General features: G+C 39.8%; 64 protein-coding genes across 113 annotated transcripts; 28 read left to right on the plus strand and 36 right to left on the minus strand.

Moving 5' to 3' along the window:
* The first annotated feature begins 2,017 nt into the window (after nucleotides 1–2,017).
* LOC108605610 (frequenin-1) lies at nucleotides 2,018–12,529 on the plus strand. Its single transcript, XM_017995388.2, has 7 exons — nucleotides 2,018–2,272; nucleotides 9,804–9,828; nucleotides 9,983–10,031; nucleotides 10,371–10,460; nucleotides 11,542–11,620; nucleotides 11,693–11,781; nucleotides 11,916–12,529. The coding sequence occupies exons 1-7, from the start codon at nucleotides 2,209–2,211 to the stop codon at nucleotides 12,081–12,083; spliced, it is 564 nt and encodes a 187-aa protein (XP_017850877.1). The 5' UTR covers nucleotides 2,018–2,208; the 3' UTR covers nucleotides 12,084–12,529.
* A 7,731-nt stretch (nucleotides 12,530–20,260) lies between these two features.
* On the plus strand, nucleotides 20,261–45,335 carry LOC108606908 (frequenin-1). Of its 4 annotated transcripts, none has more exons than XM_017997448.2 (8): nucleotides 20,261–20,282; nucleotides 37,136–37,358; nucleotides 42,822–42,846; nucleotides 43,328–43,376; nucleotides 44,216–44,305; nucleotides 44,354–44,432; nucleotides 44,488–44,576; nucleotides 44,662–45,335. In XM_017997448.2, the coding sequence occupies exons 2-8, from the start codon at nucleotides 37,295–37,297 to the stop codon at nucleotides 44,827–44,829; spliced, it is 564 nt and encodes a 187-aa protein (XP_017852937.1). In that variant the 5' UTR covers nucleotides 20,261–20,282; nucleotides 37,136–37,294; the 3' UTR covers nucleotides 44,830–45,335. The 4 variants fall into 4 exon arrangements, with proteins under 4 accessions (XP_017852937.1, XP_017852934.1, XP_017852935.1 ...); XM_017997445.2 differs by lacking the exon at nucleotides 20,261–20,282 and adding an exon at nucleotides 20,498–20,693; XM_017997446.2 differs by lacking the exon at nucleotides 20,261–20,282 and adding an exon at nucleotides 31,031–31,172.
* Nucleotides 20,946–21,832, minus strand: LOC108606907. The gene is made up of 2 exons (XM_017997443.2): nucleotides 21,200–21,832; nucleotides 20,946–21,138 (listed from the first exon to the last, which is right to left on the minus strand). Exons 1-2 carry the CDS (start codon nucleotides 21,729–21,731, stop codon nucleotides 21,017–21,019), a joined length of 654 nt encoding a protein of 217 aa, XP_017852932.1. The 5' UTR covers nucleotides 21,732–21,832; the 3' UTR covers nucleotides 20,946–21,016.
* A 6,280-nt stretch (nucleotides 45,336–51,615) lies between the features above and the next one.
* Nucleotides 51,616–52,506, plus strand: LOC108606162 (uncharacterized protein DDB_G0274935). The gene is made up of 2 exons (XM_017996014.1): nucleotides 51,616–52,086; nucleotides 52,158–52,506. Exons 1-2 carry the CDS (start codon nucleotides 51,826–51,828, stop codon nucleotides 52,476–52,478), a joined length of 582 nt encoding a protein of 193 aa, XP_017851503.1. The 5' UTR covers nucleotides 51,616–51,825; the 3' UTR covers nucleotides 52,479–52,506.
* A 622-nt stretch (nucleotides 52,507–53,128) lies between these two features.
* LOC108607273 (probable G-protein coupled receptor B0563.6) lies at nucleotides 53,129–69,875 on the minus strand. The gene is made up of 8 exons (XM_017997966.1): nucleotides 69,799–69,875; nucleotides 68,850–69,305; nucleotides 61,870–62,051; nucleotides 61,167–61,381; nucleotides 59,488–59,647; nucleotides 57,108–57,257; nucleotides 55,894–55,987; nucleotides 53,129–55,827 (listed from the first exon to the last, which is right to left on the minus strand). The coding sequence occupies exons 3-8, from the start codon at nucleotides 61,967–61,969 to the stop codon at nucleotides 55,113–55,115; spliced, it is 1,434 nt and encodes a 477-aa protein (XP_017853455.1). The 5' UTR covers nucleotides 61,970–62,051; nucleotides 68,850–69,305; nucleotides 69,799–69,875; the 3' UTR covers nucleotides 53,129–55,112.
* A 22,999-nt stretch (nucleotides 69,876–92,874) lies between these two features.
* On the minus strand, nucleotides 92,875–93,969 carry LOC108605358. Its single transcript, XM_017995026.1, has 3 exons — nucleotides 93,730–93,969; nucleotides 93,529–93,666; nucleotides 92,875–93,402 (listed from the first exon to the last, which is right to left on the minus strand). The coding sequence occupies exons 1-3, from the start codon at nucleotides 93,967–93,969 to the stop codon at nucleotides 92,875–92,877; spliced, it is 906 nt and encodes a 301-aa protein (XP_017850515.1).
* Nucleotides 93,970–120,379: 26,410 nt separating this feature from the next.
* On the plus strand, nucleotides 120,380–137,769 carry LOC117134915. The gene is made up of 4 exons (XM_033294385.1): nucleotides 120,380–120,507; nucleotides 133,503–133,890; nucleotides 134,787–134,921; nucleotides 137,191–137,769. The coding sequence occupies exons 1-4, from the start codon at nucleotides 120,380–120,382 to the stop codon at nucleotides 137,767–137,769; spliced, it is 1,230 nt and encodes a 409-aa protein (XP_033150276.1).
* Nucleotides 137,770–160,197: 22,428 nt separating this feature from the next.
* LOC108605784 lies at nucleotides 160,198–162,814 on the minus strand. The gene is made up of 4 exons (XM_017995587.1): nucleotides 162,793–162,814; nucleotides 161,497–162,065; nucleotides 161,272–161,424; nucleotides 160,198–161,189 (listed from the first exon to the last, which is right to left on the minus strand). Exons 1-4 carry the CDS (start codon nucleotides 162,797–162,799, stop codon nucleotides 160,488–160,490), a joined length of 1,431 nt encoding a protein of 476 aa, XP_017851076.1. The 5' UTR covers nucleotides 162,800–162,814; the 3' UTR covers nucleotides 160,198–160,487.
* Nucleotides 162,815–168,315: 5,501 nt separating this feature from the next.
* On the minus strand, nucleotides 168,316–169,464 carry LOC108605357. The gene is made up of 3 exons (XM_017995025.1): nucleotides 169,305–169,464; nucleotides 168,930–169,198; nucleotides 168,316–168,869 (listed from the first exon to the last, which is right to left on the minus strand). Exons 1-3 carry the CDS (start codon nucleotides 169,462–169,464, stop codon nucleotides 168,408–168,410), a joined length of 891 nt encoding a protein of 296 aa, XP_017850514.1. The 3' UTR covers nucleotides 168,316–168,407.
* Nucleotides 169,465–180,346: 10,882 nt separating this feature from the next.
* On the minus strand, nucleotides 180,347–211,435 carry LOC108606838. The gene is made up of 5 exons (XM_017997331.1): nucleotides 211,412–211,435; nucleotides 183,650–183,708; nucleotides 183,027–183,546; nucleotides 181,032–182,393; nucleotides 180,347–180,769 (listed from the first exon to the last, which is right to left on the minus strand). Exons 2-4 carry the CDS (start codon nucleotides 183,651–183,653, stop codon nucleotides 181,088–181,090), a joined length of 1,830 nt encoding a protein of 609 aa, XP_017852820.1. The 5' UTR covers nucleotides 183,654–183,708; nucleotides 211,412–211,435; the 3' UTR covers nucleotides 180,347–180,769; nucleotides 181,032–181,087.
* A 2,969-nt stretch (nucleotides 211,436–214,404) lies between these two features.
* Nucleotides 214,405–217,973, plus strand: LOC108606837 (importin-4). Its single transcript, XM_017997330.2, has 3 exons — nucleotides 214,405–215,461; nucleotides 215,513–217,304; nucleotides 217,354–217,973. The coding sequence occupies exons 1-3, from the start codon at nucleotides 214,501–214,503 to the stop codon at nucleotides 217,787–217,789; spliced, it is 3,189 nt and encodes a 1,062-aa protein (XP_017852819.1). The 5' UTR covers nucleotides 214,405–214,500; the 3' UTR covers nucleotides 217,790–217,973.
* Nucleotides 217,974–218,113: 140 nt separating this feature from the next.
* On the plus strand, nucleotides 218,114–221,063 carry LOC108606597 (allantoinase). 3 transcript variants are annotated; one of them, XM_017996845.1, is made up of 4 exons: nucleotides 218,114–218,226; nucleotides 218,410–218,617; nucleotides 218,720–218,999; nucleotides 220,140–221,063. In XM_017996845.1, exons 1-4 carry the CDS (start codon nucleotides 218,121–218,123, stop codon nucleotides 221,028–221,030), a joined length of 1,485 nt encoding a protein of 494 aa, XP_017852334.1. In that variant the 5' UTR covers nucleotides 218,114–218,120; the 3' UTR covers nucleotides 221,031–221,063. The 3 variants fall into 3 exon arrangements, with proteins under 3 accessions (XP_017852334.1, XP_017852336.1, XP_017852335.1); XM_017996846.1 differs by lacking the exon at nucleotides 218,114–218,226 and having other exon boundaries at nucleotides 218,538–218,617; nucleotides 218,688–218,999; XM_017996847.1 differs by lacking the exons at nucleotides 218,410–218,617; nucleotides 218,720–218,999 and having other exon boundaries at nucleotides 218,154–218,226.
* A 4,099-nt stretch (nucleotides 221,064–225,162) lies between these two features.
* On the plus strand, nucleotides 225,163–234,381 carry LOC108606598 (cyclic AMP response element-binding protein B). Of its 6 annotated transcripts, none has more exons than XM_017996851.2 (6): nucleotides 225,163–225,384; nucleotides 230,919–231,310; nucleotides 231,790–232,014; nucleotides 232,132–232,300; nucleotides 233,855–234,019; nucleotides 234,098–234,381. In XM_017996851.2, exons 2-6 carry the CDS (start codon nucleotides 231,038–231,040, stop codon nucleotides 234,304–234,306), a joined length of 1,041 nt encoding a protein of 346 aa, XP_017852340.1. In that variant the 5' UTR covers nucleotides 225,163–225,384; nucleotides 230,919–231,037; the 3' UTR covers nucleotides 234,307–234,381. The 6 variants fall into 6 exon arrangements, with proteins under 6 accessions (XP_017852340.1, XP_017852338.1, XP_017852337.1 ...); XM_017996849.2 differs by lacking the exon at nucleotides 225,163–225,384 and adding an exon at nucleotides 225,953–226,069; XM_017996848.2 differs by lacking the exon at nucleotides 225,163–225,384 and adding an exon at nucleotides 230,037–230,456.
* Nucleotides 234,382–236,361: 1,980 nt separating this feature from the next.
* LOC108605628 (protein-serine O-palmitoleoyltransferase porcupine) lies at nucleotides 236,362–238,695 on the minus strand. The gene has a single exon (XM_017995411.2). It carries the CDS (start codon nucleotides 238,481–238,483, stop codon nucleotides 236,855–236,857), a length of 1,629 nt encoding a protein of 542 aa, XP_017850900.1. The 5' UTR covers nucleotides 238,484–238,695; the 3' UTR covers nucleotides 236,362–236,854.
* Nucleotides 238,696–242,557: 3,862 nt separating this feature from the next.
* On the minus strand, nucleotides 242,558–247,918 carry LOC108606982 (cytokine receptor). The gene is made up of 4 exons (XM_017997556.2): nucleotides 247,754–247,918; nucleotides 246,462–247,639; nucleotides 244,446–245,503; nucleotides 242,558–244,361 (listed from the first exon to the last, which is right to left on the minus strand). The coding sequence occupies exons 2-4, from the start codon at nucleotides 247,637–247,639 to the stop codon at nucleotides 242,788–242,790; spliced, it is 3,810 nt and encodes a 1,269-aa protein (XP_017853045.1). The 5' UTR covers nucleotides 247,754–247,918; the 3' UTR covers nucleotides 242,558–242,787.
* A 436-nt stretch (nucleotides 247,919–248,354) lies between these two features.
* LOC108607232 (ubiquilin-1) lies at nucleotides 248,355–250,982 on the plus strand. Its single transcript, XM_017997909.2, has 3 exons — nucleotides 248,355–248,693; nucleotides 249,078–250,602; nucleotides 250,661–250,982. Exons 1-3 carry the CDS (start codon nucleotides 248,598–248,600, stop codon nucleotides 250,735–250,737), a joined length of 1,698 nt encoding a protein of 565 aa, XP_017853398.1. The 5' UTR covers nucleotides 248,355–248,597; the 3' UTR covers nucleotides 250,738–250,982.
* A 1,526-nt stretch (nucleotides 250,983–252,508) lies between these two features.
* Nucleotides 252,509–255,202, minus strand: LOC108607153 (moesin/ezrin/radixin homolog 2). Of its 3 annotated transcripts, none has more exons than XM_017997799.2 (5): nucleotides 255,094–255,200; nucleotides 254,360–254,892; nucleotides 253,983–254,295; nucleotides 253,687–253,923; nucleotides 252,509–253,618 (listed from the first exon to the last, which is right to left on the minus strand). In XM_017997799.2, exons 1-5 carry the CDS (start codon nucleotides 255,109–255,111, stop codon nucleotides 252,809–252,811), a joined length of 1,911 nt encoding a protein of 636 aa, XP_017853288.1. In that variant the 5' UTR covers nucleotides 255,112–255,200; the 3' UTR covers nucleotides 252,509–252,808. The 3 variants fall into 3 exon arrangements, with proteins under 3 accessions (XP_017853288.1, XP_017853289.1, XP_017853287.1); XM_017997800.2 differs by having other exon boundaries at nucleotides 252,510–253,618; nucleotides 254,360–254,889; XM_017997798.2 differs by having other exon boundaries at nucleotides 252,510–253,618; nucleotides 254,360–255,202.
* A 258-nt stretch (nucleotides 255,203–255,460) lies between these two features.
* On the minus strand, nucleotides 255,461–256,777 carry LOC108606458. Of its 2 annotated transcripts, none has more exons than XM_017996573.2 (2): nucleotides 256,530–256,633; nucleotides 255,461–256,465 (listed from the first exon to the last, which is right to left on the minus strand). In XM_017996573.2, exons 1-2 carry the CDS (start codon nucleotides 256,595–256,597, stop codon nucleotides 256,153–256,155), a joined length of 381 nt encoding a protein of 126 aa, XP_017852062.1. In that variant the 5' UTR covers nucleotides 256,598–256,633; the 3' UTR covers nucleotides 255,461–256,152. The 2 variants fall into 2 exon arrangements, with proteins under 2 accessions (XP_017852062.1, XP_017852063.1); XM_017996574.2 differs by lacking the exon at nucleotides 256,530–256,633 and adding an exon at nucleotides 256,644–256,777 and having other exon boundaries at nucleotides 255,467–256,465.
* A 94-nt stretch (nucleotides 256,778–256,871) lies between these two features.
* Nucleotides 256,872–259,519, plus strand: LOC108606457 (cdc42 homolog). Its single transcript, XM_017996572.2, has 3 exons — nucleotides 256,872–257,019; nucleotides 258,399–258,711; nucleotides 258,779–259,519. The coding sequence occupies exons 2-3, from the start codon at nucleotides 258,424–258,426 to the stop codon at nucleotides 259,064–259,066; spliced, it is 576 nt and encodes a 191-aa protein (XP_017852061.1). The 5' UTR covers nucleotides 256,872–257,019; nucleotides 258,399–258,423; the 3' UTR covers nucleotides 259,067–259,519.
* An 861-nt stretch (nucleotides 259,520–260,380) lies between these two features.
* On the minus strand, nucleotides 260,381–261,807 carry LOC108605355 (probable tRNA N6-adenosine threonylcarbamoyltransferase, mitochondrial). Its single transcript, XM_017995024.1, has 2 exons — nucleotides 261,499–261,807; nucleotides 260,381–261,440 (listed from the first exon to the last, which is right to left on the minus strand). The coding sequence occupies exons 1-2, from the start codon at nucleotides 261,669–261,671 to the stop codon at nucleotides 260,381–260,383; spliced, it is 1,233 nt and encodes a 410-aa protein (XP_017850513.1). The 5' UTR covers nucleotides 261,672–261,807.
* Nucleotides 261,808–262,069: 262 nt separating this feature from the next.
* Nucleotides 262,070–264,184, minus strand: LOC108606456 (Golgi resident protein GCP60). The gene is made up of 4 exons (XM_017996571.2): nucleotides 263,996–264,184; nucleotides 263,477–263,904; nucleotides 262,756–263,253; nucleotides 262,070–262,700 (listed from the first exon to the last, which is right to left on the minus strand). Exons 1-4 carry the CDS (start codon nucleotides 264,090–264,092, stop codon nucleotides 262,275–262,277), a joined length of 1,449 nt encoding a protein of 482 aa, XP_017852060.1. The 5' UTR covers nucleotides 264,093–264,184; the 3' UTR covers nucleotides 262,070–262,274.
* Nucleotides 264,185–264,320: 136 nt separating this feature from the next.
* On the plus strand, nucleotides 264,321–266,307 carry LOC108605354 (probable RNA-binding protein CG14230). Its single transcript, XM_017995023.1, has 4 exons — nucleotides 264,321–264,559; nucleotides 264,616–264,902; nucleotides 264,960–266,064; nucleotides 266,129–266,307. Exons 1-4 carry the CDS (start codon nucleotides 264,367–264,369, stop codon nucleotides 266,305–266,307), a joined length of 1,764 nt encoding a protein of 587 aa, XP_017850512.1. The 5' UTR covers nucleotides 264,321–264,366.
* A 692-nt stretch (nucleotides 266,308–266,999) lies between these two features.
* LOC108606455 (stress response protein NST1) lies at nucleotides 267,000–271,076 on the minus strand. 3 transcript variants are annotated; one of them, XM_017996569.1, is made up of 5 exons: nucleotides 271,010–271,076; nucleotides 269,600–269,923; nucleotides 267,981–268,984; nucleotides 267,843–267,929; nucleotides 267,000–267,774 (listed from the first exon to the last, which is right to left on the minus strand). In XM_017996569.1, exons 2-5 carry the CDS (start codon nucleotides 269,600–269,602, stop codon nucleotides 267,195–267,197), a joined length of 1,674 nt encoding a protein of 557 aa, XP_017852058.1. In that variant the 5' UTR covers nucleotides 269,603–269,923; nucleotides 271,010–271,076; the 3' UTR covers nucleotides 267,000–267,194. The 3 variants fall into 3 exon arrangements, with proteins under 3 accessions (XP_017852058.1, XP_017852059.1, XP_017852057.1); XM_017996570.1 differs by lacking the exons at nucleotides 269,600–269,923; nucleotides 271,010–271,076 and having other exon boundaries at nucleotides 267,843–267,911; nucleotides 267,981–269,056; XM_017996568.1 differs by lacking the exons at nucleotides 269,600–269,923; nucleotides 271,010–271,076 and having other exon boundaries at nucleotides 267,981–269,056.
* A 3,470-nt stretch (nucleotides 271,077–274,546) lies between these two features.
* LOC108607141 (probable cationic amino acid transporter) lies at nucleotides 274,547–282,242 on the plus strand. Of its 4 annotated transcripts, XM_017997779.2 has the most exons (14): nucleotides 274,559–274,592; nucleotides 275,217–275,847; nucleotides 277,470–277,595; nucleotides 277,658–277,811; nucleotides 277,881–278,012; nucleotides 278,128–278,226; nucleotides 278,285–278,493; nucleotides 278,575–278,746; nucleotides 279,682–279,865; nucleotides 279,930–280,513; nucleotides 280,761–280,926; nucleotides 281,028–281,244; nucleotides 281,342–281,438; nucleotides 281,499–281,794. In XM_017997779.2, exons 2-14 carry the CDS (start codon nucleotides 275,812–275,814, stop codon nucleotides 281,792–281,794), a joined length of 2,472 nt encoding a protein of 823 aa, XP_017853268.1. In that variant the 5' UTR covers nucleotides 274,559–274,592; nucleotides 275,217–275,811. The 4 variants fall into 4 exon arrangements, with proteins under 4 accessions (XP_017853270.1, XP_017853268.1, XP_017853269.1 ...); XM_017997780.2 differs by lacking the exon at nucleotides 274,559–274,592 and having other exon boundaries at nucleotides 275,812–275,847; nucleotides 281,499–282,242; XM_017997781.2 differs by lacking the exons at nucleotides 280,761–280,926; nucleotides 281,342–281,438; nucleotides 281,499–281,794 and having other exon boundaries at nucleotides 274,547–274,592; nucleotides 281,028–281,135.
* Nucleotides 282,243–285,636: 3,394 nt separating this feature from the next.
* On the minus strand, nucleotides 285,637–286,879 carry LOC108607016 (basic proline-rich protein). Of its 2 annotated transcripts, none has more exons than XM_017997600.1 (2): nucleotides 286,151–286,879; nucleotides 285,637–286,089 (listed from the first exon to the last, which is right to left on the minus strand). In XM_017997600.1, the coding sequence occupies exons 1-2, from the start codon at nucleotides 286,851–286,853 to the stop codon at nucleotides 285,665–285,667; spliced, it is 1,128 nt and encodes a 375-aa protein (XP_017853089.1). In that variant the 5' UTR covers nucleotides 286,854–286,879; the 3' UTR covers nucleotides 285,637–285,664. The 2 variants fall into 2 exon arrangements, with proteins under 2 accessions (XP_017853089.1, XP_017853090.1); XM_017997601.2 differs by having other exon boundaries at nucleotides 285,986–286,089; nucleotides 286,168–286,879.
* Nucleotides 286,880–287,378: 499 nt separating this feature from the next.
* Nucleotides 287,379–291,439, minus strand: LOC108607014 (nose resistant to fluoxetine protein 6). Of its 2 annotated transcripts, XM_017997599.1 has the most exons (9): nucleotides 290,701–291,439; nucleotides 290,268–290,625; nucleotides 290,105–290,169; nucleotides 289,714–290,017; nucleotides 289,449–289,665; nucleotides 289,190–289,377; nucleotides 288,656–289,133; nucleotides 288,369–288,590; nucleotides 287,379–287,441 (listed from the first exon to the last, which is right to left on the minus strand). In XM_017997599.1, exons 1-8 carry the CDS (start codon nucleotides 290,945–290,947, stop codon nucleotides 288,369–288,371), a joined length of 2,079 nt encoding a protein of 692 aa, XP_017853088.1. In that variant the 5' UTR covers nucleotides 290,948–291,439; the 3' UTR covers nucleotides 287,379–287,441. The 2 variants fall into 2 exon arrangements, with proteins under 2 accessions (XP_017853088.1, XP_017853086.1); XM_017997597.1 differs by lacking the exon at nucleotides 287,379–287,441 and having other exon boundaries at nucleotides 288,349–288,590.
* Nucleotides 291,440–292,925: 1,486 nt separating this feature from the next.
* Nucleotides 292,926–295,288, plus strand: LOC108605353 (nose resistant to fluoxetine protein 6). Its single transcript, XM_017995022.2, has 8 exons — nucleotides 292,926–292,962; nucleotides 293,022–293,394; nucleotides 293,456–293,535; nucleotides 293,595–293,797; nucleotides 293,856–293,968; nucleotides 294,029–294,242; nucleotides 294,319–294,500; nucleotides 294,560–295,288. Coding segments are annotated over exons 1-8 (1,857 nt in total). The 5' UTR covers nucleotides 292,926–292,961; the 3' UTR covers nucleotides 295,251–295,288.
* A 648-nt stretch (nucleotides 295,289–295,936) lies between these two features.
* Nucleotides 295,937–298,723, minus strand: LOC108605644 (nose resistant to fluoxetine protein 6). The gene is made up of 9 exons (XM_017995427.1): nucleotides 298,406–298,723; nucleotides 297,992–298,343; nucleotides 297,852–297,925; nucleotides 297,596–297,798; nucleotides 297,422–297,534; nucleotides 297,141–297,357; nucleotides 296,907–297,079; nucleotides 296,384–296,843; nucleotides 295,937–296,318 (listed from the first exon to the last, which is right to left on the minus strand). The coding sequence occupies exons 1-9, from the start codon at nucleotides 298,704–298,706 to the stop codon at nucleotides 296,067–296,069; spliced, it is 2,145 nt and encodes a 714-aa protein (XP_017850916.1). The 5' UTR covers nucleotides 298,707–298,723; the 3' UTR covers nucleotides 295,937–296,066.
* A 1,106-nt stretch (nucleotides 298,724–299,829) lies between these two features.
* LOC108607283 (nose resistant to fluoxetine protein 6) lies at nucleotides 299,830–303,113 on the minus strand. Its single transcript, XM_017997980.1, has 9 exons — nucleotides 302,507–303,113; nucleotides 302,070–302,442; nucleotides 301,936–302,009; nucleotides 301,674–301,876; nucleotides 301,492–301,604; nucleotides 301,206–301,422; nucleotides 300,962–301,134; nucleotides 300,440–300,899; nucleotides 299,830–300,374 (listed from the first exon to the last, which is right to left on the minus strand). Exons 1-9 carry the CDS (start codon nucleotides 302,772–302,774, stop codon nucleotides 300,102–300,104), a joined length of 2,154 nt encoding a protein of 717 aa, XP_017853469.1. The 5' UTR covers nucleotides 302,775–303,113; the 3' UTR covers nucleotides 299,830–300,101.
* A 368-nt stretch (nucleotides 303,114–303,481) lies between these two features.
* Nucleotides 303,482–304,485, plus strand: LOC108607168 (40S ribosomal protein S10b). Its single transcript, XM_017997821.1, has 2 exons — nucleotides 303,482–303,576; nucleotides 303,845–304,485. The coding sequence occupies exon 2, from the start codon at nucleotides 303,846–303,848 to the stop codon at nucleotides 304,326–304,328; it is 483 nt and encodes a 160-aa protein (XP_017853310.1). The 5' UTR covers nucleotides 303,482–303,576; nucleotide 303,845; the 3' UTR covers nucleotides 304,329–304,485.
* A 514-nt stretch (nucleotides 304,486–304,999) lies between these two features.
* Nucleotides 305,000–306,360, minus strand: LOC108607167 (sin3 histone deacetylase corepressor complex component SDS3). The gene is made up of 4 exons (XM_017997820.2): nucleotides 306,190–306,360; nucleotides 305,969–306,104; nucleotides 305,220–305,907; nucleotides 305,000–305,156 (listed from the first exon to the last, which is right to left on the minus strand). The coding sequence occupies exons 1-4, from the start codon at nucleotides 306,269–306,271 to the stop codon at nucleotides 305,070–305,072; spliced, it is 993 nt and encodes a 330-aa protein (XP_017853309.1). The 5' UTR covers nucleotides 306,272–306,360; the 3' UTR covers nucleotides 305,000–305,069.
* A 2,445-nt stretch (nucleotides 306,361–308,805) lies between these two features.
* On the plus strand, nucleotides 308,806–314,279 carry LOC108606214 (heat shock protein beta-1). 2 transcript variants are annotated; one of them, XM_017996104.1, is made up of 4 exons: nucleotides 308,806–308,984; nucleotides 312,721–312,750; nucleotides 313,693–313,870; nucleotides 313,941–314,279. In XM_017996104.1, exons 1-4 carry the CDS (start codon nucleotides 308,806–308,808, stop codon nucleotides 314,133–314,135), a joined length of 582 nt encoding a protein of 193 aa, XP_017851593.1. In that variant the 3' UTR covers nucleotides 314,136–314,279. The 2 variants fall into 2 exon arrangements, with proteins under 2 accessions (XP_017851593.1, XP_017851594.1); XM_017996105.1 differs by lacking the exon at nucleotides 312,721–312,750 and having other exon boundaries at nucleotides 313,941–314,135.
* Nucleotides 314,280–314,690: 411 nt separating this feature from the next.
* LOC108606210 (solute carrier family 25 member 40) lies at nucleotides 314,691–316,512 on the plus strand. The gene is made up of 5 exons (XM_017996087.2): nucleotides 314,691–314,906; nucleotides 314,971–315,167; nucleotides 315,229–315,756; nucleotides 315,827–316,139; nucleotides 316,433–316,512. Exons 1-5 carry the CDS (start codon nucleotides 314,741–314,743, stop codon nucleotides 316,450–316,452), a joined length of 1,224 nt encoding a protein of 407 aa, XP_017851576.1. The 5' UTR covers nucleotides 314,691–314,740; the 3' UTR covers nucleotides 316,453–316,512.
* LOC108606209 (solute carrier family 25 member 40) lies at nucleotides 316,254–318,107 on the plus strand. The gene is made up of 5 exons (XM_017996084.2): nucleotides 316,254–316,646; nucleotides 316,746–316,939; nucleotides 316,996–317,499; nucleotides 317,556–317,637; nucleotides 317,701–318,107. Exons 1-5 carry the CDS (start codon nucleotides 316,463–316,465, stop codon nucleotides 317,994–317,996), a joined length of 1,260 nt encoding a protein of 419 aa, XP_017851573.1. The 5' UTR covers nucleotides 316,254–316,462; the 3' UTR covers nucleotides 317,997–318,107.
* Nucleotides 318,108–318,228: 121 nt separating this feature from the next.
* On the plus strand, nucleotides 318,229–318,866 carry LOC108606215 (coiled-coil domain-containing protein 86). The gene is made up of 2 exons (XM_017996106.2): nucleotides 318,229–318,477; nucleotides 318,540–318,866. Exons 1-2 carry the CDS (start codon nucleotides 318,287–318,289, stop codon nucleotides 318,829–318,831), a joined length of 483 nt encoding a protein of 160 aa, XP_017851595.1. The 5' UTR covers nucleotides 318,229–318,286; the 3' UTR covers nucleotides 318,832–318,866.
* Nucleotides 318,867–319,305: 439 nt separating this feature from the next.
* LOC108606213 (L-seryl-tRNA(Sec) kinase) lies at nucleotides 319,306–320,339 on the minus strand. Its single transcript, XM_017996103.2, has one exon. The coding sequence runs from the start codon at nucleotides 320,320–320,322 to the stop codon at nucleotides 319,471–319,473; it is 852 nt and encodes a 283-aa protein (XP_017851592.1). The 5' UTR covers nucleotides 320,323–320,339; the 3' UTR covers nucleotides 319,306–319,470.
* A 95-nt stretch (nucleotides 320,340–320,434) lies between these two features.
* On the minus strand, nucleotides 320,435–321,029 carry LOC108606216 (mitochondrial import inner membrane translocase subunit Tim10B). The gene is made up of 3 exons (XM_017996107.2): nucleotides 320,909–321,029; nucleotides 320,757–320,852; nucleotides 320,435–320,696 (listed from the first exon to the last, which is right to left on the minus strand). The coding sequence occupies exons 1-3, from the start codon at nucleotides 320,927–320,929 to the stop codon at nucleotides 320,448–320,450; spliced, it is 366 nt and encodes a 121-aa protein (XP_017851596.1). The 5' UTR covers nucleotides 320,930–321,029; the 3' UTR covers nucleotides 320,435–320,447.
* A 1,174-nt stretch (nucleotides 321,030–322,203) lies between these two features.
* On the plus strand, nucleotides 322,204–323,251 carry LOC117134643. Its single transcript, XM_017996110.2, has 3 exons — nucleotides 322,204–322,235; nucleotides 322,307–322,416; nucleotides 322,476–323,251. The coding sequence occupies exons 2-3, from the start codon at nucleotides 322,337–322,339 to the stop codon at nucleotides 323,185–323,187; spliced, it is 792 nt and encodes a 263-aa protein (XP_017851599.2). The 5' UTR covers nucleotides 322,204–322,235; nucleotides 322,307–322,336; the 3' UTR covers nucleotides 323,188–323,251.
* LOC108606218 (coiled-coil domain-containing protein 18) lies at nucleotides 323,233–324,441 on the plus strand. The gene has a single exon (XM_033294387.1). The coding sequence runs from the start codon at nucleotides 323,233–323,235 to the stop codon at nucleotides 324,439–324,441; it is 1,209 nt and encodes a 402-aa protein (XP_033150278.1).
* A 416-nt stretch (nucleotides 324,442–324,857) lies between these two features.
* LOC108606217 (late secretory pathway protein AVL9 homolog) lies at nucleotides 324,858–328,006 on the minus strand. Its single transcript, XM_017996108.2, has 4 exons — nucleotides 326,667–328,006; nucleotides 326,524–326,582; nucleotides 325,884–326,466; nucleotides 324,858–325,755 (listed from the first exon to the last, which is right to left on the minus strand). The coding sequence occupies exons 1-4, from the start codon at nucleotides 327,653–327,655 to the stop codon at nucleotides 325,221–325,223; spliced, it is 2,166 nt and encodes a 721-aa protein (XP_017851597.1). The 5' UTR covers nucleotides 327,656–328,006; the 3' UTR covers nucleotides 324,858–325,220.
* A 4,033-nt stretch (nucleotides 328,007–332,039) lies between these two features.
* Nucleotides 332,040–340,546, plus strand: LOC108606211 (troponin T, skeletal muscle). Of its 15 annotated transcripts, none has more exons than XM_017996096.1 (10): nucleotides 332,040–332,143; nucleotides 334,148–334,195; nucleotides 334,897–334,945; nucleotides 336,955–336,978; nucleotides 337,531–337,900; nucleotides 338,447–338,665; nucleotides 338,737–338,829; nucleotides 338,892–338,972; nucleotides 339,688–339,766; nucleotides 340,029–340,546. In XM_017996096.1, the coding sequence occupies exons 2-10, from the start codon at nucleotides 334,180–334,182 to the stop codon at nucleotides 340,283–340,285; spliced, it is 1,188 nt and encodes a 395-aa protein (XP_017851585.1). In that variant the 5' UTR covers nucleotides 332,040–332,143; nucleotides 334,148–334,179; the 3' UTR covers nucleotides 340,286–340,546. The 15 variants fall into 15 exon arrangements, with proteins under 15 accessions (XP_017851585.1, XP_017851578.1, XP_017851583.1 ...); XM_017996089.2 differs by having other exon boundaries at nucleotides 334,897–334,941; nucleotides 337,531–337,903; XM_017996094.1 differs by having other exon boundaries at nucleotides 334,897–334,941.
* A 3,769-nt stretch (nucleotides 340,547–344,315) lies between these two features.
* On the minus strand, nucleotides 344,316–353,861 carry LOC108605599 (protein-tyrosine sulfotransferase). Of its 2 annotated transcripts, none has more exons than XM_017995375.2 (6): nucleotides 353,533–353,861; nucleotides 351,625–351,755; nucleotides 349,793–350,033; nucleotides 349,415–349,731; nucleotides 348,667–348,865; nucleotides 344,316–345,370 (listed from the first exon to the last, which is right to left on the minus strand). In XM_017995375.2, exons 1-6 carry the CDS (start codon nucleotides 353,686–353,688, stop codon nucleotides 345,002–345,004), a joined length of 1,413 nt encoding a protein of 470 aa, XP_017850864.1. In that variant the 5' UTR covers nucleotides 353,689–353,861; the 3' UTR covers nucleotides 344,316–345,001. The 2 variants fall into 2 exon arrangements, with proteins under 2 accessions (XP_017850864.1, XP_017850865.1); XM_017995376.2 differs by having other exon boundaries at nucleotides 345,244–345,370; nucleotides 348,705–348,865.
* Nucleotides 353,862–353,908: 47 nt separating this feature from the next.
* Nucleotides 353,909–362,640, minus strand: LOC108605990. Of its 5 annotated transcripts, none has more exons than XM_033294449.1 (3): nucleotides 362,467–362,640; nucleotides 354,341–354,775; nucleotides 353,909–354,209 (listed from the first exon to the last, which is right to left on the minus strand). In XM_033294449.1, exon 2 carries the CDS (start codon nucleotides 354,771–354,773, stop codon nucleotides 354,651–354,653), a length of 123 nt encoding a protein of 40 aa, XP_033150340.1. In that variant the 5' UTR covers nucleotides 354,774–354,775; nucleotides 362,467–362,640; the 3' UTR covers nucleotides 353,909–354,209; nucleotides 354,341–354,650. The 5 variants fall into 5 exon arrangements, with proteins under 5 accessions (XP_033150340.1, XP_033150339.1, XP_033150338.1 ...); XM_033294448.1 differs by having other exon boundaries at nucleotides 354,478–354,775; nucleotides 362,370–362,640; XM_033294447.1 differs by having other exon boundaries at nucleotides 362,370–362,640.
* Nucleotides 362,641–366,380: 3,740 nt separating this feature from the next.
* Nucleotides 366,381–367,377, minus strand: LOC108606018 (maker343). The gene is made up of 2 exons (XM_017995844.2): nucleotides 367,277–367,377; nucleotides 366,381–367,214 (listed from the first exon to the last, which is right to left on the minus strand). The coding sequence occupies exon 2, from the start codon at nucleotides 367,212–367,214 to the stop codon at nucleotides 366,624–366,626; it is 591 nt and encodes a 196-aa protein (XP_017851333.1). The 5' UTR covers nucleotides 367,277–367,377; the 3' UTR covers nucleotides 366,381–366,623.
* A 1,730-nt stretch (nucleotides 367,378–369,107) lies between these two features.
* On the plus strand, nucleotides 369,108–380,508 carry LOC108606885 (monocarboxylate transporter 12). Of its 2 annotated transcripts, none has more exons than XM_017997410.1 (9): nucleotides 369,108–369,364; nucleotides 372,866–373,173; nucleotides 374,755–374,874; nucleotides 374,952–375,514; nucleotides 375,574–375,753; nucleotides 375,815–375,943; nucleotides 379,228–379,558; nucleotides 379,636–379,836; nucleotides 379,897–380,508. In XM_017997410.1, the coding sequence occupies exons 2-9, from the start codon at nucleotides 373,014–373,016 to the stop codon at nucleotides 380,058–380,060; spliced, it is 1,848 nt and encodes a 615-aa protein (XP_017852899.1). In that variant the 5' UTR covers nucleotides 369,108–369,364; nucleotides 372,866–373,013; the 3' UTR covers nucleotides 380,061–380,508. The 2 variants fall into 2 exon arrangements, with proteins under 2 accessions (XP_017852899.1, XP_017852900.1); XM_017997411.2 differs by lacking the exon at nucleotides 369,108–369,364 and adding an exon at nucleotides 372,685–372,705.
* On the minus strand, nucleotides 376,306–378,637 carry LOC108606886 (fatty acyl-CoA reductase wat). Its single transcript, XM_017997412.1, has 6 exons — nucleotides 378,009–378,637; nucleotides 377,693–377,802; nucleotides 377,434–377,635; nucleotides 377,007–377,375; nucleotides 376,792–376,941; nucleotides 376,306–376,450 (listed from the first exon to the last, which is right to left on the minus strand). The coding sequence occupies exons 1-6, from the start codon at nucleotides 378,578–378,580 to the stop codon at nucleotides 376,369–376,371; spliced, it is 1,485 nt and encodes a 494-aa protein (XP_017852901.1). The 5' UTR covers nucleotides 378,581–378,637; the 3' UTR covers nucleotides 376,306–376,368.
* Nucleotides 380,509–381,149: 641 nt separating the features above from the next.
* Nucleotides 381,150–388,817, minus strand: LOC108606568 (SET domain-containing protein SmydA-8). Of its 2 annotated transcripts, none has more exons than XM_017996787.2 (2): nucleotides 387,867–388,817; nucleotides 381,150–381,716 (listed from the first exon to the last, which is right to left on the minus strand). In XM_017996787.2, exons 1-2 carry the CDS (start codon nucleotides 388,800–388,802, stop codon nucleotides 381,279–381,281), a joined length of 1,374 nt encoding a protein of 457 aa, XP_017852276.1. In that variant the 5' UTR covers nucleotides 388,803–388,817; the 3' UTR covers nucleotides 381,150–381,278. The 2 variants fall into 2 exon arrangements, with proteins under 2 accessions (XP_017852276.1, XP_017852275.1); XM_017996786.2 differs by lacking the exon at nucleotides 387,867–388,817 and adding an exon at nucleotides 383,467–384,839 and having other exon boundaries at nucleotides 381,155–381,716.
* A 1,379-nt stretch (nucleotides 388,818–390,196) lies between these two features.
* LOC108606566 (vinculin) lies at nucleotides 390,197–397,668 on the minus strand. Of its 2 annotated transcripts, none has more exons than XM_017996785.1 (6): nucleotides 397,581–397,668; nucleotides 395,581–395,748; nucleotides 391,316–393,506; nucleotides 391,122–391,252; nucleotides 390,668–391,066; nucleotides 390,197–390,584 (listed from the first exon to the last, which is right to left on the minus strand). In XM_017996785.1, the coding sequence occupies exons 2-6, from the start codon at nucleotides 395,635–395,637 to the stop codon at nucleotides 390,477–390,479; spliced, it is 2,886 nt and encodes a 961-aa protein (XP_017852274.1). In that variant the 5' UTR covers nucleotides 395,638–395,748; nucleotides 397,581–397,668; the 3' UTR covers nucleotides 390,197–390,476. The 2 variants fall into 2 exon arrangements, with proteins under 2 accessions (XP_017852274.1, XP_017852273.1); XM_017996784.1 differs by having other exon boundaries at nucleotides 397,559–397,649.
* Nucleotides 397,669–398,903: 1,235 nt separating this feature from the next.
* On the plus strand, nucleotides 398,904–406,190 carry LOC108605416 (serine/threonine-protein kinase Tao). Its single transcript, XM_017995086.1, has 12 exons — nucleotides 398,904–399,003; nucleotides 400,643–401,040; nucleotides 401,109–401,613; nucleotides 401,673–402,656; nucleotides 403,961–404,134; nucleotides 404,202–404,564; nucleotides 404,633–404,755; nucleotides 404,825–404,941; nucleotides 405,009–405,182; nucleotides 405,247–405,468; nucleotides 405,529–405,647; nucleotides 405,745–406,190. The coding sequence occupies exons 2-12, from the start codon at nucleotides 400,811–400,813 to the stop codon at nucleotides 405,866–405,868; spliced, it is 3,135 nt and encodes a 1,044-aa protein (XP_017850575.1). The 5' UTR covers nucleotides 398,904–399,003; nucleotides 400,643–400,810; the 3' UTR covers nucleotides 405,869–406,190.
* Nucleotides 406,191–408,315: 2,125 nt separating this feature from the next.
* On the minus strand, nucleotides 408,316–410,991 carry LOC108605424 (vacuolar protein sorting-associated protein 33A). Its single transcript, XM_017995099.1, has 2 exons — nucleotides 409,342–410,991; nucleotides 408,316–409,281 (listed from the first exon to the last, which is right to left on the minus strand). Exons 1-2 carry the CDS (start codon nucleotides 410,761–410,763, stop codon nucleotides 408,865–408,867), a joined length of 1,839 nt encoding a protein of 612 aa, XP_017850588.1. The 5' UTR covers nucleotides 410,764–410,991; the 3' UTR covers nucleotides 408,316–408,864.
* A 253-nt stretch (nucleotides 410,992–411,244) lies between these two features.
* On the plus strand, nucleotides 411,245–413,956 carry LOC108605428 (DNA-binding protein K10). Its single transcript, XM_017995104.2, has 2 exons — nucleotides 411,245–412,489; nucleotides 413,454–413,956. The coding sequence occupies exons 1-2, from the start codon at nucleotides 411,320–411,322 to the stop codon at nucleotides 413,601–413,603; spliced, it is 1,320 nt and encodes a 439-aa protein (XP_017850593.1). The 5' UTR covers nucleotides 411,245–411,319; the 3' UTR covers nucleotides 413,604–413,956.
* Nucleotides 413,957–415,596: 1,640 nt separating this feature from the next.
* LOC108605352 (odorant receptor 2a) lies at nucleotides 415,597–416,766 on the plus strand. Its single transcript, XM_017995021.1, has one exon. It carries the CDS (start codon nucleotides 415,597–415,599, stop codon nucleotides 416,764–416,766), a length of 1,170 nt encoding a protein of 389 aa, XP_017850510.1.
* Nucleotides 416,767–417,175: 409 nt separating this feature from the next.
* LOC108605423 (protein crooked neck) lies at nucleotides 417,176–419,699 on the plus strand. Its single transcript, XM_017995098.2, has 2 exons — nucleotides 417,176–417,386; nucleotides 417,448–419,699. Exons 1-2 carry the CDS (start codon nucleotides 417,351–417,353, stop codon nucleotides 419,500–419,502), a joined length of 2,091 nt encoding a protein of 696 aa, XP_017850587.1. The 5' UTR covers nucleotides 417,176–417,350; the 3' UTR covers nucleotides 419,503–419,699.
* Nucleotides 419,700–419,897: 198 nt separating this feature from the next.
* On the minus strand, nucleotides 419,898–421,447 carry LOC108605436 (alpha-tocopherol transfer protein-like). Of its 2 annotated transcripts, none has more exons than XM_017995118.2 (6): nucleotides 421,322–421,447; nucleotides 420,905–421,064; nucleotides 420,764–420,845; nucleotides 420,406–420,708; nucleotides 420,211–420,347; nucleotides 419,898–420,147 (listed from the first exon to the last, which is right to left on the minus strand). In XM_017995118.2, exons 1-6 carry the CDS (start codon nucleotides 421,425–421,427, stop codon nucleotides 420,066–420,068), a joined length of 870 nt encoding a protein of 289 aa, XP_017850607.1. In that variant the 5' UTR covers nucleotides 421,428–421,447; the 3' UTR covers nucleotides 419,898–420,065. The 2 variants fall into 2 exon arrangements, with proteins under 2 accessions (XP_017850607.1, XP_017850608.1); XM_017995119.1 differs by lacking the exon at nucleotides 421,322–421,447 and adding an exon at nucleotides 421,173–421,252.
* An 84-nt stretch (nucleotides 421,448–421,531) lies between these two features.
* On the minus strand, nucleotides 421,532–422,912 carry LOC108605439. Its single transcript, XM_017995122.1, has 2 exons — nucleotides 421,990–422,912; nucleotides 421,532–421,615 (listed from the first exon to the last, which is right to left on the minus strand). Exons 1-2 carry the CDS (start codon nucleotides 422,694–422,696, stop codon nucleotides 421,564–421,566), a joined length of 759 nt encoding a protein of 252 aa, XP_017850611.1. The 5' UTR covers nucleotides 422,697–422,912; the 3' UTR covers nucleotides 421,532–421,563.
* On the minus strand, nucleotides 421,738–425,510 carry LOC108605435 (alpha-tocopherol transfer protein-like). 2 transcript variants are annotated; one of them, XM_017995116.1, is made up of 6 exons: nucleotides 425,302–425,510; nucleotides 424,823–424,982; nucleotides 424,677–424,758; nucleotides 423,232–423,594; nucleotides 423,033–423,169; nucleotides 421,738–422,978 (listed from the first exon to the last, which is right to left on the minus strand). In XM_017995116.1, exons 1-6 carry the CDS (start codon nucleotides 425,408–425,410, stop codon nucleotides 422,909–422,911), a joined length of 921 nt encoding a protein of 306 aa, XP_017850605.1. In that variant the 5' UTR covers nucleotides 425,411–425,510; the 3' UTR covers nucleotides 421,738–422,908. The 2 variants fall into 2 exon arrangements, with proteins under 2 accessions (XP_017850605.1, XP_017850606.1); XM_017995117.2 differs by lacking the exons at nucleotides 424,677–424,758; nucleotides 424,823–424,982; nucleotides 425,302–425,510 and adding an exon at nucleotides 423,695–423,801 and having other exon boundaries at nucleotides 422,909–422,978.
* Nucleotides 425,511–426,456: 946 nt separating this feature from the next.
* On the minus strand, nucleotides 426,457–432,408 carry LOC108605422 (protein unc-93 homolog A). The gene is made up of 5 exons (XM_017995097.2): nucleotides 431,838–432,408; nucleotides 430,286–430,922; nucleotides 429,874–430,194; nucleotides 428,437–429,817; nucleotides 426,457–428,371 (listed from the first exon to the last, which is right to left on the minus strand). The coding sequence occupies exons 2-5, from the start codon at nucleotides 430,430–430,432 to the stop codon at nucleotides 428,004–428,006; spliced, it is 2,217 nt and encodes a 738-aa protein (XP_017850586.1). The 5' UTR covers nucleotides 430,433–430,922; nucleotides 431,838–432,408; the 3' UTR covers nucleotides 426,457–428,003.
* Nucleotides 432,409–432,540: 132 nt separating this feature from the next.
* LOC108605429 (protein prenyltransferase alpha subunit repeat-containing protein 1) lies at nucleotides 432,541–434,470 on the minus strand. Its single transcript, XM_017995105.2, has 3 exons — nucleotides 434,037–434,470; nucleotides 433,589–433,977; nucleotides 432,541–433,532 (listed from the first exon to the last, which is right to left on the minus strand). Exons 1-3 carry the CDS (start codon nucleotides 434,132–434,134, stop codon nucleotides 432,793–432,795), a joined length of 1,227 nt encoding a protein of 408 aa, XP_017850594.1. The 5' UTR covers nucleotides 434,135–434,470; the 3' UTR covers nucleotides 432,541–432,792.
* A 514-nt stretch (nucleotides 434,471–434,984) lies between these two features.
* On the plus strand, nucleotides 434,985–436,848 carry LOC108605427 (U3 small nucleolar RNA-associated protein 15 homolog). The gene is made up of 2 exons (XM_017995103.1): nucleotides 434,985–435,144; nucleotides 435,213–436,848. Exons 1-2 carry the CDS (start codon nucleotides 435,052–435,054, stop codon nucleotides 436,743–436,745), a joined length of 1,626 nt encoding a protein of 541 aa, XP_017850592.1. The 5' UTR covers nucleotides 434,985–435,051; the 3' UTR covers nucleotides 436,746–436,848.
* A 524-nt stretch (nucleotides 436,849–437,372) lies between these two features.
* On the minus strand, nucleotides 437,373–443,706 carry LOC108605431 (ubiquitin-conjugating enzyme E2 Q2). Of its 5 annotated transcripts, none has more exons than XM_017995109.1 (9): nucleotides 443,626–443,706; nucleotides 440,187–441,317; nucleotides 439,630–439,746; nucleotides 439,264–439,557; nucleotides 439,115–439,189; nucleotides 438,742–439,033; nucleotides 438,518–438,666; nucleotides 438,375–438,453; nucleotides 437,373–438,317 (listed from the first exon to the last, which is right to left on the minus strand). In XM_017995109.1, exons 2-9 carry the CDS (start codon nucleotides 440,346–440,348, stop codon nucleotides 438,286–438,288), a joined length of 1,200 nt encoding a protein of 399 aa, XP_017850598.1. In that variant the 5' UTR covers nucleotides 440,349–441,317; nucleotides 443,626–443,706; the 3' UTR covers nucleotides 437,373–438,285. The 5 variants fall into 5 exon arrangements, with proteins under 5 accessions (XP_017850598.1, XP_017850597.1, XP_017850599.1 ...); XM_017995108.1 differs by having other exon boundaries at nucleotides 443,607–443,683; XM_017995110.2 differs by lacking the exon at nucleotides 443,626–443,706 and adding an exon at nucleotides 442,530–442,624.
* Nucleotides 443,707–444,588: 882 nt separating this feature from the next.
* LOC108605419 (hypoxia up-regulated protein 1) lies at nucleotides 444,589–448,397 on the minus strand. Its single transcript, XM_017995091.1, has 3 exons — nucleotides 448,238–448,397; nucleotides 447,664–448,023; nucleotides 444,589–447,376 (listed from the first exon to the last, which is right to left on the minus strand). Exons 2-3 carry the CDS (start codon nucleotides 448,011–448,013, stop codon nucleotides 444,880–444,882), a joined length of 2,847 nt encoding a protein of 948 aa, XP_017850580.1. The 5' UTR covers nucleotides 448,014–448,023; nucleotides 448,238–448,397; the 3' UTR covers nucleotides 444,589–444,879.
* A 296-nt stretch (nucleotides 448,398–448,693) lies between these two features.
* LOC108605434 (DNA-directed RNA polymerase II subunit RPB1) lies at nucleotides 448,694–450,716 on the plus strand. The gene has a single exon (XM_017995115.2). The coding sequence runs from the start codon at nucleotides 449,097–449,099 to the stop codon at nucleotides 450,714–450,716; it is 1,620 nt and encodes a 539-aa protein (XP_017850604.2). The 5' UTR covers nucleotides 448,694–449,096.
* Nucleotides 450,717–450,955: 239 nt separating this feature from the next.
* Nucleotides 450,956–452,035, plus strand: LOC108605438. The gene is made up of 2 exons (XM_017995121.1): nucleotides 450,956–451,366; nucleotides 451,415–452,035. The coding sequence occupies exons 1-2, from the start codon at nucleotides 451,049–451,051 to the stop codon at nucleotides 451,862–451,864; spliced, it is 768 nt and encodes a 255-aa protein (XP_017850610.1). The 5' UTR covers nucleotides 450,956–451,048; the 3' UTR covers nucleotides 451,865–452,035.
* A 3,762-nt stretch (nucleotides 452,036–455,797) lies between these two features.
* On the minus strand, nucleotides 455,798–465,004 carry LOC108605430 (protein kinase 4). Its single transcript, XM_017995106.2, has 2 exons — nucleotides 464,458–465,004; nucleotides 455,798–456,970 (listed from the first exon to the last, which is right to left on the minus strand). Exons 1-2 carry the CDS (start codon nucleotides 464,853–464,855, stop codon nucleotides 456,145–456,147), a joined length of 1,224 nt encoding a protein of 407 aa, XP_017850595.1. The 5' UTR covers nucleotides 464,856–465,004; the 3' UTR covers nucleotides 455,798–456,144.
* Between the last annotated feature and the right edge of the window lie 21,025 nt (nucleotides 465,005–486,029).

Here is a 486,029-nt window from a genome sequence, read left to right on the forward strand (position 1 = left end):
ACGTATATATATCTATATAGAGAAAAGAAAACTGTGTTTTGCCTGGCATGCATACATATGTGCACCTGACAAGATAACAGACTACCACACACACACACAAACACACACATATACACACAAGTAAGTCGCGTTTAGTTAGCAAAGTCCTATAGTTTATATGTTTCAACAAAAAAAGCAACTAAGCTGTCTGTCTGTCTGACTGTCCGTCTGCCTCGCTCTGTGTGTGTGTGCTGGCTTTGTGTGCATTTGTTTTTGTATGGCTGTGTGTGTGTGTCGCTCTTACTGCTTTGTAAGCAAACAAAGCCAATGTGACCATAAAAATAAAAGCCACAGAGAAAATATGATTGCAACAAATCGAATCGAATCGAATCGAATCGAATCGCATCTTTTTTTTTAATACGTTCTGCTGTCACAATGAGAATTTGCAATGCATAAAAAGGATTTACGCAGCATTTTTATGATTTCATTGTGCGCTTATTTTTTTTAATAGCCAGCGACTAGACAATGATAGAACTACAAAAAATAATAATAGTTTGCGCTTTTATGGGGCCAACTGCAGACAAAGCGCGCGCAAAGCAGCTCAAGCTAAGCAGCAAAATTGATTAATTGAAAATTAAATAGATAGAAACCTTTGAGTGCATGCATTAAAATAATGGGAAAAAGTTGATTGGCAGTGATTTAATAAAGTTGCATCTAAAACTTATGCACAATTCAGAATTCAGCAGCAAGCTCAATTGTTAGCAAGGCAAACTGATATTGCATAAGTCTGAAAATGAAATGAAAATAAAATATTTTATAATATATGCATAAAGCAATTAAATGTATTAGATAGAAGCAAGTTGCTGCTGCTGATGCACTAATGCAATTAAAATCTTGAGCCAGCTTGAGTCATAGGAATTTGCAGCATTTAAAGCGTCACTTGGCTTGCTACATATTAAAATATTTGCAAATACTTATTATGGCAGCCATTTTTTTATTTTTCACAAATAGCTGTTGCCTATTTTTGTGCTGATTGTTTGTGTGGGCGGCTTGCACTTGACACTTTTGTTGCTTGCGACCACAACAAGAACAAGAACAATGACGACGACGACGTAAACACTATGACAGTCAGCTCAAAATAGTTACAGTGGCTATTGTTGTCTGCGTCTGAAATTAACAGCATTTATTTCATTGCATTTTTATGCGCCTCATTGCAAAGGACATTGTTGTCAGCATCAGCAACAGCGTCAGCGTTAGCATCGGCGTCACTCGTCAACAACAGCAGCAGCGTCATCATCAACAACAACAACAAAAGGCAACTTATTTTTATGCTTTTGCTTTTGCTGTGTGTCAACCACAGCGACAACAAGCAGAGCAGCCAACGCTGCTGCTCAAACTAACCTCCAAAACCCTTTGCTATATTTTTTTGTATAGCGCGCATAGAGGTTTAAGTTCTTACGTGTGTGTGTGTGTACGCTTTTGTTGGCAGCTTCTTGGGTGTGTATGAGTGTTGCTTTTGTTGTTGTTGGTTGCCGTTGGCAACTGTCATGAAAAGTTCGAGTCTAGAGTTGACCTGAAAACTAGCAAATGTGAGCTGCGCTTTCTTTCTATCTATCTCTCTCTCTCTCTTTATCTCTTTGGCTGTCTATTGCGTTGTATTCATTATATTCGTTGCCAGCGTTCGAGCGCCTAAAAAACGAGAAAAAGAAATTGAAAATTAAACAGCCACGCCAGCTATCATGCAATGCCCAAGCGTCAGCGTCAGCGTCGCTTCGCTCGTTCGTTCGTTCATTTTGAAGCTTAATATTATGCAAATTGCTCGGCAAACCGAGCGTCTCTATTAACGTCTCTCTAAACATATGTGCAAAGCAATTACACTCTTGTGTTGTTTGCAACTTTTCGTCTTTTTTTTTTTTTTTTGTTACATTGTTTTGTGTGCTGTGTGCCACATTATTTATAAACAAAACACTTGAAGCAATGACGCATTTATGTTCAACTCACTGCTATATTATTTATTTTTTCTGATTGCTTGAAGCGAAATTATAAAGCATATTAAAATACTTATGAAAAAGTTTTGAGATAACAAAAACAACAACAACAACTTTGTGCAACAGTATAAAAGTTTGATACTAAAAAGTAATAGCAGTCAAGTGTAGCCAACAACAAGCATAAAAGCAACAGCAACAGCAACAGCAGCAGCAGCAGCAGCAGCAACAACACTTGGCCAACATGGGAAAAAAGAGCTCGAAATTGAAACAGGATACCATCGATCGTTTAACAACTGACACATATTGTAAGTATCAATTTATCAATTTATTAATTTCACAATTCACAAGCATCATAAATCTGAAATACTTAACAATCTGACTGAATCTACTATGCGCCCATTTAGTCAAGCCACTATAATTGTGCTAAATTTATGGTTTACATTAATCAAAACCGTAACAACAACAAGCAAAATAAATAAGCCAAGCAATTTGCACAACGACGTGCAAATGTGAACGGAACTTGCCCCAAAGCTGACCATAAAAAATGGCAAATCGCCTATGAAAAGATAAAATATATGTTACATATATAAATGATAAATAAATGGCTATTAATAATATAAATCTTGCTTTGGTTAGCATTTTTAAGGCTGCATTTAGAGCTTAGTGGGCAATGATAGGAACTGATTAGGCTAGCCATGCAAGGGTAGGATTGGGGCTAGAACAGACGGGGCGAATTGATGGGAAGCCTGAAGAATCACTTACCTATAATTCGATGAGTCTGAGTCCTATGGCTTGCCTTCCTGTAGACTAAGTAAGAAGCATCCGGTGTAGTTGCAAAACTGTTCCTCAATTGCTCGAAGAAGGTTTTTGCTTCATTCATAATTAATGCAGAAATATTTGCAGCATCAGCTCCTATTCAAATGTAAGTCACGCTCAGTCAAGCTCGCTATATTTATTAAGCCCTAGCTTGGTAAGCTCTGATGGCTTAGAGCTTGTGTAGCTCTAAACTGAAACCTTTTCCATTGAATTGCTTTTCAATTTGTTGCTAACAAATTAAGTACAGTCTGCACTTCATTTAGTTGTCTGTGGGGATCACAATGGATACAATGATGAAATCTTTGCCTTTCATTTGCATTTGCATTTGTGCGCGCTTACAACTGTCGCTAATTAATACAACTGTAAATCTTTTTTCATTTTATTAGCGTAGAAGTGAAATTAATTTATAATCCTCTGCGCTGATCTTAATCCCATTGCAATGAGCTGCTTATGTTGTTGTTAATGCGCTTTCAACTGTCAGCACTTAAATTTACATTACAATTCTCGCCAAGGGTCGAGCGAGCGAGCGAGCGAGCGAGAGAGCAAGATAATCTTTTGCCTGTTTATTTTGTATTTCAAGTTTGCGGGCTGCTTAAAATGCAACTTGGGCAACTTTGTGCCTAAAAAACTTTCATGACTAATTGCTTTGCTACATTTTTACTTACCGGCGGCCCGCGCTGGCAATATAAATAATTACGGCACCTGGGGCACTCAAGGGTTTTCTTTATGCTAAGGTATGGGTGGGGGGTCTGGGGTCAGGTATAAGGGTTGAAAGTGTTGACAGATTGCTGCCAAGTTTTTGGCCAGTGCTTAATGCGTTCGGTCCAAGCAATTTATCTTGTGGTTCCCTTTAGGGCTGCATACGCGCAACATTTTGTGGCAGGCCCCAAGTTTGTTGCACAGCTTAAGCTCACCAAGCTCAGCTCAGCTCAGCTTCTGTGTGTGCTACATCATGCTTGGCTTTTATACTCACGCTCACGCTTTATACTCCGAGCAGAGTTTAAGGCTTAAGTGGGTCTGGGTCGCGTCAAGTTTCGAGCGAGAGCGCAAAACTTTCGACCAAAACGCCGTCAAACTAAATATGGAAAATGCAAAAAGCGCTGCATGCAGCTGATAGCAAAGCAGCAACTGGAGGGGCAGTAAAATCAATTGCAACTTGCAAATAAACTTGAATGAAATTTATGAACTTGCAGCGGCGCGCACGGCTTTAAGCCATCAAAAACTAAACTCAATTTACTCTTTTGTGTGTAGCACAATCAGCGACCCCCACTGTGCCGCATTGGGGTGAGGGTGACGAGCAGCCAGTTCCAGGAATGAATAAATAAATGCCTAGAAATTTGATTAGTTTCGGGCTCTGCGCTCGCCATCAAATATCGAATTGACCCAAGCAATAAAATGCAAATCCCACTGTGTATATAAAATAGATACAAATTACGGTCTAGCCCTCATGTACCGTTAGTGGTTGCTATTTATGGGTCTGGCTCTGGGCTTCGGTTCATCGCCTGCCAGAATCTTCAATAAATAAACGATACGTCTGCCTGTCTGTCTGTCTGTTCGGTCTATTCAGTCGTTGGCCACAGGTGTTTGGCCGTTGCCATGTTCAACAAGCAGACGCATTAGCAAGTTTAATTGATTTTAAAATTGTCAAACAATCAGTAAGCACACACAAACACACACACACACACAGACAGACATATAGACAGCCGTAGGAGTGTAAAACAACTTGGTCATTAGTTGAGTAAAGTGGCAGATTATCCGTTGCTGCTGCATATGGAGTGGATCTTGGCTTGTTTGATTTGCGGCACGTTCATGCAACTTGATTGGTATTTGCAACTAAGCCCCCAATTGGATTCTGCCATTTTATGAGCTCTCTCTTGCTTGCTTGCTGCAACATGCTGCATAAATCTGATTTAGCTCTAAGTGCTCTGACAGCTATAAACAATGTAAACTTACACAATGCTCTGGCTGCTCGGCAAGGCCAATGCAAGATGTAAGACTTCATATTGAGTATATGCTTTAAGTGCTTCAAGTGAGCTGCAGTTGATTTAAATGTATTATGCGTATGTTCTATAAATATCTTATACTTACTAATATAAAAAATAAAAAACTAACAAGTTAGTTACAAGTTTGCCAATAAATATATTTTTTCATTTATTTTAATTGCTAACTTATTCATTCATTTACAAATAAGTCTTCACACATTTACATTTTTTGCTACACTCTCGAGCTTAATTGGAAATAAGCTATATATGAAAAATATTTTTAATATCATTTTTTTGCAATCCATTTACATTTGTTTACTCGAATTCCATGTAAGCTTAAACAGCAATGAGTTAAATAATTTTTTTTAACTCATGGCAGCGCATTTTTGTTATATTTATTTTTGGCTAACACATATTTTAAAAATTGCGGTAGATTTTGTAATTCATGCAGCCATTTTTTTGTAGTCGTTAAATAATTTACATGCAGCCTGCATATTTTGCATTTAACATGTATAACTGTAAAACGTTTTGCACAGTTTTTATGCAAGTCGAGCGGGCGTTGAAAATCGTTCATTTAATGGGAAATTTGTAAATTGAAATAAGAACAAATGTGTGTGAATTTATGAATTTTAATAATCAGCGCACATTTTATAGAAATGCAGAAAAACTTGATTTGAATTTCACAGTTACAGTTTGAGCAGCTATGCTATGTTTAAAAAAAAAAGTGACAAAGCCAAATCTAAAAAAATATTTGTTTTTAAACAAAACTGTTTGACATTCACGGCTTATAGTACGTATACGCATTGTTATCTTTAGCATTTAGTCAATGCGCTCGAGCGTGTGTATAAAAAACTGACTGGCAAATATTTACCTGACATATTTTTGGCTACGAAAGAAAAAAAAGTGAAACGCAAAAGCCAAAAATAACGCGAATTACTGGCAGTTGCAACAGTTAAAATGGAATGTGTGCAGACAAAATGCAATTAAAAGCGCGTTGTAAACACAGCTATATCGATGGCAGCCAGCAGATTACTCAAATATTTCATGTTGCCAAAGCCAATAGTGGCAGCAGAGCCAGAGCCAGAGCCCGAACCAGAGCCCTGTGGCAAGTAAGCGGGCGGGCTGGTTGGCAGGCACGCTGGCCCGCCCGTATATTGCATATGCATATGTTGGCATACCCACGGGCATACCAAGCTGTATCAGTGTGCGTGCGTGTGTGTGTGGGTGGATTACTGGTATGAAAATCTGCAATGTATTGTTCATGTGTGTGTCTGAATATTTTTGCATGGTGGCGCGCACGCGGTTCCGATCGAATGCCAGCGACAATTGCTGTGCATTTTCAATGCACCATCGAGTGTGTGTTGCAGGTATTTCATAGTGTATCAGCATTTGTGGCAGCTGAGGCAAATAAAACCAGCGCAGCAACAACAACAACGATGGTTACTCGACAAGACGTCATGTGACAATTCATCAAACGTAGGCGACAACACTTGAATAATAGAATTGCTCTGTGGGGAGCGATGTTTGTAAACAAGCCAACAAAACAAATTTGATTTTACTTGTGACTCTGCGACTGACAATGACACTGATGAATGCTTTGTGAAGAGTTAATATAAGATATAAGAAAATTATGTGCACTTTAGCTTGAGTAACTCGCTTTACTTGCTGCAAAGCGAAATTTAACAGAGCAATAACATTGACTGTTGAGTGATCGCATAAAATGTTAAGGCTAAGCCACTGTCATGTTATGTTAACGTAACATAGCGTTATGTTAAAATTCTGCTATGTTGTATAAGAGTTCATAAGCATAAGTAGTAGACAAAAGAATGTTTGTAATAATCTTAATTAAATCAGCTGATAATATTTATTTAAAGTATATAACAAATTCCTTGTATTAGCTTTAGCTAATTTGATCGTTTTGCACCAGTATTATCTAAATTAAATTGAATAGTAAAATTTATATAAAATATATTACAATTTGTACATAAAGTTAGTCTTTTGCATTTGAAATTGAGCACAATTTGTGCTCATATCTCTAACTTAATTCGCTTAAAGTGCCTTAGCTGCTTTGCAGTGTGTCAAGCCTTAAGCCTACGCTCAGTTTCAAGCTGACTGCAACTAAGATTTCACTATAGAAATGTCGCTTAACATGTCATATGTCTCTGCCCCAGTCAATGTGGACCATTGTGACAGCAGCAACAGTCGCTTATTGTGCTCTGTGTTAATATAAGAAACGCCAGTTGTCAGCGTGGGCAACAAGTCGTATGAGCAATATGCGTTTTATTTACAATACAGTCGAGTACACAAGTCGCAGCACATTGGGCCAATAAATGCCGCTGTACATATTTTTTTTTTTTATTTTTACATGCCACACGTCAATAATACAAGCGAGAGCTGATAGTGCTCAAAGGAAGAGACTATATGTATGTCTGTGGGTGTGTATGTGTGGGCTTAAACATGAATGAGCTTGCTTGTTGGCTTATCCGCTGTCGCTCGCTTTGCTCGTCCTCTAGTGTCGCTCATATCGATTACCAATCAATTCAGCAGCGGCAATGGTAATTGTTGACTTTAGTGAATTGACGCTACTGCTGCTGGCAGTGGCCACTAATCGAGTTGCAAGCAAACTGTCATTTGCTTGCACACACACACACACACACATATGTCTAATTAAAACTCAAAACTGCACCACATGCGTTCAAATAGAACGCGAACGCGTCTCATATTGCCGCACTAATCAAAATGTAAACCGATAACGCAGAAAACGCAAATCCCAAATGGGCTGCAGGCTCGTTCGCTGGCCATGAGCTCTAAATGACCAGCGCTGCCTGGGCTGGCGGACTCTAGGGATGCTGTATATTGCGGCCATTGGCCCCGACTGCGCTGTCGGTGACGTTGACTCCGACGCCAGCAATTCTGATGTGTGTAATTTTGCGTGAATTTATGTTTTGGTCTCGAACTTTTGTAGCTACAACCGCACCTCAACTTCTGTGTGCGGTTGTGTGTGTGTTTGTGTGTGTGTGTGGGCGGAGTGCATAGCATGTGCGCCATTCACACGCCTATAACGGTCACAATGGGAGCTGCTTGGGCATCGGGAGACCGTAGCTTAAACGTTTTGTAAACGGCCATTAGGCAATGCCGTTGGCAACCCATGACCAAAAATAATAATAATAATAAACAAACGCACACACACATGCAAGTGAGTAGGCTCGTATACTTAATGCTAGACTATGCTATACCATATATATTAATGTTGGTCAAGCCCAACCGAGCTCAACGCATAAATGTGAATTGTGCTTTGTATAAAGCGTAGACTGTACTCGAAGTTCAGCTCAAGTGCTGCTGCTGCTGCTGCTGCTGCAGTTCTAGGGTATATGCAAAGCAGAAATCAGTAACAAACTCTGTGCTCTGTACTTTATAAATTGTAATATATAGACTAGTACAAGAGAAAAAAGCTATTACGCCTTGGGCGTGGTCATAAGACAATGAGCCGAGTAAAAGCAAACGAAAACGTTTATTAAAGCTGCAAGTAAAGTTGCTGTCTGTGTGTGTGTGTGTGTGTGTTAGTGGGTGGGGGCAGGTTGCGTGTACGCTTCATTGTAAGTTGTTTAAGATATTTATTGGGGGGCGGGTGCGTGTGTCTGTGGAAAATTTTGAGCTATTTAGTGGGTTATTTTTGTGCATAAACTTTTAATGAGTTTATTTTTTTTTTTTGGAAGTAAATGAACAAAATGTATGTATGCGAGGCAATGCCATAAAGCGCAGGACAAAGAAATTTATACATAAATAAATAAAAAGCAGCTGCATAAAAATATAGAAGCAATATCCAAATTCATAAAGTTCGAGCTCTAATTGGAATCCATTGGGCAAAAAGGCAACATTGACTTAGTTATAGTTAAGTACAATTGTTTTCAATTAGTTACAAACATTTTATTATTATTTTATTGCTTACCAGTTCGTTTTTAGTTTAGTCACACGTCTTGTCAAAGCGAGTTGCAGTCACTGACTGACCCACGTGGCCCTTGACACTTTTTCTTACGCTCAGCTGCGCTGCTTAAGCGAGCTTCGCTCTTCGCTAGGCGACAGTTGAGTATGGCTGAGCGCGCTCAGTTCGGCGCTCAAGCTGAGATCGTTAATCATAATGATAAATGTTCCCTCTCTCTTCTATGATATGCAATTGCTTATAATTAATATAAGTAAGCCGCAACTACTTATTTACCAATCAATAGCTTAAGTTTATAAACAGCATAGTCTTGAAAATTCAGTTGATCACTTACCCTTAATGCAGAAGCCTTAATCAGAATCAATTCAGTTTCCAACTATATTCAAGTAAGTAGTTTCCAACTTGTCTGCAAAGTGTGATAATAAATCATAATAATTATATAATATTATATGTATGCTAATATATAATAATAATATAATTCTTAAAAATAGTGTTTGCCTTAAATATGAAAATGAAAATATTACTTACCCGTTGTTCTTAGTCGAGTCGATCACGCCATCTTTGTTGCTTAGTCAAAGCGACCTCTAGCAAGTACCTCCTACCTGAGCTAAGGCCTAAGAGCTACTAACCTAGTTGCTCTCATAGCTCTAGCGCTAAGGCAGCTTCCCAAACACACAACGTTGTGGTATGTGTAAGCTTCGATTCTAGGTAGGCGACAGCTTCGCTCAGTCGATCGCCCAGTATTTTTCCATAGGCTGCTTCACTAAATATTTAACCTATTTGCAATGCTCATGCTCGTCAACAACTTTGTAACAAAATCAATCAATAAATAATAACTATTAACTATAAATATGCCACAAGTAGCAACTTAAAAGGCGCAATCGTTTCAAAGTTCAGCTGCCCCCAATTGTTGATTTTTAATGTTTTATAAATGTTGTTTAACAGACAGCGTTCATTTCAAAATAGATTTTTATTATTTTTGCTTAACAACATCATTAAATGCGTTACATATGCAAAATACTTTGTGGTCTATTTGGCAATTAATATTTCATGCATTTTAATGACTGCAATTTTTTTCTGTTTTTCTCTTCTTTGCAGTTACAGAAAAAGAAATACGTCAATGGTGAGTGCGAATACAAAACAAAAATAAGCATACATATATTTTATTTATATTTATACATTTAATGGCATGCACACATATGCAAAATATACACTTGGCATACTTGTGAATTGTTTTTGAAATTCAAATTCTTTTCCACGCGCAATGCAAACAAAAGGCACAAAGGATTTCTGAAAGACTGTCCGAATGGTTTACTCACAGAGCAAGTAAGTAAACAAATTATAGCCATACGTCATACACACAATTAAGTCTAATTTGAGCAGCAACAACAACAGCAGCAGCAGCAGCAGCAGCAGCTGTTGCTTATAATTTAAATGCTTGCATATCCTGACGACTGCCTGCTCCCAGCTCAGCTCAGCTCAAAATCAACGCAATTTAGGCAATTGCCAATATGTTGAGCGTAACGTCTGCTAATGACATTAACATTGTTGTTGTTGTTGCTCATAAAATTTATGACGCACACACGTGACACACACATGACACTTGATAATAAATTTGCTCTATATGCTCTCTATATATATATAAATATTATTTTTTATCTTTAGGGTTTTATCAAAATCTACAAACAATTCTTTCCGCAAGGCGATCCCAGTAAATTTGCATCGCTTGTGTTTCGCGTTTTCGATGAGAACAATGTGAGTATTTAAGCAGCTTCCTGCGCGCTGCTCTCTTGACGCTTTTGACGCTCTTTTGGCTCTTGGCTTAACTGCCTCATTGATTTTTTGATGGTTTTGTGCGCGCGGCGCGCACAAGTCAAGCGCAAAAATTTTAACGCCTTCAGTCAATTAGTCAAATATTGTAAGGCCTAACCCAAGCGCAAACCTTTAGTCGTATAAATCAAATGCCAAGAGCTAACAGAGCAGTAAAATGAATATTTATAACTGCGAATAAAACATAATGCTGAGCATTATTGTAAGGCATAAATAATTGTTGTTAATTTGGCTTATAAATAATATTTATTTATAATAGCAAGCGCTTGTCAATATTTATTTACTTAACATTGAGTTTGTTGATCAATTTATGCAGCCTTACAATCAATTATTATTATTTATCTAATGTGCTGTACATAAATAATTAAATGTGAAGAGCTAACAGTGTAGCAAAATTAATATTAACTTTGATTAAAACATAATGCTGAGCATGTTAGCTAATAAATAATAGTTATTTAATTGTAGTTCACTAAATAGTATATTTATATAAATATATTTTAAACTAGCTTTGACCTAATTCATTATTATTTATTATTGTTGGCTGTTAGATAAATTTATTTTTTGCAGCTGCTGAATTTTAAATTGCATAATTGCATTTTTTGTTAGTTTTATTTATAAACAATGCCTAACAACTATTTGTTAGCTTCGAAATTAATCATTAGTATTGATCGAACTTGCCTTTAAGCATTTACTTACATATATATATACTGCAAGCTTATTGCCTGCTAGATAAATTTGAATTTGCAGCTTGGCAGTGATTTGTTGATTATTAAGCTGGCAGCTCTTGAATTTTAAATTTTTTTTGCCAACTGTGTGTTCATTTGCTTAAGTGCAGAAATCCCTTTGTGTGATTAATAACACACGATGATGATGCCTTGTGGCAAGTTTGTTTGCTGTTTGCCCAAGAGGCATATTGCTAATTTATTTAACCCTGGCCTCTTTGTTGTCTCTCCCTCTCTCTCTCTCTCTCTCTTGCCCACTTTCTTGTGTTTTTCGTGATTGACAGGACGGGTCGATTGAGTTCGAGGAGTTCATACGCGCCTTGTCCGTCACATCGAAGGGCAACCTGGATGAGAAACTGCAATGTAAGTTCTTTGGCTACGGCTCTGGCTCTTTGTTTGCCAATTGTTTGTATGTGTATGTGTACATTTGTTTAGGGGCCTTTCGTCTATACGATGTGGACAATGATGGGTACATAACACGCGAGGAGATGTACAACATTGTGGATGCAATCTATCAAATGGTGGTAAGTTGACTTAATCTATTGTAGCGTATACAAAAGTTATTTGAAAAACTTGTGGCGAGTTAAATGTTAAATGTTTTTGTGGCTTTCGTTTTCTGTTTTCTGTTTTCTGTTTTTTTTTTTGTGGCACTTTACAGGGCCAGCAGCCACAGTCGGAGGATGAGAATACGCCGCAGAAGCGAGTGGATAAGATATTTGATCAAATGGATAAAAATCATGATGGCAAATTAACATTAGAAGAATTTCGTGAGGGTAGTAAAGCTGATCCACGTATAGTTCAGGCGTTAAGTTTAGGTGGTGGTTAAAAAAGTTAACCCAGCAGAAATATTTACCCAAATGCAAGCAAAAAAATTAAAACAAATATATAAAACGCGCAACAAAACTATTGTAACAACAACAAAGCAAAAAACAAAGAAGAGCAAGAAATGCAGCTAAAAGTTTCTTAAGTATAACAATAAGCGCTTTTGGTTCTTGGCTAAACATTTTACACTCTACTACACAGCAAAAAGCAAAAGAGGCAAACAGTAAACAGCAAACAAAACAAAACTAAGCGAAAAACAAAAAATACAAACGAAAATTCTATAAAATAATAACATAAACTTAACTAAGCTCTCGTTAAAGCAATCAACTAATCAGAGTCGCCCAACAATAAAAAATGTTTCAATCTTGAACTTGAATAACTTTTACTTTCTGTTTTTCCAACAACTAACTCGCGCGTCGATTAACAGTCAAAATGATAATAATTTTTTGATATCAAAATTATAAAAAATAATGCAAAAAAAAAACAAATTCATTTTTAAATATATACATATACAAATGAACATATAATTATATACACATATGTATATAAAAAAAAACAAAAAAAAAACGAGCGAGTAGCAATAAAATAAAAAAAATTTTGAAATGCAAATTGCAAGCAGCGCAAAAATCAATTTTGAGCAGAAAACAATTGCTATAATTTATAAAATTAATAAGTCAATTTAAAAAAAAACCAACAACAAAAATCACTTAACGAACGCAGCCTTCGAGATATAAATAACAAAAAAATTTAACGATAAACAATTGAAAAAAATTTAAAACTTAAGTATTGTTGATATACAAAAAAAAAGCCAGCAAATAAAACGCATAAATATAAATACTATATACACACACAGCATATATATATACATATATATAATATATAGCAGCAGCAGCAGCAGCAGAAGAAGAAGAAGCAGATAAAGCACAAGCACAACATATAAAAGAACTTGAGCAAAAGTAATTACGTTTAATTATTTAATTAACAAAACTGGCATTAATCAATGACAAGTGCAAAAGACGCGTACAAATTGACACACACACACACACACACACACATAGACATAGACCCACACACACACACACAAACATGCACACGTAGGCAGCGTAAATTAAACGTAGCATACAAGCGGGCGCCCTCGACAAATTGCATGTGAATGTGTGTTGCTGTTTGTATTTCTATGCATGTGTGTGTGTGTGTGCGCGTATGCGTGCGCGTGTGCGTGCGCTTCTTTTTGTTTTGTGTTTTTTTATGCAAATTCATTTTTTATTTTGCGCAATTAACGTTTAAGCAAACGAAAATAAAATTTGACAATAGCCAGCAAAATAATTCTAAATAAAATTTTTGTAAATTGTTTTTCTAATGGCATAAACTAAATAATGAAGAGTAAAACCAACGCACATTCACAAGTGAATAAACAACAACAACAAACAACGCAACAAAGAACAAAAACAACAAACAACAACAACAAAAACAATAGAACTCTAGTTGCTCTATTTCTCCAACTATTCAAGCTATCTACAAAAAACTATCTATCTATCTAGCTTTACTATCTATGTTACACCCACTGTCTTTCTCTCTCTCCGTATCTGTCTCTCTCTCTCTCTCTCTCTACAACCACGTTCACTCTACAGCGTTCGCCGCCAGTTAGAGAGTTGAAAACAAATCCATCATACGATTTAATTTCTATTCTATATGCGGTTCAGCTTTATTATTGCATTAATTTAATATTAAAAAAGCCAAATACAACAACAATTACTATTTTATTATGAAAACAAAAAAACTATCAACGAATATATTTATATAAATAAATATATTTCTATATATACTTAAATATTAAAGCTTACAATCACAACATTTGCTACTTCTTATGACACCCATACACACACACACACGAATACACACACACACAGCCCTAAACACGCTCAGTTATTTATATACATGCCATATACCATATACTTATATTAACAGCATAAGCATAACTTAACCAATATATACAGTTGTATATACAAAAAAAAAAATAAATATATATATATATATATATATATCTAATATTAAATAGTGAAATATACATGTTTAGTAACTTGTACGCTCATAGCCCACCATGCTGCTGAAATGGGCACATGGATAACAATTTCAGTTGCTATGCAGCAAGTTCGATGAATTCAAATTTAAACTTTCAACTCTAGGCTACTAAAAACTTGTTGCATAGTCTAACAACTTACTATGCCTATATAGCTAATAAATTTAATTTATTTACATACTTTCTTTTGTTTACTCACTTTGTTTTGCAAATTGTTCTACTTTAAAGAGTGGCCTTAAGTCAATTTGTCCAAAAAACAAAATAAAAAAAATACCAAACGCTTTGCAATCTTACATCGTATATTGGCTATATGAATATATATATATAAACAAAGTATACATAAACACATACTTGCTTATAAGCATTAATAATAATAAAAAAAAAGAAAAATATTTACAACTTTTTCTATGCTAACAGCTTTTGAGTTTTACTTATGATTTCATTTCTTTTTTTTCTCACGCATTTCTCTGCACAAGCCGTAACCGCAAAATGCTATTAAAACTATAAAACAACAACAACAACAACAAAATAACATAAAAAGTCAAATCAAAAATGGCAAAGCTATGCCTGTACTAACATATATATACATATATATAATTATGCTAAGCACTACAACAAAACTATAAAAACAAATTCTACAATGAAAAAACAACAACAACAAACAGCAGCAGATACAAAAAACGCTTCTAAGAACCTCACTGAAATTCTTCAAAGAACAAGAAAACAAATATGTTTGCATACATATATATAAAAATAATAAAATACACACACACAATCACTCACACACACACACACACACACACGAAAAATACATAATTATAAAGAAAAGTTAATCAATAATTAATTAATTCGAAAGTGATATAGCTGACAAAAGAAATGTGTCTGTAGTTTAGTAGTTAAAACAAATAAAAGCATATAAATATAATAAATGAAAAAAATATATAATATACAAAGAAATTAACATTTACTAAACGTGCAAGAAAAGAATTTTTTTTTAAAACAAAGAATGTCTGTATATAACACTTACATACAAAACTTACAATGCGAGACAAAAAATAAAATGTTTGTTAACACCAAGAAATATATATATATATATACAGTATATATATGTAACGGGTCTTAAGTAAACTTTAAGTAAGTTAAAATATATAAAAGAAATTTTTCTAATTTTTTTTTTTGTCGCATGGCATTAAAAGTCAATTGTAGGTGCAATCATAGGCAAATATGATGGCCACAAAATAAAAATACAATGAATAAAATAATCACACACACACACACACACCAATACACACACATACTATAAAATGTCAAGTTAAACATTTCACAAGCAATATTTTACAATTTTTTAATTGTGCATTATATAGTGCGTATACTTTATATTAAAAGTCTAAAGAACAACACCACATTTACATTAAACATGCATACTAATATTTAAAAAATAAAAATTAATATATACATTTATGAAATACACACACACACACACTTGCATATTTTAGTGATACTCTAGCAAAACACGAATCTGATTTTCTTTGCTAAGAACACACACACATACACACGAACACACACACACACACACACGTTAAGTACACCCGTGAACGTAAACTTAGAAAATTTATAATAAAAAATAACGTAACGTAATAAAAACAAAACTTGAAAAATAATCAAAGAATAACAAGAAGAAATTTTTTCAAAATTTTCATTTCTGATATCTGATGTTTTTATAAAAATGTACTACTGCTCTTTATTATGTATACACATAACTTATATATACATACATGGAAAAAAACAAAAACAAAAAATACGCAAAGATCTTTAACGTACATACTTATATACAAAATACTATTATATTGATTCAAATTGCAGTTTTTTGGGTTTTTCGGATTTCATTTATTTTGTTAGACTCTTGATTTTGTATTAAATAACAAACTGAACAAAAAAAAAAAAAACAAATGAAGCGAAAAACAATGGGAAAACATTTATCTTGTTACTGTCAGAAATATTACTTACTTCAAATAAAAATTTTAAAAACCAAATTGCCAGCATATGTTACTTTCATTCTATATATAATATAAGCTATATCTGGGCATTGGCGTTGGGGCTTTGTTTATTTACTAACACTGACGTGTAATACAAAACGCAGCGCTTCACCATGGCGTATGCGCAATTACATTACTAATTGTACAACAATTTACATGAATTGCCGACTATTAAACGATACACACACACACACTCACAAGGACACTTGCACACACCTACACGGCAGCTAAATAGGTAAGTAGAACAACGTTACAATTAACTTGCACACACATATATACATATGTATGTGTGCATAATACTTTGAACTGCTTGAACGGTAAATTATGATTGCTTAGTGCATGGGGAGTCACAACTGTTGTTACACACACACACACACACACACACATACGCACAAATGTGTGTAGCATAGCATAAATTTTCTATTAGCTGCCAAGCCTGCAGGAATTTTCAGCGTGCATTTTTAATTTTTGAAAGCGAGAGTTATGAACAAATGCAAAGAATTGTTTTTATTTTTGTTGGAAATATGAAAATTTGACTGCTACAGCTCAGCGAAATCAAATAGATTCTTTCATTAATTTCCGTTTATGCATTAAAAGCTCAATTATTATACAAAAATAATAAAATAAAATTTATTTCATTCAAGTAGAACATTAATATATAAACTGTATAACTAACATTTTTGGATGCCAATTTATTTTACAGATTTTTTTGTACATAATTTAAGCATTTACAACAAATAACAAATACAAATTTTAATGTAATTTGTACGCTTTTAAAAATATTAAGCCCAGCTATGTACAAAATAGTAAACAATGAAGACAATTTATTGTAAATATTCAATATTGAAAAGCATTAACTTATTGAAATGGCTGCGAATCTTAAGAGTTTTATGTTTTATTAGACTCATGAGCTTAGCTTTGGCTTGAATTGAATTAGAATATTATTAATAATTACTGCCCAGGGTGTAAGAAATAATGTTAATGCTATCGTATATCAATCGTTATATAAACATGACTACTTATTATATTTATTTGTTGTCTGCACTTTAGGGGAAGCTGTCAAAGCTTAATGGACTGACGCTGCTGCCGCTTCCGCTGCTTTGTGCTTCAAACTCAAAGCGAGACAGCTTAAGCTAACTCGAAGCACATTATAAGCAAATCGATTGGCTATTTGCTGTACGCTTTTGAGTTTGTTTGAAGCTTTGATAAGCTGCAAGTAAGCGAAAAAATTAAGCATAAATAATCTAATTAAATGCTTAGCAAAATTTCGAACTGTCTGTGCTCTAATTGTAGTCACCAGTGCCTATTTATTTAAGCAATGAATATATTAAGCAAGTACTAAGTTAATTACTTAGCTCACAAACTTAATATTTCCATTTAATTAAATGAAATAATAGAATTAACATTGCATTATCGAATTCAGGTACAAGCAAATTCTTATTGAATTGCTCTAAGCGAATTTATGAAGCTGCTTTAAGCTCATTAGCTGCAGGTCGAATTGCAATTGCTGTGGCTGCTAGGTGTTGCTGCTGCTGCTGCTGAAGACCACAAGTGGTCATTGTCAACTTGGCACTCATTTAGCTTATGCGTTTGATTCAGCACTCGGAGCTGGAAATTGCGAGCGCATTTTGTTGGCACTTTACACTCGCACTTCGCATGCGGTTTGTGTAATTTTTGGCTTTCGAAAATGAAATTGAAATCGATTTGAAATTGAGCGTTAGGCCAACTGTGGCAAGCCACATGTTGCATGTGTGTGTGTGTGTGTGTGTGTGTGTGTGTGTGTGTGTGTGTGTGTGTGCGGCTTGGGCCTGTGGCTTAATTACCTTTTGCTTTTGTGGCTTTGTGCATCAGCAGACTGTCGCATATGTTGAATGCATTAATAATTGCATTGCCGTGGCCACAGGCTGACGCCGCTGCTGCTGCTGCTGCTGCTGCTGGTGCTGCTGGTGTTGTGACAAGTATCTATGTGCAACTAATAGCTGCTCAAATTGTGTGTGCGTCTGTTTATCTAGGCAGCCCAACTACTATTTATAATGAAATGGCAGCCGCATAAAAACGAAAATAGCATTTTGTATCTTAATATGAAAAAAAAAATGAGCGCACACAATGTGAAATAAAATTAATACAAACAAATAAAGCGAATCAGATAAATGTAGCGCTACAATGCAAAAACAATGCCACACATACATGAATTTCAATCGTCGAAACACAATTTCAAATTAACAACCAACAAATTTTTACAGCTCAAATATTTCTCGTATTGCCTGCAAAGCACCTCATTTTCTTATGAATATGCTCGCTCTCTCTCTCTCACTCTAACGCTCTCTTTCGCACTGCTTTGAATAAACAATAATATTGGCTGCGTTCAATTCATCGGCATTTTCGTTTTTATGCGTTTCGTTTATCGTTGCTACTGTTGCTGTTGCTGTTGCTGTTGGCTGCAGTCGACGTCGCTGCTAGCGTTGTCTATGACGCGCTCGCTTTACTCACCCAAAGCAATTCCGCATCCGCGTTCGCAGCACCCCCCAACACGCCCCCCAACCAGGCAGCCAACCAAATGCGTACGCAAGTCCAAAAATTATTCGTAGCGAGTTTCACTATCCAGCACATTGTTTAGATTTGTACTTTTTGTATATAGTAGCGTATATATACATATATATAGTATATATAACAGGTATATTCTCTAATCTGTACATAAGCCGTGTGCATTTTCTATGGGCTAGTACATATGGCTAAACTTAGCGCAGCTCATTAGTTGCTTTTGCTATTTTTAAAAGCCTTTTGCACTGACTGTTTGTTCGACTGATTGCCTGATTGATTGATTGACTCACTGGCTGATTGATCAAGACATTTTTAGCCTGTGTTAAAGCTTGCAATGTACGTCTGAAAGTTTTATTGCAATATTATTAAACAAAGCACTAGCAATGCTCAATTTTGATTTCTAATAAAATTGATAAAACAAGATTTTGTAGTAGCAGCTTAAGCTTGGCATTTATAATAATATTATTAGCTATTTATTAATTATTTGTTTGCAATTTATTAACTCAATTTTGCTATAGAAAGTGTGTTTAGCATTTATATAATTTACTAATAATTTAATTAAATTTAATTCAGTAATATAAGCCATAAGCTTAAGTTTAACTATAAGTATTACGTATACGTACTATATGCATATGCATATAATAAAATTATTTATTACATTAATAAGCTATACAATAATATATAAGACTTGTGTTTACATTTAATATACAGCCTCGATAGCTGCAGCCTCAAATTCAACTCTTTATACATTTCTTAGTCATAGCTTCAGCTCTAGCTCTAGCTATAGCATTTAGTCTTTTCGATATGCTACGCATAGCTTTGCTACAGCACAATTTGTAGTTAAGCCTACTTGGAAATGCAATTAGGCAATGCGTAGTCCAAGCACAAAATTCTCAACAATAGCAGGCGAAACAAAATTTCTACGAACTAAACTAACTGAAGGGTCTGGCTCTTAAAATTGCAACAAACAGAAACTGCATGTAAGTATCTTATAGCAAACAAGTTGATTATAATGCCAGCCCATTGAATAATGAATGCTAGTTCAAATACTTTGGTATTTTGTTGTTGTTCTTCAAGTGTTGAAAGTGCCCAAGTTGCGTTCTGTTTTTTTTTTTTTTTATATACAGAAGCACACACATTGGCATATTTTAAATGCTTTGCAAATGGGCAATTTGTTTTTTGTTATTGTTTTTAGTTAGGCGTACATGGGCAGCAAATAAATATGTGTGTGTGTGTGTGTGTGTGTGTGTAGCGTATTGACAAATTAGTCATCAACAATAATTGTTTGACGGCATTTGCATAAATGCAAAAAGTAAATGCGCTCAACTCAATAATCAAAAAAAAAAAAATAAATAAAGAATGCTTAATTCAAACGTTCAGTACTTACTATATATATATATATATATATTTAGTTCCGCCAGCCGCTGTTGTTGACGTTGCTGCGCAGCTAGCGTACGCCGCGCTGCTGCTGCTGCTGCTGCTGGGGCGCAGTCTTGACGCTTTTGGCCGCCACTCGTTTGCCGTTTGCCTTTCGTACAAGTTGCATGTAGGGCTAGTTAGAAATTTGTTTTTGTTTTGCGCTTTGCATTGTTTAAAATTTATTTTCGGTTCGCGTGCGTTGTGCATACTTTAAATTACTATATAGCATATATATATATATATATAAATTTTTTTTTTTTGGTTGTTACACTTTGTGTTTGTTGCCATGTACGCTAATTAAAAGTGCGCGCTAATGTGTTTATCACTGTGCAGTCAGCGCATAGTTTTAGTTTAAGCCACAATTATTGTTTTCATATTTAAATTGTAGAGCAGCAGCAGCAGCAGCAGCAGCAGCAGCAGTGACAGTTGCAACACAAAGTTGAACCAAAACAATTGAACCGCAAAGCTTGTCAAACGCACAGTTTTGTACGCACACACACAAACAAACACACACACACACACACACACAGACAGACAGGTAAGTTAATAAGCTTTAGTAATATGCAAATTGTGGTTTCAACTGTTGAGACAGCAACTTTTTGCAATATTTTAAATTTATTATTATAATTGCTGCTGGTTTAGCACTAAATTTTGGCTTGGGCTGCTGTTTGCATGCGTGTGAGTGAGAGAGAGCGCGCGAAAGTTTGTCAGTGCTATCAAAATTAATTACAAATGTTGCGGTTTACATTTGCGCAACAAGCGAAGTGTGAATAATATTGCGTTTACTTAAATTAGACAAACAATTGCCTTGTACGATTTTAATCAATATATCAATTTATAATAATATGTCAGAGCTGCAGTTCAGTGCGGCTTGTTGGCCAGCAGCTTAAGCAAACGTCGCCGGCGTCGCAGTCGCTGCTTGCCAAAATGATCGGGCAACTGGCCCAGCAGCAAATAGTCCAAAGCCAAACGCCACTTGGGCGCTATAAAAAAAAAAAAACAAATAGCAAGCAAAATCGCTTTGGCGTTCAATTGTGCACTCACCTGTCTTATCCAAGGCGAGCAGCAGAAACGTCAGCGAGCCCACGAAGCGCAGCGTATAGAATGCGTCATTAATTAGCCAAGTGTGGCAATTGGCACAGAGCTGAAATGTGAGCTGCAGCCAGTGCCATTTGGCGTGCGCCAGAGCGTGCAACGCCTGATCGAAGATGTCCAGGCAGGGCTGCCACATCAGCAGCTGCACATAGTCGAGCACATAGAGCACCGTGGCTAGCTCCAGCAGCAGCAGCAGCTTGCGCCGCAGCCCCGCGCTGCGTCGCAGCCAGTGCGGTCGATATTGCAGCAGTCGCAGCATCAGGCCGCTGCTGAAGCACACAAACGACCAATTGAATGGCTGCGGCTCGGGCAGAGCGTGCGCCAGCTGCTGTTCGCGAGCATTCAGCAGCAGCATTGGATGCAGCTCGTTCCATTGCAGCAGCAGGCCCAGGGCCAGCAGCAACAGTGCCTCATAGAAGTCGCGCACCAAGTGGGCGGCGCGCAACTGCAGGCGACTCAAATGCGACTGAGATATGGCCATATATACTAAGTACGTTCAATTTTGAATTGAATTTATGTCCCAAAAGCATTGAGCACGAATTTCGATTGTCGAGTATCAACGAATTAGTTTCAAAATGACAGCAATTCAAGCAATGCTTAGCTTGCTACAGTTAATTGAATAAATATATTAAAACATTACAAGAGAATTCTAAAAAAAAATGCTGCATCAATTGAAAAATATTTTGCAAAGTCTTCAAGTTAAAATCTAAAAAGCAATAATGTGTGTAAGCTTAACTATTAAACAAAGTCAAGTTTTATGCATAAAAAAAGTTAGACAATTTTTAATTACAACATTAAATTGTATATATATTTTTTATATTGCTTACTCTACTTGGCAAATATTTAATATAGCTAACTATAAAAAATTAATACAAAATTTACACAAGCTTTTTTTTATTTGTTATTTAATAATTTAATAACATTAATTAATAGCTCAAAGCAGCTTTGCGTTTTGCTTTAAAGCAACTTACTTAAGCTTTTAGTACAGCTGACCAATCGTTGAGTCACTTGGACTACAGCGAACTGTCGCACAGCAAAATAATGTGAAAAATTACGCATAAATTTTGTTACGCACGTGCTGCTGCCGCTAGAAATTGTCTAGCAGGCAGACATGGCTATAAGCAGTGGGGAGAGGGCAGAGGAGATTTGCCTGGTTCAGCAAGTCAAGCAGCTATGAAATCAATTTCCACCATCGACATAGGCCACTCATGTATGTTCAAGCAAACACACACACGCACACACACATGTGTGCACAGTGAGTTAAAATAGTATTGAAGCAGCGCATAAAAAAATATAAATAAAAGCTAAGTCAAACTAATTATTAAGTATACGTAATAAATATACAAAAAATTGTAGCAGCAACAAACGCAAATTATTATTATATTATTATTATATATTCAAAGCTAATGAAGTCAAATCTTAGCTTATTGCTGCAAATTTGCAAGTTTTATTCAAAGTCAAGCCAAAGTCTAACAAATTATTAAGTATACGTAAATTAAATATTATATAAGTGGAATATTTTAAATTTTTTTTTACTTTTTTATTGAATATACAATATTTTTATTACAAATGTAATGCATTGCTCGAGTTATGCCAAGCCACACTCATTATTAAGTATACGTAATAAAATTTGCTATTGTGTTTCTTGCTGTAATAAATTCAACTTGAAAAATACTTTTTCTACTCACTGTTTTGTGTGCTTATGGACGTCCTCTAACCTCTGACTGCTGCTGCTGCTGCTGCTTGGGCTCATTGGCAGCAGGCTGAAGCCAACGCTTAGCCCAGTCCCACTCACTTGTGCACTGGCCTGGTAACTAGCGGTACTAGTAATAATACATGGGCATTTATGTATGGCTGTAGTTGTTGCTAGTTATGGCTTGTTGTTGCTCATTTAAACGATAGGCCCAAAAGTCAGGCAGCAGCTAGAAGCACAAAATAAACAAAAGTTAAGATGACAAAAATAAAAAAAAATAACAGAAATTGAATTTATGCCAACAATCTATTTCTATTTAGCGCGCAGTGCGCTGCTAACTTTGAGTTTGCTTTTGACAAATTTGTCGCCTGTACGAAAGCTGAAGTTTGCTCATATATTGGACTTGGACTTGGACTTGAGCTTGAGCTCGTCGTCATATTGTGTTTGGCAAATCGTTTGCGATAAAGCCAACTACATAATGTCGCTCAGCTCTCAGTTCTCAGCTCCTCAGCTCAGGGCGTGGCATGGGCGCGCGCTTGTGGCACATAAAAATGCTAAAACAGCGCAATGTTGGCGTCGCTGCGACGCAACAAACAAACAAACACACACACACAGCCGTATGTGTGTGTGTGTGTGGATAATGCGCGTTATCCTTGATTGCCAGCATCGATAGCAGGATATGAGCATATGAGTGTCGGCGGCGGCAAACAAACAGCTCAGCTCAGCGTTGAGACTTCGCTTTAGTTTATATGTATATATATTTTTTTTTTCTTGACTTAACGCTATCATGATTTTGGCTTTTCTAAACTTTTTGCTTTGTCTCGCTTCTTATTATTGCTCATTTCGTTTGGCCTCTCGCTTGTCTTTCTGTTTTTGTTTGCTTAAACGCTTGAGCTTGAGCTTGCTAATTGATTTTAAACTAAATGTTGTGCTGACAAGAGCCAACTAAACAACAACAACAATAGCAACAGCAGCGAGACAACAGCAAGCACATTGTTGTTATTTTCATTTTAATTGTGCCTAGACCAAGTTGCCAGCAAATGAGCGTGTGCCAAGGCAGAGAGAAAAATGAACGAGGTCAATAATTGTTTACACTACACTCGAATGCTGTTTACTTGGCACAAGCAAGCGCTACAGCAAATTGTTTGAGACGTCGAGACGGCAGCGACAGCACACACTTATAGCATAGGGCAGGCAACTAGGCAACGGGGTGTGGCAGCGGGGCGGGACACCTTAGAAAGCAGCAGCAGCAACTGCAGCTCTCTAGGATGCAGCATCAGTTGCTTGGGCTGGCACTTGGGCGGCCAGAGCTTTGCCTGCTGTTCACTGATTCTTGCTTTAAGCACACACACACACACACGCACACATATGCATGCAAACAAGCACTCACACAGATACTAGCACTTAATATAGATGCTGTTGCTTGCATCATTTACGCAACACGTCGCACTTTTGAATAAGTAGCGAGCTCGATTAAATTTAACTGTGGCCAAGCGCTGAGGTTCACAACTAAACAGCTAGCTGGGCATATATATATATATATATTGTTATTATTGTTATATATATATATATTATTGCTGTTAACGTAAATAGGAAATTACAGCTGTAGTTAAATCAAAATTCAAAAGCAAACTTTAGTTTTGAATTTCAAAACTAGAGCAACGATTTAGAGTTTACAAATCTAATTTAATTTATAATATAAGCCAAACAAAATGCAATCAACAATAAATAAATATAAATGTTCGTTTAGTATTAGTTGATTTATATATTAAAATTATTAGCGTATATATTTTTTTAATTTAAAACCAAAAGTAAGCGGCCAAATTATTTCAAAAAATTTTTTTTATTATTTTATTACATAATTATTTAAATAGAAGCAGCAAGAATGCGCATTATTTGATTAACAATTTAACAATAATTTGAATTTGTTAATTCATATATTAAATATAATAAAAGTTTATAAGCAAGACTTAATAATTTCTCAAAAATTGCACATTTCTCACTTTTCTAATAGAGAACATAGCATTAAGCTATTAAGCAAGCCAGTTAATAATCATTATTCATGTTTAAAATAAAAATAATCTCATTAGCAGCGATTACAATTACTAAATATGATTCAACAGGAATTAACTTGTAGACATAAACATATTTTTATGAGCATTTAATGCCACCGACTGACACAAATAGAAGCCAGAGAGCTTCGGCTTCAGCTTCTTGCATCTGGTGCTTCAAGAGCATTAAATTTATTTATTGTTATTTGCTAAGCTCAACACATGCAATCATTTTGTATATGAATAATTTTATTGTTGCGTTGCGTTGCAAAGCTCAGTTAAAGCTGTTTGCATGCATATTACGTATACGCAGTGGTGGTGGTGGTGGTGGTGTTGATGGTGGCTGCTGCTACTGCTGCTGCTGCTGGCGCCGTCATTTGCCAAGTGTCTGTTGAGCTGTCGCCGCTGGCCAGTTGAGTGAAGCACCAACTTCACAGCCACGTCACAGACCGACCACGAGCAACGACCACGCCCACTTCAAGCACACACACACACATACACAAGCAGTCAGTTAGACAGACACACATACATACATACATACATATGCGCTGTGTTTTCAGCATTTGCAGCCACTTGATAGCCCCGCTTGCTCATTCATTAATTTCCATATTTCGCTTTGCTTGTAGTGAAAGTGAAGTGGGGTGGGTTGGGGTTGGGGTTTGGGGGCTGCTTTCCACGCCCCTACGCTTTAGTCGGTGCCAAATTCTTAACGTGCACACATCAAATTAAATAATTATGCGCCTAATTATTTTTGACGCGTTATTTTTAACGTGCAGTTAATTTTATAAGCCCCAACAGCATACGCGGCGGCAATGGCTCTAAGTAGCTTTGTGGGCGTTGGGCGTTGGGCGTTGTTGGGTTGTTGTGGGTGTGGCAAGCATTTGCCACATGTTTCGACTGCTTTTGGCAACATTTAATTGTTATTTAATGTGGACTTCAATGCAGAAAGCATTGGAGACTGCCAGCTGTGCCGGCAGTTAATGCGCAGCTGGATTAATTGATGGCATTCCATTCAGTGCTAGACAGAGACAGGAGATAGATAGCATAGCGTAGCAATTGTAAATTGAAAACAGAGCAAGTCTCTAAGTACATTTAAAGCTGCTTGTTGGCCAAAAATTGATGCCGGGCCAGCATTGGATTAAGCAGCTGCAGCCCAAATGCTTTCTATACAGAGAATTTGTAATTAGAATTCTTGTTGCATTTCTGTATAATTTGCAATTTACTTTTAAGTTGAGAGATTCTTGCTTTGATTTCATAACGAGTATGTGCAAAATGAAAATCAAATGGCTAAGCTTGACTAAATTGTTAATTACACTCATAAGCGCATGAGTTTATGGAATTTTTTAAATGAATTTATTATATATTTATTTTACAAATGATTTGTAAGCATCAATTTAAAGCAACAGCAGTGCGCACAAATATTTTATTTAATTGTTCTATAATAATGCTTGCTTTTGCTGGAATTATAAAATCTCTAGATTTAATTACTACTGAAAATAATAATTAAAAACTTGCTGGAACATGGCAAAGCTATGTTTATGTTTAATTACTTAAAGCCATAAAACTCGCTGAATCGTTTTGATACAGTAAGAGTAAAGCTCAGACATAGTTTATTAAATTGTGTTAACAAATCAACAATTAAGTTGTTCTTCAAATAAGAACATTTCATTTAGTGCAAGCATGAACGTTGGCGCGAAATCTTCACTACACTTCACCTCACCCGCTTGAACGCTTAGCTTAGAAGAAATCAAAGCCAGCCTCCCACACATACACAGAAGCTTTGCTTTGCTTGCACATCAGCGAGCGAGAGCAGCGCTGCTGCTATAAGCGAACGAGAGCGAACGCTGCTCGCCTCGCTCGTTCGTAGGCGCTCGATCGGTCGGCGCTTGAACGAAAGAACGAACGAACGAGAGCGTTGCTTAGAGAGCGAGCGCGTTGCTGAGAGAGCGAGAGCGCTCGCTGTCTATCGTACGATGTCTACGATGTCTGCGCACCACGTTTGGTTTTTGTTTTGACTGCAGGTGGAAATTTCCATGACTAGCTTAACCAAATTATAACGGATCTATGAACAGCTGTTTATCACAGCCTACGGCGCCTACGTGCAAGTCTGCACTTGAATGAAATGTTCTGCTTTAAACAATAACTTAATTTTAATTGTTATTAATATTGATATTTGTTATATTTAAAAGCTTATATTAATATTAGCGTAAAACAAAACAATACAAAATTGCTAAGCCTTGAATTGGCTTAAATTGATCCAATATAAATCGAATTTTTTAACAAGAACAACAAATTGATCATAAAAAGGGTATCATGATTATTTATTGGTCCAATTTTTATATAATGCTTAAGTAAAATATTAAATAAAATAGACTTGAACAAATTTGGAATGGCAAAGCAATTAGTTAAGCGTTGTTTGCATAATTTCTTTATATATGTATATAGTTTCATTTATAGCATAAGCTTAAGCTTAAGCCGCAGCCTAATCATAAATCAAAGAAAGTTCTGGCAAAAGCAAAGCCATATGAATTAATTGTGGTTGGCTTACGTGCGCTTCATGGCTCGAAAGCAAATTAACTCTTTATTGTTGTGCAAATAAATTGCTGTGGGCTGAGCATTGCTACAAGCTACAAACAAAGCCAATCTAGCATATCAAAGGCTGCTGCTTAGTTAGGCCGATTATGTTCGATTCTGGGAAAAGCAATGTGTGCATGCAAATGGAATTGAACTCTGCAAAAATTCAAACTCTGTTGATACTCATACTCGTTACTGATAACTGCTTATTGGTTAGCCAGAGTCTGTGCTTGCAGTTGCTGCAGGACGAAATGCATTCAGCTTAAAATTTCGTAGAAACAATGTCCCAAGCCCAAGTCGAAGCATTGTTGCCACTGATGCTGCAATCGCAACAGTTTTGGTTTAGCAAATATGCAAGCCCATTGTCTGCAGCTTGTGGCTGCCGCTCTCGAAGCTCGAAGCTGCTTGATGCGTAAAATTGCAATTGAAATGTTGGTCTTGAGTCCAAAGTATCGCAAACCGAATACACAAATTGCATTGGGCTAAGGCTAAGTTCGCCCACGTCGCTTGCTTTCGTCGCTTAATGCAAAACTTATTTGCCCAAGCGATTTTACCCCCCACATCCCTTCACCTACGCTGAGCTTAACTGAGCTGTGGGCTACGGTTCTTGTCGCCGCCCGGCGGCGTTTTTTGTCGGCTTGCCCGATTCGTTGCCCCCCATTTTAGCGTTTGGTTTGAGGCTGGGGCGTGGCTCAGCGTCTGGTTGCTGCTGCTGGTCCATGTGGAGAGTATAGAGTGCGCAGTGTGTGCAATGTGCGCACTAATTACGACAAGGTCGGTGCACTAATTAACAATGGCTTTGAGGCAGCTAAACGATATGACGCCCAGGCGACCAGGCAACGGCAACGGCAACGGCAACGGCAACGGACGCTTCTCTACTCGAGTACAGGGCAAACAAGGCTCAGTGCACTGAACACAGAGCACAAGGCACAGAAAACAGAAACCAAAAGCCATAGGCCAACAGCGACACACAAACACAAACACACACACATAATCTAAAAAGTGACTGCACCTGTACGTGTGTGTGAGTGCCACGTGCATTCGTTTTTAAGCCCTTGACTGGCTTTATATGTGGCATGAACTTGGCTCAGCTAAATGTCTCATTGATTAGGTTGAGCCATGATTGATCCACGTTGTGGTTTTCAAGTATTGAATTATTGAACTCACAGGCAGGCGGCCCAGCGCACTGTGCGATAATTAATTAAAAACTATTAATAGCTAAAACGTGCGCATTAAAAATGCAGTCAAAAATACACTACAGCGCATAAGTATGTTGACTTTGCAAAAATATAAGCAAAAAGCGCTAATAAATTTAAAAAAAAAAATGTAGAAATTTTGCTTGCAGCTACCAAAGGACTAACAAAAGTTAAGCTAATGTTTGTTATAAGCAGCAGAATAAATAAATCAATAAGTTTAATAATAATAAGTTTAATAACAATAAATTTATGCATTAAAATAAGAAACAATAACTTGCTTAAACTAGTACAACTACAAAATACTGCAAACTAAAAGTTTTTAGTTATATTAAATTTATATATATAATAATACAATTTTTATATAAGCCCAACTAACTAACTAGAACTACAATTTAATTTACTTAACTCGTATACAAAAATGTCTTGTTATTCTTAGTTATTTTCTTTAATTATTATTTATAGCTATTGCTTGCATTCCTTTCGTTAGTGTGCGTGCAAATTTATTTCTTGCATTGCTTGGCAGCTTTGCTATTTTTTAATTGCCACAGCAACAAGCCGCACACACAGCAAATAATAAATTCTCAGAAACTGAGAGTCTGATATTGTTTTACATTTTAATTGAAGGTCTGCAGCTTATTTAACCAAAATATGCAGTTGAAAGTAAATAATACGCAACTCTTGTTGGCATTTAAAATAATAAACAAAAGAAAGTTCTTGACGCTCCATACGCTATGCCTAATATTGAGCAGTGGGCGGCGCTGCATTTCAAGTCACAAATAAATTATAAACACAAGTAAATGGCGGTAATTTTGTTCATTAAACTATTATTAAATTAATTATTAATATTTGCTGCAGGCCTTGTGGCTGGCTCTATATTAAACGCTGTGTGTTGGCCTTAGCCATAAGTTTTGCAAATCAGTTTTCCCACGCTGCGTATGATAAATATTTCGCCAGCTGCAATTGCTTAAATGTTTACTTGGCTACCGTTGTTGTTGTTGTTGTTGTTGCTGGCTGTGCGCCTGGTTGAGCATAATAACCATCAAATGGCAAAGCTATGTGGTCCAAAAAAAGGGCCTGGGGCTCAGAGGCAGGCGGGAGGCGGCAGGCGTTGGCATTGCTGATTTGAGGCGATTAGATTAGATGAGATTTGTGTTCTTGTTGCTGTTGTTGTTGCGCTTGTTTTTGTTTGTTGTTTTGCTATTTTTTTTTTATTTTTCGGTTTATTTTTGCTGCGGGCAGGCGCCAAAAATGTGGTTAAACGCCTGTGAGCTTAAAGCTTTGCAATTTGAAAGCAAAGCTTGTGGTGAGTTGAGCAGCGAGAGAGCGAGCAAAAAGCTTTTCGATTCGCTTCGGCTTCGGCTACGGTTTTCCTTTTTCGTGTGGGAGTTAACGCTCTTAATGTCAATTACTTGTGTTCTAAGTCCTGTGTGCCTTTTTCTTAGCATCCGCATGCCCCAGACAAAGGCACACACACACACACACACACAGAGATTGGTTAGAGCACAGGCTGTGCGTATATTAATGCGATAATATTATGCATACGCCGCTTGGGCTTGCGGGTTTATTCATTTCTTTTCGCTCTTGCTCTTTATCTTTTGCTCGGCATTTGCTTTGTTTTGTTAGCCAGGTATAAGATTTAAATGTTTAATGAAAAAAATAGCAAATTGCATAACATAATTAAAATGGACTGCGTGCAAAATAAATTATTCTTAATTTGTTGTGACAACAAACAGCACAACAAAAACAATAAATTCCCATTCATATTCAGCTTAAGCAACAGTCTTAGTCTGCTTAGCCAACAAATTCCGAGTAATATATTTGTGCACAAACAGTGCAGCTTAAAAGTTAATTAACAATTTTTGAATTCAATTCAATTAGATTTAAATAATTTTTGAAAATTGCAGTGAACTCGCTGCTAGTTGCTGCTAGTTGCTGCTGCTGCTTTGCGCCTTGAGCCTTGCTTTGTCATTTTATTATATTTTACATTTGGGCTTGTTCTTTTTTGAATTTGAATTTTTCGGCAACGAGCACCGAGCATCATCCTCGCTTGAAAGCTCGCTCCAGGAGCTTCGGCGTCTCTTCAACTTCAGCGTGCGTACGCGAGTGTTGAGCTTGCCGTTTCAGTTTGCTGCTGGTATCAACAAGGACATTCGACCTACTGTTGATTGCGCACCGAAGCTTTTCAGTTGATTTTCAGACCGTGCCACGTACGGTACACAAGCGTCTGCGAGATTGGCCCAAAAGAGTGCAAGCCAGAGTCCAAAGTCCAAGCAGCATGCAAGCCAAGCGTGTTGCTTAAGCTTTCCAAACACACACACACAAAACTCTGTGTGCGGCCCATCAATTGTTTTGTTTTTTTGTTTGTGTGCAAACGCCGGCAACGAGTCAAACAGCAAACTGAAGCAAAGGTAGATATAACAATAATTATTGTAACATATAATTAGTCAAGTCTGTGTGTGTGTGTGTGTGTGTGTGTGGGTGGGTGGTGGGGTTGGCTGTTTAAGCAGTCAAGTGGTTGAGGCGAAAAAACAAATTATATGCGGCTGCTTTTATTGATAAAGCCACACAAATGAAAACAGACACTGCGACATGGACAAACAGTCAGTCAGTCAGTCATTCAGTCAGCCTAAAAACGTATGTGTGTGTGTGTGTGTGGGTGTGTGAAAAACGAGTCTGACAACTTAACGACTTACTTAGTCAAATAGAGAGGTACGACAAACGAACGCAGAGACAAACAAAATAACATTTGCCGAAAAATATAACGACTGGGTGACATGCCTAAGAGTTCAGAGGCTCAGAGCCTCAGTTGAGTTGAGTTCAGTTTGAGTGGGAGAGAGCGGGTGTTTTGCAGCAGTCAGCATGCGAGAGTGAGCATGGCAAAGGGGTCAGCGTGCCTGAAGTTATAAACGCCAGCCAGGCAAACCTAATAGAGTGTCCAACTGTGTTATAAAAGCATAACACACATACACACAAACACACACACGCACGTACGTGCGCTTTTAGCTGTGAGTTGAAATATTCAATTTTTGTTTTAGAGCAAAAAAAAAAAGAGATGCACAAGCGAATAGCAAAAGATGCTGCTTGCTTGGCCAGTTATGTTCGTCTGTACACACACACACACACACTGACACACTGACACACACATACATGCATATGTCAGCTAGCAAGCACATTCGCGTGGCTTACGAAATTTCATAGAAAATAATCAAATCAAAAGGAAAGAGGTTATGTAAATTCTTTTGCTTCTCACATGTGACCAGCAAGCGAACAAGCGAGTCACTTTTTGTGTTAGTGGGTGGGTGGTTGGATTGGGTTGGGTTGGGTTGGGTTGTGTGTTTTAAGGTACAGACAAGCATCCGCAGTAGTCGTTACCAGCGACTTACTTTATTACAAATATTTTGTGTCTATTGTGTTTAGTTGTTGTGCTTTTTGTTTTTCCTGCCAAATTTGCATAATTTACAGCACAAGTTAATAGCAGGACACACACACACACACACACACAGAGAGACACATGTGTGGCGAAAAACTTTTGAACTTTGGCCACTTGGGCTCTTAGGGTGTGTGTGTTTTTGTCTTTTTGGGTTCATCTAGGCTCTGCGCCTTTGGTATTTGGCTTTGAACTTTTGTTAAAGTTGCTAACGCTAATATACTTAACATTTAGCTAACAAATTGGGTCAGAGCCACGGCTTAAATCAATCAAAGGCTGCAGCAATCAGTGTGGGCGGCCAGCTTTAGCTAAATTGCAATTTGCAACACACACACACAAAAAATCACTGAAAAGTGCAATCACCAAAAAGAAAAAAAAAGAAAGTTGAATGAGCAGCGCAGCGAACGAAGCGCAAGCGAAAGCAACAAGAAAATTGCAGCGCAATCAGCACTTACAACTGCGCCTTAGATACACAGACATGCATACTTAAAGCTTCTAGCTAGTTACTTACTTACTTTAGTAGCAGCTAGCTGAGTTTTGCCTTTGGCTGCAAATCTGTTGAGCGCGAAGTGCAGAGCAAATATTTTTGTTTAGCATTTGAATAAAAGTTGCTGCAATCCAGGCCAAAATATAATTATCAATACTTTAAATAACAAATGAGGTCAAAGCGACCAATATGTTTAGAAAATAAATAAAATATCAAGGCGTACACAGCATATTTATAATTAATGGCATATTAGTGAAATATATGTTATAGATAAACGGATAGATTGATGTGGAAATTGCCAAGACGTTTTTATATTTGCAATATTTATTTCTTAACAAAATTTATGCGCTGGGCTTAATAAATTAAGTACATTTGTATTAATATTTTAAATGACGCTAGTCTTTGCTTTAGCTTATCTTAAATTTATTGTTTGCATTTGCATTTGTTAAATTGCTTAGCTGCATGAATAAATAAAAACATTGAATGCAATTACATAACTAATGCTAAACTAGCTTTAAATGCTTATCAAATTATTGCACTAATTGTTACATAAACAATAGCAATAGCATTTAACTTTGATTGCAAATCTAACTAAAAACAAAGTCTGGCAATTATTGTTTTGTTTATTAAATATTAAATAAGCTGCATAAAAAATGTTAAGCTATTGTAACTAACTATATAGCTGTTGCCATAGCTTTATGCTGTCAGCTTTCACGACAATTCTTGTTGGCCTAGTTTGGTCTTAGCCTAGTTGCTACTTGCTAATTACGTTTGCAATGCGCTTATCCTACACGCATATCTCAACTTTACTTTTTACGCTAATCAACCACTAATTACGGCTTGTCTGCCATTTGAAGCTTTAATTAGTTGCCACAGTTGCGCCGACAATAGGCGACAAACATTCTTTTGCCTGCGCTGATATCCTGGGCATAGTTCCAGCTTTGCTAGTTTTAAGATTGTCTGCTTGAGTGTGTGTGTGTGTGTGTGCCTGTGTGTGTGTAAAGTAAACCAATTAGCAGAGAGTTGAGAGTGTTGTGCACTGTTTGTGTTTTGCCAGCAGTTGCCCTGGCCAAAACAAATTGGCATTAGAAGTTCTTGGCTAAAGTTCACTGTGTGTGTCAGTCTGTCTTTCAACTTGTTTACAAGTCGTTTGGCAATTATTCAATTAGGTGGCAACGCCAGCAGAGCCAGCAGACATTTTATGTAATTTTAACGCACCACGGGCAGCAAAAGTTCAAATGCATTTACAACTAAAACCGGAAATCGCGTTACGCACAACACATGCCGTCAAATATATTGAGCCAGCGGCTGTGTGGGCTGCTTGGGTTAGCGCATTAGCTAAGCCACCTGCCGCCGGCTGACTGCCTGACTGCCTGGCTGGCTGGCCTGGCTTTAAAGCCATGTTCTCAATGCTGTCTTGCCTTGCTTTCAATTTCCGACACTGACAGACACAGACATGAGCGACGACTTGAGCCTTTGGCAAAAAATAACTTCCGTTGTATGATAAGGCGGGCTGGGGGGTGTGCGGCAATAGCAAAAATACGCAGACAGGACTGCTGCCTGGCTGGACACATAGCTCGTTAAATTGCATCCCAGCAAGCTTAAACGAGCGTTGGCCATTTTGCCTGCTTCGCATCGTTTCGTTTCTTTTCTCCATTTCTATCAAAGCTGCCAGCGCCATAAGCCAACTGCAACTGACTTGGCTTGAAAATAGTTAAAGATGAAATACCAAAATACATTGCACAACTTATGCGCAAAGAAATGAAATAGGAACAACGTAGCTGCAAATGTAATTGAGCGAGTGCTGTGAATATTTTGCATAAGAAATATTATATAACAAATTAATGCAGACTCGACTTACTAACGCTAACGAAATATTCAAAAGCTTCTAATGCGTTTTTCGTAAGTTTGGCGTTAAGCCGCTAAGTGAAAAAAATAAAGTTAAAAATCTTAAATACTTTTTGTTCAACGTACAAATCGCATAATTTAATATTTCATTAAGTTTAATAGAGCAAAGCTGTCGTAATTTAAACTATCTTTAAATATATAGACATAAATAAATTTCATTTGCTAATATTTGTGGCTTCATAATGTTTATCAATTATTTGTTGCAATTCGCTTACAGTTCATAAATAAATTCTACAAATAATCAAAGCTAATAATACACAAAATGTATTAGTAAAAGATTTATTTTAACTCTTTTAACTATTAATAGTTCACACTGACTAAAAGATTTATTTTAACTTTTTTAACTATTAATAATTAACGCTAACAAAAAAATTTATTTTAACTAACCCAGACCTGATTGGGGTTTCCGCAATCCTTGCAACGTATGTTGCATCTGTTTAACACTCCCAATCTATAAGTTTATCAAATCTAAAAACAAAAACATAATTTTCATATAATTTTTAAAATTTAATTTTATACATACTTTCTTGTTAATCATTTTCTTTTATCGTCGACTGTTCCATAGGTTGACATTAAGTATATAAATAAATAAACAAACTATAAGCAGCTTTTATTAGTTACTAATTAATGTTCTACTGTAATACTAACAAACTGATTAGATTTTGTTTATCAATTGAGCTAACTAACATACAAATTGATCGCAGCCTTGTCAACAATTGAAATTGAATACAAAATGCCATTTGTTTATTTTTTTTTTGCTCAACTGCTGCGCATTTGAAACCTAAACTAGCAGTAACAACAAAGTGGTCAACAAATTGTCGCTCAATTGCATACAAAGAATTTTCTTATATAAATTCTCGCAAACAATTCAAGTTTTATTTTGCTGTGACACACACACACACATAGACAGACAGTGGCCTCGCGACCCTCTCAGGTGAATGTTAACTTTGGCGCACATCCTGTGAGAATAGTTGTCAACGCTATGCCCGCTGTTCACGCTATGTGCACACATTGACTTGTCTATGTGTATATGTGTGTGTGTGTGTGCACTGTCCGTGTCTGTGACTTTAACTGTGCCTGTCTGTGTGTAGATTTCATCAAAAGTTACCGCCTACGCGTTGCCGCAACGGACACGGTCATCAAATTTGTTCGCAACTCTCGTAAAATGGCGCAGGTCCTATGCAGTGTGCAATGAAATAAAAAAATTCCAACAGGAATTCGACTAGCTGCCTAGTGGCACGCCTAGTGGGCGTGGCAAGTTTTATGATTGCGTTATGCAAGTCACAGCTAATTTATTATGAAGTTTACGAGCAGCAGCTGCTGCTGCTGCTGCTGCTGCACTCTCGACTAATTATGAACGGCTTAGAAAACTTTATGCTATCTAAATCGAAATCATGCTTAGTATATATGCTTAGTAGTTAGTATAGCGCACTTAAGCATAACTGCTGCAATTGGTAAATTGGCAAACGCCTTACGCCCAATTTGTGACAAAGAAATTAAAAAAGTTTGTGCCCTCAAGAAATTATTAAAATTTTAATTACGCAACTCGATGGCAAAACTTGCCAACATCCGCAGTCTCTGCAGGCAGCGCGTTGCATGCAACAAAAGAGCGTGGCATGGCAGCCACAAAGGTAAAGAAAATAAGCGCAAGTTTACTTTTAAAGTCGCAACGCAACTTTCAGACTCTTGCTTAGTGTAAAATCGTTTTATGCCTTTTTAATCAATTACATGGCAATAGTTATAAACAAAAGCGCCAAGCGTTTGAACTACAAGATTCAAAAATATGCAACTCAAGTTTAGCCAATCAAATAAAACGTTAAGCGATTTGATAAAATGCGACGCGTCGTATACTTAATTTTGTTATGCCGCACAGTTTGTATTTATTGTTTAATTATTTGTAACGACTTAAGCTAGCATTTTCAAAAATTAAAAAAAGAAATTGTTTATGATTGCAACTTGAAGTTTGGTAGCGAAGTTGCGCTTGGGGTTTGTTCGCTGCTTTTCATTTTCTTTATTGCAGTCATGAAGAGAATTTGTGAGCAGGCAGCTAAATAAATGTTGCTTGGCAACAATACAAAAGCTGACGAACTGACTAACTGAGTGACTGACAGTGTGACAAACTGACTGTAGGCAGCAGCGCTAGCTCTTTTTTTTTTTTTTTTTTGTGGGCAGCAGCTTTACATTGTGCTCAGTTTTATTTCGGTTTTTTGCAGCGCTGCAGAGAACTGCGACTTGAGCTAGAGGGTGGCACACACACACACACACATACAAAATGTATGCATGTGAAAAAACGTCGCTGACATGCTTAAATATCAAAGTACCTTTTGCTATTCATCAGCAAGCTTGACGCTCGAAGCGCCTACATTTTTTTTTTTGTTTTTTGTTTTTTTTTTTTGGTTTCAATTTTGTTGCTGCTGCTGCGGCGGCTGCTGTTGTTGACCATGGCAGGTGCATGGGGCTGTTGCATGATGGATGACATGGCGCCTTGACAATGCCAGTGCTATAACTGATGTGTATCTTTAATCTGTGTCGCTTGTTTCTTGTTTCAGATCGAAGCGCAGGCAAAACGGGATAAGACACGCGCCTTCAATTACCTGTTAACGTTGCCACAGACACACGCAGCTGCGGCACACACACACACACACACACACACACACACACGCACACATATACATACACATAAAGACGGCAGCAAGCGAGACTACATAATGGGCAAGAAGAACTCCAAATTGAAGCAGGACACCATTGATCGTCTAACAACAGATACATATTGTAAGTATAGCAAGCCCCCCCCCCACCACACACCACTGCCACGCCTCAGGCTGCTTGGCCTGAGTGGCCACAAATCATTCTTAGCCTTGAACTCCATATGAATTATGGTGCGATAGCATTAAAAACACTTGAAAGCTATTTTGGCAGCGCAAACGTGCACAAGTTCCAGATACAATAAAACAACAACAACAATGAAGCTGCTGCTGATGAAATAAGAGCCACACTTAGCTAGTCAAAAAGGCTAACACAAAGTATTGGCCAGCCATTGATCAGAGTGCAAGCCATAGCTGCTGCTGCACTTAGTGTTTATCACGCATACGCATTGTTGTGCACAGTTGTGACTTGGCTTAGTTTTATGACTGCAGCAAGCGCTCAAGCAACAATGTAATTGTTTGCTAAGTGCAGCACTACAAATCAAACAAATACAAAAAGCAAACGCAGGCAATAAAAAAATATTTTAATAAATAATGCGCATTGATGGCAATTTAAAAGAAATTAAGCTATAAACTTTTAGCTGTAAATATATAAATAAGCTTTAATTAAACTTAAATGTTAATATTAAGCCACTGAGCTTTTCACGAATTTTGTTTTTATTAAATTTACACGTTTATTTTATTAAGTATTTGTATCGAATAAACAAAATACCTAAAACGATATGTGAGTGAGAATTAAACTAACAGCCCCGACCTGGGCTGTGTTAAACGAACTTGATACGACAATTGGGCAATAAGACTCGAGTAGTCTTTGCTATGCGACGAACTTGTTATGACCCTTAGCAAGAGGCATTAAGTCTACTAGAATTGATAGTGCGAAAATGAGAAAACAAAGATCAAACGAAAAAGAGAGTGCAGCTGTGCAGAAGGCAAGTGCTAGACAAAAGAAATTAGTGAGCACGCACAAAGAAGAGCTGATTAGAATGCAAAGAAGAGAGCGCGCGAGCTTTCTTCACTGCTGTGCAAAGCCAAAATATGATATTAGGCCTAGATCAGCTGTTCGTAGCCGAGTAGCTCCATTTATTGGTTAATATGTTAATAAATATATAAAACAGCTGCAGCCAGCAGCTTGCTATTGTTAGTTAAATGAATTGACTTGCGCTGTTAGTTTCGTGTTATAAAGCTTGCAATTTATAAATAAAATATACAACAAAGCTTGCTGCACTTTGCTGGCCATTGTTGCAGTTCAAAGTGTGTGCTTAGTTGCCATTTTGATTGCTGCAATGCACTTAGCTGCTCAATTGTTATTGGCGGCAGCAGCAGCAGCGTATAAAATACTAAATATTATTAAATGCAGCGCTGAGAAAAAGTTGAGAGCTTAAGCAATTGCACATATTGCTTTGGCAATTGTTTTAGCCAGTTAGCGTCTGAGTCAATAACGACTACGAAATGTTGCACAACATTTGATTACTTTTCGTACTGCATGGCACATGTGCCATGTTGCGCCCGCTGCATGTCTAGTCATGTCAATTTTTGCTGTTTGCTTTACAGACAGACAGACAGACAGACAGTTGCAGTTGGCTATGTGGCTATGTTGCTGTGGCTGTTACAACATCGAATCGATAAGAAAACTAAAATGCAGACGACTCTGAGTAGTCCTTAGCGCCCAGCAGTTGTGAATGCTTTAATACTCAGCTAGCAATGCTGCAATGTCATTTGAGCTGCATTCATTTGGCACATGCTCTTTGCTCTAACCAAATAAGTGAAACTTACAAGCGCATGCATAGCACCACTGTCTGTCTGTGCGTGTGTGTGTGTGTGTGTGTGTGTGTTGCTCAATCGTCTGCCAGCTTATTTCGCACGCATTGGCATGCAGTCAGCTCTGGCACTCAAAATTCAATTCAATGTTGAAATTATTATTGCACTTGTTGGTAGCACAGCCTCTGCCTCTGCCTCTATTGCTATGTCTCTCACTCTCTCTCTCTCTCTCTCTCTCTCTCTAGCGCTGTGTAGTTGCATTGTCACGTTTGCTTTTGTATAAGCATGAGTGGGGCACTCAGCTTGTCCCATCGTGACATTTTGTTTGGCATTTAGCAGTGGAAATCAAACGTGTAACAGCAACAAGCAAGCAAAGCACTAAAAACGCAAACACCCACACACACATACACACACACAGACACACATAAGAACATCAGCCACGCGTCTATGTGCATAGCACTCGTTCTACTTTTGCCCCTTTTAACGTTTACACTAGCCCAACCAGCCAACCCACAAACATTTGCTGCCAATGATGTCGTTCGCTCGTTCGTACGTTTTTTGCACGCTTTAATTGCTAGTGAGGCACAGTGGTGTCAAAATGTTGTTCAATTTATGTGCCAAAGCATAAACAGCAAATAATGTTGCCTACTTTGGCGGGCAGTTGCACATAATTTGCTACGATTTGCACTTTTGTATGCCTTTTCATGCAGTTTGCGCCACTGTGCACATTGCATTCGTTGCTGTCTCAGTTCCAGTTTCAGTGCAAACATATGCTACACATGTTGTAAATAATTTGCTAATGGCACACACAGTACTTGCCGCTGCTTATGTGTGTGTGAGTTACTCGATTTGTCGCTTTGTCGCATTCACTAAGACGCTGCAGTCAGTTCGTCATGCTACTTCCAGTGCGTACACTGCAAAGTTTATGCAGCCAAATTGATAGACACAACATCAAAAACAACAACGAGCATAACTCAAACAGCAGGACACTGCTGGGGGTTGGGGCCATGTTAATCGACAGTTTTTGCCGCTTTACAATTTGACAAACTGAAAGCGCGCACAACAAAATTAGCAAATTGCCAATTGACGAGAAATTATGAGTCAACTTGGGCCGTCAAGCACAGTTGGAAACATAATGGAACATGGCTCAAAGTAGCGAGCTGCAAATACAAAGCAGCGGAAGCAGCAGTAAATGATTGCCCAGTTCATTGAGCTTTGACAGTTGAACAGTCGCAGCTTCCGCTAAAGCGCAAAAGTTGATAAACAGTTTGATAATTACGTATACGTAGCGTATATAAGCAAGTTGTTGTTTTAAATATTTGTTAGTGCTTACAAACTTTCAGTTTGGCATTAAGCAGCTCAAGCGCAATTTATAGCTTTGATTTTGTATTATATTTTATATTTTTATAGCTTAAATAAAGCAGCAAATGTTTATTTAGCTGCGAATTTCAATCTTTACAATTTACTATTTAGTTCATTGACTTGGCTATTAATTTGTTTTAGCTTAATTATACTTTATGCTAATTGTGTTTTCTATGTTTCGTTTGCACTAATTTTACAATTCACACAACATTCAAAGCGTAGAAAATGCAATTTGGATTGATAATTAGCGCAGCTGGCAACGCTCATGGCCAACATAGAAAAGTCCTTCAGTTTGCTGCTTTGTAATTTATAATTTTTCAGTTAAGCGTGGGAGTTGTCAGCAAGCTGCTGAAGCATTGGTGGGCGTTGCTGGCGAATATCGCACAACAACAGGTTGAGCAGCACTCACGGCAGTGCAGAGCTCAAGTGCGCTGGCGATTCCCGCAACTTGCAAATAGCTTTGAGCAAGTTTTGAGAGTGCCACTCCTACGCTACATGCACGTTTATGTGTGTGTGTGTGTGTGTGCAGTTAATTGCTTTTTTGTGCGTTTTTTTCTGTGGTTGCATCAAGGACTTACTAAATAGCGCATTTGTTGCCATGTCTGATTTTTATTTTAATGAATGCTGCTGCCGCTGTAACTTACGAGGCCAGCAAGGGCTACAAATTTTCAGCAGCACACGCACATTAAACACACGCACACATATATGTATGCGAGAAAAGGAAAAATAAAAACGTTTTTATGCATGGCAACACTTTTCATTTTAAATTTTATATGCTGTGCGGCAAGCCTTCATTAATTAACATGTGACCACCACATTGCCACGCCTCAGAATGTGTGTGTGTGTGTGTGTGAGAGTGAAAAAAAATTTGAAATGAAATCAGTTTGAATTAAATAAATAATAAGCTTAATTGCTTTGATATCAAACAATTTTGCAGCACTTATGTAAATATTGCCCGCAAATGAACTTTATATCTAAGGAATTACATCACAAAATTCTGCAAAAGCAACAAAAAAAAAAAAAGCAGCAGCTACAGAATTTTGCCGTCTTGTGCAAATAAACACTTAAATCGAAATAATTTGCCGTCAAGCTGCGGCACAGGTAGCAGCAGCAGCTAGAGCTGAGTGATAAGCTTGAAGCAGATTGAAACGCTGCTCAATGGGCGTGTGGAATTAACTAAGTAGCGCACTCAATGCTGCTGCCGCCTGGCTATGAACTAATTTGCTTTACAGCTGGCGGCGTACACACACACACACACACAGGGACACGCATACAGAGACATATGTATGCATATACAGCTTGAAAGATACCCATGCATATGTATTATTCATGTAACCGCAGTAAAAGTTCTTGCCCCGCAGCTAACATTGGCCCGAACGCGTTGGCGTGCGTAGACTTTTAAAAGGGCGTTCATTGGTTCAATGGGTGTGCGGTTAAAAGAGTGGGTGGGGCTGGGCTGCTTGGGTTTCTTTTTTTCTTTTTTTGTTGCTGCTGCTTGTGCGACTTATAATGAGTTATACTATAATTTTTGATGCCCAGGCAGGCGGGCACTGCTTGGGGAGCTTTTCAATTTGAGCTCAATGGCTGCGGCTAACTTGCATTGCGTGCCGGCAAAGGGACGACGGCGTCGCAGCAGTCATAAGTTAAAAGCAGCGCACGCAAAGCATGTTCGCTTGGCTTGGCTAACTGCGAATTAAATTTACCTGCCAAGCAGCGCATATTCAATTGAATATTAATATGAACAAGCAAGTTGAGGAAGATATGCAGAGTTCAATTTGTTAAATTGCGCTGCCAAGTATGCAACACCCAAGCGCACATATATAAGTGTGTGCATGTGTGTGTAAGCTAAATAGCCTTTAGTGCTAACAGTTAAGTGCAGTTGTGTGTGCGCCGCTGTACGCTCCAATTCACACTCTGCTGCTGCTGCTGCTGCTGCTGCTGCTGCTGCTGCCTTTACCTGTTAATTAATTAAATGATTTATTTAATGATATGCACTTTATGCACACACACGCACACATACTGACATTATGTGTGGGTGTGTGTGTGCAACTATCTGACTAAGCCTGTCAATGGCACAACATCAATCTTAGGGCAGCAAAGTGGCTCGACTTAACTCGGCTCAGCTGCACGTTAAGCTGCCATAACTCAACGGCTCAGCTCGATTGCTTTGCGTTTGGCCGCCGCCGCCGCCCCCGCCGCCTTCGCTTCATTGTTGTTGAGATATCGCTCTTGGCGACTTAAGCCATAAACAATGCGTCAAATTCCAGCAACGAGTGCAGAGCTTTGCTTTTGCACAACTGCAACTATCGATAGCTGAAGCCATAAACAATGCGTACCAAAAGTTAAGCAGTTTGCTGGCTTAGCTTAGCTAAATTATTATTAATTAATTTGCTTTTTTATCTCGTTGCAGTTACCGAGAAGGAAATACGACAATGGTAAGCGCACGCATGCGATTCATACAGTTTATTCGGCATTATCTTTGGTATACGTAAATTAATTCAGTTTATTCAATTGCCCCAATCGAAAATCAATTATAACGTCTGTCCAAAAAATTTAATGCAATTGCCGCGCTGACTGTAAATAAATTATCGAGCCACCCAAGCGCTGCTTTTTAATTTTCGCTCTTTTTTTTTGCTTGTGCTGGTTTTTAGTGTCGCGTTGCGGTCACACACACACACGCACACGCACACAAATTAAATTTGCATTTATTTCGTATTAAAAATGCACTTGCAAATTGTTGACAGTTGACAATTTATTTTTGTTATTTAACATTTACCATTGCTCTAACTATGTTTCAACTATTTCTCTTTCTTGCTATCTTCAACCTCAATCTGTGTCTCTCAACTGTGAACTGAACTATCCAAAATATATAAAACTCGATTAATTACTTTATAATATTAAACTATGAATCTAAAGGCACAAAGGTTTTCTCAAAGACTGTCCCAATGGTTTGCTGACTGAACAAGTAAGTAAACTCACTCGCTAAGTGTTTAACTAACCAACTAACTTAAGTATTTTATGCTAACTAAGCCACAACTAAGCAACCACCATAGCATATACACTTAAACATTGCTGCTCATAAAACCAAAGCAGCACAAATAAAACTCAATGTCTGTGTCTTTTCATTTTCACTCGCCACGCCATTAAACTGAAGCGCAAAAACAACTTGGATAATTTCTAGATATAAAGCTTTTTGGCTTACATATATATGTATATATGTTTATATATATAAACATGAGTAGTTGTAATTTAATGTTTTGATTTTATGTTTGACCTTGTTTCATCAACAAAATCATGGCTGATGCTGCTGCTGTTGGTGCTGCTGGTTTTGTGGCTTTGTATTTTGGCTGTTTGCTGTGGCCGCTACACATATGTGGCGTATACGTTATTTTTTCAGCTACAAAGCGTGTTGAGATGCTAACCACACAGAACTGAGTAGTTGTTGTAGTTGTGCTAAACAAATTACAAAATATGCCAAAAGACTACACTCAACCCAATACTATGTGGCGTATACGTTATTTTTGTGTATAGACCTGAACTTTGCACTAGAATTTTTATAAATGCATACAGTAGTTGTTGCCTTGCCTATTTTTGCCATATTTGTGGCTTTTTCCTTTGATATGCTCACATAACTTTGCCATTTGCTCTCATTTTATTATTCATATGCAAACATTTTATTGTTGCGCTTGAATATATATATATATAGACGTATAGACTTTTATTACAACGTTGCTAACCAATTTGCGTACTAACTGTTAATGAACGTTTCTGCAAATGAGTCACACATGCAATTTTTACCCACAGGGATTCATTAAAATTTACAAACAATTTTTCCCCGATGGCGATCCCAGTAAATTTGCATCCTTGGTCTTTCGTGTATTCGATGAGAACAATGTAAGTATGACAATTATGAATGTACACAATTAATTAACTAATTAATAGGATGGGGCAATTGAATTTGAGGAATTCATACGCGCGCTATCGATAACATCGCGTGGCAATCTTGATGAGAAGCTGCACTGTAAGTAGCTGCAATAAAATATAATTTATAATATAAAATGTATATTTTCGCATAGGGGCGTTTCGTCTTTATGATGTGGATAATGATGGCTATATAACACGCGAGGAGATGTACAACATTGTGGATGCCATATATCAAATGGTCGTAAGTGCTAATCGAATTGTATCAATTGCTTTCAAACTGTAGTTCCGGGCGCTGTAACATTTTGTTTTATTTGTTTGCTGAGCAGGGACAGCAGCCCCAAACGGAGGATGAGAATACGCCGCAGAAGCGTGTGGATAAAATATTTGATCAAATGGATAAGAATCATGATGATCGTTTGACCTTAGAAGAATTTCGTGAGGGTAGTAAAGCTGATCCACGTATAGTGCAGGCGTTAAGTTTAGGTGGTGATTAATATTCAAATGCAGCAGCTGCGCTCAATTTCATAAATAATCAAGAGCCAACGAGTGTACGAAATTGCGCACAATTCAAATGTTTCGATCGGAAACAAACAGAAACATCAATACAAAAACAAACAAACACATAGATTGGTTTAAGTTTGCAATATGAAACACACACACACACAGACATTTACACACATACACAGAGACAGCTACGCTACGTATGTATTATAAGCCATTTGCCTAATGGCAGCTTATTTAGCCTCTAAGCCGCGGCCAAAAGCAAACAAACCCACAACAATAACATTAACAAATTGAACGCATAGTTGTGCGTATGTAATAAAAATTCCAACTACAATACACAATTGTGAAATTATAATTATATGATATACAAATTATATGCGACAAATTATGAAACACCAATTTAAAAACTAGAAACGCTTAACTAAATGAGAAAAAAATTTAACAAAAGCTGTGCGCATGCAAAATATTGATGCAAACAGCAAAGCGAATTATATAAAACATACATAAGGCATTTGAATTTTATGTGTGAAAAGCATTTTTATTGAAATGCTTGCAAAGAATGAAAACAAAACACCAAACAAAAATCAATAAAAACCACCCAGAGAAATGCAAAACTTAATGAAATTTATAGTTGGAATTTTTTCATTTTCTTAAGCTATAGGCTGCTCTTAAGCTTTATATTTCATTAAATATATTATATACATATAGCAAAACTAAAGGACAAACAAGAATTTGCTTATTTCAATTCGATTGTTTTGCCTTTGCGCTGCGCTTTTGGGACGGCAAATAACTGTTGATAATCGAAAATGTTGATAATCGTAACTAATCTTAAACTAAAACATTTGCTTAACAATTATAAAACATACTCAGAAGCTAACCAAACAAAGTGAGGCAAAGATTTTTTAAAGTTTGTTAAACAGCATAAAAATTAAGTATACGTCAAGTATATCAAAAATTAAAAAAAAAAAAAAAAGAGTTGGCACAGCTTACTTGCATGCAAGCTTGTTTCTTTTATATAAATACTATATACAGTACATATTTTAATCTATAGTTAACTTAAGCTCTTTACTTTAACTACTCAAATCCCATCTAAAGAAAACTTGTCTAAGCATTGAAGCTGACGTCCCGTGTCTGTGCACTTATTTAACATACTGTTAGCTCTATTGGACAATCAATTTGGTTTTTTTTTCACATATAACACATTCAAATACAAAATTGTTGTAAACTGTTACAGCTTTCAGCTTAAATTTGATTTGATTGACACACACACAGCTGGGAAATCAACTTTAAAGCCTGGGCGCAGTATTCAAAAGCCTAAACTAAAGTTTATAAATCTTCTCAAATATATTTCTGCATGCCTTACACCAACGATATCATATTTTTCTATTCCATTTATTTTTGCCTTCTTTACTATAAACTATGGAGCTTGCAACATATTCAAATGAAAATTTATATATATTTACATACATATACACACTTATACACACTACTCCTACTACTAACTAATACTATTTACATATATTGCCTTATAAGAAAATACAAAAAATTAAACCAAAAAAATATATAAACAAAGCATTTTACAATCATCTACAGTCACACATCAACACCAACAATTTACACTTACATCTTATGTTAATTTCTACTGCTTTCTTTTCTTCTTCTGTACTCTACAAACTCAATCTAATCACCAAGCTAAAATAATTTCTATTTTATATGTGGTTCAGCTTTTAAACCATCAACAAAACCAAAACAAAAACAAACTCTTCTAAATAAACAAATGTATGTACAACTCATGGCAAGGTTTAGACATAATACAATTATGTTGACTAAAGTTGCTTTTCTTTTTTGTAGCTTCTAGTTAGTTTTCATTTCAATTTTGAAGTAGTTATCTATAGTATTTGGCTTGTAATTTTGTTTTTTTAAGTAAACGCAGCACATTTGTTTGTTTCGGTTGCGCTTTAAACATTTATAAAATAATTGAATATATTTATAAGTATTTGCTTCAAGTTGTGCCCTTGTGTGAAAAGAGTTAACGCGCTCTGCTTAATGAAATTAAATAATCAAAGCTGCCTTCGATAAGTTTTTGAAACGTTTTTTAAAATCAAAATCAATTTACTCTCACATGCAAGGGCATTGCATATTCGGTCTTTTCTTACAAATACATTATTCTTATTGCCGCAAAGTCATTACAAAATGTTTCTTAAGCTTACACAAAATGCAAATGAAAATGAAAAACAAAATTGTAACATTGTTGTTGGTCCTACTATTGATACTATTGATATTCCTTAAAAACGTTGCTGCAGTATTAAAGCTGATTTAGTAAATTAATTCATCATAAGGTTTCTGATAACTTAAATATGCGACTCACGCTCTTTGATTATGCTGCACTCTATATACTATAAATAAATAACAATGTACACGGCCAAATTAAATAATTAACTATGTATTTGATTTGCAAACTATTTAAAATTCAAGCAGCCTACAACTAAATAAGACATACAGTAAAGTTCTATAGCTAAAGCATTAAATACAATAAAGTAAATAATAAATATTCAGCTTACGTAAAATAAATTAACTGCAGCCACAATCAATTTTTTGCGCTTCTATTTCCGCTAAAACTGAACTAAACAGAAGAACAACAACAATTTTGTATATAGCCAACAATTTAGTAGCTAAGTTCAGTGCAAAAATAAATGCATAAAAAAAATAAATAAATATACCAAGCGCTAATTGCACGCAAGTAAACATTTTCTTAGCTACTTATGATAAAAAAAAAATAACTGATTTAAGTTAAAATAGTTTCGGTGCCAGAAAAATTCAAAAGTAAGCAATATTTTTGTTAGTGTTAAATGGATATATATTTTTTTTTTTTGTTAGTACTAAATATACAACAAAACAACAATTTATAAATATAAAATTAATAATTAATAAACTTTGCGATTGGCTACAAACAAAACAAAATTGTGCACATAAAAGAAAACATGAAAAATGAAATAAAATTTAAAGTTTTTTGGAAATTAATATACAAATATGTGTTATCTTAATATAATTGATGAGATATTATTTGCAGCTTGGTCAGCTTATGCGCTTAAGATCAAAGATCAGTGAGCAATTGAAACTGGCGCAGCGAAGCTTCCTGCGATCATATGAAGCGGGATATATTGCATATATCTGAAGGAATATTTTAAGTTTCCAAGGCTGTAAGTTGACTCTTTCAACCTCGTTATATTCGCGTAAAAAATATAATTAATAAAAGCAAGTCAAGTTCTGAACTAAATAGCAAACAATGTGCATAAAATTTTCGAAATATCTAACTAAGTAATTAAATTCAATTAAATAAATTCTATGCCATTTTTTGTTGGGATTGCAAGCACATTTATAAATAGTACAAAGTTGAATACTTTAGAAAAAGAAAAAGCGTAAACAAACAAGACGAATTTCTTTAGCGAGAGTCTAAAAGGGCAGACTGTTTGTTTAGGCAAACAAGCTAAAGCGCAAAATATTTATTTGCTAAATGACTATATAATTGTTTATTTAAATTTCAAACGCGTTGCATGCCAAGCCAGCGCTTAAGCAATAAGCTGAGTGCGAGCGAGAGCGTCATATATGTCGTATACGTACTTTTTCATGCAAATTGTAATTGTTCAGTCTACTGTTTGGACATTATATAGTTGCAGTATGAACCTATTGCTGTCTCTATTCAGCTCGTGCAAGAAATTGTTGTTGTTGGAGTTATTATTATTGTTGATCTTTCAGCAGTTCGTGTGAAAGTTTCACACAGCGAGCAAAAGGAAGAGACACATATGAAGCTTGACTGCTTGAATTTATGTACAATGACGCAGCAAAGTCGGCATGGGTATAGACGAGGGAAGAACTATGACTAGAAATTTGTTTGCTTTAAATAATATTTTAAGTTAATTCTCTTGCTTTAAATGCCTTTGTAAATAAACAAATTAATGCTATAATTATTAAGAATTATATTTATAACGCAACTACACTCAACACTTTATTGTGTAATTAACTATAATTTTTTTTTTAAATTTTTGATTAACAGCTGTGCTGACTGTTTGCGCTGCTCTCATTGACAACGAACTGAACTTGTCGCTGCTGCTGCTGCCTACACGTGGCTCATTAACATTGCTGCTGACAATTTGTCAGACGCAGCAGCGACTGCAAGAGAAGATCCCCAAGCGTAAAGCGTGAGAACTTTTGCGCCAGCAGACAAGTTATATTTGTATTTGTATTTGTGTGTGCAAATCTGCAGAACAGCCGGTGGTGTTGGTGGTGGTGGTGGCCCCACCGAGTGTGTGACAGCTGCGAGTTTGTGGGCCAACGCGTTGGTTGGGCCAAAACTAAAGTCTAAGCAGCTCGCTTAGTGGGTCAGTTAATCATAAGCGCAGCAGCATGTGAGCAGCTTTTGTTTATGCCCAAAGCAAATTGCTGTGGCTATAAATAAAATTAGAAGCGGAAGTACTAAAATAGCTGCCAAAGTAATACACAAATTATGAAAACCAAACAGTCGAACATGCGTATCGATTAGCAGCAGCAGCAGCAGCAACATAACAAAAAAAAAAAACAAAATAATAATAGCGCACATATTTTTATTACCCATGCACTTGTTTGGGTTTTCAGCTGAAAATAGCTGCCTAGCTCGCTCTCTCCCTCTCCCTTTCAGTGTGTGTGTGTGTGTGTGTGTGTGTGTTTTCCCCTATTGTGGGAAATTGTTTGCTTGCATACACAGCTAATTGTCGCTTAGGGTAAGCTACACTTGATTAGCAGGCAAAGCAACTAATTTACATGTGCGCAATACTTTTATTTTTATTGCATATCAATTCCCTTTTTTGTGTGTGTTTAAAAACTAATGCGCGTACTTTTAGTAGACACTAAGTGCTAACATATTTAAAGACCCCAATGTACACACACACACACACACAAATAAGAAAACTAAGCTGTCTCACATACCACAAAACAAGTCGATGTCGCGGCCTTGCCTATGAAGCGCACTTGGCACAGTGGTGTGCAAGCTATAAAAAAATCATACATACAATATTTTATTTGATTTTTTGCCATACATATTTATTGCTTTTTTATACAATTTATTATATTTTTTTTTTATTTTTCTTTTATATTTTTTCATTGCATTTTGTTAATTTATTTATTTCCATGCATTGCTAACAATTTGCTGCTGCATTTGGTATTATTTGGCTCCACTGTATTGTTAGAAGCGTGCAGCTCTCCTAGACATTAAGCATTATTTAATTTGGGGGTTTCAATGCCGTCTGATTAACATGACAAAAATCTTTTGGAGGGTTACGCCTATTGCCGTTCACCGATGCGTCCTGCTTATCTGCTCTATTCCCAAGCAGCTAAAAATAGATTCAAATTGTAACGCGCACTTGAAGTGCACTTTGAAACATCTTGACGCACAAATAAAGCAGCAGAGCGAGGGGAATGGAGCGGAGCGGAGCGGAGCTAGACGCACAGACATTGGGAAGAGACAAGCTGCGAGTGCGGAGTTCAAGTGCATGGCATGACACACAGACAGCAACAGAAAATCAAAATTTATATCTATGTGTGTTTGTCTGTCTGTGTGTGTGTGTGTGTGCCTGGCGCAAAGTGTTTTTTCCCAGGCGCTATTTATAACAGTTGCGCCTGCTGCATGGTTGAGCAAAGATATTGACGCTGCTTATGTCAAACTTGAAAACGTAATAAGAATGCAGAAATTAAATGCAACTCAACTTTGAGGACTAGGCGACTAAGCAGTGGCGCAAAAAAAAATCAACAGATTGCATAAAAATTTAAAACGAATTAGAATTAATTAAAATGTTTACAAATATTAAAAATTAATAATTTTATTTATTGTTTTAGCAATTATATGGTATTTATATTTGTATATTATTTACTTACGCATTCATTTTTAATAAAATTAATTATTATATTAACTGACATATACAAATACTTTTAATTGCCATATAATTAATTACTCGTGTATAATTGTTTACAATTTTATATTTATATGAATTAATTTGTAAATAACATATACAGTCAGTTGAAATAAATAATAAATAAATTAATTATATAAATACTGGATATATATATATAATTGTGATATAATTACAATAAATTATGATTCATTAATTGTATTGTATTTATGTATCAGTTATAATAAATTTTTAAATTAACACAGTCAGTTAAAAAAATATATTTTAATAATTATAATTAACTATGGTTCATTGCTTAGTAACAATTTTGTGCTCATGCACTGTATTAACTTATATAAATATATATATATTTAATATATAAATGCATATTCCAATGCCACGCTCTCATCTATGCAATGCACTTGCAGCTGTTAATGCAGCCAAGCTGCTCATTGTAGTTGCAACACCCCATCTGATATTGCTTTGGGGCAAGTGTATTTAGTCAAAGACCGAGCTCAGCAATGCAAAGCGACACTTGGAATGGGCGCCAAACATGCGGACATAAGCATAAGTATATGCTCATATGCTCAGGCATATGTTTGTTTGTATGCAGGTCCTGGATTGCTATAGTGTTGCCATATGCGTGTGTATGTGCTGCTATTTTTAGCTCGCATCAGCCACACATGTGCAGTGGCTGGGAAGAAGATCGAAAATATGCATGTGCGGCATCTAAATAGAACTCCACTTGAGCAATGCTCATGCTCTCGCTCATAAAGCAAAGTGAAGTTTGGCGCGCAATGTGCATGTTATAATTTATTTTTATTCCAATCTTGTTTTTTTTTTTTCTTTTTTTTGGTATGCATTCTCCAAAAAGCAGCAGCAGCAGCAGATGCTGTTGCACTCTCATCCCTCGCTCTGGCGCGCGTTCTCTCTCTCTCTCTCTCTCTCTCTCTGTTTGGATCGCTGTATCTATTGCTCATATAAGTGGCTCACTGTAGGCAGCATTTTGGACAGTCTTTGCTTAGCAGTCGCTGCGTGTGGAACACATAATTAAAATTAAATATCATGGGCGTCATATACAAAATACTTAAACAGCAGCGTCAGCAGCAGCAGCAGGAGCAGCATCGTAGCCTCAGCATGGATCTAAGCATGGCAACCAAATGCAAAGTGCAGGCAGCCATAAAGCAGCGTCAACAGCAGCGACTCGAGGAGCAGGAGCAGCAGCATCCCGAGCAGCAGCAGCAGCAGCAAGAGGATGCGCTAGCAGCAGAGCAGCAACTGCAGCAGCTTTGTCGCTTTCTTGCGGAGAATGCAGCGCGCAAAAAGGTGAGCTCTAGGCCTGCCCCAGCCGAATTGTAAGCAGTCCAACTTATGCTTTTAATCTTCTCATGCTTTAGCGGCAGCGTCTGAAGCACAACTATGCTCTGGACTCGGCACAGCCTTTGCTGGAGCTGCCAACGCCGCCAGCAGCCGCCAACAGCAACAGCAACAACACACATGACATGGATATGCTCATGGCAGAGCTGCATAGTTGCCACACATCAGTTGATACTGCCATGGAGCTAGTGGCGCCACCAACAGCAGCAGCAGCAGCAGCAGCACCTCGCGACAGCATCTTGCTTAAGATACGTCATCAAATCTTTGAGCGCAAACGTCAGCGGCAACGTCAACTGGCCGAGCTCATGCAGCAGCGCTTAGTGGTCTGGCGGCCCTGGTAGTAGCATCTATATATTTATATATAATACATATACTTGTATTCCTAAGACGTGTGATTAACACGCTGCTCTTCCATTTATTTTTTTTTTGCTGTAAATCCAAACATTGAACTAAGCTCAAGCTACTTTTTTTTTCTCCATTGAGTATTTATATAATCTTATGCTTTAACTTTACTTTTATTTAATGTTTAGCTAAGTTTTTAATAAAAAGTTTTATATTTAAAACAAACACAAATTGTTGCCTTTGTAAAGTTTCGCTATGAATAAGAAAACAAAATTTATTTAGAGTGCCAAAGAGTTTTTTATTGCAGATTTTGGGGCCTAGAGTAGATTTTAACATTGTTGGTTTATTGCATAAAATTATTAAAATTAATTTGTTGTTTAAACGTTATAAACTGCCAAACGATTTTTATTGTAGTTTTTGCTATTACATTGGATATGTTAAGTAATTGGTTGATATTAATTGTTTAATCAATGTTTTTTTTTAATTTTTGTGTGCAAACAGTTTTTGGATTTGGGTTATTGTATTTTAACATAGTCGGTTATTTGAAGTGTGGATTAAAATTTGTGGTTAGCTGTTTATTTGATATTTATCTTGAACAACAATTTTAAATGTGACTTAAATGTTATTTTAAACTTTGTAATGTATATTGTATTTTAAATTTATTTAAACTGTTTGAAATGTAGCTACGGTTTATTGCAATTGAACATGAACTGTTTTGAAATGTTAATTAGATATATTGTTTTTTTTTTGGAATTTGAACATTAGCTGTAGATTTGGGATATTGCATTTAAACATAAACTGTTTGAAATGTTTCTTAAACTATGTGAGTATTTTTTATATGACATATTTGTGTATGAACAATCATTTGAAATGTGGATTGGGTATATTGTTATTGTGGCTTAAACTATGTACTTATATTTGATTAACATAGACATTTATTTAAATTGTGGGGAATATTGTGTTAATTGATATTTGTAGGTTTTTGCAATTGCCAAACTATTGAGCTAGTTAAGGTATGCTAGCATCTATTGATATTTATATATTGTAAGGTTTGCTATTTCGAAGCTTTATAGTAAGTAATTTCACCGTTTAGTATTTGCCTTGAGTAAATGCAACAATCGTTCAGTTGTATATGTGTGACAAGTGCATTCCTTGAGACTTGAGGGGCTCAATCAACTGCAAGGAACTTACTTGTGTAGTTTATGTGTGTCCATGTGTTTCTAAATATTGTAAGTGTTATGTATACAGCCCAATATACCTAACATTTGTATATTTAATAGATTCAGTTTATTTTTGTACATTAGTTGGCAAAGTTACTTATCAGTGAGTATTTAATATAGCTACACATTCATTGGATTAATCTACGCGCTCTGCAAGTGTTTTCTATTTAGTTTTGTTTTGTTTGCTTGTTTTCTGGTTCGGATTGTGCTGATTGGCTTTAATGCTTACGATAAGCTTCTAACCTATTGTAATTAATTTCGTAATAATTTTTGTAAAATTATACAAGCTGTTTTACTTAAAATTGCACCCAATTGTTTAAACATTTCACCAAAAATTTTTTTTACTTTAATACCTAGACATAAGTGTAACTTAGTCAATAACTTACTTAAACTACAATTAATTTAACAAATTTAATGTCGTCAGACGTAAATTACAACAAAAAAAAAAAAAAAACAGAGTAAGGAATTTTTCACTTGCACGCACTTAAAATGCTACAATAGTTCGGCTATGTCTATAACGACTTAAGTTAGTTTTATCTTGCAGCTGACACAGCACAGATATTCATATTGTTTCAATCGTTGAAGTCTGGCCTGACTTGTATACTAGAATTCGAAATTGCTACGAATTTATCATAGCTTGGTTACGAATCACTTTCCTTGCTTTGAGAGCTGTGATATCGTATCTAAATTCGATATTGAATACCGTATTTACAGCAAGCTAAATTCGTTTGTTCGTAATTTCAACTACAAGCTCAATTCAAATTTTGGTGCTGCAGTTTGCGCATTGGTATGCGTAAATATACTATTATTAAATATTTTTGTTTCTGTTGCATTGAACATTGAACGAGTAAATGCTAAACATCAAATTGTGTATATATATATATATTATATGTATGTACGTACGTAAATTGGGGAAGTCGCTTTAAACTATGCATTGCCTTAAGACTAAGCATTTTGCCTTAACTAAAGTTGTAGCTTTTAGTTATGTCGTATCTCGTATATCTATGAATTTGTTATTCTATAACTCTAGCTTAAATATACGGTATACGTAGTCGAGCTGAACACAATCGTTTAGGATGGAGACCCATTTGAAGCGAGTAAAGTGGAGAGAGAAGCATATTCACCCATTCAACCGTTCACTAATGCAATTATCGGAGTGAGATGATACTCTAGACTTGGGACTCGAGAACTCGCATATGGTGGTGTGAGTGAATGGGTGAAAGCCTGGACTATAAATTGCTGGCCCTTCCTGTGCCCGTAGGTGGGATGCAATGATGTGGCGATTGATGTTGATGTTGATGCTGATGATGATGATGATGATGCCGAGTATGTTGTCGATGTACGTTTGGGTGTGGATGGTCAGGATTGCGGCGATGATGATGGCGACTATAGCGACTACGTCTGGGTGTAGTATTAATCGTGTCGAATTGCACCATTGGGACGCCCAGGTTTTGGTCTGCGGGCTGAATGAATTGGCGGGCATTGAGGATTAAAAACTGCTGCGACGGCTGTGGGCTGAAGAGTACCACTCACCTCATCTTCCTCCGCCTGTCGGCAGTTTCGCATCCTAAGCCACGGCCATTTTATTATGCGCGCCAAGGTGCTGCGAAAGTCTTCCGAAAATAGGCAATATATATAGAATGTGATCGAGTAGTTGATCAATTCTAGTAAATTAGCTAGGGCACGAAAAACTTGGAAGGGGAAGCTTGGCAGCACCTCGGCGGCAATAGTCATATGCAGGATTGCCATTGGGGAAACACACAGTAAGAATAAAATAGAAGTACTACCCAAAAGAAGAAATAGGCGCCGCTCCTCGGCAAATTGTCTAGAGTCCTCGTTATTCAGACGGTTCAGCACCATTTGGCGGCGCCTCTTGCAAGTGCCGCGGTAAACGATCATAATGCGCACGTTGAGGCCAGCAATGACAACTGTTGGTATAAGCTTGAACACCACCTCCAACATGACCTTATAGACCGAATAGAACAGACTGTGCTGATAGGCGAAATTGTCGCGACGCACATACATGAAAACATCTGACGAGGAGAGCGAACATTTGACGAGCTCGCCCCGGAAAATACTGGGTATGTATAAAATGAATGTGGCAAGGCATATGATAAGGACGACCAGACTGACCATGTAAAGAATTGCGAGATTAGGCGTTAGATTGAGCAGCAGCAGCAGGTTAGCAACTTACCCAGGTGGACCTACGACCGGACGAGTGGCACCAGGATGGCAGACGGAAACGTAACGTTCTATAGTCAGGACTAGCAGCATCATTACACCCACACCTGCAATAGAGCAAATGTTAGATATATGCTACGATATCTAAGCGTGGGGCGGCCTAGCTACGGAGATTATATTTTCATGCAAATTGCAATTACAAGCCAATTAGACTAAGCTATTAAGCTATTATTTGAGATTAAGTAGCTACAAAGCTAATGATTTTGAATATATATTAAGAAAGTGACTGAAGTCTGACTAGAGCTTCACAAAAAAAAAGAAAACTATGTGATTAGATTATCAAAAGCATTCATTGCATTCCATTTTTATATTTATCCAGATTTTCGGAATTGTGGATTTTATGATTATTATAGTTGATTATTTGAGAATAAACTCAAAGTTAATACTATTGCATATATATTTAGGTACTGACTGAAGTCTGTCTAGCGCTTCACAAAAAACTATATGGTTCGATTATTATGAGCATTACTTGCATTCCAGTGTTTATTTTTTAAACTATTGGTATTTTTGATTATTATAGTTGATTATTTGACAATCAATTTAAAGCATATATATTTTTATGAAGTGACTGAAGTCTGATTAGATCTTCATTCTTTGCATTCCATTGTTATGTGCAGAATTTTGGAATTGTGATTATTATAGTTGATTTTTTAAGTTATCGATACATCAGATATATTTAGTAAGTGGCTGACTAATTCAACACAAAAAAAAAAACTACGTGGTTATTGTTTATATATTCAAAATGTGATATTGGTTATTATGTGATTATTAGTTGATTAATTTAGTTTAGCTATATTCGCGAAGTTGCTGACTATAACTTCATGAAAACAAATCAGGGATTCGATTGTTATACATATTTATCCAAGGTGTTATATTTATAGGTGATAATGAGTGAATACAGCAGCTTCTCATTAGTTTTATTAACTGTAAATGATTGGTTAGTATTATTAATAAAATAGTAAAATATATTTACAACTAAAAAAAATGGAATTAAGTTTACAGTACTTTAAAAAATTGTGTTTACAATAGTAGTATGTATTGTTTGTGGGCTATATTGTTATAAAAAATAAATACAAAAAAATTAGTTAACCAAAGCTATGCATAAAGCTGCTCAAATCAAACCAATCAAGCTATAAATCAGCAAAACTCTTAGCAGACACAACATACCCAAACAACCATTGCCCAGATAAAGTTCCAGATGCGTTGTATAAAAGGCTGGTCCGAAATTCTCCCACTTGCCGCTATCCTTGTGCACAAGCATGCGAATGGCAAAGGGTATGGCAAACGCAATGGCGAGCAAAGCTGCTGCCGAGTATGCTGTAAGTTTAAGTGTGTGTGTGTGTGTGTGTGTGTGTGTGTGTGTGTGTGAGTGTTTGTTTGTGTGCATGTGTGTGTGTGTGTGTAAAAGGGAAATGTGTTAAAGCAGTTTTTATGGCTGGGGCTTTATGGCATAATTATGGCGTCGCTTCCGCTGTGCACGCTAAGCGGAAGCAACTGTAACTGTAACTGTAGTAGCTGTAACTGTAACCGTTACTGTTACTGTTGCTGTTGCTGTTAGCAAGGACTCTTTTGAGTTGAATGAATGCTTCCGAGTTCCTGTTTGCCGCTTTCAAGCGACTTGTTTGCTTAATTTTTAGCCAAATATATATTTTGTTTTTTTATTTACTTTGCGCACTCAACAATTTTTTATTTTGTGAACTGCTGCTGCTTTATTGATTTATGCCCTGTTTATGGCACTTTAATTATATTATTACCTACATGTGTGTGTGTGCGTGCGTGTGTGTGTGTGCTTGCCACAAATTGTTGTGCACACAAAACTTAATGCTCAATATATGACTTCCTGTGACATAAACACGTACACACACACACACACACACACACACACACACGCACACACATAATAGATGATGTATATGACTGCTCACATCTAATTGGGCACAAGCTATGCTACAACAGGCGGCTGGCATCAATATAAATGTCAGTTTAGTGTCCAGCCAGCTTGACAGACAACTCCCACAGCCGGACACGCCCATTTTATTGCAAATTATACAAATCTGTCCGTTGTTTGCTGTCACTGCTATAATTTTCACAGTCATTTGATTCTATGCCACGAGTTAAAGTCAACTTAAAGGATTGGCTACTTTAGTTCATTTAAAAAAACGTATAGACAAAATAATAATAATAATATTAAACTTGCGGGCGGACGGGCGATCGCTTTGTCTATTTTGTCTGCTGGGCTTATGCTTATTGGCCAGCGCATAAGTTTTGACCAGCGCCCAGCTCCCCAGTTGGTCATAAAACATTCAAACGTTCCAAGCGCTCAGCGCCCAAATGCATAACTTTTGCTTAGCACACACACACACACACACACAGCCATAGAAAGAGGCAGAGCGTGTTTACGTTGAGTTCAATGCCCTACAAATGGCTGGCGGCGGCATCAAAATATTTTTGTTATTTTAATAAAAAGCGTTTGCTGCCCTGACTCTGATTTCGTTCATTATTAGTCAGAAAGAGTTTCCATTACAGTTACAGTTACAGTTACAATTTTAATACGCGACAATAATTCAAGGCAGCACCCAGGACAAAATGCAAAGTGCCAGAGCGTTCAGTTATCAGTTTTGTGGCGCTCGCAGCTGCCAGTTTGGCCAGCCCACCCCCCCCAAAAGGAAAAAAAGGAACAGCCAGGCAATCAATTATGTTGTGCGAGGCGAGCAAAGGAGGCGCACGCGTTTTACATTGAAAGTAGAGAGCAACGTTGCTAGCTGACTTTTGTTGCAATTTTCGGTAAATAAGGACACACAGACACACACATGTACAACATGACTGATTGCTGAGGTGGCAACATGCGGTGCCAGAAGTTGACAAGTTTACTAGTTGGCTTGCTGGCCCATTAATCAATTAAAAGAGCGAGAGCGCTAAATTGCTTAATACGCATTCTCGACTTATTTATTTGGACTATAACATTTGCTGTTTACGTTTTCGTTTTCATTTTCGGTTTTTTATTTTATTTATTGTGTGTGGACCTTTTGGCTAGCAGCTCGCAGCTTAGCTTAGCGGCTTTGCATAAATTTGCGCTTGCCATGCTAATGAATACACCTATACACATACATACATATAAACAGTTACACGCATATATATACACTGTGCTTGTGTAGTGAAAAACTGGCTAATAAGCCTTTGCCTTGGCAACAGCAGATAGCAATCAAATGAAAAATGTTTTGGCACATAATTCATCATACTATAAACTAAACTAGTTAGTTAAAGTTAAAGCGCTTGAATTTGCCAGTGTGTCGGCCATAAATTTGACAACTTAATTTAAAACAAGCTGCTTATCTGTCTACAAAAGTATAAAATTATTGTCTTTTATATATGACATTTACTAAAATTAATTAATGCCCACATATCGCTGTCGTAAGCAGTTTATTTATTTATTTAACCTTGCGGCGCTGAAACCTTGAAACTGTTTGCATTATGCTATTGCATATTGTTTAAAATTATTGTTAGTTATTAAATTAAATGCATTGCCACATGCTGCTGTGCCACTTACCACGCATGTAGACATAGGCTGGGCCACTCATGTTCCGGCGAGTGAGCACCAGTAAGTTCAGTATGTTTCCAATGATGCCAAGAGTACAGATGATGGGCAAAAATATGCCATAGCTATATAAGCGTAGTAGCTCGGTGCGTGGATCCTCGACCAAGCCGTGCTGCAAAACGAAATTATGAATGTGTAAATAAACAACAATCACAAGTACAATGCGGCGTATGTGTAATAATAAAAGGCACACAGCGGCACAGCTCATAAATCAAGCAAGCAAGCAAGCCAGCCAAATACTACAGCTATGCACTACAGTGAGCTCTCTTACACTTGAACTATGTGTGCTCTATCTCGACTTGGCCCCATTGTTGCTCAGTTGGATGGGCTGCCACAGATAAAAATTCAATAGTCAACTTGACACTTTTATTTCTGACTTTTTATGCGCCTACACACACACACACACACACGAACAGGCTCTCAAGTGTGCGTGTGTGTGGGCGTGTCGCCTATGATGCTTGGTAAATATGTTTTGCATGCTTTTTATCATGTTTGCTTTGGATTTGTTTTTTGCTTAGCAGCCTTGGAGCAAAAGTTGCGCACACAGCAGCTTTTGCTGCCAAATACAATCAACAGCAGCAGCAGCAGCAGCAACCACATGTCAGTAAACTTTTAGCACGTGCTGTGCCATAGAATGAGTCCTGCAAAATGTTTGTTGCATGCTGCTGTTTAATAAGCTCGCAACTAGGCCGCCAGTGCCCCTGTTGCTGCCTCAGACAGCAGCAACTGTTGCTCACAGCAGGCAGCTGAGCAATGCAGCAGCAAAACTTTTAATAAAATGAATTTCACATACAAAATTGTAAAATGTTGATCAAAGACTGCACAAAAATAAAATAAAATAAGCATAAGAAATAAAATGCAGCTAATATTGTTTTGTTAATAACAAATCAAAAGCAATTTTGACATCATTTGCTTTGAGCAGGCTTCAACATTTGCTTATTGTTTTAAATGCATAAATACTTAGCCTTGTTTTTTGCATGTGCTTTGCAGTTAGTAACAAAAATTAATAATCAATGTAACTTGTTTAATATAATTTTGCTAGCAATGTTATAGCTTTGATAAAAACCAATAAATTATTGTAATAAATGCAGCTGCTTTGATGTCTTCAGCTTTCACAGCAGGCAGCTTTTGCAGCATTGCAGTCATGTCTTAAACAAACAAACTGAATGCCTCATAAATAATAAACTTTTTTCAATAAAGCAGCACGCTTCAAATTTGCACAGCAGTCAGCAATTGATGCTGTTGAATTAATATAAAAGGACAGCAGCGCGTATTAAATAAAAAACAACAAACAAAACAGTGAAGAGAAGAAATTTCGAACTGATTGTGCGTTCATTCAATCAGATATGGCAGGCAAAACGAGATTATTATGCTTTTCAGTTCAGGCAAATGAAAAGCAGCAAAAGCGTGAGCCTGACATTAATTAAGGCGCAATTTAATCAAGTTCAATTTAACGCCCAGCCAACAATTTGTGTGTGTACTCAACTCAACTCTATATATGATGAGCCCATGTCAGGCAATTGCCGCATAGGCTTTTATTTGATTATTATGCTAATGCTAAGACTATGTAAATGCAAATGTAAATGTATAGATATAGCAATAACTAAAGTGAGATAGTGTTTGTCACTTACGGCGTAAAAGTCATTGCGCAGTTCGTCGTTGTAAAAGGCTGTGGAGTTGCTGGTCGCGGACATTGCTAAATATGAGGTAATGCCATGATTGGTGAAATTTAGAGCGTCCCAAAGGTAAATGCAATATTTGGGATTGATGGCAGTTTGATAGAGACTACTTAGCATACTCGACGCGCCGTTTGTAGCTGTTGTCAGCAGCGATTCGTACAGATCGGCTGCAAAATAAAAACAAAAACAAAAACAAGGATATGCGAGTTTAATTTGTGTAAGTAAAATGCGCAAACAAAGGCACGACACAACTCAATGAAATTGCGTGTAAAAATAGCACAGCCAGTCAGCTGCCCAAGCCCAAGTGGGTGGTAATTTAAATAGCACAAGAGTGCGAGCGGAAACGGAAGCGTTCATACAAAACAAAGGCGCTGGCCAGCCAGCAACAATTGAGACTTTGATTGCCACAAGCTGCCAAACAACAGCACAAGCAACTTAAATGATATAAAAGTGCAAAATCAAGTGAAAATAAAATGCTGGAAATAATTGCGTGCAATGTACATATATGTATATGAAATTCCAGCCAAGTGTTCAACGAAAGAATGAACAAGAATGTGTCTTTACGCTTGAGCAGCGCAGCTCAATGTTGATTTGAAAGCAAGTGCACAATATTTTTTATTTTTGGCAGCACAATTGGCCTGCGCGCTCAACTCACCTGCGCTTGTAGTCGGCGGCGCCTCCGTCGTAGTAGTTGAAGTGGTAGCAGCAAATTCGCTATTGAGACGCAATGGGGGATGTCGCTGTGTGTTGAACATGTTGATGGTGGCTGCCAGGCTTAGTCCTAAGCTGAATGTGCAATATATGCCGTAAAGTAGTTCACTGTTGGGAAAAAAAGCGCTGCAAGGCAAACAAGCAAAATTCAAATTATTCAAGTGCGTGCTTTGTTGCATGCAACAGGCAGCGGCAGCCAACGCATCTCGCTGCTGCGCACTTTATGCAAATTTTTAGTTTTTTAGTCAAACTTGCTGTCACTTTGCTTGCTTTTGACTCTTTCATTGTTTGAAGTCAAAGCGTTTGCAACACTTTTTGTTGGGTCTGTAACGTTTATGCAAATTTCTAGTCAACGTTGCGCCTTTAACCGTTTGGCCTACTGTTTGTCAGAGTGCATCAAAATCTGCTGCACTTAAGTGTTTATTGTTCTTTGTGTTGCACTTTTTATGCAAATTTTTGAACTCAGCGCTGCTGCGCTTTGCTGTTTCACTTGCTTTTGACTTTGTCTTTGTTTGTTTTGAATAGCACAAAGCGTAGCACAGATTCTATTTTTTTTCATGAATTTCGCTGCGCTGCAAGCCAAAGTCAAAGCGTTTTTTAGTTTGATGCTTTGTTGCGCAATAGCAAAGCGTAGCAAATGGTTCGACTCGTCTCAGTGCTTTGCGCATTTGATTACAATTTTTTTGATGCCTCAAAGTATGCTACAAAGTACAGTTGTGACAACATAGACAGCGCTGCCAGCCACTGGGGAGTGGGCGTGGCCTTAGTCTGGCAACAGGTGTGTTTTATTTTCACGCGTCACTGCCACGCACACACACACACACACACACACACAGAAGGCAGCCACAGCTAAGCGCTAAAATCAACGCTGACAGGCAACGTTGAAATTCGTATAAAGCATTTTTTGATAAATTACCCAAGCAGCCATAAGCACTTGCTTAAACACAGCGTAAACACAAAATATGTATATATATGTATATATAGAAGTTTCGCTGGCACGCGCTTGTGGCATGCTTCAAAGCAATTATGAGGCATATTGAGTTACGCACGTTGAAAAACTTAATTTTTTAGTTTTTTTCAGCCTGTTGAAAGAGTTTAGATTAAAATACTTTTGACAAGCAACTGCTACTAATCACAATTTTTAATTTGTTTTGCTTGGCGAAAAAGTTTTATGCAATTAATGTTTGCCGCAAAGAAACAAGAAACTAAAATGCAACTACACAAGTTGAAGTTGCTGCTGAGCGAGCGCGCGCGCATGTTGCAAGTTATAAGCTGCAGCTATAAGTTGTAAGCTGTTGCCAATGTTATGCTTTACATATGGGAGGCAAATCTGAGGCACAACACATGACACAAACTTAATTTCCCCAAGGCAAAGCAGCAAAGCTACGAAAAGACTCAATGAATCGAATCGCAACGAGCAGCAACAACGAAAAACCCAAACCCAAAGCGCACTACCTGAGTCGACCGAGTTGCTGTTGCAATCATCGATGAGCTGCTGCCATGTGAACTGTCAGATGATGCAAGCTACGAGTTTTGTCTCTTCTGTGCCACATAACTTATGCCTGCCGATTATCATAATAATTCGCAGTCAGCAGCACACTTGACACACATATGTGTGCTTCAGCTTTTGTGTGTCTGTGTGTGTGTCTCTGTGTGTGTGTGCGTAAGGGTTTTTGTTTTTTTCGGGGTGTGGTTTGCTTGTTTGTCGTGTAGGCGTCATTGTCGCTTGTTAGTTTTTGCTTTCTCTATTTTTGCTAGTTGTTGTTGTTTATTATTATTTTGGCCTTTTGTGCTGCTGCTGTTTTTTCTAGCACTAGTGTGTGTGTGTGTGTGTGTGTGTGTGTGTTTTGTTTGCTGAGCACTTACAGTTATTGCGGTTTAGTTTCGGGGCCAAAAGTTTTCATTTGGTAAATAAATAAACTGGAGACTAGTGACTTGACTGCTTTGTCACTGTCAGCTGCGCTTTGTGTGACTTTTGTTTTGAATACTGATACCGCAACCAATTGAAGCGGACAGACAGACAGACAGACAGCAGCAGCTGGCAAGCTAACGAACTGGCATCAATTTAAGCTTTAAGCGCAAATTGCAAAAGATTTCGTTCGTTGCTTTCACTTTTAAAAGGATTACAAGCAGCCTAAGTGTGCGGCATGTAATTACTAAGGCTTGCCCAATTATTTAGACAATATGGCTGCTTTTCTTTTATTTTGAAGTACAGTGAGGCGTCGCTTAATGAGCAAACACTTGCAGCAATAAGTTTTAATTAAACTGAGTACAAAAATCAATTAATTGGATTGAAAAAAATTTATTGCAGCTGGCATTGAGCACATTAAACGAGGCATGACTGTACTTCATATTGTCATGCAACACACTCATATGTGCGCTTTGTTGACTTGCAAATTTTTGCTGTATATAAACAAATATATTTTTTTTTTTGGGTTATTTGTTTGCCTACGGATATTTTCATTTTTTAGGGCGACGACTGCTTAACCAACGGCAGTTTGTCACTTGGGCAAACAGATAAACACACATACACACACGTACACACATGTATGTGAGCATATGAGTGCGCGCACCAATACTAAAGCAATGCACACACAAAAGGAAATCAAAATGACGCTTAATGGACCCTCAACAGTTTTCTCTAACGCTTAATTTTCTATGTTCGCTCGCACACACACACACACACACACACACACACACACAGACAGTGGCTAACAGTGTGTGTGTTGGCATGATTAATGCCTTTGTTTACATATCCCGCTTTTCCTTCTCTCTCTCTCTCTATCTCTCTTTGCTACTGGGGCGCAAGATATTTGTTGAGCCTGCCGAGAGCGAGTGATATGTTTAACAAAAAAAGTTTAACGCAAATTAAGTCAAACTGGCAGCGCTTAACGATGTGCGACATAGATGAATATCTGTGTGTTTGTGTGTGTCCGTGCTGGTGGACAACCCACTGTGTGGTGTGGCCTGACAGCGGGTGCGCTTGTCATCCAAACTCGAAGAGAGCGAGTCGAGCCTAGCCGAGCCGAGCCAGCCCAGTGTCTTTAATTTACACACAAATGAGCTCGTCCAAGCGGCAGTGACAGGACATAGGAGACAGCACATGGTACAATGGACAGCACACAGTTCAGGACATTCCCACGCGCTTGCTGGCAAAGCTCACACAAATTAAGTTTGCAACAAATCCTTGGAAAATATCATCAAGGAAATCAACTCAAGTTTGTCAAAACCAAAGACAGAGAGAGAGAAATTCAAAAAGCAGCAGCAGCAGCAGCAACAAGCAGCCAAACAAAGAAGGGCACAGCTAGCAAATATAATAAACTTTTGACTTTAAGCTGCTTACCAGTGGGTTGACAGCAGCTGAAGCTGAAGTGTATTAAAAATGTATAGAGAGTACCCCACTTGGCCAAACGGTTGGAAATTGTGTAGCAAATTGTTTATGCTTGGCCCAAACAGTTGGTCGTTGTCAGTTTGTCAGGCTTGCTGGCCATTCCATATTCATTGCAATTACGTAAACTTGTAAGTTGCAATTCCAATGCAAATACCAATTTAGCTGAATGCCAATGCAATTGGACAGCTGTAAGAGTTCGCAGGCAAGACAAAAAATCGAGCAAATAAATGCTGCCAAATTAATATAAATAAACGAAAAAGTTTGCCTATAAATTGTAAGTCGCACACACACAGAGAGAGAGAGAGAGAGAGAGAGAGAGAGTGAGAAAGAAATTTCAATATGTGCGTCAATAACTGAGAAATTGACTAATGCCTAACATGTTCAGAATGGTTTAAGTCTTATGTCAACTCTGATGTTGTTTTTGGCCAAAAGCAAAGTTTTGTCAGTTCAATTTGCCACACGTGTATGCGTGTGTGTGCGTGTGTGTGTGTGCCTGCTGCTAAGGCCATTAAGTTTTTAATTTCTATGCTGGCATGCCACCTTTTTGTGTGTGTGTGTGTGTGTTTGTGTGTATAGAGACCAAAGCAAATAGGCAACTAAGCCATACTATAAAAATGTGTTTGAAGCTTATAAGTCAGTCAGTCAGTCAGTCGGACTGTTTACTTTTAATTACGCCATCATTTTATTTAATTTCGTTTGGGCGTGTCTGGCCAATTAAGCTTTTAATTAAAAAACAAAAACTGACGCTGGCGAAAACAAAAACCGTTTCAAATTGGAAAGCGCCAACTGAAAGTTACATGCACGTACTTGCAGCCGTTGCATATAAGTTGCCACACACACACACAGCGTGGCAAGTAATAGAAGTAGAGCAAATATAATAATATTAAACGAGAGCGTGGGGCAGCCAGCATCAGAGTTGGCAAAACTTTAGTAGCTCAAGGACGTAGCAAGCGTCGAAACTGCTGACGCCGCCGCTGCCATTGATAATGGCCAAGTTTTTAATCAAAGCCTTATCGCAAAGTCATCGAGTCGCCCCCAAACTGTCTGCGAGCGTTTGCCGCAGCTCGTGTTCGATTAATTTTCAATTTAAATTTTACATTTGTATGCACAGCACACCAAGAGCAACAACAATAACTCCTTAAGCATTGACACAACCATAAATTGGCATGACCCACACACACACACACACACACACACACACACACTCAACCGTTGACGTTGTCGTCCTGTCGCTATCGAAATTGCTTAACGCGCTAAGAAGTCGTTAGTGCGCTTCATTTGGCCAGCCCCAGAGCTTTGTTCTAGCCCAAACAATTATAATGCGGCCTGGCCCGGCAATTGAGCTTGAGGTACTAAGTAGCAGCTTCGCTTCATTTCAATTCAATTCAATTCATTCATTCATCAATAAGCAGCTTTAGCTTTAGCTGTTTGATATTTCGCTGCAGCTCTACAAAGTGCGCTAATTGTTATGCAACTGGCAAGTTAATCTCTGGCTAGGCTTATTATTTTAGCATTTACAATTAACAAATACTAAATAACGTGTGGTCTCCACTAAATCCAATTAGTGCCCAACCAGCTGTGAAATTGCACTGTGAGCAGGGATTTGATATATCAAAAGGCCTGCAGGCAATGCGATATTTAATTTTATTGTTTTGCAAAGACTTTGAGTGTCAATTTTAAATGCAGTTCAGTTGTATTATTAGTAAGCCAACTAGCCAGCCAGGCAGCCAACCCATTGCCAAATGTTGTTGAGTGGCTCTGTGTGGTACTGACTCTGTGGCTTTTGGCATAATGCTGGCGTTAATTAAAATGGAAAACTCTATGCTGACATTTAATATCGCAGCATATGACCAGTTATTATATTTGCTGCCTGCATGCCATATCTATGGTTTGCATAGAGCTACTCTAGTTGGCATGTGTGTGTTTGTGTGCCTGGGTGGTTGGTTGGTTGGCTAGTTCGCTCAATGAATGTTAGCAAGCTGCATTGCTTCTTGTGGTTGCTGCTGCTGCTGCTGCTGCTGCTGCTGCAAATCAAAGACAAGACGCATGCATGCCAGCCTGCTAATTGAAGCGACCAACGACTGCAGTTAATTATTTATGCTATATGTCAAATATTTTTCATGAGACACAGCACACCACAAAATACCAAAACGTTAGCTCAGACTCGGACTCGGACTTGTAGTTGCTGCGGTTGCTTTCGCGAACTAATTAAGTATAGTCAAATTGGAATGCGCAGCATGCAACATGTGGATGGAAATTGCTTGAGCGCAACTTTGTGTGCAGGCAAATATTTCATACTATCATCTAGTATTTATATAGAGTTGAAGTTATCAATATATACATTTATTATTTAAGCGCTGCTGCTGAATTTCAATCCAATTTTAATAGTTGCTGCTTAAGGTGCAACAGGTGCAGCATATGAAAATTATATTTTATGCTAGCTGCAGCATATTTGATTCGTATTCTACGATTTGGCTTAAGAATTGGTAGCCTACTAGCTCTATATAGTTGTCTTTCCACAGTAATTAACTTTTAATATCATCAAACATTTTTCTTTTGTATGCTTCAGTTCTTTGTAGTACCTCAAGTTAATGACTCTCCATATTAAATAGTCAAATTTTGTTTTTATAAGATTAAGAAATATTATTCAAAATTTTTTTAAATTTATAATAGATTTCTAGTAAGCACTGATTTTATGAATATTTTATTTTTTCTTTGCTAAGCTTTGCAATTTTTTTTTTTCAATATATTTTATAAATATTTTGTATTTTAAAAGTTGGCCTGTGTTTTAATAATTACTTTTTCTTTGAGTTTTTGATTTAGAAATATTTTTTAAGATCTTAAAGTAATTAATAGTATTTCTATTAATATTTGTTAAATTCGGACGACAAAAGCAATATTAGTATTGCTAGTTTCTCAGCAGATTAGACTAACTTTAGTTGTTATTTAGTTAAAATATAGTAATATGTTTCAAATATATAATAAAGTAATTCTCGTGAACCAGTTTTGGTTCAGTGTGTAATTTTATTTATGTAGAATGTTAAGTGTATTGTATTTCTTATAAGCTAAGACTTAAAGTATAAGCAATGTATATTAAATGCAAGTGTCATTTTATGCTGCAAGCTTCTCTGCTTGTGTGTGAGTTAACTTGAAAGTCTTTGGGGTCCGCCAACAGCAGCAGCAGCCAACCACATGCTTTGCCATTTGCCATTCATGGCGTTACTTTGCTGGCTGCTCTAGTTGCAAGAGCAGCTGCTTGGCATTGTTAAATTGCTGGATTGTTGGATTGTTAGCATAACTTGTAATAACGCGCGCTGACCTTCCAACACCCACACACAGAGCGTAAAATATATATATATATATATATATATATATATATATATATGTATATAGTACAAGCGCGTTGCACTTAGAAGTCAAGCGGCGTTAGCAACTTGTTAGTGGCATACAAAATGTGAAATAAAAAGCGAAACGCAAAGCGCACAGCGCACAGTTGAAAATGCACTCGAAATGGAAATGAAATGTCAACTTACCCCACGGCGTGCAACAACTCGCTTAACTTGTGGCGGCGGCTGTGTGGCTACTTTGGCTGCTTCGATTGCTTCTCCTTACTGATGCTGATGATGACGATGATGCTTCTTATGGACGTTGTTACTGTTGTTGTTGTTGTTATTGTTGTCGTTGTTCTTCCAAAGATGTGTGCTTGGAGTCGGTTTTTTGGCCTTTAAAATGCGGTCAAAAGCACTAGCTGGCTGAACTGCAGTGCTTAACAAGCGACAACAATCAAATGCTCTTTTAGTCTTGGCTGTTAGCTTGGCTAGCAATTTTAATTTGGCAGTGTGCTAGGGCTAGCTTTTCTAATTATTATGCTAGTTTTGCTTGTTAACTGTATAACATATAACTTAATTGGCAGTTGTCATCAGTTCTTTTGGGCTGCGTCTTCTTTGTCGTCGTCAGGCTTGTAGCCCTTAAACGCCTCGAGGGCGAGCCTATAGAAAAAAACAACAAGAAATCAGCAAGAGCAACATTTAAGTAGCAAAAAACCTAAACAAAAACACAAACAAAACATAAATTTGCACTTAAGACTAAGCTGTGTGTGTGTGTGTGTGTGTGTGTGCGCATACACGCACAAAAATAAGCACACACACACGCATACAAAGACAACGAGCGAAATATGCAGAAACAGCAGCTTGCATGTCTATGCATATTTTTCCATTGCCTACTTTTGAGCGCGCTTAGACGCTGCGCTGCTCGTTTTCGAAAAACGCGCACAAACACTTGAAAAAACACAAAAAAAATTATTGCATTTTGCACTCAACACTTTGTTGCACTTAAGCACCAGAAAAAAAAATTTCAAAAAAATTTCTATGCACACTGGATTTGATTAACAAAAAAAATATATAAAAAAAATGCCACAGATTTCACACACTTTTCAATACTTACTTGCACTGATTTTATTAATTAACACACTTTTGTACTCACACTTGCCAATCTCCTTCCCTGGTTAGTAGTATTAGCAGCAGCAGAGGCAGGACACACACAACAAGTGTATGATAAAGCCAATTGCACAACATAACTGAATGATAATCATCATAGCTGCTATGTTTTAATTATTTGCTTTCTCACTCTCGAATTGCTGTTGTCGGCTGGCCTGCTGGCTGACTGCTCGTCCCAGTTGCCACTATTGCCCAGTCGCAGAGTCACTTCAACTGTCAAAATTCAAATTGTGCTGCTGTTGATATTGCAACTATTGAGTTGAACTGTTGATTCAACTACTGCTGCTGGACTTCTGAACCTTGATGATAGCTTGACTAGATGGCAACTAAATTGAGTTGGCCAAGTCCGCGCCTTTTATACCAAATGCCAGCTTTAGGGACATTTATTTGTGTCCTCTGTTAAGTGCCAAATTCCCCAGCTGTTAACTGCAGAGCTTTAAGCTCTGCGCTATTAAATGGTTGTGTGTTCGCGGTGCTATAAATATTACAATAGCAACAATTAGAAATTCAAACAACAACAATATTAAAATTACAATAAATGCCAACAAAATTGTAGCTTGATTTCATTTTTAATATAACAGACAGCAAATAAATAAAATGAATAAATACAAAACGCTTAAAGTGCAAATGCGGCAAGCCTTGAATAGCTGCGGCAGCAATTGGCGGTTGGCCTGAGGTGCTGGGTGGCTCCTTGAGTGCGGTTGGCTGCAAGTGACTGCCTTTGCCTTTGCCTTTGCCTCTGGTTATGCGTTCTGAACTTTGCGTTTGCGTTTACATTTGCCAGCTGGCGGTCTCAATGCGTATTTTCTTCATCTTTTCTTATTTACTTGTTGTTACTTTTTTCTACTATTTTGCAACGTTATTGTAAGCCCCACAAAACGGGGCAAACAAGTTTACAAGCTGGCAACGCACAAAATCAAAACAAATACCACACGGCAATGGCAAACGATAGCGACAACTGTAAACGGCAACGGCAACGGCAATGGCAACGGCAAAAGGGGAGCAAACGTAGCTAAGATGATAGCCATGGCCCCATATAGATGCAGATGCTGGGATAGTGGGCACGCCAAAGGCCTCGCGACCAATGCATTGGGCGTTAGCAGAGAGTTTGAGTTTGAGCTTGGCTGCTTATCTGTGCTCTGCTTTGCCAACGTAATCCCCGCTGAGATATCAACAGCATGTCTTGGACAGCAAACGAGACAGCAATCAATAGAAATAAATATCTGTCCTCGAACTATCAAATACATAAATCTCAACCATTATATAAATATTATTTTTTTTTTTAATTTAGTGCAACTAGTTTAAGTGCCAGGCGCTTAGCCTTACCAAAGGCTGCGGAGTGCTAATCAATTGCACAAGTTTTTATTGCCGTCGCCCATTTGTTGCAGTTGCAACAGACAACTGACTGATGCAAAAAAATATAAAAGTTAGAGCTGCACAGTTTGTTTCAAACGCTTAAACGCTTTAGTCATTAAAACACGCGCTTTAGTCATTGCATTTTACTTAGAACTGCTAAAATCAAAGCCAATTCATATAAAGAAAACAAAAAAATTGAACATTTAAATGTTTTATTAGTATAAGTGTAGAATACGTACTACAAATGTACCTTGACTTTTATTTATTTTATTTATTAATTTATATAACTGTTGGCTTAAGGTTAAAACTTAAGCTTCAGGGGAAGCAGCCTTAACTGCTGGGGCTTTCGGCTGCCTTGACTTTTTTATTTTATGCTTTTATATTTATTTCAAGCTAAATGGAGAGTTAAATTTAAATACATAAAACAGTTTTTCCTGAATTTATGAATTTCATTTAGCTTAGTAAATTCACAGTCTTTCTACAATGTTAATAAGATTGTATTTATACATAAATATAGCAATTGCTTGCATTGATAAACAGCTAAAATATTCAAAATATTGCTATATGCAAGTTCTATAATCAAACATATCAAATATTATTTAATTATTATCATATAATAATATACAATTATAAGCAAACTTAAGCTAAAGTAATAACAAGAAATTCAAAGCTTCAAGCATGGCCAGAAACAATACAGAGCGAGTCTTAGTAATGAATTGCTCCTTAATTTTTGCTAATTAACAAACTTTACAATATAAATATAAATTGTTATAACTACAACATTTAAGCTAGAAATAATTTGTAAAATTAATATTAATGTTTGGTTTTAATACGCACCCCGCATATATCTTTTTAAATCACATAAAAAATTGCTGCATGCCCTTTGAAAAAGGAAAACGAGCGCTACGGTAGCTCAAGCAAACACCCAATGCCAACGCCCCTTTGGCGTTATCTCCGTTGCTAGGGCTCGGTCCACTAGCTTCGTTAGTGCAGCTTGTGGAGCCAAACAATTGCTCTCAATGCGCTGGTTCCATGGGTATGGGATCAAGGATGCGCACAAGCTCAGCTAGAGACAGCGACAGCGACAGCCACAGAGAGTGTGCGAATGGGGCAGCCAAAGGCATTACAACTGTCTAAGGGGGGTTATAGTTATGGTTATGGCAAGAGCTGAGAACTGGGTCTAAGGCCCACTTAACCAACTGTTGGCAGGCAGCTAAAGAAAATGCATGACGCGTTGCAAGCGGCTTTAGTACAGACGTTAAAGCTGCTGCTGCTGATGCTGCTGCTGATGCTGATGCTGGCGACGTCTCGAGCTCACTTCAGAACTATTTCAATAAGCGTTAGGTTGTGCTCACACGCATTGTCCTTCACCCTGTTTTTGCTCGAATGTCTCGACAGTCGACAGTCGACAGTCGAATATCGCGTACTTTCGTCCTTACGCTTTTGTCATTTGGCGACGTCGCTGCAGTCGATGACGCCAGCTAGCTACGTTGCCTACAAGCAATTTACGGCGTTTTACATTTTGCCATTTTCATTTTGAATTTGGCTCTGTCGACGTCACTGCTGCCGTCGCTGCTGCTGCTGCTGCTTCCGTTTCCGTTGTGTGCATTGCGCGCTGTGTCGCTTTGTTAACATCCCGATACCTCCACCCTCGCCCACCACTTGACATCTTAGCGAGCAGCTCAGCCATCAACTGAGCTCTCACTCACGCTCGCTGACGTGTGTCAGCAATGTGGCCACAGCATCCACCCACAATCACAACTTAAGCCCCAATGCCGCAACACCTTGCGCCAATTACCACACACTTTCCACTTGTTGTTGCTGCTTGTCCTTTTAACAGACAAATACCACAAGCTACAATTGTTGCTATTCTTTTTCTTTTGGCTTTCCCATTGCGCTTGTCGTTGTCGCTTTTGTCACTTGCTCTCTGGGCCAGAGATTTAAACATTTCACTTAAGTAGGTCAGTTGCAAAAAAATGTTCATTGCCAGAGGGCGAAACCAAAAGTTTCACAAATCTACGCACAACTCGGTGACTAGACTCTCAAAATGTTCAGTTTCTATTTAAATCGCAGTCACTATCAGTCACTATCAAATGCATTAATTGACCCATTGTAATGCTTCAGCATAATTTTGGCCAATTATTTAGTCTAAGCTACTGCAGTTCTCACTTACGCTTCACATCGCGTTTTTGTTGCAGCTGCAATTGCATTGACGTCAATCGAAACGCCCACGGTCACACAAATGTAAATTAAGATTTGAATTATATCTCAATATATTTATTTCCTCAATTGCGCTTCAATGCAACATAATATTCTATGAAACTTGTCCTGCAAATAATCGTTCGAATGCAGAACTTCAAATAAGCAGCTTAAGCTGCGGTGACTATAGAAATTGCATAACAAACTTTGTGTCCTTAGGCTCGCACCAGGCTCTTATCGCCTTTTGGCCATATGTCTCAGCTTTGCATTGGCAACTGTGCCACCTTGCCTTGGTTTTAGCCAATTCGTAGATAAGCTTAACAATCAAAAGCAGCTAAGTTGCTTATTTAATTAAACTGCTGAAATTACAAAATATATTAGTTTTCTGAACATAACTCTCTAGATTTGCTTAAAACTGAAAAAAAAGTAGTTGGGCTTTCTGAAAACTGTTTACTCAACGCTATAAAATTCGTTGAATCGTTTTAATATAAGAGTAAGAGTAAAGCTCAGACATTGAATTGTTTTAGAAGAAAAAGTGTTAATAAATCAACAATTAAATTGTTGTTCATACATAAAACATTTCATTTAGTGAACGTTGGCGCGATATCCTCAATGCTCCAAGCAGCGACGACTGCGCTTGAGCGCTTAGCTCATGAAAAGTTTCTGCCTGCAGTCAAAAGAAAACGAAGTCAGCACTCACAACAACACAATGCTGCTTTCTATCAGCGGAGCATGAACAGCGCTTCGCCTCTGCGTAGTCAGCTCATCGGTCATTCTTAACGAGCTGCAGAGACTGAAGCGAGGCGAGAGCGCTCGCTCTATCGTACGATGTCTCGAATGTCTGACGCACCACGGGGTGTGTTTTTGACGCATGACCAGCTAGCCAAATTATAACGATCTAATAACACTGTTATCACAGCTACGCCGCCACTGCCAAAGTCAGTCGCAAGAATAAATGAAATGAAATTGATCAATTGCATGATATGAATATTTATTAATATTATTGTTTAACAACGCAATAATGACATTTGACTCTCGATTCAATCAAGTTAAAGGTTGATTGCTAATTGTATTTAAATAGCTTTGCTGATATAGCTTGTCAAAATGCAAACTAAATGTATTTAAGCCATTAATATGTTGCTCAGCAGCAAAACAATGGCACAAAGCTTAAGCTCGAACCAAGTTCTACAATTTATATGAAATTTATAATTAGCAAACAAGAACTTGACTGATGAATCAATTCAAATGCATTGAACATAAGCCTTTGCCGTAGAGAATTCGGTTGTAGCTTAAGCTGCTGCCACTGCTCAGTTCATTATAATTGCTGCTTAATAAATTGTTTACTAATGCCCACAAATTCAGTGGAATTTTAGCTGCAAGTTTGCGGTGGCTGCTGCATTCATCTAAACTTAATTAGAAATTTGCCTTGTATATTGATTACTAATTGCATATTGTATTCCCAGTAACGTGACCAACCTCGCCACACAGTTCGCGCCTTTCTATTGCCGTATTGTGGTCTGTTATCTATGCCTGGCGCTGCCATTGCCGCATGAGCTGAGCTCAGTCAGCCATTTGCATGTGCGAATGCGACTCCAGGATGTGTGGCATGAGTAGCAGGACCACAGAAATGCCTTGACGCGCAGCATGTGAACTGCGCCCCAGTCGCTTGTCAGCCGTCAACATTTTTAAAGGGTGGAATCAATACTGCAGCCCTAACACGCTGAGGCTGAGGCTGAGCTCACTGACTGACTGACTGACTGACTGCTTTGGCTTTCCGCTGCACAATGCCAACTGAAGCTGAGTCTTAGTCGCATTGCACAGCTTGAGCGACAGTCACAGCCACAAGCGTCTTATTGTGTGTGTGAGAGAGAGAGAGAGAGAGAGCAGCGTTTGCCACTTTGGCAGGCTGCTGTTGCATATGTGAGAGATTATGTTGCACTAATTAAAAGGCCAACACAAAAGCTATTCATAGCTGCTGCCAAATGTCTCTCTGCCTAGTATTTTGTTAATCAAGCCTGTCAAGCTGCTGCGGCTGCTGCTGCCTCGTCACTGCCAGTGGAAATTTGATTTTTGCCATAAGCTGCACAGCGAGAAATTCTCGTTACAGCTAAAATGACTGATTGACTGTTTGACTGACTGACTTGCATTATATTTGCATTGCATGCAATGGGCGTAGCAAACGCTTTTTCTTCAACTGCCTGCCACGTTTAATTTCAATTTGGTGCCAACAATGGCCGAGAGCTAACAATACAAAGTGATTCAATTTTGGTTTCTAGTCATGGCTTTGAAAATTGAATTCACAATCACTTCAAATGCAATCTTAATGGAAATTTCTGACTCAAAACTGACTGACTAACTCACATCTGTGTGTGTGTGTGTGTGTGTGCAGCTTAGTAAGCCGATTAGTTCATTATGCAAACGTTAAATAATTTGACTATATAATAAATGCTTATGCCAATTGTTGTATACAAAATTATCTTAGGCACACAGCTGAAAATAATTGATACAGTTGACAGTTTAATTATTCAATCAGACTAACGCACAATGCGTAACGCAATGCGCAAGACGTAACAAGTAACACGTAATACGCATAACGTTAAGCGTACCTTACGATACGCGCAAGGTGAAAGCGCCAAAGAGTCAATTGGTCGTGCATTGACCTCAGAATGCGCAGTTTGACCCACCGTTACAGTTACTTGGCACGCAGGTGCCGCACACACACACACACACACACACACACACACACACACACACACAGACAGCTTGGCTGGCAGCCTTTGAGAAATTAATGCGCGCTATTGTTTGCCGCCATTGCTAGCGCGCTCGCTGCATAAAATTTAATTGCCAAGTTTTAATGTCCACTTGTAGATCTTACATCAGACGCTGCCAGTCACCCAGCCAGCCAGGCAGCCAGTCAGCCTGGTAGCAGCTTCATTACCAGCTACGTCGACTGCGTAGGCTGAGATTTATTCAATTTAATTTAGAATGCTATTGAGGCTTGCCTGCCATTTGTCGTTGCCGCTGCCGCTGCCGCTGCCGCTGCAAAGGCATGTGATTAAAAATTGTTTACAAAGTTCATTGACACGCAAGGCGAACAAACAGACGGAAGGACAGACGTACGTACTGAAGCCGTGCCAGCAGCTTTGCCAAAGCGGCAATCAAACGCTGCCTAGCAATTTGTCGCCCATTCGCTCTATAGCGTGCTCATACCACAGCGCCCAGCCCAATACAAATTGCACTTAAATGAATGTTATGAAGTTGTTAAAATACAGACAACAATGTAGGCACTGATAGTGAGCCACAAACAATGTACAAGAACAGAGCTTAAAGTGCAGTGTACTTTTTTTCTATTTGAATTGATTCGCATGTGCTAAACACTTTTGACTTTTCGTATGTATAATGAGCTTATCAGCGTTCAAAGCAAAGCACACAAAGGATTATGACAAAGTCAAATTTGCTTTGCATGTGTTTAATTTGTTTTTGTTGTGATATTTGCTTTCATTAATTATAATCCGCTGCCTATTCATATATAACTCATACGACGCTTTGCACCAACGCTGCAAGGCAATTGCTGTTCATTTCTTTTGTCTGTCTATCTGTCTGTCTGTCTGTCTGTCTGTCTGTCTGCTTGGTGTACATATATTTTTGGTGTTTGCTTGTGCCTTAGGGATGCGCGCGCATGTTTGCTGCCAGTTGTTTGATTTACTTGCAATGCAAATGCGGAACGTGAGTCTAGCAGCTCCATTAGCCCAGACGCTGACCCAGTTTTGTTGTCGTTAACATTGCTCGTCTGTGGTTAACTGCTTAAGGAATAATTCATTATGTATTTGTCACTTAATTTGAGTGGCCTGCCCTAGCAGCTGACAAACGTTCGTTCGTTTTTTGTGCTGTGTACAGGCAAAATTTGCCTGCTAGCTAATTGCCCACGTTGGAAATCGATCAGGCCAATAAACGAGTCACAGTCGCCGCCTATCAACCCAAACACAACCCAAATTGCCACCCATAGACTTGACTCCCACCCTGCGGAAGTTGTCAGCTGCCAGCTGTTGTGCGTGCTTTATATTCAAGTGAAATTGTTTATTTGCGTTACTTTTATGGATTTACTTTTGTCGTTGACAGCAAATTGTTTGCCCACAATAGTCGCAGCGACTGTTTTCAGTTCCCTTTGTATTTGTTACTTCAGCTACAGCTACAGCTACACAGCTTCCGTTACGAGCTTAGCAATGAAAAATTATCTTGCCATGCCTTGGCTATAGATAGTGTCAACAGCTGAAACTCAATATGGATTCATTTTTTCAAATAAAAGCAAATTTCTCTTTGTTAACAATGCGGCGCACGCTTGTTAGTGAGGCAAATGTTTGCACTATTCATTTTGCGAAATGACAGTAAGTAGCCTATGGGCTGATTTCAATATGCAGTTGGTTAGCTGATACGCTGCGTATGCGTAATGTCCGCTTTTTCTGCATACAGCAAATTAGCTACATATGAAGCGCAGCAGCTGACGTATACGCAATGTGTGCTTTGCTTGTTAGTGCTTTGCTTGCAGCTGTAATGTATATGGCAGCTGATTCGTTTATAAAGTCACAATGTTTTTTTTGTTGCTTGCTGCTGCGTATACGCAATATCAGCTTTAGCTTAGCTTTAGCATGTCCTGCAAACAAAATGTGCATGTCTTGCAGCAATACGAAAAAAATTCAAATAAAACAAAGCTGCGCAGCCAATTGATATTTGAGCTTACTATAATGTTAGTGTTGTTGCTCTTGTTGTTACGCTGCGTATACGTAATTGCTTGTTAGCATTTCGTTGCAAATAAATTGCAGCATGAAAGTGAAGTGCATTATTTATGCTTTAAGCGCATATTGATGTACTCATTGTTGCTGCTTTTATATTGCGTATACGCAATGTCATTTATGTATATGAAAGCGCTTGGCGCTTGGCCCGTCGGCTCGCGAATTTTGTGAACTAATCCACATGGCAACATAATCAACAGCAATATATACATATATATATATATGTATATTGCTGCTTGTCAGCATTGATTGAAAAATGTTTTGTAAAATATTTTAAATGCAGGTTAAGCCAATTTTTCTCACATTGCCAGCGAAGCGTAAAGTTTATTTAATCTGTTTTAGCCCAGACGCGATTATAGCAACAGTTTGGACATATATATATTTTTTATGTAAGGCAGACAACTTTGTCTGGTGTGTGTGTGTGTGTGTGTGAAGTTAATCTGCGTTGAGTTGCTTCATTGGTCTCGCCCGCCCTGTCGCCTCCAATTAACTTTGTTTGCCTAATCAGAATGCAACGTACAACGCACTCCGGTGCCGTCTGTAGCTAGCTGGTCAGCCATATTTGGTTTGCCCTTGTGCGTGCCAGGACTTTTGCCATCATAAATGCAGCAACAGCAGCAGCAGCAGCGTCTGGCCTTCGTTCGTTTTTATGGACTTTTATTGAAGACACGCACACATAAAAATCCATGAGCATAGCAAACACACGTCCCAAAATAGTTTCAAGTTAGTTTCAAGGCAGACAGCGCGCTCGCTCGCCCGCTTTGGGGATAAAAGGCAAAGACTTTGTGCTAACGCATTCATCAAACGTCAACTTGACCCAATTTCCAAGCACGGTCATCGTCGCTGTGTGAAAAGTTGCCCACTGTCTAGCATATTATATAAAAATTATATATTTATAGTTAATTGTTTCAACATATTGTGGCGTATGCCAAAAACTTTGATACGTTTGTGTCATTGGCTGGGGACCTCAAAGTTTTCTGTTGTTTGCTTGAAAATCTAATCAAATGCCTCAAACTTGATGCAGAGCTGCATAATTTATGGCCCAAGGCTATGGGTAAGTGATACCTTTGATGCTAACAAGCAACAGTTGTTAGTCCAAGCCTTGAATCGGCGAATCTGTTTCGATTCTTGGAACAGCTCACTCTGCCCTAATCACTGCTCAATTAGTAACTTGCATTAGTTACTGCTGGCTGCTGCCAAGGCGAGCAGCTTGTGTTGCGCTGCTTCAACCTGCTGCAGTTTGCTCAATCGTATAGAAAAACTTTATCAAATAAATCAACTGATATGTCAATTAAAAGTGAAGCAGATTTTTATTAATCAGCTACGCATGCCAAGAAAAAAGATTTCAATTAGACAAAAGTGAAACTTTTAGCGCTGCAATTTCTTATGAAGTTTTGATTGTAATTGATTGCTATACATTTTAAAATGTTTATTATTTGATTGCAAATATTTTGCAGCTTATTTTTTATCAATCTAAATAGATATAGATATAAAATATATAGACATAGATAATGCTTTAATTAATTAATTAAACAATGCTAGCTGCTTGCAGCTTAATTTGTTTTGATTTAATTGCACAATTTGATAAACAAGTCGCTGCTTCATTTTACATGTGCAAATAAATTCGATGCACTAATTAAAGGTCAGTTTAGCTTTGAAATTTTAAACCAAACGTAACGCTAATTGGCGTTGCAAGAATTAGAAAAGCACATTAGAGAATAAAACGAGCAATGCAAATGTTGACAACATGTTTTTAAATTTAAATATATTTATGAATTGTTACAATTTGCTGTTTGCTTGGACAACACAGCGTATGCTTAATTAACAGTGAAGAGAAAAAAAAACAAATTAGCAGCTGCTATACAAAGTTTTTAGAACAGTTGAATATTTAAATACATTTATGCACTTTTAGTTTTAGAAATTCACATTTCTGAATGTATATTGAAGCTTAGCCGCGCTGCATTCGCTGCAATATAATGAAGGCGAGCAATGTTGTTGCTAATGGACATGACAATAGGCAAATGCGTGGCTAATGGAATGACCAGCAAGCCTATAAGCTCATTCGATTAGTTGACATAAAAGCAGAAATATGAAAAACGCATTGCCACAAAAAAATCAAATGCAACGACAGGCCTCAAGTTGCTCAATGGGCACATTCAGCAAATAAGTGGATTAGCTGTGAGCAGCCACACACGCTGTACGGGCTGCTCGCTCAATGAAGTAATTGGGGTTGCTTGTTTTCAGCAAATAATTGAGTTAAAAATGTGCATTTAAATGTAATTGCAAAAAAGAGTTAAATTGAAAAGTCAATGTAACTGCCATTGAATTTATTTTGTTCGTATAAATAAAATTACAATAAGTAGCTTTACATGTAACTAAAGCTAACAAATTATATTTGTTACATCATTTTTTTTCTGCAGCTCAAGCAAAGCTGCTGCATTTATGCAACAAAATGAGCTGCACTCAAATCAAAGCTGAGAGCTTTATTTTTCTTCAGTGCTTGCGAGACGAAGTTATTTGCATCTAAGCGACAGGACAGTAGCAGAAGGAGAAGCAGGGACAGGTATGTGGCAAGAGCTTACTCATAATGGACGAGCTGCCACGTCTCTTAGCGTCTTGTGCTATTCTATTTTTTGTCTTTCTGCTAAAAGCCGTTGATGTTGCTGATGATGATGATGATGATGATGATGATGATGATGATGTGCGCATGTTTATATCTGTGTATGCAACGAGTTTACATATGTATCTACAAGTGCTAAGCTTGCTACAGTTGCCACTTGCGCTTTGTCAGTGGAAAACAAAGTGCACACAAATGGACAGAAATGTTAAGCGCGAGTGCAAAAAGAAAAACGTTGAGGTCAAGTTGAACTAATGTGATAGCTTAAAATTTATGCTGCAAGCAATTGTTAAGACTTAATGTTAAAATTTTGCAAAACGAAAAATTTGTATGGCCATTTTGTTGCCTTAACTGCTGCCGTCGTTTGTTGCCGCCGCTGATTACGCATACGCCTTGTTGTCTAAGCCGACAGCAGCTTAAAAATTGTATATAAATATTTGCAATGTTACTGACTAACTAAACTACAATAATTTATAAACAGTTAAATACGCCTACGCAACAAACAAGAGAAAAAGTTTCATATTGCCAACATTTTCAATTATTTTTGATCTGGCATTACGTTTTAATGTAAAAAAGAACATTTGCCATTAATTAGTGCAACGAATTTATTTGCATCAAATTCTTGTTAAAAAACATGTAAGCTTATTACAAATTAAATAAATCAGCAGCTTGTTTCGCTTACTTGAAGCCCCGTGAATTGCGTATAGTAAAAATTTTATGGTATGCAAGACATTAGGAGCATCAATTTAAAAGAGTGTCAAGCTTTATGTTATTGCTTTGTTAAACAATAATATTAATAAATATTCATATCATGCAATTGATCAATTTCATTCATTTCATTCAAGTGCAGACTTGCACTTTGGCACGTAGGCGGCCGTAGGCTGTGATAAACAGCTGTTTATAGATCCGTTATAATTTAGGCTAAGCTGGTCATGAAAATTTCCACCTGCAGTCAAAACAAAAACCACAACGTGGTGCGCAGACATCGAAGACATCGTACGATAGACAGCTCTCGCTCTCGCTCTCGCTCTCGCTCTCTAAGCAACGCACTCGTTCAAGAGATTGACCGATCGAGCGCCTACGAACGAGAGAGGCGAGCAGCGCTGCTCTCACGCTCGCTGATAGCAAAGCAAAGCAGCTTCTGTGTGTGTGTTGTGTGAGTGGCTGACTTCGTTTTCTTTTGACTGCAGGCAGAAACTTTCCATGAGCTAAGCGCTCAAGCGCAGTCGTCGCTGCTTGGAGCATTGAGGATATCGCGCCAACGTTCACTAAATGAAATGTTTTATGTATGAACAACAATTTAATTGTTGATTTATTAACACTTTTTCTTCTAAAACAATTCAATGTCTGAGCTTTACTCTTACTCTTATATTAAAACGATTCAACGAATTTTATAGCGTTGAGTAAACAGTTTTCAGAAAGCCCAACTACTTTTTTTTCAGTTTTAAGCAAATCTAGAGAGTTATGTTCAGAAAACTAATATATTTTGTAATTTCAGCAGTTTAATTAAATAAGCAACTTAGCTGCTTTTGATTGTTAAGCTTATCTACGAATTGGCTAAAACCAAGGCAAGGTGGCACAGTTGCCAATGCAAAGCTGAGACATATGGCCAAAAGGCGATAAGAGCCTGGTGCGAGCCTAAGGACACAAAGTTTGTTATGCAATTTCTATAGTCACCGCAGCTTAAGCTGCTTATTTGAAGTTCTGCATTCGAACGGATTTATTTGCAGGCACAAGTTTCATCAGAATTCATTATCGCTTGCAATTGAAGCGCAAAATTGAGGATAAATAAATATATGGCATATATTCAAATCTTAATTTCACATTTGTGCGAACAGCGTGGGCGTTTCGATTGACGTCAATGCAATTGCAGCTGCAACAAAAACGTGATGCGAAGCGTAAGTTGATGAATGTGTGAGAACTGCAATACCCTGGAAAAAACAAAAAGACAGCGAAAGCATTAAAATATTGCAGCAACTAATTTGTTGCCCAAAATTGCAATAAGCAGCTTAGAGTGTATTTTATTTTTGAGCAGCACTTGCTGTTCGAACAGTCCGAAGGACTTCTTAGGACACTTGTTGTGAGCAGTGTGAAATGTAATAGCTGAAATGATTGGCTGCCGCTGTTGTTGTTGTTTGTAGTTGATTGGCTGACGCAAGGAGCTGATTGGTGGCATTTATAATTGTGAGGAGGCCACTTGCGTCACGAGAGGACGCAAGTAATTTGTTGCTCAACTGATGCGCACTACAAGTTGTGCACTGGCTAAATTGTAATTAAGTTTGTTGCAGTCTTTTCGTGGAAAATATAAATAGTGGATGGGCAATCGCATTTGCTGGCTTTCATTTAAAATTGCTGCAGTGACCGCAACTCATAATCAAACAGCAAACAGTTGGCCCTCAGGGCATTGCTGCTGCCGCAGCTGAAGAGACCACGCCGTGTAGCCCACGCAGGCCGCAGCGTTAATGCAAAGTGTGGAGGCCACAAAGTCTTATGCAAGTTAATTTGCTTTCGCTTATGCCTATATATCGTATTGCTGCCATTGCAATTATTGTAGCGTAAATAAATGCGTTTCCATGAATTGCACTTTTGGCATTTCTTGCCTTTGATGCAACACTTTTTGTCAATTTGCTTTTGTGCCCCAAGTGAAACTAATGCCAGCTTATAAATCAAGCATAGCTCACTAGTTGTTAATAGCAATAAAAAGCTTTGAGCAAACATGAAAATAAAGACACAAGTAAATTATATTTGGCAGCTGCAAATGCAATTGCATGTTCTTTTTTTTTCTCCGCTTGTCCTTTGCTGTTGCATAAATGCATAAGCTTTGATTAATATATTTTATATCAATATTTATGTAAAAATTTATACTCAATTTGTATCCTTTTTGTTGTGAATTTCTCTTTGCAGTTGTTAGCTGCTTATTTGACTAGCAAAAATACGAAAATAAATGCTAAGCAAATTCTGTAATCTTGTTGTGCTTGATTTCATTCATTTTGCAATTATTCAATATAGAAATTGAAAATTTCTCGCAGCCCAACTAGCGAGTCCTTTGCCCACTAATTGTTGTGAACAAAAAATAGCTTGCTGAATAATATATTGGCACTGGCGCATGTTTAAAATCCGTCAAGCTTTCACTTAAAGCCAAATGAAATCCGAGAATAATTAATTAACTTAACTGTGTGTGGGGTTGAAGCACTTTGGCTCAGCTTACTGCTTCGCCTAATCAAAGGCAGCTTCAGTTGTCATTTGAAAACTTAATACTTGAAATTGCACACTCTATATGTGTGTGTGTGTGTGTGTGTGTGTGTGCGACACATTCACATGTAAATTGCGCTTCAGGGCCAAATGCAAGTTTACAACTGTCGCCAATACTAAAAATTCAAAGAAAAATAATGCAAGTGCGCATTTGATGAATGCAACTTTGTTGGAAATGCTTTGATGTTGCATACTGCGAAATTTGAGCAAAGTGCGCACAAAGAGTTAAGTTAGCAACTCATAAAGTCACCAGCAGCAGCAGCAGCAGCAGCAGCAGCAATCAAAAACACAAAACTCAAAAACTAATTGTCAACAATTTTTGCTTTGAACTTATTAGCTGCTAATGGGGACTTCTTGGTCATATTAGTGACAGTGCATAGCGCACAGTGGAACAAGTTGAGTAAAAATGTTGATAAAATTGCAACTGAATTTTAAGCTATGTGGCAACGCTAAGCGCAAGTAACAAAACGAAATAAATTTCATTAAACAAGAAACTTAAAAAATATGATAAACAAATTGCATTGTTTTAATTATGCACTAAAAATTAATAAGAATTTAATTATTGCTGAATATTTGATAGCAAAATTTGTAGAATGCAATTTTTTATATAATTAATTCTTAAATTAAACAATAAAGCTGCTGCTGCTTCAAATAAAAAACATTGCATTTAATTTAAGCAGCAACTGAAATCTGCTGCCATTGAATAAAATCTGCATATGAATTGATATGCTTTATAGTAAGCTGATACTTGCAGCTTGGCTATTTATTTTGCTATTTTGCTATAACAAACAATATTAAAATATTAAAAACAAAGGTCAGCCAAAATACAAATGCATTGACATTGATATTTACAACAATTTATTTAAAAACACACAACTTCAGTTGTTAAAATGCTCAGAGCTCAAGCTATGCGAATTTTTGCAGCTATGCATTTTATTAAAATATGAAAAGAAAGGTGAAAGTTCTTATGATGAATGTGAACATCAAAAGCTGACAGGAATACAATTGATGCATTGTCTGTTGTCTTTTGAATTTCGCACTTGCATGGCTGTGTGTGTGTGTGTGTGTGTAAATCAAATAAGATAAAGGTCAGAAAGCATTGTGCTCGGCTTTTCACAGCTGAGGCAGCTGTATTTTTTATTAAAATGACAGAGAGAGCGAAAAATGCGTTTGCCTTTTTGAATGAAAAAAAGGTTTACAAGCCCCATGGTGTGTTTGCTGCTGCTGCTGCTGCTACTGTTGCTGTTGGCGTTATTAGTGCATGTGCACATAGATTAGTGAATCTGATATGGCTCTGAGCCGAGTCGCTTGCCCACGCTCAATTTGTCTATCGCTCACACGTTGCTATGCGTTACGGCAATGGTCAAAGAGAAGCTACCGCTGGACTGAATGACAGCAATGGCAATGGAGTTAAAGCAGTAGCTGCTCACTGCTCTTCACTTTGCGCTTCTCATTTCGCTTTGTTCAGCTGAACTGCATTTCTATTCATTTCAATTGCACTCATTCACGAAGTAAGCAAAATTAAAGTACGTGCCCACCCATTGCTATGCAATGCAATTTTTATTGAGTGCTCAACACTGACGACAATGCCAGTTAGTCAGCAGGGCAGACAGACAGACGGACAGTCAGACAGTCAGTAAGCTAGCAATAGCTATAGCTATAGCTATGGCAACGCAGTCAGAGCGAGCGAGCGAGTCTGCTTGGCAGTCGTAAAAAGTAAAACGCTTTGACTATGTTTTAATGCCTTGACCAAGGCTCTAACCAGTTGGCCAGGAGATAAGCCTGTTTGCATAGCAGCAGCAGCAGCAGCAGGTGGCAGTAAATGGCGACTGCATTACTGCCATAAAATATTCATTAAACTGATATTCATTAAAATGACGCTGCTGTTGGCCTTTCGATTGTGGTGGCCTGGTTAAGCTGCGCGACTGTCGTCATCGCAGTTGCCATGTTATAATCATTAGAAACATGGCCAACATAGCTAGCTGTTATGTAGGGCAGCAGGCGAACGTGCCAAGCTGCACATAAATATATTTTTTAGTATTTGCCAGCAGCCAAGACTTGGCAGCCACGCATTTGTTAGCTGCGTAGTAGCTCCTGGCGCTAATCCACTTTAGCAGCAAGCATACGTCACACTTATACACACGCACACACACACATACAGTCGCTTACAAGCTTAGAGTTTATACCTGAGCGATCATCATATTAATATACTTATTTTTAATAACGCTGCTCACAATTTCTTAATCAAAAAATTGCAATTGCAAACTCCAATGAATTTTGTAGTAGTCAAAGCTTCGTTGCCTTTTCATTTCATTCAGTCGCTGCTAACTCTTAAGCTTGATTGCAATGGAAAATTCCATTTGCTGCTGCTTCCAGTGAATTTCAGCTCATGCTGCTGCTGTTTGTGCCCCCTACCAATTTTAGACTCAATCGAAACTTTTTTAAATTTTCAATTTATAAGTTGCATGTGTGTGGAACTGCAACAAAATGCATAACAAATTGCAATTTACAGCCCAGCTGCATGTCAAGTAAGTTTGGTAAGCCTCTTGGCTTGGCTTTTACACAAACTTTTCTATTACAAACTATTTTAAGCGCATTTCATAAAAATTTTAAAACAATTCACTTGTCAACTGCCAGCGCCATAAAATATTCCATAGCATAAACAATTGATAAGCGCAGCTTGAGACCTTTTTGCGTGTGTGTGTGTGTGTGTGTGTGTGTTGGCCTTTTCACAAAGGTGTGACAGCATTCGGCAATGTCTTCTTAATTGAATTCAACGCCAAGAACATGGTCCTTAGTTGAATTTTCTTGTTTACTGCAAATTGCAAGGAATTGCCATGGAGCAACCTTCAGCCATCAGCTGCACTTATTTATCAGCCAAAGTGCATTACATATTCATCAGCTGCAGCAGCAGCAGCAGCGCAGCAGTAGTAAATAAATTGTTAAAAGCCTATACAATAAAAATTCTCTAAGCATGTGATATTTTGTATAGAGCACACAATATTTTGCATAGCAAATTGAAAAATGTAGCGTACAAATGGCTTTTAATTAAAATAATTATTATGCCGTAAATAAATTGCAGTAATTCAATACAATTGCAACTAAATGACATTTTGCTTATAATTGCTGCTAATCGGCGTATAATTGCTTAGATAAAATTTAGTTATATTTTATAGCAAGCTGCAATGCAAATTGTTAGACGTTGCGTATGATTTATTTTTCTTTTACAGCAAATGTACGCACATATATTTAATATTTTAATAAAATAAATATTGTCGCAGTTCGTAACTAAGTAAGTTGTAAGTGTAAACATTTTCTTTTGTAATCAATTTGGCTTAAGACTCATGTAATGCGTACAACGTTGCGTATGAATTAGTGTGATTTTACTTTAAATAAAAACTACTTGTAAAAAATTTAGCATGCAGTGAATATATTAAAAAAAAATTTTATTTTGTTAAACTCACTGCTGGTTTATCAGTTTTTGTATTATCTTAAGCAGAATTATGTTGTTATATTTGGCATATTTTGTGCCTGCATTTGTTTATATTTCAAATATTTAAAAACAATAAGTTTGCTAAAGTTACAGAGCTCAGCAGCTGCTCACTTTTATTTTCTGTAACTTTATAACTTAAGCTCAATCATAAGGACAAACTGTGTAAAGAGTTCAGCAATATAATTGAGAGGCTTTCAAAAATTTAGCTGACTAAACAGATTTTTACAGACTTAGCTTAAGATATGTATATTTGCTATTGTTGAAAGCCAAACAAGTTCGCGCCTAAGCCTTTAGCTCAGCTCTGTTGTAAATCATTGCAGCGCTGGTAGCCAAGGAAACTGCAGTCAGGACCTGCAATTTGACTCTATGATGGCCTCTCATTTGTTTTCCTACTACAGTACGATTGACTGCGTAGCTTGTAGCGTAAGGCGCGCGCGCAAATTCCTGATACTGTTTGCTTTATATCCTTGCCTACAAATGCGTGCGCTCATAATTGGATGCAAATCCGTAGCTGCTTAATTGCCATTCAGCAAACAAAGTTGTTGCGATTTTGAAGCTGTGTTTGATATAAGTTTTATTATTTTAATATTAATTGGCTTTGTTAGTATTGAGGCAGAATTATTTCGATACATAAACAGCGAACAAAAGCCTATTATTTTACAAATCAAAATACATTTATTATTATTTGACGTAGTGTAAAATTTGCTAAACGCTGAACGCTCTGGCCAAATTAAAAATTCAAATTTTGCATTGTTAGTATCAATTTCACTGCACTGTACACCAAATTAATTTTAGGCTTGACCAGCAAAGAAAACAATTACGCAATTCACAGTTATAATTGAGGCAATTTATGCTGCTCACAAATGCAAATGGCCAGTTAGTCACCACAACTTTGCAGTTCAACATTTTAGCCCTCAGCCCTAACCTGAATTGGTTAGCAAATTGAAAATTGCAGAGCACGCAGCACTTGAATTTCACCAAACTTGCAGTTTATTAATTAAAACAATTATTATTGCAAAAGCTGCACAAATAGAATGAAGCTGATCCAATCGGATCAAGTTAACTCATTAAAATAAATTCAATTTTATGAAATATTCAAACTCATCTCAGCGCTTAGACTCAACACAACTGAATTTATATTATTGTAATACAATATATTTATTATTTAATTGGTGTAGTATAGAAAAAAATACTTGTATTACATTTATAAATGTTTTTTTTTACAACAGCAACTGCAACGGCAACTGCTGCTGTCTGCCCCGTTGCTGTTTGACCGACGGGCATTGCTGCTGCTATAATGAAGTGAACTGTAGCCAATGGACATGCTTAAATAAAAATATTGAAAATTATATTTTAACAAAATATTATTGTTGAAGCCTTGAGTTTTGCTCAAAGTCAAAGAAAATCTTTCGATGTACAAAAATCAGTTGAAATTTTCTTGTTTGCATTTCTAAATGTTTGAGTAACAATTTGTCAAGCTGCAACTGCAACTGCTGTGAACATTTATATATTCTCATTATTTAATTAATTTACTAAAAGCCCAAAGCCGTCTGCTTGTTTATTATTTTTTTGTTTATAATACAAAGCAGCAGTGCTGAGTGCTGCGTTGTTTGACCTACGGCGCCTTTTGCGCTGATTTGAAATGCAAACGGAACAAAGAAAATGCTCAAATTTCTAAGCCAAAGTGCAACGATTTCCTTGAATTTATGTTAAAAGGCGCACTATAATTTAATTAAGCAACAGCGCCAAAATCTTTCTTTGGCGGCACTAGAAATTCTAAAGGTAGAAAAGTAGACAATGCCATATTAAAATTTGTGTTTTGCTCAAAAATAAACATTGCATCAATAGAAAGAAAACAAAGAATGTGGCTGTTAATATTCAACTAAAGTTACGCAATTAACTGCCAAAATAAAAAGCTGCTTAAAAAAAAAAAATAAGAATTACACTTTAGCTAAAAATCAAATCTTGCTATAAACAAATAAGAGTCGCTTAAGCTGACAGCTGAACAATTATTTATGCGGCTTGTTTATTATATTATTAAGCATGTGAATTTGCTTGCTTTTGTTAAACAAAAATGAGCAACATAAAGAAAAGAGTTGACTGAAAATATTTTAAATCTGGCTAAGACTAATATTTTCACATATATAAACACACTAAGCAATTAACTGAAAATATTATTTTAATAGACTATGAGCTTGTTTTTTGTTTAGCTTAGTTTATTTATTTTTAACATAAAATATGCAACTGCAACTGCGACAGTTGAACTTGCGCTGCTGTAAAAGTAACATAAGGAATTGGACTGTAACTTCTAAACGAATGCAACAAATTGCATGAAATTTTTTTTTAAAAGACGCACAATACATTAATTTAACAAACAATTTATTTAAAAGAAACTTTACTGAAGCCTAACTACAAAATAGCAGCACATGAAAATTATAAAGTTGCGCACAAGCTTTAGCGCTGCTAAATAGTTAAAATGCGCTAATTTGCGCAGATTTGTTGCTTTTTATTATATTTAAACAATGCACAGCACATTAATTAAGCAATTTGTTTGTTTTTGAGCAACTTTGCGGCACTAAACGAGTCGTTGATTTATTTAAAAATTGAAAAGTGTTGTGTTTTAGCAATAAACTAAGTATTAATTTGTTGCTAAAATACAAATTTTTTAAGCAAAAAAACTAAAAAAAAAAAAAATGTTGACAAAATGTTTGGCTAAGCAGCCGAATGTAATAGAAATTAAGTTTTATGGAAAAATTATAACGAATTTTAATGTTTAACGCGCATTTTCTTGAATTTTTCACTTGGCAATTGATACATATATAAAAATTTTCGCAGCTAACAGTTAACAGTGGGCAATTTTGTTTAACAGTTTATGTTAGGTACGTGTGTGTGTGTGCTTATTTTAGCTATAAACGGTACGTTTTAACAGAAAAGCGCATAGCGAAGACAACAACCACGCGCGCATGCGCGTATGCAATGAATTTTTACCCCTTTTTGCTATAAGCAATTAAGCAGCCTAGCAACAAAAGCTTTTTTGTGCAGCCAACGTGACGTATGTGCAATGTTCTGGGCCCAGATTTATTGACACACTTTATACTATATGCAAAAATTTGGCAGGGGAAATCTGCAGCTGCATGCGCCAGAGCGGGAAAGCAAATGCCCAGGCCAATTGCGTTAAAGTGCGTTTAGCTTTAGCTGCAAGCTCTTTTGGTCGCTAGTGCGCGGACGCTGGCAAAAGTTCGAATGATTATAGATTACGTAACTATTATTTTCGACGTGCAGTAGAGTCTGCACAAAACTGCTGCCTGCTACCCCATGCCAAACACTTGAGGCTGGAGTGGGCTATGCACTCAACGATTGGACGATTGTTTGCGAAGTTTTAATAATTTACACATATTTGCAGCATGAATAACTATTGCGGTTTACAAAAATCCCAGCAAACACACACGTCATCTGTTTGCAATTTTTGCTCTCAATAGCGGACAAGTGCGACACTTTGATAATTTTTTTATTAGTGCCATCGCCATTGAAGTTGAAGTGGTTATTGGTCGCTGGCCCTATAATCTGATTGGCGTTTGGAGTGGATGCGGATGAGCCCATTACGCTAATCAGACGCGTGCTCATTGCTGTTAAGCAGCAATTGAGAGCGGAATGCATTAACGGAAGTAAATAAGTCAACGGAAGCAATTTAACAGCTCATTGAGATAGGCACAGGCTGCAATTTGATGCCATTGCAATGCAGCTAAAAATCAATAAACTGCAAGCTGCATTGTTCAATTTCAGTTACTGAACTTCAATTTTGGCCAGTCAAAAGTAAATCAATAAACTGCAAGCTGCATTGTTAAATTTACTAAGAAACACTTTGCATTTGCATTTCCTTTTGCTTTGATTTATACAATATAAACAGCAACAATATTTAGGTATATGCAATATATTTATGTTTGTTACATGTTTCCAGCTAAATTGTTAAATTTATTTAGTAAACATACATGCTTGCTTGTAAAAAATACTTTTAATATTTTGTTTTCATTTATATAAATTTAAAATACGCATATACACTAAATAATATATAATTTTGTATATTTAGTTAGTTGGCGCAATACAAAATTTCTAAGCTGACTTCATTGCTGAACTTTTGGCAGCCAAAATCTTTATTAAAATCGGCAGTTAAATACTATAGTATATAGTATGATTTATTGGTTGATTACACTAAAATATGCTTAAGTATATAGCCATAAAATACAGACAGTTCTATTTGAAAACCTATTCGTTGTTGCTTGTTCTCAAAATAAAAAAAATTCGTTTGGCAGTGTTTCCAAAAATCTTATTGTTGATAGTTTAATTTATTTATAAGTATGCTGTGTAAAAATATAAAAAAAAAACTCTATATGCTTAAATATATTTATACAAAAAAAATTCAGGCATAACTAATTGTTGCTATTTGTCAGTGTTTTAATATATTAATTTATTATACAAAAAATATATAAATATTAGCAACTCTATTTGTTTTTCTCTTTCTATTTCGCGTAAATAAAAATAAATAATGCAAATAATATGTCTTGTCTTTTTCTCAATTTTTATTTTGGTAATTGTTGAGATTGTTTTGCTTATGCAAATATTTTCTTAAATAATAAATTACAGCTAATACAAGTTTGTCTTTTAATTAAATAATTGAATTTAAATTAAAGAATAACATTGGCATAAATATTTAAAAATACACAGACGACAACAAATACATAAGTGTGTGTGTGTGTGTGTGTGTGTGTGTAATACAATTGATTTGTATGTATGTGTGTTTATTTTATAAATTTTTGCATCAGCACTAAAATCTATACAAAAAAAATTACTTAAAATAAATCACAGTGTATTTAAGCATATTTCTTTTGTTTCTTCTGTTCTTACATTCTGTATGTGTATGCAGTATGTATGTATGTATATATGTATGTATGTATATATGTATGTATGTGTGTGTGTGTGTGTGATTATAAATAAATAAATAAGTGTAAATAGCAATGTGGCATTTAGTTGGAATGTTGGCTGCTTAAAAATACGTGAGGAATGATTAAAATATAATACTAGCGGCAATAAATAAATAAATTACTACAAAAAAAAAATACTAATAAATTATTAAATTCAATAAATAATAGAATGTGTGTGTGCGTGTGTGTGTGTGAAAGAGATAGATAGTTGCTACAAACTCTAAGTTGGAATCTATGCAATACAAATTCTAACGCTTTTGTGCTGTAGTGGGTGGGAGGGAGGCAGGGTTGAAGGTCTTAAGAGACTAATACTGGCAAGCATTCGACTTTTGTGCGCTTGTGTGCGTGTGCGTGCGCGTGTGTGTGTGTGTTTGCTTTAACAATCAACGCAGCGACGCGCAAAGAGTTCACGACTTTCCTGACTTAACGCCTGCATTGAACTGCCCGAACTGGCGCTGCCAGCGCCCACTTTGGAGCTAGTGGAGGCGTGGCTGGCATGCTGCTTGCGCTCCTTGCTGCTGCGATGCTGATTGCGCAGCGTTATGCTAAGCTTGCGCCACATATTGTAAACATATTGAAAGTAAAGCTGCTTGCTGAACTTCAAATCGCTCTCATCCGTCTCCTTGCTGCCATCGGCGGGCGTGCGAAACTTCAGGCGCTCCAGCATCTCCTCGCGACTGACATGACTCAGTTTGGCGCCATTGCTATTCGGATAGCTGGAATTGATGGCCGTTTCGATTTCACAAAGCAAACGCTTGGCGCTGTCCAGCAGCGTGTGCAGCTCATGGGCGGTCTCGCCCAGGCTCAGCTGCTGCTGCTTGCGATAAGTGTAATGGGCGCGCCCCAAATAGGCAAAGCTGCCCACAAAGGTTTGCATATGACGATACCAGGTCTTCAGTTTGATCTGCTGAACAGGCGAACGAGAGCGAGAAAGAGAGAGAGAGAACAAAGTTGACAAACTTGTTTTTGGGCATGTGGCATGTGGATGTGGAGCGCGCCCCAGGGCGGAGCTGGTTGCAACACTTACCGCTCGACTCGAGTGCAGCGTCATGTTTGGCAGGAACGTGTACTCGCGTTGCCAGTGCCCAAAGTCGCCATAGTCCCGTTTGGCAATCGATGTGGTCTCCTGATATTCCGTATAAATAATATCACGCAGCTGTCTGAGATACTGCAAATTGAAAACAAAAAAAATTAGCTGCCATTTCAAGCTGCACTTGATTTGCTAACTTACCTTGCGTTTGATTACGCGTCCTTGGGCTGAGCTATCGTCCATCGATTGTCCCTCGGTGGGCAAATAGGTGCCGCCGCATGGATTCTCCCATTCGGGCGGCGTTGCTGCTGTCAGCTCAGCTGAGAAATATTTCCAATTGTGGCTACGTGTGCGTCGGATCAACTGACGGCGCACCTCACGCCGTGCAGCACGCAGTGCGGCCTGTGTGATTTCCTCATAGCTAAGCTCGCTGCTTTCCATGCTGCCACTGCCACTGCCACTGCTGCTGCTGCTGCTGCTGCTGGCACTGGCATCGCTGTTGGCAAGTCCATGAAACGGATTAACCCGCGAGGGCCAAACTGCGGGCTGATTATCGCTGTCGCTATCGTCGCGCTCATAGCTCTGCTGATGATGCAAATGACGCGCTTGTGTTAGCGTTGGCAGCAGCAGAACCAAGACAATTGCTAGCGTGTAAATGTGTGAGCTGCTTCTGCTGCTGCAACTGCAACTTTGTTGTTGACTTTGTCTGCTGCTGCGGCTGCTGCTGCTGCTGCTGCTTTGGCTGTGGCTTGTGGGCGCTTCGCTTTGGAAATGCTTTGCTGCAAGTAGAAGAAAGTTTATATAAATTAGTATTGTTGTTGCATTGTTGTAATTGTATTGGTGTTGTTGTTGTATTGTTGTTATTGTATTGGTGTTGTTGTTGTATTGTTGTCAGTGTATTGGTGTTGTTGTTTTATTGTTGTTGTTGTATTGGTGTTGTTGTTGTGTTGGTGTTGTTGTTCAATTTGTGTTTTTGTATTGTTGTAAGTATATTGGTGTTGTTGTTGTATTGTTGTCAGTGTATTGGTGTTGTTGTTGTATTGTTGTCAGTGTATTGGAGTTGTTGTTTTATTGTTGTTGTTGTATTGTTGTTGTTGTTGTGTTGGTGTTGTTGTTCTATTTGTGTTTTTGTATTGTTGTTGTTGTATTTGTGTTGTTGTTGTATTGTTGTTGTATTATTGTTTTTGTATTGAAGTTGTGGTATTCTTCTTGTATTATTGTTGTTGTAGTTGTATTGTTGTAATTGCATTGGTGTTGTTGTATTGTTTCTGTATTGTTGGTGTACTCTTGTTGTTGTATTGCTGTTGTTGTACTATTTTTGTATTACTGTTGTTGTTGTAATCGTATTGGTGTTGTTGTATCGTTATTGTTGCACTGTATTGTTGTTGTATTGTTGTTGTTATTGTTGTTGTATTGCTGCAATCTTTTGCCCTACCGTCTGACATGAGCTCAGCTCAGTTATATTTCTAGCTAGTATATGCACTAAAGTTATTTTAACTAACTAAACTAAACGCAACGTGCGCGCTCGTTGACTGCTGCTTAACAACTGTCCAGACCAAGTTCCAGTCGCGCACTCGCAATTCGCACTCCACAAGTCGCAGCAGCCGCACGCGCTCTCCCTCTCTCTATCTCTCTCTCGCACTCAATTGAGTGAGCGTCTCCGATATGCCGCAGCCACAATTGAGCCGCAAGTGTTGCTCTCACCAACAATTCAATTGAGCTGAATTTTTTTTAGAAATTGTTTAAATAGCGTTTCGTACGCTTTGTCATCAGTTTCAGTCTCGCTACGCTTGAATTTCACAAGAAATCTCGTATGAGTAATACGCTTAAGCATTTTGGGTTTTTTCGTTTGGCATTTTTGTTCGCCATTTGATTTTGTGGCTCTATTGGTTAAGCGCACTAACTAACTACGCGTCTGTGTGTGTGTGTCTGGCTGAGAGAGAGAGAGAGAGAGCGCGACAAGTTGCCCTCAGTAGACGTCATCGACGTTGCTTTGCCGCGGGCTAACGCGTCGTATGAATAATTCATATAAAATACAAATTCATTCAAAAGCCGGTGCTGTTGCGCCGGGCCCGGCTAGCGACGAAACACACACAGACACACACACACACGCATACATAAAAATAAATGTTAAACGCTTGTGTATTGTTGTCGTAGGTCAGCGACTTCGATAAGAGCAGCAACAACAACAATCAACCAACCAACTGTTGCTGCTTGTTTTGCCGCTCAGAGCGTCAAAACGAACGAGCGGGCGCACGTGCTCTTGGCCATGCATTTGTTGTTGTTGTTATTTATTTATATTTTGCATAAACACTTGTACTTTTCACTGTGTTTATTGCACATTGCAAGATCTCATGAAATTGCTGGCTCAATCATTTTAGTTGGCCAACAAATATTTGGTTAAGCTGCTGGACTTTTGAGTCGATCGCTTATCGTTCGAGACATTCGATTGCTTTCACTTCAAAATTTCGTAATTACGGAAATACCTAATCTTCAAACGTTTTATTAGCTAATAGAACTTGGCACTTTGGCACGTTTATTATTCAATTATACGGCGGGTTTTTCGTAAGCAAATATCGGGAATCGGATGTCAGAAATCGGAACTCGGAAGTTATAAATCCACAAATAGTTTTACAAGCAGCAATTTGTTCAGACAAACAAATAACAACAGCAACTAGTTACTACTTTGGTTAATAATTTTACATTTCTTGAGCCAAAAATTATATTTTAAATGTTGTATGCTCAAAAATTGATTTCAAGCTTATTGATTGATTTTTTTTATGAATTAAAAAATATTTTAGCGCCAGAACGAATTTTGTAAATTTAATGTAATATTTATATTCATTTAATTTTGAATATATTTGTTCAGCTTAAAAAATGTATTTTAAGCTTTAAAAGGCAATAAGAATATTTAAATATGTTTATATATTTTTTTACTTACATTTTACTCTGATTTGCATATTTGTTTTTAACATAAAAATATAAATATATAAGTTTATTTGTTTATTATTTTGTAGTTGGAACTTTACTATATATATATATAAATATATATATTTTTTTTTGCTATGCAATAAATATATTCAAAGCTTTGACATATATTTATTTGCTGCTTAATTTTAATTCACAAATCCTAACTGATTTATTTGTTTGCTTTAGAAATTTATAACTCTGAACGTGTCTGGGGCTTTCACTTAACTGTAATATCTATTAATATGCCTTAAGCAATTACAATTGATGAATGGCATTCGTAAACAATATTTATAAACAATTGCTCGATATTTTGTTTGCACATCCTCATTATCTAGGCTTTATCTATTTGACTTGCAATTTTAACGCTGAGAACATCGGACTAAAAATGATTTAATGTCTCAAAAAAAAAAAAACACTCACGTAAAAATCAGTTAATAACAATTTAGTGCTGGTTTTGTTTATATAGAAAGAGAGTATTATTTATGACTTGACTGTACTTTGCACCTAAATATAAAATACTCACTTTTGTGACACATTTTGTTGGTAGTTGTTGTTTTAATTGTTGTTGTTGTTGTTGTTGTAGTTTTTGGCACTTGGCACTGGGTTAATGTTTATAATACTGACTGAGGCCACACACCCACACTTAAAGTTAAATATGGTGGGGGGGGGGCTTGAACTTGGGGCCTGATCCTAACACTTTAGTTCAGTTCGATTTTTGTTAGTCGCGAGCGAGCTCGAGAGTCTTCGATTATCATTGGCGTGCGTTTAAACGAGACTGATTCATGATTTCAGCTGCTCGCATAATTTTATATTTATACAAAAATCGCCAGCACTGCGTGTGAGGCAGTCCCAGACGCAGCAGTCGTCGTCGGCGCAGTCGCCGCTGACGTTAGCAGCGCTGCTCACGTTCTCGCTATCGTTGGCTGTCATTGATAGTTAGCTTCGATATTGGCTGCCAATTGGCTGCCGCTGTTGCTGCTGCTGCTGCTGCTCTGCTGCTCTGCTGCTGCTGCTGGCGTCGTCGTCACCAACGTCAATGGGGGACTATTGGGGCATAAGAATTGCTTGCGCCACGCTTATAATTATTATTTGATTTGCTGATACGATGACTGCCCCAGAAGCAGCAGACAACACCTTCTGCCCACACCTGAACCACGCCCCTCCCTGCTCCCCACCCTCCACCCCCACTAAGCAAATATTCATTTATTTATCAATTGCGTGCCCCTCTGCCTGAGAGTTCCCTGCGCTTATGTAAATAACTTTACTTATTACCCATTGAATGGGGGAATTTTTTTTTTTTTTTATTATTATTATTTTGCATTTTTATACTTACAGCGTCTTATCAGTCGATTTACGTCAGTCTCTCCGCTCTCGATCATTGATATTATTAACTTCCCAGCTCTGCTCTAGTCAATATTGCAATCAAAACTTCTTCTTGCCGCTGCGTTTCGTTAGTTTAGTGATTCACACAGTTGCCTTAGATGCCCTTTTTGTTTAAATTGCACTTGGAAATAAGTCAAACATTGGATTTGGCTTTAAATTACAATTCAATTGGCGGCAGCTCATAAAGCATTTCAGAGATTCATTCTTATGTACTCCGAGTAGACTCAGTTTGTGGCATAGCATAATTCTTGGGATTTAATCGAGCTTCCAGGTACTTCACACAAAATTCTGCGAAATTTCGAAATAAATCTTCTCAAAGTTGGCAATAAACATTTTATTATTTAAGGGAAATGTTCATTAGCTTTCAATTACACTTCCTTCCGTTCTTAATAAAATTCTAATCAGCATTTGAATTTATGTTCATAAATTAATTAGCTTATAAATTAATGCTAAGCAAAATTAGAGCTAAATATCATTTATAACAACATTTTTAGCTAGTTTAATGCTTAATAACATTTATATCAAATTACATTTTTTACATTTAAAGTGCAGTAATAGGAATTTAATTTGCATTAAACTTAAGAGTAAACATTTTAATTAATATTTAATTAATTTAATTGCATAGACATTTTAAGCTGTACTTGTTATAAATACAAAAATATACAATTTGAATTTGCTACTTCTTTTTGTAATTATTGCTTTTATTTAATTAAATTTGAATAATTTTTATCTATTGCATTTAAATTGATAGCAGCAAGGTCATTAATATATAATTATAGTTCTCAACAATTAATCAACAATTGTGTATAATTACTTTTTGCCAATTGTTTTTAGTCGTTTATCAAAAAATCACTGATAAGCAAAATTGATAAGCAAACGAAATTGAAATGAAAATTTCAAGCATTAAGGGAAATCCACTTAGCAGTTGTTATCATTTAAACGTGTGATGACATGACAGAAAGCGAAATGGAAAAAAATTAGTTAGGCCAGGTTACCATGTAGAGTGCGCTAATTTGGGCAATTTAATTATAGCCTGAGCTCGTTAGGGCCAACTTATCGCCGCTTGCTGCTTGCTTGAGTCATGTTTGGCAGTAGTTGTTATGGAGTGCTTATTGAACCTTTGCTGGAGTCAAGCTTATGGCCAATCGCTGGTAGCCAATGTCTAACTCTAGCGTGGGAATCACATTTGGCCCAATTGTCTTGAGGTTGAGTAATGTGCCATAAATAACAATTGTCCAAGAAAGATAGAAAGAGAGAGAGAGGGAGCAAGATAGAGTTTTTTGTTTGCATGGTAAGCGCAGCAACTGACTCATGGCAGATTCGCTTTATTTATGGTGTCTATGGTAAGGGTCTGGGAATGGGGATATGACTGGCGACCGGCGAGGATGGCCATAAAATCAGCTGACGCCAGTGGGTTAGGGTTAGGCGTAAAAGATGGCACATTGTTGTTGTTGTTGCTATTTTTGATATGGCGGGGGCTCATCACCTGGCGCTCAATATATTTTTAGCTGTGCCTACGTACCACGTGACGTATACGCAACGTCCTGTGACGTATGCACACCATTGACAATTCGCAATAATTGCCGTTATTATCAGCATATATAACTATTGACAAAGCCAAGCGTTAGCCCCTTCTATTTATTTTTGCTGTCGCTGTCGCTGTCGTTGACATTTAATGCCCAACAAATCGTTGAGCTAATACTGTCTACTTGTCGAATTTGTTTAATTATATTAATCAGAATTTGTCGGCATAATTGAAAACGCGGCGGCGCTTATCGCCCAAACCTTTTGGCATGCGTCAAAAATTTGACCCACACTCTCTCGCGCGCGCTCTCTCACTCTCTCACACTTTTGGCATGACTAATTGATAAACGCTCGACGAGTTTTTATCGCGTGCCAGCGCCAGCTGCGCAGCCGACGTCAGCAGAGCGCGCGTCTAATGTGTCAACAGTTGTCGCGTGCGCTGCTTAAGCGCGCAGCTAGCAGAGATCATTTCTGCCCAGCCACCGGTTAATGCAAGCTGCAAGGCTCTCTCTTCGCTCACTTAGTCATGTGGGCTAGCCGAAAAAAAAAAAAACAAAACAAAAAAAATAACGTTGATGAATCAACTTTTGGAGCTTCATATCAATTCATAACTGCAGTTTGCAGCTCTGCAGCAGCCAAAGCGAACTTGTTATACATTTTAAGATTTTTGGGCACTGAGGCAAGTGCCAAGTATAGCTTCCAGCTCATCACTGCTTCTCCTTTGCTTCTTCTTTTACTTCTTGTGCGCTCTTAATTGAAATTCCCAGGCAGCGGCAGCATCTCTTACACATCGAGCAAACACTTCCGTTTTGTTCGTTTTCGTTTTTGTTTTCCACTTTTGGGCAAACCGAAAATTCACACACACACACACACACACGCACATAGGCATACAGACATTTGCACACACAGCTCAGTAGCGCACATTTTATTTGCTTGTGTGGGTCAGTTAAGGCTCTCGCCGGCAATTGATGAGCAATTTAATTTGCCGCCGCCGCCTCTCGCTCTCTTTCACTCTATCACTCTCTTATTTTTGCAAGCAGCACGTACTTATCAGAGAATTGCAATTGCATTGAATAATTACAACAATTGAATATGTGTCAGAGCATATTAAAATAGCTTTTAATGCAATATTTATTACTGATTTATTGTTAATGAAAAATAATATTTATAGCGTAATAAAAGTGGCAATCAAATAAAAAGTAAAGTAGTTATAAAATTGCTTTTTATAATGATAACGTAATAAAAAATTACTTCTTATATTTATTTATTTTATTTATTATTATTTTTATAAAAAAAGCTGCCAATGTTCATTAATAGCGTAAGTTCTATAAAAATAATTGCATATTTATAGTTTGCAATTTGTTTAATTGTTATGCAATTGCTGCTTAAGCTGATTTAGAGCAAAATGTTGCTATTGTTGTTTTTGTTATTGTTTTTTTGTTATTATTGCTGTCGATCGCTTGACTTTCGAGTTTTAACTTCAAGTGCAAGTGGCATCGTTTTGCAGAGAGTTGACTTGAAAGTGTTTCGTGTCTTGTTATTGAAATTGCAATTCAAGATTCTTCACGTACACGTACGCCCAGACAAACGGACAGACGCACGCTTGTAAGTATTACAAATATGTGTGTGTGTGTGTGTGTGTGAGTTTGGCATACTCCACACAGTGATGGCAAACGCATCGAGTTGATTTACATATGCGGCCGGGTCATAAAAAAAAAATAACCAAGCTGCGTCTACGTCTCTGGAACTGGGCGTGCTGTTAAAACAACCTGACCATGTCGTGATTGTGCCTCAGCCTCAGTCGCAGTCGCAGTCGCAGTCTCCACACTCGCTTGTCGTTCTTACATACGTTTCGTTGTTGTTGTTGTTTTATTTATTTTGACTTTTTAGCAACGTCGGCGGCTTCAAATGTCACTCTGGCACTCAAATTGGCACTTCAAGTTGTGCATAAATATGACCCACAAAACCAAAGAGTGTGCGGGTGTATGTATGTGTGTGTGTGTGTGTGTGTAGACTGCTGGGCGACTTGACCATGGACAAGGAGCAGACTATAATTTTCTCTAGGGAAACTGCAGCCACAGCAGCCGCAGCCGCAGTCGCAGCCTCAGCCGCCGCCTACATTGAGCTTCGGTTACGGTCTGGGCCGCTCTGCATGTGTCTGGCTCCCACAATACTTGCAGCTGCAGCACAGCTCGTAATTTGATGTGACCATGTAATAAGGCTAATGATCTGCATACAGGTCTTTAGCTCTCATTTGACATTACTGCTGTGGCGACCCTCGCTGCCGCGTTCAGCTGCTGCTGCTGCCATCACGTGAGCTTTGATCTAGAAGCTCTTGCAGCTTGTCAATGCTATCGATTTACAGCAAACAAAAACAACAACAGCGCAGTTGCTGAGCTGCTTTGGCTACTGCAGCAGCAGCAGCAGCCTTCGGCGCATGCATAGGCAATAAGCAAAGAAGAAGCTGACAAGCTGCCAACGCAGCAAAAGCTCTTACAATGTTACGTCTGTGCCAAAGCAAGAACGAGAACAAGAGAGAACGACGCAAAAGAGCGCACGGCTGTAACTGAGACGGCGACTGCGCGACTGCGCGCATTAGCTGCATTTGTTTTTTTTTTTTCTTTCGTCGCTCGAGAGGTTTTTGAACTGCAGCCGACAAGGCGCGAACGACGACAGTTTGCATTTAGAGGGGGCTGTGTCCACGCATAATTGAGCCCCCACACGTGGCGACAGTTGCTGCTGCTGCTGATGATGACACATGCAAATAACAAAAGAGATAGAATAGATAGAGATTTGCTGTTGGAGACCAACAACAACAACGAACACGCGTGTTGTAGTTAACTTTAGCCTTATTTATTTATCAACAGTACACATTAATAATCATAATAATAATCAATTAGTCGATTAGTCGTCTAGCCTTCGCTTATCAGACTCTATGAATCAGCCAAACAAGAGAGATTGCAGCAGCAGTATGAGATGGGTAGCTATCTCTCTCGCTCGCTCACTCGCTCGCTCAGGTGTGGGTGTTTGGCTGAAATTTCTTGCGTAGGTGTCCTCCAGCTAAGTCAGCGAGCCGAGGCTAATCCGCTGCCAAGTCACAAAGCTGCCAATCGGCTAATTAAAAGCAAATGTTCACACACAAGCCAAAAATAAATGCGCAGCATAAACAATAAAAAAAAACAACAACAAAGCGCCACACATTGCCACCTCACCGTTGCACCCATTAATTTCCTAATAACCCAATTAGAGACAACGCGACAACCTGCACGACAACAAAAGCAATAACAACAACAACAGCAGCAACAACAACAACGTTAGCATTGATTTAATGCGTCATGCTCTACTTGAATTGATGACGGCAAAGTCAAGACGTTGCTTGAACCCCGGCCAAGTCCATGTGCAGACCCAGCGCGATTGACGTCACTAACGCTGCCAACCTGACCTAGAGAATGCTCCAAAACTGGCTGACAGCCAACGCAATAACATTTGACTTGGCTTGGCAACAAAATTTGCTGCCCTCAAGGCATCAAAGAGCAACTTTGAGTAGTTTTCAATGTCCAATCAATGGAAAACTTTGATCATCATCTCAAATTTGAATGCATGACATGATCACGTGTAAGCAAACTAACTAACTAACTAAGTAATATACTAAGTGTGTAATACTGCAACTTCCACTCACTAAATTCATCTGAATTTGGCATAGCAATACAAATTGTATAAGACAAAATTTCATTAATTAAACAAGAGCTTATAAAACAATATGCGGTTTATTTATATATATTTACTATGGTATTTTAAAATATACAGCAAATAAATTTATTATCTGAAAATATAAAGTAAACATCAAATGAAGTGAAAACATGTACAAAAAGTACTTGTATTTTATTAAACTAATGCAAATGCAGAATAAATTAAACATTAATCAATTTATTAGTATTTTAAAATATAAACTAAGCATTAAATCAAGTAAAAAGAAAGTATATTCCATAGTACTTACATAAAACTGGCATACAGAATAATTAAGAACAATGACAATGTCAATTCAGTTGATTAAATAAATTATTTGTATACTTAATACAATTAAGCTTATTACAATGTACAATAAATAATATTTTGAATATAACAGAAACTTCGCTTTAAATGCTATGAATTGTAAAGGCAGCTGCTTAGTATTTTACCATTATATTAATAAAGCAATAAAAACTAATAATAAAATGAACAATATGCTTATTGTAGTCTGCAAATAATTTGAAAATAAAACTACCAAACGTCTAATAATTGTTTGTTGTTTAATAAGTCAGGCTGGCTTGGGTTAATATAAAGCAATATGCAATTCACCGTTGTATACACTCTTTGGCTAATGCAAGCATTGCTCTGAGAGAAAGAAAGAAAAAGTGCTAAGCACAGACTAAAATGCCAGCGCACAGCCTAAAAAGGAATGCAAAAGCAAATTCGGCGACTGTAGTGCTTTTGCTTTTGTTTTTGGCTTTCTTTGCGATGAGTGGGGGGGAGAGCGTTGCTTGCTTTACACTTTGTACAGTAGAGTTTAATTCAGCTTATCGCTTCAATTTAGAAACTTCTAGCAAACATTAACAACAATACAAACTTATCATGAATTAAACTAATGATTAGCGCATTGTAAAATATATATGTATGTATGTATATAAACGAGCTACATTTATTAGATTCAAATTAAACATAAAACAAAGTAAAAAGAAATAATGTATTGCTTTGAGTATGCAGAATAACTGTATAATAAATAAGCAACAACAAAAAATTAAGTATGTATATAAGCTTATTAAAAATATATTTGTTAAATTATCGCTTTATGCAAATCTGAAATAAATGCAGTTAAAATGCATTACAAACTATGCAAAGCGAAAATAAATTGTATATACTCCATACTATGTATACATTTTATTAATACCAATTCAATTCGTAGCACTGCTAAGTAATTATGTATTTATTAGGCTAATTAAAAATATATTTATTTAAGAATCGTTTTCTCCAAATCTGAAATAAATGCAGTTTAAATGCATAACAAACTCGGCAAAGCTTCTGAATTGAAATGCAGCTGCTTAGAGATTAGCCCATTTTATTAAAAAAGCAGTAAAAACTAATGATACAATTAGCAATATGCATATGGATTTCAAAATTTCGCTTTTCTACAAGCTTGCAAACAATTTAAAAATAAAACTGAATTTTTATTAGCAAGTATCTAATAATTGTTTGTTGTTTAATAAGTCAGGCTGCTTTGGGTTAATGTAAACCAATTTGTAATACACCGTTGTATTTGCTCTTTGGCGCTCTCAGAGAGAAAGAAAAAGTGCACAGAGCAAACTAAAATGCCTAAAAAGGAATGCAAAAGCAAATTCGGCGACTGTAGTGCTTTTGTTTTTGCTTTTGGCTTTCCTTGCGATGAGTGGGGGGAGAGCGCTGTTTGCTTTACACTATGTACAGTAGCGTTTACTTTAGCTTATCGCTTTAATCTAGAAACTTCTATCAAACATCGAAAGACAAAATGCCTTTAAATTCATAAATTTAATTAAAGCCTATGAAATAAATGTATTTTAATGGATATGTACATACATACATATGTATGTACTTTATTTTAGAATATATGTAAATATATGTACATACATGTGTATGTACATGAACTACGTGTATTATAAATTAAATGTATGCTCAAAATAACAATTAATTTTGTAGCATTGCTTATTAATTATTTATTAAGCTAATTAAAAATATATTTATTTGTCCATATCTGAATTAAATGCAGTTTAAATGCATAACAAACTTGGCAAAGCTTCTGAATTGAAAGGCAGCTGCTTAGAGATTAACCCATTTTATTAAAAAAGCAATAATAACTAATGATATAATTAGCAATATGCATGATGGTTTTAAAATTTCGCTTTTCTACAAGCTTGTAAACAATTTAAAAATAAAACTAAATTTTTATTAGCAAGCATCTAATAACTGTTTATTGTTTAATAAGTCAGGCAGCTTTGGGTTAATGTAAAGCAATTTGTAATACACCGTTGTATTTGCTCTCTGGTTACTGCAAGCTTGCTCTGAGAGAAAGAAAGAGTGCAAAGCGCAAACTAAAATGCCTCAAAAGGAATGAAAAAGCAAATTCGGCAACTGTAGTGCTTTTGTTTTTGGCTTTCGTGAGTGGGAGAGCGCTCTAAGTACAGCATTAGCCGTTTACTTTAGCGTAGAAACTTCTAGTTAGACTTTCGCTCTAAGTCAGTCGGTCACTCTCGCTCTCAGTCACGCGCGCGGGTGCAATCAATTTATCAAGCACTCAGTTACACAAGTCGTCAACGTTAAAAACATTTTAAAAGCCACCGCCACCGCCGTCGACGTCGCTGCCGACAAGTTTCAACTTGTCGCTTTGCTTTGCATTACAAGTGCGCTCAACGATAAATTAAGCAATTTAAACGCTTTGGAAAATCCTAACCTAGCACAACACAAAAAGCACCAAGAAATGCAAGCGGGCGTGACAAATTGCATTATTAGTAGTAATAGGTAATAGGTGCTCGTCGAGCAAGTATTTTCCCAAACAAAATCCCGCTGAATTTCACATGATGCGAAATAAAGTACAAGTACTAACTGGGCTAAAAACCCAGTCAAGTGGCAGGTGCTGCAGCAGCAACCGACGTTAGGGGGCAATGTGCAAACAGTTAACTGTTAACAGTTCGATGAGTAAAACAAAAAAAAAATCATGAGTGTGTGCTACATATGCGAAATTGCGAAAGGGGCGACCTTTGATTAATTGGCTGGTGGTGGTGCCTAGGCTAAGGGCATGACGTCAGGGCACGCGACTGGCATAAGCAAGAAGAAGCAGAGCAAACTAATTTCGCGCTGATTCATCGCGCGCTCTCTCGCTCGTTATCAGTGGCGAGTGTAAACATAGCTAGAAGGGGGGCTCGGCTACCGTTTAATTAAGTCATTTGACATTTAATTTATGAGCTGATATTAATGTTTAATCACAGTAATTGCGCAAACTAAGGCCAATTGCAATGCCAAATGCCAAATGCCACATTGCTCTTGGTAACAAGCACAGCACAGCACAAAAAGCGTTAACAATAATAATAACAATATCAATATGCAATATATAAACTTTATATGCGAGTGCTTCTCTAATTGTTCGTACTTGTGCGTCATGCGCAACTGACGACAGCAATTACAATAAAATAATAGCAATATTATAATGAGCTCTTTAGCTTAAGCTCTATACTAAGCCTTAACTAATCGCTCGCCGTCGACTTTCATGGCCTGGCGAAATATTAGCCCGTCAGAATAAACTAACGCCAATAAATAAAAGCTGAATTTTTTTTTTGTTTTTTGCAAATATTTCGCACCGTTTAATTTGTATGCATAAATAATAATTATGTGCGCTTCTTGGAAATGCGAGCGGCACTTTTTTCGCTCTCTCTCGCTCACTCTGTCTATAAGCCCAGAAGGTATTTAGCTCTGGCTGCGATTCGATCATCGTCGCATGTGTGTTTTATTTTTGGATCATAGCCCAAGTGGCCACAGGTCCAAGCTCCAAGTTAAGTTCTCGGCGCAGGCGCAGCTTAAAGGAAGTGACCCCAGCAGTGGCTTATCGATTCCCACATAGCAGTTCTCGGAATGCACAAACGCATCATCATCCTATAACCATCGTCATCGTCATCGTCATCGGCAGGCATGTGAACTCTTTATAGCACTTAGTTTACTATATATGCTAGCATTATTTATAGCTGCGCCAATGTTTGTCAATGTCTCTCAATATTTGTTAACAACAATATGAAAAAAAAAACACATTTCAATTTCAATGCAAACTTAGCGCAAGTGCTGAAATATTAAGGTAAATATTAAACAACAAAAATAGCAGAAAAAATTCCTAGGTAATTGCAAAAGTTAAATAAAATTAAATTTTATTTGCAGCTATAATTTAATTATAATATATGTATACTTATCTATAAAAGTAAAACACAAATAAATTTAATTGTCTGTTGTGCTCAAAAGATTTGATATTAAATAGATTTTATTTTGTATTTATTTTTCTATATTTTGTTATATCAAATTATATTATTTTACAACTATATTTAATATAAGATTGTTGATCAATATATAAAAATAAATTGATAACAAAAAGTCAATGTCATGGGCAGCTTAAGTGCTTTGGCAATTTAATTTAAAAATAAATAATAATAGACTTGCTTTTCTTATTACAAATGTGTGAATTAAATACTTGTTAAATTAAAAATGCAATGCAAGAATATAAACAAATGTGCTTAGTGTAAACAAACTAATAAATCAATGATACATAAAAGGTAAAAATACATTTTGCTCACTAAATTACAGTTACATATTGTGGTCTTTAGTTTATGATTAAAGCATTGGCAAGTGAGTCAGCAGCTCTTGAGTTGATAAGACAGTCGCATAATTGAAATGTTAACAACAACAAAGCGCAAACATGAAATGAAACTACAGCTATGTTGGCGGCATGACAACAAAAAGATACAAATGTATCTGCTAGCTACTTTTTGGCGGCTGCTGCTGCTGCTGCTGTGCATAAATAAATGGCACGCTATATTGAATCTAATCATCTAAATTAAATGCTATGAAATTATGTTATAAACATTTTTATGACACAACAACAATGAGCACAAAAAGCCATAAATGGAGTTGCCAATCAGGCAGAGCAACAACAACAACAACAACAGCAACAACAACAAAATCAGCAACGCATTTAACGCGGTTTTGCGGTTCGGCTTTTGCTGTTAATCATTTTGGGGTCTCGACTCGGAGTCGGAGTCGAGTCTTGGCGGTATCATCGAGTTAATCTTGTTAAAACAAACCGTTTCAATAAATACAGCGATAATGCAATTTTAATGCCATTAAGATGAGCACCAATTATGGCCTGGGCCAGCAGCAGCAGAGCAGAGCAGAGAACATGGCTAAAACCAAAAGCGTCTGCAGTTCGGCGTTTTATTTCATCTTTGACCGCAAAATCGAGTCACACACACACACAGACAGAGCTGCATAATTACTTGGCCAAAAGCCTACTTAGCTGATTATTAATCAAGCGCTGAGCTGCGTTCTGCAACTTTAATTGTTATTTAATTTAGTTTAGTTGCGCACAAAATTAATTTAATTAAGCGCATAATTTATGCCTGCAGTTTTTGTTTATGCGCTGCGCTTTTATTTTTTATTTGCGGCATTTGCTTTTGTTGTTGTTGTTGTTGTTGTTGTTGTTGCTTGCATTGTTCTTTATGAGGCTCATTTAAAATTCAAGCTTTGTTTCATTAAGAAACACGTTCGCCAGCGCCAATTTGAACATTAACGCCGCCGACGGCGCTACGCAGCTTGTTAACGTTTTTTAATGCCCTCGCCTGGTCGCTCTTAACTTGTTGTTAACAATCAGGCGAGCCATCAACAATCAGCTCAAGCTTAAAGCCATTGATAAAGCGCCAAGCGACTGAAACTCGAAACTAGTTAAGACATATCGCCCACAACTAAACTCTTGCTCTGTCTCTCTCTCTCTCTCTCTCTCTCTCTCTCTCTCTGTCTATGCAACTGCTAATCCTGCTAGTGCCTTTTGTCAGCCAACTCATTGTGTTTGCAGCCAAGGCAGCTGTTGCCGCTTGCCGCTTGCCTCAGCAGCTGCCACAGCAGCAACAGCAACAGCAACAGCAACATGCTCAACAAAATAATGATTTGTACATTTCTGAAGTGCATAATTGATGTCGATTGTCGTTGTTGTTGTTGCTGCGATCGTTATAAATTTCATCTTGTTATTATTGTTGCTGTTGCTGTTGCTGCTGCTGCCGTTTAACGCCCACAGTGTCTGGGTGGCAACCAAGGGCGTTTACATTTAATAAGAAGCTGCGCTGTTGGTGGCCCAAAAGTCTTTAGTGTCGTTAGCAATAAATGTAAATCAATTAGTATTAGAAAATTGCAGTTGAAATAATTTGAGCACAAAAGCAAGCAATTTAATTATTTAACAGTCGACGATAAAAGAAAAACAACAAAAAAATATTTAAAATTAAATTTAAAAGTATAAAAAATTATGTTTTTGTTTTTAAATTTGATAAGCTTATAGATTGGAATAATATAGATAAAGAATAAATTATTAGTAAATCATTAGTATTAAAAGTATTATTATGTAGCAAATATAAATTGAATTATATATAAAATAGCATTGAAGCTGTAACGAAATTTAAACACAATTTAAACTGCTTATTTGTCTATATTAATTTAGCTAAAGCCAAAAATTAATTGTAATAAAATCAACACTGCACGCTTAAAATAAAACTAAAGCGCATACGTATTGATAAATTAATATTTATATATAATTTAATTATTTACTTGTCATAAAGCTGAGTTTAATCAATAAATTCAATTCATTCTAGCAAGTAAATTAAATGAATTAAACAATTTAAATATAAAAAGTTGGCAATTTAAATTGCTAACAAGTCTGCGAAGTTTAAATAAAATGACTTAAGCAATTATAAATATATAAAAACTGTGAATTTGAATTGCTAACAAATCTAAGTATTAATTTGCTCAAAATGTTTTATTATATTAATAAAATAATTGGACAAGCTTAAGCAATAAATATTCAAATAAAAGTAGCTGATTAATTATTAAGCTGCAAACAAATTAATATTAAAATGTTATAACTTGCGCTTAAATCAATTAATATGCATATAATATCAATTAATTATTGATTATTGTTTATGCTACTAAAAAATTAAAAGCAATTTCAGCTTCAAATTAAAGCACACAAATTAAACTGCAATGAAATATTTTGCGTGTTAGCTGATTTCATATTTATAGCACTTGCTGCACAGTTGCTGTTGTTATTGGGTTAACTAACTTGGCTAATAGCTCAATTCGCATTGCCATAAAAACGCAGCGCCGTTTCCAGCTGCAGCGCCAAACAAACAATTTGCAGCCGCTGCATACAGACACACACACAAACACACACACACATGTATATATATTAAAGCTATGACTGCAGCAGCAGCGCGTCATAAAAATAAAAGTCATTGACTCAATTTGGAAATGTCTCACACACGTCGCAAGTCTTGGCTAACTGCATGGCAAGGGGCCAGTGGCAGCTGCTGCTGCTGTGGCAAGTTAAAGCCACGTTACTGCTGCCGCTGCTGCTGCCTTGCAGGGGGGGCGTGACAGCAGGCGCTTGTGATTATCCTTTCGCACGTTCAACTGCCGCTTGCTTAACAAATCATAAATATTGTTGCTGCTGCTGTTGTTGTTGTTGCTGTTGCTGTCTGTGTTGCTGGCTGCGTCTGTTGTCTGGTCAGTTATTGATGGTGGTCGCCTTCGACGTTGCAAAAAGTTTCCACCTTTTTATGGCCTGGCCCAAAACAAGAACAGCAACGAACAAAACTGAGCTCTCGGCTCTCGACCACAAAGGGGCTTCAATCATTTAATAAGCGTTGCCCCAGCACACTCTCTTGCTCTCTCTTTCGCGCACTCTCTTTCTCCCTCACTCACGTGCTATTAACTTATTCATAACAATAACAAGCCGCAGCTACAAAGCAAAGCGACGATCGCTCAGCCGCTGCTGTCTTCGTTCTTCAGTCTCTGGCGTAGCTAAATTTTTGCTTTATGCTTTTTTTTGTTGTTGTGTGTTTGCCCCATAGACACGCCCACTAACATTTCACCTGCCCACCCCCCACTCTGGCTAGCCAACAGCTTCATTGATCATAAAACTTTGCAGCCTTAGCATAAAGTTTAAGTTTTTGATATTTAATACATTAGAAAAAATTATATTATTATTAAACTAAATTGAAAAAAAGTTTTTTCAACTTATTTGGTCGCTTATAATTATTTTAACTGCAGCGATATATATAGAAATAAATTTATACTCTTTCTTTATATAACCATAACTCAAAAAAAAAATCAAAATAAACATGAGACTAATAATAAAATATTTAAAAAAATGTTTACTATTTTTAATGCTCAGATTGGCAAAATACAGTTTAAAATATTAATAAATTTAATTAATATTTTTAAATTTATTATTAACTAAGCTAAATTAACTTTGCCGCCGCTTAAACAAAAATTATACAAATAATGCAGTTCCAAATAATTCTAAGTTGTGCTTAACTAATTTAAAATATCGAATGTTAAAGGCTTAAAGTTCTAGCTCTAGACTAACTCCTACGAACTAGTGATGTGCCTGTTGCTGAGCTAGTTAATATTAATTTTGGCTAAATCGTTTAAACATAAATTATATTATTGCTGACTCAACTGCTAGCAATTCCTAAAATTTGCAATTCAGTGCGCTTTTGTTTTAAAACTCGTATTGCAATCAATTCATCAATCAAAGCAGCGCGTCACATATATGAAAATGAAAATAATAACTCAAGTCTGATTGATATATGAATGCGTATTTGATAAAAAAAAAAAAAATAAATGGCAACGAGTTTGATTTTGAAAAATCAAATCAAAATCAAAATCTCGACTTTCTTTACGGTTTTGCTCTCAATGTTCAAGCGGCTTATGTATTTAAATATTATTATGAGCTAGCTTAGCTGCCTTTATGAGCTGGAACGCACATAAATCAATGTTCGAAGCAATTTTATGTTTTTGCAGCAGCCGAGGGCTGAAGAATTTGCGAGCTCTTTTGAATATTGGCAATGAGCCGACAACAAGGTCAAAGCAAAATCGCAAACGATGTTGCGAGCTCAGTGTTTCGTAGCTTTATGGATTATGCAATGGGTTGCCATTGAGTCATTGACATTGAAAGATTTGGAGTCAGGCGGAAATGCTGATGAACAAACGGCGAACAAATTTTTGGCGTCAGCGTTGACAGCGTTTTCCCAAGCGATTGCAGCTTGTCGGCAAACTAAAAAAAAAAAGTAAAGACATTGAAAAGAAAGCAACAAGGAGACTTGTAAGAATTATAACTACAGCTGTATGTGTGCGTGTGTGTGTGTGTAGAACATAAAAAAGAATGTTGAAGAAAAGAACGCTCAACAATGTGTTAATAGAAACGTTTTCGGGCGCTACAGCGACTGAGGCTGAGACGGAGACTGAGACTGAGACTGAGACTCTGATAATTCCATGGAACTCCATAAAAATAGCTAAACGTACAGCGGCCGCCCAGATCTGCATCGCTCTCACTCACTCTCTCTCTCTCTCTCTCTCCCTTTCGCTCATTTCATTGCAATTGAGCATTCTTTTGCCTTCTCCACCGCTGTGAAAATCACTTTCATCTTTCTCAATACACAGCCGAAGGAAGAGTAAAGGGCGGTCGGTCAACCTCTGTTCGCCACCACGTTTCGATCCTTTTAATGTCTAAATTCCTGATGTGTCATACCGCCCAAGACCTCGAGCCCCGACCTGCCGCTGCGAGCGCATCCTTGATCCTGCTTGCCTATTGTTCACTTCTAACTGTTGTTTCTCTCCCACTCTCTCTCTCTCTCTCTCTCTCTCTCTCTCTCTCGCTTTCCTCCCTCGAACTGCTGTGTACCTTTTGTGTGTGTCGTGTAAATATTTTCCCAGCATCCTGCAAACGTTTTGACAGTTTTTATTAGATCAAAATCCGGCTACAAGTGGCATGTGATAAATTGCGGCCAAAAAAAAAGGCAAAGATCAAGTGTTGCCTCGACCTAACGATCCAGCTAGCTATCGATGTATGTGTGCACTCGTAAATTCTGACTTTCACACACACACACACACCAGTTATATTTCTAACAAAAGGTGTGTGCGCTTGAGATCAAACAGCAAACAGCGTTGCAAATGCAATAAATGTAAACAATGCCCAAAGGTGTAGTTGGCTTAATAACTCAATCAGCTAAGGCATAAAACCGTTAAGTACCAAGCATAAGCATTAACTGTACATATAGTTTGGCTAACAAAATGTGCAGTCAATAAAGTCTTTAAGCCTTTAGCTGACCCTTTATATTTGTTTCATTTTGTAACAAGCATTTAATTACTAATTGTATATTTATTTTTTATAATTTTTTGTTTTTGTTATTTTATGTAATTAAAAACATTTTAATTTGCTTGCTCAATTATTTAATGCTTAACATGCAAATGCGCTTAATTAATTTTTAAGAGAAATGCTTAAGCTTAAATTAATTAAGATAATTCTAATGCCATTTTATTTGCACGTATTTTCAACACAACAATTTTAATGCAAAAAATTCAAATATAATATAATATTAAAAAAATAATTGATATATTTTGATTGTTATGTATTTAAAAAAAATGTAAAAAGTAAATTAAAAAAATAATTGTTATATATTGATTATTATGTATTAAAGGTATTAACTAAGCAAAAATAATTGAACATTTAATTTAATTGCAACATTTATGTTGAATTTCTAAAAAACATTATTAAATTTGATACAAATTTGAACGAAATTTGAACACTTATTGAAATTTGTTGAACATTTAATTTAATTGCAACATTTATTTTGAATTTCTAAAAAACTATATTAAATTTGCTACAAATTTGAACGCGTTTACATATTTATAAAGTAAAAAGTATAAATCAAAATATTTCACATACAATTTTATTGTTAAGTTTACTTGCTTGAATGTAAAATATAATTATTTAATTATAGTTTAAGCTATCAATATCAATAAAATTCTTAAGCAAAGCTTGTTAAATTTTAGACTCAAGTATTAAATTAAAATATTTAAAGCATAAGCATATCTAAAATGCCATTAACTGTTTTCAGCTGTTGCTGCTGATAAGAAATAGTTCAGTTCGATCGCTTGGACTAAAGCATAGTTATAGGCATGGCCTTGCCCTGCCTTTGGGTTGGGGCTGGGGCTGCGGGTTGTGGGTTGCGCTTATCAAATGCGCGCGATTAAATGTAATCAAATCGAAGCGATAAAGTCAAATGCGCGCCTAATAGCGCGCAAGGCTTTACGCACAGCAAAGCTGTGTGCATGTGCATGTGCATGTGTGTGTGTGTGTGTGTTAGTGCTAGTGCATTATTATAAGTATGTGTGTCATGCGGCTTATGCCGCTGGCAATCAGCAGCATCAGAGCAAGCAACAAAGGGACACTTAACAAAGTGGCAGCGGGTGGTGCCAACTGCAGCAGCAGCAGCAACGCTTACAACAACAACAACAACAACAACAAAAGCAATAACAACATTAGCAGTGACACCATTGTAAGCACACACAACAAGCAACAGAGAGGAAGTTAATCCATTGCCATAATCGCTCCATAGCGCCACAGCATGAGGCAACACCGCTGCACCACTGCACGCTGTCTCTTTCACACACACACACACACGCACACACACATATACATGCTGCTGCTGCTGCTTCTACTTTGAGCCAGCAAGCCAAGATCTCAGCTAAGCCCAAGCCCCCATTCCCATTCAAGTGTCAGCAGTCGCAGTAAATGTGCGTCGCCACATCTAAATATGTGTGTGTGTGTGTGTGTGTGTTAGTGTGTGATATTAATCTGCATGGCATGGACTGCTGCAAGTACCTTCTGCTGTAAAAACCGAAAGTGCACTTGAAGTTTACAAGGACAACACTTGATGCTCTTACGCCAGCAGTCAAAAGCTCAAAAGGATTAAGCAAAAAAATAAAAAAAAATTATAAAAAATATTATTAGTAAGCAATAAATTAAATTTTAAAATGCAAATAAATAATTAAATTAAATTTGCTAAGATTTAATGCAACAAATATAAAAAAAAATGGCATTGTAAGCTTTATTAATTATATTTCTTAGTTTTATAAACAAAAAAATATAAAAAAAAAAATATAATTACATAGCATATAAAATCTATAAAATAAATATTTTAAAATAAATTTAAAAAAAAATTAATACATATGCATCAAAAACTAAAATAATTGTTTACTTGATTTAAAAGTTATACAAAATATGATATAACATATATTATTAAATAAATCATTAAATAGAAGTAGTAGTTACTAATAAATTATGCAATGTGTAAACAATATTTCAAATTGTTTTTCAATTAAATGCAATTACAAAAATTTCTTTTTATATTTTTAGAGCATTTGTCTAGGCGCTTGAGCCTGAGCCTGAGGCCCGAGCTTGTCTCAAGGTGTGCAGACAATGACAATATAAATATTGTGTAGTACTTTAGCATTTAACTACAATAAATACAATAACAATAATAGCAACAATAACATGCGATATCAGCAACAGCAACAACAACAATCAAGTCAAGTCAAGTCAAGTCTTGTAAGCATTGCGCATAATAAACAAACAATTACGCTTGCCAAACACACACACACACACACACACACACACACATGTATATTTAAGCTTATGTTGTTTTTATTGTTGTTGCTGCAGTTTGTCGCAGCTAGTTGAACTCGCAGCGCAGAATCATAAAATAAACAACAACAGCAACAACAATTCACAGCAGTTGGCGTTGGGCCGGGGCCAAGTGGTTGCCATTCCATTTCGTTGGATACAATCCTTGTGGCATTTTGTGTGCGCTGCGCCGCGGGGTGCAAAAAATTTCGCACAACAAAAGCTCGCGGCGCGATAAGAACTCAACAATGGAGACAGCAACAGGCAACAGGCCACAGCAACAGCAACAGCCAAAGCAGCAACAGCAACTACAATAGCAATGTGAACACAGCCTCAATCTTCTGCGCAGTTGGCAACAGTTGGTAAATCACAAGTAAAGCTAATCGCTTGCCTAGTTCGCTTTGGTTCGCGTCTTGTCTAAGGCCAACTAATTGCAGGCGGCGCTGATTACTCATACGCCCCCATGTCATATGAAAAGCAAGTACCCCAGCAACAGCAACAGCAACAGCAACAAGAACAATGCAGATGACACGCCAGCAACATGGAGACAAACAAGAGAGAGACCGACCGACCGAACGACCGACCGACCGACGGACCGGCCGTTCAAATATTTGTTAAACTTGACACCAAACAAAAGAATTTTACCGAAAGGATTTGAATGAAACGAAAAGCGAACAATGCAAAACGCAAACGTGCGGCAGGAATGCGACAACAATATACTACCAAAGACTCCTCCAGGCCCAAGACCCTAGCCACAAGATCAGCGGCAGCAGCAGCAGCAGCAGCAGCAGCTCGAGGCTGGAGCAAGAGGCCAAGAGGCAGCAAATCAAACACAACAAATCGCCAGGCAAACACCAAAATCATTTTGTACAACAAAAGCAGCGGGCAGCGGGCAGAGAGCAAAAAGTACACTGCACAGTGGTTGAAAAGCTACGATTTTTGTATATAAGTTATCAACTTGTATCTATTGTTGTAGCCAAAGTATAAACATAAAATGCTATATTGATTGGTTTGGATAATTTAATATTTTTTCATTATATAATTTTTTAATTCCAATTAGAATTAATGCGTTGCTATAATTTGGTTAGCTATATGTATTTAAATATAATATTATAATGAACAAAAATGTCTTAATTATTTATATGCTGTAGAACTTTTATTATTAAAATGCGGATTAAATTAAATTTAAAGACAGTCAAACAAATAAAATGCAAAAGTTTATTAAATAAATTCAATTCAATTGAACAATTTTTGTTAGCAAATAAAATATATTAATCAAATCAAATGCAGCACAAATTTATTTAGAACTTAAGCTTAATAAATTAAACTCACATATATTTAAATATATATATAGATAATTGTTTACTACTTTCAACATTAATTTAGTAAATAAATGTATACAAGTTAATTTCAATTTATAGTGCACAAATTTATATAAAAAATTATATTATATTATAGCTTTAATTAAATGCTACAATTTGTTTAATTTCAAATAAATTTTTGTGATTAGTTTAGCTAAATTTTTGTCACACTGTGCGTATTGGCGTAGAAAATCACAATTCGCTTCGGTTTTAGTTCTTTTTATTCCTACTTTTTTCTTTGCAGCTCCACCAAGTGCTGACGCGCGCCGTTCCCGTTCCCGATGCCCATTGCCAGTGTCGATCCTGCGACGCTGCTGCTGCTGCTGCTGCTGCTGGTGCTGGTGGTTGCTTTGCCGGGTGCCAGTGCCAAAACCTAACGCAGTTATCAAAAGCGTTGAATTATGGCTGCTGTTGGGCTGTTGGTTGCTGCCGCGTCTGCTAAATGAGCAACACGTTCATCTGTTGCTGCTGCTGCTGCTGCTGGCGATGTGAGGCGTGCGGATCGAGAGCTTGGGGCAGCCGCCAGGCTCGTTTCGTGGCGCTATCGCATTTGATCTCGTTTGGACTGCGAATGAGGCTGAGTTTGAGACCCGCACAGTCCGTCGCTGCCGCCGCGTTGTCAATGTCGCTGCTGCTGTCTGCGCGGCCGTGTGAGCTAACAATGCCCATGATATCATTCATTTCTCATTTCGGTTTCATTCATTGAGGTTCTCTTGGCCAAGTGTCGCCTGCGCCGTTGCCCTCGTTTGCACGTCCGTCCATCCGTCCGTCTGTCTGTCTGTTGTGCGTTGTGTTCAGTCTAATTTCATAATAAGAAACATCTTCAGAAACACACACACACGCACACACACACAACAATAAATGAAAGCAGGCAATAGCCCATGGCGGGCACTTTGTGTGCGTTGTTGTTGTTGCTTTTGCTTTTATTATTAGTTTTATACTTTTTCTTATTGTTAAACCGCTGCTGGAATGCTTGGCATTTCCGGTCCTGCCGACAAACGCGCGTTCACTTTACTCGCTTGGGGAGGCGCCTAAGAGTAGCGAACTTGGTTACTCAATAAAATGTTTAGATTGCATTACAAGTTTACTTGACACTTCAAATGCTCAGCAAAGAATTTGACTGCCTAGAGTTGCGCTTGATCCTTGATGAGTCAGCGCCAGTCCCTTGGCGGCGGCGGCGGCGGCGGCGGCGGCGTTTCGAATTCCCTAATTATTGTCTGTCGTTCGACGCATACGCATTTCATTAATCATACGCCACATAGGCCAAGCCAACAACAACAACAAGCATTGTATAAATATTTTGCAGTCTTTGTTTTTTTTTTTTGGCGTTCCAATTTGAATAAGCAAAGGATCGACAGCGCGGCTTCGTTGTTTGTTCACACGCCAGTGCTAAAGACAAAGCTGATGATGATGATGATGACGACGACGACGACGACGACGGTTGATGGCCAACCGCCAAGCTGTTGCTCTCTCTTTTACGCTTGCGCGCTTTGCCTCGTGTGTTGCTGAATGTGTTGAAACATGAATGAATCTTGTTCACAATTTGGCAACAACACGTTTAGCATGAAACGAAGGACGACAATGGATGCGCTGCCTGCCAATGCATCCATTGTATGGACACACACACACACACACACACAAATTATTAGCAGCAGCCTGCTGCTCCAGTTGCCTGCCCGCTCTACTCTCTTTCTCTTTCACTGCGCGCTGCCTCGATCGCCGCTGTTGGCAGTTGCCATTCGCTGGTTAGTAAAACATGATGTCGCTGCTAAGGGTACCAGGCACAGCCGCTGTGGTCCAATTTGGAGCCACCGACCGTACCGTACCGTACCGAACCGACCGAACTGCCTGCCTGCCTGCCTAGAAAATTATCTGCTTATCTTGTCTTGTGCTCGTTTCGATCGGCTGCTTATTCATGTTCTTTGGCTGCTGCTCCTCTTTTTGATGCTGCTGCTGCTGCTGCTGCTGCAAGGTATCATGAATTTTGGGGCATACCACATACGAGACGAGTATATGTATATATAAACAGTCGAGCATGTTCCGAGATAAGTTAAGGCCCCATCATCAAGGCATATCTATAAACATATGTAAGTAACTAAGTATGCAGCTTAGGCTTGTATTGATTTGTAAATTTTATTATTAATTAATTAAGCAATTTGTTATTGACTGCAGCCAATTTTTGTATATTTAAGCATTATTGCATATTGAATTTTTTAAAAATTTATTAATAATGTGCAATTTCAATTTGCACAAAGTATTTTAATTTTGCTTACAAATTCTTAAATCAAGCCTTTTAAATTATATACAATTAATATTATAAACAATAAATTAATGTACAAAATGAACTTTGAAATTTATTTTAAAAATGTTATTCAATAAAAAATATTGCAAATAAAATTATAAAAGAAAAATTAATGCACATATTGCACAATATGAACTTTGAAATTGAATTTTAAAATGTTATGTAATCCAAAATATTGCAAATAATATTATAAAAAAAAAATTAATTATTGTACAAATTCAACTTTAAAATTTAATTTAAGAATATTATTTAATTAAATAAATTGCTTAAAAAAATTCAAAGTAATTATTAGATATAAAACATAAAAGCGCAGACAACTAAAGTTTGCTATTTATTTAAATTTAATTTAGCTGCAGCTTAAACTTCAATCTAATATACAAAAATTAATTGCTAATGCATTACTTATGTTTTTAAATATTAACACTTAAAAATTTTGTGTTGGATGTGCAAAATAAATGCTAATTAATAACAATAACAATTAAAATAAATTTGCAAGCTGACAAAAGCTAAAATCATTTGAATTTTGTTACTTTAACTAAAGCAATTTAAACTAACAAAGCCTTAAAAATAATTTAAAAGTACGCTTTTATTTTTTAAACAAATGAAACGTAATTAAATTACAAGCATTTTAACGATTGCTGTAATAAATATAAGAGCATATGTAATTCGAATATGCAGGCAGTTGAAATAAATTGTATATTTATATAAAGTATTTTGTGCTGCTTTTGTTGTTGCTCTTATTGTTGTTGTTGTTGCTGTTGCTGTGTGCATTTAATTTATGTGCTTGACGTGACACTTGCTATCGCAGCCTCTGCCTGTGCCTCAGCCTGTGTCAGTTGCTAGCAGCAAAATTCGTCAGACAGGGGAACGATGGTTTGATCTTAGGCTGGACGGCCATGGGCATTGAGCACTTGGGGGAGCTGTGGCAACTTGCAACTGGTAACTGGCAACTGGCAACTGGTTAACTGGTCATGGGGCAGCCTAATATGCGACAGCCGCCGCCTGTTAACACATCGGTGAGCCTCACAAAATATGAAATTCGAAACCGAAACCGAAGCGGAGCGCGCCTCAAGAAATTGGGAGACCTCACACCGTTTGTTTGCCGGCGTCGGCATCGGCATCGGCGTCGGCGTCACAGCATTGTCCGAGTTCCTAACGAGGTAACGAGGTGTCCAGGCGGATCGATATTCGAGACCGAGACAAGCGAGAGCGAGAGCGAGAGCGAGCGAGAGCGTGATCCAGCGAGCGAGGCGATTAAATTTCACACGTGGCTTAGTGTCCGCCCGCATTAAGTGCACTTCAACGGCTACACACGCAATCGAGCGTGCAAGCGAGACAGCAAATACATTTTTTTTTAAATATATATTTTACTTTATTTTTTGTTGTTTTTTTTTTTGGCTGACTGACTGGCGAGTGGGCGAGCTTTTATGCAAATGCAATGCGCCATCTTGAGCAGCGATGGCTGCTGATCTCGCCATCTTGGACTGTCAATTGGAACTCACAGGCTCAGGCTCAAGCTCAAGCTGAAGCTCAAGCTTAGCTCAGCGCGTCTGACTGTGTGGTGGCTACACTTGGCCATTGTTCTGCTGCTGCTGCTGCTGCTGTGATGACATTCCACAGATTAGAGAGCGAGAGAGCCAGCCAGGCATATCCTGTGGCTGCCTGGGCTGCGTATGAATGAGTTATTTCAGACTTAATCGCAGCGTTTGCATCTCAGCCAAAGTCAAACACGTTGCAGCAATATATATATATATGTATATATATCCATGTCTGTGCAGGTTTTTTTTTGTTTTAAGCTTCAGCTTCACAGAGGCATTGGTGTCCTCCATTTGATTGAACTGCTCAATGAAATATGCAAATTTGTTTGCCCATCGCCGCCGCCGCCGTCGCTTAATCAACTGCAAAGGCAACGTTTTGTTGCTGCCTCATCATCATCATCATCATCATCATCATAAGCAACATTCAGCTGATGATCATTGTCACCAAGCGTCGTCGTCGTCGTCGTCGTCGTCGCCATCTCGTCTTTGAGTCTGCATCTGAGTGTGAGCTCGCTCATCCTCCTCACATTTGCGGTCGTTTTGGGGCAATCTTAAATATCCTGCTGGTGGGTAAATTTTTCTCTTATATGCTTTGCGCTTTTTGCCACTTTTATCGGATCAGAGCCAGCACAGAGTCACGATTTCTGCAGTAAGAGAGAACCTCAAAGCCTAAACAGCAACACCAACACCACCAACAGCAATCGCAATGTTGCTGCTGCTGCTGCTGTTGCCAACTTGCAACATATTTCAGTCTCAGCCTGGCTGCTACAGTAGAAGAAAAAAAAAACTCTAATTGAACTATTCAACTGGCAACTGGCGTTGCGCTAATTACATTTAATTGCATTTGTTAACAAGCCACTTGTCAAAATTTGTTACTCGCAAATATCTTAAGAGAGTCTGACAGCAATTGCAACTCAATCAACAAACAGACAGAGCGACAGAGATTTCGAAAAAATCTAATGTTGGCCATAGTGTCCATCAAGTTGACCGACACCCAAGACTGACTGTTTAAGTTCCAAGTGATTAAATAATTTAGTCTTAAGTATTTTTCATTGATAACTAAGTGCAGCTTAAATTTAATACAAATAGCTAATGTTATTTAATAGCTTAAATATGCTTAATGATAAATTAGCAGTAGCTGCTTATTAAGCTTATAAATTTATAAATAAATATATAATATAGTTTTATATTAATTAGAAATATTAATCAGCGTAAATTCACTCTAAAGCATTTAATAAGAATTTTAAAAGTAAATAAAATATAACAAATCAATTGTTATTAATTTAAAGTTTATGTTATAAATATATATATTTCAAATATTTATGTAAGTGAATCATTTTAATTTAAGCTGTTTATTCAATTAAAATATACAAATATAAATACAAAAATAAATATTGAGTAGCGTGTTTCAAAAAAATAAATAACAAATATTACAAATTTTGAAATTTAGAGCTATGCATTTATTATAAATAAATAAATAAATAAAACATTAATCAAATAAATAACAATTGAAGAAGTTTGTATTTATATAATTGAGATGATTATTTAAAGTCAGAATTTATTTATATTATGCAGAGTATTTTATAGTTGTAGCAATTTCTTTTTAATGGATATATATTTATATATTAAGAGTAAACAGCAAAACTTAATTTAATTGCAATTTTAACTGATTATTCTATTTGCTTATAATTCAATATAATGAATACAGTATAAATCGCAGCAAAAATTTGCTTAAGCTGCTGAATTTTAGCTACAAATCAATGAAAACTACTTGAAAGCAAAAATCTGCTTGAGTTGTTCAATTTGCTTAGTAGTTCATATGTGAATTTGTATCTTGACTAACATCTGGACATCTAAGACAGTTAATTGGCTAACTAGCTACAGTTGGCGCTGCACCAGTTGCCGCTGTTGGCTTTTTGTGCAATGCGTATCCACAAGATACAAAACACACACACAGTGAAGAGATTGCAAACTATAGATAACGTGACAAGCACAGCTCACAACGAACTGAACTCGGACTCGGTTCGAGCTCTCGAACTGCAACTGGAAGTGGGAACTGCTGCGATTGCGACTTGTGTCTTAATATTTGCGTTTGTGGCGTTAATTATATGTTTCGCTGTTTCTTTGATTGTTTATTTGTTTGTTTTGTTGTTTTTGTTGCTGCACATTGCAACGCATCGCATTGAGTCGAGTCGAGTCGAGTATTGGAATCGAATGGAATCGCACAGTTGAGGATGAAAAGTTGAGAGGACTGAACTGGGACCAAGAGTCGTTTTGTCGTTGTCTACAATTGTTGTTGGTCGTGTAATTCCGGTTCGTGCAATGATAATTATATTAATTTGCCATCGAATAAGCCGGCAAGTGATATCTGTAGCTGTCCGCCCCGACAGTTCGACAGTTTGTCCAGCGAGTCAGTCGGTTAGTCAATGCGTCAATCAGTCAGTCACTTGCTGTTGCTACGAGTATTGGTTATCAACACTGAAAGAAATAGATATGCAAAACAGTAAATCAATGCAATAAAACTTAGCTTATTATACACTTTGAACTTTAATAAAAACTGCTAAAGGGTATTACAAAGTTGTGCAAATGTATGTAACAGGCAGCAGAAGGCGTGGCACACGCCATAAAGTATAAATATTCTTGTTTAGAAAGACAAACTGAGTCGATATAGTAACCTCCGTTTGTTCGTCCGTCTGTATGAGCAACAAGAACTCGGAGACTCTAAAAGCTGGAGCAACCATATTGGGTATGTAGGTTCTCCAAGCAATTTGCTTATATCTTTAATAATTTTTTTAACCCCCGCCTCCATAAATCAAAAAAAAAAAAACGATGTACACCTACAAAAAAAGGCGGAAAAAATCTAAAATAAATCTTAGAACACGCTTTATCATGTTTTTTACTGATACCGAAGTCAAAGTGTATTTAAACGTTGGTTGCGCCCACTTGTATTATATTTGTTTCTCTCTGTGTAGCTTTGGAATGAAATAAATATTTAAAAAGCTAAATATATACTATATCAATAAAACTAATATGAATTTTATAATTTTCTCATGGTAAATTTCTCTCAGTGTAGCTTTAGCTGTAGTTATCGACATTGCCATTACAAAACAATTGAGATTGAGGAAAAATCAAATCAACTCCAAAGCTAAGTATAACTGCAAGTGGCCCAAACAGCTGATGTCTCTATAATTATGGCAGCCACGACAAGCCAACGACAATGACAACGACAACAGCAACAACAACAGCAACAAGCAGGCAAGTGGTTGGCTGGCTGGCTGGCTGACTACCGTCAACAATTGTGCCCCCGAGTCGTATTCATTTGGCTGCTTGGAATGCAATTGCAGACAAGAAGCAGCAGAGACAACAATTCCCATTGCATAAGTGGACAAACTGTTGGGTTGCTTGTTGCGATTGCCGCTGATCAAAACCTAAAACTCAGTTGTGGCCCAGGATATTCGATACACTAATGCTGGGCCACACTCCAGAGCGAGTGAGAGCGAGAGGGAGCGAGAGCGACAACAACTCACGGGGGCAGCAGCTTACAAATCCCAGGCGCTGTCATAAAGATTTGCTGCCCGGGGCAACATCAATGTGGGCATGAAAACGCGTGTAGTAGTCAGCTGCCCATACCTGCCACTGGACTGAATATCTTTCACTCTACTGATCGCCTCTACTCTCCCCCCCACCCTCCTACACACCGCTGCTGCACCCTACTGCTTGCTCCGTTGTCGCCGTTGACGCCGCTCCTTGACGTTGCTCTGTGTCTACAACAACAACAACAACAACAACTGCAAAAGCAACAGCAACAACCTCTCTGCGTGTAAGACAAATGAGCACTCAATTATCGTATTTCTGCTTTAGCTGCTGCTTCATTTGTCTTTCGATTTAATGTGATGGGCTGGGTTGGGTTATGATGTGTTATAGACCGACCACTATGCCAGTTACCAGTTACCAGTTTGCCCAGTTTGCTGGCTGCCTTGTTGCCAGTTGCCAGTTGCAAGTTGCAAGTTGCAAGTAGCGCAATTAACATGATCATTCTCTGCAATTGTTAGTTGATACTTATTGCTTCGAACCTTTTTATTAATTTGCTCTAAATCAATATTGATACTTGCAAAACTTTGTTTAATAAGCTATACAAATATGTTACTCATATATATTATAAATTAAAGCCAGTAATTGTACATAACGTAAGAAAGTTAAAATAATTTATTGGCAATTTTTAGACACAAATACGATGCAGTTAAAAAATATATTAATAACAAGCAGCAATTTTACAAATTAATATTATATATTTAAGAAAAAACATTAATATTTTCTTTTACCCTAATAACTAAATTTAAATTTGAATATTAAACATTTTTTAAAAATTTATGCGCAGTATGCAACTCAAGCTGCTCTAGTTTTTGTTTATAAATAAATAACAAGTTTAGCTTAAATATTTTTGTAACTTAGAGCAAAAATGAAATTTAGAACATAAAATTAATTTATTTAGAATTTTATTAGAATCAAATATAATTTGTATTTATGCAAATCTGCAAAAATTAAACTTGAGTCGTAAAATTCTTTTTGTGTTTGTTACCATTTAGAATAAATATTAGAAATAAACAATATATACTGATAAATGTATTATATCTTTGTTTTTTAATTCATTTATTAATTAAATTAAATATATTTTTTTAATAATTTGCTTGCTGCTTAGCTAAGTTTGGCTTGCAACAAAAGCTTATTAGATGTTAATATAAAGAACGCGCAGCTTGAGCTGCCAAATATATGTATAATATATATATATATATATATGCATATATCTACATATGTGCAAATGGTGGTCCAATCTGTCATTCCAGTCGACTGCGTTTTTTGTAAGTTCGTCGAGGCTGAAGCAACGCAACGCAACGCAACGCAACGGATCGGATCAGATCGGGTCGGGTGGTCGTCGCCGATGTTTATCTCGGCAAGGCAGTTCAGTTTAGTATTTTATTATGAGTTTGTTGTTTTATTTGTTATATTTTTTTTTTGTTCAGCCGCTGTCATTCAACCTGCGGCGGGTTGAGCTCATCATCAACTACTCCATGTCCGAGCTCGCAAGTCCAATCATGTTGCCTCCTTAAAAAACTAAAATGCAGAATTATGAATCGGCATGTTTTACATGTGCGGGAGGTCTTGTAAAAAGTGCAAGAGCAAGAGCAAGGGCAGAGAAAAGAGAGGAGGTCGGAATTGAATTGAATTGAATTGAATTGTGTGTACCTGTCACAGCTCTGAACCTGTTGCCGTCAAATCTTGAATTAAATGTTGTGAAATCGTACACTTCAAAAAACAAAAAAAAAAAAGACAGAGAACGGGGCTGGAGAGCGAATCAGCTGAGAAGGAATTGAGGCTAAGGCTATGTGCGTACAAAAAAAAAAGGAACTATCATTCAACATAATTATCAAGCTGGTTTTGTCTCTCACTGGACTCTGAACTGGCTGCATTGCAATTACAGTTGAGTGTGTGTGTGTGCGTGTGTGTGGTCCTGAGTACGTTTTTGCTCTGAAGTGTGATTGCCGGCGAGCAATTGTTGGCCAAGATTAATGGCCACGCAATTAATCAAGCGACAAGCTTTTTATTTTATATTTTATATTTTTGGAGGCGCCATCATTGCACTTGCAGCGCTTCCTGCTTGAGCGACTGGCTGGTTATTTGACACCTTTTGGCTGTGTGCCCCAATCAGAGGCGCCAGCGCTTCAATCGCAGGGTTTGGATCGCATCGGACGCATTACTTCCACACCAAATAGTTCAGCCTATGAAAATAATAAGTGTGGGAACCTCGTTGAGCGCTCAAATGTTACGTTCGCTTCATTGCCGTTTTATTGGTTGAAAATAAGTTAATAACATGGACGTTATCCTTGCTAACAAACCATGCAACAATATTGCCGACAGCCCCAGCGAACAGCCCCAACAACAATTGCTGCCGTCGCTGCTTAGTTAACATGGCTTTGACTTTGACTTTGGCTTGGGCTTGGGCTTGGGCTTGGGCTCTGGCAGCAGCGGAAGCCGCATAAGCTCGCTTTCAACAGCTAAGCCAAACAGCCAAAGTATATCATCATAACCACCTACTTTTGTGGACCTTGCCACAATTGGCGGCTACGGCGTCAATGAGAGAGCACTGCGCCAACTGTTGCTGCTGCTGCTGCTGCTGCTGCTCGCCCGCAGGCGCAAATCCGCAAACGCAAACGCAAGTTGCAGAGCCCAAGTTAAAGTTGCAGACGCCGCCGTTGCCGTTCGCCGCCGCCGTCGCCGTCGCCGCCACTGATAATGATGAAGGTGTTGGTGTTGCGGCTCTTGGTGTTGCTGCTGATGATGATGCGACTGATCGCCCCGACTGGACTCGACTGCTGCCGCCTGCTGGTTGCGCTACAAGCAAATTAATTATGCCATGCCGCAAAAGTTAATAAACCAAAAATCTGCCTAATTATTGCCAAAGCAACAACAATAATATAAATTATTTTGTTGTAGGGCATTCGTTTGGTTGCTCTGGCCTGGCGCCGCTAAATGGGATCAGTTTTGGTAACGAGTTAACGAGTTGATTTCACTTCAGCGATTGCCGCCGCGACTGCGAACCCAAAAAAAAAAAGAAAAAAAACAATAACAAAAACGAAGAGACCCCGAACCGGATTAGCAGTCTGTGCTGCGAGATGCGCCCAAGCAAACTGCGCGGTGGCCATGGCCAATGTCTACACAACAAGGTGACGGCTTATAATGACGATCGCTCGGTCTGAAGACGAGGCTCAGGCTAAGGCTCTGGCTATGGCTCTGGCTCTGGCTTTGACTCTGGCTCAGGCGTTTGCACCTCCCATGGCCAAACTGCAGCAAGCGCGCTTCTGTAGCGGCCTTTGATGCTTCACACACACACACGCACACTGATATTTATATATGCATATATATATATAATTTTTGTTGTGGGTCCTCTTCGTCGGTCTGTCTGTCTGTCTGTCTGTGGCTTTGGCTTTTTGGGCTTTGTCAGGGGCGTTACCCAGTGATCATCACGCGTTTGCGCTGTTGCTTCGATATCTTCGGTTCGGTTCCTTTTTCTTTTTCTGCTCTTTTCACTTAATGGGTGTTATTTTGTTTTGCCGTAAATATTTTTGCAATGGGCGCTAATTAAGTTTGGCTCTGGCTCTTGCTCGATCTGCATCCTTCGCACTTTGTTATGTGTGAAACTTTTAAATTTCGAGCGTCGGCAAACATGAAAACCCAGCGCTACACCAAAATTGCCGGCCATTAATGCATGGCCCATGGGCCCAGGCCCAGCGAGGGAGATGGCAAGGGGGGGCGGCGGCTGAAGCTGCAGCCAACAATCCTCGGACACACCTACTCTCGCTCAGCTAGGGGTCTGCTTGCTGTTCTTTGTTGTTGGCTCTGGTGGCTCTGGCTGCTTTTCAAAATAAATATTGCAACTTATTAATTACGCATACGCCACTTGCGCCAGCAGCTGTGTGTCCAGCCTAGCATGAATGAATGAATCTCTCTCTCTCTCTCTCTCTCTCTCACTCTCTTTCTCGCTCTCTGTCGCAGTCCGCAGTCCAAGCACTTCATTAGCCGTAAAATATTCATTTGTAAGTGAGCGTTTTATGACTCATTTTTCGGGCATTCGGTTCGTTCGCTTGTATTTTAGTTGCTGTTTCAAATCGATTGGTTAATAAATTAGCATTATGCGGTTACACTTTAAGTGTCGTCTGGCATTTTTGCGCTCCAAGTCATGCCGCTGAGCTGGCCAAAATGCATTCAGCCAGCCAGCCAACCAGCCAAACAGTTCAAAGACCGAACAGTTTTCAGTTTTCAAAACCAAATTACAAGCGCCGAACGCGTCTATGTTGAACTTTGAAGCTGCAAGCTAATTCTTATATTAATAACAAGCACTAGCAATTTATAAGCTTCAATCATTTATTATTAAATGCAGCTGAAAGTTAAGCACACATTAAATAAAGTTTACGTTAGAAGATTTCATTAATTTTAATACTTTGCCTGCATATTGATTCCTATTTTTTATATACACTTAATTCATAAAGTATTTTAAATAAAACAACTATACATATTTTATTTTATTCATTGACAAACATTAAAATATTATATTTTCTAATAAGTGCGCTTAACAGAATATATAATAATAATATAATATACAAGCCAATATACAATATGATAGCTAGTTTATTTACTTAAATAAAAATGCTTATTTAATTTAATTTAATTTTTTAATTCTTTAACTACTATTTATTTATTGCTTTTATTTCATTTTATGAAAAAATATAATTTAATTAAATATCTTTCATTTCATTTGTTAATATTTTAATAAATAATTTTTGCAACTTAAATTGCTTAATATTCAATAATTCAATACTTTTATTGCTCTAAATATTTTGTTATTTTTCTGCAATTAAAATATTTACATAGAAAAACAGAAAAATCATTATTGCATTTATTTTGCATTAATAATTGCATTTAAATACAAAAAATCCGCTCAGCAACGAAACTTCCCACAACAATCAAAGATCAATTTGTAAATTTCCTATGACCGCAGCTGCTGAGGTCTGTGCCTTAGGCATTGGGCATGCAACATGTTTGCTCATACTACAAATATTACTCATACGCCACGTCACACGTCGACAGCAACATGACGTACGACAAGCGCGCTTTGCTTATTAGGTAATAAGCAAAAGGCGCCCAGGTAAATCACCAAAAAGTTCCCAGGCTGACCCCGCCCGCCCCACCCACCCACACAGTTAACCGCTGGCCCAGTTAAGCGTGCGATTGATTAGAATTACACAAAAAATCCAAATCAAATCACAAAAAAAAAAAAAGTAATGATGACAAGAAACAAACGAAAATTAAACAATTTTGAACGCCCGCGCCTCAACACACACACACACACACATAGCTATAAATAGCTTGGCCCAATCATGCAGCGTCGCTAAGACCGGAACCAGTGGAGTCGCCACCATTGGCGACGTCTCCATGACTAACAAATGCTCAATATTTTTCAGATTGATCATGCCAAAGTCATGGTGAAATTTCGCTCAGCACACACAGCCAAAAGAAAATCTCACACACACACACATAGACACGCATAGGCGTCTAGTGCTGTCTTGCTCGAGCGATAAACGGCGCGCAAAATTTAATGAATGAACTCAAAATGAGACAACGCAAGCAACAAGTGTTAAAGCTATAAGTGTGTTAGTGTATTAGTGTGTGTGTCTGTGTGTGCATGTGTGTGCTTGTCTGTGGCTCAGTTTGCTAGCCGGCTGGCTGGCAGGCAGACGATTGCCAAAGGTATGTGTATGAGTAATAATTCTTGTGAAATTGAACGGAAATAACTGAAACTTTGTACGCTGCTCGTCAATGCTGTGACGTCGAGCCTAACTGTGCTCACACCTCACAGCACACACACACACACACACGTACACATACGGTGCATGTATATGTGTGTGACCCATAGCCATTTTATCAGCATGTCGATGAATAAGCCTAGCACAAGTCGGAAGTAACAATTTTTTTGCTGTTTTTATAGCAAGGCATATACATAATTAATTTATAATGCATACTAGCCGTGCCTATATATGATAGCTATATAGTTTAGTTATGATAAGAGCGGCGCGCTCAGCTGATAGCAATCAGCATTTGTCTCTATGCAGAGCCGGCAAACCGGCAATAACCTTGCTCTGCTCTCAATGTTGTTTATCTCTCGCCACAGCGTGCGCCAGCAAACAGCTGATCACACGTCACAATACGTAGCATGTGTGTGTGTGTGTGTGTGTGTGTGTGTGTCTGTTGCTGTTTGTTTGTGTGGGTGTAGCAACTATTCAAATGAACATCGTTCATCGCACGTTGCGCGCACTCGCAAAACGAATTTCAATGAGAGCCGCAATAGAGCAGCAAAGTCAAAGTCACACACACACACACACACACACATACACACACGCATTAGATACACTCACTCACGCTCAGTCAGCTGATAATACCACGCTCTTTGCCAAAATAAAAGAGAGCGTAGCCCATATGTAACTCTATTTTGTTTGTATGCCAAATTTATTAGCGAATTAATGCATACGCTTTATTTATTTAATTTATTGCAAGCGTAAATAAATAAATACAAAATGTTTATATTGTTGCTTTCTTAGTTAAATAAATAAATTAGCTTTCCAAATGCTACAAAATAAAATGTAGGCTAATTTATATTTTGCATAACAAGACGTGGCCATCATTTTATTGTGGTCATAGCTTATGCAATAATTTAACAATTAAAATTTAATTAATTAATTTAATAAGCAAAAACAAGCATTTGACTTTAATATTTACATTTAATTTATATGAGCTGTCAATAAATAATGTAAAATTATTTAAAGATGTACGCCTAATGTTTTTTAATTAAAAAATAAGTACAAATTATTTTACAAGAACATTTCACTCTTAAATACGCTAATGTAATTTAAAATATTTGTTATTTTTAAACGAGTTTTTATATAGTGAACACTCAATTAATTTAATAGTTTTAATATATATGCCAAATCATTGCTATCATACAAAATAAAATAAAAATAAATTTGTATAATGATAATAAAAAATTGTAGGTAATAAAAACAGAGTTATAAAAATTACCAACATTAAAAATAAAAGCAAAATAAATTAATTATAGCGCATTCAAATTTGCTTAGATTTGTTAGGCAGCTCACGCTTTTGTTGAAGGGTAGCAAGAGTCACAGTTATTTTACAATTGTTATTGTTGTTAGCAGCGCAGCGCGCTCAGCTGTTTCACATTGTAGCTGTATGTGTGTGTGTGTGTGTGTGTGTGTTGCGCTCAACGCTCAGTTTTGGAGCAACTCACACAATTTTGAGCGCTTTGGCTGTTGCTGCTGTCGATGACTTTGCTTTGTGCTTTTGTTTCACACACACAGACACATAGACAGCTGTGTGTGTGTGCGTGTGTTTGTGGCGAGAGAGTTTTGGCTGCTTATGGGCAAATTTTTACATTGCAAATCGCAGTGGGCAGTGGCCCAGAGGGGGCTTGTTGGCCTGGCACAGTCATTTCATCATCATCGACGCTAACGCTGCTCAGCAAGCCACACACACATGAGCAGTTGAAACACTCAGCGCACACGCACACAGATTCGCGACCACTGTGTGTGTGTAAGCTCATGACTGACTTCTCGATTTACTCCTCATTAGTACGCTCATAGTAACTGAAGAGTTCGGTTCGCAAACACACGCGTCTCTGTCGCTGCAAAAAAAGAAAGAAAGAAGAGTGAGAGAGCGAGAGAGCGAGAGAGCGAGAGACCAAGGCGGTCGCTCGTAACTAACAATTTTGATCGCCAGGCAATCAAATCAAATCAAATCAGACAGTCAAACGCAGCGCGTCGACATTATACGCTCGATATAATATTAATATACGATATAAACGGCAAATGTTTATATTTATTTATGCTCAGCTACGTTTTGTTTTTAAATTTTTTTTTTTTTTTATTTGCAACGCAAACAATACAAATTACAATCATTTTATATGCAAATAACAAAGTGAAGACTGTTTTAGTATTAAAAAGTGCAATTAATTTAATATCAGCGACTTGGCCGGCAGCTCTTTAAGTAAATGGTAAGTAATGTTATGAAATTAAAGTGTTAAAAACAAAATCGAATTGCAGCAGATAAGATAAGTTATTAATAATTAAATATAATAAATAATAAAGCTAAACTTGACCTATGTACGCAGACATGCATATGCAAGTCGCTATGTGTGTATGTGTGTGTGTGTGTGTGTGTGTTGTGCGTGTATAGCTAGTTGAGCTCGATACACAATGGTTCCTATAGCCGGACATTTAATTTCGGGAATTGCAAGCATTATTAGCTGCATTGCATGGTGGATAGCAACACAATTGAAGACTCGGCTGACGCTGCAAATTGTTTTCTACTATCTAACTGCTAGGCTTTTTTGTTGAGTGCTGCCAAAGGAATGCAGTGCAGCGAGGGTAGGCAACTGTGTTGTTGTTGTTGCTGCTTGTTGTTACCAGGCCAAAAATTCAACAACATCAAAATCCATGCCATGTGAAATTAATTTACACGTTCCGAGACAAGCAGGCGGTTCAATCTTAGGCTAAGGGGTTTAACATAGCCGGCGATTGCTGTAGGTGCTGCGGCGTTTTCTTTTTTTTTTTTTTTTGGTTTGGCTTTTATTATTTTGGCAGCTTGTAAGCGGCGAGAGCAGCAATCGGCAGCGATATTTCACAAAATTGTGTAAGTTCGTTGACTTTGTTGGCTAGTGTTGAGTGTAGTGATCGATGATTCAGCCCAAAATAGACTTGGTGCGTTTAATTTTAACTAATTATGTCAGCTCAAAAAGACAATTATAGCTGCAACAACAATAATAATAATAATAATAACAGCTGTTGGCTACAGCAACAACAAATATCTAAGCGATAACGATAAGAATACAACGAGGTCAGGCACGTTTTTAGCCAAAAAACTGTGTATTCCCCCATTTTAATTGCTTCTTCTTCTTTGCAGACGACAAACAACAACAACAACAACAGCAGCAACAAGCAGAACAGCAGCAAAACGGCCAACTCAACAACAACAACACTCGACTCGCCGCGCAGCCACCGCAGCAGCAGCAGCCGGCGTTCCAGCAACATCAAATCGCTGCTCATGCTCGCCATACTCATGTGCCAGCTACAGCAGTTGCTACGCCCCAGTTCAGGTGGTGGTGGCTGCAGCGGCGGCGTCGCTCTAGCTGCACCAGCTCCAACACACAGTCGCACACACACGCACACGCACACAGACGAGCTGCTGCACGAACTGGTGCACATTGGCTCCTCCTCAGCGCATTCTCGGCGTCTGCACAAGCGTCATGATGACAACAAGGCCGCATTCTACAGAGAGCTGAACAGCAGCGTCCTGGACTGGAGCAACACCTGCACCGGCACCTGGGAGGAGCAGAACAGACCCACAGTCAGGCCACACAAGCGTTGTGCGGAGCACAAAAAGGTCAGTACGCAATATTTAATATTTAATTTAATATATTATATAGTTCATTTAAAAATTATCTAACTGCTTTAATTGGTTTTAAAATCCAATGCACTATTGTTGACAATTAATTCATGCTGATTAAACTAATTTTATTACATTTATTTATCTGCATTTAAATACATTGATAAGAAACTTGCCTAATTAAAATTGAATTGAAGAAATAGAATTGCATATGTTGCATTTTATATTTAATTATTTTGCATATTTTACATTCTTTAATTGAATTTACTTTAAATTAAAAATAAAAGTTTTATACAATTAACCAATGTTATTACATTTATTTATCTGCATTTAAATACATTTATGGCAATTTCATTAGAAACTTGCTCAATTTAAATTATTGAATGAAATAAAATTGCATATGTTAAAATTTTTTAATTTAAATTGTTGAACTTTGTTGTTTTGTACATATAAACTTTCCAAATTGTACATTCTTTGATTTAATTTAATTACATTATAAATTAATTAATAATTTAATTTTTAAATTAAATATAAAAAATTTAGCAAATAATGTTTAATAAATAAATTGCTCTGCTTCATTTAATAAACTTGAATTATAGCTTCATCAATTCTAATGTATTATTAAATATTAATATTATAATAAAAACAAATCTTATTTAATTATCTATTGCTGGCTATTTGCTATTTAATGCTCAGTGCATTTAAATTTTAATGCTTGGTATTATATTTCTTTTTTGTATTTATTTATTTAAAATGTGTAATATTATTTAAAATAATTTGCAGCAATTGCATTGGCAATTTAAATAAATTTATGCAGTAACTTGTATTTTTTGTTGAGCACATTTTATTAATTGTTGTTCTCTTTCTCTCTCTTGCTCTATTTTTTGCTGCAGCTGATAAAATTTCTTATCAGCAACATAACGACGGGCATGTCGGAACTATCGTCCAAGGATGCAAACATCTCCGAGCTATTGCTGTTTAGAAGTCAATACAAATTTCTGCCGCAGCTCAAAGCTCGAGCCAAACCAGTAAGTAGCACTTTAATAAAATAAAGTATATAAGTGTGTGTGTGTGCGTGTGTGTGTGTGACTGAAAACCAAACGTATCCACACGTATCCAATTGTATCCAATCGCAAGGCAATCAAACTGATTAGAGCCACTCACAGACCAAAAAAAAAAAACACTTGAGGCCTGAACCTAAGCCAAATGGCCAACTGGTGCTCACGTGAGTTGGAGTTAGCCCATTTCACCGTCACGTCATTGCGTAGGTGCAAAACAAGCGTCACAAGCGTCGTCGTCGCGTAGCCGAAGCGCTAGTCATATGAGCTAGACAACCAAATTGTATCTATGTGTGTGTGCTAGACAAAAGTAAATAGCGTTAGCGCTTTGGCTGTATCTGCAAGATAGATTTGGCCATGCAAGTGACTGACTTAAGCTTTAACAGTTTAAGCTTGTGCGTAATTAAATCAAAGCTTTAGTCATAAAATTGACTCAATAAATAGCAAACTGCAGATAAGTGCGCTTAGCTCTCGTTTCTCATTGTTCTATTGCCTGCTAGTTTATATATTAATCATAGCCATTCGTCATTTAATAGCAAAACTGCAGCTAAAATGCTTTGCGCCTTATCTACAATTTGTTTATAACAATTAACACTTTCATAAACAGCGCTCTGCAGTTTGTAGCAGTTCAAATTACATCGGGCTAGTTAGCTGGACCGATTTTATAATATTTTATTGACAGTGCATGGATTAAATCAATATTTGCTTAAGTTTATGGCACTGTGAACTATCTAAGCAAAGCTGGACTTTAACTGAGCTCAGCCAAGTTAAGACTCAAAGAGCAATTTAGCGCCTAAAGCGTCAAGTCATGTTGAGCTCAAGCGCAAATAAAAAAACACACAATAGCAATATATATATATAAAAATATATAAAGTAGTAAGCAACAGCTACTGCTGGCTAAAGTTTAGGTCGAAACAAATAACAACAAATAAATTAAATTTGAGTAAATTTAAGTTTTAGTTGCAGCAATTCATTTTATAATAAATAAATAAATTTCAATTCATAATGCAAATATTTTGTAACATTTTATAAATTATGCAAGTTGCTAAATAAATTTATATAAATTTAGCTCAACTAAGCAAATTCAACAATCAGCTCTTAGCTTTGAATAGAATTTTTAATACACTGAACTTTTAATTAACAAACAAATTTCCTTTACAAATATACACGCAAATTCAAGTTGAATATTTAGGCTAAGCTCGTTGCTTATTTAATTAATTTATATAAATTTTTTAAATAAATTTGCAATTGCAACAATTTCCATAAAATTGGAGGCAAAATATGCATAAGACTTTGTTAAATAATTAATTTGCATTTGAAAATCAAAAGGCCAAGCAGTTAATACAACAGTTAGTTAAACTAACAGCTAAGCTGACGTTAAGCATTGTCAAGTGTCAAATGAATTGTCTTAAAGCTGAGCTACTTGGCTTGAAGTCAAGTCCAATTAACAACTTAAAAAATTATTTACGCGATAACGATTTAGATTTCTTAAGTGGCTTTCGCTTGAATTTCACATTGACGTCATGAGATAAAAAGGCCGAAAAAAATAATAAGCGTGGAATTGCAAATATTGTTAGACACACACACACACACACACACACACACACACATGAAAAAAGGTACATACGTCAATGGTAGTGTGACATGAATTAACGTTAACTAATTGTTGACAAGCCAAGGCATTTGTTATTACAATGTGTGCGCGCGTGTGTGTGTGTGAGTTAAGCAAATATATAGCATGTCTGATCGTTGCTATAGGGTCGTAGCTATAAATAGCTTGAACTGAAGACATAACTTGAGCTTGAGCAAAAGTTTCCAAAGAACTTGCAGCTCGCGTGGACATTTGACGTCACAAAAAGCAAAACAATTCGCACTTATTCACACACACAGCTTGTGTATTTGAGCGTGAGACACACACACACACACACACACACAGAGCGCGCGTTATATAGAGATAGCGATTTTAGTAGAGCGCGCGTTCGCTCGCGCTCGCGCGTGATTCATGCGAATGAGTGCGCGCCGCTGTGGATTCCCCCGGCTTCGGCATGAATGAAAACGAACAGCGAGCGAGCGAGCGCGCGCAGCATGTGACGTCACGCCGTTGTGTTCACGCCGCTTTTCACTTTCAGTCAGCATATACGGCGTATGATTGATTTTTGTTTTTTGATTAAGTACAACAAAGTTCAGCAACCCGTTTTTTAATTGTATGCCGCTCTCTCTCTCTCTCTTTTATTTACAGCTGCGTCTGCGTCGCCTGCACAACGAGCTGCAAATGTATGTGGCAAGCTTTAGTTACATTTATGTCGCCCAGCAGCATTGGGAGTACGAGAATCAGCAAAAGACCAGCGAACTATCAATGGAGCTGCTGCGCTTTCGTCGCAATGCGCGCTGGGTGCTCTGCTCCGTGGAGGAAGCCATCAATGCCACCAATGGCCTGTACGGCAAGCAGCAGCCACGCCTCAAGACTGTGCCGCGCGCTCTTATGGAGCGACATCTGTCGCACTTTACAACGCCGCTGGTGCAGCTGCATGGCAATGCGACGCTGGCGGCGCGTAATCAAACCTATGTGCACTCACATCAAATCAATCATATACGCCAGGATGCGCAGTTCCTGCAGCATCATTACCTCAAGTATTTAAAACGCATGACCAGACTGCTGGCCAAGCAGAGCCGGCGCAGCTGCAAGCGTCAAGCCAATGCCAAAGTGAGCAGCAGCAGCAGCAGCAGCAGCAAAACGTCAAAGCTACCACGTCCAGCTAAGCGTCAGCGTCAGCGTCCACGCCCACACGCCAAAACGTTGCCACAACAGACGAGCTAGGGAACGCTCCTTAGACACAATTTAACAATTTCGAATTCGAGCGCTAAGCATGACTACAACTAATTTATTTATATTTATTATAACTTCATCCCACCAGCTCTATGGCTATGATACATTCCAACCACTTTCATTCAACCATTTATTTATTATATGCATTCCATTTGTTTTAATATATATATATATATTTTTTTTTTTGACACTATTTATTGCATTCCCCACACACACTTAGCTCGTAAGTTGTATATGGCTCCAATGCCTTTTGCCTTGTGTATTACATAGCTGTGATAATAGTTAATAGACAAACGCACAACCAATTCACTGACGCCAATATCTCGCCCAGAACATTTTACTATATAAATACAAAGAACAACTCGATAATATTTTATATATATGTGACATATATTTTTTTTATTTAAATATAGTACAAACCGAAAAAACGCTGACAAAACATTTAACAATCTTTCAATTCTGTTGGTGGGGGGGCCCACTCGTTTATTGCTTTTATTTTAATTCCATTTGAGGCAACACGAGTCGATTTACAGCTCAGATAGACTTGTCTTCTATCTGTGTGTCTGGGGGGTCCAACTCGTGTAGCGCCGTATCCAATTACAGCCACAGTTCCCACATTATCAAAAAACAGCAGCTGCATTACGCATACGCCGCGTCTACACAATTGATGTGTAGTGCTTGCAACTTGAGCAGCCAAAGAGCAATGCAGCGAGCATTAGGCAAATGTAAGTAAAAACAAGCTTATCAAGATCAAAAAATATATATTCAAATAGTTGAATAAATTGTTTATTAAATTTAACTCAAACGTATGTGAAAAGAATCAATCGCATGAATCTGACTATACAATTAAATTATATATAAAAGAAATGCAAAAAAAGCAGCAATTGAATTCAACAACTTAAGCTATTAAATTTATCTCAAGAGCATAAGCAAAGTAATTAAAATTGCAAAGAAGAAATCAGAATAAATTCAATGAATTTAAAAATAGTTAAATAAATAGACAGATGCACATTAGTGCATTAAAATATAAATTTATATTTTTAATTTATTAAAAGTAATAAAATATTATGAAAATAGTTTATTAAACTTTAAATTGACTAATTAATAAAATATTAGACACTGCTTAATACGTCGCTTTGTTTTCCATTTTGGATAATTGATAAATTATAGAATATTAATTTTAAAAAATATTGTAATTAATAATAAAGTATGAATGAAATATAGGCTAAATTATTGCAAAATTGTACAATAATTAAACATACTGCAGTAACTTTATAAAATCTAACAAAGCAGCTAACTGATCTATAGCTAATAAACAAAGCAACAACAAATAATTTCATTTGTTCAATGCTGATGCTGGATGCATTTTAATTGCATGACTGAAGTAAATTACGCGGCTTTTATAGAGTTGTACAAATATTTTATGAGCCATATAATAATGCCACAGTACCCAGTCACTTATTGTTGTTAATGTTGCTGCTGCTGCTGCTGTTATTGTTGTTGTTGTTGTTAGGCATGACAATTTTTACGACATAAGCAATGCTTGTTTTGCTTTTGGCTTCGGCATATTTTGTTGGTTTCTTTTTCGTTTTTTTTTTTTTTGGGAGCGCGCTTATCGCAGCAGATGAATCTACGCACACCTTGGACTTGGAATCTCGGCTAAAAAGCAAGAGGGGCCCAGAGTTCGCTTCCTTTTGTGTGTGTGTTACTAATGTCTCACACACACACACACAAGCACACGCACTCTGTCGCTCTCTCTCTCTCTCTGTCTGTGTGTGAGTCGCGGTTTACCCCAATTGACTTGGTGAGCGCCTGCGCGACTGCGCGACTGCGTTATGCGTTTATCGCACACAATCAGCAATTGTCATTAATTTCGGACGCTGTGTACGTGCTCCGATTTGTCTCTTGAATTCTTCTCTCTGCTGTGATTCTCTGTGACTGATTCAACAATTTAATATGCAGTCTGGCTTGGCTGGCTGCATCTCCTCAGAGTCAGTTAGCCAGCCCCCCGTGGGACAGTAAAGATCGCTTATCGCTTTTGATTTTATTGTGGGCCCCAGCAGCAGCAGCAGCAGCAGCAGCAGCCTCTTTCATTCTACTATTGTAACCCTGGGCAACTGGGACATGCAGTAATGCAATCCATTCAAAAAAAGTATACAACAGTTGCTCCCATTTGCTGTCTCTTTCGCACATTGGCAACCCTTTTGGCGCCATTTTAATGGAATTTTCGAGCAAGTGCACGTAGCGCTCATCTATCTTAAGTTTTGATAGGTTTTTACGAGCTATTTATGCGCTGGCCTTTATTAAATTGAAAATTATGTCTTTCTATGAGAAATGTCTAAATTGTATAAAAAGAAGAAGAATAAGCAGAAGAAGAAGAGAAAACCCTTTTCGTTAGCCTTGTGTGTTCTTCAATGAACTTGCGCTCGCAACTGATTCGAATCTAAATGTTTATTTGGTTTCTCTTTAGTTTCACACACATTTTTTATATATAATATATATATAAGATATAATATTATGAAAAAATTATAATTGCAGCTTCTCATAAAAACTGTAGTTGCTTTTTATACATTCTGTTGTTTCGTTGACAATTAATTAAAATATCTTATTTCGTTTATGTTTTTTGGGTGTTAGCTGTTGTTGGTTTTTTTTTTTTCATTTTTGAGTTATCGCTGTTTACTGCAGATTTATAGATAATGGTGTTACATTTAGGTAACTAAATCACACACACAACACACACACCACACACACACTCAAGCGCCCACTTAGCCAAGCACTTGGGCTTTGCAGCTTTGTTTAACCACACACACAGTCCATTCTCTTATTCATTCTAAACACTCATATTTATATGTCTTGATTACTAAAATACATAATTATATATATATATATATATATATATATATATATGTTGTGCTGCTTGTCGAAAAAGTCTCTCACACTTGAAAATCGCTGGCTCAGCTCTAGGGCCACTTAATGGACCCGACGCGCCTGGGAATAGGTGTTGAAATCTCTCAAGCAGCCTCAGCAGTTTCTGCTTTCATAGAATTCACTTCAATTTGGCGCAGCTGTGTAGCAATCGCCTCAAAGATCATCTCATCAGCATCAGCATCAGCAGCATGCAAAAAGAAAAACTGCGCAAAAAATTATACAAATTTTACTTATAGACTGGCTATATAGCTATTGCGACTTTGTTAAGATTTTAATGCTGACACTTTGTAAATTTGCTAGTCAGTGTCAAAAGCAAATTAATCAAGGCGAAAGACTTAAGAGCCAAAACTGCATTTAAGCCAAATTATTTGGAGGCAAATGAGCATGAAAGACGTAATAAGAATTAAATTTAAATTATATATTAGAAAGTATTTATAAGCAGCTACACATTTTTAGTTTGTTTAATTACTTAAACAGTGCGACGTATTTTTGGTTTAATTTCAAACTTCCGACTTATTTTTCCTTTAGCTTAACATTAATGAGCCTCAAATGATTTTTAATTTGTGCGCCTGCGTTTTATTTTAAATTAATTAACTTAAAGTTTTTGCTTACTTTTTATATTGTCAGCTGTTGAATTTGCAGCGTACTTTTTTGTTTATCCATTATAGATTATAGAATCGAAGTTTATAATCTGTTTGCATGGCAAAAAAAGCAAATCTGACATCATGGCTAAATGATTAGGCCCACTCAGATAAGATAAAATAGCATTGCAAAGAGTCAGAGCTCAATGCAATCGAAATCGCAGTCGCAGTCGCAGTAGAAAGTAAATTAATTTTGATCAAATATATTATAGCTTAAGATTTGTAATGAATGCAATGAAAAGCATTAGATTTAGTTTGATTGGAAAGTAAGACAGCTTAAATCCTTGTTGCATGCTGGCTTAGCTTTCATTGCAACAATTGGAGCAGCAAACTGTTGCATGCAACTTTCACAACAACAACAACAACAACAGCAGCAGCAATGTGACAACAATAATGTTGGCTTGGCTATTGGGCCGACGTAGCGGCGCCTTGGGCCATATAAATTATGCTCGATTAACAATGGGCACATTTTTTGGCTTATTGTGTGCTCTTTTCCGCTTAATAAGGTTAAAAGGTGTGCGAGCTCTCAATTGCATAACAATGTTGAGCAGTTGGTCAAGCCGAGCCAAAGTGACAGAAATTATGAAAGAATTTTCTGAAAAAAAAAAAAGGCACATCAAAGGTGACGCGCCCACTTCAGCCAAATAAAGAGAAAATAAAACAACAGACAACAGGCAGCAAAAATCTCAAATTCCAAAACTGACAATTGCATTTAATTCGATTGAGTGCAGCACAAAAGAAACTCTAAACACGACAGGACATCCCAACGCTGTGTGTGTGTCTGTGTGTGCAGGACAATAAAGTGATCAATAGCTGAAAAATGTTTTTAATTGTCAATGAATGCAGCATGGCACTCTCCTTGACCTTTTGCGGCTGCCCAGCGTAATAGTTGCCCATTGGCCATTGTTGCAGTTGCTGCTGCTGAAATAAATTGCCCACCACCCAGGTGAGAGCAATGCTCAAGCCCAAGTACCAATAAATTGTATGAGTTGTACGTGTTTGGGAGTATGCACACATACATATGTGTGCGCGTGTGTACGTGTGTGACATTGTTATAATTAATGGCCAGGTTGGCGCCAGCGCCAGCGTCTGAGCCTCAAAGGCCTGTGAACCAAAATGAGCTCAACTTTGCATCTGAGAGACTTTTACTGCGCTCTCGCTCTCTCTCTCTCTTGCGCTATGTTTTGTGTCATATTTGAAATACGCACAGGAAACCGAGTTGATGAATGTGCATCCTTTCGAGCCGGCACGCCTTATCAACAGTTTGCATCGAGGCGCAAACAAACAAACCAAGCCAAGGAGTGAGCCAATCGCTCAAACAACAAAGCAATCAGTCAATGAGTCGAACACACACACACTCGATCGTGACACACAGAACGTGCCTCACAAGTGGCTGCACAAATATTGAAACAATCCTTTTATTTTCGCTGCGCTCGTTATTTGTATTTTGTCGTTGTTGTCGCTGTTTGTTTCTGAAAGGATGAGCGAGAGCTCGAAAACGTGCGAAACAACTTCACAAATGAATGCGATGCACAAATATTCAATATTTGCATTTGGGGCTAAACTAAACACAAGCCCAAGAGGCATGCCGCATGCCGCTTGCCGCTTGCCGCTGTTGCAACTTCGCTGCTGCTGCTGCTGCTGCTGCTTTGGTATGTTGTTATCTTATGATCTTGGCAGCTTGTTAGCCAAATGTCCCTACCCCGAACGCGCTTTGAATTCAGTTCAATAAACCAACGACAAATGCGTACACGCACTACTCAGGCTCAGCTGCTAAGCCCCTAAATGGTCAAACTAACTAATTCAAGTGCAAGTGCAAAAGGATGACAGTTTAGTCAGTCAGTGCGACAAAGTCGACTATGCAATGAGCTATGAAAATGGCATAAAATGCAAACTGAAAAGTCAAGCAAACATTTAAAACTTATAAGTTTTAATTATAAAATATTTATTACTTGGCAGCAATAATGCAAGTCAACAATATATCAATAGTTAATAGCTTAATAAATATTTTTGTAATTTTATTTAAATTTTAAAACGAAAGCAATAAATTTATTTAATAGCTAGCTATGTTTTTAAGCTGCAATATTATATTTAATTAACATATAATAATATTATTATAAATTTTTTAAAACAATATATATTTTAAATTAATAAGAATACATTACGCTTTCAAATTCAAAAAAAAAAATTTAACAAAACTTAATGCTTAGTTTATTAAATTAAAAAAAAGCGCATTAAATTCTGCACTAAAAATGTATTAATAATATTTCTACTTAATTTCATTAATAACAATTGAATTTCTAATATAAGGCCAAAAGATTTAAGTCATTGTGTCTATTATTATCGCTATTTTTGAATTAAATATTCAATCTTTTTTATTTAGATCAAAATATGGCAGAGTTTAAAATAAATTTATGCAAAATCTCTCTGTTAATGGCTTTGAAAATGTTTAACAAACTATCGTTAGCTATAGCATATAGCATTGGCCATATGCCATAATTTGTTTAATCAAATTGTTAAGACAAGTTGCAGGTCTGAGAGAGCAACAGACAGCAACATTTTTGGTATCTCCACAGGCCTGAGGATTGTCAAACGACGACGTTGCTATGTAGGCACAAATAGACTAATTGCTCGAGACTAATAAGACATCGTTCTCATTCAATTAAAATATCCATATCTAGTACAATTAGACGGACGACAAATGTCCACATTGCGTAGACTCATTAAACTTGCACGAATTATTGCACGCACTTTGTCATACATTTTAATTTCACTTGCATCGGCTGCTGCTCGTTGCTGTTGCTGCTGTTGCTGTTGCACATGCGAAATGAAACGACACCGATGCTGATGCCAATATCAATGCGTTTAAGCCAGGCCAATGGCAAGATCAAGAGCAGCAGCAGCATCAGCTGCAAAGCTTAAACAAGCACAAAGGCAAACGAGGCTATAACTAAATCGCATACACAGAGGCCTACTTGAGAGCAGCAGCAGCAGCAGCAACCAGAGCAGCAGCATGCGCTCCACACACATTAGCAATTACGCTCATTACACTTAATTACAGAAAACTAGGAGTGCATGAAGATTTCCAACTGCGGACCGAGAGATCGTGGCGATTCCAAAACTTCAGACCAGACCACTAGCTGTCTCGCTCACTTGTTGCTGCTGCTGCTGCTGCTGCTGTTGCTGCTGCTGTTGTTGTTGTTATAACAGTGCCTCAGTGGCTTGTGTCTTTATATGTAGTGGCCGCCGCGAGGATCACGAGCATGCAGAGCAAGTGAATTATTGCAGTCTCATTATGTGCGATGAGTTATGTATGGCGTATTGCTTTCGTCGTCAGACCCACAGAGTCTCGTCAACATCGTCATCATCGCCATCGCTGACGCTGACGCTGACGCAGTTGCTGCTGCTGCTGTTGTATCTGCATTGTAACATCCAAACATTCAGCCAGACATACGAGCAGCCATCTGTCAGTAACAGGCCAAGACTTCAGCAACAGCTTTTAGTTTTGAGCTGCTGCTGCTGCTGCTGCTGCATCTCCATCTCTCGAGCTGCATCTCAGCAACGCCATCTCCGAGTCCATGACTCCGTCGAAGAATGTAGTGTGATGGTCGCCTAAATCAAGCGTACTTAGCGAATGATTTACATTCCAAAAGACAGCAAACACACTGCTTTGCGGTATGTGATGTTATGCGAGCGGCAGCAACCACAACAGCAACAGCAACAGCAACAGCAACAATAACTTAAAACAAACCAACAACACGCACACACGCAGCGTCTGTGTCTGTGTTTGCATCTGTGTGTATGTGTATGTGTGTGTGTGTGCTCCATAACGCTTCAAGCATCAGCATACTAAAAATGATTTTAAGCTTTACGACTCAACAGCTCACCTACTGACAAAAAAAAAAATGTTTTCATAAGTTAAGTTATTTTAATAAGTCGCAGTTACTTTTTAGTAATTTATTTATCTGCAGCAAATGCAAGTACTAATTTTTAAACTAGCAGCTTTTATTAAATTTATAAGCATGAAGCATGTGCAACAATTTCTGCAATTAATTACAATTAATTCCGCAATTAATTCTTTTGAAATTGTTGCCAGCTTGCCAATATTAAGATAAGTATTTTTTAATATAAATAATTTAAGCTCAATAAAATAATTGCCTTAAAAGTAAGCTTGGTATATTTTTAAAACAATGTGCAACACTTTGTGCAATTAATTAAACATTTTCTTACATTTATTTAGGCATATCAAAAAATGTGCAACAATTTTAGCAATTAATTACAAATTCGCTGCAATTTACTTAAGCATATTTTAATTGCTTTATTGAAATAATTTTTTAGCATAAATCAAATTCACTTTGAGCTTTGTTAACAATAAAAATAATTGCCTTTAATTTAAGCAAACTAATGCGCAGCTACAAAATAAAGCGAAATTTATTTATTATTATTATTTATTTACTTAATTATGCACATTTTATTTAAAGCTCATTATCATTATTTATTTATTTATTTAATGTCAACCATGGACAGTCGACGATAAAAGAAAATGATTACAAAAAATGTATAAAATTAAATTTTAAAATTATATAAAATTATGTAGATTTGATAAACTTATAGATTGGGAGTGTTAAACAGATGCAACATACGTTGCAAGGATTGCGGAAACCCCAATCAGGTCTGGGTTAGTTAAAATAAATTTTTTTGTTAGCGTTAATTATTAATAGTTAAAAAAGTTAAACAAGCAGCTTAGAAATTTAATTTTAAAATGCATTGTATTTTATCATTGTATTATAAATCATTAAAATGCAATGCAAAATTAAATTGTTTATTTTGTTTTTTATTTTTTTACGCTGCTCTGCTGCTCTGTTGCAGTTGCAATCAATATGCCACAGCGAACGCAATGTGTGGCAAGCGATAATAAGCAGCAAAGTACTGCCAAAGATACGGCGGTGGCGGCGGCGCAGTTTCCGTCACCGTCACCGTCACCACCATCGTCAGTGTGTTGCCAAAAGCAGGACGGGAATGGGAATGGGAATGGGAATGGGAACGGGAATGGGGACGAGCGTAGCGCGTCGGACGCTTCGTCGCATAAATATCACCAGCAATTACTCAGTCATAAGTTTGCTGCCTGCTCGTTTGCTGTCATGACATGAGTAACTTTGCTCGTTGGCTCAGCGCTCACTTTATAAGGCAGAGAGGCCAGCCAGCCAGCCAGCCAGCCAGCCAGCAGCTCCAACTCTATCTTGGTCAGTTGCTGTCTGCTGACTGCGCGACTGCGACTGCGCCTGCGCCAGTGCCGAGAGACTCCTTTAATGCCAAGCCGCCTGGCCTCGCCAAGTGCAGCCCGCCCCGCCTCCGCTGCAACGCCAACTCCAGCCCCAACTCCAGCTCCAACTCCAACTCCAAACCATTTTTTGAAGGCAGCGTTGTATGCGCCCAAGTTTGCCGCCGGCCATGGCAGCCGACATGCAGCTCAGCCACAGCTTCAGACGCTCTGATGTTGTTGCTGGTGTTGATGTTGCTGTTGCTGCTGTCGCTCGTTGCACGTTGCTGCGTCGCTAGTGTTGGCTTGGCAAATTTTTACAACTTTTATAAAGAGCACACTGTGCCGGCCACTGGGCGGTAATTTGTTAAAGCTTCCTTACTTTTCAACACTCCAAAACGAGCCGCAGCAGCAGCAGCAGCAGCGCTGACCTGAAACACACACACACACGCACATATTTTAATTGCGCCGCTTGTGTCTGTCTGTGTGTTTGCGCTTTAGATCCTTGCGCATGCGCCACTTTTTTTTTTTTTTTAACTTGCTTGTGGCTTGAATTTTTTTTTGGTTGCTTGCTACTTTGTCTTCTGGCCAAGCATGATGATAAATTTTCTTGGCCATCCATCTAAGCAACCAGCACCCCAGCATGTTCATCATCTGGCAGCAGCAGCAGCAGCAGCAGCCACGTCCTAAGTAGGTTCAGCGTCATTCACAACACTCACACATGTGTACTGCTCTTCATACTCACATTACACTGGACATAAGCACTTGCTTCCTCAACACAAATCAACTGCACAGAATGACGTAGCTGACACCCTAGTTGCAATCCCAGTTACAGTCTTGAGCTTGAGGCTTGAGTTAACTTGTACATTTTTGAACATATTGAAATATATGCTTAAGCTTTCTACAAATAATTCAGTTGCAGCTGAAGCTTAATGCAGCTGCACTTATATTTATTTATTTTAATTGTAGCCTAGAATTACAATTGTACAATTGGTATAGCCTGAGCAACAAATGCCTTATATTTATATTTACTTTAAATGCACGCATATTTTTTATATATTCTTTTTATTTAGATTTAGTTTAATCAACTCTTGGCACACTGTGCACAGCATTTTGGAACTGCACTGCAAACGAGCGCAAATCTCTTGCCCCAAAATATTAACTCAATGAAATTGTTAAGCATCTTTCACTAACATTAATTCAATGCTTATTTATTTAAAGCTGCAGCTTATTTATAACTTATAAAGAAAAAAGTAAACAATCATTCAAAAGCTATAAATAGACGAAATTCGTTGCAGCTGAGTTTTATGCCTTGTTAAATTTCTTAAATGCTGCTTAATAAACATGCATTTAAATTTGTTTATATTAAAATTTTCAATATAAACAACAGCGATTGCTTTTTGTTTTATATTAAACTTTATAAGTCTATAACTTGGCTTAAACAAAAACGTTTCAAAAGCTTTATGCCAAAATAAGTGCAATTTAATTTAGTTAGATAAACTACTTTGCTTATGCCATAAACTATGAGCAGCTGTAACTTAGTAGAAAAAAAAAGTAAAGAGAAAATTCTTTAAAATTGTTGCTAATGCTGTACCCAGCCCGCCCCCGTAACTAACATCCGGTATACGCCCATGAGGCATGCCTTAGGCTTTTGATAAGCAGTTGCTACTATCAATGACGTCTTTAGTTTTATAGCGCTGCTTGTTGTTGTTGTTGCTTACAACACGCTGAGTCAATAAACGCCAAGTTAACTTGTTGCTGTTGTTGTTGTTGTTGTTGCTGCTGTTGTTTTTGCTTGTTTCGTCAACGCAAAAACGACAACGAAAAATTCAATGAATTGATCATAAAATTGCGAGAAACTCTGGCGTTTTTCTCAGAAAAATTAACTGTGTCTTTTTAACGTTGTTGTTGTTGCTCTTCGTTGAGCAAAGGGCGCCTCGCAGACACTTAAAAAATGTGGCCAAGACATTGTTATGGTCTCAAGTCTTTTAGGCCCGAGAGCTGCAAATATTTAAAAAGCACAAAAAAAAAAAAAACACGCAAATAAATAAAGCGACAGCTGACAATGACCTTGCTTAATTAGCTTAAAGTTATGTTCTATCTGCTTAAGCGTGCAAATTAATATATAAATAGTTAGCAACATTTGCTTGAGATGTAAAAATCTGAAATGCTACAAAACATACTGAAAACATCGGCATTTCCGTTTAGAAATATCAAGGCATAGCATATATGTATATATATATATATAAAGTGTAGACGGCTGAGTGCATAAAATTGATTTGCGTCAGAGCATTAAATATTAGCAGCTAATAAGACATTTCTTTATCGCAATGCCCTTAGATTTATGCAATTTGCCATATATACATATATATTTATTATCGTTCAGTTATTCTATCGATTTCCGGCACAGTTATGTGGGTCTCTGACGCTTCGCATTCCAGACATGACACAAACTATTTATAAGGAAATTAATGCCATTAAATTGCCACCAAAAAAAAATTATGAAAAAAAATATCAACTACAGCTAAAGAAAGCTGATATTACTATATAGCATATGGCTCAGTTAGGAATTATTGCCAAGCATTAAGCTGCATATTAGGAATATTATTTGTTTATATATATCAATTTAAAAGCTTATCAATAACTTCATTAACACACAGCTTGCAAAATATCTAGAGCAAGAGCAAAGTAATGAAATCATTTAAATATTTTATATTTTTATTTATTTAATGCAGTCGATAGACAAAGACTTGGCAAGTTATAATGTAAACTTAAATATTTGAATGTAAACATTTAAAAAAAAAACAATTTTATGTTTATTTATTTAAGTTAGTTTTGTTTGGTTACTATTTAACGCATAGAATGCCAAAGATTTGCAAAATTAAGCAAACACACAAATAACTTAATTATATGCAATTAAATATATAAAAAATTATTAAAATACGCAATTGAAAAAACTCTTATATTATTTTACTACAGCATATAATTATATATTTAATTATTGCTTTGACTGCAAAAGACTTAAGATGAAGTCTGCAGCTTTGACTCTTAATTTATCTTATTTAATTATTAAAAACTACTGATTAAGATTTGTGCTTATCTCAAAGCTTGGCTTTATTTTAAATATATGACCATAGGCTACATTAAAGAAATTAATTAATATTAATAAATAAATGAATAGCACGCGCGCACGCATTTCTACAAAAAACTGAATCATATTCAATTATTTGTAAATATGTCAAGTCATATGCGTATGCTTATCAGCTGGCAATTACGCAAAGAAACTCAATTTGAATATACATATGTCTAGATATTGAAGTAATTACGTATTTTCTAGATATCAAAGTCCATGCAGGCGTATGCCAAAGCGTTTAGCGTTTTTTATTTTTGGCAACACACGCAGTGGGTCGAAAGTCTAATTGACGCTTCATCTATCAAGCTTAATATGAATATATCAAAAGAAGAAAAAAAGAGCAGGTAAGTCCCCACAGCTAAGCATAAATAGTTTTTTTTTTTTTTTATATTAAACAAATCAATCAGCGCGCGAGTGAATCCCATACACGGCTATTGAATATTCCATGCAGCAGTTTGCATTGAACTGAATTTATATGCGAAGTTGGGTTTAGCCAGCTCAATTAAATAAAAGCAAAAAGAAAAATCACACTATGCCTGATTAGAAGATCAGCTGTATATATATATATATATATATGTAATTGCTTGTTGTGGCATTTCCGTCAAGCAGCAAATGTTGCCTAGCGCTAGAGCGAGAGCTCTATGTGTATTTCTTTTTTTTTTTCTTGTGGGGGGTACAGTTTGGCGGGGGGGTAGCAGCCAATTGCTTACACAAGCAAAGCATTTGAACCGTTTTTAATTTCGTTTGCTTTGTCTAAAGTCGGTTTTTTTTTGTGTCTTCTTGGTTTTTGGACTTTTGGACTCCAAGACGTTCAACGTTTTTTATGATGGGAAACATTTTGTGTTGAGTTGTTGTTGTTGTTGTTGTTGTGACTGTTGCTGCTTAAATCATGTGAATGTGGCAACAACACACAGCTCTTGGACATTTCCAGTGTTAACTTTGTTGGTGGGCAAACATACACACACACACACTCACATAGCTCATAGCTGCGCAGACCCAGCTACGTTTACGTCTTCTTCGTTTTTAGTTGCCCCTTTTGGGCCGCCCCAAAGCTGTAACCCAAGCATGTCGCTTGTTTTTGTTTTTATTTTTTTGTTTCGTTTTTTTTTTTTTTGTTTTGTTTTGCCTAATGACAAAGACTAATATTTTCTTCCTGTGACATATCTCTCTATGCGTGTGCATTGAAATTGACTTTGACTTCGACTTCGACTTCGAGTTTGAGTTTGAGTTTGGGCAGCGCTGTTGGCGTTGGCGTCGCCGTTTGCCGCTCCATTTAGAGAGACGCGCTGCTCTCGGTCCATTGTTGTAGCAGCATTTTATGGAAATTATTTGTTGCATTGCGCTGCTAATGTGTTAAAACAATAAGCCTTAGGGGCCGCCTGCACATTTGCTTTGCTTTTTGCTTCTTTTGTGTGGCACAAATAGAATGAGGAAATATTTACACAAGCGGCGGCGGCGGCGGCGGCGGCAACGACTGCGACAGCGACAGCGACAGCTGACCAGCTGTGCACGGCACGCCCCTTGCCGCCCCTGTGTCTCAGTCGCAGTCTCAGCGTCTCAGCTCAATTTGCAAGGCAACGACAAAATGTCTAAACTGTCGTCTCTCAAACTAGGACCACCCAGCCAACTAGGCAGCAGTTCACACAGCCTCACCCACACACACACACAGCTACACACACAGCAAGGTGCACTGCTGCTTGGCTTGTTTACTATTGCAGCTTGGCCAAATGCATTAATTAACTCCCACTGCGCCAGGTGCCTGTTGTCCTTTGGCAATTGCCAATTGTTGAAATTGAAATGTTTACTGCTGTGTGCTGCTTTGTTTGCTAAGTAAACTCAGTGCAGGGCCGCACAGGGCGTATGCGCAATGGACTAACAATGCACAGTGAGACAAGTTAATAAAATAAATCACAACAGCGCTGACTTGACTTACAACCTCAACTGCAATACAAGCTAATAAAGGTTGCAAAATATTTAAAGTCTAATAAACATAAATAATATATAAATTGGATATGCGCAGAAATTTTGCAATAACCTAAAAAATAATTTAATTTCTACTATGAACTAGCCACAACTTTCACATTTAGCTTATTTTTGAATCAAAAATGTACTGAATATTTAAATAACAATAAGAATTTTAATAACATTAATAAATAAGTTCTAGTATTTTGAATAACTTTAACGCATTTTTGAAGTGCTCAGCTAATCACTTTATCAGTTGAAACAAAATTTAAACACATAATAAATCTTTATTTTAAATGTTTTACATATTTCAAACAATTATATAAACTAAATATAATTATTGCAAAGCATTTTTGGAGTAATTATTATTAATATTTTGTAATCTTTATTATAAGCCAAGCGTAAAAAAAAAACTAATACTTAAGCATTTGAAAAATATTTATTTAGTATTTTTGTAGCTTATAATGTTTGATAAGCTTTGGAATTCAAGGGCTTGCAGCACCTTGACATTGCAGCACACACACACATACACACACACACACACACACATAGAGGTAAACATACTTGATATGCCAGCTTGATCTCTTAAACTCTCACACGCTGCCACACACTCCAGCATTAATCACAAATCAAATAAATACAAATAGAGCAGAGGCTGCAATCTACACACACACACACAGACACAATTAGTGTGTGTGAGCGAGACGGCAAGACGGCGCAACACTTGACAATGACACAATGCGTCAACTTTGGCGGCGGCGGCGATTGCACTTGCACTTGCTGCGCCCATAGATCATAGTGCGCATTCAGAACTGGAGAGGTTTTTGGTCTTTTTTTATTTATTTTGTTGCATGCCGCAGCGCTTGGCATGCCGCAGATCAAAGCAAGAGTGCCTCAATAATGATAATCATCATCATCATCATCAGCAGCAGCAGCAGCAGCAGCAGCCGCAGCAGCGTCTTAACAGATCTTCTACTTGGACGCTGATCTTCTACTCGGATTCGGACTCGGACTCGGTCTGCAGCTGAGATCTGATTCTGACAAGCAACAACAATTTGTAGGCTGAGGGGGTACGTGACGGTTTTGTGTTGTATTGTTGTTGCTCTTTTCATTTCATTATGTGGGACATTTAATAAAATTTTCTGATTATTTGTACCCTTTTAAGGACCCTCAATCAATTTGTGCCACCTGTGCCAGCTGAGCCGAGGGGGCACTTGGTGAAAATTTTGTATTTTGTACGCCTCGTTGATCTTGACGCTGAGACATGAAGGTTGCATCTGAGCGCTGGATGATGATGATGCGGCAGACTGAAAGCGGCTTAAGACTTTGGTTTGAACTTGGGATTAGCCTGGAATGCGCATTGATATTGCGCATACGCAATGTAGTGCGCCAGCGACTTTCTAATTTGAAATGCACACACACACACACACATAAACAATTGGACACACCCACACAGACGCGCTGTTGCAGTTGCAGATGCCCAATGCATTGTGCGTGCATCTTCTTGTCACTGTCACAACAACAGCAACAGCAACAACAACAACAACACTGAGAGCAAGTGAACGACAATCGCCGCACGCGTTCAAAAGGTTTATGTATTTGCTATTGTTTGCCAGAGCCAACGATTTGTAGATGGAGAGCGCGAGAGAGCGAGAGAGAGCGAAGGTAAAGGCGAGCCCAAAGCGGAACTGATCAAAGTCATTCAAACATGAATGAAGTTCATTAAAAACTGATCAAATCTGTTCAGCGAGAACAATGCAAACAAGACAAGAGTGGAAAAGACGCTGCTGATACAACAAAACGAGCAAAGAGCTGCTGCTGCTGCTGCTGCCAGCGCTGACTGCGCAGCTGGCAGTGACAGTTTTGTGATGCGTCGTCGTCGTCGTCGTCGTCGTTTCAATTGTGAGTGTCATAGCAGGGGCCCACACTCTCTGCCTCTCTGCCTCTCTCTCTTGCTCCAGGCGCGCTGTGGCTTTGCCTTTGCCTTGAGCGCTCTGTGTGGCTCTCGCCTTGGTGTCCTTGCTGTGTGTGTCCTGTGCAAAGTTCTTTTATAGCAATTTCTTTGATTCAATTTTCTCTGCCTTTCGTTTTGGTTTCTCAATTCACTCTCTCAGGCTAAATAATGACATTTCCTGATATTTGTTTACAACAAAAGGACAACAGCAACTACAACAATCGACAACTACAACACCTGATACACAATCAGCAACATAACGGAAGTGCTAACGGTGCTTACAAAAACAAACACAGACAACAACAACAACAGCAACAGCAAGAAAAAAAAAAACGCTTAGCAAAACTTAAGTAACACATTTTTTTGCTTTCAGTATTAAAATTTTCTTAACATTTAGAATTGTTAAATAATTAATCATAATTAATCATTTTCTAATATAGTAACTATTATTTGCTAATTCAAATGTTAATATAGCATAAAAATTCAAAAGCTCACTTACATTTTTACATTAATTGTAATATTTTTATTTTTAGATAGCCTAATTATTTTTTTACATTTTTTGTTTAACTTGTTTAGCTTTATTTATGCCTGCGTATAATTTTTTTCATTTTATTATTACATGAAATTTCACTAGAATTGTTTGCTATGCGTAATTAAAATTTTTGCACAGCACTATTTCGTACATTTCTATGTTGAGTGTGTAATGATTTTTATTATGACTAAAACGGGTTAATTTTGTTTTATATTTATAACTTTAGTGCATTTAATAATGCAAATAATTTGCTTGATTTTTTCTCTTGCTTTCTCGAATTTTCTAATTACCAAAACTCCAACCGAAGGTTTGCCCATTTGCCCAAGTGAGCAATAAAAGCGTCTGAATGCATTTTGTTTGCATGGATTATTTGTTGATGTTGCCGTTAAATGCATTGTGTCTAACAAGAGAAGGTTGGGCAGGAGCGCACACACACACACACACATAAATCAAGTGACAATCGTGTGTTGAGTGTGTCACTAAGGCAAAAATGCCGCTGGCAATGGTCGGAAGATGTCACTGGCGGTGATTATGACGACAAACCATAAAATAAAATGCAGCTGAGTTCAGTCTGCATATAAAGAGTTGTGTATGTGTGTGTGTGTGTGTGTGTTGTGGCTTCCAGGAATATGCATTTGGCCCGCGGTCGCTCCTAGACGTGGCTTAATCCACGCACCGCACGCACCCAACCAAAAACAGAAATGAAACGAGTGCGAGAGTGCGAAAAACAAAAGTCGGAGCGAGCTGCTATGCAAATGGCTAAATGCAAAAGAATATCGTCATAAAAACCAACGCAACGTAAGTCGTCCATAACCCAAACACACACACACACACACACACACACAGAAAACTGAAAACTCAAACTCGAAATCGAAACACACACAAAACAAAGCAAAACGAAAATTTTACTTGGCAAAACTCGAAGCGAAGCCAACGGCGTCGGCGTCGTCGTCGTCACTCGTGACCGCTATAAATCGATGAAGTCATTGTGAGGCTATCCTTGCGTGCAAAGGAGCACACACACACACAGTCATACACATACACATATAATAGGCTGCTGCTGGAAGCGAGGCTAGTCCACAGTGCCCTGCGGCTCTCTCTCTCTCAGTTTTATTTTCGTACTTGGTTCGATTTTATTGCCGCCTCATAAAAGTAGCATAAACATGTTAGTAGCCTGTTGCTACCGCTACTTAAGTTAGTTGCCCATGTTGTTGTTGTTCTTGCTGTTGCTGTTGTTTGCATTGCTGCTGCTGCTGCTGCTGCCTGTTGCCTGTTGCTGTTGCGCGTATTGCACAGATTTATGAATTTGTTGCACTTTTTATTATGTGATTTTTACTTAAGCAGCAACGCGTCGCTTTGCTTCATACACTCTGCTCAGAATTTTGGGGCAGCAGCTCGACTTTTGGCTGCATTCAAAAATAGTAAATTACAAATTATATAGCACACTAAACAAATAATTAAAAATGGTATTTGCATATAAAATAAATGAATTAATAAATTCCAAATTATATAAAACACTAAACCAATAATTAAAAATGGTTTTTGCATATATAATAAATGAAATATTAATGCCTATTATATATATAATTTTTTTTAACATATTTCTATTATAATATTGAATTTATAACATATGTATATATATTTTTGCTGATTCTTGCTTGCAAATATAAATCAATGAAAATTTAAAGCGATTTCAGTTGATAACAAATATTTCAACATTTTATTTATTATTATTGCTTGCTAATCTTGCAAATTTATTAATGCTATATACTGTATATTGTATATATGTAATTTTATTTTTCTATTTTACATTTTTTTAATATTCATTTTTGTTTGCTTGACTACAGAGTATTAACTTGTTGTAGTTACACATGTTTTAATTTATTTTCTTTTTTTTTGCTGCTGCTGCTGCTGCTCAGCTCTCAGTCCAATGTGTTCTTGTGAAGTTTTCCCTTCAGTGTCAAAGTGTAATAAAATATTACTCATGGTAATTAAAATTTTGTGCTGCCGCTGCCGCTTTGCTGTGTTGGATTTGTTTAGTTTTTTTTTTCTTTTTATTTTATTTTCACTGTCGGCTCAAGTTCAATGTGCACGACTAAAGAAATAAAAGCAACAACAATTTTTGAACAATTAAAAAGTGTTTTAAGGTGCTTAAATGCCCAAACCAGGCAGCAGCAACAATAACAATAACAACTATATACTAAACAGGCGCGTCTGTGGCCATAAACTTTAACAAACTGCGTTGCTGCTGCTGCTGCTGCTGTTGTCGCTGCTGCTGCTGCTGCTGCTGCCGACGACAGTTCAACGACATGTTTATTAAGTCATACGCAAAATTTGTTAGGCCTGCTACTCCAGGTACTAACAGGTAGTGCACAAGCCCCTGCCCACCCAACTACCCCTCCCTACGCCAAGCTACAATCAAGCTGAGCGCTGAGAACTTGACTGCGTTTGAATTTATGTGACGGCTCACTATGAAATTACATAAATGAACATTAAACAGTCGCTGAGTGTGTGTGTGTGTTAATAAACAAATTAACAAACAGCTTATACAATTAGCATAGCCAACCGCCACATGAGCGTAATTTATGTGCCAAAAATAAAAAAAGACTTAAATTGCATGTTGCTGACGTAAATATCGAACTATAAATAAATTATTTTTAAATATAACTATGCTGCTTGATAAACGCCTTGACTGCTCGCGCGCCATAATTGTTGTTGGCAATCAAATGTCAAGATTGTTATTATTATTGTTGTTGTTGCTGTTGCTGTTGCCGGCCGGCAAGCCGCATAATGTAAGCAAATAATAATAATAAATGGATATGCCAACACGCTTTAGATGCAAAGCAAACGCGTGACAGAAATTTAATTGCACATTTTGTTTTTGTTTGTAAACAAATCGTTTGCTTGTAAATTGTCGCTGAAAATTGATATTAACAATTATGAAATAAGAAAATAAATATGTTTATAACTGTAATTGCAAGCACAGCAAACTGGGGCAACATGATGTGGCAAGCTTGAGACTAACCCTGAAAGTTTCTTTTGTGAGTGGTTTGAATCTTTTTTTAAAATAAACAAACAACTTTAATTTAAAGCCATTGAACATAAAAATAAGTTTAAAGCAACAAACGCATTTCATTGAACGAACAGTTTAAATAATAAACAATTTGCAATTTGATTTTGAGTTCAACTGACTTCTGTTTCATAAAATATACAAAAATATTATATTTTCAATTTAAGCATAAGTAATTAATTTATATGTACAAAATTTTAAATATTAAGCGCAGCAGCAGCTCAAATTTCTTACAACTTAAATCTTGTTGCCCTATCTTGTTGGTTTATTGCTGCTTTGCATTGTTATATAGACAACATATAATCTAGATTTGAACAATTTATTTGCAGTTGTCAGCAAATTATGATTGAGTTGACGTTTAATTTAGTTGTCAAACAGCATTTGAATAATTGACAGCAGTTTGTCCAATAGTCTGTTCAAATGTTTTGCTCTGTGGCACAGTGGCAGACATAAAAACACGCACAGACATGCACACACACACACACACAGAGAGACATACAGCGAGATAGAGAGTGAGCGGTAGAGGGGTTCTCGGAACTGTAATTGCAGCCAAGACAATAAAAAATAAAATAAATAAATAAATTGTAAAATAAAAAAGGACAATAGCAAAAAGTGGCAGCACACACAGTCGCTCAAACAAAAGAACGCACAGCAGACAAAATGCAGTTATCTCTGCCGCTTATGGCTAAAAATTGTGCAGTACAAAGAGCCAGGCCAAGACGACAGAGAGAGAGGGAGAGAGAGAGAGAGAGAGAGAGAGAGAGCAATAGGCTGCAACAGAAAAATGATGGGTTATTAAATGTTGTTAATCTTTTGGCCCGGGCCTCGAACATATTCAAATTTCACAGGACGCAAATGTGCAAAAAGTAAAAGAGAAAGAGCCAAGTCAGGTAGGCACACACACACACACACACAGTTACCGTTATGCTAAGGACAGTGGTAAGGACTTCGACTGCGACTGGCGAGCCTTTTGCCTTTATTGTGCACGCTGTTTAAATATTTACGAAGTTTTACAATATTTATGACAGCTAAAAACATAACAACACCTACTCCTAGCCATTGGGACACTTGACACTGCACACACACACACATAGACACACAGAAAGGTCAGCTTAGTGGCTCAGTGGCTTAAGCAATGCGTTCAGCTTCCTGGCTCTCACTCTCTGCGCTTTGCTCGATTGCAATCAATAAACGGCTTAGGCCACAGCGTCGAGCATCATAATATTTAAATGTATATACATATTTTTTTGTTGTATTTGTATTTGTGCATTGCTTAATCCATTTGCATGTCAACACTTGGCCCTGGGCACCAGTTCATAGCCACATTTGCATTTTGTTTGGCACTCAAAGTACGAGCACAGCTTCCGTTTTGCTGGCCTAATCCCCTTCAGCTCGCCGAGATCAACGCGCTAAAGGTGCCACTAAGCGCCCTAAACGAAGCTCAATAAGCCAAGGCATTAAAAAGTAAATTTGCCTAAATCCTAGAGCTTAGCATGCAAGTCTCTTTGGATTACAGACGCAGACAGACTTAGAGACAAGTGCATAGCAATGCTTAGTGCAGCTAAACAGCAGCTCAAAGTTCATTGAGTTAAGCTAAGCTCAAGTCGCTCGCTCATTGATAAAGCCAATTGCCAACTTTCAGTTATTTTCATTGAGTCGCAATCAGCTGCCACTTTTGTGTGGCAGGTAGTGTTGCAAGTGGAGTCAAGCGACTCCAGCAGCAGCTGCTTGAAAATTTAGCAATTCACATACTGAAAGTAAAATGAAAATTGAACAAAAGACTTTAATAAAAACAAATGTTGTTAGCAGATCTAACATATTTACTGGCTTAATATTCATAGATCTGCTGCTCTGCAATCGAACAATTTATATAGCTTTCTATATAAAAAAATAAACTGATAAACTTGCTGAGTCGAAAGCAAAGCAAACAAGCTTCAGCTTTGTTCTTTGTCCGTTTCAAGGCAGATAATCAAAGTTAACATCTTTAGTTTATGAACAGAAAGAACATTATGAAATTTCAGAAGTGATAACTGCAGATCATCATAAATGCAATTGATCAAAGTCGAGAGAGCCTGCAAGACTTTTCTTCGACTTGTATATCTAAAAGTTTGTCTGTCTTTGTTTTTAGATATAATTGCCAATCTTTTTCTTTTACAATAAATAACAATTAAAGCATTTTAAAATCTGCTTTAAATTGATATTGAAATGAATCTGCCTCTTTACGCTGAAATTAACTCAAGTTCTTTGCTAGAGGTGTCAAGAAATTTTAGATTTAGCTTTAAATTTTACTAAAATTTTCAAAATATTTGCTGCAAAAATTTGCACACTTTATTTTGCATTAAAATGAATTAAGAATTTTATATGCAATTGTAACCAAATCTAAAGTAACTTAGAGTTGTTTATTGATGTTTTAAAAGCAGGCGATACTTTTTGTAATTAGCAACAAAATCTCTTTAACAATAATAAGCTAAATCGAAAAATCTACCCACCCTTGCTGCAATTATTTGCTGTAAACCCAAAAAGTTCAGAATACAAAAACTTGTAAATTTTATTTGTTTCATTTATTCGCATTTTATTCGTACGCTTTGATCTTGGCGCTATCAAGTGTCGCTAGTTTAAAAAAATCATAATAATATAATAATTGTGTGTTTTTATTCTTAGGCTGTACAATTTTTGAATAGAAACTAGCTAAGCATTTAACACTCACGACTATATCACAGTTCAAACATAAATTAGTTTTTAAAATTACAAAAAAAAAAAATTAAAAATACGCTTAGCTTAAGCAAAAAAAAAATGTAAAACTAAAATAAAATAGTGGGACATATGTAAACTAAACTAAAAAAAGAGTGAAAAAAAAACAGTTTTTAATACTTTCAAGTTGTTTTGGCTGCCAAAGTCAGGGGTAGGGAATGGTTGGGAGGGGGCGGGGCTGGCGGTTGCGCTTATGTGACTAGAACGGCAACTGCTATGTGTGTGTGTGTGTGTGTTGCTTAAGACTAATTAGCCCTTGGAATGATTGGCAATAAATAAATACATTTAATAATACTTAAGTGGGCAAGCTAGTCAAAGATTGTGTGTGTGTGTGAGAGAGAGGGGGCGAGAGCGAGAAAGAGAGAGCGTTTTGTGTTTTGCGAACTCCATTTAAATAATTTACTTATACTAGGCGAGTTTAGGGTTGCATTTTGGATGAATCTACAATAATGTTGTTTGTTCTTATCAAATTGGCTGCTCACGTGCGTAGCACGCGTCGCGAATGTCGCTGCGCCGCTGCCGACGCCGACGCTGGCTGCTGGCGCTTGCCGCGGCGTGCACTTAACTCGACTTGGCTCGGCTTGGACACTTCATTGAACTCCTTGCGATTGCTGGACAGCAATTGTTGCTGCTGTTGCTGTTGCTGCAGACGCTGGCGTCGCAAATTGCGCTGGCGACGCTGACGTCGCTCGGTTTTGCTGTCGCGCGGCAACAGCTGCCACATGGTGCGCAGAAATTCATAATAATGATGCTTAACAAATCGCATGTCAATGACATCGGCCTCAGCAACTGTTGCTGCTGCTGCTGCTGTTGATTTTGTTGTTGCTGCTGCGGCTGTTGCTGCTGTTACATTAACGCTTGGGCGATGCTTGCTGCGCAGCTTCAAACGCTTATTCATATCATTGCGCGATATTTGTGGCAACTGTCGCTTCTGCTGCTGCTGGTGCTTCTTGTGTTTGCTGTTGGCTTTGGCCGGTGCCAGCGCCGGATAAGTTTTGTTTACGGCCGTCTCCAGCTCGCAGAGCATGCTGCGCGAACTGAGCAGCAAATTGCGCAGCTCCTTGGCCACCGGCGACTCGCGCTCCAAGTACTGATGATCCCAGTTCAGCTGCACGCGTCTCAAATAGGCGAAGCTGGCCACATACGTCTGCATGTTGCGGTACCAGCGCTTTAGAGCAATCTAAGGCGACAAATAAATAAGGCAAATAAATAAAAATATGCAAAATTAAATGAGTATAAAACATAAATGGCTGACAACTTACCGTAGAGTTGGGCTTAAGCTTGGGCAGAAATTTGTAGTTGTAATTGTGAAGCGACCACATTTGCATGTCTCTGATATCGATAAACTGCTGCTCATGGCTGTTGCTCAGCTCGCGATACTCCGTGCCGGCGGCGCGCTTGAGCTGATTGAAGACCTAGCAATAAACAAATAAATCAAAGAATTAGTTGCAGCGTGGGTGGGCGGGCGGTTGGTTTGGTGCACACACCTGCTTGGGTCGTAGTGGGCGGCGGCGTTCGTTGGCTGCTGCTTGATAGTAGCTGCCACCGCAGGGATTGAGCCACTCGGGCGTTGTGGTGTTCTCATTGTAGTTGCGATCGTCGTACCAGCTGCTGTTGCGTTTGCGATGACGCTTGCGTTGGCTGTTGGGAAAGCTGTTGCTGCTGCTGCTAAAATGTTGCTGCTGACTATTCGTGCTGCTGCTGGAAGTTGTAGTGATGCTGCTGCTGCTGCTGGTGGTGCTGGCTGCTTCTATAACTGTTAGGCCGCCATGTGCTGTTGACATTGCTAGCGCTGCTTGCAGTTGTGCAAATTGTAGCAGCAGCAGCAGCAACAGCGTTGATGTTGCTGATGTGCTTGATGATTTGCGTGTTGATGTTGCTGTTGTTGTTGTTGTTGATAGCGACGACATATCCGCATTGTCCGGCTGCACTTTTGTGTGCGGTGCTGCTGCTGCTGTTGCTGTGGGCGTGGCTTTGGCCGTATTGCTGCTTATTTTGCTTGTTGTTGCCGTCGTGTTGCCTTTAACTCTGGTTGCAGCGCACTGGCAACCAACAACTGTATATGCAATAAACAAATTATATGTATGTTGTATGTTTAGTAAATGCGCTCAAGTCAATTTTGATTTCGTTTTGGTTTTAGCTCTGTGTGTGTTTTTTTTTTTTTTTTTTTTTTTTAAATATGTGAATTGCCAAAAAAAATATATATATCAAATAATAATTATAATAATCAAAAGCAACAGTAACTAATGCGAATGCGAAGGCGAAGAAAAGAAAAAAAATTCATAAATAATAATAAGAAACACACACACAATGGAATATTCAAGTGATGAACATGGCAAGTAATTGTTGTTGTCTATTGATTGTTGATTGTTGTCGATTGGATTGATATGCTATATATATATGCTTGCTCTATATATATATATCCTTGCGCTATTCTTTCTCTGTTGTTCTCTCTCTCTCTCTCTCTCTCTCTATGCTGCAGAATCCTTTTCAGCAATGCAAATGCAACTGCAACTGCAATGCAACTTGCTTGTCTCTCAATAATTTTGTTAAAATTTGTAACATTTTTTTCTGTGCATTGAAATAAGCCGCTTCATTTAAATTTGATCTCAAACTGTGAAAAAAAAAACACAAACAAAACAAACAAAGTTTTGCCTCAATTGCTCAATTTTTTAACAGTTAACTCAAATAACTGAAGCAACAAACGCTGCGCCTGCGCAAACTCAAAAAATATGTATATATAATATATGCTTATGCTATATAAGATCAACAAAAATACACACACCGCATTATAGTTGAAAGTTGAACGTTGTAATCCAATTAAGTTTGTTTCGATTGTTGATCGTTGATTGTTTTATAAATTTGCACAAACACTTTGAACACTTGAACAAAAATTAACGTTTGTATAATTTTCATATATATATATATATATATCTTCTAGAATTGCTAACGAGCTCTTCTTCGCGTACACTACTGTTCACGTCCAGGCACAAAACCGAACTGAATCCAAAGTTGCGCTGAATTCGACCAGCTTTCTTTGTTGAGCAGCAGACCAAGCGGCAGACTGAGCCGCCGTCGCCGCCGCCGCCGCAGCCGCAGCAGCGAAACCGAAGCGACCAACCAGACAAACCAAATCGAGCGACCGACCGAACGACCAAGAGACCCACAAGAGAGAGAGCTGCAGATCCAACAACAACAAAAAAATATATAAAAATAATCAAAAGCAAAATAAATAAAATACGACCCAAGTGAAAAACGAAACAAAAGAAAAACTACCAGAAACCCAAAGAACGCAAAGCGAACTCGCTCGCTCGCTCTCGCTCTCACGCTTTAGGCCAGCTCTGATCGTTGCCTACCTGAGCTGCATTCGTTTCTTTCTGTCTCTGTGTGTGTGCACTCGTTTTTGAATCGCTCGTTGGCCAACGACAGGCAGACCAACCAGCTAAGCGACTTGCATTTGCTTTTTATGCCTGTCTCAGGCCTCCTGTACCGACTCGACTCTCAGGCCTGCCTATTCCATAGCTGTGTGTGTGTGTGTGTGTCGCCATCGCTCGCTGCCGACTCAATTTTTACTCATCCAATGAAAATATTTCACTCAAAGTCTTAGGCTCAGGCCAATTTACCTGCGCATGCTCCACAAGAACAACACTAGCGCTCTCTCTCTCTCTCTCTCTCTCTCTCTCTCTTGCTCTGTCTCTTTCGCAGCGCTGACCTTGACTAATGACATTTGTATGTCCATATGCCCTTAACCCTTTAACGCCGCTAAGTATGCTGAGCTTAGCTGCTGCACCTGCAAGTTTTATTTGTAAGCCAATTTGGTTTTAGATTAACCATAAATTGTTAAGCATATTCCATTTTTACAATGCTAACTGAAAATTTCACAGCTCTTTGCAACGAGTGCAACGTTGCGTATGCGCAACTTGCTTAAAATGCCGCAGACCAAGGGCAGCAGCAATTAATAATTAAGAAATTATGCTATAAAAAAATATAAAAAATATTTAGAGCAAAGCAATCGCTAATACTTATGTCAAAATTATAGCTTGAAGCATTCAAAATCGATATCAAATATTTTGCTGTAGCTATTGTAGATCATGCTCATTATTTTTTTAAAAATTAATGTATTAAATTAATGTACTTACGTGTTTATGTAGAAATACATTCTGTAATAATTAATAAAACTGCTAACTCTATAAATGATTTACTTAAGCAAAGCTTGCATTGATATTTATTGTAAAGCAAACTGAGTTAAAAATTATATATGCCAACTATTAAAGGCGTTAATCTATAATATTTAATTGCATAAATATTGTTTACAGCAGCTAGAAAAAACTTAGCATATTTACTATTATAAGCTGCATATTAAAATAATCTAAATTTGTATTTAACAAAATGTTAAGCAACAATTAGTTTAATTCATTTAATAGACTTACCTTATTAAAGCCATTGCTGCAGTCAAATATTTATGCAAATTATTTAAATAAAGGCTTGAACGCTAGCTGCTTAACTTGGCTACTGATCAATGCCGCAGCACTACTTTGCATATTTATGAGCAGTTGGCCAAAACGCAGGTCAACTCAAATAAAATAAAAAAAGAGCAGCGTTCGCTTAGTTATTACCTGGGCGGTCCGCTGGGCGGGCTGCAATCAAAACTGACCTGGGAGGGATTCTCCAACGTTTTTTAGGTAGAGAGAGAGTGAGAGCGAGAGCGAGAGAGCGTACGCATTGTAATTGTTGCCTGATAACGTTTGTGGGACAATTGACAAGCTAATTAAATGTAGTTGCTGTTTGGCTGTGTTTTGCTTTTGTCTTTTGTGTGTGCGTGTGTTGTTCACAAAATTATGGCCACATTGTTTGGCCGAGAGCAGCTGTGTAGAGAGGACGAAGCCGTTTGCCGACGGGAGCCGACGCGTCGGGAGGCATTTGGCATGGGCATTTGGCCTGTGTCTAACCGTAAGTGCAATTGTTGGCCTGGCCGCCAGTCCAACCATCCATCCATCCATCCATCCAGCAGCAGCAGCAGGAAGCAGCCGTGTCTCTCAGCGGGGGCATTTGCCTTGATTTTCGCCGCGCGCCACACACAACAAGCAAAGAGCATGAGTGAGGCACATATATCAATATGGCATGTCAGCTATAGAGAGAGAGAGAGCGAGTTTCTCCCTTGGGCATATCTAACATATATATCTTGTCTATCTAACGCTTCAGCCGTGTGCAATTCGCACCCGACAACAACTTCATCTACATGGACAACAAACACGATTATTGCATTGATGAGCTCCTGCTGCTGAGTGCGCAGGCGCAACAGGATGTCTCGACCCAACAACAGCAACAACAAAGAAACGGCAAAACCGATCGGCAGCCATAGGCCAGAGCCTGAGCCCGAGCCCGAGCCCGAGCCTGACCTCGTCTGTTTTAGTTGCAATTCGTTCTGGACAACAAAATATTTTGCTACAAAATTGAGTTGTTTGTGTTGTGCGGTCCCCGAGCCGCTGTCATGCTGTAATTTTTTTTACCGGCCGTAGCTAATCGAAAGGATACGCTTAAATTGCCACAGCCAACGCCAAAAACACGGCGAACACCTTTGTCGACCTCGCTGCAAGCCGAGAGAGCAAGATCAGTGACAGACTAAAAGGCAACGACTGCCTAGATACCCTATGAAATGCAATTAAATTCAAACAAATTCAAAATATAAAGCCAGCACATTTATTTATTAAATTATTTATATATATACCATGATATATTTATATAAGTAAGTATTACTTATCAACAGAAATCTCTAATTTCAGTAATTTTAAATATCAAATAAAAATGTTCTCTTTAATTGTTTAATATTTAGCTATTGTTACTTGTTGCTATTAATTATAAACTTAAGTGTTGCTTATATTTTTATTTAATAAAAGACATGGAAAAAAGCAAACTTCGCAGCTTAATTTTTTCATTAATTTTTCTACTCTTTATAACAGCAAATCTTCGCATATACCCTACTAACTTATTCTATTGCAGGGTACAATCATTACACGCTGCTTAGCTCCTGTCCCACACAGAGAGAGAGTAACCGAAACCGAAACCGAAACCAAAACCAAACCCAACCCTCTGGACTCTAAAGGTATTTCAAGATCGCACACTCATGCTCTATGTGTCTGTCTGTGTCTCTCTCTCTCTCTCTCTATGTGTGCGTGTGTGTGTGTGTGTGTTTTTGTGGGTGTGCAACTGCAACAGCGTGAGCTGTGGAGAGGTGTGAGTTTTTAGAGGGTAGTGCTGTTTTGATTATGCGTAAAATCGTTTCGCTTTATCATGATTTTTATTGCAATTCTCACATTGAGTTGTTCAGGTGCTGCAGCCCATTAGTTTGTCTTGACCCATTGTTTGCTTGTTTGTTTTTCTTCGTTCGTTATTTGCTGCTGTTTTGATTTGGCCAAATTGCCGTTGCATTTGGCATTGGTTACAGTTAATTGTAGTCAAGCCATCAATGAAGTTGTTAGCCAAACAATATGCAAACACTTATTGATAGCTAAATTTTTAGTACTCAACTGTACACATTTGCATTTGACCTTGCAGCGCCTTGCTGCAAATAACTGCATGAAAATATCCCCAAAAAAGCTTTCGAGCTGCCTTGCAGGGGAAAAGATTTGATGACGTCTGTTGTCCGTGCACCGCATTCCCCGTGTGTGTGCCCCGCATTCGAAATTTCCCGCACAATGACGCAAATCAGAACTTTGAGCTCCCACGCAATAAAGCTTTGGCTGGAAGGCGGCGCGTCTGTCGTGCAACAAGGCCAACTAGTGCTGCTGGTCTCCACTTGCTTTCTCGCTTTGGCGTCGCGCTCATTGGCGCGACGTCAACGCTTGGAGCTCAGTTGATAAACGACGCGAGGCTGCGCACCAATCAGAGCAGAGGCACTCAAAAGTCGCGAGAGCCCGAGAGCGTAAGCGTTGAGTGCAAGCACCCGCTGCGCTCGTGTGTGTGTGTGTGTGTGTCTGACTAAGCTGCTCGCTCATGTGTGTGACTCGCTCTGTCCTTGTCTTGTGCTCGTTTGCTTGCTGCATTTGTCGACGTTGTTCATTTCATTCATAAAATCGATGCGACTGCGACTGCGATTGCTGCTGCGACGACTGCGACTGCGACTGCGACTGCTGCTGCTGCTGCTGCTGCTGCCGCTGCTGCTGACTCAATGGGCACGCGCTTGCGTTAGCAGTTAATGTTAACTCTAATTAAGCAACGTCAGTGTCAGCGACTGCGACTGCGACAGCCTCTGACTTTGGGTGGGTGGGGTTGCTGGCGCTCTCATGCGCAGCGGCCAACCGCAGAGCTTGCTCCAATTACCTTGCTGACGCCTGGAAGCCAACCAAGTGTGAGCCTGGCCCGTGGCCCTGGTCCATCGATTGCCTGTTGCTGGGCGCCAGCTAAATGCAGTACAGTGAGCACTCAGTAAGACGACTCAACTAAATAAATCATTGCAAAATGAATGAAATATGCAAATGTTAATTTGAGTAGCTTTTTTTTATTAAATATACATGTTGCAAATAGTAACAAAACATTTATTTATTGCTTTTAATACATACAAATTTTTTGGTTTCCCATTTTATTTTATCAATTTCGAACTTATTTTGCCCAACACATGTAAAATCTTAATAACGTCAGCAACAATTTTCAGAATATTCTTTTCTAACGTAAAAAATAATATTCTGCATAACATATATATATATATATATATATATTTTATTCGCAATGTGCCATAAAATTTTGTAATTCAGCCTGATTCTTTTTTTTTTGGTATATTTTCTTTTTGTTGTGCTTTTTCAAACTAAAATATTGTGTACAATTTTGTTGTTTAACTGCGCTGAACAAAATATATTTATAGCCCACTGACTAAGCGGAATTTTTATTTCACACTTACAGTTATTTGTAAAAAAGTTCGCTTAAGTATTTTGAGTTTCATTCATGAATGAAACGTGCCTGAGATTTGCTACACATTTGTAATGTTTTGTAATATTTTGAGTAATTTTCACGTAAGCGTAGCGCCAGACCTAACCGGAAATAACGAGTCTAAGTCGCTGCCTGAGAGTAAAAATAAATAAAAAATTATAAAGCAAATGTAGGTTTTAAGTTTAATTTATTTCAAGTTAAATTACAAAAAAAAAAAAAAAATAATTGTTTCGTTCCATTTAAAACTATTGAAATAAAATTATTTTTTTGGTACAATGCTAAGCAAAAATAAATATAAAATAAATATAAAAATAAATATGCATAAATAAATAAATAAATAAATGAGCGTTAATTAATGAAAAAAAAATAAATTAATTGCTAGAGTTGAAATGTTGATTATTGTTTTTTGTTGGTTGTTGTTGTTGTTGTTGTTGTTGTTCTTTTGGTATAGCTCTCAACTCAACTGGCTGCTGGCTTAGCCCTGAGCGGGTTGCAGATATTGGAGCGCTAGCTGATATTTCTTGCTAATGAGATCAAGCAGCTTGATCACCTCCATACTGAGGCCATAGGCGGGAGAGCTGTACTTCGTGTTGAAGGTGGAGGGCACATCGATTGTGGTGTTATCGGGTATGCCGGACAGATTGGCTGCCATGGCCATATTGTGATCGACCTTCTCCACAATGTATTGGGTGTGTTTATTATAGTGATCCCTGTGGAGCAATTTATCTTGCACCAGTCTCTTCATAACTGCGCTCAGGATGTAGAGAGAGTCATAGATTTTGGGCGCCTCCGTCGCAACATACTCGGTGACATTGTGAACCTGATCCTCAAACTCGCTGGCATTGGCCTGCTCCATCAGAGGATAGCTCAGACTTATATCTTGAAAGCCATAGTGGCGCTTCGCCTCCGTGAGATTCATGTGATCAATTGCTTCCGTCTAAGCGAGATAATGAAGTTAAAGCGCTGTGAGCTAAACTAAGCAGCAAGTGCATCTTACCTGTTCAATGAACAGTTCCATGGCAGCCTTGCGCGTAGTCAGGCTGACATTCAAAGCGTCCTGCAGCAGCGTTACGTTCACCATTCTAACGACAATCGGTCGGCTGGACTCGGCTGAGCGCAAATGCACGTTATGATGATGATGATGATGATGGTGTCGATGATGTGGCAGCAGCAAATGGGCGCCCAACAAGTGTCGTGGACTGGGCAAGCCGTTGGCGCCGCTGAGTGTGGAGACGAGCAGCAGCAGCAGCCAGCAATGAACTGTAGCTGCAAAAATGAATGAAAGAAATTTAGTTTTATTAATGCTTAAGTTACAATTAAGGCTTAACGCTAAGCTAAACAAATAAATAATTGGCAGCTTGATGCGACTTACTTTGCAGCTTTTGCTTAATATTGCTGTAATTGCTGCAGCTTGAGTCCTGCGCCAAACGCTTGGCCCGCAGTCGATCAAAGCAACTGCCGCAAGTGCCCTGCGCTGTTGTTGTGGCTGCCACAACGTTGGCCAAACTCAACATAGCAACTGGCTTGTTCATTTTGGATTTTATGCACTTAATTAATTTGAAACTGTTTTGTTTTGAGAGTTCAATGCAAAGCTATGCTCGAGAGCAAGATCTGTCTAACTATATAAGTTGTTGAAAAACTGTAACAGAACTAAATTTATGGCAAACGCACCGTCGTTTAAATATGCAAACGCGGGTCACCAACAACGGAGCGACAACTGTGCGAGGCCGACGCCGACGACGCCGGCGACGACGTAAGCAACAAGTGCAGGCGTCAATTGGCATGCGGTGTGGGAGCAGCGGTAATTGCCAGCCAATCAAACGCACCAGCACGCACACAAACGCGCACACACAGAGAGAGAGAGAGTAGCACGCAAAGCTTACACGAACGAACAAGCCGAACGAACAAGTGCGCGAGAGTAACAGCGGCAGCGACAGCAGCAGCGACGCCAACAGCGACTGTAACGCAGACAGCGACTGAGCAACAAGTAAGCTTTGGCACGCGTTGCTTTGGTTAGAGCAGGGGGGGGCGAAATGAAATCTGCTGCTACTGCTGCTACTGCTGCTGCTGTTGTTGTTGTTGTTGCTGCTGCTGCTGCCACTTACAACGTTGGCGCAGACTTAGTGGCAGCATCAGTTCGACAGGCTTCGACACTAATGCAAACTGCTAATGACTCATTTGTTGTTGCATGCACTTTGCTACGTTTTCTTCCTGCCTCACTTGCTTGATTAATTCATGCCGCCTGCACAAGCAAACGGATGTGGCATGTTGTTGTTGTTGCCTTTACTTGTATTTTTATTGTCACTTCCGTTCAGTTGCAGCTTTCGACGCCCTTTTCAATATATTAACTTTAACTACTAAACTATTGATATGTTTATTTTGCCAGCACTTGGGATTTGCACTTGTTTTTACACGCTTTAAATTTTATTGCTCCCCAGCGGGAGTTGCTGCTGCCGCTTGTGGTTGCCGCTTGTGGTTGCCGCTTTGGCATTTCCGATGCGCGCTGCCTTGAGCTGGTGAAATGAAACGTGCGCGTAATGGCAACGGCCAACACCAAATGCGCAAAGTAAACAAAATAAATGCGCATAAAGACAATCGGACGCACAGACAAAGGCACAGACAGACGTTTGCAGTATAAGAGTTCTTCAGCCGGCAGTCAGTGTTGCCACAAAAAAGAAAAACAGCAAACTTATTGCTGTTTGCTAATTTTTTAGCGCGCCTAAAGGCTTTGATAAAAGGCTAAAACGACAGCGCTGTTGATCAATGCACTTAATTAATGTGAGCATTGTAGCTCAAATTTAATTGCAGCGCCGCATACTTGATATACATTACACATACGCACTGTTGGCACTGACTATATTGCAAAGCAGTTGTTTATTTAAATCATAAAACTTAATTTTAAGCAACAATTAAGTAGTTTGCATATTTATTTTTGACCTATAGCATCTAAGTCAGATGCTCTTTGCATTTACCGAATCTAATCTTGTTTGCTTATTTGCAAACAAATTGACCTGCCCTAATGCATTTAATTTAATTTAAACACTTGAAAAAGTAAAAGCTAATTATTTTACTGTTGAATCAGAGTTCAAATGTAGCTTTTCTAAACTTTGGCATTATAAAACTTACGCTATTACGCTATCATTAATGAAAGCTAAAACCAAAACGACTGCTAACTAAATAAAACTAAAATAACTAAAATATACAAATTAAATAGCATAAATTGTTAGCAGCGCATCCTTTTACTATTAAATAGCATAAATTGTTTGCAGCGCATCCTTTTACTATTTCAAATTGTTGCTTACATTTTGTGCTTTGCTTTTGCTAACTCACTGACCTACAGCGCTGGCAACATTCAGCCACCGCTCACCCCAGCCGGCGCACCTGTCTCTGTGCAATGACAACGCATAAATTGCTGTCTGCTAATTTTCGCACTTGAGGTGCGAACTGTGTTAGCAACAAGCATTTCATTATTTCTGTCTTAACGGTGACGACAAAACAGTTTCGATCTACTCGTAATTCTCTCTTATTGGGATTTAATGGCACGCATTGTGGAATTGACGTCAGAGACAGCGAACGTTAAGGGTGCCCCTATATATTTAGCTGCCGTTTTGTTTTTAGAAATGACCCACACCCACACCCACACCCACACACAAAGCCAAAACATAGGCTCACACACCGGCATGAGCCTGTGACGTTATAGGAAATAATCTTAACCGCATCCGCCAGCTTCTACTACTGTGCTCACTTATGAATGAAAGCCCATGTTTTTATTAGGAATTCATTCTACGCCGGCCGGCACAAGGGACTGCGCCTTATCAAGCCTACGCGCCCGCCTCACTAACATAAATATATAACTATACTATATAGTTTAGTTAATTTTATAATTAGCTATGCATTTGTCACAAAGTGCTGCTGCATTTAATCTTGCAACGACTCTACATGACTCCCGCCATTTAGGGACTTTGACTTCGGAGCATAAGCGTGCGCTACTTGCAACATGTGGCATGTGTCATCAGCGCAAAGAGCAATTGCTCTATTTCTAGAAAATCAAACACAAAACTTGACTCTTGACTTGTTGACATTTTTGATTTCAGTTAATAAATAACTTAATACTTTAAATATTGCTTAGCTTAGCTATAATGAGCTATAAATATATTTATTATATTGTTGCGCACATTAATAAATAAATACTTGTGGTAATTCGATAGGCAACAGTCCCATAGGTCTCAATAAAAAATATTACAATTGAAAATTCATTCATAGAATTTGCTCAAAGGCAACTTATTTTTAAAGCTTTTGTTTTATCTGTTTTACACAGAATTTTAAGCTGTGGTTAGCTGTACAGTTTTCTAGGTCAATATGTAAACTTGAACTTTGCCAAGTCTTTAGCTCTTACACAAATTCCTAGAAACAAACAAAACTATGCGATTTTAAATTCTTAGAAATTGATTGTTCACTTATATAGTTCTGCACTTGTTGCTTAGCATTTTTTTATGATGGTAAGCCAAATTTAAACATTTTATTTTCATTATGAAATGAAATAAATCAAGCAGTGTCTTTAATTTTATTTCAATTTCAATATATTTCCATATAGGATAATATGACTAGCATTTTATTAGCACATCCAATATAATCCTAGTCATAACTGTTATTGTATGCCTATATTTACTGTTACGGATATATTCTAACTGATGATCAATCATCGCCAATTATTATTAACTAATATGGGCAATTATATTGCGGTGTTCACTCAACGCTTCATAGGATTTTAGCACGTGGTTCAGCTCCAAGCCTCTCCCGGAGGCAGACCCCGGACATCGAGAGTGCGCATGTGAAAATCATGCTACGAAAATAAAAATCTAATCAATAGCGAAAACGCTTGGGAATACCCAAAAAAAAAAACATTCAAACAAGCAGTAGCAATAGCAATAGCGATTATTTCTCCATCGCCGCAGCTGCCATATAACTTGTCTAACTGACCACAGACAATGTTTAGTTTTTAAATTTGGCTTAAATACTCAGCAATAAAAAATGACAGCGAGCTTATCGGAGTTGGCTAGAGAAATTTCTAAATTCAATGTAAGGCGACGCCGCATTTTTATTATTATTTATAAATATAAATCTGTATTAGCTAAATCATGCAGTGGGGTCTGTGTTGTCTTGAGGTCACAGATTATTTTATTTGATAATTTAATAATATTTGTTTGTAACCCCAGATTTGCCTATGCAAACTTTTACATAAATTTATTAATATTTGTGCTGGGTATGCTAGCGTTGATCTGCCAACTGAAAGTCAACTTATAATTTGCCACTTCGTCATCAGTATCCTATTATCAACTGCTATTGACTGGGCGCACACTCAGTTTGTTTACTCAAGGCATTAGGCACGTGGCTCTGGGAAGTACTCGGCGTGTGACGTTGCCAAAGCAGAAAATATCTTCAAACAATTGGCGAATGTCTCTGTGTAGCCCACGAGTCGCCGTTGCCCGACCTAGATGAAGACAGCGTTTATTTTTAGCGCCTTGACTCGTTATGAATAAGTGAATGCTTGTTACAAATACATTAATAATACGCAATGCCCCGACAACATTAAATGTAATGGGCTAGCACAGCTGTGACGCATGCAAGTCCCAAGCCCCAACCATATGTAATATTATATGCTTATCGCTGTAATTTTTGTAAAACTCACCTTAAGCGTCAGATATTGTCTTTAAGCTGTAAGCTGTTGAAGAGAGGGAAGCACATGATTAGCTAATTAAATGAGTAAACAAGGATTTATTAATGAACGTGACTGTTTCATTCATAACAATACCTATCGCCCATTGTTGTTACTAAGTATCGCTAATAATAGACTTTAATAGCCAAGCCATTGACGTAGTTATCTCTATTTGAATGACAACAACACAAGCTGGGAAACCCTCTTAGAGAATTGAAGTGTTGGATGAAACTTAGTTTTCTCAAGAAATACTTTAATGAGCTTATGTATTTGTTGGATTGATTAGCACGCACTTAGGATTCTTCACTGGTTCGAATATTTGCTAATATACCATACAAAATGCTGTTGCCTACGATTTAGGCACTGCCCGGAATTCGAGAGCAGAAAGTTATTTTTTTGTTGGGTGTGCAACTTAACTAAATTGAAAAAACAAAAACAAAACAAAAAGCTTTGATCACATACATAGTATTGAACATTGTTAATTGTATTTATTTAAAAAATTAGCATGCAAGCGTAACATTAAAACTCGTTAAGCAAATGAAAATGAACAAACAGCATTTACTGTACTTGAATTAATTGCTTAACACATTGCAGCAGTGCATGAGATTTTTCCAATATGAAAAATCGACATTAATGTGCTTTATGGGCTTTCGTCACGCAGCTCAGCGACTCAATTAGTGTAAATTGAAAGAATGTGAGAAAAAGCTTTGCCAGCAGTGTCAAAAAGCTAATACTAGTATGACTAATAGCTAGTGAGATGTATGCGACTTTTAAATACGCTGCAGCAAATATTCAAAATTACGTATACGTATTGATTTGTTTTGTACAATTTTTAATATAAAAAAATCACGCGAATCACGCATCACTCTCGTGATTTTTATTGTTTTATTTACCAGTTAATAATTATAGCTATATATACAACTGATAATTGCATAGCTTGCTTTATTTGCCTAACATTATCTTTATGTTCATTATTTCTAGATAACTGCTTATTAGAGTATCATTGTAACGACCTTCGGCAGTGATAAAACAAATCAAATTACGATAACCGGTTGCAGCTTCTTGGAACGTCTTGCCCTAATACATTTTATTGGTCTCTTTGATTCTTTTGGCCAAAGGCAAAGCTTTCGCTGAGAGCGACGCTCGTTTTGGGCACTCACCTTATTTTTTTTTCTCTTGTCGACAGCTGTTTCAACACGCGATGAACAATCAATATGAGATCGCCTGCACGCTTTACTTCACAGCAAAATAAAATACGCGGCAATTAACCACAGTCAAATTCTTTACGTATAAAGTAAACACTTGTTGTAAGTCACAGCCACAGTCACAGTTCAGACGAGAAACACACAAAAAAAAAACAATAACAAATCGCTGGGGTTTCTTACAAAATATAAACGGGGAATGTAGCGCGTTGGCGACTAAGGTGTTTTTATAGAAGCAACCTACAGTGACGAGCGTTTGAGCACAACTAAAAACAATTTGCCGTTGCGTTGCCATAGGGAAGACTGTTGCCCCAAACAAGAGACAAGAGACAAGAATTTCCCTTGCTTTTTTGTTTACATATGCATTGCACTGAATACGTGCACTAAGCACGTATGGAATTTTCACTCGCAAATTCTTGGAAATGAAAAATTGTTTAAGAAATCTGCATATGTTTAGATTTAGTTTGTTTACATTTATAAAAACAACGGTGTATACAGGCCAAGGCATGTTGAGTGCGATTTGCTCATGTGGAGCTTTGCTTGGGTTTGCGTCGCAGCTAAGCAGCGCGAAGTGTGTCACGGCTAAGCGTAGTAGCTGCGCTTAGTATGCAAAACTCTTATACAAAAATATGTATACGCAGTGATAAGCAGTTATAGCTTAGTTAATTAAATGCAATGTTAAAACAAACAACAAAAAAACAACTATGCGCAATTTATAGTGGTAAAAAATTAATGGCAGCATTAACATTTTACAGCATAGCCAGCAAATGCTGCAGCTTTAATCGTAACTCTATATGCAAGTCGAAATGCCAAATGGTAAAGCCAGCAGCCAACGCACACTGCAAGGCTAAGTTACAATTTCTGTATTAATTAACTGCGAAACCAAATGGTTGCATTCACGCGCCCACTCTCTAACTGTAGCTCTATGCTCGGCCATGTGCGCGGGAGTCATCATATCACAAACATTGTGAATGCACAACTTGCAAACTGATAACTGATTGGTAAACAACAGTTTGCCAGAATATGAAATTTCGCTTTGGGGCTTATGGTTTTCAATACGCATACGCTTTCTATATCATTGCGAGCCAACCAACCAACCAAACAGCCACCCACTGTAGCTGCTGCTGCCTTTTTACCTTTTTACCTGTGCCAGCGAATCGATAGATACCAAACAGCCAGCAGCATAGTTCAGTTCAGCTCAGCTCTGTTCTGGCTGCCTCATGCCTAAACTTGGCCGCTGTGGCGGCAATCGAAGCGTTAGCATTTTATGCATGACATGCTATGGCATAGCATTTTATGCATGACATGCTATGGCAAGTTGCAACTTTGACTACTCGTTGGCGGGTTTTAGTGCTCTAGTCTTGGTCGTTGCGAAATGCAGTCAAGCGTTGCATATTAACATTTGATGCCGAATTTGCGCTGCATACTTTGTAGCGTATTTGATTTATGACCGCCATAGATATTGAAGTTGTGGCGCCGCCACTTGCATATCATTAATCATGTGCCGAAAATAAACTAATGCCAAATTGCAAGCGCCCATGCCCGTGCCCCATGCCCCACGAAATAAAGTGACAAATTTGTTTACATATAACATGTAACTATTTATTTTGGTTAAATAAGTATTTAATATATGTTTGCATATTTGTATGTGTGTGTGTGTGTGCACTACTCAATAAATGCCAACACATATACACACACATTGCCGTTTATACATTTTTAAAACTGTAGAGGCCCCAAGACTGCTACTAGAAATATCTGCTGCTATATATGTATATATATGTATGTACAGCACATAAGCCTGCGCACACACATGGCACACACACACACACACGAACTTTGACTTTGAGTATGTATATAAGTTGTATATATTTCATTTTCAAACTTTGAGTATAATATATTGTAATATATTGTTAAATATTTTTGGTTATTTTTTTTTCTTCTTTTTTTTTTGAATTTTTCTTTTGCATATTGTTTGCTGGCTTAGTACATTATGTGTCATCATATGATTGTTTTACATTCAGTTTCATTTGGAATTGTATCTCAATTGTTTTTTTAATATATATTCATATATATTTCTCTTTCTTATGCCTTACATGCGAACTACATAAACATTCGTTTTGCCTACTGTACTTTTTATAGATTTATTCACTCTAGGAGCGCACATATTTACATAGGTACAACTAACATTACCCTATGTGCCAGCATATGCAATTCATATATACATAGTTGTATATGCCATGGCAGCATCTCTCTCTCTCTTCTCTCTTTCATTTCCTATCATTATATTTAATACTCACTAATTTATTTTGCGTAGTTGTCTCGACTTTTCCCCCGGGTGCCAACACCGTTCAAAACAAAAACAAAAAAAAAAACTATCAATTATAGTATATCAATATATATATAGTGTAGTAGCGCTATATATGCATTTTCTACTACGCTTGAGTAATTTAGTTTAGCTTTTGCTCTTACCACCACACACATAGCTAACTTGGCTTTAATAGCAAACAATTTACACATTTCATTTTGCTTGCTTACATTTCTATAAACTGTTTGAATATGTTTGTATAATAATATTTCATGCTTACATTGCTATAAACTGCTTGAATATTTGTATAACAATATTTAGTGGTTTCTTTTCTCTTCTTTTTCTTTTGTTGATTTGCCGAACTGTTCGCGTTTTGCCCACAACTGACGCCAAATCCATTTTATAAGCCTTTTAACTAATATTTATTGCTTTCCACTGCGAACAGCTGCAGTTGCTTAACTTGCTGCGCTTGTCGTTGTTTCTTTGCTAGTAGCTTAGTGACTTGTTTACTTAAATATATATTGCAATTCTGTATGCTTTAATATTGTAAAGTAATTGTCACTGCTCAACTCGATTTCACATTCCTCAAATTCCCTTTTGCTACTGCAACAACTTGAATCGTCTTCAGTTAATTCTTCAAAAAAAAAAAAAAAAAAAAAAAAAAAAAAAAGAATATGCCCTAACGGGTATGGTGTACAGTTGTATATATATTGTTTATATTTGTGTATATCATCGGTGGCTAGTTAGTCTTAAAGTTAACATTTAATCAACGACAACAATGAAACAGAAACATCTCAAGAAGCACATTGAAATTAGTAATAATAGTAAATAGTAGTTTATTATTTGCATTCCCTTATGCTTATGCATTATGCTTATTATTAATTGCTTGACGCTCTCTTTGTTCTGAATGTTTTGAAAAGCAATCAAGTTGGCTGCCTTTTGTTGTTGGATTAACTTGCGCTTAATCTTTAGTGCAAAAGCGCAAAATTCTGACAATAGGAAAGTTTTAAGCTGTAAGTTGATGAAATTGCTTTGCCGCCTTTGTTAAATTGATTGCAATTAATTGCATCCATTATAATGCACACAATAATTGTGTGTGTGTGTGTGTGTGTGTATGGTTGTGTGTATTTATATTCAAATCCATGCAAGAGAAAGCTCAGGCAATAATATTAGATTACGGAACAAAGCACATGGCTAACAATACTGTTTGGTTTTAACAACAAACTGCAGGCTAAGCTAATTATTAAATGCCAATGCCATTCGTGCGAATTAGCAATAGACTGGATAATACCCTGTTAATGTTAAATCAAAGCATACAGCCTCTGTTGAGCAAACTGTCTGTTAAGCAAACTTTACACAGACGGAGCTGTTAAGCAGCCGAAGCTGTTAGCAGACAGTGTCTTAGTATGGCATGTTAATAACAGAGCAGCCATGAATGTTAGATAACATCAACACATAATCTGCATTTGAATTACCTGTCAATGGAAAACTATTTTGTGGAAATATTTAATCTTTGGCATGCGCCAGGTATTAGTTTCATAAGCCTTTGTGCTTTTACATCTGATAGGACACCGCTTTATAGTCATTATTTACTAACAGGTATATATATATTTATATTGTATAATAATAATAACACTACGTGTAGTTAATTGTATTGCATTATTTAGAGTTATTTAGTAACTATAGGTAGGTCAGTTAAAAGCATATGGTACGTGTTTGACATATAAATATTAATATGTTGCTCAAAGAATGAAACACGAAGAGTAAAATGCAATTATCAAAAATATAACAAACTTAGAGTTTTTGTTGCACACAAAAATGCCAAAAAGTTATAGAATACGGCAAGATAAAGCGCAACGACAGCAAGAAGTGTAAAACGTAATAGAATATTGTGTTTAAACATTTATATATGTAATGCATATTTGTATGTTTGTAAGTATATTTTGAATATTCTTGTATAATTATTTGTATATTTATTTAAGGACCAATAGCGATCGCATTGACGTGTAAATAGTTGAAGTTACTTTTAGACATGTATATTGGTTATTTGAATTTAAATGTGTAATATATTTTAAAAGTTAACTTTGGGTTACGTTTATCGGTTTGAAACACGATAGTTAATCTCTATAGCTACACATATAATAAATTGTGTACATTTGTATGCTTATTTGTAAGCATTTAAAAACAACAAGATTCAAAATTTACTAAGTATATCCATACACAAATCAATAAATTTAATACTTAACTTCTAATTGAATATTAATATAGTTCAATATTTTTATTGTTTATATTTGTTTGCTTTACGAATTGACAAATCTTAAACGCGTATAACCAACACACACACACACACACACACACACACACACACACACACACACACAACTGTTAATATACCAATTGCTTTAACCAACCTGTTGCTTTCCAAATTTGCTAAAACTCATTGTTGCTCATTGCCAAACTGCATTAAAAATATATTTAATGTAGTTTTCCTTTGTTGCCATTGAATTTTTCTTGCGTAATTTGTGCGGGCCAGCAATTGTATATTAATGTTAAAAGACATTCATATTTGTTAATATATATGGGATGTAAGAGGGATGTAAATTTGGCTATTTATGGTTCATAAGTTGTTGTGGGATTAATATATTTTCATAAGGTTGCTCTTCGATTGTATTATGTTCAAAATTTGTATATTGTATTAGATTATTATTTGTCAGAGACTTGTGTATATATATTGTAAGCTCATTTCGTATTTTATAACTGCTCACACATATATAGACACTTAAAGTTTAAGAGCGTCAAGAGCGCTAAATAGACTGCGACTCTTGTATAAATTATTGACAAATTTTAGCTGCCAATTCAAAATGGTTTTACACTTGTGTATGTGTTATATATAATATATATATTTTATATATATGTACATATGCAATTGTTGCCGTTTAATATGTTTATTCTGATATTTGGTAACTGCTGCTTGCGCTTTCAATAAACATATATAAATGGTTATAAGTTTATGTATAATTTCCGTTGCTTCGGTTTATAAATCGTGTTTAAAATCGTTTTACATTTAGAAAAATACATGTGTCGTCAACTCCTTTCTTGGCATTTCGCCGCTGCTTTCCTAAGCTCTGCCTCCCTTCTTGTAAAAATGTAAATACGCATTGTATGTAAATATATATGTTATGATTTCTTTGGTTATCAATAAAATGGTATATAATATATATTTATATGTATGTGTATATTATGTCTGAGTATGGTTTTCTATGTAGGTCACTATGCTTGAAGGTAATATGTTTGTAGTAGTATGTCAATCGGTTTCCACATTTGCCAACCAATTATTATATCCCTGCCCTTTTGCATTAAAATCACAAATAAACTTACCTGGAATGTTGCCTTATAAAATTTGCTTATACTCTCTTATCATAGTCAATTATCTTTATCAAAATCGCTTAACCCTATCATTATCATTATCTCCTCATTCACCATCATCAATTGCCGTTATTGTATCAAATTTTTACTTGTACTACTGTACGTTACATTTCGCTGTGCAGCCTGTTGCATACCACTCAGCTTTTGTCCATCAATAAAAACGAATGAAAGTGTGAAGTGAGTCAGAGCTGCAAGCAAATTGAGCAAGAGAGAGAGAAATGTTATGTTAGAACTGCAGTAAATGTTAAGCGAACAGAAAATGTTAAGCTCAAGTTAGCAGCACAGCGCAATGAGAGAAAACAGTGTGCGCCTTATTAACAGCAGCATGGATCTGTTAGTGATCAAGGGACTGTTAACGAAAGCAGCTGTTTCTGTTTATTGTGTTGGGTCTATGCCAACTGCTAATTAGAGTTAGGGGCTTGGGCTTGCGACTTAGTTTGCTCTACTCACCTTTAATCTTTTACTCGCTTGGGGCCACATTAATTTTTGCGGCCCTTCCCCGTTCCCTATTTGACAAATAGGTCTTTCAGTGCTGAGCACAGGGATGCGTCACAAGTGTCCTTGGAATCATCCTCATCATCCGTGCGGCTAAACCAATTCAAGGTAGAGCGCATAGCGCGGCCAGCCTGCGATTGAGCCGTGCTGGCGGCCGAAGCGCGTGCGCTGCGACGTGATGATCCGGAGCTAGTGCTGGCGCCCCCCTCCTTGGGTACAGCGCCCTTGGAGGCGGCAGCTTGCCGTGCAGCGGCCGAGGTCGACGGACCAGAGCCGGTAGCAGCGGCTGCAGCGCTCATGCCAGCATTGGAGCTCTTGCGCAAGAAGCCCTCGATGGCGGTGCCCAGCATGGTGGCATCCACAATGTTGGCCTTGGTGGCATCGGCCCAGCTCTTCTTCTTGCTGCGTGGCTTTAGCTTGGGCTTGCCCGAATCGCCGCCAAGCGCATCCTTCTTCTGCAGGCGCTCCAGCACATCCTTGGACAAAGCGACGGCGGTGCTCTTGCTGCGAATGCTCTTCTTGCGCTGCGGCGTCGACGGCGTCGACTTCTTGCCAAACCAACCGGATATGGCGGCCGAGCTGTTGTCCCCGGCATCGCAGACGAGCTGCTTGGCGTTGTTCAAGATCGATACATCGAAACTGTTTGAGCGTGTGGAGCGGCCTGCATTCGGGTCGAGCAGCAAGTTGGCCGACTGTATGCCACTGGGAGTGGGCGTGGCACTGGTCGTGCGTCCACGCGCGGCCTGTTGAAAAGTATTACTTAGAAAAGGGCTGCTGGCAGAATTGCCAGTAGCAGCCGACGAGCTCGAGGACCCATCCGGATCTGGGCGTGACTCCATGGCACCATTAGCACCAACACTGCAGTTGCTTCCGCCAGTGATGGTGCCAAAGATGCAAGCAAGGTCACTGCGACTGCCCAATATGCCCAAACCGCCACCTGATTTCTTGCGACGGGTTGAGGTGCTTGCCTGCGTTGTTGGTTGGGGCGAAATAGTTGGTCCATGATGGACCGTGTGACCTTGTGGATGCTCGGAGCCACGCCTAAACGGCGTGGCACTCCCCATCCCCGGCGGGGGACACTCGGAGTAGCGTCGATTTGTGTAGCGTCTGCCTGGAGCGCCGATGCCGGCCTCCTCGACCGTCTGGACCTCACACACCTTCTCACTGCTGGAGTTCCACAATTTCAACCGCGCCTTACGTGACTGAAGGTGGATATCATCCATAATATCAAGCTGAAGATTGTGTATGCTACCGATCGGATCGGTAGACGGTGGACCGGCATTGCTCTCACGCCGGGAGCTCAGCACGCGGCTGGAGCTAAAATTGGCAAGGCAGAGACTAATTAAGTAACATAAATTATTCAAATAAAATAAAAGAAAATGCGCAAAGCAAGCTTAATATCGTAAAACAATATATCGAATATCGTATGCAATGTGTAATAGATTGAAAAGTGAAGATCGTAACACCAGTAAACATTTATCTTATATCTGATATATACAAATATAGATATAGACAAATCACATGCAGTAGCTGCTTAAACTAAACATTTAAAGCAAAAATAAGCAATGTACAATGGACTTGAAAAAAAGCGTGATAATATTATATATATCGTAATATATAAATGATAACAGAAGAAGTTCTACTAGTACTATAGTGAATATAATAATTCGCTATATCATGTATATTGTAAGTAATTCTGATCAACAAGAATCAATAAAATTGCCTCATGTCGATCGTATGAAATATCGTAATATAATAATTCAATAGATCGTAAATATTGCAAATAAAGCAATCTGCAATCTGCTAGAATATATAGTATATATATGTCGTAAATAAAGTGAATCTATGCTCTATAATCGCTGATAAAACTAGATCTGAATTAATTAAATGCAATTAAAATTGCCTATAGCAAAGCTCAATATCGTAAAGTTCAAGACCAGGCCAACTTACCCGCTTGACGAGGGATATGCAGCGACAGATTCGCGCCGCGAGCGTCCAAACAAAGTGGTGGGCACCTTCGATATGGTGACCACCGAATGACGCCGTCCAGATGGAGCCGGCGCCTGTGACAGTGTGGCCAAGAATGCAGCCTCCTTGGGCGAGGGACCGCTGCCCTCGCCGCCGCGCTCCGATAGACGACGCACCTGACTGGCGGTGATGCCATCGGTGACCTGCTGCGATGGCAACGAATGTTTGCGTGCCTCGCGTGGATCGCGCCAGGGCGACAGCAAATAGGGATTAACGGGTGAATCTATGTCCAAGCTGGCGCGATTTGAGGTTTCTGTGCTCTCCGGATCCAGCTCTTCCGGCAAGTTGGACTCCTCCACCACAATGAGCGGCTCTTGAGTCTGCGGCATGGCTGGATGATGGATCTGTGCGTGCACCTGCGCATGCTGCGGATGACGCGGATGCTGGGGATGATTTGGATTGTTGGGGCGTTTAAACGGCGGCCCCCGCAGCCGTAGCGTGTCTGTTAAGCAAGAAATGCGAATTTAGTAGCAAGTCCCAGAAGGAATTGCAATATTGTGCTGGCATTGTATTGTATGTGTGTGTGTGTGTGTACGCTCACTTACCCATTTTAACAGTTGCTCAATTGCAATCCAGTTGGGAATTGCCGCTGTGCGTGTCCTTACTGCAAAGCAAGACCAAACCACACATCAAATAAACATGTATAACAGTAAAACACAGCTGCATGTGTGCGTGTGTGTGTGTGTGCGTGTTTGTGTGTCAGGTTAAATAAAGCTGGCTCTGTGGCTTGCTGACTCTGTCTGCTCATTATAGCAGTTACAAATTGCAAATGGCAGGAAAATCATGCATCAAAGTAATTAAAGCTTTTGCGACGCCATCGACATTCACAAGCACAGCAACTACAACAACAGCGAGCAGGTCCAAGCTCAAGGGATTTGCTGCTTCGCTGGCTACAGCATTCAGTCATATTCCCTTGCATGTTTGCACAACAAAGTCATGAACATGTTGCTGTTGCTGTTGCTGTTGCTGCTGTGGCTTGCTGTAGTTAAGACTGGCCACAGACTGTGTGGCTGTCTGTGTGTCTGTGTGTGTGTGTGACCATAATGAGCATAAAATTATGCAAAAGTTGGCAAATAAATAAAATATATTCGCTCAACGGCTCAAATTTGCTGCCAAAGTTATTTATATGCTGCAAATAAGCCGCGCGCTTAATCTTGATTTATTTTTATTCGCACAGCAAGCCACTGAGCCAGTTAACAATGTACATAAATCAAATGCAAAGCGTTTAATTCAATCATTTTTCAATATATATCATTTATTGCTGCTGCGTTTATTTATAAAAAAAAAATATGAATAAATGAAAGCAACAAATTTATTAATAGCAGCAAAAAAATGTATGCAAGTGTTATTTGCAATTAAGTCTGCCAGTTGTAAATGCAAATAGCAAAGTTTTTAAAACAAAAAAAATAATATTTGCATTAATATGCTAGCAAATATTCAAAGGAATTGTTAATTAACTGTTAGGCAAAAGCAAAGGCGACGGCAAAGGCAAAGGCACAAGCTCATTAAGTTTGCTAATCAAACAAACGCACAGCGAGGAATCTTGGCGCATTTTGTGTTGAGGCTAATTAGTTTGTCTATGCCACTGACAGTTGCGGTTAGCAGTGACAAAGCGCCTTTTTAGCCACAGCAACAGCAACAACAGACAAGCAACAACAACAGCAATCAAATGTTAGACACACTGTGCTCGCTACGGTCAACTTGCCCTCTGTCTGTCTGTCTGTCTGTCTACTGAAGCTGCATTGAAAGCATATTTAACTTCATTGTTTTGTTGCCTTTCTTTTCTTTGCTGTTTGTTGTTAAATCCTTTTTGCCACGGCTAACAAACGCTGCTGCTGCTGCTGCTGCCGGCCTCAGTTTGTAACTGTTGAGGCGTTTGCTGCTGCTGCTGCTTTTGTGATTGATTGATTGACTCGCTGACCAAATGTCACACAAAAGCTCGCGCTGCATGCATTGACAGCTTGACAGACAGACGTGCGTCAGTTTGACAGGCCCCAGTCTACTGCGCTATGCACAATTGAGTTAAAACCAAAAGCTGCTAAATTTAAGTGCAAATTAACAAAGTTAAGCAACGTCAGAGCTCAACAATTTAACTTTGGCCCACAGCTAACACACAGCTAAAACCAAAAAGTTATTATTAATGCAAGTGCCAAGCGCTTTGGCAGTCTAAATTTGTTTTTAGCTGCTGCTGCAGCCAGAGATAGTGGGCGGTAGTAAATTATTTTAAGCGTTGATACTTTTGTATTAAAATAAATGCAAAGTGAAATGCAAATATGTAAATCAATTTGCAACTGTTTGCTATTTAAACAACAAAGTCATCACACACACACACACACGCATACACATGTGTTTAGGCAGCAGTAAATAAATTAAAATGTGGTATTGAACAATGTTTCTCATGTTGCTGTCATTTAATTCTGCTGCACTGGCCTAACCAACAGTCTGTGTGTGTGTGTGTGTGTGTGTGTAAAACAAAAGGCAAAAGCGACAACGAGTGAGAGCAAAAAATGCCCTTTGGCCACTCAGCTAGCCAATCAAAAATTTTGCAGTTGGTTTACGACGGTTTGATGAATTTTATTATGCTCGGTCATTTGCCTGTTGTTGACTGTGGTCTGGCAACCGCAATGCTTTTAAAATCCACCAGCACACCACACAGAGAGCACTTTGGTGAGGCTCTGGACTCTTCGAGCGAGTTGACGGTCACAGTAGTTGGCAGCAAAAGTGTTTTGCTTATTAAAGGCATAATGCATTTTTGTTTATTGAAACAAGCAAATGCAATTGCAGCAAATAAGACCGCAATAGGCAATCAGTATTGTATGTCAAGTTAAGCTAAAGTTATAAATGAATTAAGTGCAGCTAAATTTGTAACCAGCATTGAACTTTCGCTTTAACTCAGTTAAAAAACAAAACAGCGCAATTTATGAATACCCCAAGCATTGGCGCATATTTTGTTGTTTTCATTTTGTTGCCATCATCAGTTGAGCAACAATGTTATCGCACATACACAAACGCGCAGTCATGTGTGTGTGTGAGTTTTTATCATTTTGCACAGTTTTTTGTCAATTGCATTGTTGTTAGACAAAAGCAAAGCGAGCAGTTTGTATAACTAAGAAGTAGCTGCGCATAGTTGCGCATATTAATGTAACTATGCACACACACACACACACATACACTTTAACTGTTTGTGTGTTTGTGTCTGTGTGTGGCTTTCATAATGCATTAACGCAGCAAACGGAAACGGATATGTCAGACATTTGCTGCTGCTGCTGTTGGCAACACTTTGCTGTTGCTGCGGCCACAGCAACGACGATATGTTGATGAGAAGAAATGGCAACTGGCAAAAGGCCGCACAGCCAGCAGCAGCAGCAGTAGCAGCAGCAAAGATGTTGTTGTTGCAAGGCTGCATGTGCATGATGAGGTGATGCAAGTGGCAGGAACCGAAGCGAAAATAGCAATCAAAACTTAACTGAATTGCAAGCACATGGCAGCCAATACACACACACACACACACACCTACAAAGCTGTTGGTTTGCTGTTGAAGAAATTAAAACGTAAATGCATTTGCAACAGGAAGGCAGCAGCAACAGCAACAGCAACAGCAACAACTACAGAGCAAGCAAGCAAAACTGAACAGAAAAACAGACACTGAAAACTTGAAAACATGCAGTGCTTCATTTTTTTTTTAAAGCAAGTGCAAAATGTAATTAGTAAAGTGACAAGCATGACAACAATTTGATGAATTTATTAAACAATAAGTTGAGCGTGTGTCTGTCTTGCATTGCTCAAAGGGCTCATTGTATTTGGTCTAAAGCTAAATTGTATTTAAGCCATGGCATGTTTGGCTAGATTCTCTCATTCATTAAGCTGCAGCCCCCCAAACATTTCTGCCGTGTCATCAATCTCGAGTCACATCACTGGACAGGAATGTGCTCTGTGCCACGAATGCAAGCAATCTATCTATGTGTGTGTGTGTGTGTGCAACACTCCACTGTCAGCACTGCCACCACTCATGTGGCTGCTCTCGCTCTCTCTCTCTCTCTCTCTCTCTCTCTCTCTCTCTGCGGGACTCTTTAGGGCCATGCAGCACATATAAATTTTGTACGGCATTGAGCTGCTGCTGGCATTGGCTTTGGCTTTGGCATTGGCATTGGTAATGGCATTGCTGTCTCTGAATCGCATTGAATTCAATTGAATTCGCATGTTGCTCATTGAATTTTGCAGCTTATGGCTAAAATAAAATTTTAATTTCACAGTGTCGAGCACTGGCGGCGGCAGCATCATCAACAACAACAATAATTCTCTGTCTCATGCTAATTAAAAATTCAACGGCTGCTTGTCTGCCCAGCCAACGACTCGCCTGCCTCACTGCTAGTTATATTTATTTTATTATTTACGCGCTGCTTCAAGCGCTTTCTTTTGCTTTCGCTCTGTTTTAAGCTGCTTAAGCGTTAAACAATGCATCAGCAGCGGATAGTTGGCAGCGCACTCTTATTATTGTTTGCCAGCGTTGCGTATACGCAATGTAAATTGACTGCGCTTTAAAGAATTTTTACATTTATTTGCATCATTAGCGTTGTAACCGCGCTCTGCATTCCCCAACTCTCTCTCTCTCTCTCTCTCTCTCTCTCTCTCTCTCTCTCTCTCTCTCTCTCTCTCTCTCTATAGTATATAAATTTAATTAAATTCTATTTGAAAATAACACTGCACTTAATTTGCTTTTCCCCAGAGAACGCGAGCGCACTATCAATCAATTATCTGCGCTAACTTTTAACATGGAACGCTGTGTGTAAGCCTCAACCACATTATTATCGCTTGACACGTGTGTGGGGGTGAAAAAATAATGAGCTAAACCAGCAGCTCAAATAGCAAAGACTAACTACAGAGCGTGGTAACGTATACGCCATGATAAACAGCAACTCACTAACAGTATTATGATTACGATTTATATAAAAAAGGAAAATACGTCTGCAATGCAGGTAGTAGTAGTAGTAGTACTAGCAAAGCTGCTGTTATTTTGTTTGCACATTAATTAACAAAGTATCTCGTTGGCTCGCTGACTCTTCAACGCCCACAACAGTTGCAAGGCGTCAATTGCAAACTTTAGCAAAGTAGATTTGTTGCTATGGATTTTTCTGCCACAAACACAAACTCAACAACAACTGGCCTCGCCTCACTGCAATGTTGACTGGCAGCATTAAATTTTAATTGAGGCACTCTTTAACTGAGTGCACTTTGGATATAAACTCTCAGGTATTAAAAACTTTTGCTGCATAAATGCGAAACAGTTTTGTATAAATAACAAGTGTGGCTTATCGATTCGATTGCGAACATATAAATTCAATAGCACTAATTGACTTTTCCTGTTTATTTGCAGCAAAATCTTTTGCTCTGCAGCACTTAAATGCGCATTCGATTTTCAAAACACTGCGAAACGTAAACAACAAGTGTAAAAAAAAGACTCAAATAATTATTATCAAAACTGTTTTTCAAGCAAATTGTTGAATATTGTAAGCATTACTAATTAGTTACTTTATATTTAAAAAAAACTAAACTAATAACTTAAGTTTGATTTAGTTTGAACTAGTACAGCTTGAACTATTTAATTGGAATTTAACAGCAAAGGTGCCAAGCAAATTATTTCAACTGCATACCGCTTAGCTGAATTAACTGGCAAATTGTGCTGTCAACTGTTCAACTGTTTTGCCATTAACTTTGTTTGCTTTTCATATAAAGTGCAAGCAAAAAATGCAGTTGAAAATACGAGTTACATATTCTGCGAAAAATACAAGCGCGTATGTAAATTGAGCGCGCAACGAGCTCTGGAAAAAATATTAATTATTATTATTGTTTGTCAGCAATTTAGTAAATCGAAACTGAAGCGCAATGCAATTGATTTGCATTATAATTAAGAGCCACAAATATTTAAATAATTAAGCAGCGAATCAACAACTGGATTCATAATTTAACAGCTGCCTGCGCACACAACATTTTTTTGCATGCTTCACATTACACATACGCAGAGTGGTGCATTGTTTAAAGTAAAAGCAGCCTCGAGCATTGTCGAACATTCATAATTAATAAGCAGCCATAAGCGTTGAGGCAGTCGTCAGCGCTTCTACCTTGGCTAACAAGTAAGTGTGAACGATGGCGGGGGTTGGTATTTGGGGGTTGGGGCTGTGCCTGCAGCAAAAGCTGAGAAAATTGCCAAGACGAATCCTCAACTAACTTCCTTTGGTTTTGGCACGCAAGCCGCAACACTTCCGCCGGCAGCGGTTGCTGCGGATGTGGCTGCAGCACACCTTGCAACACGCCCCTAATCTGAACGCAACCCGCAACGCGCAACGCGCAACGTTTTGTGCCCTCAGGCCAAGAGCAATAGCCGTCTAGATTTCTGCATGCTTTCATTTAATTAAAAATTTATTACGCTACCCTAACCACCAAGTCCAAGAACTCCAGCTGCGCTTTGCTGCCCCCGCGCCTTACCACAAACTTAACTTGCTGCCTCACTGACTGACTGAGTGACTGACTGACTGACATTTCGAATGAAAGGCTGAAGAGAATTCAACATTTATTGCTCTAGTGCGCGCAGCCAGAAAAACAAATATATATAATAATAATAGAAATTTGCTCGAATCAATGCCAAGCCAAACGCAATGGGGAGCAAAAGTTTTCCCAAACAGCGCAAAAATCAATTGAATTTCATATGAATATCAATCGAATATCAGACGCAAAAAAGAAACGCACTTAGTAATGCCACACACACTCACACACACACACACACACACACACAGGCACACATGCGTATGTATGTAGCAATAAATAAATTGTTAAATATTGTAGCAGCAGCATTCGTGCTGTGCTCTTGTGTATTTGAAAATCCCTCGAGCTGAAGCAGGAGATGGGAGCTGAAGCTGCTCTGACCTCAACAACAGACCTTGGGCCAGGCCCCCCCACCCCCCGCCCACACTCCGCGCGCAAGTTTCTAGTGGCTGTACTTTTAAGGATTTATGTTTAAATGCAAACAAAACTGAAAATTGCGTTTAGTTGTTTTTGTTGCTCGCATTCCGTTGGCAAACGTTTATTTATTTCTTTTCTTTTTCTCTGGCTTTCAATATTTACTGGCGAGGCAATAATTTTTATGAATTTTTCTTTCGCTTTTGTTTTGCGCTTAACTTTGTTTAACGCTGCTGCTGCTGCTGCTGCTGCTGCTGCTGCTTCTGCTTCTTAGCACATTAATAAGAAATAGCCACAGTGCTTTAATTTCGTTTCAATCAAACAGCAACAGCAACAACAATAAATCTTTGGCTTGGCCTTAGCGTCAAGCAAATAAAAGTAACCACAATTAATTTAGATTTACTTGCAACATTATTTATATACAAAGCAAAAGTTGCTAAATTCCTAAAATTGCATAAATAGCTGCAGACATATAAATACTTAGACTACAACAGTCGCTTGCGCAAACTTTCAACAATTCTAAAATTAATATAAACAATTTGTATGGCATGTTCTAGAAATTTAATTAATATTAATATCAATTTCAAATAGTTTGAGTGGCATACAACACAAAACTTGAAATTTCTTTTTAAGCTACGCTTTAGCTTAAGCTAAATTAGTGCATGCAATTTATTAAATTTAAACTCAACAAACGCTTCAAAAGTATAAAAGTAATATCAATTAGCAATAGTTTAAATGAGCTAACTGTTTTTCTTGATAAACACAACATGCGTATGCGTAATTTTTTTCAATTTAAAGCCAATTGTAGCTTGTGAGCAATTTGGAATGAACATGCAATTTACGAGGAAATTTTCGGAACTACAAAAAAAATCAATATGCATTCAATTATTCTCTAAATTCGCGTGAATTTGTGAAACCGAATTTTTTCCAACTAGATTTTGTGCAGTTAACTGGAAAAACGCGCGCATGTTCACATTGCTTTCATTATGAAAACTGCACATAGAGCAAGCGACGCTGCTATCGAATTACAAAAAAAAAAAAAAATAAAGAAAAATCGTTGGTAGCTAGCAAAACCATGCGGCAATAGCAATATGAGAGGATTTTACACAGTTTTAGCTGCTGGAAATTATGCAGAATCCTGTGCTGCTGCTGCTGCTGCTGCTGCTGCTGCCTGTGAGCTGACCCTTCATCAAAATGTTGACATGGAGACAGTTGATTACAAATTTAGTAATTGCTGGCACTCAAACTGAAACTAGCGCACAATCTAAATTGTGTGTGTGTGTGTGTGTGTAATATTTAAAGTGAGCCAAATCCTTTCAACTTGCAAACAAAGCTTTAACTTGCTTGCGGCTTACATTAACGTTTCAAGTTCAGTTCGCTAGCAATTTCAATTTGAAATTTTGTGTTGACACTGTGCAGAGAGTTGCCTTTAAGCATTCGCCGCACAATCGGTTTCATTAGCTGGGTAAATCCAATACTCAATGCTCTCTCTCTCTCTCTCTCTCTCTCTCTCTCTCTCTCTCTCTCGTTGCGTTTCTTGCTGCTTCTTCGCACCCACTTGACTCTGAATGGGGCACTTGGCGTGGCGCAAGGCAAACACTTGAATGGCAAAATGAAACATTATGATGACAGTTTGCAAGGCAAAGAGCGTAGCAAGAATTGAAATTGAGTGCGCATATTGTGAATGGCAAAATAATGAATTGTAAATTGCTCAACTGGGCGAAGTAGCAAGCACACGCACACACACACACACACACACACACACACACACACACACACACACACGCACACATACATATCTGTTAATTTATTTATTATGCTGCGCAATAAAATCAAATAAAAATCATTCGTGTTACCACTTGCGTTGTCAGCCATGTACACAGTGCTGCACAGTGGGACCAAAGCAACAGTTTTTAAAGCAAAAAAACAAATTGCTACAAATTAGATTGAATTCGTTTAAAAAACTTTCTATCATATGCACAAATAATTCAAAAATATATTTTTAAGCTATAAAATGAAATTTTGAACTTAGAGAGTTGTACTCCAAGCTCTATTTATTTATAAATTTTCTGTAACTTTGCTGCTTAGTTAGCAACACTTTATTTAGTTTAGTTAATTCAAAATGCAATTTGCTTTCAATTGCGCTTTCAGTTTTCAGTTACGGGCGGGCACGTTAGCAAAGTTGTCTGTGCGATTTATGAAGTTTATCTGAGGCTAAAAATAAAGCGCATGTAAATTTATAGTATGCTCGGTAGTACTTAAGCACTTAGGCCAGGCCAGGCCAGCAGTCCCATCATGGCTGCTGCAAAAATAAAAAGCAAAGCCCGAAAGCAATGGCAAGAAATTGAAAACTAAAATCGATTTCCGCTTGACAAATAACTTAAGTGGCAGTTTGTATACGAGCTCACGAACTCATGCACGCACCACACCACGCATCATATGATGAGGATGGGGATGGGGATGGGGATGGGGAAGCGAATGCGGATGAGTATGAGAGGCAAGGATTGGCCAGAGGTTCGCACTGCTCTCATGGCAATGAGCAAATTGTGCTGCGCTGCTCAGCTTCGAGTTTTGCTTTTATGCTGGCTGAGTGAATTGCATAGGGTGCTGGGGGAGGGGGGCAAACTATGTGTGTGTGTGGGCTGCAAAATGCTTTCAAAAATATTCCACACGATTAATTTTTGCGATCCATTAAAGAGATTTACTCAAATTGACAGAAGCAGGCAGCCAGCCAGTCAGCCAGGCAGCCAACGTAACGCATCGTTGTCCTTGTTGATGTCCTCGATCCTGGCCCTGGCCCTAGACTGCTGCATGAAAAATTGTATTCCCAATGTGTAGTGACTGCCACCCCAGCCCAGCTCAGCCCAATCGCTTTACTTTGTGCCTGGTTAGCTGCACACACAAGTGTCTCAATTTGCATGCGCTAAGCTCTGAGGCGTCGGTGTGAGCGTGTGGGTGTGGGCGTGTGGGCGTGGCCTGCCCATATGTGATGACTGCTGACTGCTGCTGCTTGGTTTGCTGTTTTTTTTTTTTGTTGGTTGCTGCTGTGCGTCGTCGTCGACATTAAATGCATGTCAATCATAAATTCACACTCATTATCAGATTAGCGAGACTGTTTTTCCTCAATTGCGTTTTGCTCTACATCGATGTGCTTTCAATTTTTAACATTCTTGCTGCTTGCAAATTGAATTTCGAAAATACAATTTATGTGATTTATACAGCAAAACTTTTATTAAAGCGCATTTCTTTTTTTGCTTTAGAGTCTGTTGCTGACACACACACACAAACAAATGTGCCCAAAAATACGCATAAGCCTTTACAAATACAAGCAAAGCCCACACACACACACACACACATAGAGCGGCAGCTCAAACTATAAAGGCAATGCTTTTACCCTCATACATTTGCCACTTCACTCGCACCGCATTTGTGTAAAATGTAAATTAAGTTAATGGTAATAAAGTGTCTATTATGTAAGCAACAAACTCCCAACCACCCACAAGCCTTCACACACACACACACACACACACACATATATATTATAGCCCTGCAGTACATTGGAACTTACAGAAGTTCGCGCACATTTCTTTTGCTTAGCGCTTAAAACTGCTTAAAGCTTATTAAATCTATAAGAGCAGCACTTGGCTTGGCCAATAAGTTTGTCCTAGAATTAGAATTCATTATATTTTAAATACTTGTACAGCAAAAAACTGCCAGCTGCAAAATATTTTTACTACCCAAGTTTTGTTAATTTAATTGTCATGCAATCTGCTAAATTGGCTAATTAACTTATTTTACGCTTAATTGCTCAAGCGTTACTGATTTATATATATTATATATTGCATAATGTTATAGCAATAGCTGTGAGCGTGACTCTAACTATATTTTATATATTTAAACTCGTAGCTTGGTTTATTTGATTTTTTTTAAAGAATTTTTATTCAAATAATATTTTCTAGTCTATATTATTTGAATAAAAATTCTTTAAAAAAAATCAAAAAATCAAGCTACGAGTTTAAATTATATATATTATATTTAAAGTTTAAATTTTTTATATATTTTATAAATGCTTGGCTAGCAATTAAAAATTTTAAGCAGCACTTAATTTTCTAAGCGTATTTTGTTTGCAAGCTTTAGCTGCAACACTCAACAGCTTTAGCAACATTTCAAATTCTAATCACGCGTACCAAAGGGTACTATATATGCAGATATATATATCGTTTGTATGCGTGTGGATTTTATGCTTGTGCATGTGCATTTATGTAACTGCTGGTATTAAGTGATTTCAAATTAGAGAACATTTTATCAAATGTAAGTTTGTTGCGCACACACACACACACACATGCACACGCACACGCCCACGTATTTACATATATGCGCATGTATGTGTATTTTGTTGCGGTCTCCACATTTGGCGAACGCTGCTCTGGTCATTTGTCATTTGAAATTTGATGCGTTTTTTGTGAAAATGTCAAATTTTCGTGCGCATGCAAATTTGATTGTAATCGAATCAGCGATAGCAGTTGACAGATTTGAGCAGCGAGTGAGTGGGTTGCAGTTGAAATAGCTTAATTAACGTATCATTGAGCAAATGGGGCTTAGACATTTCAGCAGCTTGTGACTGACAGCGGCGTCAATTGAAATATAAAATCAACGCTAAGTAGCATAAATCACGTTACGTCCAGTCACAGTCACAGTTACAGTTACAGTTACAGTAGCAGCGCAGCCAAAAGGCAAGGCGCAAGGACTAAAGAAAATCAACATTAGCCTGCGGGTCGAACAAAGCTGAAAGCTGAAAGCTGACTGCTCGTTCGTTCGACTGTCGGACTATTCAACTGACGTGGTGGCATAACTTTTAGAGACTCACACACACACACACACACACACACCACTAACGTGGCCATTACATGTGAAAGCCTAAAGCTTACGCCTGCCATAAAGCCATCAATAAAGCACCGAGAGCAATTGCAGAAGCCCAAAGCCCACAGCCCTTAGCTAAGCTACAGGCATACAATAACATAAGCCCAGCACCACCTGCCTGCCTGCCTCTATGTATGTGTGTGTGTGTGTGTGTGTCTGTGTGTGTGTGGCTATTAAAAAGCGCTGGGCCAAAAATCGCATAATTAACTGAGGCGCTGTGTGCGCAGCGTTGTGCATTAAATGCGCATTAACAAGGCTATGAAAAGTGGCGAAAAATGTTGAAATGATCATTAGGGGGCCCCAGCAGCTGTGGCAGCGCTGATAAGCTAAGGCCTGCATTGGCATTGTTGCCACCGTCGCTATGTAAAGGATAACAACAAAGAGCTTATGATGTCCTGAGCCGTTGAAATGAATTGAAAGTGGCGACGTGTACAAATTGCCTTAACCTGAACTTGAAATTGGACTTAAAATGGGATTTGTAAGGACGAAGGTTGTCTCTGTGCATTTCTCTACTCGGGCCGGGCCATGGCATTGAAGCGAGAGCTTCAAAACAAAGCAGCTGTAATTTAACTTGCTAATCCACGCAGCAAAGTATGCTACAGTTTTCTGTTTTTTTTTGCACTTCGTCAACTGTGACAAGCAAATGCAATAAAAATGAGCACATTTTGCTCGAACACCAGCAGCCAACAGCAAAGAGGCAAAGAGGCAAACAGGCCTTGATCTTGATGCCAATTTGATGCTGGTTGGCTGGCAGCTGCCGTTTGGCATTGAATGCCGCTTTAGCATTGGCCCGGCCCAAGCCAACAAAACAGCCTTGACCCAAATGCAGCAGCAGCAGCAGCAGCAGCAACACTAAGCGGAAATGTATGCTGGCTGTTGGTGCTGGGCTGGGAATAGTAAAGTGAATGGTTTAGCTCCAGCTAACACTTCGCACGCGCGGCGCGGCTCGGCGCTTTCCATTCACTTTCACTGTGCCTTGCCCCGCCGCTTTCATTTAAAGTAATTGCGAAAATCTGTTTGCCATATCAATAAGACGCCACAGGCGGCCTCCATACAGCACACGAAATCGCTTGCGCTACAATTTCTATGCTGAGAGCCTTTTAAGCCAAATGGTTGTGGCCCCTAAGCAAAAGGCTGAGCGCCTTACATCTATTTGATTTAAATTTATGCAATCAGCCAAGCAATTATTAAACGAGTTTAGACAATAACAATAACAATAGACAGCTTGCGCTGAATTTTAATTAGAGCGAATAGCTTTAATTAAATGTAATAAGAAATAGCAGAGCTTAAGTTTTAAAAAGCAAATCAATTTCTGAATGAAGACAACATAATCACGTTACACAGATTCATATTAATTGAATATATTGACACAATATCCAATATCAGCCAGGCTATGCACATAAATAAATACTTTTTTCTGCATATCCTGCACAATTTTGATAAATATTACTATACATTTATCTTACTCGCAATTATTAATACATTTTCTTTAAATAGTAATCTTAAACAAATCAAGTATCCCTATATTAGATCTTCATGCTCTCCTCTCCTCTTCTCTACTTTGCGGTCTCCTCCAATTTTACAACTCACTCTACTGTTCTCGCTACCTCTCTCTCTTCTACTACTGCTTTTTTGCGCATAAGTTATAACATATATAGTCATACAGACGCTTACGCTCTACTATTAGTTAGTTAACAAAACTAAATATCAACTTTGCATGTTATATGCATTTAACACACACAGCAACAGCACGCCCATATTTTCTTAGGTCCAAGTCAGTTTGAAACTCACACACACACACTATATTTCCGAAAAAATTTCAAAATGTTCCTAAAATTACACACGCACGCACGCACAAATAAACAATTGTTTAAGCGAAATTCTTGTTTATCAGAGTTAACTGCGCCCCAAAGAAGGTTATACTACATGCGGTTCAACAATGTTGCACACCATAAATAATTTTCACCGAATAAATTCTACATCAAAAATTTTTAAAAATTTCATAAAATGTTCCAAAGGCAGACAAAGCCTCTTGAAAAACTCTTTCCCAGGCCTGCTGAGTAAAACAACAATGTGAAAAACATAAAATTCTCTCGCAGACCAAATGTCCATATAACAGCTGTCTCAGAGCGACAATAGAGTTGGTCAAGTGTTAGATGATGGTCTGAATGTGGTGTGGTGGTTATATAGATTATATAACTAAAACATAATTTAAATGTACACATAAAGCAACACTGCAGCTGTTGATCGATAAATTTTCCATAGAGAATGGCCTTCAAAAGCTCAAATTCAAAGATATTTCTGCTGCGATATGAGTCTCGAATCATCACAGACAACTTAGATACTAATTGATTAATTAACTTATTATCTATTCAAAATATAATAAGACACAGCTTCACATAACAATAATTCATAGCAAAATATAAAAGCAATATTCTATAGCAGTCATATAACATGGCTATCTTGTAATTGAAGAATATTACATGTTCACTAATGTTATTGCGAAAATTTTAAGCTTATTTGAATAAAGTTGTTGCAGAAACCTAAGCTTGTTGATACAACAGATAATTTATCAGCCGCGAGAACATTCAACCTCGTCATCTTGTCGTCAAAGAAGATTCTAGTCAACTAATACAGACAGTGTGCAACTTAAATAACATGGTTACAATATATAATTAGAGATCAGCTACACAATTTTATTAATATGACACTTTCTGTGGACATAATTTGTATATACTTGATATTCAAAATCTTATAGCATCAGAGCAATTTATGAGAACGCAAATTTTACGGATAAATGTATACAAAAATTTATTCCGAATTTTATAGCAAGCTAAACAATTCATTTATTTATAGATTTGAGCTAATAATAAGCATACGCACTGTTGTTGTTGTTGTTGTTGTTGTTGTTGCTGTGCTACTGCCAATGGCAGCGTAACTAAAACAATTCAAGCAAGTTCAGTTCAGTTCAGGCGAGTTGCGCAATATTTCTCAACTTAAGCCATTGCCACACAGCTTATGCAAACTTATTTACACAAAACGCAATTGCATTAACAAGTTTGTGCGCAGAGCGTGGCAAGTTGAATTTTTACACGTTCTTAAGCCATAAATCGATAAGCTGATTAAAAAGCAGCAAATGTATATGCTGTAGTTGAGCGAAATCAAGGAAACTTAAAGCTGCTGTGGATGCTGCCATTGTTGTCAGCTCATATGTAGCATAGGTAACGTATACGCCACGTAGCTTTCATTTGACGTTCATGTTTGCTCTGCCAACAGCTCAATTTTAATATGTTTACGTGCGAGATTTCTTTTCTATAGCTAGCTAGCTATCTGCTCTACTCTATATATTGCCAAAGCAAACAGCGTCGTCGAGCAGCGTTGGAAATTGTATTGAATTCTCAGCATTTGCTTTGGCTTAATTGTCATACATGGATGAACAAGTTTTCGTATGTTAACTAAGCTGACGCTCACGTTAATGGGCGCGCACTTAAAGTCCCCTGGCTTTGCTGCTGTTTTCATTAATCGCATTTGAGGCATTAAAACTTGGTCGAGCACTTAGCGACGCGCACTGCTTATTGATATTGCAATTTGGCCCACATAAATTTCCAAGCAGCAGCAGCAGCAGCAGCAGCCCAAGGTGAAAAGAGCGTAGAGAACTAACCAAGCAAGCCAACAGGTCGGCTACACAATGCCCAAAAATTGTTGCTATAGCTGCTTATCTTGTGTCTCTGTGTGTGTGTGTCTGTCTGTATGTGTGTGTTTTGTTGATTTTACCGTTTTTTTCTTTTTAGCTTTTGCTGTTGTCGTTTGCGGGCAACTTTTTGGCTTTGTTAACTTTTCACTTTATGGGCTGGGCCATGAGTCTGGGCCTGGGCCTGGGCCATGGCAAATTTTATTTTACATTATTGCAAAGGCAGCTGAGCTGCAAAATAAAAGTTAATTTTCGCTTGTCGCTCTAAGCCAATTAGTGCGGTAGCTCAACTCCAACCCGAGCCCAAGCCCAAGCCCCAGCCCAAGCCCCAGCGCTTACTTTTTACCCCATTGCTGCCAACCAAGGGCTACACCCAGAGCCAGAGCCAGAGCCAGAGCAGCAGCAAAGTCGCCATAACGAAGCCAGCCAACCAGCAAATAACAAAAACAACTAATTGAGTAAATAAAGTTGCCCTAAACTTGATTTTTCTTTGGCTGCCTGCTGATTTTTGTGACTGAATTTAGCTCAGCACAAGACCCTCAAGCTTCAAGGTCTGCTCTATTGCACACACACACACACAAGCACACACACACATGAGCAATTGGGACTGAGACGCTTGCTTCACTTTAACCAGCAGCTATTTTTAAACTTATTTTATTGATCCCCAAAAATAATTGCAAAACCAAAAAGAGTGAGTGAGACACACCCAAATTGATAGAGCGAGAGAGCAAAAAAATGCCAACAAAATATGTAGGCAGCGGCGGCAACATCATCATCATCATCATTATGATTATTATCATTGCCAGCGAGCCAAGTAATAATGAAGCAACCGCAACAGCGCCCAAACCAACAGCAGCAACAACAACAACAACAACAAAGAGAACTCAACCCAATGAACGCAAACCGACTGGCTTTAAGTTGATTTAGTTTACAGTTGCAAGACGCGCCGAAATGCGCGCGCGGGCAGCAGCAAAAGCAAAAGCAGCGTCAAGCTTAAGGGAGACTCAAACTCACAACTCAGAGCCTCAGACAAAATATTTTGCCTTTGCTGTTGCTGCTGCTGCTGCTGCTGCTGCTGCTGCCTTAACTTTACTTATAAATTTTGATGATTGTACGCAAAGAGGAATCACAAAAAGCAGCTTTGAGCTCACACACACACACACACACACGCGCGCACGAACGCACGCACACTTACGCACATTTGCAAACAAATATACGCAAATAGCGCTCTAAGTTTCGTCGCTCACTCGCTCACTCTCTATGTAAGTCAAGCTAGCCAAAAATGTTGTTAAGCGAGCGAGGGACGAAAAAAACTTAAAAGTTAACTAGTAGAAATTGCCAAGTGCAGAGAAGTTCAATTGGGGATTTTTGCGCTGCTTAGGGCAATTTAATAAAAAGCTTTTTAAATCGGAATATTGAAAAAGAAATAAGTAGCGCGTATACTTGATATGCGCGCAAGTTGCCTCTGTGGACATGAGAATTGGAACTTGATGCAAGTTATTGAAAAGTTGTCAAGTTGTTTAAAAACAAAATGCACAACTTTAATAATCTAACAATTAATGCTAAAAGTTTATTGTTAGCCGATCTTTAATTTAAAATTTGTTAACATTGATGGCGCTTATAAACTTTTTCAATCTTAAAGTCGCGCAACTTCGCTATAAAAATAAATCACTTTATTGATTGCAGCGCGCTGCTGGGCACAAAGTTAATTTTCGCAACTTGGCATATACATATAGGAGAGACTGTGCTGTATATTGATCAATTTGATTATGAAGTGAAAAGCGTGTTGTAAATTACACAAGTTACGGCTGCTGCTTATCGTGTCAATAGCTAGAGACAATTCCCCAAGCAGACATACGCATTGTCCCTAAACAATTGGCAAGCGCTGTAACACACACACACACACACACACACAGACATGTATGCATGCAAACTTTTCGCAGCGACCTCACAACGTGGAATGTTACTTAAGTTGAAACGCAGCTGGGCGCTGTGGCAGTGATAATGGGCTACACGCCTTATGTCTTTACAATCTTACAGCACAGCACCCCCCACCCCACCCCATCCCCACTCCGCTTGCGCATAACTCTCGTGTGTGTGTGCGCTTCTCATACAATTTTCAGCTCGTCGCTTTTTGTGTATTGCTTACACACTCAGTTAAGTTAAGTTTGTGTATCTGTTACGCCATGTCGCTCAGTGTGGCAACTTCTATTGCTACCCCCATGGCAGTAACAAGCACTCCCATACATACATGTGTGTGTGTGTGTGTGTGTGTGTGTGTGTTTGTGAGTAAAAAGTTACGCGCTGCTATTGCCGAAGTTATTTCATAAATTGTTGCCACAGCAGCAAACACAAGTAGACAAGGCGATAGCAGCTATGTTTGTATGTCAGTGCGACAGTCAGACGAACGCACAGACGGACAGCTAGGCAGACAGTACTATCTTTTTTAGTCGCGCCTCGACTCTCTCTCTTTTTTTTTTTTTGGCTACTGCTCTTGATAACGTGCCTTGTTATAAAAGGCAGCAACAAGGTATTGTCGTTGTCGTTGTCACTGTCGCTGTGACTGGCAGTCTAAGGCCGAAACTGTAAGCAAAGCGTGCACAGGACTCAACTCAAAGCGACACGCAAAAGGCGCAACAGGCAAAACAGCGCCACGGGCGTCGCTGCTGCTGCTGCCGCTGCTCGTTGGCAACTTGGACAGGCGACAAAGCGAGAGATAGACGAAAAAAAAAATAACAGCAACGCAGCAGAGCGAGTGAAAGCAACAGCGCTGCATGTGTCTGTGTCTGCTGTGCGTGTGTGTGTGTCCCAGGCAACTGTGACCATGCAAAGCCATTTCAACTACCCACAAATTTCATTTTTTCTTTTCTTTCCTTTTTGCGCTCTCTTGTTGCTCTTGCTGTTGTTGTTTTTTTGTCATTTCTTTGTATACACGCTCTACTTTTCTTTTTGCTTCATCATCATCGTCACCAAGCTTGTTGCTTTGCCAACTTTTTTGCTTTTCTTTTGCTTGCTTTTTTTTTTGTTTTTCGGCGTGTGCGTGTCATACACTGCACAAAAAGTTGTATATAGTATAGCTACTAGTGCTAACACTTCAAGGCTCGCGTCGAGCTGCAGCTGACAGCTGTAAATAAAACATAAATTCGCTCGCCTTTTGTCCTTTTGTCCTTTTGCTGCAATCACAATTGTGAGCAGCCCCACAGACAAATTTGTTTGTTGCTGCTGCTGCTTGTGTTTTATATAAATAAAACAATTAGGCTGAAATGCTTTTGTTGCTGTGGCCTGTGGGCTTTTTAATTGATTAGCGTACAATTCAATTGTTATTATTCTATAAAGTCTGTTGCCTGTCTGTCTGTCAGTTATTTATTAAAAGGAAAGGCCAGCTTGAGCTCTATGATTGATGGCAGCCCAAAAATAAGCTCCGCCATATTATTTTCAATTTCAATTTCAGCTCAGTCGCAGTCTAAATAACAAAATATAACAAATTGTATTTTTTATTGCACTAATGATTGCAAAAAAGATTTGAGTTCAAAACATAATTAGTTAATATTTTAATTTTTTAGATACTCTTGCTGTTTAACACATAAATATTAAACATATAATTAATTAATAATTTACTGTATATTAACTATAATTTAATTATTTAAAATTCAACTCGATTTTGTATTAATAGTTTTCATTTAGCTCTTCTACTAATAAACTATTGTTTGTTTTAAACTATTCCTATTTTTTATTTATTTTCATTACATTTGTTTCCGTTTGCGTTAGCAAAATTGTCAGCCCATTTGTTTTCAACTAGACCCATTCAGCATCTTATTTCGCAGTTTGAACAAAAAAGGGCTCAAAGTGCATAATTAATCATTCGTTGGAACTGAACACTGCAACTTTTATTGCCAATTCGTGTTGCGCATAAAGCGTAATGGCAATAAGCACTATTTGATTTTCAATTTGCTGCTTGTTGCATGTTGCATGTGTGGCAGCTGCCTGTGCTCATTGCCTGTCTGTATGTTTTTTCATTAATTTTCCATGCTGTGTGTGTGTGTGTGTGTGTTCAGTACTGGGAACTGTGAACTAAGCATGTGATGTGTCACTTAATTAGCCCCAAACGGACGCTCAAAAATAAAAAGCTAAACAATGGCTTTTGTGTCATTTACGCTGCTGCTGCTGCTGCTGCTGTTGCTGCTTCACTTGGGTGCTGAAATTGCAATCAAAATTGTCGCTTTGTCACTGACAATGAAGCAAAATGGGCAGTGCGTGGGCAGTGCGTGGGCAGTGCGTGGGCAGTGGGCAGTGGGCGTGGCTGCCCACACAGTTGAGGCTCGGCAAGCTTTTGGCTGCATGCGCATCCAATAGCTGTCAAATTTGAGCTGCAAATTAAATGAAAGTGCAACGAGAGCGCAATTTCTTCATTTCGAGTGCTCTCACTCTTTGTGTTGCATGCGGCGTATGCGTAACGTACGGAATGTGGCAGCGGCAACCATACGCCCTGGAGCCACTAATGCCTTTTAAACATGCACCAAGCACAACACACTGGACCACATCGTGTCCTCCTCCTCCTCAGCTGCACGCAACACGAGCGAGAGAGCTCACCATGCTGTTTAATTAAACATGCCTCAAATCAGTGAGCCACGAAACGCTTTTAAGGTGCCACAAAACGAAGCCAGGCAAATATGCTCACAGCTTGGCTATGTACATATGTGTGTGTGTGTGTGTGTGTGTGTATCTGTCTCTGTGTGCATGTGTACAGTATTTATGCGCTGGCAAGCCAACCGTGCGCACTTTTTTTCCTTCTTTGCTTTTTGCTCAAGTTCACACAACGGCGTCGCTACGTCTGCGACGACGAAAAAAAAATAAAGATGAAAGCAAAAGAAATGCGCAACAAGTGTACATGTAAATCAAAGTGTGCCTGTGTGTGCCTGTGTGTGCCTGTGTGTGCCTGTGTGTGTGTGTATGAGAACTTCCTGCAAAAGATTCTTGAAGCATAGTTCAATTTATAAAATATAATTTAAGCACATCCTGACCAAAATCTAGCCGGAAACGATTCGAATCGATTGCATTATGCTCTCATTTTAAATTCGATTATTTTAATGCCAAGCACTGTCATTGTTGCTGTTCGTTCTCACACAAAAAGCAAATTAAAATAACCAATGAGCTTAACAATTGTCAACTGTTGACAGACTTAATTCAATTTCAGCAAAGTGCTACAAATAATTAAAAAAGTGCACTGCTAAGCGCAGCATAATGAACGCTAATTATAAAAATCAATTTATCAATTTGTCACTATTTATTTAAATTACACTTGTTACTTATGTAAATCAATAATAAATTAAATTATTGTCAGTGTCAGCGATAGCAAAAAAGTGCGAGAGAGAGACTAATATAGATTTCATTTATTCAATGCTTGCCAGCAATTTATTTTATACAAAACTATTTTATTTTTTAATAAGTCTTACTTAAGAGATTTAGTTTGCATAATAATATTGTTAATAAAGCTTGCAACTTGCTAAGAAATTTATAAAAATAACTGCTTTAGCTTAACTTCAGAGAGAAAGAGAGCGCTGCTCATAGAATATCTAGCTGCCAATGAGAATCGCTCACTGAGCGCCGCTGTCAGCATCAAAAGCCGCGCTGCTCTTCTGCAGTCGCAGCTAGCAGCAGCGCAAACGATAGAGCGCTCACTATGAAAGAGAGACCGTCGCACATTTTCACTGCGAGGCTTGCGCTCCCTGAGCGCCGCTCTCAGCATCAGAAGCTTCGCTGCTCTTCTTCAGTTGCAGCTAGCAAACGAACACATACTATGAAAGAAGCAGTGACTTATGTGCTCAGAGAGACTGAGAGGCTCTCGCAGCTTCGATTCGTTCACTCAAGCAGTGCAGCGAGGGCGCCAAGCAGCGAGCGCGGCTACTGCCCGATCAGTCGTGCATGAGCTGCTGGCCCCGCTGGACGTGCAGTGAAGTGTGTGAAGTGCGCAGTAAGTCAAAAAAAGTATTGACCGTTGCTTTAAAATTTTCCATATGCCATAAGCTAAATTCAATTAATTTGAATTGAATTATTAACTTACAAGGTTACATAACTTTATTAAATTGCTATTGATTAAATTAAACTGTTCAATGCAGAAGGCAAGGCATTTTTTTGATTGCTAATAAATAAAAGAAAGTTAACACTTTTCATATTTTATATTTGTTGAGCTAGTAGCGAACAAATGGCTAGCCGTCGGCAAAACGAACAGTAGCTCAAATAAAATAATAAACAAGTCACTTTGCATAACTATTAATTCGATTTCGTTACTTTTTATTTCGCAGTGAACAAGCACACAGCAGTTTTGAATGAAAAGGATTTGATAGCAACAATGTTTAAGCTTATGATTTATTTTTTTATACTACTATACTAATTAGTCAGTGTTAGTGCAAACATGCACTTAAGCTATGCAATTTAATTTTGAACAGTATCAATATGTTTTATTTTTATGAAGAGCTAAAAGAGCGCTGTGCTCTGTTTTTTATGCCAATATTTTTTATGACAGCACCTGGAAATGACAAAAGCAAATAATTGCCATGTGTGTGTGTGTGTGTGTAGCTGAATTTTACTGCGCGCAATTTCAGGCAATTTAATACCCAAACAACAGGAAGAGCAGCTCAAGTTCGCGCTCGCGCGTTTGCTAAATAAATCGCATGTAATTTAACAAATTCCCAGCGCTAGTCAAAAGACAAAGCCAATAAGAAGGCAAACAGCCCCTAATATAAGCCAGAACAGCAAGAAGCAGCAGCAGCAACTACTACTAGTGCCTGCTTAGCCGCTGGACTGGCAAGCAAGCAATTACTGTTTAGCTGAGCGAGTTGCTTGCTTAAGTTTAATATGAGCTTATTGGCTTAAAGCGGAGGAAAAGCCAAAACAACAACTGGAGGACACACACACAGCAAAGTGAAAGCGCAAGCGAAAGGGTGAGTGGGTGAGTCTCGAATAGCAGCAGCAAAAATGTTTGTTATAGGAGTTGAAAATTTTTTGACAAGCTCAGCAAACTGCAGCACGCATCATCAATAGACAGAGTCTCGACATTGTTGTTAAACACGTAGCTTACGTAGCGTACATAGCCACGTATACTGGTGACGTGACGCTACGTAACGTAATGAGATTTTGTAGCCAGAGCTAGCAACAGCCCCCAGCCGACCACCCACAGCTGAAGACTTAGTACTAGAGACTAAAGTACAGTGTACTCAATATATAGCTACGTGTCTATATGCGCTGCTGCTGCTGCTGCTCCGCCTGCTGCTGTCCGGCTGATTAAAATGCTTACGCTGCATTGCGTGACAAATCGGAATGCAAAAGCTAAAGTAATTCCGCTTGTCGACAATAACTTTAGTTAGTTTGTGTGATTCACCGCAAGCTAAACATTAAATTATAGCAACAAATTCATTTGCATTTCATATTTAATTGACTAACAAGCAGCAGTAGCAGCAACAGTGTTGTAAAATGCCTGCAGCGCAACATTCTGTGCTACAATTTATGCAAATTTTACTTAATTTAATTACTCGTGTAATTGCAGCTTTAAGCAACTCTAAACGTTTGACAGACAGACAGACATCATGTTTGTCACTCTAAATGTGATTTTACAAATTGCTGATTTGGGTCTGACACTTTATATTGCAATGCATTTGGTTATGGCCATTTTATTTCATTAGTAACAAATATGATTGAGCCAAATTGCATTAGCCATGGGCACTTTATGTTTGAGTAGCGAAACTTTATGTTGTTAAGCTTTGAATTAACAGCTAAATTCACAAATTAATGCTTGAGCATGAAACTTTATAGCACAAATGATTGACCAAGTGTTGATTTGGCATAAGCAGTTTGGCTTATATCCAAAGTGAAGGATAATATATAATTTATTTCTTAACACTTTACTGTAATTCACTTTATTATAAGCTGCAATTGAATAAAAGTAAACAACAATATATAACATTTTATTATAATAAATTGCTAAGTAATAATCAAATGACACAAGACAAACAATTAAAGGCATATCAATCATTAGCTAAGTGAAAATTTAAATTAAAAACATGACTGTTAGTGAAATGAAATTAATTACTCTAAAATTAACGTGCAATTACACATAATTAGCTGCGTAGCCGAAAATTCGTAATTACGGGAGTAACTAATGTCGACATTTGTAATAAAGCCCGCAACACCGCACCGCACCGCCCCGCCCCCTTAAGTAACAGATACAACTGAAAGATAAGCAAAAGCCAACCGCGAACTTAAACAATGGCAGAGCAACAGAGCTTGGATGTTAGCTAATTACATTAAATCGAAAGTCTAAGGCAACTACTTAGGCTGCCGGAGTGAGCGGACTGGAAACCTGGGACTGGGACCGTGACCATAACTGACAGACAGACAGACAGGGGCAAGCGTTGAGGCCAAGACAACAGCCAACTAAACTAAACAAGGCCACAACACACACAGACAACACACACACACAACAGAGCGAACAGTGAGCAAGGATAAGCAAGGAACTTCATGAATTCAACAACTGTACAGAATCTTTTAGAGAGCGAAACCAAGACCCAAAGACCCAAATTCACAAGGCAAATGCAAACTGCAATTGTTGTCATTGTTGCTCTTGTTGCTTCGCTGTTGCTGACATTCTTGATGGGAATTGCTGCTGCTGTTCCAATGCTCCATTGTCATTTATTTTGTAGCTCAAGCTGCTGCTGCTGCTGCTGCTGCTGCTGCTGGTCGTTGCCGCTAATTGTTGCACGTTTAAATTGTCTGCGTCTTGTTGTTGACTCTATTAGTTTTAATTAAACACCTGCGCGTCGACTAGCGTGCTAATTATAGTGAATGTTCGCAATTTGCTGCAATGCATTTCATTTTATTTCATATCAGCGTTTTATGTTTTTTGTCGATTTATCATTTGGTTGCTGCTTTGCGCTTCGCAGCATTTTCAATCATAGTAATTAATGCGCGCCATGTTAATAACAATTAAATGTTGTTGCTGTTGCTGTTGCTGTTGCTGCTGCCGTCGCTTTGGCAACAGTTTCCAGCAGCAGCAGCAGCAGCAACAAAGTTTGGCAATGAATTTTTTCGTTGTCGCTCGTTTTTGCAATTGCGCAAGTGAGAAAATACAAACTATGTTATTTTTAGACTTTAACTGTGAGTGATAATAAATGAATTCATAGTATTTAAGGCATGCGAATTATTTTTTTTTGTTTCATGCGCAAAACTTTTGCAATTAAAAAGCGACAGCAGCAGCAGCGATAGCGACTTTATGTCAAAGGATTTGTCGGCCTCGGGCGCGATTTGCTGTTGATTTTATACCTTTGCAATTTAATTACATTGCTACAATCAATACAATTAAAGCAGCAGCACAAACATAAAAATTAACAACAAGCGCCGAAATGTATAAAAAAGCGTAGACAATAAACCAAAGTAGTGAAAATGAAAGCAAAGAAAAAACGCAAACTGACCAAAGTCCAACGATAGATACAAAAGCGGGATTAAAACTTTTGTTTTCTTCGTTTATTTTTCAGCCACCCAGCTACCAAATAAAATTTAAGCCAACCAACACACACACACGCACACGCATAGCTAGAAAGAGAGAGCGACACAAGCATTGAAACCGCTTTGCGACCAAACTGAAAAAAGGAATTTTTTCGTTGCTGTTGCTGTTTCTATTTTTTGGTAAGGTAAGCTGAGCTGGAGCAACTGATTGCAAACTCTGGAGTGGGAATTGACAAGTTTTTACGCAAATAAACGCACGTTTTTGCACAACTTTTGCGCCACTTTCATTTTTATTCAGTTCCAGTTACAGTTACAGTTTTTTTATCTTCTATTTGCTGCTGCTGTTTTTTTTCGGCCTTTATTTGCCATGCGGGCGTGTGTTGCGCCTTTTTGTTGCTAACTTGGCAAATATACAACTAATGGAAAATAGTAATTACAATAATTTGACGGGCGCACGCCTTTGTGTGGCGGTAAACAAAATAAATATAAAGCTATTATGCTATCACACACACACAAACAACAACTCACTCGGAGCCGCCGCCCACACGGCCACACGCCCAAGCGCTTAGGCTTTGGACGCGCCTGTGTCTGTGTGTACGTGTGTGTGCGCGTGCTGTGTGAAAATTAATAATAAATCAAAATTAAATGTTTGCTCCTTTGACACTTCTTGGCTTCCTACGCGCTAGCGCTGCTTGACTTTTCTATTTTCTATGCTATGTATTTGCCGTTGGTTGCCAGCTCGAGCTGTTTGCTGCTTCCTGCTTGCTGCTTGCAGTTGCATAAACTGTCTGTATATTTATTAAAGTGCATATGATCTGCATATTTGAAAGCTGCTTGGGCATATTTTGTTGCATACCGCAGGGCGCACGCTTATATTTCACTTCAACTTCAAGTGAAGTGAACTGAACTAAAGCTGCTGCTGCTGCTGCTGTTGTTTTTTCTTTGCTTGCAACTTCGTTTTGCAGTTAACTAAACACTGCCTGGCAACGGCGCCCTAAGTCCACTTGCTTCGCTGTGCAATGTGCAATTAATTTCAATTGCTTTCAAGGGTTTCCTCTCTGACTCTGCTGCTGTTTTATGCTTCAAGTATTCGCCATAAAATACTCTGGTATATGTATATATGCTGTAATTTTGAACGTCTCACGCTGACATATGAGCGCTACCTTATGATTTCAAAGAAACACAATAATGGACAGCAGCAGCAACGTTGTCAAGCTCGCATCCTGCGCTGCGCTTTGAGCTCTTCAACTGTCTTCCTGCGCCAAAAGTTGAGCACACGCACAGCTGTTTACCTTTGAATTCAAACAAATACCGGTCATTCAGACAAGTGCTTTGTTGTCTTGTCATACGCAGCGGGATGGCCAAGACCAGTGCGGGCCAGGCCAAGCGGCTGCATTGCACTGCCATTTTATTTATTTATATATATTATTCTTTTTCTTTATTTTTTCAGCTGCTGCTGCTGCTGCTGCTGCTGCTATGTACAACATATGCGACATTGTGCTTGGCCCGTAAGCACTTTTCAGCTGAAGTTGGCAAAAGCGCATTAATGGAAAAAACAATTTTTCAATTATGCTGCATTTGTTACATTCAATTTGCCTCTGACCTGCCCAACTCAAAGTACAATCCACGCTGCGTCAGCTGCAGATTTACAAAAAAGTTGCAAAATTGCGAGCTCATAAACAATATGAAGCAAAAATAATTGAATTCAGTTTATCAAGCGCATTAAACTATAAGATTACAACGCTCTGGTGGCAACGCGTATAATAATAATATTTTTTACAAACTTTGCTAGTTCTAGGAAATTCTGTAAGCATTCGCAACAAAACTGTAATCACAGTTTATTAAATATAACAATAGTATTGCTATGAAATTTATATCTGCAGCGGAATAAAAATAAATGGCAAAAGGCACTTTTTCAAATTAAGTATACGTAACAGGCGAACAAAGCAACTGATAGTTGCAAGCAACAGAAATTCATGTTTTTGCAATTCAAGGCAACTCCATTGTGGGTTGAATTTTATGTATTTTTAAAATATAAGAAGGTAACACGCATAAGCACAATAATAAATAAATGCAATATGAAAGTAAAATATAAAAATGAAAGAAACGTTGATTTTACTTTTTACTTTGATAAAAATTGCAAACTAATTAAACTGCTCAAATAATTAAAACAAATACAAAATTTACAACATAAATAAGCAAATTTTAAAACAACATGTCATAAAAATTAAAGAAACACAAGCGATTGAACAAATTAACAGCATAAATAAATAAAACCAAACTCAAACTATAGCAAATGTTAATGAAATGCAGCAAATCATTTGAATAAATGTAGCCAAAGGCAAAATATGTTAGAAAAATAAAGAAACAACCGAAAAAAAAACCAACAACGAATTATGTAAAACTTGATTGATGCATTACAAACGAACTGATTGCAACTGATTTCAGTTTTTGCGCGCTGCTTGCAAATAGCAAATTGAATAGCTTCAAAATTCGTCGAATGCAGTTATCGAAAAACAGTTATAAGCAAAGCAAACGAAGAAAAAAAAATGCAGAAGAAGAATTCTGAGCATTCAGCACTCCAACTGTGAAAACCTTTCAATGCAATTAGCATTGAATTCCAGAAATATTTCAACATTGCCATATGAAACATTTTTTTTCTAGTCAGTCAGGCGAACACACACACACACACACACAGTTACAGGCAAAATGTGAAGTTTATTAAGCCCTTCTATGGAAAATTAAGATTAGGATTTGGACGTTTTGCACTCAAATTTGCCAAAAAAAAAAAAAAAATTGAATGCCCAGCACACAATTTGCAATGCACAAAAAAAAGAAAATGGTAAAAAAAATCTGCATGGAAAATTTCCATCATAATTTACAATCTGTGTAAGGCACAATAAAAAAAAAATGCACACACACCAACCCAACACACACACAAATACAAATTTGAGCAATAAATTGTCTTGCGTTTTCTTTTTTTTTTTTTATTGTTTGTTTATATTTTTTCGCCAGTTTTTTATGAATTTGTTGTGTGCTTGTCACTTGGCAAATTATTTATGGCATTTATGGGTGGCATTAAAAAAAATATGCAAAAAAAATGTATAGAGAGCCAAAAGCACACATAGATGTTAATATATATTAAGAAATATTATTATGTACATCTGTAACAAATATATATGGTATATATGTTTTGGTAAATTTAAGATATAGAGAGACAGCAATTTGAAATTAGTGCGCTCACCGTTAGACTGCAAAACTCACTGATCTACCATTAAAAATTGAATTAACAATTTTTAATGGTAGCAAACACTTTGAAAATAATAAACTTTATGACTTTTTTTGAATGCCTTTTGGAACTGAATACATTTTGTCGAATTAAAATTGAATAAAAACTTAGAACTTGTTGACTTGACTTTGCTTGATGTTGTGATTGTTGTTCAGTTGCCGCTGTTGCAAGTTGAGGGAACTTCAACTGGTTGTCGCGGAGGCTGCCCAAAGCAAAGTGAAACTTTGTGGATGCGACAACTTTTATTTCAGCTGTTGTGCCTGTTCGGTGGCCAGCAGCGACGACGACGACGACGACGACGACGACGACGACGACGATGGCCATGGCCATGGCTAACGAGTTGAAGCAGAGACGAGCCTGCCAGCCGAGCGTGTCCTTTTCGCATACGAAGGACGTGCACGAGCAGGCGAACTATATATGCAAACGAACGAAATGTGGCTGCATAGACTCGAATCGCTACGCGTGGGCGTAGGGGGCGTAACGAGCAGTTGCTACAGCTGTCGCTCTGCTGCTGCTGTCGTCGTGCTGCTCGTTGGTGTTAAGGCCATGGTCGTGAGTCGGCGGTGTGTATCTAGTATAGACGCAACAGTCCCAGCCAGCAGCAGCAGCAGCGACAGCGACAGCAGCGTCATCGTCAGCGTCAGCAGCAGTCGCAGCCGCAGCAGCAACAACAAGTGGAACTTCATTTGGCATTCGGCTATGCATTCGGCCCAACAAACACACACACACACACACACACAGCTACATTTTAACATGTATGTACACAATTTTAAGGCGTCTCGCTTTTGGTTTATGGCTTTTGTTTTCGTTTTCGTTTTCGCTTTCGTTGTTCCTGTCTTTTGCCTACGCTTTGATTTAGCGCTGCCTGCAACTCTTGCATATATCTCTGTCTTTTTTTTTCGCCTACAACTCAAACTGCAAACGGCAACTGCATACGCATTGCATATAGAACGTGCGTCAATTGCAATTGTTCAGCTATAGCTGCGTAGCTTCCAAAAGCTGCCGCTGGCTGGCGCCACTCAATAACATATTGCGCATTAACTTCAAAGCAATTAAAATGCATTAAATTAAGGCAATATTAAGTCGCCAGTTGCGCAACGGCTTAAGCAAATTAAAAAGCTGTCAAAAGCTGTCTGCCGCTCGCCAGACTTTGCTGCACGCTTTACAATTGTTGCGCCTACTAAACAATATTTAAAAATGCATTTTTTAATGCATTAAATGCATTATTAATGCATTAAAAACTCATTTCTGTTAGTTAACATACCCCAAGGAAATTTTCGCTCACGCAAAGCGCGCCAAAGCTTTCGGAAGGGCGAGCAACCAGTTGCCTATACTCGATGCAGACAAGCATAATTGCTATAAAATAGCATCACATGACCATCATGGTCATTCCTTCTCTTTCTTACATCCCTTTCAACCCTTGCAGTTGCATTGAAAAGCTTTCCAAGCTCAGCTTCGCAAATCCCCAGGCACAGCTATGACGTATGCATAATTTTTTTCTCTTCCTTTGAGGTTATGAAAATTTGTTATTAACAAAAAATTAGTACGGCATGCACTTGTTCGAAAATAGTTAATAAATTTAACAACACATTTGCATTAACAGCTCATAAATAAATGCATATATATATATATACAAATATATTTGCATTTATTAATTGCTTATTGATTGCACTAATTGTTGCTAAATTATAACAAGCAACTTTAATGCCACTTTGCTTGCAACAAATTGTTACGTATACTTAATTTAAATACCATTTATGCCATTGTCTGGCTATAACTAATGTTATTTACTTACAGTTTAAAACAAAAACGAAAGTTGCTTGTGCTTTATTGATATGTAAACTGTTAATTCATGTTGCACCAAAATGCGAGCACAATTGAGAAAGCAAAAGTATTAAAGTGAAAGTATTATGAATTGCATTGGTTTGCTTTAGTACTTCAACATTTCCATGGCTGCCATTGAATATTGTTGTAAAACCAAAAATTAAACTTCAGTTGCTTGCAGCAATTTGTTGCGTATACTTAATATTTATATGCATATGCTGAAATCAAATACTTTTTACATTGCTCTTGGCCACACACACGTCAGTGGCTGAAGCAGCTTCAAGCGAAAATATGCAATTTGTAACTTTATATTGTTCGTAATGTAAAAGATATAAAACATTAAATGCATTTATTAACGTGCACTTTGGCCTATCAATTATACACAGCAGACTTAATTAAATGTAAAATAACTAACAAATGCTCGCTGCTGTATAATATGCCAAGTATTATTTTCGCAATTAGAGCTCGTTATATATTTAAATACCAAACAGTTTAATACATTGTTGAGCATGAATATATTAACATCTTCGTTATCATAATCAAATATGCAAGTAATAATAAAACGGTTTGTTAGCATGTGGACTAATTAATCACCTAATTTAACTGGGCAGACGCGAAGAACTAAAACTTAAACCCTAAACCCAGCCCAGCCCAGCCCAGCCCAGCTCATGGCCCTACTCTGGTATCCAGTTTCACACTCACCCAGTCACACAGTTCGGTGAAGTGAATGGCAGGCAGATTTATTTGAGCATGAGTTCCTTTTATAATTACTGCGTGTTTTTTTCAATAATTGCATATTATGTCTTTATACAGCTAGCAGCACATAAGCATGTTTATAAGCTATATATATTCGATGTTATGTTAGTATAATCGAAATGTATTTGCTGCTATGCCAGTCAAGGGCACAAGCAAATTTGTTACGTATACGTAACGTAACGTACATCAATTACATTTAGCTAGCTATAACATAATAGCTTAGATGCTTACAGCGCTCTACAAAATAATAGTAGGCTTTATTCTACTAAAATATTTGTTCTAGTAAACTTTGTCATAAGCGTATTGCAGCATTTACTTTGAAAACGTGCGCACAGCAAGTTGTAGCAGTTAAATAATAATATTAACAAATTTATATATTGTCTTGCGATTTATCTTAATATTCACAATTGTAACGTATACGTGATTTGTATTAGCTTATTTCAACCTTTTACTGCGCAATAAAAATGGAAAGTGAGCTGCGGGAGATTATTGACGGATTATTATGCACGAACAACGATCGCATACGTTGTGCCACAGAGAAGCTTAGGAAGGCACAAGAGCACACAGAGACGCTGCCAGCGCTGTGTAGCTTAATTGTCTCGGAGCTTGAGACACAAGTGCGACACTTTGCCGCCGTGCTGCTCTACAAGCAACTGCAGGAGCATCACAACTGGGAGCTGCTGCCTGCGGCTGAGCACATGGAAAGCATTAGGGAAAGGCTGCTGCAAGCGCTAATGGACGAAAAGCAGAAATCGGTGGGATTGGCAATTGCACGAGCCATTGGCGTAATGCTGCAACATGAGCAGGACAGGCAGAGCCCATGGCTGGTGAATCTAGTGGAATGCGTCTGCTTGCGCTGCAGCTCTGAAGTGCAGCAGGAGAGCGAGCAAAGCTCTGCGATATTTGCAACGCTTGCGGATGCAGCGCCCGATCAATTAATCGATCACATGCAGCGCATTTGCGAATTGTTTGCCAATGCGCTAATCAAAGGCGAGAGCAATGGGAATCTAGCCACAGCCACGCTGCTGAATCTGGCCAAGGTGATGAGCTGTCTCATACCATTTCTGATATTGGATAAAAAAGCGGCGCACACTCTGCTGCAGTTGCTGCCGCTGTTCATGCAAATGCTGCACGCATTCGCGCAAAAGGGCGACGAGTATGAGTTTGCAATTGTTTTTGAAGTGCTCGACATAATGGCCGAGTATGTGCCCCAGCTGCTGGACGAGCATATGAAGCTGCTAATGGAATTCTGTTTGGCTACGGCCAGCAGCAAGGACAGCGCCGGCGGCATAGTGCTGCAGCTTGTGAGCTTCATGGCACGCATTGTGCGTAGCATGGGGAAGGCGCTGATGCGTGAGCAGCTGCTGGCGCGCACAGTGGGCGTAATCTTTGAGTTGATGTGCCAGGAGCGCGAACTGGATGATGGTGAGTGTGTTGCGTTGAGTTGACTGCATTTAACTTGCATTGCTTTCGCAGATGATGATCTGTTTAGCGCGAGTCCTGCGGGTAACAATTCTGTAATTGTAGCTACCGAAACGCTCGATTTGCTTGCCCTGCATATGCCGCCGGCCAAGCTGTTGCCGCCGCTGCTGCAGCTGCTCGAGCCCGCACTGCTCAGCGCGCAAGCGCAGCGGCGTCGTGCAGCTTTCATTGCCATGGCCGCCATTGCCGAGGGCTGCTCCAGAGCTATACGCAACACGCATCTGGCGCAGATGATGCGCATTATCACTAGCGGCATGGCCGATGACGCGTGCAGTGTGCGCATTGCTTGCTTCTATGCACTTGGCCAGTTCGCGCAGCACCTGCAGCCAGAGATTGCAGAGTTTGCAGCAACTATTTTCCCTGCGCTATTCATAACGCTGCAGCAGCTGCTGGACGAGCTTAGCAGCGGCAAGCCGGAGCCGCCGCATACGCCGCGCATGTTCTATGCGCTCGAGTCCTACTGCCAGTCGCTGCAGCAGCAGCAGCAGCAGCAGCAGCAGCAGATTGTGCCCTTTTTGCCAACGCTAATGGAACTGCTCTTGCCCGCTCTGGAGCCAGCGAACTCGCCCAGTGTGCGCCGCATGGCACTGTCGGCCATTGCAGCCACAGCTCAGTCGGCCAAGCAGCAGTTTGTGCCATATTTTGCACAAATGGTGACGGAGCTGCGCAGCTTGCTGGTGGAGCAGTGTCCAGAGTACATGTGGCAGCTGCGCAACGAGGCAATGGATGCAATGGCTACGCTGATGCGTGTGTTTGGCACGCCAAACTGCGCGCCCATCATAGATGAGACAACAGCATATTGTCTGGAGATGCTAGCGACGGGTCCCGTCGATGCGGACTTTAGGCGGCCGCTGTACAATCTGCTGGGCTCGCTGTCGCTTGTGGCCAGCAACGAGCAGATGGCGCATGTGCTGCCCCAGATTATGCATTGCATTATAGCTGCTGTTGTCGGCACAGAGGATATGCTGCCAGCTGATTGCAATGACTGCAGCTGGGATGACGAGCCGTATGCAGTGGAGAATGATTACATGTACGAAAAGGAGGCGGCACTGCAGGTGCTCAAGGAGTTTGCCCAGCACACAGGCAGCGCCTTTACACCGCATTTGCAGAGCTGCTTCGAGCAGGTGTACAAGGTGCTTGGACATCCACAGAACTGCATACGCCAGGCGGCAGTTGAGGCGCTGTGCGCGTTTGTGCTGGCGCTGCACAGACAGCGCGACGCTGAGGGCGTCAAGTGTGCGTGCGAAATTCTAATGCCAGCGCTTGTAAAACTGCTGCTAGAAGCTGAAGGCGCAGGATTGTTGCCTGTGCTCTACGGCATGGGCGAGCTGCTGGCTGAAGTGAAGCAAGCGGCTGTGCCCGCGCCAATGATTGCGCATCAAATCTTTCAATGCATTGAGAATATTTTTCAACAGCATATGGATGATGATGATGATGATGAAGAGCAGCAACTCGACGTTAGCGAACACGATGAGCTGCTTATGGAAACTGCCGGCAATGTGCTGCCACAATTGGGCAAAGCGTTGACGCCCGAAACTTTCGCGCCGTACTTTGAACGCATCTATTGCTTCTACTTGCGTCAACTGCGCCAGGCAGATCAGCGCACATTTGTTTATGGCGCGCTGGCCGCGTCATTTCAGTCGCTCGACTGCTACACTGTGCGCTACTTTGACACACTGTGCCCCGTGTTCATGGGTGGCCTAGCAGATCGCGAGCCAGCGGCGCGTCAAAACGTTTATTTTGGTTTGGGTGAGCTGGTTTATCATGCCAAGGAGGCGTCCTTTGAGTAAGTTACGCATTTAATTCAGCACTTAAGCTAACTTAAGCGTTTGTAGAGACTTTCCAGACATACTGCAAGCTCTGCTCGATGCCATTCCGTGCGAGACAAATGCGCCAGCGCTGGATAATCTATGTGGCGCTCTGGCGCGCCTGATTGTTACCAATCATCAGTTGGTGTCATTGCCACATGTGCTGCCTGCGCTGCTGCAGCATTGGCCGCTGCGCGAGGATGTGAGCGAGAGCGCAATGCTAATGAGCGCATTCCAATTGCTCTATACGCAGTGTCCTGCCGCCATAGACGAGTACTTGGAGCAGCTGCTGGTCAGCAGCTTGGCAATGCTACACAAGCAGCAGTCGCCCAATGCCGAGAGCACAGCCAGTGCAATTGCTTTTGTGCAGCAAATAGGCAAACAACATGCTGACAAGTTGCACAAAGTGCTGCAAGCAAACTCTGACTTTCAACCATTGATGAGAAGTCTAGGTCGTCATTAGTTTATAGCAACAACAAATTATCAATGTTTAATGCTTGCTAGTGCATTATTTTAGTTTTGGTATACATTTTGGCAGCTGCAAATTATAAGTAATCAATGCACTAGCAACACTTTTGTTACCAAACAATTGTTAAGTTTATGTTAATAGCAAAGCTGTGGCAATTTGAAATAAACGCCCTTTGGCAACAAATGTGCTTTGCATAAGCTTTTAGCTTTAGTATGCTATATATAGCAGACATATATATATCTATATAGTGGAGAGCGTATTTATTTATATAGCTAGCAAATTATTTTTGCTCAGTGCTCAGTTCTGTGCTGACTTTTGTTGAATCATGGACTTGTTATTCCTTAGTCGGCGCATTTATTTGGGCGATGGCAGTCACGTGGAGCCGCTGCATGGTGGCATCGTTGTGGACACCGAGGGCATCATCAAACGCGGTGAGTGGGCGTCTCTCTCTCTCTCTCTCTCTCTCTCTGTTATGCTGTACGTTATAAAACTTTTGCTTATTATTGAGGGCGACGCATAAATTAGATTTTTGCAATTTGAGCTGTGCCAGCGCGTAAAAATCTAATTTGCTGTTGCAACACTGTTGAATGACTTGCAATTTTACTTTGCTGCAGTGCTGCGCAGCCCGCAGGAGCTGAACACTTACCTCTATAATACGGAATCGGAAGCTGTTTATGACTTCGGGGACTTGCTGCTCATGCCGGGCCTGATTGATGCCAACGTGCACATCAATGAGCCGGGACGCAAGGACTGGGAGGGCTTTGCAACGGCCACCAAAGCTGCTGCCGCCGGCGGCGTTACCACAATCATTGATCGACCCACGTAAGTAGGCGCCAGCCAGCAGCGCCAGCCAGTTGGCAGTTGAGCAATTTCAGCTAGCACTTTTCTATAGTCCACGTGCCACGCCTCCGCCTCGCCTCGCAGCAATGCCACGCCCACAACGGTCAGTGTGTCAGCGCTGAAGAACAAAATGGGCATAGCTCGTGGCAAAATCTATGTCGACGTTGGCTTCTGGGGCGGCCTGGTGCCGAGCAATGCCAAAGAGCTGCTCCCGCTGCTGGCAGCTGGCGTAATCGGATTGCAGTGCACGCTCTGCGGCAGCTCAGAGCCGGTGGGCGCGGAGTTTGCGGCCACCAGCGAGACGCAGCTGCGGACGGCGCTCAAAGAGCTCAGCCAAGCGGGCGAAACTGAGGCGCTGATTGCGGTGAGTCCAGCAAGTGGCAGAGCAAATGCAATAAACCAGCCCCAAACCAATCATTTGCGCTCAAATGCATTTTGTCATTAAGTTCGCAATACATACAATTTATGTATATTAAAAATGAATTTATTTACTTAACGAACACACACACACATGCGCGCGCGCGCGCGTGTAATAAGCAAACATTAAACATATTGATTTACTGTTTACAGCCTTTTGCAGTGGACAAGCTTAAGCTGTGCATGAAATCGAGTGCAGACTGTTTAACTATTAACGCTTTTAATTAAGCATTAAGTCAACACAGCTTTAATTTTGTGCTTGGCGTACAATTGTTAGACTCAACTATGCAGCATTAATATTCAAAACTGTTTCAAACCAAACCCAAAATCAGCTGCGAGCTGTACAAATTTCTAGTTATATTTATTTAATATCGTTGGATTTGAAAATAATTACAACAAATGATTTAAAAGAGTTATGAGACTGCTAAACAGATTCAACATTTATGATTGTTGCTGTTAAAATATTTAAATTAATGCAAACTATATAAATTGCTAGCATTTGGTTTGATGTGTAACACATTTAAGTTTAGCATATTTAAAAAGGCTGCAAAGATTTCTAATTTGAACTGCTTAATGTTTACTCAGCCATTTAATTTATTACTTTATCAATCAATCAATAAATTATATAAAAGGCTGTAAGTTTTTATTTACATTGCTGCCAATTTGATAAGCAATTTAACTGCCAATTGCTTTGCAGCATTTAACAGCAGCTCACAGTCAATTAACTACTTATTTCAAATGATTAATTATTAATAATAATCAATGCTGCATAGAAAAACAAAACAGTAGAATTTCTGTTTCAAACAAATGTAAGCAATGAGGGGCAGCTGAAGCTACAGCAGTTATTACTACTAATTTATTTTGATTATATGTATGTAAAATTATTCAATTGCTCGCATATTTCGCTCCCACAGTCAGAGTCACAGTCACGTTTAACTAAATCTAGTGCATTGAACTCGTCTTATGCTAAATTTATATATGACAACTACTAGTAGCTTACCTAAGTAGCAGTGTCATTTACATTCACATGCTTCATCGCTTATATAAACTATATGGCATATATATAATAACTTGTCGTCCGTTTTAGTTTCACGCTGAGCTGCCACTACCGCCGACAGCCGCTGACGACGACGACCACGATGAGGAGGCGAATCCACGTGCTTATGCAAGTTTTTTGCGCACGCGACCCGCTGCCATGGAGCTGGAGGCAGTGCGTCTCATATGTCAGTTAGCTGGCGAACAACCGCTGCGACGCTTTCACATAATTAACCTCAGCGCGGCTCAATGCCTGCCACTGCTCACGGACTGTCAACGTCAAACGGGCGCACAACTGACAGCGGACACTTGCCCCCACTATCTGGCGCTGAGTGCGGAGCAGGTGCCTGACTGCGGCACCGAGTGGAAGACCTGGCCCCCCATACGCGAGGCGGCCAATCAGCAGCCGTTGTGGCAGGCGCTGCTGGAGCAGCAGGCGTCGCCACTGCAGCTCATCGCCAGCGATCATTCGGCGGCGACGCCAGGCGCACGTTGTCTAATCTACGGCAGTGGGCGTGGCAACTTTCTGAAAGCCTGGCCGGGCATTAGTTCGCTGCAGCTGAGTCTGCCTGTTGTGTGGACACGTGGCCAGCAGCTGGCGACGCCTCTGAGCCTGCCGGACGTGCATCGTCTCATGTGCTGGCAGCCGGCGCAGCTTTGCGGCATTTCGCACTTCAAGGGACGCATAGCCGAGGGCTACGATGCAGACTTCTGCATCTGGAGTCCCGAGGAGCAGTTCAATGTATGCGCCGACTCGCTGCACGCGGCCAACAAGTCGGCCACGCCCTATGCGGGGCAGCGGCTGAGCGGCGTGGTGCATGCCACAGTGGTGCGTGGCCTGCATGTCTATCAGCAGTTCGAGGGCTTTGGCCAGCCGCTGGGCAAGCTGCTGCTGCGCAAGAGCAGCCACAAGTTGGTCAAGAAACAGAAGTTTATTAATTGAAAGAAATACACTGAAAAAAAGCACAAACAAATATTTGGTGTATTGAAAAAATGTTTTTTAAATATAATTAAAGATTTTCAAAGTCAAATAAGCATGCATTGATTATTAATTAAAGTAAATATGCAAATAACAATGCATAAAATATTAAATACATTTTTGAATATTACTTGCTGTAGCATTGAGTCAATATATATATAAATAATATATATAAGCTATGAAAAAGTATTTTATATATTGCTGCTACTGTATTTACGTTTGATAAATATTTTTAAAATATGAAAGCAGTTGTATAAAATATTTTATAAAAGTTCTGTTAACTAATGCTAACTATTTTGGTTAGTAAGTGTTTAATAGAAAACAAATAATTAACATATAAAGTATAACACAAAAATGTTGCTCCTACGCTATTTTGCAAATGTGCATTGTGTGCTTAACTAATTGTAACCACTGCAGTTACCAACTTGATCATGTGTGTGTAAAAACGCTCTAAGCATTGCTTCAATACCTTTTCTTGCTATCTGTGTGTGTGTGTGTGTGTGTGTGTGTGTGTGTGATGTGCGTGTTTGTGCATAACAACGTGCTGTCAACGCAATCAAGACGAAACTAGCAACCAGCCTCAGTCTACTCAGCAGCAGCAGCAGGAGCAGCTCATGCCTTAGCTGCTGCCACCTACCCATGGCATGCTCGACTGGCATCCTTATGAGATGTGCAACAAGTTGTTGCCTGGCAACGTAAGCCAAATACACACACACGCACACATACATAGTTAGATTGGTAGGTAGAGATATTGCTGGCAACATGCATATGACAGCTTTAAGTTTGCTTGCCAGGCGTCAACTCAATTTTTTGCACCGAGACATGTTTACCTAAGCATGTTACCAGTTAGAGCGAGATGCAAGCAGTCAGCCTCACTCGCTCTAACTGTGTGTGTGTCCCTCTATGTCTGTGTGTGTGTGTGTGTAATATGAAAATCACAAATGAATTCATGCGAAAGCTTTTGCGCTTTAGAATTTTTCTTCAGCTTTTTAGGCAGCTCTCATTATTATTAACAATCAATGAGCTATGTTTTATATTAAAAAAAAAATGTGTGTACTTTTTTCAAATATTTATAATTTAATTAAATTACAAGCCTTGTTTAACTTTGGTGCTTATTACAATTTAATTGCAATCAAATTGCATTTTTACATTTTATCAAATGTTTATTCAATGTAAGCTACGCAAATTTAACTACAGCAGCACAAAAAAGCAGCTTATTTATTAATATTATACCGCAAAATAATTGACTGTGTTCAATTGACTTTGATTAAATTGTCATGGCATTTAAAAAAAAAAAAACATAATACATGTATTAATTATTTGCTGTGGCAATCGATAAGCTGACAATAAATATTAAATACAAAGTTAACATTAATTAATTGCAAATGAACGCCTGTCAATTGCAACATATGCATGTGTGTCTCTGTGTGTGTGTGTGTGTGTGTCCTTGTGTGTGTTTTTTAGACTTTTAAACGAAAGTTTGCTGCTGCAAAATTCAATACATTTTTAATTGCATGGGAAGCGGCCCACACAGGCATAAACTTTTGGCACCTCTGACAGGCCATGGCCACTGCCCATACATATTAAGTGAGTGTTCGTTCGTTCGCTCGTTCGTTGGGCTGCACTAGTTTCCTAGTATTTGAGCTAACGCCCACAACTGGGCCTGGGCTTGGACTTGGGCTTGGGCTTAAGCTTGTGTGTGGGCGTTTGTTTTATTTTCATTCTGTGAGGTTTAGCTGACTTTTTTATTTGCGCTCTATATATTTTATTTTATTTATTTGTATTTATTTAGCTATGCTGCTGTGTCTCCTGTGTGCTTAGTGACCACACTTTAGACTCTATCTATAGCTGTATCTATAACTGAACGTGTCGAGTCGACTGTCGTCTTGTCTGTTGGTCATAGCTATAAACGCATTAAGTAGAGCGCTTAACGCGCCCCTGCGCATTTCCTATTAAATAAATGCCAGCAGCAGCAGCAGCCGCTCACTTTCAAATCACATTACAAGCGCTTCACAGCCCATGTGGAGCAGCTCAGAGTCAACTACAGATTTGGGCTTCAATTTTGTGCGGCAAGCGACAGAGACAGGGCGAGAGAGCGAAAGAGAGAGAGAACGAATGGCTAACCTAAATGACGTTCACCTTTCCTTTTGTTGCTGTTGCTGCTGTCAGTTGCACGAACGTTGGTAACTGTGTAGCGTCAGCACATGGCGTATGCGTAATTTATGCAACGTTTATGAAGCACACACAGAGCCACGAAAATGTTCAATGTGACTTTGTCAACTGAAGCGTAGCTGTATTTTATCGCTGTGTGTGTGTGTGTGTGTGTGTGTGTATCTGCTGCTGACAGTGGATAACTGTGATTGTTACATTACGCATACGCCGCGTATACGCTAAACAAATTGAAAAGTTAGCTGGCAACACACTAACGCCTCGAGCGCGCAACATTTTCATGTTTTTTCGCTTGCCACACAGAGCTCATTGACCAAATTGGTTAAAATGCGGCGGTTTACGGCTGCGGCTTTAATAATATGATGTGTAGCTTGGCTGTCTGTCTGCAGCGCAGAGCTTTGCTGTAAGCCACAGCACAGCGACAAAGGTAGACAAACAAATTGTTTATATGAATTTGGGTATTTGTCAAGTCAAAGTGAGTAATGGCATTAAATTCAAATGAATGTAGATAAAAGCAACAGCCCAAAAGTATGCCAAGTTTTATTTTAAAGACAATTTTGCATATTGAATTCGATTGCTCACATATATAAGTTATTAAACGCTAGACTACAATTATTTTCTTTTTCTGCTTTCTAGACAGCTGGAGTTGCTCACACGCATGTGCTCGATGAGTTTATATAAAAAGTTTGTATAGTCGACGGCGTCGTCAGGTCTCTCTGCTGCGACTTATGTTAGGCACGATCGACAGCCACATGCCAAGCAATTTAAATACATAACAACAATGCGATAAGACTACATTAAGCGCAAGACGTCGTCGTCAGCTGTTTCAGCATATATATATATATATATATGCATATATGTATATATAAAGTAAATGCTTGAATAAGTATTTTTGACATTTTCGTTAGTTATTTTAAAAATATTTTGACCATGTATTAACGCTGCTGCTTAGGCATGAGTAAGCCAAACCAAGAGAGAGAGCGTGAGCGCGCGCCAGAGAGAAAGCAAAAATAAAAAGGTGAACATGAGTAAGAACGCCGGCGTTCGACGTCAGCGTCAAGCGCCGTGACTTTGACGTGGCGAGTTTAACGTTTTAACGCTAACGCTCATGTTATGCTATTTTATGTCCACACAAGCAAGCAAAACAAACAAACAAACCTAGCATACATATATATTATATATAGAGTGCATAGAATTGTGTGCAGGCTTTGTTCTATTGTCGCTATGACCGGTGCACTTCATAGAAAGGAAGACAATGCTGCCATAGCTGAGAACAGTACAAGAAAATGCGCCAATTACGAAACAAGCAAAGAACTACAAACATATAAACGCAAATACATCGCATACAAACGTATACGCATTGCTATAACTAAAGCTCAACTATTAGCGATGAGTGCGTGAATAGGCAAATAGCAAACTCCAAATTATCAAACTCAGCTATGGAGCAACTTTGCTGCAGTCTGACGACTATTCAGACAAGTTCTGCTGCTGTAAATTCTATCGCTTATAAAAAAAATTTGCATAAACTATACACAAGCAACAGCATTAACAAGCAAGTCTAAATTTTTTTATTAATATTGATTTTTTTAACTTTAAATATTTCTCTAATTATGCGCTTTATCTTACAGTCGCTCAACATCAAACTCACGAGCACGTTCACGCGCTCATCGCTAATTTGTATTGCTGGCTGGCCGCTGCTGCTGCTGGTGACGTGTGCGCGGCAGCGGCTTCGTCGACGTCGACGTATAATCTACATGAAAACACATTTACAATTGTATACACATATGGATTTGTATGCGTGCGCGTGTGTGTGTGTGTGTGTGTGTATGTGTATAAAGTCGTAGTCGTTGTATATCGCGTCGTGGCCGCTTAGTCAGTCATCGGCGTCAGTATTGCTTTTTAGTTTGACTACGTAAAGCGGCGTCAGAGGCAGCGAGCAGCGGCCCCCAAAAAAAAAAAAGCAAAAAATAATAAAAATATATAAATAATAAAAAAGCAAACGAAAGCAAAGCAGCAACAATAGTCCCACAGTTAGTTGTCGGTCGCGTCGTCGTCGCGTCATCGAGTGCCGGCAGCAAAGAGCAACAGCAACAGCAACAACAACAGCAGCAGCAGCAGCAGCAGCAACAACAACAACAAAGAAATAAAGGTGACGAGTGCGGCCCATTAATGAATAAGAAGCAGCAGACGTGTATAAAATTTGAGCGCCAAAAAATTTATAACAGTATAGCCAACAACAATAACAATTACCAAAGCACTTGTTGTGTGCATGTGTGTGTGTGTGTGTGTTATGTTTATTTTGTGTTTAGTGTGTTTTACAATTATATGTAAAAAATCAAACAAGTAATAATTATACATGTGACTAAGAGAACGCAAAGAAGCGCGAGATTGAGAGCGAGTCCAAGTGTTTACAATAACAAAAACAACAAATGCTGCCACAACACTTTACATATATGTACACACTCACACACACACACACACACACTTGCATACACATTCGTATTTATAATGTATTGTAATCAAATACAAATCGGCAAAACAACAAACATCTTGACGTAATCACAAGGAAAACGTTAAAAAAGCGACAGCGCACAAATAACAAAAACAACAACAAACGCTTGTTTGTTTTCTTTACGCTCTTTATTTGATTTTTTACATATTTTTTTTGTTGCCTTTTTTCTTTTGTTATTGTAGTTTGTACATTTGTTTTGTTGTTAAATCTTTCATGCAAAAAAAAATTCACAATTTTTAAACGTTACGCAAAAAATACGTATACTTAATATATTTTTGTTGCTAAACAAAAAAAGCAGCAGTCGCAGCAACATTAACAGCGGGTAAGTCTAGATAATAAAGGGGCGTGTTTGGTGGGTTGTGGGTGGTGGGTGGTGGTTGAGGGCACGTGGAGAGTCGCAGCGATTGTTATCACAAATTATTTGATCCACTTGATTGCAAGCACTATAAAATACGAAGCACAGTAGTCAATGGCTAAAGAGCACACTTAAGTACTTAATGCCGATAAATTTATAATAAAATGTAAGCTGAGCTTACAAATCAAAAAGTTATGAAAGGCGTTTGCCAAAAGCTAAAATTAAATGCCACACCATTTACATAAAGGTGTGCGTATTTTATATATAGCTGCATATATATGTATATATGACACAACAGCAAACTATTAGTCATGCTTTAAGCAGGGTGATTCGTCAAGTCAAACGTGCAATTCGTTTTGCTACACCTTATCGTAATTACTTATCGTTAATGATAGTGCGAAAAGAAATCGCAGCATCGGCAACTAAAGCTGTGAATTGAATCAGTTTACACATTTTTGATTTAAGTGCAATGCAGCAATTGTTAGGGCGTTAGTTTTAAGCTGATAACAAGCCCCCCTTACGAGCGAGAAAGAGAAAGAAAGAAAGAAAGAGAGAGAGAGAGAGAGCTGATGAGCACTGTTTACTTGCATGTATGCTTGTTTATTTTTATTTCAATTGATGCCAAGCGTTTGTATTATCAAATTATTTCAAAGCTGATTATCGCTAATCCTAAACACAAAGCAGCAACATCAAATGGTGCGAACTTCGCCCGCGACACCTGTCGCTTGCAGCTGATACTCCCACTCTCTTCTTCTTTTCGTTTTGCATTCACACAGACACACACGCGCGCAAAGCAAAGCAGCATTTACTCTCACTCACACATCTCTTTGGTTTGACAAGTATTAACTGTGTATTCGCAATTGTTTCATTTGCTTTGCTTTGTTTTTATTTAAGTTGTTGTTGTTGTTATTGTTGTTATTGTTGTTGCGTATTCATTTAGCTCTAATTAATACGAACAAAAACTCACACATACATTCACACACACTCACACACAGCGTGAGCGTGAAATTGCATTGCAATGTGTGTGGGAAGGGTTAAAAATAAATAATGCTGACGTCACACTTAGCGCACAAACCGCTGCGAGAGAAGAAGAAGAAGCAGCACCAACAGCAGCAACAGCAACAGCAAACCAAAAGCAACAGCAACAGCAACACAACAAAATGCGACTTGATTGGAATTGATTAAAGTGCAACAAGACAAATGTTGTTGTGTCTCTTGTTGCGCGGCACTGACGCTGACGCTGCTCTGCCTGCTAATTTCATATAGAGTGCCATCCATCCATCCATCCATACAAACAATACAACAATAATAAGAGTGCGCGCGTGTTTTTTCGTATTTTTACAATTTTTTTTATTTTTGGAATCGCATTACCAACCAATAAGCCTCTTGATGAGTTGTCAATTGTCTTAATAACATTGCCAGATTTTTATTTATAAACTGATATGCGTAAACAGATACAGATACATATATTATTGCATAAAGTATATAAGTGTGTCATCTGTGTACATATTTATACATGGGCGTATGAACAGGAAGTAATTTAAGGGGATAGGCAGCTCATTAATTAATATAGGGAAAGATATACAGAACAGAATGAATATTGTAGAGATCAAAATGAGCTACATAAGTTTTATGAATTATTATAGCAATAAAAATTGTATATATATTTGCTAAAATTCATCATTTTTCAACAAGCTTTAAGGCAGGGCAACCTGCTGTTCGAAATTCTATTTAGATAACAATTGGGAACTGCGAAAACGGAATATAATATCTTATTTTAAACTTTAAATTATAAGGCACTACTTAATTAGATAAATCATCTATAAACATTATAATTACGATCTTAATGATTAATACCAATATGCGTATGCGTAATAAATCGAAATCTCTACTATAGTGTACATATGTTGTATATTTTCATCTAATATTTATATATGCACTCTATGTTACACACATTCATATATGTGCCCTTCTTTTTGTTACTAAAATTTGAATGCACCCCCTGTGCATACTTCTCTACGCCCATGTGAACATTCATACGCACTGTCGGCTTTGCGACTTTTGTCTCGTCATTTCTCTAAGCTGCCGCGCTCGCCTTTTACTTTATTTTATTTTTTTTAGTGTCAGTTACCTCTTCGAATGAATACCACAAGTATTTTGAAGTTTTGCTTACGCTGTACGAAACAACGGAATGCAAAAAAAAAAAAATATGCATATAAATATTTCAAAGTCAAAACAAAAACTGTTCTCTAGGTTAACAAAGTTTCATATATGATCAAGACTAGTGCTAAACGCGTGACTAAATTATGGCATATGAGCTCATTTTATTAAAAATTTCATATTTATTAAGTGACTTATCTACTAAATGCACAACAGACACCAGTTTAAGTATAACTAGTACAATAAATCTTGGAAATATTCAACTTCAAAGCGTAGCCCACTGTGCCAAGCTCTACCTTGATTTGCGCTATTTGTCACACTCTTTTCTCTTCTCTGCCTCGCTCAAGCTGTGAATCAGCACGTCATACTCCATGTTCAATTCTCTACCGCTTCTCACTCTCTCTCTCTCTCTCTCTCTCTCTCTCTGTCTCTCTCTTTATTCTCCCTCATTGTGCAGCCGTTAAGTGCACTGTCATTTTTATTGGAGCCGTCACTGTGCTTAATGTTTTATGCTGTCTGCAATAATTTGCACTGCGCGACATTATCTACAGCAACAAACAATTTTAATAGCAGCAACAGCACCAGCAACAACAACAACAACAACACACATACCCAGTTTTTAATCAGCTGCGAAGCAAAACAAAAAGAAAAATTTAAATTGCAAGCGTTTCCTTGAGAGCGCGACTTGACAATATGGCCTGCAAGTGAAGGACAGCAGCAACAACAACCAACAACAATAGAATAGAATTATTTTTTTTTTTATAATTTTTTACACCTTTTTATATTTTTGCATTTTCGCATTTTAATTGTCATTTATTGACGTTGCTTGTGTGTTATGCACATACAATTTAAGCTTAAAGGCCAAACGTCGTTAACAGGTTAAGATCAGCGCAAAAAAAGTATTCAAACAAACTTAAACTATTCAGTGACGTCATATTCAATTTGTTGCTCCAAAGCCAGCCAATCCCAATTGCCGTTGCCACTTCTATGCTCTTTGTCTGCCCCTATCATTTTCCATTTGCCGCCGGTGCCCCTCACATTACATGCTGATGACGACAGCAGAGATATCACTCACTTGCTCAGGCAGAAATTAAGTGGAACTCCATCTTCCACAGACAGTGCGGCATTTTATGTTGAACAACGAGGGGGAGGGAGCAACTAAAGTGCTACTTGCCAGTCGTTTGTTATGTTTTCAAAAATTGACAAGAGTATCGACATTTTCGTTTTTGCCATTAATGCTGCTTAATATAATTACTAAATATAAGCAAAGCATTAAATTAATTGCAATAATTTGTCATCATAAGAAATATCATTAACACTTGCTCTAGTCGTTACATACTTTTGAAAATTCAAATGAAGCGCCCCACTGGTGAAGTACAACCCTTAGTATTTTTATAGCGCGCTGGTTACACTGTCACCCTTAGTATATTTTTAGAGCGCTGGCCACACCCACGCTCATGCTCAGTTAGCAGCTTGCATCTCGCTTGCACCTGTGCAATGTCTATTGCTGCTCTCGTCGCACGAACTCGAACATCGGACCTTTCGCTCGCCCACATGTGTTTCTGCACTGCTCGCACGAAGTTTATAAATTTTGCGCAAAAAGGGCCAAAGAATTCTGATCAATAAAGTTCGACTAAAAACTAAATGTGCGCTGATAAAACGCGTGTGCCACCAAAACGACAATAATAGTTTGTATCTTGCCCATGGGCAGTAAAGAACGTAAAGCAGCCGCGACGATAACGTTCCGAAATATAAAAATTTTTTTTGTGTGCTGAGCGCGCGAGGGCTGCCAACTGTATGGAAACTGTATTGCTATTTACCGCCTGACTCTGCAGCATTAGTTATCATTTGTGCTTAAAAATTAGAGCAATAAATTGCAATGTGCTAGCAGCGAAGCGCTGCGTTGTCTTAAGGGCCGCTAATAGAAACGCGCTGCATTTAGTTTAGCGTGTGTGCTAGTGTGTGTGTGTGCGTGTGTGTAGCGTGCGTACAGTTGAATTTTTCAACAAGTTGCCAGCACAGCGCGCAGCGCACTCAAACAAAGTTAACAACACGCACACATATTCATACATACATACATAAACAAGAGCGCGGGCAGAGAGAAGAGGCAGAACAACAACAACAATAATAAAAAATAAAAAACAACAACAAGAACACGGGGAGCAGGCAACGTTTTTAGTGATGTCATCAGAAAGTAAGTTTTGGATTTTTATTTTGTATGTGTGTGTGTGTATGTTATTTTTTTTTTTTTGTATGTTTGCCTATAATACAACGTCGTCATGACGTCATTTCATAAAAATACACACAACAGTTGAGCGACGGTATGGATGTTGCTGTTGTTAACATTGTTGTTGTTGCTGCGTCGTTGTCATCGTCATTTTTTTTTTTTTTTTGAAGCAAGCTAACAAAACAAACCAAACAACAGTTGAGAAGGTAGAGGCACCAACAGCAGCAGGAACAGCATCAGTTACACTGCCAGCTAGCGGGTGTGTGTGTGTTGTGTGTGCATTTGTTGCTGCCACTAACAATTATGTATTAATTATCAATCCCCAATTACCAATTAAGCAATATTGTAACACAAAACCCAATTTCTCCCGCTATCTATCTCGATTCTCGTTTAACCCGCGCACTCGCTTTCCATTTCATATTTTTGCAGTCAGTGTCCAGACGCAGGCAACTTAACTTCAAACTGGCCAAACTGAAAAGGAAACGGAAAAAGACGCCAAACTGAAGAGCCTGTCGGAGAGCGTAACGGTGCTGCTGAAAATCGCTAAAATGGACAACAGCATCGTCGAGGAGAATGGTAATTCGGCATCCAGCGGCAATGTGAACGATGTTGATGTCTCCGCAGCCGTTGCCGCGGCGGCTGCAGCGGCGGCAGCAACAGGCGCCCAACAGCAGCAACAACAACAACAGCAACAACAGTCACAGAACCAACAAAGTACAACGGCAACAAACAATGCCAGCGGAACAGCCTCAGTGCTAACCACAACCGCCAATTGCAATATACAATATCCGATGCAGTCGCTAGCGCAGCACGGCCTGCAGGTAAAGTAACGGAAATTGGAATCCTTAAATAGCACAAAGTAATGAAAGTGATTTTGATTCCAATCTAAATTAGAGACAATGTTATCAAATGTTATATTCAAATTAATTCAAATGTGAAACTAAAACACGAAACTCTTCCAAAAATATCTTAACTGATTATCACTTATCATAAAAATTAGCTTAGTTCAAATCAAACAATTTTAATTTGCAATCAATTTAAATCCAAAATTTAATCAAGCTTAGTACATATATGAAACATTCGAATATTAGAATGATTTTCATTCGAGCTGATCACCACTTAATATAAAATAACTTGGCTCAAGGCAAGAATAATGTACGTTCTACTTAAATCTAAAATCAAAACAAACATCTAAGCTTTAGTAAGTTTAGTTTTGTATTCAAAATTGAATCTGAAACTTGACTTGATGATATTTTAACTCTTTATGAGCATTAACTAATATCGAATCTCCAATTTTCAGGTACAATCCGTGATACAGGCGGCGAATCATTCAGGTGTTATACAAACTGCCGCTGGAACACAACAACAACAACAACAACAGCAGCAGCAGCAGCAACAACAGCAGGCGCTGGCCGCCGCAGCGGCAATGCACAAGGGCGGAGGTGGAGTGGTCTATGTAACGAAGCCGGCGAATACAACAGTTATACACACGACTACCAGCAATGCAGTCCAAGTGCGTAACAAAGTGCGTAGTAACTACTAATCGCATATGTCAATGAAACAAAAACACACGCAAACTACTAATATATCTATTTGTTAATTTGAATTGTTGTGCTAACTTGGCTTTTGTCTTTTCGCTTAGATCCCTCCAAATTTTCAATGTAAGATCAAACCTGAGCCGAATACACAGCATCCGGAGGATAGCGACGAAAGCTTGTCGGATGACGATTCACAGCATCATCGCAGTAATCTAACGCGTAGGCCATCGTACAATAAGATCTTTACTGAAATCAGTGGACCTGACATAAGCGGTAATTTACATTTTGGCAATTACAAATCTTTTAATCTTAGACACCATAAACTGCCTAGCCCTCTACCCCGCGCGCTCTCTTGCTCACGTTATCTGTTCTCTATCTTTCAACTGTCTTTCTCTCTATCAATCAACATATCAACATATGTACTATAAAAAAAAAACACTCAATGTTCTCTTAGCTCTACCATTGAAGAAAATGTTTTGTAATCAATTTGTATATTGAAATTTGCTATATCAGAATATGCTGCTGAGTAAACTTTTAATCGTAATCTTTAAATTTGTATTTTATAGAACAAATATTTTATACTACAAATCTTAAAATATTTTAAAATCAGAGTTCCATATGAGAAAATGCTTAAAAGCATAAATTGCTTATATAATATTGTTAGATTTGAAATTTGCTATGTCAAATCAATATTTGTTTTCAAACCTCAAATGAAAATATGTTAAATAGCTCGCATAGCTATATAATTCTTGCATACTATGTTTTTGGTAGAGCTTAGAAGCGGCGGCCCCCTCTCTAATTATACTCAATATTTTCTCTTACAACCACCCACACACCCCCCCACGCATAAACTCCATTAGCATTCATTACAAGCTTTCATTTTGTGTCTTGCACTCTCGACATTTCCCCTGAAGCAGTTAAAATTGTAATTGAAAACTCTGCCTCTAATGTTAAGCGTAACTAACTAAACAATATTCTACATCATTGCATCAGAGCCATTTATAAAAAAAAAAAACCAAAAAGATATTTTATACATTGTTTATAGAACAGCTGTGAACAAAAGGCGTCCTTGTCGCTCATAGCGCTCACTCGCTCTGGCTCATGCGCACAAAGTCATTTTTACACATCAAATCAAAATACATTTTAGCCTGTTGTAGTTGTTGTTTCGATGTTCCTACCTGTTGTTGTTGTTGCTGTTGCTGTTGCTGTTGCTGAGATTGTTGCTTGATGAAATTGAGATGCAATTAATGAAGCTTAATGTAATTTAATATGAATTTTGCTGGCACCTGTAGTTAACATTAAAACAAACTAAATAACTCAAGTGTGTGTGTGTCAAAAACAATTAGTTTGTTATTTCTTTGGGCTAAGTAGCTGCTTTCCACACACACATGCACACACCTAACTGTACATAACAAATTGGCTAATCTGCCACGCCTACATAACGCCCATATCAAGCATATTTCATCGCTCTCATGCATTCACAACTTTCACACACACACTCACACACATTAAATTCTGAAATATTTGGAAATTTCGAAAATATGTTTTCTTATAATTTTTATTGTTGTTTTTTTTTTTCGTTTTTCTTTTTGACTGCCCAAAATAAAATATACCATAAATGTTGCAACAATTACTCAACAACAACAACAACATCATGAACCAACCAAACAACAACAACAACTGCCCTAAAAAATATAAAATACAAACAACTCCCTAATAATATAATATATATAATTTAAAAACAATATGTGTATGCATATGAATATATATCAATCGATCGATTGCTCTGCTCCTGACTCTGACTTTCGACTCCGATGTGGGCTGCAGCGGGCGCAGCGCTGCAAATGTCCGACGGCGGCGTGCCTTGTTCACAGCTGAGCAGCGGGGCGGGGGCGGGTGGTGGCGGCATCGGCAATTCAACCAGCAGTCCACTGCTACACATGACGCCAGATACGGCCTACTATTTATCCAATCGGATACCCTTCAATACCAGTAAACAGCAAATCTATTGAAACCACAAGCAAACAGATTCACTAATTGCTGCATTATTCATTTCTCATCCGATAACAGATAACAGCGGCATTGCGGAGGATCAGACGCGTAAGCGTGAGATACGATTGCAGAAGAATCGCGAGGCGGCGCGCGAGTGTCGGCGCAAAAAGAAGGAGTACATCAAGTGCCTAGAGAATCGTGTGGCGGTGCTAGAAAACCAAAACAAAGCGCTCATCGAGGAGCTGAAGTCACTCAAGGAGCTCTACTGCCAAACCAAGAACGAATGAAGCCAGCGGCAGCGACAGCAGACACGCTTGGCATTGGCGGCGACGGCGGCGACAGCAGCAGCAGCAGCAGCAGCACCGGCGGCGGCAGCAGCAGCAGCATAAGCAACAGTTGCAGCAGCAACGTCAGCGACAGCAGCAGCAGCGACGGGCGGCGGCGGCGGCAGCAGCAGCAGCTTCAAGTCGAACGAACAGAATAAACTTTTGGACATGTACTTGACTTTGGACGGGGTAGACGGCAGCCAGCCTCATATCATGGTTTAATATACATACGTATAAACTCGTTATATGTAGCAACAATTCAAAGTGTAATATAATTTTATTGATTTTTATGTTGTTGTTGTTGTTGCCATTACCCACACACGTAGACAGACACACATACACACATGCATACAGACACAATGTAATTATGTTTATAATTTATATGTGTAATATTATTTTTACAAAACAAATTTATGTTTATACGCTTTAGTTTTATTTTATTAATTTAATTAAATGCTTTAACAGTAATTGCTGCTGTTATTTAATTCTTACTGTAATTAATTTTATTATTATTATATTTTGAGTTTATGTTTATCATATTTACACATTTTTTTTTGACTACATATACGCTCTTTTGTTTATATATACATATATTGTATATATATATGTACTTTAAGCCTACAAATTGGAATTTAGCGCATTGTTGCTAAGCTTAACTAAATTTAAATTGTGTTTTAGATAAATTAAATTTAAAAAACAGGCGTCTAGCTAAATTGTTCTCTCACCCCACACACATACACACACACACACTCAAAAAACACAGAGCAGCGAAATTTAAATTAAGTTAAACACAAAACAAAAACATTACACTTTTAGGCAAATGCTAAAGTGCATAGATGAGAAATGAAACTATTTCTTACATGATGAAGTTAGCTATGAGCTCCTTTCCCTTTTTAATTACCATTAAGCTGTCTCTCGCTCCAAAACACACACACACAACTTTATACTTTCAACAGAAATTGTCAACTGTGTGTATATAAAATTACGCATGTATACATGTATATGCATAAATAACTTAGCTAGCAAATATTTGTACACTGTTTGTATTTTACTAAAAGAAATATATATGTATATGTAGATATATATATTGAACAAATTACCAAGAAAACAAAACTTAAATGGGAAATTCTTGCTGGTTTAATTTTGTTTTTTGGTAAACAGTAAATCAACGAAAGCGTCGTCGTTATTTTGTAAATGTAAAAAGCAGACACAAGCAAAAGCTGAAGTATAAACAAACTCTCGTTATCTCTTGTGATCAACTCAGTTGTTGTTATGTATGAAAAATGATTGAATAAACAAACAAATTTGAAAGTATATATTAAACACTGTACAATTGTAAAAGAAATGCTGCAGGCAAACGCCGCAAATGATTTTTTTTTTTTATAATTATTACAAAAGAAACAAAAGTCTAGAGCGAAATTAGCAAAATACACACACACACACTCTTGGAGCAGATATATGTATACATGCATACACATATATATCTATCTATTTTTTGATGTCCAAATTAAATGCGCGTAAATCTTTCAGAACACAGAGGTATAGTAAATATTTAAAATTAAAAATAAAAATGAAACACATTTGAGCAAAAGAATAAAAATGATGGCAACAGAGCTGCAACGTTTTTTTTAACGCAGCTCTAACCGTACAGTTGCATAAATAATAAATATTTTTATTGTCATTGCATAATTTTTAAGGTAGTAATTTTAATATTTAAAACTTAAGCAAAAAACAACCAACAAAACAAACAATAAACGAAAACAAAATGCGAATGTGTAAACAAATAAAACATAAAAACAAAAAACTGCAGTAGAAATTAAAATATTGTTATAAATATTTGTCTCAATGAGAAACGAAACAACAAACAAAAAACAGCAACAAAAAATGGAAACTGAATATGAAAAAAACAGAAAAAAAAAACATCAATAAAAAAACATAAAAAATTTATAAAAAGGTGCTCAGTTATTTTTCAATATAAATCTTTAAGATATGAATAGAAAATAAAATAGTTTAGACTTAAATGTACAAGAAGAACATCAGGCGCTCCGCTTAGACAGAAGATTAAACAATGAGTCCTCCTTGGACTAGAAGAAGGGGCAGGCGAATGAACTGTTCGAATGCTCCTTCGATGGAGAACACTCACCCATCCGTCATTAGCCAATGTAATTAATTAAAAAAGTCTTGTAGCTTTGGTTAAAATGTTTACACATATCTTTATTTAAGTACAAACGTCACATTACACATAAAATCTGAATATAAAAATAAATATACACATAAAGCAGCTTGGACATACGGTTATGGATACGAATACGATACGGCTACATACATATATAAAAAACATGCATACATATATAGTAGTAATATATATAAATATAATATTGGAAATTCACAGTTCTGCTGTTGTTGTGTAGCGGCAGCTTTAAGTAAAAATTGTCGTTAAATCACATGGTATATGGACCATAGGCGCCAGTCTCTCTTAGGCAGTCTTCAATAGTTCTCGTACTCGTTTCTAGGATATGAACAGATACAGCACAAACATGCCGAGGCCCACATAGTGGCTCAGATAGCCGGCCGCTGACCAATGATAAATGAAACCCAGTTCGTCGCTCAGGCTGCCGCCGCCGCCGCCGCTGCCGCTGGTGGTGAAAGTCTCGCTGAACAGCACTACGCCCAGGTAGGCCAGATGTCCAATGGCCAGCAGCCTGAAGCCGAGATTCGTAAGCTCTACCACCCAGGAGCTGAAGCAGCGCCAGCCACGACGCTCCGGGCAGTGTGTATAGTGGCAACGTAGCATGCCACGGCAGGGATTAGCAGCGATGCAGGCATCGCAAAGCAGCGCCAAGTGGCGTCGCAGCATGGACTCGCCTTCGGCAAAGACGGCCAGCGAGAGCAGCACCACATAAATGCGAAAGTCCATGCCGTGCAACAGCGAGGATACCACATAAGTGCACACTACAGCGATCAGTGTGCGCAGACGCGAGCGTGGCCTGTTGCAGCAGTCGCTGTCACTGGGAGCGGCATGAACGTAAACATAGCGCTTGAGCCACTCATGCATGGGCATGTTCCAGCTGCGCACCAGCGCGCTTAGCGAACGTGGCCACTCAATGTGCCAGGCTTGGGTCACCAGCTCGCCCAGCAGTGCGCTGCGCTGCGCGCTGTCCAGCTGCAGGCCGGCGGCTGCAATCAGCGCCTGACTTAGCCAGCTGATGAAGTAATGACTGCTGCGTACGCTCAGCGAACCCGTATACATGTGCAGCCATTGCGAACCGAAGTGGCGCTGCAGCATTTCAGATGGCAGGTGGAATTCGCTAAGCGCGGGCGCAAAGCAATTGGACACGCTGAGCGCCAGCAAACAGAGCAGCAAGTTTAGCAGCAGCTGGAACAGCGTACGCAGCCAGATTGACTTGGCGCACAGCGAGTCCAGATAGCGTCTGTAGCTTATCCAGGGACCCAGCGCACAGCTGGCCGGCTGGCATATATAGCCCATATAAGCCAGCAAGCTGGGCATGCGCTGCGCCTGCGACGATGATGATGATGATGATGATGTTGTTGCTTCTGTTAAGTCAAAGCCCAGTGAGATTAGCTTCATGTTTGCCACCATTTGCAGACCGCGCAGCTGCGGCCAATTGCCGCGCTTCTCCACCAGCCACAGCTCGTAGGCAAACTGACTGCCGATGCTTAGCACTGCAATAGCAATGGCGCTCATCTGACTGCCAGCCAGACGCAGACGCACCAGCTGTAGCAGCGCATAGCCCACCAAGCTGAGCACTAGAAATAGCAGCAGCAAATCCTCGCCGAGCGTTGCATATAGCATGCCTGCGCCGCAAAATAGGTTGATGAGATGCAGCGGCGCTACCTTTAGGCTGTTAGCCTGCTGCTGATTGGTTGTTAGGCGTTGGCGTCGCGCATAGAGCATGCAGAGCAACCGGCAGAGCAGACAGCCAAACAGCAGCGGTGTTATATAGCTGGCCACTTGGCTAAGCGAGGGCAGCACACAGGCATTGTAGCTGTCCATCAAGCGTTGCTTTACGCTTGTCTGCATTAACACTGCCTCGCCATAGTCCTCCTCATCCTCCACATCCTCGTCGCCGGCATCATCATCTGCGTAGTATTGGTCGTCGTAGTACTGATAATCCATGCTGTTAGTTTTACGCTAACCCAGACGCTGGCAGCTGCTCTGGACCACGTAATTGTTAAATTGCAATTGCAATTTGTTGCCGGCAGTAGAGTTGCATCGAGTCGTTCATAATAAAACTGGCTCTTTTTCCTGTTGCCGCAATGGCACTTTTATTCTGAAATTGGCTCTTGTTTTCTTATGATTCGGCTTCAGCAAAAATATGTTTTAATATATCTCTCTACTGTAATTTGTATACTGAGCAGAGTTCAGAACTAGTTCGATACAGCTGCTCGTTGAAAAGAGCAATCGAACTGCAATACCTCAGTACCTTGTTCAGTTGTTCGTTCAGTAGCTCAAAGGCTCGTTCAGTTTTATCAGAGCTGGTCACACTATTTTTCCATTTGTTTTTCGAAAATCAAAAGTTTTCTTGTTTGTTTTTATAAATATATATATACCTAATAATAGCATTTAACTTAATCACAAGCTTAAGTTTAATTCAAATCTCATTAACTATGGAGTCCTACGTATTGGTGGCAATTGCACATAGCCGGAGCTTTGCAGCTGCGTTGTTTTTAATGGCAGCATGCTAGTATATTGGCCACAATCAGTTACGGCGGCTGGCAATAACAGCGACTTTTCTGCTAGCTCCAGCTCCAGCTCCATCTTCGTCAGCACTTCTGTTCCCATCTCCGTCGACAGCACTGCTGGCTGTATGGGCGCAACGGACGTCAGCGCTTGGGTATAGCCAGTGATGCGGGGAAAGCAAACAATGCTTGATTTAAGCTCCCGCTGGTCTTGAAGTATGCCCTCTGGCAGGACCACTTCAATGCTTTTCATCTTCTCATAGCGCTGGAATCCAAAATAAAAGCAACAGCCCAGCACCAGCAGCGCCACTATGCCCTGTAAGGTGCGGTAATTCAGCTGATCGTGCGACCGCCCGCTGCGATCCCACTCCAGCCAAGCAGTGCCACCACTCAGCTCACTGCCACTATAGCGGGCCGCCACTGCCCATTCATAGGAGTCATCCAACAGGCGTGAGTCATTTACATACGCCGCTGGCTGCAACGGCAGTTGTTTCGCCCCAATGGCCACTGTGTCATTGCACCGATTGCGCTGCGTTACATTCGATGCACACCAGAAGAGCATGTAGCCCTGGAGCTGATCATGGTGCTTGGGCGCATCCCATGTTAGGCTCGGTGCGTGTTTATCCTTATGCAGGCGCAACTGACTCGGCATACGCTGCTCCGCCTGCTCCCAGCTGCCAGGTATATGCAGCTTGCTGCTCTGCGGCGATCTGCCCTCTGCATTGCGACTCCAGATGTGCAGCATGTACGGTCCGCTGCTGGTCTTCTTCAGCTGCCTTATAATGGCCATATTGGCTTGCCACTCCACTTGTGGCTGACTAACCAATTGTCCCTGACTGTCGCTAATGTTGAGCTCATAACCAAAGTCAGGCCCATTGTATTCCGCCGGCTGCAGCTGCTGCCAGAATACGCGCAGCTGCTGCTGATTTTGCTCCTGCTGCAACTGAAAGCCGTCTGGCCAGACCAGCGGTGGACGCTTCGGAGCAGTGGCCGCTGAGCGAAAGCTGTACCCCACTGACGGACTCCATCGGGCCTTGCTATGCTCATAGCGACGCTGCACATGCAACGTATAATTGTGATAGGCCAGAGGTATGTGATGCAGGCAGATCTCTAGGAGAGTCTCTGTCAGCTTTGTCACCGTGTAGTTGCTCTTGGGCTGCAACTGGTCAGCGTCCGCTAGCGATTGACTCTGCAGCCGGAGTTGCCACTCCATTGTGTAGAGTATATGATTGGTAAGCTGTGGGTCCTTCCAACGCACACAGATCGTGCCGTTCTCATTGCGACTGGAGCTCAGAGCTTGCGGACGCGGCAGCAGTATCAACTCGGCGCGGGACCGCTCAAAGTCATACGATTGGTTGCCCAGCATATCTAACATATGCAGCTTCAGCTGATATCTTTGCTGAAATTTTATGAAATTAGCGGCGGGCACAACGCACAGCTCGCGGGTGAGGCTTTCGTTGACCACATCCTTCTGACAGTCATATCGCTGGCCAGCGTACTCCAGCTGAAATTTCGTCTCAGGATCCACTTCATCGATCGCCTTCTGTCTGTCAAAGCTGCAGTTGAGCGTGGCATTCAGCAGTAAGTCATTGAAGCTGCAGTTCAGATTGTCAATGGAGATGGGCACACCCACTGCAAATTTGGAATTGGCCACATTTTGACCATGGCAATTGCACTTGAACCAATATAGCAGCGGAGCCTTCGCCTCGGCATGCCTCTTCTCATAATATACGGCCGTCTCATTGATAATGTGGACAGTCAGCTTCGCGTGTGGCTTATCGCTGCGCACAATGCTCAGAGTGCTCACATTGCCGTTGCAGGTATCCGCCAGATCTTTTGCACTTCTCGCTCGACAGGTTATGTTATAGCTGTCGCCCACGCGCAGTCCTGCCCTGGAGGTGGTCAGCTCAAAGCGCTGGTCCACGCTGTCTCCGTTCACCTCGAAACCGCGCTGTGAGCTCACAAGCCACACAGCCAGTAGTGGTATCAACCAACAATTGTTCCGCCTATGCTTACACATTTTGCGATAAGCCATTTGCACATACATATATAAAGACTATACTATATATATATATAATATTTGAATGCGTTATTTCAACTCTGATGTTTCAATCGTACGCCTGCTGGTTTGGCACTGAGCGTGAGTGATGCTGATGTTGATTTTTTATAAATTATACATACATAATTTGATAACATAGGACTTTAAATTATACATGTACATACATATATCAAAATATTATGCTAGTATAGATTATGAAATGAAAAACCCCAGAATCTTTTTCAAATTATTAATATAGTCAAAGCTCTGGAGTTTGGACACAAATCTGGTAGTTCCTGAAACTTCCACACTTTTCTTATGAATTAAGGTTCATAAGAAGCTGTGGTCGGAATACATCTTTCTGCGAATTACCTCGGGGTAAATACCCATAGGGCTTTACTCAATACATACATATGTATGTAAGTATTTTTGTAAATCAAGCTACCAATACAATCTGATTGGAATTGACAGAATTGTAATTTCCGAGTTATTATTATTTAATATTAATAACTCGGAAATTACAATTATCAGTATATACAATTATCAATTATCAATGTATATCAGTTCCAAGAATAATTGTTCCAAGAACTTTTTCGTACATACATATGTACATGTATGTATGATTATATGAAAAAGTTCTTGGAACAATTATTCTTGGAACTGATATACATACATATGTACATTGATCATTAGTGTGCGTGTGTGTGTTCGTGTGAAAAATATTTGAAAACTTTAATTTTTTGAATTTCAAAAATATTTAATACATTATTTAAAATAATTTACATGTATGTATATTTATAAAGTTATGTGTATATCTAGAGTAAAACTAAGAATAGTTTCATTTTGTATATATACGTATATATAATATGTGTATATATAGGCATATATAGTATGTATATAGTAGGTATACATATGTATGTAAGCTCAAAATCAGTTCACTTATCAAGTATTACAGTTAAAAATCTTGTTATTAACTAAGAGAGCATTAAAATTAAATGTGTCTGTGTGTGTGTGTGTGTGTGTGTGTGTGTATAAAGTTTTCTTCTTTTTCCTTAACAAGTATAAAGTGCAGCACATTGCCATACAGAACAGAGAAACATATATAAATACATAATATATGGGCAAGCTGTGGCATACATACATATAAATATTATAATTAAGTTCGAAAGAGTTTTGCTTCAAGTGTCAATTAAAATGCAATAATATGATTAATTAGCTTTAATGAATATATTATTGTTGTTCTACAGACACTGATCAATAATAATGACATGTACTCATCTTTGAAATTCTTAGTAAAAGCGAATGTACTGATAACAAAGGCCTTATTATCGATGACGTCATCGATCAATAGCTCAGTTGCGACTCATATACACATATGCATACATATGTCTGCCTCTGTCTGCGTATGTGCGCATGTGTGTGCGTGTGTGTGGGTAATAAAAACAAAAAAAAAGAAACGTAAAAAAAGAAAACTATAAAGTGTGAACAATTAATCTTAGTGTGTGTGTGTGTGTGTGTGGGTGCATGTGTGTGTGTGTGTTTATGCATTATACAAATAAGGCGAAAGGATGCACTTGTATGGGTGTGTGTGTGTGGAAGGCAAAGAGTAGCTGCGGTTTCTTTTAGCAAATAAATCATACAAAATTCATTTACTTAGGCAATTGTCTTGGGCACGCCTTTAATGTGGGGGCGTGTCCAGTTGCTTAAAGCATGTGACGATTATGCGCAATGGCATTTAGCTCCTGCGGCGTCACATAACCATTGATATTCGGTTGTAATCTCGACGTCGGCTGCGATGCGGCGGCAGCGCCGGCGGCGTTAACTGTTGGCTTCATTAATCCAGTGCGCTGCAGTTGCTCCATGGAGGTGTAGCCAAAGCTGTTGGCTGTGGGCGCAGGTGCTGGCGTGGGCGCCAGTGTGGGTGCCAGGGGCTTCAGCTTGTGCAGCTCCGAGGCTTGCACATAATTCCCAGTGCTAAGCAGATTCAATGGCGTGGAGGCAACAGCGCTGGTTGCTGTTGGTGGTGGTGCTACTGCTACTGGCGTTGCGGCTGTTGCTGCGGAGCGTGCTTGCAGCAGCTGGACAGGCACATAGCCACCCATAGGCATGGCCATGCCTGCGGGCAGCATGGGCGCCGTAACGGGCACATAGCCGCTCATGGGCATGGCCATGGATGCGGGCGGTGTTTGGGTGGGTGACCAGTGCTTTAGCTGTGTGGGCTTTATATAGCCAGCGCTAGGTTGCGTTGGCTTCGACGACTGCAGCTCCGATGACGGCTCACGCTCCAGTTCTCGTTCTCGCTCTCGCTGGCGCTCCTGATCCCTGGGTGGCGTGCTCTGCAGCTCCGTAGCGTTGGCATGGCTCTCATCATCGTCATTCGCCATGCGGCTCATGCACATATAACTGGCCGGCGGCAGCGTCATGCCCATGCCCGCTTGTTGATCCTCGTAGCTATCGCGTTCAATGCAGTTGCCATGACCACCGCCCGAGCTGTTGGCGAGCAGCAGCTTGGAGCTTTCATTGCCGCTGCCGAAGTCATGTGGCAAGTACATTGGCGAGCAGGTGGGCGAGGCATCCACACGCGTGCATATGATGCCGCCATTGACGGCGCTGGCCATGCCCATGCCGTTGCCCATGGCATCGATGCCAGCGCCCTTGTCGGGATTCTTTAGGTTCTCCATAATGCCCGGCGGCAGCACCAGATCAATATCGGACATTTTGCGCACCTTGCGGTACAGCATGTTGCATGCCACGCCCACCACAATAATGGCTATGATCACCTCCAGGCTGTTCAGTATGGCCTTGGCACGTGTCGTATCCGGCGAGCAGCTGACCTCGTAGGTGGACCAGGCGGACTTGTGCAGCCGATAGAGCGTCATGTTCTCATAGAGCTGCAGCTGCTGCCACTGGGCGCCACTCAATGGCTGCAGCGGCTGGCACAGCTGCGAACCAATGTCGCCCGCCCAGACGGAGGAGAAGGACTGGTACTCGGAGTCGGTGTCGGATATTGCTAGCGGCTCCACGTTGACCGCACGCACCTGGTAGTGGAAACGGTACTGCGGCGTGCAGGTCTGTGTGATCATCTTGCAGCTCAGATTGCCGTTGGGAACGGTGGCAATGGTGCTGAGCTTGCGCCAGACCAATGTGTTGTTGTCGTTCAGCTCGCTAAGCGCCACCTCATAGTACTCCAGTCGTCCGGCGGGCAACTCTGGCGCTACCCAGGCCAGCACTGTGGACTGTGGCGTGCTCTGCACTTGCAACTTCGGCGTCGACGGCACTGCAAGCAGTAAAGAACCGTTAGATATATATAGACAGTTGAATGGAATGATAAATCATAAATTTAAAGAATTTTTCTACTTACCGCCCACGGCCGTTTGGAAGTTGATGTCATTGCTCGGCTCGGAGCCATAGAGGGTGATGGCACGTATGCTGACGCTGTAGTGGGTATAGGCGCTCAGATTGCGCAGCTCGTAGACAATCGGCTGGTCGAGATCATCGTCCTGTGAGCCGGGCAGACGGAAGTAATCCGTCTGATTGGTTAGCAGATTGATGAAGCGGCCCTGGTAGGAGCGCAATTTGCCATTGAACTTCAGCGGTGGCAGCCAGCTCAGCTGCACGCTCGAGTTGCTCAGCTCGGCGTACTCGAGCTGACGCGGCGGCGAGGGCGCCGCTTCGGCCGTTTGATTGATCAGCTCATCGCTATTTTTGCTATGTGTGGTCTGGGAATACATGTTCATCTTGACGCTGTAGTGGGTGTAGGGCTCCAGGCCGCCGATGGTGTAGTCTACGGCATCGGGGTCGAGCACCTTGGTGGTGCAATTATCCGGCTGCTTGAGCACACGCTGACAATAGGTGAGCTCATAGCCACGTAGAATGGCTGGGCAAACGTGTGTGGACCATTTGACAGTCAGCGATGTGTTGGTCACCTCCTCAATGCTGGGCTTAATGATGGCCAAGTCGTCGGTGCCGTCGCGTGAGCAAATCATCCAATGCATGCCCGTATTGTGCTCCGCATAATTGGCGGATACGGCCAAATTGATGCCAATCGGATAGCTGCTGGTCGTATAGTGCAGCTGATCCCGTGCCACCTGCACGAACTGTATGGAGCCATTGCACATGGACTGCACCGCCGGCAGCTTCTTGCACCAGTAGACCGTATAGTTGAGCAAGCCGCTCGTATTCTCCGGCGCTGTCCAGCTGAGCGTGTAGCTCGTGTTACTCGCATGATACTCGCTGCGTATTTTGGTGGGCACACGCACACGCGAGTCCTCATTGCTAATCGCAGGTATGAGCAGACGAGTTGCCTCCACAGATTCTCCGGCAATATTCTTGCTGCGTATGAAAACCTCATAGTTGGTGCTTCTCGTCCAGTTCTGTATGGTGGCCAGGTTTAACTCGACGAGCACCTCTGAGCTGTCGCTGTGGACATAAATAAACAATTAGGTCAATTTTATATCACAAACTGCAACTCATTGCGCATTCGCCCCTATTGCGCTTTATTCAAAATTCGGATTACTTTTTGTTTTAAATTGAAAATTTCGCTATAAACGGAAACGTTGCTGCTGCTGCTGCTGCTGCTGCTGCTGCTGCTGCTGCTGGTGCTGCTGATTGCTTTTTAAGCTGAATTCTGACATTAAAGGCATTTTCATGGAAATATTGCGTTACAACAAATTAAGCTATTTCTACAAATACTACATATACATATGTATGTTCATATGTGGGCATTAATTTTCATTCGTGAGCGAGGCGCACCAGGCATGGGGCAAAGCAATTCAAGGAATTTTTAAAAATAAACAAATTTCAAGAAAATTCTACACACACATAGCTTGCAAATAATATGCACACATACACATATATATGCATATACTATATATATCTGCTGGAATTTATAACTACTTGTATGAATGCCGAATTCTTTGCCTAGATTGTATATTTTGTTTACTTGTTTTGTTATCTTAATTACGTGGCGCACACACACACACACACACACACACACACGCACACAAACGCATCAATTCATAAATTGTGACAATTGTTCCATGTTGGAATACCCTTTGTTGCAACAAAGATTAGAGCGCATTTATCAATTGGCGTTTCTATTACAAATAATTTGCATTCTGAGCTTTTCAAACTATTGCAGGGTTATGCATAGTCGGCTGTGCCCTACACTTCAAATCTAAACTCAACAATATTTACAGCGTATTGCCAAGTCGACTTCGGGCATCAACACTTGTTGTTGTCTTTTAAACAGAAATATCTACCCACATATGATGTCCATATGTATGTAACTATGAATGGATGTGGATATTTGATTTGTGTGTTGGTAATTTCTGTGAAGTACTATGACTAAACTAGTAGTTCCAGTATTGCAACTTACGCTCTGGATCCGTTTTTGCGATACTCGCTGATGACATACTGGAAGCCATCGCCATTCAGCTCATGCGGCTGCAGTTGCTCCCAGTAGAAGGTGAGCTTCGTTTCCGTTGAATAGACGTAGAAGCTGCCGTTGGTGACGCGCGGCGGGCGTCTTGGGCGCTCTGGGTCTGTGCGAAAATTGTAGATCAATGGTTCACTCCAGCGCGATTTGGTAATGTTGTTGCGCACGCGCAGCTCCAGTCGATAATTGTAGCCGGCATAGATCAGCTCGGTGAGGCAGAGTGTGTCGCGTATGCCCGTGGAGCTGTTGGACAATGTGGGAACCTGTACTTGGGGGAAATTTTCGGGTATGACATGCACCTGCCAGAGCACTCCGCCCAGAAAGTTACTGCGACGTGGCATCTTAAAGGAGATGCATCTGCTGCTGGCGGTGGTATTTATAACGGTCAGGTCGAAGCCAGGACGTGCCAATATCATGCGTTCCATATTGTTTACATGTATAAGCTGTTGCAGGTGGCCCAAACTATTGTTAATGTCCAAGCGAAACTCAAAAAACTCCGCATAGCGTTTGTATTTCTCGCCCGTAATGTTGCAGTTGATCAGCGGCGAGGCATCAAAGTTGCAGTCGATGAAATAGCGGTAATTGGTATGATTGTCTGTGGCAAAGCTGACATTGTGTTTGGTAATGATGCTATTGCGTGGCATGGTGAAGTTGCAGAACATGTAGTCGTAGTTGTAGCTGGTGCAGTTAAAGTCCGTCACCAACTGGGGCGGAGTGCCCACAAAGACGCGCGAGCTAACCATGCCGTTCGTGCCGCACATGCACAGATATGTGCCCTCCTGTTCCTGCAGCGATCGTGCGGTCAGCAATATGGTTGTGTCGTTGATGCGTCTGACGTACGAATGGTTCTGATGGTACATGATTTCGCCGTCTAGTAGGATGGCCTTGAAATAGAGCTGGGATACATCGCAGGTCTCGTTGGTTATGGGCGCAACAAAGTAGGCTTTGTTGATGGTGCAACTTATGTTAAGATCACTGCCGATCTTTAATTCCACTCGGTCCGGTACCACCCAGCCGGGTGTGCTCGGTACGCCCAGCGCTGGCACGCTGCACAGGCATATACCAAGCAGGCCCAGTAGCAGCATGAAGGAACTTGCACTTGTCTTAAGCCTATGCATCTGTAATTTACAAATCATTACATACATTTATATTAAAACCATAATTATATAGTAGTTCTTTGATTTATGTGGAAAAAGCAGCACACACACAGGAGGCTTTGAACGAGTACACACCTTGCTGTTCGTAAGAAAATACCTGGGCACTTGTTGGCACTGTATTGGTAATTCTCGGAAACCGTTTATATATGTTACCAAATTCCAAGAACTGATTTTATGGCATTTTGATTCAAATCGTTTTCTTTTAATACTGTTTGCTAGCAAATTAGCTAACCTAACTACCACAAATCGCTTTCAAAACTATTTGTTTGTTTCACTTAACGTCTTTTCTTGTTTGTTGTTGCGTTTTTTACAAGCAGTTTACGAAAAAAATTTACCAAACCCAACCGTTCGCTATGGTTAATGCTTAGTCTTTAGATTTTCGACACTCACTTACTGTGTGACCGTACCAAAAGCAGCGACAGTGGCAAAAGAAATACTCAATATACCAAAAAGAAACTATCGCTCGCCTATTACTCGATATGTTTGCTTAAAAACAAATGTAATCACTAAAAATAGTGTTTGAATATTGAATAAAATTTTTGAATATTGGCACAAAATTAAATATAGCACAAATTAATTGTAGGGCAAAATATCTAAATTTGCATGTGATTACAGTAAAATACTGAAATAATTGCGATTGGTTTTTTCAACAGCGCATCGTCTTGGCCACACTGCTTGGTGTGTGACATATTTATGTGTGTGCTCGTGTGCGTAAGTGTCTCGTATGTGAGAAAGTGACGAATTACTTTTCATCAAATGGAAAATAATTTAGTTTAAAGCACGTAAAAATTCAACTATTGCTGTGCACATAAATCCAAAAGAGCTAAACACTAACAGAAAACAAAATATTTAACAAACGGCAGGACTAGTGCTACAAAAAAAAACACCAAAAAAACACAAAAAATAAAAAACCATCAAAATGGCCGAAGGCGGTAGTAAGCGCATCAACGTGGTAGTAAAAACACCAAAGGACAAGAAAACTGTTGAAGTCGATGAAGATTCTGGAATAAAAGAAGTGAGTAAAGGGCGCGAGTGCAAATAATGCGGTCGCGCGCACTTGCACATAGAGATAGAGCGGGAGAGTGACAGAGAGAGAGAGAGAGAGAGAAGCCCCCTCTTAATAAAGCATAATTATTGCGGCTAACGCTGTCAATAGAGAGGGGTGGGAAGACCACGTATATTTTCATGACTATCCATGCATGTGTGTGTGTGTGACTGTGTGTATGCATATAATTGAAAGGTACAGTGCATTTAATACACATGTACATACGTGTTTGTACTTTTTTTTCTGATGCGTCAGGATGGCAAAGTACAATTATTGGAAATAAACTAGAGGGCGAGGGCAACTCTATCTAGAGTATTCTTTGACTAACCATATTTGTTGTTGTTGTCATTGCAGTTCAAAATTTTGGTAGCACAAAAATTCGAGGCGGAGCCCGAACAGTTGGTGCTTATATTCGCTGGTAAAATCATGAAGGACACCGACACGCTCAAGCAGCACAACATAAAGGATAATCTGACGGTGCATTTGGTAATCAAGGCGCCCACACGCAACAATGAGCAGCCGGCACGTGCTCCGGCCGATGTGCGTCAAACACCATTCGGTCTGAATCAGTTTGGCGGCTTGGCCGGCATGGAGGCACTGGGTGCCGGCTCGAATACGTTTATGGATCTGCAGGCGCGTATGCAGAATGAGCTTCTAAATAATGGCGATATGCTGCGTTCACTTATGGACAATCCGCTGGTGCAGCAGATGATGAACAATCCGGACACAATGCGTCAGTTGATTACATCCAATCCACAAATGCAGGATCTGATGCAGCGCAATCCGGAAATATCGCATATGCTCAACAATCCGGATCTGCTGCGTCAGACCATGGAGTTGGCGCGCAATCCTTCGATGCTGCAGGAGCTGATGCGTTCGCATGATCGCGCCATGTCCAATCTGGAGTCGGTGCCTGGTGGCTACAGTGCATTGCAGCGCATCTATCGCGACATCCAAGAGCCTATGATGAATGCCGCCACAGAGTCCTTCGGCCGCAATCCCTTTGCTGGCCTAGTCGAGGGAGGCGGTGCCAATGCTGCCAATCCACAGCAAGGTACTGAGAATCGCAATCCGCTCCCCAACCCCTGGGGCGGCAGTGGCAATCGCAGCGGCACAACTGGCGTCGCCGGCGGCTTGGGTGGCTTAGCCGGCTTAGGCTTAGGCAGCGCTGCTGCTGGCCAAACCAACAATAGTCATGGCGGCGATCAGCCACCGGCAAATGTGCTCAACACACCGGCCATGCGCAGCTTGCTCCAGCAAATGGCAGACAATCCATCGCTAATGCAGAATCTATTGAATGCGCCCTATACGCGCTCCATGATGGAGTCCATGTCACAGGATCCGGATATGGCATCGCGTCTTCTCAGCAGCAGTCCGTTGCTCTCAAACAATCCGCAGCTGCAGGATCAGGTACGCCAAATGATGCCACAGTTTATGGCCCAAATGCAGAATCCCGATGTGATGAACATGCTCACCAATCCGGAGGCACTAAATGCCATACTACAAATACAGCAGGGCATGGAACAGCTGCGCACCGCTGCGCCCAGCCTGGTGGGCACACTGGGCATACCGCCGCCGCCACCCGGTGTAGGCAATAGTACCAGCGCAGATCCAGCCAGCGGCGATGGCACCACGGCCACCACCAACAATACCTCGCCCAATAATGGAGCAGCGCCGCTAAGAACAACTAACCCAGGCGGACCAAACTTAGCGCCAGGAGGTGGACCCAATGCCCAGCTTTTTAATGATTTCATGATGCGCATGCTCAATGGCATGTCCAACAATACTGACAGCACGCAGCCGCCGGAGGTGCGCTATCAATCTCAGCTAGAGCAGCTATCGGCCATGGGATTCGCCAATCGCGAGGCCAATTTGCAGGGTAAGGCGTCAATGCATTTATGTAACATATAAATATTTTAATATTCAATATTTTACAGCGCTGATTGCTACGTTTGGAGACATCAATGCTGCAGTGGAGCGTCTGCTGTCGCTGAATCAGTTATCCCTAAGTTAACGCTGTTAAGGCGTCTGCCTCTCGTACACGCCAAACGCAAATATTGTGTGTGTGTTTGTGTTTGTGTGTGTGTGTTGTGTGTCTAATAATATATATGCATATGCATATATACAACAATTTAAATATTATCTGCTATAACAAAATGTTCAAACCGCCGTCGCCGTCGTCGTCGTCGTCTGCTCTTCTCACAGCTCTGTGCTCTCAGCAGTCCAGGCTCCGGGTGCAGAGAGTAAGAGTGCAAAGCAGGAAAAAGAGAGAGAGAGAGAGAAAGAGAGGGGAAAGCGCCCGTGCAACAGTCAAAAGTCAACGTTGCTGTTTAGCTGATAAACCTCGACACCAAACCTTTATAAAAACACACACACACACGCTCACACACACACACACAATAAAAATAAATATATGTATATATTTACATATATCATATATAGCTGGAGCAGTGGTTTAAGCCTTAGCTAGAGTCCTATAAGTTACACTAGACAACAAAACACAGTCTACGACAAAAGTATATTAACAACCCAAGAATTCTTTTAGCAGGTGTGGTTTAAAATTTTCATTGTACTTTTGTTTATAATACATGCATACGTACATATATATTTTTATGTATATAATGTACAAAACTGTTTAATATATGCAGAAACTTTTTATTTTTTTTTTTGCTATTAGTACATAAAATGTTTTTCCTACACCTTTCTTTAAAAAAAAAAACAACAACTACATGCATGTGTAGTTTTGTATATGTGTGTGTGTGTGTGTATGTGCATACTATATGCTATATACATGCATATATAATTTATAACTAAACATAAGGCTTTTAGTCAGGGTTAAGAACTTGAACAAAATCTTGTGTATTTTGTTGTAAATGTTAAGCGATTGGGCGTTGGGATTATTCCCGCTCCGATCAATCTTCACATTGGATGCTATATGAATGCAAGAAAAACTTGAGCTTTTTATTTTATATTCTACAAAACAAACGTTTAAATCAAACCAGTCACTTTACAAATATGTATGTGCATAAATGTGTATATAAAACAGAAACAAAAATATATAAAATATATATTATATATTCAAATATTCCATGGTGTTATAAAGAATCAACAAACAACAAGAAAAAAAGACGTAACTATTTGAAATTCCTTACTACCAAAAAAAAAAAAAACAAACAAACAAAACGAAAAAAGAACAGAAAAAAATATGTTTAATTTAGCTATCATTATTTTTTTGTGCTAACTATTAATTATGTGTGTGTCGGCGGCGGTTGAGGGGCAAAAATAAATGGTGCACGTTCCACAAAAAAAGAAGAAAAAATCATAAACATTTCACACACATACATAGTATACTTACATATATGCTTAGGTTACGTTGAAGCTAAAGAGCCGCCGACATAGGAACACCAGAAAAACAACAAATGGTATAAATAAAAAGCAACTATCGTTACTTATTTGAAATAGAAGAACAAACAAACGTATGTAAATGGTCACTTGTTTTAATTTAAAGAAACAAAAAACATGCAAAATAAAAAATGTATACCCAAGGGTTAATCACAAAAAAAAAAATATTTAACAAAATTGGTTTTCTTCAATGGCAAAAGTATAAATCATAGCTTAGAGCAGGACAGCAAATCCAAGTATCCGACTAAGCTACTCTAATCATATTTATTGAGTTTGAGAAATAAACTGATTTGTTCTTGGTGCAGAACGCTTGGGGAATTGAAATTCTTAAAGATTTAATTGCGATTAAACCAGCATAAAGAAATCTATATAATTTTATGTCAAATAATAACTTTTTTTGCATAAAATAGTTTTTATTTGCTTTTGAACAAGAACGTTTGATGTTGGCTTTTAACAAAGTTTAAATTGTTAATATCAAGCAGCAGCCTAAGGCCAACAGGTTGGTGCATATTGTGAGTTATAATCTGCATTTAGTTGAAGTGTGGACGCGTTCGCAAAATGCCACAAGATGTGCTTAGAGCTACTGACATGGTTGATAAGGTTGAGTTACAGATACAGATACAGGATACAGTTATACATAAATATAGTACAGCATACAGTGAATGGAGCTGGGAGTCTTGTGGTCAAAGCTCCTCAAAGAAGGCCACACGCGCCTTGGTCGAACCGGACTTTAGTTTCTTGAGCGTTGAATATTTGTTCTCGCCAGCCTTAATCTGCGCCTCGCTCAGTATATCCAGATTGCTTTGATTCTCTTCGATTTTATGCGGCGCAATTTCGCTGCGCAGCGTTTGCAATTGGTTTTGCACTTGCTTTTTGGATTTACGCAAATACTCCATGTGGTTGCGCTCCATTTCGTTTGTTATCTGCTCCATTTCATTGTCGGTCAGTATAAACTCCTTGGGCTCAAAGTCGTCGGAAATGCCGCTCGAATTGTCGCCCATGACCATGTAATGTGCTGCTGCAGTCGTTAGCTCAGCACCGGCAGCGGTTTCCATGTCGTTGGTGGAGCTGCTTGTCGTTAGCGATGGTGTGCTTATGGCTGCGATGCTGGCTGCTGTATTTACATTCGCCTGCGAAACGGCGGAGGCGGTGAGTAAACTGTCCGTCGAGGATTTGCGACCGCTATTGAGAAAACTTAGCAAGCGTGCGGTGGCTTCGCGCTCCGCCATTTTGGCACAGATGAGCTCCTTCTTTAACTTTTCAGTTTCCGCCTCACGTTTGTCCTTCTCCACGGTCAGCTGCAGCACATAAAAGTCGGCATCGCGTATTTTCTTCTCCAGATCATGTTTCTCGCGTTCCACTTTCATCTGATGCTCGCGCAGCCGATCCATTTCGGTCTTGAAGTGATTGGCCTTGCATTCGGTTAGCTGCATTTGCTCCTCGTTGACGCGACTCTTCTCAAAGTAAAGCTCCTTAGTCTCTTCCGAGCGCCGCTGCGGATGCAAAGCAAAAGCAAAGTTAACACCCGAAACAGCCATGCACATAGTTTATTTGAACTCACCAACGCATCGCTTGCCATACGCATCTCGTCCTGCAGGTGCTCCAAACGCTTCTCCAGCTCGTAACGCTCATGCTCCGCCTTCTCGCGCAGCTTTTTCTCACGTATGAACTTCTTACGCTCGATCTGCCGACGCTGCTTTTCCTCCTTGGACTGCGCCTTCATCTGTTGTATTTCCATAGTATCAGGCTTGCGTCGTCGCATATACAGATCGTGATTGCCCTTGCACAAGTCGAGTATCTGTAATCCAAATCGTTTTCATTACATTTGCATACATATATTTTGTTATTATATATTACCATCTTATTAATGTGCAAGTCCTGCGAGTAGAATATAAAATTCGACACTTTGGCATCTACTAGACGTATCGTGAATTTCTTGTCATCGAAACTAACGTGTCGTATCTCGTTCCATTGGAACGTTGTCTTTGGGGTTAGCTTGTCGCGTTCATCGTAGATGTTAAGTCCCACGGCCGTTACGCCCAGCCACAATTTGGTTTTGTTCTTATTTGTAATAGTAAAATAGTTAACGCCATACATATCCAGATCCTGTGCGATTTTCAGATACTCCATTTCCACTTCATCACGTGTCATTGGCTCATGATCCATATACCTAAGCAGCAAGAGTAGAACCTTTTAAAAATGTACAATATAATTTGTATATAATTTGCTTTTACCAAGTTTTGATGCGCTCCTCCCACATTTCGGGCGTCATCTGGTACTGATCGGTGACGCCCTTGGGCAACAGCTCGCCACCCGCCAGCATGCCGTCCTTATAGGTCTCGTAGTCGTACGGACCGTATTGCACGTGCACCGCATACGAGGCCAACAGCACTGATGCCTCTGGACGGCAGTAGATGTCCATGGAGAGTATGCTCTGCTTTACTTGCAGAAAGAACAAATGCTGTGTGATCTCCTGTATCAGTTCCTCGCTCACATTCTCTGGAAAGAACTTGGCATAGAAACTAAACACATATATGCTGTTATTCGTATGTATGCCAACATGCTGATCCTTGACCTTTTTGTCCATTTTGAGCCAGGAGACATTGTTGCGCGTGTCGACATATTGCAGTCCAAAGTACCACGATTCACGCAAACCAATTGTGCGGCAAACGAGATCAAAGAGCTCTTGGCCAGTGGCGCGCGGCTCCAATTCAAACTCCAGCTCCGAATCAAAGGTGCTCACGCGTACCGGCAATGAGCGGTTCTTCTTTGAACCAAAGGGGCTCATTATTATTTGTTGCTAATATTGTGTTGCTTAGTTGTTGTGATGTATGTATGTATGTATATTGTTTGTCTGCTTGTGCAAGCATATGTATGTACATTTATCTATATACATACATATGCATATGTATTTATTTATTATTAGGTTTTACTTGTTGCGTTGCCATTCCATCATTCGCACACTTACATTCACACACAACATCATAATGCACCATTTAATAACTGTAAATACTGCACTGGCACTTGTAGGCACTTAATTTAATATTATAACTAACATTTAATCACAACTATTGCAACATTTTTTTAAATTGTTTCAATTGAAATACGCACGTATAAATAGCAACAACAAAGAATGAATCGTGTGTGTGCTTGTGTGTTGCTGTGCACAGTGTGCGCCTGTGTGTGAGACTACATGTGTCAGTGAGAATTGTGAATGCGCGTATCAATGAGTAAAAGAGAGCGCTTAACAGCACGAGAGCGGGAGCAAGAGCACAACCAAGCCTTGTTATTATTGTTGCTGTCAAGTTTGAAATAAACAATAGCGTTGCACAGTGTATATTTTCAATATGCTGCGATCGATTGCTTTATTTCAATAAATATTTAAAACCAACAGAAAACCCTTGCGCTGTTCGTTTGATTGAGTTGTAATACTTTATTAGCAGTATTCATACTTCACGTGACTTATTAAAACTACATTGCCTAAAAATATATATTTGATTGTATTAGCGTTAAAGAAATTTTACATGAACGGATGCACCACAATTTGACAAACAAATAAGATTTCGTAATAATAAATTCAAACATGCACTATAAATATGATTATGAACAGATGACAGATGCATATTGCGTTCTTAACTTTATATACATATACTCAGGATTGATGCGTTTTTAAGTTTAATGTTCTATTACATTAGCTGAATTACAAAACCTTTTATATTATATCGATCACATTTAGTAGCAATTTCTTGAATAAACTAGCTAAGAGTAATTGTTCGAAATGAATGTGAGCAACTTAACGATTGGTATACTAATTCCACCTGAGATTTTTCTTTGAATTATTGGCACTATCACTATCGTATTGCTTTTGTGAAAATTGCGTTTTTGTGAGTGCACAAGGCAAACATGGTGAATATTGTATAAAATTACTGTTTTTTTTTAATCTATATATCCATGAGTTATTTTGATGTTTGTTGTTAAAGTAACGTATATACTTCAACTTCAGTTAACTGCGTAATATCACTTGAAGTTACTGATTGATACGTTTTACACGCTCAACATGCAGGTCGTATAACATTTTGTTTTTCTCATAGTAATATGGGTTTTGATCTGCATTCAATTCCGGACTATATTCATATGTGGTGCTATCGGATGATCCATCACCACTACTGCCAGCTGGTGTCGTAGGTAGTATATAGTTATTGTTGTCATTGATAAGCCCTGGGATACTGCAGCTGCTGCTGCTGCTGCTATTCCCATCATCATAATTTAAATGCAAATTGTTGATACGTTTAGACAGTGGCGTGGAATCACAATGTATATCATCCTCACGGCTCCGTTTTCTATAAATTACAATTTGGAATGTTATTAAAATATTTCCAGCGCAATATGAAATGCATTTTTAACTTGAATACGAATAAAGTGCAGGTCACTGAAAAATTTTGTTCTGGGTACCAGGTGTTCACTATATCCATAATTTAAATCCAACTATTACTTAGCTACTACGTTTAGAAACCACACCTTGTTTTCATAAACTCTTCCATTTCTATGTCCACATCCCTTGTTTGTGTTTCTAATGGCTGACACGCAAATATTGCTTGTCTAGTTTTGTGGCTGCTCTGTTATTCTTGTGCTCTGCTCTGTAGCTGCTCGATTGCATTTCAGCAGGGTGGCAGTATTGCAGATGCATAGTGCTGCCATTTGTAAACGTCAAATCGCGACTTTATCGTCGCAGTGGCAACTCTGTGCTTCGTCATTCGCACGCATACTTACTATTGCCTGGAGAGAACGAAACGAAACACACAAAAGAAAAATAATAGTTTTCTACACGAATTGACGCCCATCCCAGACAAAAAAAAACTTATTTATTGTTAACTGTTACATTTACAAATCAGTTGTAAGTAAAATTGTGTACACAAGTTGTTGTTCAAATGCAAATTATCAACATACAAATGCCTGCGTAAAGAAAGAGAAAATTCTGTAGTGAAAAGTGACGAAAAATTGTTAATGATGACTGCTTTTTTGGATTCGACTTTAGGCTGCTTGTGTGTCTGCTGTTGCTCTCTTCTACGTGTGTGCCTGTGTGTGTGTGTTTCGTGTTTGTAAAAAATAAAACGTTCAACGTTAGTTCAATTTAATTCGAATACGTGCATTTAATTTGCACAAAGCCGAATTTAGGCTTTCCAATAATTAGAAACTTGTATGTCTGATATGGTATGTGCATATGTGGGCGGCGCAAAACATTACATTTATGAACATATCGCGTGCATTCGAGTGTGTGTGTGAGTGTCTTATGTGTAAATGTTTGTACTGTCATGCATTTGTGTCAAAATAAATTAGCATATTGACTGGCTGCAGCAGCGAAAAAACTACATTTATAAATTCACCAAAACCATAATTACAAGTGGCCATTGACACATAAGCTAGTGTGCGTATAAAAATATATGTGCATATATGTATGTGTACACACACACAGACACAACACACGCACACAGATAGGCACTGTCAACGTGAGGTGTTGTTGTTGTGTTGTCGTCGATGTAGCCGCTTTATAGGTGGTGGAGGCGGTATAGGAGGGCAACTGCATATTTCATATTAGAACTGACTGCGGGGCTTATCTACTTTGTGTCAGTGTGTGCGTGCGTGCTAATGTGTCTGTGTGCTGTGTGTTTTTTCTTCTTTGTAATGCACGCACACACACACAGCTTGAGTCATCGCCCAGTGCCTGTGGCACTCTGCTTATGCTCCACTAGCAATATATGTTCTTACATATATACGCATACAATTATAAAAAAGGGAGCCGGCGGCCCGGCTGCATTTGTGTTTGTGCCTTTATGTAAGTGTGTGTGTGTGTGTGTGTGTTCAAAGTTCTGCATGTATGCCTATCCATACATTTATGTATGTACTTATGTAGATAAGACAATAGTTGAGCGAAAATAAAAGGAAATTAAATGACAATGTTGCGTCTCGATGCTGCCAGCAGCTCTATTTATATGCTATGTATATATCAATAAAGAATGCTGCACCCTGCAGCAGCTAACACACCCACAACCACCCTTAACCTTACGACCCAGCTGCACTTGGCCGGGCAAGGATCTTTTGTGTACATATGTATGTGCAAACAGTGCGCTTATGGGTGAAGCTTTGTGCGGATTCCTTATGGCAATTTCATAGTTTATTTGCACAAGCAGAGAGATTGTATTGAACAGGAAATGAATAAATTGCAAAAACAAATATGATAAACCGTAATGCATTTGTATATTATCTTGCTTGCAGAGTTTTTGTTCGAAGTGATTCCGTTATGCAGACCATCAAGTGTGTGGTTGTCGGAGATGGCGCCGTGGGAAAGACGTGCCTGCTGATATCGTACACAACCAACAAATTTCCATCGGAGTATGTGCCAACTGTATTTGATAATTATGCGGTGACAGTGATGATTGGCGGCGAGCCGTACACACTGGGATTGTTCGACACGGCCGGTCAGGAGGATTACGATAGACTGCGTCCATTGTCCTATCCACAGACGGATGTGTTCCTCGTGTGCTTCTCGGTGGTCAGTCCCAGTTCGTTTGAGAACGTCAAGGAGAAGGTAAGCATTGAACTTGCTCAAGCCTGTTGAGTTTACCAAGCGTCTGTTTTGTCTGTTTCATTTACAGTGGGTGCCCGAGATAACGCACCATTGTCAGAAGACGCCATTTTTGCTGGTTGGCACACAGATCGATTTGCGCGATGAGACAAGCACACTGGAGAAGCTGGCCAAGAATAAGCAAAAGCCCATCACATCGGAGCAGGGAGAGAAGCTGGCCAAAGAGCTGAAGGCGGTCAAATATGTGGAGTGCTCGGCTCTCACACAGAAGGGCCTGAAAAATGTTTTCGATGAGGCCATATTGGCAGCACTGGAGCCGCCAGAGCCATCCAAGAAGAGGAAATGCAAATTCCTTTAATTTTGTGTGTGTGTCTATATTTTTTTTTTATTTTTGTTGTTTTCTCGCTTGTGTCTCTACAAAACCCCACTTCGCCTTCCTTCTAATCAAGCGCGTACCATATGTACAAATGTACACGTATATAGGCATATGTATATGTATGTATGTTGAAATTAATTAATGAACTATATCCTTTGCTATCTACGCTATCTCTCTCTCTTTCTCTTTCGCTCTTTCTCGCTTTAGCTGCCCCAGTCAAAAAGTCTCTCTCCAATTCTATATCTATAAATCTTTCTCCCTCGCTCGCTTGTAGTTAAAAGGAGTCTTAAGTCAGCAAGTAGCGCCTTCAATATATATTTTTTTTTAACTTGTCCGAGCCCCGAATTGAATGAAGCGTGGATCAAAATCAAAACAAAAATCCGAAGAAACACAGCCTTCTACTTTTATTTATTGGCGCAATTTTTTAATGAGTTAAAGAAAAGCAACAATAACAAAATAGAAAACAAAACAAATTATTTATATAAATATATACAAAAAAAAATTAAATAAAAATATGAATAGAAGGAGCAGGAAAACAAACAAACCAGAAAAAATTATGAAACTATGCAATTTTCTGTTTTGCATAAATAAACTAAGTATAAAAGTAATATAAATAGGAGAAAAAAAATGCAAAAAAAATAACAACAAAAATAACTGAGCAAAGTTGCAACTTGTTCAGGGCAATAGCAGCGAGCAAACACAGACACACACACACATATATATACATACATACACATATGTATACATATAGATTATATATTATATAAATACACACAACATACATACAAACATATAATGCAATATATATATGAAAAACAAATAAAATTTATGTCTACCAAATGTTTAAACACACACACACAAAGACACAAAATTAAGCGCTCGCGTCAACTAAAACAAATCGCAAAATAAACAGAAAGAAAATTTAAAAACAAATATATAAATAATACATAATACGAATAATGTAAGTAACGCTATTATGTAATGAAAGTAAGAGTATTGAAATATATAAGTAAAAGTTGCAAAACACAACAACAAATTCAAAAAATATATATTATATACTTACGATCCATATAACAACAGCAACAAATGAAAATTGTATTGTAGTTTGAAAAAACGAACTAATGCATTTTTTAATATTTTTATATGTATACATTATCAATTTTTACATTTTTTTTTAGACCTTAGACATTTGACATTGATTTCAGATATTATAATAAAAAAAAAACAAAAACAAATGAAAATAACAAATATATATTAAATACAATTATATAAAAAACAATGCAAAAACCAATTATGTTAAGTTGGAGTCTTGCCCAGAGTCAAGGGTTGTATCCACTTGCATTTTATGCCCGCCTCAATCACACCTGTGACTGCCGAGGCACTGAAGCCCGCCGTGCCAGCAAGATCAATGTGTTCATAGTCCCAGCGCAGGTTGGTCTTGCTTTGCAGCAGCTGCTCCACGCCGTGCCAGGCAATCATGACGCCATTGTCGCTACAATAGCGCTTGGAGGGTCTGTAGCAACGGCAATTATACTGCTGCGCCAGATGAGACATGTTGGCAAATATGGCATCATTATTGGCCACACCGCCCGAGACAACCAACGTAGGCGTAGCGTTGCCAAAGAGCTTAATGCTCGGATCCAGGCAGTATTCCAAGGCGCGCTGTGTGCGATGCATTAGATGACGACACACGCCACGTAAGAGTCCCGCGCAGAAATCTTTGTAGTTGCTTATAATGCCATCGGGTGGCGTACGCTCCAATCGCTCCTGCGCTTTGATGGCGCGAAATGAATTGTTTTTAATGCCCGCAAAACTGAAATTGCAATTACGCTCACGCGCGAGCGGTAAAGGAAACTCAAAGGCGTTCACATCCGAGGCGTACTGTGCGGCATGCTCAATGGCACGACCACCATTCCATAGTCTGTACTGTGGCAATATGCTAAGCCGTAAACGTCGCGCTATTTTGTCAAACGCCTCGCCGGGTGCATCGTCTAGCGTTTCACCAAGCAGTGTTAGTCGACCCGTGCCCTGCACCAGGGCCAACTGGCAGTGACCCCCGCTAATAAGCAGACACAAAAATGGATAGTCCAACTCTCCGATATGCTCCATGCGCGCTTGCAAGGCATGCGCTTCCATGTGATGCACAGGCAGCAGAGGTTTCTGATATTTGCGCGCCAAGTGGCGTGCAAACCGCAGGCCCACCAGCAAGCTCATCGGTAGACCTGGACGTGTTGTCACCGCTATAGCTTCGAGCTGCTGTGGCTGCAGCTGTGCTATCTCCATGCAACGCTCATAGGCATGTTTAATGCGTGCCCGATGCAAGTCCTGTGCACGTGGAGGTATTATGCCGCCATAACTGTAAGTAAACATACGTTTTTAAGTCATAAAACCATAAATTCTTTCCTTTTTCTTACCGCGTGTGAAATTCCTGTTGAGACTCAAGCACGTTCGCATGCACTTTTCCGTTGGTGTCCACAATAGCAATACCTGTGTCGTCGCAGGACGTTTCAATGCCCAGCACATAGCTAAGTAGGCGGCTGCCCACAGGAACAGGTGCAATACTTTGTTTTAGCAGCTTTGCATACATAATTCATTACGTCTATACCGGTGTTTTGAAATCAAACAACAACGTTAACCTGCTGTTCAATTATTTGTAACATCTGGCAACGCTTCATCGGCACAATTGTCTGGCAGCAACGCTAGGGCTTAAGTATTTGTCACTTTGTCTGGCAGCGCCAAGTTGCAAAGTAAACTGTTGGCTTTTTATGCACGTTACTTAATATACCATTAATGCAATAATATTAATTATATTGTCAGACTACTTTATTCGATTTGATAAGAATTACAAGCTTATTCATTTCTATTACTTCTTAAGTAAATTGTTGCCTACTCAATACTTAAAGAAACATCGGAATGCATTCAGATAACACCATTTTAATATACGATATTTATTTTGAAAACTAAAGAATAAATAATATTGATTTTATCATCATTGCATCCTTAATAAATTAATGCATGTCGAAAAGTGCTGCTTCTAATTGATGTATGTAGTATGTACATATGTATAAGGATATTTGTCTACATAGTTACATATGTATGTGCATACATCATACACACCCGATCATGTGTACATATATAGTTTATAGTTATAGTAAGTAAATTCAGCGCACAAACACTGTAAATTTTGGCCTTATCGTTCATAGTAGACGCGATAGTAGAGCGTCTTGGAGCGCCAGATACTATAGCTATTGTCGAACTTAAGCAGATAAACGCCTTCGCCGGGATACGTGTGTGAGCCGACGTAGACCTCATTGTAACACTCACGACGATAGATTGGCACAATAATTGAGATGGGTGCCTTGGACACTGCGGACGAACTTTGACCACCCATTACATTGTGATCATTGGACATAGAACCCGACTCCAGATCCTCTGTGGTAGACAGATAATCTTCATCTACACAGTCTTCATCCTCATCGCTGTCGCTGACATGCACTGTCACCTCATTGGTAACGGGCTTAGCCCACTCAAAGTAAATACCAAAGCCGATGTCATAATTATCTGTAGCAAACTCCCAAAAGATGCACTTGCCGTTGAGATTTGTCGGTACACGGACCTAACATAGGAAAGCGTATTATAACCAAATGCTAATTAAGTGACAAAACACTTACCGTTACAGTGTCACCATGTCCAATGGTTATGACGCCATCACCATCACCGGCAGACACTTCAGTCTTGAACTGTTCGATATCGGGGCGTGTCCAAATTTTGGCTGGCCGTATCATCACATAATCATCATACTCATCGCACACACCATGCTCGGCCTGCTGCTCAGCGTCTCCAGCAGCTGGAGAATGCTCTTGATGCATCTGCTCCTGATGCTGGGCCCCAAAGTCGCCAAGTTGTAGTGCGCCCATAGCATTGGCCAAATCTGTACTACCTGCAGCACATTCACTGTGTTGGTTATTATTGTTGTGGTGGTGCACCTCTGTCGACACACTATCCTTGTCTGGCATCATCTGTTGCTGTGGATTAGTTGCGCTCTGGTTCAGGGCTTGATTCTGCAAATGCAATTGCTGCATATACTGATGATAATGCTCGCGCTGCAGCTGATGTATAAGCACGGCCTGCTGTTCAGGATTCCCAGGAAACTGCTTTTCGGCGTAGAGCTAACAAGCAAATAATAATAGTGTGTCATTATTTATTTATAATACGACTGGCGGCAAATTGGGTCAATGCCTCAATTAACTTTTCAAATAATGACCTCGACCTCAAGCTGCAAGGAACAACAGGTGCGAGCACTTAATATTTACACTATTGTCTGTCTGCCCTATATCCTAAACTTCACCCCACTATGTTTGCCTACGTGGTGTATACAAAATCGATTTATACCTTGAACTGCTGATATGTCTGCTTGTTGAGCGCATCCTGCAGCTGACGCCGTTGAAGTTCCTCCTTGTAGCCCTCTTCGAGCACTTCCTGCTGTTCACGTTCACGTTGCTCTTGAGCCGCCTTCTCCTGTTCCATTCGTCGCAGTTCGGCCTTTAGTGTTTCATCACGATTCTGGCGCACGGCCTCAATGTATGGCCGAAAAGCACTGCACATGGTGTCCAAGAGATCTATGAATCCTTCCATGGCCTGCTCTCGCGTTATATCTCCCAACAGCTGCCAGTGCTGCTGGCGATCCCGTCCAATTACATCCAGTACACCCAATGCCGGCGCATGATTTGTGTTAAATGGACCGAGCGAAGCCTGCTGTTTAAAAGCTATTAGCTTTAGATTATCTTCGTAGGACAAGTGTATGGCCTTGCCAGAGTTTTCTGTAATTAATTAAAGGGGTGGGTGTATGTGTGTAAATGAAGCCCGACAAACGTCAATGTAAACGCAGACTGCGTTTGAGTTTCTATTTACGTTTATAGAATGTAAACGCGAGACGATAGAGCTCCTGCAGCTGGAAGCCCCATTTCTCTAATGCTGTTGTGCTATTGTTGGCTTTCTCGCTGTCCATAGTTTTCTTTTAAGCTGTATATTTGGCGCCACGAAAATTTTCGCACAGCAGAGAAACCAAAATAAATAATAAAATCTGGTTTCTATGTGTGCGTGCGTGTGCGTTTGCGTGTTGATAAGCAACTCAATTGTACATTGCAATAAAATCGATTAGCTATCGATAAATGTGCTGAGAACACCTTCAACACTGACTGATAGTAGAGCTATCTAAAATCGAATCGAGCACACACGTGCGCTATTTCGTTTATTATTATTTTTATTTTAAATAAGGTAGTATGGAAAGTACACGATTCTTCCTCGCTGATTTACCAGCCCACACAACAGAGCAGGATCTGCGGCAACTTTTTGACGATTATGGCTACGTGGAGCGTGTGGAACTCAAGTCAAAGAGCAACTTTGTGGACGCAGACCAAACGGTAGCGAAACTCATTGCGTTTGTGACATTACAAACTGAAGATGCACAATACTGTAAGCTCTTTTAAATGAAGCTTATGAATTAATAACGTAATATAAAATATACATAGGTCTTAATGAGCTCAACTGGCAGAAGCTGCATGGCCAAAAGCTTAGGATCTCCTTAGCCAAAGAATCATTCTTGGATCGTCTAAAGCGTGAGCGTGATGAAGGTAAACAAGATGACCAGACGCAGGCTGACTCAGAGTTTAATCAAAATCAATCCCGTTTATTGGCGCAAAGTACACAAAATAAGCGTCGCGTCTTTGGTGAAGATGAAGAGCTCAATGATGATGACATTTCGCCAGAACTGCTAATAACCAAAAAGCGCGCTGCTAACTCCATACACAATGGCAAGGTGAGTTTAGTGCACAGTCTTTTGACATCTTTTTCACTCGCTTTGTTTTCTTTGTAGATTGTCATACAGCAGGAACACGATGTGAAGCCATTGCATATTATCGAGCATCACAGCAAGAAAACTGCTAAATCGCAGCTTGACTCCAAGGCTCAAATTGCTGATATGAAGCGTAAGGAGTCACTAAACAAAATGAAGCAGCAACATCAGCAGAAGAAATCACTTATACAAAACGCATTATCCTCCATGGATGGTGGTCAGGCTAAGAGAATAAAGTTTAGTGATGCCGAGGAGGATGACGAGCCAAATGCACAGCAAACTAAAAAGCAGAAACAGAAGCAAACAAAAAAGAATCTGTTCGATGAGGAGGATGAAGATGGTGAAGAGGAAGAGCAGATTGTGCTACCAGAATATAGCGGTAAAAAGGGTGAACGTCTGGTGGAAATGCAAAGCAAACAAAGTTTGGATCCCAGATTTCGTATTACGGCTAATTTTGTCGGCGAAGAAGATGATGAAGGTGCTGATGAGCAGCAAGAGCAGGCTGCAGAGAATGGTCAGGACAACGAGCGCAATTGGCAGCTAGGCATACTGGAGCAAGTGATTGGTCGCAAAATCGACACCACTCTTCCACAAGATACCAAAGCATCTAAAAACAAAAAAATGTTACGCTTTGATCCCGCCAAGGAGGATCATCAGAAATTGGTGCGCCAAAAGAAAAGCAAGGATGAAGATGATAAGCCGCTACTGAGCACAACAGCTGTCAAGGAGAATGGAGCAGCTGCTGCAGCGCCAGTCTCACAGAATGCTTTCTATGTAGTCACAGATACACTTAAGGAGTCGCTCAAGAATCGTGGCGAGGGATTTAGTCTGCTCGACATGTTTGGCAGCAGTCACGACGAGACGCTGGCCGAGCGTGAAAGCCAATTACAGAAGCTAAGCAATGAAAAGATTCTAGTTAACAAATCTAACAAACTTGGCCTGGGCACTGTGAATCCCTTCAGCTACGATTCATCAGATAGCGAAGATGATGAGACCAATAACGCCAAGCAGCCAGAAGCCGAAGAAAACAAGGCGCCAGCTGACAAAAAGGACAAGCCCAATAAAAAGAAACCTAAAATCTACATGGAATCATTCTTTATACCCAAGAACGATGCAAGACTTAAGGGTAAGCATTCAAAATTTACACATATTTTGGATTCATTATATTTATCAAACACTTATTTTTGCAGAAGGTGCCAAGTTCTTTAAGTCCAGCAAAGCTGAAGTCGATAGTGAGAGTTATGATGTTGTGAAGAAGCGCCTCAAATTCTTGATCACTAAAAAAATTGCAAAGACACTTAAAAATGCACCAGGGAAAATCGTTAAGAAACAAAATAGTGCGAAAAACAAAAATAAAAACAAAAAATAAAAGTGTATTGTACCTATTTTAATACTCTAGATGGTCAGGCACAACCAACTAGACAAAATTGGGCGTGGATACAAACTTTAAATACAAAAAAAGGGAATGTAAGCACTTATTTTTGTCAAAGCAGTAGAATTTTAAATTTAAATTTCAGCTGCCGTTCTAAGTCAGTATTTTGTTGTGCTTAGAAATACTAGTTATCGATAACAGATTAGTTCCCCTCGGCGATGGGGCACAACAAATTTACCGTTCAAAGCATATTTGCCGCTTTTAAGAGCGTCCACTAATAACGACACGAAAATAATTCTTTTAAAAGTGTTGTTGTATTTAACTAAATTTAAAAAAAATATGTATGTATACATTAAATACATGTAAGTATGTATGTATGTTTATAATTAATATGTTCCTGCACAAATGCATTTGAGCCCCATTTTAGCTCCAACTTAATTAATAGTATATTTGGTTAAAGCAAATTAAAAAAAAAATGAAATTAAGTAAATGTATAATTTGTGTAAGAGACACAGACAGTCGTTTTACGCCAGAGCAAGTTGTACAGATGAAAAGAAAATTATAATTAAAGTGAAATTGTATGACAATAATAAGCTCTGGCTAATGAAAAGTCTGCGCTAGAAAACCTTAAATTACATATGTAAATATATATATATATATATATAGATATATATATTTACACACAATATTCGACTTAGAGAGGCTAAATAAAAATATTAAGTTTTTGTTTGTTTTGTGGCTTCCTTTTAGATTGCTTAAGCACATAAGCTCTTAAGTAAACATTGCAAATCTCAATAGAAATTCGAGGCATGGCTCGTCTTTGGCACTGCGCGACTTTTTGTGAATATTTCTTACGATGCTAGTATATGCTAAATTACTGTTTCTCATGCCCGCTTGGAATCCGATTCGGACTCCGGCTCCACATCCAGCTCAATGCCATTCTGCTGCTCGTTTGCGGGCTTAGCTGCCATCGGTTCCGAAGCTTGCTCATTGCTATCATCGGGCACAACAAGCACCACGCTGTCGGACTCATCCACATTGCTGGCACTAGGACTGGCACTGGACTCTAGCTGCTGCTGCGAGGGAGTTGGACTACGTCTGGATGGCGTTTCCACAACTGTGGCTGTCTCAAGGCGGGCATTGGTGTTTGTGCTTGTTGCTGTGGCTGCTAATTTGCCTGCGGCAAGCGTCTCAATGGCAATCACTGTGCGCTCCAACAGATTCATCAAACGTTCCTCACGCGCATCCATGCGCTTGAGCAGCAGCTCGTCATGCTTCTCACGACGCTTTAGATACTCAATCAGCTCATAGTTGGTGCTGTCGCCGTCTGTCGATGTGGACAGTTTGCGCTTGCCGCTCTTTAACGACACCGCTGAGCTGCAGTCGGATAGATTGTCCGTATCTACAATAACATCCGGATGCAAAATATTCTGATCCAAGCTGGGCGAGTAAAAGTTCTGTGCGCTGCAAAGGGAAACGAAATTGCTTGAGAACCAAGTTGGAACCGAGCCTGGAATGCGCTCTGCACTTACCCGTTGTAGTTGGTTTGCATGAGTTGAATCTCATCCGGATTGAATTCCCCCTCAGACAGCGGTTCAGATCTGTAAAAGTTGCCAAAGCTTTAATTAATTGAAGTAGCTTAAGGCTTAAAGGACATCCCAACTACATACTTCATGGATATGTTATTGTCATTGTTGTTGCTGCTGCTGTTGTGATGCAGATTGAGTGGGCCATTGCAATCTTTTTGAAATTCCGGCGTCTCCGGCGGCTCATGCAGGTGCTCATGACCGTGCTCAGTAAATGCTGCATTGTGGCTATGACTATGATTGTGACTATGAGTGTGACTGTGATTATGACTTTGATTATGATTGTGACTGTGGTTATGATTATGATTCTGACTGTGATTGAGTTGCGGCTCCTCCTCACTATTGCCGCCGCGTGGCTCATGGCGCATTTGTGCTGCCACTGCGGCGGCTGCAGCAGCGGCTGCCACAGCGCCGGCCACCTGCAGCTGCAACGGATTGTCATCGTAGACGCCCACGCCGACGGGCAGCCCACCATTGGCACAGGGTCCCTCATTGAGCTGCGTTTCCACAAACTGATTGGGTAGAAATCGCTCTAATTTGCTGGCGCCGCTCTGCGAGGAGTCTGTGGAGTGCGCATGGCTGAGGCTTTGCAGCAGGCTATGCTGATGCGGCGTCAGATTGTCCTTGTTCAGCATGACGCCCAGCTCGGCCGCCTGGCGTCGCCGCTGATAGTAGGACAACTCATTGTGGTTTTTGGTTATCAACGCCAAGCGCTTGCCGTTGGAGCCCCAGCACTCGCCGCGCTGCTCCTCAATCTCCTTGAACAGAAACATGTACGGCCAATTGCGACGCACATGACGCTCCGGATTCTTCTTCAGCTGCGTGTAGATCTTCTTCAGATTCTCATAGCGATTGCAACATTGCTTGGCGGTGCGCTTACGTGCACTGAACCGATTGAGCACTTCGGCAACCATTTCCCAAACGCTTGCATGGTTCTTGCGATTGGATTGAAAGGCGCTCTGGATGCGCTCCGACTTGACAATGTTCAGCAACGCCACCGACTCCGGCACATTGAAGTAGCTCTCAGGCGTGCGCGGCGCTCGCTGATGATGATAGCTGTTGGTCATACTGGGCGGGGTTTTCGTCTCCTGGAAAATGGATTTGAACATCTTCAATTGAATTGGAATTGGAGTTTCAAATGTGAGTATTCTTTGTTGTAAATACAAATATTTTGGACTATTTACTAGCTAATACATATATTCAATTAAAATAAAAGATTGCTTTGATCAACACTTGGTTTGGCAATAATTTCAAAAAGCATTCTAACAAAAATATTCAGAATTTGAATTGTCAGATATTTTGAGCTCAAGTGATATATGCATACGAACATTTTGAAATCGAATACTTGAGAAAAGGACTGTACTAGTTAAAATAACTGTAAGCTCCACTAATCCAACTTTGAGAAGTAAATCATAAAAGACGCGTTCATATACATACATATGTATGTATGTACATACATAGATGAGAGGGTGCACTCACACACACACACACACACACACACACACATGTATGTGTGCATACATTTTAGTGCTGCTGTTGGGGAAGCTCTCTCGGGAACTAGGAGTTTGCATTCTCTCGTGGCGATCGTGCATGACTGCACTTTGGCGCTCGCTCTCTTGCTTGAATAAGATTTGCTCTTGTTAAAATTGTTGTTGCTGGGATTTTCGTGCTGTTTTTTGTATTTGTATTTGTTTTTGACTTACCATTTGAATATTTGTTTGAGTCAGCAGCTTTATTTACAGGCAACACGAGGCGGCGCACGTCCAACGTCGCCGTGTCCGTTCTTTTGTGCTGAGGAAGGCGTAACGCTCTGAGATTTCAACTATTTTATGCTTTAATTAGTTTATGTGTGTGTGTGTATCTATCTTAGATTGCTCCTCTTGCTGCTGCTGCTGATGCTGCTTTTGTTGCTGCTGTTGCTACTGTTGCTGTTGCCGCTGTAAGCTGTTGTTGGCGACGTTAGCATTTCAAATTCGTTGGCGAAGAAATCGTTTAAAAATAACGCACTTCTATGCAGCGTGTACATGCTGTAAATATTACAAACATATAGAAATATATACTAACTGTGTGTGTGTGTGTGTGTGTGTGTGTAAATCAGAGAAAAATAAATACTCGGTAAAAGCAACGAGCACTTAAAACTGTTCACTTATTCTATCGTTTCTTTTCTCCCAATATGCATACACACATACATACATATGTATGTGAGTTTGTATGTATGCATGCATGTGTTTTATTTTTTGGTTTTTGTATTTTGTTGCTGCTGCTTTTGTTTTTGTTGTTGTTGGTCTTGGTATGTGTTTTTTGTTGACAACAAAACTGAGCGCCAACGACGACTATTAATATTTAGAAGTTAACCTTTTAGCCCCGGACTGCGGCCCATTGGCTACAGTTGGAAATAAAGCGACAAAAAAAAACAAAATCAAAGTAAAGCACAAAGTGATATACATATGTATGTATGTATGTGTGTGTGCGTGTAGACATGCATATGTATTTAGTATAAATATAACTGACGGACGGGCGACTTTGGTAGTTGTTTTTTTTATTTCTTATTTTGATTGTATGAATATTTAAGTTTGTTGTTGTTTCATGCTTTGGCGCTGCGGCAACAACGACGACGACGGCGGCGGCTTTTTGTGCTGAGCATAACAAACAAACACGAAGCACGCTCACGACTCACGCACGGACACTGACAATGCGATTCTTCTTGCACTTTTGCACTTTGTTGCACATTTCTCTTCAGTTGCTTTTTTTCTTTTGTTGCTGATTTTTGGTAAAAGCGAAACTTGCGCGCGATCTCACTCACACACGCGGACGCGCTCTCGCTCTTGCTCTTCAGCCTAACGGACTCTCCTGGCGACGCGCTCGTTTTTCTTATTGGCTGCTGCTTCTTGGCTGTATATTCGTCAGTCAGACAGTCAGTTTGTCTCGGGTATGTCTCACAAAAAATACATTGTATGTGGAGCAAGTGTGAGTAATAACTTAATAAGCTAATAAGCATAAATATAAACATACAATTCACATATGCAAGTGCATATGTGTGTGTGTGTATGTTAGTGTGCCAAATTTAAACGTAATTTACTAAAATTAAACAACAAAAACAAAAAAAAACTAACCAATGGCAAATCCAACAACCAAACAACAACGACAACGGGCAACGAAAATGAAACTGAACTTTCCGTCGCGATCCCGTTGCCGATACTAACGGCAGTCAGAGACACACACACACACACATACACACACGGACAAATGCTCACACACATACACTTACAGAAATTGCGCCAAGTTCTGCTATGATCGTTATAGCGCGGCGACGGCGGCAGCGCTCGTCGTTTTCAAATTACGCTGCTGCTCCTAGCGACTGCGCGCTCCTCTGCTGCTTCTTCTTTTGCTGCGTCGTCTTGTGGTTTTTGTTTCTGTGTTTTTGTTATTGTTATTGTAGTACTAGCAGCAGCAGCAGCAGTAGTAGTACTTGCTGTTGTTGTTGGCTGTGCTTTAACTTAGTAGATTGTGACGGCAGCGATGGTAGCAGCAGCAGCAGCAGCAGCAGCCTCGTGAGCTGTGGAGGCAGCGACGGCGGCAGAGGCGCAAGGCGCCGTATACGCTCTTTCTCTTTCACATGTGTTGAAAAGTCTTGCGTTCGTACAACAGCAGCACATGTGTGAGTATAGTATAGAGTATATATGTATGTATGTGAGTTTATATATGCATAAATACATATGTATGTCTACTTATAGAATCGGACGGAGAGACAACGCTGCCGGCGGCGACGGCGGCAGAATAGCGTCAGTTAACTGATGCCCGGTATAAAACAGAATGCTGCTGTTGTTGTTGTTTTTGCTTTGGATGCTTATGCCGATCTACAGTTGAACCAAGGAGCGACATACAGCTGCAGCTGCTTTGCATCCCAAGAGAGAAGAGAAGAGAGTGTGTGTGTGTGTGTGAGAGCAAGACGCTCCATTTGGAACAGTGACAGGAATCTATGGGCATTACTTAGAACCAGCGAGTGGAAAACATCGTAGACTATAAATAGCTACAAGTGTATGCACCCCAAGCTGCTGCAAATGCAGCACTTGATGAAGTTTAGAAACATATATTCGAAGCATATATAACATATGTATGTATGTACATATGTCTGTATCTTCAAATACAGTTAGCGGCTATTTAGATTTGTCGCAAGTACAGTTAAGATCGATCGATCGATCGATCGATCGGTCGGTCGGTCGGTCGGTCGGTTTGTCGGTCCATTGATCCGATCTGGCCTTATCAATTGAATTGAGTTTTGTCTGATCAGCTTACTAATCGCAAGTGATCGTCATTGATTAGCTCGAACGATTAAAGCTTCATTCACGCGTCAGACATTTCAAATACGTATTTGTATGTATTTTTGAAAAAGCGTTCGATCTTTAAGCGATCAGCAAGCAAGCAGACAGTATATGTATATTATGTGTGTTTCACTCACATCAGAGCCCCACCGTTATTTTTAATTTATTGTACAAGCATACACACATTTATATGTACAGATGAACATATGTATGTATGTATAGAGAGTGACTGCCAACGATCGTATTCTATTTGTAATCCAAAATAAGTGTATCTATGCATGTATATCTCTGTATCTGTAGCTGTAGCTGTAGCTGTATCCGCGTATGTGGTTCACTTTACGATTTCTCATGCCCACACTCTCTTTTGATTATATTTTTGGTACAGCTGCTGGAGTCAGTTGTGCTGCTGCTGCTGCTGCTGTAAAAATGATTCTTATTCGTTTTCTTGCCACCAAAAACCAAAACCAAAACCAAAAACGTTTTCATTTCAGTTCGCTGCTGCATACATAATGCGAGTATATATGTATATATATATAACGTATGTATATACTTGTCGCTTACGATAGTGCACAACATTTGGTGGGGTTATCTTTAGCTCAATAATTTGAATAGTAATGCGCCCTCATAAACTATTTACGAACGTTATGGATCTGAAGTGCATAGTTTTGAAATTTATTTTAGCAAATATGGAATCTCTCTCTCTCTCTCTCTCTGTCTCTGTCTATGTCGCGCTCTGGTCAGTATCTTTGCATTGAATAGCTATTGTCTTTAGTCGCTGTGGCTCACACGTTGTTGTTTTCAGTTTGTCGGTTTTCTGTTTTCAAATCGAAAATGAGTACAAGCGTTATTTTTAGAACTAAAATTTTCTTGCTTTTTACTCGTTAACATTTGCTTACGCTCCGTTCTTGCCAGCAGTAGTCTATCCAACATGCCCCATCCTCCTCCTCCTTCCACACTTTTTAGCCTTATGCTCTTCTTGCTGTTGCTGTTGCTGTTGCTGTCATCGTCATCGTCTTTGTTATTCCGAACGTACAAACGAACGAGCGAACGATCATCATCATCATCATCCGGGGGCTGTCTGTATATAGTATCTTGTAGATATTTGAGCAACTTAAGTAACATTTGGTTACAGTAGCTCCAAATAGTATACAGCGGATAGACAGCTGCAGTTTTTAGTTCAGCCAAAGGGGGCGCAAGCGAACAAAGCTGTAAATGATTTATATAGCACATATACTCTATATACACATATTGTAGCTATTTTTAAAACGGCATATGTACGGCATTAACAACCGTAGCCGTAGCCGTAGCACTGGCTGAGTGGCACATCTTGGTTGCATTTGGGTTTGGGTTTGTTGAACTCGCATCAACGAGACGTGTGCGCCATCTAGCGACCAAATGTATGTTCTTAACCCTGATGAATTCATCATAGACAGACAGACATAATGCGCTTAAGCGTAATCATTGTAGAGTTTGTCTAACATGTTGTTGAATTTAGGTGCGGTTGCGGTTTTTTGATAACAGGTGTGCGAAAGCTCGAGCTTTCGGCTCGAGTGTGTGCTTATGACCACATTATTTGCATATCCTTGAGAGGGATGGAGGAGCAAAAGTGAAAGTACGATGCCAGATGCTAGTTTCCACATGCGTGTATGTGTGTCTGTGTGTGTTTGTTTGTGTGTGAGCTGGCGTGTACTTTTTTTATTTGCTTGCTGCCTTTGCGTTTGCGCTTTGATTAGTTGCATTTTTTGTTGCCTACTTTCAAGCGCTGCCGCTTCAGCTGGGACGGCCTAAGCGCACCCACGTGCGTGGGTTGCGACTAAGCAAAGAGCGAGAGTAAGAGTGTGAGAGTGTGAGAGAGAGCGAGCGCGAGAGTTAACAAACTTGTAGCTTGCGCGCTCAATGAAACTCTGTTATAGATACAGATGTTTGCTTGGCTGTATGCGTGTGTGTGTGTGTGTGTGTATGTGTGTGTGCGTGGGTTGTTAGAAAGTTGAGTGTGCTTTTTTGCGCGAAGCTTTTCGTAGAGTGTGTTTTGGCGGAGTTGCCAGACTGTTGCTTGATACATTTTGGCAAGGCCTTACCAGTTAATTGACGAACAAAGCGCAACACTTTTCTCTCTCTCTCGCTCTGCCGCACACTCACACCCACACACACAATCACAATTTGTGTATATGTAACTGGCATGTAACTGAAGCTGTAAAGGGCAGCAGCACACCGAAAGCTTTTTTCATTAATTCTCTTGCTTGCTTTGCTATTTTGTACATATGCGTATATATGTGTGTGTGTGTGTGTGTAAAGAAGAAGCAGCAGCAGCAACAGCAGTCGCCGCAACGGGCAGTACCAGAAGCCAGCGACAGCTCGAGCGCGAGTGAAAAGCGTAATTTTATTCTCAGAAAAAAAAAACTATAGAAAAGAAAAACTTGAACAGCAGCAAGCAAAAAAGTTATACACACGCTAAATATTGCAAGCATTTTTATACAAAATCCAATTGTGAATAATAGGCGTGACGCGAAAAAAGTCCTCACAAAAAAATTTCAAAGAAAATTCAGCAAACGCAGCAGCAGAATAGTTGACATTGTTTTTTTCGTTTTTTTTTTTATTGAAGCTGATTGACAGTTGCTGTTGTCCTTTTGTGTGTGTGCAATGCAAATTTTGCATTACTAATTTATGCAGCTGTGTGTGTGTGTGTGTGTGTGTGTGTGAGTGTAAGCCACGTGAAGCAAAAGCGCGCAACACACACAAATACACACACAAAGCTAAGTGACAGTGGTGGCCCTAACAAAGTCGTTGTCAGAGAGTTGGGGTAACCAAGTCCGAGTTTGCTGTTGGCAAAAGGGCAGCAGCAACAGCAACAGCAATGGCGGTGGCAGCAGCAGCAGCAGCAGCAGCAGCTGAACCGTTAGTGCTGCTTCCTTTGGCAAATGCGCGTGACGCATACGAAAGCGAAAGTGAAAGTGAAATTTTGTGTGCTTAAATTTTGTAATTGAAAATGAAATTGCAGCCAATAAATGTGAAGTGTATGGCTGGCCTCTAAACCAAGAACAACAACAGCAACAAAAGATATTCAAACTAAATTAAATGCCTGGCAGTGAAAGCAACAAATGAAACGTTTCAAAAACTGTTGAATATAGAATGACGTTGCAGACAAAAATCAATGTAAAATATAAAGCGTTAATAGCAACAGCAGCAGCAGCAACAACAACAAGAACAAAAACAACAACAGGCGCTAGTCTGCGCCGCCGTTGACACGCACGCACACTTTGACAGACAGACAGACAGACAGACGGACAGTCACACGCACACGCATACACATAAATAAAAGGAAAACAGTTAAAAGGCCAAGCGACAGGCCAAAAAGCAAGAGTCTCAGTCAATAGTCTTGGCGAAATTGTCAAAAAACCAAACAAACAAGCGAACAAGCGGACAAGCAACAAAAGTAAACAGCAGTGCATAAAGAAAATACGAAGAAAAGTGTAATAAAAGGCAAGCAGCAGGAGCAACAAAAGGCAAAGGAAGCGACAACAAATTTGGAACATTTACGCTTTTGTTGTTGCCCATTTATTTTTTTTTTGTCGGTTCCTCTTTTGCCATTCACAATGAAGCCATCGGATTTGCTGTTGGTGTTGGAAAAGGTAAATTTGAATGCACAGTTATTTCCGTTAAAGCGCGTCGAGTCGTTGGCGGTGGTGTGGGTAGGGGGGGCCCGTCCATCAAAGCGAAATTGTCAAATGCTAAAAATGGAGCGAATACACATATATATATATATATATATATAAATGTGTGTGTGAGTTAAAAGTGAAGCAGAGCTGCCTTAAAAGCCACACAATGACAGTCATGCACACACACACACAGACAAATACACATACACATACACATACGCGTAAGCATGTATGTATGCTAGCACTGACCGTTGTGTATGTGTGTGTGTGTGTGTGTGTGTGTATTTGTATGTATGCAGACTTATGCAAATCCATTTGGTCGCGGATGTTTACTACTCACCCACTCACTCGCTTTGCATGCATGTATGTGTGTGTGTGTGTGTGTGTGTATGTGTAACGAAGCCAAAGCCGAAGCGTATAAACAAAAAAAAAAGAAAATAAAAGCAGCAAAGCCTGTGGGAACGCTTGCAGGGGCGAATGTATTTGAGTTTTGGCTTGGTCAGGACTTCAGGGTGGAACTGAAGCCCACTGTACAGTCGGCTCGCGTTATATGAGTTTCAAGCCACAGCCTTGATAGCAGTGCATGTTAGCGAGCGCGCACTGTAGTTTGTGGCTGCATGTTTAATGCACGGCCTAGCCTTGTTTATAGAGCGGCATATTGCAGCCCAGAATTGAAATGCATATTACGCATACGCATATTAAGCATACGCCTGCTATGACAGACAGCTGCTCGCCTAGCTAGCAGCGCTTGCTGCTCAGCATTTTAGCCTGCAGCTGCAGCTGAAGGACAATTTGCTTGCCATTAAACTGCGAGTGGGAGTTTGGGGTTGGGGTTGGGGTTGGTTGTTTGCCTTTGCGCTCAACTTATCTGTGTGTGTGTGTGTGTGTGTGTTTGTGTGTGTTTTCTTATTACTATATATTGCTTTCGCTGTAGCTGATGATGATGATGATGACCTTTCCACTGCTGCACCATTAATAACAACCACTCAATGGCGAGCATGAGAAGAAAAAAGGATAACGGAGTCGAGGGGCAGTCCTTTTGTGTGTGGCAGTTGAAAATGAGTTTTTAGCCAAGTGCTTGTTGCATCTGTGTGCTCTGCTTTTGCTATTTGCAACAGCCTGTCACTTGCCTTTTGACAGTTTCCTCATGCCACATGCCACAATGTCACATGCCACAATGCCAGATGCTGCAGCATTTTGTTTATATAACACAGAGCTGCGTTCTAAACTTGTTGCAAGTATCGATTGCCAGCTAGTCCTTTGCACTAAGGACATGCCTCGCCTGCCCATCTGTGAGTTTCATCAGAGCCAGAGCCAGAGCCAGAGCCAGAGGCCTGGCCTGGCATTGAGCGCGCACTCAACTTTTAACGAGCTTGCGCCTGCAGCATTCGGTCAGGGACGCCCACTCCCACTCTCTCTTCTCTCTGTGTGTGTGTGTGTGAATGCGCTCACAATTTTCATTCATCTTGTCGTCGCATTCAATTGAATTCATCAGACGCACTCTTACACTTGATTAGCCGCTCACTCGAGTGTAAATGCAATTAAACAGGAAAAGTGAATTAAATAAAAATATGTTGCATCGATATGGATTGCAGGTCAAGTTCAGGATGCCGATGCCGCCGGGCGTGAGCAGCACAACGCTGCTGCCGAAGCTCATACGCACCAAGGATGTGAAGCAGCTGCAGGATGGCAATGCACAGCCCAGCAAGCCCAAGCTAACGGTAAGCGGAACCACTCGCGCGCCCTCACTCATAACTGCTAATTACTCGGAATTGCTTTGCAGAAATGCCTGAACACGCTCGATCTAACCTCGCTGGGCATTGGCTCCTGCTGCGGCACCGGCATGTACCTGGTGGCCGGCTTGGTGGCCCAACGCATGGCCGGACCCGGTGTGGTTATTAGTTTTGTCATAGCCGCCATTGCAAGCATATTCTCAGGTAAGCAAACAAACTCACAACTTGTACTCCACCCAGTCCATATGCTCATCCTTTCATCTCTTCCCTCAGGTGCTTGCTATGCCGAGTTCGGCGTCCGTGTGCCACACACATCCGGCTCCGCCTATATGTATTCATATGTGGCCGTTGGAGAATTTGTAGCTTTTATAATCGGTTGGAACATGATTTTGGAATATCTAATAGGTAAGTTCAATAAATCAAATACAAACCGTTTTTATTCAATTTATTTAGCTTAGAGTTAATCACTTATGAATTGTGAATAGTAAATTAAAACTTATCTATATCCTTTCTATTGCAGGAACAAGTGCCTGTGCCTGTGCGTTAAGTTCTAGCTTCGATTCGCTTACCGGCAATGCTATTGCGAATGCGATTAGCGACTCCGTTGGCACCATATTCGGTGAGTATGCAACTCGCTGTCTTTGGCTTAATTGTCTTAATCTTAATCTTGCTTTCAGGCAAACCTCCTGATTTTATTGCCTTTGGCATAACGCTCATCATGACCTGCGTTTTGGCAATGGGCGCCAGCAAATCGGTTATTTTTAATCATACCCTCAATGCCATCAATCTGGCCACATGGGTGTTTGTCATGGCCGCCGGTCTCTTCTATGTGGACACCAAGACGTGGTCGGAGCATCAGGGCTTTCTGCCCTACGGCTGGAGTGGTGTAAGTACTCAAGAGCATCTAATCTAATCGCCCCCCTCCCCTCTGATTCAATATACTATTGACTCAAACTTTCGTTTGCAGGTGTTCTCCGGTGCGGCGACATGTTTTTATGCATTTATTGGTTTCGATATTATCGCAACCACTGGCGAGGAGGCGCACAATCCGCAGAAGAGCATACCCAAGGCCATTGTTGGCTCCCTGATTGTTGTTCTGATTGCCTATGTGACCGTCAGTCTGGTGCTTACACTCGTTGGTGAGTGTGCTAAAAATTAATCAATGTGCTATTCAAATTGCTATTGAAATGGTAATTGAAAGGGAAATCGTTTGAAAGGTTCGAGCTGGGATTATAATGGTTTAACAATAGTCAATAGCGAGATAAAGAACAATATTTGATTGCCTGGCAATAGTTCATAATTAAAAGCAGTTGAAAATAGTTGCGCGGCATCAATTTTTATTTATAGCAAAATTACACATTTCAAATGAAAGTTATTTGCTGGTTTTTCTATAATAATTTAGTTTGTATAATCATTTCATGCAGCATATTTTATTTATTTAAAATGAGTGCAAATGAACCGTTTTTAGTATTGCAATTAGTTGCAACAATTATAATTGCAAGCTGTTGAAAATTGTTACGCGGCATTCATTTTTATTTATAGCAAATCAATAAAAGCTTGCATTGCATTTATTTGTATTTAATTAAAAAGAGTGACAATTAAAATTTGTTACAGCAATTGTCATAATCCCTGATTAAAAGTAAATGCAAAGTCAAAGCAATTCTCTATTTACACCTACACACACACACACACACACACACACCCACACAAAGCAAGAGCAAAAAAGTTTTGCTAGCTTGGAGCGAACTCTTAAGCTTCGCTCCCTCGCGTTTTTGCGCTCTTTTCACCCGCTCTCGCGCTCACTGAGTGGCTGCGCTCGCTTATGCGTGTGTGTGTGTATTAGTGAGAACGTAAGCGCGCGGGCTTTAAGCAGCTGCTTAGCGGGGAGCGAGGTCAGTCGCTGATCAGTTGTCATGGGGGATAGACCTTGCGGAAATTTTCTACTTGCGCTAACGGTAAAACTTATTGTGTGCACTTTGCTTAAATTTAATTTGATTGAAGTGCTTGGTTGCTTGTTTCATTCATGTCATTTTCTTGCAAATTGTTTAAATATAATTTTGTAATGCTTTTGCAGTGCCCTACGATCATATCAATGTGGGCGCGGCTCTGGTGCAGATGTGGTCCTATGTGAATGCGCCCAAGTGTCGCGCCATTGTGGCAATTGGCGCCACCGCTGGTCTGTCTGTGGCCATGTTTGGCTCCATGTTCCCCATGCCCCGCGTCATCTATGCCATGGCCCAGGATGGCCTTATTTTTAGGTGAGTCCCTCTGACCTGACCTTGGTTTGGCATTCAGGCTTCAAGATTTGCTTGATCTTTGCAGGCAATTGTCGCATCTGTGGCAGCGCACCAATGTGCCTGGACTGGCGACCATTGGCAGCGGCGTGGCTGCAGCGCTGGTGGCACTCACCGTGCGCCTGGACATACTGGTGGAGATGATGTCGATTGGCACACTGCTCGCCTACACCTTGGTGTCCACCTGTGTGCTGGTGCTGCGCTATCAGCCGCACAGCACGTCGCTGGTGGAGCTGCTGCCGGCACAGCTGCGCACGCCGCTGGCGCCAGGCACCGCCACCGATCCGCATGCCAGGCCCGCGGAGGTGCTGGAGCCCACTAAGCTGACCATTAAGCGTGTGACACGCGGCATGTCGGACTCGGACGATTCGTTCATTGACGACAGTCCGGAGGGCTATCTGGGCGGACGGGACGATCAGTTTCTGGTGTCGGATCGTTCGGAGAACAAATTCTATGGCAGTGTACATGGCGCACCCACTGGACCCACGGGGCAGGCGACGGCTTTCGATACCATCGGATTGAATTTTATTACGCGCAAGATTCACGACTATGCGTATCTCTGTCCGGGCTTCTTTCCGTGGATCAATCCCGGCCAGGCGACCTCCGAGAGCGGTAAGTGTTAATAGGCCAAGGCCTAAGGAGTGTTGTGGCGCATTCGAAATTTGAATTTGAATTTGAATTGTTTTTATCGTTGCTCTTATGCTTTGTCTCATTTATATTGTTTGCTCCCGTAACGATCGACATCGCATCGAATTGAAACCGAAACCGAAATCGAAAACGAATACGAAAAACAAAATATATAAATTCCACACCACAACCACAAAAATGAACGTACTGCCAATTCGAAAAACCCAACCAGGCATGTATGTCACGAAACTAGTTGGAATCATGTTCGGTCTCATATTCTTCTTGGATTTGTTCGCTGCCATTGGTTGGTCCGGCGGCCTCGCCGTATTCATTTATATCATTTTATTTATCGGCATATTTGTGATATTATTGATTATATCGAGACAACCACAGAATAGGTAAACTAAAATTCTATACGTGCTATAAGTATCTGTACGCTTGTGAAAACTAAAAAAAAATGTAAATTTCAACTCAATTATATTCACTTTACTATTCACAGATATGCACTCGCGTTTTTAACGCCTGGACTTCCATTTATTCCGGCTATCGCAATAACTGTTAACATTTATTTAATATTTAAGCTAAGCATACTGACCCTACTTAGGTTCACAGTCTGGATGTCGCTCGGCCTCATCATGTACTTCTATTATGGCATTACGCACAGCAGCCTCGAGCAGGCCAGCGACGATCTCGAGCTGCATGTCGACAAGGATTATGTGAGTTCGAAACCGCAATCGCGATCTTGATCGGCACAAGCCACAAGTCCATGCAAGACTAAACTTGTACTCATAACGATCATTTAATAATTTACAGAGCAAAAGCGGAGACGAGCAGGCCGTTTGGGATCAGCAGTCCTATAATCAGACACAGGAGCCAGTTTGGGCCAGCAAAGAGATTAAACAGCCTATAAGTAATTTTCGATATATTCGATACAACTTTGTTATAAACTTTTCATCTCTTTTGCTTGCAGAGCAACGTTATAGCTATGGCAAGAGTATGCCAAGTGGTGGTGCCCAGAGCGGCAGCAAATTGGCATCAAGTAGCAGCAAGGCTGGCACAAGAGGCCCACCGCCCAGACCGCCAGGTGGCACACGCAGCTCAACAGCTGGCACAGGAACAGGAACAGGAACAGGCGCATCGACGGCTACGGAGACGGGTTCGGGCACGGCTCCTGGTGCGAGTACGGGTCGGACTTTGGAGCATCAGTACACTGGACAGTTTAGCATGTTTGTGGACGAGGGTCAGTTCCCAACGTGGGAAGACTAAACTATTCAGTGTACAAGAACCAACCAAGCCGTTGCCTAAAACTCACATACTAGCCGTTCCAATCTACCCCACTCCACACCATTCCACACTCCAGTCCACTCTCCCAAAGCTCTGCTGTGTCCGTTGTAGCCACACTGTGATTATTAGTTGTCCTGGGCACAGAGAGGAGCATCCACAACCAGCACACACACAACAACAAGCTTACGTATTTATTTGTTTCCTATTATCCAAACTATTTGCATATACTTATACATATATTAATACCTGTAAATATGATTAGATATACATGCAAATAAGCAAGTAAAGAAGCAAGCAGCAGTTGATGCTACAGTGGAGCTTCAGTAGTTGTGAAAATAGTTGCCGTTAGTTTGCGTTGTTCATTTTGTACAAGCAACGCTATTGAGGCTCCATTGACTTAGACCATACCAAACGCACCTACAACCTATATACAAGTATATATATATACAAAAAAAAAAAATAAATATATATTCATATTGATATATTGTTTGAAATTAATGAAATTATTCAAAAGATCTCTCAGTTGAAATGTAATTGAAAGCAAAAAGCACAAACACAAAAATATTTTTGAGATTGTTAAGCACTTGAGAAACCAAAGCAAAACGATAAACACTAAATATAAATAATAATTAATAATTGGCCATTTATTAGGCTAAAATGCTAAACATACGTGCCTGTGTGTGTGTGTGTATACATACTAACATAACTGTACATATTCATAGTGTGACACACACACACACTCGCACACATGGCATTCCAAATAATGTTTGGATCAAGCTTCCAGTGGGAAGAGTTACGGAACTCAGAGTACCTATATACCATGCGTATATATTTATGGGTCAGTGTTGAAAGCTTGCTTCAAAACATTGTGTGTAAACTCTCTAGCAATCATTGTTCTTATTCTTATTATTGTACTTTGTACTATATTATGATTATTCACATTGTCATACAAAATACTACTGTTAACTATATACACATATACATGCATACTATATATATATATATATATATATATACACTATATACATTTACATATACATATGTATACACATACTTGACTGTACGTGTTATTGGTTCTTTTTTTTTAACTACTCTAAGAGGCTCGCGCTAAACTCATTTTAAGCGATATATTCATATTTGTTGTAATTCAATAATTAATTCTACCTTAACTAACTACAAACAAAATAACATGCGTTAAAGTTAAACCAAAATATTATAAACAAAGCAAATACTTAATGAAAATTACCAAAAACGAAAAAACAAAAAAAACATTTACCATATTTACTTAACAAAATCTCAAACTCAAAATTAATATAAAAGACAAAAAAATATATGTAAAGCATATTAAGTAAAGTGAAACAAAGATTTATATACTCTAAACGAAAGCGTACCATTTTTCCACTTTATATACAAGCCATATGTATGTACTTAGCATATGTACATATGTATGAATTTTTAACTACTTATATACCTACTTGTATTTATTATTATTATTATTGTTACTTATTCAATATTTACTAGCTAATTGTTTGTGTTGTTTTATTTGTAAAATAAAATACATGTACATAATATGAAGACAGAGGACAGAGTTGCTAAAAAGATTACCGTAATACGAAATACCGAAATACTAAATGAAAGTTACGAACAAATACCAAAGAATTGAAACTAAAAGCAAGTGAACAAATACTACTTACAACAATAAATATAAAAATATATTTATATGCAATAGTTATATATAATAGTATATACAATAGTTGTTTGGCCCCCCGTTTATACACACACACACACACACACATGTAAATGCATGCATACTAACAATAACTATTGTTAACTAATATTTATTATGATTACAAATTATGAACTATGCATTGTTATTAACATTACTGTCTATACAAATTGTTGAAGCATTAAGATTAAGCATTAAGTTTAGTTCATACAAAGTGTGTGTGAGCTAAGCTCAGTGCTTACTTCTAACTAAAGTTACATAGCATGCATTCATCAACTACATATATACCTATATATACATACATATGTACCTAAGCTAACTATTGTGAATTTTTGAAAAACATTTACTTTTGTTTTTCTCTTTGTCTTTCTCTCTCTCGCTCTCACTCTCAAGCTCATTTTGTATTCACTTTGACAAGTGCCAAAATGCACTCACTCGAAAGCTAAAACAGTATTTTGAAATCCATGCACTCATTTCGAATTTAGTTTAGCATCGTTTTCGCATAGCTTTATCTAATGCAACTGCATAACAAAAATCAAGTAACTAAAAGCTCGTTCAGGCAAGCAAACAAACAAACAAACAAACAAACATATCCTAGTGCACAGAAAGTTGAGGGCAGCTTAGAGTCCAAACTAAGTACTAAACTAGTTTACAAACTACTTATTGCAGTTTGTGCTTCCACCTTTCGATAATTTCGATACCACCAAATGCCAGATGGGAATATGTTTGCAAGAACTACACCATATTTTGCATATAATAGATTTTAAATAGAGTTCCATAGATTTTCTACAATTACAATTGAAGAAGTGAAAACAAAATGCTTCCGTTTGCATTTGTTGAAACCAAAAGGAAAAATATATGAAAAAAGGGGGAAAGCTAATTTCTTAAGATCTTAAGTTCACTGTTCACTCTCCCATTGCCCACTTACAAAGGCAGCTGTAAGTAAGTGCTTAATGTAAGTAACTACTACTTGACCACAACCGATGTAAAGCGTACTTGATTTGCACCTTAAATGCCCTACACATACATTCATCGTATGTTATCTAAGTTCTTATTTATTTAATAAGACTGAATTAAGGCCTATGATTTTGATTTGGGTTTGCCATATATATACATATGTATATCTTATTGTTTTCGTTTATTGTAAATACATTAGTACGCATATACATAATATTACAATTATTTACATACATACATATATGTATATACATTACACACACACACACACATACGAAGCTACTTTACAGCTTTAACTAATACAAACAAAACATCAAAATTTTCAAATACCTATGTACATGTTTAATTGTGAATTTATTTATTATAATTAACAAAAGCAAAAACCAAGAATAACTTTCGAGCAAACAAAATGTGAACACAACTATCACAAATAATAATTAATTGAAAACCAAATAAATATACAGAGAAAAATATATAAAAAATATATATATATATATATATATATATATACATATATATTTCAATGGATCGATAATAACTAATAAACTAAAGAAACCACAAACCAAAGAAAAAGCGAAAACAAAAATGTTAATATAAATCTAATGAAAGAAATTTTTTATTCAAATACTACTCTTAATTTGTTTTATGTGTTAATAACTTATTAAACGATATTTCTTGAGAATATTAAAACAAAACAAAAGCCAATAAAATTGTTAGGATATTCAAAAATGAAACAACTTAACTTTTTATTAAGTGCCTATGCTAAAGCGCCAAATGCATATCAAGTATCGAGCTAACTAGCCACAAATCGGTTCGAAAGTAGTTTTGATGAATGGGGTAATTCTTGCAATTCCAACAACAAAGTAAATTATACTTGAGCCTCAGACGATTGAGCAACACTATTTGGAAATATCAAACTTTCAACGGCTGTAACTCAGCGAAATGGTGAAAATCAAGACTTAAAACAAATTTTGACAATATGTTTTAGGATGTTTTTTTTTTTTTGGCAGTTGAAAAATATTTTTTCATAAAGCAATATCTAAAAGATCAATTCAAAGCTATGAACTCAGCTAAAAGAATATTTATTCGAAATTTTATTTACACAAAAAAAAAAAATTATATATTCATATATTTACACAATACATAGATGAAGAAGTTGTTGGGTTTTTCTACTGTAAATAGTAACTCTGCTGCGATAGTGCTGGAGCGCTTGGATAGCTCTTGTAACTGTTGTAGCCATCGAATGGCAGGCTCAGCTCGTAGGGATTTGATTTCGAATTCGAGGGCCCGCTGGCTTGTGCACTCCCCGGATATGCGTAGAAGTTGGCATCGGGACTGCTCTGGCCATCACCTGGATAATTGACTATGAAGCGTGCTGGATTCGCTGCTGGATTCGGCTGCTCTTCATCGCCATCCGTATCGTCGTCGTTGTTGCTGTTGTTCGTATCAATGGATGAGAAATCTGTGTTGGTATTGGGATCGGTATCGGTATCAACTGCTGCCACTGCTTCTGTTTCGGGCGCTGCCTCAGTCTCTGCCGCAGCCGACAGCGCCGCTGCGTCGCCTGCATTGACGCGTGGCTCAGAGTAAATATCTGCAAAGTGTTGGAGAGAATCCAATTGTACGACAATTAGTTAAAAGTTTGCGTATTTTACCAGTCGGTTGTGCGTACTGATAGATCAGCTGATCGCTGAGCTGCGCTGGCGCCTGTGGGCGTGCGCGTGCTCGTGGGCGTGGCTGGGGCTGGGGCTGCGGACGTGACGGCGGCGCTGGAGGTGGTGCTGGTGGTGGTGGTGCTGCTGGCTGTGCTGGCGGCGGACGTCGCGGTGGTTCACCATAATCATAGTCATAATCATAGGTCGCTGGCTGCCTTGCATAGTAGGCGCTCAATGGACGTGGCGGTGGACGCACGCGTCTTGGTGTAGCGGCAGTTGGTGCTGGTGGTGGAGGTGGTCGTGGAGGAGGCGCTGGTGCTGGTCTCGCTGCTGGCTCGCCATAATCATAGTCATACGGCGGATAGTAGTCATAGGGAAGTGGCCGCCAGTACGGACGCGGTAATCTGCGTCGCGGCGGCGGCGGTGGTGGCGGAGGTGGCATTGTGGTTGTCATTGGCATCATTGGACGTCGCGTCGTCTTGGCATTGATTATGCTGCGTGTTATGTTCACCTTGGCGCTGCTCAGCTGTGCGCTCTTCTGCAGCAGATTACGCAGCAGCGAGCCAAAGTCAATGGTGACGGTGCCGCGCTTCTCGCGCTCCAGCAGCTGAGCCTCCTCCTGTTCAGACTGGGCAGCGCTGTTATGCAAAATCGAAGCCAGGCAGATCAGCAGCAGCAGCAGCAGCTGCCAAAAGCGCTGCATCCTGTTAACGTAACAAGCAACGTAACGTTTTTCGTTTGAATTGGTTTGGGGAGCGCTTGTTGTAGTGCACGCTCTGGCGTTCCAATCAGAACTGGCAGCAGCCTGGGCAACAGTTGACTGCCTTGACTCGGACTTAGTCTAAAGAGTCAGAGTCGGGCGTGGGGACTGTGCTGGGCGTTAGTGGATTAAGTGGCCAAAACGCAACGAGTTAGACGGGTTAGCTAGTCGGCTAGTTGGCTAGTTGGCCAGACCAGGCCAGGCCAGGCCCAGATCACACTTGATGATGTTTATTAACGGGTTCTCCCTCTGGCTCGATCTCTCTCAATTGCACTCTGCATGACAACAATTACTTTTGCACTAGTTTTTGGCGCACTTCATAATTCGCCAGTGCCGACAAGCCGCCAACCAATGCATTTCAAACTGAGCACAGTGGGGCCAGCTCGCACCAACGGCACATCAATTGCTAAAGCGTGCTGCCCCAATCGCTTGTGCTCCACTGTGTCCATGTGTGTGCTTTAGTTGCTGCTGTCATTATAGTACAAGTCTTTAATTTTCACGTAATACTGAGCTTTGAATTTGTTGTATACGCTGTGAAAAAAGAATTAAATGAGTTGGGGTTTAATGAGTCAAATTAAGTTGAATTTAGTGAGTAGCTTGGATGAATTTTAAATATACAAACTAAATTCAATTAAATCAGCAGCTAATTAGTAACAGTTCAGTGCACAGATTACTGCAATTATTTGCGGTAGTTAAAGCTACAAGAGATTTAATCTCATCTCATCTGTATACGTATTATTATTAAGTATACGAAGGGTATGTTACAGTCGACCCAAAGCAGTGCTTTTGCTTAAGCTTAATGTTTATGCATTTTGTGCAGCAATTAAATTCATTTACTTCTAGTTTCAAGTGACTAGCAAACACTTTTTGGTAGACAAACACAAATACATGCATAATTAAAACCGGTGTGTGTGTGTGTGTATTTCGATATTTTGACTGCGATTGCTGATTTGGACTTGTGATTGAAAGGCGCGTGTATATGTATAATTATTTGTTTGCATGCATGTATGTTAATTAAGCCAAGCATTGTTAAGTCTAATGTATAATAATATTATATAAGCCGTTAAAAGTTAATCAAAATTACTTTTACATAAGCCCAAGCACAACGGAAATTGAAAGTCAATCAGTTAATAAAAGAAACTTGACGAAATAATTAAAAAACGAAACCAAAGCCGAAATCGAAATGTTGCCCGTAATTACAACAAGTTTTTAAGGTGCTTGTATGTACGATATTTATATGTACATATACATATATATTCAACAATGCCTGGGTGCTGTGCTCTGTTTGTTATTGTTTTTGCTCTTTGTGTGCTTATACGCATTCCCGGCATAAATAAGCTACAAATTGACAGAGAGAAATTTCAGATGTACAAATAACAACAAAAAAAAAACAAGCTTTAATTAATAAAACAATTAAATAAAATACATAATTTATGGCTATGGCTATGGTAAACGAACCTAAGCTTCGACTAGATTTTGCTGCGATAAATTCGCAGGCGTTGTCCTGGGCGTGGCTAACTGACTGTCAATGGGCGGTGGAGGTGACGTTGACGGCTTTGTTACTTTTCGACGCAGACCGAGCAGCTGCAGCTCAAGACGCACCATCGGCGTCTCCACACACAAATACATGGCCAAGGAGACCAACATGGTGATGCCAAAGTCTGACCAGCAACGCAAAATCTGCCAGCATCGTGGATAAGAGATGTTACCTTATATTTGACTTTCAAATATTTGACATTGCTTACCGCATCGTAGTTGGAGAAGTGAAGACTGCTCTTGATACGTCCCGTGTTGATCATCTCGACCAGCAGATGAAAGATGTACATGCAATAGGAAAGCTTGGAAATGGGTTGCCAAAAGGACCAGCTGAGCAGTTGATTGATCGCGCCTGCCTTTCCCTGTTGGCAGGCCCAGATGAGCCAACATATGGCTAGTGGCCAGCAAACGCGACTGCAGCACATATAGCAGGCGCCCAGCCAAGGCGTGATCGTAATCTCAGCTGCTTCTGGCTGCGTATAAGGATACAGCGACCAGATCACGGCACAAATGGCACCCAGAGCCAAAAGCCAGCAGAGCAGCTGCATCCAGACTGATAAATGACGTTGGCGTCCACGCTCGCAGTGCAGAAAGTAACCAAAGAGCAGGCCAACGAGCCAGGGCACCGCGCGTGCATGCGTTGTGTAGTAGATCAGGCGCATCTCCTGAGTATCCGCGCCCAGATTGCTGTGCAGAATTTGACTATTAGAGAGCAGCAGTTTTAACTGGAGCCAAGAGCTTACCCATCACGCTGGAACACAGTCAGCTGATTGAGCACAATAATACTGCAGAGGCAGCCCAGAAGCAGCAGCATCAGCACCACAATGCCAGCCACAGCGCGTCGACGCCAGCGCCAAAGCGGCAGCAGCAACAGTGGCGAGAGCAGAAACAGCTGCATGTCCACAGCCAGATACCAAGAGTGTCCCAAGCACTAAGCACACACAAAGATACAAAATAACTGCAGATGCTGGCAAGGAGCTAGGTGATGCTAGGTGAGCTTACCATGCGACCAGCAGCGGCGTAGTTTTGCACATAGAGCAGCGTTGCCCACCAAGTGTCGTTGCAAAGCTTGTGGGCGCTCGTGAACTGCTGCCACAATGGACCGCTGTCCAGGCGCCAGAAGAGCGTCATGAAGAGCAGCACAGCCACGGCAAGCACAGGAGTTAAGCGCACCAGACGATGCAGATACATCAACGGCACATTTAGGCGACCACTAGAGCTACAAAAGGCATTTAGTTGGGGTCGCATTATCTATTGGTGCACTTACCGCTCCAGCTGACGCAGCGTGCTAAGCACCAGAAGCATGCCGCTAAGCATGAAGAATGTGTCCACTGAGATGCTGCCACTTTGGAGCAGCATGGAGTAGGGCGTCTGTGCCCAATCCTTTACGGCCAGGGCGTTGATCAGCGGCGACAGCAACAGAAACATGTAATCATGTCCATAGATAATCCAAATAATCGTTAGACAGCGTATGCCATGTAGGCAGGGTATCAAATGCGGCGAATTCGCTGTGGCGAACAGTGGCGGCAAATTGCGACGCAGTGAAAAGCATAAAAGCAGCTGATGCGCCGCTGCAGGTGGCACAAAAGGGGTAAATAAATATTTAAAAAATAAGTTAAAACTTATGATCTACGTTTATTATGATTGCTTTGACTAACCTTTACCGCAGTAGTCGATAATTGTGCTTAGCAGCACAAGCAGAGCCAACACGCTGAACAAAACACTATAAGAGAGAGTAAAGATAAGGAGAGTAAAATTTGAAATGACAGCTGCAAGCTTGACAATCGATATCAGTTTGAGGTTATATATGTTATCGCTTACATTGCACACCAATCTAGCACTGAAAATTCGCCATTTTGTTGTCGAAGCGCGCAACTCTCCTCCTGAACCAGCAACTGTGTTGCCTGTCCTGGTGACTGCTCACCAAATAGTTCGGCCAGATAAGCTTGCATCCAGTCGTTGAGATGCGCAGCCGCGCAACTGGCGGGCAGACAAGCGCCAATCTGTATGCTGAGCGTGTTCATGGGCGGCTGCGGCACAAGGCTCTCAAACTGTATGTGCGCCAGGCAGTACTTATTCTCAATGTTCAGCGGCATCTGCAGGCAAGAGTCGTAGTTGCCCATGTCGCTAAAGTGGCCATACAGTAGGCCATGTGGAAACTTGCCCCATGCATCAAGAACTACAGTTGACAATTGGTAAGTTTCATTAGTTCAAATTGCACATGTACAAAATTTTCCGTATGCTTTAAGCTTACCACGCAGCGCTGGCAAGGATTGCGCGTCCGCATTTTGCAACAATAAACGCACTTGCGCCGTACATGCGGACTCTACGCTGGAGTTGAGCGCCTGTTGGAGCACCTGATAGCCAAAGTTACTGCGTTGCAGCCAAAGCAGCAGCTGATCGCTGCTATAAGCAGGGCTACAATTAGCCGTGGCTAATAGCAGCAGTGTGATGAGCGTACGTAGTATTCCCGGTTCCATGGCCATTTGTGGTGTTAGCATGGCGTGCAGTTGTTATTTATACGGCCGTAAAGCTGCTGATATTTTCTAATCACTGCCCGCCGTCTTGCGTCTGCCCTGCAGTTAACAATAAGACCGTAATGTTTATCTTACGTGTATGTACTTGGGCTATGAGTGCTCGAGCTCGACGCTTTTTAAAATCATGTTTATGATGACTATTATTTTAACCGTGCATAGTTTCCGTACGAATTTGTTTTAGCCCCTAATCAAACTGGTGCATTGACCGATATTGCATTCAACATTCCAACTAGAAACCGACTAGCGCCAGCTTCAAACACATTAACATTTTATATTAACGTACAACTGTGCACTGATCCGAGCGAATAACGGATTTAATTTACATTCATTAACAACTCATTGTTCAAGCCGTTTAAATCTCATCGACAACTTCATATTTCCACTCAAACTTTTAGTGACATTGTTTTATTTCAAGCTCAGCATACTTCACACGTTAACTACGGGCATGGGAGCAATAACCGATAAGTTTTAATTGCTCCTAGACACATGTACTATATATGTACATATATATGACGTAGTTTTCAAAATAATCGCAATACTACTCGTGCTTCAATTTTTGTTGTACAACTTTAATGCTCAGCACTCAACTCGACGAGTGATCAACAGATCCGACCTTGATAACGAAAGCAACGTACCTTTAAATACAAATTGGTAAAAAGCTAACTAAGTACTACCTACCTACAGTTTAAAAACCAGAAAGCTACAGCAGCGCCAAAGCTTCAAAGCTCATGACAAAGTTTTGCTGCATTATCGCTCATACGTAACGAATATCAACTTGGGAAAGATGCAAACACGAATCAACGCTAGTTTTTGTTTACCTTGTTCAAGGCCGTATATTGACTCCTAACACTAATTATCTATTTTGTTGTCGTTTCACATTAATTAATTATTATAATGGATTTGTGTTGTTTACACTTTAAATTGAATAGCTAGTTGCCAGTATGCATATTAAGTGTTCAAATGAAAAATAATATTTATTATTAACGAATAACTGCAAGTCCGCCCCTGTATGTCGTAAATTCCTAATCGCATTTCTTATTAGGTTAACACGTTTGTTTTGTAGATTAAACTGAACCTTAAGATTATATTTAATGGTTGCAGTATTGAGCTTCTTTAGGACAAGGTCAGTGTTTTATAATATGCAATTAATTGACTTTTTCTCAGTGACTGATAACTGATAAGATTACTGAACAAAAAACAATATATTAAAATATGACCCATTAGCTTTCGATTTAAAGTGTAAACTGTAAAAATTGTATTCGATTCTGCTAATATTTTGAAACATTATCTCAAAAGTTATAGAAAACTAAAATTAGTTTACTATACTTGACTCATGCCTAATACATTTTAAACACAGACAGTTTGTTTTGTGAGTCATTTACTATTGAAACCCACTTGATATATGAGCATATGACCAATTTAAAGATAATTCGCTTTGAAGTATTTACGAACTTATTAATGCATCTAACCAAATCTATCTATCTTTTAGCAATGAATCACACAGTTGGGGAAGCTTTTGCCAGATTGAAGCAATAAAATCTTGAGGTAATTACGAGCTCGAATGTTATATGAATTCGTAGACCCTGAATTACACAATTACATCAAAGATAATAGTTTTTTGGACACACGGCTTATCAACCCTAACTGCTTTGATATTAGCGTTTGGCGGCTTACTATAAAAGCCGTTGCTACTAGCCGCAAATGCATAGAAGCCCTTAAGCTAGTTACAAGAATGGTTAAGCATATCATGCTGCTGCACTTGCTCTGCGGACTAATGCTGATCGTGGCTGTCGATAGCTCCAAGCCACTATCACTGCAAACTCTGGGAGTAGCGTTCTCACAGCTTATACAAAATATATCTATGCACGATCTGCTTGAGAGCAAGGAAGTTCTGCCCAACGCTGAGGATACGCAGTGCTTTAACGAGATCAATTTACTTACAGCCGGGCTGAGCAATGCTAGTCTCTGGTCGCTTAGAAGTAACATCCATCATGTGCAATTTGTTCAAGAATTATTTTTAATACAGTTCTCCTTTTAGTGATCGATGCCTGGGGCAATATACCATCGGGCATACTCTATCTGAATCGCATGGATATTGGCAACTATCGTGAGTGCATAAAGATTGATCACGCCATCAATCCAGGCAGTTCAGTAGGTTCTCGTTCTGTGAAGGGCAAGCATTGCTTTGCCGAGTTTCCAGTTGGCAAGCTTTTGGGCATTCCATTGGGTGCAGCCAACATACGTATTGGCATTTGCGTGCCCTCCTCATGCAAAGCAACGCACATGGACCAATTGCTCAAGCAGCTACTGCAGCAACTACTAAATGAAACTTATACCGAACAGATAATTCTGCCCAGCAGCTGCCGTGTCGCCGAGCGAGAGCCGTACGATAGTCTCACTATATTTACAATGTAAGTGCAAGAAAATAAAAACTACAATCCTTTTGTTATATCTATCGTTAATCCCTTGCAGTGTGCTGTTGTCGGTTCTGGGCGCGTTGGTACTTCTAGCCACATTGTACGATTACTTGTTGCAACCAGCTGCAGCTGAAAGTGAGTAGACCAGCTAGTGCTCATATTTCGCCTGTTAATGAATGTTTATTGCACTCTAGACAATTTACCAGCATTGGTGCATATCTGGTCCATGCGCGGCACCTCGCGCAGACTCTTCCACATAAGCCAGTGCACGTCCAATCCTAATGTCATTCACTGTCTCAATGGCATGCGCTGCATGTCGCTCATCTGGGTGGTGTTTGGCCATGAGTATATGGTAGCGGTGCTGTTGCCCAATGTGAATCAAATAACCATTGCTAATGTAAGTCTGATCATTAACTGACATACATAAATAGTTATAATGTTTACGCTTCTGGCAGTGGATGCAGTCGCCTTTTGCAAACTTTGCGCTGCATGGTCCTTTCTCAGTGGACACCTTTTTCTTTCTGAGCGGACTGCTAGTGGTAATGCTCGGATTACGTGCCATGCTGAAGTCAGTGAGCTGAGAGTAGCTTTAGTACAAATAATTACAACTTACGATTGATTATTGCAGAGCCAAGGGAAAGCTGAATATACCTCTGATGTATTTGCATCGATATCTGCGTCTTACTCCAGCTCTGGGCATGGCCATACTTGTTTACTGGAAGATATTGCCGTTGCTACTCGATGGTCCTTTGGCTGATGACGGCTTCGAAGACCACAATCATTGCAAGCGCACCTGGTTCTGGACACTGCTCTTTATGCAGAATTATGCCACCATGGACATTGTAAGCAAACGCAAATAGAAAACACTTTTGTTTATTTGGTGCTGTCTTCTAACTGATGAACAAATGTTCTCTTTAGTGTCTGGCTCATAGCTGGTATCTGGGCGTGGATATGCAGATGTATATACTCTCACCGCTGCTCCTCTTGGCGCTCTACAAATGGGGCAAACGTGCATTCTATGGCGCGACAGTGGTGTTGCTTCTACTAACGACTTGGCTGTTTGCAGCCATGATGGTCTTTAAATATTCCACGTTTTATAAGTAGGTCTAAGATTACGTGCTCAAGCTCAAGCTAATAAATTTCTCTGTTACTTTTGCAGAAACTTTGAAGTCATGGAAATCTCCCAGCGCAGACTCTACTTCAACACTCACTTCCACTGCATGCCTTGGATTATTGGCGCTCTCTTTGGCTACGTGTTGCATGTGAATCGTGGTAAAACCTTCAAGCTGCAACGTCTGGTCGTCTGGGCTGGGTGGCTGCTAGCACTTGCTATAATCTTCACCTGCATCTTTGCCATGCAGCCGTATAACAAATGGAGTGGCCCGGAGCTAACACAGCTGGAGGATACGCTTTACTACACACTAACCCGCATTGCTTGGCCCTTGGCGCTCTGCTGGATTGTCTTTGCCTGCATGCAGGGCTATGGCGGCATGGCCAACAGCTTTCTCTCCTCAGCGCTGTGGCAGCCACTGTCTCGACTCTCCTATTCCGCCTACGTGTGGCATTTGTTCATACAGGAATTAAATATTCGACGTACTCAGACCAATACCTACTTCTCGGATTATGAAATGATGCTTAAGTTTTGGTCGGACTTTGGTTTCACCTTGCTCTTGGCCTATGTCATGTTTCTGCTTGTTGAGGCGCCTTTTGGAGCGTTGGAAGCTCTGATCCTTGGAAGCCGCTCCAGTCAAACAAACAGTGCGACGAAGGCTGCAACTGTTCCGGAGACCTATAAAAAAACTCAACTGGAGTGCACTGAACATAAAGAAAGTGTAGAAAAATCCACGTAAAGCCAATTATTTATATCTTAAAGCTTATTTATTAATACTATTAATAACACTCGTTAAGAGAACCGACAAACAAACCGCGTGCTCAGTTTTTTTTTTTTGATAATTAAAAATAATTTAAAAATACACACATCAGTACATACATATATGCATTTTATAATTACAACAAATATTCCTATCAGTCTTCGACTTATACTGATAAGCTTAACTGGCAATTTAGAGTACATTAATAGATTAACAAAAAATAGAAAATCCAGCAGATATACATATATGCTATGAATTAACCATTTTTCATTTAAGAATTATTATTGGATGGAACAACACTATAGAAAAAAAAACCTAAGAAACTTGTCTATCCATCAAAACATTAGTCACTTAACCATTTTTGATTAAAGCGCGTAGCTCAAACCTTTATTTCAAAGGATTTTTATGGGCACAGTAATCAGCCTCATAATTAATAGTGCGTTTTGATGGGTGCCACCGCGGCTACTACTCGCTGATAAGCAGAGACTTTGTTATGTGCCGCATGGCGCCTCCTCAAGGGGCTCACCTGGTATTCTGGGGTGCGCACGTGCAATGGGAAGCTAATAAACGTAATCAATGTGTTGTTGCTAGCATTGATAAATCTATCTATCTATAAATCTATCAAGTAAGCCCGTATTATCAACTCCCAACTGTAAAGACCAAAGTTCTACAAAAATATGACTCGGCATTCTCTCTTTAATAGTAGTTTGTACAATGTGTCAATAAAATTACACTGACTAGTAAATTAATTAGCTACTTAGGACTACTATTAAGTAAGGTTAAGCTAGGGCTTAGTTAGAATTTGGTACTCTGCTCAGAAGTAGAGGGCATGGTCGCTTCTGGCTCAAGGCTTAGCTGTTGCTTCAGTTGAGCTGCAGGCGTGGGTTGCTCGTCTTCCACTTTGGCAGGTGCAACTGGTGCTGGTGGACTTGACTTTCTGGAAGGCAGCAGCAGATTTTGAAGGCCGCCAAAAGGTGCCTCAACCAGTACGTACATGAAGTAGGCCAAGATCACACTGAAGCCAAAATCATACCAAAAGCGCAGCATCTGTTAAAAATAATATATACAATTATTATTGAATAAATGATTAAATATTGCTAGAGTTAACTTACCACTTGGTAGTCACTGAAGTAGGTGCCGGCACGTGTTAATCCTATGTTTAGCATTTGCATCATAATGTGCCAGACGTAGACGCTATAGGAGAGCTTCGACAGCGGCTGCCAGAGGGGCGAGGAGAGAAAACTGTTCGCCATGCCACCATAGCCATAATTGCAGGCAAACACCACCCAGCCAAGAGCCAAGGGCCAACCTATTCTCGTAAAGGTCAAATAGAAGGCTTCGTTGAGTATGGGTAATTTTTTGGGCCCCGCATAATATGGATAAGTGGCAAAGATGCAGGTGAAGATCAATGCCAAGCACAGCAGCCAACCTAACCAGACCATAGGGCGCGACAGCTTGATTGTCTTCCCTCTCAGCTCATGCATCAAATAGCCGAAGATGAAGCCCACCAGCCAGGGTGTGGCGTGCGTATGCGTGGAATTATAGATCTGTTGCGCATTTTGATAATAGAACCTGTGCATGGATTAAATATTTAGTCAGATTGGTCAACAGTGAGCAGTGAGTACAGCCACCTACATAGTGTAGTTGTTGATGACCATAGTGCTAAAGAGGCAAGCAGAGAGCAAGAGCATGAGCAGCACAACGACTGCAATACCGCGTCTGCGCCACTTGTAGACCACAAAGAGCAGTAGGGGAGAGATGACATACATCTGCGTATCCACAGCCAGATACCAGGTTTGCGGAATGCACTGCAAGTGATAAGATTAGTTAGTGGATAATCCATTTATGCCAATGCCATGCCTGACTTACTTGTTGTTCGGTGGCATAGTTCTGCACATAGAGCAGTGTGTAGTACCAGTATTTCTTACAAGGATCAACCGCAGCTGCTACGCTGGCATTATAGAGCGGACCGTTGCCCAGCAATGGCAGCAGCTTCATGTACACCAATATGGCCATAGCCACGGGGGGTGTCAGACGCAGATAGCGATGCAAATACATTAAAGGCACATTCAATTTGCCCTTTGCTCTAAAATGATAAATGTTGCTGTCAATATCAAAAGCTCCAGTTGCTGCTCTGCAAGCCCACTTACTTCTCCATGGCACGCAGCGCCACCATTAGTACCAGCATGCCGCTCAGAAAGAAGAACGTGTCCACAGAGAAGGGCGCGTGTACCAGCAACATGCTATAGGAGTTCTTGATCCACTGCAAAGGCAACTCAAACGGTAAGGCAAACGCAATGTATTTGTATTCAAAGCTAACTTACAAGTGGTATATCCAACAGGTTGATATTGGGTCCTATGGCAGCCATCGAGTAATCATGTCCATAGACCACCCAGATGAGAGACATACAGCGCATGCCATGCAGACATTCAATGATATTCGGATTCGACTTACTGTCCGTAATGCGAAACAAAGCGCGTGAGTTGGCGCGCACCGAACAGATCTTGACGAAAGCAGGCAGGTGCTCTGCTCAAAAACTTTCTTGTTAGATTGGACAATTTTTAATGTCAACTACTTACGCTGATCCTGGCAGCAAAAATAATCGTAAAGCGTGCACAGCAACATGATGCCCGCCAATACAGAAAGCAAAACACTGCAAAAGCCAAAGGATGTGTGAGCAATAAAAATAGCAAAGAATTATCGATAACCTTGAACTTACATCGTGAATATCGTTAAGCCATCGAGCGGTTTCTTCTCTGCTGTCTGGCACTTTTCATCGTTTATAAGCGTTGTATTCGTATTTAGTTCTATGTTAAGCAATCGTTGCAGCAGCTGGCGCAGCAATTTTTCCATATGTGCACCAGAGCACGAAGCAGGAAAGCAAACTGCCGTTCGGATTTTAAGCCTACTATTAATTTGTTTAATGGGAAAGCGAGCAGTGCAGTATTTGCCGCGCAGTGCTCCTTTGCCTGGCATTTCATATTTAATCCTTAAGCACTCGTCAAAGTTTCCCATATCCCGAAAATTGCCATAGAGCAAGCCAGAGGGCAGTCTACCCCATGAGTCAATCACTAAAGTACAGAGCGAGTTAAAGAGAATCGTGTCGAAATTTTCACTAGAGAGCACCACTTACTGCGCAAAGCCCACATGCTGCCTGACTTTAAAGCTGCACTAAAGGCGATCATTTCAGCCAGACATTGACGATCCTGTGCGGTGGGCAGGCGTGCATCTCCTGCACCACCCTCCGTGAGTATTACATCATTTGTAGTAAAATTTGTATAATAATCAAAGAACTCCACCGCCAGATGACGCAGCTGCAGCATGCGTTTATATCCTTCCGGACTTAGATCCAGTTCAGTATCTGCCGACTGAACCAGCGCCACCGTAAGGCCACTCAGCAGCAACACAACAGCTAGGTACTTAATGCTGACCATGTTGCTCTAATGGCAAAGGGTTGTTTCCAATTGATTGGCAAGCCATTGCGGCGTGCAACTTTTATATACCACCTTGAATGATAAGCGCGTATCCTTATCTGTGCGTCGCGATCTGTTCGGTGTGGACACATGTAGCCGTAAATACGTAAGTACCGTATACCGCGGCCGTATGCTAGTACGTTCGCCTGAAGCTAATCTACAATTGGATCCAAGTCAGCTGAGTCACAACAAAGCCAGCACCCAACACTATTTACTAATCACTGATATTGCCGGGACTTTCGCCATGGCTACTCACACTTCAGTGTGGGTTTATCTGTCGCTGAAGCTGTCTTTATTTTTTGTACCTGTATACTGCCAAACTTAAAGTGCCCAAGCCAATCTAACCATCATGCTACCCATGCTGACTGGTTGATTGTTGTATTCAATAAATGTGATACAGGTAAACGGCATTATGCTATCTGGAGTAGTTCTTTGAAATACGGCCTTAACTAATCTAAATCAATAACAAAGCACAAAAACCATTTCAGCTTAAATTAGTCTGGTATTTTTACAATAAGGGCTGCACCTTCGTTCTAAAAATAGCATACTTATCAATTTTTGTTACGCAGCATATACAAATTTGAGACGCATTTTTAATTATTTTCAGCTGACTATTGCTTTGTATACCATTTTATAAATTTAATATTGTTTACTTAATTTATTTTATGATTAGTGTAATTCTAGCGATTAAAGCACTTAATCCTTGTACTGTAGCCCTATTTATATTTGATAGGCTTTGTTGTTATGCCAATACTCTTATCTAAGGTGACAAGTAAATTAGATAGCTTTTAATAAATAAATGTACAAGTTTATATTTGGAAATAGTATAGTATTATCATTGATACTTATATAAAGCACTTACATTTATCTATACTATCAATAGTAGTAATATATGCGATATAAATAATAACACAATGCTTAAGATAGTAATATTGTTTATTGTAAACAGTGAATATTGGCTAATGAAACAGAGCAAAGGCAATTAAATGATTAAATACCTAGCAATAAATTACAATTTGCACTTGATTTTTATATAAATATACGAAGTGAAATACAGTGATTGTATACATTTAAGTACCAAATTGTTTACTTTATTTAATACATTTTAAACTCAAGTTGTTTTCGGCGGGTCGTTACATTTAATTATCGATAATTCTCGTACATAAGCAAGTGGCAACTCTCGATTGCATACTTTCGGGTATACTGTAAGCACAGTTCACCCTGTGCTTGCCAAAAATTATTTTCTAGTATTGCTATCCTTGTCATATCTATGATCGACGAATACATATGTAAGTAAATTAAAAAAAAAAAAACTTAACGAATTTGACTAGTTGATTGATCCTATAGTTGCTAAGCCTAAAGCTTGCTGTCCAACACAGGAGCAGAAGATGCAGCCTCGTCTTCCTTGCTTAAAACACGCTCCAATGGCGGCTGAGGAGCGGATGAGGATGTGGATGCGAGTGGCTGCTTGGAAATATCTTCATTGGAAGCCGGAGTCTTGGGAACAATGCTGGAAGGACGCGAAGGCAACAGCCACATCTGCAGGCCTCCAAATGGCGCCTCAACAATCATGTACAAGAGATAGGACATCAGCACCGTAAAGCCAAAGATAGCCCAAAAGCTAACAAACTATAGATGTACATAATGTAAGTACAGTTCTAATAATATCATTTCAGAGAGCAGCTGTCACTTACCACTTGATAGTTGCAGAAAAAGCGATCTGTGCGTATAACACTGGCATTGTAGTATTCCATGAACATGTGCCAAATGTATGCGCTGTATGAAAGCTTCGACAAGGGCATCCACATGTACGAGGAGAGGAAGCTGTTGGCCATGCCGCCATAACCGTATTTACAGGCAAACACCACCCAGCAAAGTGCCAGAGGCCACGCAATTCTGTTAAGCGAAATGTAGAACGCTTCATTGATGGTCGGCAAATTCATATTGTACGCCGAATAAGGATACAGAGCAAAGATGCAGGTGAATATTAATCCAAGGCAAATAATCCAGCCAATCCAGACAGTAAGCTTTGATAAATTATATGTCTTGCCGACAGTCCTGTGCAGATAATAACCAAATAACAGTCCCACAATCCAAGGCGAGGCATGCAAGTGCGTGGGCTGGTACAATTGTCGACCGTTCTGCAAGAGCACGCTGTGGAGAAAGCAGAGTAATTAGTAAAGCTACTGGAGTGCGCTGGAGTAGGGTTTGCTTACAGCGTGTATTTGTTGATGACCATTGTTGTGATAAAGCAGGCGACTAGCAACAGCATGAACGTAACAATCGCTGCCACCGCCTTCCTGCCCCAAAAGTAGAGCCCAAATATGAATATGGGCGAGATTATATACAGCTGCATGTCAGCGGCCAGATACCAGGTGTGTTGGAGACACTGTATGGAAACAAAAGGATTGGGATTAGCTACAAGCCATCTGTGACGCTCTTTCTCTTTGTTTCCATTACCATATCTGTCACAGCATAATTCTGCATATAGACCAATGTCCAGTACCAATATTTCTGACAGTCCTGCACTACGCTGGGTATAACGCCGTCGTATAATGGGCCATTTCCAATTATAGGTAGAATCTTCATATAAACCATTATAGCCACGCCCAGCACAGGTGTAAGACGCAAATAGCGATGCAGGTACATCATGGGAAAGTTAAGTTTACCTTTCGCTCTGCACAAAAAGAAAAGGAAATGTCAAATGTTGAGACTAGGAGCCAGCAAGGATCAAAGCAAAACTTACTTCACAATTAAACGCATGCTGATCATGGACACCAGCAAACCACTGATGAAGAGAAATGTGTCCACGGCGAAGGTGGCGTGCTTAATGAGCATGCTGAAGGCAGATTCAATCCACTGCAAGTGAAAACCAACAGGTAAGTAGACGAATGTTTAATGTACTCATTTACATGCAAGTATACTTACTGTTGGAATATCCACCAGATTGATATTTGGACCTCTAATAGACACAATGTATGCGTGGCCAATGATAACCCAGATGAGGGACATGCAGCGCAAGCCATGCAGACAGTCAATCACATTGGGATTCGATTTGCTGTCTACGATACGGAACAAATCGCGTGAATTAGCGCGCAGTGACCAGATCTTAACCAGCCTTGGAAGTTTCTCTAAAGAAAGCGTTGGTAAGCGGCAGTTGATTAAATAATTATGTATGTGGTGCACTTACTCTGATCCTCGCACAGAAAGTAATCCCAGAGCGTGCAAAGCAGCACAATGCCAGCCAGAACGGATAGAAAAACACTTTGAGAAAGATGTAAAAGATTAGCTGAGGCAGAGCTTGAAGCGGAGAGCGTAACTCACATGACGAATATAGCAAAGCCATCAAGTGGTGGATTCACCGATGTGTGGCAATAGCCATCGTTGATCGTTATAAAGCTAGGCGAGATCGTTATATTAGCCGCTTTTTGGATCACGTCGCGCAGCAGTTGAGCCATGAAAGTGCCCGAGCAGCCATTTGGAAAACAAACAGCGGTTCTCAAGTCCGCATTGCCAAATTCAGCAAACCCTGCGCCCATATACTTGCTTGTGTCGAAGAACGCGAAGCAAAACTTTCCAAGCAACTCTTCACCGCCGCTCATCTCGTGGTTGATGCGGATACACTCCTCATAGTTTCCCAAGCCCCGTATGCTGCCATAAAGTATGCCCGAAGGCAGATGTCCCCAGGAGTCAATCACTGTGGTCAATTGAATAAGTTTAGTCTTGGCTGCCATTGTTGGCCTGTAGTTTGAGCTACTTACTTTGCAGTGCCCACATGCTGCGCGCTTTGAGTCCTTGGCCGAGCAGTGCCAGCTCTGACAGGCACTTTGTCTCTGCTGCTGTGGAGGCATTGACCAGGGAAAAGTCCTGATGATAATCAAAGAACTCAACTGCCAAGTGGCGTAACTGCATCAGTTGCTGGAATTCCAGCGTATCCAACTGTGACGACTGCGTCTGCTCCGGCTGAGCAAACGCTATCGCCACCCCACTTAACAAGAGCACTTGCACTAGTAGCTTTACTTTGACCATGTTACTTGTCTGACTGAAGCGTCTGAATGTTTGGCTTGCAGCGCATTGCCAAGCATTTTATATGGGGTCTTTGCTGTCAGTGATAAGGATATTCAAATTGTTATCAGTTATCATACAGTGCTGCAATCCGTGCTATAAGTGATCACCCGCACACGTTTATGGCTGACTCATACAATTAATACTACTGACTAGTCAACCTTATCAGTATCAATCAGTGGCCGTACTACAATTTACGCTTGCTCGTATTTGAATTTGGTTTATCTATAGCGCCTCTAATGCCGACCCTTATTTAATTAGTCATGGCCATTGATTGCCGTGCTTGCAATTTTGGGGGCCAACTCACGCCTTAGATATTTAAATTTAAAAAAAAATAAAAACAAACCATTATGCAGAATTATAAAATTATATTTCTTAGGACCTTTCTGGATTTCCCTATTAATTTATTGATCTTAAAACGCTTGCAACATGCTAAACATACTTTTTTGAACACATACATAAGATTGAAAGCGTAATAAGGATTGTTTAACAGAATATTACAGAATATTAAATAAAATTTAAATTCTTGGCGCGATTTACCTACAATCGATTATTTATAATCGGCAGCTAAACGACATAGCGATAATTTTCTGAGCTTGGTACTTTAGTATTTTGATAAAGTGAAAGCAACTCTGTAAACAGCCATTCACACGTGTACGCTGTGTGCAGCCCTGTGTATATACGAATAAGAAGAAGCGCAAGAGAGCTGACAGCTGTCAACGAGCTTTTCCTTTCTTTCCGGTCTCTGCTCCATAGAAGACGCAAAGTACGTGAAATTTAGTAGAAATAATCTGTAAATAAATTGCGAATCCGCCAAAGTGTTAAATAAAGCATAAATGCAGTTTATGCGTTAAAGCGCGATCTTCAAATACGTTTTGTGCATTTTTGTTTACGTTTTCAAATTATTTGACATTTATGAAATTTAAAACTGCTTGTGTATCAACAAGACAACAACAACAACAAATAATACAAATTTCAATACCCAACTAATAAGTTGCCTTCTTTTTTTTTCTTTTTGTTTTCGTTTTGTGCAGCATGTTCATGCCAAAGGCTCATCGTGTCGCCATTTATGAGTACCTCTTCAAAGAGGGCGTCATTGTGGCCAAAAAGGATTTCCATGCACAGAAGCACCCTGAACTGGAGTCGATCCCCAATCTACATGTCATCAAGGCACTGCAGTCTCTGCACTCTCGCGGTCTCGTGAAGGAGCAGTTCGCCTGGAGACACTACTACTGGTATCTGACCAACGAGGGCATTGAGGAGCTCCGCGCCTACCTGCATTTGCCACCCGAGATTGTGCCCTCTACCCTGAAGCGCCCAGCTCGTTCGGAGCCTCTGCGCCCACGCCCAGCGGCTGGTGGTGCACGCGGCGGTGCCGATGCCTCCAAGACCGGCGAAGATCGTTCGGCCTACAGACGCGCACCCGGCGGCACCGGTGGCGACAAGAAGGGAGAAGTTGGACCCGGAACTGGCGAGGTTGAGTTCCGTGGCGGTTTTGGCCGTGGCTCGCGCAACTAAGCGCATCACAATGTTTTTTTTATAAGTTAAAATACTTGAAAACAAAATGCCCAAAACTATAAAACTGAATTGTGTGCATGTTTTGTAATATGAGCAGAAGATTTGCAGCAATGCAACAAGACAAATTATAGAACAAGCGTAAAGTGAAACAAATCTATGATCTATTCGTTTTTATTTATGTGTTCTCTGTACTAACGCTAAGCAAATGTCGGCCAAAAGTTTACGCGGGCCTCAAAGCTTTGTGTCAAGCCACCTGGCATTAAAAATATAGAGAACAGAGCACGCGCTTATTCTAACCCAATCTTTTTAGCTGCTACTCTGTAGTGTGGACTGCATGGCCAGGCTGGCATAAATAGTAATTACAATACGGATTGAGAAACTACTTAATAATTCTTTTCTGCTACACCGAATGTCCCATGTTTTGGATTCTAATGCTTTCATCTCTTTCTACTAGAACCTCAAATTTTTTCTCAGTACCAAAGCAATTTGGATTTATGCCGCCTGTTAATAAATCCGTCCCACCGAACGTTGTTTAGCGAGCAGATGTAGTGTAACCCGGAGCTGTGTTTATATACGCCACTGGATCAATTGAAGATCCGCGAAGTATTTGGATTCCACTAAAAAATAAAAGTGCAATAAAAACACACTTGCTTTAATATATACATATGTTTTTGTTTTATTAATTCAATTGTTATGATATACATTTAAGACTTAAGCTAGTTTAAATAAACATAAGCTTGATTAGCGGCGCTTTATGGAAATTTTTCCCTTGGCCAGATGCGACATGTTGATTTTGAATTTGGTCTCGTTGGAGCGCTTTACCCAAATCTACAAAACGAAACAAAAACAAATTAGCATGAAAGTGGAAGTCGGGAAGTATTTGCTACGTACCACATCATTGCCAATGGCTGTGATAGTTGCCGGGAACTTATTCATGTCTTTGCCCTCGACGTAAATGTGTTGGCCACGACAGAACCAGCGCCGCTCATACAAGAGCTTGTTGTCTTCAATGCGCGTGTCCACGTAGCTGATTGGTTCAGGCAGCAGATTTTGCTGCTGCTGTGAGTTACTGAACGAGCCCATTCCGTTCTGTTGAAGTGGCATAGGCTTGCCGCGCTGAATCATCTTGAGATCAGTTTCAATTTCTTTGTCATCCAGCTGGTATACTAACAGCTGACCAGTAGCTGGTTTGCGTCGCTTTTCGATTACTGGCAGCGGCTCGTTTGGCCGGCGACGCAATTTGCGCGTCACTGTTGTCTTAATTTCCATGGAATCGTTGGTCAGCTCTAAGCTATAGCGTTCGTTTTCAATTTGACGCTTGCGATCTTCAAAGTCCGCTATCAGATTGTCCTTGAGGTCTGCCATCTTCTCGTCGAACTCCTTCAGAGCCGCCTTCTTCTCTAGTTGATAGTCGCGCTCTACACACTCCCGCATGTAGTCCTTATAGATCTCATTTAGACGTCGTCGCTCTCTAAGCTGACTGTCCAGCTTGCGCACTCGCTTCATGTACTCGGGATGCATCAACTGGTTAAGCTCATCTAGCTGCTTCTGAAGATTAACTAGCTTGTGCTGGTACATTCTGAAAAATTGTGGAAATTGTTTAATTGCCACATATGTTTCTTTTATCAAAAAGGCCTTACTGTTCTTTAAGCTCGCTGTTATTGTTGGTATTGCCACCAGTGTTGTTGTTGGTAATGCTGTTGTTGGACGAGGTGCCGTTGGTGCCCCCATAACGATGTGGGCTGCGATATTCTGTTTCGCTTGCATCGTCAGTATCTGTAATGAAACATTCCATGGATTAAAATCACAGTAAGCACTAGCATTTGGTTGCCCAAAACAAACCCAAGCCCTGATTTCATACCTTCTTCGCTGCGTTCGTCGCCAATCGACTCGTCATCGTATATGCTTTCACCCCACGTCGGAATGAAGGGATATGCATTCATTGTGTCACAATACTGCTAACAAGCAAAGTTATTTCAACTCTTTGAAATTATTTTTATTAAATTACTACAAAATTTTAATATTTGTTATGTCTGGCAAATGCATACACACAAACACACAAGTAATTAACCCTAAAATAATATGGCAACGTTGTTTTCGATAGGCGATATCTGGTCCTGCGCTCTCCAGCACTGGTCACAGTAGATGTGACCAGTTCGCATTAATTGCTTTAAATTTGAAATTCGACATTTAAAAATGAAACTACGCGCTAGTGGCACATTATCAAATTAATTTGTAAACAAAACATGGCCATTAATTTTTATGATTGTTTACTAAATTTTTTAATGACAATCATAAATCAATGGTTTGCATAAGAACCAAATATGATTGCTACATTTTCTGAATTACTATAAGTTGCGTGTTTGCTGCCAATGGCTGACACATGCCTACATACTATGTATGCGTATTAAAATAACACTGTCGTCAAGCAATGACGCCCACGCATAATATCTATTTGCCTCAGTTGAAAAATTAGCGTATTATACATCAGCTAAGAATTCCATGCAAATCATCGCAAGCAAATTTTGATTGATTTGCAGTTGCTTAGGACGTGGGGGAATGGAAGCGTGGGACCTATAGGAATGACATGGTAAATGACAAGACTATATATATCTATATATTTTTTTAATTTCTACAAGCATATGTGTGTATTTGAAGATTGAATATGCTCATACATATATAAATTTAAGTATTATGCCAAAGCAGATGAACATTCTCGACGCTGCTTTGGGAAATTTGTTTTTCGGATTTTCATCGTTGGCCGAACTTTGCGTTGAAAATTGCACATGCATGTTTGTGTGTAAATGAAACATTTATTTTGTTTTGTTTTTGTTATTTTGTAGTCTTAGTCGAGAACATTGTCGCTTTCAAGGCCGACAATTTCGATGAAAATGAGTTTATTGTTTGGACAGTGGCATTAACAACCGTCGCATCCATGTGGGCGATGCCAAGACCATAACACCTCAGCCACAACCGATGATGATTATTAATTTATTTTTGTAATTCATGATTAAATTTATTACGCGCATATACTTAAATCGTATCTTTGTTGTTATTGTTAATTTTGTCATGCACGCTAAAATCGTGACGATTGTAAATACTTACATATGTACATATAAATATTTTTTTAAAATAATATTGCCAATTAAGCTAACGCCAACCCACAAATCTAGTATGACTAGGGCCGATGACACCCTTGTAGCATACTCCCTAAAAGGACATACATTCAATCGTATGTTGCTGAAAATCAGAGGTCTAGTGTTTTCTAGATTTTAATTAGCAACAATGTCATCACTGATTACTCATCTCACAAACTTTGAGTTTGTTTACAAACAGTTGAAAATCAATCGAAATGGAAATCTGTTGTCGCCAACTTTGCTCGCCCACGTGCTATGAGCAATAAATATGAACAAACATAAAAAATGTATGTTTACATAGTTTTATTTAGAACGCAACGCACATTTCTGGAATTACAAAGTGGCTTTAAAATGTGTCGCTGTTTGCCCTAAAATGGTAGCGTTAAGCCATAAACCGGTTGCCATTGCCGTTAATATTGTCAATTACACTGCCACCCACAATATATTCAACGCGGAACAGAGGCAGAAACAACAACTAAATCAACTAATTGCATATGAATATCTGCGTGACTAAAGCTGTTGATATTTATTTTAAACTGAGGTTATTAACTGCAAATACGTAAATTTAAATACATTTTTAAGGCTAACTTAATGTATTTGACTATTTTAAATTTTGGTTGGAGACCTTAATTCCCTTTTAAAAATGTACCTTAAAAATGCGTTGACGAATGTGACCGCATCCAAAAATATAAAAAATACCATTAATTTAGCTTGCACTTGCTCTTAGTGCCTCTCTGTACTCTCTTGGGTGCTAGTGCTGACCAGTGTTGCCAAATCAGTTTTTCCCGTCAAATGTAGCTTTTTTCTGGTAGCGAAAATTCTGTTTATAACGCTAAATGTTAAATACTTATGATTAACATCATTTTATAATAATAACATACAACTAAAAGCAGTTTTCAAAGCATTATTACTTAAAGTTTCAGCTTTTTTCAGCTTTCTTCCCACCAAAACCAGATTGTTTTGCTTTAAAAAATGGCATCACTGATTCGTATAATCGATTTTGTGGCCACCTTTAGCCGCTGCTATAAAAGCATTCGCCAACAGAAAATGCAAAACAATCCAAGAGAAAACTTTGAAGCGCGCTGAGTTCTACAAATCAAAACAAATACAAATACATTTAAAGAATACGTTGCCGTTATAGTGAGATTTTTTTTGTCGTTCGTCTGATTAGAAAGTGTACATACATACGTTGACCAAATCACATCAGAATACTACAACAGCTATAACAATAACAACAATACAGCGGTGTGTTTCGTTGCGCGTGAAAACAACAAATCGAAGCAAGAAGTTTTTTGTATTTCTATCTAACCACCACACACACATACACAAAGAAAATAAAAATGGCCGAGGCTAATAAGAGAAATATTCCCATCAAATTGGGAGACTTCAGCGTTATTGATACGGAATTCAGCAGCATACGCGAACGTTTCGATTCCGAGATGCGTAAAATGGAGGAGGAGATGGCTAAGTTCCGCCACGAACTAATGAACCGCGAGGCAAACTTCTTCGAGTCCACCAGGTAAGCTGTGTTTATGAGTTTAGAGTGTAGATATGTTTATACACATACAAATTTAGTTCCTAAGCCGGCGTTCTAACCCCCAAAGCTTGTGCATGTACTTGAACTTGTAATTGTGTGTTGTTAGCGTAAAATTCCCTGAATCTTTTATCTCGCTGCGCTATTAACACTGACTGAGGTTGCTATGGTGGCTTAACAATCGCGTACACGCAAATATTTATTGTTTAAATTATGTAAAGATTGTATGCGTACATAAATTCGTATTAAAAAGATGGCAGGTAGATACTGCAGACATTAGCTAACATTGTCTTGGTTCATCAACAGCTTTCGTAATACATACATACATACATATGTATGTATGTATGTGTGTGTGTTTGGTTCTTCAACCTATAAATAGACTTGGTATGGCCAGCCATTCTGGCTGGATTACGTACAAATTTGAGGGGCGCTAAGGCCAACACAGAACGTTAAATGCCCCAGATACTATGGGTCGCACATTTGATGTTCTAGCATTAGAGCATGAGTCATAAATACACACATGCATATGTGTGTGTACACAAATTTCCATTTCTCTGTCTTCAGCTATGGCCGCCGCCGCCGCCACACGCATAATATTTTTGCCAACAGAGCCCCCCAACCCCCTTAAGCATTTCGCTAATACATGCAAACATATTTAAAAACTGCCAAATGTTCAGACATATGTACATACTAGATACATATTATTCATTAGATCTTTTTGGCTGGCAAACAAATGGCAATACATGCTTACAAACACATTTCGAGGTATTCTTGGTTTTGGCACAGCAGTGGCAGCTCGGAGTGATCTGTAACGGTATCTTCGCAAAATAATTTGTGCCATCATTGGGATGAGGCGTAACGGAATTTTGCTTCTGTTATTTTTTGTTTTTTGTATTATGCGCTACAGAACAACAAAATCTCGTGAACTTTAAACACACATACACAAGAGTATGGACAGGCATGTACACACATGTGTACATATATACAGATAATTCAAATATTTACTAAGCAAACAGACAATGTGAAGGCGGCCATCAACAATTTTGAAACAGCATAAAAATATATACTAAACAACACGTAGCTGCTTCAGGCATACATAAATATGTACAAGTGTATGCTTTAAGCTTTAAGTATGTATGGATTGTATAAGAAAAAAAATGACGTCGACGGCTGAGCTGTTGTCGCCGCCGCCGCCGCCGCCGCTGTTGCGGTTGCGCCTCGCTGGCCTTTCCAATTCTGCTCGCGGCAACGCCGAAGCGTTGCGTGGGCGCCACTTGAAAGCGTATTTTGAGAAACCACTTGGTTTTTAGTGTCTGTAGCTCCCGTTACCTTTGTTGTTGCTGCTGCTGCTGCTGTTGTTGTCGCCCCCGGCTCATAGTCAATGACATAATCGAAAACGCTTTATTGCCGTCTGTTTGTTGTTGTTGTTGTTGTTGTCGTTGCATTCGCAGCCCCAACACAACACGACTCTTTAAAGCAGAGCAAGATAGAAGAAGAAGGTATAATGAGTGCCCTGCATAGATCCCGTTACAAATTGCGTGTCTAAGCGTAACTTTTTCAGCAAAACTTTGCTTTAGCCAATTCCCCCTACGCCACAAAGCAGAACTTTTGTTTTCGAAATCGCTGTGACTGCAGCAACCCACACTCTGGCTCAAGTCCATAACTTAGCCAGGTGAATTCGCATGGCCTTTGACACCAGCAAGCTAGCGATGGTTGATGATGATGATGATGATGAATTTTGGATGAGTCAGCGACCCAAATTACCATCGAATTCAAAGCAATACACACACATATAGTAGTATAAGATCTAAAGGGTCGACTACTTTCGGTCTAATGGCTCAGCGGGACAGCAGATGTTTTGTTTTTTAGCTAACATGAAGTATTGTTTGTACTCACATACTTATAATTGTTCAAACTATTCGATGGCTGTTTAAAAATAAACGTTCACGTCATCGTCATTGACTTCGACCGACCGACCGACCGACCGACCGACCGACGTACACTACAGACATAGAGAATATGCATATTGTGCTACTAATTGATTTATTTAGTAGCTGTTATAGTATATGCTCGTATTTCAATTGCCGCACACAATGTTTAGATACAAAATTGTTCATGACTCGAGATAAATTCTCGATTCCAAAAGCATTTCAAATAACATGTATAACTAATTTCTATATACATAGCAGACAATGGGCGATCCGCCAATTGTAGAGTAAATCGATAATGCAATTATCAGACAATTGTATAGTACATATGTATGTGCTATATACTATATGGGCTTGAGTTTAACGTGCGCTAACATTTAGCGCATTTTGTTTATGCAAATTAAGAGTGCAAAGTTATAGAGTATAAGCTTGAACCTCATCTATTACATGTCTAAATTTGTCAATTGTCAAGGCTTTGATATGGAACCAGTCTCTGCGTTTCGTTTTGTTTAATATAAACATTAACATTTTATGTATTTCAGTTGTTTGAATTGCCTCCAAGCGTAGGTGCGTGTGTATGTTCACTAAAGTAAATATTTACGTTTCGTTTGCTAATATTTGGCTATTATTTAGCTGTGCATTCGCCCCTCTATGCGTGATAATAATAATAAATGAGTATAATGAATAGACAGCAGATGATATCATGCAAATTCATTTAAAGTTTCGATGCCCGATCAGTGTTTTTTCTCTTCTTGATCAGCTGCAGTCGCTAGGCAAGCCGACATTTGATATACACACACATACATACATATGCATTTGTATCCGTGTATATACATAGGTGTGTGTACTCGATTTGATTTCATTTCTTCTCAATTTTCATACTCGCAAAGCTTTTTCGATAACAATAACGAAAAAATATGCATGACATCATCAGCCTATAAGCAACGCACACCGCTGTGAGAGAGAAAGTGTGTGTGTGTGTGTGTGAGAGAGAGAGAGAGAGAGACCACGCGCTCTCACGATTTGCCGACAGCAGCGAGAGTTGCTTGGATTGCATGTGTGTCTGTCTGTGTGCATTGCTGGCTGGCCACCAAGAAAATCAACGCCCGCCACAGTTGTCCGTTGGTTCCGGCAGGTGGCTGTGGTCTTGGCTGCTTCCTCTTTTCAAGTCGCTGTTGCTTGGCAGTAACGTTAACAATCAATAGCCAAGTGCTTTAAATATACATACATATGTACATGAATGTACAACGGGACTTTCCCATTAGCAATTTGTTTGCTAAACCTTTTGTGGTTTATTGTTTTTGTTTAACATTTTGACATCAAGTACTTTGTTGCCAGCAAGGTCGTATCTTCAACAGTGTGCCGAATGCTGCTCTGCTCAACGGCGTAATCTTATCAGCTGATAGTAAGATAGTGCATGCATACATACCAACAAAATATATGTCTTTCTCGCTCTCACTCGTTAGCGCCTTTATGATATTTCACAGCGGTTCATTGTTCTACTTTGGTCAATAAAACTGTTGGCTATGGCGCCTTTTATGCATGTGTGAATATGAACATATGTTAGTATGTATATCTCTGTATTTTGCACTTTAGTCTTAAGTAGGTTAAGTTAAGTAAATTATTAACCATAAGCTTTTATAATCCTCTATCTCTTTCTCTAATTTTTCTCTCTCAATTTTTACATGCTGCTTTTTTGGAAATATACTTAACAACCGCATATGTAAACCTAAATATATATAAAACTTTCTTAATTGAATTGTCAAAACCTCTTTACCTTCACGAAACAAAAGCTCTACTAAAAAAACTACAACAACAACCAGGTATTCAAATCAACTTCAATTGTGAATTTACAATTTCTTAAGTTGATGAAATGTTTATACAAATTTTCTTGCAATACTTTTTATACACAAAACAGATTTTCAGATTGCACGCAAAATATGAGATTTATTTATGATTTCTTTTAATTTTTGACACACACACACACACATACACATATGCATAGACAATTAATAATAATTATAGCATACATATTTGTAGTGGCAAATCTAATCTCGAAACTCAATCAGCAAAAACTTTTAAATTGCAAACTATGCCGAACATGATGTTAAATTGAAATTTCATTTGCGTAAATAGAATATGAACATGAAAATTAAATAGTTGGCTTAAAAATTTTGGCAGTTGTGCCAAATACTTGTGCCCATTGTGTCTTGTCCCAAGAGTACGAAAAGCAACGCAAAAATTAAAGATTATTACAGTAGACTACTATTGAAATACAAATCAAAATCCATTATTTAAAATTGTAACTAATTGTTAAGGCATTTACTGTACTGTACTTCTAAGTATATCATATATATGTATATGCAATTGCTCCCCATTTTTGTTGTCCTGTTTTCCGAATATGCATCCAATGTGTGCAGCTGCCTCGAAATTATAAATAAACATCGCTTTGAAGCGGAAATTGAGGCTATTTATAGATAGATACATAGGGGGAAGTACATATGTACTTGGTTTTAAACGGAGCCTTCGGCTCAGCTAGAGGATGGCCCAGCTCTCAGTTTACGAGTGCGCATCAGTTAGATTACGATTGAGTTTGGAGTCAGTACCGCTTTGCTATAATGGAGACATTTACACGCACATTTCACAAAACTTTTCGCACAACAAAAACAACTTCAACAAGGTTATATTTTGATTTGTAGATAATTAGAAACTGTTATTATAATTTTAGAACTAACCAACTAATGTTTATTCAATTCAATTTGCAGCTCAACGACAAACTCGGCACTGCCCTCACGAGTAGCCAAGCCACAGAACTATGTATCGGACATTAGCTCGCCATTGATACAGGATGAGGGAGATAACAAAGTGCTGAAGCTGCGCTTCGATGTCAGCCAGTATGCGCCCGAGGAAATTGTTGTGAAAACTGTTGACCAAAAGTTGTTGGTAAATTGAACGATCGAAATTGAAAGCAGCAGGACACATTGACTTATAAATTATTTTCGTATTTCTTTAGGTGCACGCCAAGCACGAGGAAAAGTCAGACACAAAGAGCGTTTACAGGGAATACAATCGTGAATTTCTGCTGCCCAAGGGTGTTAATCCCGAGTCCATACGCTCATCCCTCAGCAAGGATGGTGTGCTAACAGTGGATGCGCCTTTGCCTGCACTAACCGCTGGCGAAACTCTGATTCCCATTGCGCACAAGTGAATCGGTGGGCATGGATGCTAATGCAATCAACCTTGTACCCCCTTCACCAACTCCCCATATACCAAGCGCCGTCAGCATATTATCTAGCAACTACTAAAAAACGCGGATTACCATACTGAATTGGCCTAATATACCCAAGCAGCAGTCTAAATAATTTCATAAATATAAATATATATACATCTATTTTTTTTTTGTTTTCTTTGAATTAAAGCTAAATTACAATACTGACTTACTACTCATATTTAACTGTAATAACTTAAGTGTAATGCAAATTATTATTAAATTTGATTAATTTAATTCATATTTATAATTCTCGCAATTAAATCTTATTATTTCTCATTCGGTATTTCTTTGTTGTACTCTCCTCAATGTTTGTTTACTCTTGACGCCGATCAAATGATATTAGGTCATAATTCTTAATAAAGAGCAATTTTAAAATTTTCTGCAGTATAAATTGGTCTTGACTGGAAACTTTTGTTAAATTGGCTCGTGGGATATAAATATTATTCCCGGTCGTACCTGCGAAATAAAAGTCATTTCAAATTATTTTTAAATTAAGATTCATTAAAAAATAAAAAAATTTTATGTTTATGTAGCAGCCGAAAATGCGACAGAAACCAAACCAGGAGCCAAATCAAATACAGACAGATCTGGATACGGATCCCTTGCGTTTGCCCACATCGGTGCTCGTCGAGGATCCCAGATATCGCATTAAGCCCATGCAGCAAGTAATCTCTGCGCTAATTGGCGGTCTCATCACCACATTTGTTGGTGAGTAGCTTTAGAAATGCTGCGTCTCAAGCTCCAATTCTACTGTTGCTGTTCCACATCACAGTAACACCACTGGAGGTGGTCAAGACACGTGTCCAGACACAGACGCAGAACGCTGCGCGAAAGCAGACTGTTGTGTCCAAAATTTGTTATGTTTTCCACAATGGCCTGATGACGCACGTCTGCAAACCAAACGGTAGTGACTGCGTGGCCAAGCCAGGCATCGAGATTGGCAACCTGAGCCCTGTGCGTGGGGCCATGGTAAGTGCATAATGCCGACCACATCACAGCGTCACTTCAGCATATGACATATTGTACGCAGGATGCATTTCTCAAAATAATATGTGGCAAGGGCGTTGGCGGTCTGTGGTCTGGTCTAAGTCCGACACTTGTGTCTGCTTTGCCCTCGACCATCATTTATTTTCTCACCTATGAGTATCTAAAGCAAGCCATTAACAATATCTACTATGTAATGGAGCCTCGTGATCCCTGGCAAACGAGTAATGAGATAGAGAAAAAAATGTCGAAATTACCCACACCTTGCATAGTGCCCATGATCTCCGGTATTTGTGCCCGAACTGTAGTCGTTACGGCTATTACACCGCTCGAGATGGTGCGCATTAAGATGCAGTCCGGTTATATTACATACACGGAATTGTGGCAGGTGTTGCGTTCGCTAATTAAATCCCATGGTGTGCTTGGCCTATGGCGCGGGTGGCCGCCCACTGTTATGAGAGATGCACCCTTTTCGGGAACCTATTGGGCTGCATATGAGTCTATGAAGCGTGCTTTTAATGTGAGTGAGCCAACATTCTGGTTCAGTTTTGTGGCGGGAGCAGCTGCCGGAGCGGTGAGTATTCCTAAATAATATAATGTTGGCGTAAACTCTTTAATTTTACTCTTCTTGTGCTCATGTGCAGTTGGCCACTCTAGTGACCATGCCATTCGACTTGATTACCACTCATACGCAGATCGAGCTTGGTCAAGATGTGCTCTATTCAGATAACAAGGGCGCCTCAAATGCCAGCGCAACCGCCAGTACGAGTGCTCCAGCCAGGCAATCAGTTTTTGGACGCCTCAGTAACATTTATCGACACCAGGGTGTGCGTGGACTTTACGTGGGTGTTATGCCCCGAATGTTGCGCGTAGTGCCAGCCTGTGCCATTATGATATCCGCATTTGAGTACAGTAAAGCTTTTTTCTTTCACTACAACCTAGATTTGCAAGAAACAGGTAGGTGTTTACACAATTATGTTTAAATAGCGATAAAAATCACACAGCAGCTGTATCGATAGCTTTGCAATATTCTTGTCTGACCAGCTGTTTGATTATCGATAAGTGCACACACTTTGAACACACGCACACATTGAAATGTATAGAAAGTATACAAATTTTAACACATCCGAAGCTTAGAGCTTCCAACTATTGGCAAATTGATTAAATGTCAATAATAGCGCAACAACAAAAGCAAGTGCTAACTACATAAAAGTTAATACCTACGTCTACGTCCTTTGCACAAAATACAGCGTACCGACGTGCACACTAACCCGCCAAACATGCCAGAAACATCAAAGAAGCAACAGAGCAGTTATGGTGTGTCAGCAGTTTCCGTACCGATAACAGAAGCACTACCAGTTCAGATGCAACCAAGATTCACAATGACAGACCCCAGATTTCGCATACGACCGCTGCAGCAAGTGGTTTCCGCATGCACTGGAGCTATGATAACCGCGTGCTTTAGTAAGTGTACATGCGTAAGCAAACTAATCATTATACATGTAGATGTGAATGTACATAATATGTACATGCTATTTCATCACAATTTTCTGCTTATTCTAGTGACGCCCTTGGATGTGATCAAGACCCGACTGCAAGCGCAACAATCAGCGCTGTTGTCAAACAAATGCTTCCTTTACTGTAATGGCCTTATGGACCACATATGTCCCTGCGGTCCCAATACTCCCGTGCCTAGAGCCAGCAATGCATTTCACAAACCAGCGCCTGTGTCAGCTACACACTTTACCGGCACGATCGTGAGTAGATCAGCTTAATTCATATAATAAGGTGATTCAAACGTTCCTTTATGCAGGATGCATTCATTAAGATTAGCCGCTCAGAAGGGATACGCTCCCTATGGTCAGGGCTTAGCCCGACGCTCATCTCTGCACTGCCCTCGACCATTATATACTTTGTGGCCTATGAACAGTTCAAAGCTCGGTACACCGAACTCCACTATAAATACCTGGCATCAGTTAAAAGTTCACCCTATGGGCGCGATATACCAATGCTAGTCCCGATGCTGGCGGGCGTAACAGCACGTATATTGGCTGTTACCTTTGTCAGTCCCATCGAAATGATACGCACTAAGATGCAATCACAAAAAATGACACATGCCGAAATGCTCAGTTCGGTGCGTCAAGTGGTGCAAGCTCAGGGCGTGTTGGGCTTATGGCGTGGCCTGCCCCCGACTATATTGCGAGATGTGCCCTTCTCGGGCATCTATTGGACCTGCTATGAGTACCTTAAGAGTCATTTTAATGTCGTTGAGCCAACGTTTGGATTCAGCTTTATTGCCGGAGCCATATCAGGATCGGTTAGTTGCAATCCATATTATCATAAACTTTATGTTTATTTCTTTATCATTTTCAGGTGGCGGCCACAATTACCACACCGTTCGATGTCATCAAGACTCATGAACAAATCGAGTTCGGTGAAAAGTTCATATTTGCAGGTAGGACTATTGCTATCTCGCTCGTTAGTAGCTCTACTGATGGTTCAGTTTGCATTACGCCAGATAATCCGCCTAAAAATGTGCCGGCCAACAAATCCATGGCAGAGCGCTTGGCGAGTATTTATCGTTTGAATGGCCTGCGCGGCGTATTCTCTGGACTTGGACCGCGACTGTTCAAGGTAGCGCCGGCTTGTGCGATTATGATATCAACCTTCGAGTACAGCAAGTCGTTTTTCTATCATTACAACGTGGATCAATACAATCTAGCTATATTGGCCAGCGGGACTGCGCCAACATCTGGTGCAATTGCAACCACAACTCACGACAGAAGTTCTAAGGACAAATTGGGTTCAGAGTAACGGCAAAGGATGTATACATATATGCCTGTAAATATGTAGATTAATACCAAAGTTGAAACAAAAAAAACCACAAGCTTTTGTAAATTTGATGAGTAAAATAAAATTCTTGTTTTTTCTTTCTGTTAAATAAATAAGAAACTAGCGCCATGTTTATCGATTACATTAATTAGGCAAGTGCTGCGAACTGCGTAAAGAGTAAACATATGTTTTGTGTTATCGTTATCGTTAGCCCTGCTGGTTTAAGAACACGTGCAAGTGTTAGCCGTGTTTTTGTTTAGTTTGCAAATACAATGGTAAAAGTTAATAAAACGGATTCGGTTACAGCGGAAAACGTAAACAACGATACAATGGAAACAAGCACGGATGCAAAGACAAATAAAGCCACGGCAAAACCGACAGCAAAAAAGGTGCGAAAGCCAGAGGCATCAATACCGCGAGGACAACCCAAATCAAATAGACCATGGAAGACGCCCAAAGAGAAGTAAGTATTGATTGTAACCTCAGCTTTTAAGCGAACTTCTTATCCTTCGTATGGCATCTTAGGTTCAGCAAAATAAAGAAAACTGTTAACCGTCTGACATTTGAAAAGAAAGTTGCGCTTCGCAATGAAATGCGATACATTAAGGAAAAGTCCAAGGAGATTAAGGATCAACGCAAGGAAGCCGCCGTGCAGCGTCATCAGCGACGCGTCGAGAATGCTGAGCGTCGCCTGGCCAATGAACGTAAGGCCGAGATAGTGCAAGTGATTAAGAATCCGGCTAAACTGAAGCGTATGAAAAAGAAGCAGATGCGCATGATTGAAAAACGCGATCTGAGCCAAGTAAAGGTGGTCTAGATTAGCAAACTCTTAGGTTAAAATTAATTTTTTTATACTAAAAAATATTTAGTTTTACTTAAACTGTGTGTATTTATCTTTTTATGGCTTAATGGATTATTGCATATACATTTACGCATATGTTTGTTTATAAAAACGTACTCTTTACTTTAACAAATCCGTGCCTGCTCTAGACATATGGAAACTAGCAAAATACCAGGTAAAGGTGGCAGCAGGTGGCTACTCTTCTATTTTATGCATCAACAAACTCTCATTCTGAAAGCCACGTTCTGAGAGGCCTTCGCGAAATAGCTGCGCCCTAGCTTTGAAAGTAGACTGCGAATTTTGGAAAGAGCAGAACTCTGAGAGTAGACTTCAAATAAGTAGGACTCTGACAGTCACTCACGAGATCGACAAGAATGTGCAGCGGTACTGTTCTTACGAGAAGGCGGAAAATAAAACAATTGTCGTTTTGAGCGTAATTCTCTTTATTTCTCAGCAAATAACAGCGTCCAGCTGTTGCTCCTTAGCCGAAATACATTTTTTTATTCTAAATGAATTTAGTTTTACATATATTTTTGTGTGTTTAACTTTTATTATTGTTTAACGCATTATTGTTACTATAATTATGTATGTAGGTAAATATGTACACATGTTAGACTAGTTTAACAAATTAACATAGTATGCTAAATCGATCTGATTCATGACTAACTGCTGGCTGCATTGGTCTTGTCGGAACTGCGTCAAGATTTCTTTACGCTGCTCATTAAGGCAGCTGCTTCTTGTCTCCTTGGACAAGTTAGTTGGTGTATTACGCATTTGGAATTGAATCCTCGTTCGCAACAGCAAGTCCAACTGATGTGTTAGAGACTGCAATTGTGGCTGCTTTAACTGGGTCGAGGGCAATGCCTTTGGTTCTATGGGTTTTTGGAGTAAGCTTATTATAAACTTGTAAATTATGCTCGAAGTTGCGTCAAAGTCTGCGTTGCACAGGGTTAGACTGTTGCATTCCTGCTCACTGGGTGCTTCTATCCTATTATGCATTTGTCGTATGACAGCCTCAGGTACAGCAGCGCCACGTAATTTGTTGGCCAACAGACACTGCTCCAAGCTGCGGTTAATATAGATTTGTGAATAAATGCAACCTTTGCTGCGGCATAGCTGGTAGATTTTAAAGCGCATGCTGCGATAATAATGGTTATCATCACATACAAGTAAATAGTTGCCGCTGTTGACAGTTGATTTGGTATACCGCAGTTTGTCCGGCAGATTATGAGGCCCAGCTCGAAGCGTGTCTATAATTTGGCTTAACAATTTATGTATGAAGCTGCGCTGTTGCCTATAGTCAATGTTTTCTAGTGTTCCCCGGTCCATATCAAAGTAGTCATCGTAGCATAAGTGCAGCACATTCCAATCCGTCAAGTGCTGTTGGTGTCGCAGCAGCCAGCTGCTAAGCGTAGTTTTTCCTGCAGCTGGCAGGCCTATGAGAGCTAGTAGACATATACGCGGCATCTTTTAGTTCTTTATCTATGCGTGTGTGTAGTTTTTTAAATGTATGTTTGTGTGTGTAGTTGTATTTAGCTATCTAATATGAAAAACAAGAGCTGCGGCAGAGCATTCCAATCCGCAGACTGCTGCTACATGGTCAGATTGCCGGAGGTATTGTCAGCAGGGGTTAGCACTGAGGCAGTGGCGCTAGTCACTTCTTTTTGCTTTAATGATTCTTTAATGCGTTCCTCTTGCTGTTGTTGCTCCAACTTCTTAGCGGCGTCTTCAGCCTCCTCCATACGCTTGGCATTAATTTTTGTTTGCACATCAACATAAACTTTCATCATGTTTTGATTGAAGCGCGCAAATTTTGTTACACATCTGTCCACGCAAGTTTCCTAACGAAACCAAATATAACACATTAATTTGTATACATTAATTTGCATTTAATAGTTTACCTCCTGCTCAAAAAGCTCGCGTTGGCTAAGATTATCAACACATCGGCCAAAACACAGCTCCGTCACTTTGTTGTATAATGTAAGAAAATCTTTCAACTGCAAGGAATTATGAATGAATTAAAGGCAATAAGCGTATTAATTATGTTACATACATTGCGCAAATTGGGATCCATTGAAGAAAGCTAAGCCAACGCTATTTATTTTTTGTAAATAAGCAACACTAAATATATTAACAATTTGTAAAATGCTTTTTCGGGTTGTGACCAGTGTTTGACAGAGCACAACAGCTGATTTGCCGCAAATTGAAATATATCGATAAGACTGTATTTTCCGATCGGCGCTATAATTTCATTCGAGCAACGTATTTTTGAATTTACTGATTATTTGGAACATTATAATAGGCAAAGAACCTGCGTTCCAGAGCGGTGAAAAACAATTTTACTGTCTTATAAATTTTTTTTTTCGATTTGCGGGGGAGGGGCGGAGGAAATTAAAAAAAAATAAAAGCGTAGTGTCCTGGATATAGGAGCATCTACATAGTATGTAGTATGTAGTTCATACCAAGTTTAGTTGCTCTAGCTCTTATAGTTTCTGAAAAACACGCACTCATATAGACGGACGGACAGACGGACGGACGGACACGGCTATATCGACTCAGTTTGTCTAGCTGATCAAGAATATATATACTATATGGGGTCTACCACGCCTCCTTCTCTCTGTCCATTGATACAGCAAGGTTTGTGTTTCGTTGCCTGTTTGTATTAATTCAGCGCCGTTTAATTTAAGATGTTAATAATTAATCTAAGCTAAGTCTTAAAAATTGCCTATTTAATTTTCATATTATTAAGTTTATATTATCACCGTTGATTTGATTTTTGCAAGTCTCGCTTCTTTGTTAATAATAACTATTTCATTTTTTTTTTTGCAACGCCTCTGTTAAAATTTTAAGCTTTGTATTATTTAATATGTGAAAACTATTTTGAGTTGAGGATATACACAATTATTTTTGTATATGTATTGAGCTATTGTATTGTTTTTGTGTTATGTGAAGCGGACAGGGGAGGATGAGACGTTCTAAAAGGAAATGTGATCGATATTTAATTATAATATTATCTACCAATAATTCTAAAATAAAGTAATTCATAAATATAGCATGAATATTGTGAAGCACAAACAAAATGAAATAATAAAAATTCAATAATACGTTGGGATAAGAGGATGGATCGAAACCGATAATGCGCGCGCACTTTAGAATCAAATATATCGATTTAAATGACAGCCCTGGTGATCTTCGCGATTGCTTTCTGCTCGATAGTATAAAGAGGAAAGAAGCTGCGAACATAATTTTGCACAACTCGTTTGTCAAGAGAAGCTTGAATAAATTTCAACAAAACAAAGTTGAAGTCAAAATAAATAAATAAATTACAACTACATTAATGTGAATAATACGAAGTTCCAGTTCGTTCAAATGAACTCCATGTAAGCAAAACGGCAACTCTGGTTGGCCACAGCCATTTTCAAATTGAAATTACGCGTCTCTCTACATTAAGGTTATTCTCAAATTTAATCAATATAAAGCAATGTATAAGCCACGTAGAACTTCGGAGTTCCATGATGAGATTCGCGAGGATGGCGGTTTTGCAAAAACACGACAGACAAGGTAAATATGAACGCTGTGTGCGGTGAGTGCAATGTAAATTTTTGTTAAATGCTATTCAGATCGACGTTGCGCACTTCTTCGACGCCCATGAATAAAGCGGGAATGCTCAGCCAGTGGCAGCTGCAGACTAACAGTCGAGCCACTTATGGGCAGGAACGCGGCACACCAATGCGCACGGGTCCGCCAATTACTACAGCCAAGCGCAGTGCGCTTAGTTTTAGTGTGACGCCATTACGCGCGCACCAGGCCTCATCTGTTGAACGAGCGGGACCGCTGCATTCTGACAAGAAATGGGTGCAGGAGCAAACACAGATAATAAGCGAGCATCTGAACGAGATGATGCATATAAAGCCAATCGCAGGATTCTCTACAGACTTTTTCAGTCGAGGAGCCGCTTCGCTGCGCCAAATGACCAAGAAACAGTTTGTTGGAATTGTGAATTACTTTTTGCAATTCATATGGCCCAATCGCAAGATTGTGGATGACACCAAGCATGTGGAGGACATAATAAGCGCACTGGCCAAGCTTAATTATCCATATCAAGTGAATAAATCCTGGCTAATTACTCCAACCACTCAATCCTCATTTGGGCATGTGATTGTGTTGTTCGACTTCCTCAAGGATTTTGTGCCAGAGCTCACAACTGAACACAAAGCAGAGTTCCCATTTATGGAGACTAACGAGCATCCCAGCTACTTGCAGAACACGCAAGACTCTGTGATGCTATCCACTACCACAGGCCACCACCGTGCAGCTGGACGAGGAAATTAACTCTTTTGCTGTTCTCCAAATCCACGGAATGCTTTGCTTTGTGGGATGACAACAAAAGTCGATGAGTATGCGTTGCTAAAGCGCAAAATTAGCGATCAGATAGTACAACGAATTTGCGGTCTACCTGACACTGATACGCTGGACGCAGATTGTGCCAAGCTAATCGAGCAGCTGCAAGTGTTAGACAAGCAGCTGCAGGTGCCCAATAATCTGCAGGCAGAGCTACACTCGGCTCTCACTCGGAAGCAGCAATTGCAAGATGAGCTGCAGACACTGCATGGTAAAATTAAGAGCTGTAAGGAACAAATAAAGGAGCTAAATGCACGCGCAGCACAGAATGTCAACAACTTTAAGATGTTGGACCAGAATCTAAAGGAAGTGAAGCGACATATAGAGACGCAGACGTATACAGTAGAGCAGGTGGAACAGTTGCAAGTGCAGTTGGTGGACTTGAAGAACGAAAGGCAATTCCATGTGAGTCAACTTAACGATTTGGGCAAGCACAGTGACAAGCAGCAAGTGCGACTCTCACGCGTTAAAAAGGAACTGCTGGACCAAGTGGAAAAGTACAACAAGCAAGCACAGAACATAGCGCTGGACTCGGACATTGACAAAACCATAGAGCTCAAGCAGCTGGTGTTGATGTTATCGTTCCCGCCGCAGCTGGAGAGCATACAGCAATGTCGCCAGCGTCTGACCAAACTGTCGGCTCTGCTAAAGCAGCACAATCTGCAATTGAAGGAGCGACTGCGCCAACTGGAGCCCTACTATAACGAAATATTGCTTAATAATGAACAACTTGAAGCACGTTTGACCAGCTGCAAGGCGCTGCTAAAGACTCAAGAGCAGCAGCTAGCCGAATTGCAGCAAATGTGCAAGGCGAAGGCGAGCAAATGGCAACAGTATCTGCAGCAGCTAAACGACCGCAAAGCGCAGCAGGCTACGTCCATTATAAAGCTGCAACAGCAGAATGATGAGTTGACACGCCAGCTGGAGTCCTTGAAAAAAAATAATTTAGGTATTGTCAGTGCTGGTGAGCTGCGGCAGCAGGAACAGTTAAAGGCCAAGGACAAGTACATCAAGGAGCAGACAGCGCTGCTGTCGGAAATCGAGGATAAGGCACAGCAGCTGAGGATGGCCATGGAGCAGAACGAAAAGCTGCTGACCAAGGCTGAAGAGCTCTTGGACAGCATTCAGCTGACTCCATACCAAGATCAGCTAGCTGACATGTTCAATAAGAAGAAAGAATCCTAATTGCATATACAAGCAGCTGACCAGGGGTAAAGAGCTCTTGGACAGCATTCCGCTATCTTCATGCCAAGATTAGTATATACATGCAATTACAGTTTGAGCTGCAAACACTGTATGCTACGATTAAGAGCCATATGTATCAGATAAAGGAGCCAAATGCATGCTGAATTCATGCCAAGATTAGCTAAGAAACAAGGCAAATTGCATTTACATACATTTTATCAACTTTTAATTTTCGTATAAGGAAACTTTGCAGATAAGTTAATTACATTTGTTTTTTTTTTATATCAATAGTATTTACGATTATGCTGAATATATACATGAATTTGTTAATAAGTTTTATGTTAAATTCTTGTCTTGTGCTTATCAGCTTTGGGCTATCGGCAAATATCATTAGGTGTGAGAGAGATAGGTTCCGAGAGAGCGAGAGTATGGCAAGCTTAAGAGCAACCTCGGCGCGTGCTTCTCTTCTCTTAAGTGTGCTAACTGCATATTGTACATATTGGCGTCTCGCTCACACTTGTGTTAGTTACAAATTGCACATGGATTGATATAACTTCATACTGTGTTGGTTTCTTCTTATTGTAGTCGCGTCCGCGAATATGCACTGTCTATAATAAATACAAACAAACATACAACATATAATAATAGTAAACATAATTTTTGGCCAATTTGAGTAACGCAATTAAGTAAACACAGTGAGAAATGCACGCGGATTGAATTAAATTAAAGTAAGCTAATTTTGAGTTGAATGTTTCTGCTGTTTTTTTTACAGTGCCGGCTTAAACAATAAAGACATCGCCGCTGCTGCGGTCGACGGAGAGCGCTACATCGCCGCCGCAGCCGGCGCGTAGTGACTGAGATTGTGTGGTTGCTGCAGTTGCCTGTTCCACCTTGTCCAGCAGCTCAGCCTCACGACCAATCTCTACGATACCTTGAGGTTGCTGCTGTTGTTGTTGCTGTTGATCTGCCGCGTTGCCAGTTGCTTCGGCATTATCCTCGCAGATGGGGCTGGCCATGTGTATGCTAACGCCTGCTATATCCAGTTCGGCTTCGTCTTTATGATTCTGGAATGTAACTGAGATCTCTTGGGTGGCCTGGCTGTCAACAGCCTCGTCAATGTGGCCAAGTCCACTGCTGTCGTCGCCGCCGCTGCTTTCGCTTGCGGCAGCAGCGCTGTTGGCAGGCGCTGTGGTTATTGATGACCACCAACTGGAGAGGGCGCCCTTGGCCTGAGAAATGGCACCGCCTACGGCACGGCTTGTGGTGTTTACGGCTTGATTGATTTTGCGTCCGCTTTCGCTGTTCTGCATGGTTCTGTCAGTCAGTGAGAGAGAGAGAGAGAGAGAGACAGAGACAGAGAGAGAGAGAGAGAGAGAGAGAGAGAGAAAGAGAGAGATTGCTGCAATCACTAGCACGATATTCAATATATAGGAAGTACTTACTGCGCCAGCTTCAGCTTCATGTCCGCCACGGAGAGCGTGCCGGCGAAGGGATGTCCGGCGGGCAGCGCGTCAAAGAACTCTGGGTCGGGCCGTACATCGTGCCATTCCTGATAGCATTGCGTGCGCTTGAAGGCGCTCATAAAGTGCGCATTGAAGTGATCGTTATCCTTGGCGGTAACATCAGTGGCTACCGAGGTGCGCAACAGCGCCAGCATGTAGCCTTGGAACTGCTCCCGTATCCAGTACTCACTGCCCTCGGCATCCTCCTTGGGCGCCTGCACATGCTTCAGTATGTAGTCCATGTAGCGCAGATCGTCCGTGCTAAGCACAAGCTGACGTCGCAGCTCCGGATCGTGCGCATCCAGATTGGCTGCCTCGATGTCCACCAGCACATCGGCCAGCTGTCGCTTCTGTTGGAAAAGCACATTGGAGGTGCCTATTATGTAGCTGAGTACCATGGGATCGCTCAGCAGATCCATATACGGCAGCGACAAGTAAGGCAAGCACAGATTGCCGCTGGCAAAGATGCTCACGGGCGCGCGATACTCATCCGGATTGATGGCGCACAGCGCGGCAAGATTTGCTACAAAAAAAAAAAGCATAAGTCAAGTGTTGATGACATAGTGTGAGCAACACTTACAGGCTAAGGTGTCCACGCTGGCCTCGCGCGTCAAGGAGCTGCTGCGTGCGTTGCGCTTGCTGATGCCGCTCTCCGTGGAGTCCGCACGCTGCAGATCCTGGTGCGTGGGCGTCGTGGTGGGACAACTGCTGGCGGAGCTCGACTCCTGAGATTGTGAATTGGGCGTTGTATGTGGCGAGGTGTTGCCACTGCTGTTGCAGTACTGTGAGGCAGCCGAAGCGGCCGATGACACCAGCGTCATGTCCTCTGCCTCCGCCACAACCTCAATCTCAGGCTCTGTCTCTGCCTCGGGCTCCGCTTCGGCTTCCGTTACAGTCTCCGCTGCAGCTTCTACCACCGCCTCAGCTTCAGCTTCTGCTTCGGCAGCCGCCTCACGCTGCAGCGAGTCAGTAAAGTCAGGCATGGGCGATAGTGGGCGTGAGGTGCGCACGCAAGCCACCTCTTGGAAACCTTTCTCCAGTAGACGCGGTATCAGCGAGGCCATGCCCAGTATAAGCACGCACATGCCACGCACGGGCGAACCGAAGCAGACAACGCGTCGCTGCAGCAGCAGCAGCTTGAACAGCATCAACGTCTTGTGGCGCCAGTGGAGGACAATTTCGCGCAGCGACAGACCGACATGGAAGTGGCGCAGCGGGCGATGCGTCTCCTCGTCCAGCAGACAGGCATTTAGCTGTTGGTAGGCCTTGACCAGTAGATCGGTGCAGCTAAAGTCGCCTTGTTCGAAGAACGCATCCGCTATGAGCGCCAGCTTAACCTCAATGTAGCCATAGATGGGCAGGCGTGCCAGGATGCACACAGACTTTTGTACCGTGCTGCGTGTGACGTCGGCTGTTCGTATTTTGAGCTTCTCCACGGGAATTTGACGATAACAGGAGACGCCATAAATGCTGGCAGCCGGCTCTAGTAGACTGGGCAGGTTAAAGAATACAGTGTCCTCAACGAAATTGTGCGAACCATCCGGCAGCGCCAACGTGGGTAGATATTTCCAGCCGGATGGGCATTCATTGCGGCCACTGGAGCCAGCTATAAGTGGTGGATGCGAGAACTCCACCTGACAGCCCAACTTATGATGGAAGCCGACCACCAAAATGTGCAGTATGGGCGGCTTGTTCTCCGGCTCACTGGCCATGTTGACGTGACGCTTTAAGCGTGACGTAAATTCGGCGTAGTTCTGTCAAGTGCTCTCTTTTCCTTTGTTGATTTGAATTTTTCGCAAATTTTTATTGCTTCTGCGTTAGTCAGACACAAAATCAGCAGCAGCAACAACAATAACAATAACAAAGCGGTTGTTGGAGTGTTTGTTGGCAAGGGTTGTTGGGCGGGCAGCAAGGCCGGAGGCGCGTCCACGGCGTATGATTGTTTTTGTGTGTGTGTGTCACTGTAACAAACCCAATGTCAATTAGCAAAACAAAAACAAAATACAATTACACTTTGCCACAGTCACACGTACATGCGTATGTATTTATATTTAAAACATATATGTATGTACGCAGATATCTTATTTCGTTCTTTCCTTTATTTTTGATTTTAATCGAATCAATTACTGGATGACAGTGTGCGCGCCTGCAGTATGACCAGCTGCAATTTTATTTGTAAGCCGCGGTCTGCAGCCAATGCGATTGTTGTTCAAAACAAAAATAAAACCAACAAAAGGGCCGGCAAATTCAAAGATACATTACGCATAAATAATAAATAAATAGGCTGCCAAATATATGTACATATTTGTTAAGTACTTTTTTTTTTTGCCAATTACATAGATAAATGTAAAACATTTTGAATATATGCTGCAACAAGATTCTTTTAATAATGTTGGTATTTGCCAAATTAGTTTAATTAATGCTTAATAGCAATTGTCATGGTGTTGAAAATGTTGTGTTAAAAATAATTGCATTTCTTAGCGATTTGATTTGAAAATGTATCCTTACAATACAAAATAAAATCGTTTCATTTATATAGAATAACAAGTGCACAATAAAGTTAACTAGTTAAAAGCAAAATAGTTTAATTTATTCTATTTTTGCTAAATGTTTTATATTTTGCTGCCTTTCATTTTTATTAAATTTGGTTGCATGTATTTATAAATTGGACGTCGCATGTATGGCGTCTAATTTTGGCACGCAACGAGTTGTTTATTTCTTACAAAACATACATACATATACATACTATATACATACATGTCTATACATATCTTATACATATAAGTATACATATCTTTAGCACAGACAAACATAAAATCGTATGCTAAAAACAATGATTCGATTTTCAAAACAAGAGCAATCTATTGATCTTATACAAACTGCTGCGAATGAAATTGAATTTTATGAATCACAGTTTGTTAGACTTTTAAAATAAGGTATGCACATATTATAGATATACATATATGTACATACTTGTATGTAATTTGCATAAATATGTAAAATATGTATTTGACCGAGATTTACAGACCTACTTTACACAGTACACATAGCTAAACTATTTAAATTTGTGCTTAATTATAGTTTTATTATAGCGGCTGTCACCCAATAAAAATTATTTAGTCTATAGGATTACAAGTATTTAAATTGAACATTCAGTAATGCAAGCGTTTGTCGAATTAATAGCAGATAACTTGTTTTTGATTTTTGAAACTAGAATTTGAATTGTTTCCAATAAAACCAATGTTTTGATTATATAGCAAAACTTCATTACAAAACTAAATAATATATAAAATAAATGGGTCTTATGCTGATATGCTCTGCTAAAGAAATAAAAAACATACATCTATTATTTATTTTGATTTGTTTTTACGAGCCCAAAGGTCTATAAAATTTAATTGTTAATTTAAAAAATTTCCAACGTTACATTTGTTTCTACAATTTGTAAAGTAAAAACTTATTACAGGCATTTCAGAGTAAACCAAATTGAATTTCTCACTCACCTAATTTTGTTTTCAGAGTTTAAAATTCCAGAAAAATCCGTTGCTATCATAGATACATTAAAATGCAACTAATTTAAATTTTCTTATTATTATTAAGATTCTTGCTAACTTGTAATGGTTTGATAAATTGTTTTTAATTTCTTACAAAATTAATTGAATTTCATATTCTTAAGTTAGTTAAATTAAAATGTTCGCCCATACACGACTAAATATATATATATATATATATATATATATATATATATATATATAATTATATATAATATATATAATATAAAATTTGTGCCTATTTTTCTTTTTCTTTCCTGTAGATTTCCATGCATTCATTAGATTTGCAATCAATAGCTAGATCGCAGCTCCTCCATTGAAAGTCATATCTATGTTATACATATGTATATAGATACAAATGTATATGTACTATATAAATGTGTGCATGTGTATTTGTCGTTGAAACGAACTGAACCGAAGGCTATAGGCGAGAGCGCATCTCTAGATCTTTTCGCCCACTCAAATGAACCCAAAATAGCGCGATACCCGAAACATTGATATTTGTTTTCCTTGATGCTGTGTTGATGTTAAAGATGATGTGAATTGAAATTTAGTTGAAGGTAACATATACACACACACACGCATACACATATGCGGATTATATAGACACATTGAATGTATATGCTAAACAGATTGTTGAAATATTTGGCTGGGTCCCTAGCTAAGTTCAAAGTTTTTAATGTACATACGTGCAGAACAACAAATATATTTGGCATATGCTTTATGAGAGCCAGTGTACATACATATGAACGTATATAAATTTAGCCAGAGCTGAAATACTTTAGTGCGCCTTTATATATATATATATATATATATATATATATATATGTATATGTTAAGAGCTAAATCTGGCCAATAAATTGTTTACTTGAAAAAATACAAATCAAAATAAAAATTTCGTCTCGAGGAGCAGTTAACAAAAATTGTTTACAAATCTCGTGTTACATTATGCAATCATGCATTTACATTAATATGTATATATAAGTACATATATACATAGATTATGACATTAGATAAAATAGTAAAGTAAAGCAAAAATGATGGCATAGAAGTTCCTAAAATATACATTTTATTAGAATGTGTGCCAAAAAGAAATTAAAATGATTTTCAACAAAACTTGACTGGCTGGATATGCACTAAAAAAAACATAAATAGTATAAGCATAAATATATGCAAGCGCTATAAAGGCAATTTGAAATATAAATTAATCTTTAGGTATGTTCCGATTGAAATTATTAACTGAAGTAGAAATATTGTTGATTATGTTTAATCAATATTTTGGAACAAATTAAAAGTGCAACAATGACGATTAGTAACATACATTGAGCTAAATAAATAGAAAGCAGAAATTAAAGGTAGACGAATAGACAGATCGACAGACGATTGAATAAAATATGCGCTAAGGCCGGTCATTTGGCAGCCGACATCGACGTCAGACACACACACACACACACACAAAGTACATTCTTTGTATGTATATATTATATTTCTATATATAAAATCGAAAATATATACACATATTATATATTTATATATCTATTTGTGCCGGCGTTAAGGGCATGTTGCAATTTTGCACTATGAATAACTGTTGTGCATATATACATACATATATACAATACATACGTACATCGTATGTATTTAGTTTATATTTGAGCAAGTTGAACAAATTTCTTCATAGCACACAAATCTATGCTAGCCTAGTTACAGTTACACGCACACATGCACAACTATGTAGCCTAAATACATGACTACATACACATAAACAAACGACTGTATGTATGCGTGTATGTGTGTGTTTGCCTAATGGCTGTGAAATTTATGTTCAGCGATATTTGATTCCAAAAACAACTGCAAACGCCGACGCATTAATATTCACACATACACGCATACGTCTGGTTGTGTCTGTGCCTGTGTGTGTGTGTTTGTGTGTGAACGATCTTATGTAGCGACGTGGCCAACAGCCAATTGGAAATATTCATTTTGGAAAACTTGCGCTTTTGCTTAAATGTATGCGTGCGTTTTGTTTATTCAACAAGTTTATGTTTCAGTCGCAGCTGCCGCGTTGAATGGGCGCATGGATGGTTAGGTGGGTGGGTGGTGTTGAGGTGCTGCTGGTGGCAGTCAGCCCACCTGAATCTTGTTGTTGCCGTGCGCCCCACACACATACGCATGCCGCCCACGGCTGCAAGCGTTCCCGCTAGCGTCGCCACTTGCCCCACTCTCCATGGCTTGGTTACGATTGCGTAGTCGTTGGCACTCACCCCGCCCCTCGCCCCGTCGCTCGCTTGCCGCATGCTCCGTCGCCACTTGTTGTTGGCCATCGTTGGGGATCGACCAGCCGGCGAGAATAGCATATATCGCGCCTGTTCACGCCCGTTCGTTTATTGAGACAGTCAATATGTATGCATGTGTCTTCGTCTGTCTGCCTGTCCGTCCGTCCGTCCATTTGTCTGTCTGTGTATGTGCTTGCTGCTTGTTGGTATTGGTGGGAAATGCTTTTCATTTTCCGCAAGCTGAAACAAAAAATTCTTTAACATAACGTGTAGCAACGGTTTGGATCGTCAGTCTGTTTAGTCGAACCGCAGCATTCGCTCCTACGACGTCAGCTGCTCGGACTTTAGTTGAGAGTTCAATTTGTTTCTTTTTCCCTAAGTAAGTTGGGCAAGTGTGCACCTCTCCACCAACCACCAACCACCAAAAACCACCAAACCACCTTCACCACCAACGTATCCCCAGCAAAGTCAACAAAGTTAATCAAAGACAAATGCAAACTGTTTAAATATCGTTTATCCTTGCAAGTTGAACTTATCAAAGAACAAAGAAAATTAAAAAAAAAAAAAACGCAATCGAAACATAAGCAAGAGATAACCAAAACTGAAAGCTGAAATATAAAACAAGAGAAAATTTAAAGAACATTTGACAAACACTTTTGTCTTATATAATCCTTTATTTTCTTTTTTTTTTTCGTTAACGAATTTTTTTTCATAACTTTTTTTGAAAGTGAGTGTGAACAAAGCAAACGTTAAGCAAATTGGATATTAAAAAAAAACCATTTTTGTTTTGTAAATTTTTTTTTTTAAATTGTCGTGATTAAATATAAATGAAAAGACAACAACAAAGCAGCAGCAGCAGCAGCAGCAGCAGCAGCAGCAACAACAACAACAACAGCAACAGCATCAGCAGCAGCAGCAACTAAAGCAACAGCAGCAACAACAACAATAATCAGGAATACCAAAAAGAAAATTCCTTTGCTCTTTTTTTTCATTTCTTTTCTTTTTTTTTTTCTATGCGCACTTCGAGTGCTAAGAGTCCAAGTGTTATATGATCTTCGCTGAATAAGCAGCCGCTACATTTTTTTTTGTTGGTTTCTCTATGAAATTTTAAAAATAAATGCTGTGTGTGTGTGTGTGTGCGCGTGCGTGTGTGTGTGTGTAAGCTTTTACCTTGGCAAATTGTTGAATATAGCCGGGCAGATATTTCTCAACGTTTTGCAAATGCGCAGGCGTCTTAAGAAAATTACACACCCACACACACAAACACACACATAGGCAGTCACACACATGTGTTAAAGCTTTTCATAGCTGCTGAAATCTGTTCTGGAATAATTTCTAAAATTAGGCACAAGGAATATATTTTGTAGTTAGCAGAGTGTGGCAACTGAAAGCGGCAGCAGTAGCACGTCAAAAATATCAAGTATACGCCAGATAAGCAACACAAACTGTTAGTTTTCATTTAAAAACCGTCAAGCTTTGTTGCAATTAAAGGTGCGCAAATTTTAAATACACTTTTAACCAATTGACCGACTGAAATTATTGAGTTATATATTTTTTACATATCAACTTCATCCAAGTCTCAGCTTTGGTTTTTAGTTTGATTTAACTTTCCGCTTGCATTTAGTGCCAAGGTAAAAAAAGCTCTTTGTATTTATTTTGCTATACACTTGTGTATAGAGCACTTTTTGGTTGCTTTTGCAGTTTTGTTTTTGTTAAGCGCTTCGTGCACTTTCGGCTGCCGTCAAAGAAATTCAATACGGAGCGTTCTATTTTTAAAAACTAAAAAGCTGCAAAGCCAAAAATCTCAGTCAGCAAATTTATGTATATATACATACATAGGCATATCGCACAGCAGCACTCAGAGAGAGAAAGAGAGAGGGAGAGAGAGAGAGAGAGCGCGAGAGAGAGCGAGCGCATACGTATATAGAAAATTAAATAATCGCTATTTTAAAGAGGTGTACAAGAATTATGATTCGAGCTACAACATTGTCGCCCCACATACATATATTTGTGTATAAAAATAAGGTTATATATATGTTATATATATATATATATATATATATATATGCACATATATACATGTGTGTATGTAGCTCTTATGACAGCATTCGCTAGCAGATACGATATTATCTAATTATAGCGCGATATCAAGGCAAGAAACGAACAGAAAAACAACAGCAAACACCAAGCCATGAAGACTGAGTGAGAGATAGAGAGAGAGAGAGAGAGAGATTGAATCTGTTGCTATTTTAGTGCGGATCGTTGCTGCTGCTGCTGTTGTTGTGAAACTGATTGTTGTTGAAGTTGCTGCAATCGTAGTTAGAAGCCAACGGCGCCTGCTTGGATTTAAAATGTAATAAAGTCTTTTATATTTTTTTTTTAGGTTTTTTCAACCCTAAACCGTAACCATGTCCGATGATGAGGAATACACGTAAGTGCAAATGTAATATTAGCAACAACAGCAATAATCAAGATATTAAGTATGCGCTCAGTGCGCCGCTAAAAGTTCGTTAACGCTCTTTCAGTGTTTCGTAGTAAGCTCAAGTGTTTATAAGCAGCGTCGGTTTAGCAACAGCATTGTATAAAGTTAGTTATAAGCAACGTAATTTAAATTAAAAACCTTAAACTTCATGCAAATATATTGTTTTGACTTTTGACTAGCACAAGTGTAAAATGTTATTCTATTTGAATCTTAAACGGCACCTGTTTGATCTGTATTCCTTTTACACATTTCTCTACTTTCATTCAACCAACCAACCAATCAACCTGGAACCTGCCCCACCTAACCCCAACACCAATCACAACAAACTTCTTTTACATTCTGGTTAAACGGATAAAACCCCATTTGACTTAAATGAACTCTGCTAATGTTGTTGTTTTGTTTCTTTTGAATAAACATTGAATATATAAACCACCTGACAACAACAACAACAACAACAACAACTAAATCAACGACTTATCAACAACAACAACATCAACAACAACTTTGCACCACAATTTGTTGCACATTTCGTACACCAATGCACCACCTGTGATATTGTTTTTTGCACAAATCCCATCAACAACAATTTAACATAAAAAAAACCAACATCGCAAACATAAACAATTTTTGTTTAATTACGAACACGCCAGCAGCTCCGAGGAGGAGGAGGTTGCCGAGGAGACCAGAGAGGAGACGTAAGTAATTTTTGTGCCCAAATCGTAGCAACTCAATGGCTCGATTGGTGTTTTTGCCAAACAAAGTTTTGACACTTTTCATTTTTTGTTTTCTATATATGTGCGTGCACTTTTTAATTTCCTTTTTAATTTTTTCTTATGAGCACAATTCTATTTCTTTTTGTACTTGTCTTTGTCCTTGTTTTTATTTGCTATGCTCGTTAAATTGAATCAATGTGCAGACGCTCAAAAAAAAAAAATATGAAAAAATTCAAAATATTATAATTATTTTCCTTTGTATATTATATTGTGTTTTTGTCTGTAGTTAGTAGATTTATGATTTTTACACTATTATTCTTTAATTTTGTTTTTCGTTTTCAATGTTGTTGTAACTATGTCTGATCCTATGTATATACATGTAAACAAAATAGTCTATTAACCTACATGTTGTCCCATACACGAGCAACTGCATATACCCCCCCTCCCTCTTTCTTTCTTTCTCTTACGCTGACACTCACCCACCCACACACACACGCACACATACTTACTTACACTAGTCTTTCCCAGCTGCGAAGAAACCAAACTTTCAAAATCAAAAAGTATATTCGAATCCTATCAAAATCGCTTAGCCCCATGTATATAGTAAATGTTTATGTTTATATCCAAGCGAGCTACTCCCAACCACCCACCCACAAGCTATCACACACACACACATATATTACACACATTTTACACCTACACAGCATTTCCCCAGTTCAGTATATACTTATATATATGTATTCGTATTTGTATTCGTATTCGTTTTCGTAATTTATATTCGTAACATGTCTATCCCTAAACAATCCTACAAAATTTCAATTCGAATAATTTCGGAATTAGAAAAACAAACAAATAATATTATCAAAATTCGTAAATTTCGCCTATCGCTGGCCTGGCTTCTTGTTCATCAACTAAGAATTTAAGACATGGTTAATTATAAAATCACAACTATTTCTCTCTCTCTCTCTCTCTTTCCCTCTCTTTCTTCCGTTTCTCTTATTGCAGGAAGTAAGTTATTGCGTTGCCAATTAATAATCATAAAAATAAAAGAAAACAAATCATAATAATAATAAATTCGAAACGAAATTCTTAGCATACTGTGTGTAGTGTGAGTTAAGGAACATTATAATCAAACTCTATTATTTTATTTTAATTTGTTTTTATTTGTATTCTGTTTTTTGTTTTATATAACTTTCTCATACAATATGTATGTATGCATATGTACTTAAGGGCTGAGGAATGTTCAACAGTTTACCCTCAAATTAAATACAGTTGCTCGAATCATACAATGTTTATTTTACTTATTTTTGTAAACAAATACCTTCTCATGATTTTGTAAAAAAAAAAAAAAACAACATTCATACGAGACCAGCCTCCAGACTTCCAGTTTCCAGTTCAAAGTACTACTCCAAAATTTCCAGTTACCAGTCACCAGTCACAAGTGTTGAGTTATCAAACACTTTTACTCTCTTTTTGTATAAATAGCTTAAAGCTCGTTGCTTGGAATTTAGTTGTAGCAATTACAAATTTACGTTTTTTTTACAACAACATACCAGACAAGAAAAACAACAACAACAACCAAAACCAAAAACAACAACAGTTACGTACTTACAATTTATTTTTTTTTTACAATATTTTTTACGTTTTCACACCAATATAAAACAACAATATATTTTTGCAAATAATTTTTTTTTAAACAACAAATGTTTTTCTCTTTCTTTTCAACGAAACTTTTTGTTTGTATAAAAAAAAAACAAACACACACCTACACACACTATAAATATTTTTGTTACATGTAAAAAAAAAAAACAACAACAAACAAACAAAAAATATAATAATGAAACCAAACACTTGTGTTTTTTGCGCACTCATCGTGAATTCGTGCCAAACTATAAATAAAAAAAATAAAAAAACAATTTTTGAAACACAAAACCACCAAAATATATATATATATATATATATATAAAACCATCTCCATGTTTGCCTCACGTATAGAAAACCACCTCAGACACCAGCCGAGTAAGTTGATGCCATACCAAAAATGATGTATAAAGAAACTTAAAAAAATAATAATGATGATTAACTCGTACTAAACATTTAGTTTACATTTAGTACGACATAAGGTCGTTAGTCTGCCTTGCTAAACCGTTACTAATTCTAAATAAAACTCATTACTTTTTGTTAACCACCCATGGCGATCTATTCAAATACCATACATGCATATATGTATATCGCATACATCGATATGTATAAATATATATTTAAATGATACTATTCTTAGAACTCTATATACATAGTAAATGTTTTTGCATATACTTTTTTTGGAATTAGCTTAGTTTAATAATGCTGGCAACTAACTATGTACATAGTATGTACTCGTAATCAACATTAATACATAATGAGCAGCTGATCAATGTAATTAAATTAGCCTAAGTAGTTGTTAGTGAAGCATAGCTACTAGTTAGCCTTAGCGTTAGCATTATTATCGTTAATTAGCTATTTAGTAACTTTCTGAGCTTCAATTATTTGCTTACTAATCGATTTTGTTTTTGTTGTGTGTCCGCTGCGCAGAGGTGAGGGCGATCCAGAGTTCATCAAGCGTCAGGATCAGAAGCGCTCCGATCTCGATGAGCAGCTGAAAGAATACATCAGCGAATGGCGCAAACAGAGAGCCAAGGAGGAGGATGAGCTTAAGAAGCTGAAGGAGAAGCAGGCCAAGCGCAAGGTAACACGCGCCGAGGAGGAGCAGAAGATGGCTCAGCGCAAGAAGGAGGAGGAAGAGCGTCGTGTGCGCGAGGCCGAGGAGAAGAAGCAGCGCGAAATTGAGGAGAAGCGCATGCGTCTCGAGGAGGCTGAGAAGAAGCGCCAGGCTATGTTGCAGGCCATGAAGGACAAGGACAAGAAGGGCCCCAACTTCACCATTGCCAAGAAGGAGACAGGCGTGGTAATTATATGAAATTCCATCAATTCAGCCTACTGATACGCTTCCCTCCACACCATTCTCGTATTTCGTTCGTTCGTTCTCTCTCTCTCTCTGTTTCCCCACATATTGCACTTGCATCGTTGATCTATCTATATACATATATATGATATATATTTATATATGATGCGCATTTTTGTTCGATTCCAAAACCATTTCCCCGTCCGTTCCCAATCCGTTCGTTATCATTTCAATTCAAATAAATTCATTACTACACACACACACACTAATACACAAATACACACACCCACACACATACACTGGAACACAACAATGTTGCTAATCTTGTGTCATTTGCAATTCATGTCTTCTTACATTTTGTAAACCGTAAACCGTACCTGTACCACACGTACCACCGTAACCACCCCCAAATATCCAACCACCAAACCAAAACCCAACAAAATATTTGATAAAACACACAATGAAATGTGTCTCAATTTAAAAAAAAAAAACAAAATGGAATATGCAACAACAAAACAAAAAATCGAAAATTGCACGCATATGTAGTTGGGACTGTCGTCCGCCGCCATGGAACGTAACAAGACTAAGGAGCAGTTGGAGGAGGAGAAGAAGATCTCGCTGTCGTTCCGCATCAAGCCCCTGGCTATCGAAGGCTTCGGCGAACAGAAGCTGCGCGAGAAGGCCCAGGAACTGTGGGAGCTCATCGTCAAATTGGAAACTGAGAAATATGACTTGGAAGAAAGGCAGAAACGTCAGGACTACGATGTACGTATACTCAGCAAGGGCTCTTTATATATATATATATATATATATGCTAATTAAATGGTCATTTGCAGTTGAAAGAGTTGAAGGAAAGACAGAAGCAACAGCTCAGGCACAAAGCCTTGAAGAAGGGTCTCGACCCAGAAGCTTTGACTGGCAAATACCCGGTAAGTGCGCGCTCAATCAAATGATCATTGTTATAATGTTAATGTGTAATCTGTTTCTGCAGCCCAAGATCCAAGTCGCCTCCAAATATGAGCGACGTGTGGACACCCGCTCATACGACGACAAGAAGAAGCTCTTCGAGGGTGTAAGTATTCAGTTGACCAGTTGACGGTTCACGTTGACTGTTATGCACTTAATGAGAAACCGGGGGGTGTTGTGCATACACATGCTTACGTTCTACGTTTCATATAGGGCTATAATACGGTGTATGCGGAAACCTTAGAAAAGGCATGGCAAGAGAGACAGGAAAGGTTTACTACGCGCACAAAATGTAAGCGCGCTTATGTAGAGCAACTACTTGGATCAGCTTTGATCGCTAAGTGTCTCTATATATGTATCTACATCTATGTATATGTGTATTTATATAATGTACATACATACATATGTCTTTATATGTTTATTGTCCAACTGTACTTTTTCTGCATACATACTACAATACTTCAATGTTCAGTGTTCTCCCAAAAACAAACAAACAAACAAAAAGTCACCGCCAAAGTGAACAAATCAATTACTTATACATTTCAATATCAGCCAGTCAATCAACCAACCAACCAATCAGTCAGTCAGTCAGTCAGTCAATCAATTTATATACGTTACGTTATTAGTGGGGCTTATAGGTCAATAACAATCGACATAGCGCACACTTAACGCTCAACTCTTTGTCTTTATCTTTATCTCTTTCTATGTTCTGTATACTATGTTTATGTTTTTGTCAACTGTACTTGTGTGATTTGCATCATTAATATACACATACACACACACACACGCATACGCACACACCCACACATGCGTTTAATTAGGGATGGGATGAAATCTCGAAGGACTCCAGCGAGAAGATCTGGAATGAGAAGAAGGAGCAATACACCGGCCGTCAAAAATGTATGTAAATTGTGAATAGCTCAGCACGCAGCTATTAAACGTAGTTAAGTAGTAGTTGACAGAAGCGCGAGATGCGGCGACAAGAACAGTAAACACCTACAGTAAAACTTAATCACGCAACCAAGTCATTTGTACATTTGTCGTCTCATGTTTTCCATGTACATGTATTGCTCTCTATATATGTATTTATATTTGCAATATTATGCATATTTAGCTGTTGTCAATTGATTTGGTATTAACAATCTCTCTCAATCTCCTGCAGCCAAACTGCCAAAGTGGTTCGGCGAGCGACCAGGCAAGAAGGCCGGTGAGCCCGAGACACCCGAAGGCGAGGAGGATGCCAAGGCAGATGAAGATATCGTCGAGGATGAAGACGAGGTCGAGGAAGAGGTTGCTGAGGAGGAGGATGAGGAGGCCGAGGAAGATGAGGAGGAAGAGGAGGAGGAAGAGGAAGAGGAGGAAGAAGAGGAGGAGGAAGAAGAAGAGGAGGAAGAAGAGGAGGAAGAGGAAGAGGAATAAATAAAAATAAATAAAATTTTTTCGTAAAACTACATTTAAACAAAAACCAAAGAAGAAAAAAACCAATGCCAACAATTTTAATAAAACTAAAAGAATGAACTAAATAGTTATTATTAGCTTATTCACAATACTCAACAAAAGAACATAAATGAAAAGTACTCGTGCCGCTTTCTTTCTTTGTTTTTTTTTTTTATTATTGATCAAGAAATGTAATATTTCTGCCAAATAAACAAACATCAATACCAAAACTTCTGAAAACAATGAAAACTAGTTACCACTGCAAAAATGGAAAATTAAAGTGTTATATCATCATATTTTTCAACAATATAGTTTGTTTGTATATATGCTACAACATGTTGCATGCAATGGGTTGCACAAAGAGCTTCATCATTGAGCTCTAGCCCTCTGGCTCTCAGCAAGGCAAACATATGTATATGCTCTACTCCAAGCTCCAAATATTTGGATCAATGCTTCTTTTTTCACACTACTGTACGAAGAATATATATACATATTTTGTATATATACATACGATTTTGGTTGTTGTTGCTGCTGCTAATTGTTCCGAAAAGTATGCATCAAGTGTAGTGCAATAGCATACAAAATAATCATACTATGTAGTGTAGTGTAAAGTCTAATGGAAACAGAAGAGAAGAGCTGTATCTTAAAGGACGATTCGCAGTTCCGTTTCCAGATAACCCATTTCAAAAGCTTGCTTTGTCACAGACGGTTGTTCATACTCAATTGTTCATAACTTGGCAAATAATTATGTTATAATTATTAATTAAATGTCGTTTTGTTCATATGAATCGCACGAGTCTAACAAGGTTCTTGATGTAACAACCTTTAGTTTTTGATGTAACTAATATATTACTAACAGAAGCAAGTTGTATTGTTTTTTTAGCCGTAACTTTCTTAAAAATCAGATTATGAAACGTTTTTCAGTGTTATGCTCGTATTGATACTAAAAACAAAGTTGCATCGTTGCATTCAAATTTAGTCGCATTTTTTAAATTGAATCAAGGTGACATCACGTTTTTTGTAAAAACATCGAAAATCCTAAATCCAAATTTGAATGCAATTCTTTTCTTATGCATCTCACGAGTATAACTAGGCATAAAACTCTGAAATTGGACGCCATTTCGTTGAATTGCAGCAAAGTTGGAAAATAAACAAAAAGTCAGTCTGCAGCATTGGTTTTACCACCATAACTTAGTCAAAAAAATTTTTTTTATCAATCAAACATAAATTATATATAACCAAACTTTGGTTGTTGATGTATATTTAATCAACCAATTTTTGCTGATGTACAAATCAAGCAACTAATGGTTGTTGATGTACAAACAAACAACCAATTTTTGCTGATGTACAAATTAACGTTTGTTGCTAACGTTTTTACATCAACAACCAATGGTTGTGTTGACCGAATTAATAAAAGAACTAAGTTCAAGTTGAATGTAACAGTTCAATTTGAATTGGGTATAAGTGAAAGCTGATAAATAGGCGAAGGTAAGTGCTGACGACAAGGTAGTAGTGTAAGTTGTTTTCTCATTGGCAGACGCAGCGATCGACGAGCTTACGAGGAGGACAAATCGAGTTACATCGATAACTAAAGCTTATTAATCAAATCCAAGAGGATTTGCTTTGTTCAGCTTTTGAGAGGATGTAGCTTCAGGCGAAAAAAATTCGATTGAACTTGCGTATACCCATTTCACGTTGGGCGTTGCAAAATTCAATTCAATGAAGATAACCACGTGGATTTTCAAAATTGTATTGTGGAAGTTATGAACAAATAGTTAACAAGGCAAGACATTTTTCTGTGAAATATACCAACTTTGATAGCTCATAACTTAGCGAAATTGCGCCAATTCAGAGTTATTATGCCTCGTTATCCCTCGTGCAGATGCATCTGCCACACAAAACTACATTAAATTTTTTTGGAAAATCTTAGACTTTCGATTTTTGCAAAAAACGTGATGTAACCCCATTTGAATTTTCCCAAAATCAAGGCGTCTTCCATTTCTTTATCACTTTCTAACTTTTGAGAAGCATATATTCTCAGCCAAAAAAATGTGATCAGGACTTAGAGTGTTTTAGCTTAATTTAATTACATAGGCTCTTAATAAACATATTCTTTAAGTTATGATTTGAATAAAAAAATGATTTTTGGACTAAGTTCTATGGTGGTAAAACAATGTGCCAACAGGGACTGAACTTTTGTTTATTTTTTTCCAACTTTGAGAAGCATATACACCCGAGTTTTAAAAAATCGAACCCGATGTTCTTTACCTCATAATGAATGCCGTTTAAAAATCAACTTAAAATAGCACAAACTTGTGTTGATATAAAACATTATTGGCGAACGTTCAATGAAGCAAAATATCCTAAACAAAACCCATGAACAAATTATCTGTTGATTATCTAATTTGATAAGCATTGCAATTTCAACACGAAATCGGGCGTCCGATTTCAGAGTTTTATGCCTAGTTATACTCGTGAGATGCATTAGAAAAGAACTGCATTCAAATTTGGATTTAGAAATTTCTATGTTTTGACAAAAAAACATTTGATTGAATTTCAAAAATGCGACAAAATTTGAATGTTTTATAATCCTTGCATCATTGCAAACTTTGTTTTCAGTATGAATACGATCGTAACGGAGTAATCTGTAATCCACAATCTAATGGTTTTTAAGAAAGTTATGGCTAAAAAAAAACAATCCATCTAACTTGCTTTTGTATTGAAATATAGTTACATCAATAACAAAAGGTTGTTACATCAATACATCAATAACGGTAGCGTAATTCGTATAAAAAACATCTGGAGCAGCTTTTTTAAGCTTGGCTTCTAGAGCTTCTAGTTCGAAAATCAAAACGAACTTAGATTGTTGAAATTAAAGAATAAGTTTGTTTATTGTATAGTGTTTAACTTTTATTGTTATGTTCATCAAATTTCATAATATATTTCATATATTTCCATTTGCTGTTTCAATTGTTTCTTCTTACTTTTGTCCTGGTCATTGTACAATAAATAATGTACAATTGTCTTATGTTTAAGGCTAATTCTTACGCTTGTTTATGCAATGTGTGTATATTTTAATAATTTATTTAAAACACAACTGACATTTAATAAGAACACAATATGCTTGTGAATATTGTTATTAAATGTATTGTTTACACGACAGTTGTGTGGTTAGTTGTTATTTTAAATCTTATGTGTCTATTGTTAAACTTGCTAACACATACATACATACACAATTGTTGTTATGATCTTTGAGCTTTGATTGTCTGTCCAGGCCCATTTAAAAAGAAAACATTGTCGTTCTCATTCTACGCTTAAATCGGCAGCAACTGATTGCCAGTTTAACATTTAAATGCACACACTTATTACAATTAGCTATTTGTTTATACAGTATTTAAATTGCCACCGAGCTGTGTGGCTAATAGACAGACAGACAGCGTTTGGTTGCACAATAAATATTGTAACATAGATGTGATTATAATTTGCGAATACGCTTTATAAAGCTTATGCTGTTTATTTCTACTACAATGTTATTATGCAATTCATATTCAGTTATTGTCAGCGATTCTTTATTTAACAATGCGCAAACTTAATTCAAAAATAGAATTTTGCTAAAAGCTAAAGCTAAACTCGCTCCTTCTCCTTCGCACAGACGCACACACACGCGCATACGAGCGAGGACGGACATAACAATGCACGTGTGTGTGAGTGTGTGAGAGAGAATAAAACATACAGTTTAAAATTATACTAAGCCTTAAGCAGCTCGTTTGTAATACATTTAGATTAGCATACTTATAACTATAAGATATATAGATATATCTATATAGACATCAATTAATTTGTGTATATATATTTAGTTATGTATGTTTTGTTTGTTTATACATTCAGTCAATTTATTGCAACATAAAAGTTGTTAAAAAAAAAAGGTTTTTTTTATAGGCTACACATGCATAAAAAAATTACAGTTTAAGCTAAGTAGATTAGTCTAGTTTACAACATATTGTATATTTTTGTTTTGTGTAAAATATTTATGTTAAAAGCTCTTTGCGGTTTACACTCAAAAATAAAGCACATCAAATGAGGAAAATAAACAAAATACAAATTTATTGTGACTTAAGAATTGCCAAAGGACATGCAGAGATTCAAACACTAATATACACATACATACATATATATATATATACATATATATTTGGTTTATTTTGCAATTAAACAAGCTGTACAAATCGTTATATATTTTATTAAAAAGACAGTGCAGTTCTGCTAAAAACAGAGCAGAGCTCAAGGCTACAAAGGGTTACAAAAAACAAAAAAAAAAGTGTCTAGTATAATTATATAAATATAAACTATTAGGCTAAGTGACTTACAACAATAGTGGGTGAGCGCTTGCAACAAGAACAAGTTGTTGTGGCTTAGTCTAAGAGCTACAGCTGCCAATTATTTGGTTTGTATATAGTTCGGGTATATATATATATATATACTGACGACAACACATAACAGTTAAAAGCGTATTTATGACTTATATATAGCGCTGAAGTGATGTTTAAATAAATTGCATATTCATATACAATTTGAATTTGTTTGTCTGCTGTCAATGCAGTTACTATCTATGTCTATGTGTGTGTGTGTGTGTGTGCGTGTGTGTGTGTGTGTGGCTCAATGCTTGCCACGCGGCAATCTAATGGGTATATGCGGATATCATGTATCCTCAGCAGCAGCCACTGCTTCCACTTTATTGTTGTTGTTGTTGTTGTGCTTGTTGTAGTTAAGTGGCAGCTGCTTTATCGTGATGACATCCTTAGATTTGCCTTGTTGCTGCTCCTGCTCCGATTGCTGCTCTTGTTGCTCACGCTCTAGTGCTGCTGCTTGTTGTGGCTGCTGCTGCTGCTGCTGCTGTTGCTCCTCATGTTGCTGCTGGTCCTGCGGCTGCTGCGCTTGTAAATTGTTCTCGATATCAGCGTCGGCATCAGTATCCTGCTGATTGTTCATATCATCCGATTTTAAATCCATATCCATGCGCAGCACTTGCTTCGCCTTACTTTCCCATAGGACGCGGTTCTGTTTGAGCTAAAAATAAAAACGAGAAATAAACATCAACATTATTATTATTGCTGCTGCTGCAGTCACTGGCGCTTTAAATTATTGTTTGCATTATTTATAAGCTGTCATTATTGCAAGCCACGCCCTCGTCTGTCAGTCTGTCTGGCTGTCTGTGCATTTGGGGGCAACATGTGGCAAGCGTTGCATTCAATGTAAAATGCACGTTGCCTACATTTCGGCATAATTATGCATATTAATGCACTTGCCACACACACACAGACAGATAGACAGACAGGCAGATGAATAAGCACACCTAACAATGCCTGCCACATGCCACACACACATGTGGCAGCAACTGCTGCTGCTGCTGCCGAGCCGAGCCAAGCACAAAGCTTACAACAGACACTCTCGACTGCTGTGCGAAAATTCTAATTTAATTGTCAAACGCCCGTTTGTGGCAGCTAGAGAGCTTTCCATACAAAATTGCATTTAAATTATATCAAAGAAGCGACACAGCGACAGCGACGGCGGCAGAGAATGCGAAGCGCACACGCGTTAAGCGCTGCAATTAATTTTTAATTTCATTTCAACACCAGCTGCTACACATGCCACACGCGCCGCATGCCGCATGAATATAAAAATTCAAAGTCGCGCACAATTTATTAAAATATTTGCAATTTACATAAATTAAGCGCACACACTTTATAATATTGTTGGCCATTGGCAATTGATTAAAATGCTGCGCCAAAAAGCCACAGCGACAAATGAATGAGCGGACCGATATATATATATATATATATATATATATATGTATATATATAGAGTGCGAGTGCGAGAGAGAGAGAGCGATAATTGTAGCTGATGTGTTTGATGGGCAGCAGCAGGAAATACAAACAGAGTTGAAGTGCGGCAGCAACTGACTCAAAAGGCAGGCGGGCGAGGCTTGCAACAGCAGCGTGTGGCATGTAGCATGCGTCGATATAGCGTGCTGTCCGTTGTTGGGCGCCATAAATGCCAATTTATGTTACCTACACACAAACACACATATGTGCGTGTGTGTGTGTGTGTGTGTGTGTGTGCAGCGTGTGCTGTCAGTTTGTGGAACAAACAGAAATTGCAGTTGTGACAGCAAGTAGGCGTGGCAGGCAGGCAGGCAACATGACAGCCGCCTGCATTCGCTGGAAATCCAGAGCCAGCGCCAGCACCTGACCCTACAGCCACCCACTGGTTGGTGGGTTGTTTGGTGGGTTTTTGTCAGGCTGTGCTTATTTATGAGCAATGCTCAAGCAACTGTGCGCTGCTGCTGCTGCTGCTGCTGCTCTCGGCTCAGTGTGGCAACAAAGCAAAAAAGAGTGTCCTGGCTGGCTGCAGCTGCAACTCGTCGCCGTGTCACTTGGCGCAACTTGACTTGCCTGCTTGGCTGGCTGCACTAATTAATTAGCACGCTAATTTAACGCAGCAGCTGCAACCGGAAGCTCAGCAACCTGCAACGTGCAACACACACAGCCCATGGTGATGTCTTTCTATTCTCTTTTATGGCAGCGCCCATAGGTTGCGCGTTTGGCCTTAACACACATGTTGCATGAACGAGCGAGTGAGCGAGTGAGTGAGCGTTGCTGCCACAGAGCTAATTGACTGTAGCTTTGAGGCATAACTTGCCACACACACACACACACACTGACTAACTTTGCTAGCAATTGCCACAGTTATTATTTAAAGCAAACGAGCTGCTGCTGCTTCACTTTTTGTTTAAGCAAAGCTTGCGGCATTGCTCGAATTTGAATTTGAATATGCAATATGCTATGTGTGGCATTTCTTGTTGCATGCCACATGCCACTCGCCCATTGCCATTGCCAATCAATTTATGAAGCCACTGAAGCGCAGACGACGCACCAACTGAGCGAGCAACTGAGCATGCAACCCAAATAAAATAAATAGAAAAAACTATTTTTCATTACGCTCAACTTGCTGCCGCTGCTGCTGCAAATAGTTGCTTCAGAATTTTCATAAATTATGCAACAACAACTCGAAAGTTTATCCCAGGGGCTAAGACATTTATCAATTACGCTCAGCTGTTGACTTGATTCAATTTAAATTCATATTTTAGGCCAACTTGGCAGCTGTCGATATAAAAATAAAAATAACTGTAGCATACTTTTTGGCAGCGGCATTGCAAATGTTTGTGCAACATTTAAGGCCGCCAGCCAGCAAAGAAATGTGAACAGCAGTTGCGAGTGCTGCAGTTAAAAATTAAAGTTGAACTAATTGTGTAAGGCAAAGTTGTAAATTAATTAAATAATTGTTAATAAATAGCAAGCGTATTGCAAAGTTGCATATTTGACTGAATTTTTACATTTTGGCACAAGAACTTTGCGCTCATTGCTATGCATGTGTGTGTGTGTGTGTGTGTGTGTGTTCGTTTGTGTGTGTTGCATATTTACTCAAGCTAACCAAGCATGCCACTGCCACTGCCACCGCCCTGCAGCATAGTTGCTGCTACAATAAGCAGCAGCAGCAGCAAAGAAATGAAACAAACAGTGAAATGCGCATGCAGCTGAAATAAAAAGAAATAATAACAACGCAATGGTAAAGAGAAAACACAAATAAATGTGCAGCTCATGCATATAAACAAATATAGTAGTACAATATTAATAATTATAATAACAAAAAGGCGTGTGCAAGTCACAAACAAACAAAGAGAACACAAATTGTTTAGCAAAAATATAAAATCAAGTGCAATAAGCAACAACAAAACAGCTACAGCTAATGCGTGTGTGTGTGTGTGTGTTTGGTCAGAGTTGAAAGTTGAACAAAGCAAAATGTGCCAAAGACAGCAGCAGCCAAAGCAAAAGCAAAGCTCAAAGCCGCTGCAGGGACAACGCGCCCGGAAGTTGAAAGCTCCGATGCTGAATGTTGTGCAAAAGCCTGCAAAGTGCAACAATAGAAAGAGAAAGAGAGAGAGAGAGAGAGCGTGCGAGTGAGTGAGAGAGACACAGAAAATAGAAATAGAAAATTGTTCAACGCGAAATGACAACAAAAAGGTTGGGCGCGTCCTTTTGCTTGCTTCGTTCAGTCGTTTGCGCTCATGTTGCATACTTTGAGGGCATATCCGGTGTCCAACTGTGCGCGTGTGTGTGTGTGGCAAGTGGAATATGCTGCTGCTGCTGCTGCTGCTGCGTCGAGCCTGCGGCATTGACTGCCTGCCTGCCAAAATATTTTCTATGCGCGTGTAGAGTTCGCAATTGGATTGAATTGCCTTTGTGTGTGTCTGTGTGTGTGTGTGTGTGTGTCGCATTGTTTGTTTGTGTGTGAGTTGCACATACCTTCGATGTATTGTCCTGCACCCATGCATCTGGCTTACCGTAGTCCGGCGGATTCGCATACGGATCGTAGCCCAGCACGGACAGCATGGGCGCGATTTCCGCCATCTCGCGCACCACATCGCTCGGTATCTGGCCCACCCACTTGGACAGCGCCTCCAGATTGACGGGCTTTATCACCTGATCCGACGAGCGCTCCACTCTGCCAAAAAAAAACAAACAAACGCAATGCATTTAGTAAATGTCACAACAACAATAAAAACGCAAAATCAACTCGCTCTCCATAAGAATTTCTAGCCAAGCTTCGGCTATGAATTCGAAAGTGGCTGCGGTTTTGGTAAAAGCATTTGCCACATGATTTTAAGCCGCTTTAACTGGCTCAGCTTAAAGCCGAACAAACATCAGAGTTTTGTTTGCTTTAAGTTTGAATTTACTTTGGCTTGTTACAAATTAAATAATTCCAAGCAAAAAGTTAACAGCAAACCAACCTGAGCACAAAATCCAATTATAGTAAGCTATATACCAATTATAAAGTTATATCAATTACATGATTTGGGCTACATAAATTCACTAATTGCTCTAACTAATAAATTCTAAAGCTAAACTTTGTTGCTGTAAAAAATTGCAACTGTTGCTAACTTTACAACGATTTGGCAATAAAGTTTTGAATATTTGTCTCTTTAGCTATGCGAATGTCAGTGGCAGTTGCTTGGCCTAAACTAAGCGCGACTATTGGCTCGACTTCACTCACTTGGAGAGCGGCACGCCGTTGGGCTTGTTGATGAACTCCTCGTGGTGCAGCACCGCATCGTTCCAGGGCACGTCCAGGAAGTGGAGAATCTTGCGCATCCACTGCTCGGGATGCAGCACCAGCTGCTCATAGTAGACCATCATGCAGCGCTCCTTGCCAATGTCGTGGCACTGCTCGTGCATCAGATCGATGGCGTGGTTCCACTTCTGCATGCACTGGCGATAGCTCGACAGATCGAAGCCCGTGATTGTGACTTTCCTGGAGATGATTGAGTGCACCGTCGCCCTGCCGTCGCGCACCATGAACAGGAACTTGGCCTGCCAGAGAGATAAAGATAAATATAAAAGTCCATGGCGTGGCTGTTGGGGGCGAACTTACGTTGGGGAACAGCTCAATGACGTAGGAGCCCATTTTGAGTGTGAGCGGATCTTTGTTGCAGAGACGCGGCGCCGGCTCGCCGTGGCGCGCAATAATCTCGAGACAGAACTGGGCAATGGCGCTGTTCATCACCTCCTTGGTGATGCCCGCCTCCTTCAGGCGCAGCGACTCCTTCTCCGACTTCAGCCAATGCGAGCGCAGCTGCAAAATGCGTGGGATGACGCGTGTCTCCTGTCCACAGCTGCAATGACAGAATGACAACATGATGGAGATGGAATGAGCAAATGGCTGAACAATGCGGCGGGGGCAGCTTAGCAACGGATATTGGCCGAATGCGCACATTTCGGTCAACTCAATTTAACAGCTGCTGCTTGACTACGCGATGAGCTCGCTAAGTAGACAGCTGGACACTCTCGAGAGACACGCTGGACACGCAGCACTCAGCGTAAGCTGCAGCTTAAGTCGAAGCGCAAAGCGCAGACGATGAGCAAATAATTTCACTTGAACTACAGTTTGACTTATTTGGCCATAGAGCAATTCATAGGCAAAAGCAGCTAAATTAATTTATGGGCCAACAAACAAATAAACACACACACACACACACAAACACACGCACACATATATATATATATATAGACAGACTCTGCCTTAATTGGCAATTGGCATTTTGCAATTTGCAATTTGAATTTGAATTTGGATTTAATTGAAGCGTCTCGTTGACTCAATTTTGGGGCTAGGTAGAAACTTCTTGGCCACAATTTAATTACTGACAGTGATTTGATTAAAACAGAAATTCATAAATGCAAATTGGCTTGAGAGACACACACACACACACACACACAAGTGGCTGAGCAATTCTCTAGGGATTATTAAAAGTTCTTAAACAAAATGCGCTGAATTCCAATTAGCCGCATAGCTAAAGGGGTTAGCAGAGAGCTTAGAGCGCTGGTCAGACACACACACACACACATGCACACACACATACACACATGTGTTATGCTATGCCTTTGCTATATATTTTAAAGCTATTACATGCGCGTGGCTTTTATGCAAATCGCACGCTTCGCCTTTTGCCTCTAGCTCAGGCGAACAAAAGTTAACGAGGCCACCACAACGCCCAGTTATATATATATATATATATATATATAAATATATATCTCGCTAGCTCGCTGTATCTCTAGCTCTAAGCATAAGCCCCAAGTGCCCACCCACTGCCTGCTCGTTTGCCCAAAACGGAAGTAAGTTTTTAAATAGCGGAAATTGTGCTGTGTAGTCAACAGAATCAGAATCAGAATCCGAATCCAAATCCGAATGCGTATCAAAGCGGCGCGGCATTAAAAAATGAGCACAGCAAATTGTTAATAAAAATAAAAATAAGCCTTGCTATTGCTGTCTCGCTCACTCTACGCAAAGGACTCCTCAGCAATTGCTCATGCGTAACGCAAACTTAATAATCTAATTCCACTGCCCATGACAGGGCCCACCCCCCACCAGCCCACCCACAACTGTTGGAAAAATGAATGTCTATGTTCGACTCTCGCTCTCATATATCATTGACTAAAAAAGAAATTCATGCATTTTAATTATAACAAAAAGCAACAAAGTTGTGTGCGCAAACTTTTCCGGTTTTTGGCTTTTGGGTTTTGCATTTTTCGATTTGATTTAAAGTTTGCAACTTTTTGCCATATGAAATTCCATTTAGCCAGCAGCTTAAAGTTGAAATAATCGCAACGCGGCGTTCAGCAACTAATTAAGTTAAGATATATGCATATGCCACAAATTACAATTGGGTGGGTGGCTGGTCGAGTGTGGGCGGGCGTTAATCAACTTACCGCACATCGGGATGAGCGTCCAGCATGGCGCGCATTAATGTTGTGCCAGATCTGGGAACGCCGCCTATGAATATTAACGGCATCTCACGGTTGTATGAATAGACCCGTTGATTGTCATCAGTGACGTATTTCTGTTAAAAAAAAAAAACGAGAGAAGAAGAAGAAAAAGGTTGAGCGAGATGTGAAAAATAAAATTAGAGCGCGTGCCCAAAGATGAAAACGCTTGATAATTATGATGATGATGATGATGGGGCGTATACGCAATTTGCGCTGGCAGCAACACGCATACGCCGCGTGAGCTGAGCGCACACACCTGTCACATTAATGTCAATTTAAAGGATTTGCCTACGCAGTTGAAAAAAAGGAAAAGTTTCATATGCAAAGGATAAGGGATAAAGCTCCAAGGCTCAAGTTTGATAAGCATGTGCGACTGCTTGTGCTGCCTGACAAAAGCTGCTTGACATTTACAAATTACGAGCGATCACATAAATGTGCAAATTAATTATCTTCGAAATAATTAAATTAAGTTCAATTGTAATTTGATTTTCATTTTCGTTTCAATTGCATTTCAATTAATAAGCGCAACTAAATATGTGAAAAATTAATACGAGTGTGCAACACTTTGAAGTGCTTAAAGTCGCTTCACACTTGCAGCTTGCCACTTGCAACATATGCGCCTGCCGCTTGCCCCCTGCTGTGGCATGCCTTAGCCTCTTGGCCAGACTCAATGTTTACAGAATGCTGCTCGGCCAAGCGATAAGCCAGCAAATTCGCTCAATGACTTTGCATGGCTTTTGCGGTCATCCAAGAGAGAGAGAGCGAGAGAGAGAGAGAGAGAGCGAGCTAGCGAGCGTGTGCAGTCAACATGAAATTAGTTATCCTGTAAGGCTGACCATAGGATAGATGGAAACCAATAGCCATAGATAGTAGCGAATGCGTGGCTGACTGGCTGGCTGGTTGGGTGGGTGGGTGGTGTTGGGCGTAAGCTAGTTGAAGTTGCGTTTGATTTATCATTTGCAATCGTCGCCTGAGCAAGAATCGCTGAAGCGAAAATAAGCACAACACGCTCTGATCTCTTTTTTACACTTTTACACACACAGACAGACAGACACTACACTATGCAACAAGTACTAAGTACTTAAGCAGCTGCGCGAGCTTAGTTAAGTCCCTAAGCAATTGCTAGCGATTAATGTTTTGTAACTGTTTGCATTGCCTACGACTAAGTTAAGCGTTTGTTTAAAATTGTTTATAGTGCTAACAGCTGCTGCAATTTAAATATATTAAATATTCTATAGCATATTGTTAAATAGAATTTAATACTAGGCTACGATTAACAATTAATTAACTAAAAAAAATATGCGCAAAAATATAAATAATTTATATAGATTAAATAGATTAAGCTGCAATTACTCAAAATTTACATGCGAATTTTAAATTGAAACGCATTGCATTGAATTAAGCAATTTGTACTTTGATCTAGGCATTGATTTGTTTTAAGCTGAATATAAAAACTTGAAATTGTTGCGCTATCAAAAATTGTATAACCAGTTTAGCAATTTGAATATATAAATGATCATAAGTATTCATAATTTAGTTTAACTGACTGAAGTCGATAGCAAAATGTAAGACTTAAGTTGAAATTGTTTCCTATATATAAAGCACGCGTGCTTTTCTGCCAGTGTAGCTGAGCTATGCCAATGATTTTCGATATTAAAAACAATATTTGAGCCACAGCTTAAATTGTTAGCAACTAACTTAGTAACATAACAAGTTACTTTAACTTTAAATCGAACTTGATGCACAGTGTTTGAATATCTCAATTAAATGAAGGATGGATGGATGGATGGTTGGATGGATTGATGTATGTATGTATGTATGTATGTATGTATGGATAAGCGGTCTACATACCTCAGCGTGCATCATTTGCGTGTCCAGCTCATTGGAGTCCAATTTGAAGAGACACGTGGGCCGCAGCTCGGTGAACTTGAATAGGAACATGGTGACCACAATGATGCCGAAGAGCACCCAAAGTGCCACCTTCTTGTTGCGATATGGCAGACGCATCTTCCCCGTGCGTGTGCGTGAGTGTGGCTGACAGCTCTAATCAGATGGCTATGGCTGGGGGCCAACTGTGTGTGGGCGTGGCACGTGTTGTGCTTTGAGCGCTCAAGTTGTTGCTTAAATATGCAAATTGCTTGCGCTCGAGCCAGTCAAAGTTGCTGCTGCTGCTGCTGCTGCTGTTTCTATTATTTACTTTTATTTTTTTGCGATTTATTGTTGTTGTTGTGGCTTTGGCGTTTGCTGTTTGCTGTTTGAGTTTGCTGCGAGTTTTACAATTGGCGGCGTCGTTGCAGTTGTTGCACTTGCTTATGACGTTGATTGCTTTGCTTTTGTTTGCGGTCAGCGGCGCTTGCCACTTGCCACGCAGCTGTGCCACTTGCCACGCAGCTGTTGCTCTCACTCTCCCACTCGATTCGCTATGCGCAGTCCTTTGCCTTTAGTTTGTTATTGCAGTTTAAACATATTTACTTAGGCAAATTATGTTTTTATATTATCCACGCTGAATGCTTTGGCTCTCCAGCAGTCTGTAAGAAGAAGAAGAAGAAGAAGCAGCAGCAGCATAAGTTTAGACATAAACATATTTAAATAGTTGTGAGCAAAAAAAGGACGAAGCAGCAAATTCTATTACGTTAGCATAACAGCGGCTCAAACTCACACTCAGGCAGCAGCTTCAGCTCCTTGAGTATTCCTTGAGTGTCTCTCTGTCTGTCTGTCTGTCTGTCTAGCTGTCTCCTGTTTTCGTCAGAGCTCGACTCGACTGCATGCAACGAGTGCCTTGAAGTGACTACGCACCTTGAGTTGCTGCCACACAGCGGCGGCAGCAGCAGCAGCAGCAGCTTGAAGAGTTTTGCCGTCTCTGGTGTGGGGCACCGACTTGGGCCACACTTTTCCAATGTTTGTAGTTTGCGTAGCTGCTGCTCCGCTGCTCTGCTGCTTCTTTAGTTTTAGTTTTCTATGATATTTGCTCAGTTGTTCACGAATAGCTGCCAGCCCAAAAACTTAATGAGCTGAAATGCCAAATAGACTGGAACCAATGTTAAAGTTATATACACATAATAGCTCCAATTCTCCGTTATTTGCTCCGTCATAGCTGCAACGAAAAGATACAAAAAACAGTTGCGTAAATATTACATTTCATATTCAAACAGCAGCGGCAGCAGCAGCAGCAGCAACAACTTGCAGCCAAATGATGAATGCGCCACAACAAACAAAAACTCTGTGTGCGTGTGTGTGCGTATGTGTGTGTGTGACAATAAAATGAGCACATATATTTGAATTACCCATTTAGAAAATTCTGAGCTCTAGAGCTAAGCTACACTATTGCTATCTCTTTCTGTTAGCCCAAGTGCATCTGGGGTGAAGTGGAGCTGCTTGTGCCCTTCAGTGCTGGCTCAGGTTGCTCAGCCTACTATTTGCCACACATGGCTGCCACACATGCAACTGGCAACTGGCAACTGGCAAGTGGCTCAAATGCGTGTCCCCAGCTGCTGGACATTCGTCCTGCCTGGTAAGCCCTAATCCCACAATCGCCTCTGCGCGCTCTCTGAACTTACAACATGTTGCACGTAGCATGTCCGTGTGGCAACTTCATCTATGCAATCATTTTTTGCTTGCAATCCTTTGTTATTCAAGCAGCAGCAGCACAAAGTGAAAAAGGACTCAGGACTCAGCACTAAGCACAAGCTGCAAATGTTTGCAATTTTTTTTTTTTGTAGGTTTCTGGCTTTTAGCAGCTGCTGCCTTTGAAAATCGCATTTAATGCGCAGTCAATTGTTTATTTGTTGCTAAAGTTAGTGACTGAATTTCAATTGCATTTATGCAACAAATAATTGAATTCCAATAAATTGTTAAGCAGCGCAGCCAAACAATTTAACAACAGGCTGCAAATTTGTCAGTTGCACTATTTTATTTATAACTTTTAGCTACACTAAGCGACTGTTGTGAGTGCAAAGTGTAAAGCAGTCAAAGGCTAGCTTAAGTCTAAAGTTAAAGTCAATGCGTATTGTTAACTTTAAGTTATATAAATATAACAAATTTGATTAAACTAAGCTGTCATATTATGAACATAAATTGCATAACAATCACATTGTTAACTACGTGCCTTTGTGATTTATTTGTTAAATCACTTAAACCTTTTGCTAACTAATCGTTCAGACTTGCGCTGCTTCTTGCCTTAGCAATTTGCCATGCATAATGAGCGCACCAAGAATGGAATGGAATGGAATGGAATGGAATGAAATGAATAAAAAACTTGTAGCAATTAGCATTTAACAGAGATAAGACTGTGGGGTCAGCTCTTGTCTCGCAGCTCTCGGCTCTCGGCTCTGCTTGCTAGTAATTAATATAAGCAAAATAACTCAACGCAACTGGCTAAAGTTATATAACTTTTTATTGTTGTCTTCACTCTCGTTTTTTATTTATTGTTGCTAATGCGCTTAAGCAGATTCGCTCGCTTCGCTTTCGTTTTTTGTTGCACTTTCAATTTGCTTGAGTGAACTTCGCTTTTTTTTTTTTGTTGCTATTTAGCAACTGTCCTCAAGTGTATTATACACAATAAATCCTTTGTCACATTGCCAGCGTCTATTGCATGTGTGTGTGTGTGTGTGTTAGTGTGTGTTGGTAGGTTTTTTTATTTGGGGCATTCTTTACTCGCAATTACGCATTCACTTTAGTTCTTAGCTCTCTCTCTCTCTCTTGCTCGCTCTTTCTTCTCGAGTCGCTGTCAACTTGTTGTACATTCCCCAGCATGCTCAAGTTTTTGACACACACCTGCACATCAAACTATATCTAACAAAAGTTTTACAAAATAATATAAAATAGTTAACCAAACCAAAAAAAAAAAAAAAAGGGAAAAGCAACAACTTTTTGCTTTTAGCATATTTTTTGGCTTCATGTAAACTAAAATGTAGCCACGCCCCACGCCCACTTCAGACCCTTTTGTTGCCCTTAGGCCACAGCCCACACAACTTTTTGCTCGAGTTCGAGTTTACTGAAGCTTTTGGCCAGCTCCAAGCTCCAAGCTTCGGCTCTGCCTCTTGGTACCAAAAATGTTGATAATAAATTTATATGCATATGACAACAATTTGTTAAGTTCAAGCGCATTGCTGTGCATTTTAGTTAACTAAAGTTGCAGCTCATAAACAATTATGCAATAATTCTGTAAAAATTCATAGCTGGAAGTAACAAGAAATCAAAAGCAACAAAAGTTTTTTAATGTGAATTTTAAAGTTTGAAGCGCCCACACGCTGTTCGCTCTAAATTCACTTTACAGCATACAAAGCACAATTTATGTGCATGTGTGTGTGTGTGTAAAAAGCGCATGTTGTTGCTTCAAAGTTGTTGCCTCAGCTTCTGCTGCGGTTTGTTCAAGTGTCGTGGCAAAAGTCTTGTAAAAATTAATAAGCGTGTAAATTTTATTGTATTGCTCACACACACATACGACCATACACACACACACACACACACACACACACACACATGGTAGAGTAAAGAGTTTGCTTTTATATTTTGCACTTAAGCTTAATGGCAAACGCATTTTCAACTATTTGCAGCAACTTGTGGCAGCAACAAAAGTCGCAATTGATTTAACTAATGCAGCTGCCAAATTCAAATTCAAATTGCAATTAAAATGAAATTTGTTTGATTTTTGAACACTGCTCTTGCCCCACTGTGCATGAACAAATAGCTGGCGCTAGTTCTCACGCTTGTTGCGTTAGCGTTTGGGGGCGTTTGCGACAGTTTAAGTTGGCCCAGAAGCTTTTGTCGCGCAGATAGCAAACAAAAAACAAAACAAAAAAACGAAATCTGCATAAAGCGTCGACTCGCATTGAGTGTGAGAGCCGCTGTCTAGTTGATGATTTGATGATGGGGCGAATACGTAATGCAAAGCCCGGAACGGCGTCTAAGACCTTGTCCTAAAAAATCTCAGCTAAGACATTGAAAGCTTTGGCAGCCAAGCGCGCCGCACACTGGACTGGACTATAATTATTATTATAATAACAATGGCTCTAAACGTGGCTCTTTGCTGCGGCCATGCGAGTTATGTGGAGAGAAAAAAATGTACGACAAGCTCATTTATCAACACGTCGCGCATATTATAAATTTACTTTCAACAATATGCAAGCAAACGTGCAGCAGCTGCTGCTGCTGTTGCCTCCTTCTGGGCACATCTTATCTGACGTGGAGCAGTCGCCCCAGCTCCCCCCCCCCCCCCCCCCTTTGGGGAATACTTTGCTATTTGCTATTTGCGTTTTGTTTCGCAGCTCAGCACGAAGCAATGAAGCGAGCACTGCTAACTGGAGATAAGAGGAGGAGGAGGAGCAGTTCAAATCCGCATCCATCTGGACGTGAGTGAAGTGAAGCGTGTGCCAGGCTCTGACTTCGTCGAACCCACAAATGTGTTAATTAAAACTTAACGTTTGAGCGCATACAACAAAAGCAAAGCAAAAAAGAAAAACTTAATTCAATTTAAACTGTCAACGTGGATTTTTCAGCTAGAAATTCCAAATTCGAAGGTGCATTGAACTTCGAATTGCGGCTGCGCCTCTAAAAAAAATGTGCGCCTCATTAGTTAATAGTTTTGGGCCTGGCTGCTTTATTAATAAACAAAGTTAAGCGAGACACTTAAAAGTTTCATAGCAGCCAGCCTGGCGTCACTAATTGACAACAAAGTTAATTTGGAATTTGAAGCAACAACAATTGAAACAATATAGTTATTAATACTGGCTCAAAATAAATAATTAATGGATGTGCATTAATTTGCTGGCGACCCTAAAGTTAAATTATGCGCGAGAGAAATGAAATTAGCAATAAATTATGTTTCAGTCTTTGAACAACAAAGTACAATTATTAAATAAATAAATATTGAGTTCGAAGTCTGCATTAAATTAATAAATAGGTCGATCAACATTTTATCAACATTAAGCTACTAAAATTGATAACGCATTAAATTTATTTTTATCAAACATAAATCGAAGCTTATCGCGTTGATTGATGAGCCAAACATTTTAAGAACTATATAATAATATTTTAAAGTACTTTTTATATTTATTGCAACTATTATATTAATAGCAGCGCTAGCAAGAGAGCGAGAGAGCGAGAGCGAGAGAGGGCCAATTTATATTGGCCATAAGGCAATAAGCCATAAACAAGTATCAGTTGCCTGGTTGGCTGGCACGGCTTGATTTCTCGATAAATTGACAATTAAAACAAAAATAAAAACAAAAAGTAATTAACACATTGAGAGGAGCAGCGGCAGCCGCAAAAGCAAAGCGAGCGAACATGAAATAAAATTAAAAGAAGCAGCAACAAGAACAAATAAATGAAATGCTTTGGCCTCAAGTCAACGAACCTACACAGCTGGCAGTTTACAACCACACACACACACACACACACACACACACACACACACATGAGTGTGGGGATGGCACCAACATTTAACGTTCGGATCGATCAAGCGCGTTTTGGCGTCAGTTATTCCAATTGCAAACAACAACAACAACAGCAAACAAAAAATAAAATAAAATCAAAGGGAATTGCGAACACGCCCACAGCAACAATAACAGAGGCGCACGTACAATAAAAATAATAACAATAGCTGCTGTTGCCGACTAAAGCGACGACGAGCACTAAAATGCTGAACAAAAAGCTGAATGCCAAACTATAACAATAATAAAAAACAACAAACAAACAAACAAACACGACAAGCAAACAAATAATAAAATAAACTGCAAACTGCAAACTGCATTCTATGCAAATTGGCAACAAAGTTGTGCGTTGACAACACAGCCAAAGGGGGTGGGGGGTGGTCGGTTAATAGCTGCAGCTTAGTATAAAATATATAGCATATACATATATGATAAGCTTAATTTTGATTTGAAACGCGCGCTCACTCAGCTTATCAGACAATACAAAACAAATATTTAGCATGTGAGTGCTTAATCGAGCGAGCGAGAGAGCGAGTGAGTGTGCGAAAGAGAGCGCGCATAGCAGAAAGGGCTACGTGGTACCATTGAGAAGGGAGCAGCTTAAACGACAAACAGCTGTTGGGGTCATTAAAAATGAGCACACACCACTGCCAATTGAAGCACGTATGTGTGCTGTGTGTGTGTGTGCCACCTGCTGCGGACCATTGCTTGCTGCTATAAAACTCCCACTCGCTGTGATAAGCGTCAAAGTCTTTACGCATGAATGATAATGCGCAATGATTTGCATTATTAAGTCAGTTTATGAACTGTACACACACACACACACACACACACACATACATACATATGTCAACTGTAACTGCAACTGTTTGCTAATTGAGCTGCTGATTTAATATTTATTCATAGCCCAAATATATAAAACACAATTAACTATAATGAGTCGCTCATATAATGAAATAATTATAAGTTTGCCATTGCTATTATTTATGCCAAACCATTTTAAAGCGCCGCAGAATTTTGTTAAATTTGATTTAATGCAAATCGCCAGCAATTTTATGTTTTGTTATCAAGCTTTATATATATTATGACATTGAAACCATTTGCATTTGTTTGATTTTTTATGCAAATCGACGTTTGAAAGTTATATTTGCATATTAATTTCAACGCTTTCAATGCTTTAGCCTAATCTATTGTTTAGTTTAGATATCCGTTAATGGCAATTTCAATTGTTAGCCAGGCAATAATTTTATTGCACTTGTCAATTTACAAATGTGTTTGGCTTTAGCCCATTTAAAGTTTAAGTCAAAGTGAAAATAGAGCTGAGAACACATGCAAATTTCAATTTTGCAACTAATGTGTGTGTCCAGGTGCGGCGGCTGCTCCACTCCGCGCCGCTCCGCTCCACTCAGCGCTCTGCTCCAATTCAAAATCAATTCGTTGCGTCTAAGCGGCAGTTGCAAGCGCAGTTGATAAACAGAACGAGATGTTCGTACATTAGTAATGCCCAAATAGAAAGAGATGCACAGCTAGAAAGAGACCGAGAGAGGGAGAGATCTGTGCGCATGTAATATGCAGTTGAGCATTCAATTTGCATAGCAATGAGCCTGCTGGCTGACTGACTGACTGGCTGGCTGGCTGGCTGGCTGGCTGACTGGGCTTATTGAGTTATTTCATTTGAGTTATGTCTAAGTCTCTGTTGACCAATGTTGTCTCTTGTCAGTTAGTTTGACTGTTGACTGTTCAGTTCAGTTGTTTGCCTCTTGGCAGTTGACAACTGCCAGCCTAATTTCATTTGGTTTTGCGGCTAGATGCGTGTGCAGCAGTCTGCCTATGCCACATGCCACATGCCACCGCATGCCATTGAGTATAAATATAACAAGTGCCAACTCAAAATACTTGTACATACATATATGTATAGATATTTGTTATATATAGTACTTGCGGCATGATGTGCAGCATTTAGAGTTCGCTGCAGTTTTAATGACACGCAGAGGGTGTCGCCCCCACTCCTCCCTTTCATCCATGTTGCTGTCGCCATCTCTAGCTGAAGTACACGTTGTAGTTAATGCCAGCGCAGCAAGCTTTTGTCTGTTGCCCGTGCTGACGTCTAATTGCTGTGACGCTTACAGCGGCTGACACACACACACACACACACACATGCATACAGCTGGCACAGCTCGCTCGCTTATTGAAGAATTCTGCGCACTTTTTTTTTGCGCTGCTTTTGACAGGATGCGCTCTGGCTGCAGCTTCATTGCAGTTGCGCTAGCTAGCGGGCTTCGTTTGACTTTTGTGCAACTGTGAAAAGTGCAACAAACTTTGACAAAATAAAACGAAAATGTAGCCCGAAGGCAGATGACAACACCACCCAACCAACAGCAGTGGGTGGTGCGGCTGCCGCGCCAAATGAAGCACCAGCTAGTCTCACACACACACAAACACGCTTAAGACAAAACTGCATGTGTGTGTGTGTGTGTGTGTGTGTGTGTGGGGGGAGTAGCTTACATACATTGAATTTGAAGTACTCTCATTATGCGGCTGCAGGCGCTAAAGCTAAAGCGCTGCGAACTTTTGAGCTAAAATAACGCGTACAACAAAATTAATATTAAATATTTTTTGTTAGCTAGTTTTCATATCTCTCAAACATAACCGCTTAGTTCTTATCAGTAACTAACGGCTTATTAGCGATTATCAGTTGATCATAAAATAGCAGCTGCTAGCTATCAAGCTAGATTGTCAGCACTGGCGCAACGAAAATCAAAAAAACCGCAGCCAGAGCCGCCGCTAGCTCAAGACACGGTTACCAACAACAACAACAAAACAAAAACAACAAAGGGAAGCAGCAAAAGATATGTAAGTAAATTGGTTAGAGCTTGACGTTGCGCTGAGAATTCTCAACTGGAGATGACGTTGTCTTGCCGCCTTTGCCACATCATTTTGGCCCAGGTTCACTCACTCTCGCACATACACTCACCAAAATATATATATAAAGAAATGCACACACACACACATGTGTGTCTGTGTGTGTTGTGTTCGATATTCCCTAATTCTAGCCATTCGTTGTGGCGTCGCACTGGCGTAGCGTTTAGACTTTAAATGAAATTAATGCATGCTAATATGCCAGCGTTAATTACCAAATGCCGCGCCACTGGCCACTGGCACCAAATTGCCGGCCAGGCTAGCAGTTTGGCCATTCAATGTGTAAGTGTAGTGTCGGTATATATATATGTCATCAATAAATCTAAAATTAATATTTACTTATTAATCAGTCAAGCTGTGAGTTGAGTTTCTTTTCGAAATTTCTTGTGTTTTGTTTGTCACAGCGCGCACTTGTTGTTGCCCCTCTTTGCCTTACGTTGTGTGTTCAATGAGAAGTCACTTGTATTTACATTCACTTCACACTCGTGCACGCTCGTAAACAAATGCTCATGCTGCACACGTATTTATGCGCTAGCAATTGTTTTTGTTTTTGCACTTACAAAAAAATAAAAGTAACAATTACTCCGACCCGTGTTTGACTACGACTGCGATGTTTTGGCAACTGTAAATAAAACCCATCGATGTATCGATGGCCATATTTTCATGCTCTGTATATCGATGCGCACAGTGTGACCGTTTTCAGTATATACTAAAAATAGCAACTATCATCCAGACGGCAAACAGTGCAGTACACAAAACATTTTATCAGCCTGCTCGATAGTTGGCTCATGCCTATCGAGTCACTTGGTATATACCAGAGAGCTACACAATGAAAAAATACGTTAAGTTTGAAAATTGGTTCAAGTTCATAAATGCTTTTTTCAACATTTAAATGTTATTATAAAGGAAAAAACACACTCTGCTATAAACAATGACCAAGTAATATAAGTATTATTGATAACAAAAATAATATTAGCACTGCTTTTCATTGGTTCTTTATTTTAATTAGAAAAATTATATTTTTCAATACGGAAAACTTATTTTGATTTGTTTTTGACTCATTTCGACTATGTGCTAGATAACAAATTGAAGCTAACGCCAAATTTCAAATTGCGCAACAACAACATTTTGAATAGATTTATAAATTCATAGATTTAATTCATAATTTATGGTATGTAATTGCAGCACTTGTAAGTATTGATATTTGAGCTGCAGCCGACAACTGATGGCACAACCAACAGGTTACACTAAGACGGATGCTGGTCAACGACTCTTCGGCATTGCGCATACGCCACATTAACCTTGCCCTTGGCTGAGAACACTTAATGCCTGAGTTGGCAATTGCAGACACATTGAGCATTGACATGTAATTCCAATAAATAATATAATCACTTATGCATTATTTATATAATGGCCAAGTTAAGTTACCTGCACGTTGGCCAGACAAGGGGCTTGTTTGCCAGTTGAGGGCAGCTTAGGTTACCGTTGGCAATGGAAATAAGAAGCAGAAGGAAATGTTGAAGCATAAAAATATAAAGGGTATACAGCAATCGTACATTGTAATTACTGCAGCTGCAAATTGCTCTGTCCCTCTGTCCGCATGCGCATCGGGCAAATGCCGATGCCCTAAGCAGCCACGAACCTAGGCAAAAGGCCCAAGCTACAGCCGCATCTACATGAAATTTGTGCACGGATTTCAATTCGCCGGTTGCGCGTATCCGGCTCGCTTTGCAGCTCCAACACACAGCACAGAGCTCCGAGTGAGTCTTGCACTCTAGGCTAGGCTTTCATTGTCTGTTGTCCGTCGGGTGCGTGATAATGTAACGTTAAGCTAATTGTTGTTTGTTGTTGGCCTAAAATTAATGCAAAGCCAAAAAGCCTTCGAAATTAATTACGTGAACTGAAATTTGGATTTGTGCCGCGTTCCGGCGTCCGTGACCTGCAGTCAGAAGTAATATAGTATATAGAAACGACAAAAACAGACACAGAGTGGAGCACGTGAGGAACATCACGTGCCGCGTCGTTTATAAAACATACTAAACTGAGGTAAGTTGAATGGCAGACAAAACATTTTTACAGTTGCACATGCAAATGGCAAATGGCGACTCACATTGCATCGATGTAACCACCTGTCACACACACACACACACACACACATAAGCAAAGCTACTCAAAGTGATTGCCGCAAGGCAAAACACGTGAAAGTGCTGCGCACAGTGAAGCGTACAGTGAAGCCTGCAACTGACAAGTTTAAGCTCGAATGATTTTTATAGATTTTTATTTATATTATAAACACAATGGCAGCTATTTTTGTAGGTAGATCTGTTTTTGATGATTGCCATTAAATAAATAAGTAGATACAGACACTTGGAAAGAGAGAGAGAGAGAGGGAGATGTGCATATGTAAGCTTGATTGCTTGCCAACACGGTCAAGGTCTTGGGCAACGCTCAGTTGTTGCCTTTTTGCTGCTGCTGCTGCTGCTTCACTGTTTTGAGAGCCGTTGGCTTTTTCATTAGTGTCGCATAATTAGCGCACTCACTGGTACAAGTGTCAGTGCTATACAAACACAAATACACACACACACACACACACACACATATATATATATATATATGTATATATATAAGCTGACCCTCAACAGGTGCCCACACACACACACACAAACGCCTAGCATATACATACTCTTGTATTATTAATACGCCGCATTGGGCAAAGTGCATGTTAAATACAAAGCAGCTACAATGCAAACGACACCGGCATACACACACACACATATGTGCATATATATATTTACATATATGTAAAAGTGCAAGTGTTCTGTGTATTGGTTGCTTTAACGATTTTACTTTGCTGCTTGCTGCAGGTGAATCCAAAAGTGTTGCCTGCCTTTAGGCTGAGCCAGACCCCGTCGCCCGCTCTCAACTCACAACAACAGCAACAAACAATTGCTGCAGCTGCAGACAAAGTTTGCTCGCCTGCACATTGGGCCCAAAACAGCAATTTGGTCACATTATTGCCTACGCTAAATGCTTGGCCATATGAGTTTGCATTGCGCATACGCAGCGTTGGTCAATTACTTAATATAAATATGCTAGCTAGTGATTTTGGATTTATACTATTTGTGCACACTGTGCAATGTGCACTGCATGGCTTAAACTTTGCTTTTAATTTTTATTAATTAAAAAAGCCATAACTCACTTCAAATATATTATGTTTTCACAAACGCTGCAAATTGGAAAACAAAAGAGATACAAGGATAAAACTAAAAAGTTGATTACTATTGTGCACTTTGCTTGCTGCTGTCTCTAAACAAAATGGCAGCACAATTTAAAGCTCATTGTTGTTGAATGTCAAAAACTTCAAGCATATGCATGTGCCTTTGTGTGTGTGTGCGTGTGTGCTAATTTGCATGTATTTACTGCTTGGCAGCACAATGAAGCAGCAAGCATGACTCAGACTCACACCTAGCATAAGCTTGTTATATGTTTGTCATATATAAATGCCTCATTGCCTGCTGCAGACATTGCAATACCAATAACTGACAATGACAACTGATTGACAAGTGAATTAACGTAAGACAACCGCCGGCAAAAGCAAAAGCAAAAGCAAAAGCAAAAGCATGCGTATCCTGCAGAAGTCAACAACAACAACAACAACAAAATCAATATGCAACTCAACTTCATTTAAGTTTCATGACTTGCAGAGGCCATACAAAGTGATGCTATGTCTACAGTTGGGCATAGCCGACAGCACGTAACGCAGCACAAGTAAACAGAGTTTAAAATTGAACATTTAGCTTACATTTCATATTTTAAATAGCACTCGCTGCTGCTACGTTGCGAAGTGAAAACCTTTATAATTTGCATTTTTGAAGAGTTAGCAGCATAACAATGCCTGAGGTCTTAAGCACTGCAAATATTTTGCTTTCAATATAAATGCCACAAGAACAAAAACAGAAATGCATTTGTCATGGAATAATTGGCAGATAATAGAGCAAGCAAAAGCAAACGGAGAGCGAGAGGCTGCGGCTAAGCTGCCAGTGCATGGACCTATTAAATTTCGAATTTAAATCTGTAATTAGTCTGCGAGGTGTCGCCTATCGGGGACGGACATGGCAGCCCAGAGATAGAAAATTTGCAAAGAGTGAGGTCAACGATGAGAATAATGAGAGAGAATGCATTGATAAGTGAGTGTGATAATTAGCTCACGGATTTTCACAATTGTCTGCAGCTTTAAACTGAATATTAATGCACATTGATAAATGAGTTTTCATGCAAATTCAAATGTTAAGCTATGGAGCAGCGAAGGCTTAAACAATTGAACAAGCAACAAGTCATTTAATCATTTATCATTTATTTATCATTTAGCTTTATAATAAATATAAAACGAGCTTAAACAGCTAACCCAACTTGGTGCGAGAATTGCATTGCAATTAAAGCCTAAACTTGCGATTTTCTGTCTGTTTTTGTTATTGTTGTTAACAAATTTGAGCAAATGTAAATGCAATGAGGCTTCTACTTCTTGCCAGCTGTATATAAAATTAACTAGTGTATAAATAGCAGCAACTAAAGCTTAGAGAGCAGCGCAGCTGACTAAAACTCGGTGCACTTGACTAGCAATCCCCAGAGGAACATCGGGAGCGAACGTGTGGCGGGCGGCGACGGCGGCGGCGGCGGCGATTGCTGCAGTGGCGGCAGCAGATTGAGTCCTTGCGCCAGAGCCAGATTAGCCTGCTGCACATAGGGCAACATATTGGGCAGAAATTTGTAGAGCGCATAGCCGCCATGCAGCACGGATATGACCAGCAGCAGAGCCTTGACTAGGCGGCACTTTGTGTTGCCGCAGTTGCTGCCACTGCTTGGGGCTGGTTGCGGCTCCGGCTCCTTGGGCGGCTGCTCAGTCTCTGTCTGCGTTGGCATGTCGCGCTGCATGTTGCACGTCTGACTGGCAACACTTTGACAATTTGCATTCAAATAAACAATTACGCGATCGCAATAGGCGCAACGTCTGTGGTAGACGCCGCTGTCCTGGTCATAGAAGTTCGCTGGCGGCGACTCCTCCTCAATCTGTGGCAAGTTGCTGTTGTTAACGCGGCGGAACACGCGATCCACCAGCCGCTTGCTCTGGGCGACCACCTCGGCCTCCGGGCGACAGCACCAGTGCAAATTGCTGTCGTCATTCATCTAATTCAAGTTGCAACTTTACTGCTGTGGCACAAGCTATTTTTACTTTTTTTGCAACTTACGCTTTATGAAATATAATAAAATTACAAAATATATATTATTATTTGTCTATGCCTTGGGCTGTGTGCTCGGCTTGAACTGTTCGAATTACTCGAATTGTTCGAATTGTTAGTTTTGACACTTTGGGCGTCGCTTGCCTGCGCTCCTGGCTTTTGTTGTTATTTTTAAACATTAAGCATGTGCGTTATTTTTAGTGCTGGGTTCCACTCTATTTGCAATCGTTATCGCTATCGCTGCAGCGGCAACTGTACGCAAAAACAATGACAAACAATCAAAGGGTCGCTCAGCTAAGGCAAACAGTTTGTTATTTTCAAAATCGTTTGGGCAAACAGAAGTTAACGCACTGTCGTTTTCAATTTAGTTAAGCGAGCGTTACATATATTTTTTAATATTTATATTTATATTTTTGTTATTCAATTTCGCTGCATTGCATGTGAACAACAAAATCAATTCGCTTATCAAATTCAATTCAATTCGCTGAGCATTATCAGTGGCCATTACGACGATCGTAAATTCTCTGTGTGTGTGTGTGTCGGTGTGGGAGGGAGTGTGGAGAGTGTGGAACGCAGCTCACGGACCTGATCACGAGTTGCGGTGACCCCGCTGCGCTCCTGAATTCTACAGCTATACTATATATTTATATAGTTTTGTATATTTGATAGACTGACGAGTGATTGGCGACTAATGTCGATGTTATTGATAAGACAATTGTTGGCTTTCGCCAAGTGACAGGGCATAGACCAAAGAGACCCCACACCCCCCCACACCCTTTCGCTTGCTCTTTAATGCGAGCATAACTTATATTTTCGCTCTATACACACAGCCCTGAGCTATGAGCTATGTTTGCTTTAGAAATTAAGCGCACTGTGTGAAGGCTTTGCCAAATAGCAACATACTGTGCACAGTGGTACGCAATGGCAGCTGAAATATATAGCATAAATATAATGTAAATGCCACCACTGTGGCAAATCAAACTTGTATGTTATTTATAAACTTACAGCAAATAACAAATAAGCGAAAAGAAAAAGAAAAATTCCATGCAAGTCTAATCAGCTGAGCGAAAATTTCCATTTTTAGCCAAGTGTTAACATTATGACAAATTTATAATGCTCACCTATGACACCACGAGCGGCAAATGAGCGCGCATGCTATATATATATAAATGTTTGATCAACATTTGTTAATTGAAATTTAACACATATTTAGATGAGCGACTCACCTGCAGCTCCAGTCTGCCCACGCTTTGCCTAGCAGCCAAATATTTATTTATCCAAAACATATATCGGTCGAAAATGCATGTCGCTCTCACAGTCGCTCGCTCGCTCGCTCTCTTGGGGCTCCAAATCATCTGTTTGCTGCGTTACCAAGTTGTCGATTCGGAATCAAGCTGATAAGCGTCTATGATTTCTATCAGCGATTATGCATAATTGCAGCTCTCGCTTGCACATATGCTTGCCTGCTCGCTCGCACATTAGGGTGCTTGCTGCTGAATACAAATTTAAAATATATTAAATTAGTTAAAGCATAGGTTAGCTATTGAATACAATTGATAAGCTACTTCAATTAAATAAACACATGCATTATATGCTGTTATATATATTTTTATTTTAAATGTATATTTCGAAAATAAATTCAAAATTGTAACCAATTGATAAAGTGAACAACCCTGGCTCTCATGTTGAAGCTCTCGCCACTGATAAGAACCGTGAGCAAAGTGATAACACAGCTGTGAGCGAGAGAGCGAGCGAGCGAGCGAAAGCGAGAGAGCGACTCGCTCGCTTAGTTAGTAGATTTGCGTTTTGTTCGCTTTGCAGCGCATTTGTATTTCGTAGCTTTCCCACTCAGTACATTTGGCCGCGCACTAACAACGGCAACGGCTGCTCCAGTTCCCGCGTCAGATCCTCAAGTATCCCAAGCTAAGCTAAGGTCTCTCTATATATATATATATTTTTTTTTTGGCAATCAAGCGCGCGTCCTGAGCACAACACGTGCGGCAAGTTAATAAACAAAGTGCAACAAGTGCAACAGTAACAAAAGCAAACCCAACAAAAGCAGCAGCAGCAAAACAAACAAATTTAAATATAAAGCAGGTAAGCTAAAGCGAAAAACATGTGCATTGTATGAAAAACGTGCGCAAGCAAATTTAAATATATATGTATTTTGTTTTTAAATAAAAACACTTGACACTGCAAGTGTTGCAAGTTGCTTTTGATGTTGATGTTGATGTTGCAATTCAAAGCGCAATCATTTGGGACGTGTCCTTGTCCTCGCTCGACAAGTGCTCGATGCTCGACAAAAAGCTTCAGCCTTAGATTTGTCGCATATGCATCGATATGCACTGATAGCCAAGCAAGTGGCTCTCAATGTTGGTAATGAACTTGCCATGGATTATGCCCAAGATATAAACAACAACAACAACCACAACAACAAGAGCAAGAGCGACAAACACTTGAAGCGAAATGCACACAGCCGACAGCGTGAGACGCTGCACAGCTGATCAGCAAACTGATCAAATATTTTACAGTTACTTTTCTTTTAACTAAGTACAATATTCGATATATGCCATATATTAGCTGCATTAATTGTCCAGCATCAGTTGTGATGCTTTAAGCAGTTTGCTGTTTAAATATTTTACGTGTGGCACGGGCAAATCAATAAAGTGTTGCCCCGTGTGGCAAGCTGGCGGCTAAAAAGGTCAGCTGCTGTTATCTGGCAATGTGTGTGTGGCATGAATGAAAGCCAAGGCCGTAGGCAATTAAAATTTTCTGACCGCATTATAAAATGCTAATTGATGCTAAAAGACAGAGAAGAGACAAAAGCAAAAATCACGCCATTATTAAGCGAACTGACTATATATATGTATATGAAAACAATAATGCGACAGTTTTTATCCCAAAAGGCGCAACAGCCTCATAAATGTGACAGTCAAGTCAGCGCGCCTGATGCGTATTTTCCATAACATTTTCCATTTTCTTTTTCTTTTCTGCTGTTCCTATGTATACAATTCATTCATTCTATGTGACAATAAATGCGTTTCATTAAATCTTGCTGCAGCCCAAGGTGGTTTTAACTCTCTCTCTCTCTCTCTCTCTTTCACTCTCTCACTCTCTCGCTCTCTCTATTTTTTGGCTGCTTTTGTTATTTGTTTATATTGTTTAGCGGTTCAATGACTTTTGCTAAGCAAAACAACGCAGAAAATAAAAATAATGCTGCAGCGCCTTAACCCCAAGCACACATTAACCCACTGACACACTAATGCCAACTTTTGGCCTAGTTTCTAGTCTAGGGATAGGTCAGTGTGCGCCCCAATCTCTTTGCTCTAGTGGTAAACGCCCCTTGTTTTAATACAACTATTGCGAAAAAACTTTGCCGGAATTTATGAATAATAAATGCAGTCGACAGAGACTTTTGTTATCGGTTGTTCGACTTTTAACTCTTCGATATGGAGAGCGGCCAATGCAGTGCGGCAGACTTTTGTTTAATCTTTAGGCAGCCGCTGATTTTATTTATAATTAGCGCAATTTTAATTTCAAGTTTGTTGACACTTGACATTTTTTTTTTTTTTTTAATTTTTTTAAGTGCCTTTAGCTAAGCTTTGAGTTTTTAATTTTAATTACAACAGCTGTATGTCTAGTCTAGTCATTGAAATTAGTTTTTTATAGCATTTAATTGTAGTTTGTTGTTGCGTTTTTTTTTTTTTTTATAGTGCATGAACAACAATTGTGAGAAAACGCACTTATTAACATTATTGAGCATTATCATTGAGTGGGGGCGTATTCAAGTCTCTGTCTCTGTCGCAGTCGCAGCCGCCGTCGCAGGCTCTCAATTAGCGTCGAGCGTTTAACGTGGCGTATGCGCAATCATAATTTCTGATTGTAATTTGACCGCACACGAGATTATAGCTATGCTCTTGTTGTTATCTATGCACATAAAGCACACAATATTTATTAAAGTCATGGTCAAGACTTGTGTGATTTCAGTTTTTAAACATTTATTTTATTTTATTTATTATTATTATTTCGTTGTCAACGCGACTGACTGCTGAGGTAGCCGCAGGCTGTCGAAATTTTAATTGCCTTTGATTGCACAAAGTGTAGCGCCGCCGCCGCCGCCGCCGTGAAGTGACTGTGAGTGTGACTGTGAGTGTGACTGTGACTGCTACTGTGACTGCAATGAGTCACATGTAGCAACATTATTTCCTGTTGTGCTCAGTCTATGCCCCAATCCCAATTTCTAATCAAGTTGCGTGCCTCAAAGCAAATTTATGCCGCATGCTCTGCTGATAGTCCGACTGACTTAACTGAATCACTTTTGTTCTCATTTCTCACTCAGTCAGCCCCCCACTCCGCTGCCCCCCTCTCCGGTCAGTTTGGCATATAAATTTCTGCTCGCTTGTGCATTATCGTGTCATTATTATCATCGACGACGACGCTTGTTGCAACACTTTTGCGCATTGTTCTGCGCCCAGCCATGGCAACAACAATAACTGCAAAATAAATATTATTAATAGCAATAGCATTTATTGAACATGCACATACATGTCGACAAAGGCATGTCGACTAAGCAGCTGACGTCAGTTGTTGCTCAAGAAATAAAACAACAACAATTAACAGCAGCTGGAAAATTCGGTGTCCAATGTTCGGCAACATTCCAAACTTGAGACTCACATTAAAATAACAAGCATAAGCATAATTCACTATTCGAATTCAACAATTTATAAAAGACTTTGATGAATGAAAAGAGTACAGTACACGCTCGCTAACACGCAAATAAAAGCTATAGCTCAATAAATAAATATATATGAAAACTTAAAGGCAACATTTTTAAAGTTTATACAACACATTGCCCTTTTTCTATAATTTATTTATTTAATTTCCAACTAGCTACAGAAAGTTGCAATTATAATTTATTATATTGGTACTTTAATTGCCAGCACACACTGTATTTGAAAAATGTTTGCATATAGTACCAAAATATGAGCAGTTTGCTTATGCGGCTTATTTGCTATAGAATTATTATATATACTTATGCTTATATATATTTAACGAGCTGAAAATAAACGACCAGTGGGGTCTTTATAATACAGTTCTAACTGATAAGTCGCTTGTGCTTATTGCCTGTGTTAAGAATACAAAATAAAGAAGACAAAACTGTTTTCACTTTGCCATTTGTTGTTTTGTTGTTGAAAACAAAAGAACAACAACAACAACAACAACAACATATTGAGAAACTGGGCAACAACACAGAGATTGATGCTAGGGCAGCTTCAAGAGTTTTTGCTGATAAGCCTGGAATTGAGATTGAGATTTGAGAAGAAAAACAATGACAGCGCGAAGCTTCTGGAAATCAGTCAAATGATGAGACCTGCAGCAGCGATTGACGACATTTGTGTTGTCCGTTGTGTGTTCGCCTGTCAGGCTCAGTTCATAAGGTGCCACTGAACCTGATAACCGCTTCGATGTGGTTTAGCTGCAGCCAGCGAACCCCCCCCCCACGACCAGCCAACCACCCAACCAGCCAACCAGCCAACATTAATATAATTAAAGCTAATCTAACATTTCAATCAATGACGTGCCTTTCACTCTTTGCAGTTGATCGAACTCTTGACCACGTGCAGGCGCAACATGCAACAACAATAAAGAAATAGCAAAGCAGCGAGAGCAACAACAAAGCAGCAACGCAGCGACGTCACAGCAGCTGAAGTCAAATTAGCAGAGACAGAGCAGACAAACTTGCAACATGGTGCACGGTCCGCCCGCACGCAGAAAATCCCAAGAGCAAGGCAGCTGCAATGGCGGCAACGCGCCCTGCGAACTCGAGATGGAGTCACAGCCCACTCCACCCGACGGTGGCTGGGGCTGGATGGTCGTCTTTGGCTCCTTTATGATACACATAGTTAGTAAGTAGAGCCATAATTTGATATTATACAAAGTTGACAACCAACATTTCTTATTTTTATTTATACATTTCTGCTCTACCTTTAAATATAGTATTTGATAATAGTTCTTTTTGCAATGCTTAGCGATCTGCTCAAGTCAAGGACAGCTTGACAGACACAAGTAGTATTTTATATGGCCATAATCAGTTGTCTATATCTAATCAGCTGGATTTTTATTTAATAGCACCAGTTACTTAGCTTGGCACTTGGCACTTGCAACATGCTCAGGCCTTGATAAGCATTAATTGCAATCTGGCGCATGTTTAGGCACGCAGCCCACTCCAAGCATAACAAAAAATCCCAGCAGATATACAGATTACTCAGATAGCACTAGCACTTTCACTTTTTCATGCCACTCCTCAGTTGTAAACTTTTAATTTTTATTGCGCGCTTAACGGCGCAGCGAGCGCCGACGCTTTCGCCCCACTGTGCGTAGCATTGGAATTTCTTTTCGGTTGCCAGGCGGCTTAAACCTTGTACCGCGCTGCTCATAAAGACGCAAATCAAAATGTTGTTAGCCATGTGCGATTAACGCGGCTGCTGACTACCAATAGTATATCATAAATGTTAGTCAACAGCTGATTTATGGCCAGCCAGTGCGCCGGCTCTGGGGGATTAGATAGCAACAGACAGAGTCGACAGTCGATACTGTGGGCCTAATACACACATAATTGTTAATTGACTAATTGGTCACCTATATAGCCGTTGCTCTAATCTTATCGAGCCAGCTATAGAGTTATAGCCACGACTTGGTCATTAGTAACTAAAGAGGCCTAATTTCCGTTTTGCTAACTTAAATTTAAATGCTTCAAAGGCTTTTGTTTTAATGCAACGCAATTGCGCCAAATTTGTTAAATAGCTTAAGCAAATTATTGAATTCAAAAAAAATTCAAAGAGTGAATGCAGCAACTTACGTTTTGATAATATTATTAGGCAGGCATTAAATAAAATAGTAACAAATTAGCAAAATAAACACTTGTGTGATCATAGCCGAATTTTTATATTGGACTGAGCGAGAGAAAAACAGCAACAGCTGTTTGCTTTAACAGCAGCTTCGCAAAAACTGCAATTATTAACTTTATATTTATGCATTTTAAATCATTCAACATGCTTAATTAATTACACCAACACAAACGCATTGCAATTTGCACAACTAAAGCGCAGCTTGCGTTCGCGACTTACAAACTCGCCATATCGATATCGATAAGTTTGCTCATCGAATAAAGTGGCCGCAACAATTGAAATTTGTCATTCACAAATTGTGCAATAAAAATTATTATATTTACTTTATCAAAAAAATGCAATTTAAACTCATAAATAAATCAAATATTGTGCATTTTAGTATATAGTTTATGCAAATTGTAATACTTAACTGCAAATGAATAAGAATGCATACAGCTGTTGCCCTAGGTCATGTATCTAGTTTACTTATTTATTTGATTTAATACTAGAGCAACAATTACTATTAATTACTTTTTACCACTACTCTAGCATGACTACAAATGTGTAATTATTTAATATAATTAAAATATTCTTTATTAGCCGATGGCATGACTTACTCCTTTGGCATGTTCTACGATGAGTTTGTCACTTATTTCAACGAGGGCAGCGGCTACACAGCCTGGATAGCCTCCATAATGGTGGGCGTTACCTTCTCATCAGGTAAGTGCGCTCCAAGGCCAAAACCCAACACACTAATCACAGCGCTCACTCATTTGTGTGTTCTCTTTTTTGCGCAGGACCCATTAGCTCCTCGTTTGTCAATCGTTATGGCTGCCGAGCGGTCACCATAGCGGGCGCCATTTTGGCCGCAGCCTGCATAATCGTGAGCATGTTTGCCCAAAATGTGGCCACGCTTATAGTAACCATAGGCTTTGGCACGGGCCTGGGCTTCGGGCTCATCTACCTGCCGGCCATAGTGAGTGTGACGCAATACTTTGAGGCGAAGCGCTCGCTGGCCACGGGCATTGCCGTCTGCGGCTCCGGCTTTGGCACATTTGTGTTTGCTCCGCTGACGGAGCATCTGATTGGCAACTATGGCTGGCGTGGCGCGATGCTAATCATTGGTGGCGTCGTGCTGAATTGCATAATCTTTGGCGCCATGTTTAGGCCACTGGAGGCGCCGCAGCCGAAGGCAACCAAAAAGGCAATAGATCAGAATACAACGCCGGCGGAGCTGGAACCGCTGAAACAGAAGCCAGTGACGGATCAGTATCTGCAGCTGCCGCTTCAAACGCAGGCAGCGCCACAGCCAGCACTCTGTCGCTCCAACAGCGTGGGCCACAACCTCAAGCCAAGCTTGGTGAGTGCTCCCAGATGGGCTGCTCCAGCTTGAACACGTTACTTAACGATTCTTTGCAGAACAACAACTCGAATGGCGCTGTGAATAGCACGGCCATTGCCGTGACAAGTCTGAAGAGCAACAGCAATGATGACATCGCACGCAGCTTTGCCAGCCAGCCGCAGTTGCTGCCACTGCGCGAGGCGCATCGCGAGCACAGCGCCAGCGGCACCATGTACCGCCCAGATGCGCTCTATCAGGTAGACTAAACGCAGTTAATATGAAGGTTAAGGGCTAATCAAATCGCATATTTAAACACAGGGCTCGCTGCATAATATACCGGAGTACGTGAGCTCCAGGAATGATCTGTCGGTGCGCTCGCGCTCTGGCTCTGGCGCCATTAAGCGCTACGGCTCGCTGCGTCAAAGCCATCCATTAGGCCACAGCCAGGTAAGCACACCCACATTAAATAACTAACTCACTAGTTGGTATCACATTTAATTTTTAAACTGACGCGATTGATACTCGGCCAGCAAGTGGATTAGATAGAGCAGCAGCAGCAGCGCCAGCAGGCATTGCATGGCGAAGCGCAACACGCGTGCTGGATGCACGTTGGGCCAGTGGAGCGTCAGGTGCAGCCAACGCGCATAGCGTTCATGCCACTTCTCGTTGCACTTATCGCATTCACATTTCTCTGGATAGCAACAAGCTTCTGCCACAACCATTTTGTTCTCGCTCTAGAATTTTGTTATTTATGCAAAATGTTTATTTATGTTACACACATACGTATAAAACAAAAGACTACTTAGCGCTAGGAAAAAAAAAATAGTACAAAAAAAAAAAGAAAAGGGGGATTAAGTAGTTGGCTGCTGCTTCTAGCGCATAAAGCGATAATAAAACCAGCTCAGCAGCTTATAGAGCACAAAGAGACGCAGCACATGCCAAATGAACAGTTTGCTGTAAGTGTAATTAAGTTTGATGTCCTTTTAATTAATTAACGCCACGGCATGCACACACAGTCAATACAAATGTATGCAATGCATTAAGTAAAACTTTAAACGTGCGTTTTATGCAATGCAGTAATCAATCAAATAATTGCAAGTGACAAGAGTTAAAGGACGTAGCTTGGCAATTAAAGTTAAATCAATCAATCGCGTATTATTAAACGCTTACCTACAAAGAATTAAATCAGATTTAACGTCATATAACTCTAGTCGCATATAATTATTTGGCTGTGTATTGCCGCCTCCACCAGCTGCTCCGATACCATAGCTACTACTAATTGCTTGTCCACTTACATGCGTATTAGTCGCTGCGCTAGTCCCACTGTCTTGGGATTCTCGTTCAGCAAATCTCGCCGCACGCTCTGTATCATATTATTGCATGCCGATGTCAAATGCTCTGCACTTGCCGCATTGTGGTACTCCTCCGCCAAATCGAACTCCGTGCTGCACAACAACAGTTTAAATAAATTTAAAGTTGCTCATATACAAAGTCTTTAAGTGAAGCTTACTCCTTGTTAAGCTCCAGCAGTCCCTTAAAGTCTGTGGCACCTGGACTGTCGTAGTTGTTGAACATAAAGGGCTTCATGACTTCCAGCGTGTGGTAGCACTTGCGCATAATGGCCATTATAAGCGGCTTACGTCCGCAGATGAACAGCAGCGTATCTATGAAAAGCGCTGGCAGCACTTGCTTGGTAAAGACCAAGAACAAATAGACGCAACGGCTCTGCGTATAATGACAGCCAGGTGCCCATAGATTCTTGAGAAAAGCAGCATTATACCAAAGATTCAGATTGTCCATATGATTGGCCATTTCCTTAAACGTATGCGGTATGTGCGTCTTTGACGAGGACTGATAGACCAACAGCTCCTTGGGTGTGCTAAATAAATAGAAATATATATAGATAGATCGAAATCTATTGCTAGACAACTACGCACCCATTGCGATAAGCCTCATAGCCGCATTTCGTATAGTAGAGCAGCGCCTTGACGCCCATGTCCTGTGGCGTTATGTCCAAGTGTATATTGTCGCCTATGTAGACCGTCTTGAGCAGACCAGCGCCTACCAGCGAGAACAAGCCCATGGCGCCCATCAGCGAGGGCGCATAGCCTGGCAAGGGATCGCGCACCGAGAAGAGCACTGCGCCATAAATTTATTTTTAATTAATTTGTTATAATTAATTACTTATGCGCTTACCAATTGAGGGGCGCCAAATGATAAGCGGCAGACGCGTGCGATAATCATTGATGAGCGACTCGGCCAGGTTCTTGGTGAAGGTGTAAGTGTTGGGAAAGCCCACGATGACTCTAAAATTATAATAAAAAAATATAATATTCGATGTGCTAATTAAATTTGCCAACTTAGCATAAGCTTAACTTTTTTCTCTTCACAAAAATGGATAACTTTAGAGGTTAACTTTAAGTTAAGCATTGCCATATTCAATCTGTCTGTCTGTGTGTCTGACTGTCCGTTCGTTGCAAAGCGTATGCTAAGGCTGGGCACGCTTACTTACTTGCGAGTGAGTGCATCCAGCATGTCATCGTCGTGAATCTCGTCGAGCAGACGCAGACAGCTGCGCCAGTCCATGGGCGAGTCGTAGTACTTGGGCTCGACACGTTGCAAGTACGGATTGCTGAAGAACGTCGAGACGTGCACAAAGACACGCAGCTGACGTAGCTGCTCAGAAAATTTAATGGCTTCGAGTGTGCCACCAACGTTCAGGCGCAAAGCCACACGCAACGGCTCATCGAAGCGCACCGTGGCCGCACAGTGGAACACCAACGAGACCTGCGCAAGCCGACGCACATCCTCTGGCGTAATGCCAAGTTGTGGCAGCGAGACGTCGCCTGCTATGGGCACCAGCTTGTCCAGCTCTTGAGGCTTCTGCACGCGCAGCACTTGAAAGACTTTGGCCTGGCGCAGCTTGAGCAGCCGCTGCTCGGCATTGAGCTGGCCACGCGGACGCAGCAGCACATATATGCGCTTCACATTGCAGGAGCGCAAGAGCTTCTCGATCACCGCCTTGCCAACGACGCCCGAGCCGCCGGTGACGAAGATTTCGCTGTTGTTGAAAAATTGCTGCATCGTTTGTATTCCCGGGACGCTCGTTGTCTAGCCAGCTCTACGTGCACACAACCACTGCTCGCCGGGCATCGGCTGTTGTTGACTTTTGGGACCGACCAGTTCCAGTACGCCCTATTCCCCATTGCGCTTGCATATTCATTAGCTTGGCATTGGCCACACACACACACACACACGCACACTCACGCACACACACATTGCGCCGGTCATTAAACTAACATGAGCTATATATTACCTTATCCTATACCTTACCTACGTGCGCTTATGCAAATTCGGGCGTGCGCACAATCAGATTACAAGCCCATGCCTAAGCCCGCAGCCATAATCGCATGCGAAACGCGCGACGTTGATCAGAAAAGCGAGGATCAGCACACGCATGTCTTGGGTCACGTTAGTTCGCACTACTTGCATATTTTCGGTTATTGCCCTGCGCCTAGTTCGTCGCGGAACTAGTTCGACTTGCAATTCGGCAACATTGATAATTGAAGCTTTAAGTACTGTCGCATTAAATTTCTATGCAATACCAAGTAGTTCATATGAACTAGTTTATCTATTATGTATATTCGGAGCATAGCGTATAATATTTTAAAAGAATTTCCTTTTACAGACTGTTCATTGAAGCTTAAATTAAATATCTTACTTGCTTGCAGGAGCTAACAAAATGCTGCGGCTGCATCAGTTGCTCCAAGGAGACGCACGATACGTTTGCCGAAATGATGAACTTCTCGCTGCTGAAGGATATGATCTTCTTGGTCTTTACCATATCGAATTTCTGCACCAGCATCGGCTTCAATATTCCCTACGTCTATATACCCGCCCACGCCAAGATTCTGGGCATGAGCAAGACGCAGGGCAGCTATCTGATTTCGGCCATAGGCGTGGCCAACACAGTGGGACGCATTATACTTGGCTATATAGCGGACAAGCCCTGGGTGAATCGCTTGCTTATCTATAATGTCTGCCTGACAGCGTGCGGCGTTGGTGAGTGCAGCGAATGAAATGGAATTCGTTGAGCCTTTTGGCATTATAGATTGTATAATTTGTATATTTTACAATAGCTACAACAATGGTACCACTGTGCACGGATTTTAATTCACTGTTGATCTACTGTTGTGTGTTTGGCTTTACAATTGGCGCCTACGTGGGCTTGACTTCGGTGATCTTGGTGGACTTGCTGGGCTTGGATAAGCTCACCAATGCATTCGGCTTGCTGCTGCTCTTCCAGGGCATTGCCAGTTTCATTGGCGCGCCCATAGGTGGTAAGTGTGCGCTAGCACTTAATTGAAATTAATAATTAATATGATGATTTTCCACTGCAGGCTTTATGTTCGACATCAAGCATTCGTATAACCCGGCCTTTGTCATGGCGGGTCTGATGATTGCCGTCAGCGGTCTGGTCATGTTCGCCATTCCTCCCATGCAGCGTTACCAGGCACGCAAGCCTGATCCCAAGCTCAATGGCGAACAGATAGCTCTAAGTTAGTACGTCCCAAAGACGCACTTTATATTGGTATTTAATCTACAAAAATCTACATTGTTACATTTTATACCTAATACGTATACGTAATAATTTTTCCAATTGTTTTTCACTACCAAATTAATTTACTTTTGAGTGTTTTTTTTTTTTTTGTTTCGTTAGCTTGTAAGTGCAGTTTGTAATAATAGCAGAGCCGCAACTGCGGCTTAGGTCAGGGCTAGAATTCAATATTCATAGCTATATGGCCTATACATTAATTATTTATAAACAACAACAGTTGGCGGGGGGGTTTGGGGGTCGCCGCACTTTCAAAACACGCACACATATATGATTACGTTATATGTTATTTTTGTTTGACACTTTAAAAGACTTTGGTTGGTTTTGTTATGACAACATTACAACAATTGCAAAAGCATGCAGCAATTTTATATATTTATAGCTAAAATGAAATATACATGCATACGTTATTTTTTTTTAATTTATGCTTAATTTTTATACTATGTATATACATATATGTGCAATTCAACAACAACAGCAGCAGCAATAATAATATAAAAGAAAAATTACGAAAATAAAAGCACTTTTGTATAAAAAACAAAACCGAGAAACCTTCATTGCTCTGAAATGTTTATTCATGACACAACCAACTGCGATTTGCATATGTAAGTGACACCGGACATCGAAAATATGCATGTCTATATATCTATATACCTACCCATACCCAAATACAGTAACGTTCAGCATTTTCTTTCAGCTGCAACTACTTCAAGTTATTTCGTAATTACAGCAAAAGTTTTCAAACTCTAATTTGGACACTCGTTATTTTTGATTTCAGCTGCTTTAAAAATCAATAATAAACAAAGTGTAGACAACTTTGACAAGCAGAAGCTTTTTAGTTTTCTGTGGAACAGAACACACAAGTAAAATTCTGCGTAAAAATAAATACATAAATAGATATTTAACAGCAAAGTGCTCAGCATGATTAAAGAGTAAAAATTGTTTTAAAATTTTGCTCAACGCTGCAGACAATAAATAAAATTGAATTTCATTTAATTTGCATAGCTCTGTTTTTTATTTAATATTATAATTTCTAATCAAGAAAAAAAAAAAACAGTTAATGCAAACACAAAGTAAGCCACACTAACACACTCATACACACTTGGACACACACACATTTAAACACACACATACAGTGTTGTGGGCTTAGCTTCGAGTGGTTCACATTCATTGGATCTCCTCCGTGATGAGCTTCTTGAGCGTACACTCACCGGCGCCCAGCTTGTGTAGAATCGCTAGAATCTCCTCGCGATAACGATCCTTGTGGGCATACTCCTCGGGCGTGTACTCCTCGGCGCCCAGGCGTGTCATGCGCCAAATCACATTTAACTTGGCTTCGATCAGTACATAATTGGACGGCGGACAGAAGCGCGGGCAGAACTCATTGATGAAGTGTATCATGTCCTGGACGCTGCACGTGTTTATGCGATTGTTTATCGTATTCAGAGCAAAGTCCTGATACCGCGCCATCTTGGCATGGGGAAAGACATTCTCGCAGCTGAGGCAACGCCAGTCCGGCTGCAGTGTCTTCGTCTGCACGGGAATGACCAGACCCTTGCAGCCCTGCTCCCGGCAAAACAGCGCCGACAAATAAGTGCCATTCTCCTGTTTTCGAAACGAAAGCAGAATGTCAATTAATTATTTCAAATAAATACATTCATTAAATAGACTATTGAACTTGATTGCGATTGCGTTGTTTATTTGTTTTAATTCCCAAATTTGTTTAGCTAAACCACAATTTGTATTCATGAAAGCAATTTACAATAATAAACAATTGAACTTTTGCACTTTTGGCAAAGCTTTTTATCTAGATTTTTAATATTATTTTAAATTTGTGTAATGAGCTTCACTTGATGGAATTTCAGTCTAAATCTTAAGGCAAGTCCTTGACAAGACTTGAACTCATCTTTGGCTTTAAGCAAACTAAACTTAAATTTGGCTAAACTTTGAGAGAAGCCCTTTTTGTTGAAATTTTATTTATCTACCTTATTGCAAAATGTATAACAAAGTCAACTCGCCATTTTTCTCATTAATTTGTGCAACATTTTCGAAACTATTGCAAAATATGTGTGTGAATTTGATTTCGATACTGAATTTGAATTTGAATTCGTTAATGTCAATTCAAGCAGAGATGTTCATTGCCATAGTATAAAAACTGAATAAGCGACAACTAGAGAGATTGGGAGCTGGGGTGGGGGTTGATTGCATGAGGCATCAGCTGTCTGGTCTGTCTATGTCGATTGACATTTGTGGGTCTGGGTCGGGGCGCCTGCTCTGACGCTGACGCTAACGCTGGCGCTGGTTCTGAATCTGAATCTGGTCATGTTGCACACTAATGAGCTGCGCGTCTCGCGTTCCCACTGCGGTTGCGTATGTTCGCTGCGGTGGGATTGGGAGGCGCTAGGTGGGGCAGTTGGTATGTGTGTGTGTGAGCGTTCTGCATCATCAGAGGCAAGTTCATGCAAATATCATACAACTAATCTAATTAAGCGCATTTTTGTTATGTCGCTCTGCCAAATGCTATTATTCATCTAATCCAACAGAAACACACACACATACACACACACACACACACACACCTAAACAAATAACTATTTGCGAATGTATATCTATTTGAGCATATGCTTCAGATATAAACACGCATACCGCACGATTTGACAGCTGTAGAGTCTAGCTACTACAATATATAGCGACTGCTGCTATTCAAAAGACAAACAGACAGACATATGTATGTATGTACATATTAGTGTATACTATTATAATGATGTCTTTCTTATTTGTTGATGAGCGAGAAAGAGAGAGGAAGAACGCTGCGACACATGCACATGAACAACAAAAAATTAAAATAACATTTCACATTTTAGAAATTCCAATAATGGCTTCATGTCTGCCTCTGCCAAGTGGCCTAACCATGCTCAGGGGCAACATAGTACTTGCGTCCTGCGTCATATACAATTTTTGAATGGCAATAAGTTATAAGTAGAAAATCAATTGGCCTAAGTTAATTATTGCTTTTGAATGGCTTAATAATAGCGCCGTGAAATTGTTTTTATAATTGGATTGATTGCTGCCAACTTAAAACGAATTTCTTTTGTTTATGTTTTAAATTTTATAAATGATGAAGATTGAGTTATGAACAATTTTAAATTTGAATTTCGTATTTGAATTTTGAACGACGCTTTGCGATCAGCTGAGCTAAAAATACCAAACACCGCTCAAGTGTTATCGAAATATCACTGCAGCGTTAACAATTCGCTTAAGGCTTAACTTTACTTATACCAACTCTTATACTGTTTGTGTGTAGTTGTGTGTTGTTGGTATGTCTATCGATAGTAGTAAGATCGATTGTACTCACTGTATTGTCGTTGCAACGATCGCAGTTGCATGCAAAGTACTTGGTCATCTTGAGGAATATGTTGCGCGTCAGATTGCTCCACAGTATCTTGGTATATGTGGTGGTAATCTCACCACCCTGGGGTATATCTCGCGCGGCACGCACCACCGCCAGTCGGCCATTCTCAAAGTAGTGGCTGGCATTGGGCGTGCACTCGTGGTTCATAATGGCGGTCAGCGGGAAGAGACCACGCAGCAGCGATTCGTGTCCATCGACACGGCAGGGCGCCTCGAAGGCATTTGTATTGAGCACGCCCACCACGCGGAACAGCTGATCCATGAAGGGCTTGTCCGTGGTGGGGAATTTGCGAAAGCATTGCGCCGCCTTGATGATCTCCTGGCGATAGCCACGCTCCGCATTCGCCTGCATGGCATCCACCAGCGCACGCTGCTCCTTGCTGAGATAAAACACGCGCACCGCCGTGAGTATGCGCAGCGACAGCGGATTCACCACATCCGCCGGCGTGGAGTCAGCAGCAGTTGCTGTTGCTGTTGTGGTTGCAGTAGCTGTGCCAGCAATGACTGCATCCTGACACTCCTGACTCAGATCCTTGGGCAGCCAGCGCTGGAAGTGCTTGCATTCATTCTGATGCGCCTCGGAGTCGGCGCAGTCGCCACAAACGGGCAGCGTGCAGTGATGCGGGCAGAGAAACTGCTTGGCGGACAACAGGCGATGGCAGCAAACGCATGTGTTCAGCTGGGATCCTTTGCGGGCGGTGGGACCCACGACGAGAGCACGCTCGCGAAATATGAGCTCGCCGGCGGCAATGGGACGTGTGGCAAAGACGCCGCGTCCGGCTACCGGCGATGGGGCCAGCGTCCAGTTGGGCAGCTCCTCGCGCAGCTCACCCAAGTGCACATCGATGAGGCGCGCCAGCTGCTCGGGCGTTGTGTTCCGGCTGGGCGCCATGTGGGCCAGCATAGTGGCTGTGGTATTCATTCTCTCTCTCACTCTCACTCTCTCGACTGTACGCGCGTTCACTTGTCACTTGGCGTCAGGATCGACTGACCAAAGCAACAGTAGCAGGCAGCAGCCGCAGCAGCAGCAGCCACAACAACAACAGAAAATAAAAAAAAAGAAGAAAAGCTCTGAGCAGCAAAAAGTCAAAACCGAGCGACAAACGACGTGACGCGACGCGACGCCAGTTTGCGAGTGATGATGGCTAACGATGGCGCTGGCGATGCCGATGGCAATGGTTGGTGACTGGCGACTGGCGACTGGCGGTGACTGAACGACAAGACCTAGCCGAGACGCAGGCGCTGACGCTGACTGAGGCTGAGCTGCGGCAGCGACGCCCTCAGAGAGTATTAAACGCAGCGCGCAACTAAAAAACACAAATTAGAGGCAACAACAAGTAAGGGGCAGCAACAACAGCAACAAAATATGAATTTCCAAGGCGGGACGCGCCACACACACACGCGGACACACACACACACACACACACACACACACACAAAGCCGCTTTTGCTTTTCGACTCTTATTCAATTTGCTGTTGCATTCAATTGGATTCAATACAGCAACAGCAACAACAAAAGCCATAGCAATAGCCATGACACAAAGCTAAAGCCTCCGCTCAATCCCCCATAACCCCTTGAGTGCCCAGCAACCCACTTGAGAGCTGCGTTACCCCTTGACAGCGGCTGACGCTGACGCTGGCGCTGGCTTTGGGTCTTTTGCCTGTCGCTTCGATTTGTCATTTCAATATATTCAGTTTTTTTTCTTTTTTTTTGCTCTGCTCGCTGCGGTTATGAGATCAACACCACCTATAAATAACGTATACGTATGTATGTCTATCTGAATGTACAACACCCGCTACTCTACGCGTCACACTGTCATCCATCAGAGCAGAGCAGCCTAACACTGGCCAAGAATCACACGCGCCACGTTGTCAGGCAGCGTTGACGTCGCTGCTGGCGTCTGTGTCTGCGTCCGCGCCGCGTCTCTGTCAACGTCAGCATTGTTGCTTGTGCGGCTTCCGTAAATACAAGAACAATATAACAAGCATAATAACAGGCAACAACAACAACAAGAACAACAACTATAGTACAACAACTGCTTACTTTAGTGGCATAAAATGCCGCAACTGGAATTTGAAGCAGCTCGAAACAGATGCGACAAGCTGCAGCTATTTACATGCATAAATGCCAGTAGCTACGGTATGGACGGACGGACGACACGACAGTGAACACTCGAGTGACAGTCGACTAAGGCGCTTAGATATGCTGGGCGTTGCTTTTAGCGAGTCTCTTCGCTAGGCAGACAAGCAAACGTGCGCACAGTTCACAGGTCACAGGTCATTATTTTTTTTTTATATATGTGTGACACACACACACACACACACAGAGAGACGAACGAGCGTACGAGCGTACGAAGAGTGTTACTGTATGCGTGTTGACGCCTCATAAATAAAGACATGGGCCCCAAAGGCGCATTGCGTGCCCATGGCCATGACAATGACAATGCCCAATGCCAAATGGCATCATCCACCACAGCACACACAGCAGAGCGGCAGAGCAACAAAAGCGGTAGACACGTGACCAGGTCGACACCAGGCCAGGCCAGTCGCCGGCGACATATATTGCGTATACGCAACGCGGACTAATACGACTTCCTCCAGCACATAATTGGCTCAGCACAAAGAGAATATTTGCGAGCACACATGAAATGAAAGCGAAACCACATAAAAAACAATATATATATGTTATATATATATCTATGCAGCCAAATGTATATTTAAACGCCCAAAGTATCAACAACAAATAAATATTAAGAGCAAATTCATTAAATCGGTTGCTTGTGGCAACAGCAACAGCAAGAATAAGAACATACCTTATATACGTATGTTTGCAAACTTAAGAAATTATAACAGCTGCCCCCCCACCCCCTCACACTCCCCCTGTCCCGCTTATGCTCTCTTTGCCGCCTTTGGCATGACGAATGTGCGTGCTCTAAGCATTTTACGCTGCTTATGCTCGACGCTCAATGCACATACGTGCGTGTGTGTGTGTGTGTGTGTGATTTGTACTTGAACTAGTTTAGGCCTCTTTCCATTAGCCTCTAACTGGCAGTTTGCCCAGACCCATGGGCATAATGCATATGCTTTTGGATACAGCGCACAACGCAAACGAGGGGTCTCAATTATTTGTACAACTCAACAAACGGCAAACGAAACGCATTCATGCCATTTATCAAATCAGTTACAACGAATTTTGCATGCACTCAAACAAATAAATGCGTAAATATGATTAAAATTAAATATACAAAACTGTATACTTGCTATTTTTGTATAAGAAATTCCTATTAATAGCAATCTAAAGTAAATAAACTTAAATATATTTCAATGCGTATACGTAATGTTGACTACAGCACATGACGGGACGTGACGTGACGCAGGCAGCGCATTGTCGCTTGGCCCAACACACAAATGCAACCTAATTAAAAGCAGGCTAAGTTGCACATAAATTCTTTCCTCACTTGTTGCTAAATTAACGCGCATATATATGCATATTTTTAATATCAGACAAGCGCTAGAATTTAATATGCTGCTGTCGTTAAATTGTTTTACATTTGCGGCGGCAGTTAATAATCGATACATTTTGACATGTGTGTAATCGATCTAACCAGCGCTAGCAACTTGCAGCTAAGCAAAGCACAAGAATTATCGCTTAGGAATTTAGATTGTTTTTAGCTTGTCCAAATGTGTATATAAATAAAAATATTTATATAAAATATAACAAATTCAAAAGGAATTATATTAGAACCTACTTATTTATTTATGTAACTAACTTGTTTACTTCAGCTGAGCGTTACTTAAGATTTGTAATTTTATTAATTATGTTAATAACTTTTGAGAAAGTGCAACATAAACGTTCAATATATAAAAAGTTCTATGACGCTGCATTTTTGAATTAAATATCATGCCAAAGAATTTCTAAAGAGATGCGCTAAGTAAATTGTTTGTTTCAATTGTAATCAATTTAATTTAAAGATCAATTTCTGTCTGCTTGATTTACTATTTGTTAATCTGTATATAGCATATAAATTAATTTCTAATTTCAATGAGTTGATTTAATTGCTTGCAATTGTCAGTTGAATGAACTTTTAATGATCAGCCCCAAAAACTAAACTCGCAATTAGCAGCTATAGATCTCAGTCTCTCACTCTCTTTCGCTATTACTCTCTCTCTCTCTATCTCTCTCGCTATCTGTGTTTCTCTTTGGGGGCACGCTCAATTGAGCTATTTTTGAATGGCACGCGCTGCTTGCGACACACACTCGTCATGCCTCAATAGCTTTCGCCACCATTGGGTGCTTTTTATAGATATAGAAAAGAATCAATTGCATGTGCATTGGGAACTCACTGTGGGATCCTGGCAGCGCGGGCATTGGCACATGAAGTGCTTGGTCATGGCGAGAAATATTTTGCGCGCCAGCGTGGACCAGAGCAGCTTGGTGTACGACATGGTAATCTCCTGGCCCTCGGCAATGCGCTCCGTGGCAGTCACGACAATCGTTTCACCATCCAGAAAGTGATGCGCCGCATTGGGTGTGCACTGATGGTTGAGCATGCCGGCGAGTGGGAACAGAGCGCGTGCGACAATCTCCTGGCCAGCGCCATCGCCAGCGCCAGCTAAATGGAAGCGACTCTCGAACGCGTTCGTATTGAAGGCGCAAATGGTGCGATAGAAGTACTCGAGCATATCCGGATCGCTGGGAAAGTGCTCGAAGCACTCGGCGGCGCGCTCCACCTCGCGCATATAATAGCGATCCGCATTGGCCTGCATGGCATAGAGCAGCTTGCGCTGCGGCTCGCTTAGGAAGAAGCAGCGCACCACGCTGAGGATGCGCAGCGCACGCGGATCGATGCGGCTGCCGTCCTTGGGCTGCCACTTGCGAAACAGCTGGCACTCCAGCGCATGCCGTGTGGATGCGACACAGTCGCCACAAACTGGCAGCCCACAGCCGGCTGAGCAGAGTGCGGCTGCATCATCCGCAGCCGCATCCGCAGCCTTGCCGCTTGGGCTATGATAGCAATGTATGCAGTTTTTCAAGTTGCGCCCGCGATGCGCCGTCGGACCGACGAGCAGTGTGCGCTCCTGGAAGAGCTGCTCGCCTGCGGCTATGTCGCGTGTTGCAAATATGCCACGCCCCGAAATGGGCGAGTCGGCAACACGCCAGGCGGGCGCTGCTGGCCGCAGTGCACCCAAATGTGCATCGATGAGCTCGGCCAGCTCCTGAGTGCTGGCGCTAATGCTCATCTGCGGCACTTGCGTCAGTTGCTGCAACTGCTGCGACATGCTTGGCTTCGATTTGGGACACTTTGATTTCAATTGCAATTGCACTGCTTTGATTTCGCTTTGATTGAATCGCTCTGTTGGTATCGCTGCCAATAATCGAATCACTACTAACGTCGCCGCTCCCACGAAAATTCCGTTCAGGCAGCAGCAGCCGCAGTAGGCGGAAGCGCTCGGCGCTCGACAAATCTATTTATCTATAGCGCAACGCTTCATTCACTTCGCTCTGCCCACATGGAGCAACAGGCGGTGGCGTCGTATGCGGCATTGCCATGCAGTCAGTCAAATGCTAAATTTAGTTTCCTCTCAACACAAATATTCAATTTCCAGCTGCCGCACAGCGAGAGCGGCAAAGAGAGCGAGAGAGAGTTGGAGCAAGGGGCATGCTTGATCCAAATCCACGCTACGGCCGCAAAGCATGCTACACTTTTGTGCAACGCTGCGTATGTGTAACGCCTACAAGCAAGCAATTAAAATTGCGTATACGTAAGTCGAGTCAAGTGCAGTGCACTAATTTAAGCCAGCGCATTGTTAGCGACAATGATTTAATTATAATAAAACATAATTTGTTATTACATAAATAAGCAATTAAATTAAGTATACGCAATGTCGACAAGTCTACAATCATATATCATTTTCATATTAAATGAAAGGCAGCAACTGTTGCTATTTGATTCATAATTTGACAATGAAACAAGAACTAAATCATTGTCATCATCAAATTCAAATAAATCAATTCACTTTGAAACAATTAATATTAAATCAAATTTATTTTCAATTACTTTTCCCAAATACAATATTTTTACAACATAACACTCCATGTGGATTTTTATTTTTGAATTATTTGGAACACGACAACGCGCGCTGATCAGTTTGGGCTTAGTAGGTTAAAGGGTAGTCGGGGGGCGGGGGCGTGGGCGGGGCTCACTATACTCTAGTTCTTTTTTGTTTTATTTTATTATTAACTATGCAAGTACAATGTGAATTAGGCACTGAATAAATTATACATACAAAAACATATTTGCGCTCTCGCTCGCACGCTCTCTAGCTTTCTCTCTCTCTCTCTTTCTCACGCTCTTCAATACATTTGCTTGCAATAAATTTGGTTTTTCTAAATGCTTTGAGCTGCAAAATTTAATTTCAAGTATGTACATTGCACCCGAGTATATATAAGCTATATATATATATATATATATGTATATCTGTGTGTGTGTGTGTGTGTGTAATGTACATTTATTTATTGCACGCTTAAATATTAACTTTGCTTGAATATAATTCTATAAGTGTAGATTGTATATTTTTGTAAAAAAAAAATAAACAAACAATTGATAAACGCTAAATGACAAAAACAAATACAATAATAATAATAATAATGATAATAAAAATAAATTGAGAAACTAAACGGAATTATGGTTAAAGCTAAAGCAAGCACAAAGAATTCGGCAAAATAAATAAATTGCAAACACGTTAAACAATTTTGCGTGTGTATTGCAACTTTAGACAGATTAGATATTAATTAAAAAAATTGTATATAATTTAAGTTTAGTTATAGTGTTTAGTTTAGTTTTAGTTTAAGTTACACAAGGCACAAGCGTTGCGTAGCGTTAGAGCAAAGGGGGAAGTGAAGTGTGTGTGTGTGTGTGTGTGTGTGGCAGAGCGAAGAAGTGACGAGGGCTCCTAGTACTGATACCAGGGCTGTCGGCGCACCCATTGCAGTCGATTGCTGGTCTGATCGGATCTGATCTTGATGCTGGCGCCTTCAGCTGCGCGCACTGTCTCCTTGACCTGCAGATAGAAAGAGAAAGAGAAAGAGACAGAGGGAGAGAGAGAGATTAATATGCACTCGAATTTTGCTTTGTGACACTTACACTCTGCATCAGATTCTGAGCATTGCCCACCAGCATTTCGGTCGCCTCGCGATCCTCATCGGAGCCTTGGGCGCCCAACATGGTCGCCTTGACCGTCGACAGAATCTTGAGCTGGGTGCCAATGGTCGGAATGCGCTCGCAGACTTGCAACAAATTCGTGCGTATGCGACGATCCGTGCACTGGCGCGCCAGCTCCTTGGCCAGCCGCGTCACATCCTCCGAGGCTTCGGCAATCTTCTTGGCCGTGGCAATCAGCTCACGCTTGCTGCCGCGCGAGTCCGAGAGCACCAGCTCGCTGAGGCGCGCCATCAATATGGCCATGCGCTTGGCAGCGGCAATGATCTCGTTGTCCTTGGACGACCACTGGCGCACCTCCTGGTGCAGACCACGCGCTGCAATCTGTCAGAGATTTGCTTGAGTTTAAATGTTAAATGAGCTACTTTGAGTTGCTTACCAATATGGGTTGATTGGCGTGCGGCATGGTGCGGAAGACGCCCTCGTCCTCGTCATCCGTCTCTGGTGGTGGCGGACGCACTGGCGCCAGTCCCTCCCTGGGCAGTGGTGGGCGTGGCGGCGCGCGCTCAGCTAAACAAACGGATATGTAACAAATGAATATCGATATGAATTGGAGCAACGCTCGTCGCTTACCTTGCTGATTGGACAAGTGCAGCGCGCTGAGCTCTGGTATCGGTGGTGGCAGTGAGGTGGGCAGTGGTGGCGGCTGTGGTGGCGCAATGGCATCGCGCACTTCGCGCACATCGCCGAGCAGACGCTGGAATGATTTCTTCCAGGCGGCAGCGGCGGCGGGATCGGCTATGTTGGTGGCCACCAGCTTGGCGTCGCCCACCATGGCGGGCAGCGAGCGCTCCAGACTGTTGGCGGCCGCATTGAGACGCTCGGTGAACACCGGATCCTCCGAGTTGTCCGCCTCCTGTTTGGCCACCAGCAGCACGCGATTGATGAGGCGCGCAATGTTCGAGGTGTTGTCCACCATCTTCTGCGGCTGGCGCGCTTGGATGGCGTCCTCGCAGAGCTTGGCATACACCTTCATGTGCTCCTCGGAGGTCTTGATGAAGTCCGCCGGATCGGTGGCCTGGTCGCAAAGCGTGCGCATGCGCAGCACCGTGTCCGCATACTGTTGCTTCAGATTCTGGAGATGCTCGTCCGCCGCCTTGCTGGCCGGATAGTTCATGCGTATGCGTCCCGCGTTGATCAGCTGCGGCGTCAGCGAGTCCACCTGGGCCGCCGACGAGAGCAAGATCTCGGCAATCTTCTTGTTGCCGCAGGCGCCACCGGCGGCGACCATGCGCGAGGTCTTGGAGGCGCGATCGCTGAACGCCTGCAGATTGTTCGATTTCTGATTGAAGTTCTGCTCGCGTCCGGGCGTGCCCTCGGGCATCATCACCGCCTCGGTGAACTGCTTCAGTGGCGTGCTGACGTCCATGAAATCCTGCACGATGCGATTGACCAGCGCATTCTGTATGGCCGCCTTGAGCTCGTAGAGCTTCGCGGTCAGCTGCTTGGCCGCCTGCTTGGCGGCTGGTCCTGTGCCGGCGGCTTGGCGCTTGAGACGCTCCACTTCATCACACAGCTGCATGATCTCGGCCTTTTGATGGCCGGGACAGCCCTCGGCCACCTTGCGGCCCTCCTCCACAATGAGATTGATGGCGCGCTCGCCCAGGCCGCCGTCGTTGAGCTCCGGATGCTGCAGCCACTTGACCGCCTGCTCCAGCCGCCCCTGGATGGTGTGCGCCGTCTGCTGCACTCCCGCCTTGTCCACGCCGAGCACAGCTTGACGCACCAGCGCCTGGAGCTCGCCCAGGCGGCCACGTATGGCGCCGGCCAGCGACTGCGCCTGCGGCGAGTTGCCCTTGCCCTCCTGGCGCAGCTCGCAGAGATTGTTGGCCATGGCGCTGATCTCATCCGCCAGCTTGCGTATGGGATACGAGTCCTGTGGCAGGCAGCGCTCCGAAATCTCATTGGCATTCTCGATGACCTGGCGCAGCGCCTTCTCGCCAACGCCGCCGCGCAGCGCATACGGATTGGAGAGCCACTCATTGGCCAGCTCCATTTTGTTGCTGATGGCATTGGAGAGTTTCTTCAGCACGGTGAGATTGTCCAGCTCGCTGGTGTCCTCGTCGTAGGTGGTCAGCTGGAGCACGCGTATGATCTCCTGGAGCTCATCGCTCATGCGCGCCGCCAGATAATTGCGATTCTCGGCGGCCTCCTCGGCGCCCTTGCCCTGCTGCTCCACAATGTGTATGTAGACCTTCATGCTGCAGATGAGTATGGGGGCGAGGGTCTTGACCTGCTCCAGACAGCGCGTCAGAATCTCGGCGTGCACCTGATGCGTCAGCTCCTTCTCACGGGCGCCCACCTCGCGCGACACTTTGCTCAGGCAAGGGGACAGATCCTTGAGGAACTGCACCAGCTCCTCCATGCTGCCGATCACCTCGGCCACCGCCAGATAGTCCAGCACCCGCTTGCACTCCTGTATGATCTTGCGCACCTCGCTCTCATCGAAGCAGAGCAGCAGCGACGAGGTGCCCTGCAGTATGCCGCGGCTTCCCTCAATCAACTTCTTGCGCGCCGGTCCCGAGTAGGGATCCGCCCGCAACATATCCGAAGCCTCCTCCAGCAACTGCGAGGCACCCTCAACGCGATGCAATGCCGACGGCATGTCCTGGCGCAAGATCTTATCGTCCGAGCTGTTGATCGTCTCGCGTCCAACCTTCACCAGATTCGCCACTGCGGCCGACACCACCTGCACCGGCCGGCTGAGATCGGGCATTGCGTTGCCATCCTCGGCCTCCTCGTGTAAGATAACCAAGCGAGATACCTAAGCGACCAAAACCAAGAGTGGATTAGTTTAGTTTTCTATTGTTTCTAATATTTCTAAGCTAAAGCTAAATGGGAGTAAATGGGAAACTAAGCCAAGTGCTTAGACTATGAAGCTACAATTAAAGAATTTATAATACTACAAATTTTTATATAAAATTTTAACTAAATTGCAATAATGCGAAACAAAACAAAAATTATGGAAAACTCTATAATTTTGAATTTTCATATCAAGTCTATTACATTAAATATGAATCTCTTATGTATAATTATTTATGTATTTATATAAAAATTAAAGCTGTTAATAATAAATGCTATCAAATAAAAATAAACCCAAGTCTACTCAATAAAAAATAGCTATGAGTGAAATTAAATAAATCAACTGCCTAATATAAAATATTCACAATTTATTTTGTTTATTCCACTTCATTTCATTATATATCTCTAGCTCTATATAATCCAAATGTCTAAGCAAGTGACGTTCTACACATTTGTTCAGCTGTCAACTGAATTATCATCGATTTGGACTAGCCAAACAGCGACAAGACCATAAAAGAGACACCAAGCCAAAGCAAACTGTAAATTTGGCGGCGTGGGCAGAGGCAATCACTTGACATTCGCAGCTTGGACTTGGACTTGGACTTAAACCTGAAGCTGGCATTAGACATACGTAGACGTAGCTAGCTAGATAAATAAATAAATAAACAAGCGAACTTGTTGTTAGAAGCAATGCTTATTTTTAGCTATGAGCACAGAGAGTCATTGAACTACTGTGCAAGCTAACGGGTTTTAGTGTCTAATAAATAACTAAAGCTAGTTGCTAGTACTTTGCACTTGAATTGAATGAGACTTGTCTGGGAGGGAGGAGAGACAACAACTGTAACGTGTTAGGCAAATTGAATTCGCTGCTTAATGAACTTAATTATGTAATTAATTTGATGCGCTCATAACATGTCGGAGACCATTTGGACAAGGTGGCAACACAGTGGGGCCGTTTGCTAAATATAGCAGCAAAAAATCAAGCACATAAATTAAAACCAAGTCATTATTTTTCAGCATGACCATACAGATACATATGGTATACATATATATTATCAATGTGTTGATTGATGTGCTGAATGATCATTCGCCCCACTGCATCCCCTACTGGCGCTCGGTTGTACCGGCGTCGCTGTCGTAAGTAAATCTGCAACATAGTCATGCGATTCGGCAATAAGCAAGGCTATTAATTTTATTTTGTTTTTGGCACAATTTTTGTTGTTTTTAGAAATCTTCACTCATCCGCAACATCGGCACCTAAAAAGCTACACCTACACCTTCAGTCAGTGCCCAACGTCATATCAGTTCCGCTCTCTCTCTCTCTCCCTCTTGCTCTCTAGCACACACAAGAGAGAGCGCTCGCATACAAAAGAGAGCGCTTGGGCTCTCTCTCTCTCGTCTCGCTTGTAGGCAATGATTTCATTTTCATGCTGCTCTATATGTTTTTATTTATTTTGAAATTTTGGAATAACGCCAAGAATAACAACAAACACAAAAAATTAACAAGAAAACTTTATCGCTGCTTTTGCTACTTTAGTTGTTTGTGTTTTGTTTTATTAAATTAAAATACTGTTTGGGTCTCAGGCTCAGGTTGTTGTGCGTTTCTTCTTAATTATTATTATTTTTACCTCATTTATTTTTAGAAACTACGATTTGTTAAGCAAAAGAAGCAGAGCAAGACAACTTTATGTTTGTTTTTTTTTTTTTTGTCTGCCTAGGACACAAATAGAGATTAGGTACGACATGGGATATATATGGATTTGTTCCTATAATGAGACTACATATGTTACACAGCTGCGCAGGTGTCCAAAACAAGCTAAATTTCTATATAAATCAAATTGTACGACGCGCTACAAAACTCTAGCAATAGATATAGAAACTTTGATGCTACTAAACTTGATAATTTTACCTTTCGGGGCGCCAATTTGCTCAATAGTTATAGCTATAAAAATATATAACATATAGTCATAAATGTAGAGCCCAACAGCCCCACTCTTAAATATAATAAATTTATATATAGTATATATGGCGCTTACCTGTTGGGCGACAGGCTCTAATATGCTCTCGATTGTTTTTGTGTGAAAGACGGGCATTTTAGCTCCTTGAGTGCCTCAGTGTGTGTGTGTTCGTGCGTATGTGTGTGTGTGTGTGTGTATTGTATGTGTGCCCAGTTGCGTGTGTGTGTGTGTGTTCTTATAAAAGATCTGAAATAAATAAAGTTAAGTTAGTACATGCGGCATAGGAAATAAAAAAAGCAAACAGCGTCGTGTATTTTTTAGTGTTATCTTTCAAATGTCACAGATTCGGGTCACAGATAATGCGATCCAAACATAAAGCAGAGGCTGTCACCTGCTAACATACAAGCATACCAAGGCACAGTGGTACGAAACTTAAGAGATTCCAACTTTAATTTTTAGCACTTAATCGCTTTTCCCTTTCAATCGTTGCTCTTTTCCCATTAACTGAACGATGACGCACACTGTGAGGTCATAAGCAAGCGCAGCTGTTTGCGTGTGTGTGTGTGTGTGTGACTGTTTGCAATTCTTCTGGCGTATTGGGAAGCCAAAAGGAGCAGCCCCAAGCAGACACAACACTGATGACGCACTGTTGACAAGCAAAACACACACACCAACACACACACACACACATGCACGTCGACTTAACAGCTTTTCCTCCACACCCCTTTTCAAAGACTTTTGTGTAATGGCAATGATTTACAATAAAAATAAAAAAAAAGTCGTTGCGTGTAGAAAGCAAAAGCCAAAGACCAAAATGACATTGAAAATCAAAGAGCGCAGACAAGTTCCGTTTGAGGTGAACAGGTACAATGGGTGGGTGTCTGTTTTACTATAAGTGGGTGTGCACATATATATCTGTGTGTGTGTGTGTATATGCTTCAAAGCAATCTGGCGCCAAAACAAACGGCAGCTATTTAAAAAAAAACATTATACATTATTTTTTTGAAATGTTTAAATTATTACAATGTGAATTTAGGCGTATAAATTTCACATTTTATTGTATGCCACATATGGCAATAGTTTGTGTTTTTCATTTTTTTGCAACAATCTATATATCAATGGCAGCAACAATAACAAAAAATATTTTAGTGGCATTGTGTGGGCTGCCGGGGTTTATTGACTGACTGCGTCCATTTATGGTTAACAAAATGTTGCAACTAATAAATGCCAGGCACACACACACTCACGCACAAGCAGTACGGAACAGGTTGCTAAATAGTCTAACAAATATGTATACTTTATATATATTTTATTTGTTTCAACAAAGCTCAAGATTTCAATGTGAAGCTCCAGCAATGCTCTCAACTCAATAAAATAAAAAAGGGAACTGCAATAAAAGAGTTGCGGTTGACAATGGGGGGCTGAATTGCTTTGCAATTGCTGTTCAATTGTTGTTAATTGTGCAGAGCAGTTAAATGTTGCTCCCTTTTGGCTGCAGTGCCTCTTAAATTTGGGCCAATGATCAAAGCACGATTCGCATGCGCTCTTTGAACAGCAAAATATGCACACACACATGCATATGCATATGTTTGTATGTATGGGCGCATTTAATGTTGGATTTGTATACATAATGTTAAATTTAGGGCAGGCCCGCTTTAACGTCTTGTGTTTCACACACAAACACACAGAGACACAAATCATTTATTATAACTTTAAAGTTTAAACACATGCAGGCACGTTTATTCTGATTATTTATTACATATTTTATGCATAAGTATGTGTGCTATTTCGTTTTGATCGTGTTTGTGGCGCTGTCAATTTCTCATGCACAGCAGCAGCAGCAACAATTGGTTCACATATAAAAAAAATTAATAAATAATAACAGCAGCAACAGCACGAAATAAACAATAAATAAGAGTCTGATGACAAATGCAATTTTGTTGCTGCGTTTTTTTTTTGACAATTGAACGATTCATAAGCTTCCATACACACATATGTTTTTTATGTACGCTTCACACACACTCATGCACATATGCAGATATACACATGTACATACATATTATTGCCCGTTTATTTACTTTAAACTTTTGCCTTTTCACTTTGGCTGTTCTCAGTCACAGCGACTTTTTGCTTGCTTGCCCGACGACTGTTCTTTAAATACTGAGTAACAAAAAAAAAACACACACACAAAAGCTGATTGGGGGCCACATACTACCTTGCGCCAACGACGACGGCGACAGCGCTTTTGTTGTGCGCTACGTGCCTATCTTCTGCTTCTTCTTGCGGTTCTGCTCTTGCTCTCCAGCTCTCGCCATCACTTCTGCGGCGCTCAGCAGCTCCAATGTTCTCTCTCACTCTCCCCAGCCAGCCAGCCAGCATGCGAACATCCATGCATACATGCGTGTTTGTGTGAGTGGCTAAACGTAGCACGTTCTCTCCCCCATTCGTTATTAGTAGTTATTGTTGTTGCTGCTATTTTTATTGGTTTGCCTTTGCCGCGTTATTCATTAAACATGCCTTACTTCTTATGTATTTATATGTATGCATGTGTATGTGTACACACATGGAACTGGAAGATCAAAATTCTTAGCTACTAATTTTAAACATTTAAAGTGCATTTAGCCTTATCGTGAATTTATTATTAACATATGGTTATTGGAAAACCAACAAATGAATGTACATTGTACAATGATTAAAAACTTGTTTAGTTCTCCAACGTTGAATGCATGACGTATAATAGCTTAAATGCTAAAAAAAAAACTAATAAAGAACCCAATAAAATGTATTTTGTTTATAATACAAATCCAAGCGCATAAAATATATTCAACTTAATTTCAAAAACATCAGTACATTGAAGTATTTAAATGCCGCGGCAAACCTAAAATCAGTATTGCTAAACGACTGTAAAAGCATAGACATTTTCCACTTTATTTACAAGAAATACTATTTTTTGGGCTTCTATCGATCTACATAGATAGTATTTTAAATATGTTCATGTATGCATTTGATCTTTTAGCTAATTTATTCGATTTGAGCCGCGATAAGCAGCAAAAAAATATTCGATTATTCGTCTTTACATTAATTGTGGTGTCGGTGCTTGTGCGTCAGTGCTGGAATGTTAGCAATTTAAAAGATACACTTAGTTGTTTTTAAATTGCAATAGCTGAAACATATTCTTAATTGCCTTTAGCTAGAAATCTAATTACAAGAGTTACATTTAAGGGCTATCTATCTATTCAATAATTGAAATCTTAGCATCAATCACTATAAATCATCAAATAATAATGGTGATACATTTTAGTTAGCCATTTAGTTTTAGCCATTTCTAGCCATTTTTCATCGATCAAGCTAATTTAGCCCAGGAAATTTGGCAACACTGGTGTGCCAGCCATTCTAACAACAACAAAAATCTTAATCAGTTGCGCGAGCAAAAAACAACGCAAGCGGGACAAAAATGCCGCAACCGTGTTGATAAATTAACAAAAGTGTGCAATTTGCAAAGTAAGCGGCGTTGGTGTAAAGAAAACATAGTTTTCCATAGTTTTATCATATTTTTTACATGAGTTTAAGTACTGCCTGACAAGTCTGTGTCTCGGTGTCTGTGTGTGTGCGTGCGTGTGTGTATGAGTGCGCCGCAGCCGCATAGCTAGAAAGAGCACGCACCATAGTCGTCTATATACATATATAAATGCTGTCTCGCTGCTAAATATGTGTGTGTTTGTGTGTACAATATGCAAGAAAAACAATTTTTAATTGTGAAAAAACCACTACGAGACTGCTTAAAGAAACAAATTACGTAAAAACAATGGATTTATAAGGACAATAATGGGTATTTGCAATTCGCAATAACACAACAACGAGAACAAGAGCGGCATAGCAGTAGCAGCGATGTCGAATGACGACGTCGCAGCAGCGCTTGTGCGATTTGTCTTTTGTATGTGTTTGTCCGCACCCAAAAAAACAAAAAATTAAATGAAAAAAGCTAGATAAACGCAAATAAACAAATTGTAAATCAGATAAATTAACCATAATTAACAGACAAGCACAGCGAGAGACGAAAAGCCAACAAATTAAATTAAAAAGCAACGGTACATAAAGCTAAATGTTCAAATAATGTGTCTGACGGAGAGACAAAAAAAAAAAGACGGGGCCGAATGCAAAACACAACACTGACACCGAACAATCGCATATGTGTGCATGCGTATATGTGTGTGTGTATGCATATGTGTAAGAGCGTGACATGCTTGTATATATGAAAAAATAGGCGTGTTGCCTTTAAGCTTTTAAAACAAAAAAGGTTCCAAACAAATCAAATATGTATGTACGAATGTATGTATATATAGTTTGCAACAATTAGCACAATGATTAGAGAATACTCAGCTGTAAGCTCTCAAGCAGGCAGGCAAATCGAATCGGCTGATGTCTGCCGTCTGGAGCAGCAACAGTGACAAAAAATATATATACATATAAGTATGTAAAGTATGTAAATGTAAAGTGCTGCAACCCTTTTTGTTTTTTTTTTTTTTTGTGTCAGTCTGCCGCATTAAAAAAGTACCGCTGTCAATTACGTAGTCTCATAGTTAGATACTTAAGTTGGTACGTATGGATGTGTGTGTTTTTGTGTGTGTGTGCATATGCACGTGTGTGGCTTTCTCCGGACTTACGCCCCCGCTACGGTTTTTCAAAAAAAAAAAAAACAAAACACTAAATAAACACAGAAAGTTCGCTTGACCTTCTCGTCAGGCGGCGACGGCGGCGGCCCAACGAGTCGAGTCTTCTTGACCATAATGCACCGTTATATTGGCTTTGTCTCCGTCTTTGGGGCGAGAACTTTTCGGTGAAAATAGTGCCAAAATAGCGCAACAAAAAAGAACAATAAAAATAACACACATATTTGTGATAAGCGGCCGCTAGCCCGTTTTGCTCGTGTAGAATACTCAATGAGATATCAGAGTGTGTATATGTATATGAGATTGTGTGTGCGAGTGTGTGTGTGTGCGAAGACAGGCGCTAAATAAACGGAGAGCGTGAATCACTTGTGATCGATTATCACACATTTGTACATTGCATGGCTACAAATTTATGTCCATTTGAAGAATTGGCATTTGTGATTCCATCATTTCAATTGATTGCCTTGCAGCGTGTGTCCTCGTCTGTGCCTGAGCAGGAGCAAAAGAGACTGGAAGAGCGAGAGAGCAAGAGAGTTTAGCAGCAACGGCAGAGCAGCAGGAAACGCCAAGTTTTGCAAAGCAAAAGAGAAGAAGTGGATAGTGAGGAGCGCAGCGCGCACAGAACATGAATAACAGAGATGCCATCGGCACGTCCTGGTAGTCTCAAAGATCCGGAAATAGCCGATCTATTCAACAAGCATGACCCGGAAAAGATCTTTGAGGATTTGCGTGAAATTGGCCATGGCTCCTTCGGTGCCGTCTACTATGCGCGCTGCAATCTCAACAAGGAGATTGTGGCCATCAAAAAGATGTCCTATACGGGCAAGCAGAGTCAGGAGAAATGGCAGGACATACTCAAGGAAATACGGCAAGCAATAAAAACACATAATTTGTAATTACTTAATTATTAATAAATTACTTTTGAAACACTTACAGCTTCTTACGTCAATTGAATCATCCCAACACTATTGAATATAAGGGATGCTATCTGCGTGAATCCACCGCCTGGCTGGTCATGGAGTATTGCGTCGGCTCCGCCTCGGACATCATTGAGGTGCACAAGAAGCCTCTGCATGAGGATGAGATCGCCGCCATTTGTCTGGGCGTGCTCAGCGGCTTGAGCTATTTGCATTCGCTGGGACGCATCCATCGCGACATCAAAGCCGGCAACATACTGCTGACGGACAATGGCGTTGTGAAGTTGGCCGACTTTGGCAGTGCGGCCATCAAGTGTCCGGCGAATAGCTTTGTCGGCACACCCTATTGGATGGCGCCCGAGGTTATACTGGCCATGGATGAGGGACAGTACGATGGCAAGGTGGATGTCTGGTCGCTGGGCATCACCTGCATTGAGCTGGCCGAACGCAAGCCTCCCTACTTCAATATGAACGCCATGTCCGCATTGTATCACATTGCCCAGAATGAATCGCCCACGTTGCCGGTAAGTGTGCCCATCCATTCCCATTGATATCCTTACTAATCTTGTGAGATGCATTGCAGAACAACGACTGGTCGGATACGTTTTGCAATTTTGTGGATCTCTGCCTGAAGAAGATGCCCGTAGAGCGTCCCTCATCCGCCAAACTCCTGCAGCATGCCTATGTGACGCGACCGCGCTCGGAGACGGTGCTGCTGGAGCTGATTGCACGCACCAAGTCGGCGGTACGCGAGCTAGACAATCTCAATTATCGCAAAATGAAGAAGATACTCATGGTGGACACCTGCGAGACGGAAAGCGCCGTCGGCGAAAATGATGATCAGCAGGATGATCATGCCGGCGGCGATAGCAGCAAGAGCAATAGTATTACTTCCGAGCACTCCATACACTCGGTGGGCGTCTCAGCGGCCAGTAGTCAGAGCTCCTCATCAAATTCCATACCAGCTGCTGCTGCACAGAATCATCATCATCTTGGTGCGCATCATTACCAGCAGGCTGCCGCCGTTGCAGCGGCCATGCATCATCAACGCGAACTCCAACAACAGCAGCAGCAGCAACAACAGCAACAACAACAGCAGCAGCAGCAACATATGGGCAATTGGTCCAGTGCTGGTCAGCAGCAGCCGCCCGGCGCCGTCTCGCGCAATTCGTCGCGACATCGCAATCTGCCGCCATTACCCAACATAATGCACAGCATGAACAACAATGTGACGCCCACAAATTCAGCTTCGGTCGTGCCCGCACCGGCGCCAGCGCCGCCGCTCTCTGTAATGCTGCACATGGGCACCAGTGGCGGAGTCATGGGCATGGGTTCTGGCAGCACTGTGGGCAGCAGCGGCGGCTCACCAGCGGGCGGGGATCATCGCATGCCAGGCATTGCGCCGCGTTATCTTTCGACGCCAGCAGGACAGGCAGCGGTTTATGCTGCGACGTCGGCTTCCTCCCAACAGGCCATCTCCAATGCAGTCAACGATCATGGACCCAACAATTTTGCCACCATTCGCACCACCAGCATTGTGACCAAACAGCAAAAGGAGCACATGCAGGTGAGTTTCAAAAACAAAACTCAAATCCATACACAACAGTTAGAATATTCTTCTCTCAGCGTATGCCTGTGTGTGTGAGTGTGTGTGTGTGTGTGCCGCTCTTGCTATTGCTCTCTTCAGTGCTGACATCTTCTCATACGAGTGTGTGTTTGCTTACAGTTGCGTTGACCATACCAAAAACTCACCAGCGTAGCCTCTTCCACCATTAATCGTTGCTTATGCTTTACTGCCCACTCCAATCTTCTCAAATTTTTGAGTTCTCTTCTACTCTAACTACTACTACTATTCAAATTTACTTTGCTGGTGTTTACGCTGTTTATTGTTTCTATTTCTCTATACTTTTGGCCACACACATTTTAGGCGCGCTATAACTTCCTTTGCTGCTGTTGTTGCTTCTGCTGTGGCAACAATGAGCCGCCGGACTCTGATGACCACGATGACAACAGCAACTGCTTCGACCAGAGCAAAGCTAAAGCAACTAGTCAAAAAGAACTAAAACAATTACATTACTGTCCCTGTGTGATCTCCTAAAAGTCCAAAATAGCTAGTCTATATAAATTTACACAAACAACAAACCTTTGTACATATGCAAAATAAATACATACATGCCAATTAAATGGATGTGTGTACATATTTATGAAGAAGTTGTGTACTTACTTAACACATACACTAACACATACATACATACATACATACATAAGCATAAATTGCACTCAAGCTTGGCACAACGGTTCTTTGATCAACTAGCTTAGCCTTAGCTTGTTTCTTTTCATTTGCACTCAACTCGAACTTGAACTCAACTTCACCTCACGCTCTCGCTCTGGCGCTCGTTTTCGTTTTCGCTCTTGTACTTTCCACTCTCTTTCTCTTTCCGCTCTGCTCTGCCTGCACCTATAAAAGGACGACATTTTGAATTTAATGCACACTGTGTATTTGAACTTGTTCTAGTTTTGTTATTAGCCTAAGTTTTCTTTTATTTTTAATTTCTACTTTTATGCTGTGTGTGTATAAAATTGCACAAGTGTTGCTTTTAACATTATGGATATCAAATTCATTGCTTTCGCTCGATTTGAGGTTAAGCGCAAAATGCGTTTGCTGCAGTCACCCGATTTCAATTGTAGTTTAGTAAGTTGCTCTTGTTATTGTTCTTATTGCACTTTACACACACACACACACACACACACACACACACACACACAGCACACACAGACATATACATACATTTAAATGATACACATGTGCATTGTTAATGAGCTTTTGTTGATGTGTGTTTCGCTTGCCCACAAAAATTTCTAAACACACAGGAGGAGATGCATGAACAAATGTCCGGCTACAAGCGCATGCGAAGAGAGCACCAGGCCACGCTGCTGAAGCTGGAGGAGAAGTGCAAGCAGGAAATGGAAACGCACAAATCGGCACTGGACAAGGAATACGATAATCTGTTGCATAACTTCACCAGAGATCTAGAACGTCTAGAGGTAATAATTATTGACTGCGAGCAACTATTTTGATTACTTAACTCTGTTCATCGCTGTTCACTTGCAGGCCAAGCATCAGCAGGACGTGGAGCGACGCTCAAAGCAGACGGCAGCGGCTGAGAAAAAACTACACAAAGAGATTACTTTGAAGCAGGAGGGCGATCGCAAGGTTTTCGATTTGAACCGCAAAAAGGAGTACAAGGCAAACAAGGAGCGCTGGAAACGTGAGCTCTCGATGGATGAGTCAACGCCAAAGCGGCAGCGTGATCTAACACTGCAATCACAAAAGGATAATTTAAAGCAGCATGAGGCCCAGGAGGAGCAGCGCATGCTGCAGGGCCAAAAGCAATATATTGACCTCGAGATGCGCAAATTTAAGCGAAGACGCATGAATCTGCTGCACGAGCTAGAGGATCAGCTGCTGCGTGATGTAAGTTCCAAAAGCACACATAGTACATAGTACACATAACATGAGCTCATGCATTTAATTTTGTACAGGAGCTGAGCAAAAAGCAACAGCAGCTTGAGCAGGCACATGGCATGTTGTTGAAGCATCATGAAAAGACACAAGAGCTGGAATATCGCCAGCAGAAGAGCGTGCATCAGTTACGCGAGGAGCAGGTGAGTTTGCAAAAAACAAGCAGTATACTTTCAATAGTTAATAATGCGTATTGCCTATTGCCTTTGCAGATAAACAAGCAACACGATACGGAGTTGCACAATCAAAAAGACTACATGGATCGCATTAAGAAGGAGCTGCTGCGCAAGCATGCGCTTGAGCTAAGACAGCAGCCCAAGAGCCTTAAGGTAGGCGGCATACATCATGCACATATTCAAACTTAATTTGTATTCAATGCTTTTTATTAACTAACAGCAAAAGGAGCTGCTGATACGCAAACAGTTTCGGGAGACTTGCAAAACGCAGACGAAGCAATATAAACGCTACAAGGCGCAAGTGCTGCAGACGACACCCAAAGAGCAACAAAAGGAGGTGATCAAGCAGCTCAAGGAGGAGAAACATCGCAAGCTGACGCTCTTGGGCGAACAGGTGAATATAATCAGCGGACAAATCGTAGCGTTCTTGCTCATATCTGTCCCTGTTACTATTCCAGTATGAACAAAGCATTGCTGATATGTTCCAAAGTCAAAGCTATAAACTGGACGAGAGTCAAGTGATCGAGTGCCAACGTACCAATGAGCAATTGGAATACGAACTGGATATGCTCACAGCCTATCAGAACAAGAACAAGAAGCAGGCGCAGGAGCAGCGCGATCGTGAGCGTCGTGAGCTAGAGAATCGCGTCAGTGTGAGGCGCGATCTCCTCGAGACTAAGGTAGCAATCAATGCGCTGCCTTTCCACCTGCGGCACTTAACTCTTTGCAACTCTTTGCAGATGGATGGCGAGTTGCAGCAATTTAATGTGGATCGTGCCGAGAGGCTGCGTCTTAAGCACGAGAAGCATGCTAAAGAATTGGAAGCGTTTGATAATGAATCCATAGTCTTAGGTTTCAGGTACTTACACGCATACTACATAACACACATACTTGTGCACATCTACTATATCCAATCAGTCAAACATTACATTATATCATTCAATCAATTATTGCAGCACTTTATCACTAAATGAGGTATCACGCGAGACCTATCCGGATGAGGAGGGCAGCTTGTCTGGTTCCATGATTAGTTTAGCTCATAGCAATAGTTCAACAAGTTTTCCGGCTGGTTCGCTATAGCATAGGCAGCAACAGCAGCAGCAACAACAACACCATCTACAACAACAACAACAGCAGCAACATCAACAAACAACACAGCAACCATATAGTAATATGAACTATTATAATTTTAATGGAAATTTTAATATAAACACTTTAACAAAATCGACAACAACAACAGCAACAAATAGAACCCGACACAAGCAACTATAAATTACAAAAAAACAAAGAACAGTTCACTGCTATTTTTGTAGCCTTATGAATGAATATTATACGTTCTCTAACATATACAAAAAACATTTAACTTTAAAAATAACAAATTGCAAAACATCAACAAAAAGAACATAAAAGAAATAGTATTTTCTAATCGTTATAAAACATAACATAAAAAACAAAAAAAAAAAAACTGACGCTGCAATAAATTTTGTATTTAAACGAAATAAATTCGAGTAAAGAAAACCACATTATAATTAATAATACAAATTATAATAATAATGATAAAATTAATACAATTTAATACAAGAAACAAAACGTAAGAGCAACAAATTAAATAAAATTAAAATTAATTTAATTAACAGTAATAACAACACGACAACAGCAACCAAGAACAACATGAAGACATCTTTTATATATGTAGGCATCAATGTCATTCATGCAACAAAAGCAACAAAATAACAACATAAACAAATTCAACAACAACATTAACTAATTAAATCAACCATAAGAACCTACAGCAACTACGTTTTATATACAACAACAATATGTGTATGCAAAATGTTTATGTTTTAATTTTTGAGAATTTTTGATATTATTACAGTAATAATTTAATTAATTTTCTTTGTTATCAAACAATTTTCGTGATTTGCAAGAAAAGTGTGTTTGAAATTTGTGTTTTGTTAAACGTCAACTCGCGCTCGCATTAAAAAAAAAAACAAGCAAACAAACCAACAACTATAAGCATCAAATTATCAACAAAATTATATATAAATAATTACAAAAACAAAGAAAAAGAACAATTCTACGCCACGCTCAACTCAACGCTAACGAAAAGGAGAGCAGCAAGTGGTAAAGAAGGAAATCTATCGGATCGGATTACACGATCGTGTAGTCATTCAAAGATCGTTTCGTTGATTCGCTAACGATTCCAAAATATCAGGTCGAGTAAGCAGCCAACTGCCATCGCAGGAACTTAAAAGAAATGCGAAAGAACCAACTTTAATGGTTTAATTAAATAACATTTGCTACTGCGCCATTTTTTGCATGTTGTTGATATTCAAAAAACAAAAACAAAATATTTCAATTTTTACGTTACGTTTACTTTTTGACGACTTGCTATTAAAAAAAAAAAAGAAAAAGAAAAACAACAAATACTATATTAAAACTTAAAAGTAAGCCTATTATAGACTTAATTAACGCAAATTGCAAAACCAAGCTTAGTCAAAAACAATAAAAATTGTATAGAAAATTAAATGCATAAAAAATGTTTAATTATTAACAATTTATGTTTATGTGAAAAGTTAAATATTTTTTCTTTAAAAATTTTTTTGTTGTATACTTTTTACAAATAAATACACACACTTATATATATATATATTTATATATATATACACAAGATCACCGATCACCATACACGATCTTAAAATAATAAAAACAAAACTTAACAATTTGTAGCAATCAAATTTTTAGTAAACAAAATTATATAAAACAAAAAAAACCAAAAACAAAAAAAATATATATATTAACAACAAAACCATTATTTTGCGTTTAGAAACTATGAAACTGATTAATTTTTATGAAAACAACAACAAAGACGTGAATGTGTGCTGTGGGGTGGCACCACAGTCACTACCAAAAATATATTGTCAACAAAAACAAGACACTGGGGCTTAACCACTAAATATATATAACATATGTACATATATGTGGATATATGCTATTTAATATATATCAGCATATATGGATAATATGTGTATTAGTATTATTCTAGTGCGTTAATAAATACATTGCATGGATTTATCAGATAAACACAAGTGTGGAAGGAAACTTAACATTTAGCGAAGCACGGGGATTAGAAAGAGAAAGCGAAAGAGAGAGAGAGAGAGATAGCAGTGCGTAAGGGGAACACAAAACATACATATGTAATATTTTTTATGTTTATAAAATTGTTTTTTTTTCTAATTAATTATTAATTAATAAATTGTATTTTTGAAGTGGAAAAACGAATAACAATTTAATTGATACACGTCAATCAAATAAAACAAAAAAAAAAATTAAATAAACAAAACAAGATAAAAACAAAACTGTACATAAGTATGCATTTTTTATTACAAAACATCATGGGGGGTCTTAAAATGGAACAAAAATTAAATATATAAATGCTGGCTTACCCCTACCGCAAATACACCACATATTAACTACTTGAATAAAATGTCGGTTTTGCTTTTGATAACTCAGATATATATATATATATATTTTGTATATTGTATACATGGTTATTTGATATTTTGTATATTGTATACTTGGATAAATGTCTACGGATTAATAGAGACGTCTAATCATTTTCCAAGCATAAACGCATATTGGATATATAATATAACTGATAAGTTCGCAAAAGCTCGCAAAGCCCGAATGTTTAAGTATATAAGATGCTGCGGTTAATACCTTTTAAAAACAGCAGACAATAGATGTTGTTATTGGAATTCAAACTACACACATAGATATAAATGATATCTCACAGGATATCTATATGTTGAATATTGAATAAATATATGTATGTTTGTATATAGACCTCTGCTGGGTTATTCAAAAATACATTTTCAAACGTTTGTAGGGGTGTAAGATAGTCGAAAAGTAACTTTCTTTTTCTTGCTTAACAATATTTTCTCAAGCTCTTGACGTCCTCTTATTAATAATCTCTGGTTTTCACACTCTGCCATCTCTTTCGACCTAACGAGATCGGATACAGCTCCCAAGCTCTTGGACAAGCGGAATGCATCCAAACGGCTTAATCGCTCCTTTCAAGAGCTCATCAAACTGTCGAGGAATGTGTGCTTATTGATTATCTTGGTAGAGGCAATCAAAAACTCCACATTGTTGTCCTCCTGAGCGGCCAAGAAGCGCAGCGCTGCAATTTCGGCAAAAGTTATCCCACCTACAATGAAAACCAGGACCACACGACGCGAATGCAACATATAGCCATCCCCTTTAGAGCCAGCAGCTGCTGCATGACGACCACCTATGCCAATCAACTGCACCTGGAAATCCTCGAAAGTCGGACCCGGTAGATTGGTAATCTGACTCTTGAGCGTTTGCCAACCCAATGGACGGAGCGAGTGCTCCACCAAACGTGCAGTTAACGGAGCATAGAAGCTATGCACATAGCTGATGTCCGTCGGATTGATCTCAGGATTCCCTTCAAGCGTTAGACGCAATGTCTAATAAAAATGGGTTAATTAATTATTATTGTTCAGTTGGAGCTTTGAGTCTTGGCATACCTTGCGTAAGACAGCATAAGCACGGGACTCGGTTTGCAAGCGAATTAGCCCGGCCTTTTCCAGATGGCGCAAGGTCAGCAGCACTTCCAGCCCATAGACGTGGACAAGCTCACGCTTGTAATGGGTGAGCACGCGCTCCTTGAAGCCTGACCCGGCAGCGCACTGCATGCAAATCAGACGCAGCACAGTGCGCAAGTCTGTGCGACGCGCGATTAAATCATCAATGTACGCGCTGGGCCTGTCAATGTCCTCGCAGTTCATATAGTCCTGCTCGGCGACCAAATCTTCACCGAAGGAGTCGACCTTGATCTGGCGATCGATAAGCTCGGCAATGGTGGTATGCACCGAGGTTGCTTCCTTAAGCTTCATCAGCTGCGGCAAGCGCTCTACCAAGACCTTGATCTCCTGCACTGACTGATCCTCGCGGCTGACGCTCATGTGCAACTGAATCTCACGCACTTTGCGAGCCAACACATTGCGTACCTCATTGAAGTTCCTGTTGCGCAGCTCCGAATACAAATGCTCGCCCGAATGCAGCATGATGAGCTTGCGATCCGAGGTGGCCAGCAAGCGCTCCTGTACGCCAGTGCCATAATCATTGGCCATGTCGGCTGCATTATAGGAGGAGAAGTGCTCCCCCGGTAGCGACAATTGGTTCTGACGTATGCCGTAGAACTCATCGATAAGACCCTCGTATGTTAGCTGAGTGGCCAGCGTTGACATCAGATCTATGCCACGATCCAACAGAATGAGCTGATCTATAGCGCCCCTGTCGGCATTGTAGAGCGTCTTCTCGTCAATAGCCAGCTGCTTGGCCTTCTCCCAGACCAGTTGTGCCTGCACACCCTTGCCATAGATCTTCGGTATGCGCCCGTATAGACGCTGCAGTTGAACCAACCCAGTAGCTGCCTGGAACAGGCAGCTGAAATCGCCTTCAATGGTCACCTCGCGATAGGAGTGCGGCATTTCCATGCTCACTACATCGTACTCAAGCGGAAAAAAATTCCAAGGGAGCTCATCGATGCGCCCAAATGCGGTAAGCACATCCTTATTCTCAAGTTGCTTGATGCACAAGCACGAGAGCCGCGGTACGAAATACAAATGAAATTGACGGCCATTCAACATGTTAGCTTTTACCTGCGTCACAAGAGTCTCCATCAGGGACACCTGTGGGCGCAGTATATAAATAATATTGCGTATCTCCTTGGGTACGCGAATCTCCGGTTTTAGCGGCAAAAGACGTATGCCGCGATCCGAAAATAGCTTGGGCTTAGTTATTAGACCCAAAGGACCGATCATTGCGTCATCTAAAACAATAACCTTGGAGCCTTCAATCAAGGTCAGTTGTTGTACAAGCTGGCGACAAGCAGCCTCCTGCAGGAGTTGCAGGTTCACTCGTGCACTCTTCAAGTGGGGAAACATATCTGACTTTTGATTGTGCAGCTACGCTGCAAGTGCCACTTCGGCTGCTGAGAGCTATAAATAGATTTGAGCTACTTCCCAGAATTTCGTGCGTGGGCAGTTGGGTTGATGAGTGGGTGGTTGTTTAGATGCAATCCGTGTTATTTTCCTGCAGGCACCGTTGCACCGCCCACTCATTGTTGTTGTAATTACCACAGCTGAGGGGGCGCTAGGGTTGCCAGCTGCGCGCAAAGTTGTAATAAAGCAGCTCTATCTCCGAACCCAGCCCCAAGCTTACGGACGTCAATGCAAGCTTATTTGTATACTATATAGATAGTCGACTGCTAATATGAAAGGTTCAATGCGTATTTTATACATTGCAAGCTGTTAATCAATAAAAGCACACTTACAAGCACATATCATCCAGCTGTTATCGAAAATCATGTTGTTACTATCGAGCGGTGACATTCGGCATTGGTTTCATCTCTATGTAATTGTAAAATATAATTTAAGTTTGTGACGAAAGTTTCGGATTTCTGCTGTGCCAGTTGTTAAAAGAAACGCTTGTGAAAAATTCATGAAATTTGCTTACCCAGATTGTGTGGTAACAGCATTTAATCATTCCCAACAGAATTTAGCCATGCAACAGCAGCAACATCGTCAGAATGTGCGTGCCGCTGCGGCGCCGTACAGGAAGCCTTTTCGTCCCCATATGCATGCAAATCCAAAGAATCCGATTATGTACTCCTCCAGCCAGATGCCCAGCGATCCGCTCTATATAGACTTTAACAGTCCAGTGCAAGCACCTCCACCGACAAACGCCGTCGAAGCAGCTGTGCCCATGCAAGCCGCACAAGCCGGCAATAATGGCCAGGCAAATCAAGGGCAGACAGATGGCGGCAAAAAAAAGCAGCTGAAAGGTAAACAGTTCAGGGGCAATAAACAGCAACATCAACAGCAGCAACAACCGCCTTACTCACCACAAATGCATCCAATGCAAATGCATGGCGGAGACCCCAACTGGCAGCCGCATCCGCATGGCAAGCACCGTTTTTACCCACCGAATGCGAATCGATTCAATGGACCACAGCGCAATGGTGGCGCCTTTAACAGAGTACAAATGGGTGGAGGACCGCCGATTCGTGGCGGATCACGCCATATGATGGGACCCATGGGTCCGGGACCAATGGGTCCGCGTGGACCTGGTCCTATAGGAGGTCCTATGCCACCATATCCGCCCATGCCTTATCAAGCACAAATGCCGCCCATGCGTTGCCCCATGCCACCCATGGGTGGTCCACCGCCACCGCCTTTCATGCGCCGCAACGGACGCGGGCCGCCTTTGCCGCCGCCTCTGATGGGTCCACATATGATGGGTCCGCGCATGCCGCCGCGTGTCATGCCGCCCGGCGTCGGGCCCTTCAATATGAACCACATGAATGACAATCTAAATGGCGGCAAAATAAAGAAACCTAATCCGAAGTTAATTAAGCAAGTGCTCAAAGGGAAAAGCACAATTAAAACGCTTAAAAATTTAGTTAATCAATATCCTATCGACAAACCTTGGGTGACAGGCGAGATACGCGCCGAGAATGACAAAAAGCTGGACATTGAGAATCGACTGAAAGGCAACAAGGACGATGAACTGTTTGCCCAGTTCAAAGTGCAGCGCGATAGATTTGTGTCCATGTATGAAAAGGCGCGCGAGTCGTTTCTAAAACAGGAGGCCGCCTCCGTTATGGGCAAGGTAAACATTTAAGAAATCAAAAACATTTTATTAATTTTTTCTACTTACTCTTCTATCACACCCTCCCACCTCCTGACGCCTTCACCCCGCTAACAGTTGCTCTCATTGTGTTGCGGCCAGATGAGATTCTCAAAATTGCAGTTGCGCGGAATTCTTCCAGATTTATCAGCGTTAAATGCATACACATACATACAATTACACACACACACACACACACACACTTACATAAGGCCTATGGAAAAACTATTATGAATAGTTGCAGATATTTTGATTGCTTCATGATTACAAATCAAAATTAATAATTAAGAGCGGTCAGCTATAAAATTTAGTTAACTGTGTTCGCATCAATTGCTATACATATCAATTTGTGATCACATAGCTACAGATATTTATAGTGCAAAAGTAAACAAAGACTAAATAACTCAAACTGTGATAAAAAATAGGATTAAATTTTGAAAGCTATCAGATAGAAGCATCTTGTAATTCTATTTAATTTGTATTCATACTGAAATCAAAGTATCTGAAGATGCGTGTATCATCTATATATATACACACACACACACCTACACAACCTACATTTTTATCTATCTATCTACACTAATCTATTTTTTTTTTTTGGAATTCCTTTATGAATTTTTAATACTTGATTTTCAAACTTATGTTTAACGATTGATTTGCATTTGATTACGCGTGTTGTAAATAGATGCACAGTCAACTACATATGTCTGTATATATACATATCTCTATATGGTATCAAGGCTCGAAATGAGCTTGAATTGAATTGAATTTGAATTTGCAATAACTAAATGTGGAAAGTTTGTTGTGATTACACGATTGACGATTTGGAAAACATAATTTCTTTGCACGCAATGTTTAGAGTACTATATGTAACAGTTTTGTTTTGTTTATACATGCATACTATATATACTACGTTGGCATACATACATACATTATTCTATTGCAGGATGCCAAAGACAAAGACAAAAATGCAAATTCAAATCAGAACGCCGCCGCTTTGGTCGGAATTACAAAAGATGCAACAATTCCAAATGCAAAAACCCAAAATCAAACCGAATTAAATCAACAACAATCACAGCCAGCGAAAACAAACTAGACTCTCACTATCTATCTATATATATTATTATATAGATAAAACTCGGCAAATGTTTTTCTAATTTGTTCTATTTGTATACTGGCAATATTTATAACAATACATAGAGATTGAAAGAAAGAAATGCATGAAACCTGAAGAGAGCGCGAACCATTCAATCAACAATCAACAGCAAAGCAAGCAATGATGATAATCGTAGCGCAGTTAAATTATAATAATTTTAAATAATAATGTTAAAAAACAATCAAATACAATATTGTGTCGCTTCGTTTTGCGACTGAGAACTGAGCTTAACTTTAAATTACAGATCATCAATTCAAATTGAAAGCAATTTGCAATAATTTGTAACAATTTCATGTGACTACAAATCTAGAAAACAACAAAATAATTCTCTATAGACTACATGCAATTTCAAATATAAATTAAATTTAATAATTTATTACCATTTTATACTATATACATTTAAATGTTCAATGTCAAGTAACGTAAAGTATTGTAATAATTTTTGGAATTTGTTAAGCAAAACAAAACAGCAAAAAACAAAAACAATTATAAAGAAATTCTAATTCTAAATAATATTAATAATTTATAATAATATTTAATGAATGCCAGTTCGTAACTTATTAGTGAATGCTCAACTTTTTCTCGCTGACTATATGTTTCGCTCCCCATTGAATTTGAATTTGAACGCGACGGGAAGGCAACGAGAAAAGGTTAAACAAAAAGAAATATTCGAATTTTGTTGTATAACTGTTTCATCTTTGATTGTATACGAGAACGCTTTTTGTAAACGATATTACGATAATTTTTTCGCTTAATTGTATTTTTAAATTAATTCTTAAAAATTACAAATTAAGATTTGAGTTAAACAAAACAAAAATATTGTTCATTGTGTGCATCGACGATTTGTTTTTGTGTTTTTTCTATCCTCCCCACAACCTCACCCCTCACCCCTCTGTTTCCCAAAGCCTTGCTGCTTTACGTGTTACATTTCCTCTACTATAACAATATATCGTTCATAATTGTTGTCCATTGCATATTTGTCTAGTGACTTAATTATTTTTGCAATTCCTATATGTACATATGTAACCTGAGATTCTGTAGTTTCTATTGAACACATACACACACACACAAACATTTATACATAAACACATATACATTGTATTTAAACATATAAATATGAATATATATAGAAAACATGCCTCCTTTTAAAGGTACCTAACATAAATAATAATAAAGGTTACCTTGAAGCAAAATATATATAAACTACCTGGAGAAAACAAAACTATTTATAATTAATAGCATAGCCTAGTAACAATTTAAAACTATTGTGGTAACAAAAATAAACACACGTGCCCAACCTGAGATCTTAAGCCTTACTTCTAAATACTCGTAAACAAAAATTACCATAAGCATTCCAAATGGGGGAATCTTGCATAAATTCCTTAAATATTCAAATTTAAATGCTTTAAACTTAAGCCCAAGTGGCGTTCTTGCTAACCTACCTCCATAGTTATTTCCCCATGTCCACGTAATAGACAAGTCTTTCGGAAAACAGTTTAAATACGAGAAATTGTTCCACTGACGTAGCCCCCCTATAAATTTCTTCTTCTCCTTGGTTGCCAGCGCAAGAGTTGGAGTTCGCAAAACGCATTTTTGATAGCAGAACGTTACAATTATTTTGCACCTGCTTACACACACACACACACACGCATACACCCTTAACAAATATCATATCATCCGCAATTGTCTTGGCCACATTTGCGGTTCTCATAATTTCACAAAATGTTTTGGTCCCATTATATGCATATGCGCCGTATTTTCTACGGCGTACCTTGCTGCGTCACCAATAAAAACTCAAATACAAAAACAACAAACATATTGGCTTTTCTATTGGTCACCACACCACCAAAAAGTTTTAGATAATGAGCCCACGGCAATGTCTATAAAAGCCGCTCCCACGTTGCCATTGCGATTCTAACGTAAACAAGTCACCATGCCTTACATTGAAGTAAAGATAAGACCGATGCTGGACACTCACAAGGCAGTGGAGTATCATTGGCGTGTCTGGGAGTTGACCGGAATCGTGCAGACTCCGGGCTCCAATCGCATCTGGAATTTGGTGCGCGGCATTTTGATTAACACCCTGATCACGCTGCTGTTTCCGCTTACGCTGGTTGCCAATCTGTTCTTCACGAAGAATCTGCAGCAGGTGTGCGAGAATCTCAGCATTACCATCACGGATATTTTGGCCAATCTCAAGTTTCTCAATGTGTACGTGATGCGTGACGAGTTAAATGAAATACGCGACTTGCTCATGTTGTTGGACAAACGCGCCCGCGACATTGGCGATCTCGATGAGCTGGAGGCGCTGCATGACGCAGTGAAGATATCTCGTACCAGCTTTCGCATATTCGGCGGCATCTTTATCTTTGGCACCACCTTGAGCTGCTTTCGTGTGGCCATCGCCACCGAGCGTGTGCTGCTTTATCCCGCCTGGTTCTGGTTCGACTGGGAGTGCTCCATTGTAACGTATATTATTATCCTTGTTTATCAGTTGTTCGGCTTGACTGTGCAAGCGCTGCAGGATTGCGCCAATGATTCCTATCCGCCTGCATATCTCTGCATTCTTACTGGTCACATGCGTGCGCTGGAGTTTCGCGTGCGTCGTCTTGGCCAGCATACGGAGAAGGAACTTAACTATATCGAACTAAATGACTGCATTGACGATTACATATACATACTGGAGCTTCATGCTATTATACAAAAGATTCTTTCTGTGCCCAGTATGGCGCAATTTGTCTGCTCCGCTGCCGTTCAATGTGCTGTGGGTTTGAATTTCCTCTACAATGCCGATTCGAATGACCTTTCCGCCATGGTGCTGTCCATGGTTTTCTTTATGGCTGTGACTCTGGAGGTGCTCATCATTTGTTACTTTGGCGATCGTATGCGCACCCAAAGCGAGGCGTTGCTAAATGCCTTTTATTTTTGCGATTGGTTTGACCAGCTGCCGAAGTTCAAACAGAATCTCATCATCTGCCTACAGCGCGCTCAGCAGCCTTCACTTATCTACGCTGGCAACTATATACCGCTGACCCTGGAGTCCTTTGTAAAGATCATAAGGTCAACATACTCAGTCTTTACTGTGCTGCTGCGCGCCAAGTAAAGATTGCTAAGCACATCTATATGAGATGTATATATATATATATATATATATATACTTACTATACTCTCAAAGTAGATTGTTAGAACTAGAACTCTTTTTTTATTAGAGACTGCTTATATCAGGATTTAAAAATTATATATTATTATATAATCGTCTCTTAGGTTTGCTGACAACTAGTGGTATTATCTAAGCACGAAATATTTAGTGTCCTCATGTACAAATTATGTTCTCGTCTGGATTATCGTACGTTGATGGTAAAGAGATAGGTCAAGTACTTAGTATCCTCTAAAAATATTCAAAACTTATAACGATAGCTTTCAGCTGTATGAAAATATATTTGATGAAATTGCTTACTTCATTTGAAAATACAAATTTGAATTTAAGAATTTCAGCTGCGCGTAAATATCGATTAATTTATCGACCAGTGCTTATGAGCAGGGGGAACTGGTATCTTATGAGTACATTCGTTGGGTATTTGTTTTACCGCAACACGCAGCTGGAAAAAGTTTGGTTTTAATATTTTGTTGTTTTGCGAATATTCTTTACCAACTATTGAAAGAGAAACAATATAACTATTTCTCAATATGGATCGACCACAGAAAATGCCCAAAGTGGCAAAGGTAAGCTAGATACCAAACGCGGCGGCACAAAACATTAACGTCCAAACGTTTTGCATTTTAGGTGAAAAACAAAGCGCCGGCGGAGGTGCAAATTACGGCAGAGCAACTGCTGCGTGAGGCAAAGGAACGTGATTTGGAGATACTGCCACCGCCGCCAAAGCAAAAGATCTCAGATCCAGCCGAGTTGGCCGACTACCAGCAGCGAAAGCGCAAAACTTTTGAAGACAATCTACGTAAGAATCGCATGGTGGTCAGCCACTGGATCAAGTATGCGCAATGGGAGGAACAACAGCAGGAAATACAACGTGCCCGCTCTATATGGGAGCGTGCGCTGGACAACGAACACCGCAATGTGACAATTTGGCTAAAATACGCCGAAATGGAAATGAAAAACAAACAGGTTAACCATGCGCGTAATCTGTGGGATCGCGCTGTGACCATAATGCCACGCGTTAATCAGTTTTGGTACAAGTACACTTACATGGAGGAGATGCTGGAGAATGTGGCCGGAGCGCGTCAAGTATTTGAACGCTGGATGGAGTGGCAGCCAGAGGAGCAGGCCTGGCAAACGTACGTCAACTTTGAGCTGCGCTACAAAGAGATTGACCGAGCGCGAGAGGTCTACGAGCGTTTTGTCTATGTGCATCCAGACGTCAAGTACTGGATTAAATTTGCGCGCTTTGAGGAGACGCATGGCTTCATTCACGGCGCACGGCGTGTATATGAACGTGCGGTGGAGTTCTTTGGTGACGAGTATATAGAGGAGCGTCTGTTCATAGCATTCGCTCGCTTCGAAGAGGGTCAAAAGGAACACGACCGTGCACGCACTATATACAGATATGCTCTGGATCATTTGCCCAAGGAGCGCACACCAGAACTTTTCAAAGCGTACACGATACATGAGAAGAAATACGGCGATCGGGCTGGCATTGAGGATGTTATTGTGTCCAAGCGTAAGCATCAGTACGAGCAAGAGGTGGCCGCCAATCCAACCAACTATGATGCCTGGTTCGATTATCTACGTCTCATCGAAGCCGAGGGCAACCAGGATCTTATACGCGAGACCTATGAGCGTGCCATCGCCAATGTACCGCCAGCCAATGAAAAGAACTATTGGCGTCGTTACATCTACATGTGGATCAACTATGCGCTCTATGAGGAACTGGATGCAGAGGACGAAGAGCGCACGCGTCAGATCTACAAAACCGTCCTTGAGCTCATACCCCACAAGCAGTTCACTTTCAGCAAGCTCTGGCTGCTCTATGCTAATTTCGAGTTGCGCTGCAAGCAGCTTCAACGTGCACGCAAAACGCTTGGCATGGCCATTGGCATGTGTCCACGGGACAAACTGTTTCGTGGCTATATTGAGCTGGAGATACAGCTACGCGAATTTGATCGCTGCCGTCTGCTCTACGAGAAGTTTCTGGAGTTTGGACCCGAGAACTGTGTTACCTGGATGAAGTTTGCCGAGCTGGAGAATCTGCTAGGCGACGCGGACCGTGCTCGTGCCATCTATGAGCTGGCCGTGCAGCAGCCACGCCTTGATATGCCCGAGCTGTTGTGGAAATCGTTCATTGACTTTGAGGTGGGGCAGGGTGAAACAGAGTTGGCACGTCAGCTGTATGAGCGCCTGCTGGAGCGCACGCAGCATGTCAAGGTTTGGATGTCGTTTGCCAAATTTGAGATGAGCACCAGCAACGGCCACGACGAGGCTGATGCGGACCTCAACGTACGTTTGGCGCGTCGCGTCTACGAACGAGCCAATGAAACACTTCGCCAGCTTGGCGACAAGGAATCACGCGTGCTCCTGCTGGAGGCTTGGCGTGACTTTGAGCGTGAGGTTAACGATGCAACGGCGCTGCAGAAGGTGCTGGACAAGATGCCACGACGCATCAAGAAGCGACAGAAGATTGTCTCTGAGGATGGCACTGAGGAGGGCTGGGAGGAGGTCTTTGACTACATATTCCCCGAGGATGAGATGGCGCGACCCAACCTCAAGCTGCTTGCCGCGGCCAAGATGTGGAAGAAGCAAAAGGAGACTGTAACTGAAATCGATGCGCAGCTTATGCCTGCACCGGCGCCAGCAGAAGCAGAGACAACAGCAAGGGATACTTGATAGCTACTTAATATTAAGAACTGAACGTTTATATAAATTTCTAATTGTGTACAGTAAAGCCAAGATAATTTGAATCGGTCAATTCAAATGATATTTCGAAATATCTCAACTAAAATTGTGAAATATGTATTTTATATTTAGTAACATGTTCGCTGCTCACAAAACTATTGAGTTGTTGCCAAGTTCATCATCAGGCAGTTAGAAATATAATTATATTCTATTATATTGAACAATGTTTCTCATTTTTATACGATTACCTAAGTTCCTGATTAACTGCAGCCACTTTCTTTTTAACTAAACTTTCTAGGCCAATACAAAAATCGATTTAATAGATCTAACCTTTTTGCTGGACACGTGATTCACTTCAATAAAACAGGGTTTGGAATATAAATAACTGACATTTGAAAGATTTAAGTTTATTATTGAAAAATTTAGATTGTACTATATGCGTACTATATATAAGAAATGCACTAACCATCCCAAAATAAGTATTTCTCACCACGATCAACTTGAAACGCACACAAAAAAAAAAAATTAACAAAAAAATCGGCTTCATATGCCGTTCAATTAAAGAGCTTCCAGGATTTGCCATTTCGCTTCTCAGGCTTATCCACTTGCCAGTGCCGCGGATCCATCAAATAGTCTCTGTGAAAAGTAACTCATGTTAAAGTACAATTACAAATGTTTATAGCCAAAGGACTAAGTTACCTATTTGCAGCTAGAACCTTCTGAGTTTGCTCTCGCAGAGTAGACAGGGAGCCAGCTGCGCCGCCGTACTCCTGGGGCAGCATAGCTCGCGGCACAAAGCCATAGAGCGTGTCAATGCTTGTTGTGTGAAAACGTATCTATAGCAATATTTAATATTAGATTAAGGCATTAATAGCAGAAAGCTGAGGGACGCACCAGTTTGAACACTTCATCACTTATGAAAGGCTTAACGATGCTTACAATCCGATCCAGGTACGAGGGACAGTTGACCATGTGAATGGCCTTGAGGCGCACAGGAAATGCCAACTGAAGGAACTTAATGTAGGCACGCAGTGTGCTAATCGTTAGACGTGAGATATGTCGCATGGTAGTGCCCTTCATGTCAAAAATCTGCACTTCACCATCGGAGAGGATCTCAGGACGAGCTATATCGTCAAGCGTTATGAAGCGACAGTCGGCAACCATAAAGAATGCACGCGTGTCCTCCGTATGATGCATCTAGGGATAAGTTCTATATTATAGCAAGCGCGAGGAGTTTTAGTTATGAGCTTACCTTGCTGGCCTCGAAATCTCTGAAGCAATATAGCGATACCTTATAGTTCTCTGGAGTCAAGCCTGGCAGCGGTAGAATATCCCTATAAAGCAGAATAAGTTTGATATACAAATATATACTAGACTTTAGAATGCAACTCACGCATAGTCAAAGGTGCGCCGGCTGTCCGCATCCAGCGGATCACGCTTAATGAACAGATGCGGATGCTTGTTGCGCAGCGCATAATTCACTTCAATAAGCTTCTTGGTTTCCTCCGCATCGCAGTACATGCATTGGTAAAAGCGTCGCAGCAGCAGCGGCTCTACAGTGGAGAGGGAAAGACGTGTAAATATTCAAGTAACTTATGACGTAACAGGCGCCTAGCAGTTGCCATTAAAATGGCCAAAATGCTTGGCTGCCTACTAACGACCTCATTAAAGCCCACTTGACGGCGACAGCCAAAAGAGGCAAGTGTCGGCACACTCGCTGGCAAACAATTGAACAGGCACCTCCCACAACTCGCTGTGCCCTTGAAGATTACATCAGCATCCCTTAAGAATAAAAGAAACTTATGTTTACCAATTTCCTGCGGCAGATTCTCATTGTGTTTAAACCACTCCCGAAGCTCGGCCAATTCTCGATCGCGTCTGAGCTGATTATCACATTCACTTTTATCGCTGCTCATGCCTAACTTATCGCTATCGATTATTTAAAGAAGAGCTTGCGCCTTTAATCGTTTTTCAAATCTGTACGCCGCGCCGCGTATGTTGCGTTAAGTTTGAAGCTTGCTGGGCAACTGACTGTGACTGCAATTGCTGTCTTTAATATTTTGATTTATTATTCGTAAATGTCAGTATCGATTGCGGCTGCCTACTGCTTATATGTATTTATGAATATAAAATGCGTGTACGCGAATTTAAAATGAAACTTGTGACTGGACCCGGCCAGCGAGCCAGCCAAGCAGCCGGACCACGACAATTAAACACGTACACTCATAATTGTTTTCTGCTTGCTTTAATAGTGCCCAAAATGTGTGTTGCCGCCAAGCCCCACACTCGAAACGGAAGCACAGTAGTTACAGCTTCTGCGCATCGATCTAATCGATCGGCCGTGCACAGAATTTACGCTACTTTGCGTCCCGTAACAGCATAGAGTTGGCCAAATTGGTTGATCGAATCCATTTTGCCAATAATTATGCATTAAAAATGATTTTGGACTTTTAAAAAACACATTTAAAAGATAATTACTGTACTAATGGGACTATGATGCCTTGACGACCGCAAAAGTAACAATTTCCGTATCTGGGATGCGTAGAGCTCGAGCTGTGGGTAGCAGTATTGCGCTTCATTCTCAGTACGCATATCTTCAGCAGCTCCAGAAACAGCAGCCAAAGATTCTGATAGATGAACAACGTGTCCGCTAATGAAATGCCGTGGAGTACTCGGACAATGCTCATGATCACACTTATGAAGCAAGTTGACGGCACTTCGTGGTTTTGGTGGTCCTGCCTCATGCCATGAAGAATGAGTATTGACGATATCAGTGTGAAACCCATGCTCAACAGATTTTCCGAGATGTTTGTATCATCAATAAGCGAATACCATATGCCGCTCACGGTCAGCAACATAAGCAACAGGGATCTGGGCCACATTCGGAAGTTTTTGGAGCCTGAACATGCTTTGAATATCAGCAAGAAGCACATATTTAACATCGAGGTGGAGTAGCACAGATGAAACAAATCCCGATCATTACGCAGCTGCGCCACACGCATTACTAGTATGGATATCAAAGCGGCGCCCATCAGGGTAATTAACGGTATTGTACTATCGCTTAGCTGTAAGCTTTGATTGACAACCGCTGCCAAGTCTCGCAACAGCTTCAAATAGGAGAATGCCATAATAATATTTTTTAAAGAATCTTTATGCGCTTTGACCAGCGAACTGAAGCTCTCCATGATTGACTATAAAAATATAACTTTCGTAATTTGGAATATAAACTTCGTAAAATTAGCTAGTTAGTAAAAATATACGAAAAAAATGTATAGCTTGCTATTTGATAACGGCAAGCTGTATGTATTGTATGCTTAGTGCTACTGCTTAACTAAAAAATCACATACGATTGCGGCAATAACGGTAACGGTATAAATGATAAGCCAGGTGCACTTCACTAGAACCAGGACCAACGGCTTTTGCTTTGCGCAGCTGCGCGCCAATGTTGAGCATCACTTAGATATGCGCTGCAACCTAATGAAATTAGTATAATGACTAATTGTTATTAAATTACGTCTTACGTTTTTTCTTTTAACATTTGCAAGCCCTGTGCTTTGAGCTCAGCTATGGTGCCAGCCTTGCCGCCATATTCCAGCGGCAGCATATCCTTGGGCACCAGCTGATAAAGACTTTCCATACCTTCGGTGTGGTAATTTATCTGAAAGCAAGTGCTTAAAAGTTATGGCGCTGTCTGTGTAAAATTTTGAATAAGACTCTCACCATTTGATAGACTTCTTCTCTTATGAACGGCTTCATCATGGCCATCATGCGATCCAGAAACGATGGACAGTTGATAATGTGTATGGCACGCAGCTGTGATGGATATGCCTCCTGCAGAAACTTCATATAAACGCGCAGCACAAAGATCGAGACATGCGCCAAATGTCTCATGGTATAGCCACTAATATCAACAATTTGCACATCACCCTCGGCAATATCATCTGGACAGAGATTGGTTCTAGACTCGGCTGCTGCTGCATTATCAGCTGTGGTGCTGCTGGCCTGCTTATGCTCCACATCTGGCGAGGTAAAGCGAGCATCGGCCATCATAAAAAATATTTTTGTCTCCTCCACGGAATTGCGCTACAAAAAAATCAATTAAAACAAGCGTTGCACTTTGATTGATTAAATAAGATTGGTCATATGCTAGCAAGGGCTTCGAAAACGATTGTTATAGACTCACTTAGTTAAACTAGCTCATTAGAGTGCTTGTTAGTCAGCCCATAGCAATTATTTATTATTTTTATTCACGCGGCACTGTCACTGCTTGTTGACTCGCCGACAGCTCGCACGCAACTGACCTAAGTGCCCTACGAGCAATTCACCTACCTGTTTGCCTCTCACACAAAGCTGAGAGCGCAAGCCGCTCGGAGAGCTTAAGCAAATGCACTAAATTGTCACGCTGCAGCGACTAAGCGAGAGCGATACTGCTCTAATGCTTAGAGCGCGCTTATCGTACGATGAGGGGAGAGCTTTGTTTTGACTGCAGGCAGAGACTGAGCAAGAGAGCTAGACTGGCCTAGGGCATGGTGGAATAATATAAGGTAACGGACTGCGCTCTTGGGTTCCTTAGTTTGTGCTCGTCGCGTTCAGCGAGCGACTGCAGCTAAGTACCCGAAACACTCAAAACTAAGAGCGAAATAATCTCCATTATATTATTGTATCATGGCTTAAGGGCCTCACTAAAGATCACAATTGTGTGTGACTTGCATTGCAGATTGCATTTGTATTGTTTAAACAACATGTTCTAATGCAAAGCATAATTTAATTCAATTAAATAAATAAATACAATACATAATTTCGGAGCCTTACTCATTTGCTATAAGCTTGTGCTGCCAATATTTTGAATACAAAAATCAATGAAATGAGCTTTTTTTTAGTATGAGCCATGATGATTTTATGCATAACTTAGTCGTTTGTCTGTTGATTTTTTATTAGCAATAGTTTTTATTGCTCGGTGAAAGTTCAAACTTTATATTAAAAATGTGAAACTAATTTTAATGCTGCAATTAATATGGCTTTCAAACTTTTTTCTGCTTAACAGATTTTAAAAAATTGTGTACTTGACTTTGCGTTTTCGAAGTTATAGAAAAAATATATAATAAGCTCTGGGGCAGCAATAAAAAAATAAATACTTGTAAGCTTGTGCATTTTAGCGAACTTACAGTGTTTGGATCAAAGTCAGTCATGCGGAATAACAACAGCTTATGACGCTCTGGAGTTAGACCTGGTAGTATGAGCAGGTCTCTATAAATTTAAATAATGATATAATTATGGGCAAATATGTGCTTAGTATATATTTAATGCTTACGACACTTTTAAGCCCTTGGCAGTCATCGCATCCTCCATGTTGCGATCTATGAATAAATTCGGATTCCTGTTGCGAATGTTATAGTTGAGCTCGATTAGGGCCTTAGTCTTATCAATATCATACTGCATGCACTTGAGAAATCGCAATAATACAATGGGCTCTATAATAAAAATTCATAAATGAGCGGATTAACTCTATCTATAATTGTATTAAATATAAAAATACGGCTAGTAGATAGACGCACATGTGGATTTCATTGGTCATTGGTCTCTATACGATTTATCTATACAATTACTAATGCTTTTGGTGCGCGACTACAAGTGTAGATAACTTTATCAATTTATGCATTACTCAGTATATATATAGACAAACGCAATTGCGTCTTTACAAGCGAGATTAGTTTTGTAATTGTTGTAAACAAATTGTGTTTGCAGTATAAATAAAAGCATTCCAGCATATCCAAAAAACTAAATTCTTACCAATTTTCTCTGGTAGATTTGTGTTGTTCCCAAACCATATTTGTAGTTCGCTTAGCTTATCTTGAACTTCTTCGCTGTTAGGTCTGGTTATTGCTTTGATTGTTGTCATTCTGTTGTTGTTATTGTACTATAATTTCGTTTGCTTTGTTAGTAAGTTTTTTTTCTTCTTGTTATTGCGCTTAGCGTTTGCTATTCGCTACGATTTCTCCGAGCAACTGAGCAGAGACGGCGCCAAACATTGCGCTGTTCAATTGATAAAGCCCCAAAAGCTTATTCGATTCACACACACACACACACATATAATATATAAAGCTAATGAAACAAACTTTTTTCTGGCGAGCGCGCAGCTGTGTAAATTGCTTGTGTATGGTGTGGTGTAAATTAATTTTACTGGGCGAGAGCAAAGCTTAGCCTAGAGCTTATAATTGGCATCTTAACTAGTTTCTTATTTGCTCAAGTTCTTAACGAAACGCATTGAAATCTAAATTGACGATCAAAAGCTATAAATAAATGAACGAGTTAATTTAAAAACATTAGCAAACGTTCCTTACAGTATGCCAGACTTTTTTTCTTTGCTGCCATAACTTTATAAAATTTTAAAAAATAACAAATCTAAAAAGAATACAGCTTAAATTAGAGTTTTTGGAATAATCTTTATTGATTTGTGTACACATACATATAAATACATATTTTTGGATATACTATTATCATGCATGCATGTTTTTTTTTATTTTTTATGTATATTAAGTCATAGATCTTGTGTGCTCAAAGTTCTGATATATATATGGGTATTATTTAAGTCATCAATTTAATTTTTCTATTTTTATTTTCAATAATTTCCAAAATATTTAATTCTTTTTTATTTATTTAGATTTTTGTTTTAAAGAAAGCGTTGGCACTAAGTGTTTGTTGTATTTTTCTTTTCTTTGCTAGTTTAACAACAAACGGACAAAATTTTGTTTTTCTTTTGCACAGAGCATGAAAAGTTCATGATGTTTTCTTTTTCAAAATTGTATTTTTTTTTCAAAGATATTTGACTTAAACTAACATAAGTTGCGCCACCAGCTGATACTTGGGGATTTTCAAATATTTTCATGTAAATTGGTAATTACAAAATTTGTTAAAAATTTGTTTGGGTTTTTTTTTTTGTTTTTCGTTTTTTAAGTTTCGCATAAAATGTTAACATCGTTCTTAGATCATAGGGATTTCACCTTGCTATGCTAGCGATAATACCGTTATATTATCCTAAACAATGTCTAAACACATTATGTGGAAGGACTTGCAAAAAAAAAAAAAAAAAAATAAGGATATTTCTTCTTGCTAAAAGTACAGTCACAGTCTAAGATACGAACAGCATACTGTAATACAATCTTTTACCCAAACATATATGTAGAAAATATGCATATATGATGGGCCCAATTATGTTCACAACAATAGTAAAACCTCCTATATCTGTATGTAGGACTCAAAGTTTGCTCAAAGCATAATAATGCCTAAATACTGAACCGATTTATAATAGGTAAAGGGGTACGTAGGACGTATAGCTGCTGGGGGGGGGAAATACACATACACTTAGTGCTAATGCTAATGACATGCATATAATATTTTATCGTTAACGTTTATACAATGACACACCGAGAAATAGATTTTATGGTTGGCAGCAAAAATTTATGCCAACAACAGTACGGCTGCTAGTAATTGTTGAATTGTTGTTGGTGAAACGCATTCACCAACGCTTAGAATTTCAGAATTATAGCTTAAGCAATCCATCACCAATTAGCGCAAGCATTCGAAGTTCTAGAATTCAATTGCAATTGACGATTGGCGGATCGATCAAACAGTTGGTGTAATTTAAGTTGACATGTTTAATAACCCATGAGCATTAACTGGATTCAAATTCTAAAATACGAATGCAAGCGCATGTTGTTGAATGTTTGCTCATACAGTTGGTGTATATATGTATTGCACCAATAGTTTGAGCTTCAACTAGTCGGGTAAGCATCCATTCTTGGACCGTACTGGAGATTATGCATATCATACACTTGAAGCAATAGCTTAGTGCTCTAGTATTTTAACCAACACTGAGTGTAGCTTAATTTTCTAAGCATAGATGTGCGCATATGTGCGTTTTGGAATACATTGAAACACCGGGAGAATCTTACAATAATTATGTTTGAGAATAAATAAACGTTTCACTTCCCCCACCGCGCCCGCTTGGCAACGCCCTCGAAATTCTTTAGTAGACTCTGTCTAGCGGCTACACTTAAGTTGTACCAACTACTACTTCAACTATGTGGGGTGTATACATACATGGATAATTGTGATAATTATATATGGTATGTTAATTGTGCTTGTGTCGGGTCGTGTGGTGGTGTGTATTGTTGGATATTTTGGCCTAAGAGATTGCCACATTGCCAACATCTCTCTCCTCTCCGTCCAAGAGGAATCGGTCTACCGGTACATACACTACAATATTCTCTGTCTCTGTCTCTGTCTCCCTCTCTCTCTCCTCTCAAATCACTCCAATCACTCTCATCAAATTCATTCATCGGAGATTGCGGTCTGCGCCCTCTCATGTATCTCTCACACTGAGTGGGCGCATCCGACTCCCCGTTCATGGTTCGCGCCCACCTTCTTAACTCTCACATGGTGCGAATGCGTTCCATCTGCTCCCGCGTTGGAGGCTAGGGTGGATAAAGTTGTCATAAGCTATGGAGCGTGGCCTTGCGCTGCGCATCCAAGCGCACCTCCAATATGGCATACGGCAGCACACAGACGATCAAGAGCACCATCAGCGCTATAATCTTCACCTTTTCGCAGATAAAACCATGTGCCATAAATGACAGGCCCAAGCCCACGAAGCGCAAGGTTTGCAGAGACGCCGTAATGGACAAGGCGTTCTCATGCTGCGCATGATTTTGTGTGACCAGCGAAAGCAGCAGCGTCTCCCACATGCCGTTGCAGGCGCCCCAAGAGGCAGCAATGACAAAGAAGAGTGCGCTGTCGTCTTTTGCTGGCTTCCAGGTGGACAAGGCCAACAGCAGACACGATTGAAAGAAGAAGGCAGCCACTACAAGAAAAAGAGAGAGAGAGCGCATAAGAGTAAGAGTAAGTTCAGATATGTGGAGTACTCACAGATAACCACAATACGCTTGGTGTGCCGCAGCAGCATGCTCAGCGTACAGGAGACCACCAGTTGCATCGCTCCCATGCCAATCAGCGAGCCACTGATCAGGTTAATGCCAATGGAGCAGGAAATAAACGCGCGCATAAAGTCGGCCGACATAAAGCCCTGCTCGGCGCCGATATAGAACGCTAGTGGGCCGGCAAAGAATAGCTTACGCGTGTTGGATATATCCTGGATGATACGCTCCAGTCGCACGCCAGTGGCCAGCGAAGTGCGTCCGGATATCAGCGACAATGACAGCGATATCAACGCGAGCATGACATCAAACCAGAGTAGCAAGTGTCCGGCCGATTGCGAGCCGGCTGCAATAAATTCTTTGAAGAACGTTCCCGCGCCCAGATTGAGGTCGTAGAAGGTGTCATCGCGCTCTTGAAAATGATGCGGCTCGTTCAGCTGTGGCAGCCGGAACGGGCACATTGCGGCGCCGCAAATGCGCATCTTGCGATCGTTGCGATTGTAATAATCCTCCGCTGGAATCATGCGCGACGAGGCATTCGGGTGGACCGGAAAGTAGGGCAGATAGTAGGTGATGCAGTTCCAATCGTTTTCATTGCAAGCCAGCAGCAAGCTGGCGAAAATTGCGCCCATTATGATGCCCACATCCTGTGAGGCGCGATACCAGCGCGCCAGGCGACGCACCTTCTGATCGCGATCGCAAAACATTTTGTGCTCCTCCAGCGCTTCCAAGGGCACCGAAGACGCGGCCGAGCCCAAGGCAGTGCACTCCGACTGCATGCAGCTCAAGCGAGCGCCGTAGTAGACAAGCAGCGCTGCCTTGCAATTGGTGGCGCCACTCAGCGTCAATCCCAGCAGCATATACGCCGGCAGCAGCGTATAAATCGAAGTGTACAGATGCGAGAGCACGAATAGAAAGAGGCATAGATAGTTGGCGGTCAGCAGTGGAGTGTAGCCATAGCGATGAATGAGGCGCAAGCTGGGAATGCTCGTGGCAGCGGACACCAGAAAGAGCACGCTCAGCAGCAGCGATCCAATGTTGGGTCCAATGTGCAGCCACTGCTCGCGATGGTGCCAAACCGAGCTGGATCCCTGCAGCGCCATAATGGGCAGCAGGACGGCACACATGAGCGAATGAGCGATGCACATGCAGGTGAAGCGATGAGAGACCAATCGCCGTATATGGCCGGGCACACGGTTGTGGCAAGTGCGATTCAATGTGATCAAGCGATTTACGGAGTTGGCCCCTATGGAGCTGTTAATCGAATCGCGACGACGTGAATTTGACAGGGCAGCCTGCACCTGAACCGAGGACACCGGATTAATGCGATACGAGCGTGTGGACACAGGCGAGGGTGTGTAGTTGCCCATGTGCTGTGGAAGAGAAGTGAGCATCATATGATGGAACTACTAGTTCAACTAGTGCTTACCTCCATTAGCCCATCATCCCACAGATAATGCGTGATGGTAGAGCTGCGAGCTCTTGGGCGATTCACACGATTTCGCGATGGTAGCGAGCCCCGCTGTATATGCGAATGCTGATGCAGATGTCCATGCTGTTGTTGCTGTTGCTGCTGCTGCTGCTGGTGTTGCTGGTGTCTGGCACGAGTGCTACTTGTTGCTGCCGCCTGGTCATGATCTAGAATATTCACTGCATTGGTGACCGTTGAGCTCAACGAACCGCCGCCCACATTCACTCCCAGGCCGCCCACTCCCAGGCCAGCTATCGCCTGAGCATTGTTATAGGATTGCTGCAAACCAAATCAGTCATATCAAATGTTATAAATGCTTATGATTGAAATAAATTATAAAATGCAAAGTTCTAAGGCGCTTTCAGCTTACCTTGCGCTGTTGCGCAAATAGCGATAGACGCTCGCGTTCCCGACTCGTGTCTCTGGCCCGCTCTTCCAAGAGCAGCGCGTATTCGCGACGTTTCTCCCGCCGGCGCTCGACCTCCTCCAGCTCGTGAAGATTCGGCAAGCTGCCCATCTTGAGTTGTCGATCTCTTTTGCTTTACTCTTATGCTGCTTTGCTGTTGCGCTTTACTCTGCTCTGACTCAATTAACTGTCAATTTTTCATCCAAATTTGTATGAGTGTGCGTGTACATTCGCCTCTTCTGTGTGTGTGTGTGTGTGTGTGTGTGTGTGTGTGTGTGTGTGTGTTTTTCTTTTCAATATTTATGTAAGTGCATTTTGAAGGGACACAAGCACAAATGCATATACATATATAATCATCGTTATATTTAGAATATGGCCGTCAAACCGGAAACGGAATTCTCAACCGTTATGCGCACATGACTCAAAACCCAAAATAAGCAACATTGAAGCGATTTACCGCCGTATAATATGCGTCCGTTTAGAATTAAATACATAATGGGAGTGCTTTGGACAATGCAGCGAGGCGTGTGGCATCCGTTGCCGGAGTTCATTGTGCAGGCAGCAATAGGCCGCAGCAACAGCTGCCGCGCCTAACAGTATACTGCAAAAAAGGCAAGAAAATACAAATTCGATATGATTAGACATAATTACACAAAACTATCGATAAGTGTTAAGCTAAGAAAATTTGAAATCAAAAACGCAGTAAACAGCAATTGCGACTTAAAAGCTTTACAGCCCACCCACTTACCCACACACACACACATACACTTACACCCACACACTTGCGCAGTTGCACAAAATGCGCAGCAAAAATCATCAGGTGTGTTTATTGCAGCCCACACACACACACACCCACCCAGATACACAAATCTCTGTTACTGTGTCTGTACTTCATTATTCCATTAGCCCTTTGGCCTTGTAAGCAAATGAGCACACACACACACACACACACACATACGTAGTATATATGCATGTATGTATGCAATTTTATGTGCGCTTAATGCGCATTAATTTACATTTAATGACGCTATTCATTCCATTTGCATCTGCATTCGCTTTGAATTGCCATTCTAAACTAGTATATCAAAGATTTTGATTTGCAAACTGACATGACATTTGCTTTGCATGTGTGGGTGTGTACGCGTATGCATGTGTGTGTGTGTGTGCAGGAATTGCTGATTGACTATCAAGGCTATTGAAATAAGTGAGGCGTAGTTAAATGATTTACACACAACAAATTAAATCATAAAATGCATATTATATATCTAATATATCTTATATTTATATTTATAGCGATGTCCAACATGCATGTGAATGCATTTGAATGCACTTGTGTGGGTGGGGGTTGAATATGTGTGGGCGTGCGTGTATGTATGCGTTTGATTTGGTCTGCAAGGCTTAATTACTGAATTCGAGATAATAAATCACACCCACGTATACACACACACACACACACACACACACATGCATTTAAACGTATGACGTATTAGCTTGTCATATTAGCCATAAAACTTACCGTTTAAATAGTTCTTAAAGATGCTTATTTACTTGAAAATACACACACTTTGGCGTTTAGCTAATAACCGAGTTTAAGGGCCGTTCCCTTTTCACTTATTTGCTGTTTTTCTGCGTTTTTCTTTTGATTTTCCTTTTTGCTGTTTTTTTTTTTTTTTTCTTTTTATATATTTTGTTGTTTTGTCTGTGTCTTAGCTCGCCTGCTCAAGTCGCGTCTGTCCTCGTCTCGACGTCTCAACATCGACACATCTCACGTCTAGTCTCTTTCATTGCCTCACGCTAACTCCGCCCGTTAAGCAATGAATCCAAAACCAAATGCTGTTGCTGCTTTTTGACTGCTGCTGCTGCTGTCTGCTGCTGTCTGCTTCTGGTGGCTTCTGCTGCTGCTGTTGTCGCAGCTGCGAAGTTGTCATCTCGATAAAGTGAGAATGTCCCTTGGCAGCAGCTGACATGCGCACTGATTCATGTTGTATGGCCATGCCCATTTACCACCACCACGACGCTTTCCACTTGCGCTCCCAGCAGCTGCAAGCTCGCCATCCGTCCAGCCAGCCAGCCATCCAGCCAGCTCGCCCACACCAACAAATAGGTTGAGCTTTATTTGCTGAGGTAACTAAAAAGTTCATAGTATTTATTGCTAAACATTGTTGTAATTTTTGCTATTGCAATTGCAATTGTTTGGAATATATATATGCGTATATATATACTATATAAATATAATATATCTTTGCTTTGAGCTTTGCTTATACTTAACGAGGATTCGGGGCATGCATAACAAGAACTACAAAACATATATATATAATATAGGTACACATACATTTATAATCTGATTTCTGCTTGTACATATACATAATTGATTGATTTCGATTCTGCTTCTGAGAATAGAATAGCCTCCATGAGTACGTTGCATTACGGCACAAGAGTAGAGCGGGGGCGTGGCAATGGCAATGGCATTTTTAACTGCTGAAGTTCAGATGCAGCTTGCACCAGCGCTGCTGCTTGTCACCCAGCAGGCACTCAGTGCGTCGCACGGCCATCAGAAATGGATGCGTATCGTAGTTGAACTCGCTCGCTTGGCTGGCGCTGTCACTGCCGCTAGCTGGTGGCAAATAGAGGCTCATTCCACTGGCCATGCCGCTCAACAGGCGCACGCTCTGTTCGACAATAAACTTGAGCGAGGCGCGACGATGCAGCTCAAAGCAATCGCGTTGGCCGTAAAGTTCCGACTGTTCCGCACACAGGCGCATATCGCTGGCAGCCACATTGCAGCAGAATAGAAAGGAACGCAGGCGCTGCACACTGACGCTGCTGCGATTCAAGTTCGGCAAGAGTATTTGCAACATCGACTCTGCCACATCCGCACTGCCACTTTTCAGTACAGGCAGCTCGTACTCCTCCAGCAACTCACGCAGACTGCTGAGCTGTGAGCTGGCGCTAGAGCTGGAGTCGTCCGGCCCATAGAAACCCAGTTCATAGGCACGTGCGAGCAACACCTGACGATAATGATAGCTGCTGTAGTCACTGATGTGTTTGCGTATAAATTTCTCACTACGCATGATCTCCGACTGCAGCAGCGTGCAGGGTGCACTTTGTAGCACCCACTGGCGATGCGACCAGGCGTGATAGTTGCTGGCACAGCGATCCGCAGCACGCTCACAGATGGTTATCTCATGTGGCCAATCTATGGCATCCGCACCTGCGAAAGAAACGGATTAGCTAGGCACTCACTGCCAGTGGAATTGGTGGACTTACTTTGGAACGAGTAGAGCCAGCGGCGATAGGCAAACGCCTCGTTTGACTTTGGTTTCATAGAGAGCACAAGAGCTGAGAATTGCAGCTCCTTGTTAATGCTTAGGCGATTCTTTTGCACCAACTGACGGCGCAAATGCCAAAACGTTGTCACATCCGGATTAATCAGCAGCGCCACATTCAAATATTTGGCCAAGGCATCGCTTTGCTGTTGTTGCTGCAATGTGCGCAGCTGTTGCTGCTGCGTTTGTCGGCGATGCAAGATGAGCGTGCGATGCGCATGATCGTAGACATGTCGAGCGCACCAAGATTCCAGTCCCAAATTATGCTCCACATGCACTACGGGCGACTTGTTGCAGTTTGTCTCCTTTGGTATGATCTCAAACGAAGAGCTGCAAGTAATTTTTCATTCCAGCCTTGCCAAATGCTAAATTAACTCAAAACTACTTACAGATCGGCGTCTTTAAGAAAAACTGCATTGATATCGCGAATTATTTTCTCACACAGCACTTTCTTCTCGTTATCAAAATCCACATGCGCTTCATCCATGATTGCTTCTTGTCGATGTATATATATATATCTATCTATATATGTGTATTTGCCGTTAGCTCCAGAGGCGTGTACTCCCACTTGTTGTGGTGTCTACTGAACGTTTGATCGCTTGCTCGATCACTTCGATTCGATTCAATTCAATTGTATTGGGCAAATTTATTGACGCCAATTAACATGCAGCTTCATCAAACCATCCTTGGTTAATTAAGAGCCGTCGTCGCTAGCCGTCAATGTGACATTCGCAGGCAGCGCCTAAAGCACAACGCCACCAACACCATATCACCATTCAAAACGAAATAAAGCGACAACAGGCAGCGGGCGACAACGTTGATAAATTTCAATTAAAACTGTATATGTATGTGTGTATGCATGTGCATATATATTGTTTAAGATTATTATTATTATTATTATTGTTATTTGTGTTGCTGTTGTTGCACGCTCGAGCTTGCACCAGTCACTTCTTGTGCCACTGTTTAGTCAATCTCACAAAGCCGCTGTGCTATGTTTGCCATTAATTCATATAAATAGCTTAACAATTTAAAAAAAAAAAAATTGTAAATAAATGTGTTTTTGGATTGTTGACTGTTGTGCTGCTAAATATATCGATACTGAGCTTGATTTAGCTTTACAGTGCTCTGTTAAGTTAACATACATAGCAATTTAACAATGAATCTAATGCACAATTGCGTAGTCATTCATGCATTATTTTTAGAGGCCATAAGCTCACTGCTTAATTGAATAAAAAGTTAGCATTTGTTATATTTTTATATGTTAAAATATCTCACCCGTAAATGCATAACATGAGCAGATGTTTTAGCAGCGCAGTCAACACACTGTCATCCATTATTGTTGCTGTTTGATACCCACGTGCGTAACGTGCAACGCCGAACTAACAACGATCCTTAATTGTGAAAATGACATCAAATTTCTATCCACTGAACCTGCGAAGGTTTCAAGACAAGGATCCAATTGCCACACCCGACACCAACTACTGGGACCGGCTGTCGGTAAGTTAATCATCTGTGCGGGCTTATCAAATGAATCCAAATCAACAATTTGTTTACTGTATAAACAGCGGCCCGATCTGCTGAAGGAACATACCACCATAGACTATGTAGACTTCAGTCCCAGCGACCCGGACAACTTTGTGCTGACTTGTTCAGTGCGTGTGCAAGTTTACAATCTGGTGACCAAGCTAGTTGTCAAGAATTTGTCGCGGTTTCAAAAGACCGCATATGGCGCCACATTCCGGCAAGACGGTCGACTTTTGGCAGCCGGCGACGAGGAGGGTCATGTCAAGCTCTTCGACACTGGCAGCCGCAACATACTGCGTCTCTTCAAGGGTCACAAGGCGCCAGTGCATCGTACCTTCTTTACCGCGGACAAACTGCAGCTTGCCAGTTTTGCTGACGACAAATCGGTGCGCATGTGGGATGTGTCCAATGAGAAAGTGGTAGCAAAGTACAAAGATGCACACACAGATTATATACGTGCAGGTGCCATGCATCCACAATCTTCATCCACATTTGTGTCCGGCGGCTACGATGGCAAAATCAACCTGTACGACACACGATTGGATACGCCCATTGTGCGCACACTGGACCACGGCAGCCCCGTGGAGTCGATGCTGTATCTACCCAATGGCTCAATCTTTATTAGCGCAGGCGGCACTCAGGTGCGCGTCTGGGACATGATTAGCGGCTGTCGCCTATTGACAGCCATGTCGCAGCATCACAAGACCGTGACCTGTTTGCGTTTGGGCTCCGATGGCAAGCGTCTGCTGTCCGGCGGCTTGGATCGTCATGTGAAAATCTATGATGTCAACACATACAAAACTGTGCACACACTTACCTATCCCAATGCAGTGGTTAGTCTGGGTGTGGCGCCTAATGATCACGCTGTGGTGGCGGGCATGGTGGATGGTCTGGTCTCCATACGACGCATGAATGCCGATGGAAAAGCCAGCAAGCAAAGACGACAAAAGCCCCAAAGACATGCTCGTAGCCATCAGCAGCAGGTGCAAAAGCCTTTGGTGCCAGAAACAACCACCGCACGCGTGGATCATGTGATTGCGGATAAGAGACAGAGAGGGCAGCAGCTGAAGCTATACGATATACATCTGCGCATGTACAACTACAAGAAGGCGCTGGACAACGTGTTCGTGCAAAAGATAATTGAGAACCATCCCGAGCGCGTTGTCGCTGTCATTACAGAGCTGCTGCATCGCGATGGCTTGGAGGCATCGCTTAAAGATCGTCCCGAAGCTGTCATCATTAAATTCATAAACTTCATTTGCAAATATGTTGGCGAAACGCGATTTATGCGGCCCTTGTTGAATGCCGCCAATACGCTAATGGATGTGTTCGAAAACAATGTCGTGCCCTATAGCAAGAGCATGCTGGTCGCACTGGAGAAGCTGGAGAACGCCGTGCAATCAGAGATGAAGCTCACCATGCAGCTGATGGAGCTAAAGGGCGCACTGGACATGATCATTGGCTCGGCGCTGGATAAAAAGCAAACTGACTCCAGCTGTAGCTACATACAGACCAAGATGCCACGCATGCAGCCCTCGAAGCGGGCGCAACAATATGTTGTAGTTGTAGATTAAGCGGGAGTAGGAGAAGAGGCCTCAATAAATGTTACAATAATGTACAGCTTAAAATTTCACTTTCGCTTTTAATTGTATAAGAACGAGGCAGAACGTCTAATCATTTAATATTAGTTAAAAACAAATAAATTAAAATAATGAAAAAAAAAATTGAATAAAAAAATTTTTGTTTGCTTATTTAGTTTGAGGCGAGTTTTTTGCTTTTTATGCAGTTATAATGTGTTTGTATGCATTTTTGTAATTTATTTGCAATAATTTTAGTTTTGTATATTTATGGTACGAATATTTGGAAAGACGAATTTACAATTAGAATTTGCTTATGCTCATCTCTTATGGGATTTTGAAATTACTTGTTGTTGTTACTTGACGTTTGTTATCTGTAGTATGCTAACGCTTAACTCTTATGCTGCTAGGTACTATATATATATATGTATATATATAGATATATTTGTTTGTTATTAGGTATAGATTTATATGTATGTATAACTACATTCGCCTTCGTATGCCCTTAAAGCTAAAGAGAAAAAATAAAATTACGCTTTCTAGAACTAAAGTAAATATATATATGTATAGTTACATACATATATAAATATATATATGTATCTCTCTGTGTGTGTGTGTGTGTGTTATTACGAGACTTAAGATAATTACAAACATGAATGCATGTGTGAGAGGATGTGTGTTGTGTTTACTTTCATAATCAAACGCGCGTCGCCTTCTGTCCCAAGGTACAAACACACAAAAATCAAAATACAACTCAAAATAAAATAGAAAACGAAGTACAAAAATATAAAGGAGCTCAAACTATCCACGAGCGTGTCAATTACCGTTACTTTTACACTTTATATTATATTACATATAGATACATACTTATATTGCCTTTACAATTCGCTCATACTCTTATGGCTATCGACACTTTCTTTACATTTCGCTCATACTCTTTATGGCTATCGACACTTTGTTAATTAGCATTTAAACTTCAACTACGGCTGCCAACTGTACAATTTTAACGTTTATATATAAAAACATTTACGACACTTACATGGGGGCACAATTACATTTACAAAGGATGTGATCCTAGGCAGTTTTTCGTTTTCTTTAACGTCTATATCTCAATTGGGGTTATGTCTGTTTATATCTGTGTGTGTGTGTGTGTGTGTGTGTGTACCGTACTTTAAAGCGACTCTACGTCTATTACGAAGGCAGTTTTTTGTATCTGTGTATAATATATATATATATATATAAATATATATACATATATATTAAGAGAGACTGATGATATTTGATGGCGGGCAATTTTAGCTGCTGTTACTTATTTGTCTCCTGCTGTTGATGCTTGTTGCTTGTTGAATGTTGCATGTGTCAGTTTTGATTGGCAGCGACTGGGTCTTGAGGTTGAGAGTGCAATGGTGTGTTTTTCATGTTGCTGTTGTTGGATGGTGGTGCGGGAGTGGGCGTAGTCGTGGGCGTGCGGAGTAGCGAGTGTGACATTTGGCAAACGTCAGAGTCTAGCGCATCCTACCAGCCGGCAGAACAAACCTTAGCCATCCTCCTTGGGTGGCGTGAACCAACCTAAAATACGAAATAATAAAATTATTAGCTTCAAAATGTATTGCATTAGCCGCTTACCATTCTTCTCGTGTATTTGCACTAGCGATTTGAAGCTTTGCTGAGCTCTTGCCAAGCTATACTGTCCTTGAGTGAGCGCCTGCATATATTATAAAGCGAATTAATAAGAGCGCTCTTCAGCGTTCAGTTAATGAGACACAGACCTTGGTAGCACCGAACTGTATGCGCGCCTTGCCCTTGACCAGAGTGGCGGCAATTTGCATAATTACCGCCTCGACTGTGTAGGCAGAGCTCCAGCCTTGTTTGGTGAGCAGCTCCATGCAAATGGCACCACCGATGAGCACATAGCCACCTAGCAGCAAGCAACACGCATATTTAATAATCAACAATAAAGTTAAAATGCAATTTATGATGCACTCTCGCTCACCTGAAATGATTGGATGCACAACACGGACAAAGGGCGGCTCGAATGGATGCGTCTCCTTGAACAGTATGTTGAGCAGTATGCTGTCCTTGCCCTCTTTTTCCTTGAGCTGCAACAGATCGCTATGCAGTGGACTGTCCGGATCCACAGATTTGAGACGTATATTCCACTCGTAGATTGAATCATTAACTAGCTCAATCGAGTACATGTTGTTTTTGAACGCATCCGAGCGGTATATATCACGTAGTTCCTTCATCAGACGATCTGTTGCCTGCACTGAACCAGAAACTGAACCCTGCATCAAAAAGAAAGAGATGGCATTAGTTTATATAACGTGCGGAGAGAGAGAGAGAGAGAAAGAGATAGATTTACGCACTTTTAAATAGTCTTGTCTTTGACTTTGACGCAGTCTTTCTAAAGTCGCTAAATGTTCCACTTCCATGTCATCTTTCTGCTTAATAAGAAATAAAACATGAGATTAGCATTTATGTAATATTATATATAATGGGGTGGGGTAGCACGTACTTTATTTGTACTTCGTACATCATCCATTTCCAGTGGCAAATCCTCATCGCCTTCACTCTCCTGTTCACTCTCACCAATGGGATCTTCAATCTCATCCTGATCGGAATCCGTCTCATCATTCCCATGCGGTCCCGGCGCACCACCCACACCGCCCATACCGCCGCCAGCACAACGCTCCAAGCGCAATGGCGAAGCTGAAGGTGGCGGAGTTTGCAGCGGCAGTGCTAAGTTATCAATATCGGGTGGCAGTGGAACATTGTGTAAACGGCATAGCTCACGCAGCAATATGCCAACCTAAGAGAAAGAGCAACGTTTCATTAATTGTGACTGCAGATCAATTGGAGCGAAAGAGTCGATTGCACTTACCTGATTAATCACGTGATTATCACGGCCATTTGTGTTGCTGAGAATTTGTACGGCATTTGTAACGCTCGTCTCTTCGCTTTCGGCAAACCAAACTGGCGGCGATGATGGATACGTTTCCTGCAATGAAACAACAACAATTAAAGAGAGCTACGCGCAAAGAGAACAACGCAGCATACGACAATGAAATTATACGAAGGCCTCTGTATGTGTGTGTGCGTGTGTGTGTAATAATATAACCTTTAATTAGATCATTGAACCAAAGAGCTGAGAGCGCAAGCACAAGCAGCCGGAACAACAAACTTGCCAAGTTAGCATCAACTTTTTAGCAAGGGCAATGAATCATAAATTATTATAAGCACGCTCTCTCCCCTCATTCTCCGCTTCGCTTTAAATGTTAAATGTATTGTAAGTGACAACAAAAGTTCGTTAAACAAAAAAGTTAAGACTTGAGATTTTTTTCTATAACAAATTTAAATTCAAATTCAAGCAAAGCCAACTAAAGAAATTGTATTGGGGCAGGTTAATTGTTAATTGTTTAATTTAAACGTTTGACTTACCGTTATGTTTGCATGTATATCGTAGCGTTTGCCATTCTTATCGATAAACCTGCACAAGAGTTCATCCACGCTGGAATTGAGTATCTGAAAGCGTTCGTGATTCTTCGGAAAGATTTTCTCCAGTGTTTTGATTTCTTGCTTTAGTGTATTAAGGCACGCCATATTGGCGCGGGCAAGGCGCAATGTGAAAGCAACAACACACAACTGACCCACGAACGGACAACAACAGGTCAGTCCGTTGTTGTTGTCAGTCACGGCTACGGCTACGACGACGCCGCCGTCGACACGACACGACACCCAAAGGGGGATCCGCTGCTACTGCCACTTCTGCTGATGCTGCTGCTGCTGCTGCTGCTCTGCTCTGCTTTGCCGCAGTCGCTGCTCTGCTTAGGTTGGAAGTGTTGTGATTAAATTTTGATTTGTAGCACAGTTGCAATGGCAGAGCGGCTCAATATTTGTATAGAGTTATATATATATGCTTATTAATAATTTTAAATGTCGCTAATTTTAATTTATTGTTAACTCTATTATCATTATAAATATTATTGCTGTTTGTTGATTCGTTGTTTTGTCTCACATTCACTTTATATGATTCTTTTGTTTTTTTTTTTGTATGAATTTAATATGAATTCTTCTTATTATTATTCTCCTTGTGCGCTTTGCTTGCTTGTTGCTTTTTGTTTGGTTTTATATTATTAAACAATTAATGGAGGTAGTTTTATATTTCAAGAGCAGCGCCCTTAGCAACATCCCAGTTACGATTATGATGATGATGATGATGATGTTGTTGTTGATGTTCTTATTGTTTATGTTGTTGCAATTGCTTCTTTAGCTTTTTCTTTTGCTTCTGCTTCTGCTTATCCTTCACCTTCACCTAGCCGTAAACGACCCCAACAACGACGACGACATGCGCGACAGTTAGCGAGGCCAAGCCAAAGTGCCAAGAGCCGTTGAAGCTTTCCCTTTGCGGCTGTTGTTGTTGTTGTTATTGCTGTTATTGTTGCAATTGTTGTTGTCTCTTTCGCTTTGCGTAGTTGAACAATGTCCACTACTGGCCCTTTCTTTCTTTCTCTCTGCCTTGTTATGTATCTCGCTGTGAAACTTCGTTGAGGTCCTTTACTTGCAATTACACTAAATCAAAACAAAACAAACAAACAAACAAAAGAGAGCAAAAGTTGTATTAAACTTGTATTTAGTTACAGGTAAGCACGTGTTACACGTGTTGTAATTTTTCGCAGGTTACGATGCCAACCAAGAGCACACACACACACACACACACACCTTCATATACATATACACACATGCATTTGATTCTGTGAGCTATTTGAATCTGCTTAATGTACTTCATCAATAATTAAATAAGGACTGCGAACTGAGGCCTAAACAAATGAGTCTGTGTAAAAACTGCTGCCGCTGCGGATGTCCAAGCAGCTGCGACTGCGACGGCGACTGCGACAGCGCACTGTATACTCGGCAATAACTTGAGGCTTAAGCGTGTATTGGTGTGTGTGTGGGGGGGGGGGGGGGATAGAACACAGCGTAAAAGTTGTGTTTTCGTTTTTGGGCGCCACTGTGCATGGCTCGCTAATGCTCAAAAATTTTAACTGCAAAGCGGGCGGACGCAGAGGAGCAGGAGAGCAAAAGCCGTGAGCGCAAGAGCTAACAAAAGTCAATGTACATACATACATACATACAAATGTAAGCAGCCAGCTGGACCCGCTGTCAATACCGTTGTATAAATTATGTCCCTTTCGCCTAGACAATAATATTAAATGTTTGTATGCAAGCGTATGACGACGTTTAATATGAAAAAATTAAGTTATATGCCGCTGCACTTTGTGTTTTATTCGATTTACCTTGCCCTACACTTTACACGTTCAAAACAGAAAAGACAATTGTGAGCCGGGGGAAAAGATGAAAACGCAAAGAGCTCCTTTGTTTGCGAATATCACACACACACACACACACACACACCAATACATATACATACTAACACATACACGCTTGCAGACGGAACATTGCACGGTGAACCCGTTCACAATAGATTCTAAATATTTATGCACGTTTGTTATTTGTACGTAACTAAATGCATGCTCAATTTGTGTACATGGCCAAAAATTAAAAAAATAAACAAGCGTAGGAAAGTGCAATGCAAATTGCTAATGGCAAACAATAAACACACTTAAACAAATACATTCTCACGCATTTGTGCACACACACACACAGACACATAGGAGAGAGATATTGTACGCATAAGCAAACTCACACGTACATACACAATAACAAAAAAAGAAACAGAGAGACACAGTCGCACGCCCGCTTGTCACCTTTACGACATTTTACATTTTGGGCTCCACCGGACCGATCGACCTGTAAGTGCACCACACTATTACTCCACACTCCGTCCGACGGCTTGAAGCTGCGAAATTTTACTGAAAATCACTTTCGCCAGACAGGCGCCGTCGCCGTGCAAGCAACTCACAATCACAATCATGCACGATATACATACATACATACATTTGTATGTATGTACGGTACGTATGTATTGATGTACATATATATGTACGCGCCGTGCCGAAAGCGACCGCAAGCAGTATCAGTAGTCAGCGACGGAGCCAGAGTAATAACAATCGAAAGAAGTTATCGGTGCGCTTGCGTTGATATCGAACTAAGGAAATTCGCACTATGCACTATTCCACACACATATGTACGAATGTACATCACATACAACTGTATAATGTGTGTGTGTGTGTGTGCGTGTATCGATGAAAGTGTGTGTAATATTTGTTTTATGTAAATAGAGATTTGTGGTATATTTGCCAAAGGTACCAAAAATTGTTAATTGCTTTACATTAATCGAACAAATTGACGCCGATTGTATTTTGTTAGTAAAATCAATTTTACATACATACATATGCAAACTAACAGCAGCCAAAACACAAACACTAGCATATACGCATGAACATACATACATACATCCACATGTTTAATCTTTACACACCTATGTACATGTATGTAAGTATGTATGTTTTTATAATAAACTAACACTATGCAGGCATTTTTACCTGTGCACCATTTACGAACTTATACACATGCTTATGTGTTTGAATTATTTCTTATAAATATGCATATGCTTGTACATGTGTGTGTATGTATGTATGTAGATTTGAAAGTTTGCAAGATTGCACTAATTTGACTTCGCCATATTTTTTGTAGCAATGGCTCTTTTGCTTTTGAGAGTGTCGCAGAGTTATTGTATTTGTATTTGTATATGTATTTGTGTGCGGACGCGAACTGTTTTTTGTTATTTTAGTTCTTATTGTATATTCATCGGCATTTTTTAGAGTTACATATGTGAGTGTGTGTGTCTCATTTGGTTTTAGCTAATTAGAACAGATGCTGTATTCACTTTTAACATACAAAGATTGTTTTTAATTACAATATGCTACCGAATCGTCGCTATCACGTAGGCGTGTAAAAAAGTCTCCGGAATTATAATCTATGGATGTACAAACATCGTCTTCCGCGAACGTCTGTTTAGATATCGAATGATATTAATCGTATAATTCATCGTATACCCAAAGTTGTCTTGGAGATCCTAACCGATATCTAAAGTTTTTATTTTGTTTTTGTTACTTACACAAAATATAGTTACAATTTTGTTGTTAACTAAAAAAATATTGCTCGTAAAGTTAATAATACTAGCAGTAAAATTATTGCCTTCATACATATATCCAAAATTTATGCTGATACAACGAAAATACATTTACTATGTTTTTAATATTTACGATCCACATTTTACTGCTGAGTTATAAGGCGTCTTACAATAATGATAAGTAATATAATATACAATTGTATACGATTTATTACGATGTGTGAGCTTTGACAGTTAGTTCCGATTGCCTGCTATCGATAATTTTTCGAAACAGCTGTGGGTGAATTCCGCATATGTTTTTTGTTGATAGTTTCAGAAAGCCGCTTTTAAAAGTAACCAAAAATTAAAGATTTAACAGAGAACGGTTTTGATTACGATAGAAAGTTTTTGTTGATTTTATTTTTGAGCTTGTCTCCCAGTATTTTGTTTTACTAGTATAAATTAAATTACAATTGGGTTTTCATCATTATGTTCTCTTTTGCTATTCATGTTACTTTCTCTCTTTCGCTTGTGGGTGTATATGTGGTATATGAGGGGAGTCGAGTACTCGTACTTCAAGTCTTTTGGTATACATGTTAAGATAATATATCCGGGCATATCAAATAAAGTACTTAAAGCGCGACGGAATGGTATCATAATTTATATGTATGTATGTTTCATTAATTTCTTTAGTTTTTGGATTGGATATAGTTGCATCGCGCCATTAGCTACTGAACTACAAAAGAATTAATAATTAATTTAAACAAAAAAATAAGTAAAATACATTGAACGCCGTTTTGTGCACGGAATGCTCTGGCCCACAAATCACAGCCCCTCCCTGTCCATCCCGCTGACAGCCCCGCTACACGTACTTTCTCTCTCTCTCTCTCTCTCTCTCTCTGTCTCTTTCAAATGATCCTTGGGGACCAACACACTCTAACGCGCACTTCCCCCTTTAAATATTATACTCCCCTTGCAATTTAAACGTTCTCCATGTGTTCTCTCTTTCTATAATGCTTCTCCTCTGTTTTTCACCCATTATTGTGATGTTCGTATTACTTAGAGTTCACCATGTGGAGTCTTGCCATCGACATCAGGCGTGGCTGTCACCTCTGGTTCACCCTCCCCAGTTGCTGGCTTCTTTCCTGTATTTGGTGCTTCTGCCTGCGCCTCGCTAGCAGCAGCAGCAGCGTCATCTCCACTGCCGCTGGCCAGAGGCACTTCTTCCTCACCGCCGGCGGGCACTGATTCAGTCTCTTTCGGCTTCTTCTCCTTGTCTGGCTTTACTTTTGGCTTCCAGATTTTAATCTTGTTGACTAAATATTTAACCTCACGATCCAAGAGCGACATTTTGTCGGTGATGTCCTTAACAGTCAGTCGGACATCTGCACTGCGGCTAAGTTTCTTCTGTGCGGCGCTCTCAGTCTTAAGCCAGGTGTGTGTCTCATCAATCACCTTGACCAGCGTATCGATCTCCACCTGGGTGAAGACATCCTTCTCTGGATTTGCTTCCTTTGTAAGGTTCTGGGCAGTGGTCAGGAACTTTTCAGCGCCGTCAATCATGCCCCTAAGCGCCTTAGTGGCATCAGGACGCTCCTCATGCTCCCAGTGACGCGCTAGGAAAACATTCGACAGTTTCTTAAGCGCCGCCAGCTTGTTCTCATACATCTCCGCCTTGGGATTCTCCACATCCTCGTAGAGCCACTCCGCGAGCGTGCTGCACTCGCTCAACAGCTTCTCTTTTTCCTCTGGTGTCGCACAATCCGCATAGGGCTTCTCCTCCAGCTTCTGCTGGATCTCAATAATGTGCGATTCGAGCGCATTGAACGAAGACTCCAGACGCACACGCTCCTCCTCAACGCGATTGATGCCCGTCAACTTGCTCTGGGAGGCATCATAGTTGGCACCGCTCAGTGGTGCAGTGAAGCGTAAGTCTGTCTTATGCGCCACGGGCGACTTGATAGTGACTAGCTTGATGGTCTCATTCTTGGCATCCTGCTTGCCATCGATAGGAGCAGCAGTTGCTGCAGCATCATCGCCTGACGGCTTGGCGGACTCTTCGTTCTTACTATTGGTTGCCTCCTCGCCGGCTTCCTGCTCAGTTGTGGGCGCATCACCGTTGGCATCACCATTGGCGGCCTTCTCAGCCTCCTTGGCAAAGAGTTTGCTTATGGTGCTGCCCAGCTTGGACAGCGTGCTGTCCTCATCCAGCTCCTCCTCGACCTTTTGCTTATCGTACACATATTCAACGCCCGTGCAACGGAATATGCCGGAATCGTCCATATAGAAGTAAGCCTTGATGCCCTTATTCTCCACAATATCCGACTTGACACTGTCCATCAGCTCCTTGACGCGCTGCAGCTGCACGCGAGTTACATTCAAACTGCCGATGGTAGCAACTTCCTCCGCACTAAAACGCTCCAGATCGCCATAGTTTACGAAGAACTCAAAGTCATCGGTGTGCTTGTTAAAGGTGATGACCTTCTTCTGTGGATAGGGATTCATGGAAGCGAATAGGGCACGTTTCACCTGCTTGACTGCAGCGCCATCGCCAGGATCACGCTCGAAGGTCACTTGCAGTGGGAAGACGACAGCATCCTTGACAATAAACTTCTTCACCTTGAAGCCCGTGGACAGATCCGCTGCCTTGTAAACAGCGCCCATGGTGGCGGACTCGTCGGCATTTAGATTCTTGCCCAGCTCCTGCTTGATCAGCTGCTTAATGGTCTCCTGCACGCGTGGCACACGAGTGCCGCCGCCAAAGAGTATCACCTGATTGATGACGTCCAGCGATAGATTCGAGGTGGCAAGCGCGTCCTCCAGCGGTTTGGTGGCGCGTGGCCAGATATCAGCGCAGAGTTCCTCCAGTTTCTCGCGTGTTACTTGCAACTTGAAGTCATGATCCTCCAGAAGATTCTCAATTTGAGCATAGTGATCGTTGTTGGCCGACAGCACATTCTTCAAGCGACCCGCCTCCTTGAACAGCTTCGCCAGCGCACGTGGACTGGTGGTCACATCTGTCTTGGTCTTCTTCAGCGCATTGAACTCGGCAGCCAAATAGTCGCGCAGACGCAGCTGAATCTCCAATCCGCCGAGCGTGCGATCGTAGCCGACGCCCAGCACCTGCACCACTGGATTCGTTTCCTTGGTCTGCTTGTCCTTCACCAGCTGATAGCTAACCACCGCCGCCGATGTCTTGTATGCGCCCATGTCGTAGAACAAAAAGTATTGCGCCGTCTCGTTAATCTCTCCACGATGGAAGACGCCGTAGTTAAGCGCAACTGCTGCATAGTCGTTGATCAGCTGCAGCACCTTCAGATTGGCCAACTGAGCGGCCACAAGCAGCGCCTCACGCTCCGCCTGGCCAAAGTAACCGGGCACGGTTAGCACACACTCGGCAATCTGCTGTTGTGTCGACTCCTGGGCATACTCCTTGGCCTTCACCAGCATCTGGGCGATCAGCTCCTCCACGCTAAACTCCTCGGTGTCGCTCTTCTTGAAGACAACCGTATTGCGCTCCTTATCACCCACAATGGTGTAATATGGGAAACGTTTTCTGCACAACAGAAATGTTCAGTTAATCATTATATTCATTATTTTTCTACAAGCTTAAAATATTCTTAGAATATACACAAATAAGTATTTTTTAATAGTTTTTATAGTCTGTTTAATAAAATGAATTTAAAAATCTATTTGTTTGTCTTTGAAGATTTCGCAATTTAAAAGATTAGAAAGTAAACAATTTAACTTCAATTTGCATACTTAACGTTAATTGGCTAATACTGGAGCATGACGTGGCCCAAGCACACTCACACACATACATATATATGCACACTCACTCACCTGTACAAGTCAACCACAGGATTATCTATGGTCTTGCCCAGCAGATCCAACAAATAGCCATAGGCTGCGGAAGGTTCTCGAATGCCAATGGTCTGTGCGTCTTCGCCGAAGGTGCGTATGTTATCGCGGAAGGCAAGTATGGCAGGTGTTTTGCGTTTGGATTCACGGTTCAGCGCAATTTCCATGGGCACGCCAGGCGACACAACGCCCACTTTCATCCACTCGGTGCCGAGATCAACGGACATTACGGCTGCCGCATTGGCGCCAGGCAGTTGCGTTGCCATCGCCAGCAGTGCTACGGTTAGCAGCGGCAACAGCGATGCACTACGTCGGCGTTGGTTTGACAGCATTTTGCAGTCACTGCAAATGCATCAAAACGCCAAAAAGAAAAAAACACAAAAATTGTGTGTGTAAACGAAAGTGCGTTAACCTTTTACCAATTTGTCACTTCCTATTTTACGATTTCTTGCCAACGCAAGCAAGCAGCTGAATAGACGAATAAGCCGCATTTGCTATTGCCGCCTCCTCTTTCTCCACCTTTCTGCTTGTGCTTCTTGCCGTATTGTGTACTTACGTGTCTTTTGCTGTTTACTTTCTAATTGAGGCACTGCTTGCTTATTGCTTTAAGCACTATCCGGTTCGGTTGGACTACTTTTATTTCAATAAAACATTAACTATTAACATTAATAATTACACGAGTGCCCAGCCAAATAGCTCGGCCGCTGCTCAGTTGTTAAGTAGAAGAACAAGAAGAAGCAGAAAACGTTGACGTGTTGATATTCTCAATAGAGTTGTATCGAGTCTAGTGTTGTCAAACATATTATCAGACATGTTGGTATTTTTTCGATAAAATACTATATTTATATCGTGATTTAATTTTCGATGTCTAATCTTGGCGGTTAACTTAAAAAGTGTTTTAATTTAAATTATGAAAACTTAATTAAAATCAAGTTCGCTAAGCCAAAACACCAAAATATTAAAAAAAAAAATTGTAGTATTATTTAAGTTATCAGCATTTTTTTTTTTTAGCAAGCAGGCATAACCGCCACCCGCTTCAACAGTAAGTAGGTTAAGTTTAAATCGCTGACCGTTGAAAAATTTGAATTGCTTCTCATGCACATAAGCCAAACTGATTTCTTAAATACTCTTTGCTTAATTTCGGTTATTCTTTGTTTCGTCGGATCAATTTGCTAGTAACCTTTTACAGTTTTCTTGGCAAGAGTATTTTTTTTGGCAGCAACGCTTGGGTATGCTAGTCCGTTGACATTTATATCTGGAACAGATTGGATTTCAACATTGGACTCAATAAAAAACATATAATCAAAACAGAAGTTTCGCAATCTGGTTTTTTAGCTGATCAAAGCTGTCTGAACTCATATAATATTTGGAAAACGGGCAACATGCAGTTATTATTCATAGATCGATAGTTGAATATGCACGGGTCGCGTTCCTTAACACTCTTGGCCACTTTGGGCTGTATTCTTGCCCTCTCGCTTGGGGAGCCGCTAGATGAGCTTAACACGCGGGACGTTAACGAACTTTATGAGCGCTTCGCTCGCGCCTTAATGGATATTCCCCGCATTCCGTCCCAGGCTTATGGACCGCCAGTCATTTACAACTCACAGTCTAGCTACAGTCCGTCCTCGCCAGGTCAAAGTTACTCAGCGCCGAAGGCTCCAAGCTACTCAGCACCTGCGGCTTCAAGCTACTCTGCACCAAAGGCTCCTTCCTATTCAGCTACCGCTGCGCCAAGCTATTCTGCTCCAGCTGCTCCTAGCTACTCAGCACCAGCAGCCCCAAGCTACTCTGCACCAGCGGCTCCAAGTTATTCAGCACCAAAGGCTCCTTCCTATTCAGCTCCCGCTGCTCCAAGCTACTCTGCTCCGGCTGCTCCCAGTTATTCTGCTCCGGCTGCTCCTAGCTATTCAGCACCAAAGGCTCCTTCTTATTCGGCTCCCGCTGCGGCAAGCTATTCTGCTCCTGCTGCTCCCAGCTATTCTGCTCCAGCTGCTCCTAGCTACTCAGCACCAGCGGCTTCAAGCTACTCTGCACCAAAGGCCCCTTCCTATTCGGCACCCGCTGCGCCAAGCTATTCTGCTCCTGCTGCTTCTAGCTACTCAGCACCAGCAGCACCAAGCTACTCTGCACCAGCGGCTCCAAGCTATTCAGCACCAAAGGCTCCTTCCTATTCGGCGCCCGCTGCTCCAAGCTATTCTGCTCCTGCTGCTTCTAGCTATTCTGCTCCAGCTGCTCCTAGCTACTCAGCATCAGCAGCACCAAGCTACTCTGCACCAGCTGCTCCAAGCTATTCAGCACCAAAGGCTCCTTCCTATTCGGCGCCCGCTGCTCCAAGCTATTCTGCTCCTGCTGCTTCTAGCTATTCTGCTCCAGCTGCTCCTAGCTACTCAGCATCAGCAGCACCAAGCTACTCTGCACCAGCGGCTCCAAGCTATTCAGCACCAAAGGCTCCTTCCTATTCGGCGCCCGCTGCTTCAAGCTACTCTGCTCCGGCTGCTCCCAGTTATTCTGCTCCGGCTGCTCCTAGCTATTCAGCACCAAAGGCTCCGTCGTATTCGGCGCCCGCTGCGCCAAGCTATTCTGCTCCAGCTGCTCCTAGCTACTCTGCACCAGCGACTCAAAGCTATTCTGCACCTGCGGCTCCAAGTTATTCAGCACCAAAGGCTCCGTCGTATTCGGCGCCCGCTGCGCCAAGCTATTCTGCTCCTAGCTACTCTGCACCAGCGGCTCAAAGCTATTCTGCACCTGCGGCTCCAAGTTATTCAGCGCCAAAGGCTACAAGCTATTCGGCACCCGCTGCCCCTAGCTATTCTGCTCCTGCTGCTCCTTCATATTCAGCACCCGCTGCTCCAAATTATTCCGCATCAAAGGCTTCGGAATACGCTGCACGTATGTTGGGATCAGCATACGCACCGCCTACAGGTGGCAATGGAGGATCGTATGTCTCTGCTCCAGCTTGCCCTAATAATTATGTATTCAGTTGTAAGAGCGTCTTTCAACCCGTTCCATGCGCTAGTCAAGGATCCTCATATTAAACGATATGTCTGGCAACAATAAACAAAAGAAATTTGGTTAATAAAATAAATAAGATATAATAAAAACAGATAAAATGTTAAATGTTTTGGCGCGCTTTTAGTGAAAAAAAAGCTAGCTGGCTATGACGGGAAAACAGCTGGCTAGGGATGACAGTGGTCAATTTTATTGTAGATAATACTCGCTTACGTATGTTTTTACTTCTGCTTCTTATTGGGTATTTGTTTCGTGCGCGCTATTCTGACAACAATTGTCTATTTGGTGGCTTCTTTTTTATATATGTACATATGTTTTCCGCACACCACTTGTTGCTACATGTTACAGGGCCACGAGGATGAAGCGGCGCTCAAGCGACAACTATTCTGTGTGGGACGGCGTTACGACCATACAATTAATAAAAACATATGAAGAACACGAATTGCTATGGAATAGCAAACACCGTCAATATGTGCATCGAGACTCTCGCACGGAAGCTTGGGCAGCGATGGCCAAAACAATGCAAATGAGCGTTCCCGAGGTGAAGAGGAAACTCAACTCCTTACTGGGCGTTTTTCATTCACAGCAAAGGAAGAATGTGTCTATGCCCCGCTGGTGGACCAAGTACTTGTCATTTTTGGTCGACAACAAAACAGAGGATCATGGCTCAGCAGCAGTAAGCAATATTCACACATCTCAATTTGCTTTAATAATATTATTACAGGATGGGATGCCCAGATCGATTGATCCTGCGTATAAAAGCGATGACTGCGACTCAAATGTATATGTGGATGGCGCTGAAAGCGATGCAGATGAGCCCTCAGAAAGTGGCAGTAATAAGGGTAAACACAAGTCCGCATTTGAAGAATTTCTTGCCGAGTATGAGGCACCAAAGCGTATAGTCATCCAGGAAGCAAATAGCTCAACAGCCATCAGTCTGGAGCCCAAGAGTGGCGATTCCAATGATGCAGAGCCGACGCCACAGCCAAGTCCCATCACACAACAAGTCGACGACGAAGATATGCAGCTATATTGTAAATACCTGTGTAGTAAACTAAGCAAATATTCCTCAAGCACACGAAGCACAATACAATATCATTTTAATCGCATACTCTATGAGGCCGACATGGGCTGGTACGAGGAAAGTAGCAGCAGCGGCAGCAGTAAACAATAATTTAAGATACTTGTACACATAACTTAGTATGAAATGGATGCAATTCTGAAAAGCCGCCCAAGAAATTTTGAAGAACCCAGGCGTTTTATCATTTGGTTTTTATTTCTGCAAATATTTTTAGTTTTATATCGTTTTTACTAAGAATTATCACACTAAAAAGCAACTCATAATAATTACGTACAATTATATGTATATGGTGTATATATGTTTTTTGGTTTTCTTTTCTTTTTTTTTGTAATTTTTGCATTTCTTATTTTCATTTTTTTTTTTTTGTATTATTATTGCTATGTTGTAAGTTGTGTATATAATTCAAATATATATGTATTTATACATATGTTTATTACATCTTTTGTTCTGCTCTTTTGTTACGGTTTGTTGTTTCACATACATAATACAAATATCTATTTACTATATATATGTATATATATATATAATGCAGTTTGGTTTTTTTGTTTGCGGTCTATATATTCCTTTAAAAAGCACTTATGTATTTTATAAATTTCATTATTAATGCTACAAACTATACATGTAACTGTTTGCGTGTGTATATGTGTGTATTTAATGTATAGTATATAACAAAGCAGTATAATTAAATCAGCTTAAATACATACATATGTATTAGCTTACATGCTAAAGCAAAAAAGTGAAATAAGTTAAGTAAACCAAACAAGGTTTGGGCGTTACATATAATCGATAACATTATCATTAGTTATCGGCTAGCAATTATCGTGATTTAAACTTAGCTGTTGAGTAAATCTACGCAGAGAACTTGTCATCAAAACTGGTCCATAGATAAAGAGGTATTGTTTACTCTGTATGTGTATGTGTAAGTGTAAGTGTATGTATATATGTATTCAAAAGCAAAATACATTTGATGTTTAAAAAATTATAATAATAATAATATTGAAACTCAAGTTGGCAGCCTTCCTACTACAAGTTGAACTGACACACGCTCGCTTATAAATTTGCATACCCTTATTGCATTTCAAGCATTTTTAATATGCTTCCAACTGTTTTTGGTATATTTTTGATATTTGTTTTTTGCTTTTAAGCTCAACGAGTCGTTGAACGGCTTTGGCATTGGCCACGCATCAACTGAGCCCCAAAAGCAACAGCAATAGGCAATACCCTCTCGAATACCCTCAAAAAACCAAAACACGAAGTTTCGTTACGTTTTTTGGCATTCAAAATAAATATTTATAGCGAAATGCAGGCAGTCAATGGAACAATCTGCCGCTCTCTCTCTCTCTCTTTTTTTCTCAAGCACTCAAGCTATCTATCTTTATCTCTCTCAATTTTTTACACGCGCTCTTGTCATATGTGGTATTGTTTATTTTTATTGTTGTTGCCTTTGAATCAATTTGACCCCCAAATTAAAGTGTAAACAAAACAACATAACCCTGAGCTGGGTCGTCACAAAAGTTCGCTGAAGCTGAAATTCATTTGTAGCTCTTTAACAAATCGAAAGTGGAATCGGATTCGGAATTGAAATTGAAATTGGATGATCTCATTATACTAAAAAGCGCACAAAACAGCGAAACTCGCAATAAGCAAGATGATGAAAGCTTGTCATGCACTTGCCCACATAGATATAGATATAGATAAATTTGAGAATTGAGATACAGTTTAAGATTTGCTGTGCAAATGCTCTTATATTTTCTACTATATAGACTGCCGCGTAGATTAGGAGTGAAAAATAAAATATAAGTAATACAAATAATAATTCGGATTATGTAATTTTTGTATATAATTTATTTGAATTAGCTTTGAATGCTTAACTGTGATTTTCAGGCTTCAAGGCATCAGCATAAAAAATATTAACTAAAATGGAAATTGAATTGTTATAATGTAATGTATATAATAATAACTAAAATTTTTCTAGTTACAACAAAATCGTACGCATAATGCTAATTAGAATTATAATAAAAAAAATCATAATAATAATAATAAATGTTGTGTGTGTGTGTGTGTGTGTGTGTGTGTGTGTGTTAACAAAACTGAAGCAACTGCTAGAGGTTTTTCCAATCTAAGCAGCAAATTCATGTTTTGCTTTTGATTCTTGTTTTGTTATATTTTTTTGTTGTTTTCCTTTTTGTTGTTTTTTTTTTTTTGGCAATTAAACAATACTATAAAATATGTGTTTATATATATGTATGTATGCATATGTATATAGAAATGTATATATGTATTTAGTTAGTTATATTAACTAGGCTAGAACACGGGCTTGCACTAGAAGAAGAGGCGGCCATGCTTCTTTGGAACGTTGTCACGCCAAAAACAAAAAAAATAACTCTATGTAATATACATATTTTAAATTTTAGCTTATTTGTTTGTTTGTTTCATTAATTATAACAAAAATTGAAATAATACAATAACAGTAACTAAATAAAAAAGCTTAAGTGAGCTAATATTGACCAAAAACATAAAATTTGCGCAAACAGCAAGCGTAAGCTTTTGCATAAACAAATTGGCGAAAGGCTGAGAAACAATTAGAGAGAGATAGAGAGGGGGAAGGGAAAGAGAGAGAGAGAGCGGAGATTATGTCAAAGCTTACGCTGCGCTTTCAACTTTAGTTAATATGTATATAAAACTTAATACCCTTGCAATTAGGCTTTTTGTTATAAATTATTTAATTTAGCTGTCATAGGAACAATTAAAATGAATTAAACATAAATTTTTTTGTATATTGCTTGCAAGGGTATTCAAATGTTCGGTGCACCGAAAATACTTAAGCTGTTTATTTTTTTATGTTAATATAAATTTTTTTTCAGTTTATTTTTTTTTTTTGTTTTTATACTAATACTAAATTCTCTGCATCTTTATGTAGATCATGTGTAATTTTTTTGTTTGCTTTTGATTCTTGTTTTTTGTATTTTTTTTTTTTGTTTGTTATTTGTTTTAATAATATTCTATATATATAAACTAAGCACATAGCTTAAATTTCTATCACAGCCAGCAATTTTTTCAAAGAAAAAAATGTGTTTTTTTTTTTGTTTGTTGTTGTTTGTTTGTTTAACTGTTTGTTTGTTGTTGTTACTTTACCAATTACTATAAGTTCAATACTTTGTTATTATTATTAACATAAGTGAGTTTTTTATACTCTACTACAAATCTTGAATGCACTTTTTGTTTAACTTGTTGTTGTTGTTGTTTTAAAAAATTCTAATTGCACTTTTTTTTAATGTATATAATTAGTTTTGTATTTAATTGCTATTAATATAATTTATATTTCACTTTCTTTCTTGTTTGTTGTTTGTTTTTTGTGCAGTGTAATTTTGTTAACAAAAGTTTAAAAAGTAGTAAATGAAACCGTTTTATGCTGGAAAGGCGACCAAATCGACAAATACTGTATGAAAAATTTATTTGTATTAGGAGGTGGCGGGGGGTGGTGCAGCGTTGAAGAGAGAAAAGCATAGTCTAAAGTCTAAATTGTTCTCTTGCAACAATTTTGTGACTAGGAGAACGTTTTTTTTCTTTCTGCTGTATAAAGCGTTAACTTGGCTAAGAAACCGCAGCGCGCAGCTTGTGGACAAAAGTCACAGGAACTGTTGCTTAAACAAAAAAAAAAAAAAAAAAAAACTAACCAACAAGCCCAACATTGGGAAATATATAAAGGCTCAAACACAGCTCAGCGAGTATTATAATCTTGTGTGTGTGTGTGTGTGTGTGTGGAATGTGCATTAAAATATTGGAAGTTGGGAGCTGCGACCTTTAGGCTAAGTTGGTAGTAGCTGGTTGTTGGCCAAGTTAACACAAACTGTCTGTCGCTTTGGCGCTTTAATCTATTACGCTGCTAACTGCTTTTAGTTCTTAGACCAAACTGTTGTTTTATATTGACTACAAATTCTTTGATTGTGTGTGTGTGTGTGTGTGTGTGTGTGTAAGTGTATGTACTTAGCTTAGTCTAAAAATATATATACTATATGCATATATATAATATAATTGTAAGCAGTTGGTTGTTGTTGTTTTCAAACAAAGTTTGTTACAAAACGCAAAACGTTTGTATTTAATTTTTTTTTGTTTTTGTTTTTGTTTTTGTTGCTGCTGACCCCAGCCCCAGCTTAATCCTAGACTTAATCTATGCTCTCTTTGTCTTGTATTTAATTGTAAATGTTTATGCTTTGTTTTTAGGCCAAATTGTGGTTTTCTTGTTGCTGTTGTAGTCCCTGTGTTTTGGTTTAGCGACTGACACCTGTGCCAGCGCCCCAAATATTTATTCTAGTTGAGGAGACTTTGTGGCGGCGGTTGCGGCGGCGGCGGCGGCGTCACTACTGATACCTTCATGTCTCCAGCGATGTGACCACCAGATTGTGAAACACGCTCGCCGACTCGCTCATCATGGCCGCCTGGCCACAAGAGTCGCTGGCACTGCTGCTGGGACTGGGCGTGCCCAAGCGCAGCGCATCCATAATGACCTCAAAGTCCTTTTGATTCTGATTCATATCAAAGTCCACCAGCTGCTCCAAGTGTTCGCTGCCGTTCAGCTTGCTGCGCTTGCTGCCGTCCATGCTCATGATGCTGCTGCTGCTGCTGCCGCCGCCGCTGCTGGCGCCTGCGCCCAAGCCCACCACATCGAGCGGACACTCATCGATGGCCGAGATGAGACGCTGCGGTGGTATATAGAACTGTTGGAGCGCCTCGCGCACCAGACGATCGCTCTCGTCCTCGTTGCTCTGGCTGCGCAGTCGCTTGCGTGAGTGCGAAAGCGCCGCCTTCTCCAGCTGCTCGGCGCCCTGCGTTATTTCCGGATCAATCAGCGGCATTGGCGCATTGATGGCGCTCAGCTCGCGATCGAGTATCTCCAAATCGTTTACCAGATTCCCGCTCGACAATTGTCGCTTGCGTGCCACAGCCGCAGCAGCGGCCACGGGCGTGTTGCCGCCACCATGCCGCGCCAATTGCGACGACTGATGATTCTCAATGGAGCAAATGGTGCGCACAATTTGATTGCTGCTGGACAGCTGACCGCTAACATCACCATAGGGCGTCTTGTTGCTGCTGTTGTTGTTGTTGTTGTTGTTCACTGGCTTGGCATCGTCCATGTTTGGCTGGAATATATTCTCACGCGCCAATTCTGTGCTGCTGCTGTTGTTGTTGTCGCTGGTTCTGTGAGAGCGTCGCGAGAGAGAAGAGAAGAGAGAGAGAAAGTGGTGGGGAAAGTTAGTGAAAAGGCATTGAAACAACGGTATAAAAGGTAAATACGAGAAAAACCTGTGCGACAATTACAAACACACACACAGAGAGAGACAGGCGTACGCTTTATGCATGTGTGTGTGTGTGTGTGTGTGTGTGTGTGTGTGCGTGAACAAGTATCGATAATGCGGTAGTTATTATTTTGTTGTCTTAATTGCATTTTTTTGATTTAAAATTTGTTGTTTGTTGCACGCTTAACGCTAAAGCCGCTGCAGGCTAATTACAGTTATCGATAATTGATCGCTGCTGATATCGATCAAATGTAGATCTATATAAGAGCTATACAAATAGTACACATAGCACAAGTACTGCATATTTAAATGTATTTATATGTGCGAATGCTTAGCACACAATCGTTATCGATAATCATAGCTATATACATATGTTATCAAATATTACGCAAAGTACAAATATTGTTTATTAAAATGAAAGCACAGCAAACAATCGATAGACTAATTATAGGCAATCGATAACTTTTCGTTACTGCTATAAATATAAGCTATGCATTTGAATTAGCTTAAATTAATTTCTTTACAGCTCAGCTTAGAATTGATGAGCTCATTTATAATAATCGTTAATTTTATCGCTATGTGCTGTGCTGTATATTTGAATTATATTTATTTTTTTTACTGTTTATTAGCAAGCAATAATCGATAATTTATCGATAGTCAACTAATTGCAATTGCGCTCGCATTAACCCAAAAATCCACTTGTTACCAAGCGCCTCAGCTCGCCTCAGAGCTAAATGAACATGTTGCTGTCTGTCTGTCTGTCTGTCTGTCTGCCTGTTTCTATGTATCTGTTTGTATCTGTGATAAGTACACCAAACAAAAGTCCGTGGGTCGCACTTTAATTAACTGGGCCAACTGTGCCGCTGCCGCCGTCGCTTGGGGAGCAGCGCCGTTACCGTTACACACTGCCAATGGCCGCCAACAGCGCAGTAAATGTCAGCTAATTTCTCTTTCAATATAATATACAAAAAAAAAAAAAGCAGAAGTAGAGATAGAAGTAGATGCCTGCTGCCCCCTGCCCCGCGCTCGCCCCACCCGCCATTAAGCGCGGCAAGCAAATGTGGCAAAAACTACAATAAAATTTATATAAAATAAAACGACTACAAATATAAGTCTGTATGCGAATTAAAACCAGAAGAAGAAGCAGCAGCAGCTAAACAAAGACAATGCCAAAAAAAAAAAGAGAACAACAACAATAACGACAACGCATTAAAATGCGCAGCTGAGCATGTCAATGTTCAACTATTAAAGCTAAAAAGAGCCCCAAGAATGGCACACAACAGCGAAAGGTGGAGAGAGAGAGACAAAGAGCGAGAGAGAGCAGGGGCTGGCAATTGGTTAAAGTAGGTGGGTGGGCAGGTGCAAACGCAAGAGCGAGGCGAGGCGAGGCGATGCGATGCGAGGCATTGAGCGAAGAGCTAAAGCGCGAAATACAAAATAAAAGCGAAAGTGTACATAGGAAACAAAACGAAACGAAATGCATGTAATGAAACACACACACACACACACACACACAACATGGAAATGAAATGAAAAGCGTCAAGCGACGACGAGTTTGCTTTTTTGTTAACTTATTGTTGTTGTTATTAATGGGCTTGAGACTGTTTGAAACGGCGAAATCGAAACACAAAACAAACAGCCCAAAAGCCAAATGACAACAACAACAAAATAAAAGGGTCAATTCATTGGCAAAAACAAAACATTAGAAAATTCAATTGCCAGAAAGAAAATTCTATGTGCAAGCAGCAATCATAAATTAGCATAAAAATATAAAGTGAAATTCAAATGCAAATCAAATGAATTTATTGCTTCATTTTAATAACAGCAGCAAGCAAATAATAAAATATGCAAATAGACAATATCTAAGCGAAATATTAATTAAGCTTGCGTACGTATGCTTAATATGCGTATACTTAATATTGAGCGTTTGCAATTAAAATTCAACTTCAAATACAACAATTTGTTATAAAACTAACAAGCTGTTCATTTGTAGTTACACTAAGCTCGAACAACAAATAACTTTCCAGCTACTATATGCAAATTCAAAGCTTCGAGCAAAGCCATTTGAACTAGCTGACGTCATTAAGCAGCAGCACAAGCTACAATACAATGATTTATAAATTTAAATTCTTGCACACACACACACACACACACATAAACATACATTTTAAATAGAGCATAAGTGCTGGCGTACAAATTTTTAGGGCTACTGCGATATTGACTAAGCGTCAGAGCGAGCTAGCAACAAACTAAACCTGCACTTGTCTGCGTGCGTGTCTGTGTGTGTGTGCCGATAAGCAAACGGTATTGTCCACTGTCCACACAAGTTGCGAGCCCAAGAGACCCCCAAAGCCAAAAGCTAGAGTTTGTTGCTGCTGCTGCTGCTGCTGCTTCTTCTTCATCTTGTTGCTGCTGCTGCTGCTGTTGTTGTTATATCTTTTTTGCTTTTGTCTTATCTGTGTTTTCGTTTTGCGCACGTTTTCAATGGTCCGTGGCCGTGTGGCAAAATATGTCGACATCTGTGTTTGAGTGAGGGGGCGCAGTGGCGTAGCGTGTGTGTGTTTAGAGTGGGGGGGGGGGGGGGGGGGTCTAAAGTTTTGCTTACAATGAATTTTCTTTTCATATGTTTGTATGTTCGGCTTGCTTCATTTTTTTTTTATGCAATTTGCAAACGTATTCGTGTGTTTTTTTTTTATTTAATAATAATGCAGACTTTGACTCTGCTGTCAGCTTCACTGCTTTCTTTTGAGACTATTGAACAGTCAAGTTGCTTTGATTAAGAAATTACAACAATTTTGCAAACTTATAAAACAAATCCTAAGCGCGCAGCAGTCAGCCAAGCAGAAACAAAAATGTTAAGAGCGAAAAATGTCGCAGCACAATCGAATGACAAGTGCGCAAAAAAAAAAAAGGGAAAAAACTGAAAATAATAAAGAAAAGATTGCCAATGCACAAAACGTAGACAAGTGCATGAGTGGGGAGTGGGGAGTGGACAGTGGGCAGGGGGCAGGGGGGCGCAGCAAGTTGCGAAATGTAGGACGCGCTACAATGTTAAGCGCTCCAAGGGTTCCGCAAACTGAGCCGCGGGTGGCGGCGTCACTTGTGTGCATGTGTCTATGTGTGCGTGTGTGTGTGTGTGTTGTAGACAACTTCATTTGAGGGCGACACCCCCCACTTTATACAGCCCACTGCACAGAGACTTTTAACCCCCCTCGACGACTTGCCACTGCCTTTAGCGCTATCTCTCTCTCGCACGCCCTTTGCCATGCAAATTCAATTTAAAGTGACTTTAAAGCCGCATGCACTGCTTCGCTATTATAATTTACTTTACATGCCATACATATGTAAATAAAATACACTGCAAAAAACTAAACACAATAACAAAAGCAGCAAATAAGTTTTGTTTATTTGTTTGAGTAATTTATTTTAATTTAAATGTTAATTAATTGCTGCATTGAGTGATAAATTCAAAATTAACTGTCAGCAATTTTTTTGTTTATTTACTTAAGCTTTAGCAGCTTATCAGACAGTTAACTGTTATGTGCGCAACACTGATAAGCACTTAGAACAAGCAACTAGCAGCAAAAAGGCGCCGCGTGTTGTTGCTTGCGCACATGGATTAGTATGTGTGTGTGTGTGTATTTAACAGCTTCCAATCAAGTGAAAAATAATTGTATAATCTAATTGTTCTAGATAGAGAGAGATAGAGAGAGAGAGTCTTTTAAATGCTGCACGCCCAGACACAGACACAGACACAAAATGCAAATGCTCACAAGAAGAAAAAGTCGCAAACACTTAGACATGCTCCACTCCCCACTCCGCACTCCGCTCTAAACACTTGACAGTCGCTCTCTCACTCTCTCACTCACTCACTCTCTTTCTCTGTCTATGAGTGGGCATACGTTGATGCTTGTGTCTGTTGCAATCGTTACCAAATAGCTGAGATGCGGCAACAACAACAACAGCTGGCTAGATAACAAAGCTAGAGAGCGGTAGCGGTGGCAGCGGGGAGAGCGTGGAACAAGTGGAAAAACTAAACACAAAAAAAAAACGTCGCCGCAGTCGCGCGAATTATTACGACGACGCAAAATGGGGCGGCGGACAAGATTACAAAATGTGTGTGTGCGAAAGCTAAAGCCAAATGAACAGAGAGAGAGAGAGAGAGAGAGAGAGCGCGCGAGCGGTGAGAGGCAGCGGAGAGAGGCAGCGGAGAGCTGACTGCATTATGTTTAAGTAGGCAGTCAAAGCTAAAGCTGAAGCGCTTTGAATAAGATTCTTAGCTCACAGAATTATTAGCAGCGATAAACTAAGCAGCAGAAATCGATAACAAGCAATAAATGAATTACACACACACACACGCACACACATACATATGTATGCAGCTTATACATAAAAATTTCACTGCTATGCATTTAGCGTTTTTATAATTTTACTTGTTTTTAATTAATATATCGATTGCTGCTGCTGCGTGCCTAAGATGTATGTATGTATGTAACTGTGTGTGTGTGTATTCATATGTATGCATGCATGTCTTACGTTGGGTGAAAACATGTCAAACAAAGCAAAACGAAACGAAGCAGCAAAAAACGGAAACGCGCAGCACACGAAACCAGCAGCGACGCCAGCAGCGCAGCACCAGTAGCTAAACTTACTCAACAAGAAGAAGAAGCAGGCAGAGACTGCGACAGCGACAGCGGCAGCAGCAGCAGCAACTCTGTTTTAGGCTTGGTACAATCGAATTGCCATACAAAATGTAAAATAAAAAATCAAATTAAATAAATAAACTTACACACACACACATACATACATACATACATATGTACATATTTGTAACGGCATTTAACGCAAGCAGCACAAGTGAAACAATGAGGAAGCAGCAACAGCAACAATATAATAAAATTAAAACAAAAATCACAATCAACATGTTTGGATGTCGTCGCACAAGGCGGCGGCGGGCGCAGCAGCAAAGGGGGCGTGACTCGGCAGTTAGTTATTTACACACACACACACACGCAAGTTGGGACGCTTATTGCGAGTCCAACGGTAAATCAAATGGCAAAGATAGCAAGCAAACATAAAAAAATAAGCACAGCAACAATAGCACAATTAAATAGACTGGGCAGAGGCAAGAGCTCAGAGAGCAACACACACACACACACAAATAATGCTCATAGGCTAACATTAACAACAACAGCAAGAACAATAATAAGAACAAAATTCGTACAGGCAGCTATACAATACACACATACAAACATACATATGCATGTAACTTGGGCGCACAGTGTGGCAAAAGAGCGAGAGAGAGAGAGAGAGAGAGAGAGAGAGCAACAATTGCAAATAAAAACGTGCGCATAATCAAGCAGCAAGAAAAACAGTTAAACAAAAATTTACAATTTAGTGCAAAAAAAAATAAATAAATAAGAGGCCCACTGTGCGCGAGTGTTTGCTGTTTGTTTGTCGTACGTCGTGGTATAATTGTTATCTTTTATAGAAATCGGTCAAGCTGCCAAGAGACACACACGTACATACATATGTACATATGTAAATACACATGCATATACATACATCAATGATGTAAATGTTGTAATGATGTATGCAACTGATGTAAGCTAAAGCTGCGTTTGTTGTGGTTGTTTTTTATTGCTAAACGCTTTGACAATGTTAAAATAAGTCTTTCGCTATTTGCAAGGCTATAAATAATTATACACATAAATATTAAAACACTTGTGTGTATGTGTATGTGTGTGAGTTTGACTAACAAGTCTGAAGGTTTGTGTGAAGTTGCGCTTCGTAATTTTTGTTGCTGCTGTTGTTGTTGTTGGGCTAGTGGTATTTTGTACGTGTCTTATGCATGTATGTGTGTGTGTGTGTTTTTAAACATATGAGCAAAAGACTCTAGAGGTGCGCACAGCAGCAGCAGCAACAACAACAACAACAACATTGCTATCATCGCGCTTTGTTGTTGCTGTTGTTGCGGTTGCTTTTTGTTGCAAGTGGAACGTGATTATTTCAACGAGCGCAACGCTTTTTAGCTCACACAAACACAGAGCGAGAGAGAGACACACACACACACGCATACAAACGTTTCATGCCAGACGCCAAGTTGTTTGTCTGTCAGTGTGTGTGTGTGTGTGTGTTTGTTGCTTGGCTTTGATTTGTTTTGGTTTTTTGCTGCTGCTGCAACACACACACACACTTGTCTGTGTGTATATGTGTGAAGGTTGTATGTGCTGCATTTGTTTTTACATATTTTTATTTTGTTCCTGTCTTTTTCCATTCATATTTTAATTACATTTGTACAGTGTGCCATAAGCTGTTTATTAACTATTCGCATGCCTGTGTCTCTGTGTGTGTCTGTGTGTGCTAATTTCCTGCAGCGCTTTTATTTGTCATTTGTTATTATTTATGCTGCAGCAGAGCTTTGATATTATTAACATACATACGCCTTTTACATTTTCTCACACACACACACACACAAACAAATACACACGCCCTTCTGCTGCTGCTGCTGCTTCTTCTTCAAAAAAATATACAAAAAGCATTTTTCGTTTGCCTGCATTGTTGTTGTTGTTATTTTCTAGTTTGTATGTTGGGCTCTGCTTACTTTTTTTTTAGTTTCGTTTTGTGTGTCGTTTCTGTTTCAGTTCAACTGCTTGCTTTGTTGTTGTTGTTTAATGTCTTTTGCTTTGGCTCGCTTCGGTTTTGCTTGACTTTTGCTTTGGCTGCCTTTGCGCTTGGCCTGAATGCGAAATGCAACTTAAATCTCTTATACACTCTACTACAGTGAATAAACGCTACGACGCACAACGACAACAACAGCAGCAGCAGCAGCAAATCAAAGCATAACTAAGCAGCAGCCAAGTTATGCAGCTGCATATAGTTTGCATAGGTTGCATTTATTGAGTTACGACTGTAACCACAACCGCAAAATATTTAACGGAAGTTGTAGCATCCTTAAGGCTTTTTATAGTAATTACATTTGAACTGTAACAAAATGCTGATTACATCACAATTTAAACAACAGCAGCAGCTGCTTTAAAATATATATATTGCAAATTTCAAAAGCAAGTGATATGGCCTTTGACCTTTATAGCCAAAGGACAACCCTAAAAATAAGTAATGCAGCCCAAAGGGCAATTATTATTAAGAGCAAAGTGCTTGGCTGAGCTAAGCGCGTGGGCTTCAACACACGCACACGCTCTTTTTAGCGTTTTAAACGCCAACAAAAAAAATCTAGCGATTTAAACTCCATAAGCAGCTAAGTAATTGGCGATTTAAAGCACCAGCACTTCAATAATTGTACAAAAAAAAAAACCGCTTAATTTAAAATAGCTATTTAAATATTGTATATTTATATGATGATTAAATATTAATTGTTGCGCTACTTACTTTGGCAAATTCTGTAGATAACGCATCTGTTTCTCACGTCTCAGTTCGTCGGTTAGGCGACAATAGGTATTATTTATGCAAACGCTGCGTCGCAAGTTTGCCTCGGAGTCCTTGATGCGCTCCAGCTTATGGGCGCATAGCTGCAGGATGCGTTTGCGTTCCTCGCGTTGTCGTAACTTTGGTGAGATCATTGGCACACGCGAGCGATGATGATGATAGCCCATGGGTGGTGAACAGCGCGGCGGTCCAAACATGTCCGAATCATCATCACTGCTGCCACTTCCACTGCTGCTGTTGTTATTGTTGTTGTTGTTGTGATTGTTGTTTTTATTTTTCTTCTTGATACTGTTGTTGTTGTTGTTGCCATTCGCTGCGTTTGTATTCGTTGGCAAGGTCATTGTGCGATGGCAATGTCTCGCTTGCACTCGCTCGCTCTCGCTCTGCGTCTGTCTCTCTGTGTATGTGTGTGCGTGTGTGTGTATTTTGTCTGCTGCTCCTCGCTTTGGTCTTTGGTTGCTTCTTTAAATTTGTTTTTTATTTTGCAGTTAGTTTTTGCTGCTTCTTCTCAGGCTATTGCTGCTATTGCTGCTATTGCAATTGCTCAAAGTTGCTGCAGCTTGTTGTTGTTCTTGTTGTTTTTGTTGCTTACCAATGCACACAAGGTAAACCACAAATCGCTTATACACATATATTATCGCATATATTCATATGTTTGCATGTGTGTGTGTAAATTTACATATGCATGTGTGTGTGTGTGTGTGCTTTGTATTAGCTTTTAAATTACACTTTGTATCAAATTATGGAATTGTTTTTTCTGTTGCTGCTTTTTCGACAGGAAGCAACTTACAATTACAACAAACACACGCTCTCCACTCTCTTCGCTTCTCTTCTCTCTTTCACTGCTTGCCTGACTGACTGACTGGCTGTCTACTGCTTTGCCGTCCGTCTGGCTTGACACGCGCTTGCTGCGTTGATTGCTGCGGCGTAGGCTCGGGGTGGGGGGCAAGCGAAGTGGCGAGGCCGAGAGTGCTGCTGCTCCTCTTTACGCTTTGCTTTTAGCTGCTTAGTTTTATTTTGCGCTGCGCTGCGTGAGATTTCACTTTGCTTTTGCTACCTCTTATTATTATTGTTGCTTGCTGCTGTTGTTGTTGTTGCTGCTGCTGCTGCTGCTTGTAGTAGTGGCAGCCCGTTATGTTTCTGTTACGTTTACGCTTTGCATTAATTTGATTTTGCTTTGCATTATTTTCGGCTGCGTCAAAATTCAAAATAATCCAGGACTTTTGATTTGAGTAGCACAAACAACAGTTTGAAAAACACAAAAAAAATTTACAACAAAAATATATAGTTTATTTTATGTTCATCTAATAGAGGCACACAATTGACACAATTGTTTCAACTTTAATGTTAATTGCTTTTGCGGCTGTATTTACATTACATTTGCTTTTGGCCTCCTTTCTCCGAAATTGTTCCTTTTGCTTACTTTATTTATAAATTACTTTGTTTTGATGAGCGCGCGGCGTTTGACGTTTCACGGGGGGGCGGCGGTGGGCAGTGCAAGTGCAGTTGGAGGGTTTTGGTGTTTATTTTTTTTTTTTGGGGAGGGGGCACACAAGTCGCTTGCTGCTAATTGTTTGTATTTGATTTAGTCGAGATCTTACACTCAGTGTTCTTTAAAGGCTAAGCGCACGCCTGTTGAGGTTAAAAGGCGGCGACGTAAAGTGTAAAAGAGCGGAGCGTGTTATTGGGGAGCGCGCGTGGTTATTGCGTTACTTTTATTACTTAACGAACGAACTTTTCTGCCGCTCAGCCGCTAACACGTCCGCACGCGTTCAACGGTAAAATTACAATAAAAGCAAAGCCGCTGTACGCTCTTCTCTTGACTCGAAACTGTTAAGTCGAGCATTTAACATTTTCTGTTATCCATACAACCAGCACGCTGTTAACAGCGTCTGACGCTGCTGCAGTCGACGTCGGCAGCGTGCACAGATGTTCAAATGACGGCCGGCGGCTCGCTACACACAACAAACGGAAGTAGCAGACCAAACGGCAGGCAGCGCTGTTAACGTCGACAGCACAGAAGCGCCAGCCAGCCAGCCAGTCAGCCTGTTAAGCAAAGAGCGTTGACTGAAGAGAGCAAAACATTGGGCGCCGTTAAAAAGAGCACTCATTGCATGGCGTACGTGCGTGCTAAGCTGCATATAAAAACATACAGATGTAGATGTATGCGTGTATCTGTGTGTGTTTGTGTAATGTTAGTATGAAAGATTTTGGCAATGCATGTTTAATGCACGCCTTAGTGTTTGTTCGCTTGCTTGCATGTATGTATGTATGTGTGTGTGTGTGTGTGTGTGTGTGTGTGTGTGAGAGAGGGGGAACTTTTTCTTTGCTTATTTTGTTGTTTGTCTGCTATGACATTTGTAACGGAAGCAAAACGCAAACACACGCGCCGCTGGGGCCAAAAGAGCAAAGTGGCAAGCGATGGCGAAGGCGAAGGCGTAGAGCTTGCTAAATTTAAGAGCCCCCAAAGCCTCTCGCTGTTGTCTGTCTGTCTGTATGTCTGTCTGCTTGTCCATCGGTCTGTCTGTCTGTGTGTATGTTTGTCGGTCAGCCTGTCGCTTGGCAGCTTTGGCACGCGCTTTGGCACTCGCTGCGGCCAATCAACATAAATTTTATAGTTTTTTTACAGATATACATATATACATATATTTGCTATATGTCTGTATGTCTGTTTGTTTGTCTTGGGCTCTGTTTTGGTTTTTTATTATGTAAAATGTAACTGGCCTTAAGCGACAATGCCACAAAGCGTAGCAACATTTATTCAGTTGCCTCGACTGCTGCTCTGCCGCAGTCGCTGTTGCTGCCGCTGCCGCTGCCATTGCTGCCGCTGCCATTGCTGCTGCTGTCTGCCTGGCCTCGTAATGGCGGCGGCCATTTCTGTATGTACTGCCGCTCATCAAGAATTTCGATTGTGAAATCTCTTTTCTTTGACTTTATCAACATTTGGCAACTATGCAATGTGCACTATGCGCACGTACACACATGCAAACATATATATGTATGTATGTGTGCGTACTTTAGTTAACTGCAGCGCAGCAGACTAATTGTAAGTAAAAAAAAACTCTTTTAAGAGAGCAGACGCTTGATCATTCGAGCTCTTTCTATGAATTTGCGTTGCGTTTGGCTTGTAATGCTTTTAAACATTTTGAATATACAATTGTATGTTTGAAAGAGACTTTATGCACAGTGTACTCAAAACACTTTAATTATGACTCAAATGCACACACACACACACACACAAATACTTTTGATGCTTGAACAAAAGTTCAGTGATTGGCTGTTGAGCTTCCAGCAAGGTTAAGCCACAATGAATTTACATACATTTGACTGAAATAAAATTCCTGCTAAAAAGTCGGTCTGTATATGAGTATGAATAACAATAATAATAAATATGTATGTAAGTATGAGTATGTGTGAATGTTTATTTAACCTAGAAGGTATGCCCACGCAGAGTGGGTGGGTGGGCGAATAGCTAACCTCATTTCGTTTGAATATGACGAATTGTGGCGAAAACAAAATTGTTTGTTGTTTTTCCCCTTAACCTTGCTGAGAAATAAATACATGTGTCCATTATCTACAAGAATTTTACTAGCTACATACAAATACAGTTTATTATTTGCAAAAGTAATCAACACTAGAACGCAACAATTGCCGCCAAGTAATATCGCCTTTTCAATGTCATACATATGTATAAACATATATACATACATATGTATGTACATATATGTGTATATGTATACATCCTTTGCATTGCATTGACCTTTTGCGGCCTTCGAAATTGCCCCTGGCCCCATTAGACAGCTCTCTTCCCTTCCTTCGCTCTCTTTCTTGCTTGCTTTAGCTGCGGCGCTGCTGCAATTGCTGCTGCTGCTGCTAGCGCTGCTTTGCTTTGCGGTTAGCAGCAGAACGACGCTACCGCGACCGCAACACAACGGCAACGCGTGTGGTGAATTCTGGTGACCTGCATTTCGGTCAAAGATAAATTGAAATTACATTATTAAGCTGCTTCTAACAATTAAGTATTTATTACTTTCAATTTGCTTGCATGATAAGCAGAGCCCACAACACTAATCGCTGCGCTGCTGCTGCTCTGCCTTTAACACAGACAAAGATTAAAACTGACGCATGTTGGGCCTAGCAGCAAAACTACCTGCGGCAACTGCGGCAGAGAAAAAAATCAACGCGCGCTTTATTTTCAAAATGGTGTATGTGTACATACATATGTATTTATATATGTATGTATATGCATTGCATTTTGATAAGCGTAGGCATGTAGTATTTTTGTTAATTAGTACAAAATAAAGTGCAAAGATATCCACTAATGCATTTACGTCTATATGTAAACACACATGCAGTTTAGCGAGGGCGTGACGCTGCCGTCAACGTCAACTGCACAATTTAGCTTTGACAGGTAACAGTTAACAGCACATACACATGCATATACACACACACACACACACATACAAATAAACACGCACAGAAGTAAATAAAACAACAATCATAACAGCCGCTCAAACGGCTTAAAGCGCGTTAATAGCACTCATCTGCTGGGCAGCGCAGTCGACGCAAACGCGCGACGCTGTCGTCACTGTCTGCATTTTTTACATACAATTCGCCCAAAGCCAAGCAAGCACAAAGGGCAAAAAAAAATAACCAGGCAAAATAAATACAGAAGAGCACAAATCCCAAAAGGTGGACGTGCTCTCTTACATGCATAAGTAAACACACACACACATACATATACATTGGCGTTTGCATATTTGTAGGTGGCGCATTTATAGCAACATGAATTTAATTATCAATAACATATTTTGAGTTTGGCTTGTCTCTAATTCAGCCTCCCACCCTCGGTCACGTTAAAGTCTAGCGCTAACGCTAGTGTGTGTGTTTGTTTTCTCTTCTTTTTTTTGCGCTCTTTGGCTTTGCAAAAGCAACCACACAGCCGACGCGCGTACAGTGGCACTAAATATATATGTAGCGAGCAAAATAACACAAGTAGTCCATTTAGCTTGTAATTCTTACGCTAAGATTGTATAAATAACAAAACGTTATATATATATGTATAACATTTTAAATTGCCTAAGAGCACATGGGCTATGCTTCAAGCTATTTAGCTAGATCATTAAAATTCCAAATAGCTAACGTAAATGTCCGGCCCCACTGTGCACCGTGTGAATGAACGTATAAAAAGTGAGAGCGCGTCGCTCGGTCGCTCATAAACGAAAATCAATGACTCCCAATGCGCGCTGCCCCCGCCGCCGCCGCCACAGCCACAGCCACCGCCAACGTCGACGACGTCGCTCCACTGCTTCCCAACATCTTCAATTCAAAAGCAGACGTTAGCATTTTGTTGTTGTTGTTGTTGTTGCTGTTATTGTTGTATTTGTAGCTGTTATTATTTGTTGCTGTGATGGGGACTGCGGCTGGCTGCTTCCTCTTCAACTCCAAACAGTGTTTGTTGCTGCTGCTGCTGCTGCTGCTGCTGGTGGCCAAAGCAGCGCAGTGATAAATGCGTCAGCGTCAACAGTTTTGGATACAAATACATATGTGTATGTATGTGTGTGTGTTTTTGGGTTTTGTTACTGTTGATTTTGTGCATTAAAAAATGACTTGTGTATGTGGAGAGCCATTGCTGGATTGCCTCTATTTAAAGTTGTACAGCCAAACATACTTAGGCACACACACACACACACACACATAGACACAGTCACATAGCTGCAGTTGTTGTTGCCATTTTACAATAACGTCTGCGGCTAGCGTCGCAGTCGACGTCGCTAGCCTGTCGCTGCTTTTAATGCTGTGTGTGTGTGTGAGTGTGCCCTTCAACAAAAAGTGGTTGTTAATATGGGTTTGCTTGCCTACATATGATATTTACATGCAAATTTAAATACACACACGCACACATGCATAGTATGCGTAAATATTCTTATTACATGCACTAAAATTTTTGGCCATGTTTACGCTAAACAGCAAAACAAGAATCTATTGCAAAAGCCAAACATACAAACTACACATAAGCGCCGCAAAAGGGTAACGGTAACGGTAATGCGACCCACAGGCAAGCCAAACCAATCGACCCGACCCGACCCCGAAAGCATCCACGCTAACGCTCTCGCTCGCTCTCTCTCTCTCTCTCTCTCTCTTTAGGCATGTCGCTGTCGCTCTTTGTGTTTATGCTTTCAACATTGATACGTGCCACTTTTTGCCGTCATCGCTGAGATAGCCACACATACATGCATACATATGTTTGCTTGCTTGTATGCATGTGTGTGTGTGTGTGTTTGCACACAAAGGCGCTCAGCAGAGGAACACGGACAGCTGGCTAAGTTTGTAATTAATTGCGGCCTTGCCGCACACACACACATTCATATGTGTGATTGCCACCCCCAAACGCCCCCGCCCAAGTCGCTAAAGATGTGAGAAAAGCCACAAGCGAAGCGCTTTGCCTAGTACAACGCTTTGTCCGCCTGACTGCCCAACGCGCTGCTGCTGTTGTTGTTGTTGTTGCTGTTTTCATTTCTGCTTACTTTACACACACGCGTATGTGTGTGTGTGTGTGTGTGAGACAAGGGAGAAATGAGGCGAACCTAATACAGGCGCTGGGGCCAAAAGTCTAGTGTACCCTAGTCTAGTAGTAGTAGTAGTAGCTCTTGTATAGCAGAGAAAGCGCGCTAGTTACAGTTGCAGTACAACTTTAACGCCGTTTAAGACGATTTATATATGTGTATGTATGTATGTGCGAAGAGAATGAGAGAACAAGCAGCAGCGTTAAAGAGCGCGCGTTAAGTAGGCAGAGGCAAAAGCAGCTTTGACTTTGATCAGCAGTTAATTGTTTGTAGACGTAGTAGCTTTTGATTTAAATAACTGTTGATATAAAAACACATACATACAAACAAACATATATATATATTGCTATAGCAGCTAAATTCAAATAGTTATGCAAATTGAAATGTGAAAATATGAAAACTATAATAAATGCTGTTTAATTTTTAGCAATGCAACGACTGCAGTTAAACCTTTAACATTGGCTTTGCATGTATGCGTGTGTGTGTGTGTAATTTAGCTGTCTGCCTTTGGTCTCTGCCTGCATTCTGACAATGCTATCTGCCTTCATGCACACCTCTCATCCTCTCGCTCTCTTCATTGCGCTCTTACTCACTCTCTTGCATACAGCGGGTGTAATGCATTGTCAATTCGCATGCCAGTGTGTGTGTGTGTGTGTGTGTGCATATGCTGGCATTTATTATTGTAACTATGGTATTGGCCGTATATTGTTATTTAATATTTTTGCTACAACAGAATTCTGCAAACAATAATATGCTTAATATTATTCACATATACACATGTGTGTGTGTATTTATATTAATTGAATTGCTAATCAAATCTTTGCATACCATTTCCATTGAAAAAAATAGCTCACTTGTATTTCAGCTGTTCCCAATTGATTGTCAAGTTCGCGACAATTTGGTTTCATTCCGGAAACACATACATACATATACATGCATATATGTATGTATGTGTAGACATGATTTCCATTTTCATTCATTTTGTATTTATTGCTTTAAGCGCTGAGCTGACTTCGCTCGCGGTCGCTTCTGTTATTGTAATTTGTGTTTGCTTTTTGCGTAGTTTAAACCTGTTGTAGGTTATACATGCATACATATATATATATATATATATATATATATATATGAGCATAAATTACATATGTATGCACATGTTAGTTGATTCAAGTTTACAGCAATTGCGTTTAATAATTTAATTTCTTTGGCGTTATTACATTTGCATAGCATACTTATGAGCGCTGAAATATACACACATGCATACATACATACATACCGCTATATACATACATATGCGCATATTTATCTACTATCGCGTAAAATCAACAGCCAACAATTTGTAGCACACACGCTTTGTAAACAAATGCCAATATGTATACATATGTAATTTGCCAATTGATAAGCCCACTGTGTGTGTGTGTGTGTGACGTCACATAGCAGGTGAAGCATTAAACGAAAAACCCTAATTAACAAAAGCCAAACCAGTTTGTACATACAGAGAGATAAACTGAGAGTGGAGCGTATAACGCGCATTAACATAATTATGTTAGGCTTATGTTAAACTGCAGACAAGCAATGCCTAAGCGTAAGCGTAAAGATTTTCAATTTGATTTCCAATGTGAGAGACAAAGTACAAAGGCTAGAAGAAATGCACGTGAAGTGGAATTTCCGAAAATCATAAATATAGCCCCCACACCACACGAACCGCACACACACACACACACACACACACACACACACACGCACACAGCCAAACAAAAAGCAGCGTCATAAACGCTGCTGCTGCTGCTAGCGTCACAGTCAGCGCTGACGTTCGACGCTGACGCTTGCTGTTGTTGCCTATGACGAGCGTCGACCTGTATTCGCGCGCGCTTTTTATGTTTGGTTTGCTTGTGAGCACACACACACACCCATGCATGTTTTTATATTAAGTGTACCTGCGCTAGTTAATTTGCTTGCATGTGTCTGTCCATGTGTGTGTGTATCTCAATGTGCATATGTTGCCATTTTTGCTTGGCCAGTCGACTGAAGTTTTTCGTTTTTTCGTTGTTGTTGTTGTGCCATACCATTGTTGTTTTATTGTTGTCATGCAAGAGTGTGAAGCAGTAGCGACAGCGCCATCGTCAACAGCTGGCGGCTGTCAGACAGGCCAAAGCGGCTTTGTGACCATAAAAGCCATAAAAAAGCATGAAGAGCAACCAGCCAGCCAGCCAACAAGCCAACAGCAGCAGCAGCGAAAATTAAACAGCTCCAAAACTTAAAGAGCGCCAAGCAAGCAACAACAAAAGCATTGAGCGCATATTCTGAGAGCGCGCACACTTTAAGAGCGAGAGCGCGGTAGTGATTGAGCGAGGGATGTTCTTGTTAGTTGGCGTCGGCAGCGACTGCGAGGAAAAAAACGCCGGCGTTGACAATTTTATTTGAATTGACTGTCGTTGCAGCGTCTCTTTATTTTTGAATTTTTTTTTTTTTTTCCTCTTTTGCTGCTGCTTACAAGTTAAAGTCAAAGCCAAGCCTGAAGGGTTGTGGGCGGCGGTTTTAAGTGCGTAGAGCATAGACTTACAGTAGCGGGTTGGGGGGAATTTTTGAATTGCCTTAACGTACAAGATTGTAAGCAAGTGGCGTCGTAGCGCGCTGCTGACGTCGACGTCGCTGTCGCTGTAGCTGTTGTCGTCGCTACGCTTCAAGCATGTGTGTATGTGTGTGTTTTTAGAGCTGTTTTGCTAAAGTTGTTTTTGGTTTTCATTATTTTTTTTATTGCTGCTTGCGTGTGCTGCCATTTAGCATTTAATTTAATAATTAAGTCGCGCGCGCGAGCTTCCCAACACAAATACATATACACACACATGTATTCTTTGTATGTATTGGTGCTGGTGTTGCCCCACTTGGCTAGTCGAAGGCCGTATTATTTTTCGTTTGTTTGTTTGTTGGTAGCTAACGTTAATGATAGGCGATTGATTGGAAGGTGCAGAGAGAGAGAGATCTTGACTAACATTTTAAAATTTTAATAGTTAATTTGTTTTAATTTAGAACTAGGAAGCAATAATAACAAAACGTTTACACGCATACATGCATTTAAAAAAAAAACATAAATAAATAATATATGCTATGCGCATTACCTTGAGTATTTTTTTATGCAAGAGGCTAATGCCCGAATTATTGTTGTATTTTTGTATATTTATTATTATTTTGGCACAGCTGTGACATTGATAGAAGTGCTGCTGACTGAATATCATTGGGTCATTCGCCCAAACCCAAACACATGCAAACAAGTTGAAGGTTTTATTTTGAGCAGATAAAATCGATTTGAAGCTATCATCGGCTATTTTTAGTGCTCCATAATACAATTACAAACACAGTACAGACACACACACACACACATACAAATACATAATTAACGCATCGGTTCTGCGTTAATGCTATCAAACACTTTCTCATTGGCAGCCAACTACACTAACAATTATCTTGTCAACCATCTAGCGCTGGCTCGCTTGTTATTTTGCACACTAAAAAAACACACACACACATGTACGCCCCACAATTTTACTCTTTTTACGGTTACACGTGCGTGCGTCGACAGCCGTCGCCGCTTACCCCACCCCAACTGTCCCCCTTTTAACTAAAATGCTGCTTACGACAAATCGAAACAGAGCGCAACGTTTTACGCTCTCAGTGGCTCTCACTCTCACTTGGCGCTCTCACACAATTGCTTACTTCGATTCTGACTTTGGCTACGTTTTTTCCATAGCTGTTGTTGGCTGCTTAAATACTCTGCCAACTAAATTTATAGCATAGCAAGCTCAAGAGTATGCGCTAGTCGTATATGCTATGGCTATTTAAGCAGCTCTTGTATTTTATTGCGGTTTTGCATTTAGAAATTGATGATGATGCCGCCGTCGCTCTCTATGCGCCTTTTGTGTGTGTGTATATTACATGTGTGTGTGTGTGTGTGTGAGAACGTTTTCCCTTTAAATTGAAACTGTAACATTCACTGCATGTTGTGTGTGTGTGTGATATACACACGCATACATATATTTGTTTGTATGCGCGCTTGTATATGTGCGTAGTACTACGCAAGTGGCCAATGTGTTTTCATCAGTCGTCGCTCTCACCCTCGCTGCTGCTGCTGCTTCAATCGTTTGTGGTGTGCGACTGGCAGCGTGAAAAACAACAACAACAACAACATGCATAACAATTTTTATAGTCTTCTGTTTAGCTTTTGAGTGGCTTTAAATGCGTTTTTCGACTGATTTTTATTTGCCTTGTGCGTCTAATACACATGTAATTCACACATACACACACATGCACATACATACATACTATGTTTGTGCGTTTACATGCACGCGTAATTAATTAATTTAATTTTATACGCTGCCATTTGATTTCCTTCTGTAAAGTATTTGCAAATTTTACTGTTTCTGATGTTGTTATGATTATTTGTACTTGCCTATTGTATTGTGTATTGCATTAATGACGTAGACAGTCTTATCGCACTTTAGTTGTCGCTGTATTGGTGAATGGGAGCGACAGCTTGCACGCAAGTGTAATACAATTATAGTAGGCAAGAAGGAATGCGACAAGTGTTATACACACACACACAAAGTGTTATACATACAAATGCTTGAAATATTTGATAAATAATTTAATGCTTGGCAAAACATATGTATGAATTTAATAATTTTTGTTTTACAGCATAGACAGTTGCTAGTCGGTTTTAAAGCAGTGCTATAAACAACAATTTATTGCTACTGCTATTGTTGTAAATTTATTAATCATCACACACGCTTAAAGTATGTGCAATAAATAAGAAAGACAAATGTATGGACATACATATGTATGTATGTCCATTAAGCACCATTGTTAAACAAAAATTACTAATTTGCATTACGCTTATTACTTAAGCTTTTACAAAGGTAATAACAGCTGTTATACGAATGATATTGCATGTGAACTGAGAGTGCTTTATACTCTAAGACTGTGAGCAACAACAAATTTCCGGAAGTCAATGTGAGCAACAATAGCCGCAGTCGACGCTAGCGTCGCTGCCGCGCTAAGTAATGATTCGTCGACATATGTACAAAGTTTGAAGCTTGACGGCAGACGCGACGCTCTTTCAACGTTGACGTTGACAAGCAGCGGTGATCGAATGCGGCGGCGGGGGCGGTGGGAGAGATGCTGCTGTCACCTTCGACGCCGACGCCAGCTTCAATGAATGCGTTGACATTTGTTTTCGTTTTTGTTGCTGTTTGTCGATTTTCGTTGTTCTTATTTGTGTTTGTTGCTACAACGAGCAACAATTATTGTTGCGGCGCATTTCGAATTCAAATTGTATAAATCTTGTTGCCGCTGCTTGGCGACTTATGTATGTATGTGTATGTATGTATTTTGTATTAAGCAATACGACGAAAACAATTCGCTGCCAACGCTGACAGCGCTGCTCAGGCTCTTTGTATTTGTATGAACGTAAATAATAAACACTTTATCCATAAATAAATGAATTTTTCTCGCATTGAAATCCATGCGATATTCAAGATGAACCTCAAGGGCAGCAAAATAAATAAAATAAAAAAACACACTCACTAAATTTTAAGTCTAAGTAATGCCAACGCCGCTTCAAAAATTAAACAATTGATGACCAAGATCAAGCCAGTTAGCCAAGAGGTCGTCTCGCTTGTCATAATTGTATGCATGTCGTAACTCTGAGTTGCCGTAACCCGGATGCAAATGCCTTTCCACTCAATTTCAGTTGTCTCTTTGTACACATACATACTCACATATGTATGTACATATATACATATATACATACATACATACATACATCAGCGCATTGTAGTGAAAACTCTTTGTCTACATGTGTTTAGTTATTAATATTTGATTTTAGATTTGGGTCGGAACCTGTTGACATTAAGCACTTAGCACCAAAATCGCTTTTTTGTATTTTATAGAACAGAAAAACAGAACAAGAGCCAAAAGTTAACATTAAGTCATCAAAATATCTGTTTAATGGGTACAGGCACAGTGGGCCGAAGTTCTATGAATTAGTGTAATATTCATAGCGCGATTATCTATACACACACATACACACACATAGGCGTCGTAAGTTCGTGCATATAAAATTGTATTTACACATAAGCTAACATGTTAAAACAACATGCAAAAAGAAAAGCAGAGTAAAAACAGCTAAATTACAACAACAGCAGAAGCAACAACAACAACAATAACATCAACAGCTCATTCCGTGTGACGATTATCTTTAAATGAGACCATAGCACTCACATATGTATGTATGTATACACATACACACACAAGCGCAAAGTTAAACGGCCGCGCGCCGCGTTTGCAGCTAAAGTCGACGTCGACGCTGACGCCAACTTTGCAACGCAAGTCAATGCGCTGGCTGTGTATAAGCCTGAGCAACAGTGACGGGAGCAGCAAGGGCGGCGGCGGCGGCGGCAGCAAGAGCAACAAAACCTAAACCTAAAATGCCTAGCCAAAAGAGTACGGAACGCACAAAATAAAGAGCGACGCGAGGTCAGACACACACACACACACACATACAGAGACAAAAACTGGCAGTCAAAGCGTTGTGGGAATACGACTATGGACTGGAGGGAGGGCATAGGGGTATTGCTGATGCTTAGCAGCCATTTGATTATAATTATTGCTTTTTGTTCTTGTTTTATAGTAAATGCTATGCATTCTTTTTTTTTTTTTGCGTGTGTGTGTCCTGCGGCTAAAGAGAGCGCCCTTCACTGCGCCGCGCTCAAACCCAATGCTGTGACTGTGTCTCTGTCTTTCTGTCTGTGTGTGCAATTATACTGGTTTGGTTTGCCGACAATCAAACGTTGCCTCACTGTCTGCATGCATGTATGTATGTAAGTATGTATGCATGCATGTATGTATGTGTGTGTGTGTGTGTGTGATTGCATTAATATTGGTTTGCTGCAAACTTTACCTTACGGCTATGTCATCACCTATGCGCTTCTCAACATCTACTACTACTACTCCTGCTCCTCCTACTCCTTCTACTGCTGCTCCACACCCCTTTCAAGTCTTATGGCTGGCCACTCCAGTTTATATGGATTTTGCACGCTTATTTTATTTGTTGTTTGTTGGCTACTGCGTTTTGGGAAAATTTTCTTAGACTTAGCGTTGCCATTGGTATTGCTGCTGTTGTTGTTGTTATTGTTGTTATTTTGGTATTGAGTTACTTGTCCACACTAATCCCTAAGTAAAAAGACGAAGTTTTGTAGCACACAGCAGACTTGGTTGCTTGCTTGCTTGCGGTCTGGTCTGCTGGCAGGTGAAGCTCTCTCAAAAAACTTTCTAAGGTTTCGCTGACTTGTTTCGAGACTTGTAATTAATAAATAATGATTGCGCAGCATTTTTGTCGCCATCGTATCGTTTACGGCAGGGGCAGCAAACAACAAATTAACCGGCGAACAATTAAGCAAGGATAATGCGCTGCTTTAACAAAATATTTACAAAATCTCAGACTTGCCCCCCTACCTACACGTGCAGCTGTTCACAGGTAGCACACACACACACGCACACATGTGAATGCGAATGCATGCGTTCTCACTCTCTTCATGCTTTATGTATTGTCAGCTGTTTGGCTGCTTATCAAACGTAAATAGCGCTGAAACTTACGCACACTGCCGCCGCCGCCGTCGCCGTCGCCCCCCCTCGAAGCAAGCGGATTTAAAAAGAAAACAAAAATTAAATAAAACTTAACATAACAGACGCGCATTAGGCAACAACAACTACAATTGAGGCGGCTGTGCCAAAAGAGCAGCAGAGCAGCGTCGAAGAGCGCACTAACAGTGAAAATAAGAGCGCGCCATCTGAGCGTAACAGTCTAAGAGAGAGCGCGACAGCGACGCGTCATGTTAAGTTCTTAGCAGTCAAACTGAAATTTCATAATGTCAACAATTTGAATGCAAGAATTCAAAGCGGTAATTAATGTGCTATTTATTTAAATTGATTAAGCACAAATAATAATAATAATAATAATGCGGCAAAAGAAAATGTTAAGCAAAGTTAAGAGCAGAGCACAGCACTATGTGTGTGTGTGGCTGTCATCATCATCAATTTGAAATGCTATCAGCTGTTGCAAACGCAAGCAATTATGTTAAACACACATACAAGCAAACATATTTATATGTATGTATATGCAGTTGCATGCGGGAAAGCCAAACAAATATGTATGTATATACATACATATGTATATGTATTACATACTTACAGCTAGTTGCTGGGGGGTTGCTCTTAGTCTTTGCTTTTGCTCCGGCTTCGCACTGGCAAACATTAAAGGCAGCCAAACTCAATTTTATTTCATCTGCCTGCTTGTTGTGTTTTTTCATTTGCGCTGCCAACGCTGACGCTGACGCTGACGCTGACGCCAACGCCGTCGTCACTTCTTATCGCTGACTGAAAATCATTTTTACAATTTTTCAGGGGCAACATTTGAACGCATTTTTAATTGAAAATCATTTTGTGGACACACAGATTGATTCAAAATTGTCTCTTTATAGACTGCGTCGCTGTCTTGTATGTATGTGTGTGTGTTTGAGCTCAACAGATTGGCACAGATAAACGGGTTTTTCTCATCGCTAAAGATAAACAAAATATGTTAGCAGCATTGGCGCTGCCTCTGCCGCTCCCCCCCTCGCTGCTCTTGTACGCAGCAGCGTAGACATTGTAATCGTAGTGTGTGTAAACGTAAAGAGCAAACAAGTAGAAGAAGAAGCAGAAGTAGTGTGGGGAAAATAGAAATTCCAGTGCGCCCAATAAAGGAGAAAAAAAAAATAAATAAAGATTGCTTTGTTTCATTTCATTGGGGCAAACCTATAATTAGAAAATCGAATTTCAAGTGAGTGCCACAGTGTGTAGCATGTTTGTTATCTATTATTATGGATAAACAAAACCGCACAAATGAAAATACAAATGCACATTTTGCATACAGTAATTTGAATAAAGCGTCTGTGTATTAGTGAGTGTGTGTGTCTGTGTGAATATTTAAAATTGTATGAATGTATAAATTTGATATGCAGTAAAGAATTAAAGGCTTTTAAATATACTATTAAACTAACTCAAATGAATCTGTATATTTTTATTTATATTTATAAGTAGTTGTTAAAAATGAACTGCAAGTAATGCATACAATTTTAAAAATATAATTATAAAAAATGAAAATCGAATTTCATATTTTAATATAGCAGCAATATTTTCACAGCTTTTTCGCATGCATTTTTGCCTTTAAGCCTGCGCTACTAATTTTTACCTGAAAATTACAACCCATCATAGCTGGATTCGTACCCGGACCCTTGACGACATATGGCAAATGCAGTTGGAAGCGTTTGGATTCATTAATGAGGCCAACGAGCAAGATTTTCTTTGTACCTGCAATCTACCTGCTGCCAATACAGCAGAGCAGCTGCCTCCTGCTCACTTCGTTGCTACTTTTAGTTGCTCCAGCTTGTTGTTGTTGTTGTTGTTGTTGTTGTTGTTGTTGTCTGCAGTTTGCAACAAAAGTTCGATTATTTTGAATTATGGCCATTACTGTTGGCTGCTCCTGTGTGCATATGATGTGTAATTAGTGAGATTTTAAATAAGTATGTGTTGATTCTTCACACTTGAATGCACACACACACACACACACAGAGGCAGACACACAAAGTTTGAGAACAACAACCCTCGCTTGGTTACGGCTTAAATGTACCGTTACGTATAGAGAGAACTTTGGGCCAAAAGGTCTGACAAAATCAGCAGCTTCTATCAACGGGTGGGCGCCCACAGCAAGCAAAACGTGCTAGAGCGAGAGAGCGTTAGAGTGAGATAGCGTGAGAGAGTATAGCTCATTGTTATAGCCATCGATATACGTTGTTGTTGTTGTTGTTGTTGTTGCTACTGTGGGCTCGCAAAATCATTTACATTGCTTTACTTCAACATTTACGCCCATTTGACAAACTTTCAAGCAGCAGCAGCAGCTCAACCCCTTTTCGCCTTTAGTGTAATACATACGATTGTACTATGGGCGCATATCACAGAATTCCGTATTTAATTAGTTTAAGTGCCTGCGGATAAAGTAGGCATTGGGCGCATTGTTACCCCCAATATAGCAAACACATGTATGTGTATATGTATGTGTGCATGCTATGCCGTGAATAAAGCCATAAGTGGCCGATTGTTTGCCATCATTGTAATGCAAATCGGTTTGTTATACAAACACACTGACATGTTTATTCGTATATGTGTGTGTGTGTGTGTGTGTAGGGCGACAGGTAGAAATTGTAATGAGCACAGCAGCTTATGTATGTATGTGTAATCACTTAATCGGTCGCCTCAACAATGCCAACTCATCATTGCTGATGGCAATAAACATATTTTCATGCAAATAAATAGTGCAATAAGTCACATTTTCTCGCTGCCTTCAAGCAGAAAAATAAATAATTATTATTAACTAAACGTTGACTGCAGTTTTCAAGTCTATTTAAGCACTGACAAAAGCTAAGCTCATAGTCTTGTCAAAGCTGGACAAAAGCTTAATGCTATGGCGCCACGCAACAAGTCGTGGGTGTCAGCAAATAATCAGCACAAAGCATAAACCATAAAAAGCGTAAGCCAACTCAAGCACTTGCAAATCATTTCAGCATAGCTTACAAATAATAGCATTAGCCATAAGCATTACATTAAATTGTTGCATATTTATTAATTAATCAAAACGCGTTTGATGATCGCGCTCGATTAGCCGAATTATCGGCATACGCCATCGAAATAGATTCGCGCTATTAGTTAGTCGTTGCCGCGTATTCTGCGTATCCTGCGACTGCTCTGTGTTTTTTTTTTTTTGTGTGTGTGCAAATTGCAATGTGTTAATTGTTAATATAATTAGTGCATGTGTTTATGCAATTCCTGTATTGCATAAATAAAGTGTTTAAATTAAGTTAAAGCGCATTGATTGCAGTTTTTCTCCAGCGGAGCACCTGTGTTTTTTTTCTCGTTTGTGTCGCGCGCCGGCAAATTCCCTTTTCGCGCGCGCTCTCTCTCTCCTCTCGTTGCCTCCCGCTCTCGTTACGAGCTCGCGTTATTAATGCTGTGCATTGATTTCACACAAGTGTAGTTTTTTCTTTTTTTGTTTTGTGTGTGTGTGTGTGCTAACTAATTGACAGCTGCAGTAAGCGTCGCTCTCATATTTATGTTGCTGTCTTGCTTGCACATGGTAAGTTTATTTTGCTCCGTTTTACCGTTTGTCCTTGCACTTGTAAACAGCCACAAATGAAGGACAAGCAAAATTATTTGCAAACTTAATTCTAATTATAAAACATGCATAGCTATTTTATTTAGCTAAATGTAGTTATATTCTTTAACTATAATAATACAGTTTGCTGTAAGCAAAGTGAAGCTGAAAAAAGATTCTTTTGTTGGCTTTGGTATTTTTATTCTTATTTTTTTATTTTGGCTTGGGTACGGTGTATGGATTCTGGTTTTGCTGTAGTCTGCGACTCCTTGCTGGATTTTATTGTTGTTGTTGTTGCTGCTGCTGCTGCGTTTGCTGCAGTTGTAGTTTGTTGCCTTTTGTGCTCGACTTGTCGCCCCGACTCCTGCACACAAACACACACACAGGCATGCATGCATGTATAGCAAGTTGTGTGCATGTATTTTCTCGGCTCTTTATTGTTTTCTACCTCCGTTTGGGTCTCTACCTTCCTCCCTCTCTGCCAGCGCCGACCGCAGCGCTCAATGAATTCGGGGCGAGATATACTGTAGTATATGCTGATGATGTCTGACTTTTGTTGTTGTTGTTGTTGTCGCTAGTTCATGACGATTGTTCATTGCTTTTGCTTTTACTTTGGCTCTGCTACTGACTGTGACTGCGACGGCGACGGCGACTGCGATTGACTGACAGCAGCCACTGCCGCGCTGTTGTCCTGCCTCTGCTCGCGCTCTTTCTCTTCTTCTGCCCCCCCCTTCATCAGCTATGCACATAAATCTTATGCCGTTCTTCACTTCTGCTTCTTCTTTAACTCTGACTTGTGTGCGTCTGCATATCTTTAGCGCGAGAGTTAACTCCCCCACGGACTTTCAGCTCAGCTCACTCAGATTGATGTAGCCCTGTCGCAGTTAGTTCAATTCAATTGCTTAACTGGAGACTAGCTAATCACTCAAATTTCTATGCGTGTGCATACTATTTATAGTTGTAAATTTATCTAGCTTAGTGTTTAGCATTAGTAATATGTTTGGACTATATAAAATATTTGCAACGCTGCAACTCTTGATATATTTTTTATTTATTTATTTATTTTATTTAATAAGGTATACGGGGAAGTCGGTGAGCCCCTTTATGGCCTTGGTATCTGTTCTTTCAGCCCAGATAGGCGCGCCGGCTAGTCAAGCAACTAGCGTTAAGATATGTTTTAGTTACATGCATATTTAGTTAGCATTCGAGCTCAAATACAATTCTTGCTTAAATTTGATATAGAATTTGTAATTTTTAAGCATTTATGAATTGAATAAATGCAGCTAAAAGTTTGAATATTCAGAATTAGTGCTAGAACTAGTGTAAAAATAAAGCTATTTTCATTTGGTTTAGCATATCTATGAGCTCGTCGACGCAATGAAAAATGCTTTAGAATTTGTAATTTCGAAACTTCACTGTAGCTCGAATTCGAGTTCGATTCACAACAACTTGTCTAAAAATTAAATGTTATTGCTTTCGTTTAGCATTTGGATTAAATATAAAATAAGCATTTAAAAATTCATTGCTAGTGCATAATTCATGCTGCAAAGTTTCAGCTCAAAATAATTAAATTAGCTTTGCAGTTAACACAAAAGTAAAGTTTGCTCAATTGTAACTGTAGCTCTCTCTCTCTCTCTGTCTCTGTCTCTTTCTCTGTCTATATCTATTGCAGGTCAGCATGCATTTGTTGACTTTGAGTTGGGTGACAGCTGTGACATCATCATCAACAACAACATCTCGGCCATGTTGCTGCTCATCAAACACCAAGTGAACATTAATTATTTGACAAATCGAATTTGTGTATGTGTGCGTATGTTACACTTTTATTTAAATGGCAATAAGATTAATGTAAGCATTACACACCCTGCTGAGAATCTTAAGTATTTTAAAGTTGAAGTTCTTGCCTAAATCCCATAATTTTTATATAAAAGAACCAACGCCGGCGAGCTGAGCTCGCATTACATGCGTCTGTCTGTCTGTTTGTCTGTGTGTCTGCCCCTGCTCCGGCTCCCTGCCCCACCCTATGCACTCTGCAGTTAGAGAGAGCTCTGGACTACCCTCTACCCTTGGTTTACACACACAGACACACACACACACACACACACACACAGCCGTTGCGTGTACACACAATTCAAGTTTGAGTTTCAGTTTATTTCCATTTATTTGTTGCTGCTTCCTTGGCGTACGTTCGCCTCTATGTCTGAACTCTCTCTCTCGCTCTTTCGCTCGCTCCTTCTCCCTCTCGCTCTGTCGTCTGTGTTTTGTTTTTGTTGTCATCGCTTTGCTGCTCGTTTTTATCTTAGGAAACGAGTTCTTTAAACCCAAAAACGTATTCAAGACACGTCAAATTGATTTTCATCTATTTTATTTACAAGAATTACAAAACAAAAAAAAAGCAACAACACAGTGGGGGAAAAAGTGAGAAAGTACAGCGGCTACAAAAAAAAAAAAAACGCAGGGCGACATTTCTGAATTAGAGGCATTTGTTGTTTTTTTTTTTTGCCGAACATTTTCTTGAATCAATTAGCCTTATCAGCAGTTTGCTTAAGCCCAAAGAAAAAGCAAAATAGTTATGCTAAACACATGGCTAAACAGTCTAAGATTATAAAACATAAGCGCTTGGCTTTGATATAGGGTCTAAGGTTAAACGCAAGGTCAGCCAGTTAAACGGAAGTGTGGAAGTGGATTTGCCTTAAATTTAAACAAATTTGTATACAAATGAAAGGGCTTAAATAAAAACTGAAATGAAATAATGATTATGCTTTATATAAAAAAAATCAACCCCTTTATAAAAAACATAGAACAAATAAATTGCAACAAAAAAATTCTTAGCTTGCTGTTATGAATTTTAAATTTAAATTATTACTTATATTATTTTACACATTCTTAATATTTATTTCAAAGCTTTCGAAAAAGCGAATCTCAAAGATTAATAAGCAACATTGTTAAAATATTAGTCAAATGTTTTAGTTTTAAATAAAATATTAAATACAAATTTATTTTGTGCACTTTTATGAAAAAGACGCTCATTTAATGTATTAAAATATTAATTAAACGCTTTATTTTTTAATATTTGCACTAAGTTGTTTTGTTTGCTTTAAATAAAAAATCTTAAAATTATTTGTTAGCTGCTTTAGCTTTCAGATTTTTCAAGCATTCAAAACAGCTGATGGCTCAGCAACATCTGTACATATATATAAACAATCAACAGCTGTTTCATATATATATATGTATATATAAATATATGTACTGCAAGTAGAGCAGCAAATGAACCAAAGAGTCCGCTGGTGCATTGGCCTGCTCAGCGGGATCAGCTTGTCTTTCAGTCTCTGTATCTGTGTGTGTGTGTGTGTGTGTGTGTGTGTGTGTGTGTGTTGGTGTTTTTTGTTTGCGTATAAAGAGTAAAGGCAATAACAAAGACTTGCAAAGGCGGCAGGTGTGTGATGACGATGACGCTCTAGCTGTAGCTGTAAGGCCAAACTGCAGCTAAGTAAACTGCTGTGTGCCACATATAGAGTAAAGTGTATGTACACACACACATGCAGTTGATGCAACACATGTATTGCTGTATTATATTCCAGCTAGCTATACCCTGTGTATTTGTTTTTTATTAAATAAGGGCGCTTTTGCCTACAAGAAAAATCATTAGAAGATTTAAATTGAGCATATGAAAATATTAAATTATATTTTATTAGAAAAAAAATGCAAAAAAA

The sequence above is a fragment of the Drosophila busckii genome, chromosome X (assembly GCF_011750605.1).
Source record: "Drosophila busckii strain San Diego stock center, stock number 13000-0081.31 chromosome X, ASM1175060v1, whole genome shotgun sequence".
Classification (NCBI taxonomy): domain Eukaryota; kingdom Metazoa; phylum Arthropoda; class Insecta; order Diptera; family Drosophilidae; genus Drosophila; species Drosophila busckii.

Bases quoted from the DNA above. Each gene is read 5' to 3' on its own strand.
- LOC108606457 (XM_017996572.2), top strand. From the start codon at position 258,424: ATGCAGACCATCAAGTGTGTGGTTGTCGGAGATGGCGCCGTGGGAAAG. The intron at 258,712-258,778 runs GTAAGCATTGAA...TTTCATTTACAG, and splicing joins TTGAGAACGTCAAGGAGAAG to TGGGTGCCCGAGATAACGCA.
- LOC108605354 (XM_017995023.1), top strand. From the start codon at position 264,367: ATGGAAAGTACACGATTCTTCCTCGCTGATTTACCAGCCCACACAACA. The intron at 264,560-264,615 runs GTAAGCTCTTTT...AAATATACATAG, and splicing joins AACTGAAGATGCACAATACT to GTCTTAATGAGCTCAACTGG. The intron at 264,903-264,959 runs GTGAGTTTAGTG...TTTTCTTTGTAG, and splicing joins ACTCCATACACAATGGCAAG to ATTGTCATACAGCAGGAACA.
- LOC108606218 (XM_033294387.1), top strand. From the start codon at position 323,233: ATGACAACAAAAGTCGATGAGTATGCGTTGCTAAAGCGCAAAATTAGC.
- LOC108606568 (XM_017996786.2), bottom strand. From the start codon at position 384,444: ATGAATACCACAGCCACTATGCTGGCCCACATGGCGCCCAGCCGGAAC. The intron at 381,717-383,466 runs GTGAGTACAATC...TTTCGAAAACAG, and splicing joins ATCGTTGCAACGACAATACA to GAGAATGGCACTTATTTGTC.
- LOC108606886 (XM_017997412.1), bottom strand. From the start codon at position 378,580: ATGCAGCAATTTTTCAACAACAGCGAAATCTTCGTCACCGGCGGCTCG. The intron at 376,942-377,006 runs GTAAGCTTCACT...GTTGTTGTGCAG, and splicing joins CTGCTGGAGCTTAACAAGGA to CACGGAGTTCGATTTGGCGG. The intron at 376,451-376,791 runs GTAAGTGGACAA...TTACACTTACAG, and splicing joins GCGCAGCGACTAATACGCAT to CAAACTGTTCATTTGGCATG.
- LOC108605599 (XM_017995375.2), bottom strand. From the start codon at position 353,688: ATGCGTCTGCCATATCGCAACAAGAAGGTGGCACTTTGGGTGCTCTTC. The intron at 351,756-353,532 runs GTATGTAGACCG...TTTTTTTAACAG, and splicing joins CGCAAATGATGCACGCTGAG to AAATACGTCACTGATGACAA. The intron at 348,866-349,414 runs GTGAGTGAAGTC...TTTTTTTGGCAG, and splicing joins AACGGCGTGCCGCTCTCCAA to AGTGGAGCGCTCGTCGGATC.
- LOC108605990 (XM_033294449.1), bottom strand. From the start codon at position 354,773: ATGACGGAGCAAATAACGGAGAATTGGAGCTATTATGTGTATATAACT.
- LOC108607167 (XM_017997820.2), bottom strand. From the start codon at position 306,271: ATGAATGCATATCCCTTCATTCCGACGTGGGGTGAAAGCATATACGAT. The intron at 305,908-305,968 runs GTAAGGCCTTTT...ACAATTTTTCAG, and splicing joins AACAGCGAGCTTAAAGAACA to AATGTACCAGCACAAGCTAG. The intron at 305,157-305,219 runs GTACGTAGCAAA...TTCGTTTTGTAG, and splicing joins CAGCCATTGGCAATGATGTG to ATTTGGGTAAAGCGCTCCAA.
- LOC108605439 (XM_017995122.1), bottom strand. From the start codon at position 422,696: ATGGAGAGCTTCAGTTCGCTGGTCAAAGCGCATAAAGATTCTTTAAAA. The intron at 421,616-421,989 runs GTAATTATCTTT...ACATATAAGCAG, and splicing joins ATCATAGTCCCATTAGTACA to TAGGCAGCCGCAATCGATAC.
- LOC108606837 (XM_017997330.2), top strand. From the start codon at position 214,501: ATGGAAAGTGAGCTGCGGGAGATTATTGACGGATTATTATGCACGAAC. The intron at 215,462-215,512 runs GTGAGTGTGTTG...TTGCTTTCGCAG, and splicing joins GGAGCGCGAACTGGATGATG to ATGATGATCTGTTTAGCGCG. The intron at 217,305-217,353 runs GTAAGTTACGCA...AAGCGTTTGTAG, and splicing joins GCCAAGGAGGCGTCCTTTGA to AGACTTTCCAGACATACTGC.
- LOC108606458 (XM_017996573.2), bottom strand. From the start codon at position 256,597: ATGGATATAGTGAACACCTGGTACCCAGAACAAAATTTTTCAGTGACC. The intron at 256,466-256,529 runs GTTAAAAATGCA...TGTAATTTATAG, and splicing joins TGCACTTTATTCGTATTCAA to AAAACGGAGCCGTGAGGATG.
- LOC108607273 (XM_017997966.1), bottom strand. From the start codon at position 61,969: ATGTTCAACACACAGCGACATCCCCCATTGCGTCTCAATAGCGAATTT. The intron at 57,258-59,487 runs GTAAGTGGCACA...TTAAACTTACAG, and splicing joins AGCCTATGTCTACATGCGTG to CATACTCGGCAGCAGCTTTG. The intron at 55,828-55,893 runs GTAAGTTGCTAA...TTACATGGTCAG, and splicing joins CCGGTCGTAGGTCCACCTGG to TCTGGTCGTCCTTATCATAT.
- LOC108605352 (XM_017995021.1), top strand. From the start codon at position 415,597: ATGCCTTACATTGAAGTAAAGATAAGACCGATGCTGGACACTCACAAG.
- LOC108605434 (XM_017995115.2), top strand. From the start codon at position 449,097: ATGCACGGGTCGCGTTCCTTAACACTCTTGGCCACTTTGGGCTGTATT.
- LOC108605644 (XM_017995427.1), bottom strand. From the start codon at position 298,706: ATGGTCAGCATTAAGTACCTAGCTGTTGTGTTGCTGCTGAGTGGCCTT. The intron at 297,926-297,991 runs GTAAGTTCAAGG...TGGCTTTTGCAG, and splicing joins GGCTTAACGATATTCACGAT to TGTTTTGCTTTCTGTATTGG. The intron at 296,844-296,906 runs GTAGGTGGCTGT...ATCCATGCACAG, and splicing joins GTCATCAACAACTACACTAT to GTTCTATTATCAAAATGCGC.
- LOC108606885 (XM_017997410.1), top strand. From the start codon at position 373,014: ATGGTGCACGGTCCGCCCGCACGCAGAAAATCCCAAGAGCAAGGCAGC. The intron at 374,875-374,951 runs GTAAGTGCGCTC...TTTTTTGCGCAG, and splicing joins GGGCGTTACCTTCTCATCAG to GACCCATTAGCTCCTCGTTT. The intron at 375,944-379,227 runs GTAAGCACACCC...ACTTGCTTGCAG, and splicing joins ATCCATTAGGCCACAGCCAG to GAGCTAACAAAATGCTGCGG.
- LOC108606162 (XM_017996014.1), top strand. From the start codon at position 51,826: ATGGGCGTCATATACAAAATACTTAAACAGCAGCGTCAGCAGCAGCAG. The intron at 52,087-52,157 runs GTGAGCTCTAGG...CTCATGCTTTAG, and splicing joins AGAATGCAGCGCGCAAAAAG to CGGCAGCGTCTGAAGCACAA.
- LOC108605784 (XM_017995587.1), bottom strand. The intron at 161,425-161,496 runs GTGTGTGCACCA...GTTTATTGCTAG, and splicing joins GCCCACTACGACCCAAGCAG to GTCTTCAATCAGCTCAAGCG. The intron at 161,190-161,271 runs GTAAGTTGTCAG...TTGTCGCCTTAG, and splicing joins AGCTTAAGCCCAACTCTACG to ATTGCTCTAAAGCGCTGGTA.
- LOC108605353 (XM_017995022.2), top strand. The intron at 293,798-293,855 runs GTAAGTCTGATC...CGCTTCTGGCAG, and splicing joins ATCAAATAACCATTGCTAAT to TGGATGCAGTCGCCTTTTGC. The intron at 293,969-294,028 runs GTCAGTGAGCTG...TGATTATTGCAG, and splicing joins GGATTACGTGCCATGCTGAA to AGCCAAGGGAAAGCTGAATA.
- LOC108605357 (XM_017995025.1), bottom strand. From the start codon at position 169,464: ATGAACAAGCCAGTTGCTATGTTGAGTTTGGCCAACGTTGTGGCAGCC. The intron at 169,199-169,304 runs GTAAGTCGCATC...TCATTTTTGCAG, and splicing joins TATTAAGCAAAAGCTGCAAA to CTACAGTTCATTGCTGGCTG. The intron at 168,870-168,929 runs GTAAGATGCACT...TATCTCGCTTAG, and splicing joins TGGAACTGTTCATTGAACAG to ACGGAAGCAATTGATCACAT.
- LOC108605628 (XM_017995411.2), bottom strand. From the start codon at position 238,483: ATGGATTATCAGTACTACGACGACCAATACTACGCAGATGATGATGCC.
- LOC108605438 (XM_017995121.1), top strand. From the start codon at position 451,049: ATGAAGCGGCGCTCAAGCGACAACTATTCTGTGTGGGACGGCGTTACG. The intron at 451,367-451,414 runs GTAAGCAATATT...ATATTATTACAG, and splicing joins AGGATCATGGCTCAGCAGCA to GATGGGATGCCCAGATCGAT.
- LOC108605429 (XM_017995105.2), bottom strand. From the start codon at position 434,134: ATGGATGAAGCGCATGTGGATTTTGATAACGAGAAGAAAGTGCTGTGT. The intron at 433,978-434,036 runs GTAAGTAGTTTT...AATTACTTGCAG, and splicing joins TTTCTTAAAGACGCCGATCT to CTCTTCGTTTGAGATCATAC. The intron at 433,533-433,588 runs GTAAGTCCACCA...TTTCTTTCGCAG, and splicing joins CTGGCTCTACTCGTTCCAAA to GTGCGGATGCCATAGATTGG.
- LOC108606215 (XM_017996106.2), top strand. From the start codon at position 318,287: ATGGTAAAAGTTAATAAAACGGATTCGGTTACAGCGGAAAACGTAAAC. The intron at 318,478-318,539 runs GTAAGTATTGAT...ATGGCATCTTAG, and splicing joins TGGAAGACGCCCAAAGAGAA to GTTCAGCAAAATAAAGAAAA.
- LOC108607141 (XM_017997779.2), top strand. From the start codon at position 275,812: ATGAAGCCATCGGATTTGCTGTTGGTGTTGGAAAAG. The intron at 278,013-278,127 runs GTAAGTTCAATA...TTTCTATTGCAG, and splicing joins GATTTTGGAATATCTAATAG to GAACAAGTGCCTGTGCCTGT. The intron at 278,747-279,681 runs GTGAGTGTGCTA...ATGCTTTTGCAG, and splicing joins TCTGGTGCTTACACTCGTTG to TGCCCTACGATCATATCAAT.
- LOC108605424 (XM_017995099.1), bottom strand. From the start codon at position 410,763: ATGTTTCCCCACTTGAAGAGTGCACGAGTGAACCTGCAACTCCTGCAG. The intron at 409,282-409,341 runs GTATGCCAAGAC...CATTTTTATTAG, and splicing joins CTTATGCTGTCTTACGCAAG to ACATTGCGTCTAACGCTTGA.
- LOC108605435 (XM_017995116.1), bottom strand. From the start codon at position 425,410: ATGACAACAATCAAAGCAATAACCAGACCTAACAGCGAAGAAGTTCAA. The intron at 424,983-425,301 runs GTAAGAATTTAG...TTTTTATTATAG, and splicing joins AAATCTACCAGAGAAAATTG to AGCCCATTGTATTATTGCGA. The intron at 422,979-423,032 runs GTAAGACGTAAT...ATTAGGTTGCAG, and splicing joins CAAATGTTAAAAGAAAAAAC to CGCATATCTAAGTGATGCTC.
- LOC108605423 (XM_017995098.2), top strand. From the start codon at position 417,351: ATGGATCGACCACAGAAAATGCCCAAAGTGGCAAAG. The intron at 417,387-417,447 runs GTAAGCTAGATA...TTTGCATTTTAG, and splicing joins AAATGCCCAAAGTGGCAAAG to GTGAAAAACAAAGCGCCGGC.
- LOC108606210 (XM_017996087.2), top strand. From the start codon at position 314,741: ATGCGACAGAAACCAAACCAGGAGCCAAATCAAATACAGACAGATCTG. The intron at 314,907-314,970 runs GTGAGTAGCTTT...TCCACATCACAG, and splicing joins TCTCATCACCACATTTGTTG to TAACACCACTGGAGGTGGTC. The intron at 315,757-315,826 runs GTGAGTATTCCT...GCTCATGTGCAG, and splicing joins CGGGAGCAGCTGCCGGAGCG to TTGGCCACTCTAGTGACCAT.
- LOC108606455 (XM_017996568.1), bottom strand. From the start codon at position 269,005: ATGTTCAAATCCATTTTCCAGGAGACGAAAACCCCGCCCAGTATGACC. The intron at 267,930-267,980 runs GTATGTAGTTGG...AATTAATTAAAG, and splicing joins GACAATAACATATCCATGAA to CTTTGGCAACTTTTACAGAT. The intron at 267,775-267,842 runs GTAAGTGCAGAG...TTCCCTTTGCAG, and splicing joins ATGCAAACCAACTACAACGG to CGCACAGAACTTTTACTCGC.
- LOC108605428 (XM_017995104.2), top strand. From the start codon at position 411,320: ATGAAATTTGCTTACCCAGATTGTGTGGTAACAGCATTTAATCATTCC. The intron at 412,490-413,453 runs GTAAACATTTAA...ATTCTATTGCAG, and splicing joins CCGCCTCCGTTATGGGCAAG to GATGCCAAAGACAAAGACAA.
- LOC108607168 (XM_017997821.1), top strand. From the start codon at position 303,846: ATGTTCATGCCAAAGGCTCATCGTGTCGCCATTTATGAGTACCTCTTC.
- LOC108606908 (XM_017997448.2), top strand. From the start codon at position 37,295: ATGGGCAAGAAGAACTCCAAATTGAAGCAGGACACCATTGATCGTCTA. The intron at 37,359-42,821 runs GTAAGTATAGCA...ATCTCGTTGCAG, and splicing joins TCTAACAACAGATACATATT to TTACCGAGAAGGAAATACGA. The intron at 42,847-43,327 runs GTAAGCGCACGC...ATGAATCTAAAG, and splicing joins GAGAAGGAAATACGACAATG to GCACAAAGGTTTTCTCAAAG.
- LOC108607283 (XM_017997980.1), bottom strand. From the start codon at position 302,774: ATGGTCAAAGTAAAGCTACTAGTGCAAGTGCTCTTGTTAAGTGGGGTG. The intron at 302,443-302,506 runs GTAAGTAGCTCA...AATTGACCACAG, and splicing joins CAGCATGTGGGCACTGCAAA to TGATTGACTCCTGGGGACAT. The intron at 302,010-302,069 runs GTGAGTTACGCT...TCTTTCTCAAAG, and splicing joins GGCTTTGCTATATTCGTCAT to TGTTTTTCTATCCGTTCTGG.
- LOC108606214 (XM_017996104.1), top strand. From the start codon at position 308,806: ATGGCCGAGGCTAATAAGAGAAATATTCCCATCAAATTGGGAGACTTC. The intron at 308,985-312,720 runs GTAAGCTGTGTT...ACGAAACAAAAG, and splicing joins AACTTCTTCGAGTCCACCAG to CTCTACTAAAAAAACTACAA. The intron at 312,751-313,692 runs GTATTCAAATCA...TTCAATTTGCAG, and splicing joins AAAACTACAACAACAACCAG to CTCAACGACAAACTCGGCAC.
- LOC108606211 (XM_017996089.2), top strand. From the start codon at position 334,173: ATGTCCGATGATGAGGAATACAC. The intron at 334,942-336,954 runs GTAAGTAATTTT...CCTCACGTATAG, and splicing joins GAGGAGACCAGAGAGGAGAC to AAAACCACCTCAGACACCAG. The intron at 338,973-339,687 runs GTAAGTATTCAG...GCGTTTAATTAG, and splicing joins AGAAGAAGCTCTTCGAGGGT to GGATGGGATGAAATCTCGAA.
- LOC108605419 (XM_017995091.1), bottom strand. From the start codon at position 448,013: ATGCTGTCAAACCAACGCCGACGTAGTGCATCGCTGTTGCCGCTGCTA. The intron at 447,377-447,663 runs GTGAGTGAGTGT...TCTGTTGTGCAG, and splicing joins CCTGTGGTTGACTTGTACAG to AAAACGTTTCCCATATTACA.
- LOC108606216 (XM_017996107.2), bottom strand. From the start codon at position 320,929: ATGGATCCCAATTTGCGCAAT. The intron at 320,853-320,908 runs GTATGTAACATA...AATTCCTTGCAG, and splicing joins TGGATCCCAATTTGCGCAAT to TTGAAAGATTTTCTTACATT. The intron at 320,697-320,756 runs GTAAACTATTAA...TGGTTTCGTTAG, and splicing joins GCGAGCTTTTTGAGCAGGAG to GAAACTTGCGTGGACAGATG.
- LOC108607232 (XM_017997909.2), top strand. From the start codon at position 248,598: ATGGCCGAAGGCGGTAGTAAGCGCATCAACGTGGTAGTAAAAACACCA. The intron at 248,694-249,077 runs GTGAGTAAAGGG...TTGTCATTGCAG, and splicing joins AAGATTCTGGAATAAAAGAA to TTCAAAATTTTGGTAGCACA. The intron at 250,603-250,660 runs GTAAGGCGTCAA...AATATTTTACAG, and splicing joins TCGCGAGGCCAATTTGCAGG to CGCTGATTGCTACGTTTGGA.
- LOC108605436 (XM_017995118.2), bottom strand. From the start codon at position 421,427: ATGAGCAGCGATAAAAGTGAATGTGATAATCAGCTCAGACGCGATCGA. The intron at 421,065-421,321 runs GTAAACATAAGT...TCTCCACTGTAG, and splicing joins GAATCTGCCGCAGGAAATTG to AGCCGCTGCTGCTGCGACGC. The intron at 420,709-420,763 runs GTAAGCTCATAA...ACTTATCCCTAG, and splicing joins GAGATTTCGAGGCCAGCAAG to ATGCATCATACGGAGGACAC.
- LOC108605355 (XM_017995024.1), bottom strand. From the start codon at position 261,671: ATGTATGCAAAGCTGCTAAAACAAAGTATTGCACCTGTTCCTGTGGGC. The intron at 261,441-261,498 runs GTAAGAAAAAGG...GTTTACTTACAG, and splicing joins CAACAGGAATTTCACACGCG to TTATGGCGGCATAATACCTC.
- LOC108606566 (XM_017996785.1), bottom strand. From the start codon at position 395,637: ATGCCCGTCTTTCACACAAAAACAATCGAGAGCATATTAGAGCCTGTC. The intron at 391,253-391,315 runs GTAAGCGACGAG...CCGTTTGTTTAG, and splicing joins GCACTTGTCCAATCAGCAAG to CTGAGCGCGCGCCGCCACGC. The intron at 390,585-390,667 runs GTAAGTGTCACA...TTCTATCTGCAG, and splicing joins CTCAGAATCTGATGCAGAGT to GTCAAGGAGACAGTGCGCGC.
- LOC108605358 (XM_017995026.1), bottom strand. From the start codon at position 93,969: ATGGAAAGCAGCGAGCTTAGCTATGAGGAAATCACACAGGCCGCACTG. The intron at 93,667-93,729 runs GTAAGTTAGCAA...TTCAATTTGCAG, and splicing joins GACGCGTAATCAAACGCAAG to TATCTCAGACAGCTGCGTGA. The intron at 93,403-93,528 runs GCGGTAAGTGTT...CCTGTTCAGCAG, and splicing joins TGACGCTGCACTCGAGTCGA to ATCAAACTGAAGACCTGGTA.
- LOC108607153 (XM_017997798.2), bottom strand. From the start codon at position 254,913: ATGAGCCCCTTTGGTTCAAAGAAGAACCGCTCATTGCCGGTACGCGTG. The intron at 253,924-253,982 runs GTAATATATAAT...TTTGGATTACAG, and splicing joins ACTTGCACATTAATAAGATG to ATACTCGACTTGTGCAAGGG. The intron at 253,619-253,686 runs GTGAGTTCAAAT...TTGCATCCGCAG, and splicing joins GTATGGCAAGCGATGCGTTG to CGGCGCTCGGAAGAGACTAA.
- LOC108605427 (XM_017995103.1), top strand. From the start codon at position 435,052: ATGACATCAAATTTCTATCCACTGAACCTGCGAAGGTTTCAAGACAAG. The intron at 435,145-435,212 runs GTAAGTTAATCA...CTGTATAAACAG, and splicing joins ACTACTGGGACCGGCTGTCG to CGGCCCGATCTGCTGAAGGA.
- LOC108606217 (XM_017996108.2), bottom strand. From the start codon at position 327,655: ATGGCCAGTGAGCCGGAGAACAAGCCGCCCATACTGCACATTTTGGTG. The intron at 326,583-326,666 runs GTCGAGCTCCGC...GAGCGGCATCAG, and splicing joins CCCAATTCACAATCTCAGGA to CAAGCGCAACGCACGCAGCA. The intron at 326,467-326,523 runs GTAAGTGTTGCT...TTTTTTTTGTAG, and splicing joins CAGCGTGGACACCTTAGCCT to CAAATCTTGCCGCGCTGTGC.
- LOC108605422 (XM_017995097.2), bottom strand. From the start codon at position 430,432: ATGGGCAGCTTGCCGAATCTTCACGAGCTGGAGGAGGTCGAGCGCCGG. The intron at 430,195-430,285 runs GTAAGCTGAAAG...TTTGGTTTGCAG, and splicing joins TATTTGCGCAACAGCGCAAG to CAATCCTATAACAATGCTCA. The intron at 428,372-428,436 runs GTGAGTACTCCA...TTTTTCTTGTAG, and splicing joins CAAGCGTATTGTGGTTATCT to TGGCTGCCTTCTTCTTTCAA.
- LOC117134643 (XM_017996110.2), top strand. From the start codon at position 322,337: ATGTATAAGCCACGTAGAACTTCGGAGTTCCATGATGAGATTCGCGAG. The intron at 322,417-322,475 runs GTAAATATGAAC...AATGCTATTCAG, and splicing joins GCAAAAACACGACAGACAAG to ATCGACGTTGCGCACTTCTT.
- LOC117134915 (XM_033294385.1), top strand. From the start codon at position 120,380: ATGAAATTCGAAACCGAAACCGAAGCGGAGCGCGCCTCAAGAAATTGG. The intron at 120,508-133,502 runs GTAACGAGGTGT...CTCGCCGCGCAG, and splicing joins TTGTCCGAGTTCCTAACGAG to CCACCGCAGCAGCAGCAGCC. The intron at 133,891-134,786 runs GTCAGTACGCAA...TTTTTGCTGCAG, and splicing joins GTTGTGCGGAGCACAAAAAG to CTGATAAAATTTCTTATCAG.
- LOC108605430 (XM_017995106.2), bottom strand. From the start codon at position 464,855: ATGACCTTGCCAACGAATACAAACGCAGCGAATGGCAACAACAACAAC. The intron at 456,971-464,457 runs GTAAGTAGCGCA...ACGCTCTCACAG, and splicing joins TATCTACAGAATTTGCCAAA to AACCAGCGACAACAACAACA.
- LOC108607016 (XM_017997600.1), bottom strand. From the start codon at position 286,853: ATGCAGCGCTTTTGGCAGCTGCTGCTGCTGCTGCTGATCTGCCTGGCT. The intron at 286,090-286,150 runs GTAAAATACGCA...AACACTTTGCAG, and splicing joins TCAGTACGCACAACCGACTG to ATATTTACTCTGAGCCACGC.
- LOC108606838 (XM_017997331.1), bottom strand. The intron at 182,394-183,026 runs GTAAGTTGGCCT...TGCCAATTTTAG, and splicing joins GCATATCCCTCGTCAAGCGG to CTCCAGCCGCGTGCTGAGCT.
- LOC108606907 (XM_017997443.2), bottom strand. From the start codon at position 21,731: ATGGCCATATCTCAGTCGCATTTGAGTCGCCTGCAGTTGCGCGCCGCC. The intron at 21,139-21,199 runs GTGAGTGCACAA...TTTTTTTTATAG, and splicing joins GCTCGCCTTGGATAAGACAG to CGCCCAAGTGGCGTTTGGCT.
- LOC108606018 (XM_017995844.2), bottom strand. From the start codon at position 367,214: ATGAATGACGACAGCAATTTGCACTGGTGCTGTCGCCCGGAGGCCGAG.
- LOC108607014 (XM_017997599.1), bottom strand. From the start codon at position 290,947: ATGCTAACACCACAAATGGCCATGGAACCGGGAATACTACGTACGCTC. The intron at 289,378-289,448 runs GTAAGCTCACCT...GTGTGTGCTTAG, and splicing joins ACGCCGCTGCTGGTCGCATG to TGCTTGGGACACTCTTGGTA. The intron at 289,134-289,189 runs GTAAGCTCTTGG...AATTCTGCACAG, and splicing joins ACTGTGTTCCAGCGTGATGG to CAATCTGGGCGCGGATACTC.
- LOC108605431 (XM_017995109.1), bottom strand. From the start codon at position 440,348: ATGGCGTGCCTTAATACACTAAAGCAAGAAATCAAAACACTGGAGAAA. The intron at 438,454-438,517 runs GTCTGTGTCTCA...TAATATATGCAG, and splicing joins TACAGTTCGGTGCTACCAAG to GCGCTCACTCAAGGACAGTA. The intron at 438,318-438,374 runs GTAAGCGGCTAA...TTCGTATTTTAG, and splicing joins GCAAATACACGAGAAGAATG to GTTGGTTCACGCCACCCAAG.
- LOC108605416 (XM_017995086.1), top strand. From the start codon at position 400,811: ATGCCATCGGCACGTCCTGGTAGTCTCAAAGATCCGGAAATAGCCGAT. The intron at 401,614-401,672 runs GTAAGTGTGCCC...GATGCATTGCAG, and splicing joins ATGAATCGCCCACGTTGCCG to AACAACGACTGGTCGGATAC. The intron at 405,469-405,528 runs GTAGCAATCAAT...AACTCTTTGCAG, and splicing joins GCGATCTCCTCGAGACTAAG to ATGGATGGCGAGTTGCAGCA.
- LOC108606982 (XM_017997556.2), bottom strand. From the start codon at position 247,639: ATGCATAGGCTTAAGACAAGTGCAAGTTCCTTCATGCTGCTACTGGGC. The intron at 245,504-246,461 runs GTAAGTTGCAAT...TTATGTCCACAG, and splicing joins CGCAAAAACGGATCCAGAGC to CGACAGCTCAGAGGTGCTCG. The intron at 244,362-244,445 runs GTAAGTAGAAAA...TACTGCTTGCAG, and splicing joins CTTCCAAACGGCCGTGGGCG to TGCCGTCGACGCCGAAGTTG.
- LOC108606456 (XM_017996571.2), bottom strand. From the start codon at position 264,092: ATGGACAGCGAGAAAGCCAACAATAGCACAACAGCATTAGAGAAATGG. The intron at 263,905-263,995 runs GTAAATAGAAAC...AATTAATTACAG, and splicing joins CGCGTTTACATTCTATAAAC to AAAACTCTGGCAAGGCCATA. The intron at 262,701-262,755 runs GTAAGTGTTTTG...TTCCTATGTTAG, and splicing joins GACATGGTGACACTGTAACG to GTCCGTGTACCGACAAATCT.
- LOC108606598 (XM_017996851.2), top strand. From the start codon at position 231,038: ATGGACAACAGCATCGTCGAGGAGAATGGTAATTCGGCATCCAGCGGC. The intron at 232,015-232,131 runs GTGCGTAGTAAC...CTTTTCGCTTAG, and splicing joins CAGTCCAAGTGCGTAACAAA to ATCCCTCCAAATTTTCAATG. The intron at 234,020-234,097 runs GTAAACAGCAAA...ATCCGATAACAG, and splicing joins TCGGATACCCTTCAATACCA to ATAACAGCGGCATTGCGGAG.
- LOC108606213 (XM_017996103.2), bottom strand. From the start codon at position 320,322: ATGCCGCGTATATGTCTACTAGCTCTCATAGGCCTGCCAGCTGCAGGA.
- LOC108606209 (XM_017996084.2), top strand. From the start codon at position 316,463: ATGCCAGAAACATCAAAGAAGCAACAGAGCAGTTATGGTGTGTCAGCA. The intron at 316,940-316,995 runs GTGAGTAGATCA...TCCTTTATGCAG, and splicing joins CACACTTTACCGGCACGATC to GATGCATTCATTAAGATTAG. The intron at 317,500-317,555 runs GTTAGTTGCAAT...TATCATTTTCAG, and splicing joins CCGGAGCCATATCAGGATCG to GTGGCGGCCACAATTACCAC.
- LOC108606597 (XM_017996845.1), top strand. From the start codon at position 218,121: ATGGACTTGTTATTCCTTAGTCGGCGCATTTATTTGGGCGATGGCAGT. The intron at 218,227-218,409 runs GTGAGTGGGCGT...ACTTTGCTGCAG, and splicing joins CGAGGGCATCATCAAACGCG to TGCTGCGCAGCCCGCAGGAG. The intron at 218,618-218,719 runs GTAAGTAGGCGC...CTCGCCTCGCAG, and splicing joins ACAATCATTGATCGACCCAC to CAATGCCACGCCCACAACGG.
- LOC108605610 (XM_017995388.2), top strand. From the start codon at position 2,209: ATGGGAAAAAAGAGCTCGAAATTGAAACAGGATACCATCGATCGTTTA. The intron at 10,032-10,370 runs GTAAGTAAACAA...TTTTATCTTTAG, and splicing joins ATGGTTTACTCACAGAGCAA to GGTTTTATCAAAATCTACAA. The intron at 11,621-11,692 runs GTAAGTTCTTTG...ACATTTGTTTAG, and splicing joins CCTGGATGAGAAACTGCAAT to GGGCCTTTCGTCTATACGAT.